Here is a 576,716-nt window from a genome sequence, read left to right as displayed (position 1 = left end):
CCCAGGTGCCCTGAAAAGTGCAACCTAATGGTTTTAAAAACTGCGATGCAGGGTAGCTACCTAGCTGACTGGGGAAGGAGGGGGTGACTGACTGGTTTCTGGACTTCTGGGATGCCCTATTTCTTGAACTGGGTATGTTCACTTTGAGAGGATCCACTGAGCTGGGCACTTATGATTGCTCTTCTTTTTGTGTATATGTTACTTGTCAATAGGTAAGTTTCTTTAGAATAATCATAATAATAAAGCACCCCACAACCTCATATCCTCTGACCTGGTCCTGTAAATGCAATGATGGGCCCCAGGCTGGAGAAAAGGCTGGAACCGGGTCACCCTTCCCTAACGGTGTGTCACATCTGAGAGGACAGGAAATGGGGCCTGCATTGATGACAGCCTGCCTCGCAGCCTGACCCTGTGGGGAGATAGCAGGCACCATCCAGAAGGTGTCCCAGCCTGCCCCTCTGAGCCATGCCCAACTTCTGCTGCCATCCTTGCAGTGGGAGCTTAGCCTTGACTCCACCCTTCTCAGACCTCGGTATCCTCCTCCCCTGTCAGCCCTGTGGACCCAGATGGATGTGGGCTTGATGAGGCATCTCATCTTGTGAAAGAAGTAAGTCCAGGGGTCACATTTTCCTCTCTTTGCATTGTTCCCCCATTTGCTCGATCTGATATGCTTCACTACCTGGATGCCCACACATACTCACATCTCTGCATTTTGCAGATTAATTGCTCAAGTCTCATCTGCCTGAATTAATAGGAATAAAAAAAATGGCTAACACATAGAGCTTACTACAATGCCGGATCCTTTTCTAAGTACTTTATGTATATAACTCAATGCTTACAAAGCTGAGGCAGATAATTTTTTTAGCCATTTTACAAATGGGGGAACTGAGGCATAGGGAAGTAAAGTAATTTGCCCAAGCAGGTCTGGCTACATATTTGCAGGGCCCAGTGCAAAATGAAAACACGGTGGCAGAGGGTGGGGAGGCTTATTCAAAATTATTAAGACTTTCAAGGCACTAAGCATTAAGTCAAGTGTGGGGCTTATTTAAGGCTCCTGTGAGACTGCACAGGTCAGCAGCACTTGAAACCAGACTTGTGCACAAGATAAACCAGCAAGAAGCAGAGTAGAAACTTGACCCCCAGCTGTCTGATGCCAGAGTCCATCCTCCTAACCACTATGCTACCCTACCTACCTCTCTAGCTCGGAGTGTTCCTCCTCTCACCTTTTGGTAACTGTCCAAGAACTGGAGATCCTTACTCAGTACATCAGCACCGGTCTCTAAAAGCCAGGCAGACAGAACTGAAGAGTCATAGCAGTCTGCTGCCACAAGGGGTCACTGTTGAAAACAGGTCCTGTACAGTTTTTGACACCATACCCACAACTCAGTGCTGCCCTTGCTCCTCCAACCCCTGGACACGCACAGCACACATGGGCCCCACACTTGGGCTCCAAGGTGCAATTCTTTTACTTCACACTCATATTTGCAGCCATTGTGTTCCCACAGCATGACCACTGCAGGCGTGTCTGGGTCAGAAGGGTTTCTGCCTGGCCACCTACTAGGTGGACACCAGCACGCCCCCTAACAAACATCTAGGCTATGATATTAGCTTGATTCACCTCTTCACATACCCCATTTCCTCATGGTGAGTTTCCCCCGGAGGTCCTTTCTATCTTTTCCTGCTAAAGGATCTCAGAGGAGCCCAACTCAGGTCATCAGAAACTAATCTAGTAATCTGAAACCCAAAAGGGAAGGGTCAGTCAGAGTCTTTACTCGAGTCCTCCCAAGAGGCTATTTGGCCCATATACAAATACTCCCACCTTTGTACACCAAAACCTTCCTAGAATCACAGTATTCCTTGTTGCGCCCTTTTTCCAAAGCAATTTTTTTACATGTATTGATTCAAGTAATCGCTACACCCAACATGGGGCTCAAACTCATGACCCCAAGATCAAGAGCCACATGCTCTTCTGACTGAGCCAGTCAGGCACCCGTCCAAAGCAATATGTTTGCCTATTTACCTCAGAGTTCCTTAACTAGGAAAAAAGGCATTACTTATTTGCTAGAAAATCTAATTTTGCCTTACTAGGAGCTCCATTACACAAAGTTAACATGACTGATATATCAATGTCACACCCAGATACTTTCTTAATAACACAGGTGACTAAAAGGGGTTAGAGAATGAGGCTTTCAAGGATGAAGGACTGGAGGTGGGACGGAGCTAGTGACATTAGGTACTATAACCTCACTCATGCCCACGGCTAGTGAGGCCCAGAAATGTCTGGATTCCTCCCGGTACCATGGGCATCTCTGCAATCAGGCCTCCACCCTCTGAGTTCCCCTGGTTAGAATGGTGTTCATCTGCAAGTCTGCAAGTAACAATACCAACCAACAGTGGGCTAGAGCTTCATCATTCTCACCTGACAGGACTCCAGACGTTGGATGGTTACTGGCCTTGGTTTGCCAGCTCATAGCTGATATTATTACAGTTCTCTTGGTCTTTCCCTTGTGGAGGCTGATGGCTGCTGCGGCTCCAGCCTTTCAAGTCTGCATTCAAAGCAGAAAGGAGAAAGAGCAAGAAAGGACAGCATAAGCAGCATCCAATGGCTTTTATAAGGAAAGCAAAAGCCTTCCTAGAGCCCTAGAAGGTTTCAGCTTATGCCCTGTTAGTCTGAACTGTGTCATATGCCTTCCCTCTCTGCAAGGGAGTCTGGGGAAGTGAGCCTCTGGTCTGCAGCTCAGACATTATCTCCTCGAACAAAATTGGAATGTTGAAGCTTCCTCCTACAATCTTCCCAGGAGGTACTGGGCCCCAGGGCCCCTGCCCGACAACCCCAGGAACCCTCCCAGAGGAGCCCCTGCCTTCCTTCGGCCCTCTCAGTACCCCAGGCAAGAAGGGCCCACCCGGGATTCCCCCGAGCAGAAAGCCCAGCTGACTCTGCTTTGTACGAGGTGATTAATGGTGCTCTGGTGAGCTGGAAGGAGGTGGCTAATTAGCTGTGGACTGATTAAGGACAAGGCAGGCAAAGTTCCAGTCGTGATAAACATGAACTTTCCATCTTCCTCCCCCCTTCCCTCCCTCCCTCCATGTCCTGCCACCACCAGCAGAAGCCAGGCCTGTGGCAACCCTCACAGTGTGCCTAGCCAAGACACCACCAGATATCATCCAGCCCACCGTCGACACTGCCAGCCACCAACCAGACCACTGTGGCAGGGACGCACATACCGGATCTTCTTTCAGGGTTTGACTTCTCCAGCCTTTCCCCAACCTCCTGGCTCTCTAGCACGGAGGCATGCTATCATGCCCAGGGTTTCTAAAACAGTCTCTGCCCTAAAGAATCTACAGCTGAGGGCTGTAGAAATCCACACAGGGGTAAACCTAGTATGATCTGGAGTTGCCAGGCAGAGTTCCAGGGAGGGACCTCCGGTGGATTTTATGGGTGGAGTGGTCCTCAGGAGAGAAAGGCGGACACGTGCGCATGCGTGAAGGACAAACACGCTGCGTACAATCCTGCGCAGGGAGCAATCTGGAGACTACACGAGACAGGGGCGAAGGCGCGGGCAGGATGGGGAGAAGGACAAATAGGAAACAGGGGTTTAGATGTGTGTAGCACAGTTGCTACCAGTCTTGGGTCCAATACAACACGTGCATCCACGTGTGTGACGCCCTGTGGGCAGTACAGGGTGATCACCACCTCCAGCTGGGACATCTCGTCTATATCTCGGACTCCAGAGAGCACCTGCCAGGTACAGGCAAATTCATCCGGCTGTGGCTGAGCTGAGGTCTGGCAAAAAAACTCTCTGACACAAGAATGTTACACAAGATAAGGCTGTGATAAGGACAAAGGATACATTTCCGCAGCAGATAACAGGAGAAATTCAGTGAGTGTGACCTCTCAGGTCTCTTTGTCTACACCCAAGAGACAGGCTTAGCAGCAGGCAGAGTGAATGCCTTTCCAGGGGAGGGCTTGGGAAGTAGCCCACCCCACCTAACTTTGCCTGGGTCACTCTTACCCATTCCTTGGTTCTCAGCTCAAGTGTCATTTCTTTGGGGAAGCTTCCCTGACCCCTCCTATATCAGATTCTCTGTATTTCCCTTTGTCAAGTGCATCACAGCTTATATATTAATGCATTTGGGTGACAGTTTGTATTTACTACTGTAGATTCAATCAGCAAATACTAATTTTTGCCACAAAAATTTTGCCACAAACTGTTAAATTCAGAGAATACCGTGAGACATGGACGAGCCCTCATGAAGCTTATAGGTTAAGCATAAACATCAGCTGATAGCTAAGTAGGGGTCCACCCCAACTCCAGAGGTAAGACTCCTCGCAGCCCCAGAAGAACAATGGGACAGCTCAGGCCCATTCAACTCCTGGCCTCAAGCCACCCCAGAAGGGTCTCCAGGTGTGGGTGTGCAGGACCCAAGCTGCCTAAACTCCTCCTTCCCAATGGAGGCACTCCTTCCTCCAGCTGCTGTGAGCATTGGCTGTTAAGAGCTGGAGTCCCTCTCCAGGACTTGACCTCAGCCAAAGAGAGGCACGTCATTACCCAGAGTGATGTCTGACCTGATGTCTGGTCATTTGAAATGACAAAGGCCTGCACCCCCATCCTTGCCTCAATGCAGGACATTTTTTGAAGAATCATCCCAGCTTCAGAGCTTCCCATGGGGCTGCTGAGTGATGTCTGCCCAGTCCTACCTCCCTCCACTTAAGCGGTTGTTCCTGAGAACACTCCCCAATAAGACTAGTATACACAAATCTTGAGTCTCATAGTTTGCTCCTGGGGAACCTGAAATCCACCCCAGTGTGTGACTGCATCTGTCTGGAAGAAAGGCTCCTGTTTCTAATCTGCATGTAGTTGTCCTTTTATGACTTAGCAGTAGCCGGGTCCACCCCCCCCCCCCCCCCCCCGCCCACCACCAACTTGAGCACCTAACGGAGAACACAAGCCAGCACCAGAGTGGCCTTGGCACAGGCATGGGGAGGGAGTCGAGCCTTGTAGCCGAGTGATTTAGAAGACCCTAGAGGAATGTATATCTGTGAGAAGAAGCCCACCAGCCCCTGGAGTCTGATTCTAGCTGATTAAGAAGCACCCAGGGCCAGTATTTCAGCAAGACAACTGGGAAATAAGCTGAGAGAAATTGTTAATCTAGGGATTCCCAACAATGTGGAAGGTGTCAGACCAGCCCCGAACACCCTAACTCAGGCCCAGTGTGTGGGAAGTGAGAACTCTCCTGGATGGGTGCAGAAGTGGGGTGGGAGAAGCAGGAGGGAATTAGACTAGCACAAACTTCGTAATTGAAATCATTAATAGCAGTAAAATAAGTTGTCCATCCTACATGTAATTTGTAGTAATATTTGGTTACTGAGATTAATTTCTAGTAATGAAATACTAATTAAACCATTTATTGAGTAATGTATTTTCTTGGTGGTGTTTTACGGGTGTTCACTTATAAATATTTTAATTACTTTTGCTAAGTAATTAGAATTTACTAAATAATTTCCAAACTATTTATTAATTTCTAACAATTCTCAGCCAACCAACAAGTAATTGTTTTACTTTATATCAGTAATTAAAGTCTTTTTTTTTTTTAACTTTGAGTGAAGAGAAAGACAGTAATAAAGACAGTCTGTTCTATCACGCAGGGTTGGGTGTATTAAAGCAAAAACAGACATAAAAATCACCCCCTTAATCCAACATTACTTAAACACTGTTATCATTTTGGGGTTTTTATTTGTTTGTTTATATCTTAAGAGAGTTTTTGTATGGGTGGATGTTTTTTGGTTTTTTTTTTTTTTTCAAAATTGAGATAACAACTATATACTTTCTGGCCACAGAACTCTGCCAGTTTTTTAAAAATTTTTTTCATGTTTATTTATTTTTGAGAAAGAGAGGGAGACAGAGTGTGAGCAGGGGAGGGGCAGAGAGAGAGGGAGACACAGAATCCAAAGCAGGCTCCAGGCCCTGAGCTGTCAGCACAGAGCCTGATGGGGGTGCTCTAACCCATGGACCAAGAGATCATGACCTGAACCAAAGTCAGATGTTAGACAAAGATTCTCTTGAACAGTTTAAGAGACTTTCTACCTCTAAGCACCTACTATGTGTCAGACACTATGCAAAGTAATTTATGTACTCTGCCTCTATCTCAACACCTTAGTAATGAATGGCTCTGTGGCAGTGACCTTGTGTAAAACTGGGCCTCCTCATGGTGCAGTCTCAGTATAAAGTCATCTTCAATAAAATAATGGTCTGGGAGAAAAAAAATTACTGAAATAAATGGCTATACTTTTATCTATAAAAATAAGATCATAGTGAATATAGTTCTGGGGACCTGCTTTTCACACTTGAAATGTTATAAACATCTTCCTATATGAATAAATATGGAGGAGCAGCAGTGTCTTTTTCATAGCTGCATAGTATTCCATGACGGTAGCCCCATTTAACATCTACTCCATGATTGCTGAAAATTTGGGTTGTTTTCAGTTGTCCACTATTGTGAACAAAACTATAATGAATGCCGTTATTCACGGAGCTTTGTACAACTGTCCAACTATTTCTTTAGAATATGTTCCTAGAAGTAGAATTTCTGCATCAAAGTGCATAAACATTTTTAAGACTTTTGATTCATACTGTCCAAATACCTTAAAAAAGACTGGGCAAATTTGTACTCCCACCAGTAGAGTTGAAAGACCTATTTTCCTGCGTTGTGTAAAATTATTATTATTTTAAATCTCATGTCATTTGTTCTTGCTCCCTGTCTAAGCGAGGAAGTGGCTCAGAGGCATTCCGAATCACAGAGTCTCACAAACTGCTTCTGCATTGGCTCAGGAGAAACATGGTCAGTTGGCTCATAAAGACTGGGCCTCCTGGGGGGCTCAGTTGGTTAAGCCTCTGACTGTTGCTTTCCGCTCAGATCAGGATCTCACAGTTTTGTGAGTTCAAACCCCGCGTGGGGCTCTGTGCTGACAGCACAGAGCCTGCTTGGGATTCTCTCTCTCACCCTTCCCCCACTCACTCTATCTCTGTCTCTCCCAAAATAAATAAATCCAAAAAAAAAATGAAAGACCTACATTCTGTGTCCTCATAACTTAAGTAGCACCAAATGTTTAAAACTGTTCCCTACCACGCCAACCCCCTTCCTTACCCCCCCCCCCCACCCAGTCTCCTTTCCAACTCTGTATCCCTTCAGGGGGCTTGTCTCACTGCTGGCAGATGCCCGCCCCATGTACTGGCAGAATAGGCACCTATCTGTAGGTTCTCTCTTTAGCTCTTGACAAAATACCTCCGCCACCAGGATGTTGCAATGCCTAAAACTTCTTCCACTGGTGGCATACACTAAGCAGTTTCCAGCACATTCAGAGGCTAGCCTGGGTGGCATGATCTAGTAAGTTTTTCTGAGTCTCTCCCATCTTCTTTCTGATGCTCCTCCCTCACCCACTGCCAAGTCACCTGGTGCCTTTGACCATCCAAAGTCTCCATCCTTAGCTCCATTCCCCTCCTCTGACAGAGCCACCTTGAATAATTTTTAGTACCAAAGACCAAAAAAACCTTCCTAGAGGAGAGGATTTAACAAGTCTCTGAATAAAGAGGGGGAGACAAATTCCTGGGGGAGAGAGTCAAGAATGACTTGAGAGAAGGCTTGGTGTGGAGACACAAGGGGTGGGGGTGGGGGGGGTTACTGAAGTTGCTCCTTCCCAGAAGGGAAGAGCTGGTGCTCAATCCATGTTTGTTGTTTCTCCAAAGAATGAATAATTCCCACAGGCACCCTGCATTATTCTCCTTTATTCTCTGTATCCATTTCCTCTCTCCCCCTAAAAAGTGTCACATCTCAGGCACCTCTCCATGCCCTCAAAAGAGGAGAGGAAGATGTGCAAGAACCCCCTCCAACACTGCTCCCCACTTCCCAGAGAGATCAAGGAAAACCAGGCCTGGCTGCCCTTAGCAGAAATCCCCCCCCACCCCTTCCCTGTAAACCAGAATAGAGCTCATTTTAATAATAGCTAACCTATTGAATCCTCACACAGTGATAGCACTCTGTTAAGCACTTTACACACTTGATATCACTTAAATGACATATTTATCTTTTTTTTCTTTTTTAATTTTTTTTTAACATTTATTTATTTTTGAGACAGAGAGAGAGAGAGTGAGCATGAACAGGGGAGGGTCAGAGAAAGAGGGAGACACAGAATCTGAAACAGGCTCCAGGCTCTGAGCTGTCAGCACAGAGCCCGACACGGGGCTTGAACTCACGGACCACGAGATCATGACCTGAGCCGAAGTAGGCCGCTTAACCGACTGAGCCACCCAGGCGCCCCGTAAGGACATATTTATCTTTACTTAACTAATGAGAATAGGAGACTCAGAGTTTAAGTCAAGCGTTGCCAAGTAGGAGAACCCAGGCTCAACATCCAGCTTTCTCTAATTTCCACAGCCCAAATGTTTTAAGCATCATATTCTATTGTCTCCACACAGTAGGTGTCTTCACACAAGGTAAAGATAGGAAAAAAGAGAGGAAAAGAGGGAGGAAGAAAAAAAACCTTTACATAGCTGTAATGCAGGGGAAACAGTGTCATTTGCCAGAAACACAATTAAAATGTTGGTCTACATGTCACCTAAAGTTATCAGTTCTACTTGGGAAAACATTGGAATATTTTATCTCTGAGTTCCCTTTCTAGTACATAGTTCTAGAGTCTCCAAGGGTTAAATAGGCTATTTTCTTTTTTATTAAAAAAATTTTTTTTAATGTTTATTTATTTTTGAGCGAGAGACAGAGACAGAATGTGAGTAGGGGAGGGAAAGAGAGCTAGGGAGACACAGAATCCAAAGAAGGCTCCAGGCTCTGAGCTGTCAGCACAGAGCCCAACATGGGGCTCAAACCCAGGAACTGCGAGATCATGACCTGAGCTGATGTCAGCGCTTAGCCGACTAAGCCCCTCAGGTGCCCCTAAAAACAGGCTATTTTCTAAAGGAAAACTAGATTCCACAGGCCGTGGGCATGTGGGTAGTAAAATCCTAAAGGCAGATGCTGAATCTTATTTATCTCTATATTCTCCATAAACATTTAATACAGTGTCTGGCCGAGGGTGGATTTGTGGAAGATGAATTATGAATTCCTTTCCCCTCTCTGGGTCTTAGTAGCTGGACTAGCTGATCCTTAAGGTGCTTTTCACTCTGCAAAGCATTGGTCCATTGGATTTCAGTGGTTGCTTTCTTACTGGTTGGCTTCCTGCTCCATCACTGCTGCAGAACTCTAAAGATAGCTCTCCAAGATTTCCATCCCCTGGTTATTCAAACATCAATCCAGGTGCTGCTGCTATGAAGGGCTTTTACAGATATAATTAAAGACCAAATTAGCTGACCTTAAGATACAGAGATAATCTCGTAGGCTTAACCCAATCAGATGAGATTTTTTTTAAAGCAATGAGTTTTCAGGGGCACCTGGGTGGCTCGGTCAGTTAAGCGTCTGACTCTTGATTTTGGCTCAGGTCATGATCTCACAGTTCGTGAGTTCAAGCCCCAAGTCTGGCTCTGCACCAGCAGTGTGGAGCCTGCTTGGGATTCTCTCCACCACCACCCCCGCTCCCCGCCGCCCCTCCTCTGCTTATACTTTCTTGCTCTCTCTCTAAAAATAAATAAATAAACTTAAAAGAAATTTAAAAACATGAAAGCAATGAGTTTTTTCCCACTGGTAGCAGAAAAAGAAATCAGAGAGATTCAAAGTGTGAGGGGAATTGAACCTAGAGGAATTTCTCTGCTGCTAAGATAGAGGGAGCCACATGGAAGGACCTGAGAGAGACACCCCATCCCATCCCAGCCCCCAAGAAGAAGGGGACCTCAGTCCTAAAGCTCCCAGGACCTGAAATAGCCAACAACCTGAATGAGCTTGATTCTTCCCCAGAGCCTCCAATAAGAGCTCAGCCTGGCCGATATCTTGATTTTGACCTTGTGAGATCCTGAGCAGAGAACCCAGCCAAGCCACCTGGACCTAATGACCTCTGGAACTGTGAGACAATAAACGGTGTGGTTTTAAGCTGCTACAACTGTGAGAATTTGTTATGCAGGAACAGAGAATGAATGGGATTCTCTACCTTATTCCTACCAACTCTTGATGTTGTCGTTGTTATTATTATTTTGGGGAAAGGAGAAATCGATTTAGGGAATTTTGAGCTAAGGCTTCTTTCCATCAATTTCACGTGAGTCTAACAAGCAAATATTAAGTATTAAATTCCTGCTGTGTCCCTAGGTCCTCTATTGGAGGGCAGTATGTAATTTTGAGGTACAATAGTGTAGAATAGACAAGGTGAGCAGGAGGAGTGTGACATAGATGGCAGAATAGTGTGCATTGCAGATGTTGAGTGGGCTTCATGGACTAAGTAAAACATGAATACTGGAGAGATTTAAAATTGGCAGAGAAAGGGGAAGGGTGAGAGATACTCTGGGTAGAGAGCAAAGCACAAAGGAGTAGAGGTAAGAATGAGCACGATGTTGATCAATGTTGGCTCCTGAGGGCAGAAAGGTTTCTCAAGCCCTATCACTGGAAATTAGCCACTGTGCCATGCTACCAGTTGACAAGGCCAGTTAAATAAATAGTGTGTTTCTAAGCAGAAGTGGAGGCTGGCTTAGTCTTGGACAAGGAAAGGTGAAAGGAAGGTCTGGGAAGGAGAAGCGGAAAGAACAAGAAAAAAAAAATCAAAACTTGCCATGAAACAGATCCAAGTTACAGTAAAGAGATAAAAGCCAAGAGGGAGGACACAAGGACATAAGCACATTCTTGGGTGTCCACTTCCACTACAAAGGGAGGCAGAGGAGAAAAAACATCAGCCTTTGAGCCTCATGCTTTATATAAGAGATTATGCAGGTGAAAGTCCATACCTTGAATAGATTGGCACGCTACAAGAGATTGCCCATGTTGGGAAGCAGGGAAGGGCCCCCAGGTCAGGCTCCACTCTAAGTATGGAACTTGCTTAAGGTTTTCTCTCTCTCCCTCTGCTTCTCATCCCTGCTCATGCACACACACACACACTCTCTCTCAAAAAAAATAAATAAGTGGTCAGTTAAGTGTCCAACTTAGCGCAGGTCCTGATCTCGCAGTCATGGGTTCGAGCCCTGTGTCAGGCTCTGTGCTAACAGCTCAGAGGCCTGGAGCCTGCATCAGATTCTGTGTCTCCATCTCTCTTTGCCCATCTCCCACTCGCACTCTGTCTCTCTCTCTCAAAAATAAATCAACATTTAAAAATTTATAAAAATAAATACATACATACAATTCTTAAAAAAGATAGGTTGGGGCCCTACTCTAAAGGGACCTTGAAAGCTAGGAAGTAAAATGGAGGTTTTCAGTCTTCACTGAACATTAGAATAACCTGGGGCTCTTCTAAAAATACTGATTGATATCTGTATCCCACCTCAAAAATTTTAATGTAATTGGCCTGGTTCAACTTGGGGCTTAAGAGTTTAAAAAGTACCACAGGTTATTCTAATACTTCTCCGAGGCTGAGAACTGCATATATAGAATTTGGACTTCATCTACTAGCCAGTGCCAACTATTAAGGATGTGTGAATGACATAATACAAGGGAAAATAACAGTAATTGTAAAGGAGACCAAGTAAAAATAATAATAGCAAATAACAATTACAGCATTTTTTGGATTCCAGACACCTTTCTAAGATATTTATTTTATTAGATTATATATTTTAAAAATATATTATGTGCATTTGTTAATCATTACAATACCCCTATAAGGTAACTACTGTTATCATTACTACTTTAGAGATAAGAAAAGTAAGGCTCAAAAAAGTTAACACCTTGTTCATGATCACCAGGCACATAAAAGATGGAAGTGAGATTTGAATACTACAGTTTGGGTTCCAAGGTCCATGCTCTCCATTTTGCTTCTGGATGTGGTGGATTAGCTTGTATCATATCAACATCTTCACCCAGCTAGGAAAGCAAGTTTCAACAGAAAGAAAAGTTTCCAGGACAATGAAGACTTGAAAGGCCAAGAATATCAAGAGAAAAGAAGTATACTCGTGTGAACCTAACAGCTGGCCACATTTTTCTTTTCAGGCATTTGTAGATTTGTAAGCAAATATCTGAGGGACCCAGAAGCTGAGTAGATATTCAGGAGTCTCCTGGGACTGAGGATTAAAAAAAAAAAAAGAATTCTGGGTTGTCATAAGTCAAGAACCTTAGCAAACACCCCCAGCTCTCAGTTGGGATGCCTGATAAGTTATAGCCTAAAAGTGAGGGCTAACCTTACTTCTACGTAAAGAGAATTTTGGTGAAAAACTGGAATCTATCCAAAAAAAAAAATCAAGTAGAAAAAAATCAAGTATAAATTTTATTTCCTTTTAATGTTTATTTACTTTAAGAGAAAGATGGGGAAGGGGCAGGGAGAGAGAGACTCCCAAGCAGCCTCCACCCTCAGCACAGAGCCTTATGCAGAGCTCTATCTCACGACCATGAGATCATGACCTGAGTTGAAATGAACAGTTGGATACTTAACCAGCTGAGCCACTCAGGTGCCCCTGAAGTAGAAATTTTAAAGCAAAAATATAATAATTGAAATTAAGAACTGGATAGATGAGTTTGACAGCAAAAACGACACAGCTAAAGAGAGGACTAGAAACCTATCTACTGATAGGTCAGTAAAAAAAATACAGACTGGGGATGCCTGGGGGTTCAGTCAGTTAAGTGTCCAACTTCGGCTCAGGTCATGATCTCATGGTCAGTGAGTTGGAGTCCCGCATTGGGCTCTGTGCTGACAGCTCAGAGCCTGGAGCCTGCTTCAGATTCTGTGTCTCCCTCTCTCTCTGCCACTCCCCCACTCGTGCTCTGTCTCTCTCTCTCTCAAAAAAGAATAAATAGTAAAAAAAAAAAAAAAAAAAAAGACAATGTGGTATTAGCAAAAAGAGACAGACAAATGGAATAAAACAGAATCTAAAAATCAACGGATTTTTGACAAAAGGCAAAGACAATCCAATGGAGAAAGGATAGCTATTTCAGTAAATGGTGCTAGATTAATTAGACGTCCGTATACAAAAACAGAACAAAACAAAACAAAAATCCCAACCCATGCCTCCCACCTTATATAAAAATTAATTCAACTACTCCTAGCTACATACCCAAGATAACTGAATGTATATGTTCACACAAACACTTGTACATGAATGTTCAGTGTTCACAGTAGTATTACTCATGAGAGCCAACAAGTGAAAACAATCCAAATATCCACAGAATGATGAATGGATAAATAAAATGTATATATATTCATATAATTAAACATTATTAATCCATAAAAAGGAATGCAGTACTAATACCTGCTACAAAATGGATGAACCTGGAAAATATTACACTAAGTCAAGGAATCTATATGGACAAAAAGTAGATTAGTAGTTGCCTAAGGCTGGATGAGGGGCGATGGTCCAAGACTGCTAACAGGCTCCAGTGTTTCCTTTTCAGATGATGACATGCTCTGGAATTAGCTAGTGGAATTAGCTAGTGGAGATCGTTGCATAACCTTGTGAATATTCTAAAATCCAATTAATTATACCTTTTAAAAAGTTAATTTTATGGTATGTGACTTATATCTCAATAAAACAAAATGTTTTTTTCTAAATTAACTCAAAATGGATCATAAACCTAAATGTATCATGTGAAACTACTAAACTTCTAGTAGAAATACAGGAGAAAATCTTCACGACCCTTCATTAGGCAAAGAGATTCTAGATACCAAAAGCACTATCTACAAAAGCATGATCCACAAAGAAAATAATGTTTATTTGAACTTTATTAAAATTAAAAAATCTTGCTTTGCAAAAGACATTGTTAAGAGAATCCAAAAGTGAGCCATGGACTGGAAAAAAATTGCAAATCATGTTTCTGACAAAGTCCTATTACAGAATATATACATAACTCTTAGAATTCAACAACAACAAAAAGCAAGCAACCAATTTCTAAAGTACCAAAAATTCTGAACACACACTTCACCAGAGAAGATGGAAGAATGGCTAAGAAGTGCATGAACAGATAATTGGTCAGTAAGGATAAGCCAATTAAAACCCCACCATACTACTCTATACCTATTGGAAAGGCTAAAATTTAAAAGACTGTCAATACCAAGTGCTGATGAAGACGTGGCATAATTGGAACCTTCAAATATTGCTGGTGTAGACACAAAATGGTAGAGTCACTTTGGAAAACAATTTGGCAGTTTCTTAAAGAAGTAAACATACACATACCACATGACCCACCAATCCTACTCCTATGTATTTATCCAAGAGAAAAATTATAATATCATGTGAGGTGTAAAATATATGTAGAATTAAAACATGTGAAAATAATAGCATAAAAATTGGATGTGGTAAATGGAGTTAAAGTATTCTAAAGTCCTTGCATGGTATGGAAAATGGTAAAAGTACTGTTTAATATTATACTTTGATAAATCAAAGATGTATGTTGAATGGTCTAAGACAACTACTAAAAATAATAACAAAATAAATTTATAATTAACAAGATAGAGAGAAAATTGAATAATGAAAATATTTGTTTAATCTAAAAGATGGCAAGAAACAAGAGAAAAAAGAAAACAGAGTGTGTGAAAATAGAACAAATAAAATGGCAGGTATAAACTCAAATATATTTGTGGTCACATTAAATGTAAGTGAACAAGATACTCCAATAAAAATATTAAATTTTTCATATTATGTTAAATAGAAACATATATGTGTTTATAAGATATCCTTTAAAAATTAGGATACAGAAAATGTTAAAGCAAAAGAATAAGAGGGAAATCCTATGCAAATACCAAGCAAAAGAGAGAAAGCATCACTATGCTAAAATCAGACAAAGTAGACTTTAAGGCAAAAAGCATCATAAGATATAAACAGTGACACTCCATGGTGATTAAAGGCTCAATCAACCAAGAGGGTTGAATAATTCTATTGCATGCAACAATATAGACTCAAAATACAGAAATCAAAAATTGACAGACCTAAAAGGAAAAACACACACTTCCCAATCATAATGAATTATTTCTAACACATCTCCCTTAGTAATTGGTAGAATATATAAGTAATGATACAGATTTTTAAGTGGAGTATAAATGTTTTATTAATTTCTTAAGTATCACATTTGACACTTATAGAGATGGTTAAGAGAATCCAGTTTTTTAAGATTAAACTCTGCTAGGTGGCTCAGTCGATTAAGGGTCCAACTCTTGATTTTGGCTAAGGTCATGATCTCATGGTTCAGTTCGTGAGTTTGACTCCTGTGTCAGGCTCTGACAGTGCGGAGCTTGCTTGGGATTCTATTTTCTCTCTGCCCCTCCCCAACTCATGCTCTCGCGCTCTCTCTCTCTCTCTCTCTCTCTCTCTCAAAAATAAATAATAAACGTTAAGAAAAAGATTAAACTCTGCTTTAGATAATACATCATGATCCTACATACCCTTTACTCAGTTTCTCTGACTAGTAACAGCTTGCAAAACTATACCACAATACCATAACAGGATATTGTTGTTTAACTATTCTCCCAGTGAAGTACATCTAGGTTGTTTCCCCTTGTTTGGCTATTATGAATAAAGTTTCACATAAAGGTTTTTGTATGAATATAAGTTTTTATTTCTCAGTAGTACCAAAATATTTTCCAATCTGTAAGCCTTTTGTTTCCTTTACTTGTCTTATTGCACTGGATAGAACTTCCAGGACTATGTTGAATAAATAAATCAAACATCTTTGCCTTGTTAATTTACGAGGGAAAAAATGAAGTCTTAATGATAATGTCAGTTGTAGATTTTTGTTTTGTAGCTGCTCTTTATCAAGTTGAGGAAGTTATATATTCCTATTTTCTGAGAGCTTTTTTTTAAATCATGAATGGGTGTTGAATTTTGTCAAAGCTTTTGCTGTAGCAACTGATAGGATCATGTGATTTTTTTCTTTACTCTGTTAATATGATAGATTACATTGACAGATTTTTAAATATTGAATCAGGTTTGCATCCCTGCAATTAACCCCACGTAGTTGTAGTGTATAATTCTTGTAACATATTGCTGGATTCTATATGCTAATTTTTTCAAGAATTTTTAAAATCTATATTCATGAGGGACATTGATCTGTAGTGTTCCTAGTAGAGTTTGAGTAATAGGGTAAAATTAGCTTCACAAAATGAGTTGGGAAGTGTGCCCTCCTCATGTATTTTCTAGAAAATATTATATAAAATTAGTGTTATTTCTTCTTTAAACATTTTGTAAAATTCTCCAGTAAAACCATCTGAGCCTGGAGATTTCTTACTTGGGAGTTTTAAAATTACTAATTCAATGTCCTTATTAGTTATAGGACTATTCAAAATATCTGTTTCATATTGAGTAAATTATGGTAATTGGTATTGTAATTGGTGTTGGTCTATTTCATGTTAGTCACTCCTGCTTTCTCTTGATTAATATTTATATAATACTTTTTCCAGCCTATTATTTTCAATCTGGCTATATCATTACATTTAAAGGGACGTGTGTGTGTGTGTGTGTGTGTGTGTGTGTGTGTAGGCAGCATATACTAGAGTGATGATTTTTAATCCATGTTGCAAATCTCTGTTTTTTAATTATTGTATTTAGATTGTTTGCATTTAGTGTAATTGTTGATATGCTAGGGCTTAAGGCTACCTTTTTTTTTCTGTTTTTTCATTCTGTTTTTCATTTCTCTTTTCTCTCTTATGCCTTCCTGTGGGTTACCTGACTTTTTAAAAATTCCATTTTGATTTACCTATAGCATTTTTCAGTATATCTCTTTGCACAGCTTTTTTTTTGTGGTTGCTGTAGGTATTACATTATATAAACTTAACTTGTCACAAGCTATGTCACCTTAACTTGTCACAAGCTATGTCACAAGCTAGGTCAAGTGAAGAATAGAGGCTTTATCTCCCTTTATGTTCCTTTATTCTCTCCCATTTATAATATAATTGTTTTAAATATTCCCCTTATATTCATTCAGAACCACTAAGATAGTATTACAGGGGCACCTGGGTGGCTCAGTCAGTTTTAAGTGTCCAACTTTAGCTCAGATCATGATCTCATGGTTTGTGAGTTCGAGCCCTGTATTAGGCTTTCTGCTGTCAGCAGAGCCCACTTCAGATCCTCTGTCTCCCTTTCTCTGTGCCCCTTCCACATGTGTGTGCATGCAGTCTCTCTCTCAAAAGTAAACATTAAAAAAAATAAATAAAATAAAAGTTGGGACTTTAAAAAAAAGACAGTGTTATAATATTGCTTGAATCATTAAAACATTATTTTACAAAAATTAAGAAGAGAAACCTATTATACTTACTCATATTTTTTCATACTGTTACTTCTTCCTGTTCTAAAGGTCCTCATTTTATTATTTACTTTCTGTTTAGAGAATTTCCTTTTGTCATTCCTTTAGGATAGTTCTGGTGACAAATTCTCATATTTTTCCTTCATCAGAGAATGTTTTCATTTTTTCTTTATTTCTGAAGGGTATTTTTGCTGGCTATAGGACACTAACTGCAGTTATTTACTTTCAGCAGTTGAAAATGTTGTGCCACTTGCTTTTCTGGGCCTTTATGTTTTCTGATGAGGAATACACCATAATTCAGATTGTTTTTCCCTTCAGGTAAGGTGTCATTTTTATCTGCCTGCTTTCAAGAGTTTTCCTTACATTTAGTTTTCAGTAGTTCAGTTATGATGCACCTTAGTATAGATGTCTCTGGGTTTATCCTGTTTGAGAATCATCCAGTTTCTTGAATTATAGGTTTATGTTTTTTGATAAATTTGGAAAGGTTTTCACCATTACTCCTTTTCATACTTTTTCAGTCCAACCCTCTTTCTCCTCTCCTTTCTGAACTCTGATGTCCCAAATGTTAGCTCTTTTGTTATAGTCCTACATATCTGAAGATATCTAAAGTTCTCATCTCTGTCTGTCCACTAATTCTTTGCTTTGTCTTCCATTCCACTGATGATCCCACTCCCTGAGCTTTTTATTTTGGTTATTGTATTCTTTACTTCTGATATTTCCATTTGGTTCTTCTTTACATCTATGTCTTTGCTAAGTCTTTCTACCTTTCTTTGTTTCAAATATGTTTGTAGTAACCTGTTGAAGCATTTTTGCCATGGTTACTTTAAAATTTTTCAGATAAGTTTTAGCATCTCTGCCTATTCTACACTGTGAACACAGTGAGAATTTAAGCAGAACTCTTTACATCTTTACATATGTTATACATATGTCTTTACATATGTCTTTACATATGGAAATTCCTTCTGAATATTTGTGATTTTTTCCTTAAATTTTTAAGTTGTCATATGCACACTCACTCAACACAGTTTTTTTGGTACTTTTGTCCAAAACATTCAAGTTATTTAATATAGAAAAACCAATTTATTTCTTGTTATAGTCAGATCTTATTAGTTTATGTTATATTTAAATAAAGTAGGTAATTAAAAATAAAAGTAAAACTAACATACAGAGACTTAGGAACATACACAACTGATCTGTAGTAAGCAGACAATACAATTGGTATTGGAAAGTAGCATACCAGTTACAAGTGTTTATTGTACTGAGGGCATCAGTTCATATGCTTTACAGAGAGAATATAAAATATTTTTAAATGGAGGTCAATTAGCAGAGCTTCTATATATTTAAATATCATGATAATTTTCACTAATAACCAAATTTACTAAATGGGAGCCTATATTATTAATATCAGACAAAATAGACTTTAAGACAAGAAAAAGTACTAGAAATAAAGAGGAAATTTTTTATAATGACAAAGGTATCTATCTATATCTATATCTATATATCTATATCAGGAATATATTAATATCTCAGGAAGTAACATTTTTTGTCTGTGCCCTTAACAAGAGAGACCCCAGAATACATAAAGAAAAAACTGATGTAATTGAAAGGAAAAACAGACAATCCCAATAATAATTGGAGATTTCAACATTTCACTCTTAATAATTGATCAGATAACCAGTTAGAAAGTCAGAAAGGACACATAAGGTGTGAATAACGCTATCAACCAACTTGACTTAACTGACATTTACACAACACTCTACCCAAAGACTGCAGAATAAACATTATTTTCAAGCACATGGAGCATTCTCCAGGATAAATCATATCCTGGAGCACAAAACAGGTGTCTATAACTTTAAAAAGATTGAAATAATACAAAGTATGTTCCCTGACCACAAAAAGACAAAATTAGAGATCCATAACAAAGAAATAGGAAGAATGCCAAAATTTTGCAAATTAAATAACATTCTTAGGACATTAATCAATGTAATAGAAAGTATAGAAAATCAATAGAGCCAAAAGTTGGTTATTTGAAAAAGTCAACTAAATTGGAAAACTCTTAGCCTTACCATCTAGAAAGTGAAAGAGAAAATACAAATAACCAAAATTAAGAATAAAGAAAGTATATCATTACTGACACTACAGAAATTTAGAGGATTATAAGAGAATATATGAACAACTTTATGCCATCAAATTAGACAACTAAGATAAAGTGGAAAAAATTCCTGGAAGTACACAAATTACCAAAATTGACTCAAAAAGAATTGAAAATCTGAATAAACTGACAAAAAATGAAGTTGAATGAGTAATTAAATTTTTTCCCACAAAGAAAAGCCTAAGCCCAGATTGATTTACTGGTGAATCAAATATTAAATATTTAAAGAAGAAATAAAACCAATCCTTCACAAACTCAAGAAATAGTGGAAAGAGGGAATACTTGCAAATCATTCTATGATGACAGATTTAGCCAGAAATCAAAGCCAAACAAAGACGCCACACACACACACACACACACACACACACACACACACAAAGAAAACCAATATCCCTCATGAAAATAGATGCAAGAATCCTTAACAAAATATTAGCAACCCAAATTCGGCAACATATAAAAAGGATTACACACTATGACTAAGTGTATTTATCCTAAAAATGTAAGGTTGGTTTAGTATTTGAAGAAAAATTAATATAGTCCACCATACTAAAAGAATAAAGGACAACTCACATGATAATTTCAAAGAGAAATAGACAAACAGTAATAGAGATTTAAAATTTTTTTTTAATGTTTATTTATTTTTGAGAGACAGAGAGCAAGCATGGGAGGGGCAGAGAGAGAGGGAGACACAGAATCCAAAGTGGGCTCCAGGCGCCCCTCCACCAGGCTTCCTTTTGCAACAGGCGTGGGTCACGCTCTCACTCGCTCTCTTTCTGCCGCCATTTTGGTTCTGCGTTCCCCCCACAAAATGCCTGGTGAGGCCACAGAAACCATTCCTGCTACAGAGCAGGAGTTGCCACAGCCCCAGGCTGAGACAGGGTCTGGAACAGAATCCGACAGTGATGAATCAGTACCAGAGCTTGAGGAACAGGATTCCACACAGGCAACCACCCAACAAGCCCAGCTGGCAGCAGCAGCTGAAATCGATGAAAAACCAGTCAGTAAAGCAAAACAGAGCCAGAGTGAAAGGAAGGCACGGAAGGCTATGTCCAAACTAGGTCTTCGACAGGTTACAGGGGTTATAAGAGTCACTATCCTCTTTGTCATCACAAAACCAGATGTCTACAAGAGCCCAGCTTCAGATACCTACATAGTTTTGGGGGAAGCCAAGATGGAGGATTCATCTCAGCAGGCGCAACTAGCAGCTGCTGAGAAATTCAAAGTTCAAGGTGAAGCTGTCTCAAACATTCAAGAAAAGACACAGACTCCAACTGTACAAGAAGAGAGTGAAGAGGAAGAGGTTGATGAAACAGGTGTAGAGGTTAAGGACATAGAACTGGTCACGTCACAAGCAAATGTATCAAGAGCAAAGGCAGTTCCGAGCCCTAAAGAACAACAGTAATGATATTGTAAATGCTATTATGGAATTAACAATGTAACTGTCTGAAAAGGAGGACCCTTTTTTGGTGTTTCAAAAGAATAACTGCAGCTTGGTTTGAAATTTGTACTTGTTTCTATCATTAATAAAGTTATGGCTTCTTGTTGGAAAAAACAAAAAACAAACAAACAAACAAAAACAAAGTGGGCTCCAGGCTCTGAGCTGTCAGCACAGAGCCTGACGTGGGGCTTGAACACACAAACCATGAGATCATGACCTGAGCCAAAGTCAGACACTTAACCAACTAAGCCACCCAGGTACCCAACAATAATAGAGATTTTAATACCTCAGTAGTTGCAGGAAAAGCTTTTGACCCATCCAGTGCTAATTTATATTTTTAAAAAAAGTTAATGCTGAGGGGCACCTGGGTGGCTCAGTTGGTTAAGCAGCCAACTTCGGCTCAGGTCATGATCTCATGGTTCGTGAGTTCAAGCCCTGCATTGGGCTTCACGCTAACAGTAAATAATAAACAGACAAACAAACAAACTTAAAAAATAAATAAATAAACTTAAAAAAAAGTAAAGTTAAAAAAATGTATCCTGGGACAATTGGATATCCATATGACCTTAGACTCTTACCTCATACCATAAACAAAAATTAACTTCACATACAGTGAAAAAGTTAAATGTAGAGTTAGCATATGACTTAGCAATGCTACTTACTCCTAGATATATATCCAAGAGAATTGAGAACATACATGCACACAAGAACTTGTACATAAATATTCATACCAGCATAATTGCCAAAAAGTGGAAACAACCCAAATCTCTATCAGCGGGGAATGGATAAACAAGATGCTATAAACCCATAGAGTAATATAGGAATATTATTAGGCCGTAAAAAAGAAATGAGGTTCTCACATGTGCACAACATGGATTATTCTCGAAAACACTAAATCTGTGAAACGAGTCAGGTACAAAGGGCCTCATATTGTATGATTCCATTCCTATGGAATGTTTAGCATAGGCAAATCTGTAGAGAGAGAAAGTAGATTCATGATTGCTAGATACTGGGGGAGAGAGGAATGGGCAGTGATTGTTTATGGGTGTGGGTTTCTTTTTTGGGTGATGAAATATTCTGGAATTAGACAGTGGCGATATTTACACAAGTTTCTAATATGTTAAAGCCACTGAATTTGACCTTTGTAAAGGATGGGGAATTTATGGCATGTGAATTATATCTCAAAAAAAAGTTATTATATATATATTTTTCAAATAGATCATAGGACCTAAATGTAAAAGCTGGTTACTGAGGGTTGGGGCTGGAACTTAGTTTTGACTGAAAATGGGCCCAAGAGAATTTGGGGGGATGCGGGAAATGTTCTAAAACTGGATTGCAGTAATGATTGCACAACGCTGTAAGTTTACTAAAAATTATTGGCTTGTTCACTTCTAATGGGTGATATTTTATTAAAGTATAGTTGACATACAATGTTATATTAGTTTCAGGTGTACAGCATATTGGTTTGACAATTCTGTACATTACTCGATACCACAAAAAGTGTAGTCACCATCTGTCACTATACAACGTTATTATAATATTATTGACTGTATTCCCTATGCTGTACTTTTCTCTCCGTGACTTATTTTGTTACTGGAAGTTTGTACCTCTTAATCCCCTTCACCTATTTCACCGTTTCCTCCCCTCCCCTTTGGCAACCACCAGTTTGTTCTCTGTATTTATGAATCTGTTTCTTTGTTTTGTTTGTTAGATTCCACATACAGGTGAAATCATATGGTATTTGTCTTTCTCAGTCTACCTTCTTTCACATAGTACACTACCTCAAGGTCCATCCATGTTATTGAAGATGGCAAGATTTCATTCTTTTTATGGCTGAGTAATATTCCATACAATGGATGATTTTATGGTATGTAAACTTGACTTTGGTAAAGCTGTTCAGAAAAACAAACCCACTGAAAACAGAAACCAAAATGTCATAGTAAATACTGGAAGAAAGTTGGGGTGGGAAGTTAACTTAAAAATGAAATAAAGAAGGATGACAAGAGGGGCACTGGAGGGCTAAATGTTCTGTTTCTTGATCTCACTGTGGGTTACAGTTGGTGAAAATTCATTGAGCTATATTATGACGTGCAGTTTTCTGCTTGTATATCACAATAAAAAGTTTTAAAAAAGACATTAGCACCTGGGAAGGGCCACACATGACCCAATTATGAGTTACAGAAGCTGAGAGGTTGTTCAGAAGTTGTACAGTTATTCTTGGGTCCCCATGAGATTTCTGCCCCTTTATTGCCTCTGTTTTATAATAACCTCCACTATTAGAGCTGGCCTAAACAAATGTGTTTCTTACTATGAAGAAGACTCACTAATACACCCACACACATAGTACCAAAATAGCAGCTCCAAGAAGGCTGGGAATTTTGTATATGGCTGAATCCCCAGTGCCTGGAACAATACGTGGTAATAGAGTAGGTCCTCAATATGTATTGCTTGAATGTGTGAACAAATGAACGAACAGAGGAATAGTTGTAGAGGAAAGAAAGTGCAGAGGGACAGGTTTGCAAACACAGACATTTTTCAACGCAGCTCAGCCCACCTTTCATAGGGATCTGGATAAAAAGCGATGGGGGCCCTACTACGAAATGATTCCCTGGGGAATGTGAAGAAAGTATGGCAGAGGGGGACAACTGGGAGCTGGGTCTTGAAGGATGAGTAGAAGTTTGCCAGAGAAGGAATGGAAGGAAGTGGGACAAAGTACATTGTTGTGAAAGAGCCCATCATTCTTTGGAAGCCTGAGAAGGCTCATGTGGCAGAAGTGCAGGGTTCATAGTTAGGGACAGGTGAGAGATGAGGCCACAGAGGTAAGCTTGGAGTCGATGGAAAAGGGTCACCCATTCACAGCCAAGACATTTGAACTGACTCCTGCAGGAATCACAGCCAACAGAATTTTAAGCAGGGGTTAAATTTGCTTTTTAGGGAGTTCATTTTGGCTAGAGCAAGAAGAATCTGAATTCGTGGGCTCTCTTCTCTGTTGGTATTTACACTTCCTTGCCTCAATGTCTCTCGCTTTCTCTGCATTCCTCTCTTCCTTCTTTCCCTCTCTCCCTTCCTCCCTCCCCTTTTCTCTTCCCCCGCCTGTCTCTCATGTGTTTTCTTGTATAGCTCTCTCTTCTCTATTTCTTTCCTTTTTATTTTTTCCCAAAACACTACCCTTTGAAGATATCTCTCAACCGCCTCCATCTTATCTGTCCCAAACAGCTTTCAGATTCCATCTCCAGGACTCATTTTCTCCAGGACACGACTCCCACCCAGGCTTGGGTCCTTCACAAACAAGTAGCTCAGGATTTCCTCTTGAACAACAAGCTGTTTGGGACCTCAACAGTGCACAGACCAGCTATCTGGAAAAAGGAAGAGGGTCTGAGCCACCCTCTACTGGGCACAGAGAAAGTGAGCCACCAGTTCCTGAGGCCTACATGGAACCAGTGAACTGGGAACAGCACACTCTCCTCTCAGGCATCCTGATACTGCTCACAACACAGATGGCACCAATGGCTCTGAAGCCACCACCCTTCCAGCCTCATCCAGGACAGCCTAATGCCTGGTTGCTTATACCTCTGACCTTCTGCTCTGCAATGTGTCCCAGCATGTGCCCACCCTCCTGAGTTACTAGACTACTGCGTCAGTACAGCCCCTCCTCCAAGCTGAGCGTGGAACTCCTCTCCAGGACAGTTCTCTCCCCTGAGACAAGGGTCAAGCTGCTCTTCTAGACATGACCTCAGAGATGTGCAGCAAGGGCCCGGGCCCAATTTATCACCACAGGGCTATAATTAGGTTTGTTAACATACAGTCCAGTGTAGTCTTGTTGACTAGGAACTTAATCACGTTACTATTGAGTTCCTGTACGCATTGCTTGGGGTGACTGTTTTACTTGTAGAGTTATGGCCAAGCCCAACGGGAGGAAATTAGCTTTGGACACAAGTTTGGAGGGGGGTTCTTTTTCCTCATGACTTTGTCTCCCTCCCCCCCCTTCCATGTGAAAATATTTAGCAAACAGTGACAATGATGAAAAACAGTAGGAAACAAAATGTTCTACATTAGTATAAAACATGAAAAATGCAGCAAGGACCCTTAGCGGTACAACATGTGTTATGCTGGCTGGCAGTCCATTAGCTCTGATAGACATTTCACTTACCTAAGTCAAATATAACAGTCTAGTATTCATTAATATAAGAAGGGGCTGTGGAATCAGAGCTACCATCTGGCTGGGCCGACAGAATAATCTACAACTCATGATTAGGTCTAAGGAGTGGGGTTTCACTTTAATCTTTCTCATTGCTCGAAATTTCCATCTGCGCAGTTCGGCACATCATTTTTCTTCAAGACAAATGTGCTGTTTTTCATGTTCCAAAATTAGATCAGAAGAAAACGATTAATCATGTCACGGCCTGGGAAAGGAAACAAAGCTCCGATATTCTGCGGCTCTCCCCTCCCCCCCCCCGGCCCGCCCCTCCTCGGGCCCTGGACGGTTGCAAGTTTCGCTTTTTTCCCCAACCTCTGGGTTTTCAGCACAACTTTCGGAGACGCCACCGCCAGCCGAGAGGAGGAGGGTGGGACGGGAGGGCGAGGGCGCCGGCTGGGCCCGCTGGGCCCGCTGGGCCCGCTGGGGAGAGTCTGGGGGGGCGTGGGGGGGTCCCGGGACCCCAGCCCGGGCGCGCCCCCGGCCCCACCCCCGCGGGGCAGCCCGGCCTCCCCCCCCCCCCCCCCGCCCCAGCCCGACTTCGGGCGCTGGGCGCTGCCGCTCGCCCAGAGTGACAAAAGGGCTGCGCGCCTCCCTCCCGCGCGTCCCCCTCCCGCGGCCGCCACCGTCCTGTCTGTCAGCCGGCTCGCAAGTCATAACAAATCCCTGGCGCGGAGCTGAAGCTGAGCATTTGCCGGAGCGTCATGGGGATGATGAATGACCCGCAGGCCTTTGAAGTGCTCTGCCAGTTCAGCTGGGTCCGCGGTGCTGACAGAGAAATATACACAACAGCGTAACCAATAATGAGAACATTAAACATTCCTGCGCCGTGACAGGCTGACAGAAAAACCCAGGCTCCCATCAATCACGGCGCAGATAGAACCCTGACAACTGGCCCCTCACTGATACCCGCGGTCACCTTGCCCTCTCCCCTCGCGCGCTCCCGCCGGTCTCCCTCGGCGTCCGCCCTCCGGACTCCCCGCACCCCTCCTCCCCGCTTCTCCCAGCTCCCCTCCCCCTCCTCTGCCGCCTCCTCTCCGTCCCAGGCCCTCCGAGACTGCCTTTGGGGCCTCGCAGAGGTCAAGTGAGGTTGGGGCCACTTCCATTTGGTGAGGCCGCCCCTGCTGAAACAATGAAGAAGTGTGAAGTCTTTAAGTTCACGGTTAACAATCTGTCGCTCTCAACCAGATGCAAAACAGTAACACAGTCACTGCATGTAAAACTTCATTTGGAAATAGTATTAAAAGTCTACAGTGAGACCCACATGAAGCCCTTCTCCCTCCTCCGCCAGGGGAGGGTTTCTCTGGGTGTCTTCCTGTGTCACTTTGGCAAGGGACCTTTCTCTACGTGCCAGCCACTGCCTCTTTCTTCGCTACTGGGTTTATCTGACTCGATCTGGTTTCTGATCTGCCTGAAAGGGGAAAACAGCAGAAAAACACAAAGATCTCTTCCTTTTCCTCCAACAGGAAATGGCATCTGCCCAGATAACGCCTATTGGATGGACCTTGGCCCAGTTCCCTGAGGAGCAACCTGTGACCTCTTAGCCACTTTTTGGATCCCGCAGGGCTCCCAAGGGAACTTGGTTTTGGCCGCACTTTCCTGGGCTGAGCCTCTACTCCCACCTTGTAAAGGTGAGGCAGTTCTGCATGTCCCCCCTCCCCCACCAGATTACCCCTGTCAGGGCCCCCACCCCACCACCGCTGACCACCAAGGGCTCATGGAAAGAGCCCTGGGCCAGGGGCAGTGAGAAGGCAGGGTTCCAGTCCTACCATGAGAACCTGAGCAAGGCCACAATTTCCCTGTACTTTACTTCTTCATCCACAACAAAAGAGTAGAAGTCCCTACCTCAGGCCTCTTGCAGGTCTCTTTACCTTCTCCAGATGCAAACCGTTATTTTCCTTTTATTCTTGCAGCTTGCTTGCTTGCTTCCTTTCTTCCTTTCTTTCCTCCCTTCCCCCCCCCCCTTCCTCTCTTTCTCTCTTTCTTGTCTTTTGGGGAGAGACAATTTCCTTGACTTTCCAAAAAGTCATGAAAAACTAACTCCCTGCAACTTCCACACACAGGTCCAGAGATGGTGAATGGCAGAGAGGGAGGGTCACTTCCTGGGCATCCAGGGACCAAGGGTGTTATAAGGACCCCGGCTGGAACCTGGGGGGAGGAGGTGGAGAGGCACACACAAACCTACTCTGTAGAGCCCACGCTTTGAGGAAAGGCTCAATCGTGAACATGACACTTGAAGCGCATTTGCATATTGGTTTATGTGAGCCAGCTCAGGTGTGAGGAAGAGAACATCTGCTCCATGCCCTGGAGTATCTTGTCCTTTCCTTTCTGCCCACCTGGAGAGGCCAGCTCTGTTCCCGCCACCTCTAGGACAAGTTTGTTCTGATTGTCCTGGTCCACAATGCCCTTGCCCTTCTCCAAGGTCCTAGGACCCCTGGCCCAAATGAACATCTTGCCTGCCCAGCTATCCTTAAAGCTACTTGAGGGCAGGGATGGTGCCATGCTCTGCCCTTCTTTGGATCACCTGGGATGAGCACAACACCTTGTTCTGAAACGCCTGCTACACCCACAGCTCTCTTCTCTGAGTCACTGCTCCTACCAGGCCTGCTCAAGGGGAAGACCGCAGAGGCCATGTGTGTATGGACCAGCTGAATGGTCCAGTCGTGAACACCTATCCCTGCAACAAATCAGATTCTCTCTTCCTTGAAAATTTGAACTCAGCCACAGGTGGTATCAGACTTCTAAAAGTTACTAATATTTGGGGTTGAGGCAGCCATTTTGCACCATTGTAGATGCTGAAGGGGGGGTGGGTGGGGAAGCTGATCCTCAAAGAAAAGCAGAGAAATGAGGAAGTGGGCAAAAAGAAGCAGATACAAAATACCAGACAGACTCAGAAGACAGCATGCCTTCAATTCCTGACTTGCTCATTCCCATCCTTTAAGGCCTTGTTATACTGCTTTCTGCCCATGGATGCCTGGGAGGTAGCTGGCCACTAGAACCTGACCCAGGCCTGGCCAATCATTCTACCCGGTCTTTCTGCCTATAAAGATTGGCTCAGGACAGGCATGTGACCTAGGCAATCAGAGTCCTTCCCCGGGATTTTATATATTTATTCTGAAAGAGAGATAGTGCCCATTCCTTTCAGATTGAGAATTATAAGGCTAGGACCCCAGAGCTCCTAGTGACTTGGTGGCTGCTACCTGAAAAAACAACTTACTGGAGGAGCAAATGATGCCAAACAGGGCAATGCAGCCCGCTAATGACAAGTCTGATGGCATCTTCAGGTCCCTGGATCCAGTCAACCCTGAAGCCTTGTTACCTTCAGCCTTCACAGCAGGTGAGCCAATACATTCCCTGTCTTGCTGCAACTTGTTTTCGTTTTGTTTTTGCCACTTGCAATCCAGAGAGTCCTCAGGGGTGTTCAGGGGACATGTCATACTGGTGTTCAGGGGACATCTCAATTTAGGAGGATTCACCTAAAATCAATAAATGCTCCTATTCTTTGTTTACATATATGTACATGACTAAGAATCTGCTAAGGCCCATATGAAGGAGGGCTGCAGTGAGCCTTCTTTGGTCCTTTCCTGACAGTCTTCCCTGTGACCTCACCCTCATGCCACGTAGTACATAGTGTTCCAGGCCCAGGAGACTTGCATGCTGAGCCTATGGTTTGTCCCCACCTCCAAGCAAGAAGGGGACAGGCATTCAGTGAGTGGTGGTCCTCCCAGCCTCTGAATAAACCTGTTTGGCCTGTCCTCCCTGCCAGCCCAGCAGGAAGCCAGAGCTCAAGCTGACCCCTGGTCCACCTGAGACAGGTCCCAGATCCCACTCTCCAGACACGCTTTGATCTCCGAGGTCCTTTGGGGCCAACAATGGGCCTCTGGATATTCATCCTCATTCTAATCCTGGTCTGATGGGAAGATTCCTGGATGAAAAGTGGCATGGGAGAGACCAGGTGCAGCAGCAGTTAAAGTGAAAAATGATGGGAGGCGTTTACTTGACGGCAAGCTTAAGATAGGACAATCTTGTGTGATGTGACTACTTAAAAAAAAAAAAGATGAGCCAGGAAAAACTGTAACACAGGCAAAGGTAATGAGCAATCAGGAAACCCGGTCATTGAGGAACAGGGGAAGGACCTCAGGATGGAAAAGTGACATCTCCATCAGCAGTGAGTGTGAGTTGGCACATGCTGCTTCTTCAGCAAATGGCTGTGAAAGCCCCAGGCACAGGCCAGGTGTACAGGTGGCACTCAGGACTGTTAGCTTCCTCCTTTCTTGTCCAGTCCTCATCCACCAGGGTCAGAACCAGAGCCAATGAGTGGACCTTACAGGGAAGCAGATTTTGTCACAGTCTGAGAACATTCTGACAATTCCAGTTGTGCAACAATTGGAATGGGCCCCTTTGTAAGGTAATGATCTCCCCATCCCTACAAGTATTCAAGAAGCGCCTAGATGGTTACCTCCATGGGATGCCACAGAAAGAATCCCTAAATTGAGTATGAGTTGGGCTTTTAGGGCCCTTTCTCAATTTGATGACTTCTATAGCCTCATCTGTTCCCTCTGTGAAGTAAGGATGAGCCTCTGTTCACCACTGGACTTCCTCATCTTTCCAAATTTATGGGTGTGGCAGTTGGATTTTGCAAAAGTGGGACTGGTTGTATAATGGCCTCAATGACATCTCCTGTCCCATAAACCCTTCTTACAGTATCACCTTGCCTCTCCCCAGGAAGAAGAAGTAATTCCTTTCCCGTTCAATCTGTGCTGGCTTGTTACTGCTGCCATGAATAGAATGTGGCAGAAGTGGCACTGCATGACTTCTATGGCTATACTAGAAAAGGCCACGCAACTTCTGTCGGCTCTCTGAGGGTGACTGTTCCTGGAATCCAGCTGCCATGCTGTGAGGAAGCCCAAAGTAGCCTCTGCAGAACGTTCATATGGAAACTCCAGACTTTTCCAGATGATTCCCTCAGCCTTTGAGTCAGCCCAGCCAAGTTCCTCAGAGGCAAACCATTCTCACTGTGCCCTATCCAAATTCCTGGCCCACAGACTCTGTGATATAATAAAACAGTTTGGGTGCTTTATTATGTAGCAATTGACCCCCAAACAGTAGGGGTAAGATGGCCAGGAGGCCTGTGGGCAGGAGACAAATCTCAGGCGGGGACCCAGTGCTGACTCAGCTATTATCATCTATTGTACCTTGACTGCCTCCCCAAACAAGCCCTCTCTCCAGCCAGGTTTTATCCCAGTTCAAAACCTAGGCCTTGCCCCTGACAGAAACAGTCCTTGTTTCCACCCATCCCGGACACTCTGGCCCACCAGGTAGCAAGAAGTATTAAAAGTGTGGGATTTGGGGGTGTCTGGGTGGCTCAGTCAGTTAAGAGTCTCACTCTTGGTTTCGGCTCAGGTCATGGTCAAATGGTTCGTGGGATTGAGCCCCATGTCAGATCCCCCCTTGGGATTCTCTGTCTCTCTCTCTCTCTCTCTCTCTCTCTCTCTGCCCCTTCCCCCACTCATGCGCGCTCGCTCTCTCTCTCTCTCTCTCTCTCTCTCTCTCAAAATAAATAAATAAACTTAAAAAAAGAGTGTGAGAGTTTTGCCCACAGAGAAGACCCACCCCCACAGGCCCTGTACCTGTGCTGTCCTTTCACAGCCCTGGGGCAGCAAAGTTTAGGGCAAAGTGCTTTCTCTTCTGACTCCCAGTTAGACCTCCACCAATGAATTCAAACTTTGAGTGAATACCCCCTCTTTATCCTGACCCCACTTTCTCTGGGCAGCGTTCTACCTTATCACAGGTCTTGAATCCCTCCTTTTTCCTGGGCTGTCCCAAGGCTCACCTGCCAGGGTTATAAAGCAGGCCAGGGCTCTGCAGGCCAAGGGGAGCCAGGTGGTGGCATGTCTGAATGTCCATGATGTCTGTGACTGGTGAGGCGGGGAGAGCCCACAATGCAGAAGGCAAGGCTCAGCTCCTGACTGACCCCACTGGGGCCTTTGGGAAGGGAACACATTTGTTACTAGATGAATTGTCAGTGTCACTGCTTGGGAATTAACAATTCAAAAGGTTCTTCATGGTGACGGAGGATGGTGTGTAAAGGCCCTGAACGTGGAGCCCAATAGCACAGGCCTCTCCTGCAGCCCATCTCCCAACATCACCTACAGCTCTGAGACCCCAGGCCCAGACACACTCTGTCTGCTTTCTCTTCGTCCCCCCTGCCCAGTCCTGGAAGGGAGCCCTGGCCCAACCTCAGCTGGAGTCACCCAACTGCAACCTTGGCCAAATTTCTGCAATAACCACTTCTGGTTCATAAAAAATAAAAATAAAAGTAAAATATTGTCCTCTAGCTCCAAACATGAATGTGGCTCTCCTGAGACAAATCATTGATGGAGCAGCATCGTCTGTGTCTGAACCTAGTGCCCCCACACAACTTGGCTCAGGCATGTTGTTGCTAATGCTGGAATATTGGGGCCGACCATCTCCACCTGCAGTGGAGTCATGCTTCCCTGCTCAGCATAGCATCCCCCTTCTTCTGGACAACACTTCATCTGACCAGGCACAAGAGCCAGCAGGTGGCCCATGCCTGGCCCATCCTAGTACCCCATCTGCTGACCTGCCTGCACAGTGATGCATCCAGAGTTGCATGTCCCAAGCTTGGATAATTGAGTCCTTCCCAGGGTTTTATAACTAGACCAGGGATAGGTATCTTCGTCCTCTATGGGCACTGATGTGAGGCCACAGCTTCAGCAGCCATGACTCTGCTGTGAGGAGAAGCAGTGGGAAGAAGATGACATTACCAGGAGGAGCAGAACCTAGGAATGGAGCCTTGGGTTCTGACTTTGTTGGAGGTCCTGAGTCCACTCATCACTACCCTGCTCAAGCCTCAGAAAATCTTAAATCAAAGGTCCAGAAAGTATTGCAAGGTAGGTAGGTAGTATTACAAGGTACATAGGACGGTAGGTAACTGGGATGGGGGCCAAGAAAGTAAATGGAAACAAACCCAGGACAGGGAGGAGTGGAAGGTGCATTGCAAGATGAGCTGTAGACAGAGCATTGGGAGAGAGGATGAGGGAGGTAGGGCATGCATCCAAGCCAGTAGATCCATCTGTCCCCCAGGATTGGGAGACAGGGACTGCAGAAAGATGAAAACAGAGAACACCCTGTGCCCATGTTCAGACACTGTGGGGGAGTCACCTGGAGCATGCAGAGACGTGACATTAGAGAACCAGAGTCTCCCAGAGCCAAGGCCAGCGAACAGCAGGCAGGTGGAGGCCATGCCACAGATGCTCACCACCAGAGGACAAGGAGAGGACCACGCCCTCCACCCCCCAACCCCCTGCAAGGACCAGAAGCGACTTGTGTGGAAGGGCATTTCTGAACCACGTAGGCAGAGGGCACACTGGCTCAGGGTGAGTGGACTCAGAGTTCCACAGCGTATTTGGTGTCCTTCTAGCTGACCTGCCTGTAGAATCCAGGGTCGTGCCCCTAGGGCCAGTGCCTCCACACCTGAGAACATGAGACTCTGGGATCACACCTTCCTCCCAGCAGTAGGAGCTTAACAAACACAAAAAAGTTTGCATAACTGCTGGGGGGCTGGGAGGTTCCAGCAGAGGAGGCAGGTGACAGCAGTCCCTCTTTCTCATCCCTGGCTGCCCATACAGGGGCTCTGGCAGCTGGGAGGTGGGTGTGGGGCACCTTCCCCCCTACCCAGGGAAAGAAACACTGCAGGGAAGAAATGCAGCAACACCAAGGAGGTACTCAGCACTCGCCATGCACCAAGTCAGTGCCCAACATTCAATGGGCATGATCTCATTCACTCTTCACAGCACCTTGTGAATAGACACTATTGAGTATGCTCATTTCCCAGTGGAGCAAATAGAAACACAGAGAAGCTAACCAACCTAAGGTCACAGAGGAAGGAAGTGATGGCTTTCGACCCTAGTCTGTCTTGCTCCAAAAATGGTGAAGAATGAGCAAGCAGAATGTCTTCTACACCTATACAGTTCATACAGCAACATGTGCTTTGCACAAATACCCACAGCCTTAGCCCTATTCTACATGGGTATGGGGGAGACATTTTACATTTGTAAACAAAAATGTAAATTTAATTAAGCTTCATTTTGTGGCTTCAAGCTCTTTATGAGAATACTTGTGCCACCTGTGGCTATGGTGGCACCCAAGAGACCACCTGATACAAATGAGGACAAAGAGCTCAGGTCAGGATCCCTTACTGGCAAAGCCAGGTCTAGAACTCAGGTCTCTAGACTCACTCACCAGTGCTCTCTGCACTTCCCTCTGATAGAGAGAAATTACCATGAGCTACAGCATGGGTCCTTCCCAGCCGTGTGCTGGTGAATATTTAATAGCCAGCTCTTCAGGAAACCAACCAACAAACCAACAATAACAACAAAAAACCCTAACTTGTAGCATTTGCCATTTTCCTAGTATTCCTACCGTGGTCAATTTCAAGCCTCCAACGTCATGTCCCTCAATGGAGTTGGGGGGCACTCCAGCACACCACTGTTCCCCCCACAGACAAGGGAAGATTCCAGAGCAAATGATGCTAAGTGCAAGGACTTGCAAGTCAATCTAATAGTCCTCTTCCAGTTTATCAATGAGTCCACCATCCACAGAGGCTCAGAGTGGGAGGATTGCCAATGGCAGAAGAAAATCTGTCTATGATGGCTCTTGAAGCCAAAAGAGACCAGTATCAACCAATGTCATTAACTAGAAATGTAAATGGTTCAGGATAAATTGAGGAAAATATAGTGTTGTGGTTTAGAGAACGGACTCTGGAGCCAGATGATATTGGGTCCAATCCTAACTAGCTGTGTGACCTTGGACATGTAACTTAACCTACCTGTAAAATGGGATGGCATTAGGGCCATGGGGGTTATGAGGACTCAGATAAGAAATGTGAACCCAAAGCTGTCAGCACAGTTCCTGGCACACAATAATCACTTGGTAAGTATTGGTTTCATGTTGAATATGGGATCTAACAGTACTTAGTTATATTTCTTTAGCTCTGGCTTTAATTGCATCCTCTGTTTAAAAATCAGTAACCTGGCTAATATTTACACGTAGTTTTTCTAAAAAGTCATTATATATATTTTTTAATGTTTATTTATTTTTGAAGGAGAGAGAGAGACAGAGAGGGAGGGGGGAGGGGCAGAGAGAGAGAGAGAGACACAGAATCCGAAGCAGGCTCCAGGCTCTGAGCTGTCAGCACAGAGCCTGACGCGGGGCTCGAACCCATAAACCACAAGATCATGACCTGAGCCGAAGTCAGAGTCCCAATCGACTGAGCCACCCAGGTGCCCCAAAGTCATTATATTTTTAAAGTCCGTTTGCATGGAAATAAGAGTCTACCTTCCCCTGAGTTAACCACACCCATGGAAATCTGTAAATTATAATCCAGATAGTACATCTGTGTGGTAGCAAAACAACCAAATAAAGGCAAAGGGCTCAGACAAAAAAACCTTTCCAGCATTAGCCTTACATACTCCATGCCCTGACATGACAGAGTTAATCCTGACGCTTACCCCACCATCCACGCAGCAGCCCCAAGAACAACAGGGGAATGTTCTGAACCTGGGGCTGGGGGGATTCTGTCTTCTGTTTCCACCCTGCTCTCTTTCTGTGCTCTCCTCCCCATTGCCCCTCCATCCCCTTCCCTGCAGACCTCAGTCCATCCCTCCACTGGCTTCTCCTCACCACTCTGCTCTCCTAGACTGGTCTGTTAGGGCATGAAAAATGGCTCCGCGGAATAAAGATGTTTCCCCTCTGATGAGCACATTTGCAGAAGGTATGTCAGAGATCCCAGGGCTGGGGTTGGGCGGTCTCTCAAGAAAGTTGTTTGTCCTCCCTATTTTCCCCCCTCCTCCTTTCCCCTCTCCCTCCAGTGCCCCCACCCCACTTTGCTTACTTATTGGAAGAGTAATAAATATTGGGCCGACAGGCCCTTCTCACAGTTACAAAGCCTACCTGTAAGCGAGCTCAATAATTAGCAGTCTTGAAGATGATATATGACTTTCATTACCCTTTGGGACCAGAGACTAAATGAGGACAGAGCTAATTGCCGTGCAAAGCAGTTTGGCATGAATGAGAAAAATGCAGGCCCTGTCTCCTGCCAAAAAAAAGGGCCCTATTGCCGCTCTGATCTCAAGGCTGGTTTCTGCCGCAGGAGTTCACTCGGTGTCCATAAATCATGGGCTGCTTACAGCTGGGGCTGCCCTGAGTCGTCAGCGGGCTGTGCGCTGAGTGACAGATCCCAGCCGACTGCATTAGAGCCTCAGCTCGCTCCTTTCTTCTCCTCCTCGTCGTCCTCTTCCTCCTCCTTTTAGCACTGACCAGAAAATTAAACCCAGACTCTTCAGAGCAGGGAGGCTGGCTGGGGGTGGCAGCTGTCGACTGGGGTTGGGTTCTGGATGCCCATGCCCAGTTGCTCATGCCCTGCACATGTCTCCCCCACTCAAAACATGCCCTGGGCCCTGAGGCTGGGGGAGGAAGGCTCTCTCCGCCCTCAGGAGGAGGCAGGCCCCTCCTGGAATGCTCCAGACTGAGCTTTTGTCCTTGGTTTGTCATCGAGACAAATGTGGCCTCCCTTCTGGCCACATGTCTCCCTCTTCCCCCACCCCCCTTCAGGAAATGTTTCCCTTCCCTTAAAGGAGAAGGACTGACACCAGCCACATGTGTGTCTGCAGCTGACAGATGGGCACAAGCCGTGGGGGGCGGAGCTAGCTGTGGCTGTGACAGGGAGGACACCTCCCAGCAATGTTTTCATCTCTGCCCCCTCAGCCCTACCCCTTGGCCACTCCTCAAGGAGCCCTGCTCCGGAGGGTCCAAGGTGGGAAACACCCCGACCATGCAAACACCATCCTTGTCCCCTTCCATTCACTCTTACTGGCTGGGAAGGAGGTTCCCTCCCTTGTGGGCAGACACCAATTTCACACTCAGAGCAGAGCTTCCTGGCTTTTCTAAGGGCAGTCATATAATTAATTCTTAGTGTGGCCAAATTATATTTGACACTTAATTTAAAACTCAAGGTTCCATAATGCAAAACCCTCTCCTGGTAATAAGGGTGACATGCACAGTGTGTGTGTGTGCGTGTGTGTGTGTGTGTGTGTGTGTGTGTGTGTGTGACTTGACAGCCAGAGTTGGAGGGGTGGCTCCATGTAACTCCCAAAGAGGGAAGCGAGCTTTTATTGAACAGCTACTTTACTTTACATCCAGGGATTTCCTGCTTTCTTTCTCATTATCCCATTTATTTTCTCACTTCCTTCCCAACAGTCCTGAGGCAAGTGTTCGTTATTGCTTCCACTGTGCAGATGAGGAGACTAAGACCCAGTGAGGTTGATTCACCCAAGGTCATCCTGCTAGGAAAGAAGACAAGCTGGTGTTCATGATCTTAGGAGCCTCTTACTTCTCTGTGTCATTCAATTCTTCCTTTAACGATGGGGGTAGGGGTCCCCAAACCGGAAGCCCCAGCTGCTTTACAGGGGTGAGAATAAGGGCCACACTTAGGCTGTGGATTGTGGACGTCTGGGTACAGCCCCTTAAACAAGTAGACGTTATTTGTCTCATGTAACAAGAAGGCCAGAGACATGTCATCCAGGACTGGCGCAGCTCAACGAGGACTTCAAACAATCTCTACCTTTCCACTCTATCCCCCTTACATTCCAGCTTCTTGCATTCCGGTGACCAAGTGGCTGCTGTACCACCAAGCATTATGTCGCAGTCCAGAGAGGGAAAAGAGGTTAGAGACAAGGGGGAGAAAGAATTCTCCAGCCAACCCTTTGTCTTTTTATTTGGGAAGAGGAGACTTCCTCTTGTATGTCATTTGCCAGAACTGGATCCCTATCTGCCACCTTCCCCCATCGAGACCAATCAGAAGCCAGGAGAAAGAGTTGCCGTAGTTCATTTAAACCAATCACAAGTCATTCCCTGGGGCTGGGAGCGGGCCCAGGGTCCCAGCTTCCCAAAGACCAAGACCCTCCAGTTGCTAGATGTACAAGTCACACTATCAACAGGGAAGGAGAGAGGATGGCTGCTGGGTGTGCAGTGGACAGTGCCTGCCACATGTAGTTCTTACCCTTGGCTGTCTCTTCCTCTCATGGAAGAGACCTGGGGCCCAGCTGGAGAAAGACTGATTTGCTGGCTATGTGCACAGACAACTTTGGGGAGTTTGGGAAATTTGGTTCCCTCCAAAGCTACCATCTCTTCTGCATGCTGTCTACCCCCAAGCCCCCTGATGGTAGGAGTTTGTGTTTTGTCCTCTGGATGTGGGTCTGTGGATCTGTTTGTGCATGGGGAGGGGTGACACCATGATCACTCTCCCATGTGTGAGCCCCAGAGCCAGCTGTGGACTCTGCTTGGGCAGACAATGGAATGAGTGAGTGAAGTGGCGGGGGGGGGGGGGGAGGTGGATAATTCCCACAGGAAGGTAAAGATCAGGATGCCAGAGACCCTGTCACTTTAGTGATAAATGTCACACTCTTGCTTTGTAAAGTCATTGAGAGTCAAGTTGCATTAGGTTGTTATAAGAGGGTTGTTCTCTTCCTACCTCTACCTGCTGCTGGGGCAGAACTGAGCATTCCCTCCCCACCAAGTCTATAGCATCCATGGGGAAAGTTCTCATCACTGTCTCCAAATGGGGACAGATTCACTTGCTGGGAGAAGCATCTGCCTAGAAGCAGGCTAGAGACAGGTGGCACACTCAAACAGGGCCATTGGGTGGGGGGCTTGGGGGGAGGTGCTGCTACACGTCAGCTCTCCGCCCAGCCTGCAAGACTCAACAGGTGCTCTTATCTGCCACTCTCACGCCCAGATTTCTGATATTGCCCAAACCTTTTTCAAGAGGCTCCTACATGCATATAGGAAACATGATGGAAGGTTTCTCAGTGCTACGGCTCCATTTCAGGCTCCAGGTGCAAACCAGGTCACATCTCTCTTTCCTCAAGACCCCAGTGGCTTCTCACATCCTTGAGAATGAAACTCTTTACCTTGACCTACAAGTAGGGTGACCTGTTATCCCAACATTATTATTAGTATCACGCCTCTCAGTCTCAAATGTGCCCTAGTGTGGATGATAAATTATGTGGCCATCTTATCAAGCAGTAGGCTCTGCATGTTCCTAGCCCTGCCTCTGCCCCCAGGCTCCTCTCCTCTGCTCACTCCAGCTCACATGCCTCACTAGAGCCAGGAAGAGCCATTTTTGAAGGCCTCAGGACCCTCGTGTCTGCATTATCCCACCTAGAATACACTTAGCTCTATTCAGCTCTCAGGTCTCATTTCCGAGTTCCTTTTTCAGAGAGGTCTTCCTTTATCTATCCCCTATGAACCTTAGTTCTGTCATACAAATGATGTTATTTTCCTTTATTGCCAGAATCATCAATATGATGACATGTTTATTTGTTTAATATCTGCCTCCCCCACTGGCTTGTCAGCAGACACCCCTGTATCTCCAAAACCTAGCAGAGGCTGTTGCCCTATAACTGTTTTGTGAATGAAAGGATGAATGAATGACTGAACGAATGAATACATGAATACATGATGTTACTCCCAAATGCATACACCCACTCCCAAATTAGCAAAGTCACTATAATCATCTGCAAGGAGATGTGATTCTAGCACAGTCTGAGCTTCCCAGCAACGTAACACATCACTCTGAGCAGCCCATCACAGGAGTTCAACAAAGGCATTATGGAATGAGAGACATTGCACCGTCAGGCCTTTCCTGCACCTGGTTCTCATCTTACTCCAGGCAGGACATCGGCCAATTTGCCTCCAAATCCACATCACCATATACAATGCCATAATGAACATATACATGTCCCCTTATGGACCTGTGAGAACATCTCCCTCAAATCTAGATTTCCCAGGGAGCTAAATCAATAGACTACTAGAGACATACACACTTTAGATACTTAATTGGATTAAATCCTCACTTTTTTTTTTTTTTTTTTTAGTCTGCATAAGTTCTAGAATTCTTGGGCCGATTATCCATCTTGACAAGTGGGGCCTTGAACCAAATTTAATTTGATAATTAAATATCAAATTTGATAAGTAAATATACACTGTTCATCTATTCCAATTATCATGGGAAATTTTCTTCTTGCTATAGACACAGCTTTATGTCCTATTGCCCACTCTTAGGAGAAAAGGCATCAGAATGAGCTGGTTGCTATGGGGGTGGCCTGGGCAACATGAACCCTTGCCCAGCCCCTAGCATGGGTGAGGGGAGCAAGTGGAGAAGAAGAGAAATCTCTGCTAAAGGCTGGCACACACTAGGTTGTGTTCCTCCAAGACCTGGGCTGGGCCAATGGCAACACCCAGAGCCCTCCTATGCCCAGAGAGACCAGCATGCAAGCTACAAACCACAGAAGGGTCAGCCTGGGGCCTGTGGGAAGGGAAAGGAGAGGCAGAGCCCTCAGACTAGCCCCAGCAGACTCAAAACAGAAAGGCCATTCTGCTCCCACCCTGTCTTCCCAATCAGAATTACATAAGGCAAATGTCTGCTTGGCTCATCTGCAGCCTGTCCACAGGCCGGCCCAGGCCTGATGAACTCTGGCATAGGACATCCAGAAATTTGGCAGGATGACTGTATGAGCAGCCTGGAATTTCACCTGAGCAGACAGAAGGAAGAACCCCGTCCTGGGGGGCAGCCACAGACAGCTTCCCGAACTCTGGTAGAACTCATTCAGGCATGCAGACAGACATTCAGACGGATGTGCAATCAGGGATGACAGATATACAGCTATGGGCACAGAGATGCACACCCTCTCATTTAAACTCACTCCTCTCCTTCCAGCCAATCCCATAACCCCCTCAGTCTCCTCCAGAACTGCTGGCCTCCCACTTTCATGGCACTGTTTTGAAAGCAAAAGAGCACTGAGCACTTTCCACTTCCAGCCAAGATGGAGTAACAGGGACGGGATTTATTCTCCCCACCTGAAACAATTAAAACATAGCACAAAATACATGAGGCAATTTTTGAGACACTGAAAATGAAGCAACAGAGATAGGAAATCAACAAGGTGAGCCACATACTTTTCCTAACTTACTGCTTTGAGAGTTTCCAGGATGCAGCAAAGAGAGGAAGAATCCCAGGCAGAGCTTAGTTAAGGAGATGAGTTAAGGAGATGGAGCTAAGATGATCTCTGAGTAAATCAAGTTATCTGGTGGCATTTGCAGGATAGATTTCTGGAAAGGAGAGAGCTGCACAGACAGGCAACCTCAGAGACGTGCAGTTCTTCCTTAAATACTCAAGTACTGGCCAGTGCATGGTGTATGAGGATGCTACCTGAGGCCACTGAAAGAACTATCAGAAAAGATTAAAGGGCCAAGAATATTTGGCTGTTTCCACCAGTCAGACTGGAAATGCTCATTTTTTTACTGGGTATTGGGTAGAGTACTTGGAAGGGTCTTGCATCAGTAGTGGGGCAAAATTAGCCCTAGACAAACACTACTCTGTTTCCACCTAGCAAATTTTAAAAGCAAGACCCAAAAGGATCAAACTGTTCCAATAGCATCCAGAGGAAAGCTTTAAGAGATTTATAAAAATACAAAGTACTAGAGCAGCTGGGTGGCTCAGTCGGTTAAGTGCCAGACTTCAGCTCAGGTCATGACCTCATGGTTTGTGGGTTCAAGCCAGTGTCAGGCTCTGTGCTAACAGCTCAGAGCCTGGAGCCTGCTTCCATTTCTGTATCTCCCTCTCTCTCTCTGCCCCTCCCCTGCTCATGCCCTGTCTCTCTCTCAAGAATAAATAAATATTTTTAAAAATAAATAAAAATACAAAGTATTCAACAAAGTAAAATTCAAAATGTCTGACATTCATCAAAAATTACCACCCATTCAAAGAAGTAGAAAATGCAACTCATAAAGAGGAGAAGAATCAATCAATAAAAACCTAGAACTGGCACAGACATTAGAATTAGCAAAGAACAGTAAAACCATTAATGTAACTGTATCCATATTTCCAAAAGCTGGAGGAGAAAGCAAACATGTTAAGTAGAGATATGGAAGACATAAAAAAAGACCCATATCAACTTCCAGAGAAATAAAATTGAACACATCATCAGCAAACTGTAGAACAACTCAAGCAGCCTAATATATAATTATATAATTACACAATATTATGTAATATATATTTTATATAATACACACACACACACACACACACACACACACACACACACACACACAATGTGAATCCCCAAAAGAAAGGAGAGGAGGTCAAGAAGAAATAATGGCCACAATTTTTTTAAGTTAATTTATTTATTTTGAGAGAAAGAGAGAGAGAAGAAGCAGGGGAGGGGCAGAGGGGGAGGGTGGGACAGAGGATCCAAAGCAGGCTCTGCGCTGATAGCAGAGAGCCTGATGTGGGGCTTGAACTCACAAACCATGAGATCATGATCTGAGCCGAAGTCAGACACTTAACCAACTAAGCCACCCAAGCACCCCTCACAATTTTTCAGCCAATTCTACTAAAGCTCACGCAAGAATAAATAGATACCCTGGGTGCCTGGGTGGCTCGGTTGGTTGAGCGGCCGACTTCAGCTCAGGTCATGATCTCACAGTCTGTGAGTTCAAGCCCCACATCAGGCTCTGTGCTGACAGCTAAGAGCCTGGAGCTTGCTTCAGATTCTATGTCTCCCTCTCTCTCTGCCGCTCCCCCACTCATGTTCTGTCTCTCTCTATCTAAAAATGTTTAAAAAAAATTTTTTAAAGAATAAATAGATATCCTGAATACCCCTGTATCTATTATGGAAATCAAATTTATAGTCATAAACCTTCCCAGTCCCAGATGACTTTACTGGTAAATTCTATCAAATATTTAAGTAAGAAATAACACCAATTCTACACACTCTTTCAGGAAGTTGAAGAGGACAGAATAGTTCTGAACCATTCTGTGAGGCTAATATCACTTTATCAAAACTAGACAAAGATACTACTAAAAAAGAAAACTACTGACCAATATCCCTTGATATAAAAATTCTTAACAAAATTTTAGCAAACTGAATCCAACAATATATAAAAAGAGTAATACATTATGACTAGGTAGGGTTTATCCCAAGACTGTAAGATTGATTTAACATCCAAAAATCAATTAATATGATACACCTTATTAATAGAGTGAAGGGGATAAAAGCCAATTGATTACCTCAATAAATGCAAAAAAAAAAAAAAAAAAGAACTTGACAAAATCTAGCACCCATTCATGATGAGAATGCTAAGAAATTAGAAATAGAAGGGGGTGCCTGGGCAGTTCAGTCAGTTAAGTGGCCGACTTCAGCTTAGGTCATGATCTCACAGTTTTTGGGTTTGAGACCCTCAGTGGGCTCTGTGCTAACAGCTCAGAGCCTGGAGCCTGCTTCAGATTCTGTGTGTGTGTCTCTCTCTCTGACCCCTCTCCGCTCACGTTCTGTCTCTCTCTCTCTGTCTCTCAAACATGAATAAATGTTAAAAAAAAAAAAAAGGAAAAAAAGAAAGAAATAGAAGGAAACATCCTTGACCTGATAAAGAGCACCATGGAAAGTTCACAGCTAGTACAATTCTTAATGATGATAGACCTAATGCATTTTCCTTAAGATCAGGAACAAGATAATAATATCACTCTTGTCACTCCCATTCAACACTGTAGTAGAAGTTCTAGACAATCCAATAAGGCAAGAAAAGATTTGTTTTTAATTTTTTAATTTTCAGGGGAGGGGCAGAGAGAGAGGGAGACACAGAATCCAAAGCAGCCTCCAGGCTCTGAGCTGTCAGCACAGAACCGGATCCAGGGCTCAAACTCATGAGCTGTGAGATCATGATCTGAGCTGAAGTGGGACACTTAACCAACTGAGCCACCCAGGTACCCCAAGAAAAGATTTTTAAGAAGGCATCCAGTTTGGAAAAGAAGAAATAAATTGTCTTTATTTGCATATGAAATGATCATCTACGTAGAAAATCCATTGGTATCTACAAAAACCTATTAAAACTAATAAATGAGTATAGCAAGATTTCAGAATACAAGATCAATGTCCAAAAATCTATTGTATTTCTATAAACTAGCACTGAACAAATGGAAATTTAAATAGAAATTCAAATTCCATTATAGTAGAAATTAGAATGGCTAATATCAAAAAGATAAGAGAAAACAAGTGTTGGCAAAAATGTAGAGAAAATGCACTGTTGGTAGGAACGTAATTTGGTATAGCCACTATGGAAAACAGTATAGAGGACCCTCAAAACATTAAAAATAGAACCCGGCTTCTGGGTATATCACCAAAGTAAATGAAAACAGGAGATATCTGTATTCCCATGTTTACTGCAGCATTGCTCACAATAGCCAAAATCTGGAAACAACTTAAGTGTCCATCAATGGATGAATGAATAAAGATGTGGGATATATATAAGTAATGGAATATTACTCAGCCATGAGATCTCAGCAGGAGATCTTGCCATTTGCAACAACATGGATGGAACTTGAAGGCATTTTGCTAAGTGAAATAAGCCAGGCAGACAAAGAAAAATACTGCATGGCATCACTTACATGTGGAAACTAAAAAAGTCAAACTCATAGAAATAGTAAAGTGATTGTCAGGGTAAGGGTTGGAAACATAGGGAGAGGTTGGTAAAAGGGTACAAATTTTCAGCCATAAGATGATAAGGTCTGAGGGTCTAATATAAAACATGGAGACTATGATTGATAACACTGTATTGCATAATTGAAATTTGCTAAGAGGTTAAATATTTTCAAAAGAAAGAAAGAAAGAAAGAAAGAAAGAAAGAAAGAAAGAAAGAAAGAAAGAAAGAAAGAAAGAAAGAAAGACAAAGAAAGAAAGGAGGGAGAAAGGGAGGAAGGGAGAGAGGAAGCGAGGGAGGGAGGGAGGAAGGGAGGAGCATGAAGGGATGGATGTCAGTTAACTAGATGGGAAGACACTCCTTTCACAGCATCTACATATATCAAATCACTGTGATGTCCACTTTAAATATCTTACAATTTTATTTGTCAATTATACCTGAATAAAGCTTTAAAATGTTTTTTTAAAAATCATATAATACCTTATAATATACTATAATATTCATATAATATGAATTAGTTCATAATATGAACTATTTAGGGATAAATCTGACAAAAGATGTGTAAGACTTGTACACTGAAAACTACAAACCATTCCTGAGAGAAAATTAAGCAGATCTAAATAAATGGAGACATATACCCAGTTCACAGGTCAGGAGATGGTTATGAGGTGACTTCTTCCCAAACTGATGTACAGCATCAAAGCAATCCTAATCAGAATCATAGCAGGCTTTTGGCAGAAACTGAAAAATTCTAAAATTCATATGGAAATTAAAAAAAAAACTTAAAAATAACCAAAACAACTTTGAAAAAGAACAAAAGTGGAGGTCTAGCACTACCTGATTTCAGAACCTGTTAGAAAGCTGCAGCTAGCAAGATGGTGTAGTCCTGGCATCGAAAGAGACAGACAGATCAAGGGAACAGAAAGAGACCCACACATATGTGGACAATACATTTTCAACAGAGATGCAAAGTCAATTCAGTGAAGAAGGGCTAGTCTTTTCAAGAAAGAGCGCTGAAACAATAGGACATGTATATGTAAAAAAAAAAAAAAATTTAGTTCAAGCTAGACCTCATACCACATGCAAAACATTAGCTCAAAATGGATCATAGTCTTACCATGTAAAACCTAAAACTCTAAAATTTCTAGAAATCTTTGTACCTGTTAAGCAAAAATTTCTTAGATATGACATCAAAAGCATGATGCATAAAGGGAAAAATGATAAATTGGACTTGATCAAAATTAAAGTTTTCTACTCTTCAGAAAGCTGTTAAGAGAATGAAAAGACAAGTCATACATTTGGAAAATATGTGCAAATCACACATCTGAGAGAGGACTAGAATACATGAAGAACTCTCAAAATTCAGTAACAAAAAAAAGGAATTCAATATAAAAATAATCAGCAAAGTATTTGAACACTTTCCCAAGGAAGATATACATATGGCAATAACAGTCAATAGGGAAATACAAATTAAAGCCACATTAGGATCCCTCTACACACCTACTAGAATAAATAGTTCAAATTTAAAAGACTGACCGTACCACATGTTGGTAAGGATGTGGAAGAATGGGAACTTGCATACACTGTTGCTAGGAACGTAACATGGTTCAATCACTTTGGAAAACAGTTTGACAGTCTCTTCAGAAACTTAAACATGTTAACTAAAATTTAAATTATAAAAAAAGAAAAAGAAAGTTAAACATACACCTAGCATATGATGAGCCAGCCTGTTCCCAGATATGTGCCCAGAAGAAATGAAAACATAGGCCCACATGAAGACATGTAGACAAATCTTTTAGCAGCTCTATTTGTAATAGCCCAAAACTGGAAACAACCCAAATATCCATCCACAAAGGAACGGACAAACAAGTGCTGTACGAAAAGGACAAAGTGCTAAGGAGATACTTGTACACCCATCTCCACAGCAGTATCTCTCACAATAGCCAGAAGGTGGAAGCAATCCAAGTGTCCACTGATGGATGAATGGATATGTTTACGTGGTCTATAGGTGTGATGGAATATTATTCAGCCTTTAACAGGAAGGAAATTCTGACATTTGCTACAACATGGATGAATCTTGAGGACATTGTGCTCAGTGAAATAAGCCAGACATCAGAAGACAAATACAGTATAATTCCTCTTCTTATGACACATCTAAAGTTGTCACATTCATAGAAACAGATAGTAGAAGGGTGGCTGCTGGGGGTTGGGGAGTGGGAGATAAGGAGTTATTGTTTAGCGGGTACAAAATTTTAGGTTTGCAAGATGCAAAGAGTTCTGTGGATGGATGGTGGTGACAGCACACATTATTGTGAATGTACTTAACGCGAATGAACCGTGTACACTTAAAAATAGTTAAGATGGTTGAGTTTATGGCATGTGTATTTTATCACAATTAAAAATTTTTTAACTTTGGGGCGCCTGGGTGGCTCAGTCGGTTGAGCGTCCGACTTCGGCTCAGGTCACGATCTCACAGCTCGTGAGTTCGAGCCCCGCGTCGGGCTCTGGGCTGATAGCTCTGAGCCTGGAGCTTGCTTCCGATTCTGTGTCTCCCTCTCTCTCTGCCCCTCCCCCGTTCATGCTGTGTCTCTCTCTGTCTCAAAAATAAATAAATGTTAAAAAAAATTTTTTTTTTAATTTTTAACTTTATTTTTAATGCCAGGGAAAGAGATCCTTGAAAGTATCCTAGACACCTTCCTGGAGGAGGTGTCAATTGAGTGAGATCCAAGAAGGAGAGCAGGATTTACCTAGAGAACAGGAATTGGGCATCACAGACAGGGGACAGCTTGAGCAAAAGCAGGAAGGCTGGAATGGGTTGCAGGGCGTGAGGTCAGAGAGCTGGCAGCGGGGCACCTAGGGCTGGGGGGAACAAGGCTGAGAAGTAGACTGGACCCAAACCCACAAGGGCCTCTCAGCCTCTGTTAAAGAAGAGACATTTGTAAACATCAGCCCTGAGACAGCCAGACTCACAGCACTATGGCTCCATCAAGACAGCCATTCGGGAAGGGAAAGACTTGGGATCAGCTCTGGACAGTTGTGGAAAAATAAACACATCCCTGGACATTCAGGAAACGCTCAGCAAGGCTGTGTCCAGGCGGGGCTGTTTGCTTATTTGTGACTTTCCTGCTTTCCATCACCCTGTCAGCAGCCACCCTGCCCCTATTCTGACCCTGACACCTGGCCCGGCCTGGCCTCAGTCATTGGCTTCAGAAAAAAAAACGGGTCCCTGGGAAGAGAAGGCAGGCAGGCGGGGCGGCACACGGGGTTGGTGGGTGAGTGTTTATGTCAGAATGCATTTGCACACAAGCAGGTCTGGCAGCATTGTGACAAAAGATGTGTGTATGAGTGTGTTTGCCCACGTGCATGAGTGGGTCTGTGTGTACATGTGAAGGCTGATACCTGTCAGTGTGTGTGTGTGTGTGTGTGTGCGCACGCATGCATGTGTGTCACCCCAGACGGAGTAGGTGGAGGCCTGGGTGAGGCAACGTAGACTCTAGCCCCAGATGGACTGGGTTTGAATCCAAACTCAGGCAAGTTACTTAACCTCTCTGTGCCTCAGTCTTTATACCTGCTAAATGGGAAAAATAACAGTACCTATACTCACAGGGTTGTGGAAAGGACTGAACTGAATCCATGAATAAAAAGCACTTGATGAAAAGGGGCCAGCACATAATAACTGCCCAGCAGTTATTATTCATAAGTGTGCCCATGTGCATGTGTGTGCACACGAGTGTGTGTCTGCATGGGTCCTGAGGGTGGAAATGTGAGCAGCTTTGCAGTGAAAGAGCATGAATGCTCTGGAGGGCTCATGTGCTGGGATTCGGGGAAGGGAGCCGTAACCAGCCAGGTGCCAGCCCCCACGGTGCTTTCCCTGGCATCCAGCCCTTGACAACCCAGGCCCAGCCTCCCTGTGGAGGCAAGGAAGGCCTTTGGGCAGCTTCCTTCTCCACAGCCCTGAACCCTGGGGAGCAGGCCTTACACAACGCTGGCTTCTTCCTGCCTTGGGCTATTCATGCCCCTTGTTGTCTTTCCATTTCCTCAGGCTGGAGGATCCTGGGTATTTTTTTCTACCAAAGGCCACTGACCCCAAAAAGAAATCAAGCAAGGGTCATGTACAAAATCAACTTAATCTGGGAACTGTTTTTCTTGAAAAATAACAAAAGAACTCAACTCCTCTGCTTTTTAAATCAAGAACAGTAAGTGGCGCCAATTCTAAAAAAAAGTCCTCAATTTCATATTATGTGAAATTGCTTTATAAAGGATAAAGCACTTTACAGATGTGAGGAAGTCTTCTCTTTGAGAGGCACAGTGCAGCCCACTAGGGCGGGCCTAGGAAGAGAGGAAAAGAAGACCAAGGAGAAATCTGTGGTTTGGAACTGAGAGGTTCATCTGGGTGTGAACCTCAGGTCCATCCTTCAGTGTTCATGCAGGTTAACCACCGCTTCTGTTCTTGAAGTGCTCTAACTCTCAAGCCTTCAGAGGTTAAATTCTAGGTGCAAATAGGGGGCTTCGGAATCAAGCTGGCCTGGATTCAAGTTCCAGCTCTGCTGTCACCAGCAGGACCACAATATTAAACACCACATCCCTGGAATTGTGCCACGTGGGGGCCCATTTTCCAGGTACATGAATTGGGCTGAAGTGAGATGAAGGGTGACCCCAAAAGGATATGTCTATGTCCTATCCCAGGACCTGTGAGTGTTACCTTATATGGTAAAAGATGTGAATAAGCAAAGGATCTTGGGAGGAGGAGCTTATCCTGTATTATCTAGATGGACCCTAAATCCTAAATCTAGAGAGGCAGAGGGAGATTTGAGACAGATAAGAGAGAAGACACAGACACACAGAGGAGAAAGTGATGTGAAGACAGAGACCAAGATGGGTGGACATTTTTTGAGGATTAAAAAATGAAATGAACATACAGTTAGTTGTAGAACTCAGGGATCCTGCTTTAAGATTTGGGTTGGCAATATTAACCCCTCAGGTGTGTCCCAGAGCACTTATTGCTGGGGATACATGGTGAACAAGATAAGGGATCTGTACTGCAATGAGAATTTTGAGTTTTATGTCTGCTTTGGAGGCCTCACAGCCTGATTCTCTGCCTTCCTCACCTCCTGACTCCCAGAAACAGTCTAGAGCTCTGCAGTTTCCTTATCACTAATTGTCTCCCATTAGCTATTCTCCCCCTTCTTCCTTTTAGTAGCAGCACCTGCTGAGTGTCAGCTGAACACGTGCTTTCCAGGTAGAGACTTCATTTCCCAGACTCCCTTGCAGCCGGCGTGGTCCCCTATGTTCCAACCAATGGGGTGTGAGAGGAAGTGACATGTGTCCTGAGAAGGAAGTTGCCTGCCTTCCCATTCCTCCCCCACCTCCCACACTTCCTGAAATCCACAAGTGGGACTGGTAGAGTCCTTTTCAGCCAGGCAGGAAGGGCAAGAGTCTAGAGGTATGCTGTTCAACACTGCAGCCATTAGCCACATATGCCTACCTAAATTCATTAAAAATTAAATAAAATTTAAAACCCAGGTCCTCAGTCACTCTAGCCACCTTTCCAGTGCTCAGCAGACACATGAGGCTAGTGGCTACTCTACTTGCACACATTGAGAATACCTTCATCATCACCAAAAGCTCTACTGGACAGCACTGTCCTGGAGGATGTGGAGCAACAAGACAGAAGGAGCCTGGGTCCTTGGACCACTTTAAGGAGCAGAGTCACCCTACAGCCTCCCCTCCCCTGACTTCCCATAACATTATATTTTTACAAGAGAGAAAAAAACTTGTCTTTATGTATCTGTCAATTCAGCCAGATTTATATCCTAATAAATACTTTAAAAAATCATTTAAGTTACCAGAGGCAATTTCTGTTGCCTGCAACTACTACATGTAAAACCAAAAAGGAAAAAGGGGGGTTGCTGATGTGGCCTGAGGGAGCAGTGAGGACTTTCTTGGGGAAATGCTCTTTATGCCAAGACCTTTGCCATTTGCCCTGTCCACAGCAATGAAACTGGGTTTAGCTCTTTGGGTCCTATAGTGCCCAGGCCAAAGTGAGACACACAATGTGAGAGAGGATGTCCCTCCCCGCAGAGGGACCTAGATTTAAACAGAAGATCCCAGTTCTGAGGCAGAAAATGTACAAGATGAGCCATGCTATACCAGTCAGTTAACGAGGACTCTCCAAAGACCTCTAGGGTACTGTCAAAACGACTCAGGAGACAACTGAAGTCCTTCCATTGGACAAAGATGGGACAAGTTGGCATTGATAATAAAACTAACTGCAGTGGATTGAAACGCATCAACATGTTTAAATCTATACATTCATAATGATACTAAAAGCAAACAAATGCAAGAAGATGATAGGGAATTAACTTGTTCTTTTGAAGACTAGTAAATAATAGAACAAATCCAGCCTTAGCCTGCCTTTCCTATATCAATTGTATTCGGTAACCAAGTAGTAGATGGAAGAGAAATTTCTCTCTGCTAGCAAATGAAGAAGGAACGATAGTTTTTGCAGTCTCTTATGAATTTATGGATCTAGGTATTGAGTATCCGTGGTCCCTAATACCACAAAAAGAGAGACAACCAGACATTATGTGTCTCCTGATGGAATAATACACTACCACAGAGTAGCCTTACCAAAAACAGAAAAAACACCCACAAAACAACAAAAAATCTAAATCTAATCAAACCTTTAGATCCAACTTCCAATTTTGGGAAATTCAGAGTCCAGAGGAGGCTTACTAAAGATATAATTAGAAAATTCAGGCTATGGGGCATCCGGGTGGCTCAGTCAGTTAAGCATCCAACTCTTGATTTCAGCTCAGGTTATGATCTCATTGTTCATGAGTTCGAGCCCTGTGTTGGGCTCTGCGCTGACAATGTGGAGCTTGCTTGGAATTCTCTCTCTCCCTCTCTCTCTTCCCCTCCCTCCCTCCCTCTCTCTCAAAATCAATTAATTTTAAAAAACATTTCTTAAAAAAAGAAAGAAAATTTCTTAAAAAAAGAAAATTCAGGCTATGGGAAACTCCTCTGAACAACATTCTAGTTTCTTCAACAAATCAACTTTAGGGGGAAAAAAATAGAGGAGGCACTTATGGATTGAAAAAGACTTTTGAGATACATCAACTAATCACAATGCACAGACCTCATTTAGGTCCTGACTCTGACAAACTAAATTTTTTTTTAAATGTGGCATTAGTGAGACACTTGGAAATTGAATATGAAGAGATATTCGATGATCTTAAGGAATTATTGTTAATTCTTCTAGGTGTAATAATGGTGTTATCAGTTGAAGTGATGTGATATGAAGGATTTCCTTCAATATAATCTGAAAAGGACAGAAGTAAATGGGGATGTGGATGGGGGAAAATGGCCATGAGTTGATAATTGTGGAAGTTGGGTGATGGGTACAAGGGGTTCATTATATTCTTCTCTTTCTACTTGGATATGAAAATTTCTGTTTGACATTTTCTTAAAGAACCCTTTGTTATCTTTATCTGTTTGAAATTTTCTAAATATATATATATAATATATATATATATATATATAATATATATATATATATTCTTAAATAATTCTCCACACACTAAATCTCAAGGCATAAATTAAGATGACTGGACCAAGGTAGAATTTGGTTTCTGCTGCCTTCCCCACTCCACCCACAGCCACCTCCCTCTCTATCAGCCAACCTACTGGTCCCAAGACTGTCTCATGGTGATTTTATCTCAGGGACCTCAATAACCTTCCCTCCTACCAGGTCTCTTTTATTATGGTTCTAGTAACAGCTTTACTGAAATATAGTTCACATATTGCACAATTCACCCACTTAAAATGTACAATTCAGTGGTTTTTGCTATAGCCACAGAAATGTGCAACCATCACCACAGTCAATTTCACAACATTGCCACTGAGTCTTTATCATATATACATTCCAAAAGTTCTTAATACCTGCACATCTTACACAAAAAGAGTTGGAGTCTTGGTCCTTTCTCTCCCAGAAGTCTGCTGCATTTATGCCAGTCTTCCTGCACTGATACAAGTCCCACGTATCATTTATGTTACATACACACACACGCACACACACACAGTGTCACCTGCCTGGCCACCACATCACAGAATGATGGTCTTCCAAGGCCAGGCTCAGCTCCAACAGAGGCCAGGAGGCATGAAGCTGTGAGCACAGGGGTTGACAGGAACCCTTAGGTCATTCAGAGGTGAAAGAAGCAGATGGAGAAATCCTGGCTGGGTGGAGGAGACTCTGGTGGGGCCCTAGCCATTAGCGGCTGCAGGTGCCCCTTCCCAGAAGGGTGGGAGCTGCTCTCCTCTGCCCTCCTCCCAGATAGGAAAGCTCTGTGTCCTCACTGCCCCATTCCTGCCCTCCCACCCCACTCCCGAGGCCCACGAATCACGCCGGCCACTAAGCCTGCGCAGCCACACCTTTCAAAGCAGTGGTTACCTTTATGAGAGGACGAGAGACATTTCCAATGTGGGCAAGAGCCCCTTCTCCTCCCCATCCTTTCTTCCCAAGGAATCAATCTTCTTAAATTTTATCCTCCCAGAGACCATCTGGATGAAAACCATTCAGGAAACTCGGCTGGGTACTAAGCTTAGAGCTCTCATCCATCTTGCCCTGTCAGAGCCCAGTATTTTGGCCTTAAAGAATCCTTACAGCTGGGGCCACCATGGGCCTCCTGCACTCAGGGAGCCTCACCTTCCAGACATCTCAGGTCTGCAAACTGCCTTGCAGTCTTCTCCAGCCCTTGCCCTATTGCTAGACCCTTGGTCCTGCTCTGCTGTGTCACCCAATTATAATATTCAGAGAAATAGTGTGATAGAGAAGAATTCACATAGACCCAGGACTGGAACTTTTCTCTGCTGTGTGACCTCTGAGCCTCAGTGTCCTCCTCATCAGTAAAATTATGGTAAAGATCAAATAGATAATGTACTTGAGAATTATTCTTCTCTTCATTTATTCTGCTCGAGCCTGCTTGCTATCCCTTGAATTGTGCCAACCATCTTCCCAACTCAGGGCCTTTGCATTTGTTCCCTATACTTGAAAGCTCTTTCTCTGGATAGCCATATGCATGGCCCACTGCCTGTAGGTCTTTGCTCAAAATGTTATCTTGTCAGGGAGGCCTTCCTTGACTGGACTATCTAAAATAGACACTGCTCCCACCCCACCACATCCACCCCTCTCTGTCCTTTACCCCACTTTAATTTTCTTCAACGCCCTTAATACTACCTAAGTCATTAGAGAATAAGGTGTTTATTGACTGCCTGTCTTCCTCACTGGAATGGAAGTTCAGTGAAGACAGAAACCATGCATATTTTGTTCTCTGTTTTATCCCCAGTGCTGGGACAATGCCAGGCACACAGAAAGCACTCAACAAATACTTAACCAATGGAAGAATAAATGGTGGATTGCATGAACATATTACACAGTACGGTCACCATCACAGGTGCTCAGTAAATAAGAATTATTATTGCTACTAATTTGGAGATGCTAAGAATGTCCCAAGCAGGGGCTGGATTTCTCAAAATGGGTAGGGACTAAAGAGAAGAACTCAGAAAATTCCCTGGCCTGAGAGGGACCTCAAGCTCCACCCACAGCAAGCCCTTCCCCCTGTGCTCTGGGAGCTTGGTCCTGGGTAGGTAGGGGACTGCAATGACCTGAGGCTGGACACCTCCCACCCACACCTGGATGGGTGCTCAGCTAGCCCCAGCAATAGGGTTAATAAGAGGCTCTTTGTCCCCACGGGAAGCCAAGCATCAGAAGGGACTGGTCACTAGGACCAAATTTGTGATTGACCCCCCCCACCCAGGCCAGGTAGGGCATTAGGCCAGGCCCAGCCAGAGGAACCAGAGAACAGGATCATGAGTCTATCACCCTGAGATGTACCTCCAGAAATCCGGGGCTTCCCAATTCAGAAGAAGCTGGACCCCAGAGTTACAGAGGAAAGAGCAAATCTGCACAGAAAGCCCAGCTCCATCACTTTGTGTGATCTCAGGCAAATCACTTAATCTCTCTGAGCCTCAGTTTCCCCATATGTCAGGTAGAAATAATAATATCCACTTCAAGATGTTGACAGGATGATTATTAAGAATAATAATAGTCAGCATTTACTAGCACTTTGCTATATGCTGGGGGTGTTACGTTATCTCCTTTGATCCTTAAAACGTCCCTAATGTTAGGAATTTCTATCCCTACTTTACAGAGGAAGAAACTGAGGTTCAGAGAGCTTAGTGACCAGCCCAAAACCACACAGCTAGGAAGAATCAGAGCAAAACTGGACACAAGTCTGCTGATAGTAAAGCCCTGTATTAACTACCATCTACAGGATGCACTTAAGCCCCAGTACCTGGCCAGGCACTAATAGATTCCAAGTCAAGGTGAATTTTCTTTCCTGAGCTTCAGGTCTGGGGGGCAGGTGAACCCTGCTACAGGGGCTGAAGGTACAGGGAGCCAGGTGGCCCTTATCCACTGAGTTGAGGCTGCAGCAACAGCCCCCACCCCATCCCCGGCCACGCACTAGCAGCCTGGGCTGGCTTCAAGCTTCCAGAGGGTTGCAGGAAGCTCCTTCCCCAACACCTCCCCAGCTGGGATCAGGCTGGGCTCACCCCCGCAGAGGAAGTTCAGCTAGGTCAGACCTGCCCCTTTCCCACAGCCCCAGAGTGACCCTCCACAGCTTTTCCACTCACCTCTGGGCTGAGAATCTCCCAAGGTCCCCCGCCCAGGGCCTGCAGGGTTATGCTGCCGTTGGTGTTACGCCTTCTATTAGGGGACAGCCTAATTCACGCATGACCCACACCAATAAATCAGGGAGGGGTGGGGGGGGTGGGGACATTCATAAATCCATATCAAACAGTCCCCAAATTATGACAGATGACATGGCAGTCATAAAATTGCACAAGCAAAACTCACCAAGTCATTAATTTCATGGCCGTAGAAAATAAACAGACACATTTTTTCGCGGCCCTAATAAATTTTTAAAAACTCAAAGAATGGTCCATCTGCTTCGAATAATTTTTAATTTCCTATTCTGTCTCATTCCCATTAGCTATTCCACTGAGATATTTGCTAAATTCTTTCATTTACCTCCTCCCATCTGTATTCAATTACCCTATTCCCAAATAGAGTGAGTTTTTGTTTCTCCTAAGCGCGGGACAAAATACCCCCGCCTGTACCTTAAAGCAAATGTTATGTGTGTTTTATTATCTGTTAGACTGTATGAGTCATTCTAACTCCATTGCCTGTGTGGAAAGGTTTGGAGAGCAATCTGATTTTGATGTTTTTTGGCTTGGGTGGAAAACACCTGCCCGATTCTCAAAGCTAATCTATTAACGTGGTAAATGCTGTAGCAGATGTTCCTGAGTGAGCAAGGGGCCGCACTGGGCTGTGACCAGGCCCAGAGTGTCGGGCACACAGTGGAAATGCTCAGAGATCAGAGGCCAGAAATATCACTGGGGGCCAGAGCTGTCATGAAGTCACATTTTCTGGCTGCCCCCAGGCTCTGGCTGTCAGGAGACTCCTCACTGCCTCCCTGGACTCTTAGCAGCCACTCAAGACAGAAGGACATCTCAAGGTCACCTGGTCTACCCCTCCACACCCCTGTTTTTTACATAAGGGACACTGTGGCCCAGAGAAGAAATAAGCCTTGCCCAAAGCCACACAGCATCCTGAAAAAGGACAACATCCTTTTAGGCTGCAGACCCCAATGTTCGGAAGACCTTACAAGTGAGGTGAGACTCCTTTTGTGGAGCTGAGATACAGAGGGGAGAGCATTCTGTGAGCACACCTTTCCCTACCCACCCCCCCCCCCACACACACACACCAAGTGCCTTCTACCTGGGAAAACAAGATCACTGAGGGGCTTTTCAGTCTAAAACTCTTCTATATCTTTCCTCATCCTGGAGGAGTTGGGCCAGGCCTGCAGGAAGTGGGGTGAGGGGTTAAAGCCTTTGCTCCATGGTGGGTTAGTTTCAACACTGTGTACATACCACTGGGAACTGCAAAGCCCTGGAACATGGACTTCCAGGCCAAGCAGCAGATCTGGGGAGGAATCAGGGTCTCCAAAGACACACATTGTAGGAACTATGTTGTTGCTCTCTGGGTGCCCACATCCCCTCATCTCTCATTAAATCCATGCATGCTAGTGGCTTCTTACTATGGGCACCTGAAATACTGCCCAAGAGCTTTCTCTGGCCTGGGATTATGTTCAGTAGAACCTCAGGACAGGCCAGAGGTGCCAGGGACTTGATGGCCCCAAGAGCAAGCCTAAAATAATGATGAATGGGAGTTGGTGTGCAAATATCCCAGCTCCTTCCCCTCTTGGATGGGAGGAAAACAATTCTGAGACATGTTCTAAAGCCATGGTTCTCAACCAGACATGATCTTGCCCCAGGAGACATTTGGCAATGTCTGCAGATATCTTGGTTGGATGGTTGCTATCTGCATCTAGTTGGTAGAGGCCAGGAGGCCACCAAACATCCTATAATGCACAGGACAGCACCCCCCCCCCCACTCCCCAACCAATAGTAATCCAGTCTAAAATGTCATTAGTGTGGAGGCTGGGAAACCCTATTCTATATCCTCTCCCAGAGGTTCCCAAAGAGATTGAGCCTCAGATGCCCAAATCAATAACCTGCTCATTTAGGCACATTCTCCTGACTTCTTTCCCCTCCCTGGCTCACTTCCCCACTTTCCTTTCAGCACCTCCTAGGACCACCTCTCACATAACTACTTTTACTGAAATCTTCATGTCAAGGTCTGCTTCTTAGGGGACCCAACCTAAGATTATCCATTACTACAGTCATAACAACAATCTTGGAAGATCCTCAAAGGTTTGGGTTCCTGTTTCAGTCACCTACACTCTTACCATACACATGAAGTCCAGTGACACCCAAACTGATGTGGGTGATTAAGGACACACATATGTGAGGGCACACCAGCCAGCCTGGCTAGGAGGTTCCTTGGTCCTACTCTAGCGGACCAGCTGATTAGAACTGTGCTCACCCTGAAAAGTGACAGAAGACTTGAGTGCTGATTCAATGCAATCCCTACCAGAATCTCAGCTGATTTCTTTATAGAAATGGATGAGCCAATTCTAAAATTCATATGGAATTACAAGTGACCAGGAATAGCCAAAAAAATATTGAAAAAAAAAAAAAAGAACAGAGTAGGAGGACTCATACTTCCTGATTTCAAAACTTGCCACAAAGCAACAGTAATCAAGATAGTACAGTACTGAGACAAAGATAGATATATAGATCAATAAACTAGAATTGAGAGTACATAAATACCCATATATCTGTGGCCAACTGACTTTCAATAAGAGTGTCAAGATCATTCAGTGAGTAGTCTTTTCAACAAGTGATACCAGGACAACTGGATATCCACATGCAAAAGAATGAAACTGAGGAGCATCTTGGTGGCTCAGTCAGTTAAGCATCCAACTCTTGATTTTGGCTCAGGTCATGATCTCAACAGTTCATGAGTTCAAGCCCTATATCGGGCTCCATGCTGGCAGTATAGAGCCTGCTTGGTATTCTCTCTCTCTCTCTCTCTCTCTCTCTCTCTCTCTCTCTCTCCCTCTCCCTCTCTCTCCCTCTCTCTCCCTCTTTCTCTGCCCCTTCCCTGCTCGCATTCTCACTCTCTGTCTCTGTCTCTGTCTCTAAATAAATAAATAAATAAACAAACAAATAAATAAATCACTTTAAAAAAAGAATTAAATTGAATCGTTACCTCACACCATATACAAATATTAACTCAAGATGGATCAAAGATTTAAATTTAAGAGCTAAAACTATAAAACCCCTAGAAGAAAATATAGGGGTAAATCTTCATTATCTTGCATTTGGGAAAGTATTTTTAGATATTACCCCAAAAGCATGAATAGTAAAAGAAAAAGTAGTTAAACTGGACTTCATCAAAACTACAATATTTGTGCTTCTAAGAACACCATCAATAAAGTGAAAAGACAACACAGAATGGGAGAAAATGTTTGCAAATTAGTATCTGAAAAGGGACTTATATTATTAGGTATCTATGAATTTGGAACTACTATTTTCTCCTGATGAATTTAAACCTTACATATTGACCTTTAATACCACTATATCTTCCATAGCCTTTTTTCCTTAAATCTATTTTGTCTGATAGTAATACAATTATGCTAATTTTCTTTTGGTTAGTATTTTTCTGGTTTTCTTTCCCTGTTTTACTTACAATTTTTTTAAAAATCTGTCCTCATGTTTTAGCTGTGTCTCATACAGGCAGAATTTGGCTATTTTTTCTTTTTAAAAATTTTTTAACATTTATTTATTTTTGAAAGATAGAGACAGAGTATGAGCAGGGGAGGGGCAGAGAGAGAGGGAGACACAGAATTCAAAGCAGGCTACAGGCTCCGAGCTGTCAGTACGGAGCCCAACGCAGGGCCGAACTCACAAACCGTGAGATCATGACCTGAGCTGAAGTCAGATGCTTAACCGACTGAGCCACCCAGGCGCCCCTTGGCTATTCTTTTTAAAATCCAGTCTGAGGGACACCTGGGTGGCTCAGTTGGGCAAGCATCTGACTCTTGATTTTGGCTCAGGTCATGATCTCACAGTCTGAGACCAAGTCCTGCATCAGGCTCCATGCTGAACATGGAGCTTGCTTAAGATTCTCTCTCTCCCTCTCCTTCTGCCACTTGTGCACACACTCTGTCTCTCTCTCAAAAAAATAAAATAAAATAACAGGGGGCACCCGGGTGGCTCAGTCAGTTGAGCATGCGACTTTAGCTCAGGTCATGATCTCACAGTTCATGAGTTCAAGCCCCACATTGGGTGCTGTGCTGACAGTTCAGAGCCTGGAGCCTGCTTAGGATTCTGTGTCTCCCTCTCTCTCTCTGCCCCTCCTCTGCTCACACTCTGCCTCTCTCTCAAAAATAAATAAACATTAAAAATGTTTTTAATAAAATAAAATTATCTTTAAAAATAAAAAATAAGAAAAAATAAGAAAAATAAAAATAAAATCCAATCTGATAGTCCATGCATATTAACTGAAGAGTTAAGTCTATTTATATATATAAAGATTTATGTAATATTACAATTATATTTATTTATAAAGATTTATATATATTTATAAAGATTACAAATATATTTGACTTTATTTCTATGATCTTTTTGTGTGCGTGTGTGCGTGTGTGTGTGTGTGTGTGTGTGTTTTAATTTGTCCTGCTTCCTAAGGATTTCCTTTCTTCTTTGTTGCAATGTTTTGAATTGACTGAGGTTTTTTTACTCATCCCAGTTTTTCTCCACCTAGTAGTGTGGAAGATAGGCATTCTACTTCTTCTTTCTTTTTTTTTCAAGATTTTAGTTTTAAGTAATCTCTCCACCCAATGTGGGACTTGAACTTACAACCCCAAGATCAAGTGTCACATTCTCCACTGACTGAGCCAGCCAGCTGCTGGCTTATTTCTTTACTGGTGATTTGGCATTTTGAAATGATTACCTAACTTAACATAATCTAAAGTGAATCAATATTTACCCTTCTCCCAAACAACGAAAAATACTTTAAAAGTTTTAATTCCATTTATTGAGTCCTGGGCTTTAACTCCTTCTCTTGTTTAACCCCATAGAATAGACATTGTTTTGGACAATCAGTGTGTTTGTTTAAATTTACCCATATTTTTATTATTTTCTTAATTCATTGTTTCTTCTTGTATCTCAGACCTTCTTCCTGAGATCATTTTTCTTCTCAAGTTCCTCCTTCAGAAATCCCTCTAATGGAGGGGAGGGATCTGTTATTTACAAATTCTCTCAGTTTTAGTATAAATGAAAATGTCTTCCACCCTTATTCCTATTTTTTGCATTCTTATTGAGATGATTCACATACTATAAAATTGGCCCTTTGAAAGTATACAATTCAACAGTTTTACTATACTTATACAGTCTTACAAACATCATACAATCTAATTCCTGAACATTTCATCACCCAAAACAGTATTTTTTCAATTCTCTTTAGTGTATGAGTATATACTTAGGATATACACTTATTCTTAAAAGATATGATACCTTTTTAAAAAAAAGTTTATTTATTTATATGGGGTGCCTGGGTGGCTCAGCTGGGTGTCAGACTTCGGCTCAGGTCATGATCTCACAGTTTGTGAGTTTTAGCCCTGCATCAGGCTCTGTGCTGACAGCTCAGAGCCTGGAGCCTGCTTCAGATTCTGTGTCTCCCTCTCTCTCTCTCTGCCCCTCTCTCGCTCACACTCTGTCTCTCTCTCTCTTTCTCTCTCTCTCAAAATAAATAAATAAACATTTTTAAATGTTTAATAAATACAAATGTTAATTTATTTTTGAGAGAGAGAAAGAAAATGCAAGCAGGGGAAGGGGCAGAGAGAGAGAATGCCAAGCAGGCTCCATGCTGTCAGTGCAGAGCCCAATACTGGGCTGATGAAACTTGAGATCATGACCTGAGCTGAAATCAAGAGTTGGAGCAACTGAGCCACTCAGGCATTCAAGATAAGTTATCTCTTAAAAATTATTTCAGGAGATGCCTGGGTGGCTCAGTCAGTTGAGCATCTGACTCTTGATTTCAGCTCAGGTCATGATCCCAGGGTCATGGGATCAAGCCCTGTGTTGGGCTCATGCTGTGCATGGAGCCTGCTTAGGATTCCCTCTCCCTCTCCCACTCCCCCACTCATGTTCTCTCTCTCTCTCTCTCTCTCTCTCTCTCTCTCAAATAAAATTAAAAATAAAAAAATTATTTCAGTCTTATTGAGGATGAGTCTTGGGATGGTATGACTTTTTTATTTTTTATATATATATTTTTTATTTGTGAGAGAAAGAGGGCGCAAGTGAGTGAAGGGCAAAGAAAAGAAGAGAGGGGGAATCCCATGAGGGGCAGAGAGAGAGGGTGAGAGAGAGAAGTGGGGCTCACCCCAAGTGTGGCTCCAGCTCACCCAAAGCGGGGCTTGTGCTCACCCAAGGCAGGGCTCAAACTCACCCATGTGGGGCTCAAACTCACGAACCATGAGATATGACTGAAGTTGGATGATTAACTAACTAACTGAGCCACCCAGGTGCCCCAGTATGACTTCTTTAAACCTCGTTAAAGCTACTAGTCTTCTTTCACTGTTACTATTGATACTATTGTAAACTGATCAGCCATTACAGTCTAATTTCTTCTAATTATAGAAGTTGTGAACAATAAAAACTTTTCTGTTATTTTAAAGATCTTCTCCTTGGCATTCCTCAGTTTGACTATCATGTATCTATGTATGGACTTATTTTTATTTATCATGTTTTGGATTCACTGGAATTCTTGAATTTGAAAGTTCCTGTTTTTTTAATACCATGGAAAATTCTCAGCTACTATCTCTTTGAACAGTGCCTCTCTCCCATTATTCCTATAATTGCTTTCCAAAAGTCTGATTAGACATATATTAGAGCTTCTTATTTTGTCTTCCATGTCTCTTCTCCAAATTTTTCATTTTTCTTTCTGTGCTGAATTATGTGTAGTGCTTTCAGACCTGTCTTCCAGTGTACTAATCCTCTCTCCAGCTGTGTCTATTCCATTTATCTGATCCACTGAGTTTCTCATTTCAAATGTGATACACTTACATTTCTAGAACCTCTGTTTTGCAAACATTTCTGGTCATTTTCATAATCCCTTGCTTCTTTTTTGTGTCACAGAAGCTCAGGGTGTGGAGTTGTCAGCTGCCCAGCAATGTAGGTATCCCTGGGGACATAGAAATTTCAGCACTCACTCTCTTCCCTGGGCTCATGTTCCCAATTTGTTCCTGGCCTCTCAAAATTCCCTTATTTTAATTTTTTTTAATTTTTTAAATGTTTATTTATTTTTTAAGAGATGGAGAGACAGAGTGTGAGTGGGGAAGGGGCAGAGAGAGAGAGAGGGAGATACAGAATCCAAAGGAGGCTCCAGGATCTGAGCTGTCAGCACAGAGCCTGATGTAGGGTTTGAACCCATCAGCCGTGAGAAAATGACCTGAGCTGAAGTCTGACACTTACCCAACTGAGCCACCCAGGAGCCCCAAAATTCCATTATTTTCTTAGAGGCTCTTTTGTTAACTGAAGAAAATTTCAAAAACATATTTCTAGCATCATTAAAAATTTTTTAAGCTTATTTATTTATTTCTGAGAGAGACAGAGGGAGTGTGAGTGGGGGAGGGGCAGAGAAAGAGGGAAAATCAAGCAGGCTCTGCCCCATCCACACAGAGCCCAACTTGGGGCTCAATCTCATGAACCATGAGATCATGACCTGAGCCAAAATCAGGAGTCAGACACCTAACCGACTGAGCCACCCAGGAGCCCCATCATTAGATATTTTGTAGCTGACATATTTGTATGCCTTTAATCATCATCATCTTATAGATTTTTAAATACCTTTGTTCCTTTTCCAACACCCAAGTTTTCAGAACATAGCTATTAAGCACCTATTATGTGCCTAGAACTGTGCTGGGGACTGGGAGAATGAGACAGAGATTGTCCCTGCCCTCAGAGTTTCTTATGGTCTGTTGAGAAGCCAAACACTTAACCAGACATCTGCACCCACCCCACCCCCCATTAATCAGTGTGCTCTGATGGGGGAGGCATTCGTAAACAAGACCATGATGAGATACATAAAGTGCAGAAATACTCTAATAATCAAGTTGATCTCTTTATGTAAATATTCAATACTTATTTAACGGGCTAGCTTAAATAAAAACTCAAGCTCTTTGGGGCTCCTGGATGGCTAAGTTGGTTAAGCGTTCTACTTTGGCTCAAGTCATGATCTCATGATTCATGAGTTTGACGCCCACAATGGGTTCTCTACTGTCAGCACAAAGCCCTTTTCCAGATCCTCTGTCTCCCTCTCTCTCTGTCCCTCCCCTACTTGGGTGCTCTCTCTCTCTCCCTCTCTCTCTGTCTCTCTGTCTCTCTCTGTCTCTCTCTCTTTCTTTCAAAAATAAATAAACTTTTTTTTTTAAAGCTCTTTTCCTGCATTAGAAGGCATGAAGGAAGCTATTATTATTCAAGCCCATATTGTTACTGGGACATGCATCTTTTGGGGAGAGGATCTAGCCCCACCCCAACCCCAATCTACTTAGAAAATCAATTACTCTAACCATATACCTCTTGGAGGGATGGTCTGGTAAATTTTTCCATCTCCTTGCATTTCTACTGATGTTTCAATTGCTTCCCTAGTCATCCCTTAATTCTGGTGTTCTGAGCAACTACTGCTGTATAACATATCACTCCAAAACAGTGGCTTAAAACAACTACATGCTATTGGTTGAATTATGTCCCCAACAAAGATATGTTGAAGGCCTTATCCTCAATATTTCAGCATGTGATCTTCTTTGAGAAATAGCATCATTGCACATGTAACTAGTTAAGATGACATCGTACTGAGATAAGGTGGGTCGCTAATCCAATATAACTGGTGTCCTTATAGAAAGTGGGAAATCTGGACACAGAGACACAGGGAGAACCCAACACAAAGATGGAGGCAGAGATTGGAGTGATGTATCTATAAGCCAAGGAATGCCAAGCTTTGCTTACAATCACCAGAGCTAGGAGAGAGGCATGGAACAGATTCTCTCTCAGAGCACTGGGAACCAATGCTGCCAACACCTTGATTTGGGACTCTAGCCCCCAAAACTGTGAGAGAGTAAATTTCTGGCTTTGTACCTAGTTTGTGGTCATTTGTAACCTAGGCAGCCCTAGCAAATTCATACATGATCCTTTATTCTGAGCATGAATCTAAAGGCTGCCTGGACCCCAGGCCGCTCCCACTCTGGGTCTGTCCTGCATTGGTGGCTGGGGCTGTGCTCGCTCATCTCAAAGGCTCCTCAGGCACATGTCTGACACCTGGGCTGGGAAGACTTGAACAGCTGGGGCTGGATGCATTGGGGCCCCCGGGCATTTCTCTCTCTCCATTTCTCTCACCTGGCAGCCTCGGGGGGATGGACTTCTTACAGGGCAGCTGACAGTTCCCAGAGCAAGTTTCCAAGAGAGAATCTGGGAGAAGCTAGCAGGCCTTTTCTAACCAGCCTTGGAAGTCATAGAGCATCACTTCTGCTATGTTCTATTCATAGAGGCCCCCCTATGTCCAAGCAAGGGGCATGAACTCTACATCCTGATGAGAGGAGCGTGTAAGTATTCATGGACACGTTTTCAAATCTGCACACCAGCTCGGTCAGGGGACATCTGACCTGAGGGATGGGGGAAGGCTCCCTAGAGACAGTAACGTCTACCTGCCTGAATTCCTAGGCATGAGGAGTTAGCCAGGGAGCAAGGAGAGGAGCCACTCCCCTCCTCCCCCTGCCCTGAGCCTCCCAGCTGATGCGGGAATCCTGTCCCCCTTCCATTCTCACTACAGCCCCCAAGCCCAATGAAACTCTAGGCTCACTCACTCAACTCACTCACTCAATTGAGCCAGGCCCTGCACATCCAGACTCTGCCCAGATAACCACCCAAGCCAAAGGTCAGTCCGGGCTCCTCTCTCCCACCAACCAAAGAGGTGGAGGGCAAACTTAGGTCCTTACGTGCCTGACAGAGACCCTTCCTTTTCTGTTCATTTCTGTCCGTCCTTCCCCACTGCTCTGGGGCAGACAGCAGGCCCCTCAGAGAGACTCCCACACATACTATAAGCCCCAAGGTTTGGCATCTCAGCCTTTGGGTCTGGTGCAGCTACTCCCCCCATGTAACCCCTTCTGTGGCTCCCAATTCTCTCCTTGTACTGAGTCTTTACAAATCTGCTCCCTACCCCTCCCCCAGCCCATTCCACTGATAAGGAGATGAAAGCATCTCTGGCTATGTTGTTAGTCTGCCAAGGCCACTTTTCTGTGAAGGGCAACATCCAGGTGTCTCATCACCTGGAAGCGCCTAATCTGGGACAGTGAGGGGGTGGGGGGTGTACACACGCACACAGACAAACACACACACACACGTGCGCGCACTCCCTTTTTCCCCACCAGGCCTCAGATCTCCGGAGGAGGCTGAACAAAGGTTTGTCCAAGGTCACATCCTCCTCCTCTCCGATCCTGCCTCCACCCTCAGAGCAGCAACCAAGACCATCAGACCAGTGTGTGCAGGGCAGGGGTGCCCATTTGTTGAGTATCTGCTACAGTTCAGCCCTGCGCCCTCTGTCCCTGCCAACCCCCTTACTAGTCTACTCAATCACAGGATGAAGAAGCCGAAGCTGGGTCTGTGCCTGAGCTGAGATTCATTGTCATGTTCGTCTGAACATTGTTCTCTAAAACTAGATCCTTCCCTTCTCGCTCCCTCCTACCCTCCTCCTCTTTACCTCTCCCTCTCTCTTCCTCTTCTTCCCTACCTCTGTCCATCTGTCTATCTGTCTCTAGGCTCCTTCTCTCTCTCCTTTGCTGTAATCCCCCACAAGAGTCTAGGGCTGTTTAGAAGCTAGAATTATCTCCAAGATGGATTTGACCTTCTATTCAGTCTTTCGTACCAGAATCTGGCCACACTTGTTAGGAAAACTGCAGGGAGGAATGAACAGTGGGCTATCTGCTGCCTCCTTGCCCCACCCGCCAAGGGACCTTTCTCAGGTCTTTAAGCTGAGACCCAAGGTAGGTTGGGTGGGGGAAGGAACGACTAAAGACCAGAATGGTAAGGGAGATAGATCATTCCCAGTGGTCAGGCTACAGTAGGACACATACAGCCGAGGAGACAGGAATTAAGTGTTTATCAGTAATCAAAGTTCCTCCCAACCTGAAAGCTCCAGCCCAAAAGAGTGCTACCACTGGAAACCTATGTGACCTCTGTTATGTCACTTAACCTCTCTGAGCTAATAGTAACCCCTAATTTAAAGGACTGTTATAACGATTTAGTGTTGATTTCTTTAGAATGCTTTGGGCTACAAATAACAGAAAAGTCAACCAAGACTTCCTTGAGTGGGGCACCTGGGTGGCTCAGTCAGTTGAGCGTCTGACTTCGACTTGGGTCCTGATCTCATGGCTCATAAGTTCGAGCCCTTCATTGGGCTCTGTGCTGACAGCTCAGAGCCTGGAGCCTGCTTCAGATTCTGTGTCTCCCTCTCTCTCTGCCCCTCCTCAACCCCCTCTCAAAAAATAAATAAACATTAAACATTTTTTAAAAAAAAAAGACTTCCTTGAGCAATAAAGATAGTTAATTCTTTCAAACACTGAGATCTGAGAGGTAGGTGTTTTCAGGTTTTGTGCAATGATTCAGAAATTCCATCAAAAACAAGTTTCTTTCTACATTTCTGTTCACTGTCCTTACCTTGTTGTTGGCATTTCATACTGCTCCTCATGGTTGAACGTTAGCTGCTGCCACTCCAGACATCATGCACCACATTTAAAAAGTGGGGCGGGAGGGAGGATATTAATAATACAACACCCCTTCAGACAATGGATCCTAGTGCAGATGATCAAGGATCCCACCTTAAAAGATTCTGCCAATCTTTTGGCATGATCTCCCAATGAGAAACTCATTCTCAAGATACTTTTGCATCTTAAAGGTTCAGAGAAAAATGGTGACACCCCAATGGTAGGGCTCCACGCACATGTGAGGCTAGGTAGGGCAGGAGAAGGCTTCTTGGAGTCTCAGGTCATATCATAGACCTTCAGAGCTGGAAGAGACCAGAGATAGTCTCCCCCAACCCCAACCATACAAATGGGGAAACTGAGGCCCAGGGCAGAGAAGTGATTTCCTCATGGTCACACAGCAGAGCCAGGATCAGGAATAAGGATTCCTGGCTCTGATCCCCTCTTAGCATTCTGGGGCAAGTCCTCAGAAAGGAGGGCTTAGACCAGGAAACGCAGGTGTCTTAGGTGGGCTCCCCAGAAGCAGAGCCTGAATCGGGGATCCCTATTCAGATGGTTCACTGGGAGAGGCTCTGAGAAAGGGAGTGAGGGCACGCATAACAGGGGAAGGTAAAAGCTAAGTCTAGCCGCAGCCTGTTCCCACTGAGGGTCCTGGAGCATGATCAGCATCACAGAGTTAGTCCTACCTTGAGGTCTGGGGGCGCCTGTTGTACCACCACATCCGCCAGCCACTGGCCGCAGCCCGCCCAGCTGGTGCGGCCTTCGGGGTGGGGCAGCTCGCCTCCCTCCGGCGAAGGGGCAGCTGTGAGCCACTAGCAGCAACTCTCTGGCACACACCAGCAGGTTAGAAGCTACACAAGCAAGCGTCCTCCCAGAGCCCTAAGCCATTCCTGGCAATCCCAGCCACAGAGCACGGTGTACCAGAGAACAGGCCTGTCCCCTCTGCAACGTCAGTTTCCCTGTTCATAAAATGGGCATGCAGGACCAAGGGACTGCCAGACTCCTTTCCAGCTCTTCCTTCCCAGCTTCTTTGATTCTACTTCCTCCTCACCCCAAAGTTCCAACCGGGCAACCCCAGCTCCCAGACTGGCCACTTGCCCGGGCAGTGGAAGGATCAGTGAGAGCAAAGCAGGGTCTCCACTCAATCAGTCTCGAACCCCACGAGGCTGGCAGAGGCAACAGTTTCTTGGCATGTGTACGTCTCCAGCCTGCTGAGCAGGCCTGGGGAGTCAGTATTTCTTGAAATGTAAGTACCGAGACCACACTGGGTTGTCAGTAAATTCATTATCCCATTACGCAGACCTGAATTATTCAGCGCTCTTGAGGCCGCCTCAGGAACGTGCCCGAGCGCAGTCGATGCTGGCATTAGTGGGATGGATGGAGTCAGGCCCGGGGCATGGTTGGTGCCAGGATGATGGATCTGGGCCCAGAGAAGCTGCCGGGCACAAGGGAGTGTCTGACTAGCAGGTCCTGGGCCCTGGGTGTTTCTGGGGCCTAGGAAGTGGATAATGCACACATCCACCACTCCCCTCATCCCCCAGGAAATTGGCAGAGTGTGTTTTTGGAGCCCCATCTGCTCCACAGGGCCCAGGGACAGAAGATCCAGACTTCACCTTTTCCTGGCTGTGTGACCTCCAGGAGACTGTTTGCCTCTCTGAGTCTCAGTTTCTTTATCTGTAAAATGCAGCTAAATGATGTTCCCAGTATGCATTCTCCCACTTAAGTTTAACTATAGAACTGATTTTTCTCTGAGCATATAATGCTCTAGAATAAAGGCTATTTCTAGACTGAAGTGTGGCCATATGACTAAGTGCTGATCAAAGGAATGCAAGTAGAAGGATCCAGTGAAACTTTCAGGAGGTGTCCTCAAAGGAAAGGGGAGAGTCCTGTTTTGTCTCTTTCATTTTGCTGAAAACTAGGATGAAGGTGTGATGGCTGGAGCTCACGCAGCCATCTTGCTCAGAGAGGAGAAGCCACATGATGAGGATAGCAGCACAACATAGTACAAGCCTAAGTCCATGTTGGCCCTGGAGCCTCCTTATCACCTCCATCTCTATAAAATAGAGATCAAACTCTCTCTTGCTTAAGTTGCTATTCTTTTGGATTTTTCTGTCACTCCCAGCCAAACCCAACCCTACCTTGTTGGGCAAGTCTGAGGGTGAAATGAGACGTTACAGGAAAAGCAGCCACCTCACCAGGCATTTCCTCTAGGACACTTCAGTGATTAAGAACTGTAAGCCCTGAAACCTTAGGATCAAATCCCAACTCTATCGCGTATAAGCTGTGCAACTTTGGGCAAGTTGCTTAACCTCTCTGTGCTTCAGTTTCCTTATCTGTAAGACAGAGATAAAAATTACACCTTCCCTCTCACAGGGTTAATGTGGACTAAGTGAGTCAATATGAAGTTACAAAAAGTAGCTGACACACAGCAAGTGCTATATAAGAATCGGCAGTTAGTATCCCGTTTTTACCTATCTAGGGGGATTCCATACATAGCTCAGGGACCTACGTTCCCATAACATCTCCCAAAGCTTCATCTCAGTTTGGTTTTTCCCCTGAAGGTGATTGTGCTCTCAGGGCAACGATGCCAATGGCATTCTGAGTTTCAGCCATGACACCAATAGCTTTGCCTCGAGGGAGAGGACCCTGGTCTGAGCCAGTAGAAGTGGGGGGCAGAGACTGGGCTCCTGGTGTGGACCCCAAAAGAGGGTTTTCTCTCCAGGATGCCTATGAAGTACTTAGGAAGAGAGAAAGAGAAATAAAGACCCCTTACTGGCTATGTATCCTGCACAGATATCCCTTCCTTCTGGGCCTCCAGGGAGTGTATTAAATCAGAGGTCACAGCTCATGTGCCAGCAGGACAGAAGACCAATATGAAATATGAGTGAAATGTGTCAGGTCTGAGGCAGCAGGGAGCAGTGGAGACCAGGACAAGAGCACATGACCCAGGGGGGCAGGCATCACACAGAGCCAGCTAACCTGCCAGGCTGCACAATGGGCCTGCTGCTGTCAAATCTTCCTTTCCTTTTTTTTTTTTTTTAAAGTTTATTTTGAGAGAGACAGAGAAAGAGAGCAAGCAGGGGAGGGGCAGAGAGAGAGGGAGAGTGAGAATCCCAAGCAGGCTCTGCACCATCAGCACGGAGCCCAATGCAGGGCTCACTCGAACCTGTGAACTCTGAGATCATGACCTGAGCTGAAAGCAAGAGTCGGACACTTAACTGATTGTGCCACCCAGACACCAAAATCTTCCTTTTCAAAAGGAATGGAAATCAAATCTGAATTCTTTGTGAAATTTTCCGATCCTTTACTGTTAGCTCCATTCAAACAAACAAAACACTGATAAAGGCAAACAAAATATGTCCCCGGGCCAGCTTCAGGCCACCAGATGTAAAACAAGTGCTGAGAGGTGTGCTATGTGACACAGTCTGAATTCTGGAGTCCCAGGATATATTTCACGGCGTATGTGAGGGATCAGCTTGTGCTGAGCCTGGGCGGGCAGCATGGAGGAAAGACAGATGCTGGGAGTTTTCCCTCCCAGGGAAGCAGGTGCCGTGGGCTGGACCGGGGTTCAGGATGGCAGGGAGCGCGGGCAGAGGCTCACGCCTACTACCTCAGGTAACACTCTGGCCCCCAGAGCTTCACGTCCTTCCTCTAAGAAACAGATTAGGGAGTCCAGTTTCGGCCCCCTGGCACAACCCTGGCCCACCTGCCCTGCTGAGGCCCTGCCCAATCCACAGCCTCTGCACCCACAACTTTGGGGACCCCCTCGGGGCCTGTGTTGGCTTGGACTGCTGATCCTGCCTCTTCAGTCTGCCATCCGTAATGGGGTTGCACGCCCACACCCTTCTCCACGTGACTTCTCCACTGAGGGGGTAGACTACGCATGCGCCTGTACTCAGCCTGGCCAAGTGACTTGCTGTGGACACTGCAACATCAGCAGCCCTGACTGAGGCAGAGGCTTTAGAACCACTTGGGTGCTTGGCCTCTTGCTCCTATGCGCTGGTCTCAGAATGATCTGAACCCACCACCTGAATGAAGCACCCCAGCTGACCTGCCGACCCAGGAGAGAAAAGTGCATGGTTATTTTGGAAGCCACTGACACTTGGGACTGTTACACAGCACTTTTGCAGCAGAAGCCTGACTATTATGTTGGGAAGACAGGGGCTTCCCCCACCCATCCCCAGCTCACTGCACAAAATCTCTCGCCCTGTCTGGTCATCGTCACAGAAGTCCCTGTGCCCCTCCCTCCGAGGCAAATACAGAGACTCCCTCTGGAGGGGGAAGTCCCCCAAGTTGTGGGCTGTGAGACCTTGGATGAGCTACTTCCCCTAAGAGTCACCTGTAGGGTGTGGGTGACATGCCTACCTCACCAGGGATTGGGAGGTGTCCATGGGATGCCTCGGGTCTGAGGGGCACAGGGGTGGGAGGAAGTACCCAGGGCTGCTACTTGGACTTGTCAGGAAGAGGAGGAACTTGGCCTGCCTCAAGGGATGGGGTGTCTCCTGTGAGAAAGCTCACCCCTGAGGTAAATGGGGCCTCACTTTTGCAGGGTGTGATTTTGAGTACAGTGGGGAATCTGACACTCTAGCCTGAAGAAAAAGCAAACAGGGTTATCTCAGGACCCACTCCAAACCACTCCTGTGGGAACAGGCCACATTGTTTGTATCAGGAATGCTTTCGAGCTTCCAGTAAAAGAATATGCAACTAATCGGTGCTTTTTTTTAAAACTTTTTTTTTTAACATTTATTTATTTTTGAGAGACAGAGAGAAACAGAGCATGAGTGGGGAAGGGGCAGAGAGAGAAGGAGACACAGAATCGGAAGCAGGTTCCAGGCTCTGAGCTGTCAGCACAGAGCCCGATGTGGGGCTCGAACTCACGAACCGCGAGATCATGACCTGAGCCGAAGTCGGACTCTCAACCGACTGAGCCACCCAGGCGCCCCCGAATCATTGCTTAAATACAAAGGGTTCCACTTTCTTATGTAACAAGGAGTCTGAAGGAAAACAGTTGCTGGTGTTGGTTCAATGGCTAGATAAGGTCTTCAAGGACCAACCATCATTCCTCTTGCCATCTTTACTGTTTGTTTGGGCTTTTTAATCCCGAACATTATTGCCTCACAACCACAAGAGGGCTGCTGTGGTTCCAAGCATTTCATTTTTACACAACCCCATTCAAGGTAAGAAGAAGCTAAACAAAAAAAAAGGAGGAAAAAGTCCTGAGACGCACCCCTTTGTCTCTGGCTGGAAAAGAGCTACAGGTGAGGACGAGACAGCAGGTATCTTCAAAAAAGGACTGGGATGGTCATGCCAGTCTGAGACCCATCACGGTGCATCCCCCAGAGTTGGGCATGCTGCCTGAACAACATGAGCTCCTGCAAGCAACAAAGAAAGACGCAGACAGTAGACTAGGTTGACATTAACAGTGTCTGTTGGCGGTGGAAGAATCTTCCCCACAGAAGAGAGTGTACCAGGCAGGACTCTTAACTGCAAATCTCACAAGCTGCTCTGTGACGAACAGCAGATTTCACTTTGTTGCAAACAACAGAATCCACTTGGCTGCAGATAAACTCCATTGTGTTGCAAACAGCAGACTGGCGGGACCAGAGAACCGGGCTTGGGTGCTACACAGCCAGGAACTCCACCTCCGGAAGCTCCACCCACTCACTTCCTGGAACTCTTCTAGTTAGAACACAGCTCCCGCCACAGCCCACCTGTGGGAAGGGGCTCCACCAAACCACCCAGCAGAGCAGGAACATCCACGTCTGTCACATTTGCTTGCCAGGGCATCAATCTCCACACAGCCAACGCACGCCGCCCACACTGGCATTCGGGACCCGTGCAGCACCTCTGATAGGTGGAAGCAAGGTCACATGAGAAGTCTGTATGCTTGTCTTCTTTTTGGGAAGGAAGGACCCACAACATAGGCCAGTGTCTCAACGTGGAGAGGTAAGAGCTGCAAGGAGACGCTCTCCACCCGTTCTCGGAAGGGCCCCATGAAGTCTTGGCCATTTGAAGCCTCCTGAGGATCAGCCAAGATGCCCCACAGAAGCAGTGACGCCCAGGAGTCACCATGGCAGCTCTGGCCATCCCGTCAAAAAAGGAGGAAAGTGGGGCACCTGGGTGGCTCAGTCAGTTAAGCGTCTGAGTGTGGCTCAGGTCATGATCTCCCCGTTCCCGAGTTCGGGTCCCACGTCAGCCTCTGTGCTGACAGCTTGGAGCCTGGAGCCTGTTTCAGATTCTCTCTGCCCCTCCCCCGTTCGTGTCTGTCTCTCTCTCTCAAAAACAAACATTAAAAAAAAATTTTTTTTTTTAACATTTAAAAAAACAGGAGGAAAGAAACAGATGACATCATGAGACACACACCAAGGTCATCGGGGATTGTGGCAGACAGAATTTTGCCCCCATGATCTCTATGACCTCCACCATCAGTGCGAATCCTGTGGTTCTTATCTTAAATGGCAAGGGGACTTTGCAGATGTAACTAAGGTTACTAACCAGGTCACGTTAAAATAAGGACATTACCTGAGATTATCTGGGTGGGCCCAACGTAAGCACAGGAGCACTTAAAGGCAGAAGAGAAAGGCAAAGTGATTTGAAGCACCAAAAAGATCCAAGATGTCTTTGCTGGCCTTGACATAGGAGCTTCACGAGAAGGAAATGAAATCCACCAACAACCAGTGGGCTGAGAAAAGAGCCGGGGGGCCCGGCAGAACCGCAGCCCCAGCAACACTGTGACGTCAGCGTGGCGAGACCCCAAGCAGAGAATGCAGCCATACCTTGACAGCTTCTGCCCTACAGGACTGAGAAATGATAAATGGGGGCTGTTTAAAGCCCGCACGTTTGTGGGTGCTCAGTACACAGCGAGAGAGGTAGAGAAGTATCACCCTCATTTTCTAGCTGAGAAACTCTGAACTCACAGCCATGGAGCTATGGGACCAATGACAGACCCCAAGTCCATCTGATCCTAGAGCCCGTGCTGTCACTTTCCCACTGGGCCTGTCCAGATAAGGAAGCCGGGGCACAGGAGGCCGGGGCATTGCCAGGTCTGTAGCATCTCAGCACAGAGGAGGCAGGAGCAGGCAGTGGGGCTCCATCGTCCCCACCTCATCTGAGAAGCCCCAGAAGCCCCTAACTCATGGTCTCTCTGATTCCATCCGTTCGGCCTGAAACACCCCTAGAGCCTTGGAGTCAGGGCATTGCCCCCGCCCACACCCCAAAGTCTTAGGTGAACAGGTGCCATCCTCCCTGGGGAGCTTGGCAAACCTCACCCAGATGCGGTCAGACTTCAGGCTGCAAATTTCTGTATGGAGAGGCCTACAGAAGGCAAGACCTGGACAGAGGCTCCAAGGTGCCCCTGGCAGTCCACAGCTGCTGGGGAAGAGCCCACTGAGCGTGGGAAGCGGATGGAGAGCCCAAAGGTAGGAAAAGGATTCCTGAGGTGGGGGCAGGGCAGAGGCGTCAGCTGGCCCCACCAGACTCCACCTCCACGTCTCAGCTCCTCTGATACATGCTCCCAATCAGAGGAAACGGTGGTCCCAGGGGCCAGATCAAACCCAGACATCAAAGATGTATTCAGTTCGGCTGAAGCAATGCTTAAAAAAAAAAAAAGTCTAATCCAAATGCTTAAAATGGTGAGGTTTCACATTACAAGCCAGATTTCAACCCTTCTTGAGAACTCACAAGCTCTGGCCACACTGCATCCATCTTCCCACATGGCGGCATAGGCGGCCAAGTGGCTGCCAGGCCTTTGGACGGGAAATGAGCTCTGCAGTGCCCCAGTCCACACTGCCCCCTACTGCTTCCCCTCACCTACCTGTGCAGCCCCTGAACACTTCCATCTTCCAATTGCTTAGGCCTGACCTGACTCCACAACCCTACTTTTCTGCCCCTACCCTGCCCTGCACAGTCCTGGGGAGCCCCTGGGAGAGAAGATCCAACCCATGTGATGTCAGCAGTTCAGAAGTAGAAGCTGGGGGTGTCATGATAGAAATTCAGGGGCCTCTTCCAGACCCATTGTTGTGGAAAGCTGTTTCCAGGGCCCTGATTTGGCTAAGAATTTGTCAGGGGTCAATTCTCACTTCCTGGTATGGACCTAAAGGCATGAAGAGGCACCCACTTTCTCTGCTCTTACCAGCCTGAGAGTTCCTGGGTGCCTAGTGGGGCATTTGACCTGCATGGGACCGAAAGGGCAACCCAGAGAGGTAGAAATGGTGTTCCCCCTGCCCAGCCCCTCATGGCCCTGGGAGCAGCTGCCCACATCCAGATGGCCCTTTGGGGAAGCCCAGCTCCCTCCTCCCCACCGCAGGGGCACCTCTGAGGAAAAGAAGCAACACTGACTTTGTTTTCAGCCTCCTGGAAAAGGCTCTGTAGGATTCCAAGGCGACACTTTGCTCCCTTCATTGTGAGCTGAGACGCCCCGGTGCTGCAATGCAAGAGACAAGAAATGAGTAGCAAACGGGGGAGGGAGGTGGAAAAATTAAATTTTGCGTGATCAGCAAGGTTTCAAACAATCGCTCGCCAACTGAAGTGGGTGCCACGTCTATAAGTCATTCTATTTTATAGACCATTAGGATCTCCAGAGAGAGCCTGCATGGAGACCACTGCTTTTTGTTGAAATTAAAATGTCAGAGAAAAAGAAATAGAACAAAACAGGGAATCTGCAATTAATTACCAGGCCATAAAAATTCAATAATCAGGAGGCAGAGCGGCCGCGGGCCCAGAGGTATCAGAGCCAGCGTAACAAGAATGGAATACATTAATCTTTTCAAATTAGTTTTTTAATCTGACGGGGATATATGGTGACATGCCTCCCCTCCCTGCCGGCTCCCCGCCTCCCCCCCCCCCCCCCCCCCCCCCCCCCCCCCGCTCCGGGGCTCCCGCCGGAAGCCAGGCTTGGGGAGGGAGGCTCGGGTGTGAGCTGGGGGCCTGCCCAAATCCGGACTCCCAGACAAGGTCCGGAGGCCAGGCCCTGAGCCCAGGGCCCCCAGGCCGGTGGCCTGGTGGAGAGAGCCCAGCACGGCTGCCAGGAAAGCACTTCTTGGGTGTCTGGATCTTGCTGGGTCTCAGCGCATGGAGTCAGTGAGGAGGGCACCTCTCTGAGCTTTGGTTTCCTCCTCGGGAAAATGGGAATAGTATGCCAGCCTCATAGGTAGGCTGCATTTAGAAGGCCTGGTATTCAGTGGAAGGCCCCTACGGTTACTGTGTTGACTGTCTAGACCCGCAGCTGCAGCAGCAAGGAGCGGGGTGCCGCTCCAGCACACTGCTCAGGCCGCACTTATGTATCATTTGCTGTGTGCTCAGCCCTGGGAGAGGAGAGACCAGCAGCCCTTACCCTGGGGATGAGGCTCAGAGTCTGGTCAGAGAAACATTTACTGGGGGCCAACCAGGATGCAGAGGATTCGAAGGCAAGGGGGTAGGTGCTTCCCAGCCAGCCGCACCCCCGCCCAGCCCAGGCACAGACAGCAGGCTCCACCCCGCGCCCGGGGTCAGTCCCGCCCTCTGCGTCTGACTGGAGGTCACGTCAGCGGCTCCTGGAAACTTGACCCGGAACTGAGCCCTCCTCCTGCACCGCCTCCCAGCTGGGGTCAGGGCTGTGCTCCAAGTCTCTCCAGCTCGCTCCGATCTTCCTCGGCTTAGCCGATCTCACGGACCACCCCCTAAACCTCAACAAACCTGCCTCCGGGCCTCGGGGTCCGGGGGCCTCGCACCCGCTAAGCCTCCTCTGGGAAGCCCCCCGGTGAAGTTCCTGACTGGCCAGAGTGGGTACTAAATGGGCTGTTGGAGCACCCAGCCCGGGGGGGAGGTGACCTTGAGCGGCCGGATGACCCGCTGCCCTTTGGCCCTGGACTCCTTTTAAATGTAAGTTACAGCCCACCAAGTGCCGGCCCTGTATAAATCCTTCACGTGGATTTTCTCGTTTCATCCCCTGGGAGGTGGCGACTGTGAATAACCCCATTTTGCAGAAGAGGAAATTGTGAAAGCAGAGCTGCTCCCCATTCTAGTGTGTGCTGTGGTCTCTGAATGTAGCGTCACTAGGAATACAAGCCACTGGCTTCTTTCGCCTTCCCCACTTTGTGTTACAGTAAGTGTTCCATCAATGCTCACTGGAGAGTGACCCTGCAGAACAGCCCTGCAAGGGGACTTCACCTGCCCTCCAATCACTCCCCTCCCCCAAATGTCTCCACTCCTGCCTCCACATGTCTCCACAGCTGCCATTTACTGGACACCTACTGTGTGCCAGGTTGTGGGATCTGGTGCTGTTTACGGTAAGACCGTGGTTCCTACTTCACACAAAATAAACAGGCTGAGAAAGAGGGACCCAAGAGCTCATACGTCTGTCTGGCACCCAACGGCGGGTTTCTAAGAACCTTGTCTCAGAGCCCCATCAACAAGACCTGCCTCTGGACTCTCAAGCCTCCCCTCCTGTGGTTTTTGTCCCCAAACCGGGTCCTTCAATCGGATACCCTTACTCACCTCCCACAGGAAGCCTCCCCTAATTCTCTCAGTCCCTCTCGGAACTCCTGTAATTTCTATCACTTCGTGCAAATTACTATCCTGTTACGCCAGCGGCCCAGCCACCCACCCACATATGCCCCAGGGTCCCAGCAGAAGCAGCAGCGATAATAAGAAGCACCCAGGAGGGGCATCAAATTTCTACCTCCCTGACCCAGGACCGTAGACCTCGAGGACCCGCACCGAAAGCCCAGACCCCAGATGCAGGGCTTGCTCCCCTTCCCGGGCGCAGTTCCAAGCGCAGCCACCAGATGGCGCCCGGCTCGCTCTAGCGGGGCTTGCAGTAAAGCTGTGCGGCCGCCAGATGGCGTTCGAGACCGCAGTTCTGCGGGCAGTACCGGGACAAGGCGGAGACTAGAAGGCAGGCGGGTCCCAGTGCGGGCGCAGAAGCCCAAGCCAAGTGACCTGGACGTCGCTCCCTCCTGGCCGCACCATGATCCAGCCCGCACCCCGGCTCTCTGTGCCCGCCGCGTTGGTCCTGGGCTCCGCCGCGCTGGGCGCCGCCTTCGCCACCGGCCTCTTCCTGGGTGAGTAAGGCGGGGCCTGCGGCACCTCCCGCAGAGCCCCCGCAGGCGGGGCAGGTGCGGGAGCGGAGCCCGTGACTCCGCGAGGCTGGCTGAGGCTGAAGCTCAGCCCTGGCGCCCCGGAGTCCCAGACCCTGACCCAGGACCCCTCCCCGTCAGGGAGACGGTGCCATCCGGAGCGATCCCGGCGAGAGAAGCGCCTGCTGCCCCCTGAAGACAGCCCCCTCTGGCAGTATCTGCTGAGCCGCTCCATGCGGGAGCATCCGGTGCTGCGGAGCCTACGGCTGGTCAGCAGGGCCAGGGGCGGGAACAGGCGCCCACTTCGGACCCAGCGGGCCCCACGTGCTTGTGTGACCTTGGGCTGGGCCTTGGAGCTCCCCGGGCTTCCGGGACACCGCAGGCGGGGCACGGTGGGCGTTCCCTGAGGGCCAGTCCCCCTAGGCCACGCCCACAGCCGCTCACCTGGAGGGGGTGTGAACACGGGGCGGAGCTGGGTGACTGGCAGTGGTGGTGCGACCCTCTCCCCTCCACCACCGCGACACAGCTGACCCTGGAGCAGCCGCAGGGAGATTCCATGATGACCTGTGAGCAGGCCCAGCTTCTGGCCAACCTGGCACGACTCATCAAGGCGAAGAAGGCGCTGGACCTGGGTAGGGCGCACGGCTGGGACCACTGGGAGCCTAAGTCACCAAGATGTCCCCCATTCTGGCCTGAGCCTGTCCATGTCCCTGCCCACAGGCACTTTCACAGGCTACTCAGCCCTAGCGTTGGCCTTGGCGCTGCCCCCGGCCGGGCGCGTAATAACCTGCGAGGTGAACCCAGAGCCTCCGGAGCTGGGGCGGCCCCTGTGGAGGCAGGTGAGTGTCCCGCACATTTGAGGCCCTCGTCAGGCCCTTGGAGCCTGACCACTCCCAGCCCTAGCAGAAGGGACCTGCTGGCTGTGACCCCACTCCTTCCGCAGGCTGAGGAGGAACACAAGATCGACCTTCGGTTGAAGCCCGCCCTGGAGACCCTGGGTGAGCAACGGAGTAGAAGGGGCCTTGGCACCATTTTCTAAGTGGGACGACTGGGCGTGAGCTAGTGACCAGGTCTGCTGGGCGGGCTTGAGGCAGTGACAGTCCTCTGCTTCCTGGCCTCACCTATGCGGCCACATGCTGGGTGGCAGGGCGCCCCTCCAGACCAGAGTCCCTGAATGGTCACAGCACCTGGGCAGGCCTGGGCAGGGGCTTCTGACCACCTGGGCCGCGGACTCAAGACCTATCTTACCCCCCGCCCCCGCCCCCCCCCCTCAAGACGAGCTCCTGGCCGCGGGCGAAGCTGGCACCTTCGACGTGGCCGTGGTGGACGCGGACAAGGAGAACTGTGCCGCCTACTATGAGCGGTGCCTGCAGCTGCTGCGCCCTGGAGGAGTCCTCGCCGTCCTCAGTGTAAGGGATAGACTAGGGGGAGAGCCCTCCTGGGCTGGGTCTCCGTCTTTTCCCTTGGCTCCTTCCTGTGCCCCGCCCCCATGCCACAAAGCCCCGCCCAGTGCTTTCTCCCCCTGGGGTCCTGTCTCCAGCTCTCACCCCTCCTCCTGCTTAGGCACCTCCTCCTCGGCCCTGTCCCTCCATGATGCCCCGCCCCTCCGCAGGTCCTGTGGCGCGGAGAGGTGTTACAGCCTCAACCGCGGGACACCGAGGCCCAGTGCGTGCGGAACCTGAACGAGCGCATCCTGCGGGACGCCAGGGTCCACATCAGCCTTCTGCCTCTGGGCGACGGCCTCACCTTAGCTTTCAAGATCTAGGGCTGGCCCCCCGAGAGTGGCCTCAAGTGAGGGGACCTGGGTACCCCAGACATCAACCCTGAGTTCTAAATTCGACAATAAAGTGGGGCCTGGGACAAGATCTTCTCAGCCTCCGTACGTGGCTCTAACGTGGGGTAGGGAGGGAGGGCCCAGCACTGGCAGGTTCTTCAGCAAAAGGGAGACTTGAGGTCATAGGCGTCATCCCCTCCGTGGCACTGTCCTGAGGACCACGTGGCACCAGGGCTAAAGCCTGAGTAGGAGCCTCCAGCTGACGGGAGGCAAGATATAAAGTTTTGATTGACCTGGCCACATACAGTTGCTCAGAGATCCCAGCTCTTCGGATTTGCCTCCACTCCACAGGATGCTGGCTAGAGCCCCGCCTTGGTCTCCCTCCTACTTAGCTTCCTAGGAGGGTCAAGTGAATGAAGCTCTTGTTTGGCGCAGCTGGGACTGGTTGGGAGACCATAGCTGGAGTCTGACAACAGGAAACAGACCCTACAGCTGACCAGGTTTGTGGCTGGGTACTTTCACAGGTTATGCTGGTTCTGCTATCTGCCCATGTTTTCACAGCACTGTCAGCTCGATCTCACCTCTACAGTGGAGGCTCTGGTCAGTGGACGTCACTTCTGAAAACCAGGCCACTTGACTTAGACCTGAGGACCACGAGGTTGGAGTATATATCCTGTCCTCCCCCTGAAGTCCTGGAGAAAGGTGAGGGACTGAGTGGGATCACTGACCAGAAAGGTGTGAAGCAGGCCAACAGGTAGGAGGAGACCATCAGTACTGCGGTTTTAAATAAGTTCCCCAGAGGAAGATGAAGATACGGTTAGGCTGTCCGGCACCAACATCTACGAGCTGAGGTGGAGGGAAGCCAGGTGCTTCACTTCTCTCATCTAAACCTCCCTAATCCTAATCCCCTAGGAAGATGTCTCCAGGCCACAGATGAAGTGTTCTTCCCACTAACACTGCCTCAGGCAGAAATGGCATCAGCCTAGAAGACAATCAGGTTTTGCCACCACTTGGTTAGGCCTGGGTGCTGCTATGAGGCTGGAGGCTACTAGAAACAAGGCCACAGGAGACCATAACAGGCAACTTTCTCAATCCTAAACTTCTTGGTACGTACATTTTAACCCACAGGCTCTGGGTGTGAACCAACCCTTGTCTCTCCACACATTAAAGCCTATTAAGGTTGCACATGGGGAAGGGGCACCTGGGTGGCTCAGTCGGTTAAGCGTCTGACTTCGGCCCAGGTCATGATCTCACGGTCCATGGGTTCGAGCCCCGTGTCGGGCTCTGTGCTGACAGCTCAGAGTCTGGAGCCTGTTTCAGATTCTGTGTCTCCCTCTCTCTCTGCCCCTCCCCCATTCATGCTTTGTCTCAAAAATAAATGTTTAAAAAAAAAAAAGATGCACATGGGTGAACAGGCCCAATTTACTCTTAAATAGATCTTTGACAAACTGGTAGCTCACTTGTGCCACACCCAGTCCTGAGTACTGGACCAGGTAAACACAACATGAGGGAAGGCCACTGGTTAACTAAGGGGCAGCAGGTCATCCAGGAGGCTTCAGGGGTCGCCAGGCCTGTGACCAGTTCCTTCCCACCAAGCACCGCCAGCAGTTTCTCAGCGGTCTGCTGAGCTACTTCACACCTCTCCTGTGTATCCCAAAAGCATGAGGTGTTTTCACACCTAACTTGCAGACATCTTTTTTAACCTAGCAACAGTGTCTCTCAAATGGCTCAAATTCCAACTTTCTGCCATTAAGTCCTGTCTTATTCATACAGGCCATTTCTGCCAGTCCGTCAAGATGAACACAGTAAGATCAGAAAGACCCCTTTTTTGTTGTTTTTAGAGGAGAGCACGAATGGGGGGAAGGGGCAGAGATTGAGAATCCTAACCAGGCTCCACACTGAGCAGAGCCCAAGGCAGGGCTTAATCTATAACCCTGAGATCATGATCTGAGCTGAAATCGAGTCAGATGCCTGACTGAGCTACCCAGGCGCCCCAGAAGGAGCCTTTTTATCACCCCAGTGTGGAAAGTTTGCTTGGGTTTCTAATCTCTCATCAGATTCTTTCTGACCTAGAAATATTCAGCATGTATCATTTTTTGGGTAGTGAGTCTGAAAGTACTTACATTTCCTTATCTGTTCTCTCTCAGACTTCAAATGGTACACTGGGTCTAGTAGTTTCAATGTGAACAAATCTCTCTCCCTTCTCTTAAACTCTGATCACATTCTTCAAACTATCTCCTCCCATCAGAACACTTGCTCTTTCCTACTATTCCAACCAGAATCACCTATTAATTTCTATCATTCAGTCCAAGTGCAGATTAAGGGCCAGTGGCCACAAAACCTGAAGGCACGGCTTCTGGTCTCACACACTTAAGCCCGACCCTTTCAGTCAGTGTCTGCCTAGAATGAAATGACTGACATCTGACCGAGGCCCACATATTCCCTTCTCAGTTCCTCTGGTTACAGACACCCCACTCCACTTGCCTACACCTTGTCCCATCCCACCTATGGCCTAGCTCATTTTCCACAGCGATAGCTTGCAGGGGTGTGGTGTATGTGGCTAACCTTCAGCACCATCCCTTCTTCCTTTCTTCATCACTTACTCTCCACTCCCTCCTGGGGTCAACAGTGATCCAATGGAATTTTGGACAAACTTACAAACTGAAGATATAAAGGCATATATCCTCTTATTTTATTGTAGTCCAAAAAGCTCATGGAGTTACTTTAGGGACACAGAGGACTTAATGGCACAGATTTAGGTAAAAAGCAAAATGCTCACCAGAAAAATAAAGTACTAACTAGATACAAGGGAGATTTGACCCTACCTGGCAAATGTTTAACTCTGCAAATACTTGGAGTCATTAGTTATGTATACTTGTTTTATTCATAATCTGTAATGTTTTGGGATACCAAAAGTAACTCTAATTGTTGAATTTAACAAAATTTTTTAACCTCATCTTAAAACTTCCACTGATCCATCTCATTCAATGGCAATTTTCAATGTTAATAAGAACATAAAAACAAACATGCACACAATTGCACAGTTTTCATAAAGGTCTATTTCATTATTGGTGGGTAGCGCATTTAACAGTTAAATACATTTAAATAATGTATAGGTGACTGCACGACTGCAGCATTGGTAACTAGATAGATAACCGATTCAACTAGAAACCAGCTAACAAGTAACTGTCTAAATATTTAAAATACAGCTCTTGTTTAGATCATCCTTTGTTTTGATCACCTTCTTGGGGGGAAAAAGCCTGCTGGTCGGTCACACTGGAAATATATTAAGGCCAAATCTTCTGATATCCATTCCCAGAGGTTTCTTTCAGCTAGATTAAGCCTCCAACTCCAGGGCAAGCCCAAGTTTGTGGCCTCCAGCATTAATGCTCTTCCCATCTACCAGAGCAGACAGTGTAAGCTTGACACCTGTAAACAAAAGCAGGCAACTATGATTTGTCTGAACACCTCGCAAGTCTGCAATCTTTAATAGCCTGCCTGTCCCTCCTCAGCCTGTCAGATGACCTACTAGTGCCAGACACCAGAGGGCACTTAGGAGTATCAGAGATACAAGAGAATTCAGAAAGTAAAGAGATAAAGTCACAGAGCATAAAAATGTTAATAAAGTTCAAAGTACTCTAGAAAATATAGTAATATTCAATATGCTACAAAGGAAAATCATAATTGGACCCAGGAAAGGAAAACTACAATAGAGAAGTGGGGGAAACAGAATATAGACTACATGTATAGACTATTATGTATTGCTAAATTAATGTTAATTCCTTAGCTGTGACAGTGGTATTGTAGTTAGGAAGAAAAATGTCTTAATCTCAGGATATGCATGTTAGGGCTGGTGTATCCACATGTCTACAAAACAAATAATTCTTAAAGGCATATAGAGAAAAAAAGGATTATGTATGCAGACATGGACAGAGAAAACACATGTGGTAAATGTTAACTGGTAAATGTGGCTAAGGGCATATGGGTGTTCTTCATACCATTCTTTCCTTTAGGTTTCCAAAAGGCCAAAATAAAGTCTGGGGGAAAGTCCCTATTTGAAAGCGGGGGTGGGGGGGGGGGCAGGGAATTCCAAGTGCTTTAGAACCTGCTATTCAAATGTGGTCCAAGAACCAGTAACACTGGCATCACACAAGAGCTTGTCAGAAAGACAGAACCCTTCATCCAGATCTATGGGCTCAGAATCTGCATTTTGATGAGTCCCCGGGTGATTCATGCACACTAAAATTTGGTAAGTACTGCTCTAGAAAACATAGCAAGGCTCAAAATAGTACATAAAGTAAACGAGACTACAGAGACCAAACAATAAAAGCAATGAGTTATGTCAGAGAGCACAACACTCCTGTTCTGAGTAGATGCATGCTGAAGCATTTAGGGAAGTGTCACGACAGCTCCAACTTCCAAACAGCCCAGCAAAAAAAAAGAAAAGAAAAGAAAAGGAATAAAAAAAATTGTGGCAAAAGATAAACATGTTCATTGTACTTTTTTTGAAAGGTTTACAAAGCTGAGAAATAAAAAATAATTTTTGAAACACCATCAAAAAAATCCTACGTATCAAGAACACTTACCAGGCCTCAGAGTCTGAGTATAGCCCACTCCAATTAAACTAGAGTTGTTGACTTTTGCCTAAAATAAAATACAAAAACAGCTGTAAACTTTTTGAATCTCCGGAGAGACAAAGGCCCTCCAGGTTTCCCTATCATGCAATTATGAAGTGTTCTGCTTTTTTATTCACATGTGAAATACTAAAATTCAATATTGTTATTAAGCCAAACAACAGCCAGGTGCCACTTAATTCTTATCCATTAAACTCAAAGTCAGATTATCAGTAGGACCCAATTTTCTTCATTGTAAAAAGGTGACAAACAACCTCTAGGATCAAAACAGATTTGGAAATTATTTGATGTCTACACTCTTGTAATGTGTAACATCAAAACAGTCCAGTCCAGAGACAGAAATGATGTACCTACAAGCAAAAGTCACATAAACGGCACTTACATTCACTCGGCACACAGCCAAACCTTCACTAGCCACCAATGGCCAAGTGAGCTATTGGTCTTAAGAAAGAAATGCCCCACTAGTGACCATCTTGTGCCCAACAAGCTAAGAGCCTCAGACAAAACTGGATACAAGTTTCTATTATTTCAGAATAGAAGTAAACCATCAAACTGTGATGGGCAATACTTCAGGGTGATGCGTGATTGGGGGCACAGGGGCACTAGAAATGTTAGACGTATTTCCAAACTAATCCCCAGGAGTCACTCAATGGCACACAGGCCAAAGTTGCCTTCCCATTTTAGACTATGAGAGAGCTACATCAGCTGGCATTAAATCTGTGATGGTGCCATGGACATACATTTGAAAAGAGCAGGAGCGTAGCTACCAGAGGATAATGTGTGAATCCTAAGGTTTTTACTGCTACAGTGTAAGTGGAAACAGACGGGAAAAATAAATGAATCACCGCCTTGCCAATGGGAAAAGCATTCTGGGTGCTTCTCATTCTTTCTGCTTACAACTACTATCATAAAATAAGAGTGAGGCTAAAGCTTAACTGCCTAAATTATCAAAACATTGTTCTCAGGAATGAAGATCACTTTACGTAACAGAAATAACTCTCGGGGAAGGTTTAACTTCCTTTCATTCCCAGTACATACAGTATAGGCAATGCCTGACCTGTAAGCAACTGACACACAGGAACAGCTGCTAATGTGCCTCAAATAGAGCCAGTGCCTTGCCTCTACACTCTCAGACACTGCACGCCCTTCTACCCTAAACCCACTATGACTGAAGGATGAAATAGCAAAGAAGCAAAGCGACTGGGTAGCTCAGTCAGTTGAGTGTCCAACTTTGGCTCAGGTCATGATCTCATGGTTCACGGGTTCGAGCCCCCAGTCGGGCTCCGTGCAGACAGTGCAGAGCCTGGAGTCTGCTTTCGATTCTGTGTCTCCCTCTCTCTCTCTCTGCCCCTCCTCCTGCTCAAGCTGTCTGTCTCTCTCTCTCTCTCAAAAACAAAACAAACAAACAAAAAAAAAAAGCCTAAGAAAAGGACTAGGGTGGCTATCCACCCCAACTAACCAAGAACAGGTGGAAGGGAGTCCTTGGGATGCAAGACTTTTTTTTTTAATGTTTATTATTTTGAGAGAAAGCGCAGGCGGGGAGAGGCAGAGAGAGAGGGAGACACAGAATCCGAAGCAGGCTCTAGGTTCTGAGTTGTCAGCACAGAGCCTGACACTGGGCTCAAACTCACAAACCGTGAAATTATGACCTGAGCCAAAGTGGAACACTTTGCCGACTGAGCCACCCATGTGCCCCTGGCATGCAGGACTCTTAATGCTAAAGCTGGAATAGTCCCAGGCAAAGCAGGATGAGCTAGTGGTCACCCTAGCCAGGAGGGAAATCAAAAGATGTACAAGTCCAATCCTGGTTCTATCCCTTCTGCTCTGGGCCTAGCAGTAAGGAAAGTCCTTTCTCTCTCTAAGCTTTGGGATCTCCACCTGCAAAACAGCATTTGTACCACAGACCCTGAAGATCAAATCTAAAGATATTTTGTTAACCATAAAGACAGAGTCCAACTAACATAGTACTACTATTTCCTATAGAAAGACAAAGTAATAATGAAAATGCTATTACTCCTGGCCTGGGGCCAAAACACTGGCTTACCTGAGCTTAGACAGGCTTGGAGCTCAGGGTTATTATCCACACTAACTGAGCAGCTTTTGAGGTTAAACAAACTCCTATGACCTGGTAACAAACTTCTAACACTGTCTCCACAGAAAATGCAGCATTACAAATTCTAATTCCAATCTAGGAGTAAACTAGGGATCCTGTGAACCACAGTTCAAACTTTCAATACAATTCAATCCACCCAAAGATGAATTCCCACAAGCAAAGAGCCCACTCCAAGCCCACAGCAGTACTCACAGAAATGGAAGCAGTGGGGTCCAACTGATATTTGGCTGCAATGCCAAAGCGAGTGCAGTTGGTACCTGATGTCCAAGCAAGGTTTACTGAAGTGTCAAGATCTTCACATACTTTCTGATAAATTGATCCTCCAAATTCTGTCCCATCATTGCTGTAAGATACTTTAAATTAGTAAATCTAAAACAGACACTGTAATGTCTACAGCACTAAGCTGATATTGTAGAATTATAGTTAAACAATGCTATAGTTATACTGCTCACATGGGTCTCTAGTATTCCACTGAAAACGTGTTTTAAAAGGTCTTTATTCCAATGTATGCCCCAAAGTAAGGTCATACAAATCATGATAAATCATTCAGTAGAATTACCACCCAGCCATTAATAATCATGCTGTAGAATGCTACAATAAAATTATCAAAATGTATTAAGGTAGTACGGGAGGGATTATAAACCAGGCTTTGTAATATGTATTTTCTATATTTACATATAAAAAGAGAAAACTCCCAAACGTTATCAGGTAACAAAGATTATACATCTAGATGGTAGGATTAGGATTATGAGAAATTTTGGTCTTCTTCTTTGTACTTCTGCTATTTAATAATCCGTTGTTTTTATAAGGGAGAAAAATTCTTAAATCCTTTCAACACACATACCTAATTTGGGTTAGGTAAAAACACCATACATTTTAGGCAATCCTACCAACTCAGCACCTCAGATATCACAGACAAGTCAAACATACTGGTAATTTGGCAAATCTTAGCCTTTTCTAAAACTCCAGAGCACATCAAGCCTCATATAAATTAAACATTTACTCTCTCAGTACCAAAAGTCAGACTAACGTTTTTTACTATACACTTCTAAGGGCACCCGGAAATGCCTAAGGATGATGATCTTTTTGTGTTAAGAGAGATCCTTTAGGGGTACTGGGTGGCTAAGTTGGTTAAGCATCCAACTCTTGATTTTAGCTCAGGTCATGATCTGACAGTTTGTGAGTTTGAGCCCCTAGTCGGGCTCTGCGCTGACAGTGTGGAGCCTGCCTGGAATATTCTCTCTCTCTCTCTGCCCCTCCCACACATGCATGCACACACACTCTCAAAATAAATAAAGAAATTTTCTTTTAAAAAGGCAGAAATTCTTTTTTAAGAGAAATCCTTTAGATTGTACCTGGGTTCATAAGAAATGACAGGTGACATCAATACCACTCCCAGGTCCTATGTCCCCATAACCCACAAAGGAAGTACTCACACATTAGTGTGTAGCTGGAAGTCCCCAGTCCTGTAGCCCACTGCAAAGTTGTTTCTTGTCAGCTTTGATTTGGCACTGTCAAAGGTCATCTGGTACCCAGCAAGCCAGCCCTCATAACCAAAGACAGCTGAACCATGGATTGCAGGTCCAGCAAAATCAAAGTCAACATCACAACCGAGGTTTATACACTCCCTCTTGTAAGAAGACTTGATTTTACCACTTTTCTTTCTGGAAAAAGAACAAGCTGGCTTAAAACTGATGCCAGTGGGAAAGCCTCACACACTCAACCTCTGCACAGACAGCACAAGAGGGATTTATGAACTGCAGCACAAATGGGGAGTAAAAGCAGTAGCAGGATAACCCTAAGAGGTAAAGAAGATACAGCTCAGTGAGCTAAAAAAACAAGGGAACATGGAGTTACTGGACTTCTACCACCATCAGAAGATTGCTTTTTGCACGACTGGCAATCAGTCACAAAAGCCTATTAGAAACATGTTAATTACCCAAGTTAGTGCCACAATGGGAAGAGGCATATATTTGAAGGGAAGCCAACAATAGCGACTGTAGTACTCATCATCTTCCAAAGGCAAAAACAGAAATTCACCACCACAAGGAAGTTAAGGAAGCTATCAAACAGTAAACGTGCACCTTTCCTAAATATACAGATATACTTTTAAATATAAAGCAGATAAAGGGGTGCCTGGCTGGCTCAGTTGCTAGAGCATACGACTTGATCTCAGGGTTGAGCTAAAGCTCCACACTGGATATAGAAATTACTTAAAAATAAAAACGAAATTTAAAGCAGATAAAAATGTCTGTACATGCTTACCCCGTGTTTGGTGAAAAGGTAGTATCAAATGTCAGTTTCAAACCTTGACAAATCTATTTTGAGAGAAAAAGAATTTGTTTTCATCATTATTTCCTTTTTGAATTACAAAAATAAATTAATACTAAAACACATGTTCAAAATGTTACCTGGTCTTCAATTGCTATTTCTGTTCCCAGAGTGTTATCAGTGTTCCATTTTTCTGTGAAAGTCAGACCATACTCACACCATTTATATTTGGTCTCCAAGGTTCCAGTAACTTTACCAGTGTCTGTGTTAGATGAACCAGATGTTGAGAATTCCTAGTAAGACAATAAATGACTTCATGAACTTTCTTGTAAGCCTAGAAGAATCACTTCCTAACTTACATAAAAACCTGCTAAAATACAGGAATTTCACTAATCCTTTTTTCTAGTTTCCCAAATATTCCTATCCTCTGCTACTGTGAGTACATACAAGAACAAATTAGCCTGTCAGTTACTAACTGCCACCTTACATACACTGGACATTTCCAACCAGTCAATCACAAGTTAACCTGTATCTAATTCTCAAATGAACAACAAACTGTAGACCTTTTAAGGAAACTTCCACTAAGGTGATTTTATTTGGAATTTAAAAATCAGGGAAGGTGGCAGGGAGGAATGAATGTTTTGGCACTGTTTCCTTTCTGCCTGATATTAAATAAAACACCACGAAGGTTAGTATGGTTAATCATAGATGCCCCCCCATCACTAAAATGAGCATTTATAATAACTGACACACTATTAGGAGATGTTTCCTGAAAATTTCTACAACAGAAAGCACTCCAGTGTAGGAAGAATTCATGCCATGAGAAAAAATTTAAAATCTTTGGCAACCCCAATATTCTATTTTTCTGAGATGAAGTTTTCCTAAGATTTCATACCTTCCCAAATATCTTTCACATTCTCATTAAAAACGAAACAAAGTAGGAAAAGATTTGCTCTACAACTGGTTTTATCATGCATGATGTAAACTATATTATGTATGATAGATAATATCAGTAGAGAAAACAATCTAATACAGGTATTAATTTGAAGTACACCACATAATCTTATGTTTGCAGCAAATATAAGTAATCCCTAATTGCACACCAACTGGAAAGGAAGGCATAATATGGAGGGCTTACTGAAATTTACAATCTGCTATAGAAAATCCAAAAACCTAATAATCTTTCAAAGTTTATTATACAGACAGGCAAACTTCCAAGTTAAAATATTAAAATACCTACTGAGTGTTCTGATTCACAATTTGTCTGCTAATGATGGCTACACACTTTGGCCAATGGAAAGCCAAGTCTAAAGAAGACAGCTAATCTAACTAATAGAACTCAACCTGAAATTGTGATGCCTGCAAGAGTGAGGAAATATCAAAAATATATCAGTGGAAGAAAAGGCCAATCATCCCTCACTTAGAAAACAGAACATTTGTATAACTATTGCTCTGCAGTGAGATGGACTCAATCTCCTGATGTAAAATGCTTTAACAGGAATTTCAAGTCAAGGCTTGGCACTCAGTGCCCATACTAAAAAGCACTGGATTGTCAGGAAAAAACACTGGATGTAAAATTTAAGAGTCCTGGCATCCAGTTCTGGCTGTCATTTAGTAAATGAGTAACACTGAAGAAGACACTTTTCTGGGTCTTAATTTCCTGTATTGTATTAACAAGATCTACCTTTGGAGGATTAAATTGGACTGGCACTGTGAAAGCTCTGCACATTTTCCTGTGCTCTACACAAAAGGAAAGCATTACTAAAACAATATATATGGAGCATGTTCTTCTAGCAAATCCTTGGAATGCTGAATGTGGAAGTAGCTATTTTTAATCCTGAGTGACAAAGACCAATGACTCTTGAGTCTCCACCCACTGCCATCCATCAGCCTATAGGTTATGAGCCCAGCCTATATATATATGTGTGTGTGTGTGTGTGTGTATATGTATCTATATCTATATCTCCAAGGAGTCCTCAAGACACAAAATCAAGATCATCATGTGGGACCGTAATTGGACCAGATGACATCACTGGAACAGCTTACACCTTTCACTCCATCACCAAACACTTAAGGCTTCTACATTCTGGAGCAAACTGGACACCTCTGCAGTTTAGGTGAGAAAACAGAACTAGCTGTTAAAGGGACTTATCTGGGGCCAGGTACATACTACAAGAGCAGTACCACATTGAGTTACACATTAAATGGAAACAAAACATACTGTATGGAATCCAACCCGTATACATCCTTCTTGATCTTAAATCTAATTCTGTAAAGCGTTCCTTAACCACTGTCCACAAAAAGCCTTTTCTCTCCAACAAAGATTTTGATTAATCAATCTAGTACTAGATACACTTCTGATTGTTCTCCAGATTAAAGCTCTTTAAACAAGGATTGAGTCTTCATTTTTCTCAGAAGGCTTTTGTGATGCCAAAAGTGCACAGCAAGTGCTTATATAGGACTTCAAGAGGTTAAAGAGTGGGAACACAAAAACAAACACTAAGTCACTGCTCTGTACTATTACTCTGAGCAGGTAAGCTGCACAACCAGTGAACACTTGGGCTTCCTTACAGACCAAAGAAGCCAAATGACAGATGTGACCAATATAATACCCCTGAAATCCAAGTCTGTGCATTAAGAAACTACAATATGATCAATTTTAATAAATATCAGTTATATGCACTAAGGGAGCTAACAATTACAGCAAGAATTTATCAAAATAACCAGTTAATAGTCAGTATTCACACACATAACCATCCCCAAAGCAATCTCAAAACAGGGCAGCGCCTGGGTGGTTTAGTCAATTAAGCATCTGACTCTCGGTTTCAGTTCAGGTTAGGGTCTCACAGAGCTCAAGCCCTGCATCAGAGCAGTGTGGAACTTGCTTGGGATTCTGTCTCTCCACCCCTCCGTTGCTCATGCAAGGGCGTGCGCACGCTCCCACTCTCTCTTCTAACAAACAAATGAATGAACACTGAAAAACAAAAAAGGCAGGGGGCACCTGGGTGGCTCAGTGGGTTGGGTGGCCAACTTTGGCTCAGGTCATGATCCCGAAGTCATGATCTCGCAGTTTGTGAGTTGGAGCCCAGCGCAGGGCTGTGCTGACAGCTCAGAGCCTGGAGCCTGCTTCAGATTCTGTGTCTCCCTCTCTCTCTGACCCTCCCCCACTCATACACACGCTCTTGCTCTCAAATGGATTAACATTAAAAATGTTTTTTAAAAAGAAAAAGGAAAGTTATTTAACAGTTCATCAGGATTTATTAGATATCTAACACTCACCACACCACTGCATGACTTTGTTTTCACATCCAGTTTCACCAACCCAAAACCTTCAAGTAGACAGTAAAAGATAACAAAATGATTATTCTGTATAAAAAATGCATACCAATAGCTGAAATCACATAAAAAACAGAAAAACTTCATATATTCAGAGGAGCATAAAAATGTGGGTTGATACAACATTTAAATGAAAAGATTTTTAATTACTCTATGTAAACTAACATGTAAAGCACAGAACATCTCATGCAGCTTTGCCTAGTGTTCTGGTGTATATATGGCACAAAAAATGGTTTTCAAACCATTTTAAAACCTAAATATCAGATCAGAAAATTAACTTTAAGTCTTGGAATAACCAATAGTTTATTGTAATACAGACATTTAGAACAATTATCCCAAAGAGATCTTCCTTTAGGATTAATCAACTAAGTAACTGGAAAAACAATCCAAAGTAGAGGGGGTGTATGTGGAACAAAATCTTCAAGAAAACCCAAATTCATTTGAAAAAATCCATAAACCACTAGGAATAACCACTGCCAAAGCAAAAACACTTTAAACATCATAATTCTAGTCCCTCAAGACCTAAGCTGTATCTGAAGGAAATGAAAGCACAGCTGTTTTTTTCTTATAAAATCCATGAACTACAGTTTGAAAAAAATTAGAGGAAACTGGGGTGGAGAAAGATGTGGATTGTTACTATTTTAACAGAAGTTTTATCTAAAATGTATCTAGTAAACAAACCAACACAGCAAGATATTTACAATTTGAAAAAATTATTAACTTCCTCAAACAATCCAAACACATTTTCACTTCTGATCGGGGGCGGGTAAGGAAAAAAAAAAAAAAAAAAGGAAAGAAAAAAAGAATCTTACCAAATCCCTTGTTGAAAATATCTCTGGCAGCTTTGCCAAGGTCAGCATATGATGGAGGAATACACATTGCTGGTGGGAAGAAACATTCCAGTGTTAAGGTTCCTGTTCTCCCACTTTCTGTCCAGGAACTAGATTATCACCCACTGCTATCTTTAAATTGAAGCAGTCCAACTTGTTGAAGATGTTTTCTTTTGATACTACCAGGAGCTACACTAACTATATGTATTCTAATGATCCGTGAAAGAGATATCACCAATAAAGGTTTATTTCTAAAATGAATAACCACAGTAAGTGGCTATATAAACTTGGGCAATTCCTTCCAAAACAGAAAAAACAGACTTTCTATTCTGAAATTTACACAGTATCTACAGCCTCACCTCTTAGGACCCAACTAGTACAAAGAACCAAACACATACACATAAACATATCTACACACACAGAAATCTCTGCCAAAATTCACTGGGATAGGCTGATTTAACCAAGTGACCTAAAACCAAAACCTGAAACAAGGCCCCCTCCCATAATAGACCTCTTAGTATCCTCCATGAGTTCGAAACCAATATTCTGGAGTGGGAAGAGACAGGTAATTAACACGTTAATTTCAATACTAGAATTTAGACAAAAACACAATAAACTGGGATTCACTCAAGTATCTACATCAACTATCAAAAAGCACTTTAGGCATATTAATATGGCACTCAAGTCCTTGGCCAATGCTATGCGGCTTAAGGACAAGCAATCTGTGGTGGTTATACCAGCTCATTCATTCTACAGAGCACGTCCACGCCCTTAGGAGCACGTGTAATGACCTTGTGCTCTCACCAAGGGGGTTACTACTTCCTCTAAAAAGTGACTGACCCAATCTTCCAAAGGCTGAATCCAGCAGTTAGTAACTTTTTGCTTTCGAGTTCGTCAAAGGCACGTTCAAGAGGTGGAGGTGATGCGTCCACAGACCAACTCCCCTGACCTAGTCCCTCTATCTGAAATCCCACAGCCCAGCCCCTCCTCCGCAGAGCTGAGGCAGTCAGACGGTGGAGCGGCTACCGAAAGGGGCGAGTTTCCAAGCCCTTGGAAAGATTAGGGGAAAGAAGGTGCGGTTTTCCGGTGGACAGGCTTCGACTCCCAGCCAACCCCGCCCCATCCCGCAGACATCTCTGCTCTACTTACGCCGCGCGCAGCTCTGTCCATAGGTCGCCATGGCGAAACCACAGAAAGAGGTGATCTGCTGGAGGGACAAGAGGTGCGGTCAGCGGGGGTTAGGGACAAGTCAAGAGGCCAGAAGGGGGTCTCAGACAGGGAGGCGAAGAGCCGCGGGGCTGCGCGGCCATCTTAGGGAGCCAGGGCCGACCCCGAGTGTGGCTAAGGCGTCCTGCTTGGCCGTCGGGGCCTAGGCGGCCAAGAGACGCGACAGCGGCGTACCTGGTGCTCTCCAGGGAGGGGCTGCTGCCGCCGCTCTGCTCGCAGCTGAGGCCGCTCGGCTCGCTCAGGCTTGGGCTGCAGCTACCGCGGCTGGAGGGCGAAGTGAAGGAGACACCGTTCCGCCCGCCGCAACCCTGTCCTCCCCCCGCCAGGACCCCGCCGATGCCCCCGAGGCTGTCCGCCGCGCCGGCCCCCGCAACGCCGCCCGCTGTCCACTCCAACCTGCTTCAGAACAGCCACGAGGGCCGAAGACACACCCGGCCCCGGGGTGGGCTGCTTCTGTCCGTCGGCGGGGGCCGGAAAGGCAGAGGCTGCTGGACCTCGGGTCAGGCAGCGACGAGGGCAACCCCAGAGGAGAGGGGGCGGGGAACGGCGGAGGCAGCGCTGTAGGGACTGCGCGTGCGGGGAATGGGGCCGAGGCCCGGCGCGCGCTCCTCATGGATGGGGTGGGGCGTCAGGCGCGCACCCGCGCGGGACCCGGCGCCACTGGGCGCGGCTGCGCAGCACGGGGGTCACGTACGATTCTCCAACTTCCTTCCAGGGGTGTGTTTCCCGTTCCCTGCAGAGACCGTCTCCGTGCAGGGCGTCTGGAAGGAGTTAGCTAGCGTTACCCCGGCCTAACCTGAGCAAGTGCAGCGTGCGCTTCTGAAAGACTCTCTCCAGGCCCAGGAAGAACGAATGGGACACTGGGGCGCCACCTCCAACGCCACCCGCACTCACTGCCTTCGCCCACCTCCCATCGCAGAGGCCGCGGTGGGAGGGCCAGCCCAGAACTTAGTGGAGCCGGCCTCAGGGTGCCCCGCCCCTTTTCCTCGCTTCTAGCCCTTAGGGTTCCTCTTTTGTCGCCGCCTCCTGGCTCAGGTATAGGACAGCTTTGTACACGCACTGAACCGGAGCTGTCTTGATGAGTCAAGCCTGCTAGAAAATTTAGGAATCTTGCTGACAAGGCAGTAGAATGTTGCGCTCAAGTTCCTTGAGTGTGCTGGAAGAGTGAGGGAGCTAAGAGAACAAGAAAAAATGAGCCGTCTAATGAGATAGAAATAAGGTCAATTGAAGCCCCAGAATCCATCAGCAATCTCAGCATTTTATCCTTACTGTATCTGAGTTTCCTCATCACTAAAATGGCAAGTTTAAAGGAGACGAAGTGGTCTTTAGTAGCCATTCAGCCGCACACAATGAGGAAAGCCTCCCAACCCCCATCCCCTCTGGCTCTGAAAGCCACCTCTGCTCAACTCAAAGGCTGCTGGAAGTTCCACCCTCCTCCTAAACCAGACGGTAACCAGATAGAGATTTCCACAAGGCAAACCCAGATTGAAGGTGCATCCTGATGGACTCCCTCCCATGTGTAAGCTCAGCCATAAAACTTGCCCGGTTATGGTTGGAACTACTCCTGTAACAGGTTAGAAGAAAGGAAGAGTCTTTGCTCAGGCACCAGAAACACTAATTAATGCCTTCATTCAAGCTCAGACAGGTTGCGCTGAAATAGCCTGGTTCTACTGGGAACTTGTTTGCTTTGGCTGTGCTTGATGCTTTTGTGAAACTAATAGCAAAGACTGATGCCTCATCCCAAATGCAGCCTGACACACCGCCTTCCTGAAAAACCTAGTCTGTGCTCAGCCACCTCCATTACCTGCAATAGGGCTTATTCACAATGTGAACTATCTGTAGTATTTTTAACCCCCAGAGAATTTCACTGTGCCACAGAACACAGACCTCAGGCTTTAGTGTAACCTCCAGGAACCCAAGGAATGTACAGAATACCTAATGACCAGGAGAAGAGTCATGGCAATTTATTTCAAAGTTGTATTCAGTAAATATATTCCAGTGCTTTCATTCAAAGCCCCTTAGAAGCAGCAATAGTAGCAGCCACCACTATAAGCAACTACCTTGTGTCGCCCACAGGGGAAGCAAAGTACACTCAGCTGCACTTCCTGCTCTCAGGGCACTTACGGTCAAGTGTGTGTAGAGGTATCCAGAACTGTGAAGCGTCCAAGATTTTACTCCACTCGCAAGCTAGCAAGTTAGTCTACCATAGTTTTATAGGTTCATAAATGCTGGCAGAAGACATGAGACTCAGTCAGAGACAAAAGACTTTATTACTTGTGGCATGGCAAGCAACATAGGTTCATGTTTGAATTAGTTCCCCTTGCCCTCTCTGTCCCCAGGGGTGATGCAGCACAGCCCATGTGGAAGCTGTGCACAGTAAGTGTTTGTGTCACAGCTGAGGACCTGAATTTAAGAAATCTGTTTTACAAAAAAAGAAAAAGAAAGAAAAAACAAACCTCCTGTTTCACAAGCCGCTGCTGCAAACCTGCCCAACCTCTTCACTCTGCCCCAGACAGAGACACTATCTCTATCTTCCAAGGCTGTTCGCTATGCAGACATCCTTGAAAAGATAGTTTGGGATAAAAGAAGTCATAAGACCTGGAGAACCTCCATGGAGAACTGTCCCACAAAAAAGGATAGGGAATTCAGGAATTGCAAGTACAGTGCTAAATGCAAGTACAGAGATTTGTGGGCATAGTCACACTGAAAAGACACTTGCCCTAAAGTCTGAAAGGAGAACTTATCAAAATTAAAAAGCCAATAGGTCAAGGGTGGAAACCTAAATTCTAGAAAGAGACATGTGCAAAGCCATACAGGTACTTCAAGTGGCAAGAATCACTTGGAAACCACAAGTAATTAAGTAAACCTGGAAAAACCTACAGGAAAAGTTGAAGATGTTGGGTGGAGTCAAATGCTGAAGGTCCTGAAAGTGGCAAGTGAAGAGGAATCTAGGATGGCTGGGAGCAACATTTCTGACCTGAGCAACTGGGAGAACAAAGGTTCCACTCAGTGTTGTGAGGGCTACAGGAGGAGGGTCAGGTGTGAGGATGGAGGATGAGGAAGAGAGAGGAAAGATGATTCTGTTTCAGATAAGTATGAGGAACCAGGGGCCACATCTGAATAGAGCTATCCAGTAGGCAATTATGAAGCCTAGGAGAAAGGTATAGGTAGGAGATACTGGAATGAAAATTTTGGTTTTAATTAGGACTACCCTTGGGTGTGATTAAAGTCAATAAGTGATGGGATAGCAATAAAGATAGTAGAAGCCTTAGCAGTGTTGGTATTCCAGGGGTGAACAGACTGGCCAGGAGGCTAAAAGAAAACCTAGGAGGGAATACTTCCTGGAAGCCAAAGGGCAAGAGCAGTGACTGGACGGTGCTCTGCAAGAGCAGTGACTGACGGGGAGAGTGCTGGACGGTGTCACATCCTGAGGAGTAGTCAAGTGAGGCAAAGAGTATTAGCTTCTCTTAGCTACAAATTACCTCAAAACTTAATATTTTAAAACAACAAACATTTTATTACCTGAAAGTTTCTGTGGGTCAAAAATTGGCTTAGCCGGGTAGTTCTGGCCCAAGGCCTCCCACTGAGGCTGCAGTCAAGATACTTGCTAGGGCTACAGTCATCTGAAGGGTTGACTGCTATAGGATCTGCTTCCAAGATGGCTGCCTCATATGGCTCTTGGCAAGAGGCCTCAGTTCTTCACTATGTGCATCTGTCCATAGGGTTGCTTGAGTGTCCTCATGACATGGCAGCTGGCTTCTCCCAGAGCAGGTGATCTAAGAGAGAGAGGCCAAAGCCACAATGTCTTAGATGATCCAGCCTCAAAAATCACACTGTTGGGGCACCTGGCCGGCTCAGTAGATAGAGCATGTGACTCTTGATCTCAGGGTTGTAAGTTCAAGCCCCACATTGGGCACAGAGCCTACTTAAAAAAAAAAAAAAAAAAAAAAAAAAAAAGGATTCCGAAATCATGCTGTCATTTCTGCCTTATTCTGTTTATTAGAAGTGAGTTATTAAGTCCAGTCCATGCTCAAGGGGAAAGAAATTAGACTCCATGTTTTGAAATGAGTGTCAAAGAATTTGTGGATATATTTTAAATTACTACAATCAATGCTCTTGTCACATTATTTACATTTCTCCTACATGGAAAATATATTAACTCCCTCTGAAGATCTCCCCCAAACCTCCAGCCTTTATAGCATTAGCAGAAATCTTCCGAAGTATATTTCCTTAAGTACAGCAACTCCAGTACAGTTCCTCTTGATCTGAAGACTTATGAACCAAAGAGACAAGCTGTCTACCCCCAACACATACACACTTTCAGTACACATGGGGTAGGATAGGCACAGGATATCTAACTGCTAAAGACACCCCTGGTCAAAAAGGGAGAAATAGGACATATACAGGAGTCCATAGCAGTTCTGAAATCCAGCCAGGCAAATTTTGACTGTTTCTCTATTAGGACTCAGTCCTATTGTTGCCTGTGCCAAATGAGGTCACATAGGGAGAGACAGCCCTAAATTCACATGTCTTCTTTTCCTGTCCCAAGCTCTGTCCCATTATGTGAAGGGTACACCCCAGCTCACACTTCTACTCCATCCCCCTTCACATACACACACTCCTTGACCACTTCTGTGGGCTCAGGGGTATGTCACTGGCAGTTCAATCCATGCTCAAGAGAAAGGACTCTGGGGAAGAAATCCTTACAGTCCCCAGAAGCAGGCTGAGAACTGTTTCAATGGGGAAGACAGATCTTCTGTATCCAGAGTTTGGTCCAGCTATGGAGAAGGTGAGCATGGTAGGCATGTTTCCTTGGCCCTGCAGACTCCTCACCCCATAGAAATAGGTACAATCTGAGGAGGGTTTGAGGGGGGCTTTCTAAAGTATGAGGCCCAGGGTGGGAGGGCCCTTTTGCCCAGGTCTAAGGACAGCACTGGGGCTAAGGACTGGGAATCTTCATATGACTGAAACAGACATTTATTGTGATGAGAGAGAAGGAGAGCCAGGATGGTAAGCTGTGGTTATGGTTAGAATGTGGGACGTTGAGATGTAAGGTTTAGCAGTGGAGCATTCTGGGTGGTGAGGAACCAGGGAAGAAGGTGGGGTGGAAGTGAAGTTCACTGGAGTTGAGGTCAAAGATGACAGGTGAGGCTAGGTTTTTGAAACTAACCACCCCACACACACTCAACATGCAATGGTGAGATAGGCACAGGTTGTGGCAGGGATACTGAAGCCACCAGGATGTTGCTAGGATAAAAGGTAGAGAGGAAAACTGGGGAGTCAAGTGCCAAAGTCCTCAGGGAACACAGGGGAGTAGCCAGGAAGTTAGTCATAAAGGATAACGAGTAGAGGATGATAGAACTGATGGTGGAGGTGATTTTATAGGAGGGTGGAGGAGAAAAAAAAAAAAAAATGGCCACCCTTCCCATCCCCAGGTCCAGCCCTTGAGTATGGAAGGGTGTGGGGGAATGATCAGGCTTCTCTCTGGGAAGAAGGAACATCTGTGGGAAAAGGTCCTTTTTTTGCCAAGGTGAGGAGAATGAAAGAGCATTCACTGGTGCAACTGAAGACTTAGGGTAGTTTATTTATAATAGAACAAGGCTCTGGAGGGGATCAAGGGAGGGGGCAGCAGTGAGAGGACAAACCAGAAAGAAGGAAGCACAGACAGAACTGTGGTGAAAACTAAGGAGAGTGCAAGGAAATAGGGGGACTTAAAATATTTGGGGAAATTAGGACCCATGGCTTGAGGTGATGTCATTCCTAGGATTAACAGGGCTCAAAAGCCAAGCCAGTACCTATGAAAAATCCCTGAAATTGTGCATAAAGAACAGTGTGCCTGGTTTTGTGCACATAACTTTGGGCTATCATTCTCAGATACTCAGATATCATTTTCATCACTGATCTAGACTGCCTGTCAAAGCCCAGCAGTGACCAGGGGAAAGGAGAAGCATTCTACAGCTCTCCAGATCACAGGCAGGGGGGACTGTATTTCAATTTACTATTTAATATACGATGTGATGATTAAAGAAGATAGTGGAGTTACAGCTTAATAGGTAGAACACAAAATAAGTGTAAGTTTCATGCAGTTCCTCCCCGTTGATATTCTGGTGGAATGATTCTGGGTTGATGCAGAGACTGATATAAAAGGACTTTGCTACTTATCATGCAGTCAGCAACCTGGGGTCTTGCTCGGAGTTCCAATTAGAACACTGGTGAAACATTGTTTTTTTTCCTTGAAAAACTCACACCTTCCTTATGGGAAAGCTTAGCCCAAAGCAACAGGGAAAATGAAGAAAGGCTCCTGACCAAGAAACTTCAGTGGCTCCCGTTTGCCCAGAGCATAAGGTCCCTGGTATAAGGAAGATGGATCATGATTCCACTCTGCCTTCCTTCACAGACATGTTTCCTACCTACCACCTGTGCTAATTCAGGTCATGGACTATTCCCAGATCACGGTGTTTGCATTCAGTCTCACTGCCTTTGCTGTATGCTGGTTATCCCACCTGGAAGGCTTCCCCATCCCCACTGTTTTGAATTAAGAATCCTTTTATTTTCTTTTAAGGTTATGTATTTATCTTGAGAGAGAGAGAGAGAGTCACAAGCAAGGGAGGGGCAGAGAAAGAGAGAGAGAGAGGGAAAGAGAGAGAGAGAGAAAAAGAGAGAGAGAGACTTCACACCATCAGCATGGAGCTGGATGCAGGGCTGGATCTCACGAACCATGAGATCATGACCTGAGTCGAAATCAGTATCAGACGCTTAACCGACTGAGCCACCCAGTTGCCCCCTCTGAATCCTCTTACAGCCCGACTCCAATGTACTCCCACCACAGTGTTGGCTGACTTACCAACTATGCATTCATTTACTTTCTCTGAATTGCTAGGGCATTTGTGACCTTATGGCATTTATTACATAGTTTCTAGTATTTTATTATGAAAATTTCCAAACATACAGAAAAGTTGAAAGAATTGGATAATGGATGCCATATGCTACTATCTAGATTCTACAATTGCCATTTTGTTACATTTATTTTTATCCCATATCTATCCATCTATCCATTCATCAATCCATCTTACCTTTTTGATGCATTTCAGGGTTAGTTGCAGACATCAGTACACTTCACCTGTAAATACTTCAGCATGCATACCATTAACTAGAGTTCAATATTTATTTGTGCTTTTTAAAGTGAAATTTACTCACATATATCATGGAGTTTTTCTGTTTGTTTGTTTGCTTTGCTTTGTTTTTAAATACTCTGGGGCACCTGGGTGGCTCACTCAGTTAAGCATCTGGCTTCGGCTCAGGTCATGATCTCATGGTTTGTGAGTTCAAGCCCTGCGTCAGGCTCTGTGCTGACAGCTCAGAGCCTGGAGCTTGCTTTGGATTATGTGTCTCCCTCTCTCTCTGCCCCTCCCCTGCTCTCTCTCTCTCTCTGTCTCTCAAAAATAAACAAACATTAAAAAAAATACTCTGCCTTCCCTAGGACTCTCTTTTTTTAATTTTCAATGTTTATTTATTTGAGAGAGAGAAAGAGAGAGAGAGAGAGAGTAGGAAGGGGCAGAGAGAGAGGGAGACAGAATCTGAAGCAGGTTCCAGACTCTGAGCTGTCAGCACAGAGCCTGATGTGGGGCTCAAACTCACAAACATGAGATCATGGCCTAAGCCGAAGTCAGAAGCTTAACCTAATGAGCCACCCAGGCACCCCTACCTTCCTTATGAAACTTTTTAATGGTGAGAATCATTTATTACTCAATTCTATCCCCACACACCCAATATCTAATAATGATGACACTAGTAATGATAAACATAATCAAAATAATCATGGCTAACACATACTGAGCACTTTGTGCCAGGCACTGTTCTAAACACTTCATATGTTTTTTTAAAATTCTTATAACAACCCCATGAAACAGGTAGTATAAAGATATCTGTTGTAGATAAAGAGAGGTTAGGTAACTGGCCCAGGTTGCATAGTTCTTCCAGTGGGTGGAGACAAAATTTAAACCCAGCTCTGAGTCCAGGGCATAGGTTCTTAACCACCATTCACATTGCTTCCCCATTGTCAAAGCCTTACCCATTGAGGGAGAGTAATTTTATTTATGGAACATTCAAAGAGTCCACTGCTCTGGACCATCCTTGTCATGACACATTAACAGAGATAGTTGGCTTCAAAATTTCCCCCTGTTAAATCTGTAGTAGGGGCATGAATCCATAACCTGAGGGAGAGGAAAGCTGGCTTCTCCACAGACTTGTCAGTGGGTCATTGCTGTGAGTCTCATGACTCACATCCCACGGCTGCCTGCATCTACTGTATGGCTGCCCTGTATTTCTGGACCTAGTGTGGGAGGCAATGGAAGGAGGGTGAGGGAGAGTTCTGAGGCCTGGGAGAGTCACAAGGACAGCTTGGCTGGCAGCCGCCTGGACACTCAGTACAGAGGGAAGCTGATGAGGAAGCCAGAGGCACAATAGGCCATTATTTCTGGCTGCAGGAGTTTGGTCGGTTTGCTACTGAGTGACCCAACATCCCTCCTACCAGTTTGAGTTCCCTTAGACCTTTGGTTGGAAGTAAAGCAATTATATTTCAAGTAATTCACAGGCTATGTCTGGAGATTGGGGGAAATACCAAAGCTCATTATGGCTGTAAGTAATCAGGCATTCACTTTGAAGACCTCCCTCTTGCTACAATCCCCACTACACACCACCTCCAGGTAATACAACGGAGTGCATGACTCCCCTCTTCAGACCTCTCCATAAAGCCATGAATGCACCAGGTTAAACATAGGCTACAGCCCTCTGAAATATGGTCTAACCTAAGCTTCTAAGCAAGCATAGAGTTTTGTTAGCCACTATTTACACAGGGCATTGATAGAATTTATATATATAGAAAGAGCTCTGTGATCAAATAGATTCAGGAACTGTTGGATTAGTTAACCCATTCTTTAAGTGGAACTTCTGAGAGCCTTGAATTGATGTGCATGATGAGTCTCTGCAAGGAGAATGCAGTATGTTCCCAGTTTTTTCAAGAAGGATCTCAAGAGACTAGTGTTCCATAGAAAGTGTGCTATCTCTGGGGCGCCTGGGTGGCTCAGGTGCTTAAGCATCTGACTTTGGCTCAATCTCATGGTTCATGAGTTCAAGCCCTGCATGGGACTCTTTGCTGTCAGTGCAGGGCCTGCTTCATATCCTCTGTCCCCTTCTCTCCCTGCTCCCTCCCATTCATGCTCTCTCTCTCTCTCTCTTTCTCTGTCAAAAATAAACTTTGAAAAAAAAAAAAAGAAAATGTGTTATTTCAAATATCATTCTCAACATAGCTATTCCTGAAATGTAACCAGTTCTTCTAAGCCTATCATGGCAGGCATGAAAATGCACTGTTCAGATCTGCTGCTATGCAGAGCACAGCCGACTCACTGGTCCAGTTGCTGCCCTTCTAGATCCAGTGAAGTCACACAAGGTATTTCTAGCCTGGAACCAAGCATAATGATGAACAGGGGTCCTCGTGCAGGTCCATTGCTGCACAATGTGGGACTCCTCTCACAAATGGCTTTGGCTTAAGGATGTCCCTTTGGCCTGGCCGAAGCTTTCTTAGAACTGCGTTGCCATCTGAAACTCTTCCTACTCAATCTTCCTTCCTGTGCTGAAATCTGAAGCTCCTCCTGCATTTTCTCCTTTGTCACAGGTATATCCCTCAGCAAATCTCTTGCACATTTTTTTAAAGTTTATTTATTTATTTTGAGAGCAAGAGCAAGCAGGGGAGGGGCAGAGAGAGAGGGAGAGAGAGAGAATCCCAAGCAGGCTCTGTGCCAACACAGAGCCTGGCATGGGGCTTGATCCCACCAACCATGAGATCATGACCTGAGCCAAAACCAAGAGTCAGACGCTTAACCAAATGAGCCACCCATGTACCCCTCTTGCATGTTTAATTCTACCTCAGCATCTCCTGCTCAGAAGATGTAAACTAGCACTCCTATCTCAAATGTTTTCTAAAGCCTTTCCAGATTTAGCTCCTCCTTGCAACTACACGTCACTTTTATGGCATTTGCCTTTGTGGTCTGCACTGAGAGGCCTCCTGATACAGTAGAGCAGCACATGGAAGACACTCTTGGAGACAGTGACCCAGGTCTGAATCCCAACTCTGCACTTACCAGCAGTAAAACCTTAAGGAAATTCCTCAGCAAGCAGTTAAGTGGGGGTGACACCACTATTTTGCAAGGCTTCCAAGGATTAAATGAAATGTTCTATTTAAAGCACCAAACATAGGGGAACCTGGGTGGCTCAGTTGGTTAAGCATCTGACTTCAGCTCAGGTTATGATCTTGTGATTTACGATTTTGAACCCCACATCAGGCTCTGTGCTCACAGCTCGGAGCCTGGAGCCTGCTTCAGATTCTGTGTGTGTCTCTCTCTCTGCCCGTCCCCTGCTCCTTCTCTCTCTCTCTCTCTCTCTCTCTCTCTCTCTCCCCCTCTCTCTCAAAAATAAATAAATAAATAAATAGCCTTTATCTCTTCAAAAAAAAAAAAAAAAGCACCAGACATAAAGCAGGTACTCAAAAAATAGAATAATGGTCATTTATAGTCATTTGTATTTTTTCTCCTTTCCCCTATCAGATTATAAAGACTTGAGGGTGGATAGTTTGATTTTCATCTAACTCTCCTGAAGGGCCTGAGATACAGGTGTTAGTCATAGTGGGTCAACAAATAGCTGTTAAATTAAGTGGGGGAAAAATGCAGAAGGAAAGGGGCATCTCAGAGAAGAGGGGCAGAAGAGCCAATCAGGAGTGTTAGCCAATGACATAAGAAATATAAATATTCAAAATATATAATACATGTATAAAATAGAAAATATTTATGTTATATATGTGCATACATATATACATGTTATATGTATATTTATATTTAAATATATAAGAGAACCATGGTTTCAGAAATAACTACTGAGAAGAGGGCCAGGAGACCAAAGTTGTGCTCCCTGGTCCCTTTGCAGAGGTTTGTGCTCTAAGGCCTGTAAGCACAACCTGGAAGGGCAATTTTACCAGTGAAATCCTTATTTCCTAAGCTCAATGCAACTAAGAAAAAAGTGGCAGGAAACCAAAGGAAGGAAATTGCAAAGATGGATGGGAAACAATGTGTCAATGAAGGGACACAATTAGAATATACAGAACCAGGAGTTTCCATCCAAGTTCAGAGTACTGCTTTTTTGTTCAGTTCAGGGTATCCGGTCACCATGATTTTAGCCTGGCTTGGAGGGGGAAACCACAGCAGTGGTGGCCCCCAGAATAACCTGTCCTGGGCCTTTGTAGGAGGAAGCTACTGGAATTCATAGATCTTCTGCCTGTATGCCCAGCTGTGGCTCCACCTCTGGGGAAGTTCAGGAAAGGACATCGTCTGTTTTGGGAGCCATTGCTCTCTGATGGGAGGAAGGAATTCACACTCACCTCAGCTTTTCCCAAAGCCTCATTAATTCCTTGAAACCCCAGCTCCAGGACATTTTTAGTAGAGTGCAAATATCATACTGGAAGAAATGCTTAAGGCCCTGTTTGTGGAGCACAGCCCAGCATTAATGGCCTGTTTGCCCTCCCAATCAACAGGTGTTCATGTGTAGCAAGATTCCCTCCCCAGGTAACACCCTTCTGTTCTAACAGAATGACCTTCCATGACGGGCCTACGTTCTCTTCATTTAAATCCCTTATGCCACAGAAAAGCTCTATGGATACATGTATATATGTGTATACAAGAAGTGTTTGAAAGAGGAGGAGGGAAAGTTGGGAGGGATTGCCTCTTAAGAGTCAAGGCTACTGCTACATCTCCCCTACAAGTAGAAAGCTACCAAGCTCATGAAGTTCAAATCTAGAAGCCAAAGTGTACCTGGGGCATCTCCTTCATCTCCTCCAAAAAGTATCAGTTTTCTCTGTGTTTCCAGCAGTTTTATGAGATGAGCTACAATGACACAACATTTGAATGAATCACTCTGCTCAGTCTGCAATGCCAAGACTACAAATATAGTTAATTCAGATGAACTAGGTCCCTCTGACAAGCGTTGGTTTGACTGAATCATAAAGTGTATTAAAAGAAATTCAGTTTTATTGCCTTCAGGAATCTAGTGGAACTAGCTAATAAATTGCTCTTCAGTATAGATCTTAAGGGAAATTTGCGTTAATGAACAGATGAGAATATTTTCTAATTATGTCCATCAATTGTTTATATGGAAAGGGTTACCTGAAATGCTCGCTCTTGTTTATATCACAGTATTTTAGTTGAATAACCTCCTTGATAAATAGTATAAAAAAAAAACATCCAATTTTCTATTCCTTCGAAACAATTAATGCTGCAATGGCTCTATAAGCATGAAATCAAGCTACTGTATGTATCAGTCAGCTTTTATTCTTCCTGCCCTGGGGACACCCTAGTCTTTCAAATTTTGTGACACACATTCCTTCCTCTCACACTTCCTTCTATAAATGTTTGTTAAGCAACTAGTGTGTGTCAGATACTAATTAAAAATCAGCAATCTCACAGACTAGAAAGGGAGACAAACATGAACAAGTATTGTAAGGTGTTATGGCCACAAGGACTGCTACATGAACAGAGGACCAGGGATTATGAAGTAGTCAGTTCACCTTGAGAGTATCAGGGAGGCCTTAGATTTAAATGGATTCTTGGAAATGGAGGACATGTTCATGTGACCAGCTAGGAGGGAAAGGGGAGCCCCAAAAGAAAGATGCCTAGGCATGATAGAGCATGGCACGTTTGACAAAGTGTAAATGATATGGCAGGAAAGGGACAACAGATGGGATGTTAGCAGAGGAAACAGAAGAAAGAGGGGTTACCTAACAAGGGCAGGCTGGAGAGGCCACTGGGGGCCAGATCAAGGGGAGCCTGCACTGGCTCTCCTCAGTCCTGGGCCAACATCACATCCGGAGTATCTCATTTAGGACAATGGTGACACACTGGAGGGCAATAATGAAGTGAGAGGGTGAATCTGGTCTCTATACTCCATCTTGGCTACAGGCAAAAGTCTAAATTTGCGATTTCTTAACAGAAAAATTTTGTAAGTATATGTGTTTGCCCATTTAATTCGAGGCAAAGCCAAGTAAGAATGTGTCCTACAATGAGATTGCATTTAAGATATACAGGCTCAGAGCCAAGACCAGCCTTGTGAAAACAGACTTCAGGACAATATGGAACTGGATATTGGCCAAGAAGACTGGAAAAACACACTCTGATCTCTTAAAGAAATCCAGGCCTTTCAAAATACAGAACAGTGGGAAGGGGGTTTAGAAATAAAATGTTAGAGGGGCGCCTGGGTGGCTCAGTTGGTTAAGCGACCGACTTTGGCTCAGGTCATGATATCGCAGTTTGTGAGTTTGAGCCCCGTGTCGGGCTCTGTGCTGACAGCTCAGAGCCTGGAGCCTGCTTCCGATTCTGTGTCTCCCCCTCTCTCTACCCCTCCCCTGCTCACGCTCTGTGTCTCTGTCTCTCAATAATAAACATTAAAAAAAATTTTTTTAAAAGAAATGTTAGGTATATCAGTTATCTCTTGCAAACTAACAAATATACCAAAACTTTGTGGTTTAAAACAATTTATGTCTATGATTCTGCATTTTGACTGGACAATTCTTCTCTTGGTCTCTATTGGGCTTCCTCATGCAGCTGTCTCAGCTGGTGGGTCAGCTAAAGGCTAGGCTCAGCTGGGATAGCTTGGTCAGCTGGGCCTCGCTCTCCTTACAAGATCTTTCATCCCAGGCTCCTTTATGGCATGGCTGTTTCAGGCCAGCGTCCCAAGAGGGTGAAAGTGGTAGCCTCATGAGTCATGTATCAGCACTTCCATCACATTTTATTAGTCACAAAGACAGCTCCTGTAAGGGGTGGGGAAATAGACTTTGTCTCTTGATTGAGGGAGTGGTAAAGTCATATTACGAAAGAGTATGAGTCTACCACAGAGGATTTGATTCCTACTGCAGAAACACCTGTATGATGTGGGGGAGTACAGAAGGGCTGAAAAGCAAAGAAATCCTTCCCCCAGTTCGTTGACCATGGCAGGGACAGAACGCTGGAAAAGCTGAGTGGCAGAGTAGCCAAACTTCAGCCAAAGTCTTCACTGAGTACAATTTCCAGAGCCACCCGGTAGCAAAGCCTAGTTAGGGCAAACATAAAAGTTAGCAAGAGAGCCCTGTATCCAAAGAGGGCATGCTGCTCTCCCTCACACTCGACTCTCAGATTTTAGGGAGGTTTGGTTCAAGTATGGTAATTTGCCAAGTGATACTTTTACTCCAATAATACCTTTTGTTTTTATATCTGGGACTATTTCCTCCCTGTCTTCTTTCAAGCACCTTGTAAAGTGAGAACAGGACTTGTCTTCTTCCTCTAGAGATAAGGAAACTAGGACCAGGAGGGACCATCTTCCAATCCCTCAGAAGGTTGACACGAGAGCCAGGCTTCTCAAAATCCCCTCTCGGGTCTCTGTCTTATGCCAGGGCATGGATTGTTCTTGTCCCTGATGCCTACCGAGGCGTCCCTCCTCAATTCCTTCCTGCAGGGGTAGCTAAGTCCTTCCCTGGTGGTGTAATATCTTCAGTTTTTAATTCACTAGCATCTAAGGCTCTGTATAAATAATTAGGACCCAAGTCCTCCATTGCCAGTTTGCGGGCAGAAGAACTGCCCAGACCAGGGCAGCTTACTGGGGTTTTTGGAAAGTGATGTGCAAAACCAGCCCGCATTTATGCAAAGAAAACAAAAACTCTAATTCAAAATGATATAATGCACTTCTTTTTAAAAAATTAAAAAAAAAACATTTTATTTATTCTTGAGTGAGAGAGAGAACGTGAGCAGGGGAAGGGCAGAGAGAGAGGGAGACACAGAATCCAAAGCAGACTCCAGGCTCTGAGCTGTCAGCACAGAGCCCAACACAGGGCTCGAACCCATGAACTGTGAGATCATGACCTGAGCTGAAGTCGGACACTCAATTGGCTGAGCCACCCAGGCACCCCAAGAAGTATGCACTTCTATGTTTATTGTAGCATTATTTACAATAGCCAAGATATGGAGGCAACTCAAGTGTCCATTGATAGGGAAATAAATAAACACACACACAACTGAATATCAATCGGCCATAAAAAAAGATGAGATCTTACCATTTGTGACAGCATGGTTCGTTCTAAAGGGTATTATGCTAAGTGAAATAAGATAGACAAAGACAGGCAAATACCATATGGCTTCACTTACACGTGAAATCTAAACAACAAGACAAAGGAACAAACAAGAATCAGAAGCAGACCCATAAATACAGAAAACAAATTGATGGTGGCCAGAAGAGGGTGGGTGGGAGGATGGGAAAAATGGGTGAAGGGGAGTGGGAGGTACAGGCTTCCAGTTAGGAGATGAATGGTACAGAGATGAAAGGTACAGCATAGGGAATATAGCCAATGGTATTATAATAGCGATGTATGGTGACAGATGGTAGCTACACTGGTGGGGAGTATAGCATAACACATAGAGTTGTGGAATCACTATGTTGTACACCTGAAACGTATGAGTCATTATGTAACATTATGTGTCAACTATATTTCAATAAAACAAACAAACAAAACAAATAACAGTCCTCCTCAGCCCGCAGGCTAAATACAACTAATTAAAGAGCTGCAGTGGGGCACCTGGGTGGCTCAGTCAGTTAAGCGGTCGACTTCGGCTCAGGTCATGATCTCGTGGTTTGTGAGTTCGAGCCCCGCGTCGGGCTCTGTGCTGATGGCCCAGAGCCTGGAGCCTGCTTCTGATTCTGTGTCTCCCTCTCTCTCTGCCCCTCCCCCATTCATGCTCTGTCTCTCTCTGTCTCAAAAATAAATAAATGTTAAAAAAAAAATTAAAAAAAAATTTTTTTTAAAGAGCTGCGGTAAGGTAATGATCAAAGGGTGGATATCACTTTTTAGTTTCAAAGTACTTTCACACTATGAACTCAGCAGATCCTTATAATGATGATGATGATGATGATGATGATGATGATGATATCTTACACTTATGATGTTCCAGGTACTATTTTACATCCTTTGCATGTATTAATTCATTAACCCTCATAGTAACTCTATGAACTTAAGTACTATTAGCAACTCAAAACTGAGAGACAAAAAGTCTCCATAACTTTACAAAGTTACAGAGCTAGTATGTAAAGGAGCCAAGATTTAAGTCTAGGCACCTGGCTTCAGAGTTCATGCCCTTAAACTGCCATACTATACTGCCTTCCAAATACTATCATCCCATCATATCAAATAAGGAAACTGAGGCAGTGATTTGGTGACCTGACCAAACTTAGGCACAGTGCCATTACATCACATGTAGGACACAGACACCAGGCTTTCCCCCTGTAAGCCAAGCCCTCTTACAGGTAACAGTTGAGGTTATCAGCCATTTCTATTTCGAGTGGTTTTCCTAATAGGAAGGATTATAAGGGTTGGGAGGTGGAGTCCAGAGTGGGAGGCCAAATTTGAATACCACACCAATTTTGAATCTATTCCTAAACATGCTACCCAAGGCTAGGGAAATGAAAACATAATGCATTTTAGACATGCTATTTTCCTTGAGAAGACAATGGCTACCTTTAAGTTCAGAAGCAGAGGAAGGATGAAATTGTGAAAATGGGAGCTGCTCAGTGAACTGACCCTAGAAGCTAGTCCCTAGGAAAAGGAGCTTGACAAAGGGAAGGAGGGTCAAGGAAGGTCATGCTCTCAGTGCCAATGTATGAAGGCACCAGGCAGTGTGCAGGGAGAGAGAATACAAAATTACATTGCTCTCAGATGATATTTATCCCCTCTCAACTACTACCCAAGAAAGGACAAACTTCCTCTAGCCTGCGCCTAGATTAGAAGCCCAATCTGTTGCTTTCCTTTTGGAGCCCTCCATGAGAATGCAGCTACCAATTCCCATGATGAATCAAATCGGTGGATATATTCCTTTCACCTCTGCCAAGCCCTGGTCCATCCCAAGGCTTAACCAAGAGTCCCCTTGTGTCCTACAACTCAGATACCTGACCTACTCAGGACCGCCGGCTCAGAGTGGCAGGATTGAAGGCCACTCTTTCCACTCCTGGCAGGAGCCTAACCTCTCCACTCTATACAGGTGGGGTTCTACTCTTTAGCTCTGGCCAATGAGCACTGTTTCAAGGCTAGGTCTCTCTCATCTCAGGGCCAACACCATTATCGTTATTTCAAATATTTTTCCCCTAAGCGTCCTCAGTGGTTGCTTAGAATTCAGAATGCTGTCAGTTGCTTTGCGCGTTGGTGTGTGTGTTATCTGCTACTGAATATCATGACAGAATGGGGTCAGCAGATTCTCTAGTTCTGGCCACCAGAGAAACAAGAATTTAAGCTGGAATGAGGGAAGGATAAAATGGTCCCTATTCACAGATGCACTACAACTATGTGCAAAATCCTAAGAAATCTAGAAAAGAACTTCTAGAATATAGTACATGAGTTTGGCAATATCACAGGGGAAAAGGTAAACATCCAAAAGTCAGCTGTATTTCTGTATACTAGTAATGTATAATTGGAAACCAAAATTAAAAGAGGAAATGAATGGGGCACCTGGGTGGCTCAGTCAGTTGAGTGTCTGACTTCGGCTCAGGTCATGATCTTCTGGTTCATGGGTTCAAACCCCTCGTCAGGCTCTGTAGCGGACAGCTCAGAGCCTGGAGCCTGCTTCAGATTCTGTGTCACCCTCTTTCTCTGTCCCTCCCCTGCTGGCACTCTGTCTCTCTCTCTCAAAAATAAACATTAAAAATTAAAAAAAAAAAAAAGATGGAATGAGTGAATAAAAAAGCTAAGTGTAGCTTAGAGTAGCTATTTGTATAGAGCTTCAGTGGACAGAGTACTTTTAAAACCACCAAAGAGGACAGAGGAGGGAACTAGGGAGCTTGGCAAACACCTGCATTCTCACTCCACCCCATTCTGAAATGCCCTTAGGGGAGGGCGCCTCAGACAGTTGGCTGAAAGGCTCTTCAAGGGATTCTTATCACCTCCAGAAAGAGAAACAGTTTGACCAGAAACATCAGCATTCAACACCATTGGCACTTGCATCTAATCTAGGAACCTGTTAGAAATGGCCGGTGGGGGGAGGGGAGAGGGAGGGGAGGAAGACAGGTGATCTTGAGGCACATGCTTTGTTCCAAACAGCAACTTCCTACCTCATTCTGTGCCTAAGACCAAGGCATCCAGGTTGCTGGAGGTTTATAGCACCCTCTGCTGGTGACCACTTGCAAAGCCCGACCTCTGAACCAAAACAAAGCTCTCAAAATTAATTTGCTGGCCTGTGAATTTTTTACTCAACTGAAGGAATGTTAAGAAAAATCCTCTTTCCTATTACATACATTGATGCCTCCTCATTTTATCACAGAATTTCCGAGATCATGGCGTACTCTCCTCTGGTTCTGCTGCCACTTTCATTTCCTTGTGCATCCTTCCTTTTTCCAGGCTCCTAATAAAGGACCCAGAAGCACTTGGTGAAATTTTCAGAGACAATGGTCTCCAAGGCCAGGCAAGGCCTGGAGGCCTCCAAGGCCACACAGGAGGTGGGTGGATGAGGCCTTCTCTGCCTTACCCTCAGGTCTGTGTCACTCTAGCTATAATGGAGATGTGAGTCACTCCCCTACACAAACACAAAGTCTCTCAATGGCTTCCAGAAACTTGAAGCAAAATCTAGTCTTCACCAGGAACTGAGGCCTGCATGATTGGGAGGCTGGCTACTTTTTTATAAGTTCACTTCCAATCATTCTTTCCCTTGTTCACTTTTTAAAAGAAAAAAAAATTGTTTATTTTTGAGACACACACACACACACACACACACACACACACAGAGTGTGAGGGGGGGAGGGGCAGACAGAGAGGGAAAAAGAGAATCTGAAGCAGGTTCCAGGCTCTGAGCTGTCAGCACAGAGCCTGATTCAGGGCTTGAACTCACAAACCATGAGATCACAACCTGAGCTGAAGTTGGGCACTCAACCAACTGATCCACCCAGGTGCTCCTCTCTTGCTTACTCTTAAGCTAATTTGGCCTCTTATTTGTACAACATGCCAAGCCTATTCCCTCAAACTCTAGATATCCATGTGGTTCCTCCCTCATTTCATTCAGGCCTCTGCTCAAATGTCACCTCTGCAGAAGGCCTCTGCAGTCAGACAGAAAGTGCTCCCTAGCACTCACTATCCTTTTATCTGTTTTCTACTGTGTGTGTGTGTGTGTGTGGCCACTTTTGACTACCAAAAGGGTCAATTCCCACCAACCAAAGATCGCTGGGGCCATGCATGAGTCAAAGTTTTTAAAATTAAACTTCATGTAGCAAGAGAAATTAAACACTATTGAAAGGAATGGGCAAGCTCAGTAGGAGGGTGTTAGGAGGGGCTTGTACAGGATTTGGGCTTGTGTTTGGTGATATTACAGAGGGTTCATGAAAACAAGGAGGTGGAATGCTATTCTGAATTGAGTGTTTTCAGAAACCTGGGGCAATTCAGGATCTTAGTTGTACGTATTAATCGGGAGAGGGGTGTATGGTTATTTTTATGTTGCATGGTGTCTGTCCTAGCCTGATTACAAGTAAAGATGGTCTATCAGTCATGCATGTTGATGTTGATATTCTATAACATTGTTCACGTTCAGTAAGGAAACACCACTGTCAGTTACTAGTTGACAACTGTTAGGGATGCCTTTTTCTTTCTCATATATTAGTTTATTGTCTATAAAGTAAGCTTCCTGAGGGCAAGGAAGTTGTTTTATTTACCACTGAAGCACCGGTGCTTAAATAGTAACTGGCATATAGTATATGCTCAATAAATGCTTGATAAATATTCTTTCAAAATATCTTCCATTACTCAAGTCCTATACATCTACAATGGAGCCCTATATCTGGGACAGGGTAAATTCAGATCCTTAGAATGTCTCATAGGTAGAGGCAGAGTCAGCAGTAGTTGCTGCTGGGCAAACAGGTATTAATGTTTACCCTTTATTAATTTTTTTTAATTTTTAAATTTTTTTAAAGCTTATTTTGAGAGAGAGAGAGCACAAGCAGGGGAGCAGCAGAGACAAGGAGAGACAATCCCAAGCAGGCTCTGCACCATCAAGGCAGAACCCGATGCGGGGCTCAATCTCACTAACCACGAGCAAATGACCTGAGCTGAGGTCAAGAGTCAGATGCTCAACTATGTAACACAGGCACCCTGTTTACCCTTTATAGAACTTTAAAATGGAAAGCAACTGAGTCTTCCAGACTCTCCCTTAGACCAGGGAGCACTTAGCTTCCTTCAGGTGCTTAGGAAGACAATTATCCAAAACCCCCACTACTCTGCATTGGCAAGACATGGCCAAGTTAAAGACTATGCTATAAATAAAATGGGAGAAACACACCTCAATCTGCTAAATCATCTTCGTTTCCCTGTTTTATATATTTTAAATGGAGCGGAGTTTTTTTTTTTTTAAATGTCTATTTTGAGAGAGAGAGAGGGAGAGAGAGAGAATCACAAGCAGGCTCTGCACTGACAGCGCAAAGCTCGATGCAGGGCTCCATCTCCTGACCCTGAGATCATGCCCTGAGCTGAAATCAAGTCGGAAGCCTAACCAAGGGAGCCATCCAGGTGTCCCTCCCCATTCAATATTTTATAGTCATATGGATTTTTAACAAAATATATGACATAGTCTGCAATGCAGCTAGTGCTCCATAAAGATTTGTATTCCAATAAAGCTGTCACCTTCCCTTACTATATTACTATTTAAAAATACTTCTGGGGTGCCTGGGTGGCTCAGTTGGTTAAGCATCCAACTTCGACTCAGTCATGAGGTCATGGTTCATGAGTTGAGCCCCACATTGGGCTCTGTGCCAATAGCACAGATTCTGTGTCTCCTTCTCTCTCTGCCCCTCCCCCGCTCACTCTGTCTCTCTCTCAAAAATAAACATTTAAAAATTTTTATTTAAAAAAATAATTCTGCAGGGGTGCCTGGGTGGCTCAGTTGGTTGGGTGACCGACTTTGGCTCGGGTCATTCATGATCTCGCGGTTTGTGAGTTCGAGCCCCGCATCGGGCTCTGTGCTGACAGCTCAGCGCCTGGATCCTACTTTGGATTCTGTGTCTACCCCTCCCCTGCTCACACTCTGTGTCTCTCTGTCTCTCAATAATAAATAAACGTTAAAAATAATTTAAAAAATACTTCTGCACTTACTTAAGTGAAAGGGAATTAAGATATCATTTTTAAACCTATCAGATTGCCAAAAATGATAAAGTTCAGTAATACATTATTTTGGCAATGGTATGGATTAACTGGCAAACTCATACACTGCTAGTGGAAGAAAAAAATGTACAACTTCTATTAAGGTCAATCATGTGACAATATCTAACAAAATTTAAAATGCACAAACCCTTTGACCCAATACCATCAGTTTTAGCAATTTATTCTACAGATGAACTTGCACACATGCAAAGTAATATATTATTTACTATAGCACTGTTTGAATAGTAAATAATCTAAATGTCCATCTTTCAGGGAATGAGTAATAAATGACATCTATACTCAATGGAGTATCATGTTGCCATTAACAAGAATGAAACAGGGCAGCCTGGGTGGCTCAGTTGGTTAAGCTTCTGACTCTTGATTTCAACTCAGGTCATGATCTCATGGTTGTGGAATTGAGCCCCACATTGGGCTCTGCGCTGACAGTGTGGAGCCTGTTTCAGATTCTCTCTCTGCCTCTCTCTCTGCTCCTCCTCCCCTTACTCTTGTTCTTTCTCTCTCTCTCTCTCAAAATAAATAAGCATTAGAAAAAAAAAAAAAAAGAATGAAGCAAATTGCATTCTTTATGTACTTATATGGAAAGAACACCAATATATCATGTGGGAAAGAGAAAAGCAGCTCCTGACACTGGGGAGCTGGCCTGGTACCATCAGCTAGAACTTGGGTGTTGCCAGAAGCTGGCCCAGGACCCATAGCTAGGCCTTATTGTTTTCCTGTTGAACATAAAAAAAAAATTCACCAAACACCATCATATGACAAGGAGACCAGTGACCATGATAGATCAAGATAAAAACAGGGGCGCCTGGGTGGCTCAGTTGGTTAAGTGGCTGACTTCAGTTCAGGTCATGATCTCGTTGTTCACGAGTTCGAGCCCCATGCTGGGCTCTGTGCTGACAGTTAGGAGCCTGGAGCCTGCTTCAGATTCTGTATCTCCCTCTCTCTCTGCCCCTCCTCTGCTTGCACTCTGTCTGTCTCTCTCTCTCTCAAAAAAAAAAAAAAAAAGGATAAAAACAAGACTAGTCAATAATTATGTCTGAACACAGATAAAAATATAAATATTACTGAAACCACAAAAATGACCAAATATCCCTCTATCCTAATATGTGACTGTTGCTTCCTTACCAATTGTAACATTAGCTTCGATCCATTCTTCCTGTCTTAAGATTTATTAAGATACTCAATCATTGGATTGCCCCAACATCCCGAAAGCATCCAATCCAGAGCAAATCCATGCTTCCTTAAAACTTTCCCCCTAAACCACCTAAATAACCACCCAAATCCTAAAATAAGTCCTTTCCAACACCCTCCAGCTGAGATGCCCTATAATTTCCCATGTTATATGTTCTTCCTCATTGTAATGAGCAATAAACCTTATTCAGCTAAGGTGTGTCCTTGGAGGGGAAGGCATTGGCATATGTTAAGTGAAATAAATAAGGTATGAAACCATGTATGCATGTGCATATACATGTATATGCTACAGTTTGTTTAAAATAATATAAAAATAAATGAAAAAATATGTATTTGTTTGAATATGCATGGAATGCCTCTGGGAAAACATACTAGTTAAAAATGGTTGTCCTGATGGACTTCAAGCTGTATTACAAAGCTGTAATCACCAAGACAGTATGGTACCGGCATAAGAACAGACACTCAGATCGATGGAACAGAATAGAGAACTCGGAAATGGACCCAAAAACATGACCAACTAATCTTTGACAAAGCAGGAAAGAATACCCAATGGAATAAAGACAGTCTCTTCAGCAAGGGTGCTGGGAAAACTGGACAGCGACATGCAGAAGAATGAACCTGGACCACTTTCTTACACCATACACAAAAATAAACTCAAAATGGATGAAAGACCTAAATGTAAGGCAGGAAGCCATCAAAATCCCCGAGGAGAAAGCAGGCAAAAACCTCTTTGATCTTGGCCGCAGCAACTTCTTACTCAACACATCTCTGGAGGCAAGAGAAACAAAAGCAAAAATGAACGACTGGGACCTCATCAAAATAAAAAGCTTCTGCATAGCGAAGGAAACAATCAGCAAAACTAAAAGGCAACCGACAGAATGGGAGAAGATATTTGCAAACGACATATCAGATAAAGGGTTAGTATCCAAAATCTATAAGGAACTTACCAAACTCAACACCCAAAACCACATATGAACACATATGTTCAAAAAACACCCAAAAACACATATGAACACACGTTCAAAAAACAAATAATCCAGTGAAGAAATGGACAGAAGACATGAATAGACACTTCTCCAAAGAAGACATCCAGATGGCCAACCAACACATGAAAAGATGCTCAACATCACTCATCATCAGGGAAATACAAATCAAAACCACGAGATACCACCTCACATGTCAGAATGGCTAACATTAACAACTCAGGCAACAACAGATGTTGGTGAGGATGTGGAGAAAAAGGATCTCTTTTGCACTGCTGGTAGGAATACAAACTGGTGCAGCCACTCTGGAAAACAGTATGGAGGTTCCTCAAAAAATTAAAAATAGAACTACCCTACAACGCAGCGATTGCACTACTAGGTATTTATCCAAGGGATACAAGTATGCTGTTTCAAAGGGGCACATGCACCCCAATGTTTATAGCAGCACTATCAACAATAGCCAAAGTATGGAAAGAACCCAAATGTCCATCAATGGATGAATGGATAAAGACGATGTGGTATATATATACAATGGAGTATTACTCGGCAATCAAAAAGAATGAAATCTTGCCATTGGCAACTACGTGGCTAGAACTAGAGGGTATTATGCTAAGTGAAATTAGAGAAAGACAAATATCACATGACTTCACTCACATGAGGACTTTAAGACACAGAACAGATGAACACAAGGGAAGGGAAGCAAAAATAATATAAAAACAGGGAGGGGGACAAAATGTAAGAGACTTTTATATATGGAGAACAAACACAGGGTTACTGGAGGGGTTGTGGGCTACATGGATTAGGGGGCATTAAGGAATCTACTCCTGAAATCATTGTTGCACTATATGCTAACTAACTTGGATGTAAATTAAAAAAATAAATTAAATTTTAAAAAATGGTTGCCTTGAGACGCCTAGGTGGCTCGGTCAGTTGAGCGTTCCACTTTGGCTCAGGTTGTGATCTCTGAGTTTGTGAGTTCGAGCCCCACACTGGGCTGTCTGCTGTCACCATGGAGCCCGCTTCGGATTCTCTGTTACCCTCTCTCTCTGCACCTCCCTGCTCACGCTCTCGCCCTTAAAAATAAATAAACATTAAAAAAATGGTTGCCTCTTGGAAAGGGAACTAAACGCTGGGGCACAGGAGTGGTAGGAAAAGTTTTCAGTATATACAGTTTGTTACCAAGTTCATTACTTACTCACAATAACTTTTTAAAAAGATAGCAAAATCACAGGTACCACTGTGGAATGCAATAGTGAAGAAAATTCAGAATCTTGCCTGGACAGTTAGGATTATCAAATTTCTGCAGGTATGATTTCCACCACGTTGCAAGTCCTTCAAAAATCACATCACCACTGCCAACTACTCTCCAGCTAAGCCTCCAAAATGAGCTTTGGGGAAAAACAGGATCAAATTTCATGTACTTGGACATCGTATTGATGAAGGCTGCTGATCGATGATCTCTAATGAAAAACCATCAGGTATAGGTGTTTAGAGTGGGATCCAAGACTCTTAGGGCTGGGATATGAACAGGTCGTGGTGGTTTTATACTTCCAGTTCTCATAGGGGGCCCTGTGAGCTGAGAACATACAGCATTTAAATATTATGCTCCTCTAGCAGATGCCTTACAGCCATCAAGTAGTCTTCTTCACAGTTACAGCTGACGGTGGTAACCGAGCGTCTCTGAGGCATTCTCTTGACCCGGCACTTTTCTCAAGTCTCTGCTAGAGCCGGCTCCCACTCCACATGGTAGCCGGCAGTCTAGCACTCCAATGGGTGGGTGAGCTGTTGACCATAAAACAGACAATTTTGGATACAGGGTATATTATATTCTACAGTCATATTTCACAAGCCAGTAGCAGTTGACAGCTCGTTTTTGGGGTGTCTTGATCTTCCTTGGCTGGGGGCAAAAGCTTCCTATAGCTGTGCCCAGGCCTGGTTACTTGACCTACTATCTTGGGGTCTGTAGCATTTCCTTCATCTCTAGTTTGACCTGTTGTGTACTTTCCACCATCCTACTCTCTCTCACTTTGTCCTCGATTAACTCCTGTTTTATAAAGCTACTTATATCTGTCCCAACAATATAGACCCTGGCAATAGGCATCCCAGTGCTTCCATTAAAAACACATACTCTATCAACAGCTCTCTAATACATACACAAATAAATCCTTTTTTTTTTTTTTTTTTTTTTTTTTGCATGAGAATTAGAGTCCTGTAAACCTTTCATCATATCTTTATGAATTTTTCCTTCAGGGAGGGGTCAGTTCAAGTTTCACATGCTTAGTAAATTCTGCTTGGACCCTCAGACCCCAGTGAGCCCTTCCTCTCTCAAGTTACCAAATGAAGACAGTAAATTTGTCTGTTGACTCAGGGGTTTCTAAACATTTCCTTCCCCTATCATTAACTCTTTTTTCAAAGGGAAAGCCAAATCTGTGAAATACCAGCTCTGGATGACAACAGCACAAATTCAGGGTGCCTGGGCGGCTCAGTCAGTTAAGTGACTGACTGATGATTTTGGCTCAGGTCATGAGCTCATGGTCATAGGATGCATCCTCACGTCAGGCTCCACAATGAGGTGAGCATGGAGCCTGCTTGGGATTCTCTCTCCCTCTGTCCCCCACTCTCTCTCTCTCAAAATAAATAAATAAACTTAAAAATAACTGGGGTGCCTGGGTGGCTCAGTTGGTTGAGCACCCGAGTCTTGATTTCAGCTCAGGTCATGATCCCAGGGTCATGGGATTGAGCGCTGAGACGGGCTCCATGCTGAGCATGGAGCCTGTTTAAGATTCTCTTTCCCTCTCTGCCCCTCTCCCCCACTTGTACTCTCTTTAATAAATAATTTTTTTTTTTTAGGTTTATATATATGAGAGAGAGAGAGAGCAGGGGAGGGGCAGAAAGAGAGGAAGAGAGAATCCCACGCAGGCTCCACACCATCAGCGCAGAGCTTCACGTGGGGCTGGAACTCATGAACCGAGAGATCATGACTTGAGCCAAAATCAAGAGTTACTGCTTAACCGACTGAGCCACCCAGGCGTCCCAATAGAATGTGCTGGGTTTTTTCTTTAAAAGAAAAAAAAAGGAAAAGAATGGTACAAACTCCAATTCCCTTTCCCCTACCCCTGAAGAAGTTCAACCTGCCAGTTTCAAAACTACAGGTTTATTCCACCAACAAATGTTGTTGGCTACTTTTTCATGTCAACTTCCCAGATAGATTATTAATTTCCTATGGGCACAGATCCTGTTTTATTGACCTAAATTCAACTAGTATTTCAGCATTATGTACCAGCTACTGAACCAGCAAGGGTAGAATACTTTCATATCTGGCCTTTGATACAACCTAGGAGATAGGCATTTTTTTGGTCTCCATTTTACACATAAAGTTAAGAGGAGCTGGAAGAAAAGACCTTATTTATTTATTTATTTATTTAATTTTTTTTTCAACGTTTATTTATTTTTGGGACAGAGAGAGACAGAGCATGAACGGGGGAGGGGCAGAGAGAGAGGGAGACACAGAATCGGAAGCAGGCTCCAGGCTCTGAGCCATCAGCCCAGAGCCCGACGCGGGGCTCGAACTCCCGGACTGCGAGATTGTGACCTGGCTGAAGTCGGACGCTTAACCGACTGCGCCACCCAGGCGCCCCAGAAAAGACCTAATTTAAACAGCAGCAGAGATGCAACTCATGCCCAGGTCCTCAGAGTCTAAATCCAGTACCTTTTCTATTCCATCAAGCAGACTCTAGGGTCTGTCCTGGATTATTCCTTCCCAGAGTTCTCAAGAGAGACTAGCTGGGGCCACCACTAGAGAGGCTACAATTAGTAGTGATCATGAAGACAAGTTCAGTCATGGATCAAGTTCATATGGTCTATGACAATGCTTAGTGTTCCAATGACACCATGGTTCTAAGCTACCGAGCTACCCCCAACAGCTGTTTTCCCTTCTTTTCCTGTTTGTCATTATTTCCAAAGCTGACCTGCCAAGATGATGGCATCTTCCTAACATAATCTACAATTAAACCAAAACCAACCAGACAAAAGCTTTAATCTGTCCAAGAATAATTAGCAATTTGCTTCTCTTTTCTCCCTCTCAACTTAACCTACAATTATTCTATACCTTCAGGAAGATCACTTTTCTTCTCTAGTTTACACAAAAGAAAGGGGAAAGAGCAAATGGCTTATCTAAAAGACAATTAGGAATCAGTAAATGCCCGGGACTAGATACCATATTAAGATTTAAAGTTGCTGGGCCCAATCATTCACAAAAATAAAAACTTACTGTATAAAAAATAGACCATCTGCATTAGGAATGCAAGACACTCAAAGAAATGACTGCAATCCAACTTTCAAATGTTTTATTTTTAGTGTTTTTAAACATTTTAATACAACAAAGATATAAAATAATATATATTAGTTAAATCTGGATTTAATTTAGAATCAAGATATTTACTTATATACAATACTGTGCTTCAAGGTATGGCTACCACAGGAACGTTCACATCTTCAAGTAATACTAGTTTTTCTGTGGATAGAGTGACATTTAGGTAGTGTTCTTAAAACAAAACATGCCCACTTTAGTTTAGCAAACTAATTTTGCTTCCCCCGCTCAGTACCAGTTTCCACTTCCTTTGTTCCATATCAGGAATACTTCAATTGTCCTAATAATCCATAGATTCTCTCAAAAAAAATTATTAAAATTAAGCATTTTTAAGATGACTAACTAATAAGCCAGTAGTTTATACTGAAACAGACCTGAAATAACAACAAAATTATCATAGTATTCCTTCTCCCTCCACATCAGGCACAAAACATCCTTATGCTTAAACATGGAGTACACTGAATAAAAAGTCCATTGGCTAATTTAGGGTAGAACATATTCTAAAAACCAACCTTACCAGTAGCTGAATTATGGCTTATAGATTTCATAGATATTTTTATTGAACTTGATGCAAAATAATAGGCCACATTTAAGTTACTTGAAATTGGTGGCATTCACTGGGTGTGAGGGGTAGGTGAGAGGGGAGACCAAAACCTACTTTCATCATAATTTCAGTCATTCAGAGCTTCTCAAACACAGAGAGGGAAAAATCCTCAACCTCTTTCCTTTCTCACTTGTCATGTGAAGCAGTCTGACTTTTGATGTTACTAACAAGTCACCTCTACAGAGGTAAGGGGGTAATTCAGGCTACACTTTTATAAGTGCACACCATCTTAACCACCGAGTAAAGATGGCATTAAAACTGACATGCTTTGTTGGCTTTGAAACTATCTAAATGAAACCAATCCTGCTTAAGAAAGCTATTGGACTATTCTAAAAGAGAACTTTCTTGTCTCAAATGCCTGAATACCTTAAAGAACTGACACACGACTATTACTATAATTACTTTTTTTAAGGGATAACTTAGGTCTACAAAGACTATCAAAGAAGTAAATTTATTAGATCACAGAGTTTAAAACAAGAATATGGTTAACGTTCTCAAGCATTTTAGAACATGAATCCTTAAAAAATGTTTACTATAAAACTAATGATGAAATTGCCTTTTGCTGAATACACTGAAAGCAGGTTAGTGTTATGAATATGACTTTGAAATATAAATAACACTTTCCAAACAGATGTCTCTAAAACAGACTTTCATATAAGCTATAAAAGGATTTGGCTCCTCAGTTTCCATTTACAAATTGTAAGATTTTTGAAATTCTAAGTAACAACACTCAGGCAGGTACAGGGTAAGAAAGAGCCACTTGTGGTGTGTGTAAATCATTACACAATCAGCAGGTCTTTCAGTCAACAGGTGTTTTGTTGTGAACAGTCCACATTTCTTCAGCTGACTGGTTCTAAGATTACCTTCATTGCTTTCTGATTACGAAAAAAATACTTAATCAGATATGGAAGCTGTATTTTTACCCCAGCAATTCTGACCACAGAGAGTTATGGAAAGGATAGGCATTTGAGAATTTTGCAGCAAAGCCAAAAAAGGTTTCTCCCAAATTATTCAGTAATAACAATAAATGTGCCTTCTTCAAAATCTCCTACTCTCTACTAACTTCAATTACCCTTCAGTTAACAATGTCCTGCATGGACTTAAAAAAAGAAAAAAAGACAAAAAAGGCTACACTGTCCTCAGGAACATAGAGAAATGCATTGAGGACTTTCAATATAACCTCCAGTTTGCATTCCCCAAACCAAAACCTTCTTGGTTCCTTCTATACTGAACTTTCAGTATTTTATAAGCTTTCACAAGCCTGCAACTGAAGACAGGGCAAAAAAATATATAGATCTAAGGCATGTAGCTTCTCCACCTAGCCACATTCATACCCAAAATGTGAATATAAATACCACCTTTCCAATGGTTTAGATTTTAACAAGAAAAAAAAAATACAAAGACAAAATCTGGAGAGTTTCTGGACAAAACAAAACAAAACAAAACACAACTGTAATATAGGTTTCATATTAAAAAAAGAAATGGAAAAGAATTTTGTGTCCAAGTTTTCCAAGAAAGAGACTTGGAGATGATGAATTTATGTAAACACTGCCTTGTATTAGTTATAAATTATAAATCTAGCTTACCTTTTCCTCAAATCAGATATGATAAATGCAAGGCTGAAAACTTATTTTACAATCCTCATTGCAGTCTGCTGTTAGGCACTCTGCAAAGTTAGTTACAATTTTTTTTTTTTTCTATTTTGTTCTAGAATAGAATCCATATAAAGGAAAGAAGACTGATGTTAGGAAATTTATCATTAAGTAGCTATCTAACATTCTTGAATTAATGTTGCCACAGATTTTCTTCAAACATTTTTCCAAAAGCTAACATTAAGTCCCTCCCTAGCTAAAATACAGTCTTGCTCTGTCACTTGGAAAGAATGCTCGTTACACATAATTTGACCTCAAGAGTCATAGGAAACATCCTCCACCTTTCATGATTATGCAGTTTCCTTACATGAAATGTTGGCATTTTTGTCCCTAGCATGTAAAACAATCAACAATTTAAGATATAAGATTCTAAAGTGTGAGTTTTAAAATCATAACAAAATTTGAATTGCCTTGTGTCATTTCTCAGGTGAGAAATAAGATATAATGTTCAGAGTAGACTCAAATTGGGGTAATTCAGCACTGGCTGAAACTTGTTTGCGTAATATTCCTTTCCTGCTCACTCCCTTCAAGCTCCTCTGTACCTTATACAGGGGTGGGAATAGGACTCAAAATGCAAAAATAAAATATTTCACCCACATGACAAGCAGATTTCAGCTAAGTGGCCTAATTTTAGACCTCAATATGTCAGCACTTTTTCCAACTCCTTGTTTTAAAATGGAATGTAAAAACTACACACTTAATTTTCCAAGTGGCTAAGCTCAATCAGTTGGGGCTCAAATTCCAATTCCATAACCATTCTACTGTCATAACTATTAAAATCATTAAAAGCAAAGTAACAAATGTTATCACAGGGGTCAGATTACTTATGGTACTAAATTTCTAGTGTAAACAGTAACTAAGTTATATCACTTCCTGACTGCCAAATTAAGACAAAATAGAAAGAATGTATGTACAAAATTGTATTTAAAAATGAAAAACAACAAAACCTTTTTATATCCAAATATATTTGAGACTGTTTACTTCTGATGGCCAAGAATGACAAATAAGAAACCAAATATTGTATAATGCCTGCAACCTGTTATCATTTCTTTTCAGAAATAGAAAAAATATTCTTTGCATGCAAACCTCCCTACTTAAAGACATCAGAACTTTATCTAACATTTGGTAAAACACTCCACTATTTTACTCATTAAATAACATCATTAAATAGCATAAAATTGGGTTGTCATAAGTCTAACTAACAACTACAGCACAAAGTTGTTCCAGGTACCTACCTCACTAAAATTAAGCCAATTTGATTTTTATGGATGCAGCCACTTTTCCCTCAAAAATACTGACTGATGGTCATACTGAGCCCTCAGAACAAAATAGGAACTGCATCTTGTGTTTTATCTTTGGTGAAAAATGCCAGTACCATATTTGTACTCAGTTACCTCATGGATAGCCCCTTTCATTTTCTTCTTGTTTCAGGCATCCTGGCATGTTCAGTATACTTTTCTTAAAGATGGTTCAGGAGGCAAAAATTATTTGTTAGTAATACAGATTACTTTCTAGAGTTGCAATTTTCAAGAATACAGAGATCAGTTCAAAGAACAAATACTGCTCACTTGGTAGGGGTTTTTCCCTTGAAGATATTAAGGAGCTTAAAAAAAATTATTTCTTGACTAGAGTCCTAATGAAATTACAAACAAACAAACAAACAAAACCACTTTCAACCAGCAAATTGCTTAAGTTCAACAAGCCAGTACTCAACAGGTAAAGGTAACAATCTGACTTCAATCACAACATTAAGTTTGTTGAAAAAGAAGGGTCAGGAAACATCTACTTAAACTTAAGCTTCCTATTCAAACAGATATGTAAGGACTCTTGATTGTTCTTGATTTCTATAATCATAGCCTTGCTCAGAATATGAACTTTACTTTGTCAACATATAAGCCCAAAAGCAAGGCATCCAGGAACAACCTAGGGGGAGAAAGCAAAGTTACTTACTTTCGACAACTACTATATATTTAATCAAGAACCCATTACAAAGGTAGTCTTTATCCAATTAATCTTTTCATTATTGCTGGTTTTGAAAATGGCCAACAATATTCATTAGGTACTGTACCATTAACATTGCATTCAAAAAAAGAAAACATGGGAAACCAAATTCTTGCTCTCCTACTCTGCTGATATGCTCTGGTATTGGCTAGAGTATGGTAGTACAAAAAGAGTCTTGTCGTGATATAAAAGGCAATAAACACATCAATGGAATAATGTTCATGGGCAGCCAAAATGAAGAAGATTCCAAAGAGGTTGAGAACCCAGGATAAAGTGTGCAAGAAATTCCAGCTTCTTGGTGTATCTGGGAAAAGGACAGAAACATCGTTTCAAAACCACATTCCTTCTAGTGCTCCTAAGTCATGTGTTTCTTAGATCAGTCTGTTCCTTTCATTCTTCACAGAACTTGACACCCTTCCCACATCCTCCTCTGCAGCCAGTTATCTAATATGCATGGAAGCATTAAAGAGATACTTACATTCAGTGACAAAGAAATTCAGCATAGTTAGGACGACTGTGTGACCACTGAACATGTAATCTCCGCAAGTGTGAACACCAGTTAGGGTCATACCAAAGCCACTCCAAATGGCAAAGGCCCGGCGCAGTTTCTCCCATACACTGCCATATACCTATAAAGAAAGCTACAGATTAGAGAGGTAGGAGCTTCTGAACATCTACTCCCATTGAAATTCAAATGCTGAGTGACTTAGAAATAAGATCTAAACGAAAGCAACCAGACTCCCAGTCTAATTCCAGACATCAAGAAAGAGTGGTCAGAAATATTCTGGTAATTACATGAAATCAATGTAATTCAAATTTCTCTACTAGAAGTTCCTTTACAGTGAAAAGGTCACTATTACACAAAATGTTTCCAAGTTTTAATCCAATAATACAGTAGTATTTGCTGGCTGTTCTTGTCAACAAGAAATAGGCTATGACAGTGACAATGGCTACCATTCAATGTCTATTCATTTTCCCCTTCTTAACTGGTAACAGAATTTCAAACACTGCATTTCCTATCCTCCCTTACAGGCTTGGTGTGGTTATGTGACTAAGTTTTATACAAATAAGATGTAAGTGGAATTGTAAAAGATTTCTGGGAAGGCTAATTATAAAGGAAGGAGACAACAACTATACAGGAGAGCAGAAAGACAGAAGAATCATGAGTTGTGGTTAATTAAGTCCATACAATTACACATGACCCACTTTCAGATTTCTCTTATGAGAGAGAATAAACCATTTGTTTATTAAACCATGCCACCTTGAATTTCCTGTTATTTAAAGCCAAATCTAATCCCAACTCCCACACATAAGCTTAAAAAAGCAATCCATTTTGAGGAAGAGTTTGAGTAAAGGTCACTTTTTTTTAAAGGCATTTAACACATAATAACAGTACAAAAAATTGCTAGAATTTAGTGTGCATTTACTATGTGTAAGGTATACTGCTAAGTGCCTTATGTGTTACTGTATTTAATTTCCACAACAATCCTATGAAATGATTCAATTGTGCAGATGAGGAAACTGGCTTAGAGAGGTCACACAGTTAGTAAGTAACACAACGAGGATGTGAATCTTTGTTCACATGTGAATCCAGGAACACCCATTCTAAAGTCCTAAGTCTTAGAATTCCACTCTACTTGCTAGATGGGGTGCTGCCCAATTCATCAATCATTTAATAAAGCCAGTTAGATTTAAAAAAAAAAAAAAAAAAAAGCAGGGCAGGACAAGAAGAGGAATTTATTATTAGACAAAAGGAAAGAGAAGTTACTAAAATACACATGGTTTGGTTCCTCTAAGCCCTCTAAGAAGAACAGCGTTGGAGATAGTACTCTTGTAAGAGTAAGAAATTAGGCAGTGAAGCACAGAGACTGCTAGGAAAATGTATCTCAGCCAGGGACAGGAAAAAAATGATGCCAGTCAAAAGAAAGCAATCATTTCTCAGTTACTCAAGTCTCCCTATCCCTTCCAATTTTAAATATCCCAAATATTCTTCCAGAAAAATAAAAATTAAAACATAACAGACTAAGATGCCTTGATAAGACAAGGTACAAAAATCTGCTTTAAGTAGTTCTTTCCTTAGAGTGGGTCCATTGCTACGTTTCAAAAACAGGCAGGTTCTTGGTTCTGTCCCTAAACCTCCTACTTCTGGGAATGAGATTTCAAGCAATTACTTTATTTCAATGAAAATGCCCTATGGAGTTCACTGTAAGGGACTTGATTGCTAGTTACTATCACCTTAACCTTCTATTTTTAACAACTGCAACAAATAATACAGGTCAATAAGTAGGTTATATTATAATTTAAAGCAATTAACAGTATTTAGGGCAAATTTGAATAGAAATGTCCACATATAACTAACTGGTAATGAAAAACAGTCATTAGAGACAGAAAAAGGGTTATCCATACTATAGAGGAATGGTACCTAATTTATTTTTGTAGTACATGTTGTAGCACTATGTACATATATCATTCTCTTTAGTGGCTGACCCAACAATTAAATCCCTCAGCTACAGGAAATTCTCTTTTCAGTGTAATAAGCTTATATATTTCTTTTTAAAAATCTCTTCTAACCAATTACCATACTATTTGGGGGAAATTGTTCTATCCCTATTTCACACCATGTACAGAAACAAATTCAGAAGAGTAAAGATTTAAATAGAAAACATAAGACCTTAGAAGTCTCATATCATTATCTTTCATTAATCAGAATGACAATGACTCTAAAAATTGATAATAAGTAGTGCTGGCATGAGAGTGGGAAAACTGATATGCATACAGTGTAGGTAGTAGTGAAAAATTTGTCTTTTCTGGTGAACATTTGAGCAATATCATCACTATTTTTAATGTTCATGTTCTTTGAGGTCATAATTCCACTTCCAGGAATTTACCTTAAGTAGATGTTTAAATAAGTGAAAATACATAAATGCACCAGGATGTTTACAAAGGCACTGTTTATAAAGAGTAAGATTTGGAAACAACATAAATGTGTATCATTTGGAAACTGGTAAATCATATAATGGGACACTGCAGCTATTAAAAAAATGAGGTATAACCATATGCATTTCTTTAGAAAAAAGTAATTAACATTAAATAAAACATAAGTTAAAAGAACAATATCTGCAATATAATCTCATCTTTTATTTAAAAAGTATAAACTTATGTGAATGTGTAAGCATGCTTAAAAATAGTCTATGTGGCTATATACCCAACTGTTAATAGTATTATTTATGGGATGGGTGAAAGAGGAAATTATGTGAGCTTTTACTTTTTTTTTTTAATGTTTATTTTTGAGAGAGAGAGAGCGCGAGCCCGATGCAGGGCTTTAACTCATGAATCGTGAGATCATAACCTGACCTGAAGTCTTTTTAACCAATTGAGCCCCATGTGAGCTTTCACTTTTCAATTTATATATTTTCAGAAAAATAAAATATTTCCTTTACACGAAATCCTAAGGGTCATATTAACCTTTCCCCCTTGCTTACTGGTCAGTGTCCTAATACCTAGAGAAAGTTTTGTTACCCTTCAGCTCAGGGCTGTATTTTTAGTTCTTGATCTCCTTTGGCTGCTTAATCTTCCCTTGCTGGCATTTCAGCTATTTACATTGCAATAGAAGACCTGACAATTATGTTTTACACTTTACAAAGAATATTAAAATAACAACAAAGCTGTTAACACATACATTTGAATATTAGGGAATACATAACTAAAGCATGGAAGTTTATAATAGTAGGATAATAAATTCTTTTGTCCAAATTTAATGAGTCTCAAAGGCCAATTTTGTATAGTATAGGTGGTTTTCAGGTTTTTAAAATTTTTTGTTATCTGGGTTTTGTTGTTGTTCCCATCTGCATAATCTCTCCTCTCTCAATTTAATCAAAAGAGAAGATATGTCTACAATATAGCAAAACAAGCTACAAAGTTTAAAACAAAAACAATAAATCAGCCATTATTTAGTATAGTATACCCCAGGAAAGAGTAAAGTTTAGAACAGAGTTTAGAATGCTTTAAATGGAATATGGTCAAACTGCAAAACTTTTAAAAAAGGAGTGATGAGGACACTGAAGGGACCAGAGTCATGTCGTATGAGGAACTAACGATGTTCAGTATAGTGGGAAAGGGAAAATGACAATTGAAAGAAACTTGTTTTCTTTTCTTTCTGTGTTTGTTTATTTTTGAGAGAAAGAGAGAGAGAGAGAGTACGAGCAGGGGAGGAGGGGCAAAGAGAGAGGGAGACACAGAATTCAAAGCAGGTCCCAGGCTCTGAGCTGTCAGCACAGAGCTCAATGTGGGGCTTGAACCCACGAGCAGTGAGATCATGACCTGAGCCAAAGTCGGACACTCAACCGACTGAGCCACCCAGGCGCCCCAAAAGGAACTTGCTTTCTATAGCTTCACGGCACAGAACCAGTTTCAATGGACTGATGTAACAGGGAGGTAGACTTTGGCTTAAGATTACTACCAAATTATTTCTAGAAATCTATAGAGATCTATAGATCTAGAAATCTATAGAGATTTCTTACAGATATTGAAAATACTTAAAAGCACATTTTACTATTAAAAGCAAAATCTTAGCCCTATTACATATATGGTGCCATCAACCCACCAAGAACAAAAGGAAAGAATGATGAAGAGGTAGCAGGCTACCTTTCCAGTACACTGCAGGTGCTGTCCTGGCACGGAGAGGGAGGTCACAAACATGGTAAAGCAGCGAAGCAAGAACACAGTACCCATCAGACTACAGAGCCTTCGAAGAAGTATTGACCTGTGAACAGAGTGACCAAAAAAGAGAGAAAGATCAGAAGAAAGCAAACCAAAAAACTCCAGGCATCAAGTGTTTACTTAAAGGAAGAACAGACAGGAAAACCACTAGAACTAGACTCTTTGAAGAGGACAGAAATTTTAGAGAATTCTTCAATCTAAAGCATTGATGGAAATGCTCTATAACCGCACTAATAAGGTATCTACATGTGGCTCCTGAGTACTTGAAATGTGACTAGTACAACGAAGGAACTGAATTTTAATTTTATTTCATTTTCATTAATTTAAATAGCCAGATGTGGCTAGTACCTGCCATGTTAGACAGTGCAGACCTAAGAGCATCATTTCATTGATAAGAAAATATGGCTAAGAGAAGGTTAAGGAGCTAGTGAGAAAGAAGTAAGACTAGTACCTAGCCTGATTCTTAGCTTAATGTTAGCCCTGTTATTCATCTATCGCTCATAAATTATTTATTTTATGAGAGGTAAAACTAAACACATGATTCTGGGGAATTTTTTGCTGATTAATAACACCGTAAATTGGTTACCGATAGTAGCTATCTAAGAAACATTCTCTAACTTCTCCTAAGTTAAACGTAAGGTATAAAATAATAAGTCTTTTGGGGTGCCTGGGTGGCTCAGCTGGTTAAGTGTCTGATTTTGGCTCAGGTCATGATCTCATAGTTCATGAGTTCAAGCTCCGCCTCCGGCTCTGTGCTGACAGCTCAGAGCCTAAAGCCTGCTTCAGATCTGTGGCTCCCTCTCTCTCTGCCTGTCCCCCACTTGTGCTCTGTCTCTCTCTCTCAAAAATAAACATAAAAAATTTTTTTAAATACTGTTTTTTAATACCAAGTTTTATATTAAGTAAACTTAAAATTTTGAACTGCACTGTAATATCACTTGTACTGTCATATTATTTTTTTAAATGCCTTAAACCAAAACAGACTATAAGATTCTTAAAAACAGGAATTATGCGTTACACGTTTTTGAAATGCTCTTCCCACCCTCAAAAAAGCATTGAACACAGGTTAAGACATCTCAAATTTTAGTGTGTACACCTGGGATGGAGCTTAGGCATCTACATCTTAACAAGAAGCCTGGTGAGTCTAATGAAAGTAGTGCAAAGACCACATTTTGAGAAACACTTTCTTTGACAAATTAAACATCAAAACTTGCATTTAACTGGCCACTGCTATGCTTTGCTAAACCTACCACAGTTTCCTGTTTTGAAGAGTGGATAAATTCAAATTCACTGGGTCTTGTGAGTCAAAGTTAAATCAGAGAGCACCAGTGATACACATGTTCTTAAATCACCTCTGGTTTTAAGCAATTCAGAGTTAAAAATATTGCTGGAAAATGGGAAAGAATGAAGCACAATACAGCCTGAGAGTGTGACAACAATAGCAATCATCAACCTTTCTTTTCACCTTCAAAGTGATGCAATAACTGCTGCTTAGGAACTGAAGCCCATCAGCGGTTTACCTCAAGCACTTCCTGGTGAGGAGAACCGATCAAAAATTCAAGAAACTGTCCCTATTTCTCATCAGTGTCCAAAGACAACATATAGCAGATCCACAAACTTTAGAGTTCTTTAAAATTTTTCTTCACTATGCCTTTTTACTTAAATAATTTCCTCTCACTAAAGTAGGAAAGAAGCCTCCCTTATACTTTTTTTTTTAATAAAAATTTTTTTTCCTTTATATTTCTTAGTGGAAGTGCCAAAGAAGCACTTTCTCTATTCATCAATTTCCTACACCATCTTAAGCAAACCACACTGGCTAGACAGATGTGCATGGTGTGCAAAATAATCCCTTTTCTAATGAGCCTCCTGCAAGCAGAGAACAATGTCTTCCATTCAAGCACTATCCTTGTCCAAAGACCATCTTTGGAGGAGTTTCTATCCTTCCACAAAAAGTGATATTTCCTGTTTGTTTCCAAAGAAAGTTAAAGCTAGACTGTTAACGATTGGCTAATGGCCGAACATTGCCAACTCTGATCTTTGTGTTCAGAATACATTCAGAATGTAACTAAATATGGAGGTATTACCTCATGGTGACTTTCTTGTTGATCAAACCCAAAACATTTTCCATAATGGCTAAAGGAAATTAACAAGGAAACTACAAAGGGAGAAACAAGGTTTGATGAACTTTATCCAAGACAGTAAAAACATTTTGTCTTTTAATGGAATAACTGAGGTACCTGTGTTTGTGGAGAAGAAGAACCAGGAGCCAAATATAGCACAAAATCATGCCACATACTTCTGTCATGGCAAAGGCCCATGGGATTCTAGGAACACTGAAAGAGAAAAAAATTACATTTCATACTGACAAGAAGTGCATGTATGTGACACCTTTTGCAACATGATACTCTTCAAAATTTATTTCTATAACTTTTACCTCTTTTAGGAGAGGATATTTAAAGAACCTGGGGGAAAGATCTGTTTCATCAAATATCTCATTTATCAAAACTTCTTTGCTGTTTTTGATTCCCAATTAATGGTTCTCTGTGAAGAGGTGACAATCCTTTTCTCCCCCCCCCCCCCCCCCCCCCCCCCGTAGAATGGTAGACCTGGATACGAAACTGCCCACAAAAATCAATGGGAAAGGGTTCACCTCCTGCATGATGTGCTAACTGCAGAATCCAGACAATTGGGGCTTGAACTTGACTCTTTTCTCCCTATAGCAATTTTTATTTTTTAATTTGGTTTTGTTTTAGAGGCAGTAAATTGTTTTTACTCCTTTTTCTGCCCTCCTTTGTTTTATATCCTTGTTTTCTTCTATTGTTTCCATTGACCCCTCTTTCCTCACGAAATCCACAGCTCCTGTGGTTATTCACTAGTAAAATACATGTCACATTTCCTAATTTAAAAAGAAAGAGAAAGGGGCACCTGGCTGGCTCAGTTAGTAGAGCATGTGACTCTTGATCTTGAGGTTTAAGTTTGATCCCCATGTTGGGTATAGAGATTACTTACAATCTTAAAAAATAAATAAATAAAAAGAGTGAAGGAGGAGAAAGAGAAGACAGAGGGGGAAAGGAGGTAAAGGTGGAAATGAATTAGTGCAAATATATCATCTCCAAGTGATCATCTTTTTTTTTTTTTTCCATTTATTTACTTTGAGAGATTCAGAGAGCGTGAGCTATGGCGGGGTAGGGGGTAGGGTGGGGAGAGAGGGAGAGGGAGAGAGACATAAAATCCCAAGCAGACTCAACACTGCCAGCATGGAGCCTGATGCAGGGCTTGAACTCACAAATTGTGAGATCATGACCTGAACTGAAATCGAGTCAGGCGCTTAACCAACTAAGCCACCCAGGCACCCCTGATTGTCTTATTTTTATTCTTTGTACATTTCCACTAAAATTTTTTGTACAATGTATTAATTTTATAACTAAGGAAATAAACGTATCTTTAAAAATAAAACATGAAATCTGAAAGAAAGGTATTAATAGTTTTATCCAACCAAACCTTATTCAAAGTGAAGAGAATACATCATCTTTAGTCAGGGACTTGTCATTTATTACCTCAAAAGATTCCTCTTACGTATTTTTAATCTATTGCTGCCTTATTTATCTCGCATTACTAGGGGAAAAGGTTATCACATATCAGAAATTTTTAAATAAAAGAAAAATTCCTTTAAAAGACTTTTAACTATATAAATTTTTAAATGAACATTTAAAAATAATACATATGTATATATGTGTGTATGTATACATGTGTGTGTGTGTGTGTGTGTGTGTGTGTATATATAAAATAATTTTACAATGTTTAGGATGAAAATACATTTCTGCCCCACCCTCTACCTAATTCTTGCTTCCCAGAGGCAATCACTTTCACTCTTGTGTTTCATTTAGCATTATATCTCTTAGTCAGCTCCCACAGTCCATTTTCTCTCCCCTATTCTCTACAGTTTCACAATTTTTTAAAAAATAATTTTTGGCTTTTACTTAAGTTTCTAAACACCATTTGCAGCTGAGTCAGTAGAGAACAATAATTAAATCCCTTTCTTGTAGAAATTCTTATAATTCTCTAGAGCTAAAAAATCTTTCTTTCTTTCTTTTCTTTTCTTTTTTTTTTAGTTTGCTCTGTTTCTTATGTGCCTATCATCAATTCAGCTTCAAACTATTCTACCAATTCAATTTTTCCTTTTGGGGAAAGCTCTCTAAGAGCTCTTTTTTTTTTTTTTTTTTTTCAAATTTAGTAGGTTTGGTCATGATCCCAAGGTTTGCCTTTCCCAGAATGGCATATAAATGGAATCACACAGTACGGTTGCATTTTCTAGTCTGCCCGTATGGCTCTTTTTTTGAAGTAAAACTCGACTTTCACCTTGTAAACTCCTCTTTTCTATATTAGATTCTTTGTTTCCTGAATCCAAGTACTCGTCTTTTTCAGTTTACTCTTTAGTTTTGATTGTTTCCTCCATTCGTTTTCTGAGAAAGACAGGCTGAAGGACAGCTTGTTTTTAATGTTAGATTTATTGAGGTTTAATTTACAACCCAAAAAATTCATCCCTTTTAGCTGTGTAGTTAGTTCAATGAGGTTGACAAACGTATTTGTCAGTCATGTAACCACCGCCACTATAAAGATATAGAATATTTTCATTACTCCAAAAAGTTCCCTTGTGCCCCTCTGTAGTCAACCCCCTCTCTCACTTCTAGCTCTGGGGCAACAAGTCAACTGATTTCTGTCCTATATAGGTTTGCCTTTCTCAGAATGGCATATAAATGGAATCACACAGTATTTATCTAGATACCTTTTGTATCTGCCTATTTTCACTTAGTATATTTCAGATCTACCCATATATACTGCATGTATAATTCTTTACCCTTTCTTTATCTACAATTTCCTTTCCATTCACTGGTTGATGGGTATTTCGGATATGTAATGGATATTTGGATATATTCAGTTTTGGGTGGTTTTGAATAAAGACCACATACAAGTCTTTGCATGGATATATGTTTTCATTTCTCTTAGGTAAATACTTAGAAGTGAAACTGTTAAGGGTTATGTTAAGGATATGTTTAACTTTTTAAGAAACTATCAAACAGGGGGCGCCTAGGTGGCTCAGTCGGTTTAGTGTCTGACTCTTGATTTCGGCTCAGGTCATGATCCCAAGGTCATGGGATCAAGCCCTGTGTCAGGTTCCATGCTGAGCATGGAGCCTGCTTAGGATACTCTCTCTCTCTCTCTCTCTCTCTCTCTCTTTTGCTCCTCTCCCCTGTTTGCATTCTCTAAAATAAAAAACAAATTATTAAAAAAACACCACAACTATCAAGCTGTTTTCAAAGCAGTTCTGTCATTTTGCATCTCTACCAGCAATGTATGAGATTATTAGTTTCTCTGAATCCTCCTCAGGCGTTATCATCAATTTTTTTCATTTTAGCAATTCTAGTAGCTGTGGGATTGGAAAGTAAATATTTTGAGACTTGAAAACTTAAAAATATCTATCCTTGGGTCTATCAGCAATTGCACTACTAGGTATTTCCAAAGGATACAAAAATGCTAATTCAAAGGGGCATATGCACCCCAATGTTTACAGCAGCGCTATCAAGTCAAATTATGGAAAGAGCCCAAATGTCCACTGACTGATGAATGGATAATGATGTGGTGTGTGTGTGTGTGTGTGTGTGTGTGTGTGTGTGATGGAATATTACTCGGTGACCAAAAAGAATGAAATCTTGCCATTTGCAACAATGTGGATGGAACTAGAGTATATTATACTAAACCAAATAGGTCAGAGAAAGACAAATAGCATGATTTCACTCATGTGGAATTTAAGAAACAAAACAGATGAACATTGGGGAAGAAAGGGAAAATAAGATAAAAACAGGGAGACAAAGCATAAGAGACTCTTTACAGAGAACAAAGTGAGGGTTGCTGGAGGGGAGTAGGTGGGGGGATGGGCTAAATGGGTGACGCTCATTAATTAGGAGGGCACTTGTTGGGATCAGCAATGGGTGTTACATGTAAGTGATGAATCACTAAATTCTACTCTGAAACCAATACTACACTATATGTTAACTAACTTGAATTTAAATTAAAAAAAAATTTAAAAACTATCCTTCGGTCTAACCTTATAACTAATTGGTAGTTTGCTTGGACTGAGAAAGTTAAAGGTCTTGTCCTCTAGCTTCCACTGTTGCAAAGAATTTGATGCTATTTAGATTTCCAATCTTTTCTATGTTACTTGTTCTGTCTCTTAAGAAGCTAAATTTTAGGGGGCACCTGGGTTGCTCAGTAGGTTGGGCTTCTGGCTTCAGGTCAGGTCATGATCTCACAGCTTGTGAGTTCAAGCCCTGCATCGGGCTCTGTGCTGACAGCTCGGAGCCTGGAGCCTGCTTCAGATTCTGTGCCTCCCTCTCTCTGTGTCCCTCTCCTACTTGCACTCTGTCCCTCTCTCTAAAAAATAAAGATTAAAAAAAATAAATTAAAAAAAAAAGAAGCTAAATTTTAGGATCTTCAGCCTAAAATCCAGTGTTATAAAATTTTCCATTTCTTATTCAGTGGGCCCTTTCAATCTGGAAAGTCACATCCTTTGAATTCAGGAAATTTCCTTTATTATATCCTAAATAATATCTTCCCCTTCATTTTCTCTATGTATTCTTTCTAATACCCTTATTTGTTCACTGTTGGGCCAAATGGATTGATCTTACTTTTTCTCCTCTACTTTTCATTTTTGTTCTACATACAGGGCAATTTATCAAATCTATATCCCAATTATTCTGGATTTTAAATTTCTACTTTCATTTTTAATTTTCCAAAAGCTTTTTTTCTTCTGAATTTTCCTTTTTTATAGCCTACTGTTACTGTCTCATAAAATGCAACATAACATCTCATCTGTGAGAATATGGTTTATTTTTTGAAGTGTTCTTATGCTATTTTGTGTTTCCCATGTTGCTTTTTTCTGTTTGCATTGGTCTTTTGTCCTTAAATGTCTGATCATTCTTGACCATTCATATTTGACAGTGAAGCACTAAAAAAATAATTTGAAGCTCTGTGCGCATAGATTGAGCTTCTCACATTGTGGGTTTCATGGTAGAGTGATAAAGGGGTCTGGTTGATGAGATAGGGATATCTCCCCTACCATTGTATCTATAGTCCTTTTCTCTTGTGTAGGTTTTCCAAGGAGAGGGATCTGTTCTCCTGCTGAGATGACTGGTGCTGGGAGGGAATGGGGATAAGAAGTCTGGCTACTTAAGGAAGGGAGCTAGAAGTTTCAGTGATCAGTATGTAAATTTATAGTAATCACCTTGAACACATCTAGGTACCTTTGTTCTCATGAGTCCAGAGTCCCTCACATTTAACTACTCTGGAGACTATACCATCTATCTTCTGTTGGAATAGAGCAAGTCTAAAAGCTTTTCAACCAATTCTCCCATATTTGGCTCCTATTTGTACCTGGTTGTGACAGATACCTGGTGCCATCTGTTTAGAGAGTTTTTCTGGAGCTCTGCAACACAAACTCCCCTTTTGGACATTGCTAGCTCCGGTTCCTAATCTTATAATAGGCCTCAACTTCCTATTTTCCAAATATTCATCATTATCACTACTTTTGCCTTCATAGGATTATAGGGTTCCCCTCCATCTCCTTTTTACTGTTATTTTAGTGGAATGTTGTGAGGAAATGTTTTTTCAAGATCTCATTATTTATTTTGATACAAAGTTATCTAAAATGCATTATACATGTACATACCTCTTTTTTTCTAGATAAAAATTTAACTGTGGTAATTATTACCATTACTTGGTAATAATCATGATTATGAACACTGATTATTACAGTGAATATGATAATGACCTCAGGATTACTGAGAAATGAAGGTTAAGCTCCAGGCTAGAGTAGTTTTTCCATTATTTATGTTTGCTTTTTATAGTGCTTCTGGTTCTTCTGTTACTAGTATGGCTATCAGCTATCCTTTCTCACTGTTTTAAGTGGGCCTGCCTATAGAGGCATCCCTATCTCCTAATTTTCTGTTTAAGGTGTACTGAAGGTCTTGAAATTGTGTAACATAAACTTCAGAAACAGACTTTGAAACAAAGATCAGTGTGAAAGTGATTAGGAGTGTTCCCAAGGGAAAACCTTAGGGTAGTAAGAAAATGAGATTAGGAAGGCAAGGAAGCAGGGTAAAAGTGAGACATCAAATAAAGGCTTGTGGGGTTAACTATGGCAAGGGTAATTATGGCTCAATCCTATGGGGACTTTGGGAGACAGTGTAGGTCCGACCTAAAAGTTGTCCCAATTAGGGTGAAGAGAAATAAAATATTTATACCCTATCTCATCAGTCATTAGTTAAAGGCCGTTGCTGGAGGGATGTAAATTCCTAAGCATGTTTGCCTCTCTTTCCAAGCAGGTAAAATGTATTCAGCAGCCCAGATGCAGCTCTCCAACACAGATACATTTACTGGATGTTGGGGGCGTCCACATGCAAGAAAATGAAAGAGATCTGAGAGTACACAGGAAAAACACTGATAGCACCTGTTACCATTCTCCTATGAATAAAGCTTCAATGCTTAAGAGCATGAAGATTTGTAGTGGGTGGCACTATAGGGAGTTAGGCAAAATTTGGCTTCATATCCCCATTACAAACTGAAAATTACATATATGTTTACACAAAATTTTGTACACAAATGTTCATAAGCAGCATTAATGGCAGCCAAAAAGTGGACACACCCAAACATTCATTAACTGATTAATGATAAACAAAATGTAGTATATATCCATACAATGGAGTATTATTCTGCAATAAAAAGGAATGAAGCACTGATACATATTACTATATGGATGAATCTTGAAAAATTATGCTAAATGAAAGAAGCCAATCACACGCAAAAAAGGCCACATATTGTATGATTCCATTTATATGAAATGTCCAGAACAGACAAATTCACAGGTGTAGAAAGTAAATTAGTGGTTTCCAGGGAATGGAAGGAGGAGGGAATGGAATGAGACTGATAATGGATAGGAGTTTCTTTCTGGGGTAATGAAAATATTCTGGAATTAGTGGTGATAGTTGCACAATTTTGTAAATATAATAAAACCCATTGAATTGTACACTTTAAAATAAAATCCTCATTTCTCTCTCAGGTCATTTTTCCACCTTTCTCCCACTACACCTTGGTTATAGGCATCTATCGAACCTCAGCATCCATTCTCTCATTTCTTGAAGACTTCAGCTTCCGGTTCACTGTCACTTTCTCTAAAACTTCTATTGTAACTTGCGTTCTTCTCACTTATCTTTTTACTTCTCCTTTGGCCTTGTCTTTTACTCTGCTTCAGTGACCTGCACCCATGGTTATAACCTGGATCTTGTCATTACTAAGATTATTTTTCATAATCTTAATTTCAAGAATCCTATATAAACCAACACCTCTTTGCTTTCCAGCTTATTCCTTCTAGTACTCCCAACTTCAATAATTTTGAGACCTAAAATCCATTGATCTTACAACATTTTCACTGTCCTTCACCTATCTCATTTCCTCATGTCCCTTCATCCACCTGAGTCCATGGTCAGTCATTATAATCACTCCCTTGCCTGGTCTTCCTTCATCATGCTGCCTAGCAAACCTTCAACCCTGCTTATTAAATCCAGTTATCCACCTATTCCATCCACCTATTTGAGTGAGGTAGTAAAAATACATCATTCCAACATGACTACTAACTTCAAGGAGGCCATCAGTGCTGCTACTACATCACACAAGTCTACTCACTCTCCTAGATGACTATTTTACACCCCATTCATTTTCCTCAAACTGCCATCTTTCTCTCCATTGTAACTCTCTATTTGCAGAGAAAATAAAAACAATCAGGAGAGCACTTCCTCATGCTCTACCATCACATCTAACAATGTGCTTCTGTATTTTCTATCTTCTCTGTTATGTATGAACAGTCCATGTGCCTAAACCAACCTCTCCTACCCATTAGATCCCATCACTTTTCATTTACTCAAGGACATGACTCTGATCATGTCCATCTCTTTCCTCCTAACATCATTCCCCTCCGCCTAAATTGGGTCATTCCTATCATCAATACAACAAACATACTATAATATAGCCCATCCCAAACTAAAATCCTGGTGACTCTCTATCCTTTCCTTCTCTGTCCAAGATACAGCTCCATTTCTCTACCACCTTTACAGGAAACCTTTTAAGATTTGATTGGTTCCAATTTCTCTCTTCCTATTCTTTTTCTCTCTTATCAACTCTAACCAATTTTTTTTTTTAACTTTTCTTGGCTATGAAAAGTTGAACGAATAAATACTTTAAGGTCTTCACTTAAATCCACCGTACAATAATTACCATTTTTTTCACATTTATTTTTTTTCACTCTTTCTATGCATACCTACATACACACACACACACATACTGTTTTGGAAGAACCTGAACCCACCCCCTGCAAAGTAAGTTGCAAACATTATGACACTTCTCTCCTAAATACTACAACATGATTCTCCTAGGAAGAAGGATATCCTTTTCATAACACAATACACTATTATACCCAGGAAACTGTAACACTGATTGTTAGACAACATTGTTTAATATGAAGTCCATACCCAAAATTTCCTAAATGTCCCCAAAATGTCAACAGTATATATTTTTTCTTGATATAAGTTCCAATTAAAGTTCATATATTGCTCTTGGTTACAGCTCTTCAATATCCCTACAATTCTCTCTGCCTGACTTCCGTTTGCTATAATATCTACATTTTTGGAGAGTCCAGATCAGCTGTCTTATTAGACTGTTCCTTGTTCTGGATTTGTCTGATAATTTCCTCATGATTAGACTTAGGTTACATTTGGAGGGGCAAGATTATTATATAGTTGATACTGTGAACATCACATCCAATGCACATGTCAGTTTGAAATGCTACATTTGATCATTTGGTTAAAACAATGCATGTCAGATCATGACACTGGAAAGCTACCTTATTCTTCCTATAATTAAGTAGTATGTGAGATGATTATTTTCAAATCATGTGAACATCCTTGATCTTTCACCTAATGATTTTAGCATCCACTGATGACTTGCCTGAATCAATTACTATGCTGGATGTTGCAAAATAGGCCATCCATGTTTATTTGCTGGTATCATTCTTGAAGAATTTCCCCTCTTGCCAGACCATTTTTTGTTTATCACTATGGATTCACAAATTCTTTCTTTTACTCAATATATTAGAATCCATTACCATCACTATGCTTTTGGATGTTTTAATTGCCCTAGTTTGATCAGTGCAAGTCCCTTCAAACCAGCTCATATGTTCTTCTGACATGCTTTCATTGGTTTTATGCACTTCCGTGATTTATGGAACAAGAGCTGTTTCACTCATTTTATATTTTCCTTGCTTCACACTTAAAACCAGTTCATATCAGTTCTTAAAAATCTTCCTCACTCTTCTTTGTGATTTAGTAGTACTCTGCTATGCAGAGTATTATATTCAACCAGTTTTCCAAGGATAGGCATTTATATTATTTCCAATATTCGCAATTACTACAAATAATGTCACAATGAGCAACTGTCACAATGAGCATATGTTTCCTATTTGTGGATTATATCCCATTAGGTAAATTTCAGTAAGTCTCATATTCTCTTTTGAACCCATTACAATCAGCTTCTGCTTTTACTAACTCTTGTGAAGGTCAATGTTGCTATATCTGATGGTCAATTATCCACATTTTACTTGATCCCTGAATAGCACTTAAAAACAGCTAATTATTAATTATTCCTGCCCTCTTAAAATACTTTTCTTTAACTTGGCTTCCAGGATACTACTTTCTCTCTCTGCCCTGACATTCTCAGTCTTCTTTACTGGTTTTGCCTTACTTCTCTGATTTCTGTTAGAATGTTCTTGGGCTTGGGGGCATCTGGGTGGCTCAGTTGGTTAACTGTCTGACTTTGGCTCAGGTCATGATCTCATGGCTTGTGAGTTGGAGTCCCACATTGGGCTCTGTGCTGACAGCTTCGGATTCTGTTTCTCCTTCTCTCTGCTCCTCCCATGCTCATGCTCCGTCTCCCTCTCTCTCTCTCTCTCTCTCTTTCTCTCTCTCTCAAAAATAAACATTTAAAAGATTAAAAAAAATAATAAGGAAATATAAAACAGGCCGCTCATTTAAAAAAAGAAAAAAAAAAGAAAAGAATGTTCCTGGGTTCAATCTTTAATCTTCCCACTTTTTAACTCACTCGCTAGAAGACCTTATCTAACATCACAGCTTTACCTGTGCTGGTAACTTCCAAATTTCAGCCTACATCTTTCTGAACTCCAACTCATCCTTCCATCTCTTACTTGACATAATGATTTGGTGTAAAAGATATATCAATCTGACATGTCCAAAACCAAATCCTTACATTTCTTTCCAAGTCAGCTGTCTTCCCATCTCTGTAAAGGGCAACTCCATCCTTGCAAAGGGTCAGGTCAAAAATCTTGGAGTAATCCTTGACTTTTCTTTTTCTTATGCTTCACATGCAAATCCATCAGCAAATCTTGTTGGCTGCGCTTTCTAAATATATAAATAGAACTTGACTCTTTCACACAATCTCTACCACTACTATCCTCATCCAATGCACCTCATTTTTGTCAAGGTGAATTCAATAATTTAATCCCTATTTGGCCATACTCACGTCCACACTCAGGCTATTCTCAGTACAACAACTAGAGTTACCTTTTAAAATGGAAGTTAGATCACTCCTTCTCTAAAATACTTTCCAATGGCTTCCCTTTTCATTCAGAATGAAAGCTAAGATCCACACAATAATCTACAAGTCACTATACAATCTGGATTCCTGTTTCTTCTCAAACTTCATCTCCAACTGTTCTTCCCAGCTCTCATTTGCTGTTCTTTAAACCTGCTAAGTACCCTACCAATTCAGGATTTCTGCAACTTGTGTTGCAACTTGGAATAAGGAAACAACTTGGAACAAAGAACAAGGAGCAAGGAACAACTTGTTTCCTCTGCCTCCAATACTTTCCTTAGATATCCATATGCTTTCTTCCTTACTTCCTTAGGGTCTTCTGTTTATAATTGGGAAAACTGTATAGAATAGGGGAGGAGATATAGGGATCTAACAGTTTCTTCAACAGCTTTCATTAGATTCTTCTTTTAGCACCACCCTTTCACCTGCAATATCCAGAGTTTTGAGAAATCTGCAATATAGACTGGGTTGGTTCTCATTTATCCTAATTGCTGTTTTAGAATTTGATTATTTTAGGTCTGTTTGTTGCCACTCATCCACCTACTTTCAAACTTCCAAAAATGTATGGCTACTCTCTCCTCTCTTATCTGCTGCATCCTTGTAGGCTTACAACTTAAACAAAAACCTCTTTACTACACTTTAAATTGGGGTTTGTGAGGACAAAAATGTGATATGTACATCATTTTGCCATCTCAACACGAATACTTTAATTCACTTCATTAAAAAAAACACATTCTAAACAAAAAAAAAACATTCTACAAGGCACTTTCAGAAGGGTAAATATTTTATAAAAACAATCAGGAAAGTTCTACAAACTTGAAACAGATTTTTAAAATCACAAATATAAAAACTAATAGTTTTGAGTTTTGTTCTATTCTTATTTTTCATATGCATATACTATATTCTTTTTTATGCATGCAACACTTCATAAAAACAAGAGGATACTATCAATGAATCAATTTGTATTATTTGTGATAATTCCAATTTATTTGGTGATACAGGAGCCTTCCCCATATTTTTGGAAAAGCTTTTAAACCCCATTCATCAAGAAAAGGTAACCAAATTCCATTTATTATAGACACCATTCCAGGAAACCCTTTTAAAATGTGAACTGCCCAAGGAGCTATAATATAGCTATAAAAAAAAATAAATTAAGCAGTGGCTTTTCCCACTCACACAGGCTTAAGGTCTAATTTACTTTAAAACAGGGGAACCTGGGTGGCTCAGTCGGTTAAGCGTCTGACTTTGGCCCAGGTCATGATCTCACAGTTTGTGAGTTCGAGCCCCGCATCAGGCTCTGTGCTGACAGCTTGGAGCCTGGAGCCTGCTTTAGATTCTGAGTCTCCCTCTTTCTCTCTCTGCCCCTCCCCCAGCTCATGCTCATACTCTATCTCTGTCAAAAATAAATAAACTTAAAAAAAAAAGCGACTTCAAAGCATATCTTCATGTTACCAGATAAATAGAAAGTATGTATCAACCAAAATAATAACAAACAACATAATTATCATAACTATATTATCATTGCTGTTATTGCAACCTTCTGCAAACTTGGCAACTAGAAACAAAACTTACCTGTCTAAGAATATATCTGGGAGTGGTGGATAGGTCTGCATATCAGGCACTCGCTCGTGGACTATAACCATAATGAAAGATGTAAACCCAAATACTATAAAAACATATATACAACTCAATATGGTCTTCCAATACTCTGGGTCCAATCTTCGAATAGAATGTTTGTTTTTACCATTCATGTACTGGTACTGATCAGAATTCAAATCAGTGATTGGTCCATCACAGTCATGTGAAGGCTCTCCATTACAGAGCCACTCTGCGCTGTGAAGAGCACTGATGAAAGGTGTCATGGAACCCATGGGACTGTCACTGTTGTATCCCATTTCTTCTAAAACATCAATATGTATTTTCTGCAATTTTCGGACTGAGAGCATTAACCTTTTAATGTCCCCTAAGATTTTGATTTCCAGAGGAGGAGACCGGAGATCATATTCAGTCAATGTTAGCAATGTGATTCCATCAAGTCGGTGCTTATTACATAAAATGTCCACATATTCAAAAAAGCCTTCATCCTTCAGCCAAACAGCTACATGCTTGGTAGTCCAGCGGCGAATGCAGAGGTGATTAGGAACAGCCATTTCCTTTTCCACTGCCTGTCCAGGGAAATCAGGAAAACAAAACAAAAACTTCAGTGTGTCCTAACAACTCCTTTAAAGACCAAATACACGTAAACATACCAGAAACAATAATTTTTCTACTCTGATCTATTGGCTTCTAGAAGACAGTAAAAAGGAAAAAAAAAAAAAACCCAAATGATTGGTTTTCAGTAGATTAACATTCTAATAATTTTATGATATGGCCCTCACAGAAGAAGGAAGGCTAATGACTAAACATTTTTACAAAAAATTACTCTACAAATGGCCTTTCCACACCATAGCAAGTGTAACTTCATTAGAAAAGCCTACTGCTGAGAATTGAGAAAAATCTCATTTTAATGCTTTTCTTAAAATGAGATACAGAAAGATACCTAATACATAAAAATTAATCAAATTTTAGAAATCTTCATGTTTGATGGAATAAGTATCTCCCACTTCTCTAAAATGAGAAAACAAAAACAAGAAACACCACCAAGGTAGATAGAGAACTAGTTTTAGGAAACCCCTTAGATTAAGAATATTTCTACCCACTACACAAATGATGTCTAAACAGATATAAAGCCTATAAACTAGATATAAGTATTTTATTAGCTCATTTCTTTCCATACTTTGAATATACCATTATAGAACTAAATAAGAAATTTCCTTCTTAAACTATCACTGAGATTTCAGTGATAAAATTTTTAAAAGAAAACTGTCATTTCAATGTACTCATATTTGAGGACCCAAACTTTATATTGTGATTGTAAAAGGCCAATAATGTACTATCTGAAAATGTACTAATTATTTTTACTACTTTGATCCACATAGTTCTGTTTATGTTCTTTTTCCATTCTAAAACTTTCAGTAACTTGGGCCTCTATCAGGTTTATAAGATAACACAGGAGATAAAGGCCTACATGGAAAAAACTTATTTCCCTGAAGTACTTTCCTCAGTTACTAAAGCATGTGGGTTTTCTGACATCTTCCATATTTTTAAAGATCCTATTTCCTTCTGAGATGATTTTTTAATTAATTTTTTTGAGAGAGAAGGTGCAAGTGAGCGAGGGAGCAGAGAAAGAGAGAATCCCACGAGGGGTAAAGAGAGAGAGAGAGAGAGAGAGAGAGAGAGAGAAGACGATTTTTTAAAAAAAACACAGTAGGCAAACTTTAAAGCATAACAATAACAAAAAAAAAAAAAAAGAATGACATAAGAAATACCCAAATGTCCACTACCCAGTTTGAAAAAATATCAAATAATTCCAATATATGTTCTGTTTCTTAATCTGGGTATTAGTCATACAGGTTATGTTCATTTTATAAAAATTCAAGAAACTATATGCCTATGATCTACACTTTACGTATGTTAAACTATATTTTAAAAGTTTGCTTTAAAAGGCCAAAAACAAAACATCAATACAATTAAATGTCCCTCCCTGATACTGTCCCCTTCCTCCCCTTCCCAGATGAAATAATTCTTGATTTTGGTGTTTATCATTTTCTTATAATATGCACTTTTGGCTATGATAAATCTTCTATGCTTACTTATGTTGAGAAAAGTAAAAAAAACTGCTACTGTTCTACATTCTTCCCCTACGCACACAAACTCTTGCCATGAAGACTTATAAATACTTGAAAAAGGCAGATACTTAACTACATGAGCACCACCACTTACACCATCAAAAATATTCAGGCAACAAGAAATGCTTATTAAATATTTATTTCTTAATTACTAAAAAGCAATCCTAATTTTTGGAAGCCTTTAATCAGATTTTGTTTCCAAACAGTTTTTCATATTATCAATCCACAACAGCTTTTCAGTCTTAGAACATTAACAGCACATCTGCCTATAAGGATCTGTATGCTTTAAAAAGCTGCCTAATTCTTATGTACTAAAGAGCTACATAAACTCTTACTCAGCTCTTTTTAGCTACAGTATATCATCGCCATCCCAAACATGTTTTATGCAGTTTACCACATTGAATTTATACACACTAATGTATATCATTTTATGTAAGTTATCACATATATACAAAATTCCATTAAAATGACTTTGGTATGTTTTAGTTCATATATATATCCAGATGGTTTCATCCCACCCACTACATACATATCTCTTCCCCAAAGATATGCTCTGAATTAATTTCTTCATCTTTGAATATCCAACCACACCTGTTACATACAAACTCTGCAGCAGTTACAATGTAGCAAATTTGCAAAGTTCATCTCCCACAAAACAAGGCTGTATTCTTCTGTCATTTTATTTTCTATTCTGCTACCTTTCTCCTTTCTCAAACAGCTTACCACCAATGGGTTCCAAGTCACTCCCATCCTTATAGCATTATCCTTCAGTACGGTTTTGTCTCATACACTGTTCAAAATGATCTTCTCTTTGTTGTTTTCTTTTTTTTCCCCTGTCTTAGATCACCAGTTCTCTATACTCTCAATTGGGCCAACAATCAGAGTTTGATGCTGGTGTTTTAGCTGCTACAAAACGAGTAACACAAGGAAGCCTTCTGGAAGTCTTTGAGCCTGCTGTGGCAATGTCCTAAAAACATGACACACTCCACTAATGTGCTTCATCAGGTCAGGACATGTCCTTTAATTGTATGCTACTACATATAGTTAGAGGCCCATATTTATGTAACACCATGAAAACCTGCACTAAAGAGGTATATTAAAAAGATGATAAAAGGCTTTAGGGCCAATTTAGTATTTATGTTGTGCCATAGAAACTACATGGAACAGGAAATTTTGAACAGAGATATGACGGCTATGAGTTTCATATAAATCCAAAAAAATGAAATTAAGTTAGTGTTTAAGAACACTTTCAGCTTTAATCAATAATTAATATGAATCAATTAAGGTTTAAAGGGACTCCATTTTTGACCAAGATTTAATGAGAGGGACCAAATTTACCCTCCCACCACAAATAATCAAATGATAGACAAAATACATGGGAGAGAAAAACCAGCATCAAGACACTGGGTATCAGACAAAAAAGATCGCTGCCAGACAGAATACAAAGTGAACCCTACTGCCCCAGCTTACTGCCCTGAGAGGTTCCAAGTCATGTGTGACACAGGACACAAAATGGGTGAGGGCTGGCGGACTTGCTGAGTTGAGGAGATAGAGCTGAGGGTCTGGGGAGATCCAGGTGGCTAGTGTTCATGAAATAGATTACTGGAGAAGAGAAAGATGCACGGACAGAGAACTTGTTATAGACTGAATGCTTTGTCTCTCCAAAATTCATATATTGAAATCCTAACCCCCCAATTAGGAGGTGACTAGTCATGAGGGCAGGGCCCTCATAAATGGGATTAGTTGCCTTTTAAGAGATACTCCAGAGAATTTTATCACCCCTTCCACCACCTAAAGACATAACTAGAAGATGACTGACTATGAGGCAGAGTCAGGCTCTCACCAGATACCAAATCTGCTGGGCTTTGATCTTGGACTCTTCAGTCTCCAGAAGTGTGAGAAATAAGTGTGCTTTGTTTAAGCCACCCAGTCTACAGTATTTTTGTTATAGTAGCCTGAAAAGACTAAGACAGAACCCCAGAGATCTGCAGAGATTGTCCTTTGAACGTGCAGCTAAAATGCTGATCATCACATACACACGAGGAAACAAAACAGGACTGAAAAAAGCACCACCCAGAAAGATTAGAGGGAACAACACTCAGGACACACACAAGACCAATACAAATGCCTACCCCAAACAGACTGAAAAAAACCAAAAGAATCTCACAATTCATGGGGCATTAGGCAAAGTGCATAGGAAGACCTTGCATAATAGTAAGACAAAATTAATCCTAAAGCAGTAGTTGTTTGACTGGGGGCAATTTGCTACCCCTTCCCCAACATTTGGCAATTTCTGGAGACATTTTTGGTTGTTACAAGTAGGGAGTCACTTAAAGGGCAGAGGCTACAGATGCTGTTAAACATTCTACAAAGCACAGCATAGCCCTTCACAACAAAGAAATAACTGATTCAAGATGTTGATATTGAGTGCTGATATTGAAAAACCCTGCCCTACAATGAACAGGTCTCTGGTCCAGTCAAATAAATCTTTTTTTTCTTGAAGCTTATTTTTGAGAGAGAGAGCGAGCGAGATAGAGAGAGACAGAGACAGAGACAGAGAAAGAGAGAGAGATTATCCCCAGGCTCCATACTGTCATCACAGAGTCCAAAGTGGGGCTTGATCTCATGAATTGTGAGATCATGACTTGAGCCGCAATCAATAATCAGACACTTAGCCGACTGAGCCACACAGGCACCCCCAGCCAAACAAATGTTAAAATCAAGATCCAAAAGAATCAAATTATTTTCCAGTAACTTAACTACATCCTACAACAAAGTTCAAGATTACTAGGAGTATTTAGCACTCAACAGATAAAATCCATTATGTCTGGCATCCAATCAAAGATGCCTACTCTCTATCCAGAGTAGGAAAAATTACCTATAATTAATAGAAAACAAATCAATCAAAATTGACCCAGAACTAATACAGATTAAATAGAATTAGCAGACAAGAAAATCAATGAAGTTATGATAACTCTATTACATATTCAAGAAGTTATAGACATGGGCCATAAACAAGCTCCAATGGAAACTTCTAAAGATGAAATTACAATACACAGAATGAAAAATACACTGGATTGGATTAACAGCTGATTAGACATTACAAAAGATACGAATAATAAACTTGAAGACACAACAATAGGAATTACTCAAAATGAAACACAAGAAAAGATAAGTTTTTTTTTTCCTTTGAAAGTAACCTTGTAGGGGCACCTGGGTGGCTCAGCCTGTTAAGTGTCCGACTTCGGCTCAGGTCATGATCTCATGGTTCCTGAGTGGGAGCCCCGCGTCGGGCTCTGTGCTGACAGCTCAGAGCCTAGAGCCTGCTTTGGATTCTGTGTCTCCCTCTCTCTCTGCCCCTCCCCCACTCATGCTCTGTCTCTCTCTGTCTCTTAAAAATAAATAAATGTTAAGAAAAAAGTTTTTTAAAAAGACACTCAAAAAAAAGCATTTGAAAAAATCCAATATTTATTCCTGATAAAACCTCTCGGCAAACCAAAAACAGAAGCGTCATCAACTTTATAAAGGGCATCTTTGAAAAACCTGTAGCTAATATCATACTTAATGACAGAAGTCTATACACTTTCTTATAATATCAGGAACAAGCCAAAACTATCCATTCTCACCAATTCTATACATTGGACATTCTGGCCAGTAGAATAAGGCAAGAAAAGGGAATAAAGCCATACAGACTAGATAGTAAGAAATAAAACTCACAATCTGCAGAATTTGCAAGCAATATAATTGTTTATTTAGGAAATTCAGTGGAATCTATACGTACACACAAAAACCTACCACAACTAGTAAGTTAGTTTAGCAAGATTGCTAGATATAAGATCAATATACAAAAATCAATTGTATTTCTATATACTAGTAATAAAAATTCAAAAACTGAAATTTATAGGGGCACCGGGGAGGCTCAGTTGGTTAAGCATCTGACTCTTGGTTTCAGCTCAGGTCATGACCTCATGGTTCCTGAGTTCCAGAACATTGGCTCTGTGCTGACAGTGTGGAGCCTGCTTTGGATCCCCTCTCTCACTCTCTCTGACCCTCCCTTGTTCATGCTCTCTCTCTTAAAATAATTAAATAAACTTAAAAAAAATTGAAATTTCTAAAACACTACCATTTACAATAGCATCAAAAAATATCAAATACTCAAGGATAAATCTGACCAAACCCGGAAAAGACCTGTACACTAAAGCCTATAAAACACTGTAAGAGAAATTAAAGATCTAAATAAACAATGAGAGATGGGTGGGTCAGAAGATTCAATATTGTTAAGATGTCAATTCTCCCCCAAATTTGAACTACAGATTCAGTGCAATTCTAATCAAAATCCTGGCAGGCTTTTTTGTAGATGTTGATAAACTTAACTCACAAAAGCTCATATGGAAATGTAGAAGATCCAAAATAACCAAAAACAACTCTGAAAAAGAACAAATTAGCTGATTTCAAGACTTATCATACAGCAATTATTTTCTACCGCTATGTAGCTAATTACTATAAACTTAGTGACCACCCTCAGTTCTTGCCTCTTCTTATTCTGAAAAGCAGCAGCTTCACCTGTGTTGAACTCCCCTTGTACCTGGAATCTCTCCTGGAAAAGCACATTCCTTCTCAAGGACTTGCCTGATTAAGTCAGGTCCACTAAGAATAATCTTAGTTTCTTAGTCAACTGTGCCACATTAACACAACATAATCACAGGAGTGATCGCCCATCATATTTACAGGTCCCTTCTATTATTATACAACAGTCACTGGAGACCATTTTAGAATTCTATCATCTACCCCAAATCAAGACAAAGTGGTAGTGGCATGATGATAAATAAAGCAATGGAACAGAACAGGAATCTGGAAATAGACCTAGATAGATAGACAGATCGATAGATACCTGTTTTTCTACAAACATGTAAAGGCAATTTAATGAAGAAAGGATAGTCTTCATCAAATAGTATTGGAACAAATGGATATCCATATGCAAAAAAGTCAATCGATATCTCTCACCACATATGAAAATTAACCCCAAATGCATCACAGACCAAATGTGAAGTCTAAAACTATAAATCATCTAGAAGAAAACACAAGACAAAATCTTTCTTACCTTAGGTTAGGTCAAGATTTCTTAGATATGACACCAAAAGCAAAATCCATAAAAGAATAAACTGATAAACTGGATTTCATTTGTCTAGGTAGGAGACTGAAGGACCTTTATAGTTTTTAGTCTGTAAATTTCTGCATTGTTTGAATCTTTTATAGCAATGTATTTCTATACTAAAAAGACAGAAAATACATAAAAGTAATATATATTCATTGAAGAAATAAAATTTTAAAATTACCTTTGAGACTACTGCTTGTAATTTGTTATAACTCTCACAGAATTTTCTACGAAAAGAAATCATACCATAGATAATTCTGTCTCATTTTTCCTTAACATTATTACATGAATCCTGTCTAATAGTATTAAATTATCCTTTCAAAAGGACAGTCCATTAATGGTTATACAATAGTTTGTCCATCTCTCCATTGTTGGCAATTGTTCACAATATTATTACTATTACAAATAGTACTGTAGTGCCTTACTTAAGATTTCTAGGAGTCAAGTAACTATCAAAAAAAATCTCAAGTGTTTCCCCACTAACGTCATTAAAGCTTAATTCACAATTAAAAAACACTGCATGAAAAGCTTGTACTTGTCTAAAACATTAATTGGTATGTATAAAGGAAACATCACCATTTGAGATAAAATTCTAAAGAGGTTTACTCTGAAATCATGAACAATTAAGAATTTAATTATCAAAGGCACTGAGAGAATATTCAACTCCTGCAGAATCTCATTATCAACAGGCATTAGTCAGAGTTCCAAGTCCTAGATAACAGATAAACAAAAGGAGCTGACTGTTCTGTACAAAGGGGAACAAAAGTATCTTATGGATGGACTCCAGTTAGAAATTTTTGAAAACTATAAAAAATGCAATTTTCGGCACATCAACTCTTTTATTTACAAGCATATTTCTTTTCTTTCCAAATTTAGTTCATACTAATTAGAGATTTCACCAGCCTGAGAGCAAAAGAGCTTACAGTATATTGCCTATATACTGTAAAGATGACTTTATCTCCATACTTAATAAAATGAAAAAAACCTTATCATAAGAACTTTAGTTTGGTATTTCTTAACAGTAGCATAGCTATTCCTCAATCAACAAGCCTTTAATGCATCCCATTAGAATGACCCAAATCTCTTCACAATAATATAAATAACTCAGTTGTGTTCTTCTCTATTAAAACTGCAAGTACTGTATGTTAGGCTTGACAAAGTACAACCAGTCCAGAACTGCAAAAGCAGATAATGATTATCAATGAACTCTTTCCCTACTCCTCCTTGTTGAAACTATTTGTGTGCTCCACCCTACCTCTGTATGACCAGTTGCAGAACAATCTGGCCCCCACTGAAAATGACCGAAAGGAGCATTACCTTCGTGAATCACACTGACTCAGTGTTTGTGACAGATACGATGAATTTGGCACTGATGAATTGGCATCTTTTCCAATCTCCCTCTAGTTGTTTTCTGCTACTACAGAGGTTGAAAGCTAAAAAATTATTCCCCAGGATCCCTTGCAACTAGAGTTCTAAATGTGAATTAGGTTCGGCCAAGTGGATTCTCTGACAAGAGATACGGAAAACAGTAAGTGAAGTAGGGGACATTTTCCTGAAGTTCTGGCTGTCCACAAGACAGACTATGTAAATGTTGGGTGTGTGTTGTATGTGTGTGTGTGTGCATGCGCGCACAATTCTCCAGTTTTCAGTCACTAAGTGTTGAGTATAAGGAAGAAGTTGCAATTGTGGAGCAGCAATGCTGCCTTTCTAATGCCTGCATCAGACACGATGATACGTTCTTTGTTTTGTTTATGTTTGTTAAACCATACATAAAACTTACTATTTTAACAATTTTTTAAGTGTACAGAACAGTAGTATTAAGTACATTCACATGGATGTGCAACCATCACCACCATCCACTTTCAGAACTTTTTCTTCATCCCAATTGAAAACTTTGTATCCATTAAACAATAACCCCCCCCCCCCATTATCCCCTACTTCCTAACCCCACAACAACCAACATTCTACTTTCTGTCTCTATAAATTGGACACTAGGTACCTCATATAAGTGAGACAATATTTGTCTTTCTGTGTCTGGCTTATTCTCCTTAGCATAACGTCTTCAAAGTTAGTCCATGTTGTAGCATGTTATCAGAATTTCCTTCCTTTTTAAGGCTGAATAATATTTTGTTGCATGGGGGCGCCTGGGTGGCTCAGTGGGTTGAACCTGAACCTTGATTTCAGATCACATCATGGTTCATGAATTTGAGCCCCACATCGGGCTCTCTGCTGACAGCATAGAGCCTGCTTGGAATTCTCTCTCTCTGCCTATCTCAAAAATAAACAAACATTTAAAAAATATTTCATTATATACATGTATCACATTTTGTTTACCCATTCATCCATCAACAGACATGAGTTGCTTTCAAATTTTGGCTATTGTGAATAATGCTCCTATAAACACGGCTGTGCAATAACTGTTCAAGTCCTATTTTCGCTTCTTTGGTGTATAAACTCAGAAGTAGAATTGCTGAGTCTTTGGTAATTTTTTTTATTTTCAGGAATCACCACACCATTTTTCTTTTTCTTTTCTTTTTTTTTTTTTTGAGAGAGAGAGAGAGATGGCACAAGTGAGAAGGGGCAGAGAAAGAAAGAGAGAGAGAAAAAGAGAAAATCTCATGAGGTACTGAGAGAGTACTGTGGGGGGAGAGAGAAGCAGGGCTCACCCAAAGCAGGACTCAAACTCACAAACTGTGAGATCATGACCGAGTCAAAGCCAGCTGCTTAACCAACTGAGCCACCCAGAAGCCCACCATACCATTTTTCAAAGTAGCTATACTATTTTACATTTCCACCAGCAATGTACAAGTGTTCCAATTTTTCCATACTCTTGCCAACACTTGTTATTTTATTTTTTTTTTAACAATAGTCATCCTAGTGGATGTAAAGTGTAAAGTAGTTTTTATTTGATTTCCATAATGATTAGTGATGTTGAGAATCTTTTCATGTGCTTACTGGACATTTGTATATTTTCTTTAGGGAAATGTTTGTTCAAGTCCTTCGCCTATTTTTGAATCAAGTTGGTTTTGTTGTTGAAATGGTATATTCTTTTTAATTTTTTTAATGTTTTTATTTCTTTGTGAGAGAGAGACAGAGCATGAGCAGGGAGGGGCAAGAGACAGAGGGAGACACAGAGTCTGAAGCGGGCTCCAGGCTCTGAGCTGTCAGTACGGAGCCCGATGTGGAACTTGAACTCACGGACCACAAGACCATGACCTGAGCTGAAGTCAGATGCTTAACCGACTGAGCCACCCAGGTGCTCTGAAATGGTACATTCTTAAAATTGTTCCACGCCGGCTTTCTAATACCTTTGATGACTGTGGCAAAGGTAGCACTTCTTTGGCACACAAGTTCAAATCTTGTTATAGGAGTCATTCCTAGCAGCCCAGCCCAGAGCCTAGAGTAGTTTCTATCTCTTGTAATTGAACTCGCCTGAATATGTCAGTACAGGCCAGGCCATTCAATCTTCCCAGTTGTTAACTTTCTTTTCTTTTCTTCTTTAAATGTTTACTTATTTATTTTGAGAAAGGGCAGGCATGTGGGAGCAGGGGAGGGGCAGAGACAGAAAGAAAGAGAATCCCAAGCAGGCTCTGCACTCTTAGCACAGAGGCCTGACATGGGGCCTGATCCCACCAACCATGAGATCATGACCTGAGCCGAAATCAAGAGTTGGGACACTCAACCAACTGAGCCACCCAGGTACTCCAAACTGTCATCTTTCAAAGCTAGTGAAGTACCTAAGGTTAAAGGCTTCAAGCTTGCTCACAAGGTCCACATTCTAGTTCAATTCTAGGTAAGGCAAATAAATTTATGCTATTTCAACTTCCTGGGAAATTAATTAAGCAGGATATGGTTTCATCTGTTTTTCCCCCCCCATTAAATGCACATACTCTTGCATTATCTTTGGAATGAATGACTTGTTTTATTTCAATAAGCTGTACAACATATTTTTTTCTCAACCAAGCACACTGTGCCAATGGAAAAAGATGAAGCAGTAAAATGTCCCATTGATAATTTAAACACAACAAAGGCTCTGATCTGGTCATTTCATCTATTAAATAGGTTCAACTCTATCTATTAAGAATAAGAAAGTAGACAGGTGCCCCACGTCTTCTAGCCAGCCATAGGTCTCCTGGGAGTACAGGAAAAGTGAGGAGGCTGTGGGCTTGGGTGCACCAGACTGCCTACTGTGAAGCCCACAGGGGAGAAAATAAAGGAGGCAAATAGCACGACAAATTAAAGAAAGGGGGAGAAAAAGTAAAACATGAATATATCTAGCAAAAAAAGTCATGTAGCACCTAGGGCAGCAGGAGAGCTTAAGAGATTTTTTACGTTAGATTATTTTTATTTTTAGAGACTATAGTAGGGATTACTAAGAATATTACAAAGACCTGTATGATGAGCACATAATAGGTTCTCAACAAGCATTATTAAATAAATGTGCAAAAACAAAGTAGCAATCAAAATAACTGCCCCAATGCCCTTCCAAACAGGATTAAAAACAAAACGCCTTGTTTTACACTGGCTATTTCATTCTTAAGAGTATAGTCTTAAAAAGATTTTACATTTTCCCTTTATGCACATTTTTAATAATAAAATTTTATTACAAATTCTTCAGGGCTTCAGTTTTACATCAACAAATTTAGAATGTCTAACTGCCAAGAGACAACCCCTGGTCACTAATTTGATAAACCTATAGGAATCAGGATCTGGTAATCAGCCTCAATGATTCAAAACTTGATCTTTTGTCATTACCCTAGAGTTGATCATATTGAGTGAGACTACAAGCGAACTTATATAAGATACTGATGGATAAACTAGAATGCCAATACTAGGCACATAAGTGTCTAGAAAGAATACTCAAGAATCTTGTCCCAGGCAGATTTGTTCACAACTCTGAAGTATCTAGAAGGCTGACTTAATAAGCAGAATGTTACTTATAGAGTAAGTAATCAGAGCACAGAAAAGCAGATGATTTTAAGCAACATTTTTATGAGACTTAATGTATAATGTCTGTGCCTCACAGAGTATCTGTCTAGAAAAAGTTGTTTACATCTCTCAGTTTATCTCTCTTTTCCACACAGAGTAGATATAAAAAACCTTTGACTCCTCCTTTGCCTATGCTCCATGGAATCAATATAAACAATGGTTTTCAACCTGGCTACACATTAGAATAATCTGAAATAAAAAAAAAAACAAAACATGCCTGTTCTACTTCCCATGCTTTTTTTTTTTTTTAACTTTCTTACTGGATCAGAATCTGAGAAGCTTGACATCTGCATTTTTTAAAAGTTCCCCAGGTGATTCTGAAGCAGTACACCAGACCATCCAATCTAACTCTGCTTGTTCTTCTACTTCTGGCTTGGCTAACATTTAATCTTTCAAGTTCCTTCACACATATCTTATTTCATCCATTATATGTTGATTCTGTGTTGAGCAGCTGTTTCTCCTGTATAAAAATCTACATGATACAACTGAATAAACTATATCTATACACAGAACTGCAGGTAAAGACATATCACACTCTAGGGTTGACTACTGATATATATTAAGAAAAACTGCATTTAGTTTATACTAAAAATAATCCTTCAGAGTCTGTTTATAATACCCTAGCACCCAGGAAACAGAAACTTTTTATTATTTTAAATAACTGATCAAATGTACCCTCAATTTGGGGTGCCTGGGTGGCTCAGTCGGTTGAGCATCTGACTCTTGATTTTGGCTCAGGCATGATCTTATGTTCCATGGGTTCAGAGCTGTGTTGCAATCTGCTTGACAGTGTGGAGACTGCTTGGAATTCTCTATGCCCCTCCTCCGCATGTGCTCACACATGTGCACACTTTCTCTCTCTCTCAAAAATAAATAAACTTAAATAAATTTACCCACAATCTATATATTAAAAAAAATTTTTTTTAATGTTTATTCATGTTTTTGATAGAGCATGAGTGGGGGAGGGGCAGAGAGAGAGGGAGACACAGAATCTGAAGCAGGCTCTAGGCTCTGAGCTGTCAGCACAGGGCCTGATGCAGAACTTGAACTCACAGACCATGAGATCATGACCTGAGCTGAAGTCGGACACTTAACTGAATGTGCTACCCAGGTGCCCCCACAATTTATATATTTCTGATAATTATAAGGAAAAAAGTCTTCAAAACATAGTAAGAAAGCTAAAAAAAAAAAAATCTATAATAAATATTAAGTCTACAAATTCCTGGTAGGATTTAAGAGCTTTATTTTCAACCTGTCCTTTAACTTAAAAGAAAAGTAGCATGATATGGTGAAGAGCAGTGAATTGGTTGTCAAAATTCTTGGAGCTCAATTTCAACAACATTAATTAACCTTTTAGGTGATTTAAAACAATCTAAACTTCTTGGCATCTCAATACCTTATCTATAAAATGAGGAGGCAAAGAAAGAGCTAATAGAAGGAAACTAATATTTACGAACATCTATTATAGATCAGACACTGTCCAGGATGATTTCACATGTGATTTAATAATAATAATAATATTAATAGCAATAATTGTAATAATAATTCCTGCTTCGTCTTTGCCTAGTTGCTTTGGGGACTCTGTCTGACTGGACCTGTTTTATGTTTTATTTTATTCATTATTTTTTTAAGATTTTATTTTAATTTTTATATTTATTTATTTTTAAGAATATATATTATTTCTCCTCCTTTTTTATGTTTATTTATTTTTGAGAGAGAGAGAGAGACAGAGTGATATCAGGGAAGGGGCAGAGAGAGAGAGGGAGACACAGAATCCAAAGCAGGCTCCAGGCTCCGAGCTGTCAGCACAGAGCCTGACTTAGGGCTTGAACCCACGGACTGTGAGATTATGTATGACTTGAGCTGAAGTCAGTCATTCAACAGACTGGCCACCCAAGAGCCCCTAGGATTTTATTTTTAAGTAATCTCTACACCCAATGTAGGGCTTGAATTTAAAATCCCAAGGGGCGCCTGGGTGGCTCAACTGATTAAGTGTCCAAATTCATTCAGATCACATCATGATCTGGCAGTTGGTGGGTTCAAGCCCCGCATCAAGCTGTGCTGATAATGTGGAGCCTGCTTGGGATTCTCTCTCTCAAAATAAAACTTAATAAAACCCCCAAAAACTGAAGATGTCAAATGAGACTAGCTAATCACTCTCAAGACCAAAATATCTTCAGAATAAAAAAATACATACTAGAAATAAGATCCAGATGATTTGGAGGTGATTTGTAATACAGCTTCTTCATTATAAAACTTTCAACTTTTGTTAAGAGACCCTTCTACAGATAGAAATAATACATTTTCCTCATTATTTGTTGGGAAATCTAGGCTAACTATTTAGGTACCAAAATCAGGTACATACACGTATTAATAATACAAACAAATAGCTGGATTTCAAAAAATCTTTTCATTTCAGGCAACTATTAATTTCCCTTATTTTATTTTTTCAACGTTTTATTTATTTATTTTTTTTTATTTTTGGGACAGAGAGAGACAGAGCATGAACGGGCGAGGGGCAGAGAGAGAGGGAGACACAGAATCGGAAACAGGCTCCAGGCTCTGAGCCATCAGCCCAGAGCCTGACGCGGGGCTCGAACTCACGGACCGCGACACCGTGACCTGGCTGAAGTCGGACGCTTAACCGACTGCGCCACCCAGGCGCCCCTAATTTCCCTTATTTTATAACCACCATGTCACCAGCCTAGTATCCCAATGAACAACTCTGTTCTTTCCCCCAGGGGAACTACAAACCTATCTTTGTGATAATCCCTTGTTTTTCTTTATAGTTTCAGTACCTAAGCATATATTCATAAACAATATAGTTTAGTTTTGCTTGTTTTTCTTTTATATGAATCGAATCACACTGTATGCATTCTTCAAGTATTATACAAAAGTAGATTGTAGCATTCACTTGTTTTAAAAAAATTTGAATGACAGTAATTTTGGAAAAAGTTTAGAGGACTGCTAAATTGATAAAAACAGACTCAAGATTCAAAGTAATATAGGAAATGTTAAATAGCCATTTTAATTTGTCCATGAAGACAAAATTAATGGTATATCACCTCAGAAGAATTAACTGCACAAAATAGGGAAGCATATTCAACCAGAACCAAAAAAACTCAGTTATCATATTCTTCAAAGGAAGAAGACAAAAGTATGTACTGTTCCTTGATATGAACTCATAATCCTTTTTCAGTAAAAAGTTCCTGGAAGACTTGTTTCTTTGACTTTTGTATGATTAGTACAATGAGGTGAACAGGATTATCAGTTACCCAGTCAACACCTACTGGAAGAGGAATACAGCGGGCAGGATGTGCAGGTACAAGATATTCCATCTCTGCAGAGTGTTGTTCTTTAAAAGAATGTATGTCCTAACTCACACACTCTTTGATTTCTGAACTGTGTTCAGTACATTTTTAGGAAGTAACAACAGGCAATAATTAGATTAGCTACCACCTTAAGACATTTATGAAGGGCCAGAAAGTGCTCTAAGTGTTTTACTTGTATGTTCATATAATTCTCACAACCACATAAAGTAGGCATTATCATCTTCCTCAGTTTACAGATGAGATAACTGAAACAGATGGGTTAAATAACTTGCCCAAGATAAACTTGTACTAGTAACTAGTACAGACAGGTTTCCAACCCAGGCAATCTCATTTCAAAGTCCATGTTCTTTCTCACTACACCACACCACCTCACATAAGCTGAGGGTTCTTGTACTTCTGTAGGGATTGAATCTCATAAACATTAAATATTTTCTAGTTATCAGCAGAGGAATTTATCAAAGGTTTTCAGTTACATTACATAAAGATTACATCAATGAGACTGCTTAATGATGGAGGCTTTTGAATCACAAATTTGCACTGTACAGGCTCAAACATTTACTGTCTGCTATATCCAGATGTCAGGTAATAAGGCACTGGGGATATAGACAGTATTAAAATGCCCTCATGTTATGTTTGTTCACCTATTAAATATTTACTGTGCACATACTACGTGAAGAGTATCTCACTAGGCAATGTAGCACTTACCTAGATAAATATGAAACAGATCCTGGCCTCAATGATTTTTAGTCTAGAAAGGGATATTAAAGAAAGTCATTATGAAAAAAAGGTAAAACAAATTACAGCTGCTATTTATATACATTAGCTCACTTAATCCTTAAAACAACACTAATAAAGTGGTTACTTATGAAACTTGTTTAAAAAATTAGGAAGTTAAGGGAAAGAGAGGTTATTTCCAGTTGGTGAGATCAGAAGAGTTCTTGGAAGTGACATCTGAGCTGAGCCTTTAAGGAAGGGTGAAGCTGTGAATAGAGACGGAAAAATAAAAGTACACTAACAAAGGGGCAGCTGAATGGCTCAGTCGGTTAAGCGTCCGACTTCAGCTGAGGTCATGATCTCATGGTTCGTGGGTTCAAGCCCCGCGTCGGACTCTGTGCTGACAGCTCAGAGCCTGGAGCCTGCTTCAGATTCTGTGTCTCCCTTTCTCTCTGCCCTTCCCTTGCTTGTGCTCTCTCTCAGTCTCTCAAAAATAAACGTTAAAAAAAAAAAAAGTTAAAAAAAAGTACATTAATAGAGGAAAATTGTATGAGCAAAGGTATGAAGACAGAAAACAATGGAGAACTATTAGTGTTCACAGGGCACAAAGGACTACTGGGATATTAAGCTGAAAATATAAATTGGGGCTAGATCATGGAAACCTTTGTCAAATTAATGATATTCTTTAAAAAATTTTTTTAATGTTTATTTACTTTTGAGAGAGAGAGAAAGAAAAAGAAAGAGAGAGGCAGAAAGAATGGGGACAGAGAATCTGAAGCGGGCTCCACGGACAGCAGAGAGTGTGGGGTTGAACTCAACAAACCGTGAGATCATGACCTGAGCGAAAGTCAGAAGAGGCTTTAACTGACTGAGCCACTCAGGTGCCCCATCAAGTTAAGGGTATTCTATAGACAATGGGGAACCACTAGAGATTTTTGAATAACAGGATGACAATAAGTGTGCTTTAAGGAGAATAGCTGTCAGAAAGTGTAAAACAGACTGTGAGGGATGAAGCTAGCATAAAAGTATTTAACAGGCTAAATGAAGGAAATAGCTTCTAAAAATAGAGGCTTCACAGTTCCTGGGTTTGAGCCCCGGGTTGGGCTCTGTGCTGACAGCTCTGAGCCTGGAGCCTGCTTCAGATTCTGTGTCTCACTCTCACTCTGCCCCTCCTCCACTCACACTGTGTGTCTCTCTCAGAAATAAATAAACATTTAAAAAATTGAAAGAAAATTTAAAAAATAGAGGCAAGAGATGAAGGAAATACGACAGCAGATGAAAAAATGGCGGTAACAGCATTCTTTCTGATAAATACTTTTTTTTTAAGTTTATTTTGAAAGAGACAGAGTGCAAGCGGGGAAAGGGCAAAGACAGACAGAGAGAGACAGAGAGACAGAGAGAGAGAGAGAGAGAATTCCAAGCAGGCTCTGCACCAGCAGTGCAGAGTCAGACACAGGGCTCGAATCCATGACCTGAGCCAAAGTCGAACGCTTAACTAACTGAGCCACCCAGGCGCCCCTCTGACAAGTACATTTTTATTATTTTTTTAATTTTTTTTAACGTTTATTTATTTTTGAGACAGAGAGAGACACAGCATGAACGGGGGAGGGGCAGAGAGAGAGGGAGACACAGAATCGGAAACAGGCTCCAGGCTCTGAGCCATCAGCCCAGAGCCCGACGTGGGGCTCGAACTCGCGGACCGCGAGATCGTGACCTGAGCTGAAGTCGGACGCTTAACTGACTGAGCCACCCAGGCGCCCCTGACAAGTACATTTTTAAAAAGAGCATATGTGGACTTCTGCTTGTGGGAAGATGGAGTAGACATACTTTTCACTATTACTCCCTGGATGAACTCAAATCTAGAACATACAAAGAATTCCTAAAATTCAACAATAAGAAACTAAAAATCTAATTAAAATCGGTGAAAGACATGAACAGGCATGCCATCAAAAAAGATGTATGAATGGCAAAAAAGCACATGAAAAGATGTTCAACATCACCAGCTGCTAGGGAAATGCAAATTAAGACCATGATGAGGTATAAATTGTTACAATATGGAATGCTGTCAAGGATGCAGAGAAACTGGACCTCTCACACGCTGCTGGGGGAAAGTAAAATTGTACAGCCATGCTGGATGATAGTTTGGCCAATTTCTTTAAAATCTGAGCATACGCTTACCATACAACCGAGCAACTGTACTTCTGGGCATTTATCCAAGAAAATTGAAAACTAAGGTTCACACAAAAACCTGTATACAAATATCCCCAGCTTTATTACTTTTAATAGCTGAAAGGTGTATAAAAACAAAATATCCCATAATATGTGAACAGTTTAACTGTGGTACATCTATACCATGGAATACTATTTAGCAATAAAAATTAATAAACTATGGATACATACAATAAGTAGATGGATCTCAAGGGCATTGTGGTATTTGGAAAAAATCCAATCTCAAATGGTCATATACAGTATGATTCCCTCTGTAATATCCTCAAAATATCAAAATTATACAGGTGGAACACAGGAAAGAGTACGTATTGAGGGTGGAGGGTAACCCAAGGGAGATCCTTATAGTGATGGAATAATTCTATATTTAAAAAAAAAAAATTTTTTTTAACTTTTAAAATTTATTTATTTAAGTAATCGCTACTACACCCAATGTGGGGCTTGAACTCACGACCCAGATATTAAGAGTTGCATACTCTTCTGAGCCAGCCAGGTGCCCCTCTATATCTTAATCAGTGCAATGGTTACACAAATCTACTCATGCTAAAGTAACACACAACTACACACACCTTTTGAACCAATGTCAATTTCCTGGCCTTGATATTGTACTATAAATATGTAAGATATAACCAGTGAAAGGTATGTGGGATCTCTCTGTACTATCTACACAACATACTGTGAATCTTTAATTATTTCAAAATAAAAGTTAAAAAAAAATTTAAAGGAGCAAAATGTCCTAAAAAATAGCAGATGCATCATATGTATGTATCTTTAAATAAGTAAAATGTCAAACTATTAAGAGTTCTCCAGTGGACTCCTTCACTATCTACATTAAACATTTCCAAAATTTCTAAATTTTATACAATAAGCATATAATAGTTGATAACCAAAGAGAAAAGACTCTTTAAAGAAAATGAAAACAATATTATCTCTCCCTGTTTGAAGCATATCACACAAATAAGATATGAATAGAAAATTAAGAAAGAAAATCAATTAAACTCAATTATTAATCTACGTATGCATATATACACTAAATAAAAGAAACAGTGAGGCAACTAACAAGCCCAAGAGGTCCAAAAAAATATCTAATTGCAGATCCAGCACCATCACCCATTACCAGTGTGACTTTGGAAAATGACTTAACCTTTGTACTTTAAGAGATCAAGAGATTACAAACAGAACCTAATCAGAAATATTAAACATACAATGTTTTGTAAATCAGGATGACAGAATTCTTAAAATGGCAGAATTGGAAATGACTTGAATGGAAGATTTAGTACAATTCCTCAACTGACAGCTTAAGAAACAAAGGCTTGAGAGTTAAATAAATTTCAGAAAGCTATTCTGCAACAGAATTCAACAAATAACCCAGAATGCATAGCAGTTAAGAATGTTGGCTCTGGAATCAAACTGCCTAGATTCAAATCAGGGATTTACAACTCACAGCTATGTGACCCTGCATTAGTTACTTAACCTCCTTGGGCCTCATTATTTTTATCTGCAAAATGGAGAGAATACTAGCTCTTACTCCACAGGCTTATTAAGATTACATGGACTAAAACATGTAATGCTTTTGTAATAATGCTTGGCAAATACAAACTGCTCAGTAAATATAAGCTAATACTGCCATCCTCACTAACTCCTCTTTCTGCCAGTATTGAGCTAGGCCTGAAATTAAATCATTAGGATAGTCACCTATCAACTAATAGTTAAACCCACTCTTTTTTTTTTTTAATGTATATTTATTAATTTTGAGAGAGAGAGAGCAAGCAAGCAGGGGAAAGGCAGGGAGAGAGAGTATCCAAACCAGACTCCATGCTCAGCGCAGAGCTTAGCTTGACATGAGACTGGATCTCACAAACTGTGAGATGGTGACCTGAGCTGAAATCAAGAATCAGACACTTAACCAACTGAGCCACCCAGGTACCCCCAAACCCACTCTTAACTCAACCTTTGGGTTAATATGAAATACATATGAATATTTGAAAACAGCTGTAAAATCTTATTAAGGTTTTGCTCAAGATAGAATTACCTTTCAGGGAAACAACAATGTAATCAAAGAACAAACTGAAAAGTAAAATAACAATAGTGATTCCAATTAATCGGTGTAGACTTCAACTCAACCTGAGTTTCTCATATAAAAACTTCCTTAATATCAAGTTTAACTAAATAAAAAATATTTCAACAGGGGCATATGAATATTTTAAAAAATATGTTATAGGTTGATGATAATTAATTATTGTTGACATCTAAAAGTACTTCTAGGGGTGCCTGGTTGGTCGGTGGAGCATGAGAATCTTCATCCCAGGAATGCAGGTTCAAGTCCCACGCTGGCTGTAGAGGTTACTTAAAAATAAAATCTTAAAAAAAAAAAAAAAAAAAAAGTACTTCTATACCTTAACAATTAACTTGGGAAATCTTCCTAAAGTGACAGGCACAGGGCACCTGGGTGGCTCAGTTGGATAAGCTTCTGACACTTGATGTCGGCTCAGGTCATGATCTTACAGTTTGTGAGACTGAGCCCCAAGTCAGGCTCTCTGCTGTCGGCATGGAGAATCCCTGAGAATCTCCTACTTGGGATTCTGTCTCTCCTTTTCTCTCTCTAAAAAAATAAATAAACTTAAAAAATGACTTTCAAGTTATCATTATGCAATCTTTAGAATACAAAGGATATATGAACAAAATGAAAACTTTACTTTTTTTTTTTTTAAAGTGGGCTTCGTGTCCAGCACAGAACCCAATGCAGGGCTCAAACTCACGACCCTAATGTCAAGACCTAAGCTGAGACCAAGAGTCTGATGCTTAACTGACTGAGCTACCCAGGTGCCTCAAAAACTTTACTTTCTGTGTGTTTTCAGAACCAATGTTGAGGTTCATATGATGATAGTAATTTAAATATGCTGGATTTTTCTTGTAGTTTCACTCGATCATGTGTAATCTAAAATACTAGAGTATAACCTGAAGTAATTGTCTTATTTAAAAACTATATATTGTCTTCAAAAACCATACATTCGAATGCCTCTAAAAGAATTTAGAACTGATTAAACTTGATTCATGAACATAAAATGTGCTGTTTTTGAAAGTTATTACTGATTTGGCATACAGTAAAAATTTTTTTAAATTATAATTTCCAAGTGACCATATCCCAAGACAAAAAAGATGGGGAAGAAGGGTGACTGGGTGGCTCAGTTGGTTAAACGTTGGACTTCATCAGCTCAGGTCATCAATCTCCCAGTTCGTGCGTTTGAGCCCTGTGTCAGGCTCTGTGCTGACAACATGGAATCTGAAGCTTGCTTCGGTTTTTGTGTCTCCCTCTCTCTGCCCACCCTCCTCCCCAGCTTGTGCATGCTCTCTCTCAAAAATAAACAAATCATTAAAAAATTTTTTTACAAAAGAGGGGAAGAGATTTTTAAAAATTATATAGTAAATATATTCTCCTTAAAACAATTAAACATTATAGTTGAACTCAAGCTAAATAACATTAAATCCAATTTTACCTAATAAAGCTTACTTATTATACATTTAATACAGACAAATTCTATCAGTTTGCAGATCCATAAGCCAGAGCATAAAATTAACTCTTATGAAAGTAAGAAGACTAAATTATAATGTAGAAGAATGAAGTTTACTTTGGGCATTTAGCTCTGCAGTTTGTAGTATTTAGAACTATGCAGCTTTTTTTCTAATCCCATTTTTATTTTTTAATCCTATTTTTAAATCTTTTCATCAATTTTTCTCTTTCTTTTTCTAAACATTTGTTTATTTATTGTTTAGAGAGAGCATGAGTGGAGGAGGGGCAGAGAGAGAGGGGGACAAAGGATCTGAAGCAGGCTTTGTGCTGACAGCAGAGAGCCCCATGTGGGGCTCAAACTCACAGTGAGATCAGGCTTCAGATCAAGAATCAGATACTTAACTGCCTGAGCCACCCAGATGCCCCGTTTACCTTCTTAAGCACAGAGCATTGTTTCCAAAACATCTATGAAATCTGGTATAATTTCAAAAGTTACAAAGACCCTGAACCAATTTCTACCAACCATTTCTGAAACTCCAGCAGTGATTCTTTACTATTTTGTTATGTCCTACTTCTGAGCAGTAGAGTTTGATGCAGCACATTTGAAGAAATTAAATTGCCTTCTTAGTTACATCATCATTCTTTTGGCTGCACTTCAGTTCAGGGACGTTTTTTGCTGTCCAGATCATGCAATCTCATATGCTATTAAAAAAAAAAAATTGTCATGTATACCAAAGAACCCACACTTTTTCTGGCTCCAACTTGCCTTTAAACTAAGACTCCCACTGGCAGGATGCATCTAATTCTATACCACATCCAGAACCATCACAGCTCAATGAGTAAGAATCTAATTAGACAATATTGCTCAGTTTAAACCCTCAGTTGCAGTAAAATGTTTTACACAATGATGATAATTTAGTAGTAAATTTGATGAGGGGTTCTTGATCTGGCTGCATGCCAGTACAAAGAAATATACCAGCAAAGAAGTATATAAATTCTAATTCTTATTCTAATCACTAAAATGATATTTGGAAAGACTAGTAGTTTGATATATTGATTGGTAAAATCTTTATTTCTAAATATGCTACACCTCCAAATCAAATCAACATGATGGAAAATGAGAAACTGGCTCAAGATTTCAAAACCCATCACAATATTGTGAAAATATACTGAATTTGGACTCAAAATTTAATGTATAGTTTTGGCAATCTTTGACTTTCATGACAATATTACATTGATAAAACTGACATTGATTTAATTTAGTCTCAAAGTTCCAAAGTAAAACCAATTTGCAGACATTTTCAATAACTCAGTGAGACGGTGTAACTTACAAGATTTGAAATTAGCAGAATTCGTGGTTCTCACCTCCTACTAGATAGAATGTCTTACCTGTCAAGAATTTTAAGAGAACAAAGGATCAAGATATTAGATACTACCTCTCTTGTCCACTGCGACAATTACTCACCTAAGCCCACAATAAAAATTTAAGACAAATATAAATATAAATATAGGTCACTGACTCCACAACAGTCTTTTGAGGTACACATGATAAAAACTATTTTATGGTGAAAGACTGTGATGGAACTATTGTAACCAAGTTTTCCTAGTTTCTACTATCCTAAGCAAGAGCAAAGATAAACTCATATTATGTTACATTCTGTACTGAAGTGATTTTATTACCAGGAAGACCCAATGTGTAGGGAAGTAACAGAACACTTCAATATGGAGACATGAAGTCTAGACTCAACTAGAAGGTTAAGCTTAAGATCCAGTGATGACAGTGCTGTGTATATGGGGGGGGGGGGGGGGAGAGCCTAGGAATATTCACACAAGTCTGTCACAAATTCATATCCACTACTCATGTGACAAATTACCAACCAGTGACAGAGGCAGCATGTAAACACTGAATTGTTCTCCAAGCGTGCCTGGTCCATGCTCTCCAATTTTTGTTAACTTCTGGATTTCTCAAAGGTAAGAGGACAGTAAAACCTAAAGTAAGAATTACTGTCATGATTAATGGCTGTGTTAGATTCACACTACGTAACACCATATATTACATCAGGCCAGAAGGTAAGAATTTTCAAAGAATGTCCACTTAATATGGTCATTCTTATAAGACAAAATAATAATATTCATTAGAACATCTGTGATTCAACAATTTCTCAAAAACAGTGTTTAAATTTCAATTCTCAGAAAAGCCATGAAAATGTTTCCAAATCAACTATGGCAAAGTTTTGAAAACGCATTGAGGATTTAGTGGTTAGCAAAATACATTTTTACAAGCAGTTGTGCAATGTGAGAGTTTTTACAGAATGCAGAGAGTACTACTGAAATCAAAACTGATTTATCTGTGATAAACAAATAGTAAAAATAAAATAAGTTTAAAAAAATAAACAAAAATGGATTTATCTAAGTATATCTGCAAGTTCTGCCACTGTGGTCATGATGGCTTCTTCTTGTTTTAGGGAAAATGCTCTACCACAAAACTGATTTTTTCTTTACAACTAAGGGACAGTGAGAACTGTCAAAGGGAAACAAAAGTAACCATTGGGCATTTAATATGTTAATTATACAACTCCAGGGGTGCCTGGGTGGCTCAGTCAAGTTAGTCTGACTTTGGCAGGGGTCCTGATCTCGCAGTTTGTGAGTTGGAGCCCCACATCGGGCTCTGTGCTGACAGTTCAGAGCCTGGAGCCTACTTTGGGTTCTTTGTTTCCCCTCTCTCTCTGCCCCTCCCCCCCCCCAAAGATAAATAAACATTAAAAATTATACAATTCCATTTAATGGTTTCTTTAATGTTATAGTAATATTAAGATGTAACCTTAGAGTTCTATTTCAGTTCCATTCAGTAAATTTTTAAATGCCAAGACTTTTATTTAGAGCTAAGTATAAAGGCAAGGTCTTTAGAGAAATCTGTCTGGTGAGGGTAAACAGAGATACAAGCAATAGTAATACTACGTAACTTCCAACTAAATATCTTTTGTATTAAGTTAAAAGGGAGTTAATCTTTTGACAACAGTTAAAGCAAAGAATTCAGCTCTCCTTTGAAGAAATAATTACTAGTCCACTAAGCATTTGAAGATGACAGTCTGTATACATAAGCTAATTGAAAAGTTTTTGCAATAAAGTACATTTTCACTGCATGAAGATTAAATAGTAGATACCTGTTTAGAGAAGAAACACTTGATCAAAAGTTTGTTTTGAAATGGCCAACAAATGTGCAAAACATAGAGTCAAATAAAAAGCTGCAAAAGTAAAACAACATATGAAACAGCTGAAGTCAAAGACTTCTTGAAGCCATGTTATAATTTAACAATTACAAAAGGAAATTAACTTACTTATACTAAAGTGAACATAAGTATTGCAATCATTATTTTTCTGGCACAATTATTGTTTTGGTACTGTCTTCTATAAAAAGCATTTGTGTACCCACCTATCCCAGTTCTGTTTACTGACAACTACAAGCATCCTCTATTTCTTATTCTTCTAGATTACTCTCCTAAAAATATTATTTATACAATATATACAAAATTGCATTAATACTGGTCCTGCAAATGTATCAAAAGAACTTCTCCGATTTTCAAGAGGTGACTCCAATCCTGGAGTTAGGGGTGAGAGAAAGAGCTAGTACTCCTGGGCTGCAGTGATTTCACGTAGACAGCTGGCCCTTGAACATGGGTTTGAATTGCACAGGTCCACTTATATGCAGACTTGTTTCCCGATAAATACGGTACTGTAAATGTATTTATTGTCTCCTCCTTATGATTTTAACAGTTTCTTTTCTCTAGCTTACTTTACTATAAGGACACAGTATATAACACACATAACATACAAAATGTGTTAATCGTTTATGTTATCAGTAAGGCTCCTGGTCAACAGGCTATTAGCTAAGTTTTTGTAGCGTCAAGAGTTATAGGGGATTATGACTGCATGCTTCCAACCTCCTGGTGTTCAAGGGTGAACTGCAGTTTTATAACCCTTTTAACCTGCATTGATCATATTTTTACCCTGTGGTCAAAATAATGTGTCAACTCAAATTGTCAAAGGGGAACCAGTCAATACTGAGTCTCTGTAAAACCTAAGCGTCCAAATTCTTGTTTTGAGTTTTTTTTTTTTTTTAATTTAATGGTAACGTATTAAGTCTTTTTTAAAGATCTAAACTTGTCTGGTATTTAAAGTAAACTTGAAGAAAAAATACAAAGACAAAAACACGCTATTACTGTTAGTAAAAAAAAACCCAAAATGATACCTTTATGTTCAGAATCACCCCCTTCACTATCTTTTCCAAACATCACTTCCTTTTTACTACTTCCCCCCAGTCTTTACGGCAAATCAATGTTCAACACCGCCCCAGATTATTAAAACGATCCCCTATTCACAAATGAGAAAGCCCCATTATCCAAGCACATTACCCTAGTGATCTTCGACGTTTTCAAAGACACCTGTGAAAATGCCAAAGCCCTAAATTAGATCCCCCAGGGCTCTTTTTCTTTCTTGACCCCGTTTCTCTTTTTAAGGCCCTTTAGGTCAGACGACTTCCTAGCGGACAGCCCCTCCCTTTTCCAATCAAACCTAAATCCTTCCCCTAATTATCACCCCCCACCCCCCCGACTCTGGTCAGCTACCTCATGATTCACACCCGGGTTCCGTCGCTCGCCAGGCAGCAACACTGACCGTGTTCCTGGCTCCTACGGTGCCTCGCCCCCACTGCCAAATCCTGGAGCATCTCTTTCTCCAGTCCCGCATTCACGCGGGACCCCTTCGATCTGCTTCCCTCACTATTCGGCTCTCAAAACCTTCCAAGCCCTTGTCTCTTCAAAGCCATCTCTCCCTCGGACTCCCACTCTCCCACCTCACCTCAGGCTCTCAGCTCAACAGCCTCCATTTCCCACAGATTCCATTCTAGAGCCGACTCTCCAGGCTCCCTCAACCGTCTTCGGTGGCCCCTCCAGACCCCAGTCCTTGGGAGCCCCGGCTCCGCCCCTGACTCCCAACTCACCCTCGGCTGCAGGAGACCCCAAACCCCCCTCTCGTCAGGCTCAGCTGCCGCTCACCTCTGCGGTCCGGGTCGGGCTCCCCCGACCCAACTCCGAGTCGGCGTCCGAGCCGCTGTCGGAATCCCAGGCCCTCCGGGCCTCGCCGGAGTGAAGCTCCTCGAGCGGCGGGGGCGGAGCCCGGGGAGGAGAGCCCGAGTGGAGACGGGGGCGGTGGCGGCTGCGCGCAGGCATTGCTTCGGCCTGTCTCTGCCGCGCCGGGAGCCACTTGAATCCGAACCGGAACTGCTTCGGGAGGAGGGGCCGTACCGGAGGGAGGCGGAGCCTACGGGCGGGGGTGGGGCCCAAACCGGAAGGTTCGCGGGACTCAAGCTGGGCTGGGGGAAGGAAAACCGCAGCAAGGAAGTCTGAGAGCGCATGCGTCAGGCCCAACGCCAAAGGGGGAGAAAATAAAGGGCTGGTGAAGTTGGGGTGGGGCCTATGGGATTAGGAAGCGGGGTTTGGGAACAAGAAATTACCTAATTCCTTTGGAGGGAGCCAGCTCCTCTGCAAGAGCCAATATCCAGGGATCATTGTTACCATTTATTGCCTTTACTTTCTGACAGCGCTTATGCCAAATGTTATATAAATATCTCACTTAATCCTTATGCCAACTCTCAGGGTGTTATAACACAGAACTGCCAAGAAACCTACCTGAGGTACTGCAGTTAATACATGCCGAAGCTAGTATTCTTAAATCTAACAAGATTCTGTACTCTTCTTATTCCATTACCCGAAAGTACCTAACCTGGCCTAGAATTGGCAGAAACCAACTCCAAAGCCACCTGTGACCTGAGCTCCAAACCCTCCTTGATCTTGCTTCCCCATCAAGTGCAGGGCAGACTTCGGAGGCTCTGATGGGATGGAGACAGGTTGAGGGGGGAGGGGACAAGAGTGCCTACTGCTCCCGTGGGATGCCCTGCTGTAGCCTTTACCCTCAGGCTGGACTCAAGGCCAGAGGCAGTTGGGAGCCTTCCCACCGATGAGGAAGCATAAGGCAAGCTGAGGGCAAAGCACAAGCTAACAACACCCCCCACCCCCACCCCCGTGGGATATATGTGACATTCCTCAGGCACTTTCAGGCTGTCTGAGAACAAAATAAAGGACAGTAAACAAATGGTCAAGGGGCACCTAGGTGGCTCAGTCACTTGAGTTTCTGACTTCAACTCAGGTCATGATCTCATGGTTCGTAGGTTTGAGCCCCACCACGGGCTCTCTGCTGACAGCTCAGAGCCTGGAGCCTGCTTCCGATTGTGTGTCTCCCTCTCTTTCTGCCCCTCCCCCACTTACTCTCTGCTTCTCTCTCTCAAAAATAAATAAACATTAAAAAAAAAGAAAACAAATGGTTAAACTGGGACTCTCCATCATTTTACAAATTACAAGAAAAAGGCAATCTTATCAATAGTTTTATCTCCAGGAACTCCCTACTGTCTTAAAGATAATGCTTTGCTAGAGGGAAAAACAACTTTAGTTTGACAATAGCTAGGCCTTCAGTAATCTGTGAGTCTTAGCGTATGGAAATCTCTTTAAGAAACTTCCTCTGGACTTTACCTCCCCCAACTCCATAGTATATAACCAGTCACTCTTCATAGCTCTTTCTGCCCAGGGTCCTGTCCCCAGGCTTTAATAAAATCACCTTTTTGCACCAAAGATGTCTTCAAGGATTCTTTCTTGGCCGTCAGCTCCAAACTCCCACCACCTCAAAACCCCATCACCACAGCAAATCATATTCCTCCCAACCCAACAGAGCCTTCACGAACTCACCTGAGAGCGGGCAAGTCCTCTTACCTCTTTTGCCCATAACTGCCTCTGACAGGAGGGCAGATATAGAGCTTTCTTAGTTTCTGTTGTGGGGACAAAAGCCCTTGTAAGCAGGGGAATCTCCCTCCCATCCCCAAAATGTTTCTAATTTTTTTTTAATGTTTATTTATTTTTGACAGAGAGACAGAGTATGAGCAGGGGAGGGCAGAGAGAGAGGGAGACACGGAATCTGAAGCAGGCTCCAGGCTCTGAGATGTCAGCACAGAGCCCGACACGGGGCTCAAACTCACAGACCACGAGATCGCGCCCTGAGCCGGAGTCGGACGCTCAACCGGCTGAGCCACCCAGGCGCCCCCAAAATGTTTCTGATGACAGTCCTTTTGGCTCTTCAGAAGTCTAGGGCAACATTCACTTCCCTTCTCCCCACTTTGATATACACAGCCCATTTCAGCTTTCTCTTTTGAGAAAGCCATCTTCAGTACAGAACCATTGTTCAAACCTTCCCCCACAAACCCCATGGCATCCTTGAGAGGAAGTCCTCCTTGCCTCCTCTCCACATTTCTCTGACTCCACAACCCTTGAAACTTTCCCTGGGCTGCATAATCCAGAGGCTCACTCAGCAGCCATATGGTTCCCACCCAATTGGTAGCCCACCCAGACCTGCGGAGCTTTTTTTATCACTCATCCTTGGAATCAATCACCCCTCTCCACCCTGGATCTCTATTTTAACTCAGTCCTCAGAACTAAATAGCCTTCCTCAGGGCCCAAAGCCTCTTAGTTCAACAAATGTTGGGCATTACGATGTGTTAGATACAGAATATCCTTTGTTTCATTTAATCCTCACAATTCTTTGAAGTAATTGCAATTATCCTTACTTTACAGATGAAGAAACCCAGGTGGAGAAGTAAAATAACTTGCAGAGATATGATGGATTCTATGTTGTCATGGAGTTTGGGGTTAGGGGAGTAACTTGGGGGGAAAATGTCCTGTTCTCTCTGGAGGCCCCACGACTTGCTGAGTCACTTGCTTCTGTCCCACCTGTCCCTGCCAATCTCCAGGAAGGAGAAATGACACTGGAGAGGCAGAAGAGAAGTGACCGCGGAGACAGAGGGCTGGGTGGGCTGGCCCATGGCTGAAGCCTCAGTCCCAGTGCTGAGGGGAGATGCCGAAGCCACGCCTTGCCCCAGCGTTCTGGAACTGGAGGAGCTCCTGAGGGCAGGGAAAGTTTCTTGCAGCCACGTGGACGAAGTTTGGCCCAACCTTTACATAGGAGATGCGTGAGTGATAGCTCGTCGGAAAGGGTGTGGGGAAGGGGACAAGGAGAGACAGTTCTTGGGCTCTTTATCAGAGATGAGGGGTTAGGTGGCACAAGGAGAAATAGTTCTGTTCTGCACATCTCAGGCCAGGGACTGACTCTAGGACTCCTGTGTGCTGGGGTGAGTGCAGTGATCAGATGTGACCACCAGGGGGAGGAAAGCTTTTGCCTGCCTGGATGATTGGCGCTCCCAGAGGATTCTGAAATCTTCTGATATATCCTGGACAATTGGCGAGTCTCAGGGATAGAGACCTGGGGAATGGTGCTTTCTGGTATGACATGAGATGGACAGAGAGCTCCCCTTCCTGAGTCCAGCCTCCTCTGGACACAGAGTGGGTGAGGAAGGTGAATCAGGGAAGGTGTCATTAAACATTTGCAAATTAGAAACAGGTACGAGGTGGTGGCCACAAGAGGCCAGATGTCCGTGGCAGGGCATGGGGCAGGAAAGGAGGGGCAGCTGGATTCCAGAACTGAAGCAATTCTTTCCTTCCTGTCTTGGCTAAGGCAGGAGCAGATCACCTCAGGTAGCAAAGAGGGTCTGAAGATAACTCCCTATACCACCAACAACCCTTCACCAGAAAGCTCTGAGGGCGGGGCTCAAGTTTACTGGGTTCCTTCTTGGCTCCCTTTGGATATTGATGGCTCTGTCTCTCTGAAGCAGGGGGCCAGACCAAACCTCTCTTCTGGACCCCATGGCTTAGCCAGCAACCAGCCCCATTCCTTCCCTTCGTAGGGCCACGGCAAATAACCGCTTTGAGCTATGGAAGCTGGGCATCACCCATGTGCTGAATGCAGCCCACGGCGGACTCTACTGTCAGGGCAGCCCTGACTTCTACGGCAGCAGTGTGAGCTACCTGGGCGTACCAGCCCACGACCTCCCCAATTTCGACATCAGTGCCTACTTCTCCTCAGCAGCTGACTTCATCCACCGTGCCCTCAGCACACCCGGGGGTAGGAGTTGGGTCTGAACTCATATTCCAACCTGCTCAGTCATTGGGGGGCGAGATATCAAGTTTCCCCTCAAATATCGGTGCCCTCCCATTTCTAGTTTTTCAAAAGCCTTCAGGTTTTTAAAAATCCTCTGCTCAGTGCTACTACAATTTATCCAACTTCATTGCTTCATAGACAGGGAAACTGAGGCCTAGAATACAAGGTCATGTCACGAGTTAGGAGCAGTCCTGGGACTGAAAGCCAAGTTTCACAAATAGCAGAACAGCTCTTTCTCTGCATCATTCAGCTTTGAGAAATTGCCATTTAGTAACTAGATGTCTGGTTTCTAAAGTATTTTCAAATGGAAAAGAAAGCAAACTTTAAAAAAAAATTTTTTTTTAACGTTTATTCATTTATGAGAGACAGAGACAGAGCATGAGTGGGGGAGGGGCATAGAGAGAGGGAGACACAGAACCCAAGGCAGGCTCCAGGCTCTGAGCTGTCAGCACAGAGCCCAATGCGGGGTTCAAATCCACAAACTGTGAGATCATGACCTGAGCTGAAGTCGGACACTTAACTGACTAAGCCACCCATATGCCCCTAAAAAACCAACAAACTTCTAATACCCAGGGTAGAACAAAGGAGGCTGGGGAAGCTGGAGCCCGCACTCTGTGTTCATCCTGGGCAAGGGCCATGCCCCTTCTTACCTGACCCTGGGCAAGCCAGTGTCCCTCTCTGGACTTCAGTTTCTCATCTATGTGACAGGAAAGACAAGACTATGGCTCACAGCACTCTTTAACATCCAGAGCACTTTGACATTCGTTTTACAAGCATTCATTTACCAGCTATTTATTATTTTTTCTGTGCCAGGCACTGAGCTAGGTACTAAATCCACACTTAGACGAGGCAGGATCCCTGCTCTAATGGAACTTGCCATTATATGTTTTGTGGAAAGATGGTCAGAATGTGGAGTATTGTGGGTACTATTCCTTTGAATGGGTAAATGTGAAGAGACGTGGGAGACTAGGCACAGGGCAAGGGTGCTCAGTCCAGAGGACCAGGAGGTGAGGAGACTTCCCTCTACAGCAGTATTCACTGGGCCACATGCAAAAAGGATGAGCTGCTCTGTGATTCAAGTGATACCATGAGTGGTCAGGAAAGCCTGTACAAGGAAATCATGTCTTAGCTGAAACCTGATAGATGAGTACTAAACATTAGTCAGACCATGAGCTAGAGAAGCTATAGGTAGTTGGAATAGCATGTTCTAGGGCTGGAGGCCAGAGACCATAAGAGCTTTAAGGAACTGAAAGTTACCCAGTGTTCTTAGATCTGAAGGTTGGGGTGAGATAGCCTGAGATGAAGCTGTAAGGTTAGCAGGGGCCAGCTCACGGAGGGTCTTGTAAGCCGTGTGTTAAGGAGTTTGGACCCTATCCCAAGGGGAGGCAAAGGGTGTTGATATACCCATTTGACTGATCAGGAAACTGGGAACCCTAAAGGCTGAATGGTTTGCCCAGGGTTACATAGTACACCCAAGGCAGAGCGGGGAAAGGAACTTGGATCCCTACCCCTGCCCTTGGGTGGGCCAGCTGGTGGGAAAGGGTCTTTCACCGGGATGTCTTCCTCAGCCAAGGTCCTGGTGCACTGTGTGGTAGGGGTGAGCCGCTCTGCCACACTGGTGCTGGCCTACCTCATGCTACACCAGCAGCTGTCCCTGCGCGAGGCAGTGATCACCGTGAGGCAACACCGATGGGTCTTTCCCAACCGAGGCTTCCTCCACCAGCTCTGCCAGCTGGACCAGCAGCTGCGGGGTGCAGGCCGGAGCTGAGGGGCCAGGTGAGGGCTGGGCAGGGAATGAGGAGGTGAGGGGCAAGACTGGGTGCAGTTAAGAAGTGAGAGGTCAGGTCAGGGCTGGATGGGGAACCAGGAAAGGGAAGGCCCATGAGGGTTGGCGGGGGACATGGAATGGGACCAGTTCAGAAGTGGGTTGTCAGGGCTATGTGTAGCCAGAGGGAGGGTTGAAGGGGCCTGGCTAAGTCAACCTTCCAGAAGGAGCCTTTCTCCTGCAGCCTACTCATGTTCTTCAGACCCCTGAGAGGATGGAAATGTTAGGAAGGAAAGAGGTGGAAAGCATATAATGGAAGAGGTGAGGCCTTCTTACCCGGTTCTGATGTGGGCTGCCCTGCTTCCTTGGCCAAAAGCCAGTGGGGGCTCACCTGAACCCCACTAAGGCAGCAACACCACCAGTCCTGACACCTGTGGGCTGTCTGGACATTCCCACACCTCTGCATACCTCCTTCCCAGGTCCAGACCCCAGCTCCAGCTCTGGGGGGAAAGTGGGGCTACAGCTGTCACTCCAGGCTTAGCCAATTTTCACATCAGCCCTGCCTCACCCTTCTCACAATGGAGAAGGAGTACAGGTACTCCTGCCACCAGCCATGGCCTCCTCACCTGAGCCCAGCTTGATACAAAGTTCTCCTGTCATCATGCCATTCCATTCCTTGCCTCAGACCCAGTACCCCACTCCCTACCTGTCCTCCCCCAATCAGTCTGATCTCAGAGATCCACAGAAGCAGCCTCCCTAACTTCATTCCCTCTCAGGTTCTGAGGACCCCTGTAGGACATTAAAGGTCTATCCAGCTCCTTTCTACTTCCGTTTACCCTCCGTCCTGCGGCCCCATGTGCAGTGCATTCAGAGCATTAGCAGATGGTCCTTAAGTTACAGAAGAGGAACAGATCCTCAACACTTCCTCCCCCAGGTCTCCCCACTCCTGATGGGGGCCTCCTGTATCCCCAGCTGCCTAGTAGAAGGAGTTGGCTGCTCCCAACAGCAACACTGCTTCTCAGGCTCCTGGCCCACAAACGGTCACCGAGGTGCTACTTCAATTTCTTTGGCATCAGCCCTGTTTTCCTCCAGCTCAGCTGGGAGGCCATAGGGACGTCTCTTCCTGTGGTGGAGTGGCTGTGCTGGCACCAGCATTGTGAGGGAGCTGCGGTGTCACCTGCCCTTCTTCTCTCACCATGCTGAGGCTGGGTCTGTTTTGTCTGTCCCCAGTAGCCCACCTGCCTCACATTCACATCCCCCTTGAGGGCCATCAGCCAGGGAGCTAAGCCTCCTACCCATGCTGTGCCTTCCCTCATCTCTCCTCAACCCTGACTTGGGCTCTGTGCCTCAGTGCCCACTGGCTCAGAGGGGTTGCCAGCTAGGGGTGGGTGATGGGCCTGGGCTCTCTTGGGAGTTGGAAAAGTGGTAGCTTTTTCCTACCAAGAGCTTCCCAGGATGTGGACTGAATTTCCCTCTGCCCTGCCTCCCACTAAAAGCTGTTCTTGTTTCTGAATTGGTAACTGGCACCATTGCCAGGGAGCCATGTAGCAACACTGACCCCTTCCTGATACTTTCAGAAGGATGAGCATCTTGGGGATGGGGATCAGAGCAGGATGGAGAGATAGGTTTAGAGTTTGGGGGTGAGTGTAATGGAAGAAAATTAGGGTTATAGCCGTGGTTGGGATTAGGCCTAGGGCTGAGCTGGGTGGGAAACCACTGTGCGGAGCTCTGTGGGTATGCGGAGCCAAGAGGGAGACAAGAATGGCATGTTCCCATCCTGCTCTCTCCTCTAAACAGGTTTCAGGAAACTGGTGGAAAGCAGATCTCTGATTATGCCCAACTGCCCCACTTCCTTGGCTTGGAACCCTTAAATGCCCTGACCTCCAACTTCAGTATCTCTCCATCAGGCAGCTTGGGGGAAATCAGTTGGGCTGCAGCACTGCACACTTCCTTGAGGTGCCACCCACCAGACAGCCTGTGCTACTGGAGTCCCCAGGAGTTGTGCAGTGTGCAGCCTATATGGCCATACACAGCAGACCTCGGGACTCCGAAAGATGAGGGGGCCTTGGGGAAAGGTCATTTCTCTCCATGAGCCCTAGGCCCCAGACCTAGGCCCCAGACCTGCCTTATTTCTCCCAGCACCTGTACCCACTTGACCTTACATAGAGGACTGAAGGCAGAGGCAGGTTTAGATGGCAGTTCTTGCCTCTGCCCTGACAAGTCCCAGCCATTCTGGGACTTGGGTTGCCTGCCTATAACATGGAGCTCATCTCTTCCCCAGAGCTGGTCATTACTCTCTGCCGCAGGGCTGTGCCACTTTGCTGCCCTGGCACTGGTCCTGTTGGTGCTGCTGGAGGCTCTGGCCCAGGTGGATTCCAAGAAGATGGTAAGAACCCAGTGTGGAGTCCGCCCTAGAGCCTGCTACTCCATCTGCTTCCTCCCGCTGCCTGCACTCCCTGCCAGCCACTGTCTTCAGTCCCTGCAGGTGGGAATGGTCTGCCTTCTCAGCCAATCCTGAGGCTCCTTAGGCAGGGGCTCCAAGTTTCCTGGGGTGGGAGGATGGGAGGAGAGCGGGAGGGGACTCTAAGTGTTCATGATTGCCCTTAGCCATAGCTGCCTCCACCAGCTCTCCCCAGGGCTCAGGGGACCCCAGCAGGGGCTGAACCCTAGCTCCCTGGAGTTCAGACTTCAGAGTCACCCTGTAGGTGTGGCCGCAGGTGTGCATATGTCTCTGTGTGTGCCTGTCATCTGGGAGTGTTGTGTGGAGGAGTCCTGAAGTCTATATGAGAAGGGTATCTGGAGAGCAGGAAGGATTCTTAACAGGTCTAAATCCAAGGTCCTTAACTGACCACAGTGGCCTTGGAAGGACCTAAAACACCATCTTGCTGACCTCAAGGGACAGTGAGACCTGGGTTAGGAATACTTTCTGGAGGAAAGAGGAGCCTGGCAGAGGGCAGAGTGGCTTCTGGACACACAGCCTCTGATGGCAGGCCAGTGCAGGTCTAAAGGCCTGCTCTGAACCCCACTTACAGCTTTGTTAAGTGTACCCACACTTCCCTCAGCCTGGGTCTTCTAGATCTTAATCCTGGGCCAGTCCTATAATCCTCAGCTCCCAACTGAGCACCCCTGGACCTGGGTTCTGATGTTGACATCACTGCCAGTTTGTGTCTGGTTTTGGCTAGTCTCTTTTCTGTCCTCCTCCATGGAAGATCCTTCTAGCTCTAACCTTCTTCCCATCCTTCATACCACCCTCGAAGGCCAAGGGAGCTTTTAAAATGGCTTATTGGATCTTCTTTCTCCCTGCTCCACATATGCATACGCACCATAGCAGACCCCTGCGAGCTGCCTCCACTCCCAGCAAGGCCAGATGCCTGGCTGGGCCTGGCACTGACCATGCCAGGGACCCAGTGGGTGAGTTGGGAGTGTCAGGGGGAGGCCAGAAGAGGGGAGCAGCACATCATGCTTTATAATTAAACTCAAATCAAAAAATAGAAACAGCATCAAGTGTGCGGAGACAGGCAGCTGGAAGCCGGCAGCACAAAGTGGCCGTCAGAGAAGACCACAGCCTGGGCCAGATATCCCCACAGGTGGGTGAGTGCCCCTATTTCAGGGGGGCCACAGAGCATGCTGAGTCATGAGGGTCAGGGCACCTGTGTCTATGTGTGTTGTGGAGGGACTGGGTTAGATTGGAGGACAGAGTGGGCTAGAGATACAGGCACAGACAAGAGCAGAATAGTCAGAAAGATGTGGGCTCAAATCCTGGATCCCATGCTTACTGGCCGCGTGACCTTGAACACATCACTTAATCTCTCTGAGCCTCAGTTTCCTCATCTGTAAAATGGGGATGATAAAGTTATCTGCTTTATAAGGGTACCGTGATGATCCAATGAGAAAATGTAAGCATTTAGCTCTGTCTGGTACACAGTCTATCCTTAGTAGGTGGTGAATATAATAACAATTATTGCTGGACGGAGAAAAAAAACCTTAAGAGACACAAAGAAACAGAGACTAAGCCTCACTGTCCTGGGGGAGGTTACCCTCTACCCAGGATATGGCTGAGGCTTGAAAGGGTAAGAGTAATAATAGTAGTAATGATAATAATAGTAAGATGCACCATTCTGAAGGCATCTACCATAAGGCAGACCCTGTGGGAGGTGCCTTACATTTAGTATTTCATGAAATTCTCACAGCAGCCCCATGAAAAAACCGGCTCGAAGAAGACCATACAAACACCTGACCTGAGAACTGCCCAGATCTGTCCTCCTCCAGGGCCTGCGTGCTGAGTGCAGAGCCCCACTGGCAGCTCATGTTGGCTGCCCGCCTGCCACCCTCCCTGAGGCTTCCTTTACCAGGCTCCTCACTCATCTTGCCCTGAGATCTCTGGCCTTAACTCTCCTGTGGCCACAGTCCCATCTGGTCTGCTTGGGGAGGAGGAGGAAGCAGAGAGCCTGGGGAGGAGGGAAGGCCAGGGGGACGTCTGGAGCTTCAGCTGAGGAGGTGGATGGCAAGAGCTGCCCCCCGCCCCGAGGAGGCCTGTGCCTTGGCAGAGTGGTGTGTCAGGGGCTGTGGAGGAGCATGAGCTCCTATGAGAGGCTGGGGAGAGCAGCATAGACAGGAGGAGGGACACACACAAAGACAGAAAACAAATATCTAAACTTGTCAACAGCGGCAGCACAAGAGCAGAGAAACCACTGCCCACAGAGGCAGGTATTCAGCTTAGGGAGAAGACACAAGAAGGAGGCAGAATGAGGGCCAGAGTGAATGAGGAGAAGAGCCAGGCCTGACCTGTCCCTACTAAATGTTGGGCGCATGCTTCACTCTGTGGTGGCCAAGGAGATGTGGGAGGAGGAGTCAGTCCAGGTCCGGGGGCAGCAGAAACCAGAGGAGCTGCTGTAGCCACTGACTCCCCTTCCTTGGATGTGCCTGGAGCTTGAAGGATGAGTTCTTGCGCAGGGGGCTGGACCCCCAGTAGGACAGAGTGGACAAATGTGGGGTACATCTGTGAGCATCAGGTATGAGAACCTAGGTGGGACCAGACAAGGAGTACCCCAAAGTCCAAGGAAAAGGCCCCCATTCTTCAGACTTGGGTCTAAGGCCCCTAGGAAATTGAAACATGGCTGTGGCCTAACAGTCCCCAATTCCTGATCCCTCTGCTGGTTCCTCCTCTTCCCAGGAGCCCCCTTGGGACCAGCTCTGTGTCAGCCAGAGCCTGGCTGCCTACTCCCTGGCACAGCTGGACTGCGATGCACCCAATGGCCACAGGGTGGCGGAAGTACCCCACGCCAAGCTCAGAGGCCAGCGTGGGTCTGCCAGGCTTCTCAGAGCTCCATCTCCTGCAGCTCCAGCTGCTGGCGGCAGACCAGTGTGGCTGTTGGACAACCCTGGGGCCTGGGGCTTTCTCCACCCCAACACACTATGCCAATCCCTACCCTGTAGCTACTGCAAACCCAGCCACTGCTCTCATTCTCAGGTCACACCCCCAGGGAATCCTAAAGTCAGGCAAGGCCAGGATCTTAAACATTAGACAGACCATCGGCCAGACAGGAGCAAAGACTTGCTGGAGGCCACCAAATGAGTTATGGCCATGCTGTCCTCCCTCCCTCCAAAGTTCTCTTTCCACCACTTCAGGTAGCTTCCATTGGACATGGGAAGCTCAGGGCCAAAAGCCTTTCATCCCAAAGAGATGCCAAGCAGAGAGGGTTTGAAAGGACTGTGCTTCAGGCTACAGCAGCCTAGGTCTGCTTTCAGACCCCACCCCCACAGGCTCCAAGGGAAGGACCTGGAATTCTAGCCGCTTCACAGCGTTTGTGTTCTGGGCGGAACCTGCCCCAGCCCAGTTCCGCTCATGTGCTGAGTCCTGTCCCTGTACCCACTCCCCCATTCCTGGCCCCAGACCATGCCCTAGGTAGGTGGCAGGCCATTCAGCCTGCCCTGAGAGGTCACAGTGGGGGATGAAGGGGAAAGCTGGGTCTTCACTTCCACCCTGCCCACCGGCTACCTGCTGGGTGAGCTTGGCCAAGCCAGTGGCCTCCTGGGTGCCCATTTCTCTTCCTGGTCTTGGAACTGCCTACCAAAGAGAAAAGATGTTCTTCCCAGTTTGTACCTTCCCTAGTTACTGGTTGAGGGGGCCAGGGACAATTAGCCAAGATAGGCACTCCTTCCCAGCACAGCACCAGACCCAGGTTCTGGTGCCACAGATAACCCAGCTCTGCAGGGTCCCGGATACCCTCAGCCAGATGACTCCTGACACAACTCACCCTCCCTGGGTGAGGCCTGATCTTCAGCACTGGCCTGAGTCATGGGGGTAAGGAGGAAAATCCCAGGGCCTATAGGCAGATGTGTGACCCCAACACTAGGCTCTCATGTAGAGACAGACGGATTAGTAGTGACCATTCTCTGGAGTCCCCAACGATGGCAAGTGGAAGGCTTAGAGACAGAACTGAAGGAACACAACTGGATGGAAAACCCAGCCTTGCTACTTATCACCCATATGGCTTTGGGCATCACTTAAAAATTCTCTCTGACCTTCAGCTTCCTCCTATGTAAAATAGGGAACTAACCCAAGTGAGGCCTCAGGCCTATAAGAGCATCAGTTTACTTAGCACAGAAATACCAACAAATGTCAGTTCATGGCCCAGGCCCCCTTATTCCTGAGATGGGCTCTGCCCTTCAAGCACCTGAAACTGGGAGGGAATGGGGACCTGGGGAAGCAGCAGAGGAGGGAGCTTGAGATGAGCTGCCAGGTTGTGGGGGCCTTCGTAGGTGCCCTCTGAGAGCCACAGTCATCTGAAGTCCTCATCCCTATAAAGTCCCAAGTACCTGTGACTTAAGGGACAGGGTCTTCACTGACTAGTTGTTACAAACAGGGAACTCCGAGGGCCCCTTGGCCAAAGCTTCCACCATCAGGGACCTCTGGAAAGTGCAGGAGAGAGCTTCTCAGCTTCACAGGGGTGACAAAGGATTGATTCCCTTGTTCCCTGGGGAAAGGGTCTAGGCCTCAGCCCCACCTGAGCTGGTTAATAACCTCATCCAAAATAACTGAGGCCCTTTTTGCAGCATCCCAGTGGCACCTGGGCACTGCACCATGCCTGGGCCTTTCCATCAGCTTGACCCACAGGTAGGGATCCTGCCCCCAACCACCACAGTGTCCACTGTGTTTCAGAATGAACTCGCTGCAGAAGCAGGACCTCCGGAGGCCCAAGATCCATGGGGCAGTCCGGGTGTCCCCCTACCAGCCACCCACACTAGCCTCCCTACAGCGCTTGCTGTGGGTCCGTCGGGCTGCCATGCTGAGCCACATCGATGAGGTCTGGCCCAACCTCTTCCTAGGAGATGCGTAAGTACTACCCACGGTGGGAGGTAGGGGGGACAGAAGGAGAGCCTCTCCCAGAGTCCTCCAGGAGCAGAGGTGGCACCCTCTTTGCCTCCCACCATTTCTTTCCACATGTTCCTTTCCTTCTGTATTACTATTAATTTTAGCTGTGGAAACAGAATACACATAAGAAAAGTGCATAGAGGGGCTCATTCAGTTGAGTGTCCAACTCTTGATTTCAGCTCAGATCACGATCCCAGAGTCTTGGGATTGAGCCCTATATCTGGCTCTGCTCTCTCTCTCCTTCTGCCCCCTCCCCCACTCACACACATGCACTCTCTCTCTCCCCCTCTAAAATTAAAAAAAAAAAAAAAGAGAGAGAAGGAAAAGAAAAAGAAAAAAAGAAAAGTGTATAGAGCACATATGAACTGTTTCGCCATCCAGGACAAGAAATAGGACATTACTTATGCCCTAGAAGTCCCACTCATCATAATCCCTTTCCTTGTAGATAACTACTAAGTATTGAAATAATTATTTCCTTGCTTTTCTTTATGGTTTTAACACCTATATACCTGACAATGTAGTTAGTTTTGTTTGTCTTTTAAAGTCATATGAATGGAATCCTATTGTGGATCCTTTGTGCCTGGCATCCTTTGCTCAGTGTTGTAAAATTCACTTGCATTATATGCAGCTGAAGCTCAGTCATTCTGCATTGCTGCATACTATTTGTTTGTATGACTATCCCATAGTTTATCCATTCTATTGTACGTGGGCATTTGAGTTGTTTTCACTTTTTGGCTATTATGAACAGTGATCCTAGGAACAGTCTAGTACATGGTTCCTGGGAATACACACACCAAGTTTCTATAGGGTGTATATGTATAAAGAAAGTAGAATTGTGAGTCATTTCCCCAAAAGTTTTCCTAAAATTTGGAATATATGGATGAATATACGTGGATTTCAGACATTTTCCTTAATATTTAGAAAATATGGTTCAATATCTTATAAATAATATGGCAAATATGCTTTCCCCGCACCAGATAACCAGTTATAAAATCCTTGTTGACTTTTTAAAAATACACACACATGGGGCATGTAGGTGGCTCAGTCGGTTAAGCATCCTACTTGCTCAGGTCATGATCTCGCAGTCTGTGATTTCAAGCCCCACATCGGGCTCTGTGCTGAGCGCTCAGAGCCTGGAGCCTGCTTCAGATTCTGTGTCTCCCTCTCTCTCTGCCCCTCCTCCACTTGTGCTCTGTCTCTCTCTCTCTCTCAAAAATAAATAAACATTAAAAATAAAAATATACAGACATAAACGCTTTGTCACATTTTTTTTTTACAGAAATGATACCTCTTTCTAGTCCCATTTTGTAATCTACTTTATGTAGAAAGATTTTTTTTTTAAAGCTTTTTGAATGGAACCACACATCCTTTGAAAACATTTTTTTTTTCAACGTTTATTTATTTTTTTTGGGGACAGAGAGACAGAGCATGAACGGGGGAGGGGCAGAGAGAGAGGGAGACACAGAATTGGAAACAGGCTCCAGGCTCTGAGCCATCAGCCCAGAGCCTGACATGGGGCTCGAACTCACGGACCGTGAGATCGTGACCTGGCTGAAGTCGGACGCTTAACCGACTGCGCCACCCAGGCGCCCCTGAAAACATTTTTAAACAAAGTTCTGTATCCTGCATTCTTTTTAAGTTTATTTATTTATTTGAGAAAGACAGAGACAGTGCTAGTGAGGGAAGAGCAGAGAGACAGGGAGAGAGAGAGAATCCTAAGCAAGCTCTGAGCTGCCAGAGAAGAGCCCAATGTGGGGCCAGAACTCACAAAACTGTGAAATCATGACCTGAGCTGAAACCAAGAGTCAGACGCTTAACTGACTGAGCCATCCAGGTGCCCCAATGTAGCCTGCATTTTTCACAGGTGCTCAATATAGCACAAACACCTTTCCTTGTTTACCTGCAACAATCTACAACATTTTAGTGGTTGCATAGTATTTCATTTAGATATACCATACTCAGTCTCCTATTACAAGATAGTGATTTTTTCCAATTTTTCACTATCTTGAATATCATTAGGTCCAATTTATATATGTTTGTGGGCACATTTTGGGTTTTTTTCAAGTTCCTAGAAGGGGACTTGCTGAGGCAAGGGATGTATATATTATGCATATATTTTTTAATTTTTTTTTGTTTATTATTTTTGAGAGAGAGAGAGACTGAGAGCAAGCAGGGAAGGGGCAGAGAGAGAGGGAGACACAGAATCGGAAGCAGGCTCCAGACTCTGAGTGCTCAGGACAGAGCCCGATGCAGGGCTCGAACTCACAGACCGCGAGATCATGACCTGAGCTGTAGTCGGCCGCCCAACCGACTGAGGCACCCAGGTGCCCCAATATATTTGCATATTTTTAAGGCTTCTGATGCATGTGGCCAAACTGCCCTCTAGAAAAGTTGGGCTGCATGAAACGGAGTCTTGATCATCTGGGCCTGTTCACTGTTTCCAGTCTCACACTTGGAGGAGGGGTGGCAGAGGAGGGAAGGGGACAAGTTCCAGCCCAGCCAGAGGTGACCCAATGAGACCTGCCCCACCTCTCAATGTCCCCATGCCCTCCCTGCAGGTACGCAGCCCGGGACAAGAACAAGCTGACCCAGCTGGGCATCACCCATGTCGTGAATGTTGCTGCGGGCAAGTTTCAAGTGGACACAGGTGCCAAGTTTTACCGCGGAATGCCCTTGGAGTACTATGGCATTGAGGCTGATGACAACCCCTTCTTCGACCTCAGTGTCTACTTTCTGCCTGTGGCTCGATACATCCGGACTGCCCTCAGTGTTCCTAAAGGTGAACTGCTGGGGAAGACACTGGGGTGGAGGTGGGGGTAGGGATGGTGGTGAGGGGGTGGGATCTGGGGCACTTTTCCCAGTAGCACTGGTGGGTGGGGTGTCCAGAGTTACAAACATCTTCAACAACCCTCCCACCCCATGGAGCAAATAGCTACTACCATTTAGTGAGTGTCCCCTTCAGGGGACCAACAATCACAGACATAGCTAAGGTCTGATGTGGTTCAGGGTAACCATCCCTCAGTAAGAGGTCTGGCATTGGGCAGAAGGTACACAACCTAGCAAAGGCTAAACAGACCCCTTTAAGATGAGGCCTTGGCATAGGGCTGCAGGGATAGAGGAGAGGGCAGAACTAAGGGGGTAAGGGACACTCCCTCTAATCAACCACAAATCCAGGGGACTCCAGGAATACTGTCCCGTCTCCCACGGGAGAGTACAGGATGACATGGGGCTCGAACAGGATGGCAGAGTTGGAAAGGATGCCAGAAGAAGCACCTTGGACCCGGAGAAGGGAATCCCAGCTGTTAACCTTAGCTGGGCCACTAACTTGCTCCGTGACCTTAAGCCAGTCCCTTTCCCTCTCTGGGCCTCAGCTGCCCCATCTGACTGTAAGAACATTGTCAGTATTCCAGGGTGCTGTGGTAGGTGGGCTGAAGGATGGCCAGAAGCATCTCCAATTCCCGCTGGGGTGGGTGGTCAGTGTGAGGGCAGGTAGCTGACGCTAGGTTGGGTCTTTCCAACAGGCCGTGTGCTGGTACACTGTGCTATGGGGGTGAGCCGCTCTGCTACAGTTGTCCTGGCCTTCCTCATGATCTGCGAGAACATGACGCTGGTGGAGGCCATCCAGACAGTGCAGGCCCACCGTGATATCTGCCCCAACTCGGGCTTCCTCCAGCAGCTCCAGGTTCTGGACAACCGACTGGGGCGGGAGACGGGGCGGCTCTGACTTGGTGAGCAGCCAGAAGCCCTGACCTTCTGGCCAGCATGGCCCAACCCAACCAGCCTGGCCCTGGGGACAGCAGCCTCTGCTGTTTCCAGTGACCTTGAGGTATAAATAGCAAGTGGGGGCTTAGCTGAGGCAGAAGCAGGGAGAATTGAGTGGTGACCTTTAGCAGGTGGATTTCCCTGACCCAATCCAAAGATTCTTTATACAAAAGAGAGTTCAGTCTGTCTCTATAATAAAATGTTCATCATAATAAAGACAGGAGATCTTCTGGTGGTTTGTGGGGGTGGTGGCTTACTTTCAGGATGGCCACGAGAGTCCAGAAGGCTTGCCAGCTCTGAGTCAGCATGTTGGCAGCCTACAGAGAGAGTCTGAGTCCATGTTGAGTTTTTGTGAAGAAAGAGGGCACATGAGGATCAATTAGTAGTATCTGCCTTGGGTACAAAAGGCAGGAGTGGGAGTACCAGCGCTGAGAATTAGCTGGCCTTTTCCTCATCTTGTCCTCCTCATATCATCACCCAAGAGCAAGGTTGTCTGAATGAAGACCAAGGTTCAGTCCGTCACCATCCTCCTCCATGCCCACCCCATCAAAAAGCGATCATCAAAACTTGCTGTACAAATAACATCTCTTGAATCTTTTCACTTATGCGTACTTTCAAAAGGACAGACTAAAACAAGCACCAACTGAGAGAAGAGGGTCTAGGGAAGAGACAGCCCAAGAGTCCTGGGTGAAGAATGGTTTTATGAAGCAGCAAAACATTTAGTTCCAAGATTCTTCGTTTTGTGCCCTAATAGCACAATATGAAAAGCCCCAGGTTCCTCAACTGGAGCAAAGTGTCACGGGCTGCTCTCCTCCCACCTCTCAGGCTGCTCCTATTTTAGCCTTGTCTCTTCCAGCTGACCCTTAAACCTCAAGGTTTCTCATGGTTCTGGCCACTGCCTCTTCTCTTCCTCACAGTTCTCACTCTGCTGGGGGGGTCCCTTTGCCCTCACCCCAGCCTCAGTTCACATCTCTAGGCTGATGACTCCTCTGAGGCAGCCCGGTTTGCTCTCCTGAGCTTCAAACCTCTGTATCCCACTGCCCACCTCTATGCGAATACTGCACTTGAATTTCAAACTCAGCTGAGCTTTTCCGCAGCCTCACCCCACCAGCTGAACTCTTCCTAGTTCTTCATTTTCGTGAAGAGTTCTGACAGCCACCATTGCTCAAGTCAGTGATGGGTATCATGTCCCCTCCTACAATTAGCCTATTGATTCTACTTCCTCAATACCTTTGGGACCCGCTCACTTAGCTTCATCTTTGTTGTGAGGATCCAAGTTCAAGCCACCCTCACCTCTCACTGGATCCTTGCAGCAGCCTACTATTGGTCTCTCTGCCTCAAGCCCTGCCCCTCCAATCTCCATACACAATCTTACTAAAATGGAAATCTGATCACATCGCCACTCTGCTTACAACCCCCTAAGTACAAACACCTTGACAAAGTATAAAGATGCTTCATTATCTGAGAAACTTCTTGTATCTCTAGCCTTATCTCTTGTAATTCTGTTTCTATACACACTGTGTAATTAAGAAATGGTAGATCCACTTGCAGTTTCCAGAATGCACCACATTCTCTTACCTCTGGCACTTTGAAACATGCTTCAGGTTGTAACACCTGAGTGTACCACCCTCCCCCACTTTCACTGGGGTCTCTATGAGGTCTCAGTTTAGCAGTTACTTTTGGGAAGCTCTCCAAACCTGAGAGAAGTGCTCCTCTTCGAACCACCAAAATGTCCACCCACCTTCTGTGACATCACATGTCACTCTGAATCATAATTTACTGGTGCCTTATCATTCTCTTCCAACTGGCTGTTTCTGACCAGGCTTCTTCCCATGGTCTCAAAGCTCCCATGGCTCCCACACCCTGGTTATGACCCTGCCCTCAGGCATAGCTCTGTGCTTGTGTGAACCACAACTACAGGTTGGCACCGCTGGCACCAGGTCTCCTCTATGGAGGTCCCCAGGGGGAGTGGGTCCCAGCCAGCCCCAGGAGCAGGCCTGCCTCCAGAGGGTACCTTTGCTTCCCCCAGCTCTGCCCGCATGCTCACCACTTGGGCACCCTGACGCCTTCTTCCCAGCACATCTTGTTCTTCTTTGGTCACCTTGACCCTGCCTCCTCACTCCCTACCAACACTCTCTGGGGCCAGCTCTGCCTTCTGGGCAGAGGGGTCCTTGCCCTTCTCTGCCATCTTGCCTATTTCCAGATGGCAAGTGCTTTTCCTCTGTACAAATCAGACAAGGTCCCCTCTTGGGAGCAAACCAACCTTTCAGGCATAATTGCTCCTGGGCTTGGTTGAGGAAAAGGTGTCCCTTTCTCCCAAGCAGACGTAGCTCCAGGTCAGGGTGCCCATCTGAGTGAGCTGAGCACAGGCTGTGTTTTAGCCCCTGCTCCTCCTCCTGCAAATCATAAAACTGAGCAAACCTATGCTGCCTTGTCTGAGACATAGGGATTAACACCCCCATTTTAAAATTAAACAACCCAAGGCTCAGAGAAGATGAAACGCGGTTGGAATGTTGCCGCAGGGATGTGGGACCTCTGGGCTCTGGCCTCAAAGGGCAGGAACTGCCCTGCCAGCTCCCTGCTCTCCTCCCTACAGCACTTGGTCCCATTAATGGCTGGTGGTTGGCTACCTCAGGTGCTCTCTGAGCCTTTTCCAAAGGGTAAACATACATCCCAGCTGGAGGATTGCAGAAGGGCTGCGGCTGCTGTGCCCAACCAGGCAGGGCACCTCTCCAATCTGGGGATGGAAAACTGTTCTCGATTCATTCTCAGGTTGGTGGGGCCTATAATTCTCCAGAGTAGACAAAGCTAGTCCCTGCTCAGTAGACCAGCCTGCCCACCCCCAATTCCCATGGATCCCCCCTCTGCCTGACAACTCAGCCCTTGTTGCTATTTCTTGCTAATGCACTGTCAGCGGGACCCAAAATAGTGGTTCCAGAAGTCAGTCTCTAAATCAACATCCGGGTCTATGAATGTGGGCAGCCTGTCCCTGCTAACTAGGCTGGGGTGCCCAGAATCTAGGATAGAACCACACCCTGGGGCTTGAGTTACAGCAGGTCATCTTGGAGCTCTGAGGCTTGGGCTCAGAAAATGGGGCTGCAGGGAAAAGAGGGAGGGAAGCCCTGACGAGGCATGTGGTAGGAAGGCCAAACATTCCCCAGAGCATCTGAGGAAACAGAGGCGGAGCTCCAGACTGGCACCTCCATCAGGAAGACTTCCTGCCTGCCACACTTGCCCTGGGAAGTCTATGATGATGCATCTGCTCCCCTTCTTCTCTAGGGCAGTGGGGATCTTGTTAAGAGCATGACTTTGGAGCTGGGTTCAAATCCTACTTTGCCCTTTACCTGAGGTGTCTGACCTCAGTTAATCTCTCCATACCTCATTTTCCTCACCTGTGATGTAAGAGTAATAATAGCCAACATATAGGATTATTGTAAGGATCACATGGGGAATATAGAAAGTGCTTTGTGCAACAGGTGGAATGCTCCCCAAAATGATAGCTCCCCAAAATGAGAGCCACAGCACATAGTACATGGGCCCCTGGCATCACCTGCTACACAGAACAGCATGTTGGACCAAAAGCAGTGCTCTCAGTGTTGAATGAATGATTAAAAATTAGCTAACAGGGATGCCTGGGTGGCTTAGCTGGTTAAGCTCTTGATCTTGGCTCAGGTCGTGATCTCACAGATTGTGGGATCGAGCCCCATGTTGGGCTCTGCACTGACAGTGCAAAGCTTGCTTGGGATTCTCTCTCTCTCCTTCTCTCTCTGCCCCTCTCCCACTCGTGCACACATACACTCTCTCAAAATAAATAAATAAACTTAAATGAAAAATAAAAATTAGCTAACCTAAATGCCACATAGTATTTTGGAACAAAAGGACATAAGTAAGAAAACTGGTAGAATCTGGGAAAAGTTTGCAGTTAATAGTGTTACGACAATTTTAATCTTTTTGATAAATATGTCATGGTTATGTAAGAGGTTAACAGAGGAAGCTGGGTGGTGGGTATACAAGAAACGTTTCCATTATCTTTATAACTCTATACATGTACAATTATTTCAAAATAAAAAGTTAAAAAAACTTGCTGACTGTTATGGACTGCTTTGCATATGTCAAGCACTATGCTAAATAAATGAGACATCATTTATTTTTCCAGTTTCATCCATAGGGTTTTATTTCTTTATGAAAAAAAAACACATATCAAATATAACAAAATGTTAAGATTTGACCATATTGAGTTGTGGGAATGTAGGTGCTTATTACATCTTTTCTTTTGTATTCTTAAAATATTTCCTAATTTAAAACATCAAAAATAAATTAACTTTTAAACTTAGAAACATCCTATTCTATATATTTAGGTTCTGAAACCCATATCAAATGGATTTTAGGACGTATTCTGAATTAAAATGGTATCATTTTTATTGGTTTCTGACCTAAAATACTGCAAACTCACATAATTTTGTTTCAAGAGAAAGGTAATGATGACGTTTCATTGTGATCAAAGAGGAGCTAAGCCATTAAGTCAAACTATATATTATTTCATCCAATCCTCACCACCCTATGGGGTAGGTTCCTAACATCACCCCCATTGTACAGATGAGAACACAGGTGTATAGAGGTTAGGCCTGTGAGTCCCTAACTTTATTTTTTTTTCAATGTTTATTTATTTATTTTGAGAGAGAGAGAGTGCATGCACAAGCACACACGAGTGAGTGGGCAAGGGGCAGAGAGATAAGGAGAGAGAGAATCTCCAGCAGGCTCTGGGCTATGAGCGCAGAGCTGGACGTGGGGCTCTATCTCATGAACCATGAGATCATGACCTGAGCTGAAATCAAGAGTAGGATGCTTAACCTACTGAGTCACCAGGTGTCCCAGGAGGACCCCTAATTTTAATTGAGAGCTTAGTATGTATCATTGCACTAGTCAGGGTAGGCTAATGGCTCTGACAAGCAAAACTTTATTTCTTCCTTGCAACACAGGCTGATGGGGGCATGGAGGGTAGGGGGAGCAAGCATGGAGGATGTAGAGGCCAGATATATCTTGTCCCCTCTAGTTCCATGAGCAGAACTCAGTCACATGGTCACATCCAACTACAAGGGAGGCTGAGAAATGTAGTCTAGCAGGGTGCCCAAGAAGAGGAAACTGCAGATGCTGGTGATCATAAGCAGGCTTTTAGACAGCAGTTGTTGATTAGACATATAATTATTTAATTCTCATAGGCCATAAGAGGTAGATACTATTACAGTATTCCTATCTTATAGATGTGAAAACTGAGGCTCAAAGGGTTTAAGTAACCTTTCTCAAGGTCACTCAGCTGACAGTGGTCATACTATACTTCCTGAACTTTTATTCTGGGTTGGCCTTAGTGACTTGCCTGCCAATAGAATTTTGAGAAGTAGCATTCTGGGACTTCTGAAGCTGGGTCATAAGATGCCTTATAATCTCTGCCTGGGTCTCTGAGAACACCCTACGAGCCCTGAATCACTATACAAGAAGTCATACTGCTCTAAGACCACCATGCTAGAGAGTCCATGTGTAGTCAAACAGGTCAACAGTCTCAGTTGAGTCTAGCCTTCCAGCCTCCCTTTCAAGGCACTAGATATTTAAATGAGTCCATCTTGGACTCTCCAGACCAGCATGTCTGTCAGCTATAATATACCACTGAGTGGCCTCCATCAATGTCACATGGAACAGAAGAATAGTCTATCCAAGCCTGCCCGAATTAAGGACCCATAAAATCATGAGATATAAGAAAATGCTCTTGTTTTAAGTCACTAAGTTTTGGGATAGTTGATTATGCATGAACACATAACCGGCACAGCAGCAGAACCTATGACCAAAAGCCCTGGCTTTTGAACACCAAATTAGCCTCTGGAGGAATGGGGTGAATGAGGGAGGGACAGAACAGCCACATTATTCCATTCCACTGCTGCAGAGTTCATGAAGATGAGCTCCCATATCTACAGGGGAAGATAGAGGACAAGAGAGTTCTGTCTTACATCTGCTCAGAGCCCCGCTCAAGATTGGAAGATAGTTAGGGGCTCAAGGGGAATACTGGTGGCAAAGGCCTTGAGTTGGGCAGGGTGGGCACCTCTCTCCCAAGTTCTGTCCTAAGCTCCACTCACCCTACCTACCAGGCCAACAGACTCCTGCTGAGGAGCCCAGGATTTCCAGGCTAACAGGGGTCCCTGTGGATCTACTGGCCTCTACCTCTCAGCCTCATCTAGACAGCTGCCTCCTCCATTTCCAACCCCACGGAGGGTGAGGGGGGCAGCCACAGTATGGACTCTGCAGCCATTGGGGTCTTGGGGAAACCTGGTTTGAGGAAAACTCAAAGGAAAATAATACCCCACCCCCACCTCCACAGGTACTGCCCTCTCTGGCAGGCAAGAGGAACCAGCTATCAGTATTCTCACTTTCCTCAGATCACTCTGTTCTTCCCAGCTCATTCCCCCAGACTTCTGCATTAACTTCCTTATCCATGCTTCCTGAGCCATTTGATATCTGGTCCGCCTGGTCCTCTCTCCTTGAGGGCTGTTAGAATTTCCCCTACTCTGAGATTTCCTGCACCTCAGCTGCCACTTCAGAACCTTTCATAAGCCCATATGTGTGTCCTCTCTCCACACCCTTCCCTTTTCACATCCCTTTACAGGTATTTGGGCTTTGCTTCCTATATCCTCTGGGCCTAAAATGGGACTCTTGGGACCTACAAGCGGGACCCCAAAAGACTAGCTATCAAGCTTTCCAGGATTCTGGCTTGGTGCTGTTGCCTCCTAGGGCTATCCTGACTTTGGCAGTGACTGGGGATGAGGGTTGCTGCTTAGGCAGACATGAAAAAAATACATAAATAATTGAGTACAGGTTGATTTTCCCAGGATCATGTGCAGGCTTTAAAAGGGATGTTGGGGGAAGCCATTGTTTTACTTGAATGGTGAACTTGCAGACAGGACAACTAAGGGGAAACTTGGGAGAAGAAATGAGGGGATGCTTCTAGTTCCGTTTAGACCACACCACACAAAAAAAGATATGCACGCTGTACCAGCCATGCAAGGGCCCCATCATGCCAATACTGGCACGTAGTCCTTTCTCAGGTATTCCTGGCATCACATACTCTCTACAATAAGGCTCTGCTGTCCTAGCTATAGGTAGTTACATCAGGATGGGCACCTGGGCACAGACTTCTACTTGCTTCTAATATCCTCCCCTTTTGGTAAAGAACCTCAGTTATTAGCTGGCTGGAAATGTACCCAGCTAACATAGAACCTCTCCCAACTTCCCTTGCTGGTAAGTGTGGCCAAATGACTACATTCTGGCCAATAAGATATAAGTGGAATTATTGTGTGGAACTTCTGATATGTCTCTTTAACAGGTGAAGGAGAGTGTCCTTGGATTTCTCCTCTCCACAGTGCTGCCTTAAATGTGAATAGCACTGGCTGGGTTCCCTGCTCGTCCTGACTGCCTCTGCCTCCACACTTCCTTTACTAAAGAAAGAAAGGCTTATCCTGTTTAGGCCACTATTTTTCAAGTCTCTGTTACTTGCAGCCAAACCAGGCCTTAACTGTTAAGTCTCCTGACCCACAGGTAGTGAGAGGCCTGTGGGGTGGTCTAATATGAGAGGCTGCCACTGATGGGTGCTCTTTCCCAGACAAGACTGCTGACCCAATAAGGTCCTCTCTTTTGGAGAATTTGAGTGGGAGACGGTAGCAGGATGAGTGGAGAGGTACCCCGAGAGAAGTCAGGAAGCAGGAGCTGTAAGGCAGCGGAAGTCTCAAAGTAGAGAAACAGAGGGAGTCAGATGGCAGAGGAAGAGAGGAAGTCAGATGGTAGAGGAGCAGACGGAGTCAGAAGGCAGAAGCCAAGCAGAGAAGAGCCGAGTCTAAAGAAAGCCAGAGCCACAGGGTGAGGAGCAGCCTGAACTTGAGGAGACCCCATGTTAACCTGGGCACCAGAGTCACGGTATATCCTGGGAGACATTCCCATTCTCCAGGAGATCCTTGTTTTCAAGTGTGTGTTCTTCCAATGAATCTCTGAGGTCACTTGATTCTGAGTCTACCTTTTGGCCCCAAAGAACCTCATCTATTCATTTCATGAACTTCAATAAGACCACAACCATGGTCTGACAAGAATGAGTCCATCTGGCAGGACAGTGGGTCAGTGAATTCAGGACTGTTCCAGAAATGGCCACTGCACAGAGGTGCCCGGCCTGCCCTCTCTCACCCCCAATCCAGCTTTGTCCCTCCTGAGAAGTGGCAATATGTGTCTAGCCAAGGAGACTATAACATACACCATGACCACCACCATGTGGAGCTGCCTGGGGTAGGAGTGGAATAATGGGAAGAACAGATGGGAAGAACAGGAGCCTTGGATATACGTGGACTTAGGTTTTCACTCAGACTCCATCCTTTAACAACCTGTGTGAGCCTGAACAGATAGCTGACCCCTCTGAACCTTACATTCCCCAAGAGTAAAAATGGAGAGGATAATAGCATTGCATAGGTCTGTTGTGAGGATGAAGACAGAGAAGGAGCCCAGCACTTAGCACATAGTAGGTGCTCAACAAAAGCTTGAGTTTCTTTCCTTCCTGCTGAAACAACCAGGGTGTTGGGAAAGAAGATCTGGATCTCTATCTTTCCTGAATGGGGAGGGTGAGAGGGCTGGTCACAGAGACCCCAGGACAGATGTAGTCTTTTCCTGCAGCTTCTCAGGACAGCAGTGGGGCACAATGTGGTATTCAAAACCAGTCTGTTTCTAAAAGGCCATCATCTGGATTTAGTTTCGCATTCTTTAAAATAAATCTGTATGATTTATAAACTTTTACCAAGCAGTTTTACATACATAACAGGCTCTGCATTCTATTACAGGTTTCTTAAGTAGGGTTGTAAACTTACATTAGGATATTAGGCTGTAATGACAAATGCAGCCCTCTTACATAAAACCCCAATTCTCCAAACAGTAGAATATTTGCTTAATGAAAAGAGTTTTACAGGCTCTCCAGACTCCCAGCTCATCTTCATTCTGGTCCATAATTTAGAGAATAAGAGAGAAAAATTAAATGTCACACACACACACACACACACACACACTCACACACCACACACACACATGCACACACATGCATGCACACACACACATTTCTGAAGGAGGCTTATGAGAAAAATCTGGAATGTCTTGGAATTTTTTTCTTTTCAATTACAGCTCAATAAAAATGTCCTCATAAAAATTCTAGGTAAGCAATCACTTTGCTAGCAGAATAGGGCTACCCACATCCCAAGGAGGGCTGCCTGGTGAGATTGAGGGGTGAAGGGCAGGAAGCCAAAGGTGGTTTCCTTCACCATCCCTCCTCCCTCCATCTCATATACACATGCCATACACACACATGATGAGTTCCTCTAAGGAACTGGAACAGCCTTTGCTAGGGAGGAGGTAGAGGAAAACCTTTCTGAAGCTCCTCTAAGTCTGTCCAGCCAAGAGGCCAGCAGGGGGTAAGCCTTATTTGGGGCATAATAGAGTACTTTGAAAATATTGTACAGCGGTGTTTTTCATTGCTCTTTGCCATAACTTAGTTCCCTAGAAGTAGATTTACTGGAGAAATTAGATTTGAATTTCAGGTAAGCAACAAATGATTTTTTAGTATAAACATGTCCTAAATATTACAGAGAACATACTTACACTAAAAATTTACTTGTACCTCAGTCACACCTACCTGGAAGTCATTCTTCCCTTATGGCCCCAGAGAAATGGGAAAGGAAGGCCAAATGGGAAAGGAGGAGGCCCAGAGGATGTTCTGGTAAGAAAGGAAAAGCAAATGGATGGTTGAGGAAGGAGGAAGGAGAGCTGGCAGAGAGGTCTACAGATGGTGACCTCCATTGTCTAGGACAGTGTCCCAAAGACAAAGTGAAAAGTGGGGCACTTTACTCGTTCCCCACTTAGACACCTGGAGGGAAATCATTTTGTCCAAGAGCAGCAGCAGCCAGGCTCAAGGGACCCCATAACATCAATACCTCCTCCCCACCTTGCCTCTTGCAGTAAACCAGGTGGTACATCCATAATCCATCTTGGGAAGGCAGAATTCTGAGAGCTTGAGCTTTTAACTGGGAAGAGATAGTGGTATTATTATTTAGCAAATTAAGTGTCCTGAATTCCCAGCAGGATTGTGGGGAAGATAGATGAGCTAAAGGAAAACAAAGATGCCTCACTTTCTTTATACATCTCAGTGAAAAGAAGAGCAACAACATAAGGAGAGTGACATAATATGTCTTGCTGTGACTTTTCCCTCAGTTTCTAGAATACTGCCTCATACATAGTAGGTGTTATATGGGGATATACAGACTGAGTGAATTTTCAACCCACTGCAAGCCAAACTGATCTCAGTGATGAGGGCCTCTTTGGGTCTGGGCTGTACTCTCTCCCCAAGACTGGCCTCAGGGGCAATCTGAGACCATGAGCACAGACACCAAAGTAGTAAGTTGCTTAATAAAACATGAATTTCTTTCCTAACTCAATCCATCAGCACCTTGTGCAGGGAAAATTTATATCATCAGGGTCAGAAAGACTTTATTAAAACAATAACAATAATAGTTCTATTGTTATGTTGTTCATTTATTCCTGAACATGCAAACCCCTCAAAGTCAAAGTTATCAGGTGATTCTTTATCATCTACCACCAAAACATACTCAGAATCGAAGCCACTTCTCACAAACTGCCACTACTATCCTTGACGAAGCTACTAGCATCTCTTTCCTGAACAACCAGGATAATCCCCTCACTGACTCACCTTTTGTTTACCACATTCCATTCTCCACATACCAGTGGAAATGTTCTTACAAACGCGAAGGGGGTGCTGGGTGGTTCAGTCAGTTAAGCATCTGACTCTTGACTTTGGCTCAGATCATGGTCTCACACAGTTCGTGGGATCAAGCCCTGTATTGGGTTCTTCACTAACAGTACTGAGCCTGCTTGGGATTCTATCTCTTCCTCTCTGCTCCTCCCCCTCTCGTGTATGTGCGCGTGCTCTCTCTCAAATAAATAAACTTAAAAATGTTAAAAATGCAAATTAGATCATGTAAGCATCCTCCATAGAATAAAATCCAAACTCCTTCCCAAGGCTACAAGGCCCTGTGGTTATAGGTTCTCATCTGCTAATGTTCTCTCCCTCACTCTCTGTATTGCAACCACACTGGCCTTTGAACGCATTAGATTAGGTTACTATAACAGACACTTAAAAATACAATGGCTTAAATGGACAAATGTTTATTTCTCTCTCACATTGCTGTACAGAGATAGATGGGCAGTCCAGATAGGCAAGGGGACTTGGCTTCAAGAAGTCATGTAGGAACCCACGTTTCTTCCACCTCATTGTTCTGCCATCCCCGAGAGTGTTGTCCTCATCTGCTGGGTTGAACACATCTGTATTCTATGGCTTTCCACTGTTGCTACCTCTTAGGTGCTTCAACATTACTTATTTGTTCCCTTAACTCTGCTCATACTCTGTATGTAATCCCTTCATTAACATATTTTCTTTTTTTAACTTATTTTTTATTTTTTATTATTTTTGAGAGAGAGAGAGTGTGTGCACATAAGTGGGGAAGGGGCAGACAGAGAAGAGGATAGAGAATCCGAAGCTGACAGCAGAGAGCCCAGTGTGTGGTTTGAACCAACAGACCGTGAGATCATGACGTGGGCCAAAGCCAGACACTTAACTGAATGAGCCACTGAGATGCCCCTAACATCTTTTCATGTAAACCATCTCTGGTGAATTCTGTCCTTTGCTTGACCCTGACTGATCAGGTGCAATGTGCCAAAGTCAATCCCTTCCTAATATTGAGCACATTCCAAAAATTGGACAATGACATGCAGAAGAATGAACCTGAATCACTTTCTTATACCATACACAAAAATTCAAAATGGATGAAAGACCTAAATGTAAGACAGGAAACCATTAAAATCCTATAAGAGAAAACAGGAAACAACCTCTTTGACCTCAGCTGCAGCAACTTCTTACTTGATATGTCTCCGGAGGGAAACAAAAGCAAAAATGAACTATTGGGACCTCATCAAGATAAAAACCTTATGCACAGTGAAGGAAACAATCAAGAAAATGAAAGGGCAGCCTACAAAATGGGAGAAGATATTTGCAAATGACATATCAGATAAAGGGTTAGTATCCAAAATCTATAAAGAACTTATCAAACTCAATACCTCAAAATCAAATAATCCAGTGAAGAAGTAGGCAAAAGACATGAACAGACACTTTTCCATAGAAGACATCCAGATGGCTAACAGATTCATGAAAAGATGCTCAACATCACTCATCATCAGGGAAATACAAATCTAAACCACAATGAGATATCACCTCACACCTGTCAGAATGGCTAAAATTAACAACTCAGGCAACCACAGATGTTGGTGAGGATGCAGAGAAAGGGGAATCCTTTTGCACTGTTGGTAGGAATGCAAACTGGTGCAGCCACTCTGGAAAACAGTATGGTGGTTCCTCAAAAAATTAAAAATAGAACTACCCTATGACCCAGTATTGCACTACTAGGTATTTATCCATAGGATAAAAAAATGATGATTTGAAGAGGCAATGCACCCCAATGTTTATAGCAGCACTATAGACAATAGCCAAATTATGGAAAGAGGCCAAATGTCCACTGACTGATGAACGGATAAAGAAGATGTGGTATACACACACACACACACACACACACACACACACACACACACACACACAATGGAATATTACTCAGTGATCAAAAAGAATAAACTCTTGCCATTTGCAACAACATGGATGGAACTAGATTGTATCATGCTAAGTGATATACGTCAGTCAGAGAAAGACAGATATCATGATTTCACTCATATGTGGACTTTAAGAAACAAAACAGATGAACATAGGGGAAGGGAAGGAAAAATAAGATAAAACCGGAGAGAGAAGCAAAGTATAAGAGATTCTTAAATACAGAGAACAAACTGAGGGTTGCTGGAAGAGTTGGATGGGGGGATGGGATAAATGGGTGATGGGCATTAAGGAGGGCACTTGTTGGGATGAGCACTGGCTTGTGTATGTAAGTGATGAATCACTGGGTTCTACTCCTGAAACCATTATTACACTATATGTTAACTAATTTGGATTTAAATTAAAACATTTTTTTAAAAAGTTGAACTCACTCTGGCTGGTAGGATTAGCTCAAGGTACCTGTCATGACTAAACTATTATAGGTTGGCTAATGCCTATCATTGAACAAAAATGTCCATGACAGTTTGAGGTAATATCACTCTCATGGCAACAAGTATTGACTGAGTGCCTACTGGGTTCATGGATGACCAACATATTATCATATGACACTTCCATCCAGTCTTCTTCTCCCAGTGCTAAAGTTGGCCTTCTCTGAGCATTTTTACTGAGTCTCTCGGCTCTTCTGGGCAACCCTTGGCCCTTGTGCACCCCATCACAGCCCTCACTCGCTGAGCTGCTAGTGTTCACTGGGAGCTCTGCTTCCCTATTGGACAGTGAGTTCACCCAAGACAGGGCCTGATTTCCAGCCTCCCTGTTCTGCCACCTGCTTGCAGAACAAAACCTGGACACAGAATAGGGTGTTACCTCAGTAAATGTCTGTTAAATCCACAGGGAGATTTTGGTTCCTAACAAATAGTTTGTTAATTTAAATCTTTATAGGGACTTCTTAATCCATCCAGTGAGCACTAACACAATTAACCAGAGTCAAAGGAGAATGAGAAAAAGAATAGCAATGACTAGCATGTATTGGTTGCTTCTTCCAAGCCAAGAGCTTCACATGCATTATCTTAATCTGCAAAATAACTCTATAGGTAAGATCCTGTTATTATTTCCAATGGACAGGCTCAGAGAAGTTAAGGGACTTGCACTAGCTCAGGGCCAAGTGGCAGGGACAGGATTTGAACCCAAGTCCTTATGTTTCAAAAGCACATGCCCTTCACTCCTCTGCTTTCCTGCCTCCCACACACGAATAATCACACACTATCAAGGCTCATCAATGTCACTTTGATGCACTAACAGGCCGTGAAGAGGAAACAGCCATCTATCTGTAAAATAAACTAGTTCTGGCATGAAGACAGAGGTGCTAATAGAGACACAATTTACCCATTTGCCAAGATCACTGACAGACTTGAACAGGGCTCAAGTGGCATTTAACCTCCTGGGAAAGGGAGGAGTTCAGGGGGCCACTGCCCCACTGCCCATGCCCTCAGTCCTAAGGGCTCCAGAGCCCCCCAGCAGGAGGCTGGCAGCAGGCACTCCCAGTATTTTGATAGCCAGAGAGATAAACAGAGGTATCGATTTCAGAGAAACATCCTTGGCCCTTAGACCTTCTCTCCAAACACAATGTCCTCACGTTGCTTGGCTATCAGAGTCAAGAGTGACAGCTTCACAACAGACATGGCACAGCCAGCTGCCAGCAAATTCCTGGGGGGTGGGGTGGGGGCACAGAAACTCCTAAGGCACCTACACAACAGGGTTCAGGGACTGGGGACAACTCAGGCTGGGAGGAGGGATGGTCTATGGTCATGAGGCAGGCCAGGCCTGGGCAGAAGGACAAATGCAAGTCCCCATTCTATATTCCCATCCCGACACTCACTTGTCTCATCCTCAGTGACCTAGACCCAGGCTGTCCAGTATGCAAGCTATCAGCACCGTGGGGCTATTGACCACTTTAAATGTGGCTAGTCCAAGTTGAGGTGTGCTGTTAAGTGTAAAGTACTCACAGATTTCAAAGACTTCATCTGGAAGAAAAGAATGTCAAATATCTCAATAATTTTTCATATCGATTACGTGCTGAAATGATAATATTTGGGGTAGAGTCAGTTAACTAAATTATTTTATTAAAATTAATTTCACCTGTTTATTTTTACTCTTTAATGTGGCTACTAGAAAATGTTGAATTGCATACATGGCTTGCATTATCTTTCTGTTGGACAGTGCTGATCTGAAGGATCAAAAATAAAATGTACTCGAATTCAAAGTGAACACAGGTAAATATTATTTTAATCAAAACGTAAATTAAATGAAAACAATAAAAAAACTAAAATGATTTCCATGCATATTTTCAGAAGAGTTATATTTCTAAAGCATTCAAAGTTTCTATTAAAAATAAAAGGTAGTGGGGGGTGGGGCGCCTGGCGGGCTCAGTTGGTTAAGTGTCCAACTTCAGCTCAGGTCATGTTCTCACAATTCTTGGGTTTGAACCCCACGTCAGGCTTGATGCTGACAGTGTGGATTCTGCTTGGGATTCTCATTCTCTCTCTCTCTGCTCTTCCCCCACGTGTGCTCTCTCTCTCTCTCTCTCTCTCAAAATAAATAAACTTTAAAAAATAAAAGGGGATATGTAATTATTGAATATCAAGGTTTTAAATCAAAATTATCTATATGAACCTGAAAATATTAACTGACTTCTTTGAAGGTTCTTGAAGACTATTGTTATAAAAATAAAATCATTGACAATTCTATTAGCCAATGTAAAGAATTGGCATTATGCTTCACACTCATTATATCTGGACCTACCTATGTATACGTGAAAGAATATTATGAATCAATACACCAACATACTTATTCTTCAGCTGTTGTGGAACAGTTGTAAATATCACACGAATTCTGGATCCTACCCAAAACCCTGAAGCAGAAAACAGAGACACCAAGGGCGCTCAGCTTTTTGTACAGAGTGGACAACTGGGTAAGCTGAATAAGACATCTTCTGTCTCACCTCAGCACTTCCACACCTCGAATCCTCCCTGTACTCCAAGGTTAGCAGCAACACAACCCACCAACCTGCATGGAATTCAGACTCAGTTACCTTTTGTTTTGAGGACACAGAGCAAGAATGGTGTTTGTCACAAAAGTGGATACAGCTTCGGGTCACGTTCTTCCAGTGTCAAAAGCCAGATCCCAAGTGAAAGAGGTACCCGTGTATCCTTTTTGTTTCTAAATTTATATATAGCAAAATTCACTCCTCTTGCTTTTACGGATGTGTGTAACCATCACCATGACCAAGATACAGAACAGTTCCAGCACCCTCCAACATTCTTACCAGAGTTTGGTATTGTTGGGTTTTTGTTTATTTGTTTTTAGCCATTCTAACAGGTAGGTAGCAGTGTCCCAACCACTGTAGGTTTGCGATATGCAGGGACCTCTAAGAACCAAGCTTAGGGCAGGGCCTCCTGTTTCTGGGGTCTATGGATGTTATTATCTAGAGGAGTCAAAAAATTCCCCTTTTGGACTGATGACATATCTAGGAAAATGCCTTATAGGGGGCTTTTTGATGACAGCGGGAGGCCCCAGGCTTAGCCTGCTTGGGAAACTGAGACTGAGAGGGAGCACCTGCTCTGTGTGATCATAAGGGAAGAGGGATCTGGAGCTCCCCTAAAAGAGTCAGTTCTAGAGAGGAAGGTGAGAGACCAAGAATGGAAAAAAAGGAAACTTGTGGTAGCACATAGAGAGGAGCCTTACGAACAGGTCAGGGACAGGGACAGAAGTTTGTGGACAGAAGTCCTCAGGGAGAAATCCCTGGGGAAGGGGCCCAGCCAACAACCTTTTAATAATAGGAGGCCAGACATTGAATTTGGAGTTGTCTCCTGTTCTGTGCCATGGTCCCTTCTGCCACACAGAATGGCATTGGGTGGGTTGTTTGCTTTGTTTTGTTGTTTTTGTTTTTGTTTTTAAGCTTTTATTTTTGTGTAATTTCTACATCCAATGTGGGGCTCGAACTCACAATCCCAAGATCGAGTTGCGTGCTCTACTGACTGAGCCAGCCAGGAGCCCCTGCTTTTTTTTTTTTTTTTATTTTTTTAATGTTTATTTGTTTTTGAGACAGAGAGAAAGAGCACAAACAGGGGAGGGGCAGAGAGAGAGAGATGAAGACACAGAATCCAAAGCAGGCTCTAGGCTCTGAGCTGTCAGCAAAGAGCCCGACGTGGGGCTTGAACTCATGAGCTGTAAGATCATGACCTGAGCAGAAGTCAGACGCTTAACCAACTGAGCCACCCAAGCATCCCTGTTTTATTTTTTTTAATATGAAAGAAGAGAGAGACCTCTGGGAGAGCAGAGGACTATGGTCATCAGAATACACACATCTGCTATGGAAACATGCCCTCTGCCCTCTGGGTGGGGGTCCTCACCCCTGGACTCTAGCTGGATTCAGCATCCACATAAACTCAGGTGTCCACAGAGCACTACGATCCCTCTGGATGTTTTGGACTCAGAAAAGTCATGTATTAATCAAATATCACATATTAGTTTCCTACTGCTGCTGTAACAAATTATCTCAAACTTAGTGGCTTAAAATAACACATTTATGATCTTACAGTTCTGTAGGGTAGAATTCTGACATGAGTCTCACTGGGCTAAAATCAAGGTATTGGCAGGACAGCATTCTTTCTGCAGGTTCTAGGGGAGAATCTGTTTCCTTGCCTTTCCCAACCTGGCTGTGGCCCCTCCTTCCATCTTCCAAACTAATAAGAGGAGTTGAGTCTATCTCACACTGCATCACACCAACTTCCTCTGCTGCTTCTCTCTTCCATTTTTTAAAGTTTTATTTATTTAACCGCTACACTCTGCATGGGGCTCGAACTCACGACCCCAAGATCAAGGGTCACATGTTCTTCGTACTGAGCCTGCCAGGTGCCCCTTTCTCTTCCTCATTTAAGAACCTTTGTAATTACACTGGACCCACCTGAATGATCCAGGACACTCTCCCCATATTAAGGTCAAATGATTAGCAACCTTAATTTCATCTGCAACTTTAATTCCCCTTTGCCTTGTAACATGACATATACATACATCCCATGGATTAGGATGTGGACATCTTTGGCTGGGGCGTTCATTCTGCCTACCACACTTACCACTGGGCCTAAGTGGGATTCTGATCCACACAAGTTGGGGCAAAGAGTGGTGGAGAAAAGCACAGGGAAATTCTGAGGAAAAGAAGTTTGCTAATGAAAATAACGTGGGTCAAAGAAGTGGCATAGGGAGAAACCCTTGTCAAATGCTGCCATAGGTAAATTCCCAAGAAGCTACAATGAAAATAACAGCTGTTTCTACAGATCATACTTTACCTGCACTAGTGCAGTTTGCTGTTGCACAGAACCCTGGCAGACTATCCTTGGAGTTTGGAACAGACAGACACATCTCCAAGTCCGGCCGGTTACCTGGCTCACTCCCATCCTGGCATAATGGTGTATCTGCTGAGTCCACATAAGACAGCACCTGGGGGAACTACCCATTGCCTGAGTTCTGCTCTGAGAGCTGTGCAGAGAATGCTATTGTTTCCATCACAGGTCAGCCCTCCAGCTGCTAGAAGACAGGCTGGATGTCTCCTGACACCACCACCACTCTTTCCTAATAAAATCTTCCCAGGGTTTCCTATAATTCCTCATAATTAATGATGTGGCTTCCCACCCTTCCCTATTCTTGTCACACTTTTTGAGGCATACTTTATTATTTTTTTAAGTGTTTATTTTGAGAGAAAGAGAAAGAGTGTGAGTGGGGGAGGAGCAGAGAGAGGGGAGAGAGAGAATCCCGAGCAGGCTCCAAGCTGCCAGCACAGAGCCCATTGCCAGGCTTGATCTCACGAACTGTGAGATCATGACCTGACCCAAAATCAAGAGTCGGATACTGAACCGACTGAGCCACCCAGGCACCCCTGGGCATATGTTAATGTGTGAAGGATTGGGGGCATGAGGGGTGTGGGGAGAGGGGCACCAGTCTTCTCATCAACTACATTGTAGGGTCTGCTCTAATGCAGATGATAATCCAGCAACTCACCCCATTTTTTTCTTGGCTTTATTTCAATATCCCTCTAGACAGTGTGAAATATTATCTCCCACACTTATTAATCATCTATCTCAGATGTCTTTAGATATTTGATTTTTGCCCCCTGCTGAACCTACATCTTCAGAGGTCCCTTTTGCTTCCTTGACCTTGACTTGGTCTGGGGTTAGGGCAGGGGCTGGGACCAACCCCTGGGCTCCTAGCTAGACAGAAATCGTTCTTCACCCATTGTCAGTTCCAGAATCTCTGACTCCTTTAGTTCCTGGGGTAATTGCAGAAGGGCCTTTTGACCCTGCTGCTCTGACTCCAGCACTTGACAGCAAGGACATTTGGGTCCTGACATTTTGACCTTTTATACACTCAGGTCCTGAGTCTCTGCCTTGTGAATATTCTTTGCACCAAGAAATCAGTAAAAGCAGTCTTTCACAATGAAACATACTAGTAGAAATAATCCCCCTAAATAACACTGGCAGTAGCTAAACGTGCAAATTGTGGGGAGGATTTTTGGTTTGCAGAATACAGAGTTGCAGAGGACAATATAATGACCCCAACACAAGAAGACTCTGTTAAGTGAAGTATATGGGGAGACTGGTGACCCCTCCCCCCAATCTTTCACACATTAAAGTATGCTCAAAGTCGGGGTGGGGGTGGTGACAAGGATGGGGAAGGATGGAAAACACCTCATTCATTATAAGGAACTGTAGGAAGCCCTGGAAAGATTTTTTTCTTAAGCTTATTTATTTTTGAGATAGAGAATGCCAGTGGAGGAGGGGCAGGGAGAGAGGAAGACAGAGAATCCCAAGCAGGCTGTGCACTGATAGCAGCGAGCCTGATGCGGGGCTCAAACTCATGAACCCTGAGATCGTGATCTGAGCTGAAGTCAGGCACTCAACCGACTGAGCCACCCAGGTGCCGCAGCCCTGGTAAGATTTTAATAGAATATTAGAGAAGGCTTGACAGGACTATGGCCCTCAGCACTTAAAAGGAGAGTCATAGTAGTAGGGCATGGTAGGGGGCTCCTGGAGCAAAGAAACCTAGAGCCAAGGAGGCGGGGTTGACAGAAGGCACCACCAGGAAGAAAGACCTGGGAGTAACTGTTGGATTGGAAATATTTTGGGCATCCTAATATCATCGAGCATTAATAAAAAAACATTTATTTATTTTTGAGAGCATGCATGTGTGAGAGAGAGTGGGAGTGGGGCAGAGAGAGAGAGAGGGAGAGAGAGAATCCCAAGCAGGTTCCTCGCCATCAGCGCAGAGCCTGATGTGGGGCTTAAACCCATGAACCGTGAGATCATGACCTGAGCCCAAACCAAGAATTAGATGCTTAACTGACTAAGCCATGCAGGCGCCCCCTATCATCTAGCATTTTAAAAGTATTTACCACGTACCAGGCACTGTGCTAAGTATTTTCCATACTTCATCTCACTTAATCCTCATAACCACAAGAGGACAGCATTATGATTATTTTCCCCACTGAAGCCCAGAAGGGTTGGACACTCGTTGGAGGTCTCACATGAAATGACACAATGCAAATGAACCCAAGCTTACAGAGTCTCTATCTGCTGTGTTTCACTGATCACAACCCACCCATACTGCAGCATCTATTCCATCGACCCCCCCAGAGATGGCTGCCCAAACTCCCGGAAAAAATGGCAGTGGAGAGTCCGTCTCCAGTCTGGGTGCTCCCAACCTTCCCACAGGCTCCACATTAGCTGGCAAACCTCCCCTGTTCCAGTCGTTCTGGAACAGAGTCCAGGGCAGGGCCCCACAGACACCTGGCCTCGTCCATCCCAAGAACACAAAGCTGGGAAATCCCCCTGTCTGTCCCCGCCCTGGACAGCCATGTGTCCTGCCTCTGTGGCTGGGCCAGGGACAAGCGTGTGGGCTCCAGGTACAGGTCTCCCAAAGTCAAGGGTTTCAGGTCACACTGGCACATCATTTTGCAAACAGATGCCACGGGTCTCTTCTCAGACTGGGCAGCACGCAAGGTCAGCGTCAGCAGATCTGACCCTAAAAATAGGCTCTTGGATGCCAGTCGAGGTGGCCGGGTGTGCAGCTGCCACACACCCCACAGACCAGCACCTCCTGACCCGGCCAGGCCCCAGCGCACACAGGTAAGGACCTTTGGTGGGGAGGCTGACTCCTCTTGGGTCCAGTCAAGTGTTCTTTGGGGGTCTGGGTGTGGGGCTTAGAAGACCCCTTTCTACTCTGTTTCTAGAGTGGCAGAGAAGAGCTGACGTTCTTTTAGTATGATAGGCTTCTTGTTGCTCCATCTTTCTCTAGGGACTCCATGGAATTTTCTCCACTTCCCTCCCTCTAAATCTGAGCTTCTAGTTCAGTGACCATTTCTAAAGGATAATGGGGTGGGTTAAAGCTCATTGGGCCCTTGTGAGGCACTGGATGGATTGTATCACGTATCGTTTCCAGCAAAGTTCTACATTTGTCCACTTAGCTAGTGGAGGGGAAAAAATCTCAGCAGGAGGAGTGATAGAAACACTGTAGTGACTCACATCATGTGCAGGGCAGCACAAATTACAAACACGGCACTCAAAATCCCAGGGGTGAGAATTCTTTCTGTGTTCTGGATAATGCTAAGCATCATTTGGAAAGAGTGAGTGGCCATTTTTAAAGCTTTTCCCAGTCCTGGTGGGAGGATAAGGATGGGGATGACCGCCCTGGTAAAGGTGGGGAGATTGGGTCACGGAGGGACAGAGTCACTTGACCAAGACGGCAGCGTGTCTAGATAAGAAGGTGGGAAGTCATACTGTGTCTCAGAGCAGGGTTCACCTCGTAGACTCTGGTGCCCTTTTCCTGTGGCCCAACCGCTCCTTGTGAGCCTGGAACCTGAGAGCTGTGGGGATTGCGAGCTCTGACTGTTCAGGAAAGCCTGAAAATGTTCAAGGGAAAAAGCTACCAAGTCAGAAGGGAGGGGGCATGAGGTGCATGTTTAGAGAGGCCTCCTCACTTATGGCCCCAGCACCGGAGTGTCCCTGGTACTTGGTATTTGTTCAGTTGCCCTGACCTATGGCTTGTAGCCCCTCCTTGTTCTATTTATGAGAAAATCACTTTGGTCCCTCCAAGGGACATTTATAAACAACAGTTGAAGGGCTTCTGGGCTGAGTCTTGTACAGGGAAATGAGCCTTGGGCCTAGGGTTGGGGATTGGGATGTGGGAGAGAGTCTGAAGACTTAGGGGCTTCTTTAGGGGGCAAATGTGTGTGGAGGGTGACAAGGGGGGCAACGGTTCTCCACCATGTGATAAGCTGGAAGCCCTCACTGGGAACATTTCTGTCCTAGGATGGATTGTGTTGGAGGGGACTCTGAGTCCTCCCTGAGGGTGGGGTTCCTGTGGCTACTGTCTATCCCACAAGGGGTGAGGAGCAGAGCAGGGGCACTGAGGCTGGAGGCTTGGCTGTTAGCATTTCCTGTAACCCTGCTGAGGCCAGGCTGAGTCCACTTGGGGAGGGGGCAGCCTGCCCTCCATAGAGCCAGAGGTTGGCTCTGCACAACCCTTGTGAATCTGAATGTTTCCTGGTGCTGATGTGTCAGGCATGGTTCCAAAAGCTTTTCTTATAAGTATTAACTCACTTACTCCACAGAACTGCAACAGCCCTATGAGGGAGGTACCTCATCATCTCCATTTTCAGACGAGGAAGCTGAGACACAAAGAAGTGAAGTGGTTTGCCCACATCATACATCCAAGACAGTAGTCAAGGCCAGAATCCAGTGTATCTTAGAGTCTGATGGCACAGGCACTGTGCTCTGGGGCCCCTTGGTGGGGTGGGAGCAGGGGTGACATCTCACTCTCCCGCTTCCCTTGATGCCTGAACTCCAAACTGGGTCTGGTCTCCAGGGAACAGCCACTCCAGATAGTGGGGCCAGGGGTCACAGCTCCATTTGTCCTTTGCAGTCTGCCTCCAGAGCAGACGGTGTTTGAATTTTTGCTTCCAGTGACCCTTGATCACTGGAAGTGGGTCCACCAAGTCCACAGTAAATAGGAGGTCAAGTCTCATAGCAGTCTGGCACGGCTACCAGACATCAACAAGATGGAGAGAGTCCTTTCTCCTCCTCCCCAAAGCCTTCTTATACTTTGCACACGAGCAAATGAGCCCCATCACCCATAGGAAAATGTTCAGGCTTATTCATGCCCCATCCCATCTGCCATAACAACACCACAAAGATGCTTGGCCCTGGCCAAACTGTTCTACCTATAGTCCCTACTTTTGGCTCAGAACTTAGCTTCCAACACAGTTGGGAATTCTCTATCCAGCCTCCCCACTGCTTCCTTGTCCCCTTTCGTGGAAAATTTTCTGGGCCCGTGTCAATGTACCAAAGAGTTATATCATCTCATTTAATCCAGGAACCAGTTAGGTGGATACTATCCCTATCCTCAGATGAGGAAGCTGAAGCCCAGGTATTGAGACTCCAAGGCCAGAGAGAGCTGTCTCCACAACTGCACACACTCTGGGACCCACACACTCTGGCAGCACAAAACTGAAAGGCCCAAGCCCACCCGCAGGAGTGTAAACTTTGTGGCCAAGAATATAATGACTGTCTACTGACATGGGTTGGGATACATGGCTGCCTGGGTGGAGCCCAAGTCTTACCACCTGGTGTCATGTTACTAATCTCTGACCCTCATTTTGCTCATCTGTAAAGTAAGGACAGTCATTCTCTGTCTAGGAGGTTTTGAGAGCAGATTATCACTGGGCACACAATAAAAGTAACAATGGGGGCACCTGGGTGGCTCAGTCGTTAAGTGTCCAACTCTTGATTTCAGCTCAGGTCATGATCTCGCGGTCTTTACTGATCAGCACGGACCCTGCTTGGGATTCTCTCTCTCCCTCTCTCTGCCCCTTCCCCTCTTGTGCTCGCTTCCTCTCACTCTCTCAAAATAAAGAAATAAACATTAAAACATATAAAAACAAATAAAAGTAATAACTGTATGATCATTTCCCTGGGTCCTGCCAGGCCTTGATTTCTCAGTGAACTTTCATGGCAGCTTCAAATGTGAGTACTTGGCCAAAAACCTTCCCAAGGCCCAGAGCCTCCTCTGTACAGTACTCAGAGACAGGCCTAGCGAGTAATAGTGGCCTAGATGGAGAAATGAAAAGGTGGCGGGCCCATGGTGAGGGCCACACTTCCGTAGTCCACCCCACCTCATCTTTTCTGGCCTCAAAGAAGCCTCATGTTCTGAGGTGATGCACAGTGGGAGACAGTTTTTGTAAGTTGTGGTCTAAAAGGCCATCTATTCCTGAATTCACGAGCTGTGAAACTGCCTACAGTATTTCCACACATCTTCAGAGGAGGCAAAAAGCTGAGCCGCTTAGGAGTCAGGAACAACAACACCATGGTCTCTTGTCCCTGTACTAGAGCCTCCTCTTCCTCACCCAGGGCCAGGCTGCAGAGGTAGTCCATCCCAGCCTGCTCCCGTGTCTGAAAAGGAAGTAGAGTATGGGCGTCCAGCCTCCTCATGGTTTCCGGGAGGCTCAACTCTGCCAAACCAAGATTGGGGAAATCAATTAGGAGTTCATAAATTACCACCCTGAAGCGCTTTGAAACCATTTGAAGAGTTAATCAAACAAGTTATGACATCAACACCATCACAGAAGGAATATTAAATTACCTCTTTAAATGAAAGCATTTCTGTTTTTTTAATAAAAGGACTTTATATTAATTCACATAATTGCCTCCTGTTAACATACTTGCCAGAATCCAAAAGAAAAAAAAATCTGTTACTTGGATTGTGTCAGATATGTTAAGAATTAAATTATAGGCAACAAAAAATTCCTGGGTTTTCACGTCCAGGTTTTAATTTTTTTTAAATCCACAACTTTTATTTTCTAGTTGGGATCATTTTTATAGATTTAAGATGCGTAAAGACAAGCACTGACTTGCAGTAAATTAAAAATGTTTATTTATATACATACACCGCTGCCAAATTCCATCCCTTCACATACCTCAGCAGAAGGTATCACTCTCCTAATAGAGAAATTTATCCAACCACAGTAACATTTTTACTCTCCCTCTTCTTTCAAGGCACATTCCAAGCCCCACTTGGGAGGTGTCATGGAAGAAGTGTGCTGTGCATGTATTTAAATACAGACTAACTTTCCCCCATGATCCCAGTGCATCAGGAAGGTAAATACGCAATGTACACACATGCACAGATACAGAATGACTTCAAAGGGAGAGGAGACTGTCTGAAGATTAGTTTATAAATTGCTCCATTAGGCCAAAAGCCTCTAGAAGGCAGAGACCTCTCTGGGCCAGCCCATACCTGGTGCATAACAGAGGGATGTGTGAGGAAAGCCTGGAGTCCACCTCCAGGGCAGGGCCAGGTCTAACGGATGAGGTGAAGTCAAAAAGAAAACAAAGCCACTCATGCTCATTTTTGACCCACCAGAGCTAATGTTGGCTGACTCAGACTAAACCGAGACTAGGTAAGGCAAGTCAAGGATGCTGGCTCTGACGCCATGGGACAAGGAAAGGGTGCTGCCCTCTTCACCTGAGGTCTGTCCGCAGTCAGAGGGGAAGGAAGTTTCAGAGGTAGATTTACCCCAAAGCTTCAGAACCCCACACTTACATAGCCCTCTTCCAAGCCCTGCACCTATTTGGTTTTCCTTTTCTATTTTTTGGTTGGGGGAGAGGGCACAAGTGAGCAGAGAGGGAAAGAGAGAGAGAAGTGGGGCTCACCTGAAGCGGGACTTGTGTTTTACCAGAAGTGTGGCTTTGTGCCCACCTGATGCGGGGTCTGAACTCATGAACTGTGAAATCATGACCTGAGCTGAAGTCAGATGCTTAACCCACTGAGCCACCCACATGCCCTTTGGTTTTCCTTTTTCTTTTCTCTTTTCTTTTCTTTTTTCTTTTCTTTTCTTCTCTTCTCTTTTCTTTTCTTTTCTTTTTAAAATGTTTATTTGTTTTTAGAGAGCGAAAGACAGAGAGCAAGTCAGGGAGGGACAGAGAGACAGGGCAACAAAATCTGAAGCAGGCTCCAGGCTCTGAGCTGTCAGCACAGAGCCCGATGCAGGCTTGAACTCACAAACTGCAAGATCATGACCTCAGCTGAAGTTGGACACTCAACCAACTGAGCCACCCAGGCACCCTGGTTTTCCTTTTCTTATACAAATTGTGTAAGCTTCAGGACACACAAAACTTAATTCTCCCCTGGTTTCTCAGGAAGCACTGAGGGATTAGAATGATTTTCTGACATGACCTACTCTGCTACCAGAGGCCTCAAGCAGGACATGGCTCTGCCTTTGGGGAGCTCACACTGACTCCTGGGGAGGGCACTCGGTGCCATGCAAGATGTAAGGAACACCTGGCTAGGCCTTGTCCTGAAGGTCACCTTCCTGTGCCTAATCCACAGGTTAGGGTGAGCATCTCCTTTGTCCAGAACAATCCTAAAATAGAACTTGCATAGACTTCCCCCATCCCTTCATATACTCAAGTAATACATGTTCAACACAGAAATTTTAGGATAGATTGTTTCTTAAAAGAAAAAAGAAGAAGAAGAAAAATCACATATAATTTCATCATCCTAAAATAAGTATATAACCAGTGTTAATTATTTTGGTGGACACTGAACATACTTCTGGTCTCTTCTCTCTACCTGCTCAAGCCTCTTTCCCTTTGATTTCTCAAAACCACCACCAACACAGCTGCTGTTGCATCTAACAGTTTCAAGGTTTAGGGTGACAAAAAAGAGGGCTGACATGGCTTTAGGGCACTGCCCAGTGAAGCCCTGGGAATCCTTGCTCTCCCCAGAACTGTACGCCCTGGACACTACACACATGGCTGCATGTGACCCTTCCGCCCTTCCCACCAGCAGGGCCCCTCACCTCTTCTGGAATGTTCTAGGAGGCTCAGAACTCCCCCCTCCCCCCCTGTACAGAACAATTTAGCTCTCTTTGTTTGGCATCACCATCTTCCCAATCATGCTTCGGGACTTAACTTTTTCTCATCCAAAGGGTCCTCAAATGGTAATTTTTGTTGAGCAGGAGGCCTGTTCTGTGACTCACATTCCACGGTTATCTGGCCAGTCTTTGTAGGCATAGGGGTCTACATAGAGATTTCATTTTCCCACTGAAATAAGTAATGAATCTCTCTACCTGGCTTCTCCCATCCTCCACCTTAGAAAGAGTTTAGGTTAGGTTTTTTGTTTGTTTGCTTGTTTTTTTAAATGTTTATTTATTTTTGAGAGACAGAAACAGCATGAGCAGGGGAGGGGCAGAGAGAGAGAGAGGGATACCCAGAATATGAAGCAGGTTCCAGGCTCTGAGCTGTCGGCACAGAGCCCAATGTGGGGCCCGAACTTATGAACCATGAGATCATGACCTGAGCCGAAGTCAGATACTCAACAGACTGAGCCACCCAGGTGCCCCTTTTGTTTATTTTTAAAACCATCTTTCTCTTCTTGTTACAGCTCCGTTTTTTAAAATGTGTATTTATTTATTTATTTATTTATTTAAGTTTATTTATTTTTGAGACAGAGAGAGACAGAGCACGAATGGGGGAGGGGCAGAGAGAGAGGGAGACACGGAATGGGAAGCAGGCTCCAGGCTCTGAGCCATCAGCCCAGAGCCTGACGCGGGGCTCGAACTCACGGACCGTGAGATCATGACCTGAGCTGAAGTCGGACGCTTAACCGACTGAGCCACCCAGGCGCCCCAAAATGTGTATATATTTTGAGAGTGAGAGCATGCTCTGAGGAGCAGGGAGAGGGGCAGAGAGAGACAGGGTGGGAGAGAATCCCAAGCAGGCTACATGCTGTCAGCACAGAGCCTGACACGGGGCTCAATCTCACAAACCATGAGATCATGAGCTCAGCTGAAACCAAGAGTCAGTCACTTAATGGACTGAGCCACTCAGGCGCCCCTATAACTCCATGTTATCAAAGAAGAAAGTGAAGCTTAGGGAACATGAATTATGTAGATCTGAGAGTCCTGAGTAATTGTTGGAGCTGTGAGAACAGAGAAGGGCCTCAAGCCAGTGAATACAGGGAGAGAGGGACAGGGAGGGAGAGGGGCCCCAGGAAAGAGCCAGGTCCTGGGAGCAAGTAAGATAGAGTGGAAATCACAAATTAGAAGTCACAGGCAGCTTCCTGCCCAGCTGTTCTGTTTGGTCAGCACAGTTTAAAAATATAGACATGGTTATTTATTATAAAATATGATTATTTATTCAAAGACTCCCAAAATAGAAAACAGAAAAAAAAAATCTCCCTGAGTCCTGCCACTCGCTCACAGCATTGACATTTTGATGTTTTTCTTCTAGTTTAAAAAACAAAACAAAACTATATAAGGTGTTTTGTTTTGTTTTTACATAAAGTCAAATCATGGTGTTGCAATTATAGTTTTGAATTCATTCAAAGCCTTCCCTCTTTGGGCAGGGGAAATCTTTAACCAAAAGTTAAGCTGTACCATTGAAAATTCTGAAACGGAGTCAGAATTAAAAAGGGGTCCCTGTGTTAATTATTCCTGGAAATAGTACCTGAAAGTCAGGGCCACCATTTCACAGAGAGAAATGCCACTCTAGGCCTTAGTGGTCAAGTATCACTTGGCCCCTGAATTCTCTGTCATCAAAGTATCTTCAAATGTTTTAAAATTAGCAGTAAGTATCTTAGGTTAGTTTCCCTCAACAGCTGACCCTGAGACGAGGGTTTGGGTTCAAGTTGTTTATTTGCAAGGTGCTCCAGGAGTGTGGCGCAGAGTGAAGCAAGTCTGAGGGAAGAGAGCCAGCACGGGACTTGCGTGAGGTCACCAATCAGGGCAACTGGGGCTGGAGCACAGGGCGGAGCCTCCAGGAGACCGCGGAGAACGGACTTCCCACTGAGATCCCACTGAGCAAGGGCGGGGGTGGTGGTGGTGAAGCTGGGGTACTCCTCCACCAACTCCTGCCCCTCATTTGCAAATAACTTTCTGAGGGTAACTCCTCTTATTTTAGGCCCGACCAGCACAAAGACCAGAAAATACCCTTGAGCAAGGAAATACAGGGGCTTGAGGGAGGATGCCTTTTGTGTAGGAGGGAACTGCCCACTTCTACCCCAGCAATCTGAGCTGAGGAATGGAACAGGGCAAGGACAGCATCTCCTTCAGCTGCCTACATTTAAAAACCAGCGGATTTCTCACAAAATTCTGGCTTTCTGACTTCTTATAAAAATATCAGACAATCTGGCTTACATTCCCACAGGGAAGGGCAAGCAGCCGCACCCTTCAGGGGAGCATTTGTTTTCTATACTACCACAGTCCCTACCACTCCCTGTTGTCTCCTACCTGAGGCCAACTGTTAGGGTTTTTTTGTTTGTTTTATTCTTTAACATGCACCCTACCTCCCCTCTATGTTACCTTCCTGGCCCCTCCAGGAAGGAGCCTGAGTCTGCTATCCTTTGAGGAGGAGACAGGCTGATGCCATACATACGCCGAGTAGCCTTCAAGTTGGCATTTGGTTTCCTGGGACCGAACCTTTAAATATGAAGCTGTAACAGAAACCTGGAGGCCTCCCTTGACAACCTGCCCAGTTCTCATTATGACATTTAGCCCTTGATTGATATTGTGTGTGTCATCAAGACCTTGGCAGTTAATCTCTGGGTCGAATCTATGGAAACCAAACAGAACAGATTTGTCTTCCCCTTCCATTTTGGCTGTGGTCTGGGAAACAGACGCTCTCGGCTTCTCTGAGATTCAGAAATTTGGGAGCCATGCAGAGAGGGATGCACACAAGCCGCCTTCAGGATTTGGAAAGATTACAGGTCTGTGGTTTCTGGACTGTTCTGCGCTTTGTTCTCTTCCCCCATCAAATCTGCACACTGGAGGATAATGGATCCCAGAGCTCCCTCTGCGTGCCAAGCTGCTCTGGGTAGACCGCACCACTTCCTCTTCTGTCTGGAAATCCAGCCGAGGCTTTCAGCACGGAGATGGGGTTGGGGATGGCTCCTTCCACAGTGTAATGAAGGAGCAACAGCCTCAGCAAGGGTGAGGTCAGCTTCAGTGATCAAAGGAGGCAGGCAGAGGTTTCAGAACGCAGTTTACTCCAGCATCACCCTAAAATCACCTCTTCTGAGGCCTCCTTAGTGGCAGACAGGGTTTTGTGGGCTGTTTCCTGCAGCAGAAGTTTCTGGCCATCCCTGAAAACAACTCCTCCCTTTGTGACTGGAAACACCAGCAGTCAGGCCCTAGAGCAGAGTTTGGGCCTAAGCAACCACAGGAGACTACCCGTCCTGCATTGTGCACTTTGCTCACCTTTGTCCCTCCTCCATTGGCTAAAAGGCTCAGTCCTGCCTCATCAGCTCTGGCTGAGTCCCTAGCACAGGCCTCGCAATCCCTCACTCATCCACCCTTCAGTCATTCATTCACTCCCTCCATTCATTCACTACATGTCAGACACTGGACCTAGAGAAATCAACCCAGGGCAGGGAATCTCCAGGTAAGGTCATCCAGCTCTTCCCTCCTCCCAGCCCTGCACCTTATTCTGGGCTAAAGATATGGCCTCTACTTCAATGAGAAGATAGAACATATTTTGAACACCCTTGCTATCCTTCTCTTGACTCACCAGCTCCTTGACTCTCTAGCCACATGCTTGGGCAATCATTATCAGTCCTCAATGAGCATCAGACTTACTTGGGAGCTTGTTAAAATACAGACTCCTAGGGGCACCTGGATGGCTCAGTTGGTTAAGCGTCCGACTTTGGCTCAGGTCATGATCTCATGGGTTGTGAGTTCGAGCCCTGCGTCAGGCTCTATGCTGACGGCTCAGGGCCTGGAGGCTGCTTTGGATTCTGTCTCCTTCTCTCTCTGCCCCTTCCCACTTGTGCTCTGTCTCTCTGCCTCTCAAAAATAAATGAATGTAAAAAATTTTTGAAAAAAAAAACTACAGACTCCTATGTCCTTGGCTCTGGTCAAGGGTGCCACCCAGGAATCTGTATTTCTAGCAAGTGCCAGATTATTCAGACAGAGGTGGTCTTTAGATCACACTTTGAGAGGATCCACAGAAGGACCACCTCTGTTGCCCCAACCCCCAACTCAGGACACTGCAGGAGAAAGTCACGGATCCTGGCTTCCCAGGATCCCCAAAGACACACTGCTGGCTAGTGATCCTTTAATTCATCTGCTGTAAACTTGGGAGAATCCAGTTCCCCAGAGCAGTTTCAGCCCTCTCCTTTTCTTCCTAACATTTAAAAAACCATTCTTTTAATGTTTATTTATTTTTGAGAGAGAGAGAGAGAGAGACAGAGTGTGAGCAGGGGAGGGATAAGAGACAGAGGGAGACACAGAATCCAGAGCAGGCTCCAGGCTCTGAGCTGTCAGCACAGAGACCGATGTAGGGCTCCAACTCACAAACCACGAGATCATGACCTGAGCCAAAGTCAGACACTCAACTGACTGAGGCACCCAGGTGCCCCTCTTCTTAACATTTTTTAATGAAAAATTGCAAAGACACACAAAGAGAAAAACAGTAACTCTACCTTGCAACCATCATCCAACCCCAACCACCACCATCCATGGCCAATCCTGCCTATCATACATACCTCCATTTTACCCCCCACCCCATACACAATATATTGTTAGAATTTTCCAGGTATATTATTATCATTTTTTAATGTTTTTTACTTATTTTTGAGAGAGACAGACCACGAATGGGAGAGGGGCAGAGAGAGAGGGAGACACAGAATCGGAAGTAGGCTCCAGGCTCTGAGCTGGCAGCACTGAGCCCAATGCAGGGCTCAAACTCATGAATCGCAAGATCATGACTTGAGCCTAAGTTGGATGCTTAACCGACTGAGTCACCCAGGCACCCCCCAAGTATATTATTTTTGAAGCAGATCCCAGATATCATATCATTTCATCTGTGAATGTTTCAATACGTATTTCTAAAAGGTAAAAACCTAGCACGCTGTACACAGTGTGTACACAATTAAAAAATAATTTTAAAAAATTTAGAAATGAAAAAAGTTACCTTAACAAAACCAAAAAATAAATTAATTAAAAAAATAAAAAATAAAAGGTAAAAACCTATGGTATAATTTAGCTGTTCTTTGAATCTCCTGCAAATTAATTGTTAGGTTCAGACTCTGAGGACTCTGCTAAGACAGGTTTTTCTTTCCAGAAGAGAAGACTCTTCTGGTGATGGCATGTCCTCCCAACAGAAGACCCATAATGTCTGATTGTCTCTTCTGTAGCGGTCAGAGTTGAATGCCTATATCCATTAGTTCATCAAGTGTTATAAAAAGGGGCTTTCTTCCATCTTTATTATTTGGGATACTTATATAAAAGAGCAAATCTTCCTCATCTACCCAGTAGTACAGTTTGTATCAGAAAGGAACAGTAAATGCTAGATTCTTTCCCTTTACTTGTCTGTCTTCAAAATAATGAGCTAGTCCCTTACATCTTCCAACAGTGAGTAATTGTTTTAAGTGTCATTACAATTTAAATGTCTGATTTGTTTTAACCCATTGCAGTTATTTTTATTAATCATGCTCAAATTGTCCCGTTTTTGACAAGCGGGAGCCTCTCTGTGTTGTGTTCTCAGTCCCTGGCATGATCCTAGCGGTCTTTGAAGCTAGCAAACTTTTTTTTACGTTCTTCAAATCCCTAGTGTGCCCCCCTCACAATGCATCCCTACCCTCACCCCACCCTCTCAGCAGTTATTTGCTTCTCAGAAGACTAAGACCATGTGTTATAAACAGCCTCAATTTACAATGTTCCTCATCTGTAAAATAGAGATAACAATAATGCCTACCTCATAGGGTTGTTAAGAAGATTAAATGAGTTAGTAATTGTAAAGCACTGGAACAGTGCCTGGTGCAAAGTAAGTGCCAGCTAAGTATTTGTTAAATGAATAACATTCCCTCCCCATCACTCACCTGCACATTTCTCAGTCACTCTGCCTTTTTTCTCCTTGCCTCTAGTCTCAGAGCATAACCTCCCCTCAGGCTGTCTGTGTGTAGATGCATCAGTCACTCAGCTCAGGGAACAAACACTGCCCAATTCCACAGCAAATTCCTTTCTTTGGGGACAGTGGAAACTCTTCTCCCACATTCCATTTGCAGAGCCTGACAAGGTCTCCAAATATGCATTTCAATCTGCAAACACAGTTTTACAGCTTGGAACATCTCTTCTGACCCCTGGTAAGTTAGCACAACTGCCAGCCCCTAGTGTGAGAGCAGCCAACAACATTGCCTTCAACTGTCCTAATGCATTGAGGAACTCTCATGCAGCCAAGCCTCCTTCTACCCAAGGGCTCCTGGAGATTCCAGAATGTGCATGGCTGCTTGGCTCAAATGGGCTCTGGATTTACAGGTGTGCCCTGTCCCGTGGCTAATGGCTCCCTGCAGGTGTTGAGTATCCCAGGCCTGGAATGGTAGGAATCTTCTGGCCCTTCCTATTAGGATTCAAAATGGTCAGAACCAGCAGATTTTAGTCAGATAAAAGAAAAACTAGGACCAAAGAAGGGGTAAAAGCTAAAAGAAAGGAGGCAAGGGACTGGCTGCCCACAGGGATTTCTGAGGCTTGAAGCCTGTCTTGACTCTGCTGCAAATCCTCCTCGGCCCATGTCAGAGGGCCCCCAGCACTACTGCACTGAAGGAGAATGGAATGTTGCTGAAGTGTTTAACTGCCATCATGGCCCTCCTTGGTTACTTCTGTGGCCTGAGAAAAGGAAGCAGAAGCACAGCAGGCAGGGGAAATGCCTGTTGAATCTTAAGATCAGTTTATTCCCACCTCTTTTTGTAAAGGCCTTTCCCTACCTCTGCCTCCTGCTAACTCAAATCCTGACCCTCTCTCATGACCAATTGCAGAAACAAAAGAAAATCCCTTGGCTTCAAAATGACATCCAGAGAACCAAAGACAAGTCTCAAAAATGCCTACCCATCTGCCAAGAGGCTGCTGCCGAAGGTGGAGGGGGAGGTAGAAGCAGAGGACTACTGTACCCCCGGAGCCTTTGAGCTGGAGCGTCTCTTCTGGAAGGGCAGTCCCCAGTACACCCATGTCAACGAGGTCTGGCCCCAGCTCTACATCGGCGATGAGTAAGTGTCTAGGCCAAGCCTCACCTCTGGCCTCACCCAGGAGAAGGCAGCCAGCCCCTCCCCAGCTCACACCCCTCACTCCCTCCTAGACATGAGCTTTTGCTTTTTGGGTTAGTTGTATTGTGAGAACTCAATTAGGGCTGGGTTTATCTTCACATTATAGAAAACCCAGAGAAAGGGCTTATGCAACATAGAGGTTTATTTCTCTTTTATATAAAAGAGGTGCAGAGGAAGGTAAGCTGGGGCTGGCGTGGTGACTCCAGGGTCATCAGCATCTCAGGCTCCTGTGCTCTGCTCCACCATCCCAAGGGTATGGTTTCCCTCCTCAAAGTTGTTGCATGAGCCAATAGTGCTGATAGAGCTCCAGTCACCATCTGTGGGATCCAGGCCACAGAAACATAAAGAGAAAGTAAGTGCATCTTTCCAGAAGAAAGTGTCTCCCGAGACCTCCCCTGCCTCTAGCTGCAAGGGAGGCTGGGAACCAGAGCCTTTTGTTTTAGCTGGGTATAAGAGTGGCAAGAACAAAGTCAGTTCTCAGATTGATGACACAGGAGCACATCAACTTATGTGTTGGGAACATGTTAGGTCTAGCAAAGTTGAGGTCACTGTCCCCTCCTCTAGATTTTTATAGCCACCATTTCCCATTCCTCCAACAACTGGAAAATGTCTACTATAAATAATATTAATAATAATAATTCCTTTCACTTACTGAATACCATGTTCTAGTCACAGTGTTAAGCATCTTGCATGAATGAGCTCATTTTGTTTTCATTATAGCCCAATGAAAGTCATCCAATTACTCCCATTTTAAGGATAAGAAATCAAGGGACAGGGCAGTTAAGCAACTGGTCCAAGGTCCACAGCTCAGTAGGTGGCAGAATCTGGGATTCAAACGCAGTTCTGCCTAACCCAGAAGCTTTTATCTTAACCAGTACTCCTACTCCTCCATCTATTCCCCAGGATTCCTGCTCAGGTTCCATCCCTCCCAGGAGCTGATGGTGTAGGACCCCTGCGTGTGTGATGTTAATAAACACCATGCTGCATAAAACCTGGAGATGACTGCCTAGTCATGGGAAATCCAGGGGCAGCATCCCTTGCCTTTTTTTCCCCTTAATATTTAAAAGTGTTTTCAATGTTTGTTTATTTTTAAGAGAGAGAGATTGCATGCACGAGCGGGGGAGGGGCAGCGAGAGGGAGACAGAGGATCCAAAGCTGGCTCCATGCTGACAGCAGACAGCCCAGGTAGGCCTTGAGCTCACGAACCACGAGGTCATGACCTGAGTTGAAGTCAGATGCTTAACCCACTGAGCCACCCAGGTGCCCCTCCTTAATATTTCTAAATTGAAAAAGTTAGAAAAATTACATGTCTTTTTATACTAAATTAAACTAAATAGAGGGTTATAAAAACAAACTGCTAATCTCCCTCTGTCCGCCTTAATTCTGCCACCAAGTAACCAGTATTAAGCTCACTTTCATACTCCCACTACTTTATGTGTGCTGCTGCAAATGTAAGGTAACACACACACACATATAAAGGGTTTTTGCTTCTTTTAAATAATTTTTAGGAGAAAAAAAGGAATCATGCTATGGGTACTTTTACTATCTCATAGGAGAGCTGTACTCTGATTTATCCAATCGTTTCCCAGTTGTGAACATTAGGGGAACATCAGTGAGGGGTTTATGGGACTCTCTGTACTGTTTTTTTTTTAATTTTTTAGAAGTTTATTCTTGAGAGAGATAGAGAGAGAGAGGGAGTAGGGGAGGGTCACAGACAGAAGGAGACAGAGAATCCTAAGCAGACTCCACACTGTCAGCATAGAACCTGATGCGGGGCTCGAACCAACAAAGCCATGAGATAATGACCTGAGCCAAAGTTGGACGCTTAATCAACTGAGCCAGCCAGGCACCCCTGTTTTCTTTTTTTTAAATAACAGCTTAATTCAGATATAGCTCACATTCCATAAAATCACCCTTTTAAAGTGCAGAGTTCAGTGATTTTTTTTTATTATAGTTAAAAAGTTGTACAACCAGCACCACTCATTTCAAAGCATTTTCATCTCCTCCAAAGGAAACCACCTGAAAACTGTCCATTCTCCATCTTTTCACAGTCTTAGGCAACCACCCATCTGCTTTCTATTTCTATAGATTTACCTATTCTGGGCATTTCCTATATAAATGGAATCATAATATATGACTTTTGTGTCTGGCTTCTTTCACTTAGCATAATGTTTTCAAGGTTCATCCAAGTTGTAGCATGGACGAGTATTTTATTCTTTTTTATTGCCAATCTCTGTACTGGTTTTGCAACTTCCCTAAGATTAACTCCAAAATTAGTTCAAAATTTAAAAAGGTACACATACATTTTGACCCCAAATATCACTTTAAGAAATGTGATTTATAGAAATAATAGTATCAATACGTAAGGAAATATGCACAACAATGTGTATTTTATCATTGAAGTAGCAAAATGGGGGGGGATCTGAATCTCTTATCTTTTAATTATAAAATATTAAATTCAGTAAATATATGGTTTTCCTATTATAAAAGTAATATATGTTTATTGTATAAATATATGTCTTAATTTCTCTATTTGTAGTAGGTTAACAAGAGAATCTTCCTCATTGGGTTGTATGGATTAAGTGAGATAATTATGTAAAGTATCCGTGCAGTGCCTAGTACGTAGTGAGCACTCAATAAAAGTTAGCTCTAATAATAAAGTAGTGATTAATGTAAGGAAGAAAACTTAAATCTCTCAGAGCAATCACCAAACCCCATTACTCTGAAGCTACTCCTTACTCTTAAGGATAAGAAATCAAGGGACAGGATTTCCACCAGGAATTTCTGTGTATTATTTTGGTTTTAAAACTTATTTTTATGTAGTTGTAATCGTATTGATTATTCATTTTATCTTTTTTCCCCACATAGCATCATTCATAAACTTTTCCCTTATGACATATTTCTCATACTTTTAATTATAATATACTATTATCTATCAGATAATAATATATCAGGTAGATGTAAGGTCATTTATTTAACCACTTCCCTATTGTTGGACATATCACTATTTCTATGTTCTCACTTTTATAAATAATGCTGCAATGGACATCTTTATGCATAAAATCTTTCCATATTTAGGATGATTTCCTTAGATATGACCCTAATCGTGGTATACCTGAGGGAAGAGAGATTAAGATTTTAAGATCTACACTGTCTCTGGCTCTTTATCTATGCTGTTCTCTTTGCCTAAAATGCCCTGCCCCCCACCTCCTTTCTGTGTCCAGATTCTATACATTCTGCAAAAACCACTCAAGTCACTTCTGCCATAAAGCTAGCTTTCCTCAATCTGCATAGTGAGAAGTAAGTTTTTTCTCTGTATTTTATACACTATATTTACATTTCCTACAGCTTATAATAATTAATAACAATAGCTTGTTGTGTTGTATATATCTTACTGTGTGTTGTGCCCTGTTGCTAGGCATCATTTAAACTCAACAACCAAGGAAGTACCATTATTACTCTTATTTTACAAATGGGCAAACCAGGGCTCAGACAGTTTATCCATTTGCTCAGTTAGTATCTACTGGGAACCTTGCTAGGAGCTGTGGGGAATACAAAGAGGAAACTGAGGCTCAGAGAAATTAAGTGACCAGCCCAGGGTCATACCACCAGTAAGTGGTATAACTTATACCTAAACTCAGATCAAGAAAATGTGGTCAAGGGGCACCTGGCTTGCTCAGATGGTGGGGCATGTGACTCTTGATCTCGGGGTTCTGAGTTCAAGCCCCACATGTGGGTGTAGAGATTATTTAAAATCGTCGCTTGATGTTTGCCAAAAGGCCGAGAGGTGATAGATTACTTAAAACCTTTAAAAAAAGAAAAGAAAAGGGGTGCCTGGGTGGCTCAGTCAGTTAAGCGTCTGACTGGCTCAGGTCATGATCTCACAGTTCACGGGTTCAAGTCCCACGTCAGGCTCTGTGCTGACAGCTCGGGAGCCTGGAGCCTGCTTCGAATTCTGTCTCCCTCCCTCTCTGCCCCTCCCCTGCTCGAACTCTGTCTCTCTCTCTCTCTCTCTCTCTCTCTCTCAAATATAAATAAAACATTAAAAAAAAAAAGAAAAGAAATGTGGTCAATCAGATAAAGAAGCTGTTTTATAGCTACGGAGAAAAGATGTGTAGAAATGTAACAGGGAACAGAAGGAGAAGGGGTAGTGGAATAGAAGGAGTGTGGGGTTCGAGTCTTGGCTCTGCCAGCCACCACTTATGTGATCTTGGACAACTTATTTTACCTCTCTTCACTTTATGTGGCAACAGAGACAGGGCTCATTCTGTGGGGTGAATATGAAATGAATTAAAACAAAGTGTTTGGCACATAGTAAGTAAATGCCACTAAGTGTTTGGTACTATTATGATTCTGAGAGTGTCACAGAAGAGGTGAATTCCAAGCATGACTCTGGAAGATGGGTAGGATTTCAACAGAGTTCTGGGCAGAGGGAGCAAGATGAAGAAATGCACGGAGGTGAGAATAAGCAGGATGGTGTGTCTAGAATACCAGGGATAGATGTGGTAGATGTACACTTTCAGGGTGTCTAGAACTGAGCTATGTTTGACCGCCATGTGGTCAGCTCAGACTTAGCTGTGGTGCAGTAACAGATGACCCCAACGTCTTGGTGGCTTACCACAGCAGAGGGTTATTTCTCATGCACATGCCACGTCCATGGGGGGCCAATTCTTACTGCTCCACATCCACGTCACTCTAGGCCTCAGGACCCAGGCTGACAGAGCAGCCCCTATCTAGGATATTGCCAGTTTCTTGGAGAGAAGGGCCATGGAAAGTCACGAGCTGACTCAGAAGTGACACATGCCACTTCTGCCCACGTTTTAGTGGCTAAAGCAAGTTCAAGCCAAACCCTCATGTTAATTGAACAGGAAAGTGTAACCTGTCAAATATTCCAAGTGGTAATGCATAATCGACCACAGCCACAATCTACTGCAGGTGTAGTGGCTTTGGGCAGGTCCTTTTACCTTTCTGGGCCTATGCCCTCATCTCCAAAAATGATCAGTACGAAGATTCAAAGAAATATGGAATATGAGAACGTTTTGTAAGACAAATACAAATGTTATCATTATTGTTACCTCGTGAGAAAGAAACACGGGAAGGTAGGTCAGGGCCAGCTTGTGGAAGACTGAATGCCCACTGAGCGACTCTCTTCAGGAAGCCACTGAGTGTCTGAGCAGAACAGTCAAGTTCTAGTTAACAGAGTGCCAGACAACAGGGTGTGATGCAGTAAGATATGCTTGCCTCCTTGACATCTGACCGCAACCTTGTTCTTTCAACCAAGAAAATGTTACCGCCCTTTCGATTCATTCTAGCTCTGCCTGGTAGAGCCCCAAAACAAACACACACATATACAGTCTAGGCAGGCTCCACGGTCAGTGTGTGTGACCTGCGTGCACAGTGGGGGCGGGGGGCACAAGTCAGCATGGCATGATGCTTCATGGTGCTTGTCCTCATCTCTGCTCAGGGTCCCTCCTAGACACCAGCTTACAAGGCTAATGAGACTCACAAATGCTTATTGAGAGAGCAATTAATTCCACTGCCAATGCGGCCACATGGAGGTTAAAACCCTGCTGAGAGCAGGCAAGGTTGCCTTTGTTTCTTGGTCTCTCTGTAGGTGTTGCCCAAAGCAGCAAAAAGCTCACGGCTGGCTCCTCATGCACAAAGTCTCAGTTTTAATTTGAAAGTTGCATTTAGCTTGATTTTTTCTTCCTTTCCTTAAAAGCACCTACAATTTTTGAAACGTAAGTATCAAGGCTCTGTAAGTGAGGGTGGTTAGGATCCAGGAGTGAGGATGGATGTTCTGGGGTAGCTGGTGATGCCTGGGACCCTCTGGGGACCAGACTTAGCCCAAAGAAGCAGGTCACTTTTTCTCCCTCCTCTCCCCTCAAGGGCTTCTTCATGGAGAGAGGCAGAAGGGCTGAGCATCTGCTCCGAAGCCACGGTGCCTAGTCAAACACTGGTCCCCATGTGGCCTTGGGCAAGTCCCTCATGCTTTCTGAGATTCAATTTCTTTACCTATAAGATGTGGATTCAATGAGTTAATACATATGCCACTTAGCACCGTGTGTGGCACACCCAATAAGTGTGAACTATTACAGATCAGGCAGGTTCTGGAAACTCAGCTCACAGTGTAAAAGATAAAGAACTGTCATTGTGCTTTGCCATTAAGGTCCTTCTGTGTTAAGGGCAGCGTTGAGACAGGAAACACTCCTGGTCAAATTTCTCCCATGAGATGCTATCATGAACTCAAGTTCAGGCTGCAAGGAAGTTACCTCCTAATGGGCTTTTTCAGGCTCGTGCCTCAATTGCCCCCACAGATACTGTCCTGGTATTCCAGGAACCCAGGTGGCCTGAGGCCTAAGGAGGCAGTGCCACACCAAAACCCAATGGGCCTGTGGATTTCAGAACTTCTACAGCATTTCCTCAATCCAAGATTATCCCGAGAGGATTCACCACGTGGAGTGCCTGATGACTCCAAGTCCCTATTGCTTACCAGCCTGGGGAGGGCAGAGTTGACACCACCACTGCAGCCCTGTGAGGATCTGGGTGGTGTTGAGTGTGCTGGATCAGTGGAGGCACTGGGACAAGAAAACGGGCCGATGATCAGAGATTTTCACCAGAATGTCATCCTGGCTCCAGGCACAGCCACCCTCTTCCCACCCATTTCCCACAGCTCGGTAGGGGGTCTGAATCTGCTACAAGTGGGAATTGTAGGGTCAGCATGGATGGAGTAGGGCAAAAGGCCTCAAATGGGATTCAGGGCACAGAGTTCAAGCCCCTGTGCTGGTGGTCATTATGTGTGGCCTTTGGCAAAACATTTTACTGTTCTGGGATTCAGTTTCTTTATTTGTAAAATACAAGGATGATTTCAAAGGTCTCTTCCAGCTCTAAAATAAAATTCCTTAAGAAATGTGCTATTAAGTAAATTAGGCTTCATTAGGTTCAAGCACATACTTGTTTTATTACTTTTAAGTCATTCAAATTAGATTCAAATTAGGTTAACCAAGTGTTGCCCTCCAGAGAGCCAGGGACTTGCGTCAATGATGAGATAAGAATAATTCATCGCCTCTTATCAATCAGCAGTCCCTAAATGGGTGCTTCAAAAGTGCTTGAGTATGCTTGAAAGCACTGAGTTTCTGTAATTTAAATATTCTCTCTTTAATCTCATTCACATTTTTCATTTGCTTAGAGAAATCTTTTTTCATTTTTCTTTTTTTCCCTTGTAGTCAGCAGGAGGGGAAATATCCTGGTTACTGTCAAAGTGATTGCAAATTCCCAGGCAGGACAGCCTCCCATAGGCTTGGCTGGAACAGGAAAATTGAGAAATCTCTCTTCTCCCTCCTGATGTCAGCATCCTGTGAGCCAACGCCACGGCGCTAACTTGCTCTGCCGCTTGAATGGTGGGGGTGCTGAGCAGCTCTCCATTTTTATTAAAACTATAGTTGCCTCCAAGGTCTGGCTTTCGAGGTCATCAACAGACAGCTTCCCTTCCCCTTAAAGCCTGATTCCTCCCTGTGGTCAGCCCTACTCAGCCTGAGCTCACTTTCAAGTGGTCTTGCTATCTTGCCCTTTCTGCCTTTCTCCTCCCAACCAGACCAACAGCCTTGAAAGCAGAGGCATCTCCAGGCCTGGCCTGTAGTTGAGGAGGCTGGAAACTGAGGAGAAAGCAAGTCAGTCAGCTTAGCTGGCCCTAGCCTATGAGAGGGCTTCCCGGACACCTGGACAGCTGCAACCCTTCCCCACAAAAAGAAGGAATTAACTCAGCCTTCAGGCACCAAGCAGAACTCAAACTTGACCTGCTTCTCCAGGGTGACCGTGGTTTAGGATGCAGTGAAAACACAGCCACGGTTGCCAATTTAACGTGCTGAATGCTAGTGGAAAGAGTTGGAAAGCCTGGATTCTGAACCTCCAAGTACCAAAGGTGACTTAGATACAACTGGGCACCAGTCATGGGCAAAGTGAATGGGGAGACCTGGCTGGGCTTTTCCAGTGGGCTTCTCAGTGCAGGCCTCAAGCAACATCAACCACTTCCTTTCATGGTTAGCAAAATGCCTAGTGTAATTATTAATACAATATCACTTCTCAAATCCAAGCCTCCGAGTATTCTCTTTCCCCTCTTAGCCTCCCTTCTTGGGGCAGATGATGAAGGGATATCTAACAAGAATTAAAAATGCTGGGGTCACGTCACCTTATATCTTTGAATAGCCAGTGTCTCCCAAGAACTAAGAAAACATCAATAAAAATCATGGTAAACACTTGCATGTTAAGTGAATATATGACCTACTCATCACGGATATTTACAAAACACAGACAAAAAGAAGAAAATTAAAATTCTCTATAATCCCTTTACCCAGAGATAGCCACTGATAACATTTTGCTGTATATCTTTCTACTGCTTTCTTCTCTTAAATTTATCTTTTAACCTTTCAAAGAAACTCGAGTATGGCATCATTCAATTTACAAGAATCCTGTAAGGAAAAGTACTGCCAGTGTAATTGGTTCAGTTTGACAAAGAAAGAAAGCTGAAGGTCCCAGAGGTTCAGTTGTTTTAGCTCGTGCAGCAGTGTAAGTGTATAAACTGCACCTGCCAGCCCTGTGTGTTCTGAAGGGCCTCAAAACCAAACAGTTTCATCGTCAGCAAGTAACAAGAACACCCAAGAAACTAGAAAGCCAGGGAATTTCACTTTCACTGATGAAATTGATGGAGAATTGATGGAGATCAAAAGCTAGAAATATGCCTGCTTTTAAAATCCACCTGTAAGCAGTAGGTGTGGTCGAGACTCCAAAGGAGAAGGTCTCCATCAGGGTCATGCCCATGAAATAACACGCGAACACCAAAGTGTCATATGCACCAGAATGAACAGGGTGCCAGAGTACAGGATACAGGCTATTGGCAAACAAGAGTCCACAGTCAGGTGCAGGAAATAGGTGGGTCCTCACAGACACAAGGGTATGGAGAACGCCCAGTCACTGGTGGACTTTCTTCAGTGCCCAATGTAGAATCCTGACAATGTGGGAGCAGCTGGTTTCCCACCACAAGGGAGCTGAGGGAGGGCTTGAATAGATGTATACATGCATGTCCCTCCTCCCCTCTACGCCAGAGCATACACCCGGGGAGTGGGGCGGAACGGGATTTGGGGTGGATGCTGAGGTATTTCGGCTGGGGATCAGCAGGGCAGCAAGAGACCTGGAAAAGTGGAATGTCAGGAGTGCTGCCCAGGGAGACTGCTTCACCAAGAGTGCTCTTATTCGCCATTCCTCAAGGGTAGTGGGTTGAAACAAGCTTCCTGAAGGAACTTCAGAGGAGCTGAAAGGAGGCTGGGTCAGGCCAGATAAGGAGGAAGGAGGGGAGGACTCCGAATGAGGAAACTGGGCCATGCAAGAGGGGAGTCACTTCTCTGGCCCTCCAATCTGCAGTAAGAATCCAGGGCCAGGCCAGAGGTTCACAGTGAGAGGAGATAAAGGGAATTGGGTCAGAAACAGAGATATGGCAATGTTCTTCAAAAGTAAACTGCATGAGTCCAACAAATGTGTGATAAAATGTCCAGCCTTATTGCTACAATGAATGAAAATGAGATATCTTTTCCTCTTCTTCTCCTTCCTTTTTTTTTTTTTGCCAGTGAAATTAGCAAAGAATGCAAAATGAGCAAGCTTTAAGGAGGATAATTTAGCAACACAGCACATGTGTTAAAAATGCTCATACCCATTGACCCCAAAATTCTACTTAAAATTTCTTCTAAGGACATAATCAGAGATGTGCCCAAAGAAATAAAGCAAAGTTGTTCATTTATAGTGTTCTTATAATACCTGCCACTCCCTCTTCATGAAAGAGATAAAGATAGAGAGAGAGCAAGAGCAAGAGGGGGAGAGAGGAGACAAATATCCAGAAGTAGGGGCTTGGTGAGGTAAAATTGAGATTTCCCTACAGAATGGAACAGCAGGCAGCTATTGAAGGCTGTATGTCGACAGAGGCAGATGTTTACAATTTATCACCATGTCAAAGGTTTTGAAACTTACATGTAGTATTGTACCCCCCAAACAAATCTCTGTATAAAATATCTAAATCTATGCATAGAAAAGCAACTGAGGAATCTTACATCAAAAAGCAAAGAGACTTTATCTCTAGGTGGTAGAAATACAGGTGATTTTTTTGCATGTGGGAAGGAATATGTTTTTCATATTTTTAAAAAAAATTTTTAATGTTTACTTATTTTTGAGAGAGAAAGAGAGAGAGACCATGAGCAGGGAGGGGCAGAGAGAGAGAGAAAGAGAGGGACACAGAATAGGAAGCAGGCTCCAGGCTCCACGCTGTTAGAACAGAGCCCGACACAGGGCTCGAACCCACAAACTGAGATCATGACCTGAGCCAAAGTTGGATGCTTAACTGACTGAGCCACCCAGGCGCCCCTGTTTTTCATAATCTGCACTGAGCAAGTGTTATTTTTGTAATCAGATGACACATTTTTATGACATAATTTCTTAAATAAACAAATTGCTTACATAAGGATTTTTAACTAAACCAGAAACTAAGGCTCCTGCATCATCTAGATTCTAGAGGTAAGTTGGTAAGTCAGTTTTTCTCCTGAGCTTTTCTCCAAAGCAGAAGCATATTTCTTAGTCTCTTCCCCACATAACATACGTAAGCAGATGGCCCTAAAATTTAAGAAAACAACAATACAGTGCTAGGGAGAACCCTCTGACCCATCCTACTCCCAATAATTGCTGAGCCAGGCATTTGGACCAATTGGGGATCTGCCTCCATCACAGCCACTATATACCAAGACTACTTGCTCTTTGCAGATCCTCATTTTGCCATGGATACTCTTCTGAGCTCTCAACTGGACTCTGAGTAAATAAGGAGGAAAGGAGAGGAGGACTCTGAATGAGGAAACTGGGGGAAATCCCAGAGTGGTGCGTAAGGACACTGCCTCCCTTCCTGGCTCAGGTAGCCATAGGATGCCCCAAAACCTGCAGTGGGCCTCAGACACCCACCAGGTCTGATCCTCCCCAGGAGCCCTTTTCTCTCCCTCAGACAGCTAAAACCAGCTCTGTGGTCTGACTGTGGAGGTGTCATGCAACGAGTCTTGTCACATATTTACCCTGATCCTTGACCCCAAAAGCAACAAAGTGCAAATTGCTATTTATTCAAACTACTATTTGATTATGTTGAAACCCAGCTGCTGAACCCAGAGATAACAGTCTTTATGGTGGGTAGGAACTTCCTGTCAAGGACAGTTCATTTTAATTTTTCCACTGAGCTCAGCCTCAAAGTGAGGTGGATTGCTACTCAGCAAGATGGACTGCATTAGTGGAGGCATTAATTGAGCGCAGATCTATGTCCCAAAAGCATAACGTTTGTTGTATACATACTTTGGGACAAGAAGAAAAATGAAAAACAGGTCTTTCTGAGGAAAAACTGAAAGCAGAATGTAGTCCATAGTCAGGATGGCAGCACCAAAGTCTAGCTGAGGGGGTTGGTGGAACTCTCCACCATTCCACAGCTCAATTCCAATGGGCTGTTTGCAAATGTTTCTAAAAGCTCAATGCCTGTGTTTGGATCTCTCTTTCCCAAACACTGGACTCCATCATGGTTCCTCTCACGACCAAGAAAAGCTCCAGGAAACCAGCAACAGATGGGGGGCCCTTGGCCAAGGGGCCGTGGCATGTTTCCTGCTGCAAGGCTCCTCTTGGCCCAGGGTATTGATCACTGTTGGTAACCAATATGGTCCCTTCTGTCTACCTTTTACCAGTGACCTTGAGATGAGTCCTCAGCTGGAGCAAAATGTCACTTCTGGCCTCTTATTATTATGGTTCCAGGCCCTTGTCATCTTTCCTGAGCTGTAGACTGCTCTTTGTGCTGTTAAAATCTAGTTGGGATCACCCCTCCTCAACCACTCTCCTTGACCCCCGCCCCTAACCCCCCCCCCCACCCCGGCCCCAAATACAGATCCAAGCACTTCCGTGTTCCAACCTCACACTCCTCCAGACTTTCCTCTCCTCTCCTCTCACATCCTATGCTCTGGCCATACCAGCCTCCTCCTCCCTGCCCCTCTCCCAGTCCCTCAGCAAGCCCTGCTGTGATCCCACCCTGGTCCAACCACCTTCCTCTCCTGGCTGTACAACTGCAACAGTCTCCAACAGAGCTCCCTGCTTCCATTTTTCCCCCTCTCCAATCCATCTCCACACATCTCCAGACTGGTCTTTAAAAAAGTAAACAATGTTCACCTCTTCCTTAAACCCTCTGTAGCATGTGATGTTCCACCACACTTAGAGTAAAATGCAAACTCTTTCCTTGGCCTACAAGGTCTACCATGACCCAGCCCCTGCCTATCTCTCCAACTTCCTCTTGTACCACTATCCCCCTTGCTACTACAGCCATGCTTGTTTCCATTCTGTTCTTGGCACTTGCTGTTCCCTAGGCCTGGATGAAACACTTTTCCTCCAACTCTACCCCTGCCTAACTCCTTCTCATCCCTCAGTCTTAGCTCAAATACTACCTCCTGGCAAGGCCTTGCCTGACCACCTTACATAAAGCAGGACCACAGTCATCAGCACAGCTTTTACTGCCATCTGAACTTAAAAAAAAAATTTTTTTTTAACATTTATTTATTTTTGAGAGACAGAGAGAGACAGGGCATGAGCAGGGGAGGGGCAGAGAGGGAGACACAGAATCTGAAGCAGGCTCCAGACTCTGAGCTGGCAGCACAGACCCTGATGCAGGGCTTGAACCCACAAATCGTGAGATCATGACATGAGCCGAAGTCGGACGCTCAACAGACTGAGCCACCCAGTTGCCCCACTTTTTTGCTATTTCATCCTTCGGTCATAGTGGGTTTGAGATAGAAGGGAGTGCAGTGTCTGAGAGTGAGGTCCCGAGAGACCTTGACTAACCTGTTCACTGTTGCACCATCGGCACCCAGGACAGTGACAGGCACACAACAGATTTTAAATCATTATTTGTGATAAATGACTGACTGCAGGAAATAATAAGCATTTCCTAAAAGGGCTTCATTATCTCCAGCCTCCACACTGTAAGTAGTGCTAATTCCCTGCCCTTGCTTCCCTCTTCCCCTCCATCACCGTGTTAACATTTGTAGTAAGACAAACTCAAACAGCCCTCTCCCATAAAGCCTCCCTTGGCCCTTCTAGACAGAAATAACTCCTGGTTCCTCTGACAACCTACCTCTGCCGCATATTCCAAGGCCACCTACTTCAACATGGCTTTATTCTTTCTTCCTGGAAATTCCTGTCTAGAAAGATAAGGCTATAAATCAGAAAATAACTTCACTGTTGGCTCCTGAAATCAACTCAAACAATAGACAGCTCAAATACCTCTCCTTAGAAAAATGCTTTGCCAAACTAGGCAATGATTCACTTATCAAAGCAAGGGTTCTGCACCGTGTTCACCAACCCTGTGAACATCAACGTCAAGAATTTTGCCCAATCTCAAAATCTTTGCACTGTAACACCATCTTAAATCAGTCATTCCAGCCCCAGCCCACCAAACCCTATAAACGTCTGGAAGGTTCAGAGGAGTGACCTGCTTTAAAGGGTTTCCTGAGGCTCTGTGAAGGTGACCCCCTCCCTTACATTCAGCTTTGCTGGATGAACAGATTATTCTGGCGGTCTTCTAGGGGAGTTGGCAGGTAACAAGTGCACTCCTGCAACCACCATAGTGTCTAGCACTAAGCTCTTCTGTTTATGGTGAATGATGAAAGAATGAATGGACGATCGATTAGCTCACCTACCCCACCCTCCACTCTCTCCCTTCTCGAACCAGCCTATCCAGAAACAAGCAGTGAAGGGGTCAGTAATCAGGGTTTTGGACCAGGGAAGCCCTTCACTGCAGTGACTAGGTTTTATTTTGAAACTGATGGCATAAACCCATTGGCGGGCCCCGAGTTTCACCCTAGATCCAGGCTACGACACCACTTAGCCAACCAGCCTCTCCCCTCGTGCCCAGAGCTACGGCACTGGACCGCTACGGGCTGCAGAAGGCGGGCTTCACGCACGTGCTGAATGCAGCCCACGGCCGCTGGAACGTGGACACTGGGCCCGACTACTACAGCGACATGGCCATCGAATACCACGGTGTTGAGGCGGACGACCTGCCCACCTTCGACCTCAGCGTCTTCTTCTACCCGGCGGCCGCTTTCATCGACGCAGCGCTCAGCCACGACCACAGTAAGAGACCTGTGACCCTTGGTGGTCCAACCCCAACAAACCCGCCCGAGGCCCCGCCCCACCCCCCACGAAGCCCCGCCCCAAGCCGAAGCCCCGCCCCTCACCTCGGCTGGAGGCGGGATCTGCGCACTGTTGAAGCCGGTTCTGCGGGGGTTGTGTGTGATTAAGCTGGGAATGTCCGAGGCCCAGGAACACAAGAACCACACTGAGCATGCGGCTGGTGGGGTTCGGGCCTTGATCGCCTCTGTGGGGAATCGGGATCGGGAGGGTTCAGAGGAAAGGCCTTTGGCCTGAATCCCAATCCCCTAAGGCTCATCAGCAATCCTTGGAGCAGCAGGGACGTCTGGATGCCCTCAAACCTGGGACTACAGCCCAGACACTAATTGTGCCTCCACCCAAACCTGACTAATAGCTAGGGGCTTCAATGCCAGAAAACCTTCAGGAAGCTGCCTTGACTGGGAATCTATGGAGAGACTTCAGATTTTCCTGCCAACCAACCAAGCTGGCAGCCTCCCCCAATCCCCTCCTTCCCACATACTCCGTCTAGTTAGGCCTCCTATAGAAAGCTGACAATCTAGCCTTTATATATGGCAAAATATATTTGAGAATCTGAGTTTTGCACTCATGGTGTCCAAGTTTCCCAAGGTTAATTATCTATTCTTTTTTTAAAAAATTTTTAAGTTTATTTATTTATTTTGAGAGAGAGAGAGAGAGAGAGAGAGAGAGCAGGGAAAGGACAAAGAGTGAGGGGGAGAGAGAATCCCGAGGAGTCTCTAAGCTGTCAGCATAGACTCCAGTGCAGGGGCTCAATCCCACAAACCATGTGGAGGTGCCTGGGTGGCTCAGTCCGTTAGGTGTCCGACTCTTGATTTCAGCTCAGATTCCATGAACTGGGAGATCATGACCTGAGCCGAAACCAAAACTCGGTTGTCAACTGACTGAGCCACTCAGGTGCCCCAATTATCCATTCTTTAAAATCACAGTGCTAGTCCTTGCACTCAAAATACAGTTTTAGCTGGTCTAATCCAGGTTAAGTCTACAAGGCTATTTTAGAGAGAAAGGCATGGCTTAGGTATGCATTGGGGGTAAAACAATGTGCGGTTATTGCTGCAGGGTGTAACTCAGGGCATTTTATAGAGGCCAGAGGGACTTCAGCTCCCTCCTCTGTGCTCTGATTTCAGACACACGCGTCATACTCCTTTATAGGACCATCACATAATTCAGGATATCCAGCTACTGAAACCCTTTCTTGCCACAAGAGTCTGGGATTATGAGGCTCACTGCCTGACCAGCTGGCCTGCTTCAGGAATTTGCAATCTGCAGGTTGGGCGCAGGCCAAGTCCCAGACCTTGATGGCCATCCCAAAGTGGTCCTGGCCCCACAAGTAGCCATAGGCACCAAGGATTTGCCATTATTTTGGTTCAGAAAGCAATGTCACAATGAAAAGAAGAAAAACCTACAGAGCCTAAGTGCTTATATTAAGGGATGCTTCATTTCAAAGTCGTGCTTTTATGAGTCTATTTATGGACCATCTTTTGTATTATGCACATTCTGGGTTTCCAAGCAGTATCAAAAAGCAACTGGACTCTGACTCATCAACATGAGGTAAAATTTGCCTCAGATTATTTGAAGTTAACTGAAAACATATTTGACAAGAAAAAACAAAAAGCTACAACAACCCAATTCTTCAGTTTCTGTTTAATGTACTCTTTTGCCATTACTGTATCTTCAAACTTTCTCTTAATGGAAGGGGTCTGGCAGGCTTTAGAGAAGACAGGGCGGGGATCAAATTCACAACTTACTAACAATGTGATTTCTCTAAGCCTTGGTTTCTCAATCTGGTGATGAAAATATTTACCCTGAAAGGTTATAATGAGGATCAGGAGTAACCCACATAGAGCACTTAGCAGAGAACCTGGTGCACAGCAGGTTCTCAGATGTGTTTGATAAAGAGAGGTTGTGCACCATGAAGCACATAACCACACTAGCATGTGTGCATCATAATAATAAAGTTTCCAATCCCAAAAGGAAAAAAGACATTCCAACTTTGAACTAGTACAATAGACTCGTATGACAGCTTGTTTTCAGTTCCTGGCACAACATTTTAGAATCTTTCACCCCCCACCCCCACCCCTGCTAAATTAGGAAAGAATGGGGCTCTCAAGTCATACTTAGGCCTGGGCAGATCACAGAGCATTGATGTGGCGATGTCAGGCCCGTGTGGGTCCTAATGGACCATATGGTCAAAAGCACCTAGCAAAGAAAGGGTCAAGAGAGAAAAGTATATGCCCAGATCAGAGAACATGCAGGGATTAGAATCAGTGGGCAGGAGTGTGGGACTAGAATAGTTGGCTGGTGAAGCGAGCAGGACATGACCTCATTGCCAGGAGGGAGGCTGGGGTCCCTTCTCAGTGCCCTTCACAATTGAATATCCTCAAGTCTGGGCCTCAAATCAAATGTGAACTCTGCAGAACCTGGCAGGGAATGTAAAAAAAAAAAAAAAAAAATGAAGCTAGCTGTGTGGAAAGCAGAGGAGTGTGGGTAGAGGGTGCTTATAGCTAAGTGGAGAGCCCCATACATTTTCCAAAGGGGGCAGCTGCTATTCAGTCTCAGCCAGCATCTTGTGAGAATCAGTGCAAATGTGGTAGATCTGATTTTTCAGGAAAAGTTTCCAATCTGGATTTTAATGTGAAATTGCCCAATTTTTAAGTGTTGGCAACAAATTGAAAACTTCTTACAATACTGCAAAGGCCAAACAAAAGATATCCAGTGACTGTCAGTTTGTAACCTGTGCTAAGTAGTCAGAGTAACAAAATAAAAACACTCAGCCCAGCAATGACATTGTCATAGACTCCATCCAGTGGGGATGGCATGTGCTCAGCCTTCATGCCATGTGGTGTGTCTAGTCGTTCACTGGAGATCTAGGGGACACTACTGTAGCATTTTAGAGCCAGGATCACTCGTATGTTTCTTATTATACTCTTGATGTAAGACGTGTTGATGGACAGTCTGGCCCAAAGGCAAGGCATCTCTCTCTCTCTCCCCTCTCTTGTCTTTCCTGTTCTTCCTTGGCTAGTTTCAGCCAAGCGTACACTGTTTCTCACTGCTGCCCCTCACATCCAGTCTTGTTTATTCTTGTTGAAAAAACCTTTCTCGTGGTGCTATAGAGCTGTGCCCAGGGCTTGTAGTGAGCCCCATGGGGTCCACTCCCACCCCTATCCTACCCTGACGCATCTCTTCCGAAAGAACTCCCCAGGCAACTGCAGTCACTCTTGGAAAATCTCAGAAATAATCTAGTCCAGTGTTTTGCCCCAAGAGCTGGGGAAACAGAGGCCTGGAGAAGCCAAGTGATGTGCCCAGGGTCACAGAGCTGATCAGAGGCCAGCGGGAATTCCTTCTGTCATTTGGACCTCTCAGGAGAGTCCTTTGCTCTTATTTTGAGCACTCGGTGACCTAACTGTATAAGAGGTCACCAAAAATCATGAAAGGTGAGGCACTCCTGCTGGTTATGACATCTGAAACAACTGAACTTGTCATTCTTCAGCAGAGAAAGAAGTACTGACAAAATACTGCCATGGGAACCCCATTTGGACTGCCTACACTCCTCCTGCCATGGCATCCTCAGAGGTGAAGTAGTGTGGGCTTAATTTAATGAAATCTTCTAAGAAATCCCGGGGCAGATACTGTAAGGCTCTAAAGATCAGATTTTAGTATCACCACTCTCTGTTTGTTCTTTCTTTCTTTTTCTTAAACAGTCCACAGCCTGCTTCTGAAGGCATCTTAAAATCTATTATGGCTAAGGCAGGTATGAATAAACAAAGCGAGTCTGCTTTTGAGCAGGAGCGTGGTCCTCTGGTGCCTCTAAGCTTTAACCAGACCAGATATTCAGGGTATTTTAAGGATCCCCTGCCCTACTGCAGCACACACAGGCCTGCCCCCCAGCAGTTCAAAACATAACGTGGACCCTTCTTCTGATGGCTTCCACACCCCCAGAAGTGTTTTGGGAGAAGTATGAATGCTGCCATTGCAGGCTGCTGAGGGAGGTGAGTGAGCAAGAGACAGGCAAAGAGTATCCCCCAAAACCAAGGAAGGAGGCTGTTTATGAGAGGGCACAGCTGGCAGGGGTGGGGTTGAGTTGAGGGTGGGGGTTGGTGGGGTCGGTGGGTTAACAGGCTTGGCCTGTATATATGATTTGAGTGACAGAGGCCTATCTTTTGGTCACCAGTTGAAAACACGCAATTGGGGAGCGGCAGAGATTCTGGATATGGGTTTTCTTTATAAGACTGTGGGAATTCACCTTTTGGTAAAGGCTAAGGGGAATTATTAAATTGAAATCACCATTTCTCAAACATAGATTGTGACCTATTGGTGTGTCATAAAATGAGATTAGTGAGTGCAGCCAGCATTTCCTTAAAAAGAATGAATTGATTAGAAAATAATTGAATATAGCAGCATGCATTGCACGTAGTAAAAGTTCATATTACCTTGTGGAACTTTTCTCTGATACACACACACTTGTGATATCACATAGAGCTCTGAATCTGGTGTCAGGGAGCCTGGGCTCAAATCATGCATGGTTCTGTCACTTCCCAGCTGTGCAAACAGGGCCGCTCACTTCTTTGCACATTATCTCTTCTGTAAAATGGAGATGATAATTTCATCATCAGTCTGTCGTGCTGATCGAGTATGGTAAGCTATGTAAAAATGTACTTGGACGATCTGGGGGCGAGGTAGGGCTATGTACACGTAAACTGTGAACTGTGTGTTGTGTTTTCAGGGGGCACACAAAGAAGTGAAAGCCACTGATCTAGGAAATGTGTGCCCTGACAAAGCTGCCTTCACTTAGGGCCCTAACTCTGGCTGGTGTCTAACAGAGAGCCTCCTAGTTTCTCTGGTATGGGCCATTCCGGGAGCAGGCCCCGTGCAGGTCTCCTTGCCCTTGTCTCCTGAACCCTCTGAGAGCTTTCTCACCACCCGATGCTGGGCCCCAAAGGGTGATGCTTAGCAGAGCCACAAAGCAAAGAGAGAGCAGTGCCTGGAGGGTGCTGAGACAGGCCCTTTACCAAGGGAGGAAGACCTACCTACCAAGCTCACATGGCTGAGGGCATTCACGCCACTTTTGTAAAACCAAAATTCAGCTCCAGGAGCTTCTGCTGGAGCTGAGCACACCCTTCTCTCCCTTCCCCCTTTCTCTTCCAACCCCCTCCATCTCCCTTTGCCATTTTTCTCCCCTCCCCTCCTCCCACTTAACAGACTTCAGGCTCCCAAAAGACTTAATGAACTACAGCTTTCGTCTGTTTCAAGCATTTAGTCGTGACAGAAAGAATTACCCTTTTTGCCAGGAGAGGAAGAAACGCTTTAGTTATCAGCACAGCTGGCAAGAAGCCAGCCAGCCTCTGGAACAGTCTGTGGGGATTAGAATGCCAGAGGTAGACATTCCAGTCCAGGAGCACAACCATGCCATGCAAGAGCCAGGGCCAGCCTCCCCCAAACCCGACCCAGCAAAAAAGAAGCAGGCCCTGCTTCTTGCCTTCCTTTCTAGCAAATGTGCCCAAGGGAAATGTGGTGCGGTCACACTCTTGTAGCTCAGCATCATGGCAGGTGGGATTGCAGGGCTGCCTGGTAAGCTTGTGGAGATTCGTGAAAATGAATTGTGACAAAATGAACAGTTCCTTATGAAGCACCTTTCTGCGCCAGCCCTGTGTGTGTGGAGAGGCCATCATGGAGTTCTTCCTGATGGGCAAGATGTGCAGGCCTTGCTAGCTGGGAGAGGGGAGAGAGAATCCTGTGCCTGATGGTCAGGCCCTCTTGGATTTCTCACTCTGCCTGGGCATGGTCCTGGGCATGGTCCCCTGGCACAGGTGAGGGGGTGGCGGTGAGAAGGACACGGGGGAGCCATGTCTGTTCAGAAGTATTCTTCAACAAGCTGTTCTCATATCCTGATGTTCCATAAGCTCAGTGATGTTCGTAAGTGTCTTTTTGGTCATCCTTCTGAGCCACAGGCCTGAGACTCAGGAAGAGACATCACGGGGTCACAAGTCACATAGCTCAAGCTGCCCCTATCCCACAAACACAGGAGAGGGCAGCCACTGGGATGGCATTGGTGGGGACAGCCGGAGAGCCTAATCTCATTACTTTCTCTGTCCCCTGAACACAGTGGCCAGCGGCTAGCACACAGAAAGGCCTCAGTAACAAGTTGCTTTTAACTATTTCTAGCCATGGCACCTGCTTTTTGGGTGACCTCTGGCATGTCATTTCACCACTCTGAGCCTGTTTCCCATCTGTGAGGCAGGAATGATGATAATGAAACCTTGAAGTTTCTGTTAAGGATAAAATGAGATAACGCACATTGATGTACTACTGTGTGAGCTCAAGAGCACTACCAAATGCAGACCTGAAGGGTGCAGAAGCTGCTTCACACTGTGAAGCTGGGCCTAGCTGATGCCATGGTAGTGTTGTTTTGGTTGAAGTATATAAAGAAAATCCAGCTTCATTCAGACATGTAGATGGAGAAGGGAAGGATATTTTAATAGACTTTTCTGGTAATTATGGATATTTTTCTTTAATACTACACCAAAACTTGACAAGTAATAGTTTCTTAAAGGCTAGCTATGATGCCTTGCAATCTGAAACCATACACATAAACTTCATACGTACTCTGTTATATGAAAATCCATTGGTCTGTCTTGCACTTTGGATGGATTTTTTTTTACTCACGCATGACTTTGTAATATCCCACACTGGTCATTTGGAAAATATTGGTTCACTAAGTTATGTAGATCTTCCAAATGTTGACACTTTTCATTGTATGTTATCAAAAGAACACATTTGTTAATATCACCACCAATCTTAACAGAAAAATCTAAAAGTATTGGGAAACTGTCAACCCCACAGTAATAGATACAAGTTTTCCAAAATTCTATTTTCCTCAAAAGCCTGAATTTTATCACTGGCAACAAACACCATTGGTTATTTCCTTTGACATGAAAGGCCTATTTTTCTCACTTTTTTTTTTTTTTTAAGATTTTATTTTTGAGCAATCAGTACACTCAACGTGGGGCTCAAACTCACAACCCTGAGATCAAGAGTTGCATGCTCTTCCAACTGAGCCAGCCAGGCTCCCTACTTTGTTCACTTCTGAGACGAAGTCTGCCAAATATCCAAGTGTGAATTATCATGGTTTTTCTGTCATTTGCTCTTTTAAGTAAAAAACAGTGTTTCATGAAACAGTGGCTAATCAGCTTGCAACTCTACCTCCTATGTGCTTGTTCTTGAGATAACCATCTTACTTTGGCACTCAGCCAAAGTGCTTTAAGTGTACATACCATTTCATCACGCAAAATATTAAGCAGAAGTGTAACCAAAGGCTGAAATTTGATAAAAATTAATTTGTATTGCTTCATCAAGGATATTCTTAAGGGAAATCGGTGTTCCCCCCCTCCCCCCGAGAGCACATGGTGGTGAAGAATGCAATGATTACCAGTATAGTGTGGTACCTCTTCTTCCCACTGCATTTCAGGTAAGATCCTGGTTCACTGTGTCATGGGCCGCAGCCGTTCAGCAACCCTGGTCCTGGCCTACCTGATGATTCACAAGAACATGACCCTGGTGGACGCCATTCAACAAGTGGCCAAGAACCGCTGTGTCCTACCCAACCGGGGCTTTCTGAAGCAGCTCCGGGAACTGGACAAGCAGCTCGTGCAGCAGAGGCGACAGGCCAAGCACAGTGACAACAGTGAGAAGGCTGGTGAGAAGGAGCCATAGCACCCCTAGCAGGGCCCACAGAGATACTCGGGAATAGAGAGGGAGGCTGAAATAGCCCTGCCCTGTGACCTGGGACAGTGAACCAAAGCTTGACTTCCTTCAATCTTAAACTTCTCAGGCGTATGCTGATGATTGGGGGGGGGATTCAAATCTGCCTCCTGGATGAGGACTTGGCTTCATAGCAGAATGGGGCAGACTGCCTTCTCAGCAGAATTGGTTACAGATGAGCACACAGTTCTGCACAAAGGTGACTGTATTTTATTATTATTATTATTGTCATCATTATTATTATTTTCTGGTAAGATGGAAGCAGAAAAGGATTGGAAAATATGGAGGCATTGTGCTGTGATTAAATGTTTGGCTTTGTCTGAAAGTCACATTCTTTTTTTTTTTTAATTTATTTTGAGAGAGAGAGAGAGAGAGAGAGTTCACACATGCAGGGGAGTGGCAGAGAGAGAGAGAGGGAGAGAGAGAATCCCAAGCAGCCTGCAGGCTTTCAGCACAGAGCCTGACACAGGGCTCAATCCCATGAACCGTGAGACCATGATCTGAGCCAAAATCAAGAGTCAGACGCTTAACCAACTGAGTCATTCAGGTGCCCCCTAAGTCACATTCTTAAAAAATAATTGTAAAATATAAATTTATTTTTTAGCTGCAGAAAAGTGCCCGGGAGAGCTGTGTTACAGAAGAGTCTGCATAGCTTATTAGCAGGCCCCTTCTCTGGGGCATCTGTATTTCCTTACCATCTCCTGCATCCTCTTTTCCATGGAATCCCCAGGCTTGGATCACCACTCATAGATGCCGCTGTCTGCAACCTGCAGAGAGCAACTCATTTATTAGGAATAGGGCGGGGGGGGGGGGGGGAGGGGTGGGTGCTGTCCTGAGTCCCGTACACTGGCCCCTGCCTTGTGCTCTTCTACCTTCCTCGGGAGCCAGGGCTCGCAGAATCCTAGCCAGAGCTGCCACCACCCAGAAAAATTCAACGAATTGTGGACAAGTTTAACTTTACAATTTTGGAAAAAAGAAGGGGGGTTATTCTTTAGGAAACTGGCACTTGGAGAAACTCCTTTCATTTTGATTCTAGTCAAAGCAACACAGGCTTGTTTTCAGTCATACCAGAAAGCATTTGCAAATGTGTTTGCTGTGGAATGGGAGAACAAGGCAGCCAGGTGAGCTCAGGTGTGGAATTTCCCTGCCCCTGAGAGCTAAGCCAGGTGCCCTGCCTGTGTGATTTTCATTCTCGAGGAGAAAACAGCAGGGGACATCAAGCAGATAGAGATGGCTTCTGGAACCAGGAACCCTAAACTAGACAGAGCCCAAAGAGAAATGCTGATGGAGATGCCAGAGGTCAAGGACCAGAAACGAAAACTGCCCGGAGAAAGCAAAAAGAGTGCGATAAATGCCTGTGGAAGAAAATATGAAAAGGGGCTTGGTCCTTCGATTTGGTTATGGTTTTCAGCAGAATGAAAGAGGAAGTTCTTGATGGAGGAAGGATAGTGTCGGGGGGCCCAGCAGCCTTGTAAAACTTCCCTGTGAGTTTAGGTGGGCTGCCCTGATTTTGTGCCACAGGAGAGGACTTGTGGCCTGGGCCCTTGGTGGCTGGGCCTGGCTTCCTGGGACTGCTTTGAGAGAGTCATCGTGGTCCAAGAGTAGTCAGGTCCTCATAAGGACTTGAATCTGAGTGTGAGGGGAGCCATACACAGGCTTATGGGAAAGAGATATAGACCAAAAGGAGCTCTAGGGTCCCAGAGGCACCTACCTGGACTTTCCCATCACAGGATTCCAATAACCCACTCAAAACTCATTTATCTCGTAGGTCTAATATATTCCTTGTCTAGAAAGAAATTAGTATTTCCATTTTAATGAAATATTACATTTAATACATCATAATGACATACTTACATTTAAATGAATCCATTGTGGGATGTATGGTAGGATGAAATGCTGGTGTTCTCTTGAGCTTCTCTATACTTTCCTACATGGGCCCATCTCTTTGTGGGGCTGTGAGTCTTACTGAGGACAGCAGGAGCAGAGAACTTTAAAGTTGGAGTTCTGGTCTCTGCAAGATGGCTCCTGGGGGCCAGAGGTGGGAGAAAGGAGGAACAGAAATTTTTGCAAAAGCATTTCAAGTCTTCAGAAGTAAATTATTTATTTGGCCAATAAGTATTCATTGAGAACCTACCGCATGCCAAAAATTGGGTTAGAAAGCCAAAAGTAAAAACAAAAAGGCATGTTGTGATAAAGTGCAATGAGGCAAACAGGTAGTGAGGTGAAGGACAATTGGGGATGGGGTGAAGACCTGAGGAGATGGGGTGAGCTGAGACTTGAAGGAGCACACCCTCCAAAGGGGGAGTCATTCTAGGCTGAGGAACAGAACAGCACTGGTGAAAGCCCCAGAGTGATAAAAAGGTATATTTTTGAGGAAACGCCCCTCAGTGAAGCTGGAGCCCATAGGTAGGGGGAAATTGGAAGACGTGGGTTATAGAAGCTAGATTCTATTTCAAGTACAGAGAAAAGCCACCGAATGGTTTTAAGCAGGGGAATGGTATGACCTATGTTTTAAGGAGATCACTCTGGCTGAAGTATGGAGAATGGATTGTTGGGAATTAAGAAGGGAGGCAAGAAGACCAGACAGGAAGCTGTTGGAACCCTAGACAGGAGATGATGGTGGCCTGGACTGAGACAGCCCCAGGGGACTACTACTCAAGATTATTTTGGAATTATCCTGGAGAGTCGACAGAACCTGATGAGAGGGCAAAGAAAAATGAAAGCTATTGATTCGGTTTCTTGCCTGAGTATGGAGATGAGGTTGACCAGGGCAGAAATGGGGGGAGAGGGCTGGAGATCACCAGTTACGTCTGTAAGACATACATAAAGTATCCCGTGTCATTGGACCTTGAATCTAGGAGCTCAGAGGAATGTTCACAACTGGAGGTGTAATTCTGGGTGTTATCTGTGCGTAGGTGGTGTTGGAACTCATCATCCTGGGTGAGATAATGAGAAAAGGGAGGAAGTCCCAGGCCTGAGTGCTTCAACATCAGTGTTTAGAGCTGGGCCTGGGTGGCAGAGGGAGAACCAGGAAAGAGGACAGAGAAGGAAGAAGAAAAACCAGGAGTGTGGAATTATGGACACCTGGGCACAGTTTCATAATTTAACAGTACTGGTAGTCTGTTGACTGTACACTGGAGACAATGCTTGCTTATAACAAAGTAAAGTTTATTTGCATGGCACTTAATAGTTCCTGTAGCATCGTGAATTTGTTAGCTGAGCCTTGAAATCAGAGAGATGACAACTTACGGTCTTTTCAGAGTTACGTGTAGGAAGAAGAGCTGCCATTTGGAGAATTGGGTTTGTTTCAGCTTCCAAATGTTAGCTGAGTGAGTTTGGGCAATTAAGATAGGTTCTTTGAGCCCAATCTCCTCATCTGACACCGGAGACAATGGCCCCATTTCCTGCACAGGATAGGCGTGTGGATCACGTGGGAAGGCTGTTTATGAAAGCTTGTAACAGTATTGTGAGTCATCATTTCTGAAACAGAGTGTCGGCAAGGAAGGCCGATGCCTTCACACCTGGGTAGGCACCGCTTGAGCGATTCAAAAGGTCGACAGCTGATGACCACTCAAGACTCTTATAAGGTAAATGAAAGAACAGATTACTGGGCTTAAAAAACATGGCTTGTTAATGAATCTCAACCTGATGGTGACTCCATTTCAGTTCTGATGAATCCAAGTTCCTGTTTTCCAGGATCCTTGGTGTCACATTTTGGTCTGAATTGCTTTCTCTAGTCAGAGTGGGTGAGTAAGGAAGAGTGTGCAGTGTTCTGAGGCCACCTCAGATCAGCAGTTTCTCTCCCCCAAGCCTTTCTGTTCTGCCCATGAATGCTGGAGATAGGGGCCAGCAGAGGGGGTCCTGTACCTGGATATGCTGCAGTCCCTTGGGAGCCTATGACACAAGGAGTCCCTAGTAGTGTTCTTGGATTCTGATCTGGTAGGTCTGGGGCAGTGACCAGAACTTGCCCACAAGCTCCCTGGAGGACTGTGAGGAAGGCAGGGTGTTGGGGTGATGGAACCCCAGTTTCACACAAACCACAGGGTGTGATCAGCAGGCCATGGCAAAAGGAAAACACAAGGGAATCTCAGTCCCAAAGGACCTCAACAGAAGAGGAAAGAGACTACATATGTGAAGGTTTCAAGATGGGGCCTGTGGAAGCTTCCATATCAGCTTGTTAGCAGGCCTCCACCCCAGCTCTTAGGCTCAGGCAGCCTCTTGCCTGACAGGTGCACCCACTGGGCTGCTAAGATTCATGGCTACTGCCGAACTAGCGGCACACCGTCACCTCCCTCTCTGAAGCTGGATTAGGTTTTCCTTCCTATTAGTTTCTCTTCTTCCCTTTGTGACTAAAGCCCTTGCAGAAGTGTCTTTTCATGAGCTCTCCCTCAGCCACTACAGAGAATTCCCTCACGGACTGGGCATTGTGGAAAGAAAGGACCTAAAGACAACGTCTTGCCAGACGCTAAACCCAGAACGCTTTGTAACTGTGAAGGAAACCTAGTAAGGGTGAGAGCGCAAAGCAAAACCCCATTGGGCCTCCTCCCTCTACTGTGTCCTGTGATCCTGGGGCATGTGCACTAGCCTGCCTTTTCGGTTTTATTCTGAGTCTACTTGAAAGTTTGTGTCTATGTCTATACAACACTTGATTTGTGTTGAACCACTGATGGAAACACGTTCTCCCTCTGCGCGATATAAAAGAAGGGATGGGAGAGTCGTGAGCACCCACATTTAGACACATTGGGAGCTTAATGGGCCAGTTCCCATGGATGCCAATTGAGGCATTTATTTCTAGGCCAGAAGCTCAAATAATAAACTGTTTTAACAGTCAGACAGAAGTTTCTCTGAATGCCATAGAATAGTGTTTGTAAACAATGACTTTTTGTTTTTGGTCTAAACTTTAGACTCTAAAGAAAACATCCAATCATTCATTCACAAGAGCAAAACTTTCACACCTTTTTTTTTTTTTTTTGAGATGATTTTTCAAACGTACAATCCCAAATTGGGTGTTTGGGTATTAACTTTTATAAAAATGAAGTTTGCTACCACTGTGCTAAGGCCCTGAGGGGTGTTTACACAGACGGTACAGATGAGGCAACTGAATATTTGTATAGGATCCCTTTGCAAATGAAGATCAAAGTCAAAAAGAAAAAAACAAATTCACTTTATTTTAAAGACAATGATTGGCATACAGAAGGTATGCACCAGCATAAAATAAACTTTCATGAAAAGCATTAAAATCCATTATAAATTAATTTATTAAATAGGTATTTGGTATATGTGATGGTTTTATTAGATATTACTCTTATTTATTGCCAACCCCCTCCCCCAAAGTCAAAACAAATCAGAAAATCTCATAACTCCAATTTACACTAAATAATTTATTTTCCCAAAATGTGTATGTGTTCTGAGATGTGACACATGATACAGTTCCATTGGTCATTCTCTATCAATCATAATATGACAGGACACAAGAGGCTAAAAATGGCTCATCATAATTTATTTTATGTTAAAATGTACAGCTTTTTTTTTGTTTGTTTTTTTTTCTTCTTTTTTTTGAAGTGACTGACTAAAAAGAGAACAGATAAATACAAGAGTGTCGCTGGCTCCTATTTTATACAAGGATTACGCCTCTCCTGCTTGGCCCTTACAGTCACCCTGTACAGGTACAAAGGCTACAAAAAAGGAAGCAATATAAACAGACACAAATAACTTTTTTTTGCTTTTTTACATGCGATTTGTAAGCTTAGTTTGAGCTATTCACAAGCTACTTCTCTATTTTTCCTTAAAAAATAACTCCAATATTTTATAAAGATAGAAAAATCTACAGATGGAATGAAAATGTAAAGTTAGAGGCATTTCCATAAAATAGCAACTTTACACCAAATTCACTATTTTTTTTTAAATCCTGCCAAGTATTTGGACATATATGAAATGTTTCAAAACCTGACAGATAAACACTGAGATATGCTTCATTCAATAAACAGAAGTCTGCATTTATAAAACAGAAAGCTGCCTTTTTTCCCCAAAGAAATCTGTCACCAAAATGGAAAAGGGTCTCAACTTTACACCAAACATTTAGCAATAAAACCCCTTTTGACTAACCAAATGGGAATAGCTTTTATAGCTCTTTACAGTTTTATAATTAACAAAAATATAATTTTTTTTAAACCCTCAAATTAGGGCACCCTAATCAAGGCAAAAAACTTAAGAAATGGCTTACTGTTAGCACAACACTTGTACAGTACTACAAAATGCACTGTCACTAACAAAGACATTAGCGGCATGCTGAAGTGTCACCTTAAACAAAATATACAATAACTGAAATGCTAAAGGCATTTACATGGAGTGGACAGGGAAGAAAAAAAAAAGTTCTAGGTTCAGTATTAAAACAGATAATTTGGTGGGGCGGGGCTTGATATCCACATCATTTCATGGAAGCAGGCACAACAAGTGGCTGCCTTCAAATTGTAGTCCAGAGAGGCCTTCCTTTGCAGAGAATTTCATATAAAAGTAACAGAAACAAAGATACCAAAAAAAGAAAAAGGAAAAAAAGAAAAACAACTTGTATAAGGCTTTCTGCTGCATACAGCTTTTTTTTTTTTTTTTTTAAATAAATGGTGCCAACAAATGTTTTTGCATTCACACCAATTGCTGGTTTTGAAATCGTACTCTTCGAAGGTATTTGTGCAGATTCAATCCAATAGTGATGCCCAGGGGGATCTTGTGACTGCCCATGTTGCCTACCTTCTCATGTAGGACCCATTGAGAGACTGTTTGGACATGCCCGTGTTCATGTAGCCGTGATGTCCGGGGGCCGTGTACATCATGTTACCATGGGGCGGGGTCTGCATTGGCTGCTGGGCATATGGCTGGGTTCCCATCATGCCCATCTGCATCTGCATAGGGTATTGGGGTGTTTGATTCATGTAGCCATGATTGCTGTGGTAGCCGCTGTTCATCATCGGCTGGGACATGCTGTACCCATTCATGGCATTGAGAGTATTCATGTTCATGTTCACAGAGTTGACATTGTAGGCTGGGGCTGGCATCAGGTTCACACTCATGTTCATACCTCTCTGCATCGTTAAAGTCCGTGCAGGACCCTGCATGGCTACAGTCTGGGAGCGCCCATAGATCTGAGACTGATGGGTGGCAGCGGCTGGTGACAGAGATGCCGATTTGGTTCTCATGGAGACGTGGCCCTTGCTGGCAATCTGGGTTTGCAGTCTTTGGCTGTGAGAGATGCCAATGTTTGATGCAGCCATGTTCCGTTGCAAAAGAGGCGGTGGCAGATTCATCGGAGGAGGAGTCAGGTTGGGGGGTGGGGTCATTGTAGCTTGTGCTTGGGGTCCCCCAGGGACAGAGTGCGGAGACTGAGAAAGCTGGACAAGCCCTGTGTTACTTAATGGTGTGGACAAAGAGGCACTGTTTGCATAGGAAGTTACAGCAGCGGAATGGCTGTAAGGCAATGAATGATCAATAAGTGTATTAGTTAACTGCTGTAGTTTGGCAAGGCTGAAGGTGGCTGATGGCTGTGGGTAATGCCCAGCCCCAAAATCACTCTGACCCATTCGTTCATATAAGCCAATGTTGGCGTTGCCAGTCTCAGGGATGTCGGCCAGCTGCATTGGTGGGGTGAAGTTAGCGGCCATGCTACACTGAGCCAGCTGCTGGCTGCTGCTCGGAGGCCTCTCCACCACACAGCCTTGAGGAGACTTGACGCTGCAGGTTGGGGGAGAACTGATGCTGGTTTGCTGCAGCATGCTGCAGCTCCCACTGATGTTGGACATCTGCTGGGTGACAGCACAGCTGCTCTGTGTCAGATTGCTAGAGGTGAGGTTGCTATAGGAGCAGCTGTTCTGTGAAGAGCCGTTTCCGCAAATGCTGCCGCCCATAGTAGAATCATAGCTACTAGGGTTCTCGTAGTTCTCGGTTGTGCTCTCGATACTGCCCAGGTCACTAAATCCACTGTCCACGACTTGCTGGGAATGATCTGAAACTGACGGGACATCCATCATTGGACTGGTTTCCATGTTTTGCAAAGACGGCACGGAGATGGCACTTTGATCCGGGCTGATTTGGGCATAGCTATTTTCCAGGGCAGGGACACTTGGGCTGTTGACAGAACGTACTGACTGGCCAGGATGGGAATGGACGGATGAAACTGGGCTACTGTGGTCTGACTGCTGGCAATCATCTAGAGTGGCGGCTATCTGTGGGCTTTGGTCTGCATGGGTGTAGTTTTGTAGGCTTCTGCAGGCCTCTTGAGTCTCAGCACAATCCTGAAAAGTGTCGTCCTGTTCACTATTCTCCTGGGTCAAAGATTGAACTGCCTGAACGGTCTCAGAGTCAATTTCCATGGCCGTCGTGTTTCTCTCTTTGAACTCAGAATCCACTTCTTCGCCACTCTTTTGGTCCTGCTTCTGTGCCTGTTCTTCTGGGGATTCCTCATCAGATTCAGGTGCAGCTTCAGTGTCTCCAGAAAGCTCCTTAGGTTCACTGTTACACGCAGCTGCAAGGTCAACGCCACACTCCATTAGGACCTCTGAGTTCGAATGACTAGGCTGGACACTAAGGTCTAAAAAAGCCTCCTGGTTTTCTAGTACTTCTTTAAAGGATTCTCTTGGGCGTTCTTCCTTCTCTGCTTCTCCACACTCCATGTGACTGTCATCTTCATCATCTGCATCATGACCCTCATTGTGAGATGGCTCTTCATCCTCTTCCTCCTCCTCTTCATGATCATCCAGAGGAACAGGGTCTTCTTTGTCCGTGAAGACTTCTGGTTCCTCTTTTTCCTGATTTTTAGCACCACCTGGGTCTTTTTCTACATTTTCTTCTTCTTCCTCCTCTTCCTCTTCTTCCTCCTCCTCTTCTTCCTCCTCGGGTTTGATTAGATCATCTTCTGGTTTTTCACCTGGTGATTTATTTGGACTTATCGGTGCACATGTTTCATCCCTTGTGTTTTCATCCCGAGGCAGCAGGGGTTCCACAGCTTCCTTGACTTCCTCCTCAATCCTGGTGGGAGTAGGGCTGGTTTTGCCTTCTGGAGTCTCCTTCTGTTCTTCTACTGTTATCTGGTCATCAGGTTCCATGGGTGTTTCTGGCGGGGTGTACAAGTTCAGTTTAAATCCGGTCTTCCTCTCTTTGTTTGGCCTCCACTTAGATAGACTACGTTTTGTTCCTTTTGGCCACACTTGTTTGCACTTTAGAGGTTCAAGATTGTCTCTACTGCCTTCTTTCAAGTTATCTGTATCATCATCCATATTGTCTTAGCGGGGAGACAGAGAGAAACGAGAGGAAGAAAAACAAAGTCTTAGAAAGCATAACCTTGAACAACTTGAATTCATTCTTTTCAATTAATCAGTAAACACTGCTTTTGATTTCAAGAGTTGATGATAAAGACATAATCAAAACAAATACAGAATCATATTGTGCTATAAACTGAGTAAAGAGTCCAGGTCTGGGAAAGTAATATATGTCTTTTATATTCCCTCTCTCCCCTTCCCTCCCGACCTCCGACAGAAAGTTGTGCTTTTTATAGAAAGCACACGGATACAGACAACTATAATACTCTTATTTGAGTTTAACAAATAAGACATTCTCTGATGTAAAAGCCTGGAATTCATTCCACAATGTAAAATGAATAGAAGCCTAACTCACATATCTGTCCTGAGAAAGTAAATTTCTGTTTGTGGACATTTACTAGATTTAAATGATCTCGGATGACATTATTTACTTTGATTTGAATGTTCTCTCTGACATAAGAATAAACTGTGTACCTCCGAAACAAATGAAGACATAACTCCAAAATACAAATGCATCTGTTATCTATACTAGAGGATCATCATTTTTGCATGATACAAACTATGATGTAGTTACCATGAAACAATTGAATATTTAAACAACTGGCATTCTTTTTATCACTAATTCTGTCCACATTGTATTTTGATCAATTTGTTGCTCAAATGTAAGGTTTGAATATTAAAGTAAATAAGAAACAAACCAAAACTGTCATGTTCATTTTAACTCAGCTAATATTATTTTTACTGTACCTTTACACACATATGAATATAAACCAATTTGTAAGTATATTTGTAGAAATATAAGAAGCAAACAAATAAATATATGAATAAATGCAAATATAAAATACCTAAGTCTTCACGAGACCTTTAGAAAGTTAAAGCTCAAACTCATCTCCTGGAGGAGTCAATGTAAAGGAAAAGCTTTACAAAGAAAAATAGCCTTATTACAAACATTACTGTGGAGAACAAACAGAAGATTTTACATTCAATGTGGAACAGAGATCTTTTTTTTGTCAGAATGGAGGGATTTCTAATCCAGTCAGTGCAGAGCAGGGTAAGCCTTAGCTCATTTATGTAATAAAAGGATTACCCATAAACTTACCTGCAAGTACTACATTCAAATTGGCTAGCTGAGAACACATAAGTGATGTAGAGGGATCCCTTCAGAAGTTCAAAGTACAACACCCAATTAACAGTCACTGCAAGATGCTCAAATGATTTTATTTCTATTCACAGTAATAACCATGCCAGTGCCCCTGGAGTCCACATGTTACTGGACCTACAGCTTTTGTAGGAACACCTCTCTAAATCAGAAGATGAGTTTTCTGATGATTAATTTTTTAAGAAAGAAGATCTTGAAAGGAATCAGAAGTAATATGGCCACTTAGGATTTTAAAGACAAATGGCACAAAGTGGAGAATAAAAGGTAGTGATGATTCATTTACAGGCTCCTGAGAAGGGAGTTAAGAACTGGAAATAAGGCTCAATGTCCACACAAAAAATGGTGTCTTGCTATAGTTTGTTGTTGTTGTTGTTTGTTTGTTTAAAGAAATGGGGTGGGTGGGGGGGAAGGCTTGAGATTCTTTATACCCCGGGCAAGATGTTATTCCCTCCGGACACTACTGTATGTAGTAATAGTATACCTATTAATTATAAAAGTCAGGAAGATGCTTGCTCATGCCCTTAAAGTTGTGACTTTTCAAAAGCAAGAGAGATACCTGCAGTTCCCAAAGAAATGAGATGGCCTCTTCCTAGATGGAAGAGATGTTGGAATAAGTTTTTAAATACAGTCATTTCAGCTGTAGAGTGGACAGATTGCCCCACAAATCCTCATGATTCAGCTGGGAGCTTAAGTTCCCAGCCCAAAAGGCAAGGAATGGTTGCTTTTAAACTGGATATCAAAGTTGATTCACTGGTGTTAGTATTTGTTTTTAGAGGATGGGGTGGGGTGTCTCTGCCAACAGCAAATTTTGAATTAGTAATTTAAAAGGAAGGACAATTTCCTGATTTCTATATTATCCTATATTATCAAATCTAATACTGATGGTGTGGGTGAGTTGAAATGATTCTTGATAATAATATATCCTAAGACACCACTAATTATAAGATGTGCCATCGATTTTTTATAGGAAAAAAGAAATTATTGCATTCAATGCTCACAGTAATATAAACCCTGATTCTGGAAATATTAAATGTGAAAAAAAGCACTTAGTAGAATCAAGGAGATGCAGTGTATTTCTTACTGAGAGACTTCAAAGTTTTTGAGGACAAGCCAATTTCTAAGATGAACCCACCTAGAGGAATGTTGTGGCCTTAGAAGTTGTTTAAAATAAAATTCAATTCCAGGAAGAAGGGATAGAACCTTTTATGAATGAGAATAGACAGATGAGCACTTATTCCTGGTGGGTCGACACAACCTCAGAGATGCCTTTGGGTATAACTTCAGATGCCTGCCTTTTGGCAGTAACACACAAGATATTCACAAGGATAAGATTTTTATAATTCTTCCACTTACTTCTACAAGGGTCAGCATTCTTAAAACAATGATTGTCTTTTTCTTCCTCTTCCTCTGTTTTTCTTTTCTTCCCAGGCTGATGTTGGAATGCTTTTCTCAGGACTGGCTTCCCTCCATCTTCCTCCACTTCAATCTCACAGGTAGGCTCCAGGTGCGGCATTGGCCTCTCTTCATCTGAGTTGTCAAAGGGCTCATTCAGTACTTCTGTCGTCTCAGAAATGGTCTCAGTTGTTACACTGCTGTTGATCCTCCTGCGTTTACGACCCCTTTTTTTCTTTAGTACAAAAGGCCGCTGAAATTAATTCCAAACAATACATAAGAGCTCATGAGAAATTAAATGGTTGAGTTGATATGCAGCAAACATGTACTGAAGGCATGTCTCAGAACCTTACACGTAAAGACTTCTGTAATGCCTTTGTACTTAACCTTCCATTTGATGTTTAACATCCCTCTCGGGCTCCAACTACACAGGCAAGTGTTTTCCAAATAAAACAGTTGTTTACTCAAGAAGATGCTTTGAGAGGGAACATCACCGCAGCTGAACTGTAGACTTTAAAAAGCTAAGGTTTGCTTTTCTAGAATATATTTTCCTATGGTACTTGCAGACTTCAATATTCTACATTATAGCTCTTAAGTCCTCATGGACACAGATGTTTCCATAAATGTTGTAATAACCAACTAGCCACTGGGTCACTCATTTAATACTTGATAACTGTTCAAGGAGCACCTTCTCTATGCAAAATGCTACAGGAAGTTTGATGGCATACAAGGTTAACCTAATTGTTCCCTATTTCATAAGACTTCAGGAACAATGAAAAGGGAAGAAGATAGGGTACTAGAAGAAAGGATTATTTAATGTTTAAAATGTTAAGAGAGTCATGTATTGGTGACTACAGGGATGTCAGCAGCTGACAACTTTATAAAGTATTTTATTATACAAGGCATCTAAAAAATTAAAAGACATGTGAAATCTGTCCTATTTATAGAAGATACGAAAAATTTTTTTCTGATTGTACTACAGGTTGGTAGCAATTATAAAATACTTTTGCCCATGCAAAAAAGCATTTAATGAAACAAAATTAAAATTAGGAATAACAGATTTGCTGCTTAAATGGAATGTGTCAATAGTGGGCCTGAAAAATTATTTAAAATATATTGCAAAGAAGGTTCAATATGCTTGGTTAAAACTCAAACTCTTATGGTGCCTGGGTGGCTCAGTCAGTTAAGTGTCCCGACTCTTGATTTCGGCTCAGGTCATGATCTCACGCACGGTTCATGAGATTGAGCCCCATGCACTGGGCATGGAGCCTACTTGAGATTCTTTCCTTCTCCCTATGCCCCTCCCTTGCTCAAATATTCTTTCTCTCTCTTTATCTCTAAAGAACAACAACAACAAAAACTCAAAGTCTAAGTAAACTGTATCCAAGAATTACTGTTGCTCACATTAACTCTCTGAATGTTCACGTATAAACCTGATAATCATATTCTGTAATTAACATTTATGGTTATTAACACTCCCAGTTGGCCTGCCCTCCCTAACTCACTAATTTTCCCAAACATGAGTACAACCAATGTAAAGAACTAGTTTTCTTTATTTTTTAATGTTTGTTTATTTTTGAGACAGACACAGAGCGTGAGCAGGGGAGGGGCAGAGAGAGATGGGGAGACACAGAATCTGAAGCTGGCTCTAGGCTCTGAGCTGTCAGCACAGAGCCTGATGCGGGGCTTGAACACATGAACCGCAAGATCATGACCCAAGCCGAAAAGTCAGACGCTTAACTGACTGAGCCACCCAGGCACCCCAAAGAACTAGTTTTCTTTAAATTGAATCAATTTATATGATGGGAGTCCATATTGTACCTTGGATAATCCTGGTTTTGTTGTTTTTAAAACAGATTTCTTTTGTAGTATACATAATACCTGAATACATTTGTCTGGTAAGAAATCCAAGATTACTCACAAGTCTGAAGTTTACTTTATGGAGAGCTCTTTCTACCCCTTCCCCACAGCTGCCCTTCCATTAAAAGACTATCAGGCTTAGAAGAAAGCGCACCAAGCTGGGATTTACAACAGCAGGTTCTTTGACGCACAGTACATAGGATGGCCTTGGGGCGGACCTGCAACTTGTGTTATTTCTGTAAGTCTTAGCTATACTAATAATATCTGGTCCCTTGCTATGTCACAGATAGATACTGAAGACAAAAATATCAGATCTGGGTTAAACAATCACCTAAAGACAAGATCAATTTTTTACCTTGTGCACAAGGTATATCTACAGTGACCACCAGGCTATGAGAAATTGTGTACTTGGCCACCAATGCAAAACATCAGCATCAGTATGGAGAGCCTGAAGTACCTTCTAACAATTCTATGCGAAGAACATGAAAAATATTAATATTTTTCTGATAATATTTTTCTTGTTCTTCGCATAGAATTGTTAGAATATTATAATATAATGTTATCTATCTATATAATATAGAATAAATTTATTTATATCTATATAATATAAAATAATATAATCTATATAATATAGAATATTATGATAAGAAATAATATTATCAGGAGTGCTGGGGTTGGAGTCTGAGCACTCATCTGGTTCTAGCTCCATCTCTGTGGAGCTGTATGACCTTGGACAAGTCTCCTAGCCTTCCTAGGCTTTGGTGTTTTCATCAAAACACACTGAAGGGTGGTTGAAGTGCTCTCCAGGGTCCTTTTCTGTTCGCATAGTCTGACTTCTCTAGTCCCACAAACCAGCAGGTGGCAGTAACTACTAGACTAGGAAGCCCGCCTGTCCCTACTTTAACAAAACAGCACTAACCTCAAAAAGTAAACACAATCATGACTGTAAGATAAAGGATGATGATATATGATCAGCAGGACTGAATACAAACAGACTACTTCTAAAGAATAGAGGGTGAAACAAATACTAATAGAATGTTTGCAATGACAAATAAGATTTGATTGAAACTGACTCACTGAAAATCTAAACACACATACCTTTCTCTTTATAGCAACTGATTGTGGTTTAGTCAATCTTGGAGGAGAACTCTGAATATTTTCTTCTTCCTCCTCCTCTTCCTCCTCTTCCTCTTCTTCCTCCTCCTCTTCCTCCTCCTCCTCTTCCTCTTCCTCCTCCTCCTCTTCCTCCTCCTCCTCCTCCTCTTCCTCCTCCTCCTCCTCTTCACTGCTCTCTTTAGACAGCTCCATAAGCTGCCCTCGCTCCCCTGCCACTGGCCGGCTCTCCGGGGAATGCAAATATTTATTTTTCGATTGTACTTTTGCAGGTGATTGCCTACTGTTCGCTCTAGAGGACAGGATTTCTTGCTCCTCCTTTTCCCAGCAGCTAGCTTGTTCCATTAGCCGCTCGGCCTAAGGGGGGGGAGGGTAAAAATGGTGGGCCAGTGAAAGGGCAGTTAAGACACAGCCTCTAAGGATCAAAGGCAAAGGATCTCTTAAGTTGTTTCTGAACAGAACAGTCAGCCAGCCAAGCAACATTCCAGCTGCATCATCTCAGGACTCTTTTGCATCAGTTAGGATAACAAATCAAAGAAGATTGGGTTTCATGGGATATTTAGCAGTATTAATGATGCAGCGAATTGATTTGAGTCCTTTATCACTACATTACATGCTCACTGGCATGGAGCACTTTAAGCAAGTTCATAAACACAAAGAATCGATTGACATTGCAGCCTTGGAGCTCAGCACCAAATGTGATCTGATTACATGCTGTCAGTAGTGAAAAATGCTGCTTTGTGATCAATGATAAATGTTTCATTTTTCATACTCAATTCAATAAAATTATCATGTCTTACCATGCAACCTCAGTTAGGATAAATTAGTGCCATATCATTTCACAAGCTCTTTCTACATAACCAAGCCTTTGACAACGATGTTAATGACTTTCTCAGCCTAAGAATGCTGGAGGAGTGAAGTCACACAACTTAGGCAGACGAAGTCAATCATTACCTCTTTCTCAGCTTCTCGCTCTTCTTCAGAAACTGCAGCATTAGAAATTAAAATTGGGGTCCATCTTAGACTCTCTGGATCAAGTTCATTGGTCCGGGAACAGGTTTTCAGCTTTTCCATGTGGCCCAGTATCAACTTTTCCCTTCTAATGATGACAAATCTGTAATGTGATGAGGCAGAACAAAGTGCAATCAAAAGCTGAAATTTCATTTCACCTACACACGTTGACAAATGCTACTAGGTTAGGAAAAATCAGAGAGCTCATCAATGAAAAAATATAGCAAATTGAAATCTGACCAGCAAAACAGTATCATTTCCTGTTTTCTGTTCAGGAGAAAGGTTTTGATAATACCTTTGGGGGAACCTCTTATCTTAAACTGGAATAAGGCCACCTAACTCCTGGGACACTTTCTGGTGTAAGATGCTTGAGAGGCAGCCAGTGATGCCCCGGCATCGGTACTCACCTGCCATCCCTCTTGTCAATCATATGGAGGTGCTGCAGAGTGGTGGCGATGTCATGTGGGCACATGCCTGTAGCTCTGCTGATCGCCTTGATGCTGATGTGCCTCTCCTGGTGGTAGTAGAGATATTCTAAGATGACACTCTTCCAATAGGCCAGGTAGGAGAGACGGCCCAGATCGGAGAGTGGCTTTTCAGGAGACCCTGCTTGGCCTTCTCTTCTAGAAAGCAAATAGCCTAGGGCAGAAAAAGCCAAAGATGACTTCACCGTGGTGTTTTTAGACATTGGGATAGGGGCCCCTCAAAATAATATAAGTAGCAATAAGGTAAAAACATCACATCAAACTTTATGTATGCAGTCTCTTCCCAGTTATAGTGATTTGATCTCCATGAAGTTTATGCTTATGAATCCTTTACAGTAGCACTGTAAGTCAATTCACATTGCTAGAGGCTGCATTTCAAATATACGTCATGGCATATTTAACAAAGCTAAGGTTGAGGACATTACTTCTGATAAATTTCAACATCCAAGTTTCCCACCAGCTTTAGATTTTCTCAAAATCGAAATGTCAGGCACTTAGAAATCCCGTCAAGGGACCACCCTAAACATTAATGGGCAAGTTGTTTTCCACAGGAAGGACCTAATGACCCTTTGACAGCTGGATCTTAATAAAAGAGAAGGGTCTCTGTTGACTCAGATTCTATATTGCTTGTTACATTTAACTAGCCGGCTGATCTGAAGCTTTGTTTTAGGACTAATAAAAGAATGTCTTTTAAGTCGACTGCTGCAACTCACATCAGCTCTATTAGCTCTATTTTCACCTCTTTCATGTAAATTAATTTATAATCCAACCCCAGAATGTTGCTCCCACAAATTAAAACAAAACAACCTCCTTAAAACAAACTGTTTTATGTATACTCAGGAAATCCCCAAGCATGGTAAGCTTCTGAATATGCGATCTGCAGCATTACTGTGAAGGTTCTTGGCAAAGGGATTTTTTAAATGATTTAAAACTTTAAATCCACTTGAAGGTAATGAATGAAAGCTGGCGGCTGTCTTGGTAATTAAGAGCCACTTATGGAGTAGAGAAGGAATGCTGTAAAATAATGATGTCTACCTTGCTCTAATTATCAATTTCAATAGCCTCACCTTCATGAACTTCCTAAATTTAAACAAACATCAACCACATACAGTAGGTGGCAGCAATTACAAAATCATGCTGCTCTGTAAACCACCCAAATCTTCAGCATTTTTCTTCTTTATCTACATTTCCAAAATGGCTGCATTCTCAAGAATTTTCTCAATTTTGGATTTTTTCTTAGAAGGACAAAATCAAGCCTCTGATGCATTTTCCTGCCCCTCAAAATCACTGTAAATAATGCAGAAATATAGAACAAGAAACCAAAACTGACCTACACCCTATAGGGGTGTAACCACAGCATTTTGCATTTTGATGGTTTTAATCTGAATGCCATGATAAAGAATAAGCATACATTTAACTTTAGGCTTTCCTGCAGTCTTTTGACTTATTTGTCTCTTTAACTCATGCTTAAGAGTAATGTATTTGATTGAATGGTAAACAAGCACCACCAAATTTTACAGTCAAACCACTGTCGACACGTCATTCAGCTGCATCCAGAGGCTTTCAAGAGCAGTGTGTCCGGAATGCTAACAGTGATGACCACGGTGCTGAATCCAGCCCAGATCAAGCCCTGTCAATATGGAGAAGAGCTCTCTGTCGCTCAAGTACAAAGGGTGCCCAAACCCCAGAGCACAGATAATTGGCACATCCATCACCTGCCTCCTAAGTGCTTGGCACAGCTGAGAAATCTACTCAGTTGGCTGGAGGACCCGGCTCTGTACTACTGCGAGGGGAGAGGACCATAGTACCATGGCTGTGGAACTATCCCCTTGATCCGCAGTCCCTCACTGGTTCTTATCTGAACCTCCCAGTTAGGGACAGAAAGCCTCAGTCTCTCAGCTCAGCAGAAAGCTTTCTATACAACTAAAGTGGTCAGAAGGCGGTATGTGCCCTTCCTTCCTACCTTAGGTTCTGTTCTACTATGAGCAGTCTTACCCAGGAAGCACATGGATTTCTTTGTTCTGTCTTCTCTTCCCTCAGTCTCTACCCTGGGCTCAGCCAAAATCCCCCCAAAACATATTTTATACAGCTGCTCATGTTCTCACACCCCGAGGCAGTACAAATATAGCTTATCATGGCCTCAGCCTAAATTGGTCAGGCCACTGGAACTCTCAGGCAACCTGGGGTCTGTGGAGAGCCTTTAGGCATAAACTTTTCAGCACCTGCAATTCCCACCTCACTAAGTGGCTGTCTCTTGGGACACTCTCGGACACAATCTGCAGTCTGTGGCTGACACTGCCACGGGAGAGTCCTGGGACTCGAAGGGGGTTGGGGAGGTGGTGGCAGGGAGCATGTGTACACTGAGCCCGGGAAGTCCACTGGATTTTCACAGCAAACACCTCCATATGGCACTAGTGAAGGCTACAAAGCAGGAAGGTTACCAACACCTGCCAGCAAGTGGTAATTTCCTGGGTGCTGGGGAAGAAAAACTGCAAGCCAAAACTCCAACTAGAAAACATCAAGCAGGTCTTCAGGGATGATGTGCACCAGCATTTCAGACCACACAATGCCATGGTCCAAAGGCATCACTGCATTGCCTGATGTTAGTTTTTCCTTCTCTGACTCATGAGACCCTCGAGGGTCTTATAGCAATGGAAAGAACTTGCATTAAGCTGAGAGCCATTTATGAGTCCACGAAGTCTCCTCCGAAAGGAGAAATGTTTAGGTTAAATGCAATTCATCTCCAAAATAAGAATGACCAAAGGTAAATTTCTGATTCCTTACTAGTTAAGTGAAATCACTTGTAATGTGTTAAAATGGATAGCTTAGAAGAAAAAATGTCCACGTCTACTCCACAGGTGGACTAGGTTGCTGTAATACAGAATTTAAATTTTACCTGCAGCACTTTCCCTCAAAAAAGTTGTAACTGGGAAGGCGTCTGGGTTGCTCAGTCGTTTAAGCATCCGACTCTTGATTTTGGCTCAGGTCATGTTCTCACAGTGTGTGACTCTGAGTCCTGCATCAGGCTCTGCAATCATAGTGTGGAGCCTGCTTGGGATTCTCTCTTTCCCTGTCTCTCTGCCCTTGCTTGCTCATGCTGTCTCTTTCTCTCTCCCTCTCCCTCAAAAATAAATAAATAAACATTTAAAAAAAAAAAAAAGCTGTAGCTGGTAGCACTTCACTACTCTGACCTTTTAACATGGAATGATTTAAATAATGAATTTCTAGCCATCTTTTGTTTCCTTCTACTTTTTTTAGGCTCCTCAAATCAGAATTACTATATAGCCAATTGACAGAACAATTTTTGGTAAGAACATTTAGTTCATTTAGTTGTTGAGTAATTATAGTGATGTGGTGATTTAATGTTACAGCTCTTAAATTTAACTTACCAAAAAGATTCCAAATAATTGATGTAAGATGCAGGGAAATAAAAAGCACTTATCTTGGAAGCCGGTGTATTATCCTGAAGATCTGAAACAAGTACACTACACCCCTGGTGAACAGATTCCCGTGGCGCTCTCACACCTTTCCTTTTCTTTTTAACGTCTATTTATTTTGAGAGAGAGACAGAGCACGAGCAGGGGAGGGGCAGAGAGAGGGAGACACAGAATCCAAGGCAGGCCCCAGGCTCTTGGGGCCGATACGCAGCTCGAACTCATGAGCCATGAGATCATAACCTGAGCCGAAGTCAGACGCTCAAATGACTGAGCCAGCCAGGTGCCCCTCTCACACCTTTCCTTAACGGAGGACACTCTGAATCAGAAAACCTGAACTATCTCTGGGGAAACCTGGCTGTTCAGACTAAAAACAAAGTGGTGTTTGGAGGACAAATCCCAGTAGCTGCAGTATAATTAATTGCTGGTGAAATTATTACCTTTAAATTGTCTGTGAGCTAGAGGTGCAGGTGAACAGCACTTATTCTGTGATCAGGAGACTTGTAATTGGAAAATGGCCCATCAACTCTTCACCCACATCAACTATCTTGATACTACAGAAAGGTGGCTTTCTCTTTTGCTTCACTGGAACTACTTACCCAATGGAAGGTGAGGTCTCAGTTTTGGTGTATGGACCACACACTAATTCAAAAGATTATCAAGGTGTTTGCTTAAAGGGAAAGTTAAGACCAATGTTGTGTCTGCAAAAGGTAAGCATGTCTAAGCTGTACTGATTACGTAGGACCCAAATTTACCTCACCTCTGTTAAGGCTGACCTACTTGTAGGAAGAGAATCATGATTGCTTGTGTTTGAAATGGTTAAAGTGGTAGAAAGTTGCCTTTGTGTAAACAGATCTTTTAGGATAAGGAAGGAACTATCTGGACAAGGTCAAGATTTGTTTTTGCAGACCTTAATTCCCAAATTAATTGAGCTCCCAGCGTATTAACTGCAAGGCTAACCCTTGTTTAATGTGAAACATTCCTTCCTTTTAAACTAGTAATATTTCAAGATTGTAGGCTGGACCAGAAGTGGAATAATTTTCATGGATAAGGATTTCCCCCCACAAAGGCAGCCACTCTTCACTCCTGCACACCTTCATCTTCTACCATCTGGAACCAAACCATATGAACCTCCTCAAATACAAAGTGTGAACTCCGGTAAGCTACTCCCAATTCCCATCTGTCTGGATTGTGTGAGTCTGGGGTTACTGGCTGCTTTTAGGAGAAGATAATCTTCAAGGATTACACACCTTTCATCAGACACCTGTTTAGCTCAGCAAACCTTGCTGAAAGTTTCATTATCAGTAGACAGCACTGGGTTTGCAAGCCTGGGAACTGACACCAGGCCAGGGATTTATGGCAGGTCTTGAGCAGAGGAAATCAGATGGTTCTAACCATGTATCTCATGATTAAGGATGGAAATTCACTGGTCTGTGTCATCTGTTACTGGTTTCTAGGGTTAAGCAGCCCTGTGACCAAGTGGATGAATGGCGTGTTATCAGTTTAAATAGTGATAAAGAACCTGCTGAAATTTTGTGATGATTTTGCAATTAGTAAAAAAGGAAACTGAACCTTACTCTTCCTACTGTTTTCAGAGAACTAGAGTGCTCCAGATGACCTGTGACCTGCCTGATTTCTTACTACTTTCCATTTATTTTTTTATTTTTTATTTAAAAAAACTTTTTTTAACATTTATTTATTTTTGAGACAGAGAGAGACAGAGCATGAACGGGGGAGGGTCAGAGAGAGGGAGACACAGAATCTGAAACAGGCTCCAGGCTCTAAGCTGTCAGCACAGAGCCCGACGCGGGGCTCGAACTCACGGACCGTGAGATCATGACCTGAGCCGAAGTCGGCTGCTTAACCGACTGAGCCACCCAGGCACCCCATCCATTTATTAAAAGATATAGATGCCTCCCTAGCAAAAATGGAAATTTTGAATTTTTGAGATATTTTATACTTTAAGAGGTTGGTTTTGAAAATGTGAATGTTTAAGACATTTCTCTCACAATTCTATGGGCTTGAAGTAATTAATTACGTAACAACTTAGAGTAAATATTGCTTGACTTTTCCACAGACTTCTCAGTCTACTTCTTATAGAAGTCCCCCAGACTGGCAGTATCAGCATTACCTGGTAACTTGTTAAAATCACAAATTCTTAGACCTATGAACCAGAAACACTGTGGGAAGGCCCCAGCACTTCCGTTTCAATAAGCCCTCCAGGTGGTTATGATGCACACAAATTTGAGGACCACTGCTATAAATTCTGCTATGGAGCTGCTGGTTTTGATGAGAATGTTAAAACCATTGTATACAATAGGAGAGCCACTGGATGGGAGGACTAAACAATCTCAGCTTGGCGAGGAGACCTCCCTCACCCAGCAACTTGGTGGTAGAGAAGTGGGTCCAGGAATCTCCAAAGCCCCACCAGACTGATATTTAGCAAGAGATCACTGAGTTGCTGAGTGGCTTTTTTCATAAATTCTATGCCTGTGCTTCTCAACCTTCATTATACAGTCACCTCTCATTACAACTCGATTCTGATTCAGTAGGCCGGAGACCCTACATTTCTAACAAGTTCCTATACTATGGGCCACACTTGCATTCCAAGGGTTTATACGTTAAATCAGTGGTTCTCAAAGTTTTTGGTTTCTAGACCTCTTTACATTAAAAAAAAAAAAAATTATTTAAGAGCTTCTGTTTATAAGAGCCGTTATCTATTAATTTTTTAGAGAAATTTGACAAATACTTATTAAGAACCAATAAACCCATTAAGGGTTAACATATTTTTTACGAAAAAATATTGTCTAAAATTAAAAAAAATAGTGAGGAGACTGGCACTGTTTCATATTTTTCCAAATCTCTTCAATGTCTGGCTTAAGAGAGAAGCTACATTCTCATATCTGCTTTGGCACTCAATCTGTTGTGATTATCACAGGTCATGAAAGTTCTTGAAAATGCCAATGTACATTCATAAGAGTGAAATGGACAAGTAGTACTTTAGTATTACTTTGAAAATAGTTATGACCTTGTAGAGTCCCTAAAAGGGCCTTAGGGATCCCCAGGAGTCCCTGGATCATACTTTGGAGACTATCCGCTTTACATAAAAACTGACAAGAATTTTTAAAAGTTGGGCGCCAAGGCCACAGGTATTTTAAAACAATACGGCATTTACTAAATAAAGTATGGCAGGTCATAAGAGGCACTACAGGTTGGTTAAGAGCAAGGGTGCTAGAGCCAGACTGCCTGGAATGGAATCCAGGGTCTACTATGTACCAACTACGTGACGTTGGCTGGGCAAGTTATTTAATCTCTCTGTGTTTCAGGTCCCTCACCAATAAAATTTGGAGAATAATCATACCTATCTCTTAGGGTTGTAGTAAGAATTAAACGAATAAGCACAAAGGATGCAGAACCATGCTTGGCATGTTACTGAAACACAACATAGGTGTTAGCTATTATCATTGTTCAACATAGTAAATGAATGAAATTTCAAGGTGATCGTTTGGGTGACCAGGTATACTTCATGTAGGGGAAAGGAAACGTGGACAAAAGGAAGAAGACTAACTGCTCTATAGGGTCAGATTAAGAAGAGCTTTTCTTACTTTTCCCTTAGGCATCTGAAAATCATTCCATTTACTCCAGTGCCTCAGACAAAAGTTCTCCTCCCCCTACCCCCCAGCTAACCACCCAAATATAAATTTAATTAAAGAAAGAAGCCATGAAAAAAACCCCACATATTCTGCCTCAGTAATGATCTTAAGAAAGTGGTGACTGCAGTTCACAGCAAGAATAGTTCTGTGCCCCCCAAATTCCCTTTGGCCCTTAAGTCCTTAACTTCAAGGACTATCCTTAGGAAACAGCAAGCCCTTCAAACCACAATAACAATGACTGCTTGAGGGCATCAGAAGAACCCTGAGACAGTCCCAGGACAGATGAAACAAAGACCCAAATGTTCTCGAAGACCCAAGTGTGTCCCTGGGAAAATGGTCTGAGCCTGTGAAACCCAGAAGAAGGAGACAGCGGGTCTCTGGGGAAGAAAGGCTGGTTACTCTGGGTCACAAACTAGACTGTCTCTCTAAGTGCCCTTTTAAGATCTCTCTTCTCACAAGCTCCTCATAGACTGCTTAGGATACTGGGCTCTGGCTCAGTTATGTGGAGGTACCTCTAGACTTGCTTATTGAATTGAGTACCACCCCCACCCCCCCGGCTTCCTGGCCAAGTCCACTGCAAGAGGAATGATGCTTCTTCAACCCTACCCAGTGGAAGGTGTGTATGGTAGGGGCATGACTCCCCTGCCGCTGTGTGTTTGTGCACAACCTACAGATCATGCTGGAACTTAACAGATGAGTTCCATGATTCTGTGACTGGGTGTGGATTCCCTTGAAGGAGGTGGTCATTCTGTATGTCAGTCACCCAGGGAATATAGGAACTCACCTATTATATGAACTCACAAATAGGGCATCAGGCAGCAGGAAAGAGGATGCTCCTCCCTCTGTGGTGCCCTTTGAGGAGGGTGAAACACCTGTGAACAAGCTTCTGAATTGAGGATGACCAGGGCCAGAGACAGACCTCTATGACACAGTCAGAGGCCAAAAATGAATTAATGGTAATTGTGTAACTGATAATCTAAATCACCAAGAATGTCTCTATTTCTCCTTTCTTTATCCTCTAGGCTAGCCCAGTGGTTCTCAACCCTGACTGTACATTAGGATCATGTAGGGGCTTTTACAAACTACAGATGTCTGTGCCTTACCCCCATCTCAACTCTTGCTTCTTTCAGGCTAGTCTGGTCACAGATGCATTACGGGTTATATTAAGCAAAGGGTCCCGACGATGACACCATGGCCAGAATGGTAAACACCAATCCCCCTTCTCCACCTCTGCCACCCCAAAGGGCTATGCTAGTAGCAGTGGTGACTAATGACAAATCCAAGTAGATGGTGAATCCTGGGGGAAATGGACACATCTAAGAGTTGAGGCTAGGGAGGAGATGGTCACTGGAGAAAGAAAGCTCTGTGACAGACTTCACAGGAGTTTTATTTATTTAGACGTTTAAGGAATATTTGTTTATATATGGCATTGAGTCACCACACCAGCAAGGTTCTGGCCTGGTGGATTAGGAGAATATAATTTTCTGTTCCAAGAAAATGACCATATATGAAATAGATTCAGTCTCTCAATTTCCTTGCACTGCTGACAAAGGTTTAAATGATAATAGAACAAGAGGTCTCGTCAATATCACGTATTCCCAAACTAAACTGTTTGGGGAGGAATTTTTAAAAATAACTTTCTTTAAATATAACTGGGAAGTAACCACATTCTTCATGAAGCCCACTGCCTATTACAAATTTAACTAAAGCTCTGATTCACCCCCAGAGGCACATCTAGTTAGGTAATGATAAAGCACTATCATGGTCTTTGAATACAAATTTGAAAGACATGTCAGAATAATGCCCTCCTCTTTGACCTCTTTTGATTTTCCACAGCTCAAGTCACTTTTAAATTCTGGCATGTTTTAGGAAAAACAAATTTACACACACACACAAAATTCTTAAGATGAAACTATTTGGCATTTTAAAATTATTTCCTTTCTTATAAATAGGTAAAAGTCCATGTGAGAGATTCAATCTGAAAAACTGTTTCAGAAATTAATTTAATTTTTCCAAGTTAAAACTCGGTTAAATTTTTCACAATTTCTAAGAAACAAAATCCTGCTAACAAAAATTTACCACTGAGAAATTGTAAGTTTTTAAACACTGCATTAAAAACATGCATACTTCAAAAAACGCAACTGCTCCAAGAGAATAATTGCATATAACTTGTAATGCCTCACCTGTAAGACCATTCTCCTGCTGCTAAAACATTACAATGGAAATGTTCCTTAAGTAAGCTAATAAAAGCAAAAACTAGAGTTTCTTTTGCTCACTATTATAGGTCTGAGGTTCTGTGGGTGTAGCTGTGATAGTTCACATCTCGTTGTAGGGTCTAATCCTACCCGTAGACTAAGGGGGAAGCGTGGACACTGCCAGTGATTTCAGAACCAAGCCCTAAGCGACTCTCCTTTCCATTTGTTCTCCCACAACCCACCCCAAATCGTGTGTGTGTGTGTGTGTGTGTGTGTGTGTGTGTACCAGCTATAATTTTCTAAAACAGAAGAATGTTGTAATTCTAAGTGATACGCTTTCACACAGCAAACACAGATATACAGCAAGACTGAAGAAAGGAAAAAGTGGAGAATACAAATCTCTCTATAAGTTTTCTTTGTTTTTGAACTACATTTCAAAGGGAATCTGTCAGTTTTTGAGATAACATTCTAAAATCAAAGCACAGACCATCACCCAATCTGATCGATCAATTAATGCTGAAAACGTAAAGGTAGAGAAACTATCTTCGTTTCTCCTCAGGTCATCCAGACAAACAGTCCTATCCCACTGGTCTACAGAAATCAAAAACTTCTCTTTTAAGCTGATTTTTTATTTATCTCCCATTCTCTTTCAAACAGGATTTGAGGTAAAAAGCCTCTGGCAATAAATGGTGGTGTCCCCACAGGGTTACCACCGAGCCCATTCTGACACACATGCGGCACATACAGGCTAGGGTGGAAGCTGGGGTGGCATGAGGTGTTCAACCAAGAGACTGGCTGGTTTGCCAGCAGATTTGGTGTCATGTAGGCATCTAGCCGTTGATCCTACAGGAATCTTAAAGTCCAAATTGGCTAAATTAGACGTTAGCTGTTGGGAAACACAAAACCGTATGAAATATCATCACCAGCAGTATTTAAAGACGTCAGTTACTACCCCTTCAGTTAGTAGGCAATAGCTTTCTCCAAGTCCACTGTTGAGATTGCCTCCCTAATGCCAGCAGCACTTAAGAGTTGAGATTTCAGTAACAATGTATTAATATTAGCCCAGCTTTGGCCACGATATACCAATATTATCCCTGTAAGCCTTTTACTGTGGGGTCACTGTTAATCAAAGAATCTCCATTCAACTTTCAAAGGACTGGAATGGTTTCGTAGTGTGTTCCACAGTTGAGTGCCTACTGTGTTCTGGGCACTCTTCTAGTTAGGTTGTATACAGACACTCCCTTTTCTAAATTTAATAAGGAAAAAAGCTCTGGGAGTTTAATTTCTTAACTACTATGCATCTGCTTGAACGCAAGAACCACAAACTACATAAATAACAGGAACTCAAATAGACATGTTAACAGCTAAAGTTCATTTTTAAGAATCAATTCAATATGCTACAGGCAAGCAATCAATCACACTGCAATCATCATTTACAAATCAAAGTACAAGGCAGATACTCATGGGGGTATATACAACTAGGTGGAAGTGTGTGATTATGGACGAGCAGATTGAAACTGTAAATTATGTAACTGTCTCTTGTAATTACCCCGCTTGAGAACCAAAAGAAACTTCCTGTATAATTTTGCAGGAGAATAGAGATCAAGATACAGAATTGCTTTTTAGTTGGTTTTAACCCTTCAACAGCTATTTAATTATGTGTGATAAGGTCAAAGAAAGGTTATACTCAATTTATGAAAAGTTGGCAGGGAGGTATTTCAAAGTAATCCTCTGAAAAGCTCCAGATTATTGATGAAACTTGATGACTTCTCTTCCTTTTCAGGAAAGATTTATCTAAATTATTTGTTAAAATAAACAACATTTAAAACAAATTCACAGGCGTCATTCATTTTATTTTCTCTCTAAAAACATTCATTATGGTTTCCAAGTTTTTAACAGGATGCAAGGGAAAAGCTGCAGGGGTAGAAGGCTGTCAGAGTCCTCAGACATATCTTCTGCTTTGGTAGGAAAAAAATCTCATTAACTTCCTGAAATTCATGGGGAATAGCTACAACACTGGGCAAACCACAGGGCAGGGCTTCTAATCTATGAACAGAGAACCATCATCTTAAGAAGATGGAAGCCTGTTTTGCAATAAATAATCAGCAAAACTTCATCTCAGCATATTTTAAGACATTCCAGGCTTTTACCTTCCCTTTCTTAAAATCTAAATTTTAACATCTTTTCTCTTTTGTAAAGCATGGTTCCTGGTGCTTAAAGATCTGTCCCAAACATCGGAACTGCTGAACACCCAGCATTCTAGGAGGAAGGAAGGGCAATTTTATATAGTTATGGTGTCTGCCAGTGTTGCTTTCCCTCATTTTATATCAAAAAGAAAAAAAAAGAGAGAAAGGAAGTGAGACAGGGTGAGAGAGGAGAGGGCAAAAGGGGAGAGACAGATGGAGGGTGGAGAGAAAGGCAACAAGAGATGTTCCAATGCTACAGTGTCTGTTCTCCATCTCTCTGGCCTCTCTGTTCCCTATTTTCTCCCCCATCCACACCTGCCTGGCCATTCTTTGTCTAAATACACCATTTTATCACCATCTGTTAACACACCACCCTTGAATTATGCTTCCCCAGGTTTAAGAGTGGAGGCACAATTTACAGGAATGCAGTTTTCTAATGGACTCAACTCAGCACTTCAGAGGATATGATTCTGGTAAATTTCAGTACATTTCCTTCAAAAAAAACCTGGCTCTGCAAAGTCTGAAGTGGAGAAGATCCCAATACCCAAATACCCATGTACTTGCATTTTGATTTTAAAGCAGTAAAGATGAAAAACTGTATCTCTTTTAAAAACATCATTAACATAATGCCACCAATAAACCAAAGTTTTCATTTTAAGAGTTACAAAAATCTAAGCTCCAAAATAGATACCATTGGGTGTGAACGCCCATTTTAAGACCTTCACTTTTGTTAAAAAACAAAAAAGGCAAAAATAAAACACAGATCTAGAAAATGCCATTAAACAAATAACATTTACTGATTACCTTTGTAATCATCACCCAGGACCAAGAAATAGAAGTTTGCCAGCCGTCCTGAAAAACGTTTCATTTGTCCCATCCCAATCATCCCTCCTTTTCCCCTCACAAGTAACCACTATCCCAACTTTCGTAACAATCCTTTGTGTTTCCTTATACTTTTATCACTCAAATGTCCCCAGGTACTACAATATAGTATTGTCCATTAAAAAAATATATATCTTTCAAGTCTCTTTTAGTCTATGGGTTCCCCTCACCACCCCCTTTCTTTTCCTTATAATTAATCTATTGATGAACTAGGCCATTTGACCTACAGAGTTTCCACAGTCTGGTTTTTGCTGATTGCATTCACGTGATGTGGTTCAATTTATTTCTCTTTCCTCTGTGTTCTGAAAAATGCCAGAGGCTTGATCAGACTTTAGGCTTGATCCTCTGGCAAAACTATAGGTGATGGTATGTCCCTTGATCAGGAGACACGTAATTTCTGGTTGTCCCCCTTTTCACAATGTGTGCTGCTGTTGAAGTTCGATGTCTAGGTAGATCAGTTAATTCATTGGCAGAATTGCAAAATGGTCATATCTTAATTCTGTCATTTCACTTGCTAGTTGGAATATGTTTATAAAAAGATGTTTTCCCTTCGGGCGCCTGGGTGGCTCCAACTGTTAAGCGTCCGACTTTGGCTCAGGTCACGATCTTGTGGTTTGTGAGTTTGAGCCCTGCATTGGACTGTGCACTGTGTGCTGACAGCTCAGAGCCTGGAGCCTGCTTTGGATTCTGTGTCTCCTTGTCTCTGCCCTTCCCCCACTTGTACTCTGTCTCTTTCTCTCTCAAAAAAAAATAGTAATCATTTTTTTTTTTTTATTAAAAAAAAAAAGATGTCTTCCCTCATTTACTATTTGGTTACTTAGTGGTATCATTCATATAGGAAAGGCAAGTTCAATGCTTTTTTGCCAGTTTTTAAGATAATGAACTGATTCTTATCATCCTTTAAAATTTTTTTAATGTTTATTTATTTCTGAGAGAGAGGAAGAGAGAGAGAGAGACAGCAAATGGGGGAGGGTCAGAGACAAGGGGGACAGAGGCCCAAAGCGGGCTCTGCACTGACAGGAGAGAGTCCCATGTGGGGCTCGAACTCATGAACTGTGAGATCATGACCTGAGCCAAAGTTGGACACTTAACCAACTAAGCCACCCAAGGAGCCCCTTAATTTGTTTTTAAATGTCATTACAAATGTGTGAGTTTAAACATTTAATGAGTTTTAATCGCAATTGTTGTCCTTACTGTTATATTCGTTGTCCAGTGGGAACCTCTTCAAGTTAAATCCTGAATCCTTTTGACAAGACCCTAGTAATTTTTTCTTCCTTGTTGTCTAGTATGAATGAAGAAATGCTCCTTTTTACATTAAGAACTCTACTTCACTTTAAATGATTCAGTTTGCCCCCCAAAAAGGATATATGCAAATATACCGTATACAGTAAGGTCTGCCTATATTTTCTCAAGATGTCACCAACACCTTCTCAATTCCTCCTGCTATATAATCACATTATATATATTTTTTCAATGTGGACAAATAGTTACATGCATAATTGAATTGCTCTTAATCCACTCAGCTATTTGAAAGCATTTAAAATTTTAATTTAAAACAATTTTGTTGAAAAAAGGAGCTCCTCTACGATGTTAACCCAAAGCAGGACTCCATAGAAAAAATTACAAAACAGAGGTTTTTGTATTAGTACATGTAAAAATGTAGGACTAATACTATAGTAAAAACAAACTAACCACAAATTGATGGTGGAGGAAAAAACTCAGATTCCTAACTTGTATTTTCCTACCAGAATTCTAAACAAATGAGAGAAAATCCTTTGCTTCACCCAAAACAAATTGATGTGGAAAAAAAAAATACTACCCTACAGACAGCTGAAATTATAGATGTGCTGGATAGAAATACCATTATGAGAGGACATCATCCAACTATTACCTTAGAATATTGTGTTTCAAACATAATTCTACAAGCTGGAAAATACGTTTAAGGAGAATGGTTCCCTCGAAACTAAAACCAGGTATAGTACTAATCTCAACCAATCAGAACAAAATCTTTCTGGATCTTGTTTTGATGATGCATTTGCTTAACTGGGAAAATGAAAAGGGAGTTGGAGGCATTTCCCCTTCAGTACTGGCACAACCCCGTGTGGCACCCAAACACAGAGCATCACACACCTGGGATGAATCCTGTGTGTCTGACCACCCATGGCTCTGTGGGCAAGGCTGGCATCCTTCATCCTCACCTTTATCCTTTATCCTTATCACCTAGGCCAACCCTGGTACAGCCCACGTAAAGCATGTTTCCTGAAGGAAGTGAGGAGGGTATAAAGAAGTGGAAAACACAGAGACTGGGTAGAGATCTCAGGTTAAGCACCAATTGCCATAAGGCAGCCAGGTGAATGAGGCAGGTGTTGTCAGGGACACAGAGAAGAGCACAGATAAGATCTGTGCATGCTTTTATTCACTCACTCCCACAACAAATTTTTCTTTGGCACGCCTACTATGTGCATCCCACTGTGCTCATGGCTTGGAGTTCAGCAGTGAATCAGCCTGGCTCTCGTGATGGTGCTGTTAAGGTTCCATTTACTGTTGAACACAGGTTTGTCGATATTAATTACGTGAACAGAATTTCCCTGGTAGCAGCATTTTGAAATGACTCACTACAAATGCCGGTCAATGTTAGAAATCCAAACAGACAAAAGATTAGTAAAAATCCACCTGCGTGCCAAATCTTGAAAAAATTCGGAACTATGTAAGGCAAAATGGTAGCTACAGACTGTATGCTTCATATTTACAATGTTTTCATTGAAACAATGAATACAAACTATTGCATAAGAGCTATATTTATTTGCTCTTATTTATGACAAGCTTTGTTAAAAAAAAAAGATACATAAATAAATCGTTAGCTACACTGTCTGACGCAACTCATTTCAATGCATTCGGTAACAGTCAACCTCTGAATAAATCACGGAGAGCTCAATTTTCAACCTTGATGTTATCTTTAACATATTAAAATATATTGCATTTCAGCCCAGTGTAATAAACAGTCATGGCAAAGGCTTTTAGTGCAACATAATGAGAAAATAAGGAAAAGTAGTCATTTTCCTTATCATATTATAAACTAGAATCCTATTAAAATATCATAATATAAAATTATACTTGATTTTAGAAGTCAAAACATGTCTAACAAAAGCCAGCAAAACTCTGAAGACACAGCTGCTGGTCTGATCAAGTGTCGTGGTGGAGGTGTGGAGACGGGTTACTCTCTCAGAAAAGGCTGGAAAAGACTTGAGCCCCATTTCGAAAGCCTAACTTACTATTCATTAGTGATCGCTTTGACTGCGCTCACCCGGGGAGGTGAGCTGCCGGGGAAAGTTACGCAAAGCAAAAAGCTTTCCTGACAGTTCCTGAACAGTAAAGTTGGAGTTTTCCTTCCAAAATAAATGCATAAAGAAATGAATTATCTGATAAAAGTCAGGAAAAGAGAAGTTTTTCTCCAACCAACTGTGTGTAACTGTGAATTCTGTCACAGCCCTCATCTCTGCCTGAGGTTTATAGTGGATAATGGCAATCTTCTTTCTTTTGAAGAGGCTGCACTGAAACAAAAGCACCAGACCTCGAAAGGAGCAGGGCACACCGGACAGCATTTGCAAGGAAGTGAACCAACAGCTGACTGATGATGTTCTAATAAAACAAAATTCTTCTTCATAAGAATCACATATGGGGAGAGAAAGCACATCAAGAAAGCTCCCCTCATGGTAATTCATTTAACATTTAGTTAAACAAATAGTAAGGACCTACTACGTGTCAGGCTCTTCTAGGAGGTGGGACTAGAGAACAGTCTCTACCCCTGGGAATCTTACTTTTGGTGAAGGAAATGGGCAATAAACAACAAATATATGAAAGACCCATGCAACTTTCTAAATGACTTTGCACTTGCTCAGCCTTTAGCATTTTTTATGGTCAGTGCCACTGAAAAAAGAGAAAACGATTAAGCAAAAGTTGCAGAAGCAAATAAATACCACATGTCAAATTTATAGCTCCTTCATTCAATTTGTTTACAGGGAATAAGAGGGTTTAAGTCATATAACATGTCCCCAAGAGCCATTGTTACAGTCCCTCAAACACACCTTTGATGCTTGGCTTATGGGGCTCAGAAATGGGGGAGAGTGAAATATTTATATTGCAACCTAAAGGGAGAAACGATGCCCCAATTCTGTGCTTCATGACCTTTACCCCATCATGGATGAGACAAAATTCCCATGTCTCGCTGGGGTAAAAGGAAAAGGCTGCTAAGGATGAGGTGAGAGGCATCTGAGTTCTGGCCACGGTATTACGATCTGAGCTTACCTATAACCATTCTCGGATCACCCAAAGGAAAGTGCAGCAACGCCCAGAAACTCTTGCTAGAGAAATGGGATATGTCACCAGGGCTTGTCAGGCTAGGACCCAGTTTCTGGGAAGAATCTGCTTATCCTGAAATTATACTTGACTTGTCTTCAGAGAGAAGTTAGTGACCCCTGTATATACAGTCTCAGCTCCTTAGAGTTTACCAACAGTCAGGTAAAACATGGCTTACTAGAATCCAACCAACTGGATTCCTAAATTAACACTCCTACTTAGGGGTGCCTGGGTGGCTCAGTCAGTTGAGCATCCATCTCTTGATCTAAGTTCATGATCTCATGGTTTGTGAGTTTGAGCCCTGCACCGGGCTCTGCACTGACAGTGCACAGCCTGCTTGGGATTCTCTTTCTCTCCTTCTCTGCTCCTACTGGCTCATGCTCATGCTCTCTCTCTCTCAAAATAAAACAAACAAAATTAAAGTTTGTCATAGCTTGGTTTGTATTCAACTTAATTTCTTAAAAAATAAAAGAATAAAAGTATTCTTTTTTTTTTTTTTTTTTTTTTTACACTTACATCCAAGTTAGTTAGCATATAGTGCAACAATGATTTCAGGGGTAGATTCCTTGATGCCCCTTACCCATTTAGTATCCCCCCTCCTAGAACCCCTCTAGTAACCCTCTGTTTGTTCTCCATATTTAAGAGTCTCTTCTATTTTGTCCCCCTCCCTGTTTTTAAGTTATTTTTGCTTCCCTTCCCTGTATTCATCTGTTCTGTGTCTTAAAGTCCTCTTATGAGTGAAGTCATATGATATTTGTCTTTCTCTGACTAATTTCTTTTGGCATAATACCCTCTAGTTCCATCCACGTAGTTGTGAATGGCAAGATTTCATTCTTTTTGATTGCCAAGTAATACTCCATTGTGTGTGTGTGTGTGTGTGTGTGTGTGTGTGTGTGTGTGTGTGTGTATGTGTATCATATCTTCTTTATTCATTCATCCATCGATGGTCATTTGGGCTCTTCCCATATTTTGGCTATTGTTAATAGTGCTGCTCTAAACACTGGGGTGCATGTGTCCCTTTGAAACGGCATACCTGTGTCCCTTTGATAAATACTTAGTAGTGCAATTGCTGGGTCATAGGGTAGTTCTATTTTTTAAAAAATAAAAGTATTCTTAAGTTTAACTCAAATTGTATTTAGAAGGCAGACTGTTAAAACTGGAAGTTGCTAGCTGACAATCTCAACTACTATGACATGTATTCCTGAATTTAGGTATCGTACATTACAACATTTAAGCCAGTAGGATCTAAGATGTGGAGGAAGAAGTTTTCTCTTTGAGAGAGGATATGGTTACCCTCTCAAGATCACTAGGTAGAGATGAGGTATGTAGCTTTCTTTCTAATCCTCCTTGATGGACCTAGAAGGGCAGAGAAGTAGGAAGCGGGAAATCAGGTAGAAAATGCTTTCTTGTTCTAAGGAGCACTTCCTTAGGAAACCAGCCAAGAGTTTTAAAAAGGAGACTAAGAAAAGATAAGCCTGGGACTTTCTAGGTACCTAACTAAGAGATAGATGCCTGTCATTAGAACCAAAAGGGCTAAAGAATAAGGTGTAGAAGATTAACCTGCTAATTCTCAGTGAGAAAAAAAACTAGATATTAAGCTGTACTCAAGGTTTCTTATATTTTTAATTTTTCTTACATTTTTATTTTCTTATGCGCATGTGTGGGTGCGCCATTTTTAAGAAAAGAGAAGTACATAGAACATTGCTAACTATACTTAAAATGTGACCGAAGTCATAATTTGTAGGCACAAAACTGGGTCATCTGCACCCACCTTCCAGCAGCACTCACTAAATACAGACTTAGTTTTTAAATAGTAGATACTCCTCATGAAACCCACAGTGAAACCCCTCTATTTAAATCACAGAAAAGGTCAGTAAAGGAGACTTCTGAAATGAGTACCTAATTCAATCACTCCTACTTCCTCTTGAGTCCTATTCCATGAAGGACAAACCCTGAGACATTACAGGATATTTTAATATTGGATAAAGAAAGCCAAGAATTGAATCTGCTTATAAACTTACATGATTAGTCTACAAATAAACAGACACTAATTAAAAAAAAAAAAAGCCTAAATGTACAGTTAGCAGATAATTTATGTAACTGATAAACATGTTGCCTATATACTAGTCTCAAAAAAACCAAAGGTGTAAGTTTGTAGACTTTTGGACCCAATATCATCTACCCTTTATAGCTTCTCCAAGATTATGCCAAGGCTAAAACAAACAAGAAAAAGAGTTAATAATAAGATTTAGAATTCTTATAATTCTAGTTAGTATGTATGATTATCTAAAATTAGGAAAGAAGATTGAATTTCGTCAAATGCCTCTTCTGAATCTGTATTTAAAAAAAATTTTTTTAATGTTCATTTATTTTTGAGGCAGAGAGAGACAGAGCATGAACGGGGGAGGGTCAGAGAGAGGGAGACACAGAAGCCGAAGCAGGCTCCAGGCTCTGAGCTGTCAGCACAGAGCCCGATGCAGGGCTCGAACTCATGGCCTGTGATATCATGACCTGGGCCGAAGTTGGACACTTAACCGACTGAGCCACCCAGGCGCCCCATCTTCTGAATCTGTATTAAACAACCCATCTAGATATCACTTTTTGTTTTTTTCCGTCACTACTCCCCGGTCTTCTTTCCACCAGTGCTCCAATCTCTGGAGTTTAAAAACAAAAGCCAGCCTCCTGTGCCCCCAGCCCTTGATGGTCAAGCTTTCTGAATTCACTTTTTAAATTCCACTCAAACCACAGTCCTCGAAAGTATATTTCTTACACTGTGTATTAATCTTCTCTGGGGCACTAAACACTGGCTGGGGAGTGATCTTGGACAAGTTTCTTAGTGTCCCTGTGCCTCCAAAAGAGAGATGATAACAGTAACCAACCTCCTTAGGTCTCTGCAAGGATTGAGCAAATTAACCTGTGTAATTCAGATAGGTGACAAGTGCCTGACACACTTAAGTGGTCCACAAAGATCAGCTATGATTTTGACTACTGTTGTTGCAAGGCTGACCTCTCGGCTTCCCTGAAACCATTCTCTTCAATCCTCTTCCTACTTCTGGACCCTTCTCGATGTCCTTGATAACCTCCTCATCCTCAAAACCCTTCCTAGTCCCTAAAATGTTGGAACTTCAAGCACTCCACCCTCAGCGCTGTTTCCCTACACTCTCCCCGGGTTGTCCCCACCCACAACTATGGTTTCAACTACCACAGAATGCCCACTATGCCAGTATGCCAGTAGCTCCTTTTAATGCATACCCCTGCTGAGCTCCAAACTCCAAGGAAAGCTACATGTGGATCTTCAAAATCAAAGTGAAGGCAACATGATCAAAGCTGCACTCACTACCTTTCCAAGTTCAGTTCATTCATCCATTCATCTAGCATTGACTCAGCACCATGAGGTGCCAGGTAGAGTTCCACCTGCTGCAGAATAAACAGGAAAATACCTGCCTTGTTTCCATGTAGCCTCATTGCCACACTCCCCTAGGTCAGGCCTTCACAGATTTTTCTTAGTTTTCTTTTTAGTTACAGTAAAAAGTATGAGTAAGAAAAGAAAAATTGCCTGTAATTCTAATTCTAGAGATGATCTAGAACTGTGTTTCTTTACTTTCTTTGTGTATACTTTTTACACAATTGAGAACATATATATATGTGTATGTGTGTGTGTGCACACACACAATTTTGAAATTTGCTTATTATAAGCATCTTGTTATTTTATTAACAATTCTTTAGAACATAATTCTTAATTCTAAGTAGCTAATAATACTCCATTATATGGATGTACTACAATTTTCTCAGGGGAATGGTTCTCTCTTATCTTTGAATTATCAAGGCTATTTCAGTTTTTGTTTCTATTAATAAATAATGACACTGTGACAGACAATATACTAAAACATTAACTCTTTGAGTACCACAAGTCTGAGGGGTTTAATTTTCTCTTGGTAATTTATCTATGTTTTTCTAACTTTCTACTATGAGTTTATATTGCTATAATTGGGGAAGAGGGTGAAGTGAGGAGGGATGTCCAGTATTTTAAAAAATAACACAAAACATGTTGTTACATTAAATATGAAATTAATGCATACTGATTAAAGTATGTTGATTTTCTTAGAATAAATTCCTTTCAGATGTTTTTGATATATACTGTCAAAGTTCTGGAAAATGTCTAACAATTTATACTTTTTCCAGTGTAAATGTAACAGTGTCCATCTATGTCAACTTAAATATGGGTATATTTTAAAGGCTTTGCTAATTTGGTAGGCAAAAAATTATAATCTTTCAGTTATTTGAATTTATATTTTTAAATCACCAACCATTTCCCCCCACATTTTAATTAGCCATTTGTACTTGACAGACTTTGGAGCAAAGAGGCTAAGAGTCCAAGTGCTCGGACTTAAATTGCAGGTGCACTATTTATTGTTTGTGTTAACTGTGCCTTGGTTTCCTTACACATATACCAAGAATAAAATGTCTCAATTGGCGTTGTGAGGGTTGGATGGGTCAGGAATCTTAGGAAAGTGGCTGGCACACAGGAGACTCTCAGTACATGTCAGCAGTGTGGCTGCCACCAAGGATGCTCCTTTTCTGTGCGTTCTGCATTCATGTCCTCTATGTCGTCTGCTCGTTTTTCTATTAAGGTTTATGCTTTAACACTATCAAACCTTTCCTTTTAAATATTTGTTTAAATACTATAGCCATCAAAGAGTTGTTTGGCATGTGCGTTGCCAACGTCTTTCCCATTATGGTTGCTTTTAAATATTAATACATTTTACCATTTTATATAGTCAATCCCATGTGTATATTCTTTTGTGATTTCTTTCATTGGTTTAATGCTTATTGCTTAGGATGTCCTTGACCATATAATTTTATATCCTTTTTTCACTTTTTAAAAGTTTTTGTGTTTGCATTTTTTGTTAATTATCTAAGTCTTTCATCTACCTGGAGTTTCTTTTGTAGTTGCCCAAACATCTGATGTGTTTCCTCACACAGTCATGATTTAGATCCCCTTAGTCAGGAATGTTTTCATGCAACTTCTTATGAGCTCCCAATATATACTATACGAACATACTATCCAGCAACTGTTGACTTGTTAGTGAACTTGACCACCCAGAAAGAACTATGTCTTCTTCATTTTTGTCACTGGTGTTTAGTAGAGTGTAGACCAGGGTGCCCCTAGTCACCAAACGTTTCACGGAGAGGTAAAAAATGAATGAAGTCACTCTTTTCGTTCTCCTCCATTATCCAGTTTAGAATCAGATAAGTGCATTTACAACAAACACACCAGTAAGTTAATGATGTCAACTTCTTTCACCACTACCTGGCACAACATTCTGCAACCTACTGCTGAATCAGTTTGCTTTCACTGGGTCAGTTGAGGAGGATGGGTTTTGCATCCTGTTCCCCAGGCAGGGTTCTGGCTCTGCAGGCCTGAGTAAAAGACAACTCATTATCAGCTTATCTACTGCCCAGCCAAGCAGAGTCCTAAACAACAGTACACATAACAAACTAAAACTGCTACATTAGTATGTATCAGTCCAAATGTGCCCAAGGCTACTCATTGCACCCTTTTAAAACTATGAAATACTGGAAACACCCTCTATGCCCATGCTCAGGGGAGCAGGTGCATAAACTATGGACATCCACATGACTGGAGTACCATGCAGCTACAGAAGACAGTAAGAAAATCCCTAGGAAGTAGTAATGGAGTGAGCCAGGGTTTTCAGTTAATTGGAAAAAAGCAAACTGTAAAAGACTATCTATAGTATGATCACTTTTGTGTAAGAAAGGAGGAGAAATTAGAAAACACACATCTTCTCATTTGTACAAAAAGAAACATGGGAAGGACAAAAGAGAAACCAATGAGGCTGGTGTTTTGCAGGAAAGAACCGCGGGCTGGGGGTGGGTAGAGGGAATGAAGAAGGGAAGTGACACTTCTCTGAGTGTACCCTTTAATACAGTTTTAACTTTGAAAATCATGTTTTATGTTTTCAAAACAAAAGGCAACAAAGACAGAGAAAAAACTGAAATGTGGATAACAAACAAATAAGCCTAACTATATTTCAAATGAATAACTACACTGAAGGTGGAAAAATCAAAAAGAATGAAGTCAAGTAACATTTGAACACAGTATTTTGACTGAATACACTCAACATAAAGTTGAAAAAAAAAAAGAAAAACCCATATACAAATATTGACCTCTAGTTAGGAGGTTTGGATTTCTAGATGGTATGAGTAAGCAATTCTGCAAATACTTAATGTGTAGTCTAGGGCTGAGCACATAAGGAAATATGTTGTGGATAATTGCAAGTCCAGTTTCTCACTGTCAGAGAAGAGACTTACAAATATAGAAATGTGGAAAGATAGAATAAAACCGTGTGGTGGCGTTGATCTGGAATGCAAGGTTACAGTATGAACTCAAGATTGAGGTGTGTGTGTATGTGTGTGTGGACAGAGATGGGGAGGACTTAAAAATTTCCTGACTAAGAGAAGGAATCTCAGATTCCAGGAGAAAGAGATGTGCTACCAGCTTCAACCTTGTCACTCCTTTCACTTCCCACTTAAGTTCTGAGCAAAGAGTCACAAAACCCATGAGGTGGTTTATAAGCAGGCTGGGAGCTGGTACCCTTAAATCACTCTGGCCAAGTTCTGCAAATGACGTACTGGGGAGCCATGCTCTAACTGGAGACAGGCTGTCCCGGGAAGAGAAGACAACTTATTCCAAGGGCAGCATCTGATCCCATACATGACCATTCCTCCTATTTGGACTATCCCGGAGAATAGTGTTCAAAGCTCTGGATTTGCAGTTCTTTACATACACACTACACAATGCATTGCACCTGTATCTCTAATCCTTTGTGTAAGTGGGCAGCGACAGCTTTCTTCCTACTGCTATCTCGTTTTGGCTTCCTAAACTAGCAGTTACTATAGACAAAACATTTTCCTGCCTTACAACTTTATTTGAATTACTGAAAATATATCCCCTGACCAAAAGTCCCTCAGGCTCACGTACAAAATAGAAATAAAATAAATCTAACCATTAAAAGGACCTTAAAAACATAGCACATTTTAGAAAAGCAGTAACCTTGGTTATTTGTTTTGCCCTGAGTTCTGAATTAATTATGAGGTTGACAAGGATTATGAGAGGTCATGGGGTTTATCTCCTCACTCTGTAAGATTGGATCTAAATCATTCTGGGAAGATATTTATCTACCATTATTTTAAGTAACTCCAAAGAAGGAGATGCTATCAATTTTTTCAGCAGCCTACTCTATCTTCTTTAAAACCTTTGTGACCAAGGAATTTTTTTGGCTTTAAATTTAATTTCTATTGGGCTTACACCAGTTCCCATTTTTTGAGTATTATAAAATCCGTCCCCTAGTTTCCATTCCTCTGAAGGAATAACACCAACTCCTTTCCAACTTCATTCAAATCATTCACCCACACTCCTTAACCCAATCTCATGTTAGGGGCAATGTCAAGGGTACAGGAAAGAGAAAATCTAAAAATATACCCTCCGCACTGTACTACCCGGGCACACCCTAATGGATGGCATTTGTCATGATGGCCCTGAGCAATCCAGCAAAGTTCCAATGGGCTCCATAGTTCCTGTTTAAAAATACAGGGCAGATTCAAATACAGTTTTCACTAAAGTGGCTAACATAAAGATTTAGTACTTGAAGGGAATGTCTTTGTTCTTGGGTTATTCTCTTATGTAAAATAAAACGCCTCATTACCAGATTGTGTTGTACAAATAAGATGCTACCATATTTAGAGACTTGCACTGTTATCCAGTCAGTACTAGTCCCTTTTTAATTTTAGGTGGAAAGTTATTGTGGGCAGTGACCATATATCACGTTGGAGATTCAATTCAAAACAAGAAAAAAATACATCCAATGCAGATTATTGACTGTACTGTCCTACTGAAAACAAAGAAGAAGTTACCCAAGGAGTTTACAGTGAGTTGGAAATATGACATTCAACATCAGTTATCACCACAAAAGCAGGAATTGAGTCTAAGTGCTATGCCAGAGAGATATGGAGCCAAGAAGGGAATGAGATGAATCTCCAAGAGGTGGGATCAAGAAGAAGAGGCTCTTGAGATGGCTCTTAATAATGGGTAGGATTCTGAACAGACTGAGGCTGGAGAAGGAAAAAGTGGTCATTTCAGGGAAGGGATTGCACAGAGAATGAAAATATGGAAACATGCTCAGAAAATCTACAGAAAAAGAGATTAGCCCATGAAAACACTTCAAAAAACTGGCTGGAACTAGGTGTTGGGAGACCTTGAACACTGAGCCAAGGAGCTTGCCTTATTCTGTGGGTATGCAGATACTCAAAGTATCAAAAGGTTAAGGCTCAGATGGTTGCTATGCACATTAGAAACTATAATGTTGATGAACAGCTTCTAAATTGCGGCCACACAAAAAAAGGGACTTGCCCATAGAAGTGATTGCACCTAGAACTCTGTAAGATAAAAATGGTAAACTCCTAGTAAGATGGCCCTCCGTAGGATAACTAGATCAGGAAACAAAAAATAAGACTAAGATAATTAATTAATAACTAGAAATGTTATCTGAATATATAAAAATAGTCAATAAAAAATACTTAAAAAAAAAGAACAATATCTTTCAATGCCAATAAAGTGTGCAAATCAGTCCAAAACTACTATATGGTCATTTCATACCCCAGCTTTAATATTTCAGTATCTTATAATATAGATTTGAACTCAACATTACTTCTTGATGATTTTCCTCGAGCATATTTACACTGTGGTTTTTGCATGTGATATGCACCTTATGAAGATGAAGTCATTTCCTACATTTTCCTTCTTTCCGTTTAAAATCAGATAGACTACAATCTGCTAATGAAGGAGCGCACCGTTCCTAGTGACAGATTTTTACATGGTCAGAAATTACTATTATCATGAGATACCTAGCCTTTGTGTTACTTGGATATTTTGAATCAATTCTTCATACGTCGCCTTAGCACTACATTTACATACCCTACATAATATAAACAAGGAGGAAAAACTACCAATATTTTTTACATTATCCTGTGCACATTTTTATAGAGGATTCCAATTTTAATCAAAGAGACTCTGAAGATACAATTGTGTATAAAAAATAATTTCTTGGGCAACCTCTAGATAAAACATTGTAATAATTCCTATAATAAAAAAGGGAAATTAACAAAACAAGATAGTTATTTCTAGTACAAAGGCTCATCGGATAAGCCACCTAAAGAATTGTTTTTCTAAATACAGATATCCCTTTCTTGCTCTGTACTGATAAGATTATAGGTAAAATTTTAGAAAGCTGAAAATCCTTTTAAATAATACTTCCTTTAGCTTTAATCACAAATAATTGCCTCTTCTGGTGCTAATGAGCATGAGCACCATGGAATGGAATGTAATTCTGCCGGTTCATTCAGGGTAATGGCTTTGTGAGCCAGTGACACTGCTGAGAAATCTAGTCTCAATTTCCTAGAGCACAATAAGTGAGCAGCAGTACATTTTTCACTTGAGGAAGATTTTCTAACCTATGCAAATATAAAAAGAAAACCTGTTATCTGTTGATAAAAACAACAAAGTATGTTAAATAAAGTTTTATGTGTTACTCTTTCCTTTAACAGCCATCAGTTCCCTGGATCATGAAAGTGAGTAAAGCACTTCACTTACTGAAATCAATGAGAAACCGTCCAAATCCTTGCCTTTGGTGCTGGGGCATGATCATTATGCAGGAGACATTATACTTCTGCTGGCAAAGCTTTTCCTGAGGGAAGGAGAAACAGATCAAGTATGTCAGAGCTCTGCTGAAGTGGGCAATTCCCTGCACCTGCCAGTGTCCTTGTACAATAGACCACTAAGGTGAGCCAATGTGTTAGGTCAGGATCAAGCAGAATAATCCTACTGTGTTGATCAATCAAACTATCAGCTAACAACAAACCATCAACTCCAGGCATGCCTCTCAATTTGCATTTTTATCCTTGAAAGTTGGTACCATAAAATATGAATAAAGAATCCAAGTAAATATGAGCCAAATGAAACCGAACACAGACATGCAAGAAATGACTTCTTTGCTCAGACAACTTGGGAGGTGGGGAAACAATGACAACAACAACAACAACAACAACAACAACAACAACACCAAAAAACCATCCAGAGAGTCACCCAGGGGGTTAAGGTAGGATTTAGCTGGCTACCTTGTTAAATAACTTACAAATTTGTAACATCTGTCTTCTGCCTTGACCAGTGAAAACTAAAATAGTGTATGTGCAGGTAGAGCGGCACAAATACATCTGTCTCATGGATAAACATTCAAAGTAAAAAGCTTGAGAAATAATCAATCTGCGTTTCAAACCAAGAAAACAAATCAAAACAAAAAAGACAAGAGCAACAAGAAACCCCAAAGCCTCCACACAAAAATGAGGCCAAAATGTTACCAACAGTATAAAACTAGGAGGAAGAATGAGAAGAATATGGAGGGAAGCAGTTCTTATAGTTAAGGAAAGAAATCTTCATAGGATGTGGCATCAGAGCAACAATATTTAACTGAGAATACACAGAAGCAGCCAGAGCCTGCACCGAGAAGATCTGGAAAAGGCTTTTGAGGTTGTGGATGCTCTGGCCAAATATAAACCACAAATAAGACTGACCACAAATGGTACTAACCACATGAAAGAATAACTTCAGAACACCCAGATCTTTAATGAACCTATTTGAAAGATCACAGGAAATTGTTGTGGAAAAAACCCTACAGGGCAGAATTAGAGACTTCTTTGTGAAAAAGATGTGCTCCCAACACTTGCACATTTGTAGCTGTCCTTGGGAGTCTCTAAGAAATGAGGAGGAAGAAATCATGTGTCAGTTTCCCTAAGAAACTGGACTGTCCATCACTGGATGTGCACATTGTGTCAAGGGTTCAAGTAATTAGTATTCTTTGCAAAGTCAGACAAATGAGTCACTCTATCTAAAAAGACAAGTATTGTGGATTGAAAGGATTCCTCCTTTATGTCATTTTTTTTGGTCCCAAACCATTCCTTCCTTTAGACATTGTAATACAGTCCAACCCTCCCCTCCACCCCACCCTACCCTTTAACACGTGTTACTACAGCTAAATTCTAATCTATGGATAAAATAACTGTTTCTTCTTTCTCTCCTGTTTAAAATCATCTACTACTATCTGTTTGGGAAGTCAAAAGCATGGAATGATTTACACTGAACTCTTCTAGGACATCTTGGACATTCCTCTGGCTATAACCTCTAGAATTTGGTTTAAGTCCTTCACACTCCAAATGGCACATTACAATATGGTTTAATTTGCATGCACCTAGACTTTTTAAATGCTTATTTTTTAGATTTTTGTTTTACAGCACTGCCAAAGAATGAGTTTTCCATGTACAGTAAGAGATAACAGTAGTTGCTGCCATGCTGTAAAAGAAGCTGTGACAAAATGAGAAAAGTTTAGCTTGTTCTAAGTATGATGGTGGGTCCCCTGGGAGAAGAGAGGCAGAGACTAAAACCTTAACAGACACCATCAACTCTAGACCCAGAGGCCAACTTGAGACAAGGCAGGACCAAAAACAGCAGGCACCATTAAGCATCTACATTAAAATACAGACACATTTAAAGAAATGCCATTTTCTAACAGGAAGGAAAATCATGACCACTATTCTTGTCTCCTTTTTTTTAAGATTTTATTTTTAAGTAATCTCTACACCCCATGTGGGGCTTGAATGTAAACTCCAAGACCAAGAGTCACATGTTCCACTGACTGAGGCAGCCAGGCACCCCATGACCACTATTCTTTTTGAGTCATTGGAGAAAACGATTTTTATAAACCTATACAAAGGTAAGATATTTTACACATTATATAAGCAGATTTCCTATTTAGTGTTTTATCTTGTGTTAATGCTCTGTCATCTTTTGAATCTGTTATGTGCAAATTAACTTTGTCTTTTTTGTTGTTTTGGAGCTTTACCAAACGTGTGGATTAAAATACTGAGGCTATTTCTCATGAATGCTGTCACTCATTCATAGTTTCATTTACGACTTCTGGATTGATTCTCAAATTTAGAAGAATTGCAGTTTGTAAAGGACCTTCATATATATTCTATCTTTTGATATTCCATGAAAATGACACTTCCATAAGCATTCCATTTACATTATGTAAGATTCATTAAAATTCATTTATCACTCAACATGCCAAAATGTATCATAAAATAAATAAAATACAGGGTTCAGATCATTTACCGTGTGCATAGAAATCTTATAATTTACCACCCTGGCACATTAAACTATCTTGTAGGTGCCTAAGAAAAGTTAAGCTTATTACCTGACTCAGTTTTTCCTTATTGCCTATGAGTTATTTTCAGAAGCCTTTGAACAGAGGAATGTGAGTAAAAAAGACAAACTGTAACCACTCAATATGTCAAGGGCTTCCCTGTATTAACAGCTGGAGATACTCAGGCTTTCTAAAGGCGAGGCCGCTTTAGATCTTAAAACAATAGCATAGAGTGTAAAAGACAAATGAGTAAACCCAGTCATTATATCACCTTGACTGTCCAAATGCCAACGTTCCAACTCACTGCGATACTGATGACCACAGAGGGAATACAGTGAGGAGAAATGAGAACCATCTCTTAAATGCTACACTACTCTGAAACCTTCAGGTTGACACCACTTAGGGAGGGAAAGGAAAATAAGCTTAACATTAAAAAAAAAAAAAAAATCAAAGATGCTAGGTGGTCTGCAAGGCAGCAATTATAACATTACATGGTTGCTGACAGTCAGGACAGCAGCAAACTGTGCTGAGGTCCTCTACACACTTTCTAGGCACAACCTTTACTGTTTGTCTTAATAAGCTCTGAACAAGAACCCGAGCTTTGCAGAATGTGTCACTTATTCAAATTATAGTCATAAAAAAAGGCCCTGTTCAAAGAACTGGGCTCTCCCAAAAACATTTTGAATACGAAAATGAAGGTCATACTGGCTCTTGTTTTACCTTAGAGAAGTATCCAACCAGATGACAGCCCTTTTCATCATTTTTTGTAAGGACATAAAAAAGGAATGGCTCGACATCATAATACAACGTTTTGTGGTCCAGGAAGAGCTTGGCTAACAAGCAAAGGTTTTGGCAATAAATTTTGCTCATATTCCCATCAACCTAGCAAAGAGAAACAGACAACATTATTTAACATAAAAATATTGCTCAATATAAAATCATTTTTATATGATATTTGGGAAAGTATATAATTTTATTTCCAAATCCCAAACTGAGAGATTAAAATACTCCATTAAGCACATATAAAGTCAACCAGAAAACAGCTGTCACTTGGCAAATAAAAATTCCATTTTTTTCTCTTAAATTAGGGTGAATTTAAGTTAGCTTTAATTTAATTTAAGTTAGCTTAAATTTCTCTTTAAGCTACCTGAAGAGAGCCAAAAGCACCAGTGAAAGACTCATTTTTAATTGTAATGTATTGCAAGTAAAAAATGATCAGGCATGTCTTCTCTGTTTGAAAGAAGTAAATCTGAATTAAAGAAATGTCAACACATCAAAATACTACTCAAGGAAGTTAAACTTTACATTGTTTTCAAAAGGACTTCATGTAAAAATGAAATAAATGAACAGTATTATTCTGATTCCTCAGAAGTGTAGATTAGCAAAAGAGGATTCCATTTTGGTTTTATCCCAAGCATCATTTTAAATATAATTGGAAGAGATCAAATTTCTATGTTGGGAATACTTACTGAGAAAGTGAGATGAATTTCAACCTACAATAAGTACCATGATTACAGTCTACTTGTCTTCAAAATAAAAGAATCAAGCTGTGATACTGATAGTTATAGACAGGAGGCTAGGCACAGATGCCAATTTCTTTGATCAAATGTAGTTACATGTTGAAAACCAAAAGCACAGCAGATTCAAGAATTTCCCTAGCACTATTCTTAGGGGAAATGGATATTTGCTAACCAGAGCTCTGTAACAATGAACTTGACCATTCTCCAGTCTCCTGTGGACCATACAGGTTCTCATATTGCACAAATTATTTTTAGACTTCATATAACTATTTCCCTTGGATGAAACCTAGGTCCCACACATAGCAACATAATCAAATATGGGCAACAGATACAGAGGATACAATTCTCTCTTTAATTAAAGGAAGTTTTTATGTATTTGAGAGTATGGTCCTTTTGGAAATGATAGGACATTACAAAAAGGAAAGACAGAGATGTATGTGTCCATGAAGCAGAAAAACAGAGAGAGGATGATGCTGAAGCAAATTCTTATCAGCTGTGTAAGGTCTAATATCCATGCTTTAAAGAGGGATAAAGACAAGAAAATAGGAATTTATGATTACTCTTCATTTATTTTATAAGTTACTTAGGAAACTGCTAAGAGAAAAGTTTCCTACATGCTGTTCTCTAAGTATTAACTCGGATTCTAGACTAGGGATCTTGGCACAGATAATCCAATTCCTTCAAATATTTTTATGTATACATTTTACTAATTGGCTTTTCATTTTTCCCCTCTCATCTTGGTTATGGTTCAAAACCACCTGCCCTGAAATAGCAGACCATTCTTAACAGCCTAACAAGACTGGAAGACTCCTAGGATTTATGAGAGCTTCAACCCCACAAGCAGATTCATACTAATTTACTTAACAGTTACTTAACATGAGCATAACTCTGTTGACTCAATTAGGTGGGGCTGACTAAGTAGCATCCCAAGACTACGCAACTTGCATTCAGATCTCCCTCTAGCCCAGGGGTCCTCAATGGGAGTGATTTTGACTCCCAAGGGACAGTGACTATGTCTGGAGGAAATTCTGCTTGTTACAACTGGAAGCAATGTGCTGCTACTGGCATTTAGTATAGAGGCCAGGGATGCTACTAAACACCCAACAATGCACAGGGTGCCCCTACATCAAAGAATTATTTAGGCTGAAAAGTGTATTGTGCCCAGGCTGAGAAGCCCTCTGCCTACCCTTTATTATATAACTACTATATTATATTACTTTATTATATAACTACTATATTATTAAATCTTCCCAGCAACAATACCCTTCCTTCCTTTAGGCTTATCAAAAGAGCCTGATATAACAAGGAAGAGGGTCTTTAAAAAATGCTAAGGTGCAGCTGGAGTTACTGTGTTCTCTGATCAGCCTTTGGAAAAAGTAGTGGGCCCTGTCTTGTCTGCGAGAGAGAAACCTATGTATGACTCTTCCCAATATTAAATATATGCAAGACATTACAGACCAGAACTAAAGTGAAATGTGGGGCAGGATAATAAATTTCAGTCTGAACAACTCAAAAGTAGAGAAACCTAAGGAAAAAGTGTATTTCAGAGAAAAAGAAGGCTTGTTCTGAGCACCCATGCATGAAAACAATGCACCAAGATGGGTAACAGAAAAAAATAAGACAGGGCAATGGAATGCTCAACTGGAGTAATGAGAATAAAGGAGAGAATTAAGGATCCCCGAGAATAGGTAATAACACAAAAGAGAGGCATGGTCTCCTCAAGGCACAAGTGACACAGCTCAACTGGATCCTTGAAACTGACAACAGAACATGATTAAACAATGAAATGGTATACAGGCAAAGACCTTTGCTACTAAATCAATTCTGAAAACACAAAATGTCTTTAAGAACCCACAATGACAGACACGTGGCCACAAGGGGTTCCTGTGAACAGCAGATTTCTCCAGGGGTGGCCATCTCTCCAGATGAGGGGGGCAGTCCCAACATCTGCTGGGGTCTCACCAAAAGGATTATCCACTCTGCCAAGAAATGGATGGAAACACAGGTGGTTGTGTACTGAGGAGATATGTACAGCTGCTCAATTCCCTGGAAGAGTGAGCACCTGCCAGACATTGGCTGAAGCTGCTGAACAAAGCTAATTTCTCCTGCCAAAGAAAGTAGAATTTACAAAGAGCTGAGAAGATCATAAATTCACTGGTGAATATATCTGGTGCAGACAGGGATTTGGGAGAAGACAAAAAAGTTAATGTGATGAAGTAGGAATTCATCATCAATCTAAATGGTTGCTCAATATGGTTAAACATTCCAAAACATGGAGATATTTTACAGAGCAGTCTGAATTTGAATGCTGAAATCGAATATACTGTGTACCTTCTAGAAACAAATCAGTACATAATCAACAACTGTAAGTATTAGGTTTCACAAGCTGAGTTTTTTATTTACACATGCTTACCTCAAATACTGAAAGGTCTTTCCTTCGGTAAATTTCATTTGCTGGAGGATGAAACCATCCACATTTCTTTGAGTGTCTTAACAAAATATTTTTACTTTTCATATATTTAAGACAGAATTCACACAGGTAAAGCTTTGGTAATCTGTTAAAATTTTAAAATCAAAGAATCTATCAGATTGATTATACTGTTCAGGGAAAAAAATATTAAACATCGTTCAATTTTCTCCAAATCATAATAAGACTCTACAACAGTATTTGAAAGAAATCGTTTCAAAAGAAGAAAAAAAAAAGAAAGCCAGTAGTAAAGAGAATGTACAAACCTTACATTATTTTTCAGTAAAATAATATTTGCTGCCATTATTTTGTGAACAAATAATTTGTTTCCTTAGAAATGTCATACAAACAGACAGGTTTTTAGACTTGGAACCACTACTCGGAAAATCGACAATAAAGATGGCCTCTTGTCAGGTAACCATGCACATTTTTCAAATTTCAGATTTCATGTCATAGTTTCAACAGTATATATGGTCAGTGGTGTAACTGTAATAGTCTTTTACCCAGAGGAAAGTGAATTCATTATTTTAAAAAATGATTTATAAGGCAGAGAAGTCCTGGAATTTAATTGTTAAAATTTCCATTTATGGATATAGTTATTATCATAAATATATATGACAATAAATGTAGAAAGATCAAAAAGATTTTAGTTTCTACCAATTCCACTGACTCTGAATAACATTACACAGATTTCTCACCCATGATGACTTTTTCTCCACCTTTAAAATTGTAACATTTTTAATGTGTGCCCGATCACATTTAAACACATTGCTAGTATGGTAAGAAAATGTTTAGAAGCACTTTCCAGGTCTTTGGGGTATAAGAAAGGATAGAATGATTTGGGCGAAAATTAGCTACAGACTCAGATAATAGTAACTTCAAATCTTGGAGTTATATACAAATTTTACTCAAAGCTCTCAGAACACATGACTTATGATTATCCATAGAAATTAAAGCTCCTAAGTATTTTTTAAAAAAATTGTTCAAGAACACATAGGCAAGTGATATAAGCTGGAAAGAGAAACCAAGACTCCTGGATCTTACTCTGCCACTGAACTTCTAAAACACCCTCCTCATTTTCTCTAGTAGATGACGGGTTAGCCACCCATCAGGTAGAGAAAAGGACAAGATCTATTCTAGAAGAAAAGCAAGTTTGAGATTACCAGAAACTTTGCAGGCTAAAACATTTGATACTATTAAAGTGTATCCTGATGTATCAGAAGGAAGAAATCTGTTCACAAGATACCCACTTTTAGATATATTAGTTCAAGACAATTTCACAGCTAATCTTAGATCAAGACAAAAGAAAACTCTAATATCACTATTTTCTCTTCATTTTTAACAAGTTAGTCACAAATAGTTCTAAAAGATCTGGGGAAAGGTCTCTTAAGGCTACCCACGACCACCTACTTTCTTTGATTTTTCATTCTTCTGCTACATTTCTGTAAAAAACTTGAAAACAAAATGTCAGAAATCAGAGAGAAAACTAACAAGCCTAATTAGGAAAATGAAAAGGGCAACTGAGAAGAAACTACCAAGTATTTTACAATGGCTAGGTTTTTTCCTCCTTATTTGGTTTCAAACACAAAGAACAGTTGTCCAATTAACTAGAGAGAAAGCATGGTCTTAAAAGCTAAAAGGAAAAATTTACAATGCCTGTGTAACAAAGGAGTGGAAGGAGTTTACATAGAACAGCGAATACTAGTATAAAACGATGCTGGCACAAGTAATAGTCTTGGACTTGGAAGCACTTGGATTCGACAATCAAAATTTATGTCCTAAAAAAATCATCTAATTCTTGCTTTAGAACTGAGTATTTCCATTCCTCACATACATGACATTAAAGTTATAGACCTTCCAGGATATTCCATTACCTTGCATATTCCTGTGGGTAAGGCGAGGAGTACCAGGTTTGGATTTCATATTTCCCGAATTCTATTACAGAAGGGTACCGGCCACAGTCTTCCACCCCACTTTCACACTCTATTTTCTGTCAGAGAAAAAGAAAAGGAAGGAAATAAAATACATGTATTAGAAGAGAATTTATTCACTTACATTTTGGTTCTTTCACTAGTGGACATGAAAACCTATCAAGAACAGGACACTAATCTTAATTGTGAATTTTCAGGTCGTTGAAAACACATCATAGGGCCTTGTAAAATAATAAATTCAGCGTAAGATTCATATACAAACAAACTAATACCCTAAGAGACAGTATTACCAAGACAGGAAATGAGTACAAAGGTAAATACATAAAAATGTCTATTGAACTGAATTTAATGATCTGGTACAATGTATTATAACTGAATAAATTATAAGATGACATGGCTGTTACACACTCTTACAGTTCCTCCATGAGCACTGTTCCTCCATGAACTACCAGTGATCCCAAAATTGTGAAATCACAATCCTAAGACTGTGAAAGTCTGCATTTTAATATCCATCTCCTTTACTCCCCTTACTCCAAGCACGAGGTTAAGAACTTTGCCTTCCTGATTCACTGTGTTATTCCCAGTGTCTAGCACAGTGCCTGATATAGACAAGAAATGTTCTTGAATGAAATGCTGGTGTTACTGTGTTGGAAAGAAAGGAAGGGCTTAAATGTTTACATGTTTCAGATAATGGCCTGTTGTTGTTCATCATGTCTACCTATGAATGCCAGAAGTAGGCTGGAAATTTGATAATATTTAAGGACTTCAAATCTCAAAGACGGAGAATTTTTGACATTTATCCTAGCCAAATGAAAACAATTACAAAGCATACTGAAGGAGCAGAATGAGGAATGGAAGTATCCAATAGCCCCTTAAATAAGAAACCATCAAAAGTATTTAGCCCAAGTGGCTGCTACGAAAAATAAAGCTTAAGAGACTGCTATCCCCCTCCCCCCAGAAAAAAGAAAGTGAGGTGGGTTAGGTAGGATAGGGAGTCTCTCTGTGAATAGTTTGCCAAAGAAACTAAATGTGGTCTACTGACATAAAAAATTCATACTTCATTATAAATCTGTTTTTGGGAAGTCCCAAAGCCTTACCTTTCAATGTTTTGGTGACAATAAACTAACTAGAGTTACTCTTTTAAGTGGGATCATTTAAATAAATTACTGGACAATGAAACTAAAAGTGATTATAGCTGATCATGCAACAAAATATTGCCTTCATCAATGCCAAAGTGTTAAAATTACAAGACATTTTTCATATGGCTGACCATCTGTGTTGGAAGATGGACTGGTAAATTTAAACGTGATGTTCTTCTTTTTAACCATTTAAAACTATTTTCTAAATTTCAGCAAAAATAATCAGAAATCTAGTCCTTCACACCTAGAAGCACCTTCCCAAATCTGCCTCAGCTGCTGTTACCTTTTGTGAGACCAGCTGAGCCCTTATCAACTTTTGAGAGTACAGAAAACTCTACAGAGCCACTGCTTTTGAACCTATATCTTCTTCCACAAAAACCATCATGGTAACAGTTAAAGGACCACAAAGGATTTTGAGGGGGATTTTCTATCAAATCAAAGCAGTAATTTCATAATGGTCATCTATGTAAAACTCACATATTATCCTTGTTGCTATAATGTGGTATCCTGGCCTTACCTCCCAAGAAAGTTCCTGGGCCTGCTTAAAAACATCCAAGTCCTCTTCAGTAACGGTATCCTTGTTTCCAAGCACATTTATATCTGTACTTTCTTGTTTGATGCTTATTTTGATTTCAGTATCTGTCATTTAAAACCAGCAGAAAGCGTATTCACTGACTTGAATCATGAATAACCACCATATATTACCAAAATGGCACCAAATTAGCATAGCGGGCAAATAGGGATTGTTTTTAAGCTTTAGAAGCTTTCATATCCAAGCACTGCTCAAAGATCCAGCAGTGCCCTTTCCCTGCTGGACCCAAATTTTTATCTGAATTACCACTGTCATCTGTTTATAGTTTCAATAAATAAATGAGGGAAAGTAAGAGTAACACAAAGCAAAACCATATTTTTCAACTGAGATCAGAAATTACATCAATGTCTCATTATAGAATTCCCATTACCCCTTTTGAGATTAAAAAAAAAAAAACAACCACGTTGTCGAAATGACACATTTTTGTTTTTTGTTTTATAAAGGGTAGCAAATGTAACGGGCCAATTTGTTCAAGGAAATCATGAAATCAGTTATCTCCCTACTGTGACTACACACACAGACACACTCTCACCCAAAAGCACACTTCACAGGATCACAGATCAGGCGTTGTTGAGAAGGAAGCAGGATGAACTTTGTCATGAGAAAGCAATGGAGCAGAGGGAGCTGAAATGAGCAGCTGAACCCACCCCACCCCCCCACCCCCCTGCCGTGGGAAGCGCTGACAGAGTGTGCAGGCAGCGCTGGGGCTGAGGAGGCGGGCATAGCAAAGTGCGTGGCAGAAGCATGACAGTGGCTACTCATGCGGGACTACAAAGCCGTAAGCAACACTATGAAGGCATCTGGGGGTCCTAGTGTCACTACAGATGGAAATAAATAATAAAAGGTGGGAGAGTATTAGTTGGAAAAAAAACCAAGATTTTGGAGGTTTAGTCAGCATTAGAAAAAGGTCAAAGTTTCACTGCTTCTGTATGAAAGTGAAGGGAGAACAAGAGAAATAGCTAAGACCTATGTGACAAATAGGAATTGATTGATTTATTGTTTTCGGGGTTGGGGAGAAAGGGACGGGACGCAGGTTTGGTTGGAGCTTTGACCTTTTGCTTACCATCATCCTGATCAGGTTTAATCCTTCCGTCTGTCAAGCTCCCCTTCCCTGGTGAGGGGGTCCCCATCTGAGGGGTCACTTTATATTTTAATCTGCCTAGCATCCTGTGCTTTTTAAGGAAAGTTGTTCGCTTGAAGTGAGCAATTGCTTTAAAAATACGTCCTCTAGCCATCCCCCAGCTAGAGGAGGAGGAGTGAGCAAGAAACCTACTTCTAATATCTCGTTTTCCAAAGAAATGGGCTTTAGATTTTGCCGTGGAAGATAATTCAGATTTACGACGCATACGTTTGGGTGGTGCATAACTTGGGTGTCCCTTTTTTCGAGACTGTCCCTGAGTGGTATAGATATGAGAAAGTCCATCAAAGAGTGCCTTCAGCTGGCTGTTATTAGTAAGACTGCTAAAGGAGGGCACACTGGACTGGCTGGAAGAACTCTGGGGAGAGGTAGAAGAGGCGGAAGTGCTGGACTTTTGTGAACTGGGGCTCTGACCGGAGATGGGGGTTGGGGGTGGAAGTGAAGAAGGTGGAGGTTTTAGCTTTTGTGTGGTACCTGTAGCCAACACATGAGAAGTGCATGACTGTTTCTGAGAGACCTTTTTCCTTGGACGGTAGTGCTTTGAAAAGTCTATTATTTCACCTCGTGATCTGCGACCATCAGGTGATGGTGTAAAAAACTTAGTAAGGCCATCAATGAGCCCTTTGGTTTTCTTGTTAACTTTAAGTGTAGAGGCAGAAATGTAGGTGGAGGTGGTGGTGATTTTGGTGGTGGCACCAGGCCGAGTGAGGTCTGTAACAGCCAATCTGCTGCTTGAGTCCTTCCCAGATGCAGCATGACCAGATGAAGGTGTGGTACAGACTTTAGTCTTTTGACCCCTACCAGGTGACCCCCTTCCTGTGAATGCATTCATGGATCCTTCATCACTGGTTACAGACCTAGGCAAAAATTTAGAGAATAGTATCAGCATTTAATAATAGAATTATAAAGGTATCGAAAACAAATTTATAGCAACTAGATGCATTCAATGTGCTTAAACTTAAGAAGCTGGACTGCAACCCTAAGAACTATTTTTGTGTGTGTGCCTCCACCGAGATGTTTGTAGAAACAAGTAGCAGCCGCCACATTTGCATGTCATGATTCTCCCAGGACCCATCCAAGAGGCACTGGAAGAAGCCATGTGGACCCAAGGGCAATAGGAGTAAGAAAAGTTTTGAAGAGACTAAAATAACACAAATGCCTTCATTATACTTAAATAAAAAAGTTACCCCTTGTGTAGTCACAAATAATTATGGTTTCCTACGTCTTTTAATAAGTCGTATTATCTAGAAGTGAAAGAATAAGCTTATCTAATCTCTAGTTAGAAGCAATTTTAACTCAATTGGAAAATTTATATACAAATAGAATTTGGGTAGGTCTATAAATTAGTAACATTTTTTTTTTTTTTTTTTAAAAAGAAAATGTTAAAGAAAGCTTCTTCCTCTGGGCAGTTTATGCTTAGGATGATAACATAACCAATAATACTCTCTAAGTAGAGGAGACGATTAATTACAGCATAAAATATTGCTGAGAAAAGGACAACAATAGCAAAAACTGAAGAAATGATTAAAGAAAAGCTACAGCGGATCAGACATGGCATGGAAAGTCTGGTGAAGAAGCAGCACATTTACCATGGTCATTATCAGATACTTGGCATCAGAATCTCTGTACGCTATTTCAGTTCATTTGACGCTGGCTCTGCCATACAGCTGTGTGGTCAACATGGACCAGAGGTCACTCCACTACCACAGCTGCTTAGAGGAACAGCAGCTGCCTGCCTTCACCTCAGGCTAGGGCTTGGAAAGCTACCCATTTTGCAGCAGAATTTTATACAATAGAAACATCTGCATGTGAATTATGGTAGTGCTGGGGCCCAAGAATGCACTTTCAAAATTATCAATTTAGCTGAAGGCTCATAATGAAGAAATGGAAGCCTGAAAATGATATGATATCAAATTATAAAAATATCTTAATTACAAACAGAAGAGCACATTTTAGTGGTCATCTTGCACATTAATGATGAATTTCAGCAGTCGGCTCAAGTGGATTCTGGTGCAGAACGACAGGGTGAGCCACCGGGCTCATCTGAGGCAGCTCTGCGGCCAGGAGCTTTGCCCGACACCACTGATAGAGCCAAATCGGGTTAACGCTGGAGATCTCACTGGAGATCTTGTGTCACAGGAAGGGTTACCAATAAACAGTCATCCAAGCTAAAATGTTTCACATTACAATACCGCATTTGGACTGTATCTGGAATCGATTGCCCAGAAAGGATAATATGCTTATAAAGCATGTAAAAAGGAAAACTCCCTAGACTGTCTTAAAAATTCCTAAGCTCAAAGGACAATTTTGGACAAACAAAAAGTTAGGACTGGTGCCAGATGCAATTTTCAGCTGTGTCCTTTGTTTAGAAAGTTTATATCCTAATTTGGTTTTTTTAATTGGGCCCTAAGGATACAGTCCCATTTTGAGAACAATGCTTACACAGGATGAATGCAAAAACATATAAATTCTACTTCAAATGATGCTAATATGAAAGATTTTATTCATAAATGTTTCATGTGTGCCTCTAGAAATTAACAAAAATTCCATTTAAATATATCCACCAGTTAAAAGGGCTTTCACAGAAAACTCTATTCATTGTTCTATTTCTCCTCTGGGAGACAGAGGTGCAGGAGAATATTGTTTTTCTGAGAGCAGGTAAGGTAGTGAATTGCTTCAGATCAAATTAGGGGGAAGAGTAACAAGTAAGATAACTGGTGTTTGCTCACAGTGTGTGCAGAGCATCTATTCATTTCTACATCACAATGACCCTTTCACTAAAGCCTAAAGAGACTGGAGAAGGTCTTATTGATAGAACTACTTCAGATATGCAACTCTGTTGATTTCATTTATTAACACCTTATTTGATGTTGAAAGCCAATTCTATATTTGAAGGTTAAAAAAACACATCCACTTCTCCCCTTATCTTTTCTCTACTTCTCTAAGTAACTCCGGTTGAATGTTCCACTGGGCTTTAATGGCAACTATATGGCAACAGGTTAGTAGATTATCATAGTAGATGTGCAGGCCACTGCGAACATATTATTTCATCTGTATATCTGAACACATGTGCACATACTGAATGGTTCTAACTCTGTGTGCAAACACGAGGAGAGTCATTTATAGGTTTCTTGGAAACTCCTATTTCATACAAGGGATCTTAAATGTTGTAATAGTAAATTAGTACCAGAAAAGAGAAGTCGTGTTTCTAAAATGCTATCTGGAGTGACAAGAGATTCACTATAGATGTGAACAAATCCCTCTCTTGTTTTAAAATCCCCACAAAAATATTTATGTAATTAAGCTCTTCTAATGCTCAGCCAGTAATAAAGTAGGCAGAATGATTCTTTCCAATTCTTACATTCTGCTTCCATCTTGCTGCTTGAAAAATGTCACTTATCATCACAGATACTGCCAACAGAAGATCCCCAAATGCCAATTGTAATTAAAAATGTTATTTTCAAAAAATTTCCACAGCTATGCAAAAGGAGCACTATTCCTTGTCCCTTGAGTTTCTAAAACGATGCTAAAAAGATAATAGAATCTAAGGGGGTTACAATCGCCTGTATTTTAAAGCATAAGATAAAAGATTTCTTTTGATAAGATCTCAACCTACAACAATCGTTGCTTTAATTTATTTTTCGGTCGTCCAATGGGTTTTGCATATCGTCGTTTTATTTGTGCAGCTTTCTCATGAAGTAGTTTTCTTCCCTTTTTCTTTGGTCTGCAGACTTGGCAAATCCACATCCCTGAATTAATATATATATGAGAAAAGTATTTTAATGTTTCATTTTAGGAGAGATATTAAATATAAACTGCAGTGGAAATAAGCTGTCCAAGGATATATGCCTGTATGCAGAACTTTACTCTAGAACGTAGATATTCCCTTTTGTCATTCTCCTCAGGAAGCCTTCATTAAAGGTCATTCCCCCCACCCCCGCCCCCGCCCCTGCCCCAACCAGGGTCAAGGTGGTGAGAACAGAGGGCTGTCCCTATCTCAGAACCCTTCTATGAGGCTTTCTGCAACATGTCACCAAACCTCCCTCCACCACATAAACACACATGAAAACCCGATCCTGCCGGATATTAGATATCTTTTGATTAGAGGGAGATGTTTTTAAGTTAATTGGTTTTTAGAATCTCTGGGAAAAAGGAATTTATTTTATTTCTTTCTGGAAATCTTCCACGCTAAAAAAAAAAAAAAAAAAAATCAGTATAAAATATAACTTTTAATTAAAACAAAATTTTTAAGGACTCTGAAGCTACAAGAATTAAAACTATACATCTGGTATAGAGAAATAGGTCACTGGACAAGAATTTTTATACCAAAACAACTGAAACCTATAGAAGTTTAGCCTATCAAAAAGGTCATATTTCAAGTCAGTGGGGAAAGGATGAAATGACTCAGTGAAGTGGTGACAGAACAAATAACCATCTATATGGAAGGAAAAGAATTATTTCTTATCCTTTATAAAAATAAATTCTAGGCAGATGAATATTATGACAAAATTAAATGTTACCAAGTACCAGGAAAAATATGTGGTTATTTATTTAATTTAAGCATGACTGGCGTTTAAGACTGAAGCCATAAAGAAAAAGATTCATGGACTGGACTATATAAAAATATAAAGAACTTCTACAAATCAGTAAGAAAAGGTTAAAACCCCAACAGAAAAATGATTAATGGGTAAAAACAAGCATTTTACAATGATATACAAATAGCTAATAATCAAACATAAAATATGTTCAATGTCATTACTTAAAAAAAGAATCAGACCTTTTTTCTATTATATCAAATTGGTACAAATTGTAAATAATACCACTGTATTTCATCGAGAATGAGACACTATGGACTATAAAATGCATCTGATTTTTTATAAAATGTGTCTCACACTCAATGAAATAGAGTAATGGTAAGTGTTGGTTACAATACAGGGAAACAGATATTCTCACACACTGGTGGTCTGTCTGAAAACTGATAGAACCTTTCATGTACACAGCTTTTGATCCAGCAATTCCTCCCCTAGGAATTTATCTTAAGGAAATAATTGTGGTAGAAAAAATTGAAAACATTTGTAATATCCACCATTGGGGGTTAAGTAACTTATGATTTGTTTATACATGGGGTTGCAAAATCAAATATGTTCAGGAGCCACCCAACTGAAGCAAGCTGGAATTCAAGACAAGAGGGAGTAGTGAGATTGGGGCAACGTGCATACTCCACCTAAAGGAAGCAAATTCAAAATTTTAAAAATATTGTATCAGCTCACCTGTAATGCCTTTAAAGAAGTCTTCAAAATATATGTATATGTATATGTATATGCATATGTATATGTATATGTATATGTATATGTATATGTACCAACAAAGTATAACTGTGGCCCACAGTCAACAGGTTTGCTACCCCAGCTCTATACTATGGAGTTCTATGCACTCATTAAAAACTGTGTTTAGAACATTTAATGCTGTGAGGATGTTAGAATCTTATAAAGACGGAAAAAACAAAAGATTACAAAAACATGTATAAAATGTTGTTTCTTTTTAAAGGTATGTAGCGAGCTGAGAGGGAATTCCTAATGGAATGTTCTTTTTATTCTGTTCTGCCACTCTGTATTTACTAAATCTTTCACAATAAAAATGAATAAATTTTATAATATGGCAGTTATTTTTAATGTTTAATATATTATAAAATGATGAAAGGAGACTGAGACAGAGACAAAAGTCCATATTCCATATGGATATATCCATATAAAATAGTTCCGATGCTCATGTTCAAATTATCAACTAATGGCCAAGAAAATGGGGGTAGCTCATTTCGTAGGAATTTGGAGACATCATTACAACCATTATGGAAAATAGGTGATTTCTCACCTCTGAGCATGGTACTGAATAACATGGAGAGTGTTCGAAACTTCTGACCTACCTAATCTAAATTGATCCTAATAAGGGAATGGTTTTGGGAAAGGAATGGTCTCTTTCTTACCCTTGTGCTTGAATTAGAGTCTTTATTACATTACCCATAAACTAAATGCTTTTACACTTCTCTGCTCACAACATGTGCCAAACCCACAAGTATAAGGAGGTGGAAGGGATGAAAAAGTGCTTAAGGAACCTGTATCCCTCTGAGCTGGACAAGGCTAATGAGTATGTAATAAAACACATTTTTACTATGTTTTAAAAGTTCACCTTTTGGCATTCTGGAAAGTGGGGGGTCACAGCACTCCATATGGAATCCTCTATCACAGGAGTCACAAAAAAGCATATTATCCTGTAAGATAACATATTAGAGAGTCGTTGAGACTGAAACCAACTAACTGTAAAAGGCCACAAATTCTCTTATTATCTGCTTAACAGTAATTAAATATAACGAAGGGGTACCATGATCCCTGCTGAAACTTGAAATCACGTGTATTTAAATCTTCAAATAGAAAATAGCAACTGTCTACAAGAATGACAAACCTTAACACTGAGAACTAGCAATGTACCTGGAGATGGACTACTGAAAGCCATACTTACTGCATTTTTGCCTTGGATTCTACATGCACTGCATGTCTTGCACTCGATGCACTGCCACCTTAAGGCCTTTACATTTGTTGTTAATTCAGGACAAAATTTCAAACAGGATGGGTGTCCTACAAGAATAAAAAGCAAATTGCTTTATGGGAATGGTGCTTTAGATTTTTTTAAACTCCCATTCCCTCATTGTTCATAGATAGTGATAATGCCAGTTAAAGACCTAAAGAACTGGAAAATACAAAAAGATCAGAGAATCCAAATGATACTTCCCTCTCTGCCTTTTTTCCCCTGTATGTAACTGAGTGATTATACAAATGATTCCTTAAGAGAAATTTGGAAAATTTATACCAGGTTCCAATCAAAAGTCTTGGAGAACTTGAAGATAACATGCTCAAATCATGTTCTCATTCCTGTGCCTTCTGTTAACCTCTTGCCCTGGCCCTCCTCATCAGCCACCAATGACCCAAAGTTTGCTGGTGTGCTGGATGGTGAGAGGAGTTACCGAAGTTCAAATAATTCCTGCTCTGTATACTGGAATCATAAAACTTAAAATGACAGCTAAGTAAAATGGGCTGCTTAATAATACAACTATAAATGCCAAATAAATAAATAAATAAATAAATAAATAAATAAATAAAAATAAATAAATAAACCAACAGTATACAGAGAATACCCCATTGCTGGGATATGGAAAGAAGATACTATTGCCATCTTGCCCCTGGTCCTTGAACTTAAATTCTGAAAGTAGAAGCAGAAATTGTGAATCTGAGAGTTAAGAAGTTGGAAGATCCACGTCAAATGGAATATGCCAAGAAGAACACCCTCAGCAGGTTTCCCCCATTTTTCTGAGTGCTCACCTTTTCCACACAGTTTTGGGCACACTTTATCTAGCAGCACTCACTTCACAGAGCAAAACTCGAGACCCTAAGCAGCAACACCATTCAAGGAAGCCACCCAACCTACACTGAGTAATAGATTCCTCCAAAAGGTTTGGGAGTGTGAGCCTAGTCTCTTTGGAAGGCAGTTCAGTTTAAAATGTGATGGTCTTTTATCACATAAACCTGAGATCCCTAAACTTGATTTTATTTTTTCTAAATCTGGTCTTAAAATAGTAAGAACATTAGTAAATCCCATGTGAAAGAACTTATAACCAAGCTGCAAAAGAAACCTGAGGGTAATAAAAAAAGCAGATTCTGCAATTTCAAAACTGTTTTATAATTTCCTGACTTTGGCAGGCTCATTGTTTAAATATGTTTTTTGGGTTGCTGCCAAAAAGGTCCTCCTCCCTAAAGCTTAACAGGTGCTTCATAAAATTCCACCCACTAGGAGATTTGGCTTTTTGAAGTAAAAACATTCAAAATCAATCATCAATACCGTTAATAAAAGCACACTATTCCTGAGCTAAAAAAAAAAAAAAAAAAAATTCTAAACATCTGTATTTAAGATGTTGAGCAAATAAAATGTTGTCATAGGATTACAAACTCAGGCTTCAGAGACACCCAGGCAGATGCATTTAACCTATGACACCATTCTTTTAGAAGGGTTCCTCTCATTCAAATGAGTACAGGGGGAGGAAGTTTAAATATATAAAAATGGTATCAATCACCTCTTTCTGCTCAGGAATAGCAAACAAAGACAGCTTGCTTGCCTACTTTAAGAAGTGTACTCTGAAAGGAGAGGGGAGAGATCCACTTTGATCAGGGTTCTCCCTCTCCCCCCCATATAGTTATGGGGGTAAGAACTCAAGTTTTAAAGAACAGCAATTTAAATTCCACGCTTAAAATGGGTCCCATCAGCTTAAAAGTATACCATTTACTTCTTTTCCCCCCCTTTTTATTACTTCCTGTAAGTCATACATCACCAGCACATATGACCTCAATTTCATGCACTGAATTTTTCTCTACATTTAAATCTGCTTTTGTACCTTAGCTTAATATTCAGTAACTAAGGTAATTCACATCTTATTTTAGTTTACTACTTATTCTCACCGAGATCCTATGGAAAATACTTTTTAATAATTACACATTTTAAAAATTAAAGGATTTCAGCCACTGTCAATCAAGAGCAAGGAATATTCCTCCTCTTATTGCTTTCTCTCACTTTAAGCACTATTATATCTCAAAACTACCATTTAAGCTACCCTGTCAAATTCTAAGATCTTCAGCCTATCTTCCCTTTAGGCAGCAATCTTACCTTTATTTAGCTCAAGAGAATTGGCCATAGATCCCTTCCAGCTCTAAATTTCTATGATTCTGTAAAGGATGCTGAGGGATGAAGAAACATTTCCATTTTATTTTCTCACGGCCACTTTAAATTAACACAAAAGACTGTAACTGAGCTTGAAACACCACTACACAATTATAGTAATTAGATAAAGGACAAAAAATGCTATTGATAATGAAATTCCTTACCTCCTATTTACCCATTCCAAAAACTCAACAATTCCCTCTAAAATGTAAGTTCCCTCTGCTCACACAATTCATAGTGGTTTGTCTTTTTGGAGTTTGTTTTGTGATGTGCAGTCAACCAGATTTGAAAGAATAATGTGTATTTATTCATTCATTCTTTCTTATTATGAATACATATGAAGCATAGTCGCTTACAGCAGTTTTATCTAGCAAAACCAAAGGAATACTGTTTAAAATTAAAAAAATACCAATGAAACCACAAACCAGTAAAAATAATTTTTGGAGGAAGTAAAAACTTTTTCTCTGTGGGAGAAAAAAACTATGGGCTTTGTAGTAGACAGAATAGTGCCCCCCAAAGATGTCTATGCTGTAATCCCTACATAACCTGTAACTATATTACCTGACACAGTAAACAGGACTTTGCAGATATGACTAAGGGTACAAGTCTGGAGATGAGGAAATTATTCTGGGTTATATGTGTAGACCCAATCTAATAACAAGTACCTAAAAACAGAAGCATCTTTTCCAGACGGGTTAGTAAAATGAGATGATAAAAGGAAGATGTGAAAGACTCCACCCAGTTTTGCTAGCTTTGAAGATGGAAGAAAGGGGAGACCAGAAGCCAAGAAATATGGGTGGTCTTTTGAAGCAGGAAATGTCATTCACCTAACAGCCAACAACAAAATGGGGATCTTGGCACAGCTAACGTACACAATGGTGAAAAACTGGGAGTTTTGAGTGTGCCTGGCTAGCTCAGTTGGTAGAGTATATGACTCTAGGTCATGGGGTTTTGAGTTCAAGCCCCATGTTGGACAGAAAGTTTACTTAAAAAAATAATAAAATCTTTAAAAAAAACAAAACAAAACAACAAGAAAACCCTGAGAGCTTTCCCCCTGAAGGTCAGGAAGAAGCCAAGAATGTCCACTCTCACCCCTTTTATTCAACAGAGTCCTGGAAGTCCTAGCCATAGCAATCAGATAAGAAAAAGGAATAAAAGGCATCCAAATTGGTAAGGAAACAGTAAAACTTTCACTATTTGTAGATGACATGGTACTATATACAGAAGCCTCAAAAGATTCTATGAAAAAACAACTAGTCCTGATAAATGAATTCAGTAAGGTCGAAGGATACAAAATCAGTGTACAGAAATCCGTTGCATTTCTTTTTTTGTTAATGTTTATTTACTTATTTTGAGAAAGACAGACAGACAGACAGACAGAGAGAATCCCAAGCTGGCTCCACATGGTCAGTGCAGAGACAGATGTGGGGCTTGAGCCCACAAACCATGAGATCATGACCTGAACGGAAATCAAGAGTCGAACATTTCACCAACTGAGCCACCCAGGTGCCCCCGAAATCTGCTGCATTTCTATCCACTAATAATGAAGCAGAATAAAGAGAAACTGAGAAAACAATCTCATTTACAATTGCATCAAAAATAATAAAATACCTAGGAATAAACTTAACCAAGAAAAGTGAAAGACTTTACACTGTAAACTATAAAACACTGATGAAAGAAATTTAAGATGATGCAGAGAAATGGAAAGACGTTCATGCCCACAGGTTGAATGAACAAATATTGTTAAAATGTCCATACTCCCCAAAGTAATCTACAGATTTAACCTAATCCTAATCCCTAACAAAATACTAGTAGTATTTTTCACAGAACCAGAATAAACAACCCTAAAATTTGTATGGAAACAAAAAAGACTCTGAATAGTGAAAGCAATCTTGAAAAAGAAAAACAAAGCAGGAGGCATGAAAATTTCAGATTTCACATTATACTACAAAGCTGTAGTAATCAAAACAATATGGTACTGGCACAAAAATGGACATAGATCAATGGAACAGAATAAAAAGCCTGAAACAAACTCATGATTATATGGTCAATTAATCTTTGACAAAGAAGGCAAGAACATGCAATAGGAAAAAAGATAGTCTCTTCAACAAATGGTGCTGGGAAAACTAGACAGCTACATGCAAAAGAATGTAGCTGAACCACTTTCTATTACATCATTGACAAAAATAAACTCAAAATGGACTAAGGACCTAAATGTGAGACCTGAAATCATAAAAATCCTAGAATAAAGCACAGACAGTACTTTCTCTGACACTGTCTGTAGCAATATTTTTCTAGATATGTGTCCTGAGGCAAGGAAAATAATTGCAAAATTAAACTAGTGGAACTACATCAAAATAAAAAGATTCTGCATAGTGAAGGAAATAATCAATAAAACTAAAAGGCAACTTACTGAATGGAAAAAGATATTTGCAAATGACATAACTGATTAAGGGTTAGTGTCCAAAATATATAAAGAGCTGATACCACTGAACACTCAGCAGATAATCCAATAAAAAATGGGCAGAAGACACCGATAGACAATTCTCTAAAGACATAGAGATGGTCAGCAGACACATGAAAAAATGCTCATCATCACTTATCAGAGAAATGCAAATCTAAACTATGATGAGTTATCACTTCACACCTGTCAGAATGGCTAAAATGAAAAACACAAGAAACAACAAGTGTTGGCAAAGATGTGGACAAAAAGGAATTCTTGTGCACTGTTGGTGGGAATGCAAACTGGTGCAGCCACTGTGGAAAACATTATGGAGGTTCCCAAAAAAGTTAAAAATAGAATTATCATATGATCCAGTCATCACAATACTGGGTATTTACCCAAAGAATCAAAAACACTAATTTGAAAGGATATATGCACCCCAATGTTTACAGCAGCATTATTTACAATAGCCAAATTATGGAGGCAGCCCAAGCGACCATTGATAGATGAATGGATAAAGATGTGGGGTGTGTGTGTGTGTGTGTGTGTGTGTGTGTGTGTGTGTGTATGAGAGAATATTATTTAGCCATAAAAAAGAATTAAATCTTGGCATTTGCAATGACATGAATGAATCTAGAGATTATAATGTTAAGTGAAATAAGTCAGTCGGAGAAAGACAAATACTATATGATTTCATTCATATGTGGAATTTAAGAAACAAAACAAAGGGGGAAAAAACAAACCAAGAATCAGACTCTTAACTATCTAGAGAACAAACAGAAGGTTATCAGAAGGGAGGTGAGTGGGGGGATGGGTGAAGGGGATTAAGAGTACACTTACCTTGATAGAGCACTGAGTAATATTTAAAGTTGTTGAATCACTATATTGTACACCTGAAACTAATATAACACTGTACATTAAACTGGAATTAAAATAATATATTATATATATGCACACACACACATATACACACATATAGACAAGTATTTGTTGAAAGAAAGAAAGAAAGAAAGAAAGGGAAAGAAAAGAAAAGAAAAGAGAGGGAGGGAGGGAGGGAGGGAGAGAGAGGAAGGAAGGAAGGAAGGAAGGAAGGAAGGAAGGAAGGAAGGAAGGAAGGAAGGACAGACGGGGCGCCTGGGTGGCTCAGTTGGTTGAGCCTCCGACTTCAGCTTCAGGTCATGATCTCACGGTTCAGGGGTTTGAGCCCCGCATCGGGCTCTGTGCTGACAGCTCAGAGCCTGGAGCCTGCTTCTAATTGTGTGTCTTCCTCTTTCTCTGTCCCTCTCCCCCTAACACTCTGTCTCTTTCTCTCAAAAATAAATAAACGTTAAAAAAATTTTTAAAAGAAAGAAAGGAAGGAAGACAAAGAAAATGGGGGTCTTGGTCCTAGAAACAAACCCAAGGAAATGAATTCCGTCAACAACTTTGTGGTAATTTGTTACAGCACCAATGGAAAACTAATAAACACTCTGACACTGGGACCCTCGGACTGGCTATCTGATCAACCATCTGTCCATCTGAGACAGGGTAAGGACAAGACAGGCATAGTCTAGCAGGAAAGAGACACATTAAATAAGAATTAGAACTAATATGTAACAATGGGCAGCTCAGAGATATGGGTGAATCTAGCAGGTTAGAAGAACACCTTCCTACAGAAGAGACCCATAGGATGAATGGGATTAGATGGGACCAGTTGAGGGGCAAGGTGGGAGAAGCTAGAATGTGCTGAGGGACAGGGGAACACGGCACACTCACAAAAGAAAGGTTCAACAGAACTAGTGTGCACAATATACGGGGTGGGGGTAGTGATGCAAAATAGGTCGAACAGGAGCCCAATCTGAAAACGATTTGGGGACTATATTAAAGAATTTGGATTTTTCCTAAGGGTAATTGGTAGCCACTAAATCTGTGAATAGATTTAAAGTTTAAAACTTTCACTTAGCCTTGCAGCATGGAAAATAGATGAGGAGGGGAAAGAGAGTCAAGATTATATTTAGGTTATTATAATAGATCTGAGCGGGTTTGGTGGGAGTGTGTGGATTTACTGAGGATGTGTAATATAGATTAGAACACAGAATCCATGTATTTTCAGCGATTCCTTGGTGTGAGAATAGAACACAGGATGGCTTGTGGAACTGACTGAATAGCCATTCGCTGAAATGGGAAATCCCTGAGGAGAAGAAAGAAGTCAGTTTGCTGAGATTTCTGTTGTTATCGTAGTGTTTATTGTTTTGGGGTGGCAGGGGCACTGCAAGGTTGATAGCCTGTTTGGGATACTTAACTCTGCAAAGCCTACAGGGCATCCAAGTGGAGAAATTCTGAAGGCTATTATATCTAAGTATCTGAAGCTATGAAGCAAAGAAGCACAGGGCTAAGGACAGAAGCCTGAAGAAACATTTAGGGGATGGATAGAGACAAAGAAGCTAACAAAAAATATATACAAGGAAGTGGTGACAGAAAACACAGAGAATGTGAGATCACAGAAGCCAAAAGAAAAGAACACTTAAGGAAAAAGATTCTCAACAGGCCACACGGGGCTGAGGACTACCTGGTGTGAACTGAGAGATGTGCACTAGAATCTGATATAGATTGGAACGTGACCTTCAGATTTTGCTACATGGAAGTCACTGTTAATCCTAACAAGCACAATTTCAGTGAAATAAAAGGCCATGAGCAAAGTTTCTGCACTTGGATAATCAATCCAGCTGCGGGCTTGGAGAAGGTGGGGTTCATCAGTCCTTCCTCCTCCAATCTATGTATTCCTCTTTGGGGTCCATCTTTAGGTTTCTCTGTAGTCAAGGGTCTCCTTCCCAACCTAATCATTCAATCAGGATCGACTTGGTGTGACCTGGATAACTAACCAACCAATCCCTGGGAATTTTCTCACAGTGACCCAAAGAAATGAGTGATCTTTCTTTATATACCTACTTATCTGCATACTGCACCTACCAGTTCAGTCTGGGAGAAGAAGGCAGGCAAGTTTTGTTCAGGGTTAACACACAATTAAAGAAACCCAGCAGAGACTTCAGGTCTGAGGGCAGAATGACATCTGATGCCACAGCTTGTGCTCCCTTTACTGTACAAAGGTGTGGTTCTTGCCTTCCCAGCTGCATCACAGCGGCCTCTGTCTCCAGTTTCCATGAGCTTCCACTTAGAATAAAGCTGTAATTTGGAACTGTACACTTATCTTAGATTTGCTAATTTGAAAACACACATGCACACAACTCATCTGTAAGTAAGATTTAACCACCCAGCAATCTGAGCAGCAGACACAAAATTTCATTTGGTATAATATCTAATACTTATGTGAAGCTAATTAAAGATAATTTGGTCTTAATGAGGCAAAGAGAATATAACAGTGTTAATTTCAAAGTAGGCTGATCCATGAAAGTCAAGTAAAATCACTTCCTAGTCCCAACATTTCCAAAGACCTGAAGACTATCTGATGATTCCCTCATTCGTATTAGTGGTTAGAATAATCCTTCATGCTTGTGTAATGTTTTATAGTTACCGATAATCTTCATATCATTATCTCACTGGATGCTCACAACAGCGCTATGGGCGCAGGGTTGCAGACATCACCCTCCACATTTTACAGATATGAAAACTGCACTTACACAGCCAGCAAGCAGAAAACTGGAAAACCACATTTGGGGCTCTGTGCACTCGGCACCTCACCTCTTATTTTTACTGTCTGTAAACCTGAATTATTTTCTCAAAGGAACTTTCAGCAGGAAAAACATAGTTAAATAAAGTACTGCCCATTTGCAGCACTAAGCCACTTTAAAAATAGAGACATTTCTAATTGGCTTACTTTATGATGTAAGGAGAAGGAAACATTTATTACTCTCATCTATGAAATCTAAGCAGAGCTTAAGTGTGACATCATACAAATGGTACTTCAGACAGAGGCAACTACAAACCAAAAGGCACATATGGGAAACACATTTAAGAATGATCCTCCTTATAGGCTGCCATCTATATTTCCTTTTTCTGGTTTTATACTGCTTTGGGTATTTTTTTCACATGAACATTTTACATTAGGGAGTCCTTTGATCATTACAAACAGTTTCAATTCAATTCTAGAACCAGTGGACTCTTCTGAGTGTGAGATAGTGGCCATTTCCATAAGGCCAACTAGGGGTACCAACCTCTCTGTAATTCCCATTGGAGAAACTGGACTGGACTGTGACAATGGGGCTTCTACCATTATTAGAGGGTACTGTTGAGCCATGCCAGCCTATGTTATTGTTTTTTCCTCTATAATTATCAAGTGTCACAACAGAACATTATAACTACAAGAATCCCCCCAAGCTCTCCAAAGATGACCCATATTTTATTTTGATTCTTCTATTTAAAGAGTAGCAAATAACAAAGTCTACTCCTCTGATGTACCAGATGAAGTAAATGTCTACAATGCATCGCCCTGAGCTAGGAGCAGTGTTGTTGTTGTTGTTGTTGTTGTTGTTGTTGTTGTTGTTGTTTTGACTAAAGGAGCTAAATCCAGACTGGCAAAGCACATTGAAGGGAATATTAGGTGAACCTCAACACTGAGCCAGTCCCCATGGTGGAGTCCAGAGCAGCTCTTGGAGATCCTCTATCCTAAACAAAGGGACACGATGCCCCCAAGAGCTTGAATTTCTGCCATGACCCATACCTTGACTCCAAAGCCTCTGGCTTTTTCTACCTGAAAGGAGGAGGAAAGGCCGGCTCACAAAATGACCCTAGTTATATAAGCCTTCCAGACAGTATCCTTAGTCCATTCTCCATTTGTTAAAAGAGAAAACAAAAGTGTTTTTGAAGAGAAAACCTAACATTACACCTACATACCCTGGTAAAATAAGAAACTTTAGGGGGAAAAAATTTCGGTGACCTCAAAGTATAAAGGAGATCAAACCTCTCCTTTGGCAGGTCTTCAATCTGGGAAAGACGAAGGGGATTGATTACATCAGAAAATCTAAGATCTACCTGTTTAGAATTACACCTTTATACCTTGTGAAGGAGGCCTTGAAGTTATGATCTGGTAGATAATGATCTCAAATTCCTTATCAACTCAAGTAAGTGTATCAGCAGAGGTAAGGAAATATATGAAGGGAACTTTTCTTCCCACATTTAAGTGCACTTTTAATCTGTCTCGGCATCCAGACAAATAGATACACTAAAAAAAAAAAAACAAAAAACCAGTGAAGGTAGTTTTTAAAGTACCACCTTAAAAATAACAAAGGGTAAACCCTAGACAAGTGAACACCACTAAACTGATCAGGCAGTTAAACAAAAGAATAATTCATTCAGAATGAGCCTCGTGAGAAAACCCAAAAGATAACTCCAGAGTCAGAAGTGATGAGTGAGGGACTACTTTACCAGGATAAAACAGGGAGATTGTAGGGTTGAAATTTATTAAACTGAACATACAGATAATGTTTCCATGCCCTTTTGTCACTATCCATGATACCATGGGCAGGTAAAGAATTTTAATGAATCTGTAAAGCCCATCAAAAAGACTGTCAGAATGCATTTCTCAGGCAGAGTTTGAAATGTCTTATTTCCAAGGCTCTCCCTTCCTAGAAGGGTCCTGAAAACTGCAGAACCACATACAGCCTACCAAGTTAAACCTTTATAGGAGGAGGGAGAATCATTACACAACACTGTCATTCCTCAGCATGAAACATTTCCTCTATCCAACCATCAAACAGCTGTCAAAAATGGTGATAAGATTTGAAATTACTTGGAGCAATCAAGGACAATAGCAAACATGGCAAATAATGACAATGGCTGACATTTACAGCACACTTACCATAGTTACTGTAGACCCTGTGCTAGCCTATTTACCTGTGTTCTTTCATTGAACTCCCACAAAATCCAAGAGGTAGGTGCTACCATTATCTAATTTTCTAGTGATGAAATCAAGGCACAAAATAGTTAAGTAACTAACTCAAGGTACAGGAACTGGGGCAAGGCTGGCTCTTGAGTTTGTTCTTAACCACTACACTATACTGATTTTCTAAATGACAGTATTCTGTGGCTTTTTGCAGGCTTGCTGTTGTTCTTAAAGATAATTGTAACTACAGAAATACTTGCTTATGAATGTTAAAATAACACTGTGGGGGAAAAGTGATAGAAGAGAGAAGAACAGAGAGAAGGAAACTTAAAGATTAACAAAGAGATTATTTTTTTAATCCAATTAACTGCCACTCAGTTGGCTGGAGGGTCTGTGTGTGTATATGCATACATACAACTAGAGAGAGAGAGAGAGACAGAAAGAATGTAGGCAACTATCATCTAATTAGCAAGAAGGAAGACCGGCTTGGTAAGCACAATTTGACTTTTATTTTCCATTTTAGAACTGGAGATGTGGTCTTAAAAACTCAGATTGAGGAAAAAAGCACAGGTGACAGCTACTTGGCAGCATCCTGAATACTACAATTTGCCAACGATTGGTCCAGTGTCCTTACCCAGCAATTCCTTGATTTCAACATCGCCTTCTTTATAGACCACTCTTTTCCTATCTTATTCTAGGCGATCTGAATTTTTTCATGCCTGATGATTTCTTGACTCTGTCCTGCAGTTTCCAGAACACTGTCCCTTTCATTCAGAGTCACACAGAGCTGGGTTGTAATATTATATTTCACCAGTAGGTGTCATGACCTGAAACACTATATATTCCAACTCCAGGATCTCTTAAATTGAGACTGCAGATTATATAAAACAAGCGATTCTAGTTGTATTCAGCCTGAAAACGTAGAATTCTCTACACTGAATTTTCCTGCTAAATACTCCACATTGAGTTACCAATGCTGGTATGAAATCAAAGCTTAATTATAAATATTACTACTACTACTACTATATAAACATACATGGTACCTTTATGTCATGGTACCTTTATAAACACACATTTTCCCTCTCTAGTTGCACTTATTAAGTTTAAAACCTATGCTATTACCAAATAATTGCTTTAAAAAACAAATGCAGTTTTGATAGAGATATAAATAGCATACAAGTTATAGAGGAGCAACTATACAAAAAAATACCAACTTACCACTACTGCCACAATCTGCACAAGAGAGGAGTTCTTCTGGTTTCTTTTCACGATTTGATTCTTTAGTCCCCAAACAGAAGCTACATATCGGAATGGGATCGGCACGGGGCTGTGACAAAATTCAAATGAAAAAATACTCAGTTTTCCATTTCAAAATTAACGACAAAATATTAAACTCAAAGCTTCTTATGTATTTCCTTAACAAAGAGAAACTGCTGAGTAAGGGATACAAAACAACATTTTCTAATTAAAAAAAATCTCTTCAGTCATTTGATGCTAAAGTATTACCTGAATAATGCATTAAAGTATAATAGTAAGATTCAGAAGTAATTTATAGTAAGCCAATGAAATCTAAGACCTTTATATATTATATAACCTTCCTGAAATGAATATTATTATTAAAGACTCTTTTCAGGGGTGCCTGGCTGGCTCAGTCAGTAGAGGATATGACTCTTGATTTTGGGGTCATGAGTTCAAGTCCCACATTGGGTACATAGATTAAACAAACAGATTCACTTGAAATATCAATTGTTCCCATAATCCATACGCCTATAATAAATTGATTCATCTATTCAGCATTATAATTTATGAATACCATCTAATTAGTTCAGATTGTTTAACTAAACTTTGTCAAATGTTCTAGTGCAGGCCACTATTATTCATCTCTTAAATTTTTGATATACAATATTGGCATGTTGTTAGGTGACATAATAAACAAGAACTTTAAAATGCTGTCAGATCACTTGGGAAGCTCAAAGGATCACTAACAAGGTCTTTCTGGCACCAAGGTCTTCCAAAGTAAACCACACCATGCCACACAAAGGAGATAAAGTCTCAATCTCTGACATCCCCACATTAATAAAATAAAAAACAAAACATTTGTCTAATCCCCTAGTACCCCTTGCCTCTGAGGAAACTGCTTTTAACAATGTATAAGTCTGCATATACATCTCAGTGTCTGCATTGTTATTTATGACTACCAGTGATGCTAATATTCCCATTCATATGAATAAGTTGACTGTGTCTATAGATCTGGTCACATTTATTTTGAACAGCCAAAACTGTATGAAAATTAAAATTTTATTGCATATTCCAAGGCTTCACACATGTTGTCTCTAGCCATCTGAATGTAGCTATATGTATTTATATTTGAATCTCAAGAATCAAAAATTCAGGGCAAGAAAAGTTAGCATAATCATAAATCTTTTTAATGTAAATTAAGAATAAGATTTTGCAAGGTCTAACTTTTTAAATATGTATCAGCACAAAATAAACCCTTATTTGTTCAGCTACTCTATCCCAAATGCCTAATTAATACATTGCCTGATACATAGTAGGCACTCAAAATATATGTTAGCTGAATAAACGGAAGGAACATATGCTAGTTAAAAGAAGAAACCCTCATCTCTAAGATACGATTTCAAATGGTTATAATGATTCCAACAAATGTCTTGGTTCACTGTGAAAACATGTCACCAAAAAACACAATTCATCTTATGACTGAGGATGTGCAAAATTGTTCAATATGATTATTAATTTCATCACATAATGTGAGTATTCATTATCTTGCCCTTATTTTCAGTTTAATTTGTTCTCTTAATATGCACAGGCTTTAATTTCTGAAGTAGCTATGCAAATGTATTTTTGTAGCCATATTTAAAAAGCAGAGTATAAAACACTTTGTACCAGAAAAACCAAAAAAGACAAGCAACAACAAATTGGTCACTGACTCCAGCCACAATTTTTTAAATGCCAGATAATCAGCACTACATAATTATGGATCCATAGTTATTACTTGCAACTGCTCAACTGTAGTACCTTGGGAACACTTTTGTTCCTTTAAATAGCAATTAAAAGAACAATCTGGTTTTAAAGTGACAACATTCCCCTGATAGATTCTAGCTAAAACCCAGGCCTTGTACTAATGGGATTACTGCTTTCATTTGATATAACAATGCTCAAGCCATTGCTGCCATCCTTGCGGTGATAAATAATTTACAAAATGTCACATATCATTCATGCAGTGAAACAAATCCAAATCTGCAATCCCATTTTTCTTTCCCTGATGAATTTTTAGCTGTGAGAAAGACATGGCCATCAGCCAGCACTCGTGCTCATTTTTCGTTTTTAACTAAAGGTAACACAAAGGACAAAGGTTGCTAGTAGTTCATGGCCAGAAAGACTGATGTCCCACACTCTGCCCAATAATAGAAAGCATAGATGCTATCACTTCATGCTACATTCAAGTGAACCCCACCACGCTGATGTATGCTCACAACCATTTATTTTAGGGATAACTATCTCACAATACTCTATAAAACCACTGCATTATACAGAAATGTCTGCCTTGCTGAATTATTGATAATTCAAAGCACTTTTTGCTAACCTCAGTGTAGCCGAGTCTAATTAACTTTAAAAAATTGTCACTTGTAAGAAATGAAACTTTTACAGTAATGCATGTAAATGGGTCACAAAATTATTATGATTCACTATTCTCAATCAGACTTCATATAAACTGTTTCAAAAAATAATCCCTGGTAATAGATTAAAATGGATTGCAGTCAGAAAGAGGTCTGAATAAATGGCAATTCGATTCTACATAAGACCACTGCAGACAAATCATATTTAAGAGGTCTGAAAATGAAACCAAACATCTCCTAACTCTTAATCACTTTCTTTGAAATTTCCTAAAGGTATCTAACGTGTTGATCACATTTTCTTATCAACATTACTGAAAATTTCAAACTAATCTGGAGAATTAACATCCATGGATAGGTTCTGACCCTGCAACCTGCTCAGGAAGCAATTCCTCCTCATCTCCCGTGCAAAGGTCCTGGTGTAGCTGATAGGTTAGAGGTCACTTTATACACTATCTCATTTAATTATCTTAACAATTCTGCCAGAAATATTTATACAACACCCATTTTAGGGAGGCAATTGAGGATCTGAGAAGTTAGGTAGCTTTTCTAAAATTGCATGAGTTCAGCTGTGGAACTGGAATTGAAACACAACTCTGTGTTCACCAAAGCAAAAAGGTAGCTTTACAATAGAGATACCTGCTTAACCAAGTGATCAACACTATCACCGTACATGACAAACTGACATCATGTGCCTCCCAAGTGTTGCACTAAAGGATTCAGCACAGCCTACGTAGTATTTTTGCTGGAATTATTTACCCTGAATCTAATCATAAGGAACCAATCAGGCAAATCCAAATTTAGAGACATTCTGTAAAACAACTGGCCTGGAATCTTTGGGAAATGTCAATGTCACATAAGACCCAATAAAGCACAGAACCAATTTAGGCGACTAAGGTGGACTGAAAACTAAATACAGTTTGTGATCCTTGTATAGATTCTGGATTAAAAATAATAATAATACCCACAGCTATTAAGGACATTATTTGGATAATGTGGGAAATACATAAAGCATAGACTATATAAATTAGGTAGAACATAAATTTCCTACATCAACACCATTGTGTTTCTATGGGAGAATGTCCTTATTCTTAGCAATCATGTGCTAAAATATTTTGGAGTAAAGTGTCCTGATAACTTTGGCTCAAAAGACGCAGGGGGGGAAATTGTGTATTTGTACATGTATTAAAGGTGATAAAGGTTGGTGAGTCTATGTAAAGGGTACATGGGTGTTCAACATATTGTTCTTTCAATTTTTCTGCATGTGTACAATTTTCCAAACAAATTACTGGGGATGGGGGTAGGGGCTAAAACAGTACCCCTTCCACTATTAAAAAAAGATCAACAATGGATTATTATGTAATTGGATTACAAGCATTTATAAAATAAAGAATCTCAATCCAATTAATGATTCACAGGCAATATAGAGGACAGAGGAACTGTCAACTCATTATAGTGTTGGTGCAAGTACCAACACTCTCGAGGACAAATGACCCAGTTTCCTTCAACAAATAAATTAAAAGGGAGACACACTGAACAAGCAAGGAAAAGAGAGCAATACATATGGAATAAGAACCAATAGATTATCCTGATAATGATTCAGGTAAATTATAAAATAAAACAAAATAGGATGACCTTTTGAAGGAACTGGGGCTAGTCAGCCTCGAACAGATTGCTCGGAAGGGACAAGGTAGAAGTCTTCATCCAGGGAAACTTGCCATGGCTCCGGAATATAAACTTGAACAGGGCTTCTGGTAGAAGGAGTTAAACTTTCCAACAGAAATGTCCAGAAATCGAATGGATTGTTTTTAATTGCTTTCTTTATTTTATTTTTAAAATTTTTGGTAAATTATACACAACACAAAATTTAGCACATTAACCATTTTTTAAAAAAAATTTTTTTTTTAACGTTTATTTATTTTTGAGACAGAGAATGAACGGGGCAGGGGCAGAGACAGAGGGAGACACAGAATCGGAAGCAGGCTCCAGGCTCTGAGCTGTCAGCTCAGAGCCCGATGCGGGGCTCCAACCCACGGATGGCGAGATCGTGACCTGAACTGAAGCTGGCCGCTTAACCGACTGAGCCACCCAGGCGACCCAGCACATTAACCATTTTTAAGTATACTGTTCAGTGGCATTAAGTATATTCATGCAACCAATACCACACCCATCACCAGAAGTTTTTCATCTTCCCAAACTAAATAAAACTGTCCCCATTAGATTCTAACTCCCTATTTCCCCCCTTCTACTTTCTGTCTCCATGGGTTTGACTATTCTAGGTACCTCATACAAGTGGTATCATACAGTCTTCATGGAATGGATTATTTTGGGATGGCCCCTGTAATCGGTAGAGACCATGGAGAGGCTGGATGGGCTCCATCAGGACAGTGAGGGTACCACAGTAGACAAAGCAACCTCACACAAATTGGAGATCTGGGACTCTTCAAAGGTCCCTTCGAGATCAGATATTTTAATGGTTCCATGAATGGATAATATCTAAGGCTCTTCCCAGCTCTGCTCTAATTTTTTTATTGATTCTATTTTACTTAAAAAGATATTTTAAAAGTCCTCAGCACCCTTGACCACAAAATAAAATAACCTTTTCTGAGAAAACAGGCTTTAATTCCAATTAAATAATTGGATTAATTAATTCAGATAATTTTTAGCTTTATATTTGCTTATGGCTACTTTTGTTTCTGCCCTAAAGGAAACAACACGTTTGTAAATCACATCAGTCTAAGTAAGTAAAGAAAAATAAAAGTTCATGCTAGATTGGAGCCAGGTGCACACCCTCTTTGACAATGACACAAAAAGAGGCTCTGTCTCCGTGATGTCCGATCACAATGATCAGGGACACAGCTCTCTCTTTCCATCATCCTCTATGGAATGATTCATCTCGAGTCTTCTAGAACCTTCTTAAATCTACTTGTAATACACACCGTTTAAGTAGTTCCAAATGTTAAAAACAACTCAGCATTTTCATTCATCTATTCATACTTACATCATTATAAAACCTGGATTTAAATATTGATCTTTGAACCTCAGGTTTCCTCATCGGTAAAATAGGGCAGCACAATAGTGTCTGCATTGTCTGGCTCTGGGGTCACTAAAGTCCAAATGTGAATGTGTGAAAGTACTTTGTAAACTATAAAGCTCTATTCAAATATTATGATTATTGCAAAATTCACTTTGTTTATAAAAATAAAAAGAACAACTTCAAGTCCTTAATAAATATCAGCACAAATGAATTGCTGTGGAGTTTAGAATTATTATATAATAGACTTTGACTCTGTGAGTCTCCATGATAAATATTAATTTTAGAGGGTTGTTATGTGTGTTTTTTTTAAATGAATTAATCAGGGAATAAAAGAATAGGATAGAAAATGTCAACTGAGAGCCAAGAGGCCTGACCTAATACAAGAAAAGCTCAAAGAAAGAGAAAAGAAAAAGATGCCAAAGGAAGTAAGGCACAAATACAAAATTGTAAATGAATACTACCACAAAAGTAAACAAAGATGAACATAAATCCTTTATACCTAAGTGTCAAGCAGTTCATCTTTGGAGAGTATTCTCAACACTTTAGCTCAGACAACTTAATTCAGTAACTCAGAATGAGTTGTATAAAAAGGCTCTTCCGTATGCATGTCTTTAAATTGCACCCTTTTATCATCTTGTACTGAAACCTGATGTTTAGGTAATGCTTCGCTGTTTACCAAAATGCTTTCCTCAAGTGTCTCACTAGTGACAAACACAGCCTGTGAGACAGGGCTGTGGTAAATTCAAGGCCTCCCTAAGGTCACATAACTATCAAGACAGAAAGACCCATTCGGCTGACTGCAAGCCCTTTGCTCTTCCACTTTCCCGCGGCTGGTCCCTCATTTCCTTTGGAGCTTGATTCAGATATCACCTTATTGGAAAGGCTGATCCCTGCCCATTCTCTCTCTGAAACTGCTTTCCACCAGCACCACTCTGGGTCCCCCAGGCCTTGCTTTATTTTTCTGCATAGCATTCCTTACTGCTAGACATATTGACAAATTCTATCATTTGCCTATTTTGTTTCACTTACTGAACTATCAAAGCTCCATTCTGGGGGCAGAGACTTTGTTCACTGCTGTAGCTCCAGCTTCAAAGTACATTTGTTGAATAGATGAACAAACTGCTTTTAGGTTAGGAAGTGGATCCTCTGGTTCAACAGGTTCCAAAGAGTATTGTCCTTTAACATATATCCTTAATAACTATAATATGACATGTAAAGCAGTCATCAGTGGCAAGATGGCTTCCATCACTGTCTAATCTGAAGGCTTTTTTTCTACTCTCATCATTTATAATGAATGACCATTTGGGCACAATTGTACTTTTCTGGGTATAACCTGACAAGACAGAACCAAAATTTAAATATCAGCTGGAAGGAAATTATCTCACCACAATGGGTTGGGGCTTGCTCAGCAATAAGTCATTCACTATAGGTTATATATAAAATAGATCTGAGGCCATGCCAGTACCTAATTGTGAGCCTCCTTGCCTTTCTTCCCTCTTAAGAAAGAATACAAAAGGGGCGCCTGGTTGGCTCAGTCGGTTAAGCGACCCTCTTCCGCTCAGGTCATGATCTCAAACTTTGTGGGTTGGAGCCCCGCGTCAGGCTCTCTGCTGACAGCTGGGAACCTGGAGCCTGCTTTGGATTCTGTGTCTCCCTGCCTCTCTGCCCCTCCCCAACTTGTGCTCTGTCTCTGTCTCTCTCTCAAAAATAAATAAACATTAAAAAAAAAAAAAAAAGAAAAGAAAGAATACAAAAAAAGTAGTAATAGTCAAGGAAGATGAATACATTGCAGTGAGAATAACAAAATTATAACAAGAGCATTAAATCCGTTCAATTTATTAAAAACATTTTACAAGTTTTTTTTAGATTTTTTAACGTTTTATCTATTTTGAGAGAGAGAAAGAGAGAGAGCAACTGGGGGAGGGGCAGAGAGAGGGGGGGAGAGAGAATCCCAAGCAGGCTCCGTGCTAAGCATGGAGGCTGACGCAGGGCTCGATCCCACAGCTATGAGATCATGACCTGAGCCAAAATCAATGGGTGGCCACTTAACCAACTGAGCCACCCTAGTATTTTACAAACTCTGGTGCTTTATTATTGGTAGTGAATAATTTCCCACAAACTTCACAACTGATAGCAGTGGGACAAGAGAGATTGAAAAATGTTTACATTGTTTTTAGGGTAACTCTTTTTTTTTTTTTTTTTTGGCCACTTAGGTACTCTGCTTGATACCTACCAAATAAAGAACTAGATTTCATTTCCTGCCACTTAACCCACTTATTCAACTGATCAAGCCCACTTCTAATTAGGATATAGATCATGCAGACTCAGGATTTCCCTCTAGGGCAATCTGCCGTAAGATGTAGTCTATGGAAATACACTAACTCTAAAAGTAGAGACTTCCTGTGATGATCTAAAATGTCTTGAATTTTAAGAGGATTATCTTGTTCCCATCGGCATGTGCTACACTGTGGTCAGTACAGCCATGCCTCTGCAGGAAGGTTTGGTGACCAGGTCACTTTCATGGCAGTATCAGGACTACTTCAGATCCTTCAGCGTCACAACAGAACCTTGTTTGTAACATGTCTATTGCCATTTTCTCAACAAAAACGGACCCTTTTGTTTTACTCTAAGGCTGTTCTTGCAGTTCTATTATGAATTTTGACCTCCATATATGTCTAAATAATTTTTTCCAGAAGATAATTGGAGATATACTTAGTGTAAGACTTTTCACAGGCAACAATTTTACCATAATTTTACACTTACCATATAGATTTTTATTATATCGCCTCCCCTGCTTATTATACTTCTCTGCGGGTAATTGGTTCTGTGAAGGAGCACTACATTATCCCCACTGGCTCTGGATTGAGTTTCTGCATTACTCTGGGCAAAAGGATTTATTATTGCTAATGTATGGAGATCTTAAATGTGACTGCTGTATTTTACCTTCTTGTCACCATGAAGAGGGTTCTCTGTATTTTAAGAGTGACAAGTAAATTAAATCTAATAAAATAAAAATATTTAAAAGCATCACTATACATATCCATAAATATGTCACTTCCTTTTTCATTTAAACAATCACTTAGAAACAAAAACAGTATCAATGACCAATACTGGGAAATGTGCATAATCAAAAGGCTAATTCAAAAGTATAAAACATTAAAAGCATGGCCAAAAAGAAATAAGAAAAGGAAGGAGGGGAAGACTTTCTAAGAACCTCAGCCCCAACAGTTATCACTTGTGTGGAGCTAATTGAAATGCTCACACTGTATCTGTAGTCTAGAACTTGTTCTAATTAGGCAGGTATGCCATTTATAAGAGTGCTGATTAAGGAAAGTGATTCTATTGGAAGGAATCAAATCTAATCTGGTACACTGCATTTAACAATAACATCTCATATTTTGTTGTTGTTGTTATTTGTTTGTTTTTGCTTTTGGAGATAAAGCCTACAAATTTGAATGGGGGTGGGGAAGCCAATGAAATAATATTGGCTTACCCAGCATCTTTAATTTCTTATCTGGACAGGGACTTACTTGGCTTTTAAGATTTCATCTGAACATCTCTCCTCCACCCTTACCATTAGAAACTGCAGATACTGCATTTATCTTCTTAAGAGGGATCAAAGTCTGATTCAACACAGCTGGAAATTCAACACATGGTTACAGGAAGTCTGCTTAGGATTTACAAACTATTCTGTTTGGCAAGCATGTCACAATATTAGCAATATAATATAAACTCTATTCTAGGTTTTGAAAAATGGAATTTTAAAATCAATTCATATTCAAGTGTCACAAATCTTTAATGTATTTTTTCAAACTTCATTATTTTTTAGAGCAGTTTTAGGTTCACAGCAAAATTGAAGGTACAGAAATTTCCCATATTCCCCTGCCCCACACATGCATAGACCCCCCCCCCCCCCGCTATTATTAACATTTTCCACCAGAGTGGTACCTTTGTTATAAGTGAAGAACCTACACTGACACATCATTATCATAGCCCACAGACTACATCAGGGTCCTCTCTTGGTGTTGTACATTCTATGGGTTTAGACAAATTTATGATGACATGTATCTACCATCATGGTACCATACAGAGTATTTTCACTTCCCTAAAAAATCTGCCTATTCAGGACACCTGGGTGGCTTAGTACATTAAGCATCCAACTCATTTTTTTTTAAGTTTATTTATTGAGGGGGGGGGAGGAGGGGAGAGAGAGAGAGAGAGAGAGAGAGAGATTGAGAATCCCAAGCAGGCTCTGCACTGCCAGCACAGAGCCTGACGTGGGACTAGAACTCATGAACCGTGAGATCATGACCTGAGCCAAAACCAAGAGTCGGACACTTAACCAACTGAGCCACCCAGACACCCCAAGCATCCAACTCTGGATTTTAGATCAGGTCATGACCTTGTGAGTTTCAGCACCACATCGGGCTCTCTGCTATAAGAATGGAGGCTACTTTGGATCCTTTGTCTCCCTTTCTTATCTTTCTTTACTGTATCCATTGTTTTACTTTTTCCAGAATGTCTTATAGTTTGAATCCTATAGCTGGCTTCCTCAGTTGCCCCAAGGCATCCATTTTAATCTAGATGTAGTGCCTACTAGTCCACCTAGGCACAATGTGAATCACAGCCATTCTCATTACCAATTCCACCAAGAATTGCTACATTAACTGCTCAGGGGACACACAGGCTACTGAATATATTGTAATTAGATCCAAATAGGGAAGTAGAGTGAAGAGAGGAGACACAGGTAGGTGGATATTAACAAGCTAGAAAAATCACGTTAGTCACTTTGTCAATATTATCACCATCACCACCACCACCGCCGCCCCTGGCAATGTTCTGCATTCACAGAGTTTTATATGTCAGTTGAGATGCTATGTACTATTCAATAAGTTACTGATGTTTACTCGGCATCCAACTATGCCAAACAGAATATAATTGGTACTCCAAGTGCTTGTTGTCACAGAACCAACAGAAGTAGTGTAGTTCCTTTAACATACTTAATTCTCAATTGCCCTGTGGGCACATAAACCATCTGGTGTACAGAATTTCCATGCCCTTGACTTTCCTGCTTTTGTTTTTTCCTCACTTTCAGACTATCTTTGACCCTTTCAATTACAGGAGTCATAAGAGGTAGGAAATGAGGATTGTTTGGATAATCACTATCTGAATGTCAAGAGCTCTGACCTTGTTTTTTTGGAGTCTGCCCTAAACCTCTTTGTGGTGGGGATTCTAGATCTACTAATGCTTTAGGTCAGGCACCACCCAAGCACTTATATGAACATTATTGGTGACACTCTGCTCTTTGGTGCTCCAGCATCACTGCAGGCTGCACTTCATTGCATAAAACATAAGCCTCGCCCCTACCAATGCAAGTTACAGCAAGGCCAGGAAGAGAAACACCAGATGTCATAGGCTTTACCCTTGGGGCAAAGATTTTTAAGCTCAATTTCCTAGAATATTTCGAGTCTTACAGAAACCTACTAAAGGGTATTCATTAAGTAGAGGAAAGCTCTTTATTTCTGTGAAATCTTTTTTTAAAATATTTTAAGTCAAAATTTAGTACACAGTGAGCTCTTTGAAGGAGATCCTGGTTTGTTTATCTAAATTACCACACGTAATGAAGAATTATACACACTGTAGATATTTGATAAATGTGTTGAATATATAAATATAACATTACTTCTCATACTTGGTACTTTCTCATCATCTTCTAAATTACATTTTTACTTTAGTATATAAATGGTAAATAAAGAAATAAGAATATAACAGCACAAGGTTATGGGGGACAATAAAGAATTTTTAATTGTTTGCCCATTTACAACCTTCACAATGACCCTCTTACATTTTTTTAATTGTAAAAGATACATAATATGTACCACTTTACCTATTTTTAACTGTAAAGTTCAGTGGTACTAAGTACATTCACATTATTGTACAACCAAGTTAATGTGTATTTCACATATAATGAAATGGACAGATCGGAGTTTTGAATAAACGCATACACTCGTAACCCATACATCTCTATCAAGATAGAGAACACTCCATAACCCCAGAAGTTCTCTCCTGACTCCTCCCAGTCAATTCCTTTCTACTCTCCTTCCCAAGCAGCTACTGCTCTGACTTCTCCCACCACAGTTTGATTTGGTCTGCTCTAGAACTGCATGTAAATGGAGCCAAAGACCAAATTCTTTTAGTGGGATTTCTTTCAACTCACTGTCTTATCATATTCATTCATACTGCTGCATATCAATAATACATTTCTATTTACTACTGACTAGTATTTTATTATAAAATACACAAAAACTTGTGTATTCTCTCTTTGGTTGCCCAGCATTTGTTTTCAGCTTAGAGTTAAAATGAATAAAACTATTATGAACATTCTTACATAAGTACTTTTGTGGACCTGTGTTTTCATCTCTTGAGTAAATACCTAGGAATGGAACTGCTGTGTCATAAGGTAAGAAGATGCTGAACTTTATTAAAATCCTGTAACTAGATTAATCAAGAAAAGGAAAAAAGTTAATTACCAAAATAAGAAGGAGATATCACTACAGATCTTGAAGATATTAAAATGATGGAAATATTATGAACAGCTTTATGCCAATAAATTAGACAACTGAGATAAAATGATAACTTTACTGACAGAGTGAATTAACAAAACCAACACAAGAGGAAATAGAACCTCTGAATAACTCTAAATCCATTAAAAAAAAAAGGATTCATAACTTAAAAACTCCTATGAAGAACTCGAGGTCCAGACAGCTTTGCTGGCTAAATCTTTCAAAGATTTAAGAATGAGACATCAGGTGCACCTGAATGGCTCAGTTGGTTAAGCTCTTGATCTTGGCTCAGGTCATGATCTCAAGGTTTGTGGGATCAAGCTCCACGTCAGGTTCTATGCTGACAGTGTGAAGCCTGCTTGGGATTCTCTCTGTCCCTCTCTCTCTGCCCCTCCTCCTCCTGTTCTCTCTCTCTCTCTCTCTCTCTCACACACACACACACTCTCTCTCTCTCTCTCACAAAATAAATAAACTTAAAAAAGAATACAATACCAATCTTACATGATCTATTTCAAAAAACAGAGAAAGAGGAAATATTTCTCAACTAATTTTACTAGGCCAGCATAATTCTGATACCAAATCAGATGAAAACATTACCAGAAAACAAAGTTAAAAGAACAACTAATGTCCCTCATTAACATAAACCCTCATTTGTTTTTCTTCTTAAATTTTACTTAAAAAAAACAATCAACTTTACTAAGGTATAAAAAAATATAACAAAATGCACCCTTTTAAAGTTTGGACAAATACATATAGTCATATAATTATCACAACAATTAAGAAATAAAACCCTTTTATCACCTCAGAAAGTTGCCTCAGGAGTGAAATAGGTGAAGGGGATTAAAAGTACACTCATGATGAGCACTGGGTAATGCACAGAATTGTTGAATCACTTTATTGTACACCTGACACTAATATAACACTGTATGTTAAGTATACTGGAATTAAAAATAAAAAAAGTTCCCTTAAACCTTTCTGCAGTCCCATTCCTCTGTAGACGCAGGCAACTATTGATCTGCTTTCTAACACTACGTTACTTTGGCTGTTCTAGAATTTTATATATGAAATCATACAGTATGTACTCAATTTTGTTATATCCTTATACACAGCATGTTTTTTTATATCGATCCATATTGTTGCATGTGAATAGTTTATTCTTCAATGTATCCATATATCTAAATTAGTTTATCCATTCACCTATTGATGGACATTTGCACACTGTAGTGTTGTGTTTTTTAAAATTTATTTTAGATAGAGAGCGATCATGGAAGAGGGGCAGAGGAAGAGAGAGAATCTTAAGCAGGCTCCATGCTCAACATGGAGCCCAATGTGGGGCTTGATCCCACAACCCTGGAATCATGACCTGAGCTGAAAACAAGAGCTGGCTGCTCCACAGAATGAGCCACCCAAGCACCCTGCACCCTACAGTTTTGTGCTGTAGGAATAAAGCTTATATGAACATTTGTGTCAAAGCCTTTCTGTATGTATGTTTTCATTTCTCTTTGGTAAATACTCAGGAGTGGAATTCCTGGGTCATAATGGTAAGTACATGTTGGATTTTATAGAAAGTGTCACTTTTTCCATAGTGATAGTACCATTCTATACTCCCAGTACTTGCACTTGGCATTGCCAGTCTTTTTAATTTAACCATTCTAGACAGTGCATAGGCCTGTCTCATTGTGCTTATCAACTGGTATATCCTTGATAGCTAATGATGTTGGATATGTTTTCATGTGCTTAATGGCCATTCATATACCTTCTTTTGTTCATTTTCTGTTAGACTCTTCAGCTTGTCATCAAGGTCTACTGCAACATACTGCCAGACCCTTTTATGGTGAAAAATCTGTTGCCCCAGCTAGTGAGAATGCTACCGGTAGTTTTCAGTTGTCACTCTCTTCAGGGATTGCTTCAGCTGTAGAGTCATGTCACCCAAGGTCATGGGACATGCCCCTTTCTGGGGTGGCCCACATCCAAGTATTACAAGTCCTCATTACCAACTGATAAAGTAATATAAAGGCATGCTCAACGTGACCCAACTCTTGTCTAGATTCTGTCCCAACTCTGAAGAACCAATCTAGCTCCAGAACTACATATGAAGTCAGCCAAGGTTATTACGAAGCTGTATCACTGCTCAACTCCTCTCTCTACCTGATGCAGCTTTGTTGCCCTTCCTCTCACTGCAGGTGATAATACTAAGGGCATCCCTTAATAAATATCCTACACACAAAACTTTTCTCTCAGAAACTACTTGCTGAAGAACACAACCTGTAACACCTTTTCTTTAAAAAAAAATGTTTAATTTTTAATTTGAGAGAGAGCACAAGTGGGGGAGAGGGGCAGAGAGAGAATGAATATCTCAAGCAGGCTTGAGCATGGCCTCAGGGTGGAGCTGGACACAGAGCTCAATCCCACGACAGAGCTCAATCCCACGACCCTAGGACCATGAGCTGAGCCCAAACCAAGAGTTGAACAACCAAGAGTTGGATTGAGCCACCCAGGGGCCCCAACAACACCGATTTTTTAAATTGGGTTGTCTTACTGAGTTGTAAGAGTCTCTCAGATATGTCTACTGAATACAAGTCCTTTGTACATATGTATACATATAATAAAATACATGTATTGTGAATATTTTCTCTCATACTATGGCTTGTCTCTTCATTTCCCTAACAATTTCTTTTGAAAAATATCAGTTTTTAATTTTGATCCCATTTATCAATTCTAATCTTTATGTCCACCTAAGAAATCTTTGCCTATTCCCAAGTACAAGGGCTTTGTCCTGTATTTTCTTCTGATTGTGTGGTTTTAGTCCTCATATTGTCTATGACCCATTTTTGGTTAATTAATTTTTGCATATGGAGTCAGATAAGAATCAAAATTCACTTTTTTCTGTATATATATATATATATATATATATATATATATATATATATATGTATACAGTTATTCCAGAATTACTTATTGAGAAAATTTTCTTCTTTCCACTGTATTACTTCTTCAACTTTCCTCTTTTGTTTACAAATTTGTTTTAGCTATTCTAGGTTCTTTGCATCACCATGTAACTTTTAAAGTTGGCTTGTCTAGAAAAAGGTCTGCTGGGATCTTTACTGGGATTGTGTTGACTATGTAGATAAGTTTGGGGAGTATTGACTTTGAAACTTTACTGAGTTTTCCAATTGATGAACACGGTTATTTCTCCATTTACTTACATCTTCTTTAATTTCTTTCAAAAATGCTTTACAGTTTTTAGGGTATACCTTTTGTTTATATTTTGCTAAATTTATCCCTATATCCTTTCATATTATTTGATGCTACTGTAAATGATATTTCAGTTTTTGAATGTTTGTTGCTACTATATAGAAATACAACCAGGTTTCGTATATTAATCTTACATCTTTACTTAAGTTCACCCTGGTTTTAGTAGCTTTCCACTATAGAAGATTCCTTAAGATCTTCTATGTAGACATAGGGCACCTGGGAGGCTCACTTGGTTGAGTGTCCGACTGTCAGTTGTGCTGACAGCTCAGAGCCTGGAGCCTGCTTTGGATTCTGTGTCTCCCTCTCCTTCTGCCCCTCCCTTGCTCATACTCTGTCTCTTTCTCTCTCTCAAAAGTAAACATTAAACAAAAAAAAAAGATCTTCTGTATAGACAATTATGATCTAAATCTAGAGACAGGTTTAGTTCTTTCTCCCAATCTGTATGCTTCTCATTTCTTTATCGTGTCTTATTACATTGGCTAGGAACCCCAGTACACTGCAAAATAGGAATGATGAAAGGGGGCATACTTGTCTTATTCCTCACTTTAGGAAGAAAGTGGTTGGTCTTTTACCATTAGTAATGATGTTAGTTAGCTATGTGCTTTGTTTTAAGATGCTTTGTATCAGGCTGATGAAGTTCCTTCTATTCCTAGTTGGCTGAGAGGTTTTTTTTTTTTTTTTAATCATAAATAGATTTTCAGTTTTGTCAATTGCTTTTCCTATGTCTATTGAGATAATCAAATGTCTTCATTTTAAAGTATTAAACCATCCTTGCATTTCTGGATAAATCTCATTCTGGATAAACCTCAATATATTATCATTTTTATATGTTTCTGGTTAACTTGCCAATATATTTTTTTTGAAAGATTTGTGTTTATGTCATGAGGAATACTGTTCCGTATTTTCTCTTTTTTGCAATGTCTTCTGTTAGTTTTGGTATCCAAGTAATGCTGGTCTCATAAAATGAATTGGAATGTGTTTCGCCCTACTTTCTGAAAGAATTCTCTAATATCTGCCTTATTGAATGTATGATAGACTTCACAATTTCTGTTGTCTGCACCTGGAGTTTTCTTTGTAGCCCAGTTTTAAATTATGAACTCAATTTCTTTAATAAATATAGAGCTATTCAGATTTGTGTGTGTGCATGTGTGTGTGTGTACACGCGTGCGTGCGTGCACTGGCACATTTGTGGGTTTGTTGTGGTGATTTGAGCATTCAAGGAATTTTCCCATTTCATCCAAGTTTATTTACTGGCATAAAATTGCTCATAATATTGCTTTATTATTCTTTTTTACATCTTTAGTGATGTCCCCTCTTCTATTCTGATACTGTTAATTTGTGTTTTCCTCCTTTTTTGGATCTATCTGGAGATTTTTAAAGAACCAGCTTTTGATCTACCGTATTTACCGTCAATGTTCTTAATTCGCAGAAAATGTTGATTCCAATGCAGAAACCTGGTTTGTTATCATCACTATCATTTTCATAATTATCCTAATACAACAGAGAGAGCCATGTGGCTATTCAGAGTGAGACTCCCTTTCCCTTGGATGTAGAGTATTCACTCATTCACTCCTTGGAGGCTTTGGGAGGGAGGGGATATCAGCTAGTATTTTAGTATAAGAGTAATCCTACCAGGAATTGTTCTCTAGACAGTGGTTCTTAACCAGGTGTGAACAGCAGAATCACCTATGTAGCTTTTTAAAAATATGCGTGCCTAGGGGCACCTGGGTGGCTCAGTTAGTTAAGCATCTGACTCTTCATTTTGGCTCAGGTCATGATCTTGCAGTCCTGAGATCGAGCCCCAGGTCGGGCTCTGTGTGGTTCTGCACTGAGTGTGGGGTCTACTTGAGATTCTCTTCCTGTCCCTCCCCTAGCATATATACATATACATACACACACATATTAATATTAATATTTATATTTATAATTTATATATCTAGGGTTGGATTAGGCATCTTAATTTTTTAAAAGCTTCAAGAAGATTCCAGTGGTACCCCAGGTTAAGAATCACTGCTCCCAGTGATTAGGATATCTAGCAGTTTATGCTCAGGAGAGTCTAAAGAGTGGGACACTAAGTACAAAGCAATGAGACTACTGAGATTCATTGCCTACTCTTAGTAACTGTAGTTCTAAGAGCCCCAGAGACATGAGTTTATATACGTGAACACGCTTTAAAAGTAACAACAACAAAAAAATACTTAAGTGTTAAAAGATATGGCTTAAGGGGCACCTGGCTGTCTCAGTCAGTAGAACATACTACTCTGGATCTTGGGGTCACAAGTTTGAGACCCACATTGAGAGTTTACTTAAAAAGACATGGCTTAAATATCTTCAATGCTAGGGTTATTTTGTTGTTTTAAAACTTACATATATACCTGGTTACAAAAAAAAGTACAAAGATATACAGAGTAGAAAAGAAGTCTCCCTGTTATGTCTAATCCCTGGGCACTCAAATCCCCTTTCCAAAGTTTTGTTGACAGGCCTAGCATATACAAACATGTAACATCTTTAAAAAGGAAAAAACAAAAGTGAGGTGCAACTAAACCACTCTCATTCTAATAGATATTGGGGTTATTACCTCTTGCTTCTACAAAAATGTACATGTGTGCATTTGAATGTGCAAATATACCTGTAGGATAAATTCCTAGATGTGAGATTGCCAAGTCACACAACACAGACATTTGTAACTGCATGAAGTTGTGCTATTGTATATTCCTAACATTTTATCAATTTTTTCTTGTCAATTTAACTTAAATTTTTCAATCAATTTACAAACAGTGGATTCAAAGTTCATATTTTAAAACAAAAATGAGTACTTTTCCTTCTCCCCTATTATATGATAATACAAATAAAGCTCTGCTTCCGCAACCATTCATAATTCGCAGTTCATCAATGTTTTTGTATATCCTCACAACATTTACATTGAAGGAAACAAGCCACACAGCAGTAAAAACACTAGCCAAACAACAGAGAGAAGAACAGTAAATTAACTGCTACTCTCTTATTCAATGATCTTGCAGGATCAGCACATAAAGGACATCATGTTTAAACCAAAGAGTTAATTAAAGTATGATCATAAGAGAACTGCTGTGTGTGTGTGTGTGTGTGCGCACGCGCGCGCGTGTGTAAGAGAAAAAAAAGTGGTGTGTGTAATAATTGCTGAGACTGTGACTTAAAAGGAAACTCTCCAAAGTAAATTTGACAGACATCAACTCATAAAATTTCAGTATTCTTCTCCATAATCAGTGTCCCAACAAAGAACAATCTGAAATCAGCAAGCACAGACCCATCTAGAGAATTATAACATTAGTATTGTCAGGCATGGTTTTTATTCCTCTCTCCCTACCTCCTTCTCTTTCCAATTACCTGCCATATGTCTACTGTGAAGGCCTGGCTCACGTGATACTGTTGGTAGTCCACTGGTGGTAGTGATCTCTCAATTATTCAGATGATTTTGAGGATAGTTTGGGAGGAGGGGGCTGACAGGAAATTACATAGATTAGTGCTTTTCAAACCTTAAAATGCAAACAAAACACCTAGAGATCTTGGTAAAATGCAGATTCTGATCCAGCAGTTCTGGGATGGGGCCAAGGATTCTACATTTCTAACAAGCTCCCTGGTGATCCTGATGCTGCTGATCTGTGGTCCATACCTTTAAGTAGTAAGAATAAAGACGCTTTTAAACAGTAACCTCCAAATTACTAATATTCAACTTTGGGATAGGATTTCCCATTTCAGGATGAGGATTCACCAAAGAGCAAAACCCTGGCATTAAGGCCTTGAAGGAGGAGCTATTATAATAGTCACAGTAGTAGCTGATAGGGGAGCACTTGTAGTTAGTAGCAGTAGTGGCAGCAGCAGTGGTAGTGACAGGGATTGGTAGCGGCAAAGATTTGAAGAGTACTCACTCTGAACAGATATTTGTGTAAGCACTTAATTAATCATTAAAGTATCAGAAGGTAAATACTATTATTTCCACATTATAGATGAGAAAAATGAAGTTGATTTTCCCAAGACAATTAGGCTCCAGGACCACTGCAGAGCCCTGTCTCCGGTTATCAAGTTGAACATCACTCTGTAGTAATGGATGTCATCATTTCTCAAGTTGACACACAGGAGAAGACAATTATTTCCAGGCCTTACTTTCTAGTTCCTGTAAAGCCCAGTTCACATAAATAAATAGTTCGTTTCAACTGATCAGTTTGGATCAAGGTCAGGAGGAATTTTAAACTATTATTTGACACTACGACTAATCCATCCCAGGATAATCAAGACTGGCTATGTGTTCAAAGGCCACAGAGTTGATAATGTTGCTTTTAAATCTCTTGGCTTTATTTGTTAACTAAAGTGTGACAGAGTCAAAGAGGTTGCTTTTGAAGTTATCCGAAGACTAACTTTGGTTACAATATGAATTCCAGCATATTTGGCTTCGAAGCTACATTTTATGCTTTTTAGAGATCAAGCTAAACATACAGTTCTCAGTCAAAAAGCCCTGTAGAGTAACCTGATCTGAACAGGGGCGCTTTAACTCAATGCCAAATAAAAAGCATGATCGCCTTATTCCACACAAATACCATTCTCGGATAGGCCAATTAATCATGAATATAACTTTTCAGACATTACATAATTTCACATAGACTTGCTTCTAGTGCCTGCCAAAGAAAACAGCAATTTGTATCACTAGGAATAAATCTACATTTGAAAAGAAACGAAAATTATAAACATGAAATAGGGTAGCTCTGGTCACCTCTTTCATGTTACACTCCCTCATAATTTCTCTAATAATTTTATTTTACAAAGCAGGCATTAATAAAACCTAAAATGATAGAAGTTGTGAAATGACCTAAATAAATAAATATAAGGAAATCCAAGAAATTTTTATACCAACAAGAGTAGCAACCTCTCAGATATGAGTAATGTCAATAAAAACATATATATTTATTATGGCTTTATTAGTCATATGCACACTTCATACTTCTGGGTCCACCAATATCACACAAACAACATCAGTACATTAAATCATTTATTGTTATTTTTAGAAGATTCCATTTTCCTACTTAAAATTATTTGTTTTCTAAATAAATGTTTCACTGATACACTCCTGGTAAATCAGGAATAACACATTAATTTAAAAGCAATCCACTAATATCTAGTCAATATTTTAAAATGTAAGTAATCAACATAAGCTTGTAAGTTTTCTACTTAGAAAATACACGAAAGAAAGAAAGAAAGAAAGAAAGAAAGAAAGAAAGAAGGAAGGAAGGAAGGAAGGAAGGAAGGAAGGAAGGAAGGAAGGAAAGAAAGAAAGAAAGAAAGAAAGAAAGAAAGAAAGAAAGAAAGAAAGAAAGAAAGAAAATATACACATCAGCCCGGGATTACCTTCACCATGTTTATAAAATTCCTTAACAGAATATTTACAAGCAACAAAATCAGGAAAACAAAAGCAATTCATTATTCTCATGCCAAATACAAGCTGCACTGAAGATATATTTGACTTTAAAGGGGTATGCATAAAAAGATCCAGATTTATGTGAACAGTTCCCGCCCCAAGTCATTTTTAAAGAAGGTATTGTCCCTTATACTATCCCCTTTTTAAATTTTAAGTAATTCCTCTTTTGTTTACTTGAATTAGGTAGACTAGTGTCTGCTTTTGATATTTTCTTAAAGAAACCCTGTCACCCTAATCATTACACACAACAGCATGCAAGTGACCATACATACATATGGGGGCTCTGGTGCTTTTAGTTTTTATTTATTTTTTTAAATATTTATTTACTTATTTATTTTGAGAGAGAGTGCATGGGGGAGGGGCAGAGAAAGAGAGAGAGAGGGAGGGAGAGAGGGAGAGAGGGAGGGAGGGAGGGAGGGAGGGAGGGAGAGAGAGAGAGACAGAGAGAGAGAGAGAGAGAGAGAGAGAGAGAGAGAGAGAATTCCAAGCAGGCTCTGCACAGCGCAAAGCCTGACACAGGGCTCAAACCCACGAACCGTGAGATCATGACCTGAGCAAAAATCAAAAGTTGGACGCGGGGCTCTGGTGCTTTTAAGCAAAGACCAAACCACTAATGTCAGATCTTTAGTATATGTGCAGAAACAACTGGTACAGTGCTTCCTGAACCCTTGCCTCAGCCAGGATTTTGTTCAACTTTACTTTGTGTGTTTTGTGTTTACAAATATGTATTTTTTCATTTCTTTAAAAAAAAAAAAGTTATATCGCAATTCTGAATGTTTTTCCAAACTATGTAACTATGAATGTGTATGTGTAGATGTGTGTGTGTATATAAAATATGGCAGTGTGCCCTTCATTATCTCCACCCTGTTAATAATAATAATAATAACAGCTAATATTTATTGCATACTTATTTTGCACCAGGTACTGTGTGAAGTGCTTCAATTATTTCAAAATCTCAGGTGGGTGTTATTATTGTCCCACTCTTATTAAGGAGGAAACTGTGGCACAGACAGCTCACATAATGGGCCCAAAAGAGCACAGCTGCAAGTGGTAGAGCTCAGATTCCAAGTCAGGCAGTTGACCTTAGAACCTGCTTAGTTCAGCCCCGTGTGAGTCTCTAAATGAAGAACAGTAACCGGAACAGGAATGGGATCCACTGTTATTACACATAAGTCAAGGGCAAGGGTCATTTGGGAAGTGGGAAGAGGAGGGGAGTTTATAATGGGAGTAAATATTAGAGGAAGAAGCTATGGGATGTCTATTATTGTGAAAGGAGATGAAGAGGAGACCATCAGCAATTCTCCACTTAATTCAAACTGACTTTTACAGAAGATGGGATTTCAGGAGTTATTTAGACCAGAAGAAAAAAGAACAAGAGTCTAAGAAAATGACAATTTGGGAGATGGCTCAAAAGACTAATGTAATGAGTTCCACAAGCATGGTGCTCTCTAGAGCAACTTGAAATGAGTGTGTGGGGGGGGAGGGGGGGAGATGGAGGGAAAGAGAGAGAGACACACACAGAGGGAGAGAGAGAGATAGAGAGACGGAGGGGGAGGGAGGGAGGGAGAGAGAGAGAGAGGGAGGGAGGGAGGGAGGGAGGGAGGGAGAGAGAGAGAGAGAGAGAGAGAGAGAGAGACAGAGGGAGGGAGAGAGAGAGACAGGAGAGGGAGAGAGAAAGCTGGGGACCTAAGCAGCAGATGAGAGTAATGAGATAATCCAGAGCCTGCTGGTGACTGGCTTTGATGCATGGGGTGAACAGCTATGGTAGATCCAAAAGGAAATGAGAAACCACTGTAAAGATTCAAGGAAGGGGTAGGCATGGTCAGGAAGTCCTCACAGCAGGAGTAATCTCCCACTCTAGGAACTTGGAAGAGAAGGCAAGGAGAGGAGATGGACAGGCCTAGAAACTACTGAATTTAGTGGATTTCATGATGATTTCTAAAGACTGCTGTTATTCTGGACAAGTCTGTATGTTGAGGGGCAAAAGCAAGAAATTGCTCTAAATTCAATAGTCTTCAGAAAATATTGCCAAGGCAGAAAATTTCCTAATGCCTTTGCTGGTACAGCTAATTGCTTAGCAGTTACTGGCCATGATCATAACAGAAGTCATAGACATTTTAAAACTCTTACACTATGAGGAACTATATCTCAAATCCCTTGAAATTTTTAGTGGTATTTGGGCATACTCTGAGCAAAGTTCTCTACTCATGTCACCAGAATAAAGATGATAATTTTCCAAAGAAAACTGTTATGTTGTCTCCTCCATTAAGTCAGTTATCCTCAGCTAAGATGTGCATATGAATAATTTATACTCATCTGGAATGGTTAACATACAAGCATACTGTTCCTAAGATATGACCAGTTTTCTTAACAGTCCAGATCACAGAATTCCTACCAGTCTTTCTCATTTCATTGAAGGGATAAAATATAAACATTTATGGGGAGAAACAACTTTAGTAGCTTATTGATTTAGCTTTAGGAGTATTTCACAACTGAGTCCTCCTTTTTAACAGCATACAACCAGGGGCATATCTAATCGATACTGAACATCTACCTTGCAGTTGAAGCTCATGAATTAATCAGCATCTACTCAATCCCAAAGCATCAGGCAAAAATCAACAGTGACCTAAATCTCTTTGAACACTGTAGAATCACCCCAACAATGTTAATGTTTACAATAATGACAACAAACTCAACCCGCAAAAACAAGCAACAAAACTAGTATCTTCACTCATGAATTATTTATTTTTGGGTTATCTCTTTTTTCCCAAAGAACTAAGAGCAAGAAATTAAGGTTGCCACATGCAATACCTCCTATATTGCTATATTAGCAAATCCTGTAACACTACACACCAAAGGCTGAGGAAGGGCCAGGGATAACCCCAAGGCCACAAGGCAAAATGAGGGGATGTAGGGAATCTGGATCTCTCCACTAGATTCAATGGTCTATTGTTAGGCCAAGTAACCTATTTCCTGATCTGCATGTGAGACAATAGAGGGGAAAATGGTGTGTAAGCAGAAAGTCTTTCCTCATGAGCTGCAAATTATATAAAGAAGGTTTTATTTCTAATTATGGTCATATAATTACAGACACTTTAAGGAGAAGAGCCTGTTTGTTCTCCCTGGTGTGAGCAACTCACTGATTTAGGCTCTCTTGAAGCCAGCAGCCAAGTGGCAGTGGCACAGATCCAGGAGTTCCTAGAGGAGAACAGATGGACAGCTATCCTAAAAAAAGAGCTCCCTGATGTCGCCCAGCAATGAGATGTGAGAGCTGATAAATATACATTCCTCATTCAGGTGTTGTATGTATAAATGAAAGGGTTCACAGCATAAGCAGATATTGTTCTCATTGGGTAGCAGACAATACCATGATTGGTCTCCCAGTCTCTCATTTGCTAATGAGGTCTTTCCAAGGCTTCCTATTTAGCATAAATCTACTTCTACTAAGGATTACTTTTTAGCTTTTCATTTAGTCTGGTTAAGAGAAAATTTATATTTCATCTAAGTTTTCAGAACTTCTTAAAGAAAGTTTCTGAAAGGTTGTGTAGGAAAGGAATTAAGGGCATAGAATCTGAAATCAGACTTATTAAGGTTTGATTCCTAGCTTTACTATTTTCTAGTATGACCTCAGCCAAGTATTTGACTCTTCCTTTAGTTTCTGTATCTGTAAAATGGGAGTAACAACAGTTGTGTAAATTACATGAGATCACATATATAAAGTACTTTAGACAGTGTATAGCATGTGTTAATTAAATTAAAAAAAATGTTAGCAGCTATGAGCTGTTTTGTATTTAATGTAGATTTTTTTTTTTTTGGCCAACATTTTTTTCAGTACCTGCTACTTATTTCACATGCTACAAGAGCACCGACTCTCTACCCATTATGCCATAGAAAACTCAAAGACTGAGAACATATGACCCGTGCCTTTAAGAGCTTACAAATTACATGGGGAATGAATATACATATGCAATTCAAGGACATGCTGTCAGACAACAAAATCCCACAAACACATGTTTCTTGCATTCTTCAATAGTATATACTGTGGAAAGTTAGCAAGTCACATTCTCAAAGGCCAGTTCCTTGGCCACAATTTTTTCCCTACCTCTATCCCTTTTAAAATGAAGGCAGGGTGGGGTGAGCATCCAACTTCAGCTCAGGTCATGATATCGCCGTTCATGAGTTTGAGCCCCGTTCATGAGTTCAAGCCCCATGTCAGGCTCTGTGCTGAGAGCTGAGAGCCTGGAGCCTGCTTCGGATTCTGTGTCTACCTCTCTCTCTGCCTCTCCTCTGCTCGCTCACTCTCTCTCTCTCAAAAAATAAATAAACATTAAAAAAAATTTCTTTTAATGAAGGTAGTGGGTGCAGTTTTGACAATTAAACATCCCCAAAATTGTTACATTCTATTGTATCTCAATAAAACTAGGGAAGAAAACTTGTCCTATTTTCTTTTAGAAGTTCATATGGCCAAAGAAATATTTGCACACTTTTTACATACAGGACTTACTTGATACTAAAATTCAGGTTTTTGAAGTTTTGTCTCATTAAAGTTGTACAGATAGAACATAAATTATCAATAGAAGTATAAAGTTGAGTTGAGTCAATACATAGGGCTTCTATAAAGAGGTGAATTTCGATGCAAATTTTTAAGAGATTTTAGTTGGAAACAAACAGCAGAGGTTAAGGACATGGATACAAAGGGAGGGGTGGTGGCTATTGCAATTAAAATATATGGACTTGGCCTTGAGCAAGGATCCAGGCAGGAACAGGGAAAAAAGGGAGATCCTTCAGATGGAGAACCAAACTGGCAAAAGCCTCATATTAAAAAACAAACAAGCAGGGAAGCCTGGGTGGTTCAGTCGGTTAAACGTCTTACTCTTGATTTTGGCCCAGGTCAGGATCTCATAGTCATGAGATCAAGTCCCGCTTCTGGCTCCATGCTCAGCAAGGAGCCTGCTTGAGATTCTCTCCTTCCTTCTCTCTCTGCCCCTCCCCTGCTTGCTCTCACTCTCTCAAAATAAAAAAACAAACAAAAAGCCCAAAGCTCTCTGTCCACCATGTGACAGCCTCAGCAATACAGAGTTCTTTATTTCCCCACAAAATGCTCAACACTAGTGGCTAATAAACTATTGTCCAGGACACCTGTGCACTTCTGCTTCCACCTGTTGAGTTCTGTCCTTAATTGTGTGTTTTCAAATCTGTTTATGTGAGCTATGCCTGTTACTGTAATTAAATACCTTCATCAAACACTGTTCTCCAACATCCAATAACCTATGCATACAAAGAGAGTTATAGTCTCTATAGACATTTAGTTGAAAGTTTTTAGATCAGTGTGAATAACAGTGAAAAAAATTATTATAAGATTTGGAGAAAATCATAATCTAGAAAAACTCTGTATTCAGACTGCTTCACAAGTACCTCTAAGGAAACTGAGATTGAAAATTCTTGACAAAAAAGATGGGGAAATCCAACCCATGCTCAAAGAAAAGCCTGGAGCCTCCATTATATAACTGGCAAATATATGTATCTTATTAAGTTAAAATATTAACTAAATGTTTTTATATATCATTTTCTATTCCTTACTTTAAAAAAATTTTTTTTAAATCTTTATTTATTTTTGAGAAAGAGAAACAGAGTGCAAGCAGGGGAGGAACAGAGAGAGAGGGAGACACAGAATCTGAAGTAGGCTCCAGGCTCTGAGCTGTTAGCACAGAGCCCAACGTGGGGCTCGAACTCATGAACCGTGAGATCATGACCTGAACTGAAGTTGGATGCCAAACCAACTGAGCCACCCAGGCGCTCCTTTCTATTCCTTACTTTTAACCAATTTTTTAAATTAACTAACCAATTCTTATCACATCCAATAAAAAGAAGTTTCTATAATGGAATCAAGTGGACCATATATAATCATTCTTGGGAAAAAATTACCAAAAACTTCACCTATATACAAGTGGGGGGAAATCCTACTCAAATACATAAACATTTTTTAATGTTTATTTATTTACTTAGAGAAAGAAAGAGAGAGAGAGACTGTGTATGTGTGCGCGCGCGCGCGCGCGCACACAGGAGGGGCGGGGGGGGGGGGGGGGGGGGGCGGGGAGAGAGACTCCCAAGCAGGCTCTGCACTGTCACCACAGAGCCCAATATGGGGCTTGATCTCATGAACCATGAGATCACGACCTGAGCTCAAATCAAGAGTCTGATGCTTAACCAACTGAGCCCACCTAGGTGCCCCCATAATTTTTTATATCTGTACTCACCATCTCATTTCAGCTAAGTCTATGTGAGTCAAATTTACAGGTAAATTTACACAAACATTGTTAAATACTTTGCCCACAAAACTCCCATCTGAATACTGAAAGCAGATAGATATTTACATTCTGTAGACCTATCCTTCATATGTTTTCATTTTATCTAATGCAAAATAAATACTGTATATGCAGGACAAAAGAAGCCTAAATAGATATTAAGTATTTTCACGGTATCATGAAATAATCTCAAAAGGAGAAATATTGTAAGGATAATGAGTCTGTGAAAAGCAATCATTTTTCAAATAATATAATTTGTTATTGATGGATTTTTGAGACCTAAACAACATTACCATAAAGAATGGCAGAACCACCTGTTTGCGCTCACTTTTTTCTTGAGTGGGTTAAAACACAGTTAAGAAAGAGATCTAGGATGTATAAAAAAATTATTTTATTTACTATGAATTACTCTGGGTACACACTTACTGCTTATATATCTGAAACTAGCAGCCCAGTAAGAGCCACATATATTTTCCCATTAATTACCCAGAGCAGGTTATTAATCATAATTGCAAACAAATTGTTCAACCGATGGTTCCTTGGTTTTTTTCAACATGACCATTTCACAGATAATTAGACTCTAAAACCACTAAATGCAGGGACTGTGTCTTGGACTATGTCCGACACATGACGATGAATACACTGGTGGCACTCAGTCAATGTATGACTAATGATAACACTGCCATTCGTTTATTTTTCAAATACTTTATGTTCACTGAAAAATATTTATCACAGGATTTCACTGTATGCAAGAGCATCTGTAACACAGGGTGGAAACGGAATGTTTTCAAAACAGAGAGCCTGGAAACATTAGCCAGAGCTCAGGCGGCCAGTATTTGGGGATTTTTTTTGGCAGGCACATAAAATAGATCAGACATTCCAGTTAGAAAACTAAATTCCCCAGCTTTAGGTAGAAGAAACCAATTTCATTCAAGATAAATGATTACTTTAAATTCCATTAAGAGGAAAGAATCTCTGGTAGAGATAGGCATAGAATCATAGCAGATCTGTGACGAGGCCCAAATCACCACTACCTCATATTACATAGCATTTCCCATCATAGAGCTCAAAAACTTTGCAAATTTTTATCTAATTATAAATCACTAAACAAACCCTGACAAGGGTGAGAACACACCTTCGACAAAAACAGTCCAAACATTTTCTAAGTCCTACCATACAACAAAAGAGAAAAACATTCAGTAAGAGAAAACCAAGGTTCTTGGCTTAAAGCTCAACTCACCATCTTGCACTTATCAAAGTCATCTTACAAGGCATTATTCTAGGGTTACTCTACTGTGGTCTAACAACTAAAAAATGCACATGCATTGGCCCAAGGTCAGTGCTCAGTAAATACTTGCAGACTTGATGTCTTAATTTTTCAAGAAAAGGACTATGAAATCTTTTGAAGAATTATGTAAGAAAACTAAAGATGTCTTTCTCCAAAAAGGTTAAGCTAAGGATTTTAAGGTACAGAATAAAATCCAGGATCTCCATGGTGATTAAACCAGTAATTCAAGTTTTTCTTACTGAGAGAATAGAAAATATTGCAAACATTTATTTCTCCTGTACTGGAAGATTTTACTAAATAATATTTACTTTTCATCTTTTTTTCCTTCCCGCATGCATAGTACTTAAAACTGAAATCATACACTATTACACAATGATTCCTACTGAAACCATCTAGCATTCTCTGTTTCACATGCGTAAGTCTTATTCCCTCAATCACACCACTAGTTTCTTGGAAGAGGGTCTTAAACGTTTTACATCCTCTTCGGGGCCTAATGCACCATCAGGATATAACAGACTTTCAAAATATTGCTTACCTATTAAGTGATAATTTAACCAGGCAAAGAGAAAACCAACTCTTGCATCTGGCACAGGCAAGGGATACTTGCTTGATTCAAATATCCTGGTTTATAGGGTAGGATTAACAATTTCACCCGTTTTGAGCAGAGTAAAGAATAGGATATTACCAGGTATACAAAACACAATTTATTCTCCTCGAGTTTTGCATTGTACACCCATCCATTATTACCCTTGATGAAATACAGGAGTTCCAGTTAAAAGAAATTTCCAAATAATCAAATGCCTGGTATACCATTTCTTTCCCCTGGAGCACTCTTTGCTGATGAGTTCAGACATCTGACTCATGACCTGGGTCAGCTGGCATAAGCCTCCTCTATCTACAAGCACTGGAAAGCAGCACTATGACCACTGTGATCTGCATAGTCCCTAGGCTGAGAGCACGGGGTCCAAGGGCAAAGATCACTGTAAAGCTGCCAGTCTCCAGATGCACTGCAGTGGTACTGGATGCTTGCAAATGGCCAGGGGGTATCCACAAAGGCAAGTGGATAGGAAAAACAGCGTTCTCCGCTGCAAGCCTGCCTGAGAAAGACACCTGAGGAAGGGTGAGGGGTGAGGGGCTGCGGAAATGGGTGCCTGAGAGAACCCAGGGCTCCCTGAGGCTTCCTTATCACCTGGCCGCCCAGGGAACAATCTAGCCCATCATGACTTCCTGATATTCCAAGCCAGGAAGGATTTTAAATGAACTTTTTTTTTTTTTTTTTTTTAAAGGAGATTTTCAATTTCCTCAACAAGTCTGTCAGGGTCAAAAAAAATGTTTCTTACAGCAGGCTCTAGTCAGCCAAAGAGAGGTGCCCCCTGCCGAGCCGCTGGCTCCTCAGTTCAGATTTCCTGAATCATTCAGGCTTTCCTGAGAGGTTTCTTTATATTCACAGAAACAGTGAGGTCTCACTCCACAGGAATCTGCTCTAGGCAGTCCCTTGCCAGTTGACAGATAGGACTCCTAATTCATTAGCAGTCTGTACTATCGGGGTGGAGGGTTGAAGTGATGTACAGAAGTCTGAAAGGGGCCTTGTCAAGCACCTATGCTGGGCCAACACACTAATTGGTAGAGAACTGTTCATTACGTCTACATCCAGGTCAAACCTAGAACACTGGTGCCCTCAGTAAGATTTTCAATTATATTTCTGGAATGTGCATTCTGAAGAACAGTAGTGTAGTAATAATTAATGTTGATTATGATGACTCCACCGCCTTGTTACATTTACTGAATACGCTAAACTCTCACTTCACTATTACATTTAATCCTCACAACCCTGTATAAGAAGAGGAAGGATGTATATCCCCAAATGAGACACACAGGGGACTTGACTAGAGGTCACTCCTTCCTGGGAGAGCCAAGCAGAGGTCTCCAATATATACCAAGGAAGGTATGGAAATAGATTCACTGATTCATTGAACTTCTGTCTGCCTCCATGTGAAGTGGAGGACCAACCTCTAGGATTTCCCAGGTAAATATAAAGTCGTCCTTGTCCTAAAGTGGTTGTGAGATGACATGGAAGGAAGAAGGTGATGTGTAGGCTGGGTCTTGAAAGGTGTAGGCTGTGTACATGGGTAGGTGAAGAAGACCAGAGCATGTACAACATGTTCAGAGGATGAGCCCAAGAAAGGACCTGGGTCAGGTTACTTTTAAAACTACATAAAATAAATCATTTATATCTTCTCTCCTAAGCAATATACATACAGTGGGGTCTTGTTTTTAAAAACACATTTCATTTCTGAGTAGTCTAAAACTTCAAGTGTCCATCCAATTCCAAGATCAAATTCAACAATTATTTATTGCATTCACAATGTACCTATTAGTATCCATATTGGATACCCAGTTACACAGCCACTGTGCCTTGCACCTACTGCCATCGCAACTGCATGGCTATCTATCTGTGTGATGATTTGTGTCCTGGCTGCCCTGCCCTCCGCCCCGCCGTGGGTTGTAAGCTCCATTGTGGTACAAACTGCATCTGTTCTGCTTACTGCTCTATCTCCTGCACACATGGCATATCCATGTCTGGCACATAATGAGCACTCAATACATTCTTTCAGTGAATGAATAAAGGTCTATCAGGCACTGTGTTATAAAAGAATTCCCACTCTACAAAATAGAATGACACCTAAAAACTAATGATAACACTATGTAATGAGTGTTATAAAAGTTACTGTTAAAGAGCTTTGAAAACACAGATAAAGGAACAAATAATCCAGTTCAGCTATCCTCCTACACATAACCCTATACAGACAGTTTCTGCCCCTTAATAATTTGCTTTTATAACAAATACTTGTCCAGCAGAACCTATGTTATTCTGTGAAAGAAATTTAGCAATAAAAGTGACTCAATTTCCAGGTATAGGTTTCACAGAATGCTTTATTCTCTGCCAACCACTGTGATTACCAGTGCCTTTCTGAGGATTATCAAAAAGAAATGCTATTATAAAGAAAGACTGGAACAGACTAACCCTAGACCTACTTAGGAAATCCTCTTCATTGAAAATTTTGTGGGTTGGGGGGTGGGGGGGAGTAGGGGTGAGGCCTAGGGGGAGGGAAGTATAGAATGATTATCCCACAATGAAAAAAAGAGATTTTACGTTTTGGTTTGGATATAGAGGCTAAAAGATCTCTTCTAACATCCCATAAATTCCAGCATTAGACCTTCAGCTTTCAGATGTTAAGAAATAGTTTATGTCCCAAAGGCTCAATTAAAACAAAGTTGAAAAAAAATAATTCAATAGAGCAAACTGACAGATTCCATCATCTGATTTCATCACAGAGCAGTAGGAAACATTTAACTGGCCTATGGAGAGACAGAAGAGTGGCTCTCTTGGCTGCAAGACACGCAACCCAACATTCTATTTTTTTGGCAAAAGGACTGGAATGTCCAATCAGCACAGTGAGAAGCAAGTAGTAGAATTTCCAAGTTTTAAATGTCAATTTCATGATTAAAAAGTGATGTTCATTGGTAATGAATACCTCTTCATTTTTGAAACCTGACCAGAAGAATTAAGTCAGAAACATCCAACCTAAGGTATTTCCAAGGGTAATGTCCCTTCCTTTCAAAGTTAAAACTCTTAATATTCACTTCACTTGGAACATATTTTTTAGTCATTCCCATTCTTTGAATCTTTGCCTAATAAAAGCTTTCATTTGGATACACCACTCCCATTGATGTTTATAAGAATGTCTTGCTCTTAACCTCTAACCCAATTAGTCACCAAATTGGCAGAATACATTGCTATTTGGAAGCCAAGAGCTTATGAAGGAAGTTAAAAAAAATTCTGAGCAAAATGAACTAGATTATGACAATGTTATTTATAGTTTTTAAAGACGTATTCCAGGAAATCTACAGTAACAAATTCAGAATAAAAGCAAGTACAGGTCCTTTGTGTGTACTGGAGCAAGCAGTGGGACTATTTTAAATAAAGATAAGTTTAAAAAAATTTAAAGGTACAGCCCACCATCTACCACATGCAGTCTTTCCCCTTTACTCTCACTACTACCTCTGTTCATCTCAGTAAATGATAATTTCATCCTTCCAACTACTCAGGCCAATAACCGTGAAGTCTTCTCTTTTTATAATACTGTACACTGAAGTCTATCTATAAATTCTGTTGGCTCTACTTCGAAATATATACAGAATCTGACCTCCATCTCCACCGTCAACACTAGTCTAAGCCATCATATCTCTTGCTTGATTTACAGCAATACCCTCCTAAGCTGGCCTCCTCGGTGCTACCCTACAGTTAATTCATTCTCAACACAGCAGCCTTGTTAAAACAAGTCAGTCAGATTATCTTCCTCATCTGCTCAAAACCTTGCAAAGGCTTCCCAACTTACTCCCAAACCAAGCCAGAGGCCTTACGCTGGATCCCAAGGCTTGGCTGGAGCCCTTCCTTCCTGTCTCTACCCTCATCCCTTACTACTGGCCCTTCTCACTTAATCCAGCTACACTGGCCTCCTTCCTATTTCTCAAACATGTCAGAACACACTTTATCATGGTACTTTGGGGTGGCTTTTCCCTCCTTCTAGAATACTCCTTCCCCAAGCATGGCATGCTCCTTCACTTCTTTCAGAATCAAATATCATTTTCTCAGGGAGGCCTTTCTAATCAAACTAATTAAAATAGCAATCTTGTCTCCCCAACCCTGTCACTCAGTAACCCTTCTTTACTTATCTCCATAGTAATTATCACCAGGTGACATACTATACATTTACTGGTTTATTATCTGTCTCTTCCATTAGAATGTAAATGAATTCCATGAGGGCAGAGGCATGTTTTGTTCCTTACTATATACCCAGTGCCTACAAGAGTGCCTGACATACAGTAAGTGCTCAGGAAATATTGGTTGAATTACTGAATAAGTGAATGAATGAATGCACTCCACATTACTTCTAACAATAGGATTGTTTGCCCATAATTCCTCAGTAAAATTGTCTTGAGTTTATTTCTCAAAGATCTGTATTAAATATAACTCTTAAGATCTTGAGCCTGCATGCAGTAAACAGGAACTTAAGAAACCAACTTAGTTACCTTCTAGTTAATATCAGGACTTGAATCTTTCCAATAACCTCTGCCTGCTTCTGAAGGCCTGTGGTTTCTTCTGCCACAAGGTACAATTCAATGTTTCCAAATTCTGTCATTCCTAGACTACCCTCAGTGATTTTGCTTCATCCACATATCACCTGTGCTACTATTTTCTAACTTTTTAACTTGACTCACTTTTGCTCTTTTAAAAAATGTATATAAAAAGAAACTCATCTTAAGCAATAATATCCATGAAATGACAGGTTTGAAGCAAGCATTTCCCCACCCAACCTCTAATATGTATTAAAAGTAGGACTATAGGGGCGCCTGGGTGGCTCAGTCAGTTAAGCGTCCGACTTCAGCTCAGGTCATGATCTTGTGGTCCGTGAGTTCGAGCCCTGCATTGGACTCTGTGCTGACAGCTCGGAACCTGGAGCCTGTTTCAGATTCTGTGTCTCCCTCTCTCTCTGCTCCTCCCCTATTCACACTCTGTCTCTCTGTGTCTCAAAAATAAATAAACATTAAAAAAAAAATAAAAGTAGGACTATAGAAAGGAGGTGTTTGTCCACAGTCCACCACCAGTGGTAAAACACCATACTCTAGGATTCACTGACGTAAGCCAAAAAGTTTACCATGGAGCCTGCAATACCTTTAGGAAGTCACACACCCAAACACATGTGTGCACACACTCTCCCCTCTTCCTTTGTTTTATACCAAGTAAGAATTCAAGTCACAACAGAATCAGATCATCTATGAACTCGAAATATATCATGGAGAAATGTCTAAATCCCTAGACAGATTAATTAATTTATTTAAAAAAAATTTTTTTTAACGTTTATTTATTTTTGAGACAGAGAGAGACAGAGCATGAACAGGGGAGGGTCAGAGAGAGGGAGACACAGAATCTGAAACAGGCCCAGGCTCTGAGCTGTCAGCACAGAGCCCGACGTGGGGCTCAAACTCACGGACCGCGAGATCATGACATGAGCTGAAGTCGGCCACTTAACCAACTGAGCCACCCAGGCGCCCCTAGACAGATTAATTTAGACCACAAAAACTAAGTCCCCAAAGGGAAAATCTGTTCAACTATCTGTTGGGTCCTTCAAGATATTACCTGCTAAAATGCTCTAAAAGACCAAACTCTGATGCTTTTCTAGAAAAGTTCCATCTTTGAGCACCATTCCATCTATCTATATATGTATCTATCTTCTTTCCTTCCTCCCTACTTCCTGTATTTCTCTTTGGAGGATCAAAAGGGCCTTTTTTTGGTTTAGGGTGGAGGTAAAGTTGCCTGGAAGTTGGTTCCTAAATTTGATAGGTTTCTTCATAATAGCAATTTTATAGTTCATTTCTAGTGCATTATCAAATTTGACTTAAGAATCTCTGATTTGCAGGGCACCTGGATGGCTCAGTTGGTTGGGCATCCGACTTTGGCTCAGGTCATGATCTCGCGGTTTGTGGGTTCGAGCCCCACATCGGGCTCTGTGCTGACAGCTCGGAGCCTGGAGCCTGGAGCCTGCAGCCCGCTTTGGATTCTGTGTCTCCTCTCTCTGCCCCTCCCCTACTTGTGCTCTGTCTCTATCAAAAATAAATAAACGTAAAAAAAAAAAAAAATTAAAAGCTCTCCCTGTGGTATATAATATAATGGGTGAGACACTTAAAAAAAAAATCTCTGATTTGAGAACAAAGATCTTTTACAAACTAAAGTGGCATCCTTATACTCAGGTTTGTTTTTTTTAATTGAGCAGTATTCTAGATTTGCTTCAGACAGCCCATACAATCACAAAAGTTATTTTAAGAAAAAGCCTCAGATGGACATGTCTATGGAAGCTAACACTAATGTGCTGTTCTTCCAACGAAAAGGTTACTGACCTATCAGTAGGAGTTGTCTTTTCTGGCAGAGATGATAGATTTGCCTTGTCTTATCTACACCCCCTGCTCTGTCCCCATAATGAGCCATGGCATACATGTGCAAGACAGCTGGCAAGGGGGAGTCAGGGTCTGTGGCCATGGGCCAGAGCAAAGCTTACCAACCCACTCAGAGCCTGGACCTATGACCCATGTCTCATTAGCACCTTGCTCCAAGCAACTGAGCTGCCACAAAAATCAACAGTGGCTTAAGCCATTTCGTCCACAAGTGAAACAAATCAGGTTAGTCTGACAACCAATAGTTCAAGCAGCCATTAGAGAATTGCCAAAAGTACTGAAGAACCAATGGTGAGGAAGAATTATAAGGGTCTTGCAGTCCTGGTTTTGGGATCTCCCCGCTGCCCACCAAAGCAAGGGTAAATGTGGAAGGGGATCAAGAATATAATAGGCAAGTTCAATTTTAATATATCAAGTATTCGGTGCATGTTAATGTAAGATAATAAGAGAAGCACATCTACAGCTTCTTACTCTATGGTTAGAACATACTTGGGTAGACACACAAAAAAGAAGAAACTTTGTACTCAGTAAAACTTTAAAAATACTTAGATTATAATAATCCATTTACATTAGGAAACCATTTAAGGCGAAATGGAAGAAACAAACATAAATTAACAGCAAATCAAGCTCAAAAGAAATCATTATATAAATTTTTCATTACCAAAATCTTAGATTCCCAAACATCTAAATAATCTTTCCTTTTAGAACACACACAAATTAATATTCAGAAAAGCTCCCTGTGTACCACACCACTTTATGTAAGGCTTTTAGTGGTTAGTTTAATTTGGGTTTTCCCACCTTGGGGTGAAACAGTTAAAGGAAAGGAAAAAAATGGACATGCTATTTTTAAGTTATAACAAATCTCTTTTTGAGGGACAAAAGCAGCTTTAAGAACAAAGAGGGGAAAACACCAGAGGTTGGAAAACTGCTGCTTTAATCTAATCAATCAACCAAGAGATAGTTATAAAAAACCAATTTCCAGTTACCATTATAATAAATGCTATGTGATACAGATAAGAAATATAAAACAAAGCCCTCACCCACAAAGCTTATGATCTGGTTGAAAAGCTAAGATTAACAAATGTTAAAAAAAAAATCCAACTAAAACATTGATAGAGTTTAGGCAGTAAATGCTGGAGACATTGTTCTGGTGATGGCAGAATAGGCAACTCACACCAATCCTCCTGCTAAAAAGACATGTAAAAAGCTGAAGAAAATAAATATAACTTCACATAAGCACCAAAAGAGCTGAGATAGGGTTAAATTATCTGTCCAAGATTGGTGAGGAAAGGAAGCTGGGGCAATAATCCCAACCCTCGGAGACACTTTGGTCCTGAGGTTATCTACCAATCTAGAAGAGAACCTGAGATGAAATTGTGGCGGCCTCTATGGCTAAAATGTTGGGGGTCTCCAGCAGGCTAACCCCTAATGTGAGCTGAGCCACACATAAGATGGGGGGGGGGGGGCGGGGAGCAGGGGCATGAACTATACATAATGAGCCTACACATGGATTTGCAGCCTAAATCACAATACCTGAATTGTGAACCTGGACTGAGGCCTTGAATTGCTCAACATAGGCATAAGGCAGAAGCACATGGAAATTCTAGACCTCAAATTATAAGTATTTTTTCCAAAAAAAAAAAAAAAAAAAAAAAAAATCCAACATATAATCAAGTATATGAAAAGAAAAGATGCCATGAGTCAGAACTAGCAGAAACAATAAACAACAGCATCAGACCCACAGAAATATCAGATATTGAAAATACAAGCAAAGATTATAATACAATTACCCTTACTATATTCAAAGAGATAAAAACCAAGCTCAAAAATTCGGCAACTGTCGACTATAAAATGTGACAAGTTTGAAAAATAACTGGGGTGCCCAGGTGGCTCAGTTGGTTAAGCATCTGTCTTTGGCTCAGGTCATGATTTCACAGTTCATGGGTTTGAGCCCCACATGGGGCTCTCTGCTGTCAGCGCAGAGCCTGCTTGGGATCCTGTCCCCTTCTCTCCCTGCCCCTCCCCAGCTTGTCCTCTGTCTCTCTCAAAAAATAAATAAACATTTTTTAAAAAATTTTAAAGAAAAATAACTAAATAAAAATCACATAGGGGCTCCTGGGTGGCTCAGTCAGTTAAGCATCCAACTTTGGCTCAGGTCACAGCTTATGATCTCACAGCTTATGAGTTCGAGCCCTGGATCTGGCTCTGTGCTGACAGCTCAGGGCCTGGAGCCTGCATCAGATTCTGTCTCCCTCTCTCTCTGCCCCTCCCCTGCTGGCACTCTCTCTCTCTCTCCTTTAAAAATAAATAAACATTTAAAAAAAATAAAAAATGTTACTAAAATATACAAATATGTAATAATTGAAGTTAGGAAATCAATGAATGAGTTTAATGGCAGATTAGACTGTAGGGAGAATTAGTAAATTGCAATTGAGAAGAAATTATTCTGACTATAGCTCAGAGAGATAAAAAATGAAAAATACAGAAGAGGGGGTAAAAGGCACAAGGCATATAGTGAGAAATTATAACATGTTTAATTGAAAACCCAGAAAGAGAAGAAAGAGGATGAAGCAGAAACAATATGTAAATAAATAATGGCTGAGTATTTTCCTGAACTAATGAAAGACACCAATCCTCAGAGCCACAGCAAAGTGAAATTTATATGTATCTAGGCATATCATAGCTAAACCTTAAAGATAAAAACCAAAGAAAATAGCTTAAAAAACAGAGAAAAGGCACCTGCCTTAGACTGACAAAGTCATAAGACAATGGAACATCTTCAATATGTCCAAAGAAATTGACCACCCAGAATCTATATCTGGCAAAAATAATCCAAGAATGTGAAATAAAGGTAAAATTATATTACAACCAGAACCACTGGAATGTGCAGGAATTTTTCAGTTTTCTTTGCTGCTATGTCCCTCACCTAAGACAGTGTCTATCACATAATAGCTGCTCAATAGATATTATACAATGAATTCATATTATCATTATTATGAGAACTTTTAAAATATTAGGTGCTACTGAAAGACTTAAAAATAATTATTTGTTTTCTGTTTCTCCAAAAAGACAATAAAATCTTTATGTGCCTTCTAGAATTAGAAACACGAATCACAAATTAAAAGTTCAAGTATGGCTAACTTGAAATTAAAAAAAAAAAAAAGAAAGAAAAGAAAAAAAGCCAAAGGGCACCCGAGTAGCTCAACTGATTGAGTGATTGGGCATCAGGTCATCGCTGAGACTTCGGCTAATGTCATCATCTCCTCACATGGGAGAGATCCCCAGTCCTCCTCTCTGCCCCACCCCACCCTTTCTCTTTCTCTCTTAAAAAAAGAAAAAGAAAAAGAAAAAGAAAAAGAAAAAGAAAAAGAAAAAGAAAAAGAAAGCCAAAACTTGACTCAGAAGTATGAGAATAAATATATTTATCTATCATTTAAAAACAATGAAATGTGTGGTTCCTAACTATATTTCTAGTTTCATCTCTCACTATGCTTGCCATATATCCTATGCTCCATTCTTTTTCAGTATTTGCCAGTTTGCAAAGTCACCACAGTCATTCATGCACCCATGCCAAATATTGTTGCCTGCTCCCAATGTCTTCCTCTTTCATGCCAGTTCTCCAAAAACAAAAGTTCTCTCATTCTGTAAGACCTCTACCAGATGTCATTTCTCCTGGAAAACCTACCTCTATAACTCTCTTCTCTCTATTCATATGGTACAAATGCCTTCTATAGAAGGTACTAAGTTATTGTGTGGCCATTGTATATATGCTGTCTATGTCATTGGAGCTAGAAGGTGAGGGTCATGTCTTTCCCATTCTTTTATCTCCCTGCTTCCAAGACCAACCTTAGTGATGAGGCCATAGTAAGCATTCCACACTATTGGCTAAGGGGATGAAAGAAAACGAAAAGAACAAGGAAGCATGGCAGGCTGGAAGAGATAAACAAGAAACAACAACTAAAGGCAATGTGGGATCCTGAACTGGATCCTGGGACAGAAAAAATAGAGTGGGTGAAAAACTGGTGAAATTCAACTGAGGACTGTAGTTTACTTAATAGCATTATACCAATGATGAACCTGCTTGGGATTCTCTCTCTCCCTCTCTCTGCCCCTCCCTCATTCACATCATGTGCTCATATGTGCTCTCTCTCAAAATAAATAAATAAACTTTAAAAAATAGTTGTAATAGCATTATATGGGTGAATTTCTGGTTAATAACAGTATTATGGTTATGTAAGTAGTTAACTTTGGGGGAAGCTGGGTAAAGGGTATATACCAATCTACTATTTTTGTAACTTTTCTGTATTATTTTCAAAATAATTTTTTTAAAAATGCTTGAAGAATTGGATTATTTCATCAAAATTATAGAAATGTCACAAGGAAATGTTCAGTTTCATACAAAGTAATCAGATGCACAATGTAAATAAATAATGGGTCAGGTCAAAGAAACCACTGCCATATGTATACAATCTGAATTTTCACCAAGAATAAATTCATGAACACATGCATTAAGTATAATTAAAAAACAAGGCCAAGCAAATAAATTATGTAAGAAGTACAAAGCAAATTTAATACAGCTGCAAATATGCCTACCGCCAATATAGTCAATAAAGATACATGACTTTGAGCCATCACCACAAGCACTCTGTGGATAATATGAAATTCGGTAATACACAGAAGAATATGTAGATCATAATACATGAAATGCAGCACTACTGGGTAGGTATTTCATTCTGACACATCACTTGACATAAAACTAAGATCTATAGAAAAAGCACTGCACCATGCTACAAAATAGAATAGAAAACTATGTCACTGATAAAATTGTTTAGATTGTAAAAATATAAATGTGAGGTCAGTTTAACTTATGGAAAAATATCAATTATCAAGGAAAGCACCAATTCAATAAAACATTTAGAACTATAGGTGGAAGTGAACATGCAAAAGTGATCTACAATACCATTAAGGCATTATGATGTCTCACAGAGTCACGAAAATGGCAACATAGGTATAAAAAAAAATTATAAGTGCTCCAATCACAAGGAATATAACTGAATTTTAAATCATCTTTGGAACACTGGTAACAGTGGCAATGGGCAATGTTGGAGTGGTGGATTTGAACTGATCCACCAGCACATGTAATCTTTTGAAACCGTTTCAATTTCAGACAAAGGTAACTAGATAATTCTTTGTCTGAAAGACCTAGGATGAAGAAAGGAAACACTCTTTCATTCTACAGATATTCCCTGAAATTTATTATGCATCAGGCATTGTGGTAGAGTGGAGGATACAGAAAGATAAAGCCCTGGCTTTACTGGGGTTTACAATGAGACAATACTAATAAATGTGATTGTGTCATGTTAGTGAAAAACAGGAGGCAATGGAAGCTCAGGATCTAGGCAGGGAAGGCCTCCCAGAATTCAGGCATATTTACACTGGGGATCTAACGGGTGAGCACAAGTTAGCTAGACAAAGGGAGTAGAGGTGTGAGGTAGGGTTCTTGGCAGATGAGGCACCTTATATGAAGAGAAGTGGAAGTACATGGAGCATAGTCTATTCCAGGAAGCGAGGAAAAATCAGAATGCTTACAATGGAATGTATGGATGAGGTATGTATTTATCAGCCTGTAGCATGACTCTCAAAAATACATACAGACTTGCACTGATGCTTTAAACAGCTGGATCTCTTAAGCTACACATAGCAATAATTTATCATTATGTTTACCACTACTTTTGCCAAAGTGAGAATGTTTTAATGAAAAGCTGTATTTTCAAAGATGTTTTCTTTGCTTTTAAAGAAACTGTATAAAATTGGCTTTGAATACAAAGTAGAATGTGTCAACAGAAAAACAAATCAATTTGTAATGAGTGCACATTGGAATCATAACATAGCTATGAAGGACTTTTAAATTGCTGAATTCTAAAAAAGATGGCTTATAATTAAAGAAATTCCTAATTTCTTGAGCCAGCTGCTTGAAAAAGTTACCAATTTTGGCTGAAGTCCCTTACTCATAAGATCCTAAAATTTTCCAGAAGAAATAAACTGCTTTAATCTTTGCAGTAAATAAGAATTAAACATGATAAATACTGAATTAACTAAATCCAAATTAGTTTTAAGCATCTAATATCAGGAAAATTATGCTGAAAGCTACCCACATAACAATTCAATTTAAAAAGAATTCATTTAAATAATAAATTTGATTGAATTTTATTTCTCATTTTTTTGTATGTGTGTGTGAGAACAGCATCTGTTTTCTGTCCTAGGATTTTTAATTTCTGGATTAACTAATTATACTTTGAGAAAGCACAGTGATACACTGTCAGAAGAAAATGCTACCAGTCTTGCTAAATAAATAACAGAGCTCATGCTAGGCTAGAGGCCGGGTCTGTTGTACAGGCCTGCGAGAGCTGGAGAAGCAGGAGGCACAGGTGCTAGGCACAGCTGTCTGCTAGGGAAGCCCTAGGTGATGCCCACAGGTCAGGTTTTTAATGTCTCCAGAAGCAGATCTATTAGCGGGCCTTGGGCATACAAGTTTTCTTTCACCATTGTGCACTCTCTCAAAAGGGCAAATTACATTGCTCTACCAATGTCAGGGAATGCACTTCTTTACAATGACCCAAGTCTAATTCAATCTTTGTGAATTCTAGAAGCAATTAACATTATGACAGTATTTACAAATCTATTTGAAAGTTTTACCAGGCGGGTGCTTAACTACAGATTTCCCTAATAAAAGATATCTGCAGACTTTCCCGACATACAAAATAACTACACTGAATAGCTTGTTACACCAACCTTCTAACTACTCTACCTACTCTTTTCCCTCTCTTTATATCCCAAATTCAAGTAATACTTCACATGACACTTATTTATCTTCAGGATCACCATATAACTACCATTTATGGTTAGATCCTTTTTTGTACTTGACTGAACAACCCAATCAATAGCAACAAGGACACTCTACTGTCAGGGGCAGACAGCTGCTCCAGGTGCAGACTCCCCTGGGGTGGATGTTGGGGAGCCATGTATGTTAAAGAGCCCCTGCCAAGCAGGCACACTGCGACACGATCACTCTGCTTGTTCCATCACAGAGACGTGGACATCAGGGAGAGCACTAAATTACATGAGTCAATAATGAACTTGGCCATAACCAGGCAATACCACATAGCAAGAAATGAGGGAAAGTCCCCCAATATGTGTAAAAATACAGGACAGGGACACCTGAGTGGCTTGATTGATTGAGTGTCCAACTCCTGATTTCAGCTCAGATCATGATCCCAGGGTCACAGTATCGAGCCACGTGTCAAGCTCCCTGCTAAGTGTGGGGCCTGCTTAAGATTCTTTCTCTCTCTTTACCTCTCTCCCCCGCGAGTACACTCTCTCTCTAAAAATAATTTTTAAAAAATACAGGATAGTACATCATAGCTTCCTTTGCACTTGCAATTTTGAAAGCCTAAAAATTGAATATGGCTACCCATATTGCAAACTGCATTCACAAGTGTTATAATTGATGTTAAAAAGGGAGAAATCGGGGCGCCTGGGTGGCTCAGTCGGTTGGGCGTCCGACTTCGGCTCAGGTCATGATCTCGCGGTCCGTGAGTTCGAGCCCTGCGTCGGGCTCTGGGCTGATGGCTCAGAGCCTGGAGCCTGCTTCTGATTCTGTGTCTCCCTCTCTCTCTGCCCCTCCCCCGTTCATGCTCTGTCTCTCTCTGTCTCAAAAATAAATAAAACGTTAAAAAAAATTTAAAAAAAAAGGGAGAAATGGAGAAAAAGGGGAAAGCAAAGTGCCCACAAAATAAATAACCTTTCTACAATACATACAGGGAGCTAAATCCAAGACACATGGCTGAACTTCTGCATAAACAGATTCACAATATAGAAAGTTATATAGCTGAGAAAATCTATTAAAAGTTGGAATTCTTCTTCCCACCCTCTCCCCCCCCTTCAACCTTTAACTATCACACATATATATACAAGACATTCAAGGAACATGCCCAGGCAGCCTAGAAATTAGGATTATTTGTACGCTGAACTCAATAGTTACTAAAGATATGCTTAGAAGGAAACCAGTCTAGAAATCCTTTGTAATATAAAAGGAAATATAATTCTGGAAAACAATTTGCTTTTTAAAAAGTAATCACAGTGGCACCTGGCTGGCTCAGTTGGTGGAGCATGCAACTCTTGATCTCAAGGCTGAGTTTGAGCCCCACGTTGGGTGTAGAGATTACTTAAAAATAAAAATATATATATAAAGTAATCACAAACACTATGTTCTTCCTCCAGATTATGGACATAACACAGTCATTCTAGAAAATGTATCAAAAAATTTTAAAAGAAAGATAATTTGAAATGGATGCAAGAATCTCAAATATTACAAAAGAATAATAATAAATCATAATGAGAAGAAAGAAAAGGCATCAAGAGAAACCAATGACATTGTTCTATAAGCATGGCATGAATAGCAGGTAGACCAAGACCTAAAGTGAGTGAAGACAGTTAAAAATTATGTTCAACTGATTAAAAAAAAATGTTCCCACATAGAGCCACGTATACATAAGAGCATGAATCTCAGAGGAATCCAAATAGTGTTTACCAAATATTCTCACACATACCACATTTTGCTAGGCTACTCACAGAAATCAAAGAAAAATATTACTTTGAAGATTTCAGAAGAAAGATCTTTTACAAAATAAAGTACCCAATCTCAAAATATATTTAAAAATATGTTCTTTCAAGAATGAAGAAAAATACACAAAATCCTCTCTTAAGAGTCAAAGGAAAGGATCTTGAAAATGGCAAGTAGGCTAGACAAGATAAACAACTCAAGCCCAAGATGGGAGAAGAAATGATAAGAGAGGACATGGCTTCTGTGCATGTATGTATGTATGTATGTATGTATATATAAACATATATATATGTATATATATACATTTATACTCCTTGCCTTCGTCCATAAAAGATGAGTGATGCTATCTGCTCTATAGAAGTTCAAGTTTCCAGGCCTAGACAAACTTCCTCTTATATACAAGGAGGTTGCAGACTTGTAGTCCAGTAAGTCTGAAAAGTCGAGGGGAGTGGCTGAGATGCCAGAAATCTGAACGTGAGCAAATAGCACATGTATGCCTGCACACACACGTGCACACATAGGACAAAAATTCAGAAAATGACAGGAAAACACTGCACTTACTCTCTGCAAAAACTTTAAATTAATGAATGAATGAGTGAATGAATGAAGCCAACATGAGAGTAACCAAGCACTAAACTGCAACTTTGATTAAGGTTGTTGGAACTTAGTGACAGAAAATGCCACCCACAAAACCAAGTAATACATTCTTTTCATGCTATAATTATGGAGAAATGAGAAAAATGGTTTAAAGACAAAAATGAGCTTAAAGACAGGCGAATTCACAAATTTATTGGAAAACCAAAGACTGATTAATAGAGCAACGGCAATGGAAGGTCTTTCCTATGTCCCATCCTACTCAGTAGGTCCACGACTTCAATAAAGCAGTAGAGTAAACCAGTGAGAACATTAGGGGAAAGAGACAGCTGAATACAAAAGTATATTAACTTCCTCCCTGAAAATGGTTTGGGATCTAAGTTGTAGGGGGTGCGGCTTGGAAGCTAGGCACTCTGCTCATCACATAAATACTACAACTGCTCCACAAAAGTTCATCTGAAAAGAGAAAAGGTAAAGAACTAATATCTAGCCAATAAAGAACTGGACAAGAAACCATCCTTCTACACAATCAAGAGGATAAATTTTGCAATTGATTTTAGGGAACAGGCCCGGCCCCATTTACACTTCAGTAAGGCTGAGATAACCATGTTTTACCATTACTTTTCGGGTTTTTCATGTCCTCATTATTTACTTCCCACCACCCTTAACCTCATCATATTTTTTATATTTGTGGATATTATGATTAAGAAACCTGGGTTCAGGGACACCTGGGTGGCTCAGTCAGTTAAGTGTCCAACTCTTTTTTTTTTTTTTAAGTTTATTTATTTATTTTGAGAGAGAAAGCGAGAGACAGCGAGCAGGGAAGAGACAGAAAGAGAGGGAGCACCAGTGGGGGAGGGGCAAAAGGGAGAGACAGAATCCCAAGCAGGCACCAAGCTGCCAGCAAAGAGCCTAATGTGGGGCTTGAACTCATGACCCTGAGATCATGACCTGAGCTGAGATCAAGAGTCAGACACTTAACTGACTGAGCCACCCAGGCGCCCCAAGTGTCTGACTCTTGATCTCAGCTCAGGTCTTGATCTCAGGGTGGTGAGTTCAAGCTCTGTGTTGGGCTCCATGCTGAGTGTGGAGCCTAATTTAAAAAAAAAAAAGAAAGAAAGAAAGAAAGAAAGAAACCTTGGTTCAGAGTCTAAAATTCTGAGCATCTGGGGAACAATTCACAGTTCCTCTAGTTCATCTGGGGAAGAGGAGCCAAGGTGGAATCTGAGCTGCAATGGGCCAAATCCTTGGGGTCTACAGGGGTAAGGATAAACACATAATAATAAAAAATATATATAGAAAGTAAAAAGGAACCAAGAACTATATTAAAGACTTAAAGGACAGAACAGTATTTAACTAGAAGAATATAAAACTGGAAAAGCAGAAAATCAAGAAGAATATATTAGGTTGACCCATATAAAGTTGCCATTTTTATAGGTCAAAAACAGTCCAACATCACCAATTTCACAAGATTCAAATGAATAACTTAATATTTTAACATATTTCACACTGTGAAAGGCTTATCTGATACAACTGCACTGGAGAGCACCAGAGGGAAGAGACGTTTTAGGTTCCATATGAAGGTTGTACCTGACAAACAGGGCAGCCAAACTGGAAACTGGAGGTGTGCAAACAGAACAGGATAACCCTTCTCAAGAGACTTCTGCAGTGAGTGATCTCTAAGATCCCTTCTGAATTATTCTGAAGGTTCTCACCTACTTAGTCTAAGCAAATTCTGGTGGGTTTGGCTGTCTGTAGTGAGAGTGGAGAGGAGAGGTAGATGTGAGAAGAATGTGTCCTGAAAAGAGAATGGGACAAGAGAAATTGAGTATGTATGTATATATAAACATATATATACATACAAGTAAAGGAGTGACCATTTCCACCAGCTTTAGCCCACCCTCTGCAGTACCTAAAGACCACCCAGTCTTGAATGTCATGAGAAAATTCAACCAGCATCTGTAGGCAGGAAGAATGAGCCCTGTAAGTACAGTAAGGATTTAGCACCACTAAAGTACAGTAAAGGGGTCTGGAATGAGAGGTTTCCCTGAGCTAAAGGGACTTAAAATTGCAGAACTTTGGGGGCGCCTGGGTGGTTCATTTGACTGTGTCCAACTTTTGATTTCGGCTTAGGTCATGAAATCTCATGGTTCATGAGTTCAAGCCCTGCATTTGGCTCCATGCTGACAGTGAGGAACCTGCTTGAGATTCTCCCCGTCTCTCTGCTCTTCCTGCATGCTCTCTCTCTCTCTCTCAAAAATAAATAAACTTAAAAAAAAATTGCAGAACTGGGACCGGGCAGGTTTGTGTAGCTGGGTGTGGATGGGTAGTTTGGGACAGGTGGAGTGGAGAGCAAGTGTTCCAGGGGCTGAAGCTCCAGAAGTGGCAGAGCAGAGAGACAATAAATTTAGCTGAACAGATAGTCTGGGGTAATGAGTCAGGGAAAGTAGGCTGAGGCCAAGACTGGAAATCATCTTGATTGCCAAGCACAGGCTTACACTATAAGTTTGTTCACTAAAGTCTTTTAAGCATGGTTTATAGACAAAAATGGAAGACCAAAAGATACATTTCATGTATTCGTGTACATGTCTGAAATATAAATATCACAAAATTTAGGATTCAGACAGAGAAAAAGCAAAAATATGTTTTGATTAATCAGTTATTTGATTTTTCTATTTTTCAGGTCAGATTTGCTGAATTTTAACCTTAAACTATACTAAAAATGCCTCATTATTTTTATTCCATCAATTTTTGTACATACTTCTATTAGACCATGTTTACCAAGCATTTCCTCTCTAATGAAAACATAATGAAAAGATATTAATGAAAACATTTGAGCTGAGTTCAAATGTGAGAAGAGCAGTAACAGCATACATTTTGGACACTTACATGCAAGGCAGTGAATGGCATTTCAAGAGGTAGACAGAAGGAGTAGTCTACCCATGGTGCAGGGAATAAGGGGGTACCTTGTCTGTAGAGAATTTAAAAACAGTAATAAACTGACTAAAAGTCAGTCTGCTTTTTATTGTCACTTTGCACTGGCAATGCTAAACAATTCTAACTTCTCCCTGCTGGGGCTGATGGCTCCCACATAGCCACCTCTCCTTGGTCCACCATTAGTACCAGCACTCAGCATCCAGTAAAAGTGTCTTAGAGCAGGTCTCTTTTAACCTTCATTTCACAGATAGGGAAAGAGAGGCTCAGGAAACTGGGGTAAATGGGAGAATGAGGATTTACTCTGTGCAGCCCGATTTCCAGGTCTGCAGGTTTAACCTACAAGCTACTACCACTCAGGAAAAATGAGCAAAAGACAGCAGATACCCCAAGTTCTACTCAACTTGAGAGTCAACAGCTGAGTTTGAATGTCATCTTCCATTAGCCTTCCTCCTACCTTTTCTATCAATCAACAACTGACTGCCTATAGCTCACAGAACACTTTTTACTTATTAATTCATTGCCCATTTCTTGACAGTTTCCCTAGAGAGTGAGGCAGGTTTGATTCTGCCATATTCCTGGCCACTGTGGCCTGAGGCAATGATCTCTCACAACAGATGGGCAAAAATCTACCTCATGAAAACATTCTAGACTCCTTAGCATTCATTTTAATGAGCAAAGACATCTATGTTTATGTACTGTCAAAATCCCCATAATAGAAAATTTTTTTCTTAATTGCTTCAATTTTAGACTATGCCTTTTACTGGAAGTCATCACATTGACAGAATGCAGGAAATAAATAAGTAAAAATGTATTTGCATTTCTTCAATGGTTAAAAATTTAACTGTGCAAGCAACTCATTTCTTCTCAATTTCTCTATCTAGTAAGTAGAAAGTTAAGTTATAATCCTCAAAAGTTCAGTGAGGGTAGAATCTGTTTAATAATCTAAAATCCTTAGACCATAAAATTACAAAGAGAGGCCACTGCTGTCAAGACCTTGGAAATTACAGTAGACATTATGCGTCATCCCATCCCTCAATTAGTAAGGGAGAAAGAGAAGAGAAATAAAATTGCCTTCACAAATATAAACTTTAAGATCAACACATTCTGAAGAAGAGTAGAACTATGTAGTAACTTTGGGGACACGAAATAGTTTCCAAGCCTGGACCGCTAAGCGCTGGATATATTAACGCAGCTATAGAAAGAAAGTGTCAGACAGCAAGGCGGTCAGTCAGCAGTGGATGCAGAGACTAATGGAGTGGTAGGCAGGATTCTAAGATGGCCTTCTAGAATATACAACTTCCCGTGAGTGTGAGCAGGACCAGGAGTATGATGGATTTCACTCCCATGATTAGGTTATGTTATATGACCAAGGCGGGGGGGGGGGGGGGGTGCTGATGTAATTAAGATCCCACATCACTTATTTTGAGCCCATCAGTAGGGAGATCATCCAGGATGGGCTTGCCTTAATCCAACTGAGGTGTTTTAGAGGACCACAGAATAGAAACATGGGAAGCATATAAGAGATTGTCAAAATGACCTTGAAGAAACAAAAAGCTATGCAGTAGAGTGGGCCATGTAGCAAGACACCCTCTAGGAGCACAGGGCCTCAGTCCTACAACCACAAGGAACTGATCTCTGCCCACAGTCAGTGAGCTTGGAAAAAGACCCTAACCCTCAGATGAGATCACAGCCCTGAGCTGACATTTTGATCTCAGCTTGGTGAGACCCAGAGCAGAGGACCCAACTAATCCATGCCTGGACTCCTGACCTATGAGGAGTCAGATGTTAAATGTGTTGGTTTTAGCTGCCAACTGTGGTGACTTGTTAACACAGCAACTGAAAACTAATACAGCAAGTCTCCAGATAAGTTGGCAGTGACCATCTAAAAATTGTCCAGGACAGAGGGAAGGCATCCCTGTCGTGAGACAGAAAAACTCCAATCATCTAACTGTTCTGGTTAAATGCCATGCTCACTAATAGAAGCTTGGCTTCCTACACAGGTCTCCCCTCAGGGAGATAATATATTGACCATACAAACTGACTATCTTGGTCCTTGGGACAATTACTCCTCAGGCAAACAAATAAATTTACTGGTCCCCTAACTTCATATATCTATTTCTTTGGCTAGGCTACTGCAAGTCTGTCCCTACAAGAAAGCTCTACCCTTGATATCCTGAGAAAGTCAGGAATAATCTCACAAAGCTTAGAATCAGCCAGACCCAGAAATATATTCATTTTCTATTGGCACAGTGGCTTAAAGCAAGTCCAGGCAGCCTTGACTAGGTTCTCTGCTTAAGGTCTCAAAGGGCCAAAATAAAGGTCCTGGCTAGGATGGGCTCTTATCTGGAGCCTCTTGGGAAGAATCCACTTCCAAGATAATTTAGGTTTTTGACAGAATTCAGTTCCCAGTGGTTATAGAACTGAGGTCCCTGTTTCTTTCCTGGTTGTCAGCTGGGGGAGTCACATTCAGCTTCTAGAAGCTAACCACATTCTTTGGTACATGTCCCCGCCATGTTCAAAGCCAGCAACAACACACTTAATTGAATCCTACTCATGCTTCTAACCTCTTTCTTCCCGGTAACCAGAACAAACTGTTTTCAATGGGCTTTGTGTGATTAGTTTAGCCAACCTGGATGCTTTTGCCATGTGAAGTAATGTAATCATGGGAGTGCTACCTCAACACATTCACAGGTTCCACTCAAACTCAAAGGGTTACACAAAAGGCAAGGGTCATTAAAGAGGTCATTCTTAGAATTCTGCCTACCACACCAGACCATGGAAAATCTTTTTAGAGACAGAGACAGAGACAGTGAGTGAGAGAGAAAGAGAGAGAGAGAGAGAGAGAGAGAGAGAGAGAGAGAGAGAGAGAGAGATTGGGAGATGTGGAGAGGTGCTGAGGGAGAAAGGGGGAGAAGAGGGTGGGAATCTTAAGCAGGCTCCCCACTCAGTGTGTAACCCAACGCAGGGCTCAACCCCACAACCCTAGGATCATGACCTGAGCCGAAATCAAGAGTCAGATGCTCAACCAACAGAGCCACCCAGGGACCCCAGACCACGGCAAATCTAGTAAGATAATGAAGGTTAGCCCTGGGAGCATTCCTGAAAGAGAAGAACCAGTCAGCTCCCTACAGAAGATATCTCATATACCACATGGACTGTCAAAAATCGAATTCATCTTAAAGCAGTTAGGGTTATTTCCTTTATCAACATACTTTGAGCACACACAGAAATTACATTTAAAAAGAACTAAGCAAAAAGCATAGACCAAACACTGAACAACCACTTACTATGAGGCGCTACGTTAAGCATGGAAATACATACAAAATGAAAATATACACAAGTTAAGCCCTCTCAAAGGACTGATAAGTAATGCAACTTGAAGAGAAGATAATATAAAATGACTAACGATGCCACACTTAATATAGTCAGAAGTACAAGAATTAATATTCACACCAAACTACAGGGCTTTTAACACAATGCTCATAGCCAGAAGTATTCCTACAAATGTCACTGGTGACTAGTATATATGTAGACCTTTAAAATATTACCAATATGAAAAAATTACCAATATGATCTTAATTTGGGGAGTATTTAATGCATACACAAATTTTCATGTGTAAACAAGAAAAAATATAAGAGGAAATATACCAAAGTTGTTAGCTAGCTCAATAGTGGGATTATAGCAGGTTTTAATAAAATTACATTTTTATTAATTTTTTAAATGTTCTCATTTTTTTCAATAAGCATGTAGCACTTTTATAACCAGGGGAAAAAAAATACATATAGACATATAGTACACACACACACACACACACACATTTATATTGGGGAAATCATGGCATTTAGTCCAACCAACGTTTCCTTTAAGCCAAAACCTGTCCTGTGCATAGCCACAGCCCCCTGATCTAGAAAACACAGGCAGTTTTTATATAACACAACACATTAGTAGAGACCCCATTATCTGAAATCTGAACAAGAAAAACTTGTTAATAGCAGAAACTAGAGCTGAAAGGATATAAGAGAGATGAAACTAATAAGGGCCACAACAAACTGACAGCATGGGGAACAGAAATGATGAATAAACAGATGCTATGAGGTAGAAGAAAAGATGCAGAGTGAAGGAGGAAGCAACACAGGAGAGCAGGGAACAGAGCAAGCCCTGTGCAAAGGAAGGCAAAGACAGAAAGCAGATGGGACTAGAGGAGAATGGATGGGTGGATGGCAGACAGATGGGCAGACAGAGGGATGGATGGACAGGTGGACCTTTGGCCAGAGTTAGCATCTTAAGGCTCTTCCTTTGATTTCTGAGAACTTTCCAGCCCCCACTTTCTAATAAACGATTTTTTCATTTCTTTTGACCAAAATGAGTCCAAGTAAAATGACATTAAAAATATTATTTCTATAAGGCTAAAAATTAAAATAAAAGACAAGTTTTTAAAGGTGTTCTAAAAGACAATTTCTTAATTTTGCTTTTATTCTCTTTCTTCCTTCTTTTTTTTTTCTTTTTTTTACTTCTTGTCTAGTTCCTCCCAAAAGCTGGTGGGAACATGGGAATCTCTGAATCTCCCCACCCCCAGCACTCACAAACAGAGCAATCCCAGCCAGAAAAGGATTTGCCTATTAGCCACGCTATCTCCACCAAGACAGCAGCCTTATTAAATTACAACTGTTTGAACAAGGTCAAGCACTCAGAGTTTAATTCAAAGTGTTTCCAGGTATAATGCTGTCAGGTCAACTTAAACAAGCCAACAGAGGCTTGGAGCCTGATTAAATATTAAAACAGAATCTTTCACATCTGTTTTTACCCAAGGATGAAATTACTGTACATCACTTCAACCAGCTCATTAATACACTATACACACATCTTGCCTCAAAGGTTACAGGAATATCAATGCTTCGGAGGCCTGCAGTGAAACCTGCCCACACAGCCAGAAGTGAGGTCACCGCACACTTTACAGGACGTCAATATTTCTTTATAAAATGTGAGAGATAATCAGTTAGACACAGACACATTTTAAATTAAAGGATGAAAACCTCCACGAAGTTAAGCCAGTTGCTTTTGATCTGAACCTTTTAATCATTCATTCAGTGGGCTTTGATAGGTAACTTGATAGCACACGTTGAGCAAAAATTGATTCAACAGTAATTATTTTATAAAATGGAGGGTTGCCACATCCAAATAGATGACCATGGTGACTACATTTTTTTAACTTACAAAAGCATGAATATAAAAGGCACATATAAATATTTTAAAGCACAAACATTTGGGACACTAGGAGTATAAACTTTCATGGTGCATTAGTTAAAATAGTAGTTGAAGACTTGCTACTTTAAAAACTCCTATAACGGAATGACACCAGACAAACAGTCTAGAATTACTTAAGAGTATTTTCGGTGTCTCCCATACCTGACAGGTGACAGGTATGTGTCCCCTATAACTGAACCCAGTGAACAACTTAAAAACTGCATATGCCATAGACTGTAACTGCTATAATTTGTGGCTGCTATGCACATTTCCTATCTTCCCTTCTATTGATACACAACCCCCTTTCTTCTGGGGAGCGCCACTTCCATTACTGGTCCTGGAGAGGTGTCACTCACGGTGCCCTCCCCCCCCCACTCCCTTGGATAGACACACCCTCAAACCATAGTCCCCAGGCTTCTGGGGACGGTGGCTGGTCTAATGGTTGGGCACATGCCTCAGGCAGGGTGTTTCTATATGCACGCCAGGATAGAAAAGTCTTTGGGGGCTGGAACTGCTCACCTGGCAGGACATATGGGCAGCCATTTTCCCATCCCAAGAAGAGAGCCAAAATGCAAAATGTGTGTAGGGAGGGAGCAGACGTCAAGATGCAGAGAAACAGCCCTGACCACATCCTCTGGACAACAGGAGCCAATTGAGCCTAGTCCACCTCCACTTTCTGTTTTGAATATTAGATGTCTCTAGGTAACTATTAACATTGCTATTCTGACCCAAGGCACAGTTAAATCGCATGCTTGCTGTACGAAATCCTACTGATCTCTTAAGTTCTATAGAACTTCAGCTTCTACATTACCCAGAGATTTTTTATTTTGCACTGCTTTCTTACTGTTTCATATGTGTAATTGATTTAAAGTTTTAAATTTCTTATTGCTGTATATTAAAAAGAATATAAAGGCGGCGCCTTAGGTGGCTCAGTCAGTTAAGCATCCAGCTTTTGCTCAGGTCATGATCTCACGATTTGTGGGTTCGAGCTCCTTGTCAGGCTCTGTGCTGACAGTTCCAAGCCTGGAGCCTGCTTCAGATTCTATGTCTCCCTCTCTCTCTGCCCTTCCCCCACTTGTACTCTGTCTCTATCTCTCAAAAATAAATAAACATCAAAAAAAAAAGAAGAAAATAAGAAACATGAAGGTTTCCTAAACCTAAGGTATTTTAAATAATGTAGTTAGTTCAATATAGACTAGAACAAGGATTATACATTCCAGCTATGTAAGAACTGACCAAAAATAAAGACGCTGGTATTAATGTGTTACTTGTGGACACTGTTTCACTACAATATTGCCAAACATCATGTGTTCAGGTTTCTTTACAAGAAAACAGACGATCACTCTTCAGGAGTAGAGATCAACTTCATCCCCAAAGAAGTGGTTACAGTGTACAGATTCCTAGCATTAAAAACCTCTACAATCCAACTTGAAGCTAAGGAAAAATTATTCAAGAGCCATTTGTTGGATTGTGGAATTTTTAAAATCCACTTAGAATGGTGATATATTGTCTAATTTAAGGAATAATTTGGGAGATGAAAAATCAAAGGTTCATTTTTCTCCCCGAAGGTATAATTACATTGGAAAATGAAGGTGACTATAGTAGAGAATTGTTTCTTTTTTTCTGCCACAGCATATTAAATAGCATTTCAATGGAAAGACCACGGGATATGAAGCCAGGAGACCCAAGCAGGAGTTCTTGCTCTGCCAATGACTGACGATGTGAAGATAAAACAGACAATACACAAAATTTCTCTTGACCCTGTTTTCTTAGCTTCACAAGAGTAATACCCACCTTACCCACTATATAAGTGGGCAGAAGGCTCATTGAGATGAAATCCACTGACATTTCAACATCTAAAAGCAACACACAGGGATGCCTGGGTGGCTCAGTCGGTTAAGCATCCCACACTTGATTTCTGCTCAGGTCGCGATCTCACATTTCACGTGAGATCAAGCCCCACGTCAGACTCTGTGCTGACAGCACGGAGCCTGCTTGGGATTCTCTCTCCCTCTTTCTCTGTCCCTCCCCCACTTGTACACGTGCTCTTGCTCTCTCTCAAAATAAATAAAACATCGTTTCAAAAATAAAAACAATATACAAATAGAAGTAGAAAAATCTAGAATCTAGAAAAAATAAAGTAGTTAATATGTGCTATGATCCTAATCCTCTTCCAATTTTATGAGAAAACGAAGCTCAAAGAGATTAATCCCAACTTGTACAAAGTCACAGGGCCGGTACAAGAGACAGGTCCTTTTATGGCCTACAGAGTTCCCCATGAAAGCCCTGCCTCCAGTGACTACAAAACAAGGAAGCTACACACCTCAACTCATGAGGCTCCAAATTCTAGGTCACTCTGCCTGGTTTACAAATACATTTCACATGTATTGAAAAAAGTTGTATAGTAGGTATTATTATTGTCTGTTTTTATTAAACATACAGTTTATTATTGACAAAGAAAATGTCCAGCAAATATATATAAGGGCCTATTGTGTTTTGTAGAATAAAAAAATTTTAAATGTCTATGCTAGGCTTAGTATGGTTAAAAAGCTAATTTAACACAGCAAAAATATCTGCAACTGAATTCTAGCTAACTTCCTATGAAATTTTCAAGTACTAAGAAACAGAATAGTTCACAAATTTTCAATTTTTGGAGTCAAAAAAGCAACATAGATTCCTACTTTTAGGTTCATAGTGTTCATTTACTGAAAGTGAACTGTGATGAATACATTTAAATTTTTAATAAGATGTATTTTTTATAGAAAAGCTGACATTTCCTGACTAGTGATTTAAATCATGACGCAAGTTGAAATCATTTAAAAATCAAGTCCATCTCAGATGAAGCTCACTGCCACCACATAAAATAGATGCTCAGTACATCTTTTATATTCTGCAGGATGCAAGCAGCATGTCTTGTTATGAGGTAACAGAAAAAAAGAAAGTCTCCAGGTAGTTGTGCCTTACTGGACGTCCCCTGCCCACAAGGCTTAAAGGAAGTTAAAGGAACTAATCGACCTAATGGACCAACGGGAAGCTACACATGCCCGCGGGCTGCCACGGCGGGGAGAGGAGCTGCAAAACAATGGCTACTAGACATGGGCCACCACTCTATGTGCACTGCTCTAGGTATACAATCAGATTATTTCTGGGACAGACATTTCATGTCATGCTAAGGTGAGGAGGAGGGGAGCAGGAAGGGCTCCCTGGGATGTGTGCCTGAGTGTGTTGTCTGTGCCTGGGCTTGTTTCAAGGGTGGAGAAGGATGCAGTGAGACCAGGTTAGGCCATGGTATCGTAACAAAAGCATTCAAATACTTAGGAAAAGGCTTTTTGAAATCTTAAACCATTAAACACCAAGTTAATAAAATACAAAGTAATTTGTTTAACAGAACTCCAATACAGCAAAATCTTATACCACACACAAATTCATACTTGGAACGATATAATCAAGCAGAGTAAACCATACTAAATGTAAAGTCAATAAATTCTTTTTTGATTGTTCAGCCCCACCACAACCACCAGAGAAGACTACGAGGAATTTAACAGAAGGAAATTAATCATCATAATACTTTAGTTCAATACTGAGCTACAGTGAAATAATTTGGGCATTAGTACAGTTTATTTGAAATAAGATTTAAAGCAGCACATTTAAATGAAGCAGAATTCATTAAGCAACCTCTCAAAAGGATCATTTCCTCTAATTATTGCTTTTATAACAGAAGACAAAAGCAACCCAGTGTAAGTTCATAAAATCCACAATTAGCTGCCAAAATCTTACCAGATAAAATTAAAAGAGAAAAGATATTTAGAAGCACAATTGGTAAAAGTTCTGTTGTTTCTTTAAAAAAAAGCACTTGCCCTTTCTTTCCACCCATAATCAATCATTAAAAGTAGAGATACATCATGTGCCAGATATTATGGTAGATCCTCAGGAATGAAGGAAAAATAAGAGAACACCAAGCTGGATGCTCAGAAGCTTATAGTGCTGGGGTAGAAGGGAAGAGGGTTATAAAGATCCTCATATTACCTCCAGACAAGTGTTCTAACACAAGCGACATCTAAGAAGTTATGGAGAGAAGGAAGCTGTGACTGACTGGTTGAGTGGAGAATCTCCACATTTGAGCCAGGTTTTGTTTTGTTTACATTCATTTATTCTGAGAGAGACAGAGATAGCTCGAGTGGGGGAGGAACAGAGAGAGAGAGAGAGAGAGAGAGAGAGAGAATCCCAAGCAGGTTCCATGCTGCCAGCTGCAGAGCCCGATGGGGAGCTTGAACCCACAAACTGTGAGATGATGATCTCATCCTGAGCCAAAACCAAGAGTCAGATGCTCAACCGACTGAGCTACCCAGGATGCCTTTGAACCATATCTTACAGGAGGAGTCTGAAAAACAAGGTAAAACAAGAGGGGAAGGAAGAAACAAGAGGGGAAGGAAGGCATTCCATAGTCCAAGTAAAAGAAACAACAGTACAGGAAAGGGTACCAAGGATGAAACAGAGTATTTTAGGGAATCTTTGGGCAGAGGAGGAGTGGGGGATAATAAGGAGGCATGAAGATGGGATGCACAAAGCTGGAGAAATTGATGGGAACAGGATTATGGAAGAGTATTTCTTTCAGTCAAACTATGGAATTAGTTCAAGCTTTATGCCTTACTCAATGGAGCTTGCTGGGAAAATACTTAAGACCTGATCAAAATCTGTCCTATTATCTCCTAAACTTTTCAGTATTCCAAAGTATTTAACAATTATACTGTTTTAACTGCAATACACACACACACACACACACACACACACACACACACATATGATTAAAAGACAAAATGAAAAGGCAACTTAAGAAATGGAAGAAAATATTTTCAAACCATGTATCTGATAAGAGTTAATATCCAGAATATAAAAAGAACTGCTACAATTCAACAACCAAAAATACGATTTTTAAAATGGGCAAAAGACTTGAAAATGGCCAGCATGTACATGAAAAGTAATTCGACATCACTAATCATAATAATAATGCAAACCAAAACCACAATGAGAGAAGCCCTCACATTCATCAGGATGGCCTCTATCAAAAGAACAGAAAATTACAAGTGTTAGTGAGGATGTGGAGAAGTTCGAACCCTTGCGTGCTATTGGTGGGAATGTAATTTCCTGTGGCCATTATGGAAAACAATATAGAGGCTTCTCAAACAATTAAAAATAGAATCACCATATGATCTAGCAATCCTACTTCTGGGAATATATCCAAAAGAAATGAAAACAGTATCCTAAAGAGGTATTTGCAACATGTTCATTGCAGCATTATTCACAATAGCCAAGAGGTGGAAGCAACCCAAATGTCCATCAACAGATGAATGAGTAAAGAAACTGCCATATATACACACACTGGAATATTACTCGGCCTTAAAAGAAGAAGGAAATCCTGTCATATGCTACAATATGGATAAACTTTGGGGATATTATGCTAACTTAAATAAGCCAGTCACAAAAAAACAAATATTGCATGATTCCACTTATGTGAAATACAGTAAAACCTAGGATTGCAGGTAACTTGTTCTGTGACTGTTGCCCAAGATGAGCATACATTTCTAATAAATTTTAACTTGACAAATGAGCAATGAATTGCAATATGAGTAGTATATGACGCCAAATGTCACATGATCACAACTGAGCCAAAGGTTCTTCTCTCTCTCACTCGCTCGCTCACTTGCTGTGGACTGTGGGTGATCGTCTCCCATGCACAGATGCTCAGTCTCAGGTGGTGGTGTTTGGCAGGAATCAGTGATTTTTCAGAATGTTGGGAGGTGCCCACAACTGGATTAGTGTATGTTTTGTCACTTCAAAGCACCTATGGACAGTCCTTTGCTTTTCCCTACAAGAGTACGCTGAGAAATGCTTTGCTTCATTCTAGACCAGGGTGCCTACAGATATAGACCCTTTCCACTGCTGCCTTATTGCCAGTTACATTAAATACAATATTTGACAAGAGTTTAATACTGTACTGTAGTCAACATCCATGTGAGAGTATACAATGGCCCCCATGCAGAAGAAGATTCCATTGAGCCAAGAGATAGCAGTGATTTGGTTAGTGATAGTAAAAGTCGTCCTACAGAATAACCCTCCTCTCTCTTTTCTCCCTCACACCAGCCACGAAGGCTTTCAAAGGTAAAGGTTGGTTAATTTATTTTTTTATCTATTGTATTTTCTTTATTATTTTGTATTACATTACAGTATTGTAATCATTTTTATATGAATATTTTTGGGTTGTGGAACGAATCATCTGAGTTTCCATTATTTCTTATGGGGAAATTTGCTTTGATATACAAGTGCTTTGGATTACAAGCATATTTCTGGAATGAATCATGCTCACAAACCAAGGCTTTACTGTATCTATGGTAATCAAACCCATAAAAGTAGAATAGTTAGGGGCGCCTGGCTGGCTCAGTTGGCAGAGCATAATCTTAATCTCAGGATTATAAATTCAAGCCCCACATTCGGTGTCTTTACACTTAAATCCCTTTACTTAAATAAAATATTAAAAATATTTAGAGGTGCCCAGGTGTCTCAGTTGATTAAGCATCTGACTTCAGCTCAAGTCATGATCTCACAGCTCATGAGTTCCAGCCCCCACTGTCAGTGCAGAGCCTGCTTGGGACTCTCTCTTTCTTGGCCTCTCTCTCTCTCTCTCTCTCTCTCTCTCTCTCTCTCTCTCTGCCCCTCCCCCACTTGTGCTGTCTCCCAAAATAAAAAAATAAACTAAAAAAAAATTTTTTTTAAAGTAGAATGGTAGTTAAGGGTGTGGAGGAGGGTTGGGGGAGAAGGAATTAGTGTTTAATGGGTAATGAGTTTCAGTTTTACAAGATAAAAAAGTTGTAGAGAACTGTTACACAATAATACACACATAACACTACTAGCCTATACTTTTTTTAACATACTGTACTATATGTTTTACACTTTAAAAATGGTTAGAATGGTAAATTTTATGTTATCTTTTTCACAATAAAACAAACAAACCAATAACAAAAACAAAAAATTACAATTAAAGGTTGCAAAGTTCCAGGCTAATTCATAAAGAGTTCCTAATGTCAATATGGGAAAACAACACGTATTAGCTGTACAGTGAGTTATCAAATTTACAGTGTTCTGTTTAGAGTGAAGTTTCAACTTTTTCTGATGACACAGTAATTACTGGTAAGCTGAATGCCTGAAATCTGCAGGGCACAAAATAAATGAAACTGCACAGAATTATAAAATACATCTCTAGTCTACTGGTGCTGAGACTGTTGATTGTTCCATCATGGATGGAGTTTTCAGGGTTCAGTAACCTAGAACTACTGAGGGTTAGCTAGAGTTTAAAAAAGAAATCATGACCTTAAATGAATATAGCCAAACTTTCAGGTCCAATCTAGTCTAAATCAAAACCAATTTCATCCAATGTGAAGCTTTTCCCCTGATACAAGTGTAAGGACAGGGCAGGGGTCAGAGAGTGACAGGAGGCAAGTGTGAAGAAAAGGAAACAGAGAAGTCTATCCAATCATCTGTGGTCCCCTGGCCTGTAAAACAACTGCCAGTTGCAGGAGTTCAAATGCAGGCAATGGGGGCCCTTGGCTCATCTCTCACTACCTCCTCTCAGCTCCTGCCCCTGTAGTTCACCCACAGCTTCTTTCTGCTGGGGTCCTACACAGCTGGCCCGGCAGGCTGTCTTTGTACCAGGGAAAGTCTTTCAAGATGATTCACAGCTGCCCTCCAGGCAGACCTCCTGGCCAGCAGGAAATGTCAAGCATTTGCTGTCCCCTCTCCACACACTAACCTCCCACCCCCCAGGGTAGCTCCAGCCACAACGTTGCTTTCAGTATCTGTGCTCACAAACATCTCCAAACTCCAGGAGAGACACATTACAGTCTCAACAACTCTTCCATAGGATTCCATTTTAATCCCATACATACCAGCTCAGGCCTCTCTCAAATGACTGGGAGGAGGAAGGGAGAGGGGACTCTCACTTCCCCCAGGGAAGAACACTCTCTACTCCTAGGAGTTCCTTGCATGGAATCCATTTCTAGTCTCCCTGACACAGCCTGGGTTATAGGGTGGAGGGCATAATAGTTGTTAAACCCATTTGGCCACCGCTTGACAAACCCTGCAATGGATGATTCTAGAGTCTCTCTTCAGACAGTGTGTGTACTTAACACCTACTGGCAACAGCTTTGGGACCTGGATCAAAATTTTAGACAACAGGAAAACTCCCATTTAACCTGCTATAATATATCTGTATAATAATAGGAGAGAAAAACCATAAGGACTCCATCAAACTGAGGTACTTTGTTATCAGGTGCCCAAGGTACCTCCATGAGGCCTAAAATTCCTCAGAGGACAATGTGAAATTCAACTCTATTAAAGTCAAATAACAGCACAAAACAAGCACAGAAGAAGATATCAACACTAAACACAAACCGTTGATTGACAGGCTGTGTCACCAAGCAAAAGCTTGGACTGTCTGCCACCCAATGCTGAAAAGTTCTGATTATGTGCACAAAGGTGGTTAGAGGTATCAGTGCAAAATATACAAAAGTAAAGGCTAGGCCCATGTTCAAGTAAGACTATGCAGGAAGGAAATCTTGGTAATTTTACTAATAACTCTGCCACTAACTGTTTCTGCATTTTAGAACTTTCTCTCCCGATTCAAACTCCAGGGTAAGAGCAGTCAGAGCGCTGGGCCTAAGTAGTGAACCCACGCCATAACTCCTAGGAGGCGAGAACAGGAAACCCTCATTTTAATGAGGTAGTGCGGGACAAGCTGAGGGCGAAGTACAGGGTAACAGCACCTCCCCCCGCCCAGGTGGGATATGTGTGATATTCCTTGGACACTCCTGGCTGGCTGCCCAAGAGTAGGGGAAAGGGAAGAAAGCAGATGGTTGACTGATAGAAATCACAGCCATGCAAGACAGGAGTCTCCTTCAGTTTACTGATAACTTAGTAAACATAACTTAGTAAACGGCAAGAAAAAGGCAATCTTATCCATAGCCTAATCTCCAGAAACCTATAGACTCTGTTTCCTGGAGCCCTAATATCACCCTCATCAAGATGTAAGGGGGTTTAAGTGCTTATGTGGGAAACACAGGCAAATGAAAAATTAAATTCCCTTACTGCCTACAGCTCATTGACAAGTCCTTGAAACAGGCAGTGACTTTCCTCTAGAAGCTCAGCTGCCTCAATGATGACACTTTGCTAGGGGCAAAAGGGGATCTTGGCTTAACATTATCCTGACCCCCCAGGATCCTGTGAGTCTCCTTAAACACATAAAAATTCCTTTGCAAGCCTCCTTTATCTTTAACCCCCAATTATATGTTGGTAATTATACTCCAAGCATATGGCCTGGTAATACATCTGAAGGGTCTCATGACTGAGGTTTTACTAAACAGTAATAAATGGTGTTTTTCTAACAACAGCTAGTCCCTCAAGGTCCTGGAAACCTTGCTTCCAAAATTCCTCAGAGACTTATGCTGCCCTTAACCACCACCCCCCCCCCCCGCCCCCGTAACCTTAAGGTATATAAGCAGCCCCTCTTCACAACCCCAGTGCCGGTCTTTCTGCCCGTGGGTCCTGTCCCCATGCTTTAATAAAATCACTTTTGTACCAAAGATGTCTTCAAGAATTCTTTCTTGGCTGTCAGATCCGAACCCCACCATCACCCCAAAGCCCCATCAATTTGACCTACACCGGCTTCCAAGCAGAAGGTAAACCCTACCACAGCCCACCAGTATGCAACCTATAGTGGACATCTTTAAAGAACTCAGAATATAAGTCAAAACAAAACAATGATAAACAATGTTATTTCTGGCAGTCCACATTACATGCCAATATCATTTTGTCTAAAAAATAATTTATAAAAGCATATTACCACCACAGTCTGTCATCATCAGTCAGAGTTAACAAAAAATGAAAGCTCCCAGAAGGGCTAAGATCATTAATGCAATCCTGATAACAAAGACACCAGGAGATTATTTAATTTTTTATGTCATATCATGTTAATTGTCATGTTTAAATTTGTAAATTGTTGCTTGTTTAAAAATCCATTTGTTAAAATAATAAATAATGCATGTTGTAACATATTAGTAAAATTACTATTTTTTAAAGCATCACAGGCACAGATGAGTAAGCATTTCAGTGCAACTGCTCATACCATTCAGGGAAAGACAAGAGGATCTGATTAAGTTACATCATGGCAAAAAAAAGCAAGTTGCTACCACATTTCCCTACTGCAAACTGACCCTCTACATTTCAGATTCCTAAGGTCAGCTCAGCTCAGCAAGGCACCTGGGGAGCCCAAGCCAGAATCCAGAAAGGAGGCTCCCTACCCAAAGCAGCGCTTGAAGTAGTAGCATCAGCTAACATGGAGGTTGAGCTGGCAATGGAAAGGTAGCCAGGTTTAAAAGAAGGCTGTAAGGAATTGCCAGGACAAAAGATTTTCCAGATCATGGTAGAGCAAAGGAAATATGGATCACAGCTTTGCTTAAACAATGTTCACCCATTTTTATCTCTCACTAACTTTACTCTGTACATCTTTCATGATCAATTTCTCCTCTTCATGCAGGAGTCCGTTCATTACTTTCATTAGGCAGGGGTAAATACTAGCATCTCCTTTGAAAGTGAAGTGGTTATTTGCAAATGCAGGCAGGCAGAGAGAAAAACCAAAGTTTGTAGTACATGCAAGAAACTCCTATGTTCCATATACTTTTAACATAAAATTTAAACCTATATCATAAACCCTTAGAAAATGAACTTGAAGTGACTGAGTTAAATAAAAGCTAAACCAGTGATGTTACAAAAATACCTGGTAACCCAAAGATTAAATGTAAAACATGAGCCTACTGAGTCAAGGTCAAACTCCTAAACCTGACATTCTCAGCTCTCTGTGATCTGGTCATAAGCTACCTGTTTAAATCTTACTTCCTACTGCTTCCCTTTTATATACCTGTTCTATATGCCCGTTTGTGTGCCTGTACCAAGGAAACTGTACTGCTCACACAGTTGCTCATATTCTCCTTTGTGCCTCCGTTCACAGTGGTGAGCCCTCCTTCCTTTCCTTTGCATCCCTCCTTAAAAATCCAAATTCTACTACCCCAAATGACACCTTGGCCAAGAAGTCTTCCTGGATTTTCCAGCGACTGCTCTTTCCTTCCTCTGGCTCCCACAGCTCTGGCTGTTCTCTTATAATAGACTACACTCTGTACCTTTTTAATAGGCACCTTTGTTTATAACATCACTACTAAACTTTCAGTGTGTATCTTCACAACACAGCTCTCACTTACGGGGAGACACCCATACAATACCCTGTTTACATGGAAGGGTCCCAGGGCCCAGCCTTCAGGGCACAACACACCAAACCCCTCACCTATGGCAGGTCATCTTCTACCTGCTTTGTTACACCTCGCAGATATAAAAACCCATTTAACTACTTTGGCTCTTCCCCACTAAGGTTCAGTTCTCTACCAAGACAATCCATTCTCCTTTCAATGTCGTTGGTAACGTTCCTTCGTTTGGCCTATCTTCTGCCTCACCATACAATTTCCTCATCCAAACAGTAGATGGGATACCACCGACTGGGTTTGCCAGAGGGAAGCCCCAATAGGTAGATGGGGAACCCTGCAGTAATTACCCCTGGCTAACCAGGCACCACCTTGTAGATTGAAACCTTCAGCCTCTTCACATAGACAGTGGAGGTTAAGATGGAGCACTGGCCCTGGGCTCTAGAGTCTTGTTCCCCCTTGGACCTCAGCACACAATTCTCTCTCACTGAATCTTAAAGCTATTTAGCTTTTTTTTTTTTTTTTTAATTTTTTTTTTCAACGTTTTTTTAATTTATTTTTGGGACAGAGACAGACAGAGCATGAGCGGGGGAGGGGCAGAGAGAGAGGGAGACACAGAATCGGAAACAGGCTCCAGGCTCCGAGCCATCAGCCCAGAGCCTGACGCAGGGCTCGAACTCACGGACCGCGAGATCGTGACCTGGCTGAAGTCGGACGCTTAACCGACTGCGCCACCCAGGCGCCCCAAAGCTATTTAGCTTTTTAATGCAGCTGAACAATCTCTTAGCTGTCTGGGCCTTAAAGTTCTCAGATGAAGCTCAGTATCAAGTATAAGGTCAGAGGTAGAGAGATATGGTTCAGAGAAGGGAATTCATTTTCACTGTTAAAAAATTTTTTTTTCAAATAATACATATAATACAGGTGAAGTCAAGTGTCTATTGACATCTCCTCAATCCCATCTCAGTCCTTCCCAAGAGTCCTTTATCAATGCATTTATGTATCGTTGGCCATTAAATCTAATCTTATCACTTAGAATATACATTATGCTTCACCAAGAAAGAAAAAAAGTTTAACTATTAAACCATGCCACCACTTGTTAGATATACTGATTTTAGAAATGTTGACATGTGAAAAACATGCTTTAGAATCCATGAAAAGCATGGATTGAATTGAAATGATTTTATACAGAGATTTCATATGCACAACACATACAGAATCTATAAAATACAATACATATAGAAATATATCTAGTTTTGCAAGTTTTTTTTTTACATGAATGTGGTATTTCTATAATTTATTTTTCTCAGTAAAAATATATCAGGGGGAGTTTCCCACATCAGCTGCCTACCAATCTACATTTTTTAAGGTGTTGCATAATATTCCATATGCTGGCTATACCACCATGTATTTAATTATTCCATATTTTAACTATTACTAACAATGATGGGATGAGAGTGTACACATGTGTATATTGCTAGACACAGAATTACTGAATCAAAGATACCTGGCCTTATTTACATAAATAGTGCCAAGCTGCCCTCCCAAAAAGGTCTGAACAAATACATTCACCATATATAAATGATACCCATTTTCCTCAGTTATCAAAACAGATTATTAATCTTTTTAATTTCTGCCAATCTAATGGGAGAAAATAATATCGCATTGTTTTGCAGAAGGCTCCTTATATTCTCTGTATTTATCCTTTGTCTATTACACATGGCCTATTTTCTCCCAGTCTCCCATTTATCTTTTAATTATATTTGCATTTTTGTCTTTAGTGATACAGACATTCCAAATCTTTAAAAAGTCAAATTTACCCATCTTTTCTCATCTGTACTCGGGATTACCTTACTTTTGGAAATATTTTCTTCTAATAGTTAACCCATTCTTTGCAAACTCCACTGATGTTCTGGCCTGACAGTGCTTGGGGTACTCTCACAACCCATACACTGAAAAATTTCTACAATTATCCCCAGCCCACCTCTGAAAGGGGCAGGTGCCAGTCAGTGCACTGCCAGCCTGTGGGCACTATTTCAGGAAGGACTAGCCAGTTCCCTTCCTTACTGTCTGAAGCAGAAGCCTAACCCATTCCAGGCAATGTGCGCCAACCCACTCCAGGCTACATGTGCCAGCCTAGCCAGGCTGACATCATGGCCCAAGGCCAGACACCAAGGACCAAGCACAGAGAGGCAAGCATCCCACTATTCATGGCTGAGATCCTGAGCCAATAGTGTCTGGTCACTCGTGTGAAGACTATTAACCCATCTCCCCATTTTCTCTCAGTCTCAGATATAAGAGACTGCCTGCAGAACTACTGTATCCCTGACCTGGCAAAAACAAACCCCAGAGCATTGGGTAACTCTGCTGACTCGATCCTGACAGGCCCAGCCGCCAAGACACAGTCCACGTGACACAAGTCCCCTGTCCCAGGGAGCAGAGGGGAAAAGGAGGGCTCTTCTCCTTCTACATCTGCACCATAAGATCAGATCAATAATTCCTCTGTGTCCAGCTCACCACTGTTTACACAGTCTCCCTTTCTTAATCTATAACCTACTGCTCCAGCCTGTCTGAGCTTCACCCTTCAGGCCCTCACAACTCACCCAACTGCCAGAAAGAGGGCCCAGGACAGTTGGGTTCCGAGTTCCCTGACTCCAAGCAGTGTTCAGTGAGCTCTGGTTAGTGGCTCAGTAGGAAGCACAGGGTTGTAGATGGGTCATAGACTGGTGGGAACATACACTTCTCTGCTTTAAGTTCATGATTTATTTAGCTAAAAACACAGAGCATGTAAGGTGGCTGTTCAGTAGCAGTAGATGCAACCTGTTTTTCTGTGGCTTTTCCTTCGCCCTTGGGTTTCCAACTAAGAGCACAGCAAAGTGAACTCAGGTAGGGTCTTGCCAGTTGGGAGGGGGAAAAAAACTGGATTCTTACTGTGACTTTTAAAAATCTGGCTTGTCTAACAATCTCTGTATTTCTGTTTAAGGGAATATTTACCTCCATTAGACACTCTTGGTTGTTGAGCCAAACTCAGCATTATCAAGAATTCCTCCTCACCTAGGTAAGGGGCGCATGGGTGGGGAAGGGTCCATGTCCAATGTCCCTTCCTCCAGCATTCCAGAGTCCTGGGAAAGTCCATCTCCCAGAAGTGGGGAAGACCCGAAGGGCCTGCTCAAACACATCTGGAACTCAGCAGGACTTCTTGCACACCTGAAGAAATCCCAATCCTACCTCAACCCTCTCTCAACCAAAATTAATCTTGTATGTCAGGGTTGATATGAAACTCTATATTCCCAGATATAAACAGTTCCTCTTCGTACTGTTATGGACCCAGTCCTCCTGTAAAGCACTGAGGACAAATCCTGATGATAATGCCCGACGAGGCATTCTGTGCTCAAGGATAGAGCTCACCCTTTGGCCTATCAAAGTCTCTCGGAAACTCAAATAGAAAGCTCCTTGAGGGGACCACCTAAGTTCTACTCACCTCTGACCTCCACAGTTAGTATGATTCTTTATACACAGGAAATATTTTCTAAATATTTGTTCAATTAATTATACTGGAATTATTTTTGGAATGAGTATTTACCTTCTTAAAAAAGTTCACTTCTAATATATTTAAGTCTGATAAACTCACATCTTCATTAAAGAAGTCTTTCCCTATGGCTAAGAGCAATACTATCCATTATCAATTTCAAATTTAATCTGCCTCAACTTCCCAACCAAAAATAAGGAAACTTGAAAGCCCAGGATGCCATTATACTAAATGGACATTTTCTACATGCTCTAGATCTGTGCTATCTAATATGGTAACCACTAACCATGTGTGACTAAATTCTAATTTTATTTTTTAGTGTTTATTTATTTTGAGAGAGAGAGAGAGAGAGAGAGAGAGATAGCAGGAAAAGGGGCAGAGAGAGACTCTGAAGCAGGCTCTGCCCTGTCAGCACAGAGCCCAACACAGGGCTCGATCTCACAACTGTGAGATCATGACCTGAGTGGAAATCAAGAGCCAGAAACTTAACTGACTGAGCCACCCAGGCACCCCTTAAATTCTAATTTTAAAGAAAATTTGAAATTTAATTCCTCAGTCTCACTAGCCACATTTTAAGTGCCCAACAGCCACATGTGGCTATCTTGTTGAACAGTGTAGACATTGAAGATTTCCGTCATTCTTTTGATCAGCTCTGCTCTAGATGCATCATAAATCTTGGAAACCTAAAGAACTCTTAGCTTGAAGCCAGTATCAGATCATCAAAGTGCCATAATTAAATTTAAAAATACACTGCTCCTTTAATTAAAACAACAGAAGGAAACACTCTCACTGATGAGTAGAGCTTTTATAATAATAGATTTGTCTCATCACAATGAAAAATTTAAACGCAGCAAAATTCTCATCTATCTCTGTTGCCAAAATTAATATGCTATATAGAGGGTAACGCATACTTGGAGTCACATGAGTCCTTTCTTTGGACAGATAACATTTCTAGTTAATGGTCATTTAAGGGGCTAATTTGTATATAACCCTTAATGTCCTAGGTTGAGTAGAGGGTGTAACATCTAGGAAATTTTCAACCCAGGGATTTCAAAATGTATGCATACAAACCCAAAACATCCAAGTCCTCTAAGAACTCAAAATCTGAAGCTAGGAGCAAGGTTGCCATGAGTATGTTAAGAAACTGTGAATGAAAACAAAGCCTCTACCTGGGGCATCCCCCATCCCACTCCTCAGTAAATGCCAACATTCCTTAAAAGATAAAACACACATATAGGGAGTAAAAGAAAAAGGATCTATTTCTTTTGTAGACTTCTAGGACATTAAGACTTTCAAGTTAAAAGTCCCAGGCAGCAAAGTTACGCCACACTGCAATGAAAAAGTTTCTCCCCCAGAGTGAGGCAATGAGAGGGATAATAAGTGCACAATGAAAAATAAATCAAAACCCAGGTGGATAACGATGTACAGAAGGGGAAGCCTGGGGGTAAAAACCAAGATAACTTATCCAGGAGTGTCAAGGTATAAAACAGTGCATTAGGAGTCTGAATTTTACACATGTTTCTAAGTATTTGTGTGTTCTCATTGGGTTGTCCATGACACTGTCTAATAAACTGAGCTTTAATTGGCCAGGGTCATTCGCTAGTTCTCACAGAGATGTGCTCTACCTTAAGGACAACTCTAGCAAGTCACAAACAACTCCAATTTGTTTTCAGCTCAGGTTTATGCTGGATCCTAAGGCCTATGACATCCTACTAATGTAAAGGTCAAAGGAAATATATGCCTCAAATACTGCCAGAAGGGCAGCTAGAGTTATTAGCGGTGACCAACAATTGGGAGCTTAGTGATGTCATCCCTTTCATCCCTTCCTTTCCCCTTCATACTACCTCATAGTCCTCAAACAGTGATCATCCTTTTCTACCTGACTCCAATGTCCTTGAACTGCTATTTATCATCATGGAATCAAACTGTATTTTCTCCTCTGGGAACACACATGTCATGTGACAAGACAGGAAATCCTTAGACCATGATGCGTACAACCATATTAGACTCATGTACTGACCTTGAATTTACTGGAAAATTTTAAGTGGTAAAAATTTCACCAAGGTAAGAGAGGAACAAATGAGAAATATTTTTCCCTTCCACTTTACACATTCACTATTTCAATTCTGTCACCAATTGTTTGTAATCTTTTTATAAACTCTCAGGAACTCAAGAGAAAACAGTTCGTGAGTCACTCTCCCAATAGCATATAAATTATGAGAAATATATTACCATATGCACACTATCATTCATTGAAAATTTTATTTAGCTGTTTGTAATAAAAACCCATATGATCATCAAAAGTATATTTTAAGCATGTTACAGATTCTAGTACAGATTTCTTAAAATTCAAAAGAAAGTATGCAGACAAAAAAAAGTACTAATATATCAACCTTCAAGAGGTTTCAAGGTTTACAATATTAAAAAACAAAATGTTAAAAGGCTTAAAATACTAAAAACAAAATGTTTTAACTAGAATTTATCAGATTTACTAAAAAATTTCTTTACTAAGACATTAGAGAAGAAATTAACTTTTTAAACAAAGACAGGTTTTTAAAGTAAGCAATCTTACAAAATGTTTATCTAACAGAATCCAGGCATACTGCTACAGCATCTCTATTGACATACCTAAAAAACCACAAATTACTACGAAATAGGTCTGTAAACATGTGGCCCACGTAGAAAAGGTCTTTAACAAAGAAAGAATTCTTTCTAAATTACGTCAGGACTCACGGGGTGGAACAACAACTGGTTACAGACGCATAGCATTAGTCACATACTAAGTAATACCTCACTAATAAGAGAATATGTCTAAATAGCACACTTTCCCCCCCCACAACCCCCACAAAACTTTATCATCAGAGGCTAGAATTAAGAGGTACAGGGACGAGTTCCAAGATATCAGATAAGAGGATGTCTACAGAATGAAATTGTCGTTAAATATTAACTGAAAGTCAAACATGCAAGAAAATATAAAATATGCATCACACAGTTTTATAATGAAGTGAAGGAAAAGAGGCAGTGAGCCAGATTCCTATTTCTCCTAGTAAGAGGAGAAATAAGAGGAATCTGTTCAAACAGGGAAGGGAGGAGAGCAGAGGAAATCTTGAAGAAGGGGCAGGGCTCCGGTTCTAAATGAAGTGAAGAGGAGGAGGATCCGGATTCCTGCAGCCGGCAGATACATCCATCCAGACCAGATCTCAGCTTCAGGCAGAGGGGTAGAGGAGGGGGAAAAAAGGTTCTTTCTGATCCTATTCTCCCAACCATGTCACCCACCAAGGGTCTACATTAAGACTGCTTTTTTCTTTCTTTTTTTTTTTAATATTTATTTTTGAGAGCGAGAGGCAGAGTGCAAGCAGGAGAGGGGCAGAGAGAGAGGGAGAACAGAATCCGAAGCAGGCTCCAGGCTCTGAGCTGTCAGGATAGAGCCCGATGTGGGACTCGAACCCACGAACCATGAGATCATGACCTGAGCCGAAGTCAGATGCTTAACTGAGTGAGCCACCCATGTGCCCCATTAAGACTGCTTTCAAGGTCAACCTCAGCAGAAAGCTCAGTGTCAGGAGACCCTCTGATGTCTAATACTCCACCCCTACATGTGTGCTAGCTAGTGCATGCCTGTAACAGAGTTTCACACATACACCCTGCCTGAGATAACATACAATTCTTTTTGGTATAATCTGTCAATTACTAAAAAATATTACAGAATTAATCCCAGGCTGCTGTGATCAGAGCCCCGCTAGAGTTGGGCAACATTGCAGCTCTAAGATACCTGGTCAAAATCTCACATGCATTAGGCAGCTCCACGAAGTTCTTCTTCCAATATGCTCCACTGATTCAATATCACTTATTTCTCATTGTGAATTATTTTTAATAGTTTAGTCATTATTTTGTATAATTTATAATTAAGTTACTATCCTATGTTATTAAATTTTAATTAAATTATTAAGCTGCTTTTCAGTCTTTGTAAGCCTAGTCAAGGTGGCTCCATCCTCAAGAGATGATACATTTGCCAAAGAGAATATGAAAGGACTAGGGTAACAATCATCCTGGTTTTCCTAGGACTGTCCAGGTTATAGCACACAAAGTCCTGCATTCCAGGAAATCTCAGTCCCAGGCAAACCAGGACACTGGTCATCCTAGATAAGACCCAGACATGGGTAACTGTAAGATAATGTTGCCCTAAGAAGAGCAGCTACTGTGTAGACTGATACAAACAAACCCATTCCCACCACCTTCTCCTTTGCATTTCTAACCAAGAAGACTGGAAAGCTAACTTCTTGACCTCCGTGACTACCTGCACTACGGATAGCCATGTGACTCAGCTCAGGTTAATGGAATATAAGCAGAAGCCCCTGGTGGGAAAAGGGTTCCCTCATTTCCTGATAAGAAGGAAAAGCCTCACCAAGAGAAATCTTTTGCTGTTACCCTTGGCCCATTCCCTCTGTTTCCTGCTAGAATAGAGAAGTGATGCCTAGACACGAAATTACTTCTAAGAACATGAGGAAAACCTCTATGCTAAAGATGGTGAAGGGGAGACATGCACGGGCCCTGGGTCTGGATGACACTGTGGCAGTACAGGCAGCTGGCTGTGCCAGCCTCGGAGTTACTCCCCACGACTGCTGCAAGAGACAAAGAACTCCCACATGTTCAATCTCCACTGAAGCTCTCCATTATTTGAGGTGGGCATATCCCTAACTTACATTATCTGTGAGACTTCTTAAGAGGCAGCTACCTCTTAAGAGGTCTGGCTATTCCAGACCTAAAGATAGTCATGGAAAAGAACTTAAAAGAGCAAACTGTTCTCTCTCTCTCTCTTTTTTTTTTTTTTTACAGCAGGTATGTATATTTTACCAAGGAGGTTTAAAAAAAAAAAGAGCTCAGGGATGAATAAGGCTTGGGCCAGACATGGGTTAGGGGTGTTTGCTGGGTATACAGCTGGGTCATTTTTAAAAAGCTGAAATGTGAATAGTTTGTTTTCCATGGTCATGAAATAGGTGTGAATGTCAAGTCTACAACCTCAAACTGGCCTCTTCAAAGTGTCAGCCAGTTTTCTTAGATATGTTCCAATTTGAACCAACAAATGCTTTTTCTTTTAAAGCTTCAAAAGATACTAATCTTTCCACTTGGCAGATAATCTTTCCACTATGGCTCCAAGATAAAGTGAAAGACCCAAAGTCACGTAGTTTGAAGGTGGAGGAGCCAGTATCCAAATCCAGTATCAGCCGGAAGACTGCCCCTGCCTCTGCCCCAGGGCTATGGGGAATGGACTAGGATGTCCTAAAACGTGCAACATCTGCCTAAATAAGGAGAGGGTAATTCGAGGCTACACAGTGGCACATGCATCTTTATCATGGTTTCTTTTAAAAAAATATTTTTCAAACAAGTTTGATTTTATTATAAAGAGGCTTTACTCTTAAAGACTTAAAAATTTATATGTATTAGATAATCAGGTATCTTGTGGATAAAAGTGAAACTTCTTAATGTTAATTATTTTATTTTTAAAATATTTATTTTATTTTATTTAGAGAGAGAATGTGAACAGGGGAGGGGCAGAGAGAAAGGGAGACAGAGAATCCCAGGCAGGCTCTATGCTGATAGCACACAGCCCCACGCAGGACTCAAACTCGAGTTGTGAGATCATGACCTGAGCTGAAACCAAGAGACAGACACTTAACCGACAGAGCCACCTAGGTGCCCCCAAAAGGTAACCTTTCTGTTAATATATTTACTAATATAGGGGCGCCTCGGTGGCTCAGTCGGTTGGGTGTCCAACTTTGGCTCAGGTCATAATCTCACAGTTTGTGGGTTTGAGCCCCATGTCGGGGTCTGTGGAGACAGATCAGAGCCTGGAACCTGCTTCAGATTCTGTGTCTTCCTGTCTCTCCACTCTCTCTCTCAAAAATAAATAAACATTTAAAAATTAAAAAAAAAGATACTAATATAGAGGGCTAGCTGCTTGGTGGCTAGTTAGCTCAGTTAGGTAGGATGTGGCAGGAACACCAACATCGTGGGCTCGATCCCCAGAATAAGCCAAGAGGGAGCAGTTTTTGTATTTAAAAAAAAAAAAGATATTTACTCATACAATTATTACTTAAAGGAAACAAAATGAAAAGTAAAACTGCTCAGAATATACAGTAATAATGAACAGGCCCACTTCCTAGGCTAATCCTTGAAGGTCTGTATTCCCTGTTCTCTCCTCTGCAACCATCATCCTTCACAGACTCCTGGCTCTCAGAGCACACAACTTAGATTAGAAATGTCTCTGCATTTTGATTCATCCTCTCAACCCACACAGATGCTGTTCTTACCTCACTTAGCATCTCAATCCATGCTTCTAATCTTTGCACCCCACAATCAATGTTCCGCTCTTCCACCTGTGTTGTACCTAAAATATAAATCCTTCCTCCTCTGCCTTAAAAGCCTATTTACAGGGGTGCCTGGGTGGCTCAGTCGGTTAAGTCTCCGTCCAACTTGGGCTCAGGTCATGATCTCATGGTTAGTGAATTCCAGCCCCACATAGGAATCCGGTGCTGACAGAGCCTGGAGCCCACTTTAGACACTGTGTCTCCCTCTCTCTCTCTGCCCTTCCCCTGCTCATACTCTGTGTGTGTCTCTCTCTCAAAAATAAATAAACAAACAAAAAAAAAATTTTAAGTCTATTTACAAATTAAGGTCCAATTTTTTTTTTCTTTTTGCTGGACACAACTCTACCATCTTTTCACAGCTTCATTTTCCAACACACTTCCCTGAGCCATACACTGTGTTTGGCCATCTGCTACTTAGCACTGGTCATAGATACGGGTCTGATCACACCTCCAAAACTCCAAAACTCGGCTTGCTATTCCCTCTGCCTAGAACGCCCTCCCCATTTCTGGGCTATCTGGTACACTGTGATACTAACTTGCAACCTAAAAGTTCCTCCCTCTGGGGAAAGTCTTCCCCAACAAAACAAAATTCTTTTTCTGCTCTCAAGGTAATTTGTTCCCTACAAGCCCAGGCACTCAAGACACAACATTAGCATGAGTTGTATGGTTAGTTACTGATACACCTTACTAGACCCTGTTGACCACTATGTACTATATCCATATTAGGTACTCAGCGAATATGAAATATCTGATGAGTCACTTATCTGATGAGTTAAGTGAACCCCACTAATCCTGGAGTTTCTTAAGGTAAAGAGTGGTGTCTTACTCATTTCTATATTCCTAGTACAGGCAAATCTGAGATGCCCAATAAATGCTAAACTTATTATCATCAAAGTGCCTTACAAAAATGTTTCCACCGGGGCACCTGGCTGGCTTAGTCAGTAGAGCATGGGACTCTTCATTTAAGGGTATGAGTTGAGCTCCATGTTGGGTGTGGGGCCTAGTTAAAATTAAAAACAAAAAACATGGGCACCTGAGTGGTTCACTTAGTTTAGTGTCCAACTTTGGCTCAGGTTATGATCTCGTGGCCTCTACGTGGCCTCTACGAGCTGTCAGGCTCTCTACTGACAGCTCAGAGCCTGGAGCCTGCTTCAGATCCTATGTCTCCCTCTCTCTCGCTCTCTCTCTGCCCCTCCCCCGCTCATGTTCGGTTCATGCTCTCTCTCTCAAAAAATAAATATTAAAAAGTCTTAAACACACACACACACACACACACACACACACACACACACACACACACACACACAAAAGGCATCTCCATTTAGTTATGATGTAATGCCACCCCTTTCTGTGAATTGAGAAATAGTATCATTCAAGAAAATTTCAATACATGTATTTCTGACTTGTCTGAAATTTTTCTTTTAATATAAACAGTATGCATGCATTATTTTTACAATCAGGTGTTTCCCTTTGGGGGAAGAGGAGAGAGGAGTGGGAAGAAAGACTGTCAACGGTATTATTCATTGTTGACTACATAGGATTAGAATCCAAAATAAATTGTCCTTAAATTCAGAAAAAGCAGGGAAAAAATTCTTTCTTCTCAAACTTCTATGCTTCCCTATCTGACAGTGAAAATCTTAAAAACCCCAACTTTCTCCTTGGCTTCTAGGATATTTAGAACTAAATTATTCATCCTAGACACAGGGTTGATCTTGTTCTTTCATCTTAATTATTTTTGATGCTCTGAAAAACAGATTATTATATAAAAAATATTTTAATGACCTAAATGACCTAAAATCATTTTGGGATGCAGGAATAGTATAACTACATGTAATAGATGAAATTAGACTGAATCATTTAATGCAGCTCAATCAAAACTGTAGTAAAACCTTGAAAAAAAATTAGTCCTCTCCGAAATCTTGGCAAAATCATCCCCCCTTTTCTAAATTATTTCAATACATTTTAATAAGCTTTTTCATTTCAGTTGAGATCTTTAAACCATTATTATTTAAGCATCACTTAAAATGTTCCTTTGTAGGGGTGCCTGGGTAATTCAGTCGGTAAAGCATCCAACTCCTGATTTTAGCTCAGGTCATAATCTTGTGGTTCATGAGATGGAGCCCCATGCTGACAGTGCGGAGCCTGCTTGGGATTCTCTCTCTCCACCCCTCCCCAGTTCATGCACGTGCACTCTCTCTCTCAAAATAAAAAACATAAATAAGTAAATAAATAAAATCTTCCTTTGTAAAGTATTAGGCTGCTCATATTGACACACGAAACCTCAGCATTATTCTGTTCCCAGAAACCCTTGTGGTTGGCTTAATTCTGCCTTGGAATAAAAAAGGTCTACTTAAATTGAGAAATAATTATTTATGGTAACTACAAATGCAATAACTCCTCAAAATAAAACTCTGCCTTGGTACTTAAAGATGCCTAAGAAATAGTACTACAAAAATAAATAAATAAATAAATAAATAAATAAATAAATAAATAAATAAAGATTAGCTTTTAATAAAACAAGTCTTTGTGTGAAAAAAACTAATGCCAGTCACGAAGAAAGAACACTTCTATGTATCTTCCACATTCCCTACATAACAGAGCAGACATGCTCCTAAGAAGTTGAAGCTTATTTTTCTACTGCTGTAGTAGAAACATGGGAGATACATTTACATTTTCAGGGCAATGTTGACATGAAGTTGCAAGTGTAAATATTTGTTCCCTTTTGGTTTATAAATTTCACTATGATAAAATTCTGTATATAGAACCACTAATTAAAAAGGAATCTATTTGCCTAGTAGGGTGCTTGAGGTTGTATGTTTATTCGAGATGAATAAAATGGTACACACTAGTAAGGAATGGGAATTAGAATTTTGAACTTTATTGGTTTAACAAGTTCCTCCTGGGAAGGAAAACAAAGTTCATTTGTCAATTCTAAGAAGCTCCTTCAGATGATAATTTGTGTGAAGATGTAGCAGTATAGTAAAAATTAGTATCTCCTCCTGACCTTGAAAGGAAGGTTGAGATGTTATGAAAAAACAGCAAATTAAATATTTTAGAAAAAAAAAAGACAATTTTCCATTACTTTGATTTTTAGGGTCACTTGATATCACCATTTAATGGCACTCTAGTAACAAGGCCCCTCATTGCTCAAGACTGCTTTAATGTGCAACTCAGGGAACCAGCTAAACAAAATTGATTATCACATAACACATTCAGATGAAAAGCCAACACTACTACTCTCTTTCTTCTTTACTAATCTGGAATCTAGACCTTAAGCCCAAATTGATTTCTTATAATAAGCACCACTGCCACAAACAACTCACAGTTATTAAGTTCTTACTATGTGCCAGAGACTGTTTGAAGCACTCTGTGTGTATTAACTAATTTAGTTTACCAAACAGCTCTATGAAATGAGTACTATTATCACCAATGTATTAAATAAAACATTTTAGAAGTTTAAAGCAAATATATCTCACACAGAGGATTAAGTTCTCAAGATAAGTAACTTCCCTTACTGCTATTAAGTCCAGGGCTCAAAAGTGGGGAGTCAATGCTACATAAATTGGTAGTAAGTCCGCCCCTCTCCTCTAAGCTCCTACATGGCTTTCCTCCTTTGTCACTGATGCTCCTTTCTCTTACCTGTCCTAGGAATCTGGCCTCAGACCTCTGCTCTTCCGATCTACATCCTTGCCCAGATAAGCTTATCAGCCCTTTTCCAGCTATACACTCATGGGTCTCAAACTTGTATCTCTAGTTCAGACCTCCTACCCAAGATCCTGACTATCAAACTGACCACCGTGGGTCTCTATCTGGATGTCCAACAGGCCTCTCAACTTCATGGCCAGATACAGAACTACAGATTTCTTTGGCTCCCAAGTCACATTTCTGCATCAGCTTCCAGCCTTCCCTACCAGTAAACAGCATCATTATCCACCCAGATGCATCCTCCCTCTACATCCTACATCCAATTCATTATTAAGTCCTGTTGGTTTTATCTTCAAAAAATATATTAAATCTGATCTCCTCTCCTTCCACTCTGCCTGGATCCCCACACTACAGTTTCAAGGGCCATCTTTCTGTCCCTCTGACACCCTTAGCTTGTCTTCAACTCATGGCTTTTGCCACAGCTACTGCTTCTGCTTGCGACACTCTTCCCTGAGGCAAAGCTGCATCTTCAGTTTCACCCAGGTCTGAACTCAAACATCACCTTCCCAGACCAGTCCTACTGGATCTTTGGAGCACCTATCACTTAATACTGAAGGAATCTTATGTTTGTACTTGGTAACACATTTAATGTAAGCTGCTTGAGAGTCATGTCTGTCCTCCTCACTCCTACTGCCTAGAACAATGCCTGGCACAAAGCAAGCACTTTAAGACTGAAAGTAGGGGATGACTATGAAGTCAACTAAGAAAACACTGACTTATAGCCCATCAATCATTAAAGAAATAAACAACACAAGACAGCCAACAGTAGCCACCCAAGTGAGTTTGTCTTTTGCTTTCTTACTCCCATGGGAACTGCAAGATTTCTGTTTACAACAATCCTCTGCATGGCTTTCCGACTTTTGATTGTAATTCAAAGTAAAAAATATGTTTTATATCATGACCTAGTATATACCTATTTAACTGAAACAGAAGTTCCATGAGACATTATTTACCCTTTCTACATGGGTAAGTACATGCTATTTATTCAGTTTGTTTGTTTGTTTGTTTGATGATAGTAGCCCTTTATTTCACTGATTACACAACAATCTAATGGGAGAGAATTCAGTTTGAAGAGCACTAATCCCATGCCTGCATTTTGGTTTTCTGGGTAAAGAAAGTAAATTTTCTGAAAGAAAGAAAGGAAGGAAGGAAGGAAGGAAGGAAGGAAGGAAGGAAGGAAAGAAAGAAAGAAAGAAAGAAAGAAAGAAAGAAAGAAAGAAAGAAAGAAAGAAAGAAAGAAAGAAAAGGAAAGGAAAGGAAAAGAAAAGAAAAGAAAAGAAAAGAAAAGAAAAGAAAAGAAAAGAAAAGAAAAGAAAAAGAGAAAGCAAGAAGAGGGAGGGAGGGAGGGAAGAAGGGAGGAAGAAAGGGAGAAAGAAAATAAATTTTCTGCCTATATGTGCTAACTTCGAATTAGTCACTTCACCTCCCTGGGCCTCCCCTCACCTGTGAAATAAATTCCTGTGGTAACTACCCATAGAGGGGCTGGCCTGAGTAAGGCAGACTGGGAGTGAACGCACTTTAGGAAGGGTAAGATTCTACTGGAATTCAGTCCATAACTATCAAGGAGCCCCAGGGAACAACTTCTACCTCCTGCTTGTCCCCTTGGCCACCACATCCAATCCATTAACAAGCTGTCTGTTCCATCTCCAAAACATATTTCCTGATCTGTCCCCCTCTCTCCCTCTCCAGTTACACCCCAGTGTTGCAGCCATCATCCCAACAGCCTCCTGCGAGCCTGCCTGCCTCTTTCCCCTCCATAACTTCTTCCATACCTCAGCCTCAGTGACCTTTAAAGTTTTATTTTGAAAATTTTTCAACTCTACAGTAAAGTTACAAGAATATTACAATAAACACACATATCCTCTTAACAATTTGCCATCTCTGATCCCTCTTTTTTTATTGAACAATTTGAGAATAAGCTGTAAAGATCACAACCCTTCACCCCTCTTAAGAACAAGGACATTCTCCTCATAAAGACATTGGATTATCAAATTCAGGACACTTAACATTGATATAATACTGTTATCTAATATTTGATGTATAGTCAAATTCTGCCATTTGTCTTAATAACATCCTTGGAAGCCAAAAAAAAAAAAAAAAAAAAAAAAAAATCCAGTCCAGGGACACACATTTCATTTAATTACCATGTCTCTCAGTGATGTTAAAAACACAAATCGGACTATATTGTTCCCCAGCTTTAAACTCTGCTGCCCTTCTCTGGGTCTCTCTGCTATAGCCACATGAGATGCCTTTTTCTTCCTCAAACACAAGCACTGAAGCCTTCCCTCCTTAAGCTCTCCCCACAGGTGACCCCTTCTCATCCTTTCATCTCTCCTCAGGAACTTTCCAGAGCATGATGTCTACAGCCTCACTCCTTGGTATTTCTCTCTCACTTTTCTCTTGATTTCTTTCATGTCACTTACAGTCTATAATTACCTTGTTGGTTTATTTGTTTATCATCAACTGTCCAAGGAAAATCTAAATTCCATGAAAGCAGGGTGAGAACTCTGAGAACAATGCTTGGCTCAGAGTATGCACTCAATAAATATTTTTGAATGACTAAATGAAAGAATTAATAAATAAACTGCTAAAAAACCAAAGTGGTCATTTCAATGACATCCCTGGGTGAGACTGCACACTGATAGATACAAGTCAATAAGACCCCTTCTCTTCCACAGGAAGGACAGTAGATAGTATATAGTCACAACTGGGAGGGATTCAACATTAACAATCGCCCTAAGGTGAGCACTGTGAAGGTTACCAAGGTGAATAAGACCAAGATGGATTAGGGGCACCTGGTTGGCTCAGTTGGTTGAGCATCTGACTTCAGCTCAGGACATGACCCCACGGTTCATGAGTTCGAGCCCTGCCTGCATCAGGTTGCTGCTGTCACAGCACAGAGCCCACTTTGGATCCTCTGTCCCCCCCCCCCCCCCCTGCCCCGCTCACACTCGCACATCCTCTGTCTCAAAAATAAACAAACATAAAAAAAAAAAAAAAAAAAAAGCCCAAGAACACACACCAGAACCAGGTGGTTTATAGTGCTGGAAAGATACACATCCTCAGCCTGAAAGGGAAGCCTGCAGTGGTATAAAAAAATTATAATAATTAAAAAAAAAAAAAAAAAAAAGGACTGGTTTTGGAGTCAGAAGATGGGGTCTGACTCCTGTATGTGTGACCTTACCTCTCTGGGCCTCAATTTCCTCATGTTTAGTGAGGATAATGTCTATTCCTTAGCCCATCTGAGAGAACAGGGAAGCAAGAGAGTGAGTGCAGGCCCTTTAAACCTAAAAGGAAAATAGGCTCCTGAACAGAAATGAGGAGGACGTAAATTATGGCACACAACTGGGCAACTGTAAATTATCCTTTATTAAAATTTGTTTATGGGGGGGAGGAGAAAAGGGGGGAGAGGCAGAGAGAGACCACAGAGCGGATGATAAAAATAAGGTTAAGACATATTCTCTATCCTCAGAAATACCATTTGACAAGTAAAACATCCATTCATGATAAAAACCCTCAACAAAGTAGGTTTAGAAGGAACATACTTCAACATAATAAAGGCCATATATGAAAAACTCACAGCTAACATCATCCTTAATGGGGAAAAACTGAGACCTTTTCCCTTAAGGTCAAGAATAAGACAAGAATGTCTACTCTCAACACATTTATTCAACAGAGCACTGGAAATTCTAGCCCCAGCAATCAGACGATGAAAAGAAATACAAGGCACCCAAACCAGTAAGGAAGAAGTAAAACTTCCTCTATTTACAGATACCATGATACAGAAAACCCAAAAGACTCCATCAAAAAACTGCTAGAGCCGATAAACAAATTCAATAAAGTCACAGGACACAAAATCAATCTACAGAAATCTGCTGCATTTCTCTCTACCAATAATGAAGCAGTGGAAAGAAAAATTAACAAAACAATCCCATTTACAACTGCACAAAAATAATAAGATACCTAGGAATAAATCTAACCAAATGGGTATAAGACTTATACTCTGAAAACTATAAAACACTATGAAAGAAATTGAAGACAACACAAATGGAAACACATCCCATGCTATGGACTGGAAGAACAAATATGGTTAAAATGTCCATACTAACCAAAGCAAAATGTAAATTTATTGCAATCCCTATCAAAATACCAACAGTATTTTTTCACAAAACTAGAACAAAAAAAATCCTAAAATTTGTATGGAACTACAAAAGACCCCAAATAGCCAAAGCCAAATGATTAAAGATCTAAATGTGAGACCTAAAACCATAAAAATCCTAGAAGAGAGTATAGGCAGTACCTGCTCTGACACTGGCCATAGCAACTTTTTTCTAGATAGGTCCCCTGAGACAAGGGAAATAAACACAAAATTACACTGGAACTACATCAAAATAAAAAGGTTCTGCACATTGAAGGAAACAATCAACAAAACTAAAAGGCAGCTTGCTAAATGGGAGAAGATATTTACAAATGACATATTTGATAAAGAGTATCCAAAACATATGAAGAACTGATACACCTCAACACCCAAAAACCAAATAATCCAATTAAAAAAAAAAATGGGCAGAAGACATGAACAGACATTTCTCCAAAAAAGACACATGAATGGCCAGCAGACACATGAAAAGATGCTCATCATCACTTATCAAGGAATGCAAATCAAAGCTACAGTGAGATTATCACCTCACACCTGTCAGAACAGCTAAAATAAAAAACTCAAGAAACAAAAAGTGTTGGCAAGGATGTGGAGAAAAAGGAACCTTCTTGCACTGTTGGTGGGAATGCAAATTGGTATAGCCACTATGGAAAACAGTATGGAGGTTCCTCAAAAAGTTAAAAATAGAACTACCCTATCACCCAGCAATCACACTACTGGGTATTTATCCAAAGAATACAAAAACACTATTTCAAAGGAATGTATGCACCCTTATGTTCACAGCAGCATTATTACAATAGGCAAGATATGGAAGCAGCCCAAGTGTCCAGGGACTGATAAATAAAGAAGTGGTGTGTATACACGCACGCACACACACACACACACACACACACAGAATATTATTTATCTGTAAAAAGAATGATATCTTGCCATTTGCAACAACATGGATGGAGCTGGAGAATATAATTCTAAGTGAAATAAGTCAGAGCAGGACACATACCACATAATTTCACTTATATGTGGAATTTCAGAAACAAAACAAATGAGCAAAGGAGGAAAAAAGAGAGAGATGAAGAAACCAAGAAACAGACTCTTAACTACAGAAAACAAATTGCTGGTTACCAGAGGAGGGGGTGGTGAAATAAGTGATAGGGATTAAGGAGTGCCACTTGTTACGATGAGCACCAGGTAATTAAAATAAAACTTAAAAAAATTTTAATTTAAATTTTAAAAACGACATAGTCTCCATCTCTATTGCCCATAATGTCAAGGCCCACAGAACTGAGGAGTTATAGGTAGTACCAATGAGACAGACAAACAGTAACGCTACAATAGTTCAGAGGAGAAATTACTAGAGGTGAGGAGGCTGTCAAAGAAGAAGTGAACAAGTTCTCACAACAGGAAAAAAAAATTCCGTAACTACATACGGTAACAAATGTTAACCAGACTTGCTGGGGTGACCATTTCACAATATACACAAATATCGCACCATTATGTTGTACTCCTGAAACTAATATAATGTTGTATGTCAATTACACCTCTGTTAAAAGAAAAAAAGCAGCAGAAGAAGCAAAAAGGCTGCTAGAATGTTATGGCCGTGTAACATGTGGCCACATGAGGGGTGTATCTCTGCTAATTAATACTAGTGGTAGTTTTCTTCTAGTGCTGCTGGTTCTAGTCTCGGCCTGACGCGCACATCCATGCACCGACACTGCCAGTACAGGAGGCACATCTAACTTCCAGTTGAATGTGCAGCACAAGTTCTGGAGTATGTGGTTACTTAGCAAACACTCTGCTACATGGATCATGACATAGGACAGTACAAAGGAGAGAGGAAGGGCTGTGGAAGAATCCACAGGAACATGAGAAGGATGAGCTTACAGAAGAAACAAGCAGGCTCTGGCAGCAGAGGATACATGGACAAAGCCTGAAGAATTAAAGAGAAGGGTGTTTGAGATGAACTCTTGTTTCCATTTGCTTTCCAATGACTCAAAGGCTGATCTTCACCCCTAAATTCAAAACCAGTTTTTAGAATGTCAGACATTAAAAATGACTTTTGGGGGTGCCTGGGTGGCTCAGCCAGTTAAGCCTCTGACTCCTGGTATCGGCTCAGGTCATGATCTAACGTTTCATGGGTTTGGGCTCTGCACTGACAGCGTGAAGCCTCCTTCGGATTCTCCCTCTCTCTGCCCCTCCCCCACTCATGCTATCTCCATCTCAAAATAAATAAACTTAAAAAAAAAAAGACTTTTGTTTCTATTTGACTCTATTTTTTTTTCCATCTGCAGATATCTACAGATTATCCTAGTAAGATTGTTACAGTATCAGGCAGTTGGCTTTCTTACACACCTGAAGTATCTGATTTATTTTAGACCTTCCTAATAATCACTGTATATCCCACAGGGTTAGGTATAATACAATCTCTTCTTTCAACCAAATTCAAGTCTCAAATAGTTATAAATCCTAATGTCTTTTATACTACAAACATTCATATTGTTTAATTTGCTTCATTAGCTCATAAAAGTGTTTCACAGGAGAAAAGAAGCAACTAAAATAATCTCTTTCAATAGACAATTTAAAGTTCAAACAAGTAAAATGAAAATGAAGAGATAAAATGGATCTATTTGAAATTAGCAGGTATCTGATTGGGAGACTCACTGGTCATCATTAAATAGATTCTTGACTTCCCTCATCCTAGATCAAGATACAGAGTAGCCCAAATGAGCAGCTTTCAAGTGTAAAATGCAAACCAAAGTCTGAAATTCCAATTAACTAACCTGCCCTTAGGACTTTCCATTTCAATCTCACATTTAAAATGTCTATATGTTGGGGTGCCTGGGTGGCTCAGTTGGTTAAGCGTCCGACTTCAGCTCAGGTCATGATCTCAAGGTTTGTGAGTTGGAGCCCAGCATCAGGCTCCCTACTGTCAGCACAAAGCCTGCTTCAGATCTTCTGTTCCCCTCTCTCTCTGTCCCTCCCCCACTCCTGCTCTCTCTCTCTCTCTCAAAAATAAATAAAACATTTAAAAAACAAAACAAAACAAAACAAAACAAATAAAATAAAATAAAATAAAATGTCTTTATGTTACCTTTAACGCATGATCAGAAAACATGATTCACATTCACTCATTCAACAGAGGTGAGCAAAGAAGTAAGGTCTCTGTGTTTGTGAAGCTTTCCCAACTGGAGGGGACAACTGAAGTTAAAAAGTAACCAGACCAATAAATATATAGACTATAAGAAGGGCTAATAAGAAAAAGTATAGGGCATTTCATTGGAATTACTAAATGGACTTCATTTAGATGGGAAGTTCAAAGAGTTCTGGAAAAGCCTTTTTAAAGAATTACTTTTAGAATGGAAAATATTTGGGGCACCTGGGTGGCTCAACTGGTTGAGTATCCAACTCTTGATTTCAGTTTGGATCATGATCCCAGGGTCACGGGCTAAGTGTACAGTCTGCTTAAGATTCTTTCTCTTTCTCTCTCTCTCTCTCTCTCTCCCCCGCTCTGCTCCCACTCGCACTCCTGGGGCACCCAGCTAGATCAACTGGTAGAGCAGGTGACTCTTGATCTTGGGGTTGTGAGCTCAAGCCCCCCAACGGAGGTAGAGTTTACTCAAAAAAAAAAAAAAAAAAAAAAAAAAGAAGAAGAAGAAGAAGAAGCCACCTGAAACAGTTTGCAGACATTGAGATAGAATCCATATAAAAATATGGTAGATTTTAGGGGCGCCTGTGTGGCTCAGTCGGTTGAGCGTCCAACTCACTCACAGTCTGTGAGTTTGAGCCCCGCGTCGGGCTCTGTGCTGACAGCTCAGAGCCTGGAGCCTGCTTTGGATCCTGTGTCTCCCTCTCTCTCTGCCCCTCCCCTGCTCATGCTCTGTCTCTCTCTCTGTCAAAAATAAATAAACATTTAGAAAAAAATTTTAAATATGGTAGATTTTCACAGCTAGAATTTGCCAAGAAACGGCACCACTGAAGCATGTTTTAATTTCCAGAATATTTGTGAAGATAATCTTAAAAAACAATTCCACTAGTCTATCACGCATCTTCAAACGTAGACTCTGCCATTAAATTAGAACGCTTCTAACATCAAATGTTGGGATAAGATATTTTCTTCCACTTAAAACATTAGGTCAAAAAAATTCTGAAGCATTCAGCCAAACACTCAAAAAACTATTGCTTTAATCACTTAGTTAATTGAGCAAAAAGCAAAAACGTTTTTGTTCAATCATTTCCATCAGAACAGAAAACAGTGTCAAAAGAGAAGAAGGCTTTCACTATTGCTTTGTTGAATACCTGGATTAGACTGACCACCCTTTAAGATAGTCTTTGTGTGCTTCAAAACTCAAACCAAGCCACACAGAGCAGCTGCTCACTGACCAACTGGTCTACAGAATTCAATGAACGACAAAAGGTTACCTTAATTCAATAAGATAATCAGCACACATTTCATTTACCCACCACCCAGAGTCTAACCATCTGCAAGGCGGCAGAGCCAAATGCCTATAAAACAACTGGCAGCGTGCAGACATGTCCTTGTGTCCCTCATGTCAATGAAATTTCTCTCTTAGCAACAGCTAAAAAGAAGCTGAACTTTCAGAAAATCAAGATATCATGATCCAACAACTTGTTAGTAAGTTATTTTGAGTGCCACTGAGATTTCCAGGCCAGATGGGTAATATGTTTTATTCAATTGAGTCTCGTACTGGGATAACAAAATGTGAGGCAGACTCGATCTGGATCCTTTCATTGTTCAAGAGGCAAAGCAACCTAGTGGCTTCCAAATAACAGCAGGAACAATATAGCAGGAAAGAAAAGAAAGAAAAAAAAAAAAAAAACAAAACCTCAGCAAAACCTCAACCACAAGAGCAACATCAGAGCAAAAAACCAGCGACAATTTAGACTGCGAAATCTGACATCTGCCTTAGGCCAGGATACCATTCAGCTCTACATGCATCTGTAGTGATCAAAACTACCAAATAATAAAGATGGCAATTCAACATAGAAGAGCATTATAAGCAGAATTCAGTACAGAAGTTTATTTTCTTTCTAACACTTACATCAATGGAGTCAGTGTTTCCCAAGTATGGTGACGCTTTGAGGTGACCTGAATCACACAAAATCATAAAGCTATTCCCTTTCTAATTTTCTTTCATATTCTCTCATTAAGTCAAGGAGAAAGTTTCAGTTTGGTGCTAATATGTCTTTAACACCTCTGTAATGTTTGCTAGTGTTCCTTTGAGAGAGCAAGCCTCAGGCTCAGAGTCCTGGCAGATAAAAAGATCCAGCCACATTTTAATAAAACTTTGAAAGTAACTTTTACGGTTACCTTCTATTTATGACAACGGATGCTTGTTTTCCACTTATGGTAATAATAAAATTTCCTTTTTCAGCAGATCTATTAAAGAAAGTGAGGTGATTTAATTTTTAATTAGTATTCTAATTACATTTCTTTTTCCAAGTTTACATTTTTAAAAAATTTCAAGCCTACAGAAAAACTAAAGTAGTACACTCAACGCTTATATTCCCTTCACCAAGAGTCACCAATTAACATTTTTGCCTCATATTTTTATCTACACCTGTATCTATACTTATACACACGTATTTACACACACACACTTTTGTTATAATTGTTGTTGAACCATTTAAAAGCAAGTTGCAGCAGCATAACACTTCACCATTAATATTTCAGAAAGCGCATCCTAACTTACAAGGACGTGATCATAGAGAACCAAATGCCATTAGCACATGAAGCACATTAACATTAATGTCTTTTTTTTTTTTTTAGGATTTTATTTTTAAGTAATCTCTACACCTAATGTGGGGCTCAAACTTACAAACTCGAGATCAAGAGTCACATGCCCTACTGACTGAGCCAGCCAGGAGCCCCATTAATGCTTTAATTTCCTCTAATATCTGATTCAAATTCAAATTATCTAATTATCCCCCAATATCTGGTCCAGAAACCAAAGTTACTCATGGCATTTGGTTTGTTATAGCTCTCTTAGTGGGGTAATCTAAAAGAAAACACTAAGAAAATCATTAATACAGACAATATATAAAACTGGCAAAAATTGTGAAGGAGGCACATTTTACTTCAAAAACAATGAATTGAGTAATGGCTGGAGGGGAATGAGGGGGAAAATAATGTAAATAATTAATAAAGAAGAAAAAAAAGACCTCTGCTATTAAACTAAACTTATATTTATAGCACACAAAGCTATGAAGGAAAATATTTAAGACCTTCTCTTTTTTAGAGGATCTTGAACAAAGACAAAAGTCAAAAGATCACTGTCAGGTCATACAGTTACGTGCCAAAATGCGTTTCATTAGAAACTCCAGAGCTGATACGTGTTCAAAATAACTAACTCGTCTCTTCTATTGAACACTGTGCTACGTGCTTAAACACATTATCTCATCAAATCCTAATTGATGGTCCCATGAAGAATATTTTTTTATTCCTATGTTACAGATAAGATGACTGAAATTCAGGGAGTTTGTATGGGCCATTGTTTTCTTTCTAGCATTAGAACTTTCCCAAGAAGAATGCACTCATACTATTGTAATTTAAAAAAAAAAAAAACCTTTTTAAGATTTTATTTATAAGTAATCTCTACACCCAACTCACAACCCCAAGATCAAGAGTCACATGCTCTATTGCCAGCCAGGTGCCCCTCATACATTTCTTATGCATCTTAAAAAAAAAAATTCAAAATAACAAAAAAACACCAGAGTATGGATCTATTTTTTGTTATACACACACACAAAATATTTATTTACAACTGCTTTAAAAGGGCTTCGGAAAAAATTTTTAAAAAGTGGGGGTGCACCTGGGTGGCTCAGTAGGTTAAGTGTCTGGCTTTGGCTCAGGTCATGATCTTGCAGTTCATGAGTTGGAGCCCAGCATCAGGCTCTGTGCTGACACCTCAGAGTCTGAAGCCTACTTTGAATCCTGCCTCTGTTGCTCTCTGCCCCCTCCCCCACTCATGCTCTGTCTCTCTCTCTCTCTCTCTCTCTCTCTCTCTCAAAAATAAATGACCACTGGGGCGCCTGGGTGGCTCAGTCGGTTAAGCCGCTGACTTCGGCTCAGGTCATGATCTCGCGGTCCGTGAGTTCGAGTCCCACGTCGGGCTCTGTGCTGACAGCTCAGAGCCTGGAGCCTGTTTCAGATTCTGTGTCTCCCTCTCTCTGACCCTCCCCCATTCATGCTCTGTCTCTCTCTGTCTCAAAGATAAATAAACGTTAAAAAAATTAAAAAAAAAAAATAAATGACCACTAAAAAAATTTTAAGAGAACTATCTCCGAAGCAATTAAAAAAATTTTTTTTAATTCACAAAAGGAGGCTTGGAAGAATACATACAAATCACTAATTGTGGCTGTCTTTGGAAAGCTGTTTTAGGGGAAGAACATGCAGGGCTCTCTCCCCGTCCTTCTCTGCCCCTCTCGTGCGCGCGCAAACACACACACACACACACACACACACACACACACACACACCCACAATCTGGTCCCCTAATATAAGCATAACAAAAGGATTGGCAATAGGGAATAAGCTTACTAATAAGAACATTTCTTTACTAAACAGACATGCTTATAAAATGTTGGGGGTATATTTACTAAGACTGAAATTTAAAAAATGTTTTTAATGTTTATTTATTTTTGAGAGAGAGAAAGAGTGTAAGCAGGGGAAGGGCAGAGAGAGAGGGAGACACAGAATCCGAAGCTGTCAGCACAGAGCACGATGTGGGGCTCAAACTTACAAACTGTGAGATCATGACCTGAGCCAAAGTTGGACACTCAACCGACTGAGCCACCCGGGCGTCCCAAGACTGAAATTTTAAAATATGCCAGGAAAATGTACTATTCAAAGCACTTGTCACTCATTAAACTAAGAATATACCGTGAACATGTGGGATGTTAAATATTAAGAAACTGGTTAGTATAATTAATGATATTAAAGATTAAAAGAGAAGAGGGGCCTGGGTGGCTCAGTTGGTTAAGCATCTTGACTTCAGCTCAGGTCATGATCTTGCAGTTTCTGGGTTCAAGCCCTGTGCCGGGCCCTGTGCTGACAGCTCAGAGCCTGAAGCCTGCTTCAGATTCTGTGTCTCCCCCCTTTCTGCCTATCCCCTACTCACAGTCTGTGTCTCTCTGTCTCTCAATAATAAATAAACATCAAAAAAATAATAATAATTTTTAAAAAAGATTAAAGGAGAAAAATCATCTCCACAAATCCTGAAAAGACATTTAATAAAATTTAAAATCCACACCTGATAAAACCTCATTAACATAATAAGTACATAAACCAGCATCAAGTTTTAGGGGACATATTGAAGTATTACCCCCAAAACATATTCACTATCACTAGTATTCATTAACATCATGGAAAAAGTCATACCATGCAAACAGTAACCAAAGAAAAGTGAATTGGCTACATTAATAACAGAAAAAAGACAAGATAAAAGTCCTTACTAGAAGAAAAAAAGGACATTGTATAATGATGAAAGGGTCAATAAATCAAAAATATAGCAATAACAAATATATATGCACCTGACAACACGCCTCAAAATAGGTTAAGAAAAAATGACAGTATTGAAAACACAGACAATCTAACAATTATTGACTCTTGAATATTATACTTTAAATAACAGAATAATCAAACATAAGATCAACAAAGAAACAGAAGTCTTGAACAGCACTACAAATCAACTAGATCTAATAGACATCTATAGATGTCTCCAACCAGCAACAGCAGAGTATACCTTCTTAAGTGCACATGGAACATTTTTCAGGATACAACATAGGTTAAGCCATAAAGCAAGCCTCAATAAATTAAAAAGGGTTGAAATCACACAAACTACATTCTCTGACCACAATGGAATGAAATTAGAAACCAGTTTAAAAAAAAAAAAAAAAAGGTAAGTTTAGGAAATTTACAGCCCAGTGTAAACCTTTGAACAATGGTAAATGAGGATGAGGTGGCTGGAAAAGTCAGGCGGCAGGGTAGGGGCCAGAGTCTGATAAGCAACAGCTCAAGGCGTGCCCAAAAAGAAACCCACTCTCTTCCAACTGTGTCAGATTTAATACAGCAAGGATCTCTGACAAACGCATTTACATCATTAAAGCCAACAGCTAATCAGCTAAAATAAATTGGAACACTCAGTTTCACAAAATGATGACAGGAAGTTAGTGAAACACAGGCTGGCTGACACAGCTAAGACCCTCTGGAGTCCTGCACAATTTAAGGGGCAAGTGATTTCAAGGAATCTATGTATTCCAGCAATCCTTGGAAATGGGAATACTGCACCAAGGAGGCCAATTGCATTTTGCTCCCCCACCTCCTCCCCTACATTCCAAAGTAAAACTGGAGACAGACAGCACCACAGGTTAAATGAGGTTAAGTGAAATAAAAGTTGGAAAGTTAATTTAATTAAAATTTTCAAAGGCAAAAAGTGAAACTGTTTAAGAGAGATCTAGATTTCTGATTGATATAAAGTTGCTACATAATTTCCTAAAGGCATCATAAATTAGTGGGGAAAGTAAGAATTGTAATAGATTCTACTGAAACAATCAATTTGCTATTAAAGCAAGCAAACAAAAAGCAGATCCTTACACCATTTACCAAAATAAAAATTATAGATGATTTTAATGACTTAAGTATGACACCACTAAAAACAACAAAAAACTAGAAGGAAATATTAGTAAATGACTTCTCTGAATTCAGGATGGGGAAGACTATTCTAAAAATAACCAATAAAAATCACAAAAATTGATAATAGTATATAGTATATTCCACGGCTCCAATAGAATACTATTTGCATACTCATAAAAATCTCATAAAAATATAAACACGGAATACAAATAATGACCTAGGCAAAAATGAAGGCTTAACACTGAGATGAAAGGCAATGGGAAGGGAATATGCATATAAGAGAACTTTATCCTTATTTTCCCTCGTCAAGAGGTCAATAGAAAATGGCTAACGTTGAAATTCAAGAAACAGCATTATAAGAATGTTATTTAAAAACACAGAACTCTAACTTCCAGAAGAAATGACTAAATGTGGCATAAAGAGTTGAAGATGGGGGGGAAAAGTGTTGAAGACAGTTGCCTCTGGGGTACAGGATGAAGGATGAGGAGAGAGTCACACTACAGTTATTGAACAATGACCATTAAACATAAAACATGTTCAAGTTATTCATAATCAAAGAACTGCAAAGGAAACTAACAGGAATCCACTCTTCCCTCTACCACATTAGCAAGATAAAAAGGGCTAGGAAGCAAGTAGACGCCTAAGGCCTCTCATGCTCAGCTTACTTTTTGACAATATGTTCCGAAAGCCTTAGAAAAAGAATTCATGTTTATGCCCCAGTATATGTTCTTCAATAATCTATCCTATGGGAAATAATTACCTATGTATATGCAAATTTTTAGTAGCAGTATTATCTGTAATAGCAAAACAGTTAGGAACGTCCTAAATGTTGAAACACAGGGGCACCTGGGTGGCTCAGTCAGTTCAGCGCTGACTTTGGCCCAGGTCATAATCTGAGTTCATGAGTTCGAGCCCCTCGTCAGGCTCTGTGTTGACAGCTCAGAGCCTGGAGCCTGCTTCGGATCCTGTGTCTCCCCCTCTCTCTCTCTCTCTGCCCCTCCCACTCGCGCTCTGTATCTCTCTCTCTGTCAAAAATAAAATAAAAAACATTTTAAAAAATGTTAAAACACAAAGACATAGGAAACACTACCAGCCATTTAAAGTCACACTGTGAGGCACTTGCTTGGCTCAGTCAGTTAAGCAACCAACTCTTGATTTCAGCTCACGTATACTTTGTGAGATTCAGCAGGCTCTGGGTTCCATTGTTACTATGGGGCTCTGTGCTGTGCGGGACCTGCTTGGGATTCTCTCTTTCTCCGTCCCCTGCTCGCACTCTCTTCTCTCAAAATAAATAAATAAATTTACGAAAAAAAAAGTCACACTGCAAAGAATAAGGAATATGGGGAAAGGCTCACAACAGATTTTAAATGTAGAAAGGAACATATAAATATATATAGTTAATATATTCCTCTTTTTATTTAAATATAACAAATATATACATGTAGGGAAAAAAAGAATGGAAGAAAAAACAGTTTTTATCAGTAATTACCTTTGGAATAAATTTGCAGTCATGGTGCATCATCCCTTGAACCTTTCTGTATTTTTCAAAGTTTTGTACAATGAGCATGTATTCCTCTAAAAACATATGCTTTTTCTGATTTTTAAATAACAAGAAGTAGGGAAACAACAACACAGAAATGTGGATTTTAGCCACTCATGGCCTGTGTGACTAGAGCAAGTGTCCAGTAGGAAAGGAGATCTTCTTTAGAAGATGATAAGGACATCAATTTACACTTTTCCCTCAAGAGCAGAAGGGCCACTGCCCCTTCCACACCCTGGACCCTGCTCAGGTGCCCTTTCTAGCACGGCCCAAGAAAAGCTCACTACCTCGCTATCTGAGGGCTAGGCAGTTGGAGCAAACTATCCCTACTCAGTCTGGGCTATTATTATCTCCATTTGTCAGCTGAGGAAACTGAGACAGACTCGACTTGGGCAATGGAAAAAGTCAGGATTTGAACTAAGCATTCTGGCTCCAGAGCCTCCTTCTTTAGAATCATCTCTAAGATCCCTTTCAGGAGGAACAAGGGCCTTGTCCAATTAACACATCTAGACTATTTCCTCAACCACCTGAGTAGACTCTATTGCACATCTATAAAAGAAAGTTAGCCTTGGGCAGTGATTCCCAAACTTCTGCTGCACACTGACATTACCCAGCTTTTCAAGAACTTCTAATGTCTAGCTCCCACCCTCATCACTGATCTCTCTGGTCTGTTTCCTCATCTGTAAAATTCCGTTAATAACAGTACTTATTTCTCAGAGTCCATAGAATAGTATTTTGTATATAATAAATATTTAGAACTTTGCCTGGTCCATAGTAAGCAGTATGAGTTTAATATTAACATCTTCTTATGTACTCTATATAGAGCCTTCAAATCTAGTATGAACTGTTTATTATGCACACTTTACAAGGTATATGTTTTAACCATATTCTTTTGTTTCTGTTGTATATCACAGACAAAATGGGGAAATGCAAGAGTCAAAAACACAAATAATGAATTTCAGGAGAGTCAAGGCATTTCTTGCAAGATACATGGCGATGTTCTTCTATGTCAGATTAAAATAGGACCTAAAAAGCACTGGTCTCAGTGATACCTATTTATTTCACACAATTTGCACCTGATCAATGCTCTGCGAACTGCCTGCAGGATTGTGTTCATACCCCAGTAAGATTTATTGCTAACCAACATGCCATGCTAAATTGAAATCAAGATATTACACAATTTTCCAATAAAGAGGTAATTATATAAGTTGGTATAAATGCTTTGTGAGGATGTAATTGTTGGCATCTTGTTATATTTCAATAGCTGGTGGAAAATGAGATAAGTTGGAAGGTTTACAGAGGGTCAGAGCTCATTAGATGAGAAGATCATCTTTTTTTTCAGCTCTAGAAAGCACATTTATAGGCTGATAACTAAACTGTTATTCTTTAACAGCTGGAACAGTCAGTATTTCCAAAACATTACAACTAAGTACAGCTACTGCAGAAGATTCTACTAAAACACTATGAAATGAAAGGAAAAGAATCCTTGGGGTTAACTGCCTTTATGGATCTTGATTTGATATTTATCTTCTCTGAGTTTTTACTAAGAACTGAAAATACAACATCCATCTACCTGCATATTTTTCTTTTTTTCCACCTTTATTGAGATAATTGACATAACATTGTAAGCATGATAATCATTCATTTTAAAATAAGTCAGTTTCTTTCTCAGCCTATTTAGATTTTTCTAATTGAGGATTCAAATTTAAATAATAGACATAAAATTCTTCAGTTGTTACTTAGTATTTAAAATGTCACAAAAGAGCCTATCTTATTAAGTTGTCCTATGCATTCTGTGGGCATTTAAAGACAGACCTTTCTCTCTACAACTTTAAATGCACTTCTCAGGGAACATTTGGATATCCAAACTCCTATTGTTAAAAACTCTCAAGCTATTAGTGCCAAATCCATCCTTCAATTCAACTTGTGAGTAAAGCAACGCTAAGTGGAAGCAGGAGGCAAGTCCCTGTTCCTGCTCTCATGGAAATGATTTAGGATGTACCGTCAGACCTAGAGCTCAGGCCTCTTGACTCCCAGCCTTCAGCTAGCATTACCCCCATAAACTGTGATTCATTCTTTGCTAAGCAGACTTACACCGTGTTATATCATAGCCCCCAAACCTTCCAAGATTTGCAACTCCACTATAAAAACTAATTTAGGTGAGGATACTGAAACCATTGTGTGACAGGCAGAATAATGCATCCCCACCAACACTACCAGTGTCCACTTCCTAATGCTAAGAACCTGTGAATCTGTCACCTTATATGGCAAAGTGACCCTATAGGTGTGATTAAGTTAAGGACTTTGAGATGGGGAGATTATCCAGGATTATCTAAGTGGCTCCAACCTAACCACATGAATCCTTTAAAAGCTGTCCAGGCTGTGGTCAGAGTCAGATGTGATTACGGAAAAATGGTCTGAGAGATGCAGTACTGCTGGTTTTAAAGATGAGGGAGGGAGCCAGAGCCAAGGAATTTAGGCAGCACACAGAAGCTAGAAAAGGTGATAAAACACATTCTTCCCCTAGAGACTCCCCTGCCCACACTTTGATTTTAACCCAATGGGACCCATGTTGGATTTCTGACCTATAGAACCATAAGACAATAAATCTGCATTGTTTTAAGACACTAAGTCCGTGGTAATTTGTTGTAGCACTAATAGGAAATAATAGACACAAATGAAAAGTTATTCACATGGTCTAAGTATCACTCTACAAATTACTTACTTACTAACTACAAAAAAGAAAACATGCCATTATAAAGATAGATCTAACAGATAAGCACCTTAACCAAATGGCCAAATAAGCACCACCAGTAATGACACAATCTAAAAGGATATTATCTCCTGACAGGACAAGAGGAAATATACATCACTCCCACAATATTCTTGCCAAAAGTGTTTACTTGATTTTGATCATGAGAACACAATCAGATAAACACTAACTGTGGGACATCCTATAAGACAATGGCCTAGACTTGTCAAAAATGTCACTGATGTATTATTGTCAACTATACTCAAAAATATATTTTTTAAAATAATTTTAAAAAATAATTTAAAAATAAACAACAAAAAAAGTCACTGATGTGAAAAGCAAAAAAAGAGGGAAAACTGTTCTCTACTAAAGATACAATAATCAGGGTGCCTGGGTGGCTTAGCTGACTCTTGATTTCAGCCTAGGTCATGATCTCAGAGTCATATGAGATCAAGCCCAAGTGTCATGTCAAGCTCCATGCTAAGCATGGAGCCTGCTTGGGATTCATGTTCTCTCTCTCGTTCTCTCTCTCTCTCTCTCTCTCCACCCCCCCTTCTCTTCCCCACTCGTGCTTACTCTCTCACTGTCTTTAAAAAAAAAAAAAAAAAAAAAAAAAAAGAAGGGCGCCTGGGTAGTTCAGTTGGTTAAGCATCTGACTCTTGGTTTCTGCTCAGGTCATGATCTCGCAGATCGTGAGTTCAAGCCCACATCAGGCTCTGTGCTGACACTGTGGAGCCTGCTTAGAATTCTTTTCTCCCTCTCTGCACAGTTTATCGCTCTCAAAATAAATAAATAAAGTTAAAATAAAACAAAAAAAAAAGATTTAACAACCAAATGCAATGCACAATCCTTAACTGGATCCCAGATTAAAAACAAAAGTTATGAGGCACCTGGGTGGCTCAGTGGTTAAGTGCCCAACTTCAGCTCAGGTCACAATCTCATGGTCCATGAGTTTGAGCCCCACATGAGGCTCTGTGATGACAGCTCAGAACCTGGAGCCTGCTTTGGATTCTGTGTCTCCATCTCTCTCTGCACCTCCTCCTCTCAAGCTCGCTCACTCTTTCAAAAATAAATAAACATTAAAAACAAAAGAAGCCATTTGGGAAAATATGGACTGTCTATTGGATAACACTCTTGTTTCACTACTAAATTTCTTACATAACATAGTAATAGGAAAATGTTCCTCAGTATATAATTATTATGACTTAATGTCATAACATCTTAGTATCATAGTGTCTACCACTTATTTTCAAACAGTTCAACCAAAAATTATAAGTGTACGTATTTGTGTATACATACACACTTAAAAGAGGGAGAAAGAACAAATGTAACAAAATGCTTAACAATCGGTAAATCCAAGTAAAAGAAACACAGCACTCACTGTATTACTCTTTCAAATTTTCTGAAATATTGCAATATCACAAATTACAAAGTTAAGGGGGAAATACCTTTCTGGTTCCCTCCACTGCCTACCTTTTCTAGTTTCCTCACAACCTGCCAGCAATCTAACTGGAATAGCTAATGTTCTTCAAAGATCCCACATTCTTCCACTAGCAGAAACTGTTTTCTGCAGCATTACTCACATCTCAAGGCTCTGGGTTGGGTTGTTTGTGAGAGAGGCTGGCAAGCTTGTGTGCACATAAAGTGGGGAAGGGCAGAGGGAGGAAGAGAGGGAGGGAGAGAGAGAGAAAGAGAGAGAAAGAGAGTCTCAAGAAGGCCCCCCCACCCAGTGCAGAGCCCAAGGGGGATGCGGTGGGGGGTGGGGGGGGCTCAATCTCACAACCCCGAGATCATGACCTGAGCAGAAATCAAGAGTGGGACACTCAACTGACTAAGCCAGTCACCCAGGTGCTTCTAAGGTTGGGTTTTGATATAAGGTAGAAGCTCCTATATGATTATTAAAATACCAGTTTTGGAAACAAGATCAAATATCAAATAGGAATCATCATTTGATGTCCTTTAATACTTTATTTTGAGTATTCCTTGCTTCTCTTATTATTATTTCTCTTACTGCATATAAACTTTACCTCTCTTGAATTTTATCATTCCCATGTATGATCTAAGAGAGTCACAAGCATGGCAATAAACCACGGACAAAAATCGGGACTGGCCGCATCAGAAACAACTACAGAAACATTCAAGGACTGCCTGCCTCTGGCTCCCAGCCCACATCTCTTTGAGTATCACAGGCAGCCCAGACCAAAGCTCACCTCCTTCCTGTAGGCCTCATTGCTGTCCATATGGCAGCTTACTGACATCAAAGAAGATGGAAGAAATTATCTAAATTCACCAGGCTAGTCCCATTCCCTCCCTTGAACTGTAGAAGAGTCATTGATATCTCAATTACCTCTTCTGCAATACCTTTTTCCCTGCATGCTAAGATTTTGTAAAGCTAAAAAAAGGGGGGAGGGGGAGGGTACCGGACTAACAGATGGAGGATTAAGAACAAAAGACCTCCCTGACAGGGGGAACAAGAGCTAAAATGTTTGTATACCTACAATAATAGTACAGAAGAACAAAAATTGAACTTGTAAATAAAATTAAGTTGTTCTTCTGAAACGCCTGTCTAGCTACAGACAGGAAAAGGCTCAGCATGGTTTCTATGTATGTTACGCTGTTTCTAATAGAAAGGACACAATCAAGCCAAAACAAACATCTGTTAAACAGTTAAGTTTGTTAATGAAACAAAATTGCAGCTGGTTTTATCAAAGATCAAAAGTGAAGCAAATTAGAGAAAGGATGTATGAACAAAGCTGGTTTCTAAAAAATAATGGCTAAAGAACTCTAAACCTACTTGTCAAATTAACACAAATCCTTCCTGGATTTTACTTACACCACTGATTAGTATTTATTTTGTAGCTTTGTAAAGGCCAGATTCACAGTTTAAATCTAATACCATTCACTCTAGAACTTTTGCCCATATAGTTCATTTTGCAGATTTTTCAAAATACTACCTTTCATAAAACAAAAAAGTTAGACTCCACATTAATATTCTGCTAATTAAAAGTCTCATTTATAAAAGGAAAACAACAGTATGCAGTTTGCAACTCCTGAAGACATCTCAGGGAAAGCAGTCCAGTCCCAAGCAGAAGCCCAATAATAGGGATTAGCATTTCACAACGTGCACCACCATACCTCCATTTCTTACATGTATAAACTCACATCACCACCTGAAGACAGGGAGATAAGAGCACCTCCACACAAATAAAAATATTTTTTTCTCATGGCCCTGCTAACTCAAAATGTCACAAACAAATTACATGGCTGACTCATTTGCTAACTTTAATTTAGTAAGCTAATTGATGTTTATGTACTAAGAAATATTAATAGATCAGAAAGATCAAAGTACCTGAGAAGATGCAGATTCACATTTGAATGTTGGCATAACTAGAGATGAACAGTTTCATCAAATCTACTGTGGTTTAATGTACCAGCCAAGAAAATTGTTTGTAAACAAAACAAGAAGTCATGGATTTACAATCAAAATTTGCCATTGCAAAGATAAAACAATGGCATTTTCTCATGTACCCTTTGTACATTAAGGTACAAAGAAAATACATAAAATATAGACCTTCATTCTGAGAAACATTAAAATGTACTACTTACTACATAAGGTTTGAAGAGAAAGAATGAATAAAAACCTTTGCCATCCCAGATACCATCATAATAAATTAGCAAACATCACCTGTTAAGTAACTTCAAAGCGATAAAACATTGATTTTCTTGGCACTGTGAGTATAACAAATGTAGCTGTTATGTAAGCCAAACAGGTATATGGAATACAACAGTAAGTCCCTGAAAGCTGCTGAAAATATCCAGAATTAGTCAAAACACCACACCCTTAGCATCCCTAATGCTTGGAAAATACCATTAGGAAATAAGAAAATAGACTATATATGTGTGTGTGTGTGTGTGTGTGTGTGTGTGTGTATACATATGTGTGTATACATATGTGTGTATGTATACGTATGTATGTGTGTGTGTATATGTATGTATCTGTGTGTGTGTGTGTGTGTGTGTGTGTGTGTGTGTGTGTGTGAGATTCAGGACAAGATGATGTGTTGCTGAAAAGGCAGCTGCAAGTATCAAAACTGTCTAAGATCCAAAGAGTTAAAAAGAATGTTTAAGACTCATTTTCACAGTCAAAAATCCTGACCTAATGTTGCTACTTTACCTGAAGCCTATTTCATTAGAAGTCTAGACAAGTCCCATCTTGATAAAAGCTCAAAAGTGGAACAAGCTGTCATGCCTCTGAGTACAACAGAAAGACTCATTCACTCTTCATTTTATCTTTCCCTTGACCCAACTAACTAGTTTGAGACAATCCAAGTGCTCTCTCAATAATGTCTCAACAACTGGTATTATCTGCTCACAAAAGCAGTGCTTAGATAGTCTGCTACTTGGAAGAACTACTGAAGCTTAATTATAGGAACAACATAAACTACAATATTTTTTTCTTTCCTGACCCTGAAACAGCAGGTATTTGATCTATCTAGTCTTCCACATTGTAATAGGTTTCTGTCTGACTTTAGTCATTCTAAAACTGACTTTCATCCATACCAATTCCAAAATTCAGGTTATACAAAGAGTATATTTTGCAATGTTTAGGGCTTTATCCAACTTTCAGCTGAATACACATAGCTAAGCACTCTTTGAGAAATGTGACATCTGCAATACAAAGGACACCAATTCAAAGGAAAACTAAGAAGGTCAACAGAGAGGAGGACACTTGGACTCTCTATAATTAGCAGATAAAAAAAATACACACATTTCTGCCAAAAAGATCCAGAGTCTGAGACTATGAACGATTCCCCTAGGGCCGAGAGACTTCTGGAAGCCTGCCACATCAAAGAACAATATGGACTAGTGAATGGTCCTTCACAAAGTACAGGCAATTGGAAAAGTCCCAGAAAAAGACAAGGAGGGTCTCTCTGGGGCAGGGATAATGGGACTGGAGAGGCAAAGACAAAGTGGTGAAAACCAAAGAAAGGAATCTAAAAATAAAGTTCTTTTATTTATGACATTTACACAAAAGTGATGTAGGATGTATGTTAATATTATATTTATGGAAATATTTCATACTAATAACATTGCCAAAGCCCTAATAAAATATCTCCCTAGAAGGGAGTGGGGGACAAACAGAATAACAAACTGAATGAGCCAAGACCACAAGTGATTTTTAACACAATTTTGTCTCTCAGCCCCATTTTGGACCATAAACTCATCTTCACTTTTTTTCTTAGGGACAGTATCATTGTTTTTGTAATTCTGTTTGAAGGCTTCTGTAAGATTTCATTTCTCCAACAAAAAACATCAAAAGACCTACCTGATATTAGAAGCATCTCCCTTTCCAACTATAGCCTAAAATGAGAATTCCCATATTTTGTACTGTACTGGAAACATACCAATATTTGATACTTAATAAATTATAGCAAAATACTCCCAATAAAGTGAAATACCAAGGACTCTGTTTAAAATTGAACTGATTTCATAAAAATGCTAAAGCTCAAATATTCAAATGGAATCTTAATGCTACAAAGTGTGTGGTGATAACTGAAGTCTCTCTTAGAATATTTGACTTTCCAAAGTCCTCATAATCTGACCTAATTGAGCTTTACCACTTTTAATGAGAAACACTAATACTATCCTTTAGGAGTTCCCTCACCAAGTCAAAGATAAAGTTTTATCTTCAGTGGTTTAATTCATTTCCATATCACCTCACCAAAGAGAGCTTTCTTAAATAAATACAAAGAAGTTATGCTAAGGAGCCAGTGTGGTAATATCCAATTTGAATTCTAGACTATCAGAAGATGTGCAATTACATTTCAGAAAGGAAGAAGCCCTTCTATTTTAACTTGCATTGTATTCTTCCTAGCAGCCATGCATAGGAATGATGATGATGTTAAATCTAATTAGAAACAGATTTACTACTTTCCCTACTATTTTTCCATATTGCTAATATTATAAATAGCACCTGCTTTAAAAACTGTAATAAGCTCACTGCAACTATCAAATTTTAAATACCAGAAATCTATTTGTTGGGGGAAAACAGCTTCTAAACAGTTGAGGAAATGTAAGAAATACTTTTACTGTTAATGAAAAGCCAGCAATGTTAACCAGTATACAGCCCAGCAGTAAAGAGGTCTGGAGTCACACTATCTTCTTAGAATGTTGGCTTCACCACTCACTAGCTCTATAAGTGAATATGACAAATTACTTAGGCTTTGAGTCCCACTTTTTCATGTGCAAAACAAGGATAATAATCTTATGGCCCTCACAGTTATTGTGACAAGTCAAGGAGATAATAAATGTAAAAGCACTTGGAATACTGCCAGCATTTAACACTTAAGAAATGTTATTATTTTTACTATTTTTGTTTCATTTTCACAATTAAATGGAACTGCACAGCAAAAACACTTCTCTGAGACATTAGTTGACTAAATTGTGAGATAACTCCATCTCTGTACAGTTGTCTTTTATATCATAAATGTCTTCCCACAATGCAAAATCTATAAATTTCTAGCACATCAAGAACAATGATAATCTGCCCTTCGAATATATTAGAGAAAGTCCTATATACACGAAACCATAGTACAACCAGTCTACATTCAGATCCAAGTACAGAAGCTAAAGTAAGAAAAATCAAAAACCAGCAATACATTATGGTTTTAGTATAAGAAACAACAAATATTTTCTACAGTATTAACATACTTACATTGGCTATTTGACATTTTGGATCCCTTTGAGAATCTGATTAAAACAAAAACAACAAAAAAAAGCAATAGGCCCTAACCCTAGAAAAACGCATGGATACTGATAACTTTATATTAGATTTCTGGGGATTTGTGACCTATCTTTCCCAAGTTCATTCATAGACCCAGGTTAAGAATTTCTATTACAATTACTTACCAATTTTACATGGTTTTAAACTATTTACCACTTGTAATCTCAAAGGGCAATATTATATTTTCACCAAGGTAAAATACTATTGCAAATATACCACACAAACAATCCAATACCTTGTGGCCAAACTGACTTGATAAGATTTTTATTTTTATTTGTTCTTTTTTAAGAATTAGATCAAGTAAAATCATAAAGTAAAAATTCTAGGACTCATTTCCTCTGTTTTCCTTGTTCTATGATGATGCTAATAGGACAATATGAAAAGATCAGCATCATAGAAGGAGCAGTAACAATTGCATGCTAAGCAATAAATTACTCTGTTCTCAATCCTAGACACTTCCAGACATGAATTTTCCTTTAGACTAAAAATACTTCTAAAGAGATGCCGCATGAAAAAAAAAATGATAAGGTTAGCAAGAAATGATGGGCAAGGTTAAAGAAAGGATAAAAAAGGGACTGGAGAATTTGTAGTGACTTCTACCTGGATGACAAATTTATTGAAAAATACTATTAAATTACCTAAAGCTGCCTGAATTAGTCCAGGTACCTGGTAATTATAAAATCTTAATATACCTCAGGGTAATGTACAGGTTTTGAAAACAAAGATATCCAAATCCACCAAGAAATGGATCTACATTCATTTAAGGAATTTCCTCATGGTATATATAAGCTTTTATAAAAAAATATTTAATGAGAAACCTAAGTGCTTAACGTGGCTTTGTCAGACATAAGAATTAGGATTTGAGTCACTCAGTACACTTTTTTGAAACAAATATTATTAAAATAAAATTTTTTATAGGTAACTTACTTCTTTAAGAACACATTTTCTCACAAAGAATTGAGGGTTATTAACACAAACACCACCGAAAGATAAAATAAATGTGAGGAAAACTAATAAAAATAAAATTAAGAAATAAATGCAGGGGTGCCTGGGTGGCTCAGTTGATTGAACATCCGACTTCAGCTCAGGTCATGATCTCACAGTTCATGCGTTCGAGCCCTTGGGTGGGGCTCAATGCTGTCAGCACAGAGCCCACTTCAGATACTTTGTCCCCTCTCTCTCTCTCTGCCTCTCCTCTGTTTGCACTCATGTGTGCTTTCCCTCTCTCTCTCTCTCCCTCTCTAAAATAAACAAATGTTAAAAAAAAGAAAGAAAGAAATACTAGGGGGTACCTGGCTGGCTCAGTCAGTACAGCATGCGACCCTCAACCTAGAGTTTGTAGGTTCAAGCCCCACTTTGGGTATGGAGAGTACTTAAAAAAAATTAAACCTAGGTGGTTCAGTCTGTTGATCATCATGATTTAGGCTCTTTGTTGGTTCAGTCGGTGAGCACTCTTGATTTCAGTACAGGTCATGATCCCAGAGTTGTGGGATCAAGCCCTGCATTGGGCTCGGCTCTGAGCATGGAGCCTGCTTAAGATTCTCTCTCTCACCCTCTTGCCCCCTTCCCAACTCATGCTTTCTCTAAATAAATAAATAAATAAATTCAAGAAAGAAAGAAGAAAAAGGAAGAAAGAAAAGAGAAAAAGAAAGACAGAGGGAGGGAGGGAGGGAGGGAGGGAGGGAGGGAGGGAAGGAAGGATGGAAGAAGGAAGGAAGGAAGGAATGCTAGAAAGGCAAATCACTGGGTCCTACCTAGTTTCTAGAGCTGGGTCTCTATCAGCTTAAACCACTGAGGGAAGTAGAGTCCATCTCAAGAGCTGGCAGTACCCAAAGAAGAAAAACAAGCTATCAGGTGCACAACTTTCCTTAACACTTGTGTTTCCATCACTCCTAGAAATGTAGTCAATGCCTACAACTACTCTTTCTGCCAACAATGAAAGGCCTAAATTATTATAAACAATTTGCTATTGCTCTACTTAGGTTTTAGTTTGGGAGACACCTTCAGTAGCTTTGAAATGAAACAAAAATCCTACTCGATCAAAGATTTAAATTACAGAAGTCATTTATATGTATAAGTGAGAAAACTGTCATATATGTATAAATACTCCAGAAATAACATAAGACCCAGAGAAACTAAACAGTAAAAGATATGGCATGACACAAAATAAACATTCACTTTCACCCACTGAGAATCAGATAATAATAAATTACTTCAAATTGAAATACGCAGGATTTAGGTCACACATTAAAACAATTCCAGGAATGCACAGGTTATCGGTATTAATATAATTAACTAGTCTATAGAGCTGTCTTCTCTGAAAATAATAAAGAGAAAAATGTATCAATTATACCTCAATAAAGCTGAAAAGATAAATTATAAATAATTTAATATTTTTTAAAGAGAAAAATATACAATGGCCTTTCTTAGACTTTTGAAATATATATGGTCCTGCCTTGGTGAAGGAGGATTAAAGTTACTATCCAGGTCCCTTCAAGCACTCCCCAATTAGCAACTAGTGTTTAAAAAACAAATTGCATAATCATCACTTAAATTCTTCCTAATAAGGAAACCCCGTAATACATAGTAAAACAGTATAGAACAATTTATATTAAAAAACAATATATACATTTTAAAATATAAAAGCCTGCTCTAAAGCAAAAGATATGATTTTATTCAACTTCACTCAGAACTTTTGTACATATAGAATTTAACTGAAACTGTACAAGACAGATGGGCAATACTTAGAATATATTGTCTTTACTTACCTGATCTTTCTCATGGGGTAGAAGGCTGACAGGTGGTAGCGAGGACGGGAAAGCACTGGGATACTTGGGAGCCCCTTTGCAGTCTAAGCTTCCATAATTGACCCTGTACTGCGGTCCATCTTTCAGTAACCTCCCATTGTTCACTGCACGTTTGGCCCCTAGTCGCAGCCGCTGCTGAAAGGCTGGGTTGTTGGTGGTGCTTATGAGATCACTTTGACTTCTGAGATACTTCTCGATGTTCTTCAGGGAGGAGCCATTTGGCTCCTCGAGTCCTTCAATTGCTCTCCTTAAAAGTTTATTCCAATCCACATTGCGGAGATCATTACATGATCCCCTAGACCCCTTGGTTGACTTAGGAAAAGTGCCTGGTTTAACTGATGAAAAGCGCCCAGGGTTGTCTGGGTCCTTATAGGAGGCAAGGCCTTTGTTGGTGACTTTAAGAACTGAGCCATCCTGAACACTGAGTTCCAGCTGTTCAGAGACTGTCTTCTTATCCAACCCATGGGAAGTGCTGACTGCATGGCAGATTCTCTCTTCAGAGGGCCTTTGCTTTTGCTTTTTTATTTTCTGTATAGCTTCAAGAATCCACTCTGTATAAAGTGGGTTTGCAAGTTTTACCATGGTTGACAAATGACTTCTTCAATACCAAAGTTACCCATAGAGGTTCTCCTTGTATTTAACAGAACTTGAACATTTAAAAGTCATTTACAATTCAACAAATGGGCAAAATATTCCAGACCGTATTAAACAAAACCTCACAAACATCCATCCTTAAGAGATTAAAAACAGGACACACAGGCAATGTTGATAGTTGTCTTATTTGACCAACGGGAGAGACTGCATTCGGGTGAAGAACATCTTTAACAAGGAAATCAAGACCTTAAAGGATAAAAAGGGGGAAAAGGTCCTTAATAATGGAACTTTGAAAAATAAAAGACTCTTTAGTATTACTTTTCAGATGCAAAAGGCCCACAGAAGTAATGACAGGCAAGTGTTATGTAACAAAGCCACAGTGACTATATTTCCTAACCAGAAATTGGGTCACGGTCTGAGAAGGAAATTTTTTTTAGGACTCTCACTTGTTATTTATTATGAAGTCATTATGGGGCACTGAAAAGATAACACCTACGTACTTATTTAATGGATTAACCTTTATTGAAATTAATAACATTACATGAGTAGCTCAAGATATATGTCTATTCTAAACATAAAACCAACCTCAAAGAGTAAGTCTACAACACAAAAAATCTGATGAAAGTATAGCTGACTCGAACAATATGAGGGATTGGGGCATCAACCCCCACATAGTCAAAAATCTACCTATAACTTCTGACTCCCCAACAACGTAACTACTAATAGCCTACTGTTAACTGGAAGCCTTTCCAATAACATAAACGGTTGATTAACACATTTTGTAAGTTATATTTATTACATACTGTATTTTTAAAATAAAGTTAGCTAGAGAAAAGAAAATGTTATTAAGAAAATCATAAGGATGAGAGGGGTGCTTGGCTCAGTCAGTTAAGTGTCTGACTCTTGATTTCACCTCAGGTCATGATCTCACAGTTTGTGGGATTGAGCCCCATGTCAGGCTCTGTGCTGACAGCATTGAACCTACTTGGGATTCTCTCTCTGCTCCTCTCCTGTTGGCATGCATGCTTGTTCAAAATAAATATTTAAAAAAAAAAAATCTTCAACTTAAAAAAGGCAATAATCCAATAATCCTGATTTTTCTATTTCAGCTAGATATTTCCCAAGCCACACATAAGAAAATTTCTCATCTAGCCACTTCTATGGAATCATATCCTCCCATCCCTTTGCAAAGGGTCTGTGACACTCTCTAACCCACAGGTTGGAAAACTGAAACTAATATGGTAACATAACCCTTCACCTTTTTTTTTTAATTTTTTGTTTTTAATGTTTATTTATTTTTGAGACAGAGAGAGACAGACCATGAGCAGGGAAGGGGCAGAGAGAGAAGGAGACACAGAATCTGAAGCAGGCTCCAGGCTCTGGGCTGTCAGCACAGAGCCCGACGCAGGGCTCGAGCTTGTCAACTGCGAGATCATGACCTGAGCCGAAGTCAGACGCTCAACCGACTGAGCCACCCAGGCACCCCTTTAACCCTTCACCTTTTAAATAATATACCATTCTAGGTATCTTAATACCTGGCTCAAAACAAGGAAGGTTCATGCAAATCTGATTCCAGGTAGTATTGCTCTCTGAGAGCCTCTGGCGTACAACAAAACCACCTTATATCGCCAATCTATAATATTGGGTACACTTGCAAAGAACACCAGAAGAAAGTGCCCTCGCCTGGGAGATAGATCAGATCTGGGTTCTAATCTTGCCTTCCACTAGTAATATACACATCTTAACTCTTTTTAGAGTTTAAAGTTGACAGAGTATGCACACACCTAACTTGTCATTTAATCTGCAAGTCAATTCTGTGGGTAAGCTAAGGTTCAGGAAAAGACAGAACTCAAGGTTACAGTCAATAGTAAAACTTAAGGCTCAAATGCCATTATTCTAAAATCGAAGTCCAGTGCTATCTTCACCTGAGCCACAACTGTCTGTTCCAGCTAGATCTGCCTCTGCAATCGGACTAATGGTATGAATACCAGCTCTACCAACATCTAGTGGAGAAACCCTGAATGAGTGTCAGTCACCTTACCTGCAGGGTAATAATATGTCCCTCACAGGAGTATTAAGAGAATTAAGTGAATATGATATCTAATATACAATATACAGTAGCTATCATCACTTCCATTAATAGAATATCTACATGCTTTGAAACATGTCTCATAAAATACAAAATTAAATTTATCTCTGGTTATTTATTTAATGTATCTAAAAGGGAAAATAAGTGTCTTTCCTCAAAACTTTAGCCAGATATGGGGTGCCTGGGTGGCTCAGTCAGTTAAGCGTCCGACTTCAGCTCAGGTCATGATTCTCATGGCTTGTGGGTTTGAGCCCACGTCGGGCTCTGTGCTGACAGCTCAGAGCCTGGAGCTGGCTTCAGATTCTATGTTTCTCTCTCTCTGCCCCTCCCCCACTTGCAACGTCTCTCTCACTCTCAAAAATAAACTTTAAAAAAATAAAAAAAAAAACACAAAACTTTAGCCAGATATAATGAAAAACATAACATTTCCTCTGCTGCTGAAAAACTGGGCCACTGAACCGTACTTGCTCAGTCAGCTTGAAAGAGGCAGTTTAAAAAGGATTTTCCTCTTTGCAATCAGTAAACTGTAGGTTCACTCCATTTTTTCAGATTCAGAAATGTGTGGCTAAAGGGACTGTACAGGTCATCCCATCTAATCCCTAGTTATCCAGTAAAAGATCCCTTGTTCAATAACCTCAACAGATGGGCCATCAAGTCTCAAAATACTTCCAGTGATGGAGAATTTGTCGCTTTTTGAGGGAGTTCTCTCCACTGTTGGAGAGCTCTAACTGTAATAATATATTTCTTGTCTACAAAAGCCAAAATTTGTCCTCCCCTAACTTCTACCCTCTAGTCCTGGCTTCCATAGAACAATCTCAAGAAACTCTTATTAATTCTAAATATGACAAGCCTTCAAATATTTGAAAATAAGAACTGTTTAAAAAAATCACTAAAAGTCAACTCCATTCTACCTATTTTATTTAGACCACTCATATCCACCCTTAACACTTCCTACCACATGGTTTCCAAGCACCTCCTTCTTTTGGTTGGCTCACTAGTTTGGCTAACGTTCATCCTAAAATCTGGCAGTCCGGGCATTATCCAAGTATAAATGGAACTCAAGGTTACATGAACTTTCTTAACAGCCTTGCCACACAATTGACTCATGCTAAGCAAGCAGTCCAACAAAAAATCCCAGATCTTCTTTCAAAAATGCTGTCAAGCTGACTCCTTCCATTCCCTTCCTTGTGCAAATATAAATGCCGGGATTTAAAATTTATTACAGTTCAAGTTCATTTTGTTGGTTTGGGTCTATCTTCCAACTTGTTAGATCATTTTGGATCCTGGTTCTGTCATCTATGTCATCTGCAAATCTAATAAACGCTCCCCTTGTGTCATTATATAAATCATTGAAAAAATGTTAGACTTGGAATACGGTGTGTTTAGGAGTGAAATCACTGGCTTTCATTGTGCAACTACTTTCAAGATGGAACATGGAATCATTCTGTGTTAGTAAGTTTAGAATAGGACACGTCTTTCCAAAGTAAAATGGTTTGGGGCAAAATTTCATTAGAAGACATTTCACTATGTCCAAGTAATTATTTAGGATAAATCAACTAATTTAATTTGATTGCACAAAATACAACTGCAGGAAGCAGAAGAAGAGGTCACAGAAAAGTATCCAACAGTGCTCTCAGGCACTCTGGTTACACAGGTAAATGAACACACATTAAAACAAAAACTAATAAACATGCATAATATACCTTCATGACAAGCTAATACCACAATCTTTACATACAATCAAAAGAATTGTTCATATCCATTATCAACACATTTCAATAAGACTGACATTTTATATCTTAAAAATATAATAAAATAAGGGAAAATACCAGAATTGGAACTCCAAATGTTTTAACAGTCCATGACAAAAAAGAAGATTGTCCAGATCTTCAAGCAAATCTGCCAAAGGAAAAAAAAGTAAATGTTAATTTGGGCATAAGGACATCCCTCAAATTCAGGAACCATCTATGGATCTTCACAACTATCCAATACAAACAACTACTATGAGTTTATTAGCACTTTACTTTTGGTGTTGTATTAACTCTTTCCTACCACTAAAGGGTTTTTAAGAACATGGAATTCAGAACAGGAAATGGAAGCCCCAAAGCAGTGCTTAAAGAAATAAATTTTGAGGTGGCTCAGTTGGTTAGGCAACCGACCTCGACTCAGGTCATGATCTTGCAGTTTGTGAGTTCAAGCCCCACGTCAGGCTCTGTGCTGACAGCTCAGAGCCTGGAGCTACTTCAGATTCTGTGTCTCCCCCTCTCTCTACCCCTCCCCTGCTCACGCTCTATGTCTGTCTCTCAATAATAAATAAACGTTAGAAAAAAAAAAGAAATTTTGGGGGTGCCTGGGTGGCTCAGTTGGTTAAATGTCCAACTCTTGATTTTGGCTCAGGTCGTGATCTCCAGGTTAGTGAGATCAAGCCCTGTGCGGTGCTTTGCACTGACAGCACAGAGCCTGCTTGGGATTCTGTCTCTGCTCTCCTCTGCTTGCATGTGCACATTCTCTCTCTCTCTCAAAATAAACAAACTTAAAAAAAAAAATTGGGGGGTGCCTGGGTGGCTCAGTCAGTTAAGTGTCCAACTCTGATTTTTGCTCAGGTCATGATCTCAGAATTGTGAAATCAAGCCCTGCATAGGGCTCTGTGCTCAGCAGAGCCTGCTTAAATTCTCTCTCCTCTCTCTGCCCCTCCCCTGCTCATTTACATGCGCGCACGCGCGCACACACTCTCTCTCTCTCTCTCTCTCTCTCTCTCTCTCAAAAAAAAAAAAGAAAGAAATTTTGTTCTTCTTTAAGATAACCAGATCTGTCCTCCAGACTGTGATAGGGTCTAAGCAAGAATCTCATCATGAGGAAAAAAAAATTGGTATTACTCAAATAGCCAGGCAGGTATAACATTTTGTCTGGGAAAAAAAGTCAATTATTGTTTGAAGCTCAGTATTAACTTTCCCAGGAAACTTTCACTATTTCACCCAGAGGTCACCTGGCATCAATGTACTGACTGGATAATCAAGATATGGCCAATAATTGTACCTAAGAGAAGGATGTACCAGCTTTCACAATACTAAATATATATTAACACAGATCACACTTTAGGACAACAGTGGACAACAGTGATCATGTTCACTTCAAAGGCAAAAAATAAATTTAAAGCAATACCGTGAATAATTTCATTTTTATCTTATACAAAACAACCAAGCAACCTTACATCCTCCTTCTCCCCTCCCCCAACTAGACACACACCACACTCTTCAATTTAATCTTAAAATTAGCTCTCATCTGACACCAACCAACAGAGTTAATTAGGCAGAAGCAGATGTAACTCAGCAGCTCTATGCTACAAGCGGAATCTGTGTTAAAGCATACACACACACACAGCTAGGAGAGGAAAAGAATCAGTAGTCTCTTATCTGTAGCCAACTGTCAACTAAACACATCCACTTTGTATATTATCCACAACAAATTTTTTAATCTTAGGCAAGTTTGTTTCTGACATCCCAATGGCCACACTGTAAATTGGTATACACTAAGAGAATAGATTGAAAACTAATTTTAGTCTAAGCAGTATCTAACTAGAAAGACAAATCTATAGCAAAAGAAAAAAAAGCATAATTCATTCAAAAGTCAAACAGAAATACTTTTTTCCCCAATTTGCAATTATCCACACCACTTCTCTTTTTCAGAGCACCAAGATTTGTTTCACATGTAGATAGGACATTCTATCACAAGAACAACCCTAAAAAATCATTATTCTCTTTTCATTTTTTTCTATAAAATGAAAGTTGGACTAAAAGGCTACCAAAAAGGGAGTGAATTATTCCAAATTAATTCTGAGGACTCACGCTACATCAAATTAAATTATTCTATTTTCTAAGGGCTTCAATCACTTTATTTTTAACTAGAAAATAATATCAGTAAATTATATGGTTGTATGGATGTGTTTACATCATTCATTACAAACTATTCTAAACAGATCTAGAGAAATGCTTAGTCCAACATGAGCTTTTGGCTTCATTAGTATCATATAAATATCAACACTATTCAGAAATATTCATGTCAGCATAAGAAGAGTCAAAATACCCTGGATCATAAATATTATGTGAAACCTCCTCACAGCTTTCAATAAAGCTGTGTGTTGTTTCAAAATCAATGTCATAATACTTGAGTCATGAGATTACAGATGAGCCAAAAACAGTGCTTAAAGTAAAGATTAACAATAGAGTTTACTCTTTTGTCATCCTGGGTCTTACTTGCTAAGTTATTTTTAGCTCTCTCACTTTTATACGCTCCTGGATTTTTTCATAGCCTGTTATGTAACTGAGTGAGGACCCACAAATCTTAACAGTATCTTCTGAAACAGAACATACACTGCTTAAAGAGACCTTAATTTTTTTCTTCTATAACCATCCAGCACAGACCATTGGCACAGTTGCTCAAAACAGTGTCCTCAGTTAACAAATATCTGCTGTCTGACAACATCGAACAGCATCCATATGGTGATATTTGTTAGAAAAGAAGCCAGACACAAAAAGTCATATAGTATAATTCCATTTATATGGAACATCCAGAATAGGTAAACCCATACATAGAACATAGATTGGTAGGGCCCCGGGAGTGAAGGAATGAGGAGAAATTGCTTAACGGGTAAGGGATTTTATTTTAGATTGATAAAAATATTTTGGAACGAGACAAAGGTGGTGGTCACACAACACTGTGAATGTACTAAGTGTCACTGAATTGTTCAATTTCTTTCTTTTAAAAGAGAGAGAAAGCGCGGGAGAAAGAATCCCAAGTTGGATATGGGACTGGATCTCATGACTTGAGTCAAAATCAAGAGTAGGAGGCTTAACCAACTAAGCCACCCAGGTGCCAATGAATTGTTTGCTTTAAACGGTTACATTTGTATTATGTAAATTTCACCTCAATATATCACTTAAAAAAAAGAAAGCACTAAACTATAATGCTAACCATTTTCTAACACCTACTGTGGAACAGGCACTTTACACAGATTATCAGTAAACATTAAAACAACCCTGCAAAGGGGCGCCTGGGTGGCGCAGTCGGTTAAGCGTCCGACTTCAGCCAGGTCACGATCTCGCGGTCCGTGAGTTCGAGCCCCGCGTCGGGGTCTGGGCTGATGGCTCAGAGCCTGGAGCCTGTTTCCGATTCTGTGTCTCCCTCTCTCTCTGTCCTTCCCCCGTTCATGCTCTGTCTCTCTCTGTCCCAAAAATAATAAATAAACGTTGGAAAAAAACAAAAACAACCCAAACAACCCTGTAAGGTAGCATTGTTGCCCCATTTTGCAAAAGGAAAACTGAGACATGACTTGGTCAAGACTTCAGACCACTAAGTCATGAAGTATTTTAATTCAAATGTTAAAATCTAAACTCTTTCCTGTCTCTCCACTGGCTTTCAAACTAGACTCCTTGGATCTCTTGTGAGTAAGTGTCTTGGATATCACCTGCAGGTACCCCTGTGGCTTAAACACTAAGGCCACATAACTCCTTGCACCCAACTAAGCAGCTCTACTTTAACTGTCCCATTTATAATGGGTCTTTCCATAAGATTTGCTTCACTGAAAGGGTTCCTCTGATTACAAAAGGGAAAAAGTCTGGAAACAACTGTAACTTTACCTTGCTGAGTGAGTAAAACACCCCTTGGATGGATGGGACATAAACTGGACCTTGAAAGACCAGGCGGAACTTGGATAACCGCCCAGTTTCTTCACCCAAATGAAGTAAAAATTCAAATCCTTCATGGTCCAGTAAAAATGAACACCTTCTCAGAAGCCCTACATGTCTTTGTCTAACAGGAAGCTTTTAGCTATCTTAGTATTTTAGCATTCATTTTCTACTTTGTACTGTGCTCATTTATGTGTTTACCTCCTCTCCCTTACCAGAATTGGGAAATTCTTAAGAACAGGATTCGTGTTTGGGGCGTCTGGGTGGCTCAGTCAGTTAAGCATCTGACTTTGGCTCAGGTCATGATCTCAAGGTTTGTGAGTTCAAGTTCCGCATCAGATTCTCTGTCCTCCCTTCTCTGCCTCTCTCTCTCTCCCTCTCTGTCTCTCTGTCTCTGTCTCTCCCCCAAATAAATAAACATTAAAAAAAAAAATAGGATTCATGTTTGATTTCACCTTTGTATGCCCCTAGATTTCCCAGGACCACAACTTGAACATAAGAGGGGTTCAGTGCCTATTTGTTAAAGGAATGCATCAGTGAATGAATGAAGGGAATCTAGCAGAAGGCACAGGAGCTAAGAATGAACTGCCTAATAAAAGGGACGCTGAGCCCATATGCATGCCTAGAGCCAGTATGTGTTGAAGAGAAGTAAGAAATAAAGCTGGATGTAACAAAAGTCAGGCTGAGGTGTGTGAACATGACATATGAAGTAACAGGAAGCTAACGCAGGAGTAGTGACACAGTACGGCATAGTGAAGTGCACCCACACATGCACAAATTTGTTGAATGTTTGAATCACTCTGGCAATAATATCCATCCAGTATAGACTGGAGTGAAGGATGACTGAACAAACAAAAGCAACCAGTATTTCATCTCTCCCAACAACAATCTTGTTCAACTTAAGAGTCTAACTCAGCAGCAAGCCCAGAGTAGGCACTCAATAACTGTTAATTGAAATGAATATTAAATTCCCCCCCTTTTTTTTTTGGAATAATACTAAATTCTTTCTCACTACTCATTAACATAGAGAGTTTCCAATTCACAAGCTAATAATGTTTTCCAAGGATTTCTAAGAGGCTAAATCACCATGAAAATTATCATTTCAACTAATACATATTATATTAATTGGAAGTTTAATTTTTCATGTCATGCTCTCCTAGTTGACAATATCCTTGTTATGTCATTAAACTATAATTGTGTATATCTGCTTCAACAAACAATAACTGAACCATCAATAAACTATTATGGCTTCCATAATCCCTAGCAAAGATTAGTTTCAGCATCATCATCACAAATTAGTAGAGACATGCCCCAAATCTCCTGGTGAAGCCCAAGAATTAGGCTTGCATAGTCATTCCTACATTTAAGCGCTCAATAGTTTCAGTCTCTAAACTTTAATCACACTGTTAGGAACCTCACAGGAAATTTGATCCCTTGTAAAACAGAGGATTTTAGAGACAAGATGAAAAGTCATTTGAAGTCATCAGGCCTTTGGAGCCAGGGTACACTGATTAGTAATGATGATATTATAACTAAGCACTCTCATTTAAGAAATAATCAACTAAATTTAGAAGGTCTTTTTTTGGCATTTAAAAATTCCTATTCAATCCTGGATTTCTTCCTAATTGTAAATTAGCTTTAACCAGGTTTTAATGACAAAGACTGAGAATAATGTATTGGGGAAAAAAACTCTGAATTTTTAAAAGATTATTTTGAAAATACAGATCATTGGAGAATACTGCATTAACTTTATTACAAATGTCTTCAAACAGGATATCCTGTACAGCCTGAAAACAAATTAGGGTTCCCCCTTGAGAACCTCAAGAAAATTAAAGATCTGTTTTTAAAAATGAACCCATATACATACAGACATTTGCATACAATTTCAAGGGTTTACAGGACCTCTATCACCTATCCCAGGACCCCTTAAGGTCCACTGACTACTCTAGCTTTATTTACTTTCTAAAAATTTGTTTTAACATTTATTTATTTTTGAGAGAGAGAGCGCGTGCGTGCACGAGCATGGGCAGGGGAGGGGCAGAGAGAGAGAGGGAGAGAGAGAATCGAAAACAGGCTCTGCGCTGTTAGTGCAAAGCCCAACATGGGGCTCAAACCCACAAACCAGGAGATCATGACCTGAGCTGAAGTCGGACATTCAACCAACTGAGCCACCCAGGTGCCCCTAACTTTACTTACTTTAATATACACAGAGAGGCCAATAATTTTATTGAGTTTCACAGTAACTACATGTGCTTTAATTGGGACATGTTACATTATAGGTAAGAAAGTTACTCTCCTTGATTTTGGATATTATCAAATAGGCATCTGAAATCTTATTCAACAAGAAGGTATGCTGGGATGGGACACACCTAGAGAGTTCAGGGATCAAGTCCCCACTTTGCCAGCTACCTAAACTGTGGGATATCGGACACGTCAATCAATCTAAGTCTCCGTTTTCTCCTCCATGAAAAAGATTATACATCTCTGTTTTGCATAACTGTTAAGAGGAATAGTTGAGATAACAAATATGAAAGAACCAAGGATGGTGGCAGACATATAGCAGGAACACAATAAAATGCAAGCTCATAAAAGGAAAAAGGGCAATACAAGTCAGCTGGAGACCTGTGAAATCTAATCTAGCTGAATTTCTGTCTATATGACCATTTTCTCCTAAGAGACAGGGGAAGCCAGCACAAGTAAAAATTCAAGACAGAGCAGAAGAAAGTGGGCAAACCAAAAATAGATTTGTAATGGCAAGGATGGGGTCAAGAACAGTGTATTTTACTCATAATCATAGATCTTTTAAGGTCAATCAAGATTTTAGAAAATAATACAAGAATATCTTCTTGACCTAAGGGTGGGAAAAGAGTCTTAAAACAGGACACAAAAAGCACTAACCATAAAGAAAACACCAATAAATTTGACTCCATTAAAATGAAGAACTTCTGTTCATTAAAAGACACCATAAAGAGAGTGAAAAGGCAAACCACAATATGGAAGTAGACGTTTGCAACATACATATGCAAAGGATCGGTATCTAGAGTAAATAAAGAACTTTGAAATACCAGTAAAAGACACAAGGTCCAGTTTAAAAAATAAATAAATACGGGGCAGAACTGAACAGGAATTTTACAAACAAGGAAATCCAAGTAGCCAATAAATATATGAAAAAGCCACTCAACCTGATTACTAACCAGTCAAATGCAATTCAGATTGGCTAATTTGAAAAGCTATGAATCGGAGTTCTGGAGAGGACAAGAAGCAATGGGAATTCTCACATACCATAGGAAGGACTGTGGTCTGGTACACCACTTTGTAAAACAGTCTGGTACCTAGTCAAGTTGAAGACAAGCATACCTCATGACTGGAGTGATCATACAACTCATCATCCAGACACTTTTGTGAATTAAAGGGGTTATACACTGTGACAACAGGCATAAGCTAGGATAAATGGTCACCCTGTCTATGTACAGCAATTCCATTCCCAGGTGTACACCTTAGAGAAACATATGCACACGTGTACCCACATGACAGTACAAGAACACTCATAGCAGCTTTGTACACAATTTCCCCAAAGTGGAAAAAACTCAAATACCCAGCAACAGAATGGATGATTAAAAAAAAAAAAAAAAATTGTGCAAGACTGTGAGTCCACTCTGACGCCAGTCCACCTCACGCCAGTCAGAGTGGCTAAAATGAACAAGTCAGGAGACTATAGATGCTGGCAAGGATGTGGAGAAACGGGAACCCTCTTGCACTGTTGGTGGGAATGCAAACTGGTGCAGCCGCTCTGGAAAACAGTATGGAGGTTCCTCAAAAAATTAAAAATAGAACTACCCTATGACCCAGCAATAGCATTGCTAGGAATTTACCCAAGGGATACAGGAGTGCTAATGCATAGGGGCCCATGTACCCCAATGTTTATAGCAGCACTTTCAACAATAGCCAAATTATGGAAAGAGCCTAAAGTCCATCAACTGATGAACAGATAAAGAAAATGTGGTTTATATATACAATGGAATACTACTTGACAATGAGAAAGAATGAAATCTTGCCATTTGCAACAATGTGGATGGAACTGGAGGGTATTATGCTAAGTGAAATAAGTCAGTCAGAGAAAGACAGATACCATATTGTTTTCACTCATATGTGGATCTTGAGAAACTTAACATAAGACCATGGGGGAGGGGGAGGGGGAAAAAGTTACAGAGAGGGAGGGAGGCAAACCATAAGAGACTCTTAAATACTGAGAACAAACAGAGGGTTGATGGGAGGCGGGGGAGAGGGGAAAGTGGGTGATGGGCATTGAGAAGGGCACTTGTTGGAATGAGCACTGGGTGTCATATGGAAACCAATTTGACAATAAACTACATTTTTAAAAAAAACTCAAATATCCAGCAACAGTAGAATGGATGATTAAAAAAAAAAAAAAAAAATTGTGCAAGATTGTGAGTCCTACAAAAAGGTGCTGTAAGGTGCGTTGGAAATGCAGATTCAAGCATTATAAGAGAAGAAAAACATCCCTTCATCACACTTCTCCCATCCACGCATCATTACCATTCTGCAAACAAAGACTGATCACTATAGCTCACACATCCCCACTTTCATAAAACAATTTCCTTCCTGCTCACTTTATACAAATACAAGCAAGTATACGCATGTGGAAAACTGAAGGTATTTTGAGGAAAACGATCAAAGAGACTGAAAAGTCACCTGTTAAGAACCCTGGCATTTAATAAAGCCAGACCAGTTGGTTAAGGATTCTTCTAACTGGTATGTAAAAACCCATGAAGTTTTTCGAAGTCCATTAAAATTACTTATTAAAATTCCTCAACTACCTTCCAACACTCACCATATTTTACTTTTCATTCACATTATGCCTTACATCTGACAGTTTCCATCTTATCTTCACAAAAAGTACATGAGATAAACATCTGGCATAACGGCAATGACATAACACCCACTTTACTCAGAGGCCTGAGTGTAGCTCGTAGGCAAAACTTCAACTGACCATGTCATCAGCACCGACCAGTCATTCCCCTAAGTTCCTCCTTTAACGTTACAACCTTCCTTTATCTTCCCTTTTTTTTTTTTTAAATCATCATTTCAGCTCCCCAACCTTCAGCCCTAAGTAGAAGTTCTCAGGTAAAAATCTTATCGCTTACTGAAATATGCAATATTTTCCTATCCTTCTTAAAAACATAAAAAGATTGCCCCAATTCATTTTGATACATGTGTGAAGAATTTATGTAAAAATGGGAGTGTGTTATTTCAGGGCTATCCCAGAAAATCTAGGGTACACAAGTAAGACAGGAAGAATGTACTTTACTCACATTTATACCAAAATAATAATGATAACTTTTTTGGAGCACCACAAAACTAACATTATCCTAGCATAATTAATTCCCATTTGCTACTTTCACCTCCTGTCCATATTCCGAAGAGTCTTTCTATACTCTTTACTTTGAATTTCTTAGTACCTCCACCCCAAACATACTTGGTACTTGGTTCACTGGTTCTCATTACCTATTTTCCACATCTTTCATTCTTTATCACTATTCTCTCACAACTTCTGTGCAATACTCTCTCTATCACATCCTAACACCTTCTCCCAATTGCAGAGCTTAAACACCTTCATGGAGCACAGGAAACCACTTGCAATCTAGTCCCTCTGCCTTTGCCCCTTGTCTCCCACAACTAATTTCCTGCACTCTGCCCATACTCTTGCCATACCAAGTACTTTAGTACTTGTACATTCAAAAGACACAATGTCTTTCCCAAGGTAGTACTAAGGTGTCCCCCTGAAATAGACACCCTGCCCTACCTCAAGACTCCAGCTCAAGTTTCACCCAAGAAATTCAGCCTGTCAACAACCTGGTCTCCCAAACTAACACCTTTCTTTGCCCTATCCCCAATCCTGGTTTAGTCCACCAAATCACATTCACCTAGATCCACTGCCCAGCCCCACCCATTTTTTTTCACACCTGCCGCCTTTTCTCAACCCCCTGAATCCCCCCATCTTCCTAAGATCTACTACAGATATATTATGCAAGTTCTGCTCTGCTGTCTTATCGTTCAAGACTCTCACAAGCATATCCATACCATTCTTCCATGTTTTTTAATGCTTCATAGACCCCAAACCTCCTTTACAATTCCAATATGCCAATATACCCAGATACCTGCTTCACTACAGCGACTGTACTTGCTCCTCACTTTTCCCCAATACTTCCCCCAATCCAATATCTACTCTTTACTGCTCTCTCAACTCCACTCCACATCCACCACACCCAAACCTATTCTTACTGTCCTCAGAGAACTGCAATCCCATCCTTTTGCATCATTTCACCTGCCCTCACATAGCCCTCGGTCCCCCTTCCACATCTCCAATGTTGCACCACTCCCTACTCTCACTTTACACCTGCTTGCACACCTCCAGTTTCTCCTCCCACCCGCCACCCCCTCACCAGTCTTGCCCAGACACTCACTGCCCCCCCCCCCCCACCATTCCTACCAGGTCACTCCCACTCAGAAAACCCCTCCAAACCCTCGCCTTCCGACCACCCGAGCCCCGCCCCCACCCAGATATGACCCCGCCCCCTCCAACCTCGAGCCCCGCCCATTGCCCTGGAGGCCCCGCTGAGGGGCGGGGCCTGTCCCTCCTCCCTTTTCCCCCCGCCCCCTACCGTCACGCTCAGGGGCAGCCTGACCCCGAGCGGCCCCGCGGTGACCCTCGCGCAGAGGCCTGTGGGAGGGGCGTCACAAGCTCCCGATCTCCCCCACCTTCCACCCCCCCTCCCGCCCAGTCTCCTCCCCCTGGGAATGCGCGGGGTGGGTGACAGACCTGGCCGCGCGCCACCGTCACCGCGCCTGCCGGGGGCGCTGCCGCTGCCTGAGAAAGAAGCCGCGGCTGCCGCCTGGAGGAGGTGCCGTCGCCTCCGCCACCGTTGCCTCCGCCGCCAGGGGTAGGAGCTAAGCCGCCGCCATTTTGTGTCCCCCTGTTGTTGTCGTTGACATGAATCCGACATGACACTGATTACAGCCCAATGGAGTCTCATTAAACCCGAGCCGCGGCCCCGCCCCGGCGCTGCTCCATTGGAGGAGACCACAGACACTTATGGCCACCCGTTGGCCTGCGGGTCTGTCCGTCACCCACACACTAACCACCCTGCAGCCCATTGGGGCAGGTTCCTGCCGGTCATCTCGCCTCCGCATAGACACACCCCTCGACCCATCATCCCCCCCCTCCGGAACCACCCCGGGGGTGGGTCCACTGCCAGTACCAATCAACAGACTGCTGGGCCCGCCTCTTCTGGGCACCTATTGGTCTAGCCCTTTTTCTCTCTCCCAGACACCGCGCCACCTCTACTTCCACCTACCCACCCCCTCAACCTCTAGAAATGGATTGGGTCTACTGGCAGAAGAGGCGTTTGGCCTTATTGGCTGCATACAACGCCAATCAGAGGGCCTTTTCCCTCTCCCCTCCCCCACTCAACCCCAAATCCCCTAGCCCGCAGCTAAAGTTTGTGTGAGAGCTGATCGCTGGCGGCGGCCGCAGGATTTAGGGGTGGGAGCGGGCGGGCGCGCGCGGGCGGGCACGCGAAGTTAAAATTCGAGGTTCTCAGTCACCAGCTCCCGTGGAGGAGCGCGCGGACGGGCGCGCCGCCCGGAGCGTTCCATCCCGCCCCCTCCTCCACCCTCTCCCGTCCCGTCCCGGGCGACTACTCGCCCGCCCCCTGGCTCGCATCCTTACCCCCCACACACCCCTACCCTGCAAGCCCAAGGCCGGGTGCAGGCAGAGCGATGTCGCTGCAGCCTACTCGCCATCCCATGCCGAGGGGGAGCAAGCCCCTACCCGCCGGGCGTGCACCCCCCGGCTCCACACTAGCCCGTGTCTGCAAGCACGTGCACCGTTCGCCGCTGCCTCCAGCCACCCCGGTCCCCGGCTAACCTCGCCTGCAGCCCGGCCAATCGCTTGCTGCCCTTTGTTGCTGCAGCCCGGGTCTCCCCGCTGCCTTCCTCAGCCTCCGCCTCGTCCTTTGCCAGCCGCCCGGGTCCGCAGCGCCGCGCTCCCCCCGCCCGGGACCCACCGCCGCCGCCTCCTTCTCCTCCTCCGCCTCCTCCTCCTCGGCTCCGGGCTGCAGCGCACAGAGCCCGAGGCAGCGCCGCCCAGCCCCGCTCCCCCCGCGCCGCCAGCTAGCCCGCCCGGCCCGGCCGGGGGCGCAGCCTGGACCCCGCCCGCCCCAGTCCCCGCCCCGGGGGTACCTGCCTCCGCCCTGGGGGGCTCCGCTCGCCGCCCTCGGGGGAGGGCGGGGATGCCGGTGTCCGCGGGAGGATGGGGAAGCCTGGGCCGTTTGGGGCGGGGAGTGTGCCCGCCAGGGCTGGGACTGAGAGGTGCGGTCCTCGCCAACGCGTCCCCCCTCCCGCTGCTGTGGGCCCCAAACTTCGTCCTCCGCCCGGGCGTTACACCCTCGGGTGATCGCGGCAGTTTTGGGGTGGGAGATGCCTCGGGAGCTGTGTCTACCCTGATCAGGAGGAAGAGGGAGCAGTGACATTCAGCGACCGCGGACAGGGCACGGCGGCAGCATCCTTGGGTGGGAGTGGGGATGTCAGACGTGGGCTGGAGGGGGAAACTGCCCCCTCAAGATGCCCTCTCCCAGCCTGAGATGAGCTGTAGAGCTTAGCTGCGTTTTGAGTGCTTTCTTAGGCGGTGCAGAGGGATGGCAGAGGTGCTGGGGGCGGGGGGGAGTCGGGGAAAGACCGCTGGGGGGCCCTTCCCCCTCTAGCCAGCGTTCGAACGAAGGCTGATGGCTAAGTTCGGTTTTCCAGGCTTCCCCTGGGCCCCCCGAGTTCCTGAGGCCCACACGAGGGAGGCCGGGGCTCCTCTGGCCGCCCAGGCGAGGCCACTCTCACGCTGCCCTCGTGCCTCCCAGCGCCCTCCAGACTGAAAAGACCGTCCCTCGCTATTCCTGAGGATGGATGGGATGCTGGCAGGGGCGACTTCGGAAAATAAGAAAAGTAGCCTCGAGAAATGGCTCTTACAGAGTTTGAGTATGAAGTTTCCCTTCTGAGGCGCCATTTCTTCCGGAGGGGGAGAACTTTGGCTTTGTAAAAGAACCAAGTTTCAGGCTTGATGGCCTGGGTGGAAAACCACCTGTTGACTGAAGTCTGTCCCTGGAGTCAGGCAGATCTTGGGCTCTGGCAGATCAGGGTGAGGCAGGGTGCCAGGGAGAGGCCCCGGGCCTCCTGCCCTGGTTGACTCCCAACATCCTCATGCCACTGACACCGTAGCAGCATCTCCAACTTCCCATTCAAAACCACTGTGCAAACTACGTAGGTACTTTGTTAGAGCAACTTATCTCAGACAAAACAAGCAGCACAACCCTGTCATCAAATGCAGAGCACAATACACACTTCACTTTTTAAAGATGCTTGCACCTCTGGGGTGTGAGCTGCCCCTACTTACATGCTTCTTGACAACAAGGTGAGAAAGGAGCTAAGACAAAGGGCACCGAGTTGGATGAAAGAATAGAAAAAGGGAGAGGGGAACAGAAGAGTTGTAATACTACACTCAAAACTGTCACCAGTTCCATTATAAATCCCTTTTATAGGTGTTTTATTACTTGGTTGTTAGTTTTTAAAACACAAACCTCTTTAGATTAAATCTTGGCATTTGCAGGCTCAGCTCAGGGAAACAAAACACAGGGAAAGTTCCCCATCCACCACTGGCTTGGCTACTTTTGAGCTACATTACTGATAAAACAAACAAACAGCGTGTTGGGTTTCCTCAGCCTTTATCTCTTATTTAGTATCTTCAGTAGCTGGCTCAAGGTGAATTTTTTACAAGCCATTAGTTCATAATTCAGCCTAGTTCATTTAGGTATTTCAAAGAGTAGGACATTTATAAGGTGTGCTCTTTTTATAATGCAGGTGCTGGGGTTTTTATTCTCCATGAAGTTACTAAGTAAACTTAAGAATCCTGGCAGACAAGTTAGCCTTTATGTTCTTTTTTTTCCCCCTATGGTCTGCCCAGATGCACATTATTTTGTAACTTAGATTTGAGTCCCCCAGACTGCATTTTATCTCAAGCAATAAAAATAAACCATGTCTTAATTGAAAACAAGTTTCAAGACACCAAATCTGTACACTCAAACTGAAGTTCGCTAAAGAAGCAACCAAAGACACTAAAAGCCAAAAAGTCCACATTTAAGATGTCTTCAGCCAATGAATTGTGGGAGATTTATGAGCATCTAACACTTGCTATCACTAATGAGTTAGCCACATGGATTTCCAGTGCATCAAGAAGAGACACCTTTAGAGAGAAATGGGCCTTATTTGCCTAAAACTTGTACTCCTGTAACCCCAGGAGCTGGCAAACACAGAAGAAACATCTTTAGCCAACATCTTGATGTGTTTTTTGAGATTCTTTTCTTAACAAACATAGTTCTCTAACGGGCATGGCAAGGAAAGGGAATGTGTTGCTTTCCCCTTGATACTTCCCTCTAAAGTTACTTGTCCTTTGAGAAATCCTGGCTCTTCAGTTAAGTGGGACTGGAAAGGATAACAGAAACACAGCCAGAGATACTTAATGCTTACTCCTAAACCTGTCTCTTATCTGTGGTATCTCAAGTCCTCTGCTGAGCTGAACAGCTCAATTAAGAAGTTAACCTAGAAATAACTTGAACTGAAAACCAAGCATCCTGCAAAATTCGCAAGCTGACTGTGCTGGGCGATTATGAATCCAGGGGCTCATTTAACCACTCCTCCCTCCCCCAAAACAGCTGCCAGTGGCCACCTCAGGCCAGAATTACTGACAACTACATTTATACTGCTCAGTGTGGTTCACAGATCACTGGCACCAAAATGATCTGGGAATGAGTGCTTAAAACACAGTTTCCTTGGCCTACCCAGAGATTCTGATTCAGTAGGTGTCAAGTGGGGCTCCCAGCTCTACATTTTTAGCCCATGACTTGACTTCAAGCTTATGATCACTGAATTGGAGAACCACTGGCTAGGCTGAATCCTCTTCTTCCCCAGCTGAAAAGGAATGTTTATTCCGTGAATGTCTTAACCAGGTTAAGTATATCTCTAGTACTGGGATGATTCCATGGTTTGGCCTATTTGTCCTTGAGTCCTAAGTAAGGGTAGAAAAAGAATGCAGAAGAGCTTCAGGAGCTGAAGGAAACCTGGAGGGTTTGATCTATTGGGTTTGTTTACTAGCTCTGAGGCAAGTCAGACAAACAGCCTGATAAGAGGTATCACATCTACAGACGTACTAACAAGTCCTTCTAAAGGAAATTAGGTAAGCAAGCAGCAAACAGGGAACCCGAACAGATTTGTCCAGACTTCAGTACATGGTGAATTCTACTTACTTCAGTAAGTCACTTAAAAAGCATTGGTCTGCATCCTACTTCCCACTGCCACATGGAATCCTCTCTCATCATTGACCAGAAACTGTCCCCACAAGGTCACAATGTCTAATTATATCAGTCAAGGGCAGAGGGGGTTGGGGATGATAGGTCACATCATCAGTTTTAAATAGGCTAACAAATTCAATCTACAGTTTTGTGTATGAATAGCCTAAATACTGATGTTCTGTATCTATACCCCATTTGTGCATCCTTTAAAAGCCTTTAATGTCTTTAAAATGCATTCTGGATTGGGTCTAAACTCTTTAATCTACCTCTAAGGCTTGTACATCTGCACACAACCTATCACTCATCTCTAGCTTCTCCCAGCCCAACACACTCCTCCATACACAGCACACACTGTTCCCTCTACAGCCATACCCACCCTCCCTACTTTACCCGATGGAAACCTTGAAGAAGGATTACTCCCAATCCCTCCTTGGCTACTGCCTCTTCTATGAAGTTTTCCTGGTCTTTGCAGGTAGCCCATAGGACTTTGAGCATACCCTTTACTCCAGCCCTGGCATTTGTTAAGTACACTGTTATTATTTGTTGAACTACGGAATAAATAAAAGTGCTTATCACACTCTCCTGTCACATTTTGCCTTCCTGTTTTCCTCATTAGCTTTTCTACTTCATAGACCAGCTTGATCATTTGTGTAACTGCCCTGTACCTGACAATAAACGGTACTTAATAAAGAAACACCATCCATACATACCTGTGGTTCCCAGGACTGGGTGTACATTAGAATCACCTGAGGAATTTTTCAACCAGCCTAGCGCTTAACCACCTTAAGCAGCCTTAACCACCTGAGGCTGCTTAAATAAATATCCCTGGGGGTGTGGCCCATTCATGGGGGGGGGGGGGTGTCTTCTTCGTATGTGTTGTTTTTGTTGCATTAGGCTCCACGCCCAACATAGAGCTTGAACTCATGACTCCAGGCTCCACACCCAACATGGGGCTTGAACTCATGACTTGGAGATTAAGAGTCACCTGCTCTACTGAGTCAGCCAAGCACCCCTCAGGTTTTTTTTAAGTACCCTGTGCCATCAGAGTAAAAAACCATTGATTTATACAAACCAGCAGGATGCCTCAGCATCAAGTGAGAAATTCTGAAGAAATGAGGATGGTAAAAGATATCAAAATTAGCTAAATGTTGCTAATTTTAGCGAGGACAGAGTTCTCAGGGATCTTTTTTTGTTGAGACTCAAAGGTGTGGTGGCCTTTTTTTACTAATCATAAGAGAGTCTTAATAAGGATTCAGTTTTTAGCATCAGGCTATCCCAAAGAAAATTCGAACTACCCAACTGTTAATTTAATGATCTCCATTTGTTTCAATTTTGAAATTTGGGGGAAACTGGCAACTCTGTCAGTTCTTGACATTAAGAATCTCAGCAGGTTCTTGAGATTAAGCCCTGCATCAGCTTCTTCACTGAGTGCAGAGCCTGCTTACTTGCAGTTCTCTTTCCTTCTCTCTTCCCCCACCCTCTCTAAATAAATAAATAAACGTTAAAAATTTTTTTTCCGCTAAGGAAACTAGAGTAGTAAAAAGTAACTTACTAGAACATACTAGAATGTTGAGACTATCAGATGGTAGGCATGTATCATAATAATTCCATGTCTAGAAAAATTCCAATTTTCAATGGAATTACAAAGAGCCTAACATAGTCTTTCCAGCAGTCAACCTCCCCTCATTCCAGTTAACAAACATAAAACACCCCAAAAAAGGCTAAGGAGATCAGTCTGGTGAGCCATTTTACCAGCTTGATGCCCTTCCTGGTATTAGTAACAAACTGCTTGTGGGAGAACATGATTGAGCTTGATCATAACAAACTTAGCCATAAACTCCTTAAAGGTTGGGATTGGGTTTGGTTCACCTTTATATTCCCCAACTAGCCTTGAACAGGGTGGTAATAAATGATACTGAGTAAAATAGAGGTTAAGAATCTGTTATCTGGGGCTCCTGGGTGGCTCAGTCAGTTAAGCATCAGACTTCGGCCCCTCGTTGGGCTCTCTGCTATCAGCAGCAGAGCCTACTTTGGAAACTGTCCCCTTCTCTCTCTGTCTCTTCCCCACTCATCCTGTCTCTCTCTCTCAAAAATAAATAAACATTGGGATGCCTGAGTGGCTCAGTTGGTTAAGTGTCCAACTTCAGCTCAGGTCATGATCTCAAGGTCCGTCAGTCCCACATCGGGCTCTGTGGCTGACAGCTCAGAGCCTGGAGCCTACTCCAGATTCTGTGTCTCCCTCTCTCTCTGCCCCTTCCCACTCACACTCTGTCTCTACCTCTGAAAAATGAATAAACCTTAAAAAATTAAATAAATAAACATTAATAAAAAAATAATCTGTTATCTATCTGCTTATCTAAAGCCTGTCTTCTAAAATTCATAAATTGGGCTATAAACTTCATAAGCTTAAAGATTTCTTATACAGTGTTTTACACATCATGGGCATTCATTAAATATATGAAGTTTGGATAGATACATTTCCTAACCACTGTGAAACAGTACTTTCTGTTACCAAATCTAAACCACTTTTTCTAAGTTTATGTATGTTTGTTGAGGAATATCTTTGGACATTTTAACATTTTAGCATTTGACCAATGGGTGTGTTTTATTTATCACATACTACATTTGCTAATTTTTTTTTTGCTACTGTATATATACATACATACGTAGATTGAAACCAGTTCCTTCTAATTTTCTAAGATCAAGAGTTCCATACTTTGAGGCACTCCTCTCTATTCCCACAAAAGTTTTAACTGCCCCCTTCTAGAGTTTGTGGCCTATTAATCCGCTTTATGTGCCTCACTTCAGTGGCTGATGTCACTTGACACGTATCTATTGGCTGGGACTGAGTTCTTGTTTTCTTTCAATTGTAATGCCACACACTGAGTGATAACCTTTAGTAAACAGTCCATAACGGCTCCTGATTTTGTTTCCTGAATCATAGCAAATGACCTGAAGTAACTCCATGTTCAGTTGATTTGTAGTTTGTAGTATCTCAGTCTCTGGCAGAGAGATTAATGTTCACCAGCTATTCCCTGTGCTCCCCTACATTTCACAGCCTTCCTTTCAATTAGGTTAGAACCATGTGGCTAGTTTCGGCCAATGGATAATGAGCAGAAGTGGTATGCATTTCTTCTGGGTCAAGAAAGTTAAGAATCAGGGTGTTAATTCTCCATCTCCCTCTTTCCCTTCCGAAGCATCTGAGAAGTCATGTGTCCCAGATAAGGAGCTACAAGTTGACAGAGCCACTATTAGCCTGGACCCTTGAGTGACTGAATGGAGCAGATTCTCCCCAATCTTCTTCCTACCCACGCCACTTGCTTTGACATGTAATAGGAGAAACAAATTTTGTTGTGTGAAGCCAAAGAGATGTTGAAGTTTGTCTACCACAGCAGGTAGTAGGGTTGCATAACCTAAATTAATATATTCGTAAAACACAATACTTTACAAATACCTTTCTTACATACATCTCAGTGACTGTGCCATCAAGGTAAAAACACTTCCCTTCCCACTAATTATCCTTTCCTCCAAACACCCCAGCTGACTGCCCACCAGCCATGGTTGTGACAGAAACACCAGATATATCAAGTTATGTTGGAACCTCCCTGTAGTAAGTTAGCAAAACTATTGATGAGACCAAAAGAATTAAAAAGTGGATTTGTTTCTCCATCTGAATAAAAGCTGAAAAAGCCTGAAGCAGTGATGTCATTCTCAGGCTAGAATCTACTGCTTTGCCCTAACAGGGGAGAAAAACAAGTCAGAATAACCTTAGCTCTTCAGTGTGACTTTGTTGGCTTCCAAATAATTAACTTTCTTACCAGTGTTTAAGTTGAGATTTTGGAAATACGGACATTCCTTGGGAATACAGCTGCTTCTTAAGAGTAAGAAATTCTGCCCCCCCAAATGAATAAAACATTAAAAAAGTTATTAAAAGGGGGACCTGGGTGGCTCAATCGGTTGAGTGTCTGACTTCGGCCCAGGTCATGATCCTGCGCTTTGTGGGTTCGAGTCCCACATTGGGCTCTGAGCTGACAGCTCAGAATCTGGAGCCTGCTTCAGATTCTGTGCCTCCCTCTCTCTCTGCCCCTCCCCCACTCTGTCTCTCTATCTCCCAAAAATAAATAAAACATTAAGAGAAAGAAATTCTGTCCCAATCCATTCAGTACCCTTTTTGTAGCCCTTCAACCTAGTCTTGGAGCTCTAAAAAATGACAAATGACCTAGGAGCTGATTTGCAATGTGGCTAGAAGCACATGCTATTCCTGTTAATTAAAGGAGTAAGGGGGCTCATGTTGGTTGTTGGGTTGTATAATTCTGTGGTTCCACGCGAAACCTCCAAGGATAAACAGTGTGGGAACTTAGGATGTTCAAGTGGACTGACAGAGCATGTTTGCTGAACATGGTTTTAGGGTGCTCAGTGTAACTATATTATTAATAATAGCTAGCACTTGGGCAGTACTTAGAGCACTGATTTCCCTGAATTGGCTCATTTCATCATCACAAAATTCCTTTTCAAATACTATTAACTTCTATTTTACAAACAAAGAAACTGTGGCTCCCCAGGTGTTGTGTCAGCAGTTGGCAAGAGATCAGAATTCCCACCTGGCTCAACCTTACACTCAGCCTGGCCCCCTGAGGCCACTGCCCCATGAGGGTGCTTGGGGCTGTTCAGGATCCGGGGAAGTACTGAGCAACCTGCCCTCCTCATACTGTCCAGGGGGCGCCTGTGGACCAGGAGCAACCCTGAGAACCCACGCCCTCTCCCAGTCACCTAGGCCCGAGGCCCTTGGCCAGACCGGCCAGACCTCCAGGCACGACGGAGGGAGGACAGGGAGAGCAATATGATCTCAGGCAGAAGGAAGGAACCCTGGCACTGGATGGAAAAGAGAAAGGGGAGGCGCTGCTGGCAGCTGCAGAGAAAAGAACTGTCCAAGGCCAAGCCTTGAAGAAGCCTGAGGCCCAACCACTTCCAGGCTGTAAGGACACCGTACTAACCACTTTTTGGTTTGGAAAAGTCTCTCACTTAATTCCTACAAGAATCATTTTACAGAGACAGATGGAAGGGGGGAAGACACCAAGGCTTCCCCCAGGCAGCGGCGAGAGCCGGGTGCCCGCCGTGCCCTCCCCCGCCAGCCCTCACCAGCCCCCGCCACCGGGCGATGCTCTGAGCCTTTGTCATTCCGCATCCCACGGTGCCAGCTAAGTCACTCAGCTGTCACAATTCGGCCTGGAACTGCAGGATACGAAATAACTCCAGCGAGACCTCCCCGGGGCGGGGGTGGGGGCCGGAAGGCCGAGCCTTTTCGGCGTGCAAAGGAGCACCAGCTGCATCCCGCAAGTTGCTAAATTAGCTGGGCTGTTGTCTTGCTTTTAATTTTTGTGTGAATTCAAGAATAGGTCGCGGCTGTCTTGGCAGTTTGTGAATGAGACCCTTTCGGAAAGAATTCACCTTGCTGAAGGGCCGCTGTCAGGCGCACAAAACTCACAGTGAGAAGCGGGCTTTGAAAGAAGCCTCCTGCTAGCCCTCCCCACTTCTGGTGTCTTGGCCTCACTTCCCCGCGGGCCTGCCTCCCGGAAACCCGTACCTCCAGGCCACCGTCTCCCCTGCCTCCCTGAGCACAGCACCTGCTCCCTTCCTGGCGCAAAGAGTGAGCCAGAGCCTGAGTCCGGGCCTGGCGTGGCCTCTGCACCCTCCACAGTCCTGGAACCCTCAGGCAGCCTTCCTTCTCCTGGCCGGTCATGACCCTAGTGGCTGGGGAAATCAGGCAGAAGGTTCTGGAAACTGACAGGTTGGCTCCTGGAAGAGCTTACTCTGCGCTGAAAATGTGCGTCTGTTTCCGGGCGCTCCAGCCAGCGGGTCGTGAAGCCATCACCAGCCTGACATCAACAATCAGAAAGAAAGGCCGTTCCAGGGATGATGGCCCCAGACCACCATCATCTGTTGCTTTAGCAGAAAGCAATACATAGATGGTACATCCTAGTGTTGGGTTTATTTAAACACCACACCCAAGTCCTTGCTGCCACCTGTCTCAATCTGAATGTGCCCGATTTCTCCCACAGTGGCCGCACGCCTCCTGGACTTAAATCTCCAGAGCCAGAACCCATCTGGTTGCCTTCCCTGCTGCTTTTGCCCATTTGAGCAGGTGTCTTAACTGAGACTAGATAAGAATTTACATGTTACATTTTTTTAAGTTTATTTATTTATTTTGAGAGACAGAACTAGCACGGGAGGAGCAGAGAGAGACCGAATGCCGAGAAGGCCCTACACTGTCAGCGCAGAGCTGGACCCTGGGCTCAAACTCACAAACTGTGAAACCATTAGCTCAGCTGAAAGCAAGAGTTGAGTCACCCAGGTGCCCCACTGACATGTTACATTTGTAATAGAGTTTTATATATTTAAAAATATATATAGCCAACTGTGTACACTTAACAAAAGAGAAAAAGCACAAATAGCTAATAAATATATGAAAAATGTTCAGATTCACTAGTTATCGAAGACCTGTGAGACGATATTTTTTTCCTTCCAAAATAGCAAAATGAAAATATGGAATCCCTAACACTGGCCCAAGTGTGACAAAATTTAGCACTCAGTTGGGAGTGATAGTTGGGAGCTGGTGTGAGACTTCCGGAAAGTAATTTGACACTGTTTATCGAGAGCCTTAAAAATACTCCACTCAGAGGAGTGGGCTCTAAGTCAGGGGCTTGGGAGTCAAGCAAGATATGAGTTCTCACCACCCACCCTTACTGCTGTGTGCTCTAGGACAAGTCACTTTGCCTCTTTTAAATCCCTTTCCTCAAATATGAGGAAAGTGGGGCTGCTCCTTCCTACCTCACAGGGCTGTCGTCAGGACGAAGAGAAAAAATAAAGGCTGTTTAACAAATAGTGATGGTTGCTGCAATGGTTGTTATAAATTCTCTTTAGCCCAGTAATCTGGACTGTCCCAAGGAAATAATATGAGATGTAAGAAAGATTCATGCACAAAAGATGTCTATCTAGCATTGCTTATAATCATAAGATCATGGAAACCAACCATGTACCCAGCATTAGGGGAAAAGTTAAGAAAATTATGGTACAGCTACCTGGTTTTATATATAAACTGTGTTGATAGCATATGATATGCACTGTTCTGTATCTTGCTTTTTTTTCACTTAATAGTATGACATTTTGCAAGTTTTAAGCGTGTCTGCAGGGTAAGTGTCTAGCATTGGAATTGTTGGGTCAAAGGATGTACATTGCAAATTTCGAAAGCTATGGCCAACTTGCCCCACAGGGAGGGGGCTCCAATGCACACTCTCGCTGTTTCCCCAGCTCTCCACAACAATATTATCAACCTTTTATTCTTGGTTAAGGTGAAAGTGGCATCCTATTGAAATTTCAATTTGCATTTCTCTTATTATGAGTGAAGTTGAACACCTTTTCATATGTTTAAGAGCCATTTGTATTTCTTTTTCACTGAATTGTTGGCTCAAGTACCATTGGCCTCAGTTTCTATCGGGTAGTGGGTCTTATTTATTTATTCATTTTGCATTGTTTTACCACTTTGGCTGACACTTAAACAAATGTGGTTTTCCTCCAGTTTAAAAATCACTTATTTAAAAACTTTTTTTGGCGGTTTTGCCATTCACCTTGTTTTAAAAAAATGCACATTGTCTAGGTTCTAAACAATTGCTTTTTCTGTGCTGTAACACTCTCGACTGACCGCACCCACTGACTTCTCGTTCTCTCGGAGCTCCTTCAGGGCAGGGACCATAACTACCATCTAGTTCACCCTGTGAAGCCCCAGTGGGCACCCACAAGATACTTGTTCAGTGACAGTAGTCCCACTTTGAGTTAAGTGCCAAGAACTTGTGGTCTTGCAGGTAAATTTACATAGTACACAAAGAAAACATTCTCAATTTTTATCAACTTCTGCCACTGCCATGAAATAATCACGTGACAAAATTGTGACCAAAATGTAGCGAATTTTCACAGAATTATCCCAGCCTCAGAGAGTCAGCAGCCTCAACATTCAAGGACACATGAGTTGACAAATCTACCCCCAGCCTCCCACCCACCTCACCCCCAGCTCAGCCCCTTGTAGACTCACTGTGCTCTGGGTCCCCACGGAGCAGGCTGACAGGCACACTCCCACCCACAGAGCCTGGGTGAGCTTCAGAAGACCTTCTTCAACTTGTCTTCTCAGAGGCCTGGGAGAAAAAGGAAAGTCCCTTTCTAAAACAACTGAGAACAGGGTGGCTCAGATTGTGTCATGCAAATGATTAACCCTAATCTATGGAGATTTTGGAGCATTCCTGGCCCCACCAGGAAGAACTAAGAAAATTCAAACTTAAAAAAAGGAAGAGGAAGAGAGTACAGAACAATTTTCAGGCTTTAGCAGAGGTGGGCCAGGCTAGGTATTGCTGCCAAGGTCTCATATATTGCTTGCTGATCAGGAGCAAAATTGGGCAGACGTACGAAATTAAAACTTGTCCTCGCAGCTGACTGAATTTTGGAGTTTAGCCATCAGTATCGTTTTTCTAAGAGCCACATTTCATGAGCAAGGGACACCCATGTGACACAAGGAGGGCTGTGTTCAGGCGTCCGATCTGCTCTACTCACGTGGTTTAGCCCCCTCTTCCCAGAAAGAACCCCTCTAAACTATGACTCCAACCAGACCAGAGATATCAGAGATTATTTTTATATTTTTCACATATTAAAGCCTTATTTCAAGGTTTTTATTTTGAAAAGTATGTCAAATTTACAGAAAAGTTGCAAAAACAATTCAACAAATACACTCCTCACCTAGATTCACCCATTATTTTTGCTACATTTGCTTTGTCTCTGTATATGCAATATATACTATTGATCTTTTTAATGAACTATGAGAGCAAATTTGGACTTTTACCCCTAAATAGTTCTATCTTTGTTGCTAACATTAAGGACAGCCTTTTAAATAATTATAGTACAATTATCAAATTCAGAAAATCTAACATTGTTAAATCACAGTTCGTATTCAAATTTCACTAATTGTCCCAAAAAAGCCCTTAATAGTTTTTTTTGTTCCCAGACCAGGATCTAACCGTGGCTGCATTTAGTTGTTTTGTCTTCTTAATTTCCTTTAAACTGGAAGAGTTCCTCAATTTAGTCTTTATGATCTTGATGTTTTTAAAGGTTACCGGCCAGTTGTTATGTAGAATTTCCTTTAGTTTGGGTTTTCTGATGTTTTCCCATGATTAGATTCAGATTATGCATTTTTGATAAAAATATCTTTGATTGCTCATGCTTCTTCTTCTTTTTGTTTTTATAAAGGTTTATTTATTTACTTAGAGAGAGAGAGAGAGAGAGAGAGAGAGAGAGAGCAGGGGAGGAACAGAGAGAGAGGGAGAGAGAAAGAATCCCAAGCAGGCTCTGCACTGTCATTGCAGGGCCCCACTCAGGGCTCTATCCCACGACCGTGAGATCATGACCTGAGCTGAAATCAAGAGTTGGATGCTTAATCTACTGAGCCATCTAGGCACCCCGCATGCATTTGTAACCAAATTATCAAGTGAGTCACATTCTGAAATGAATTTTTTCATTATAGTTCATATTCACTTGCAACTTTCTAATACACTATTTTCTATATATTTGTACTATCTTGCAAATTTTATTTTTTTAAGTTTATTTATTTTGAGAGAGAGAGAGAGAGAGAGAGAGAGAGCGGGGGAGGGGCAGAGAGCATGGGAGAGAGAGAATTCCAAGCAGGCTCCACACTGTGAATGCAGAGCCCAGTGCAGGGCTCGAACCCACAAACCATGAGATCATGACCTGAGTGGAAACCAAGAGTCAGCCGCTCACCTGACTGAGCCACCCAGGCACCCCAAACTTGGTAAATTTTAAACATGATAGGGGTTCCTGGGTAGCTCAGTTCGTTAAGCATCTGTCTTCTGCTCAGATCATGATCTCACAGTGAGTTCGAGCCCCACATTGGGCTCTGTGCTGACAGTTCAGAGCCTGGATCCTGCTTCGGGTTCTGTGTTTCCTCTCTCTGCCCCTTCTCTGCTCACACTCTCTTCCTCTCAAAAATAAATAAACATTTTTAAAATTAAAAAAAAAATAAACACGGTAAAATAAATTTTTTTCACTTAGTGTGTATTCTTTCTTGTTGGTTTTGGATTTGCTTTTTTTTAGTAACCTTTATGCTCAACATGGGGCTTGAACTCACCACCCCATGATCAAGAGTCACATGTTCCACCAACTGAGTCAGCCAGGTGATCCTTGTGTTTATTCATTTAAACACATGTCAGGGTGTCTCTCTTGCTAGCTCACTCCCTTTTTGTCAGTCATTTTTTGCATCTGTTTATAATATTTGGATATTGACAGTTTATATTAAAATAAAAAAGTTGTTTTCCCCAGACCAGGTCTCTTTTGTTCTCCTTTGCATCCCTGTGTCTAGCAACAATACCTGGTAACACTCAGGAAGCCTTTTGGAAACACTGGTTGACTCAGTGAATTAATTCTGAGGCTAAACACTGAATTTTCTGAATTCAGGTCCCAAGCAGGAAATGGTTTTAGCTATTAACTGTACACATGGAGAAATATAGGAATTCATGTATTACAATTTTACAAAAATTTCTTCTACTAACGATTTAAGTATTTCAATCTTCCAATGAGCCCAAAGTCTACCATCTTTGACTGAAACCCTACTTAAGCACTAGTGTATTTGAAAAGGGAAGGCTGCTGATGGGGGTGGGGAGTTGGCTGGTCAGCAGCAGAGTTTCTCTGAGGAAACCAGAAATACAGGCAGAGACAGGCTGGAGGCTTTCAGGCTCTACTGAAGGACACCAAATCTGAATGCAGAGAATGTGACCTCAGTCACTCCTTAGTTTGAACCTTCTAACTTGTAGTATGGTTCATAGTCACGTCTGCCTAAAGCTCAAGGCACTTAGCCTGCTAGAGTTGGTCTACCTCTCCAGGCCCAGCCTCTCTGTTTCCATTATTCCTTTTCTCCACTCCTCCCTCAAGTTCTGATGTTTGATTCATAGATGAAAAGAGGCTCAAATTCACAGAGAATTAAACAAATTTAAACTATAATGAAATATCAGTTTAAATTGATCAGACCGGCAAAGATTAGATAGATTAATTATATCCCAGGAATGTGGCAAAAAATACTTTTATACACTTTCATACACATTTATGGCATCTGTTTAAACTTAAGATGTCTTTGGGGCACCTGGATGGCTTAGTGGGTTAAGCGTCTGACTCTTGATTTTGGCTCAGATCATGATCTCACAGTCATGAGATTGAGCTCTGCATTGGGCTCTGTGTTGACAGCACAGAGCCTGCTTGGGATTTTCTCTCTGCATGCCCTCTCTCTCTCTCACTCTCTCTCTCTCAAAATAAGTAAGTAAACATTAAAAAAATAAATAAATAGATTTAAGATGTCTTTACCTGTGGACCAAGCAATTCCACACTGGGTCTCTTTCCTATAAAAAATACTTGCACAAGTGCAGAAAAAAACATGCTTTCTGTAACTTTTTTGTAATAATGAAAAGATGGAAACTGCTCACTCAACTGTTCACCAATAAGGGCTGATTAAACAGACTATGGCACACCATATAGGATGATACAATTGGTTGTCAATTGGCTTTGAAAGAATGAGGTAGATCTGCATGATCTAATATGTATGGAATATGTCCAATATATATTGTTAAATGGAAAAAACAATTTGCAAAACAGATTAGATATGGTTATTAATATTGTGAGAATATTCATTAGTTTATATTTTAATATATGCATAGCAAAAAAATCTGGAAAACCTACATTAAATTACAAACAATGATTATCTCAGGAATGTGGGATTATGGGAGGCTTTCACAGTCTTTGTTCTGCACATTTGTGATGTTTAAAACTTTTATAAGAAACATTATTTGAAGGGTGCTTGGGTGGCTCAGTCAGTTGGGTGTCCGACTCTGGCTCAGATCATGATCTTGTATTCAGTGAGTTTGAGCCCCACGTCAGGCTCTGTGCTGAGCCTGGAGCCTGCTTTGGATTCTGTGCCTCCCTCTCTCTCTGCCCCTCCCCAGCTTGTACTGTGTGTGTGTCTCTCTCTCAAAAATAAATAAACATTAAAAAAAACTTGAAAAAAAAGAAATATTATTTGAGGGGCGCCTATCTGGCTCAGTCACTAAAGCATGCAACTCTTGATCTCGGGGTCGTGAGCTAAAGCCCCACAATGGGGATAGAGATCACAAGAAAGAAAGAAAGAAAGAAAGAAAGAAAGAAAGAAAGAAAAGAAATATTATTTGAAAACCAGGGGGAAAAAAACCCATGAGTGAAAAAAAAAATGGTAGTGCATGGGGTCAGGGAATTGGTGAGGTTCCAGATGCACCAAGACTGGCATATGTTGACAACTACTAAAGCTATAGGAGGGGTAGGTACATAGACATTCCTTGTATTCTCTAATTTTATATATGTTGGAATATTTCATAATAAAAAGTAAAAAAATAAATAAATAAAAGCTCACACACAATAAAACATGGGGCTGGTGGGAGAAGAGCAAGCACAGCCTATATGTCAGCTGCAAAAAGGCAGAGTTCTACAGAGTTCTTTAAACATCTAAGTTTAGATTTTAGTAGGTAGAGAATGAGGTTTATTACTGACTTTTTAAAAGTATGAAAAATGATTTTTAGAAAGGCTACTTTGAAGAGTTACTTCAGGTTGAAGAGAAGGATTAGGGGTGAGGAGGCTGACTATAAATCAGTCTGCTATAGGCAAAAAGGTGGAAAGGAAGGGTCAGTCAGAGGTAGGATGGAGTCACATGGAAAAGCCATGGCTCCTGGCTGGCTAAGTCAGAAGAGCATGTGACCATGACTTGGGGTTGTGAGTTCAAGGCCCATGTTGGGTGCAGAAATTAGTTTAAAAAAAAAACCTAAAAAAAAAGTCATGGTGACTGTTGGGGGACAGTAAGGTGAGAGAGGAGTCCCAAGTAACATCTCAGTCCTACTCCAAAGGACCTGGGAGGCTGGTGGGGCCATCAACGAACCCAGATACACATAAGTTTTTTTAATGCCACGTTCCATCCACTTTCCCCTCATCACCCACCCAGGAAAACGTCCCAGCATCTCCAGCTACCTTTCAGCTGGCTCTTACCTGGATTAAGTGGAGCTTGAACAACTGACCACTACCTTCATTCCACTTTTTCCTCTATATTCCTCCCAGCACCATTTTTCATTTTTTGTAGGATTCCCTATTTGGCTATAGGAGTTAGCCAGAGAGTTGTGTGTGTGTGTGTTGTCTTGTGTTTTAATATTCATTTATTCATCTAGTGTCTTTTTTCTTTAATTTTTTAATGTTTATTTTTGAGAGGGAGAGAGAGAGAAGCAGAGCATGAGCAGGGGAGGGGCAGAGAGAGAGGGAGACACAGAATCCGAAGCAGGCTCCAGGCTCTGAGCTGTCAGCACAGAGCCCGATGCCGGGCTCAAACTCATGAACTGTGAGATCCTGACCTAAGCCAAAGTCAGATGCTCAGCTGACTGAGCCACCCAAGCTCCCCTGTTCATCTAGTGTCTTTAAATGCCCACAAGAAGCCCAGGCATTGTTTGAGTATCCACAATGATGAATAGAATAGACAAGTCACTGCTCTTCTAGAGACTACCATCCATTTTCCCACCATCACATAATTAGTTTTGTTTTTCTCTTTAGAAAAAATTATTGTTGTTGTGGTAAAATACATATAAAATTTACCATCCTAACCATTTTTAAGTATACATTAGGTATTCCTTACATTCATTCTTCACAAGACTAAAACTCTGTACCTGTTCAATAATAACTTCCTATTCCAGTCCTTCCTGCCCCCGGCAACCACCATTCTACTTTCTGTCTCTATTCTATTTCTGTCTCTGATAAGATAGGTACCTCAGATAAGTTATATGGTATTTGTCTTTGTGTCTTCACTTAGCATATGGTCCTTTAGATTCATCCATGTTTTAGCACGAGTCAGAATTCTTTCCCTTTTTCAGGCTGAATGAACGTTCTGTTGTAGGCATATACCATATTTTCTTAGCTTGCTTCCACCTTTTGGGTGTTGTGATAATGCTTCCATGAACATGGGTGTACAAATATTTCTTTGAATCTCTGCTTTCAAGTCTTCAGGTACATACCCAGAGGTGGAATTGCTGGATCATATGGGAATTCTTTTTTTTTTTTTTTTTTTTTTTTTAGGAACCACCATACTGTTTTCTATAGGAACAGCACTATTTTACATTCTCACTGACAGTGAACCACAAGGGTTCTAATTTCTCCAAAGCCTGACACACTTCCTATGTTGTTGGCTTGTTTGTTTTTATAGCAGCCATCCTAGAGGGTGTGAAGTGGCAGGATAGATTTTAAAATATAACATCTGATTTACAACTAATATTGCTCAAGGATATATGATTTTCAATTCAAAAGGTTCTTTCCCCTTGTACTAAAGCACCTCAATCAGAGGCAGAAAGCTTGGGGAAGGACCAGCAATTGAGTCACCTTCTTTCCAGGTGCCTGACCCCACCACACTGAATGCAGCACACTGCGGGGGTGGGGAGTCAACACACTCCATAGAGTACTGCCCTTTAGATCAGTTTAAGTTTAAATAAGTTAATTCATATAAAGCACTTAGAATAGGGCCTAACCTAGCATAAATTCTGTATAAGCACCTGTTAAATAAAATAATAAAAATGTTTTTCCAGTTTTGTGGCTTCTCTGGAGGTATTGATAGAATGTAAGAATTGTGTGTTACACTGGAAAGAAACATTCATTTACCAAAGCTTTACTGAAAGCCTGTATGTCCAGGATTGTTAGAGGCACTGGAAGGGGATACAGGAGATGGCCCAGCACCGCTCAGGGTCTGTGGCATGCCAATGAGAACAGCTTCTGAACTTCAAGTTCAGCTTCCCCTGAACTAAAAGCACGAATGTTCAGCTTGCACAGACTCTGTAAGAACAGCACGTGCTGGGCATTGTCCTGGGCACTTTACATTCCATTTCTAATCCTTACCATAACCTTCTAAAGCAGAGATTAATACCAGTGCACAGATGATGAAATCTAGACTTTGTGGGGTTAAGTGACTTGCTCAAGATGGGGAGCATGGTAGGAGATAAGTTTAGGAGGGAGGCAGGGCCAGCTCACCCCAGAGCTTGAGACCTTCGGGTTAATGAATATCCGCCTTTTACTGAGCCTTTCTACAAGCCAGGCCTAGACTAAGCCTTGACACATGGGATTCATCATGGGGCTCATCATTCGTGGAAGAATTCTTAAGGGAGGGACTTTCACCAAAGAGGAACCAGAGGCAGAGAGAATCTAAATCATCAGCTAGGAAAAAGTGGGTTTATTCCCCAGTTGCCAGACACCTGGAAGGGTGATTAAACACTATCTAATGGCTTAACAGGAGACCTCTTGCATCAGAATCACCTGGGTTGCATATCAAAACACAGACCCCAGGACCCCCACCTTCGGCCCACTAAATAAAAATCCACCTAGGATTTGGATATTTCAGTAAAGCTTTCCCTGGAGCCTAGTAAAGCTTTGCCCACCGAGAGTTAAACCATGAAATCAGCATTAAAGAATCCAGGCAAGATACAGAGTCACCTCTAAAGGGACAGATCAGTCTTCCCCTCCCCTCTTAATACTAATCAGATTGATTGTATTAACAAATATAAGGGATGGACAGATAGGAGAAAATATTATGACTTTGGCATAGTTGCAAAAAGTACAAACCTTAAAAGAAAAGGATTCAAATATTCAACTGTATACAAATTAAAAACTTCTGTACAACAAAAGATGTCTTTAAAAAAGTGATGACAGAGAGGGGAGAAGATATTTACATTACATATAATCAACAACAGATTGTGTATCATTGACAAAAGATCAATACTAGTATATATATATTCTAGATATTGATCTTTTAAAAATCAATTTTTTAAAAAAGGGAGAAATATCTTCTTAGAATATTGATCAAAGGACATGATCAGGTGATTAGAAGAAAAGCCCAAACCACAAATAAATGTGTGAAAAGGTGTTCAATTTTACCGAGGATAGAGAAATGCAAATTAAAACCACAGAGAGATATTTTAAGGGCTGGGGAGGCTGGGCAGCAAATGAAACTTCACATACTCTGATGCCCATGTAAAGTGGGACATGCTATTGGCAGAGCAATTTGGCAAGAGCTAATAACATTTAAGAGGCAAATACCCCACAATCTACTAATTTCTTCTAGAAAAATTCTCCCACATGTGTTCCAAGGGACAAATTAAAAAAAAAATGTCCACTGTAGCATTGTGTATAATAAAAATGGAGACAATTTAACCTAGTAGGAGAGTGAGTAAATAAGTATATCCTACAGTAGAACACCATGCAAAAATTAAGATGAACCAGGTGTAACAATAAATATCAAATATATTAGTCAACATTTTATTTATTTTTATTTATTTATTTTTGAGAGGGAGAGAGAGAGAGAGAGAGAGAGAGAGAGAGTGAGCGTGCATGAACGTATGCGCGTGGGGGGGGGGGGGGCGGGGGTGGAGGCACAGGGAGAGGAGGTGACAGAGGGTCCAAAGCAGGCTCCATGCATACAGCAGAGAGCCGATTCAGGTCTCAAACCCACAAACCTTGAGATCGTAACCTGAGCTAATTTAACCACCCAGGTGCCCCTATGAGTCAACATTTAAAAAAAAATTTTTTTTTAACCTTTATTTATTTTTGAGACAGAGAGAGACAGAGCATGAATGCGGGAGGAGCAGAGAGAGAGGGAGACACAGAATCAGAAGCAGGCTCCAGGCTCCGAGCCATCAGCCCAGAGCCTGATGCGGGGCTCGAACCCACGGACCGAGAGATCGTGACCTGAGCTGAAGTCGGACGCTTAACCGACTGAGCCACCCAGGGGCCCCAGAGTCAACATTTTAAAATGTAAGTCAGATGGGGCACCGGGTGGCTCAGTCGGTTAAACTTCTGACTTTGGCTCAGGTCATGATCTCACGGTCCCTGAGTTCGAGCTCTGTGCTGACAGCTCAGAGCCCAGAGACTGCTTCAGATTCTGTGTCTCCTCTCTCTCTGCCCTTCCCCCACTCATGCTATTTATCTCAAAAATGAATAAATGTTAAAAAAATACATTATTAATAAAATGTAAGTCAGATCACATCCCTCCTCTGCTCCAGACACTTCAGTGCCTCCCCACATCATAAGAAAAGGAAAATCCCCACAATGGCCTACAAGGTTCTCCACGATTGGCATCCTCCATGCTATCCCATTTTTCTGGCGTTACCTGGAATGTGTTCCATTGCTCCCTCCTTCCTGCTGTCAAGTCTTGGCTCAGATGTCACCTTTAATGTGAGGAACACCCCAACCACTCAACTTAACAACCTACAATTACAAATTACAGTAAAAAAATGCCTCTCCCTTGGGTGCTGAAGCCCACCTGCTCTGTTCAGCTTTTCCTTTCTCTCTAGCATGATCTCCTTTCAAATATAAAATATAATTCACATATGATATTTAATGTTTACTTTAAGTCTTCCCTTGGTAGAATGTAAGTTGCATGAGGGCAGAGATCTTTGTCAGCTTTGTTTACTGCTATAGTCCAAACACCAAGAATGAATGAACATGGCTAAATTTCAAAATCATATTAAGCAATAAAATCATGATGCAAAAGGATATTTATGGTATGATATAATACTATATAAAGTTTTAAGATATGTAAAACAATACTATTCATATATATGTGTACCTATAGTAAAAGTATAAAAGCTTAAGGGAATGATAAATTTAGGATTGTGATCATCTCTCATTTTGAGAGTGAGGGGCATGGATTGCAATTGATTTGTAATGTTTTATCTTAAAAAATTGATCTGAAACAAATATGACAAAATCTTGAGACTGGGCAAAGCTGAGGAAATAGTTCCTAGTGTTTTCTCTTCTTTGTATAGCCTTGAAATATTCCATAACATTAGAGGAAAAAATAATAAATGAATTTTTAAAAAGTTAAGTTAGCCCAACTAATCTATACAAGGACAAGAGCTTGGAGAGAAGCTGTCCCACCAGGAAATCATTGAAGCTCCTTTAGCTAAGACCATCCTATTCTGAAAGGAAGCTATCAGCTATGAAATATTGAGCCATTAAAGGCTACTGACTGCTGGCAACGTGGAGTGATTGGCACTTGCATACCCACTGGAAAACTGTCTGTCAGTGTCATTAAAACTGAACAGATCATGTCCTATGATGCAGCAATTTCACTCTCAAGGATATAATGAACAGAAATACATATCCAAGACCGCAAAAGACAACAATATTCATAGCAGCATTATTCATAATAGCTGCAAACTGGAAACAACCCAAATGTCCATCAAGAGAACAGATACATAAACTGCAGTGTATTCCTACTGGAGTACTATACAACAATGAAGATTAATTACAACTACATACAGCACCATAGGTAAATGTTGACCCAAAAAAGCCAGATACAAGGGCTCCCCGGTAGTTCGGTCAGTTAAGTGTTGGACTGCTGATTTCAGCTCAGGACATGATATCATGGTTCATGAGATCAAGCCCTGTGTTGAGGCCCTCCTTAATACACATCACTCATTTAGCCCATCCCCTGCCCACCTCCCCTTCACCAACCCTCAGTTTGTTCTCTATAGTTAAGAGTCTCTTATGGTTTGCTTCCTTCTCTCTTTTGTTTTCCCCTTCCCCTATGTTCATCTGCTTTGTTTCATAAATTCTACATATGAGTGAAATCATATGGTATTTGTCTTTCTCTCACTGACTTTTTTTAAGTAGGCTCCACACACAGCATGGGGCTTGAACTCATGACCCCTGAGGTCAAGAATCACTACACTCTATACCCTGAGCCAGCCAGGAACCCCTCTTTGCAAGTTATTCATTCACTAATTCAACAACTATTTATAAGACTGCCTCTCTTGAATTGAGCCCTCTGCTACATGGATGACATACAATGATGAACAAAATCAGACTTGGTACTTGCATTTGTGGGGCTTACAGACTCATGCTATAGGCAATGGTAATGAAACATTCACATAAAGAGCACTATTTTTCTACACTAAATACATAAACTGGCTTTTAGCTATGATGAAGAATACTTTATAAAGTTTCTGTGCAAGTTTTTTTGTGTGAACATATATTCCCATTTTTCTTGCTTTCTTCCTAGGAATATCTGTATCTTATGGTAGCTCTATGATTAACCTTTGGGTGATCTGCCAGACTGTTTTGTAAAGTGGCTGTATCATTTACATTTCCCATCAACAATGTACAAGAGTTCTAACTTCTCCACATTCTCGCCAACATTTGTTAGTATCTGTTTTTGTTTGTTTGTTCATTTGTTTTATTATAGCCATTATACTGGCTGTGAAGTGATATCTCATTGTAGTTTTGATTCACATTTCCATGGTAGCTAATGATGTTAAGCATCTTTATATGTGCTTAATCATCCATTTGTGTATCTTTTTTTTGGAGAAATATCTATTCAGACCTTTGCTCATTTTAACTAGGTTATTTTTTATTATTAAATTAACAATATTTTATAGTTTCAATGTACCATGCTGTACTTCTTTGTTAAATTTAATCCTAAGTATTTTGTTTTTTTGAATAAGATTTTAAGTTGCAAATTCGTTTCCTTAATTTCATTTTTGGGTTGGTCAATGCCAGTGTATAGAAATATAATCGATTCTGGTATATTGATCTTATATCCTGCAACCTTTCTGAGCTTGTTTATCAATAATAATAATTTTTTTGTGGATTGCATAGGATTTTCTATATACAAGATTATATCATCTATGAAAGAGATAGTTTTATTTCTTTTTTTCCAAATCTGGATACCTTTTATTTTCTTTCTTGCCTAATTGCCTTGGCTAAAACCTCCATTACAATGCTGAATACAAGTGGCAAGAATGGACATCTTTGTCTTGTTCCTAGTATAAGAGGGAAAGCTTTCAATCTTTCACCATTAAGTATTATGTTAGCTGTGAGTTTCTCATAGATGCCTTTCATCAGAGTGAGAAGTTCCCAGTTTGGTGAGTGTTTGTATCATGAAAGAATGGTGGATGTTGTCAAAACTTTTCTGCATCTACTGAGACCATCATTTGTTTTTGGTCTTTTATTCTATAAATATTGTGAGTTACTTTGAGTTTTGTATGTTAAACCAACCTTGGATTCCTGGGATAATTCCTACTTGGTTTGGAGGATAATCCTGATATGTCACTAAATTTAGTTTTCCAGTGTGTTGTTGAGGATTTTGTATCTATATTCTTATGGGATTTTGGTCTATAGTTTTCTTTATGTTGGTTTTAGTCTGGGGGTAATAGCGATCTTATAGAATGAGTTAGGAAGTAATCTCTCCTCTTCTATTTCTTGGAAGACTTTGTGAAGGATTGGTGTTAATTACTTAAAGATATGGTAGAATTTACCAGTGAAGCAATCTGGTCCTGGGCTTTTCTTTGTTGGAAACTTTTTGATGACTAATTTTGTATCTTTACTTATTACAGATTTATTCAGATTTTCTATTTATTCTTACATCAGTTTCAGTAGTTTATTCTTCCTATGAATTGGTTGATTTCACCTAGTTTGTCAGATTTGTAAGCATACAACTGTTCATAGAATACTTTTTTGGGGGGTACAACTAGCAATTCATTCTTGGCTTTAATAATTTGAATATTGTTTTTTTCCCACTCTCAGTGTAGCTAATTTCATTATAATTTTGTCAATTTTTGTTGATCTTTTCAAAGAACCAACTTTTGGGTTGTTAATATTCTCTATTTGTCTTTCTATTCCCTATTTCACTTACTTCTGCTCTGAATTTTATTATTTCTTTTCTTCTGTTTGCTTAGAGTTTAGTTTGTTCTTCTTTTTCTCATTTCTTAAGATGAAAGTTTAAGTTATTAAGTTGAGATCTTTCTTTTTTTAATATAGATACTTAAAGCCATACATTTCCTCCTAAGCATTGCTTTCATTGCATTCCAAAATATTTGGTATGTTGGGTTTTCATTTTCATTCATTTCAAAGTATTTTGTAATTTCCCCTGTGACTTCTTTGACCCACTCATTGTTTAAGGGTATATTGTATAATTTCAACATATTTGTGAATTTCCCAAATTGCCTTCTGTTATAGATTTGTACTTTATTTTCACTGTGATCAGAGGCATTTTTGTATGACTTCAATCCTTTTAAATTTATTGAAAAAGTTGTATGGCCTGACATATGGTCTACTCTGGAAAATATTCCCTGTGCACTTGAGACAAAAGTATATTCTGCTGTTGTTAGTGTATTCTATAGATGTCTGTTAGTTTATAGTGCTGTTCAATTTTTCTTTTTCCTTGTTGATCTTCCATCTTGTTATGCCACCCATTATTGAAATAGGATATTAAGTCTTCAACTATTGTTAGTGAATTGTCTGTTTCTCCCTTCAATTCTGACTGTCTTTGCTTCATATATTTTGAGGCTTTGTTATATATCTATTCCTATTATCTATGTCATCTATATCTATCTCTTCATAGATACTTGTTTATAATTGTTTTGTCTTCTTAATACATTGGCCATTCTATAATTATATCATCATCTTTGTAGTAGCTATTTTTATTTCAAAGTACATTTTGTCTGATACTTCTATAGACATTCCACCTCTCTTTCAGTTACTGTTTGCATGGTATATATTTTTTCATATCTTTTCTTTAAGCCAATCTGTGTCTTTGAATCTCAAATATGTCCGTTATAAGGGCAACTAGCTGGCTCAGTTGGAACAACATGTGACTCTTTTTTTTTTTTTTTAATGTTTATTTTTGAGAGAGAGACAGCATGAGCAGAGAAAGGACAGAGAGAAAGGGAGACACAGAGGCTTCAAGGCTCCAGACTTCAAGCTGTCAGCACAGAGCTTGATGAGGGGCTTGGACTCACGAACCATGAGATCATGACCTGAGCCGAAACCAAGAGTTGAAAGCTTAACTGACTGAGCCACCCAGGCGCCCCTAACAGCATGTGACTCAATCTCAGGGCCGAGTTTGAGCCCCATGTTGAATGTAGACATTACTTAAATTAAAAAATATTTTTTTAATTAAAAAAAAGTGTTTCTTGTAGACAAAATATAATTGGATTATTTTTTATCTTTTCCAAAATTTTTGGAGTGTTCAATCTATTTACATTTAATTTAATTACTGATAACATAGGATTTACATCTGTCATTTTGCTATTTGTTTGCTCTGTGTCTTAAGTCTTTTTTATTTCTGTATTCCTCCATTGCCACTTTCTTTTAAGTAGATGTTTTCTAGTGTAGCATTCTAATTTCATTGTCATTTCTTCTTTTACTATGCTTTGAGTTATTGTCTTATGTATAAGTCATTGTGGTCCCCTGGGGATTGCAATTCACATCTTAAAACAATCCAGTTTGGTGGGGTGCCTTCCTAGCTCAGTCAGTATAGCATATGACTCTTGATCTCAGGGTGGTGAGTTTGAGTCCCACACTGGGTATCAAGATTACTTAAAACAAACAAACAAACAAACAAATTAATTAATTAACTTTAAAAAATACAGTTAGGAGTGATGTCAACTTAATTTCAAAAATATACAAAACTTTTGGGGCACCTGGGTGGTTCAGTCAGTTAAGTGTCTGACTTTGGCTCAGGTCATGATCTCATGGTTTGTGAGATCGAGCCCCAGGTCAGTTTCTGTGCTGACAGCTCGGAGCCTGGAGCCTGGAGCCTGCTTCAGATTCTGTGTTTGTCTCTTTCCACCTCTCTCCTGCTCATGCTTTGTCTCTCTCCCTCAAAAATAAACATTAAAAAAATTATAAAAGACATTTCAAAAAATAGACAAAACTTAGTTCACAAAAAATAGACAAAAATAGTTCAATTCCTTTACCCTTTCTTTTGTACTATAGTTTGTATTTACCTATTTAGTTAGCTCTTCCAATGTTCTTTATTTCTTCATATGGATTTGAGTTACTGCCTAATGTTCTTTCATTTTAGCTTGAAGAACTCCCTTTATACTTCTTGTAGTATAGGTTTGCTATTGACAAATTCTCTCAGTTTTTGTTTACCTGGGAATCTCTTAATTTCTCCTTTTCTTTTGCTATTCTTATCTAATATTGTATTTTTTCTTATTGTGGTAAAATGTACAGAACATAAAAGTACATTTTAACTGTTTTTGCGTGTACAAGTTTATGGCAGTAAGAACATTCAAATTGTTGTGCAACCATCACCACCATCTATCTCCAAAATTTTTTCATCTTCCCCAATTAAAACTCTGTACCTATTAAATACCAACTCCCCATATCCTTCTAGTGAGCACCTGGTAAGCACTACCATTCAACCTTATGTCTCTATGAATTTGCCCAATTTTAGGTGCCTCATATAAGTGAAATCATACAATTTGTTCTTTTGTGTCTAGTTTATTTTACTTAGCATAACGTCTTTACTTTTCATCCATGTAGCATGTGTCAGAATTGCATTCCTTTCCAAGGCTGAATAATGTTCCTTTGCATGTATACAACGCATTTTGTTTATCCATTCACCTGTCAATGAACAGTTAAGTTGTTTCCATATTTTGTCTATTGTGAATAATGCTGCTATGAATATTGGCATACAAATATATTTTGAGTTCTCCGTTTTTGAAGAGTAGTTTTACTGGATATAGAATTCTTAGTTGACAGGTCCCCTTCCCCCCACCCCCACCCCAGGACTATGAATATGCCATCCTCCTGCCTTTTGGCCTCCATGATTTTTGATAAAAAGTCAGCTGTTAATTTTATTGAGGGTCTCTTGTATGTGATGTGTTGCTTCTGTCTTGCTGTTTTCCAGATTCTTTTTTTTTTTGAATGTTTATTCATATTTGAGAGACACAGAAAGACAGAGTGTGAATGAGGGAAGGGCAGAGAGAGAGGGAGACACAGAATCTGAAGCAGGATCCAGGCTCTGAGCTGTCAGCGCAGAGCCTGATGTGGGGCTCAAACTCACAAACCATGAGATCATGACCTGAGCTGAAGTCGGTTGCTTAACCAACTGAGCCACCCAGGTGCCCCCCAGATTTTCTTTTTATCTTTACATTTCAACAGTTTGTTTATGATGTGTCCAATTTTTGGTCTCTTTGCATGTATCCTACCTTGATTTTGTTGAGGTTCTTAGATATGTAGATTGTTTTTTATTCCCTTAAAATTTGTAAGTTTTTGCCCATTATTTCTTCAGATATTCTTTCTGGCTCCCTCTCTCTCCTTTCCTTCTGGGACTCTCATTATGCATACGATGGTATACTTGAAGGTTTTCTACAGGTCTCTGAGGTTCTGTTCTTTTTCTTCAATCTCTTCTTTCTGTTTCTCAAACCGGATAACTCAATTGATTTATCTTCAAGTTTAAAAATTATTTCTTATAATAAATTTATTAAGATATAATTTATATACCATACAATTCACCCAAAGTATACAATTCAATGGTTTTAGTGTATTTACTGAGTTGTGCAACAATCACAATTAATTTTAGAATATTTTTATCACTGGAAAATAAGCCCTGTATCCATTAGCAGTCACCTCCCATTTATTCCAAAACCCCAGCCATGGGCAACCACAAATCTAGTCTCTCTCTCTCTCTCTTTTAATGTTTATTTGATTTATTTTTGGGAGAGAAAGAGCATGTGTGTGGAGGAGAGGCTGAGAGATTGGGCAGAGAATTCCCAAGCAGGCTCTGCACTCTCAGCACAGAGCCCAATGCAGGGCTTGAACCCATGAACTGTGAGATCATGACCTGAGTCAAAATCATGAGTCAAACTCTTAACCAACTGAGCTACCCAGGCACCCCAATTCTCTTTCTTTATATAATTATCTGTTGTGAATGTTCCATATTTTCAATTTAAGTGTTTCTAGAATGCATTTGGCCTGATCAATGTATCCAGGCCACTCACTGCCTAAATGTAATCAGGTTATTCTTCTTCCCTCCCCCATCTCAGAGACATAGACTTCCTGCATCTCCCTTCTTCTCCTTCCTCACTTGCTTCCTTATTCCCTCATCCATCTCCTTACTTCTTTTCCTCTTTTCCCTATTTTCCACTCTGCTCTACACTTTCTTTCCACTTCCCCTTTCTCTCCCTTGCTCTTCTGACATTTGCCTTAATGTGGCTACTTAGTGAATATGCTCAAGTTTTGGCCCCAAGAAGATCTGAGTTTGAATCCCACCACCAATGTGTGCATTTGGACAAGACTTTCTTTTTGCTCACCTGTAAAATAGATTGAATAAGAATTAACTTGCAATTTTATGGTGAAGATTTAAATGAAATAATATATACAAAGATTGGCACATGGAAAATGCTAATCATTGAAAGCGATTATTCATTAATAAAATAATATTGGGGTGCCTGGCTAACTCACTTGGTGGAACATGCAACTCTTGATCTCAGTATTGTGAGTTTGAGTCCCCCACTGAGTATAGAGATTACTTAAAAATCAAATCTTTTAAAAAATAATATTATACATCATTTCTCTTATGACTATATTATCAACTTTGTTTCCTTTTTTAAAGTTATTGATTGATTGATTGATTTTAAGTAATCTCAATACCTAACATGGGGCTCAAACTCACAATCCTGAGATCAAGAGTTGCATGCTCAGGGTACCTGGGTGGTTCAGTTGGTTAAGTGTCTGACTCTTGATATTGGCTCAGATTGTGATCTCAAGGTCATGAGATCGAACCCTGCATGGAATTCTGTTCTTAGCATGGAGCCTGCTTGGGAATCTCTGTCTCCTTCTCTCTCTGTCCCTCTCCCACTCTCACTCTCTTCTCTCTCAAAATAAATAAGTAAACATTAAAGAAAAATGAGTTGCATGCTCTTTCGCTGAGCCAGCCAGGCACCCCTTGTTTCCTTTTCTCAGAAGATTAAATATTTGTATAATTTACCATCCAATGTTTCAAAGCATCTATTTTTTAAAAAATGTTTATTTATTTATTTTGAGGGGAGAGAAGGGGCAAAGAGAGAGAGAGAATCCCAAGCAGGCTCCATGATGGTCAGTGCAGAGCTCAACATAGGGCCTGATCTCATGAACCATGAGATCATGACCTGAGCTGAAATCAAGAGTCAGACACTTAACCAACTCAGTCATCCAGGCACCCCTCAAAGTATCTATTACTTTTTTTTAACTTCATGTCCTGAACTTTTTTTTTTTTCCACTTACCGTGGCCTATGTTCTCTGTCTCTGTTTGTATTGCCTCCTAACATGTAGCTTTTCAAGAGCACAAACCATGTCAATGCCAGGGCCTTGGACAGTGTCTGGCACATTAGAGAGACCCAACAAATATTTGTTAATAGTCAAATGAAGGAATCAATGAATGAACCTCTTCCCACCCTGGGACAGAAAAAAGTGCCTAGTCAGCCCAGGACACTTATCTCTGCTCAGTGTTTCCCAGACTTTACAATGGGGTATTACTGTCTTATCATTGGCTGAGCTGTACTATTATTTGTGAAAAAGTTTTATTTAAATGAACTGCTCTTTTACTTAAATGGAGTCAAAACAGAAATTTTATATCAATATCCTAAGTAGAAAAGCCAGTATCACTTGCCTTTATTCATTAAGATATACGTTAATGTTTATTAACGTCAAAAAGATTCCTTTGTGTATCTCCTAAAGTGATCTTGGGTACCATGCTTTGGGAAATACCACTTCTCATTCGGCACCCTTCCCACCCAATATGCTGTCCATTTACTTGGCATGTGGGAATTTGATTTCTCCCTGTCCTTTGCCTTCCCGAGGGCTGAGATGCTGTGTCCTATGGAAACATAAATTTATTTGGTTTAATTTTAACTTATTTGGGGTCATCTCAGGATGACCCAGCAGAGCCCACCAGGCTTTGGTGCCCCAGTTTGCACTCTGCTGCCCTTCGTTGTTCCTATTCATTGCGTCCCTGTGGTGCCCTCTCTAGGGTGAGACTGCCATGACCTGCTGTTGAGTACAAGGCATTAGATTTTAATGATTTGTAAATCTGATTCCCCTAGAAGATGAAGATAAGGGCCCACATGAATATTTAGACCCACCAGGAAAAAGACAAGTCATTATCACATACCATGTCATGGTTTCCAAATGGCCCAGGATTGGTTTTTATGCAATGGAACATAAAGTATCTGTGAACATGCTAGGAGAATTATTTTTTTGTAAAACAGCCTTCATAATTATATCATTGCCACTGATATGTAATTTCCATTATAAACAAGTTTGCTGAGAGGTTCATAACTCTGCTTTAGTTTCCATAAAGCGCCTTTTTGGCAGGTAGGTTGTTGAATTGGATGCAAATCCTCTCCCTAAATTAAGTGAAAACTTGTTAAGTCACTTTATTTAGATCAAGGAGGGATTTTGATTTATTTTTGGAGAAGGTACAGATACTTTTTGATCCTGCCACTTCCCACAGCTATAGAAGGCTGTTTCACAAGGAGAAACTGGGGAGGTTTGCCTTGTAAAGCAATGCTGAAAACTAGAAGGCCCTTTTCCTTCTTGGATGCTGAGGGACAGAACTGCCAGGTGACAGGGAGCTGGGAACCAGTTCTGTGCTCTACTAGGGGACAACCAGAGCCTGTATGCGGGTGTGTCTCCCACCTGCCGGTGAGGCCCCCTAATGTCCCACTCCTAGCTCTGTCCCTGTTCCGTGGCTGTGATCACCACTGTTCAGCCCTGACATGAAGTGGCCACAAGAGTTGGCAGGCCTGACTTCCATATCTTGGGTCCCAGCCTCCTGCAAAATTTGATTAGAAGAATTTTAGGGGTTCTTGTGAGAGGAACAGGTCCTCTGGCCAATCCAAGTGACTGGTTCATTCCCCAGTATCCCCAACTGACAAGTGACTGGCAAATAAATCACAGCCACTAATTTCAAAATATAAAGTCTAAAAATTCCATCCAAACTCTCTGAAAGAATATTAGCTAGAAGTTTTTCTTGTAGGGCTCCATTGAGGTCAATGGTAAAGTGGTTTTTTACTTCCTTTGCATAGGTCTTCTTAAGTGGGTGTGAAGGGGAAGGAAGGTGCATTTTGACACCTTCTGTTTGCATTTGTTCTTTTGAACATTTTTGTTCCTCTGTGACAGCAGCTCAGTGACCACACAAACAGCAGACACTCTGCCTTCAGTCTGAGTCATTCCCATGTGCTCACATTTTCATGTTCACACAGAATCATTCCTATGAAGAAGAATTCACTCTCCACTGTTCACATACCAGTGATTCCTGCTTCTAACTCTAGATGTTAACATCTTATATGTCGGGGAGGCTGCAGTTTCCTGGGCTGGTCCCCTTCATCATTCTGTTTCATCTACCTGGAAAATCATCTGTGCTTTTAACTGCCCATCTCAAATGCCAAACCATCCAGGTTGCTTTTCCATCTCTCCCTACTTTCAACATCCATAGCATTTTGTGTGTTTCTCCTAGAGCTTCCTCACTCTTCCTGCCATCTGGGCTGTGTGAACCTTGAAAACAGGACCTATGTCATCTCACATCTTATATCCACTCCTACCACACAGAGAGGCTGAGTATGTTATTCATTGAATTATGTCAAATTGCATCTATCTTTGCTTCTTTATTTTCTATTTTTTCCCCCATGTGAGCCCTTAGCTTCAGTCTTTACTAGTTTCTGGATATACCTTCTCTTTCTAATCATCCAACTCTTCATTCATTGATCATTTGTGTGTGCCTTTCAAGTATCAGGCACTGGGCTGGGCACTGGGGAGGTCACAGTGAGCAAAACATTGTCCCAGGTGCCAAGAAACCCCAGTCTAAGGGGAGGGATTGAGGACGGGGAAGGGCACACTGCAAGAGAAAACCACTGAGGCAGTTTAGGGAAGTCAGGGAGGGTTTCCAGGGCTACAATGTCTAAGCTGAGTCCTCTGGCATTTGCTTGTGTATTCCCTCTGCTTGGAGGTACTCTCTTCAACCCGTTCCCTCCCTTCCAAACCCTCCTCCTCGAGGTGCTCTCCTCTTTCAGTTTTCAAGATGGCTGCCTTCTTGGTCCTCTGACATTCTGCTCTTTTTTTCTCAGGGTCCGACAGCATTGGCAAGGTTTTCTTCCTGACCTTTTCCCCTTTCTTCCTGGTTGGGCCTTCATCTGGATGCAGATGACTTCTCAATGTGTGTCTCTAAGCCCTGTCTTCTCACCTGAAATACATTGCTACCTGCATTCTGGGTCCAGCCTTCTACAGACATTATGCTGTATCCTCAAATCCTGGCACATCCAGAACAGAAAGTGGTATTTTTCTTCTGAGTAACTGCTCCTAAGACATTTAAGTGATCATGGTTATTCTTTAAAGGTTTTAGGCTGGAACCTTGTAGGAGGCAGGATGCTACTTGCTTTTATCTTTTTACATAACTGATACAAAGTCTACCCTTGTCATGTTCTCTCCCAATTAGACATTCTTTTGTGACAAGTACAACCATGCCATTTGATTATTTTTCTCTATTCACAGTTAAGTGTTTCTACTGTGCTACATCAAGAAGCCTCAGCTAATACTCATTTCTCAGATGTGGCACAACAACCCCAAGGGGTGCTGTGGGCTGAGCTCCCATTGGTTGTTCAGTTGTGGCCAGTTGTCTGAATACCAGTCAGTGATGACAGTTTAGGGTGGTCATTCCTGCTATTCACCAAATACTTCTACCTCTCTGGAACATGGGACATGGTAGAATTGCATTTCTCAGCCCTCCAGTGCTTGGGTGGGGCCATGTAGCTTGTTGTAGCTCTTGAGTCCTGAGTGTGAGTGCTGTGTCTGGGCTGAAGCATTTAATTGTGAATGCAAGACCCTTCTGAGATCCCTCCCTTTGCATGGGGACTGGCAATGTTTGCGATGGCAGCTGCTTCCCCAGCCTGGGCCCTGCAATGAGGAGATGTGGAGCAGTGGTCCAGCCAGCTTATGATAGACACATAGCTCAAGTGAGAAATGAACCTTTGTTGTTATGAACCGCAGAGGTTTGGGTTGCTGGTAATGTATCTTCTCTTGACCAGCATCCTACCAGTGTGAAATGAAGCCATATTTAGCACCTTTTATATTTCAAGCATGCATCCTCTGATTTTTATAAGTAAATAGCTGACATATCAATTTCCACGAACTTTGTAGATAAAATACCCTAAAGCAATAAGTTTCTCTTTAAATGAATGGTTGAAAATATATACACATTAATATCGCATATTTATCCAAACCTACACTGGGTAAAATCAGACTATAGAGCACATTTAATGAGTAAATAAGTTAGGCTGGGACAACACTTACTGCTGAACTCGCCTTAACCACGGTGCCTCTGCCGTCACACCACACCTGCTCTGCTGCTCAATGCTGACTCTCCTCCGTCCACAGGACCCAGCAAGTGGTGGCTGCCTCAGGCTCCTTCATTTCCATTGTCACTCACTTTGATAAGACAGAAGTGGTATTTCCACTGGGGTCGACCCCTCCAGTCTTTCTCCTCCCTGTTCTAACCTGCCACCAGAGTTTCAAGTTAGAAGTGCCCCTTGTGGTCACATACCCACTTCTCAAACCTCAGGATGGAGAAATGGAAACCAGGTGGGAACACCTCTAAGTGGCAGAGGATAGACACCTGGGATCCAGCCAAGGCTAGTCCTTGCAGATCCTACAATAGACTTCATCCCCTCAGCTTCAAAGGCTGCTCCCTCTGCCTGAAGCTGGTGTGCTAACTCCCTTGTCTTCAGGCCTCTGCTCAAATGTAGTCCTTGCAACGAGGCCAACCCTGACCCCTAGGTTTAAAATTGCAACCAGTTCCCCTCACCTTCTTTAAGGCTCTTCATGTCCCTGGCCTTACGTCTTTTCCTCCACAGCACTTACCTCCCCATATCATCCACATCATTTACTAGGTTATTGTGTTTGTTGTTTCTTTCTTTCTCCACTAGTGCACAAGCCTCACATAAGCAGGAAATTTTGTCTTTTTTTTTTTTTTTTGGCAGTCTTGTATCCCAAGTAAACAGAAGGGTACCTGGCACAAAAAAAGATGCTTAATAAATATCTGCTGAATGAATGAACAGGGTGGGGTCAGGCATCTGTGATTTTTCTTTTTAAAGATTTTTTATTTTTAAGTAATCTCCACACCCAACATGGAGCTTGAACTTAAAACCTGAGACCAAGAGTTGTGTGCTTTACTGACTGAGCCAGCCAGGTGCTCCAGGCATCTGTGATTTTTTTTTTTTAACTACAAATAATGTGGGTTTTTTGGTAATGAAATATAGTTCTTTATTTTATTTTATTTTTTATTAATACTTTAAATAAAGTATTTTTATTTATTTAAAAATAAATATTTAAATATTTAAAAACAAATATTTTTAAATTTACATCGAAGTTAGTTAGTATATGGTGCAACAATGATTTCAGGAGTAGATTCCTTAATGCCCCTTACCCATTTAGCTCGTCCCCCCTCCCACAACCCCTCCAGCAACCCTCTGTTTGGTCTCTATATTTAAGAGTCTCTTATGTAAAAAAATGTTTCTTAATGTTTATTTATTTTTGAGAGAGAGAGAGAGAGAGAGAGAGAGAGGGAGTGGGGGAGGGGCAGAGAGAGGAGACAGAATCCGAAGCAGGCTCCAGGCTCTGCGCTGTCAGCACAGAGTCCGACTCAGGGCTCAAACTCACGACCTGAGCTTGTGACCTGAACCAAGGTCAGATGCTCAACCAACTGAGCCACCCAGCTGCCCCTGTCCATCTTTTTAAATATGGTTATCTTCGTAAGTGTGAAGTGGCATCTCACAGTGGTTTGGGTTTGCATTTTCCTAATGACTAATGACATCGCTTTCATGTGCTTATTCACCGTTTGTGTCTTCTTTGGAGAAATGACTATTCTGATCCATTTTTAAATTGAGTTGTTTTTCTTTTTGTTATTTAGTTTTAAGAGCTCTTTATATATTCTGAATACTAGACCCTTATCAGATATATAATTTGGAAACATATCCTTCCATTCAGGGGGTTATCTTTTCACTTTCTTGATAGTGTCCTTTGGAGCACAAAAGTTTTGAGTTTTGAAGAAGTTTAGTTTGTCAATTTTCCTTTTGCTTCTTGTGACTTTAGTGTTATATCTAAGAAACTACTTCCTAACCCAAGATCATACTTCCATTTCCTTCTAAAAGTTCTATAGATTCAGGGGAACCTGGATGGCTCTGTTGGTTGAATGTTTGACTCGTGATTTGGGTTCAGGTCATGATCCCAGGGTCTTGTGATCCAGCCCCACATCAGGCTCTGAGCTGAGCGTGGAGCCTGCTTGAAAGTCTCTCTCTCTCTCTCTCTCTCTCTCTCTCTCTCTCCCCCTCTCCCCCTCTGACTCCTACCTCTGCTCACTCTATCTCTCTCTAAAAAAAAAAAATAAAATAAAAACATAAAAGTTGTATAGTTTCAGTTCTTACATTTAGGTCTTTGGTCCATTTTGAGTTAATTTTTGTATATGGTGCATGTGAGGAAGGGGTCTAACTTCATTCTTTTGTGTGTGGATATCCAGTAATCCCAGCACCATTCGTTGAAATAACAGCACACAGGGACACCTGGATGGCTTAGTAGGTTAAGCACCCAACTTTGGCTTAGGTCATGATCCTGCAGTTCATGGGTTTGAGCCCCGAATTGGGCTGTGTACTGACAGCTCAGTGCCCACTTTGAATAGTCTGTCTCCCTCTCTGCCCCTTTCTGCTCATGCTCTCTCTCTCAAAACTAAATAAATATTAAAAAAAACAAAAACAAAAAAAAAACCACAGCACACAGATTCTTTTTTTTTTTTTAAAGTAATCTCTACCCCCAATATGGGACTTGAACTCATGACCCCAAGATCAAGAGTCACATGCTAGACGTGCCTGGGTGGCTTGGTTGGTTGAGCGTCCTACTCTTGGTTTCAGCTCAGATCATGATCCCATGGTTCATGAATTCGAGCCCCACACTGGGCTCTGTGCTGATAGTGTGCAGCCTGCTTGGAATACTCTCTCTCCCTCTCTTTCATCTGCTCCCCTGCTTGTTTTCTCTGTCTCTCTCTCAAACGATAAGTTAAAAAAAAAAAAATTAAAAAAAAAAATTAAAAAAAAAAAAAGAGCCACATGCTTTACCGACTGAGCCAGGGACTCTGCACACAGGTTTTTTGTTTGTTTGTTTTTAACGTTTTATTTATTTTCGAGAGAGAGAGTGCAAGTGGGGAAGGGTCAGAGAGAGAGGGGGACAGAGGATCCAAAGCAGGCTCTGTACTGAGAGCAGTGAGCCCAATGCAGGGCTCGAACTCATGAACTGTGAGATCATGACCTGAGCCTAAGTTGATGCTCAATTTACTGAGCTACCCAGGCACCCCTGCACACAGGTTCTTAATAATGTTCCATTTCAAGTCAGACCTTCTGACTCCATGTTTCCCTTTCCTTTAAGCCCACTTGATCAGGAGTCACTCTGCAGGCAAGTTCTGATGGTGGCCATGGCTCCTCCACTTCATACCAATTCCCTTCTTTTTTTTTTTTCTTTTTTTTATTTAATTTTTTTTTAACGTGTATTTATTTTTGAGACAGAGGGAGACAGAGCATGAACGGGGGAGGGTCAGAGAGAGGGAGACACAGAATCTGAAACAGGCTCCAGGCTCTGAGCTGTCAGCACAGAGCCCGACGCGGGGCTCGAACTCACGGACCGCGAGATCATGACCCAAGCCGAAGTCGGCCACTTAACCGACTGAGCCACCCAGGCGCCCCAATTTCCTTCATTTTCTAGAGCATTTAAATAGAACAGAATCTCTGTGAAAGATCCTTCCAGGTTTAGACTGGCCCCTTCTCTGAAGCTTGAATCTTTCCCCCAGGATTCTGAAGAAATTGCAGGCCTGTCTTTCTTTGGATACATTCAAGGTAAAAGGAAAGTCATTGTTTTTTTTTTAAATTTTTTTTAATGTTTATTTATTATTGAGAGAGGGAGTCAGAGCCTGACCAGGGGAGGGGCAGAGAGAGAGAGGGAGACACAGAATCGAAAGCAGGCTCCAAGCTCTGAGCTGTCAGGACAGAGCCCGACGTGGGGCTCGAACTCACAAATCATGAAATCATGACCTGACCGAAGTCGGAGGCTTAAGTGACTGAGCCACCCAGGTGCCCCAGAAAGTCATTGTTTTTTTTTTTTTTTTTTAATTTTTTTAACGTTTATTTATTTTTGAGACAGAGAGAGACAGAGCATGAACGGGGCAGGGGCAGAGAGAGAGGGAGACACAGAACCGGAAGCAGGCTCCAGGCTCTGAGCCATCAGCCCAGAGCCCGACTCGGGGCTCGAACTCACGGTCCATGAGATCGTGACCTGAGCCGAAGTCGGACACTCAACCGACTGAGCCACCCAGGCGCCCCAGTCATTGCTTTTTAAGTAGTAAGTTCAGTTAGTGGATGACTTGGTAATAATGGTGACACCAGCAACCTTTTTTTTTTTTAACATTTGTTTATTATTGAGAGACAGAGACAGAGCATGAGCATGAGAGGGGCAGAGAGAGGGGAAGACAGACAATCTGAAGCAGGCTCCAGGCTCTGAGCTGTCAGCACAGAGCTTGATGCAGGGTTCGAACTCACAAACAGCGAGATCATGACCTGAGCGGAAGTCGGACACTTAACCGGACTGAGCCACCCAGGCACCCCCAAAAACCATTATTTTTTGAGCTTTTATATCAAGATAGGATATACCGTCTCCTTTCCATTCTTACAACAACCATCTGAGATAGTTACTTGCTCAAAGAGAACTTACTTGCTCAAAGTCACACTGTTATTTTAACGGTGCAGATCTGGGTTCAAACCAGGTCCAACTGCAAAACCTGTGTTCCTAAGTATATTCCCTTTCCAAATATGTGGTTGTGGTAGAAAATAGATTTGAGGTCTTCTTCCCTTTCTGGGCACACAGAAGGACTACATTTCCCAGAACTTTTTTTTTTTTTTAATGTTTATTTACTTTTGAGACAGAGAGAGAGAGAAAGAGAGAGCAAGTGGAGGAAGGGCAGAGAGAGATGGAGAGAGATGATCCGAACCAGCCTCTGAACTGTCAGTGGAGAGCCAAATGTCAGGCTCGAACCCACAAACTGCCAGATCATGACCTGAGCTGAAGTCAGATAGTTTTAACCTACTGAGCCACCCAGACACCCTCTCAGAACTTTTTTGATTAGGTGGGACTATATTACTATTTGTAGCCTGGAACCTCTAGGGTGAGGTATTTAAGAGCAGGTGTGAGTTCTCCACTTTCTTTTTTCCCTGTTGCAGCAACCCTGGAAGCAATGAGATAATGGAGCTATGACATGAAACATTCCTGGATCCTTACTGGCCTGCATTTAATTTGCATGGGCAAGACACAAACGCTTATGTGTTAAGTCTCTGAGAATTTAAGGTTTGTTTGTTCTTGTAGTGTAGATTATCCCATCCTGAGTAGTAAAACTGAATAATAAACCTTTTTAAAAATGTTTAAAAAAAATTTTTTTTTATTTTTGAGAGAGAGAGAGAGAGTGAACAGGAGAGGTGCAGAGAGAGAGAGAGAGAGAGAGAGAGAGAGAGACAAAGAATCCCAAGCAGGCTCTGCACTGTCAGCACAGAGCCTGATGTGGGGCTCAAACTCAAGAACCATGAGATCATCACCTGAGCTGAAATCAAGAGTCAGAGGCTTTACCAACAGAGCCGCCCAGGCACCCTAAAACTGAATATTATAATTGCCTTTATTTTCCTCTTGATTGGAATTCTGCCTTCGAGGAAAGGATATGCCACATGTCAGTTTCTGGCACCTGCTATCTTGTTTTATTTGTGTTTTTCTCCTATTTGTTTATCTCATGGCACCGAATAGTTATCATCTTCTTAGCAGGTCATAGACTATGTTTTGGATGTCTTCTTTATCCTAGCATATCTAGGCACAAAACTGGTGTGGAAGCCCTGCTTGTTAACTGCTAAATATATAATACCCACAAAAAAACTATTTGTATTTATTCTGGTTTTTACAAGTTACTATCCATTAGACTTTTAAGTTCATTTGGGGACCCTGTTGTATTTATAAATCTAGAAATTTTTATTTATTTATTATTATTTGTTAAATGTTTATTTATTTATTTTTGAGAGAGAGCATGCATATGAATGGGGGATGGGCAGAGAGAAAGGGGGAGAGAGAGAGAGAATCCCAAGCAGGCTCCTCATTGTCAGCTCAGAGCCTGACCCGGGGCTCAATCTCATGAACCATGAGATCATGACCTGAGCTGAAAGCAAGAGTTGGATGCTTATCTAACTGAGTCACCCAGATGCCCCAAGTCTAGAAAATTTTAGCAATTCTTTTACTTATATAAAAGTTGAGAGTACACTACAAAGACCTTTTCCTAAACCATCTGAGAGTACGTTGCCAATCTGATGCCCCATCACCTCTAAATATTTTAGTGTGTGCTTTCCTATAGATAAGGACATTCTCCTATAGAACCACAACACAGCTGTTAAAATCAGGAAATTAACATTGATACTACTATTAACTCTCAGACCCATTCAAGTTTTGTCTCTAGTCCCAACAATGAACTTTATAAGCAAAAGGATACAATTCAGCGTCACATGTTCATTTATTTGTCACGTTTATTTATTCTTCTTCAGTTTATTTGTCACATTTATTTATTCTCCTTCAGTCTGGAACAGTTCCTTAGCCTTTCTTTGACTTTCTTGTACTTGATATTTTTGAAGGTTGTAGGCCAATTATTTTGCAGAACATCCCCCTGGTTTGGGTATGCTTGATCCACATGAGTAGGTTTAGACTATGTATCTTGGGCAGGAATATTACAGAAGCAATGTTGTGTTCTTCTTACTGCATTCTATCAATTGGTGTGTGATTTCAGCTTTTCTCATTCCTTTATCATAGTCACTTCGATCTGATTAAGGTGGTGTCTTCTAGTCTTCACTGTAAACTTATTTTTGGTCCCTTTGTAACTTAACAGTATTTTGAAGCTATGTAAATATCCCAATTTTGTAAAAGCTTTTATAAAACTGTTTGTTTATGTCTGTATGTTTCCCATTTTGTTCAATGGTTTATAATCCATTATTACCATCCTTTTTTTTTTAAGTTTGCTTATTTATTTATTTAGAGAGAGAGCGTGCCTGGGTGGGGGTGGAGCAGGTAGAGAGGAAGAGAGAGAGTTCCAAGCAGGCTCTGTGCTGTCAGCACAGAGCCTGACATGGGGCTCCAACCATGAGATCATGGCCTGAGCTGAAACCAAGAGTCAGAGGCTCAACCGAGCCACTCAGGCACCCCAGCTGTTAGTACTATTCTTTATTTTGGTTCTCATATTACCTGTAATCAAACTGGCTTTTTCCATTTGATATGACTCTAATTTTTTGGGCATTCTTTTGCTTCATGGCAAAATACGATGTTTCAGGTTTATATTGCATCTTCCCTGCTCTAGCCTTAGAATCATCCATTACTTCAAGGAGCCATGAAGAATACTATTTAGAAGTCAGGACCTTCCCTTAAGGTATGCTCATTGCCATTGGAGTAATGCTGCTCCAGGTCCTTCCAGTGGACAGGAAACAGAGAGAAAATTGACTTCCATTACCTTTCATATGTTTACTTATTTGATCAATTGCTATGTATTAATTAGTAAATTATTCTCCCACCTGGACAGTCACCCTCTTTTCCCTGCTTGGATTATCTCTATTCTGAGCTTCCCTTTGCATGGATCCTCTCCTCATCCTGCCTGAGATCTGACACTGTGCCCTGGTCCACTACAGTTCCTCACTCTTTCTGAAGATGATTCCCATTCGAGGAAGTTTTGTTCTATAAAGTTGTCACAAACACTGAATTTGTGAATACCAAATCTTTGCTCCTAAGGGAAATACAGGGCTAGGTTCCTGAGAGCCTCTGGCCACATTTTTGTTTTATGTGTATTTCTGTTTAAGGCACCTCATTGAATAGATATTGTTGATTCATTAGCATTCAACTCACAGCCAACAGCACTGTAACCCATGCCTGAACACGGCTTATCTAACACACATATGTTCTCTGTAAGGCAATCACAGCCTTCTTACATTTGGGAAAAGTAGACAGGACTTCAGGGCTACATTTGGAGCCCATCTTAAACAGTGAAATCAGCAATAAATGGAACAACAAATAGAGAAAAAAATAGAAAGACACAGCACCATGTAGACGAAGAAAAGGAAAATATTGTTTACAGTATGAGAGCTGAAACAAGGCAGGGCATCACCTTGTTCAACCTCAGCCAGGAAGGTGTTCCTGGGGTGTCTCAGATTTTTTGCTGCTCTGTGCACATCCGTGAATGACTACAGAAATACCATGAGTATTGATTTTGAGGTTACAAATGCATTTTAGTCAGTAGGTGAATTTGCAAATATGAGATCCACAAATAATGAGCATCAACTACAAATCTATTTTGCTCTGCCTTCCTAATGGTTTTCAGACAGACAAGGGAAGGAAAGGGAAGGGAAGGAAGAGGAGGAGATTGACTGCATATTTGAAATTATAGTCACAAGGCTGAAAACTGTTACACTAACAGGCCAAATTCCTTTAAGCCTGATAAGTACATAAAAAACTGAATAAGTACAAACATCTTAACTTGAACATATTAATGCTATGAGTTTTCTTCTTTTCAACATTTCCATACTTAATTCCAAGTTAATTATCCACTAAGGGAATTATATTATCTCACAAAATTTTTGGAGTTATTTTCTCATATAATTTTGCACTGACTTACTTAAGGTTGCAAAAGAGAAGTGGGCTGCTGATGAGATTCTTGTTGGTGACCTTGACAGGATTCAAGGATGTGGGGAATCCGTGTGTGTCAGAGCCACTTACCCAGGATCACAAGAGCTGGCTGTACAGTCTCTTCCCAACCTTACATTCTGGGCCTTGTGTTAGTAATTTGAAATTGGCCATGGTGGGTGTATTAACACCATGGAAATCTGCAAATGCTACAAATCAGGACTTTTTTGGAGAACTGGTTGTTAAATCCTAACCAACATACCACTGCCATGAACCCTATTTATAGTTGCTGTACCATTGACTCTATAACCCAAAAAGGGAATGCTCACAAAGCCAGAGGCCTTCTAACCTCTACTCAGGTTAATATAAGTTTTCAACCCTTAAATTGCTTGTTCAGATACTGCATTTCTTTGGCCCTTAAGATATGAAACTTCAAGTCTAAAAATTTATTTTTTTATTTTTTTTAAGTCTAAAAATTTAAATCTGATGGATTCCTTGGGTGCCTGGCTGTCTCAGTTGGTAGAGCATGTGACTCTTGATATCAGGGTTATAAGTTCAAGCTCCATGTTGGGTATAGAGATTACTAAAAATAAATAAATAAACTTAAAAACAACTGGATAAATTTGATAGATTCCTGCATCTTTTTACCTTCTTAGGAGCACAGCTCTTACAATATGGAAATAAAATCTGAGCCTAGGCCCTTTTTCTCAGGTTTTTCCAGTTCATCTGACCTTAAAGATGATTCTATACCCGCCCCCCATCTCAACCTCCAACTTAGTGCACATCCTCCAGCAGTATCCAGCCTAGAATCCTCATGCTATAAACTTTTCTCATTTATTTTTTTCCTGTTTAGCGTTCAGATAAAGGCTCCTTTTGCAGATAAGTCCTGTGGCCTCAGGGCTTGGGGTACAGCTACCCCCTCCTCTGCCTGCAAGTCTCCTTGAGCTAGGTGAGCCACCATATCCAGCTCCTTTAGCACCTGGCACCAGCATGTGGACAAAGAACTCATGCTGTTGTGCTGATCCTGGTGACTCAGGCTGTAAAATCGCAGGCCAAGTTGTTAAACCCAGATTCAGGTAGACAGCCAAACAGGGCCAAGGCTGCCCTGCATCTGGGTTTTGGCAGACAGAGCCGTTTCTCCATCTGCGGGAGCCTTGGTGTGGCCTTTCCCTCCAGGAGGCAATGCCAGTATAATTTATTGGGCCATAATTGTTGAAAGGAATAGTCCTTCAGGCCATTCATTCAGGCCAAAAATGTTTCTTTATTGAGCATTCTCAGTGTTCTCAGCCTTGTGCTATGTGAAGCGTGTGTGTGTGTGTGTGTGTGTGTGTGTGTGTGTTGAGAGGAGAGTCACAAAAAAGGCCAAGAACCAATCTCTCTTCTGTGATTTACCAGTTGAACAACAATAGAAAGCAGACTATGATAAATGTAGGGGTGCCTGACTGGCCCAGTAGTGGAGTGTGCAACTCTTGTTCTCAGAGTTGTGAGAGTGTGGAGATTACTTAAAATCTCCACACATTGAGTGTGGAGATTACTTAAAAATAAAATGTTTTAAAAAATAAAATATAAAGGGGTGCCTGGGTGGCTCAGTCAGTTGAGCATCCAACTTTGGCTCAGGTCATGATCTCATGGCTCACGGGTTTGAGCCCCACATCAGGCTCTGTGCTGACAGCTCAGAGCCTAGAGCCTGATTTGCGGATTCTGTCTCCTTCTCTCTCTGCCCTTATCCCACTCATACTCTGTCTCTCTCTCTCAAAAATGAATAAAACATTTTTAAAAAGTTAAAAAAAATAAAAAAACAAAATATAAAGGTATTTCTTTCTTTTCTTAAAAAAGAATATGCTAAATACCAAATAAGTAGTAGAAACAGAAAATGCTGAAGAATTTCAAAGGAAACATTTTTCCTGGTGGCCTTCACAGGGTTTCAAGGATGGATAGGATTCAGTCAGTGAAGAGCAAGGTGAGGGCACCTCACCTGGGAGAAGAGGGCACAGGATGGGTATGGAAGGATCCAGGGCCTGTCCACAGAGTGGCTACTCACAGGCATGGAATTCCTAAGGTTGGGGCTCCTGGGAAAGTTCTCTGGAGAGGAGAACTGAAGCTGTGGGCAGAGGCCACATGGGATAGGGCCTCGAATGATGGGCAAAGGAGTTTGAACTCCATTCAATAAGAAACAGAAGCCCTCACCGAAAGTTTTTAAGGAGAGGAGTGGCATGATCTGGTCTGTGTCAAATGAAGTCCAAACTGGGATTTCTGCTCTCACTGTTGGAGGTATTTTCTCTAAGAGGAGCTTTAGCAGTGTTCTGAGGTTGCCAGGATAAGGGGGTCCTGAGTGAAGGAAAAATGCTGGGTTTCCAAGAGCATCTCTTCTGTGCTCACTGGGCTGTTCTCATCCAGTCACCATCTTCAGTAGATGTCAGAGATAATAATGTGATTCATAATAATGACAGCCATAAAAAATAAGAATAGGTTAAATTTATTGATTAATTTCTATGTGTTAGATCCTCAACTAAGTGCTCTACATGCAAGGTTTTGTAAAATATTTACATTAACTGTCTGAAGTAGATACTATTATTATCTCCCTTTTCACAGATGAGAAAAACTAAAGCACAGAGAAGTGAAGGCATTTGCCTGGGGTCACACAGACAGGACATGGCAGTGGGAAGATGAGAACCCAGTACTGTGTGACTCCAGGGCTTGAACTCTGCCCTCCTACTCTGTATATATTCTCTTCTGAGATGAATTGCTTTCTCTATGGAGCAGTTCCAGGATATCTGGGCAAGATTGTAAATGGAATGCTGGATTTCCATCCAAGCAGGTGGTTTAGTAAGTGGTTGAAGGACCACATCCAGAGGGTGATGGGGAATGAATTCAGATTGCCTTGGAAGGTGGTTTCTAGTGCATGTTACAGGTTTTGACCACCATCCTTATAGTTCAATTTGCTTAGTGATGAATGAATGAGTGAATGAATTAATGGATTGCTAACTGGTGGTCCATAGGATATCTGTTCTACAGATATTTTTGTCCCACATGCTATTATAAAAAACATAGGGTCAATGTGATTTGAAAAAAATCAAGTGATGTGAAAAAAATTCATTCTAAATTCTCTTATGGAATTTGGAAAACTGGCAAGAGTACATTTGCATTTCTGCAGGGCAATAGTCTACTGGAGTAAAGCAGCAGCTGTCCCCTGACCCTTGCCCATGCGCAGGGGCTTTACTCCCCTGTTCACAGAGCCCACATCACTCACACAGAGTGTGCACTTACACCTCATTGATCTATTCATGTCACCTCCTTGGTCTCTATAGATATTTGATTTTGAAAGCCTATTGGCAGATGCTTCCCTAAATAATCATAGGTAAAGTGAAAGTGGGAGGAATAGAAGAAAATGGATAACATCAAGATCCAGAAAGATTTAATCAACAGATGGCCATCTAGTGAAAGTTTAATAGAGATAAATATAAAGTCTTATAACTGTTCATTAAATCAAGGGTACTAGTGGGGACACAGGGATATTGCTTAACAGCAATAACCTAAAAAAAACCCCACAAGTTTTAGTTGATGAAAAACCCAATGTGAGTCAACAGTATGATGTAAGTGTCAAAAAAGCTGTGACTATAGGCTATATTAACAGAAGTATATAGCAAATGTTTGGCTTCCTCCTAACAGGGATTAGAGGTGTACTGCATAGCCTCCCGGGAAGAGTACACATTAATTTCACAGGGTGGAGACTGAGGGAGGCCAGATATTGACACAGTGTAGGGAAGCTTCCCAGAGCTGCCCAGAAACAGAATAGCTGCTCAGGACATGGTGTGTTCCCTGGAAACTAGAGTGTTCCAAAATGAACAGGATGAGCAGTTGGCAAAAATATGGAGTAGTAGACAGGAACGATCAGAGGACGATTGGTCTCAAAGAACTTCAGGTCCATTCTGACCCTCACTTTCCATGATTCCACATGATAGATGTCTCTTTGGAGAAAGGGAAATGAATATTAACCTCTTTGTGGCATTTCATGTGTGACAGATACACATATGGTACTCATTTGGAAGAAAGCACTGGTTAACTGTGAAAGCATTTGGCAAATCTCTGAAAGCTTAGGCCTCCCTGCCTCAGGCTCATCACTCAAGGGCCCATTGTGGTCCTTCAGATGTGAGTTGGGTTGAAGATGGCATTTTGCTACCCCTTCAGTTTGTGAAATGGCCAAACTTGCAATGAAGACATGGTATACATCTGGGAGAAGCGTAGGTGGTAAGAAATTAAGTCACAGCCACTGTGTACAAAAACTTGCTAGTTATCAGGGGTCCCTGTGCAGTCTCAAACCAAAACTGGAAGTTTGCTCCCTGGCAACACTTTGTAGCCAGTGGGATAGCCAGAGGTCTATTGTATCCAATGCACATGATTGCAGTACACAGGAGAAGATGCTGTGCAGCAGGAAAGAACACGGGTTCTGGAGTCAGACAGCCTGGGTTCAAATCCTGATCTAGGGGACTTGTATGTAAAATGTCGATAACCACACTTACATACAGGGTATTATATAAAGTGTTTGTAACTTAGTAAATGATCAACAGAAGTTAATCAGACTTATTTTTTCTTTATGAATATATATTTTTAATGTTTGTTTATTTTTGAAAGAGACAGAGTGTGAGCAGGGGAGGGGCAGAGAGAGAGGGAGACACGGAATCTGAAGCAGGCTACAAGCTCAGAGCTGTTAGCACAGAGCCCAACGTGGATCTCGAACCCATGAACTTAGAGATCATGACCTGAGCCGAAGTTGGATGCCCAACCGACTGAGCCACCCAGCCACCCCATGAATATTTTCTTAATGGTTATTTATTTTTGAGAGAGAGAGCAAGAGAGCACACGTGTGCACATGTGCACATGCTCATGAGAGTGGGGTAGGGGCAGAGAGAAAGGGGGACAGAGGATCTGAAATGGGCTCTGCGCTGACAGCAGTGAGCCCAGTGCAGGGCTTGAACCCACAAACAATGAGATCGTGACCTGAAGTCGGATGCTCAACTGACTGAGCCACTCAGGAGCCACTCTTTATGAATATTTTAAGACTGGCCTATTTTTCTTGTTTTCATCCTGTTGTGGTTTGCTTGTGAGACTGCTTGGATTTCAGCAGCTGTGGCCCCTCAACATGTGTTGAGGAGACTGGATGTAGGAATTAGAACACATGAGCTCCAGTTATGGGCAGGATCAACCCGCTGTTCACATGGAGAGACCATCACAAGCAATTTTAAAAGGATCCTCCTGGGGTGCCTGGCTGGCTGAATTGGTTGATCTTGCGACTGTTGATCTCAGGGTCATGAGTTCAAGTCCCACACTGGGGGTAGAGCTTACTTAAAAACATATTTCAAAACAAAAACTTCAAAAAGTAAAAAAATAAAAGGAAGCTCCTTATTTTCCATCTACATGAGTATCTCCTGTAAGAGGCTGTGCGGGAGGAATTTCTGTCACCAGCTCCTCCAAGTGCCACCTGCGGGTCCTCAAAATGCCAAGCACACCCTGACCAGAGACTTTTTGCTTACTGTTTCTTCTGCCTGAAACTCTCTTGACTCAGATAAGGGCATGACTCAGTCTGTTTCTTCATTCAAATATTGCCTTGTTGGAGGAAACTTCCCTGAGCAGCATATCTAGAATAGCATCTTTCCCCTTGTCCTGATTTATCTCTCTTGCCCTGAATACCACCTGACATATGATGTAATTATTTATTATCTCTGTTGCCTCACTGAATGGGTGCTCCATGACAGCAGGGACTTGGTCATAAATAGAGCTCTTTCCCCAAGGCCTGGAAATTGTTGGTGTATGTTAGGTCTCAATGAACATTTTTGGGTTGGGTAGTTTACTATGGCTTTCTGGGTGGCTTTATTGCTTCCCAGAAAAAGTATACCCTAAGCCATTTTGAGGCTCCACTCTGAGTAATGGGTCTGTGGCCAAACAGCAATTCCTAGGAAGAGAAGTTTACGCCCCCGGCACCGGAATGGGCCTGTTTTGCAATTGGCTCCTCTACCTTTTGCCTCCTTGCTGCTGCTAATGTTAAACAATGACAGCAAGAGACAGAGCAGGAGCAGGGGCTCCTGGAAGAATGAGACGCTTACTCACATAAAGGCAAAGCAGGACAAAGCGCCCTATTTCTATGGAGCTGTGCAGAATAATCCCTGGAAATGGGTAGCACTTACCAGTCCTGTCTTTCAATGGTCCAATTGTCTGGCACCACAGAGCTGTTAAAGCTGTTTATAGACGGGCTTTCACACTTGAGCAAGGAAAGAGTCTACTTCTGATTGCGCAGCTGAAGGTAAACCCTTAATATGTCTCATCTGTATACAGCCATTGCATTTTATTCACACGGAAGATCATGTTTACTCCTTTGGCTCTTAAAGAGCTGATCCTGTTGAAGCAATTATTCACTAGCAGTTCTCGTGCTGTCTAAACCAGTATTTCAAAGCTGTGTTTGGCATTAGAAATAAAGTCAATTGGCTTGGAGGGGTTTTGTGTGTGTGTTAGCATTTGGCCTTGTTGGGCTGTGGGAACTTTTGAGCTGATGGTTCAAAGAGTGTCTTCGGATAGAAAGTGGTCAGATGGATGACGGTGGATCTCAAATAAGGAGACGTTTTTGGATTTCTACCAATATAATTATGTTTTGCATGATATCGATTTAAAAAATCTAACTGATAAAAGTAAACAACTTCACAGAGTGGGGGAGTGTGGGCTGCAAAACAACATTTAGATTTTAGTTAGATAATTAATTCAGCATTTAGCCGTATTTTGTATTCTGTATTTGTCCTTCATAATACGCAGCACGTGCAGCATAAGGAGCATTTGCCCTCGTCATCAGAGCTTGCCATAAGCTGGTTCTGGTCACAGAGAATGGACAGAGGCTCCCACCTTTCCTTCAAAGTAGGGGACAGAAATGCAGTGAAAGTATAAGGACTCCTAATATATTCAACGCCCATAAAAAATGGACGAGGCCAATAGGAGATAGGCAGAGATCATGGCCTTTTGTTCAGGACTTTAAAGCATGTTGTAAACCAACTCTGGGACAAACATACACATACCTCCATCTCTGTGCTACCCTCCCTGTCTCACTCAATACGATAGTGAGTCATTAAGTGTTGGAGACTATGAGTCATTCCCCTGGGCCTAGAAAGTGTCTGGCACAGAGTACTCAATGATTGTTGAATAGAATTGAGTGATCACAAAACAATTTCAGAAATGCAAATGGATATCAGAGATCATCTAGGCCAAGAACCCCATTTCATTGAGGAGGTGAGAGAATTTGCCTAAGAACCAATAAGGCTGGCAGCCACCAACAACCGGGGCTCTTGCTTCCTTACCAGACCTTTTTCCACTAGAAAAACAGAGCTAGATGTGGCCTTGGCATCTATGAAATGGCTTTCAGGTGTGTGTGTGCGTGTGTGCATGTGTGTGTACTGGGCTATGAGTAGTTTCTTTCTGCTTGTAGCATAAAGAAAAAAATCAAAAGTCATCCTTCTAACACTCTCATTTATAGATGAGAAGTTGAGGTCCAGACTTACAAGGCAGTTCAAGGTTACACAGTTGGGTGTGTGGCAGGCAGAGCCAGGGCCTCCTTATTCCCCAGGAGGTAAGCCTGGGGTTTTCTTGGGTGACCCAGCACCAGGCTCTCCTGGGCACTGTTAACCTACTTTAGTGCCTATAGGGCAGTGAGAATATGTAATCTAACCACAACAGAACACTCCCCAAAGGCAAAGACCTTGAGCCTATGGCAGTGCTTAGCACACAGTAGGTGCTCAGAAAGTATTCATTGAATGAATCAACTACTAAAGGTATTTTGATGTGGACCATGTAGAAAAGGCTGTGAAGTCACAGCATTAAAAAAACAACATACACTTTAACAGAACTTTGATATCGAAATGAATCTTGTCTCCTAAAGAATTCACCTTTTGAGGCTATATATATTCATTTCAATATCCTGCTACTGTTCAAAACTTTTGAAAGCTCTCTTTTTAGTATTTCCTCCTGAGTTATTTAATTAAGTCATATAAAACCAGTGTCCAAAAAAAAAAAAAAAGTGGGGGAGAGGGCACCTGGTTGGTTTGATTGGTAGAGCATGTGATTCTTGGTCTTAGGGATGTGAGTTCAAGCCCCATGTTGGGTGTGGAGAATACTTAAATAAGATAAAATAAAACCCGCGTCATTACTTTATAGTCACATCTTTTTTTAAAACCTAAGCATAGCTTTCTCAGTTAACCCCCTATCATATTTATATTTTATTAAAAAACTTTTTTTTAATCTTTATTTGTGAGAGAGAGAGACAGAGTGTGAGTGGGGGAGGGACACAGAAAGAGGGAGACACAGAATCTGAAGTAGGCTCCAGGCTCTGAGCTGTCAGCACAGAGCCCAATGCAGGGCTCGAACTCACGAACCATGAGATCATGACCTGAGCTGAAGTCGGATGCCCAACAGACTGTGCCACCCAGGCACCCCCATCATATTTTATTTTTAAAAGATGTTTATTAAATGTCTTTTGTATGACTTCAAGATTTAGAATCCAATCACACTATATTTATGAGCAGTGACTACTCATTGAATGCCAGGGACTGTGTTTATAAGCACTTCAGAGAAAATGATTTATTTAATCCCCACAACAACTTTAAAAGGTAGGTATGGAAATTGAAGTTGAGAGAGGTTAAACAGATTGCCTCATGACACAAAATTGGGAAGAGATGGTTTTGAATACAAGTCTGACTCCAGAGCCCAATGGCCTGAACATTCTGATAAATTTATCAAGTCAGAATATACTCTTCAAGATGATTTTTTCTTTTAAAGTAAGCTCTCAGCCCAATGTGGGTCTTAAACTCAGGACCCTAAGATAAAAGTTGTGTGTCCTACCGACTGAGTCAGCCAGGTGCCCCTCTTCAACATGACTTTTTTTAATGTTTATTTTTGAGAGAGAGACAGCCTATGAGCAGGGGAGAGGCAAAGAGAAAGGGAGACACAGAATCTGAAGTAGGCTTCAGGCTCTGAGCTGTCAGCACAGAGCCTGATGTGGGGCTCGAACTCAGGAACTGCGTGATCATGACCTAAGCCAAAGTTGGACGCTTAACCAACTGAGCCACCTAGGTGCCCCTCAACATGATTTTTAAGGGTCTGTGTTATTCCATCATATTCCTGACCAAAACTTACCAAAGAAGCTTTCTATTGCAGAATGTTTCAATTATTTCCATTAAACATATTTTAAGGAATTCTATGATGAATGTCCCTGAAGACAAATTTTCACATAAGTTGCTTGATCTTTTCAGAAAAAATTCTAGATTCTAGCATTTTCGGGTCATATATTAATGGCTTTTAACCACCTTCTACAGTATATGAAGTCCTTGCTTCCTGGTAGTTATATTATCATTATTTAAATCATTGCCAGTCTGGGAGGTATAAAAAGATACCTTCTTTTGATTTGTATTTTCGTGTTTATTAGTGAGAATAAACATTTATTTTTTTATTTGTGTTCTTCTTTTGTGAATTGTCTTTTGTTCATTTTATTCTAATATCTAGTTTGTATTTCTTTTTCCTTCTGCTTGCAAGAGTGTTTTTCAAATTAAAGATAAAAAGACTTTGTCTATCTTTCTTATTGCCAATATTTTACCCTTGCTTGTGGTTTGCCTTTTCATTTTTAAAAAATTAAATGTAAGTTTTAAAATTTTATATGGACAAATCTATGCATCTTTTATGATTTGTAAAAAGATTTAAAAATTATTTTTAAGTAATCTCTACAGCCAATGTAGGGCTCGAACTTACAACTCTGAGATCAAGAGTTGCATGCTTTACTGACTGAGCCAGCCAGGTGCCCCCTTTTATGATTTTTGCTTTAGGTATTATGCTCTGAAAAACACTTATGACTCATGATTATATAAACACTTTGCGTATTGGCCAGTTATTTTAAGGTATTTTAAAAAATAACTCATCTATTTGGAACTTTACCTTGATGATTGGCATGTAGTAGGAACTCAAGTTTAATTTTTCCAAGCAGTAACCAAATATCCTAGCACTATTTGCTAGAATATTTTCCCCCTCTGATTTTTTTTATTCAGTTATAATTGACATATAACATTATATTAATTTCAGGTGTACAACATAATGCTTTGATATTTGTATATATTGTGAAATGATCACCACACTATGTCTAGTTAACATCTGTCACCTAGTTACAAATTATTTTTCTTGTGATGAAAACTTTTCTTTTATTTAAAAAATTTAAAAGTAATTTACATCCAAATTAGTTAGCATATAGTGTGTGATGAAAACTTTTAAGATCTACTCTTTCAGCAACTTTCAAATGTGCAATACAGCATTCTCAATTATAGTCATCATGCTGTACATTTTATCCTATAACTTACTTATTTTATAACTGGAAGTTTGTACCTTTTGACCTCCTTCACCCATTTCACCCTCTGATTTTAAATGCTACTTTTAGGGGTGCCTGGGTGGCTCAGTCAGTTGAGTGCCTGACTTTGGCTCAGGTCATGATCTTATGGTTTGTGGGTTTGAGTCTCGCATTGGGCTTTGTGCTGGAGAGCCTGGATCCTGCTCTGATTCTGTCTCCCTCGCTCTCTGCCCCTCCCCCACTCATGTTCTGTCTCTTTGTCTCTCTCAAAAATAGGGTTTGAGGTTCTTCTAAAAAAAGTAAATGCTACTTTTATCATATACTAAATACTTGTATATATTTGGGTCTGTTGGAAGGTTTTAAATTGTATTTTATTGATTTATGCCAAGTCTTGATGCTTTAATTACTCTGGCTTTATAATAGGTTTTAATACCTAATTATGCAAATATCCCCTCTTATTTCTGCCCACCCCCCCAACCGCCACAACAAAAAATTTCACTGACTCACCTTTCCCAAAATCTCTTTTGGATTTTAATGGGAACTGTATTACATTTATAAATTAGTTTGAGAAAAAGTGACATCTTTATAATATTGCATATGTCTCTCATGTATTTATCTTTTTTTTTTAATACTATATGTTTTGGGGTGCCTGGGTGGCTCAGTCGGTTAAGTGTCTGACTCTTGATTTCAGCTCAGGTCATGATCTCATGGTTCATGAGACTGAGGCCTGCATAGGGGTCTGCTCTGACAGTGCCCAGCCTACTTGGGATTCTCTCTCTCTCTCTCTCTCTCTCTCAAAATAAATAAATTAAAAAAAAAAGAATTAAAAGAAAAAAACATTACATGTTTTATTTTTTGTTTTCAGGATCATTTTGGAGATATTTTCTTTTCTTTTTCCATCTTTACTCAAGTAGAATTGACCATTTAAAACTGTATATATTTAAGGTGTATAGCTTGATGATTTGATATACATATCCATTGTGAAATTATCACCAAATGAAGGTAGTTAACATATGCATCACTTCACATAGTCAACATTTTCTTTTCTTTTCTTTTTGTGATAAGAACATTTAGGATCTACTCTCTTAGCAAATTTCAGGTATACAATATAGTATTTTTAACTATAGTCACATTGTTGTACATGCATTTATCTCCTTTTATGTACCTTGGTAAAATTTTGCTCTTTCCTTCAAGTAGATCTTAAATACATTTTGTTAAGTTTATTCCTGGGTGATACATATACATGTACCTACACACACACACACATATGCATTTTTATATAATTACATAGAATTGTTATAATTGCTACTTGAATGGGATCTTCTCATTTTATTTTCAAATGGATTATTGATAGTGGATAATGAATATTCATTTAGTCATTCAACAAATACTTATTATCTACTGAATGCTAGTCATTGTGTTAGATACTAGGACTATACTATGTACCAAACAGACATTGTATATAGTATTAATAGATTCTAAAATATTGATCATCCTTGCATTTCTGGGCCAAACCCTTCTTGGTAATGGAATATTATTAATATATTGTACTGATAGGTTAGATTTAGTCATATTCCATTTAGGATGTAAGTTTATAAATTCCATATAAATAACTTAAGTCAAACTAATCCGGTCTAGCCTGTGGGGTGTGTGTGTATATCTGTGCATGTGTGTATGTGTGTATGTGTGTGTATATTTGTTTATGTTAACTTTATAAAATAAATTGGAAACCTCACCATTATTTCTATAGTGTATATAGAATTGGAATTGTTTCATTCTTACTCCTGGACAATCACATTAAATCATTACATTCAAGCTAGAAGACTAAAATTGGGAAAAGGTCCCAGGTTTCCTGAGTCTCAGACCTTTGAAAGAATTTATGGAAATGAGACAAAATGAAGATTTAAACAACAAGCCAGAAGACAAGAAATGTATTTCATGGTTTGGTCCTGCCCTTTCTCTGGGGAACAGCGGCCTTGTGTGTTCACTTCTTGAAAGGACTGGGTTTTTTTTTTCCCAGTGAGGACACCAAGTATGCCCCCATTCTAGAGCTTTTCAATATTCTTGGCTGGTATAAGACTGGACTGATGACTCGAGGTGACCAACTGGCTTTGTATGAGGTGAGTAGAAAACTCCAGAGATGGCAAGCAGGGTGGCAAAAAGCAGCACAGTGCTGTTCCTGTCTCACAGAACCTGCAGACGTCGGACACAAATAAAAGTTCAGTATCTCCCACTTCTTGTCTTTATCCTCTGCATCTTTCTGAATTTGTACAACTGTAGCTAAATCTATCAGGCCAGTTCCTATGCCTGCCGAAGAGTCCAATGTCAGAGCCAACTTGTGAGCCCAAAGCCCTGGTTGTTGTGATATAATATAATTCCTCTTATAATACTTTTATTCATATCCCTGAATGTGCCTCCCAGTTTTAAAATGTAAGCCCCACTCCCCTTAACTTCCCTGACAGAGAATTTTTATGCACATGGGGTTCTGAAATCTTTTCTTGAGAACTCTTGTATTAGCTTTCTATTGCCATGTAACAAATTGGCATAATTTAGAAGCTTAAAACAATACCCATTCACTATCTCTCAGTTCTGTAGTCACAAGTGTGATGGTACTTCCCTTCAGATTTCAAAACAAAATACAAATCGAGATTATCTTCAGGGCTTTGCTTCTTACTGGAGGCTCTGGGGAAGAATCCTCAAACCAGCTCACTCTGGTAGTTGGTCAAATTCAATTCCCTGTGGTTGTAGGGCTGAGGTCCCATTTCATTTCTGCCTGTCAGCCTGAAGCCCTGGAGCCCCTCTCAACTCCTTGAGGTTTCCTATATTCTTTCTCACATTGCTTCTACATCTTCCAAGCAGCAATGGTTCATGGAGTCCATCCCATGCTTCAAATCTGTCTGACTTCTACTGGCTCATCTCTCCTGCTTTCTGATGGAGAAGTTTCTCTTCTTTTAAAGGTTCATGTGATTAGACTGGGCTTACCCAGATCGTCCAGAATAATCCCCTTATTTTAAAGTCTGTAACCTTAATTACGTCTCCAAAGGTCCCTTTTGTCATGTTACATAATATACTCATAGTTTTCAGGGATGAGGGCATGGACATCTTTGTGGGACTGTTATGCTTATCAAAGCTTTCATTTCTTTATTTTCCGTCCGGGATATTTTAGGATAATCTTTTCCCTTGCAGAGGAAGACAGTTCCATCCTTTTGGAAAAAATAAACTGCCAGTCATCATCATGCCCAAAATTCACACAGACATCATGCTTTCAGTTTATGACCATGAAGTTATTTGATTCTGGAATCAAACTCAGTAAAATTCATTTGGTGGATTTAAAGATTTGAGACAGCCAAATATTGACACACCATTAGGTGGCATTTGATTAGAAAACTTGCTTCTGCCTGAACTTTCCCAAGGAAGCAATCTGACAAGATGGAAAGAAAGCTTTGATGTAAATGGAGCAGAGTGGGGGATGGCATCCTTAGTGATTGAATGAAAATCATTAAAGACAAAACCTATTTAAGACTTGAAAGTAATTTGTACACTCAAGCTAACTTTAGAGCTTAATTATTATTTAGCAAATGTAAACGGGTTATTTAAAATCTTTTACACATGATCATTTTTATAAATCCTGGGGTCAAAAAATTACCTCTAATAGTTTTTATTGGCTGCAACATTTGTCTTATGTTAATAATGAGCAAATTTCCATGGAGTGCTTATTATATGCAAGGGAGGCATATAATGAGCACGACTATGTCCTACTTACTCTGGCCCATATTTTTCACCAAGCTGTGTTTCTCTGAAACAGTAGTATAAAATAAAAATATAATTCCAGCCATGTATGTAATTTTAACAGCTTTTTGACATATAATTTACATGCCATTAAGTTTACTTGTTTAAAGCATATGATTCGATGGTTTTTAGTATATTTATAGAGTTGGGCAACCATCACCATAATCTAATTTTAGAACATTTTCAAAAGAAAGCTTGTATCCATTAGCGGCCACTTCCAATTCTCCCCTACCCTTAGGCTTAGGCAACCACTAATCTACTTTCTGTTTCTACAGACTTTACTATTCTGGACTTTTCATATAAATGGGATCATATATGGGCACCTGGGTGGTTCAGTGGATTAAGCATCTGACTTTGGCTCAGGTCATGATCTCATGGTTTGTGAGTTGGTGCCCTGCGTTGGGCTCTGTGCTGTCAGCTCAAAGCTTGGAGCCTGCTTCGGATTCTGTGTCTCCCTCTCTCTCTCTGCCCCTCCCCTACTTGCGCTCTGTGTGTGTGTGTCTCTCTCTCTCAAAAAATAAAAAACATAAAAAAAAATTAAATGGGATCATATAACATGTGGTGTTCTGTGATGGCTGTTTCACCTCAGCATAACATTTTTGAAGTTCATTCATGTTGTACCATGTATCAGTACTTGATTTCTTTTATGTCTGAATGTAACATTCCATTATATGGATATAGCATAATTGTTTATCCATTCATCAGTTGATGGACATTTGAATTGCTTCTGATTTTTGGCTATTATGTGTAATACTGCTATGGTGATTCATGTACAAGTTTCTTTGTGTGGACATGTGTTTTCATTTCTCTTGGGTAGATATGTAGAAGGAGAATTGCTGGGTCTGATAACGCATGTTTAGTTTTTCTTTTTTTTTAGGTTTATTTATAAATATTTATTTATTTAAAAAAATTATAAAATTTATAAAAATTTATTTATAATTCCATGTTTAGTTTTTTTAAGGTTTATTTATTCATTTTTATTATTGTTATTTTTAAGCTTATTTATTCTGAAATAGAGAAAGTGTGCAAGTGGGGGAGGGGCATAGAGAGGGAGAGAGAGGGAGAATCTCAAGCAGGCTCTGTACTGTCAGTGCAGAGCCTGATGTGGGGCTGGAACTCATGAACCATGAGTTCATGACCTGAGCCAAAGCTGGATGTTCAACTGACTGAGCCACCCAGGTGCCCCTTAAGTTTATTTATTTTTGAGAGAGAAAGAGTGAACAAAAGTGGGGGAGGGGGAGGGAGAGGGAGAGGGAGAGAGAGAGAGAGAGAGAGAGAGAGAGAGAGAGAATCCCAAGCAGACTCTGTGCTGCCAGCACAGAGCCTGATATGGGGCTTGAATCAAGGAATTGCGAGATCATGGCCTGAGCTGAAATCAAGAGTTGGACATTTAACTGACTGAGCCACCCATGTGCCCCTCATGTTTAGTTTTTTGAGGAAAGGCCCAGCTTTTGTTATAAAAGCTGTACTATTTTATATTACTAATATATGTAATGTTAAAAATAGTTTTATTGAGGCATAACTGACATATAATGAAATGTACATATATAAAGTATATGATTTGGTAAGTTTTGACATATGTATATACCTGTGAAGCCGTCACCACAATCAAGACAATGAGCATATCCATCCCTCCAAAATTTCCTTGTGCCTCTTTAAAATCCATTCTTCCCACCTCTCCCCTCTCTAACACCCCATTGTTCCCAAGCAACCACTGAACTGCTGTCACTAAAGCTTAGTTTGATTTTTAGAATTCTACATAAATGAAATCACACAGCATGTACTCCTTTTCATCTGGCTTTTTTTATTGAGCATAATCATTTTAAGATGCATCCTTGTTATTGAATATATCAGTAATTTATTTATTTTTATTGATGAGTGGTATTCTGTTGTACATGTATACTTCAATTTATTTATTCATTCACCTGTTGATGGACATTTGGGTTGTTTCCAGTTTAGGACTATTATAAATAAAGATGCTGTAAACATTCATGCAAAAGTCTCTATATGAATGTATGCTTTCATTTTTCTTGGTTAAATACCTGAATGGAGTATTTGGATTATGTTATAGGTATATATTTAATATTTTAAGAAACTTCCAAACTTCTTTCTAAAGTGGTCTTACCATTTTATAACCTGCTAGCAGTGTAAGAGAGTTCCATTTCCTCCAGATCCTCACCAACACTTGATATGGTCAGTTTTAATTTAATTTGATTTAATTTAACTTAACTTAATTGCATTGATTTCAATCAGTGTGAAGAGATACTTTGTGGTTTTAATTTGTATTTTCTTATTGAATAAATTTGACATGTAATGTTGTTTAAGTTTAAGGTGTACAACATGTTACTTCATACATTTATATATGATTGTCGGTGTGGTGATAATTATCACATTACATAGTTATGGTAATTATGCCTATATTTGTTATACTGTGTATTAGCTCTCTATGGCTTATTTACTACTCATTACAAATTTGTGCCCTTAAACACCATCACTCTTATCTTTCCCCTACTTCATACCCTGGTAATCACCATTTTACTCTCTTTTGTACAGGTTTACCTTTTTTAGATTTCATATACTAGTGATACCATACAGTATTTGTCTTTCTCTGTCTGATTTATCTCACTTAGCATAACATGCTCAAGTTCCATCTATGCTGTCACAAATGGACAGATATTCTCCCTTCTTATGGCTGAGTAATATTTCATTGTGTATATGTACCACATCTTTTTAATTGCTCATCTGTTGATGAGCATTGGGTTGTTTCCATATCTTGGCTATTGTGAATAATGTACCTTGCATTTTCTTAATGACCAATAATACTGGGCATCTTTTTCATGTATTTGTTTGGTTAAGTATGTGTTCAAATCTAGTTATAAAACTGGATTTTAAAAATAAATAGAGGGGCGCCTGGGTGGCGCAGTCGGTTAAGCGTCCGACTTCAGCCAGGTCACGATCTTGCGGTCCGTGAGTTCGAGCCCCGCATCGGGCTCTGGGCTGATGGCTCAGAGCCTGGAGCCTGTTTCCGATTCTGTGTCTCCCTCTCTCTCTGCCCCTCGCCGTTCATGCTCTGTCTCTCTCTGTCCCAAAAATAAATAAACGTTGAAAAAAAATAGAGTATTCAGAGTTCATTATATATTCTTTTTAAAACAATTTTTTTAACCATTTATTTATTTTTGAGAGAGAGACAGAGTATGAGTGGGGGGAGGGGCAGAGAGACAGAGGGAGACAGAATTTGAAGCAGGCTCCAGGCTCTAAGCTGTCAGCACAGAGCCTGATGCAGGGCTCAAACTCATGAACTGCGAGATCATGACTTGAGCTGAAGTCAGATGCTTAACCGACTGAGCCACCCAGGCGCCCCCATTATATATTCTTGATACAAGTTCTTTTTTATCAGATTTATGTTTTGCAAATATATTTTCCCATTCTGGGGATTATCTTTACATTCTCTTAACAGTGCCTTTTCAAGGGGGCACCTGGGTGGCTAAGTTGGTTAAACGCCCGACTCTTGGTTTCAGCTCAGGTCATGTTCTCACAGTTTATGGGTTCAAGCCCTGCATCAGGCTCTGCACTGACAGTGTGGAGCCTGCTTGGGATTCTCTCTCTCTCTCCCTCTCTCTCTGCTCCTCCCCCACTCTCTCCCTCTCTCAAAATAAACTTTAAAAATAAACTAAATTAAAATACATTAAAAAAAACAGCATCTTTTGAAGAGCAGAGCATTTAATTTTGATGAAGTCCAAATTATCAATTTTCCTTTTTTGGATGGTGCTTTTGGTGTCATATCTAAAATTTTTTTGTCTAATTTACTACAAAGATTTGTCCTCTTTATTTTGTAGACATTTTATAGTTTTAGGGCTCATATTTAGGTGTATGATCCATTTTGAGACAATTTTTTAATATGAGATATGCAGGATATAGATAGTAAGATAAAGATTGAAGTTTTTGTTGGTTTTGTTTTGTTTTTACATAAGACTATCCACTTGTTACAGCGCCATTTGTCGAAAAACTATCCTTTCTCCACCAAATTAGTTTTGGATTTTTAATGAAAGTCACCTGCTGGAGAATTAAAATTTCAGAAATAAATCCATATGGTTATTATCAATTGTTTTTGACAAGAGTACCAAGACAATTCAGTCAGGAGAAAGTAGTCTCTTCAACAAATAGTGCTAAAACAACTAGACTGTTATGCCAAAGAATGAAGTTGGACCCTTACTTCACTACCATACCAAAAAACTAATTCAAATAACTTGTGTACCTAAACATAAGAGGTAGAACTATAAAACACTTAGAAGAAAATTAAGAAGTAAATATCTGTGACCTTGGGTTAGGCAATGTTTTCCTGGATATAATACCAAAAGCACAAGTCACAAAAAGAAAAAAATAGATAAGCTAGACTACATCAAAATTAGAAAACTTCTGTACTATAAGTGATACCACCAAGGAAGTAAAAAGACAACCTAAAGAATGGGAGAAGATATTTACACATCATATATCTGTGAAGGAATTCCATTCAGAATATATAAAAACACAACTTAACAGTAACAAGACAACTCAATTAAAAAATGAACTAAAGGGGTGCTTGGGTTAGGCATCTGACTTTGGCTCAGGTCATGATCTCACAGCTTGTGGGTTCGAGTCCTGCATTGGGCTCTGTCCTCACAGCTTGGAGCCTGAAGCCTGCTTCAGATTCTGTGTTTCCCTCTCTCCATGCTCCCCCCCCTCCCCAATTCATGCTCTGTCTGTCTCTCTCTCAAAAATAAATAAACATTAAAAAAATAAAAAATAAAGAAAAAATGAACTAAAGGCATGCCTGGCTGGCTCAGTCAGAAGAGGATGTGGCTTTGGATCTTGGGGTTATGGGTTTGAGCCTCCCATTGTGTGTAGAAGTTATGTAAATAAATAAGCTTAAAAAAATAAACTAAAACATGAATAGACATTTTTCCAAAGAAGATATCTGGATAGCCAACAGACACATGAAAAGATGCTCAATATCACTCAGCATCAGGCTAATACCTCACACCTGTCAAAATGGCTAAAATTAACAACATAGGAAACAATAGATGTTGGTGAGGATGTGGAGAAAGGGGAATTTTATACTGTTGGTGGGGAATGTAAACTGGTGCAGCCACTCTGGAAAACAGTATAAAGTTTCTTCAAAAAGTTACAAATAGAACTACCCTATGACCCAGCAATTGCACTAGTAGATATTTACCCTAAGGATACAAAAATTCTGATTCTAAGGGGCATATGACCCTGATGTTTATAGCAGCATCATCAACAATAGCCAAATTATGGAAAGAGCCCAAATGTCGGTCAAGTGATGAATGGATAAAGAAGATGTGGTATATGTATACAATGGAATATTACTCAGCCATCAAACAGAATGAGATCTTGCCATTTGCAGTGATATGGATGGAGCTAGAGTGTATTACGCTAAGCAAAGTAAGTCATTTAGAGAAAGACAAATACCATATGATTTCACTCATATGTGGAATTTAAGAAACAAAACAGATTAACATAGGGTAAGGGAAAAAAAAAGAGAGAGAGGGGGAAGCAAACCGTAAGAGACTCTGAACTATAGCAAACAAATTGAGGGTTGCTGGAGGGGAGATGGGAGAGGGATGGGCTAAATGGGTGATGGGAATTAAGGAGGTCACTTGTGATGAGCACTGGGTGTTATATGTAAGTGATGAATCACTAAATTCTACTCCTTTTTTATACATTTATTTTTTTCCTTTTTAAAAAAGGTTTATTTATTTTGAGAGAGAGAAAGAGAGAGTAGGAGAGGAGCAGAGAGAGACGGAGAAAGACAATCCCAAGCAGACTCTGCTCTGTAAGTGCAGAGCCTGGTGTGGGGCTTGAGCTCACAAACTGTGACATCATGCCCTGAATTGAAATCAAGAGCTCGACACTTAATCGACTGAGCCACCCAGGCACCCCAATTCTACTCCTGAAATCAATATTACACTCTATGTTAACTAACTAGAATTTATTTTTTTAAAAAAATGTTTATTTACTTATTTTGAGGCAGGGGAGGGGCAGAGAGAGAGAGGGAGAGAGAGAATCCCAAGCAGGCTCCTCCTTGTTAGCAAAGAGGCTGATGCGGGGCTCAGCCTCATGAACCATGAGATCATGACCTGAGCTAAAATCAAGAGTTGGCCACTTAATCAACTGTGCCACTCAGGTGCCCCATTAACTAACTATAATTTAAATAAAAAATAGGAAAATTTATGAAATTTATGAAAATAAATTCATCCAAAGAATATATAAAAATGACTAAAAGTACATAAAAAGAAACTCAACATCATTAGTCATTAGGGAAATACAAATCAAAACCATAATGAGATACCTTTTCACACCTACTAGAATGACCATAACCACACCAGCAACAACAACAAAGCCCAAAATAACAATAACCAGAAATTTTACAAAAATGTTGTTGAGGATGTGGAGAGATTAGAAATATTGTACATTTGCTGGTGGGAATGTAAATTGTTCAGCTACTCTGGAAAACAGTGGTGGTTTCCAAAAAAGTTAAAAAATATAATTACCAGATGACCCCACAATTCCACTCCTAAGTATACACCTGAAAGAACTGAAAACAGGGGACAGATACTTGTATCATAATAATCACAGTAGCATTTTCACAATTGCCAAAAAGTGGAACAATCAAGTGTCCATCAACAGATGAATGGATAAACAAAATGTGGTAATATAAACACAGTGGAATAGTATTTGGCCATAGAAAGGAAGGACATTCCAATACAGGCTATCTATACCACGGATAAATTTTGAAAACATTATGCTAAGTGAAAAAAGCCAGAAACAACAAGATGAATAGTATATGATTCTACTTATACAAGATATTTAGAATGGGTATAGAAAGTAGATTAGAGGTTACCACGGTCTGGGAGTGAGGGGGGTGGAATTTTAGTGTTTATTTGGTACAGAGTTTCTACTTGGAGTGATGGAAAGTTTTGGAACTAGATAGTGGTGGTTGTGCAATGGTTGCACAACATTGTGAATGTAACTAGTGTCACTAAATTGCATACTTAAAATGGCATCTTTTATGTTACATGTATTTTACCACCCCCCCCCCAAAAAAAAACAAACTATAATGAGATCTTCACATTCACTAGAATGGATATAATCAAACAGACAAGGAATTACAAGTATTAGCAAGGATGTGGAGAAATTGGACACTTCATACGCTTCTGGTGGGAATGTAAAACTGTTTTGGAAAATAGTTTCTCAGTTCCTTAAAAAGTAAAACACAGAGTTTAATATGATTCAACAATTCCACTCCTGTATATCTATCCAAGAGAAATGAAAACATGTCCACATAAAAATTTTTACATAAATATCCATAGTGACATTATTCATAGTAGCCAAAAAGTGGGAAAAACCCTGGTGTGTATCAACTCATGAATGAATAAACAGAATGTGCTATATCCTTATGATGTAATATTATTTGGCAACTGGAAGGAATGGAGGGCTGAGGCATGCCACAATATAGATGAACCTTGAAAAAGTTATGCTAAGTGAAAGAAGCCAGTCATAAGAGGCCAAGTCATGTATAATTCTGTTTATACCACATGTCTAGAATAAGCAAATCTGGAGAGAAAGAAAGTACATTAGGTTTGCTTGGGGCTGAGGAAGGGTAATAGGGGAATGGAGAGTGGCTGCTCATAAGTACGAGGTTTCTTTTTGGGTGGACAAAAATAATCTGTAGATTGTAGTGATTGTGGCACAACCCTGTGAACTTATTAAAAAACATTGAATTTACATTTGGAATGGGTAAATGGTATGGTTTGGAAATTATGTCTTATAAAGCTATTAAAGTTGTCATTTATATTTCTGAACTCTATTCTGTTCTACTTTGTCTCTCTTTATGCAAATGCCACACTGTTTTGATTACTGTGGCTTTATAATATATCTGGAATCAGGTAATGTAAATCCTCTAACTTTGCTCTTCTTTTTTCAAAGTTGTTTTGGCTGTTGTAGGCTGTGTGCTTCCATATGAATTTTAGAATCAGCTTGTCAATTTTCACAAAAAAGCCTGCAAGGAATTTTTATTTTGATTGCATAGCATCTATAGATCAATTTGGGGACAACTGATGTCTTTTTAATTAAAAAAAATTTTTTTAATGTTTTATTTATTTTTCAGACAGAGAGAGACAGAGCGTCAGCAGGGGAGAGGCAGAGAGAGAGGGAGACACAGAATCTGAAGCAGGCTACAGGCTCTGAGCTGTCAGCACAGAGCCCAACACAGGGCTGGAACTCACAAACTGCGAGATCATGACCTGAGCTGAAGTCGGACGCTTAACCGACTGAGCCACCCAGGTGACCCTGTTTTTAATTTTTTTAATGTTTATTTATTTTTGAGAGAGAGAGAGAGAGAGAGAGAGAGAGAACGTGAGTGGGGGAGGGGCAGAGAGAGGGAGACACAGAATCTGAAGCAGGCTGCAGGCTCTGAGATGTCAGCACAGAGCCCGACGCAGGGCTTGAACTCATGAACTGTGAGATCATGACCTGAGCTGAATGCGGATGCTTAACCGACTGAGCCACCCAGGCGCCCTTTTTATTTGTTTTTAATGTTTATTTATTTATTTTGAGAGAAAGATCACACACAAGTGGGGGAGGGGTAGAAAGAGAGAGGTTGAGAGAGAATCCCAAGCAGGCTCCATGCCGATGTGAGGCTTGATCCCAGGAGCTGTGAGATCATGACCTGAGCTGAAATCAAGAGTTGGATGCTTAACCAAAATCATATTTTATCAGATTTATTCCTAAGTATTTCATACTTTTGATGCTATTATAAATAACATTTTATTAATTTTAATTTCTGATTTTCACTGTTAGAATTGTGAAATACAATTAATTTTTGTATGTTGATCCTGTATCTCTCAACCTTACTAAACTCACTAGTTCTCATTTCTGTTTTCTAGATTCAATTGGATTTCTACACAGACAATTGTGTTATCTGAAAATAGAGTTTTATTTCTTCAATGGCTGCTTGTTTCCTTTTTCTTGCCTCATAACAGTTGCCAGAACCTCCAGTACAATGTTGAATAGAAATGGGGAGAGCCGATATCCTTGTCTTGTTCCCCATCTGGGGAAATTACTCAGATTTTTGCCATTAAGTATGATGCTAGCTGTAGGATTTTAGTAGATTCCCTTTTCTTTTCTTTTTTTAAGTTTATTTCTTTATTCAGAGAGAGAGGGAGAGAGAGAGAGAGAGAAACTGCTCTAGAGTGAGGAGGGGAGGGGCAGAGAGAAAGGGAGACAGGGAGTCCCAAGCAGGCGCAGAGCCTGAAGCAGGGCTCGATTTCACAAACCAAACTGTGAGATCATGACCTGAGCCAAAAGCAAGAGTTGGATGCTCAACTGCCTGAGTCACCCAGGCGCCACAGTAGATTCCCTTTTCTGTTGAGAAAGTTCCTTTCTATTCTAAATTTGCTGAGAGTGTTTATCAGGAATGGATACTGGATTTTGTCAAATGCTTTTTCTATATCTATTTAGATGATCATATTTTTTTTCTGTTTGTTAATATGGTGAATTACATTGATTGATTTTGAATGTTAAACCAAACTTTGTATTCCTGTGATAAACCTTACTTGGTTATAAGGTATTAATCTTTTAATATTTTGTTGGATTCAATTTGCTGAAAACATTAAAAAAATTTTTTTAATGTTTATTTATTTTTGAGAGAGAGAGAGAAAGAGAGCATGAGTGGGGGCGGAGCAGAGAGAAAGGGAGACACAGAATCTGAAGCAGGCTCCAGGCTCTGAGCTGTCAGCAGAGAGCCTGACATGGGCTTGAACCTACTAACTGTGAGATCATGACCTGAGCCAAAGTAGGACGCTTAACCAACTGAACCACCCAGGCACCCCTGAAAACACTCTTTTTTGGAATTTTTTCATCAATGTTCATGATATATATATATATATATATATATATATATATATATATATATTGTAATGTCTTTATCTGCTTTTGGCACTGGCCTCATTGAATGAGTTGGGAAGAATTCTGTGTCTTCAATTCTTTAGGAAGAGTATATGCAGAATTGTATTCTTTCTTCTTTACATGTTTGATAAAATTCATGAGTGAAGCCATACAGACCTAGAGTTTTCTTTGTGGGAAGCCTTTTTAGACTACAAATTCCATTTCTTTACCATATAGATGGCAATTCATGTTATCTTTTTATTTGTTTCAAAGTAATTTTTAGTGAGATATCATTCATATATCATAAAATTCACCTTTTAAAGCGTAACGTTCAGTGATTTTTAATACATTCAGTCTGTGCAACCATTCCTGTTATCTAATTCCAGAGTATTCCCATCACCCCAAGAAGAAATTCCTGATAACCAGGAGCTGTCACTCCCCAGTCCTCCTATTCTCCCAGTCCCTGGCAACCACTAATCTACCTTCTGTCTTTGTGATTCAAATTATTCCAATTTAATTTCAATAATATACAAAATTTTTCTCCTATAGGGCTTTGTCCTACTTTCTCTATTGCTGTATCATATGTTGTTTACTCTCACAAATTATATCCTTACACATTGTATGCCCATCAACATATATTTATCATTATTGCTTTATCCAATTATCTTTTAAATCAGATAAGAGTTACAATAAAAATACATTATTTAAAAAATATCTATCCATGTAGTCACCCTTAATCAGCATTCTTTATTTCTTTGCGTGGATTTGAGCTACTGGCTAGTGTCCTTTCATTTCAGTCTGAAGGACATAGCATATCTTTCAGGGCAGGTCAGCCAGCAATGAACACCTAAACTTTTGTTTAGTTGGGAATATCTCAATTTCACCTTCAGTTTGGAGGATATTTTTGCTGGATTCTTGGCTAATAGTTTTTTTTCTGTTGGCACTTTGCATATGTTATCCTGCAGCTTTTTAAATTTTTACTCTATTTTTTTAGAGCAGTTTTAGGTTCACATAAAATTGAATACAAAGTACAGGGAATTACCATATACTCCCTGCCTCCCCTCCATGCACACCCTCCCCCACTCTGAATATTCCACACCAGAGTGGTACATTTGTTGCAATTGATGAACCTACAGTGATATATCATATCACCAAAAGTCCATATTTTACGTTAGGGCTCACTGTTGGTATCATACAGAATAGTTTCACAGCCCTGAAAATTCTCAGCGCTGTGCTTATTCATCCCACCTCCCTTCAACCTCTGGCAGCCACTGACTTTTTTATTGTTACCATAGTTCTGCCTTTTCCAAAATGTTATATAATTGGAATTATATAGTAGGTAGCCTTTCCAGATTGGCTTCTTTCATTTAGAAATACACATCTAAGTTTCTTGCATATTTTTTCATGGCTTGATAGTTTCTTTCTTTTTAGAACTGAATATTATCCCATTGTCTGGATGTACCACAGTTTGTTTATGCATTCACCTATTGAAGGACATCTTTGGTTGCTTCTGACTTTTGGCAAGTATGACTAAAGCTGCTATGAACATCTGTGTGTAAGTTTCAGTGTGGATGTAAGTTTTCAACTCTTTTGGATAGATACCAAGGAGTGTGATTGCTGGATCATATGATGGGAGTATGTTTAGTTTTGTAAGAAACAGCCAAACTATCTTCAATAGTGGCTGTACTATTTTGCATTCTATCAATGAATGAGAGTTCCTGTTACTCCACATCCTCAATAGCATTTTGTGTTGTCAGTATCTGGGTTTTGGCCTTTACAACAGGCATGAAGTGTACTAATTTGAAATTCCCTTATGACATGTGATGTTGAACATCTTTTAATATAATTAATTTTCATTTGTATAACTTCTTTGGTGAGATCAGGTCTTTGGCCCATTTTTTCATCAAGTTGTTTATTTTCTTTCTGTTGAGTTTTAAGAGTTCTTTGTATATTTTTGGATAACAGTCCTTTACCAAACATGTTTTTTGCAAATATTTTCTCATTTCCTCATTGCAAATATTTTTTGCAAATGTTTTCTCATTTTCTTGACCGATTATCTTTTGGCTTTCCAGATTTCTGATGCGAAATCAGTTGTTAATCTTATTGAGGATTCCTGGTATGTGAGAGTCACCTCTTTTTTGCTGATTTCAGGATTCTTTGTCTTTGTCTATTTTTTTTTTTTTACAGTTTATGTATTTATTTTGAGATAGAGTGAGAAAGAGAGCGCACCAGCAAGGGAGCAGCAGAGAGAGAGGTAGAGGAGAATTCCAAGTTGGCTCATGCTGTCAGCGTAGAGCCCAACATGGGGCTTGATCTGACAAACTGTGAGATCATGACCTGAGCTGAAATTAAGAGTTGGACACTTAACTGAATGAGCCACCCAGGCGCCCCTTTGTTTTTGTCTGATCAAACACAGTTTGATTTAATGTGTTTTATTGTGAATCTCTTTGAGTTTATCCTACTTGGAGTCTGTTGATTTACTGGATATGTAGATTAACGTTTGCCATCAAATTTGCAGAGATTTCAGCTATTATTTTTTCATATATTCTTTCTCTCTCTTTTCCCCTTCTGGGATTACTATGCATATGTTGGTATGCTTGATAGTGTACATGAGTTTTCATTTGTCTTCTTATTCTTTCTGTTCCTCAGATTAGAAAAATCTCACTTGATCTACCTTCAAGGTCTCTGATTCTTCTGCATAGTCAAATCTGTTGTTGAAGCCCTGTAGTGGATTTTCACTTGAGTTATTATAATTTTCAATGTCAGAGTATCTATTTGATTCTTTTGTTTAAATTTTGGGGCGCCTGGGTGGCTTAGTTGGTTAAGTGGTCGACTTTGGCTCAGGTCATGATCTCGTGGTTTGTGAGTTCGAGCCCCGCGTCGGGCTCTGTGCTGACAGCTCAGAGCCTGGAGCCTGCTTCGGATTCTGTGTCTCCCTCTCTCTGACCCTCCCCCGTTCATGCTCTGTCTCTGTCTCAAAAATAAATAAGCGTTAAAAAAAATTTTTTTTTAATTTAATTTTTATATTTTTTAAGTTTGTTTATTTTGTGTGTGTGTGAGAGAGAAGATGCATGCATATGCAAGCAGGGGAGGGGCAGAGAGAGCAGGAGAGAGAATCCTAAGCAGTCCCTGTGCTCTAAGTGCGGAGCCTGACACAGGGCTTGAACCCATGAACTGTGAGACCATGACCTGAGCCAAAACCAAGAGTCAGATGCTCAACTGATTGAGCCACCCCGGTGCCCCAATTTCTTTCTTTCTTTTTTTTTTTTTAAGATTTTATTTTTAAGTAATCTCTACACTCAACATGGGGCTTGAACTCACAACCCCAAGATCAAGAGTCACAGGCTCTACTAACTAAGCCAGCCAGTGCCCCTATTTGATTTCTTTTTATATTTTCTGTCTCCTTATTGATATTCTCTATTTGGTGAGACATTATGCTTTCCTTTACGCGTGCTTTCTTTTAGCTGTTTGAACATAGTTAAAATGGCTGATTTAAAGTCTTTGTCCAGTAAGTCCAATGTCTGGGCTTCCTCAGAGTAGTTTTATATTGATTGCTTTTTTCCCCTATGTATAGGCAATACTTTCTTCTTTTTTGCATTCATTTGAGTGTGGGGGATGTCACTAGGGCATAGTAAAATGCCACAAAGTGCGTCATTATCAAGATGAAGCCATGTATAAATTAAAAAAAAATTGAGTATAGTTGATGGATGCAGCCATTTTTCTTAAAAAAAAAAAATACTCCCCAAGTTGCTTCAACGTTTTTATTACTGTCCAGAATTCTTAAAAAGTTGATTCTCACAAGTTTTGAGAGTTTTTGGTTGCTCTTACAGACAGAAGGACTTTTGACATTCTTTATTACTGTCACTGATGCCTTTCTTCTAAATCTTTAAAATCTGAGTTATTTTATACTTGCAACACTACTCTTCTAATTAGCTACATTTCAAGTGTTCAATAGCTACATAGGGCTAGTAGCTACCATACTGGACAGTGTTGGTCTATAAGAATATTTTTATTAAAATTATTTAAAAAATATAAATAAGAAACAAGGTCTTTAATCTAACTGCTTCCTCATACCTGGGACAGAATTGATTTCATGGCAAGGTAAGTACTCAATGAACCATAGGTAGCAAATGATAATAACTACCACTTTACTTAATGCAGGTAACATTTGAAGACTTACATAGATTAATGTTTTTATTCTTTACAACAACCTAATGAGGGTAGGTATTATTGCGCTTTAAAGATGCAGAAAGCAAAAAATAAAATAAATAAATAAAATAAAATAAAGATGCAGAAAGCAAACACCAATAAATTAAGCAACTTACCCAATGTCTCACAGCTAAAAAGTGGCAGAGCCAGGATTCAAACCTTGTAAGTCTGGCTTAAGCCCATGCTGTTAACCACCACTCAATGCTACTTAGCAGGCCTTAAAGAAGGAATTCAGAGAAAAATTATTTTGACCAAAGGAGAACAGGGTGGGGAAGAAACAGCACTATACAGAATATTAGAAACATAAGAACGTCCAAAACTTTCAAGAAAAGAACCTCACATTCTATTGAGTGCTATATACCTGCACCTAGCACATTACTTGACACTTAAAAAACAGTGAATGTTTGTGGAATGAATGAATGACTCCTGCATCTTTATACATTGTGCTAGGTCTTTACAAATGTCTCATAAAAAATCATTTTATTACTTTTATTTATTTATTTATTTTGAAGGGGGACAGGGCCAGAGGGATAGGGAGAGAAAGAATCCCAAGCAAGCTCCACGCTCAGTGTGTAGCCTGAAGTGGGACTTGATGTCACGACTGTGAGATCATGACCTGAGCTGAAATCAAGAGTCAGATTTAAAAAAAATTTTTATTAAATTTGTTTTTAATGTTTATTCATTCTTGAGAGATAGAGACAGAGCACAAGCAGGGGAGGGGCAGAGAAAGAGAGGGAGACACAGAATTTGAAATAGGAATGATCAAGAAGTCACATGGGAAATGATCAAGAAGTCACAAAGGATAAAAGCTTACACTATATCACATGATCGTGCTTCATTTATGTGCATGTAGATTATGTGGTTGGGTTGGGGAGAGAAGGTGGTTCGCTGTGGCACCCTGGGTTCCCTTTTCTCTTGACCACTTTGGTAACAGACCTCTAAGAATGAAGAGAAATAGGGAAGAAATAAGGGTACCAGTGTGGAGAATGTGATCAGAAGTATAGCCAGATAATATGAACAATTATGGCTGTCCTGGCAGCTAAAATCCTTGGTGACTTTGCCATCCCAAAGTCTCCAACTCACCGCGGGGATCTGGAGAAGTGAGAGAGGACTTCACTGAGTGAACATTTATTCAGCATCCACTATGTGGCAGTGGATGAAGTCATATACATCAGTATATGTATATATACTTAGAAGTCAACCTTAGAAGTCATATACATCAGTAAACAATTACATGATATGTTATAATTGTATAAGCTACAGTAAGGAAATATGCAATGTACTTTAAGAGAAAAAAAAAGAATGGAGCAGCAACTAACCTGGGAGGTGTAGAGAAAACTTTTTAAAGGACCTGACTTTTGGACTGGATCTACAACTGAGTTGTTATAGAAGGAAAATAGTAATCCAGATAGAGGCATGAGCATAGGTGTATGTTTGGGCTGGCATGAAGGGTTATAAGGAGGGATGGCAGTAGGAAGGCTGTTGAAGTGGTTAAGTGGTGGATGGTCAAGGAGTTTAAACAGTAGGAGGAATGAACTGGGCCTGGGTGTTCAAGAGAAGGTGAGTGCTGTTTTGATAATCAATGTGTCTATAGAACATCCCAAGGGGCTAACCTGTAGGTTTCAAGCCTAAAGCTTGGAGGGGGATCAAGGTTAGAAACAGAGATTTGAGGGGCGCCTGGATGGCTCAGTCAGTTAAGCCTCTGACTTGGGCTCAGGTCATGATCTCACAGTTCATGAGTTCGAGCCCCGTGTCAGGCTCTGTGCTGACAGCTCAGATCCTGGAGACTGCTTCGGATTCTGGGTCTCCATCTTTCTCTGCCCCTCCCCTGCTCGTGCTGTCTCTGTCTCAAGAATAAACATTGAATAAAAAAAATTAAGCAAACGAACAAAAAGAAATAGAGATTTGAGAGTAATTAGGTGATAGATGAAATTGTGGGAGTCAAATTGGTCACCTTGGAGTTTAGAGAATGACAAAAGGCTTGTTGGGGTGGAGGCTTCTTGACACTGAACAGAGATGTCTTCCTAAAGCATAGTAAGAGGCTATAAAGAAGGCAAGATAATGAGGAAAGAGTGGTTGTGTAAAAGCCAAGGAATAAGAAGTTTCAAGAGAGTGTGGCCTCTGAGTCAGGTGCTGAGAAAAGAAGAGGTAGATTAAGAAATTAAATTAGCCATTGCATTGGACAATTAGAAATGTTCTGGTGATCAGAAGGGATGCTTCAGAGGAGGCAGAAGCAGAAAGCAATGGGTTCAGGGGTCAGGGTGGGAATATGTCTGGTTGATGTTTGCAAGGGTGTTTCATCAAATATCCAATTGTCAGGTGGGCTGGGGGATGAGGAGAGGGTATTCCATATTCAGAAGAGGAGCTTGGTAGCCCCAAGAAACCCTGCAGTAGCCCAAGATGGGCTAATTTTGTCATGGAATTCATGTAAAAATTACACTTTGTATAAGTAATATACAGATGGTCCCCAACTTATGGTTTGACTTATGATTTTCTGACTTTATGACAGTGTGAAAGTGATATACATTCAGTAGAAACTGTACCTCAGATTTTGAATTTTGATCTTTTCCTGGGCTAGTGGTATGTGGTACAATACTCTCTCGTGATGTTGGGCAGAGGCAGCAAGCTGCAGCTCCCAGTCAGCCTCCCGAGCACTAGGGTAAACAATTGAAATATTTACAACCATTCTGGACCCATACAACCATTCTTCACTTTCAGTATTCAATACGTTACAAGAGATATTCAATTCTATTATAAAATATGGTTTGTGTTAGATGATTTTATCCAACTGTAGGCTAATGTAAATGTTCTGAGTACATTTAAGGTAAGTTAGGCTAAGGCATGAGGTTCAATAGGTTAAATGTATTAAATGCATTTTTGACTTAAAATATTTTCAACTTACAGTGGGTTTGTTGGAAGATCTCTGTATGATTATGTATTGTATGTATTGTTTTATCTTCTTCATCAGATGCTGCTATTGATCAAGTTTAATAGGTTTTCCTATTTAGATAAAAATATAAAATTTATATTTTCCTCAACATTAGGAAAATTTTCAACCATACTGAAACGTTGAAAAGTATTATATAGCAAACATCCTAGATTCTACAATTAGCATTTTGCCGTATTTGTCTTACCACTTATCTATTCATCCCTCTTTCCATTCATCTTATTTTTTGATGCCCTTCACTGTAAGCTGAAGACGTCAACACACTTCATCTCTATTGGTATGTATTACATTAATAGAGTTCATTATTTGCTTAGGGTTCTTTGTGTTGTTAAATAATCATGGAACATAAATAAGACATTCTCTGGGTTTTGACAGATGCATATGCCTGTGTATCCCCTACTATGACATGGATCACACTGTGAGCTTAGAAGTTCCCCTCATCTCCTTTCCTAGTTTCCACTTCTCTCTTCCACAAAGCCAATCTGTTTTTTTTTTTTTTTTTTCCACTATAGGTTGGCTTTGCCTATTCTGGAAATTCATATATATGGAATCTTACAGTTTGTGCTCTTTCATATCTAGCTTCTTTCACTCAGTAAAATGTTTTTGAGATTGACTCCTGTTGTTTCATCAGTAATTTCTTTCTTTTGCTGAGTATTATTCCATTGTTTGAATATACCAGTTTTTATCTGTTCTCCTGCTGTTGGACAACGATCCTGTTTCCAGTTTTTGGCAACAATGAATAAAAACTGCCATAAATCGTCTAATACAAGTCTTTTTGTGGACATATGCTTTCATTTCTCTTGGGTAAATACCAGGAGTGGGATGGCTGGCTCAAAGAATAGGTGTGTTTAATTTTATAAGAAACTTCCAGGCCCTTTTCCAAAATGGTTCTTCCATTTTACACTTCCACTAGCAATGTTGCTTCACATCCTCCCTGACATTTGGTGTGGTCATTTAAATTTTAGTCATTCTGGTACAGAGCTAACTCACTGAAATTTTAATGTTCATTTCACTCTGAATAATGATGCTGACTACTTTATCATGTGCTTATTGGCCATTCATATATATATATTTTTGTAAGGTTATCTGCTTTTCCATTGTTGAGTTTTTAATATATTCTAAATACAAGTTTTTATCAAGATACATGTACTGTGAATATTTTATCCTGGCTGGTGGTTTATACATAGTCTTAATGGTGTCTTGATGAAAAAAAGTTCAAAATTTTTTGGGAGTTCAATTTATCAATATTTTTCTTTCATGGTTAGTGCTTTCAAAACCCTCTCTAAGAAACTTTGCATACCCCCAAGCCGTGAGAATATTCTCATATGTCTTCTTCTAAAAGTGTAATAGCTTTGGCTTTTATGTTATGGCTATGATCCATCTCTAACTTCTATGTATGGTGTGAGGTAAGGTTCATTTTTTCTCTTATAGATGTCAAATTGGTATAGCATTGTCTGTTGAAAAGACTTTCCTTTCCCACTAAGTTGCTTTGGTACTTCTGTAAAATATCAAACTACTTCATGTTTAAATTTATTTAATCTTTATGTTTTCCTTTTACCTTCTCTTAACATTCTTTCACTGGAGGTGGTGGTGGTGGATATGTTTTCCTTATTTTACAGTTGAGAAAACCAAGGCTCACAGCCGTTCAAGAACTTGTCCAACGAGACAAAAGCTGGGGACTAGACCATAGAACTACAACTGAATCATAAAAAAAATTGTTTACATTTTAAACCTATTTTATCCCATGAAAATATTATTAAATGGACACTTTTTCTGAAGGTGATGTAGTGAGAGAAGTGAATCATGAATTTTTTAATATTTTAATACTGGTGGTATTTTTAGACTGCCAGCTAAACACGTGCTTCCTTTGTAGGCTTATGTATGTCTAAAGCAATCTCTGTACTATGGATCTTTGGTTTGAAAGAGTAAAAAATTATAATAATTGCTTTGCAAAATTTGGTAAGAATAATAACTTTTAGCCAAAGTTGCTTGTTGGTAAGAATAATAGCTTTTAGCCAAAGTTGCTTGAACTTTAAGAATGTATTTCCCTCACCCTGATCTAAAAAAAAAAAAAAAAAAAGTCTTACTCTTTGATTTTTTCAGAGAAATAAAGCAGTAAAGGTACATATAATGAAGACAGACGTAAAAATTATCAACTACTCTTGTAGCTACTCTTATTCTTTTTTTCCTCTTTCTCCTACTCTGTTATATACTTGAGCACCCAGCCTATCTTTAAATGCTTGTACCATCTTCTTTTCCAATCTTATGAAAGCACTTTTCCGGCAACCTTGATCACTTGCTGAGACTAGGATGACCTCAATTTTCTAGTTCTCCAGATCACCAAGCTTCATCCCCTCTCCCCCACCAAATGATCAGTCTTCTGTTCCCACCTCACTTGCCCAACTGTGACTCACAAATAAATGGCCTATCTTTTTGGATCACTACTCCGGTAAGAACTGCCTTTCCCCACGTATAGGGAGGCAACTTTATTAAAAACACTGGTCTACAATATAATTATACTTAGAGATGTCACAAGTAAACTATCTATATCTGGTGAATAACTTCGGATAAGAGGGTCACACAGCTATTTGAAGCCAACCTGGGGCCAGGGCTCATGTCTTCTTGATAACGTCATTATTCTTCTCCCATACTGCATGTCCTCCCTCAAATATCTATTAAACCAAGATACTATAAAGTGAGACTAGGTTAACTATTCCCCACTCCAAGATGCAAAAACTTAGGTCACAGTGGGGAATGTGTTAACAACCAGTCAGAGATTTCCTGAGACCAAGTCTGTTAGGCTAGCCATTATTTCTCCTTTGCCCTTTATCAAAACAGAGAACTAAAAAAAAAAGTGTCATCAACTCAAGGACAAAATACACATATCCCAATGACTATTTTTTATTGTAAGAAAGTTATGTGCTCTGTGTGCACATTAAGTGCTACCAAATAGCATACTTTGTAACCTCCTTTAGTGCCTGTCAGAGGCCTAGCTAGTGAGTGGCACCTGATCAATAGTCTTGGGATAAGAAAGTTTCTCATCAAAAAGAGTAGAAAAAGTTTATCAGTGTCCTTCCTAAGAGAAAGACATTCTGTAGTAGTTTTAATATGATAAAGATACCTTAGCACTGAAACTAATTGTTCTTGAGAGACAAAGTTGGAAGATTTACACTTCCTGACTTCAAAACTTACGCAAAGCTCCATAGTTGAAACAGTCTGGACTGGCACAAGGATAGACATATGGAACTGAGAGTCCAGAAACAAAACCTTACATTTATGGCCAATTGATATTTGACTAGTTTGCCTAGCAAGTTCAGTAGTGGAGAAAACAGTCTTTTCAACAAGGTGCTGGGACAATTGGATATTCACATGCAAGAGAATTTAGGCCCTCTACCTTACATATATACAAAAATAAACTCAAAATGGATCAAAGACTTAAATCTAAGAGCAAAAACTATAAAACTTAGACAAAAACACAGGTGTTAGTCTTTGTGATCTTGGATTAGGCAAATGGCTTCTTAGACATGAAACCAAAAGCACAAATGACAAAAGAACAAATAGACAAACTGGACTTCATACAAATTGAAAACATCTGTGCTTCAAAGGACACATCAAGAAAGTAAAAACCCACAAGAATGGAAGAAGATATTTGTAAATCATATATCTGATGAGACACAGCTAGAATATACAAAGAACTCTTATAGTTCAATAATAAAAGTACAAATCACTCAATTAAAAAATGGGCAAGGGATATGAATAGACATTTTTCCACAGAAAAAAATATAAATGGTCAATAAGCATATAAAAGATGCTTAGTATCAGTCATTAGGGAAATGCAAATCAAAACCACAATGAAATATCCCTTCATATTCCATGGTGTGGAGAAACTGAACCCTCAAACCTTGATGAGAATATGCATCCCTTTGGTGCACTGCAAATGGTGCAGTCCCTTTGGAAAAAGTTTGGCAGCGTCTCAAAAAGTTAAACATAGGGTTACCATGTGACCCAACAATTCCACTCCTAGGTACATATCCCAAAGGACCGAAAACACAAAAGACTTGTATATGAATGTTCATAGCAACACTATTCATAATAGCTAAACAGTGCTAATAACCCAATGTCCATCAACTGATGAATGGTTAAACAGAATATGGTATATCTATATAATAAAATATTATTTGGCAAATAAAAAAATAACTGATACATGTTATAAGATGGGTGAATCATGAAAACATGCTAAGTGAAAGAAGCCAGACACAAAAGAACACACATTATACTGACTCCATTTTTATGAATGTCCAGAACAGGCAAATTTTATACAGCTAGAAAATAGACTAGTAGTTGCCAAGGGATGGGGAGTATGGTGAATCGGGAGATACAGTGTTTCTTTTTGGGATGATAAAAATGGTAATGGTTGTATAATTTTGTGAATACACTAAAATGAAATGAATTGTACATTTTAAAATGGAAGTTTATGGTATGTGAATTATATCTCAATTTAAAAAAGAAAAAGACAAGCAAGCATAGCATACCTTAAAGTTTTCCTAAACATAAAACAAACAAAAACTTGAACCCTTTTTTATGGCTTGAATTCAATGTTATCAATATTACCTTTTTCTTCTTCGACAATAATAATCATAATGATAAAAATAGCAGGTACTTATTAAGCACTTACTAGGCAGGCAGCAAGCAAGCATTTTATACCTGGTATTTTCTCTCAAATCATCTCAATGATCTTGTACATGGAGTTATTATCCCATTTTATAGAAAGGAAAATGAAGGTAAAAGAGGCTCAGTAATTTGCCCCAGGTTATATAAAGGCAATTAAGTTTGACTCCAGAGGTTCTATTATGCAATTTTCTCTTCCTTAAAACAGTGACTTATTGGTCTCAAGTACTAAATTATTTTTCAATGTATTATGTTGTTTTTCTATCACCATCAATGAATTAGATATCATTTCAGGACCCAGTATTAAATAATGATCTTAACCTCCTTATCTTGTTGAGAACAGGGCAAAGACATAAGGAAATTCCTATATGACAAGTTTTTATTTGTATCAAATTACAGAGTACCATAGGTAAATATAAGATTATAATTTGAATACTATAACTTATAATTTGGCAAATTATTTAATTATCCAAAATTTATTACATGTTTGAGTATGCACTAAAGAGGTTATTTGGCATAACTTGGCAAGATAAATTCTTCTGTACCTTATTTGACCACTTATCATTTATATATGTGGTACACATATATGTATGTATATACATACACACATACATATATACATACACATACTCCTAAATTAAGTATACTCGTATAAAAAGCTGAAGATTGATGTTTTAGAATTAAGTCCTGTTTAAAAATCTATTATATTAAATCACATCTGCATTCAAAGCAGAAATGTAAAAAAACTGATCAATTTGCTAAATACACATGAATTTACAAAGTAATTGAAAATGAAATAAAAATTTCCATTGAAATGTTATATTCCTGTTTAATCAACATTTAAGTGGCACTATCAAACTATGGAAATAGACATTATTTTTTTAGGTTGTTGAGAGAATAAAGATTCTACTGAGAATTACTGTACCCTCCAAATTAAGAATGAATATTATTATAGTAGGAAAAGATGGCAGATAATTTTCTTCTTTATTAATATGGGAATTCTCAGGAAGCAATCAGGGCAGTATCTGTTCCACTGGGCTTGGATTTCCTGCATTTCTATCAGTGGAAATCTGGCTTCTCAGGAAACGTGCAGCCAGTCCGCCTAATTATGACGCTTGCTGCGTAGTGACCAGCACGGATGCATTCAGTCAGGGGCTTGTCAGAGACCAGCTGAGACAGAAAACCTGGAACACAGACAAAAGGGAAGAACATAAGTATTGTCTAATAGCGTCAGAAATGTCATGTTGGGTCAGGCCAAAAAGTGGTCTATGTACCTATCTCTTTCTTCAGTCTTGATAGTAAGTGTTAAACTCCAAGTGTTAGAGTCCATGTGGAAGAATTCTTCCCCCAAATATCATAGGTTTTCCTCAACATTTCTTTTAAAGAGCTCAAGTTGGGACATGACAATTCACCATCAAGTCATTCTAGTCTTTGTAAGCCAAAAGTATAATCACACTTTCCTTTAGTTTTGAGATTAAGAGGTTGTGAGTAAGAAATACCGGCCAAATAATATTATCTTGGGTCTTTACAGCTGAGAAGTTATTCCCTCACTCCATCTCTCTGGATTCCTTCTGTGTTGTTATTCCTAGCATATGCTTTTGCACAAAACTCTATTGTATGGATATCTCTCCAAGTACAAATTTAAGAGTTGAAAAGTTATAAAGGACCTTACATCTCCCTTTTACTCCCAGAAGCAACTGTGAAATAATTTCTATAGTCAAGTGCCATGGACTAGTTGACATTAAAATAAATGTGATAAAGTAGAAAATAGTGTTAAGGACTTCTGTTTCTGACCACAAAGAAATAAAATAAAAGCAACCAGATTTATCCTTTTCCAGAAACTACTAACATTAAAGACAAAGTATATGAAGGCAAGTTTTTCAAATACTGTAAAAGATTCATGAAGGGAGGGAAACAAAGGGGGTAAACTATAAAATTGCTCTAGCTTACCACCTAGAGAGAGTTACCAGACCACAACACAAGAAACAACAACCTAGGGAGAGTTCAACAGTCTCATTGAGTTGACAGGATGGATTTGGGAGTCTAAGTAGGACAAAATTAATAGGCAAACTGATCAGGGAAAAAAAGAGAGAGAAGATGTAAGTTGCCATTATTGAGGATAAGAGATGTGATGTCACTATAGAATCTACATACACTAAAAGAATAACAAAGAAACATTAACAACTTTATGCCAATAGATTTGGTAAATTAGATGAACTGGACAAATTTGTGGAAAGACACAAGTTATCAAAGTTCAGGAAGAAATAGATAGCCTGACTAGTCTTGTACTTACTAAACATATTGATTTTATAGTTAAAAAGCTTCCAATAAAGAGAATTTCATGTCCAGATGTTGTCACCGGTGAATTCTACCAAATATTTAGGGAATAAAAATAGTATCAATGCTATACAATAACCTCTTTAGAAAAGTGAAAATACTTCCCAACTTATTCCTTGAGGCTAGCATCACTCTGATACCAAAAAAAGAAAGAAAAAAAAAAAAGAAAAAAAAGATGCAAATATTTTAAAGAAAATTTTAGCAAAGCAAATCCAATAGTATATTAAAAAAGATAATAAATTATTATTATCTTAGGAATGCAAGGTTGGTGTAACATTCAAAAATCAATCAATGTAATTTACCATAACTAAGAAAACCATAAGATCATCTAATAGAAGAAGAAAAAGCAGTTGGCAAAATCCAAATACATTCCTAATAACAACTTTCAGCAACCTAGGAATACAAAGGAACTTCCTCAACCTGATAAAGGGCAGTTAGGAAAAACTTACAGTTAAAATCATTCTTAATGGTGGATGGTGGAGTGTTTTCCCCTTAGGATCAAGAACAAGACAAAAATGTTTGCTCTTAAACAGTGTACTGTACTGAACACTTTAGCCAGTACACTAAGGCAAACAAAAGAAATAAATAAAAGTTGGGGCGCCTGGTGGCTCAGTTGGTTAAGTGTTGGACTTTTGATTTTGGCTCAGGTAATGATCTCATGATTTGTGGGATCAAGCTCCGTGTTGGGTTCTGAGCGGGCAGCATGGAGCCAGCTTGGGATTCTTTTTCTCTCTCTGTCCCTCCCTTGCTCTCTCTTTCCAAAATAAATAAACAGACATTTTATTTTTTTTAATGTTTTTTTTTTGACAGAGACAGAGAGAGAGAGAGAGAGAGAGAGAGAGAGAGAGACAGAGCATGAGCGGGGGAGGGGCAGAGAGAGAGAGGGGGAGACACAGAATCCGAAGCAGGCTCCAGGCTCTGAGCTGCCAGCACAGAGCCTGACGTGGGGCTCGAACTCACAGACTGCGAGATCATGACCTGAGCCAAAGTTGGACGCTCAACCGACTGAGCCACCCAGGTGTCCCTAAACAGACATTTTAGAAAAAAAAGAAATAAATAAAAGGTATCAAGTGCTTGCTTTGGCAGCACATATACTAAAACTGCAATGATACAGAGAAGCTTAGCATAGCCTCTGAACAAGGACAACAAGCAAATTCGTGAAGTGTTCCATATTTAAAAAAAAAAAAAGGCATTAAGATGGAAAAAGAAGGGAAGTTGTCTTTGTTTACAGATGGCATGTTTGTCTATGTCTATGGTTCTCAATAGTGGGTAATTTTGCCCCCCACCAGAGGACATTTGGTAAGGTCTGGCAATTTCTGGTTGTCACAGCTAGGGTAGAGGGTGCTGCTGGTATCTAATAAGTAGAAAGAGGGATGCTGTTAAATATCTTACTGCGTCTATAATGCTGAGATTGAGAAATTCTTGGCCTTTGTAGAATATCTTATAGAATCTAGAAAAAAATTACTGGAACTACTAAGTGAGTTTAGTAAGGCTGCAGGGTACAAGATCACTATACAAAAATCAACTGAATTTCCATACTATATACACACCATACTGTGTGTGTATATATAGCAAGATATACCAGCAATGAACAATTAGAAATTGATATTAAAAATCACTTTTAACATACTATCAAATATGTGTAATACCTGATAAAAGTGTAAGACCTGCACACTGTAAATGACAAAACAATGCCAAGAAAAAGGAAAGAAGCCTACATAAATGGAGAGATATAAAGTGTCTGTAGATCAGAAGATTCAATATTGTTAACAGCTCTAAGAAATTTTTCTATGGATTTAATGTAATACCAATAAAAATTCTAGCAGACCTATCTTTCATTTTTTTTTTTAAGTTTTTTTGTTAAGTTTACTTATTTTGAGAGAGAGAGAGCATGTGGATGTGAGCAGGGGAGGGCAGAGATAGAGGGAGAGAATCCTAAGCAGACTCCATGCTGTCAGCACAGAACCCAACGTGGGGCTTGATCTCAGGAACTGTGAGACCATGACCTGAGCTGAAATCAAGTGTCAGGTGCTTACATGACTGGGCCACCCAGGCGCCCCTCCAGCAGGCCTTTCTTATAGAAACTGTTAGCTGATTCCAATATTTATGTGGAAATGCAAAGGACTAAGATTAGTCAAAATACACCTTTGAAAAACAAGATTCCTTTAGTTACAACTTATCACAGAACTAAAATAATCAAGACACTATGCTATTGGCATAAGGATAAACAAACAGATCAATGCACCTGCACAGAGTCCAGAAATAAACCTACTTCTATATCATCAACTGATTTTTGATGAAACTATCAAAACAATCCAGTGGAGAAAAGATAATCTTTTTTAAACATTTTTTTAAACATTTTAAAAAATATTTATTTATTTTTGACACACACAGAGAGAGAGAGAGAGAGAGAGAGAGAGAGAGAGATTGAGAGCATGAGTGGGGGAGGTGCAAAGAGAGAAGGGAGACACAGAAGCTGAAGCAGACTCTAGGCTCCAAGCTGTCAGCACAGAGCCTGATGTGGAGCTCGAACTCTGGACCACAAGATCATGACCTGAACCGAAGAAGGGACACTCAACCGACTGAGCCACCCAGGCGCCCCGAAAAGATAATCTTTTAAACAAATGTTCTTAGAACAGCTGGATGGCATATTTGAAAAACAAACAAACAAACAAACAAACAAACAAACAAACCACTTCAACCCTTACTTAACATCATCTACAAAAATTAATTTGAAATGGGTCACAGATCTAAATGTAAGAGGTAAAACCATTAAATTCTGAGAGGAAAACATAGAAAATCTTAGTGATTTGGAATTTGCCAAAAATCTCTTAAGTAAGACATAAAAAGTACAAAATTTTATAAAGGAAAACATAACTGGGCTTTGTCAAATTGAACACTTCACACTTCAATAACAAGAAACAACACAATAAAGAATGAGCAAAAGTGTTGAACTAACATTTTAGCAAAGAAGATGAACAAATGTCAAATAATATATTACTACCAACCTGCTAGAATGGCTAAAATTAAAGACTGACCATAACAAGTGTTATCAATGGTGTGGGTGAACTGGAATCCTCATATACTGATGGTGGGAACATAAAATTGTAAGACCACTTTGAAAACCATTTGTCAGTGTCTTAAAAAGTTAAACAAACATTTACCTTTTGACCTAGTCATTTTATTTCTAAGTATTTAACCCAAGATCAGTGAAAGCATATATTCACACTAAAGATGTGTAGTGAATGTTCACAAAAGCTTTGTTTGTAATCTCCCCAAACTGGAAATGATCCAGATGTGGATGAGAAGAAGCAGGAAGGCAGGATTACAAAACAGCATGGGGGTAGTGGATATGTCTATAGTGATGGTTTCATGGGTGTATGCCTCTGTTAACATTTGCAAAAATGTACACTTTAAATATGTGCAGTTTACTGTATACCATAGTACAATAAAACTATAAAAGATGAAAAAAAAAAGAGAAAGTGTTGTAGTTACAAATAAGATAGGTCAAGAACAGAAGAATCTGGGGCTACTTTCCCTCCAGAGGAAACCTGAACTGTTGTAGCAGACTCAAATACTCAGAAGAATGGATGATAATGAGAAACTGTTCTGTAGCCAGACTTCCAGGCTGTTCCTTAGGCCCTGGCAGCCTGGTGGGGGTGAAGATTAATTGAGAAGCTGTGGTATAAAGACCTGTAGAGAGCATTATAAGAGATTTACGTCCTTTCTTCTCTACCTTTCTGACCACACAAGCTTTTTTCCTGTTAGATGTGGGGAACGCTCTGTATCTAGTAAAATAAGTATTCCCAACCAAATAATAAAATTAATTTGGTTAATGGAGTGATATATTTTGAAGACATTTGCTTAGAATGTGAAGTCACTCCCTCAAGAGGTTTAGTAAGAACATTTTATCATTGAGTTTTCAGGTAACAGTCAAAGGTCAATATTAACTTTCCGCCAAGCTGCGAGGCTAAAATGCTCAGCCCACACAGTGAATGGAGCAGACGCCAAATTCAGAGTCAGATCAGCTTACAATGGAAACACGTCTATTAGAAGCCTTATAAGCAACATCTGTTTTCCTCATTCCTTCTGGTATGATCTTTGTGAGAAAAAGGAAAGCTTATGTTTATGAAATATTTTTGTAAAGCATAAGCACCAGCATCCTCCTTCTAAGAGAATAGCTAGTTGATGACTGAAGTGAAGTACTCTGAAGAGACATTTGCTTTGACAAGTGGAAAGCCGGGATGCAGAAAAAAGCTAAGACCTTTGCCCTGGGTGAATAACAGTTTTCAATAATCTATTTAGAAAAACCAACTGAGGTGAACTACAGATGTTATATAATCAATTATAAGTGGACCCTTCATAAAGTAGCTGATGTGAATCTTTTTGTGTGTGTGTGAATCTTAAAAGTTATGTAAAATGGTTTAAATAAAGAGAACTTCAGTTTTATGAATCATAGGGAATCATTTTATCACATGGATAAATATTCTAAGATAGTTTTTTATTGTGTACAACATACATAACCTAAAATTTAACATTTTAACTATTTTTAAGTGTGCAATTCATGGCATTAAGATTATTTTGCAATGTTGTGTAACTATCACTTCTATCGATTTTCAGAACTTTTTTATCACTTCACCAGAAACTCTATATTCTTTAAACAATAATTCTCTACTTCTGGCCTCTGGCAACTGCTCCCCTACTGTCTGTCTCTATGAATTTGCCTATTTTAGGTACCTCATATGAATAGGATCACACAATATTTGTTCTTTTGTGTCTGGCTTATTTGACTTACTGTAATGTTTCTCAATATAATTTTTTTAAATCAAAATATAGTTATTTTTTTAGAAATAGAATTTGGTGATTTAGCACTTACTTATAACACCCAGTGCTCATCCCAACCAGTGTCCTCCTTATTGCCCCTCACCCCGTTAGCCTTTCTGCCCCCAACACCCCACCAGTAACCTGTTTGTTCTTTGTATTTAGAAGTCTCTTATGGTTTGTCTTCCTCTGTTTTTACTTTATTTTTGCTTCCCTTGCCTTATGTCCCTCTGTTTTGTAACTTAAATTTTTTTTTGCTTTTTTTTCTTTTTAAAAAAAATTTTAATTTAATTTTTAAAAAAAATTTACATCCAAATTAGTTAGCATATAGTGCAACAGTGATTTCAGGAGTAGATTTCTTAATGCCCCTTACCCATTTAGCCCATCCCCCCTCCCACACCCCCTCCATTAACCCTCAGTTTGTTCTCCATATTCAAGAGACTATTATGTTTTGCCCCCTCCCTGTTTTTATATTATTTTTGTTTCCCTTCCCTTATGTTCATCTGTTTTGTCTCTTAAAGTCCTCATATGAGTGAAGTCATATGATATTTGTCTTTCTCTGACTAATTTCACTTAGCATAATACCCTCTACTTCCATCCATGTTGTTGCAAATGGCAAGATTTCATTCTTTTTGACTGACAAGTAATACTCCATTGTATATATATATATATATATACCACAACTTCTTTATCTATTCATCCATCGATGGACATTTGGGCTCTTTCCATACTTTGGCTATTGTGGATAGTGCTGCTATAAACATTGGGGTGCATGTGCCCCTTTGACACAGCATACCTGTATCCCTTGGATAAATGCCTCATAGTGCAATTGCTGGGTCGTAGGGTAGTTCTATTTTTAGTTTTTTTAAACAATTTTTTAACGTTTATTTATTTTTGAGACAGAGAGAGACAGAGCATGAACAGGGGAGGGTCAGAGAGAGAGGGAGACACAGAATCCGAAGCAGGCTCCAGGCTCTGAGCTGTCAGCACAGAGCCCGACATGGGGCTTGAACTCACGGACCGTGAGATCATGACCTGAACGGACTGAGCCACGCAGGCGCCCCTATTTTTAGTTTTTTGAGGAACCTCAATACTGTTTTCCAGAGTAGCTGCACCAGCTTGCATTCCCATGTATCTTAAATTTTTTTAATGTTTATTTATTTTTGAGTGAGAGAGAGAGAGAGAGAGAGAGAGAGAGACAGAGTGCGAGTGGGGGAGGGGCAGAGAGAGAGAGAGAGAGAGGGAGACACAGAAGTTGAAGCAGGCTCCAGGCTCTGAGCTATCAGTGCATAGCCTGACTTGGGGCTTGAACTCGTGAACTGCAAGATCATGACCTGAGCTGAAGTTGGACGCTTAACCAACTGAGCCACTCAAGTGCCCCATGTTTTGTAGCTTAAATTCCACATATGAGTGAAATCATGTATTTGTCTTTCTCTGACTTATTTTGCTTAGCATAATACACTCTAGTTACAACAACATTGTTGCAAATGGCAAGACTCCATTTCTTTTTCATGGCTGAGTAACATTCCACAGAATATATATACCACATCTTCTTTTTCCATTCAGGAGTCGATGGACATTTGGCCTCTTTCATACTTTGGCTATTGTCGATAGTGCTGCTGCTATAAACATAAAGGTGCATGTGCTCCTTTGAATTAGCATTTTTGTGTCTTTTGGATAAATACCTAGCAGTGCAATTGCTGGGTCATAGTGTAGTTCCATTTTTTATTTTTTTTAATTTTTAATTTTTATTTTATTTTATTTTTTAGTTTACATCCAAGTTAGTTAGTATATAGTGCAACAATGATTTCAGGAGTAGATTCCTTAATGCCCCTTACCCATTCAGCCCATCCCCCTCCCACACTCCCTCCAGTAACGCTCAGTTTGTTCTCCATATTCAAGAGACTATTATGTTTTGCCCCCTCCCTGTTTTTATATTATTTTTGCTTCCCTTATGTTCATCTGTTTTGTCTCTTAAAGTCCTCATTTGAGTGAAGTCATATGATATTTGTCTTTCTCTGACTAATTTCACTTAGCATAATACCCTCTACTTCCATCCATGTTGTTGCAAATGGCAAGATTTCATTCTTTTTGATTGCCGAGTAATACTCCATTGTATATATATATATATATATCCCAACTTCTTTATCTATTCATCCATCGATGGACATTTGGGCTCTTTCCATACTTTGGCTATTGTGGATAGTGCTGCTATAAACATTGGGGTGCATGTTTGAAACAGTACACCTGTATCCCTTGGATAAATGCCTAGTAGTGCAATTGCTGGGTTGTAGGGTAGTTCTAGTCTTAGTTTTTTGAGGAACTTCCATACTGTTTTCCAGAGTGGCTGCACCAGTTTGCATTTCCACTGAATATAATTTTTTAAGTTAGAATTAAAAAAAAATTTTTTTAACGTTTATTTATTATTGAGAGACAGAGAGAGACAGAGCATGAGCATGGGAGGGACGGGGGTGGGGGGGGGGGAAGACACAGAATCCAAAGCAGGCTCCAGGCTCTGAGCTGTCAGCACAGAGCCTGACGCGGGGCTCGAACTCACAAACCACAACATCGTTACCTGAGCCAAAGTTGGATGCCCAATCAACTGAGCCACCCAGGCGCCCCTAAGTTAGAATTTATTATTTTTTTTGCATTTATTTATTTTCGAGAGACAGAGTGAGACAGAGAGTGAGCAGGGGAGGGGCAGAGAGAGAAGGAGACACAGAATCTGAAGCAGGCTCCAGGCTCTGAGTGGTCAGCACAGAGCCTGATGCAGGGCTCGAACCCACCAACCGTGAGATCATGACTTGAGCCAAAGTCAGATGCTCAACTGACTAAGCCACCCAGGCGCCCCTCTAAGTTAGAATTTTTAATTATTACCTAACCTAAAGTATATTCTGAATAAAAACCTTTATTTGGAAATAATTTCAAATTCACAGAAAAGTTGCAAGAATAAAAATAATGTGAATAGCACCTATATATCCTTTACCCAGATGCACTTAGTGTTAACATTTTGCTCCTTTATGGATATATACCCTCTCTTTATATAGATTTTTCCTATATAAACTTTCTCCATTCGAGAGCAAGTTGCATTTATCATGGCTCTTTACCTTTAAATACATCAGTGTTTCTTCCTGAGAATATGGCTATTCACATATACAACTACGGTTATCAACTTCAGTAACACAGTTAGAATACTGTTATCTAATCTTACTCTCCATATTCCAGTTTTGTCAAAGACTCAATAATATTCTTTTTTAAAGATTTTTTTTTATTCTTAAGTAATCTCTACACTCACGGTGGGGATTGAACTCACAATCTTGAAATTAAGAGCAGCATACTCTACTGCTTAAGTCAGCCAGGTGCCCCCCAATAATGTTCTTCATAGCACTGTATTTCCTTCCAGAATATAATCTAGTATAGGGTTTCTTGTGCTTTTAGTCTTCTTTATTATTATTTTTTTCAACATTTATTTATTTATTTTTTTATTTTTGGGACAGAGAGAGACAGAGCATGAATAGGGGAGGGGCAGAGAGAGAGGGAGACACAGAATCGGAAACAGGCTCCAGGCTCTGAGCCATCAGCCCAGAGCCTGACGCGGGGCTCGAACTCACAGACCGCGAGATCGTGACCTGGCTGAAGTCGGACGCTTAACCGACTGCACCACCCAGGCGCCCCATAGTCTTCTTTAATCTCAAACATTTCCTCAGTCTTTCTTTGACTTTTGAGACAGGGACATTTTTGAAGCATATATTCTCATTTGGGGTTTATCTGATATTTCCTCATGATTTAATTTAGAATATTCATTTCTGGTCAGAATATTACAAAATTATGTTGTGTCCTTCTCAGGGTATTATATTTTGAAGCACATTATGTCCAGTTGCTAGTCATGATGTTAATTTTGATCACCTGGATGTTTATATACTTTCCAATGCTTTGCAATGACAAAGAATGCCACAGTATTTTTTTGTGTAGATATTTTTGTGTTGGTGTAGGGGGGTGTATCTTCAGGATAAATTTCTAGAAGTAGAATTTCTGGGTAGAAGAGTAAATATGGAAGCAGTTTTGTTAGATACAGCCAAATCCTCCATTTTATATTTCCACTAGCAATGTTTAAGAGTGCTTGTTTCCCCACAACCTCACCAACAGAGTGTGCTGTCAAGCTTTTGAATTTTTGCCAGTGGGTTAGAAATGATATCTCAGTGTAATTTTAATTTGCATTTCCCTTATTATGAGTGAGGCTGAACATCCATTTATTTACTTATTCATTTACTTACTTATCTAAAAATATTTATTTTGAGAGTGAGCTCGTGCACACAAGTGGGGAGGGGCAGAGAAAGAATCCCAAACAGACTCTGTGTCATCAGCACACAGCCCGACATGGGGCTCAAACTCACAAATCGTGAGATCATAACCTGAGCCGCAACCAAGAGTTGGATGCTTAAGTGACTGAGCCACCCAAGCATGCCTGAACATCTCTTTACATGTCTAAAGAACAAATCCCTTTCTCTGAATTGTTTGTTGTTTTCCTATTCTTCTAAAGGATTTTTGGTCTTCTGCTACTTTTAAAAGTTATTTACATTTTGGGGATATTATTCTAATAAAGTATTTTCTTAGGCAGGGAAAAATATCAACAATAACAGTATGCTATTAATATATACAAATACTGTGTCAGCAAGGAAACTAAAATGCTTATTCATATCTTTTTCACTGAATGTGGTGAATTATAGAGTGTGGTTGGCACACACTATAGCAGATAAATATGGCTTGCAGATATATATCAAAAAAGAAGTTTCCTCTCTTTTAGTAAAGACTTTGGGCCTATCAGGAATTCAACAAGAAAATCTTAAGTAGCTGAGTTGGCATGTATGCTCCACATGAAAAGTCCCCTAGGAGCCCTTTTTCCTGGTGCCTTTTTCTGGTTCTTATGGTCCTTATCAGTACATTATCTTGATAATGAAGGGTAAGGCTCTGTATATATGCCTTCCAACATAGTCAAGAGAACAGAAACAGGAGGTATAACACTGAAGAATAAGAAATATCAACATAGATTTCCAACCAGGAACTCATATGCTGAGCCAGTTGTTCTTGCCTTTCTACTTTGGTTCCTTCTCTCTGGGATCTGTATAACTCCTTTCTAATCCTTTTATGGATTAGAAGGCTTATCCCATGACCTCTGGACTTTTCTGAAATTTGGGTTATTTCGTGGACCTTAGGTCTCCAGCTGTTGAGGCATATGGTAGGTAAAGGTTTCTCACTGACAATGAATTTGGTTCCTAGGGCTAGTGTTGGCTGGCTCTGAATCTCGCAACAATCACAGATCCAGAGCTATCAGAATAAACCTCTGTCCATTAGCAATTAATAACGCTTATTACCTTCTGGTTACTTTCATTTGGATTTTTCTTTTCCTGATGTTAAGGAGAACAATCCATTTTAGCATAAATGAATGTAGTGTCTGAGAGGAGACCCACAACATGGGTTTAAACTATGCAGAGAGGAGGCGCTAAGCTAGTTTCGTCAAAGCACATAGAGGTGGGATGGCTGGTATGGGCAAAAGGCAGTATAATTTCCTACCTTAATTTGTCCATTTCATGTAGTTACTGTAGAAGAGATATAATACCTAGAATTTTCTCAGTGTCTTTACAGAAAAGTGATAAATATTGTCAGTAGGTAAGAAAGCTTTAATCAAGAGACTTAAGAGCTAGGGATATTTTAGAAAGAAATGAACAAAGTCTGTAAATCAATTTTTTCTTTTTCATACATAGTTCCTTCACCAATAGTTGTCATGGTGGGTAAAACTAAAAGCCCAGTAGACTCCATTATTGTTCATTCAACAATAATGTTGAATTGTGTTCAATGTTGAACAATATTCAATGTTGAACAATGTTCAACAATGTTGAACAATATTGTTCATTCACAACAAAAAGAATGACTTAGCTTTTTCTGGTTGTCATCAAATAAGAAAGCTGTACCACACAGACTTTATGAACTTGGAAGAATTAAAGTGGTTTTTTTTTGTTTTTGTTTAAGAAAAAAATTTTTTTAACGTTTATTTATTTTTAAGAGATAGAGACAGAGCATAAGTGGGGGAGGAAAAAAGAGGGAGACACCGAATCCGAAGCAGGCTCTAGGCTCGGAGGTGTCAGCACAGAGCCCGATGTGGGGCTTGAACCCACGAATTGTGACATCATGACCTGAGCTGAAGTTGGACGCTTAGCTGACTGAGCCACCCAGAAGTCCCTGTTGATTGATTACTGATTTAATTTCATTGCTAGTAATCACTCTGTTCAAAATTTCTATTTCTTCCTGATTCAGTTTGGGAAGTTTATATGTTTCTAGGAATTTATCCATTTCTTCTAGGTTGTCCAGCTGGCATATAATTCTTTATAATATTCTTTTAAAATCCTTTGTATTTCTGTGGTGCTGGCTTTGTTTCTCCTTCATTTCTGGTCTTATTTATTTGAGTCCCCTCTCTTTTCTTCTTGATGAGTTTAACTAAAAGCTTATGAATTTTGTTGATCTTTTCAAAGATGGAGCTTCTGATTTCATTGATCTGTTCTATTGTTTTTTAAGTCTCTATTTCACTTATTTCTGCTCTAATCTTTATTATTTCCTTCCTTCTACTGGTTTTGGGCTTTATTTGTTCTTTCTTTTCTAGTTTCTTTAGGTGTAAGGTTAGGTTGTTTACTTGAGATTTTTCTCAGTCCTTGAGGTAGACCTGTATTGTTATAATCTTCCCTCTTAGAACAGATTTTGCTGCATCCCAAAGATTTTGGACAATTGTGGTTTTGTTTTCATTTGTCTCCATGTATTTTTTCATTTCCTCTTTGATTTCCTGGTTGACCCATTCACTGTTTAGTAGCATGTTATTTAGCCTGTATGTATTTGTGCTCTTTATGGATTTTTTCTTATGTTTAATAAAGAAAAGATAAATAAACAGAAAGGAATCCAAACATAATACTAAAAAAAAAAGGCATCAAACTATAAGGGAAGAGAGCAAGAGAAGAAGAAGAGAATAGAGAAGAACTACAAAAAACAATCAGAAAACAAGTATCAAAATGCAATAAGTACATACTTACCAATAATTACTTTAAATGTAAAGGGACTAAAGGCTCCAGTCAAAAGGCATAGGGTGACTGAATGGATAAATAAACAAGACCCATCTATATGCTGCCTATAAGAGATTCACTTCAAACCTAAAAACACATGCAGATTGGAAGGGAAAGGATGGAAAAACAATTACCATGCAAATGGAAGCAAAAAAAAAAAAAAAAAAAGCCAGGGTAGCAATGCTTATATTGGACAAAATAGACTTTAAAACAAAGACAGTAACAAGAGACAGAGGAGGACACTACATAATGATAAAGGAAACAATCCAAGAATAAAATATAACAACTGTAAATACCTATGCACCCAACATGGAAGCATCTGTACATAAAGCAACTATTAACAGACACAAAGAGGGGGGAAAAAAAACAGATGCAAAGGAAGAAAGTGACAATAATACAATAACAGTAGGAGACGTTAACACTCTACTTACATCAGTGGATAGATCCAGACAAAAACCAACAAGGAAACAGTGGCTTTGAATGGCACATTGGACCAGATGGACCTAATGTATATACAGAATATTTCATCCAAAAACACCAGAATACACATTCTTTTCAAGTGCACATGAAACATTCTCCAGGACAGATCACATGTTTGGGCACAAAACAAGTCTCAATAAATACAAAAAGAATAAAATCTTATCATGCACCTTTTCTGACAATGATGGAAAAATGAACTTTTAATAATTCATCTTTTACAAGTGTTAGCATCTTATATTATTCTCAAATTGCTTCTCCAATGATACTGCGTAAGTACATATCAGTGATTATCTCTTTACTTCTTGCACAGTCCCCAAAGACTTTTAATATATAGTAGACCACAATATGTGTATGGAGAGTAAAACATGTTTTTAAAGTTTAATTATCTTGGGGCGCCTGGGTGGCTCAGTCGATTAAGCGTCCGACTTTGGCTCAGGTCATGATCTCGTGGTTTGTGAGTTCGAGCCCTGCGTCGGGCTCTGTGCTGACAGCTTAGAGCCTGGAACCTGCTTCAGATTCTGTGTCTCCCTCTCTCTCTGCCCCTCCCCTGCTCACTCTCTTTCAATAATAAATAAACATTAAAAAAAAAAGTTTAATTATCTTGAGAGAGAGAGAAAGAGAGAGCATGCACATGTGAATGGTAGAAAGGCAGAGACAGAGGGGGAGAGAGAGAGAAATCCCACGCAGGCTCTGCATTGTCATCACTGAGCCTGACATGGGGGCTTGAACCCACAAACCTTGAGATCATGACATGAGCCAAAATCAAGAGTCGAATACTTAATTGACTGAGACACCAAGGCACCCTGGAGAGTAAAACATTTTCTTTTAAGTTTATTTATTTTGAGAGGGGGGTGATGTGAGGGGCAGAGAAAGAAGGAGAGAGAGAATCCCAAGCAGGCTCTGTGCTGAAAGCATAGAGCCTGATGCAGGGCTTGATCTCATGAACGGTGAGATCATGACTTGAGTCGAAATCAAGAGTAAGACACTCAACTGAATGAGTCACGCAGATGCCCCGAGAGTAAAACATTTTAAAGCATTTGTAGAATATATATAATTTTCTTATTCTAAAAATCACATAAAATCACATTTTATGCTAAGTTTAAATTCTTATACATTTAGACAGTACTTTGTTTACCTGACAATATATACAAATGTATATGTGTTTGAAGTAGTTTTTAAGCCATGTAATTCACTAACAATGTGAAACAGAGAATTATCTCAGGCACAAGACTTCAAGCAATAGCAGCTGCCATGGTCATGCATATTACATGTACAATGACCACCCCTCATGACTTCACTACGAGCCTATTTAGTTTAATAAAGCAAGGAAAAATATTTTTTTTCCTGATTGTAAAAGTAATAACCAACAGAGTAGAAAAAGTAGAAAAAAAACCCCAGCAAAATTAAGAAGTAAATAAAACACACACATAGTCCCATTATAAAGAATAATCAATGCTATTTAATATAGCATGGAGAGCCTAACAAGAGTAATAAGACTAAGAAAAAAAATTAAAAAGTGTAAAAATCAAAATAAACTTGTCATTATTTTCAGTTAAGAATATTGTATATAGAAAACCCCAAATAGTCTATAAATTATTGGACTTAAGAGACTTTGGGAAGATTGCTGGCTATGAGAAAAATATGTCGGTAACACAAAGACAAAAGAAATTTGAAAAAAGATACAAAAGCAACACAAATTATGCCAGTCTCAAATGAAGAAAATTATAAGCCCTTATCAAAAAACATTATAATGACCTAAATAAATAGAGAGATATGCCAGGTTCTTGGATTAGAAGATTGATCAATGCAAATTCAATTTTTTGTTTTTTTTTTAATGTTTTATTTATTTTTGAGAGAGAGGGGGAGAGACAGAATATGAGTGGGGAAAGGGAAGAGAGAGAAGGAGACATAGAATTCATGAAGCAGACTCCAGGCTCTGAGCTGTCAGCACTGAGCCCAACGTGGGGTTAGAATTCATGAACCCGAGACCATGACTTGAGTCGAAGTAGGACGTTAAATCCACTGAGCCACACAGGCGCTGCTGATTAATGTAAATTCACAGTCTCAACAAGGTTTTGAGGAACTGACAAGTTGATTCTAAAATCTGTATGAAAGGGGTGCCTGCATGGCTTAGCCAGCTAAGCACTGTGGATTCTGGCTCAGGTCATGATCTCATGGTTCGTGAATTCAAGCCCTGCATCATGCTCTGCGCTGACAGTCTGGAGCCTGTTTGGGATTCTCTCTCTCTCTCTCTCTCTCTCTCCCTCCCTCTCTGTATGTTCCTCTCATGTTTTCTGTCTCTCTCTCTCTCAATAAATAAACTTTAAGCTTTTCTAGAGGAAACATAAGATGCTCAACCTTATTAGTAATGAGGGAAAATGCAAATTAAAACAACAAAAAGATTCTACTATACATCCACTGGATTAGCAAAAACTTAAAAGTTTGACTATACCACTTGATGATGATGCCTTGTAATCTTTGTACAGAGCTGATAGGAGTTAAAATTGGGAGGAGTGAGTTGGGTAAATGATTTGGCATTACCTAGTAAAGGTGACCAAGCATTTTCACAACTACGTATACATCCTAGAGAAACTCTTGCGTTAGGTAGGACACATGTATCAGAGTATTCATAGCTGCATTGGTAATAATAGCTAAAAGCTAGAAACAACTAAAGTGTCCATTAACCACAAACTGAATTCATCATAGCATATTCCTATGATGGAATTCAATAAAGTATGTATGCGAACATAGGTAAATTCTCACATTGTTTAGGAATATATTAATATATCATAAATTTAATAAAAGAAAACAATTAGGAAATAGTTATTTCTGGTGCAGGGGAACCAAATTGGGGTGAGGTATACAGGGGCTTTAAAGATATTAGCAGTAAAGAGGCAAAGGTATTAGTAAATGTTCTCTTTCTCAACTGGGTTGTAGGTAGAGGCCTCTTCATATTATTATTATTTGTATTTGATTATACATTTTATCTATTACTTTATAAAATGTGCCACTTCAAAACTTAAAAAAATTAGTAAATAACAACATTTAACATTTCTCTGTATATCTGCCAAGATGTATAAACATACGTATACACATGTATGCATATATATGTGTCCCTGTGTGTATATATAGTGTATATATACATACATATGTATCTTGATATCATACTATTAGATATTGTCATGTAGCCTTTTTTCACTAAAAATATGTTATCTAGACAATGTGATACCATTTTTCACTTAAGAGGTTAGTAAAGATAAAAATAGTTAATACATTGTATTATCAAAGAGAGTGAACATAATTATATACTGGAGTGTAAATGAGCACTCTTTTTGAAGGGCACTTAGGCAGTGTCTATCAAAACTACAAGTGCACAGGGGTGCCTTGGCTGGCTTCAGTTGAAAGAGCATGCAACCTTTGATCTTGGGGTCATGAATTTGAGCCCCATGTTGGGTGTAGAGATTACTTAAATAAAACAAACTTAAAGAAACAAACAAATAAACAAACGACAACTTTAAGTGTACAAAGCCTTCAAGCTCAGCAATTCTACTTCTAAAAATTCGAAGTGGCCTCTAAGCTATATATATGCATATATGTGTACAAAAGCGTAAGTACAAGGACATCCATTACAGCATTGTTTGTAATAAAAATGACCAATTTAATATTAATACTATACTGTATCTAATATACAGTCTATATTAAAGTATCCTCACTTGTCACAGTAATATCCTTTATAGATTTTTTTGTCTGCTTCAGAATCTAATCCAGGATCATAGTTCCATTTTGTTGTCATGTTCCTTTTAGTCTCTTTTAATCTAGAAAAGTATCCCCTCTCATTCAACATTTCAAAACTGGCATTTTTGAAAAGTCCAGCTAAGCTATTTTGCACACTATCTCTCAATTTGGGTTTGTCTGATGTTTCCTCATGATTAGATTAATTCAGGTTTAACAAGTTTGGCAGGAGTATCACAGAAATGATGCTGTATCCTTCTTAGGGTATTTCACTGAGGGTACATGGTGTTGGTTTGTTCCATCCTCGGTGATGTTAAGTTTCATCACTTGATTAAGGTAATGTCTACCATGTTTCTTCTTTAAAAAGTTATATGATTTATGCTCAGTAAAATCCATCAATTTGTAAAGGAGAGAGATTAAATCCATGGAATGGAATAATACAAAACAGCCACAATGAGGTAGATCTTTATATGCTGCTAAGAAACAATCTCCAAGATATGAGAAAATGAAAAATCAATGGTACAGAACAGTAAACACAGTATATATTATTCACATTTGATAAAAACTGGGATATGTATACATACACAAACTTGTATATGTGCAGGTTATTTCTGGAAGGATTTACAAACACTAGCAAGTAAAGCTGCCTCAGGCAGGGGAATTAGAGGATTGGGGTAGGAGAAATGCTTACTTTTCCTTGTATCTATTACTTCTATTATATATGTATATATCCTTTATGTACTATTGTATTTTCTACTTCCTATTATTCCTGCAATAAAAGTTTATTAGGATCATTTTGCCATATCTTTAAATACTCCTAGAAATCATGCTTTTTAAATGTGGATATAGCATAATTGACTTAATCCCATTATTGGATATTTAGGCTGCTTCTATTTTTTTAAATATAAATAACACAACAATGAATATCTTTATAACATTCTTATGACATTAATCATTGTGCATATTTTTAATTTCCTTAGGATAAGTTTCTTTAAGGGTAATTAATAATTTTTCAGGCTCTATACACATACTGCCAAATTTCTTTTCAAAAAGATCTCATTAATGTACATTCCCAATAGCATTCTTGCTATTAAAAAGTTCTGTTTGATAATTTGAAAAGTAAAAGGCAGAATCTTGTTTTAATTTACAGTTATTCGTTTAGGGAGGTTGAACACTTTTCATATGCCTCCTAGTCATTTGTATTTCTTTTTATAAACTGAAGACAACTTTTATCTACTTTTCTATTGGTATACTTCTTTTACTGATTTTTAAGAGACAGTCCCAGTTTATCTATTATATATGTTGCAAACACTTTTCCTTACTTTGTCATTTGCCTTTTATTTTTATTGTTATATAGATATATTAATCTTTCTTTAATAAATTTTCCACTGAATTTAGGCTGAGTGAGGTTTTCCACAGCATGAGATTGAATAAACATCAGACTATATTTTCTTTTAGTTCATTTGTGGTCGTTTAACTCTTTATTCCATCTGGAAATTCTTTGAGTATGGTGATTGGTAGTAATTAACCTTTATTTTCCCAAAAAGCTATATTTTTGTTCCACTACTATGCCTTAAGTAATCCATCCTGTTCCAATTGTTTTTAAACATTTTATTTGGAAATAATTTTACATTTACAGAAGAACTGCAAGGATATTACAGAGTGCTATTTTACCCATCCTGACTTTATGAAATTTCTATATGTGTTTCCTTTCATTTTTACTTTTTGGTCATATCCATGCAATATACTTTAGAAACATTTTTATTCAAAACAATAAAAAAGCAAATTTTATGTGTGTTTAAAAAGACAACATCATCATTTCCTAATTTCAAAGATGATTTTTTGTTTTCTGTTTGCTTTTCACATTTCGTAAATGTTCTATAATAAGAAATATTACTTTTATAATAAGAAGTATTACTTTTATAATAAAAAAGCCAACAAATATTATTTTAAACAATAACATGGGGATGTTTAACTATTCAGATAGATAGTTATGATTAACTCATTCAAAAATTTCAGCTAAGTGATGTTTTGTTCTAACAGTTTTCCACTTATTTCTTTAGAGTTCATTAATAATTGTAGTCACTTGGGAATACAGCTTTCCACAAAGTAAATCAGTGTAAGTACAATGAAATTGGTCACTCTTCTTAGAAGATTCCTCAAGGACATAAAGATCTTCACTACTTTCTGTATTTTATACTTAGGGAAACATAGGTAATGTGAGAGGGAACATCTTACAAAATTTCTGAGTAGACTTAAGCACAGTCTTTCTTTCTCGAATGAAGTCTTCATCTATAGAAACTATATGCCAAGTAAATCAGTCTGCATCTTTTGAAATGGAAATTCAAGGGCCAATGCTTCCTTAGCAGGGATTGCTGGGAAAATTCCTAACAGAATTAAGCAGAAAGGATCACTGTACTTGGATAGAGTGGCTATTATGTGGTATCAATGAAAACAAGCTTTTTGGTAAAAACTGTGAGGTAACTGGCCATAAGACACTCAGCACCACAGGACGCTGATGAAGCTGGGAAACATAGGGTTCACACATATACTGAAGACACTGGTAAAATGAGATAGGTAGAATAAAAGTTTTTCAAACACTTTGGTATTTAAAAAAAATTAATAAACTCTATTTTTTGGAGCATTTTTAAATTTACAGAAAAACTGAATGGAAAGTACAGAGTTCCTTTATACCCTCTCATCCCCGACCTCCCCCCCCCCCCAACCATCCCTCAGTTTCCCCTATCACTAATATCTTGCACTGGTGTGGTACATTTGTTACAACTGCTGAGCCAATATTGATTCATTATTAACAACTAAAGTCCATGGTTTACATTAGGGCTCACTTTTTGTGCTATTCATTCTTTAAGAGTTGAAAAATATATAATGATCTGTTTTCCACCATTACAGTATCATACAGAATAGTTTCATTGCCTTAAAAAAACTCTTGTACTTTACCAACTTATCCCTCCCTACTCCCCACCCAAGCCCTTGACTACCACTGATATTTTTACTGTGTCCATAGTTTTGCCTTTCCCCAAATACCATATAGTTGGAATCATACAGTATACAGCCTTTTCAGAGTGGCCTCTCTAATTAAGTACTATGTGTTTAAGTTTCCTTTGTGTCTTTTCATGGCCTGATAGCTCACTTCTTTTTGTGGTTGAATAATATTCCATTGCATGGATGTATCACAGTTTATCTAGTCACCCACTGAAGGACATGTTGGTTGCTTCCAAGTTTTGTCAATTAAAATGAAGGCTGCTGTCAACATCCATGTGCATCTGTTGTAACATGGACATAAGTTTTCAATTTATTTGGGTAAATACCAAGGAACATGATTACTGGGTCATATGGTAAAAGTGTGTTTTGTGAGAAATTGCCAAACGGTTTTTCAAAGTGGCTGTGCCATTTTGCATTCCAATCATCAATGAAAGAAGAGTTCCTGGTTCTGCACATTCTCACCACATGGGCCATACACATAAATTCAAGAAGTTGGTAAAATGATATGAGTGAAAGAATGTTTTTTCCATGAAAAAAATAAACGTTTACTTAAAAAGAAGAACCTCTCTAAACAAAATGGACTGTTTAAAAGTATATGCTTTATACCAACCTCACTTATCTATTTCACTGTTTGGTAAATTTACTTAGTCTATTATATGCTTTTTGTCTTAGAAAGCTACATGGTTCACCTAAGATTCCACTGTTACTTTCCAGGGTTTTGGCTCAGATTATTGAGGACTGGGTCAATGATCTAATGAATCATTTGAATTCCTGATTGTTAAAATATTATGATTTTCCTACTGCCTCCATTCCTCGCCCGACCCCAGCTCCTTCATTTAAGTTATCAATGTTCTTTATACATGAGTAATATCAAACTACACACTTTATATAGTGACAAGTTAATTACATAGTTATTAAAAGATAATGTGGGAGTAGTAACATAAGTTATCATGTAATTTACCTTTGTTCTTTGAGACATTACTGTGTAATTAAAGCAAACCTGATATAATATTTTACAGCAACTAACAGTGCTGAATTCTATATTCCCCCTGTCTTCCATGTAAAAAATGTGCTCTCAGTCATTTCTGGGTCAATTTGATTTTTCAATACTTTGTTTTCCACCTTTCTTAAATATCTACACTTTCGTAATGATTTATGTGCTTTCTTAAACTGGCCTGCTATACTCTCTATACCAATAGTTACCAGATACATGTTGCCACATGGCATATAAGACAGTCATCTTTAAGGCTGTATTTTTATTACATGTAGCTGCTTTAGAGAATAATATATATACTAAAACTTTGACTAGTATAATCCTCAATTTATTAGACCCATGCTACTACCACTCCTATACTTGATTTTTTATTATAAGAAGCAAATGAAAAGAAAGTAAAAACCAAGAATGCTATAAAAAATATTTTGATTTATCCAGTCAACCAACAGCTATTGAATGCCTATACCATTACTAGACATCATGAGTCAAAGATGGATAAAACATAGTGTTTGTCTTTGAGAATTTTATAGTTTTAGGAGAGAAAGCTATGTAAATACTTCAAAAATAATCCCGGCAGAAGTGTGAAACATGAACTTACTAGGAAAGAGACTGTTGGCAGAGAGATCAAATATGAATCTACTGTAGTACTTTAGGAGTGGTTTGCAAACTGTGGTCTCTAGATCACCTAAGTCTTATCCTAGACCTACCAAATCAAAACCTGGATAGGGCCCAGAAACTGCCTTTTAATGGGTCTTCCAGGTGATCCTTATACATGCTCAAGTTTGAAAAACACTATCCTAGGTGATAGATAATAAGGTCAGGAAGTAGAAAAAATAGGTTTAGTGATCTGATGTGAGTGCTGATGAAAATGTAAACAGTTAAGGACCATTCTGTGGCTAAAGCTTAGGAAGCTGAGTGGACAATGAAACATGGGGCATGTACCAGGCTCAGTTCACATCAAGTGCTCTTCACTAGAGATGATCATTGCTTTCTCTGGGGAGGACCTACCCTTTACTCCACTGCCACCTGTCAGTGGAGGGAATACCAGCAAAGGTCCTAGGTAGGACAGTACAGGTGTGCTGTTATTTAATGCGCTGGACATTCACTGGGCATTCTGGCAAACCAAATTTAAATAACTACAGGAAAACTTCAACATATTCTGTGAAATCCTGACTGGAGCCTCTGATCTGTATGCCATTGCCTGTTACAACAGGAACTGATGTACAGATTTATCATCTTGACAATTAGTTTTCTTATTTGTATTATAAATACTCAGGACAATTGATATTAGATGTTGCCTTCTTTCCCAACACATGCATTCTCTCCAGATTTACCTCTATTTTTTAAAAAGTCATCTTATGTGTAACAAGGGGCTTGAACTCATGACCCCGAGATCAAGTCACATGCTCTACCGACTGAACCAGCCAGGCATCCCTCCATATTTACCTCTTTTTTTTTTTTTTTTTTAAACTTACCTCTATTTTAAGTAACAGTAGGAAAAAGAGATCTGTGATCGGTCTCTCTGTCATTGGCTTAGTTGCATATACATATTAGCATGAGTTAATCTTTTTTCTTTAATTTTTAATGTTTTATTATCAATATTTGAGAGAGAGGGAGACAGAGCATGAGCAGGGGAGGGGCACAGAGAGAGAGAGGGAGATACAGAATTTGAAGCAGGCTCCAGGCACCAAGCTGTTAACACAGAGCCCGATGTAGGGCTTGAACCCATGAACCATGAGATCATGACCTGAGCTGAAGTCAGATGTTTAACCAAATGAGCCACCCTGGTGCCTCAGCATGGGTTAATTTTTTTTAATTTTTTAAAAAAATTAAAAAAAAATTTTTTTAACATGGGCTAATCTTTTTTTTTTTTTTTTTTTAATTATTTGAGAAAGAGAGAGAGAACATGAGTAGGGAGAGGGGCAGAGGGAGAGAAAAAGAATCCTCAGCAGGCTCCAATCTCGGTGTGGAGCATGATGCTGGGCTTGATCCCATGACCCTGGTATCATGACCTGAGCCGAAATCAAGAGTTGGATGCTCAGCTAACTGAGCTACCCAGACACCCTTAGCATAGGTTTATCTTAAATCAAGGCGACCCTATACTAAATTATGGCCTACTTTACTATTTCTTGACTCATTCCACACCTTCTGACAAAATCCTGTGATAACAAGTTTCTTCACTAGAATGGTTTTTATTTGATGGAAGGGTGCAAGTTTGCTTTCAGCTGGCGATGTGATTGATTAATTCATTCACATAAAAAATATTTACTGAGTATTTACTCTATGCCAGGGACTTTTTTGGTTCCTAGGGATACTTTGGTGAATAAGACACACAGAGTCCCTGGTTCTCTTAAAGCTTATATTCTAATGAGGAAGATACAAAAAAAAAACAAAAAAAAAACCAAAGTAATAAGTTAGTAATTAAGATAACTAAGATAATAAATAAGTAAATAAATTAATTCCAGAGAGGGGCGCCTGGGTGGCTCCACTGGTTAAGCGTCTGACTTTGGCTCAGGTCATGATCTCACAGTTTGTGGGTTCGAGCCCCACATTGCGCTCTGTGCTGACAGCTCAGAGCCTGGAGCCTGCTTCAGATTCTGTGTTTCCTTCTCTTTCTGCCCCTCCCCGCTCGCATTCTGTCTCTCTCTCTCTCAAAAATAAGTAAACATTAAAAAGTATATATAAAAAAAAAGATAATTCCAGACTATGTTAAGTGCTATTAAGGAAAATAACTATGTGTAGCAGTAGAGAATAGTAGTGAAGGGACCCACAGTAAATAGGATAATTAGAGAAGAGGTGACCTTTAAGTTGAAACTGAGGATGAGAAAGAGATAGCCATGTAAAGAGCAGGGAAAGACAATTCTAGGCCAAGGGAGCTCCATGTGTCCAAGGCCTAAAAGAAGAAGGCCAATATAATCAGAGGGCTGAAACAAAGCTGAGAAAGACAGCAGCATGAAATACAGATTCACAGATAGCGGATGGTATAGATCTTTTAGGGCAGATCTTTTAGGAGTTTAGATTTTTAGTCTAAGTGCAACTAGAAGCCACTAAAGCAAGGAAGTGAAGTAATTAAGTCTCTCCCTAAAAGGATTATTTTGGCTAGGGTTTAGAAAATGGAATGGAGAGCAAGAAAGACTGAAAGTACGAAAATAAGTTAGGAGCTGCTGTAGTAAGTAGAAAACAGGCCTAAGCTAAGGTCATGGGAGAAAAGTGGATGAAGGTGAGGAAAGATGATATGAGATATATTCTAAAAATTGACTCAAAAGAACTCACTGAAGGTATGGACACATGGAAAGAAATGCATCACTTGTGCATTGCTGGTGGGCATGCAAACTGGTGCAGTCACTGTGGAAAACAGTATGGAGTTTCCTCAAAAAGTTACAAATAGAACTATCCTAGACCCAGCAATTGTACTACCCCCAAATACATAAACACCAATTCAAAGGGATACATATACTCCTATATTTATAGCAGCATTATTTACAATACCCAAATTGTGCAAGCAGCCCAAGTGTCCATCAATAGATGCATGGATAAAGAAGATGTGGTATTGGGGCTCCTGGGTGGCTCAGTCAGTGGAACATCCAAGCCTTGATTTTAGCACAGGTCATAATCTCAGTTTCGTGAGTTTGAGCCCTGAATGGGCTCTGAGCTGACAGCACGGAGCCTGCTTAAGATTTCCCTCTTTCTCTGTTTCTCCTCTGCTTGCACTCTCTCTGTTTTCTCAAAATAAATAAATAAACTTAAAAAAAAAAGATGTGGTATATATACATATACAGTGAAATATTACTCAGCCATAAAAAGAATGACACCTTGCCATTTGCAAGAATGTAGACAGAGCTAGAAGTGTAAAGTTAAGTGAAGTAAGTCAGTCAGAGAAAGAGAAGTACCATACGATTTCACTCATGCTCAGTTTAAGAAACAAAACAAACAAGCAAAGGGGAAAAAAACCCTGACAAACAAACAGATTCTTAACTATAGAGAACAAACTGATGGTTATCAGAGGGGAGGTGGGTGAGTGAGACGGGTGAAATAGGTGATGGGGATTAAGGAGGGCACTTGTGAAGAGCACCCCAGGTCATGTATGGAATTGTTGAATCATTAAATTGTACACCTAAAACCACTATAACACCATATGTTAGCTAACTGGAATTAAAATAAAAACTTAATTAAAAAAATGACTCCTAGGTTTCCAGCTTGAGATTCAGGGTATTTGATGTTCCGTGTGTTGTGTTATAGATGGATTGTGTTGTAGGGAACATTTTAAGAACCATGAGTATGAGAAAAAGGGTGTAGACAGGCACACCAACATACACATTTAGAGCTTATCCATCCATTATCCTTTTAAGAAAAGTCACCTCCCCTCTAGCATTGGTTAGGGGGTTGGTTGATGCAGTTTGTGCATGTAAATCAACCCTTACTACTAACCAAACCCAGGGGAGGGGATCTGACCCAAGAGCAAACAACTTATGGTTCTGCCAGTGTGCTACGGATGAATGGCACAAAATTGAGCTAACCTAATGTTCTCTTTAAGGAGCCAGAATGGGAAGCCAAGAGAGACCAGGAAGTTGATTGTGAGGTAGGAAGATGCACACAGGCAATGACAGCTGAACAACATTAATGCATGAGTACTGGAGTGAAGATCCATGAATATCTGCTATTCAGGTCCCTGGAACTGATCTGAATCTAGAATTACGATCTGGCTCCACTTTAAGTGAAAACCTGTCCAGTTTGGGCTCTTTTATGAGATTCGTTTGATAACAGATTAACATAATAATACCTTATGATGTGTCAGGCACTGTGTTTTACAAACATTATTTCATTTAACTTTCATGATAACCCAAGTGATATAGGCACTCATTATCCTCATTTTTATAGATGAGGAAACTAAGGCTTAGAAATGTTAAGTAACTTGTCTGTAGTCCCAGAACTAGTTAATGGCAGTACCAGGATTCAAACCTATGTCTTGAGACCCATTGTCTTAACCACTGTGTTACAATGTCTTCCTTAATGCTTGTGTGCTTCCTTAAAAAAAAATTCCTTATCCTTAGCTAAACGAAATGGATTTCTGTTCCTTTTGTTCAAAGAGGCTTAAACCCAAAGTATGGCTACCTACTATATCTTACCCTCCCTTCCATGCCAACAAGGTTCCTCACATAGTATCATTCTTAAGAAGATTGAATAGAACAAAATACATAGCTGTACTGTAGGGATTTTAAAATGTACATGTAAAAATAGGGTGCTAATTATAAATCCATATCTTTTCTTTTCCCTCTGCTTTTGAATACTTTAATATAGAATAAAGATTTAAATACAACTGTGAAGGGGCACCTGGCTGGCTCAGTTGGTAGAGCATGCAACTCTTGATCTTGGGGTTGTGAATTCAAGCTCCATGTTGGGCTTAGAGCTTACTTCAATACATACATACATACATACATACATACATACATACAGAACTGTAGAAAACCAATTTCCTCTATCTCCTGAAAAATTGAAAGAAAGAGCTCTGGTGGTGCCCTCTTATGTAACAAAACTTTATAATCTGCTATTTCATGGCTTAATGACTTAACTCAGGGTTGAATTTAGCTTATCATTACATAGCATTTCAAAGGCAAAGAACACTCTCCCAAAATCTTTCACTGTCCTTTTTGACAGTTGCTTCCAGGCTTCAGAAGAGGTCATCCCTCAGATTATCATCACTTTTATTAGTCATTTAGGCAGGTGAGCAGTAGTACCAGAAGGCATGAGAAGTTCAACCACAGTGTAGTAAATAAATGATTATACGTAAGAGAGGAAGACTAATTTTAAATCTAATGATTATTTTATTTTATTTATTTTTTTAATGTTTATTTGTTTTTGAGACAATGCGAGAGACAGAGTACAAGCAGCGGAGGGGCAGACAGAGGGAGACACAGAATCTGAAGTGGGCTCCAGGCTCTGAGCTGTCAGCCCAGAGACTGATGCAGGGCTCGAACGCATGAACTGTGAGATCGTGACCTGAGCCGAAGTCGGATGCTTAACCAACTGAGCCACTCAGGCACCCCTTATTTTATTTATTTTATAGAGACAGCATGAGCAGGAGAGAGGAGCAGAGGGAGAGAGAGAATCTTAAGCAGACTCCATGCTGAATGTGGAGCCTGACACTGGGCTCAATCCCATAACTCTGGGATCATAACCTAAGCTGATATCAAGAATTGGATGCTCAACTGAGCTACCCAGGCATCCCAAACTTATTTTAAATAAGTTTTCAGTTTTGTGTTCATCATCCTAGGTGATTTTTTTTGACCATGACATTTTTGAAGCCATTTGCAAGAGGGCGGGTAGAGTGTTTATATGAATACCTTTTATCAAATTTAATAGCTAATTCAATTTCTATAGAAGGTAAGCAACTCCTCAGTCTGAACTTTTCTTTACACAGGTGTACAACTTGAAAAAAATCATTTTTAATATTTATTTATATTTGAGGTAGAGAGAGGCAGAGCACAAGTGGGGGAGGGGCAGACAGAGAAGGAAGCAATCCTAAGCAGGCTCCAGCTGAGCTGGAGCACAGAGCTTCATAGGGTGCTTGAACCCACTAGCCGTGAGATCATGACCTGAGCTGAAGTTGGATGCTTAACCAACTGAGCCACCCAGATGCCCCACATCAACTTTTTTAATCTTTAAGATGATGACTAACTTATAGCAAGCCAGAATATTTTACTTTATTTAAAAATTTTTTTTTAATGTTTTAATTCATTTTTTGAGAGAGAGAGAGAGAGAGGGCAGAGGAGGGGTGGAGATAGTGGGAGACACAGAAACCGAAGCAGGCTCCAGGCTCTGAGCTGTTAGCACAGAGCCTGATGCAGGGCTTGAACTCACAAACGTGACCTGAGCTGAAGTCGAATGCTTAACCCACTGAGTCACCCAGTCGCCCCAAACCAGAATATTTTAGATTCTTTTTTAATGAAGAATGGTGGGGCATCTGGGTGGCTCAGTCAGTTAAGTGTCTGACTCTTGATTTCAGCTCAGGTCATGATCTCACAGTTGTGAGATCAAGCCCCATGCTGGGCTCTGTGCTGACAATGTGGAGCCTGCTTGGGATTCTCTCTCTTCCTCTCTTTCTGCTCTCCCCCCAGATAAATAAATAAACATTTGAAAAATGAAGAATGGTATCTAGGGGTACCTGGATGGCTCAGGTGGTTTGGCATCCAACTCTTGATATGGGCTTGGGTCATGATCCCAGGGTCTTGAGATCAAGCCCCACGTTGGGCTCTATGCTGAGCATGGAACTGCTTAAGATTCTCTCTCTCCTCTCTCTCTCTCTCTCTCTCTCTCTCTCTCTCTCTCCCTCCCTCCCTCCCTCCCCCTATGCCCCTCTCCCCAGCTCCTGTGCTCTCTCTCTAAAAAAAAAAAAAAAAAAAAAAAAAAAAAGGTATCTAGAAACAAGGGTGGTATTGACAGTTTTATGTAATTAAACATTTATGTTTGCAGTTTTATGTATTAAACATTTACATTTAATAAAGATGTTAACAGGGTATTTTTTCTACAACATGTGTTTTAAATATTTTATAATTGTTTTACTACTCCTTTGAAATGGATTTTTCAGAAAAATCATGTACTTTTGCTGGTTTGAGTACAGATCATGGTGTCTTTACATTGTGTTCTGGTGTTAGCCTAATTAGTGAGAAAAACTCTGGAAAACCTTTACCTGTTAAATTCATATATTTAACAAGTCACAACCTGGAAATCTTGCTCTATCTGAAAACACCATTAAAAGTCCTTGACTAATATTACTGGAGGAAATTTTTAATAAAAGCTAATTAAGCTACAAAACTCCCAAGCGGTTAACTGATTTTAGGGGCTAAATTTCTGGTACTTCTAATTATCCTCTGATGGCTTTACTTAGTGTTTCACAACCATGACAGATGACAATGAAAAGCTGCAGTGAAATTCATCCACCCTGACACTGTGCTAAGCACCGGTTTCTCCCTCTCCAAGTTAAATCAATACTCTGTTTGAGTAAACACATTTACAGCTTTATTAGGATGTCTTGCTTGTTCTGTAACAGCTACTTGAAGCTGTGGTAACAAATCGACTCAACTCAGTTAAACCTAGAGAGCTGGGTAAGAGGCCCATCGATAAGGTTGTTATAAAAATAAACTGCAGGAGATCAGAAAGCTGGAGCAAACAGTCTGGTAAATGTCAATATTTTCCTTTAAGAGGATGACAAAAACAGTGAGATCATGTGGAAAGTCTTTTTCCCCCCCTTAAAAATGTTTCTTGTTTCAATTGGATAAAAGCATTTCTACTTCTTGTGCACAACTCTTCTGAATGAAATTTTTGCTTCCTAATTCCCATGTGCATGTGGAACAGGAAGCTGATGTAAATACTTGGTATTTTCCCTGCCATTTCAGATTCTTAATTTCCTTCATATTTAGAGGCTTATTTTGGTTCAGTGCCTTTGTAAAATGACCTTATTCAAGTTATATGGAGTACCTGGATGGCTCAGTCTTACCTTCTTTTTCTTAACGAAACAGAACTTTTGTCATGTACATTTGGGAGGTCATTGCAATGCAGTACTTACTCTTGCTAGAATATCTGTGAGACCTGATGTTGTACTTCCCAAATTAGGCCTTCCATATTTATGTATTTAACAAGACCAAACAGTGTTAGCCTTAGATAGGCCACACAACCTCCTAACTAGTGGTAGTACATAAAAATGTCTGCTACCTATTAGGAGTGAGCTTCCACAGTGGCTATAGCCCTACCAAATAAGATCTCATATACCCTCTTTTAGATTTTCACAGGTTGCTCAAAGGACTAACATCTGGCAGGAAATTCCCACTTCAATTTGGCTAGCTTAGACTACCCAGATGTGACAAAGTAATGGTTTCCCTCAAGGGAAAAGTGCTCAGATGTGAACTCTTTTTCTTTCATTTTCTATGTAGTCTAGTTAGTAAAATTTTGTTTTCTTATGTTTTGATTTCATATTGACTACTAACTAGTCATGAACTCAAGTGACAAGTTATGATCCATATATATGCTAGAAAATACATAGTTTTCTGGAAAAAGAAAATCAACAAACATTAAATTTTGAAACAACCTAAAAAGCTACTTTGCCTGCCAGGGAAAGGTCTGACTTAGCAGGTATTTGTATAATGAAAACCAAAGCCTAAGTAGTGTCAGATGGGCAAGTGACTGACATGGACAGGAAGTCAATTCAGAGCAAAGGTTTCTTTATAATAGCTTAGCACCACACATCCTCCCACACAAAATGAACAACTGAGCAGCATGGTATAATATATGGGCAAGTGGCCAGTGCTGTGACTATGAGGATAACTTATTTCCTCTTTCTGGTGACTGAAAATGGAAACCTGTCAAATTCTATTAACATGGCATGGGATACTGCATTTGAATTAAAAAACAAAATAAAACTCAAACCAAAAACCTTTTAAATGCCCCCAATTCAGGCAAGATCCTGAAGAGGACCACTAAACCATATGTTTTACTTGTATAGTTAAGTTGCTCTTCTGCCCCAACCCCTTTCAAAATACTGCTTTAAAGATCATTCCTCCTTATGAATCAGAAATGTGCAAGATCAGGTTAGAATTTGAATTTTAAACCTAATGTGTGATCTCTGTTGTGGTTCTTCCCAAAATAAGAGTTTTAGCATATGCTTTTGTTTATAGTTGAAGTCAAACATCTTGGATACCCATATGCCAAGAAAATGTACATCAAAGACTTCTATCTATTTGGGATATTGACTCTTGTCTTGACCTATATATTTCTAAGAGGCCTATGTAACAGACTGCTCAACGAAAAACTTTCACCTGGGTTATTAACATGTGTCATTATTGAACCATGAATTAATGAGTCAGGAGCTCTGTCTCCTAGTACTGCATATTTGCAATTAAGTCCCTTTCTATGGGATTCACTTTCCTCATCCATCAAATGGGGACTTCTGAACAGACCTTGGCTTTCATACCTAACATCGACTCGTTCCAGGGAGTTGTTTATGAGCCACCAAATAAAATGTGAATAAGACCAAATGAGGATTTGTTTAATCTCATTTCATTCTGATTCAGATAAGACCTCATTTGAACATACTTTGGTGACTGTAAACAGTTTGAAAACCTGAAAACCAGGAAATGTGATTTTTAAAAGTATTCCCTTTCAGCACTAACATATAATATAGTTAAAAAACAAAAAGGCTCATCAGGACAAGGAAGGTCATAGCTGCCAGAATAAGAAGATGATAGAAAACTTATTTATGTGAGCATATTTATGCCCGAATTCATAAGCAAGACAACTAATATTGTTATTTAACTCAATTGAAAAACCTTCATTTGCTCAGCTGAAAATTCTTACCAGAAGGGTGATTCTAAAATTTTAAGAGTGTTTGATGATAGAAACTGGTTTTTAATTTGCCATCTATTTCATGGACTAGAAATAAAACAAACATATCTCGGGGCGCCTGGGTGGCTCAGTTGGCTAAGCATGCGACTTCAGCTCAGGTCATGATCTCTCAGTTCATGAGTTCAAGCCCTGTGTCAGGCTCTGTGCTGACAGCTCAGAGCCTGGAGCCTGCTTTAGATTCTGTGTCTCCCTCTCTCTCTGCCCCTCCCCCACTCATGCTTTGTCTTTCTCTCTCTCAAAAATAAACATTAAAAAAATTTCTTCAAAAAAACCAAACATATCTCGTCTCTATAAAAGGTCAATGTTGGCTGGATAATTAAATGAAAAAAAAAAAATTAAGAGCCAGTGTTCATACCCCAGGTTTGGGAATTCATATATCTGAAGTGAGAACAGTTGTGAATTTAGTAATTGTGTAATTTATGTTTTATTCAGACTATTGATAGTAAGCAGCTTTACAACATCAGAGGTTCTGTTTCATACAAATTTTCATATAAGTAGTTTGGAAAGTTGTTTTTAATCACTTTTTTACCATGACTAAGACTTCTGCTAGGTCCCAAGATTAGCTAGGCTATGCATCAGCACTACTAACATGACTTTAATTATTTTATTTATATAAATTACAAAGCCAATGAAGGTACACTGTAACAAATTCAAACACAATTAAGACAAGATCTAAAACTGAATACATTTAGCTTCATGAAAACTTATTATATTGCTCCTACTTTTTTTAATCTTGGTATTTATTGATTGATAAAATCTGTTAGGTCATAGACAGGCATCAGTCTATAGACTAGTGTTTAGAAAACCATTTTGGCTATTTCTCCTCCTTTGGAGGGGAAGATAAGATGATATACTAATGGAACAGAGTATAACAAAATAATTAGTGCTAAGAACTCTGGGGTCAAACTTTGAGTTTGAATCCTGGTTTTCACTGTGACTTTGGGCATACTTGATCTTTTCCACCTCTGAGACAGAGGAACTGCCCAGCTGAGCCTTGGCCTGGCTGCCAATCAACAGACTTGTGGAGCTAAATAAATGGTTGTTGTTTTAGGTCACAAAGTTTTGGGGGTGGTTTGTTATGTATGCAACTAATACATGTTTATATGAACCAGACAGATATGGTAGGTAAGATTGATCAAGTCCATGTAATAGCAGTTGGGTCCACTAATGAATTCAAATTAGTTCCATTTGACTAGTAAATATTCAAGATCAGGAAAGTGATACGCATATATTTTGCCATTTCACAATTCTATCTAAGAAAATTAACTTCAGAAATGTTGCTTATGACATTTCCTCTGGCCCTCTGTCACTAAATACAATCTTATAAATATCAACATTGTTTTCTTAGGATAAATATTTCTCAATAACATTCAAATTTAGAAAACTTAGGTTCATATTTGAACTTCAGGGTCTGATAGTCTACATGGCTCAGACTATCTGTCTTATTGAAATCTCCCAGAAGACAAAGTCCTTTGAATTCCATTATCTATTTATAATTGTACTAGGTGGAGGCCATCCAGGATACTAGTTCTTTGAGGAAGCATTCATGTTTGTGAGAAATTCTAGACTTTACAACTTAATTATTATTATTATTATTTTTAACGTTTATTTATTTTTGGGACAGAGAGAGACATAGCATGAACGGGGGAGGGGCAGAGAGACAGGGAGACACAGAATCGGAAACAGGCTCCAGGCTCTGAGCCATCAGCCCAGAGCCTGACGCGGGGCTCGAACTCACGGACCGCGAGATCGTGACCTGGCTGAAGTCGGACGCTTAACTGACTGCGCCACCCAGGCGCCCTATTTTTTTTTAACGTTTATTCATTTTTGAGAGAGAGAGAGAGACACAGAGTGTAAGCAGGGGAGGGGCACAGAGAGAGGGAGACACAGAATCCAAAGTAGGCTCCAGGCTCTGAGCTGTCAGCACAGAGCCCAACACTGGACTCGAATCCATGAACTGTGAGATGATGACCCGAGCCGAAGTCGAATGCTTAACTGACTGAGCTACTCAGGCGCCCCCAGACTTTACAATCTAAAATTATCCAGTATTCCATGTGAACCAAAGTTATTTCTCTTTTTTTTTTGTCATGGCTTCAGAATCATCTACCTCTTTAAGCCAACAAAGGCTTAAATAACTTTAGGCAATTGTTCTTGAAACTTGTTCCTGGTCCCACATCAGCACTAGAATAGCATGTCGTGAAGTGTCCTATGACTGTGCATCGCAGAGTGTCCTATGACTGTGCAAGGTATGAATCCCCCCTCCCCCACTGTGAACTTGGGCTGCTGTCCATGGTGAATTTCCTATTCTGAATAATGAAGTCAATTTCATACTGCATTTGATGGTTTTAAGGAAAACCGCTGCCTAAGAAATAAAATTCCTGGGTGGCTCAGTTGGTTGTGCATCCGACTTTGGCTCATGTTATGATCTCACAGCTCATGAGTTCAAGCTCTGTTATCGGGTTCTGTGCTGACAGCTCAGAGCCTGGAGCCTGCTTTGGATTCTGTGTATCCCTCTCTTTCCGCCCCTGCCCTGCTCACGCTCAATCTCTCTCTCAAAAATAAACATTAAAAAAAAAAAAAGAAAAAGAGATAAAATACCAAAGATGTCCTACTGAAGTTACAAGACAGGGAAAGGTATTATTGTTTCCTTGGGTGTGGGTGTGGGGGTGAGTAGGAGTATGCAACTCGTATCTTGGTCATCATCCAATAAATCCTCTGCATACAATGAGTGCTATATGAAAGTTTTGATTCTTGAGTGAATTGTTGTGAGAAATGATATATTTAAGTTATTTTCTAATTTTCTGAGTTGGACAGCTAAGAAAAGAGGTAGTGCAGAAAAAATATCACAAGAATTCTGTGCCACTTCTTTGCACAGCACAATTTAGCAGCAATTAAGAACAGGAGAGCAAGTTACACGTTTGGGAACAAATAAACAAGGTGAGAATAGAAAATACGAAGATAATTTAGAAAATCCCCATGACTCTCAGATGTATAGATGCGTGTTACTTGAGAAGGAAGTAGCATCCTTGTTTGAGAAACTTAAACCTTTTTCTCTTAACCAAAATTCTTTCTTGAAAATGAATTATAAAGTAAAATTGATGTTTCTTCTTATTAGATGGGAAATAGGGTAATTATTTACATTGTGATTGCTAAGTGCATTTAATAGTCATTTGTATACTATAGGTAATATCTTTTAGGGTGATATATTTTCTCTGCTAAAGCTGTCATGAGAAACTTAAAAATAAAAAGTATTAGAGGTTAGCACAGTTACTTTACTGTCATTCAAAAGAAACTGTTCTAAGCTATATATGGCTCTTAACTACATTTAACGAAGCTTTTTTAATCCTAAGAATGTTGGTCCTTGGGTGAGGTCTCCAGTCTTTTATCTGAGAGCTATATATATATGTTCTTGGGTATAATCTGTCAAAGGTGTACTCACTTTTAGTGATTTGTAGGTCTAGTCCATATTCCTACAGCTGCCATAAAACTTACAACTAAATCATATTAGATTAACACAGGCTGGTATTGACAGCCCACTGGGAACATATTGATTAGGTCCCCTTTCATGTTATTTGTTATGATTTTTCTTCTCAGTTTCATTTACCGGGAAGACACAGGGGAAGAGATTTCACCAGGAACAATGACAGTGCCTGTCACAAAATGTTCTCAATGTTTCCATTTGTTACTATGGCAGTGACAAAGAGGGTTCCAAATGAAAAGGCAGACCTGCTGTGACAAAGCACAGCAGGACAACAGGAAGAAATTTTCTCCTGACCTGGGAAATTAGGAAATCACACTTAGAGATTATAGAATTGTCTCCATTTCCAAGGGTACAATCGTAGCACTTGGGCTTTTGAGGGAGAATGTGAAAAGGGTAGTTCCATCAGGCCTGGCTATGGACAAATAAAGGGCAAATGTTACAGAGTTCTTAAGATCTCCAAATAGAACAAGGAAGCATGCTTGTAGAGGCTAGAGGGAATTGTCACTGTTACTGAACACTTGAGATGGAACTATGAATTTAATTTATATACATTTGGAGTACTCATTTTAAAATTATACATGAAAATCTATGATGTACTATAGTTATATATCTCTTATGTGGCTAATAAGAACACATGGCACTCTGGTACTGGGATATGTAATTAGCACATGTTAGATGAAGTGATGCTTCATCTAAGAAACTGGGACTGGAATATAGTAATGCAAAGTCACAAAAGACAGAAATACTCTTAAGCCAACAAAATTCAAAAGTAATAGGAGGAATATATTAACTATCTAAGGATAGAATGTGTCAGTCAGAGGAGATATGTTAATCAGGCAATAAAATAGAGCAAAGAAGAAGACACTACATAGTAAATGTAAAAGCTGCTATTGCCTCTCCATTCATATTCAAGGTAGAGAAGTAAGCTTCAACAGCTGGAGTATTTCCGATCCTAGTAGAAAGGCTTTCCCTAGTGTAGAGATGGAAGTAGGGGTTTTTAACCAATGAGATTTTTGTTTTAGTATTTCCAACTAACAAGACCATCTCTATTGTAAAATGGAATGCATTAGCTTGGTGCTATTAAATGGTTGATTCATATAACTCCTTGTATTCAGATTCCATGCTGACCCAGCAGGTTTACGATCTGTCTTTCTGTATCTCTGCAGTGCAATCGATTCTACTGCTTAGCAAAAAGCTCCTGGTTCAAACTCACCAGGGACTATAGTCCTTCGATTATTTTCCCTTTCACTTTCTCTTTCTTTTCTGCAACAATCTTACCCTAGAGTCCTCATGATTCCTATCAGATAACAAAAGCTCCTGTTCAATACACGAAATCATCTATTCAGATAACAGAAAGATTCTCTTTGGCAAAAAAACAGCTTTGGTTAGTAAGGCTGGTCTGTGGCTCTCAGTCCTAATGATGAGATTCCTCTAAAAGTTTAGAGAAGGAAGAGTGCAGTAAGGACACTGACTCTGGAGCCAGTCTGCCTGGATTAGAATTTTGTCCCTATTACTTTCTAGCTATGAGACTTTGAGCAAGTTACCTAACCCCTCTGTATCTCAGTTTTCTCATCAGTAAAATGGGGTTAAAAATAACCGACCTCAGTGAGATTTTATGAACATTAAATGAATTAATATTTGTAAAATGCTTAAGATGCTGATTGGCTAGTAGGTGCTGTATAAATGTTACCTATTGTTATACTGTATAGTTTGACTTACACAGAATGTGCTAAACATGCCCAGATAAGTATTTCAGTTCTAAAATGACATTGGAGTGTTCATGTCATTGCATGACTCAATCTGTCAGGATCTGATTATCCTGGAAATTGATCAGAGTAGGGTTAAAGTGAGAAAAATGGCTACCTCACTGAGGTAGTACCAGTAAAGTCCTGCCTACTGTCAGCCTGCCTTCCACCTTCTCTATAGTGATTTCAACAGCATGTAATGAAATCCACTGTTTGGATCCAGGGTATAATGAAAGTGAAAAAAGTGAGGAAGCTGCCAACATATTACACAAGGGGTTGACAAATTAGAGCCTGAGGGCCAATTCCAGCCTGTGGCCTGTTTTTGTGTAACTGGAGAGATACAAAAGGTTTTTACATTTTTAGAGTGTTGTAAAAAACCTAAACCAAAACAAAAAGCAAATACACAAACAAACAAAACTGGAATATGTAATACAGCTTGCATATGACTTGCAAACCTAAAATATTCACTTTCTGGCCCTTTATAAAAAAAGTTTGTGGATCCCTGTTCAACATACTTCCCTTACCACTTACCTCACTGTACCCCAACAATAAATCGTAGGTAGGTAGAGTGAAATAAAAAAGAGGCTGAAAATCCTGTAACAGAGAGCCCAAGTGTCTTGGTGAGGTAGTTCATTTATTTAAAAAAAAATTTTTTTTTTAACATTTATTTATTTTTGAGAGAGAGAGAGAGACAGCATGAGCAGGGAGGGGCAGAGAGAGAGGGAGACACAGAATCCAAAGCAGGCTCCAGGCTCCGAGCTGTCGCACAGAGCCCAACGCGGGGCTCAAACTCAGAAACTGCGAGATCATGACCTGAGCAGAAGTCGCACGCGTAACTGACTGAGCCACCCAGGCACCCTGAGGTAGTTCATTTATTACCCTTACCACGATACAAATGGGTAGCTTCAGTACCCTAAGAATGACTTCTCTCACCCTCAGAAAGTCCCTATGTTTTTACCCAGTACTGGGAACTTATAGGTAGGTATTTGTAAAGGAGTTTGTTTTTGCAGGGCAGCCCACGACTGAAGGTAGTGACTAATTAGGTCATTACTAAATATGATGGTACCTTACTAAATATTAAAAAAAATAGAACACAATGTTTTAAGTATTTAAAGTACTTAAATAATGCACACACAAGGTATAAGTTTAAAAGTTATGTACTGAGGTGACTGGGTGGCTCAGTCAGTTAAGCATCCACTCTTGATTTAGGCTGAGGTCATGATCCTGAGGTTGTGGGATCGAGGCCTGCATCGAGCCCTGTGTTGGGCTCTGCGCTTAGTATGGAACGTGCTTGAGATTCTCTCTCTCTCCCTCTCCCTTCGCCCCTCTCCCCACTCATGTGCACACTCTCTAAAATTAAAAAAAAAAAAAAAGTTATGTACGAATATTCTGGTTTAACCAATTTTAAGTGAGAAATCCATGATACTTCTTTAATGTATTACAGAATTTAGCTCAATTCTCGATAAGATATTTTTAGCCTACATGGATTTACAGCTCTGAAGAAATAAGGCATAGAAAAAATAGCTGCAAAATACTCTAATCAATGATAAAGACTTTCAGAGCATAGACACAAAAGATACAAGCATGGCAGTAAAATAGAATGTTATCTGTGGTATGTACTCTTTCCAAAGAAAAGGACATGCATTGGGGCATGTATGAGTCTATTGGTTAACAGCTCATTTAAGAGTAGGCATGAATATTTTCAAAGAAGGAAACATGACAAATTTATGTTGGTGAAAAAGATCATTAAAAGAATATCTATATTTTATTTTATTTTAATTTTTTTTTAACATTTATTTATTTTTGAGACAGAGAGAGACAGAGCATGAATGGGGGAGGGTCAGAGAGAGGGAGACACAGAATCTGAAACAGGCTCCAGCCTCCGAGCCGTCAGCACAGAGCCCGACGCGGGGCTCGAACTCACTGACCGCGAGATCATGACCTGAGCCGAAGTCGGCCGCCCAACCAACTGAGCCACCCAGGCGCCCCAAGAATATCTATATTTTAAACAATACTACATAATTTGAGATAAGTTTCCCATGATTCAAATTATCTTCCAAGGAAAGGAGGACAATGGTTAACTCTATTTGCCTTTTTTGTCCCTGTTCAAGCCTGATGTTATAAACAGAGATCAGGAGGGACTCTTCTGGATTATCAGTCAGGAATGTAAAGCTTTCTAGAGACCACAGTCTAGCTTAACTACACTTAACTAGAAGGGGTTTAGACATAGCAAAAGAACCTTTGAACCAGATTTTAGATCAATCTAAGTCATCAAGCAAAGGATCTTCCAACTGTCTTCAACTTATTTTTGAGTATTCATTCTAAAAATGATTTAGTCCTTACAAATTGTGCCACCCAGGTGCCCTGTGCCAGTTCTTACTAAGCCTGAACCAGACAAAAATTTAACCCTTCCTAGTATATCATAAACATTTAACTACTGTGTTAGATGTTTTAACCAAATGATACAATCTAAAGATACCATCCTTAGTTATTAGAATACTGTTTAAAATTCACCACAACTTGTTTAGAAGAACAACAATGTGTTGACATTTAAGCCTGAAGGACTATGAATATACTATATACTATACTTGATGCAGCTTGTTTAAGCAATATTCTCACACACAAATCACTGGGGTACAGCATAATAGAAAATTATCTTTAAGCCAAAAATAAGTATTTTTCCTGTTGTAAAATACCTTATAATATTCACAGTGATAGTAGCATATGGAAAGAACATTAGGAGTTAATTATTTACAAGAAGAAATTAAGTTATTAAATTCATAAATCTTGGCTAAGTGGTAGAGGCAAGGGTTAAAGGAAATGTTTAACTTGTAAGTATGAAATAAATGAGTCTGTACCTCCAACAAATGCATCTCCAGCTCCATTGGTATCAACAATTTCTTCCTGGTTTTGATCCAAGACAGCAAACGCGGTGACTTCATTTTCTGCAAGTAGAGCCAAAGAAAGGCAGAATGACTTCTCTTTATAACACTCAATATACAAACTCACCTAGTAAAGTTTGAAGCTCCTTGACCATTCATTAACAAACAGAGAGACAGAACCTGAGTTCCATATTCTGTACATGAGTACTTGGGAACCAAGGTGCAAAGTCATCTGTAAACAATGCTTTTCTGGGGTACTTTTCAGCATATACATGCTGTATGTGTTATATCTGGGTAGTTCACATATTTTGGGAATGACTGTAAATCATAGCAGTACCTTTCTGGACAGTATAAATACTTGAACAGAAACTACGAGCAAAAGAAAGTGTTTGTAAGGATTGGATCATGGATCTCTAATAAAGCTTCAAGCCTGACTGCATTCTTGGCAGTGAAATCTTGGATACAGTTGAAGAGCTGTAAATTTAAAATATATAAATAATGAGTCTTGGGTGTTTCTCTACAGATAATCACAATGGTATAATAAAAAACATAAGTACTATTCTGTTATGATACTTCATGCCAATGTTAAGAATTTCTGATTTTAGTGGGTTCATTACAAATAACCTAATCTGGTTACTTTTTACAAAGGAGTTCCTATTTCTTTTAAACTATATGTCAACTAGCAAAAGGGAAAGCTACCACTGAGTGTTTGGGTAGGACAAAAGGGACAGTGCAATGGGTTCTTGCCTTACAGCAGTCTGGACCAGGGCTTGGTTGTTTTGACTATAACGTAACCTAATACTTTAAACTTGGCCCTTAACAGTGGAATGGAGTTACTTGTGATGAAATTTGGCCCAGAGGACATCTGTAAAAGATTGGATAGTGCTTTTTATTGGTGGCTTGAACTTCTGAAATCACAAATTTGCATCCCTTATGGGGACAAATATGGCCAAAGACTTGTAAACTTCACTCTCACCTAAGAGAGAGGAAAAAGAGATATTGAACACCTTAGGGTCTTAATAAAGAGCCTAAGAATCTCAAAAAGCATGTTCTGGGGGCACCTGGGTAGCGTAGTTGGTTAAATATCTGACTTTGGCTCACGTCACAATCTCCTGGTTTGTGAGTTTGAGCCCTGAGCTGATAGCTCAGAGCCTGGATGCTGCTTAGGATTCTGTGTCTCCATCTCTTTCTGCCCCTCCCCGCTCATGCTCTGTTTCTCTCTCAAAAATAAATAAACATTGGGGCGCCTGGGTGGCTCAGTCAGTTGAGCGTCCGACTTCGGCTCAGGTCATGATCTCACGGTCCGTGAGTTCGAGCCCCGCGTCGGGCTCTGTGCTGACAGCTCAGAGCCTGGAGCCTGCTTCAGATTCTGTGTCTCCCTCCCTCTTTGACCCTCCCCCATTCATGCTCTGTCTCTCTCTGTCTCAAAAATAAATAAAACATTAATAAATAAATAAATAAATAAATAAACATTAAAAATAAAAAAGCATATCTTGTCTGCCTTCTCTTACCTGGTACTAATGTTACTTTCAACAAGAGATAAGCTCAGATATGATAATCTTCAAGATGAAGATTCTTCGCTTAGTGATCCCTTTGACCATATGACTGTAGATGCTAACACTCCATATCAGAAGCATCTACTTAAACTCTTTAAGTAACTAACTTTCCACATTTTGTAACACCAGAACAACATGGTAGTTAACAACATTTTGATTAATTAGAAGTTAAGGCATAACTATCCAGGATTAAATTTTCTAGGGAGTGTGTAGTATATATTGCTACAAAGGCAGAAAAAAAAAGTAAGCAGACTTTACTAGAAATAATTAGGAAAGGGCTACAATCTGATTTAGGCAAAAGGACTATACCATAAATATTTATAAAGAAATCTGATTTTATTACTTCCAAGTACAAGTCATACTATAAAGAGAATTAACAACTGTAAAGTAAGAACAAACAGCCACTAAATAAGTAAAATTGGCTAAGTTAATGATGCCATTACCATTTATAATAGGGTTACATTGCGTAATAATAAAATATGTCTATAAAACACTTAAGGTAATGCAAGTATTAATATAAGAATTAATTACTGGAGTACATATTTTAAAATAATTACATACAAATGGTAAGTAAGCCATAATTAGATATAATTCCTTGAGTTCTTTGTTTGAAAAAGTCATTGATTTTTGGCTGGATAAATCTTTATTATGAATAGAACCTAACTCAAGATGGGAGAGATTTTGAACTCTGTTCTTAAGAATCATGACTTCTGGGGTGCCTGGTAGTTCAGTTGGTCAGGCATCTGACTCAGTCTCAGGTCATGATCTCACAGTCCATGGGTTCAAACCCTGCACTGGGCTCTGTACTGACAGCTCAGAGCCTGGAGCCTGCTTCAGATTCTGTGTAACCTTCCCTCTCTACCCCTCCCCTGCTCATGCTATGTCTCTCTCTCTCTCAAAAATAAAATAAAACATTAAAAAAAAAAACCAAAAAAAATCATGACTTCTTGATCTAAACTACTGAAAAATAATTTTTTTTTAGATGTTTATTTGTTTTTGAGAGAGACAGCACAAGTGGGAGAGGGGCAGAGAGAGAAGGGAACAGAGGATCCAAAGCAGGCTCTGTGCTGACAGCCCAATGCGGGGCTTGAACTCATGAACCATGAGATCATGACCTGAGCCAAAGTTGGATGCTTAACTGACTGAGCCACCCAGGTGCCCCTAAAGTACTGAAAATTCTAAATGAAAACTATTTTCAGGATATATGTGTAGATCCTTGAGATGCTTTATCTTTAGATGTCATAGAGTTCATTTCTTGTAATATAAAGAATTTTTCACCTTTTCTACTTATTAATGGAAATAAATATGTAAGAATATCAAGACCGTAAAAGAACTATCATAAACTGGTATGGATATAGTCCAGTCTCTATTATCTTCTGTATCTAGAGTTATATTATGAGAGCTCCTTTCAAAATAATGACCCTGAAAATGTGTAAGACCTTGAAATGTGTTCTAAATTACTGAAGAAGGATTAAACAATGTTTAATAATATTTAAGTTCAATTATATTGTTGGTACATTCTGATTTTTTGAAATGAAATGATCTAAGTTAGTTTATAGAGCTATTTAACTCCCCACACAACTAACTAGACAGTATTTACCAGCATGACCTATTCTATAGCCTTCTAGACAATTTACTGTATGAACACATGAAATACCGCACTAAATCTTAAGACACACTTATAGGCATGAACATTATTCAGCTAATGAGGCCCAGGACATTCACATGACTCACTTGGACCTAGTTTTCTTAGGTGTGAAATGGGCCTGGAGTAGCTGTGGGAAGAAGTAGAAAAAATAGCTTTCTGTCTGAGTTGTAGAAAAATGACATTGTTAGTTCTGATCAAGTACTTAGGATAAATTAGAGCCTTTTATTCCTGCGACTTATTCATTTAATAACTGGAAAGCTGTATCTCCCACTTCCTTTCACCCATTTTGCTCATTCTTCTATCTCCCTCCCCTCTGGCAACCACTAGTTTGTTCTCTTTGTTTGTAAGTCTGATCCTTCTTTTTGTTTATTCATTTGTTTTGTTTTTAGATTTCACATGTAAGTGAAATCATATGATATTTGTCTTTCTCTGACTTATTTCACTTAGCATAACACCTTCTAGGTCCACTTATGTCATTGCAAATGGTAAGATCTCATTCTTTTTATGGCTTCGTAATATTCCATTGTGTGTGTGTGTGTGTGTGTGTGTGTGTGTGTGTGTGTGTATACACACACATACACACCACATCTTTATTCCTTCATATATCTATGGACACTAGGGTTGCTTTCATATCTTGGCTATTGTGAATATAGTCAATGGTAACTGGAATAGTGTTGTATGGTGACAGATGGCAGGTACACTTGTGGTAAGCACAGAATAATGTATAGAGTTGTGGAATCACTCTGTTATATACTTGAAACTAATGCAACACAATGTGTCAATTATACTCAGATAGAAAAGTTTTAAAAACAAGAAGTATATAATATGTGGGAGAATATTATTAATACTACATGGAATTACTAATAAAAAGATTTAGTAATTTTTTATATCTTATGAATTTTTGTTAAAGATTTTAATAAATCTTTAACAAAGCCCTTTTGGGGGGCTCGAACTCACAACCCCAAGAAAAAGAGTTGCATGCTGTACTAACTGAGTCAGCCAAGTGCCCCAAAAGATTTTTTTTATATCTTTTAAAAATGTTTTTACTTATTTTTGAGAGAGAGAGGGACACAGTGTGAGTGGGGGAGGGGCAGAGAGAGAGGGGGAGACAGAATCTGAAGCAGGCTCCAGGCTCTGAGCTGTCAGCAGAGAGCCCTATGCAGGGCTCGAACTCAGAAGCGGTGAAATCGTGACCTGAGCCAAAGTTGGATGCTCAACTGACTGAACCATTCAGGTGCTCCAACATTTTTTTATATCTTTAAGAAAAAAAAAGGTAAGTCAGAGCCATTGCTCCTCAAATCTTTCCAAACTTCTTTAAAGTGAGAAGGAAAAGGATTAATTATTATTAATATGTAATAATTATTATTTCTATTTTCCAGATTTCCTTTTATAAAACCACAAAATCATGAGCTTCTCCAAGCAGACAGGAAACAGAAAAGAACAAGTCAGTTGATACCAGATTTGTTTGGTGTCATTTATTAGATAAGAGCCTCAGGGTACCTTCATTAAGAACAATGAAATTTAGCTTACTTAAAATATAAAATAATAAAATTCAAACATTCTCTGGACAGTTTATATAAACAAATAATTTACTTTTCACTTTACTTTGACATAAACTTCACTACCTAATCACTTAGGAACACACTCTGGTTAGAATCAAAACATCTCCACATGTTTGTAATGCTAAGTCAATTATAGTAGAGATGGCAAGTTCACACAAATGCCACAATATCTAACTGAAAAAATAACAAAAACGTCAGGCACTCAATGCCAAACAATTAGATTACATGTTTTTGTAGCTTTACCACTAGCAAATTAACTATATATTTTTACCATTGTATACATACAACCTCATGATAATATCCTTTGAAAATTTTGTTCAAGGTATTTTAAAATGTCATGTTTTGTTATACACTTTTTGATGTCACGTCTAAATTGTGGGCAAGATGTAACTGTTGAAGATATATAGCAGGATGAGGTGTTTTCAACCTCAAGGTGGACTATAGTCACCACCTCTGCCACTGTCTCTAAGCATCCCCAGGTATGGAAAAAACAGAAGAGTGATGGCAAAATCTTCACCATGAAGTGAAAAGTTTAACTAGGTTAGAAACTAAAACTCTTAAGATTCTTAAAAGAGGTTCCTCTACCTTGGTCATTCCTTATAATGAGAGAATATTAATATTTTTGTTTGCTTGTTTTTAATTAACCTTTCATTTGGACATAATTTTAAACTTACAGAAAAGTTTGATGAGAAAGAGAACTCCCATGGAACATTTATCCAGGTTCACCAGTTTTTAAGATTTTGCCAAAATTTCTTTATCAATCCTTCCATATATTTATTTATTTATTAATTATTATTATTATTTATGCTTTCAAGCCATTTGAGCATAAATTGCATATATAAGGCCCTTTACTTCTTAATAATGCAGTGTTTATTTCTAAAAACAAAGATACTCTTTTAAGTAACCACAGTATAATTAATAAATTAAAAAACTTGTTATTTTATCTAATCTGTATTCCATATTCCAATTTTATTAATTGTCCTAGTGTCCTTTACACCAATTTTTTTCATCCACTACAGGATCCAGTCTAGAATCACATATTACTTTTAGTTGTCTCCCTCCCTTCCTTCCTTCCTTCCTTCCTTCCTTCCTTCCTTCCTTCCTTCCTTCCTTCCTTCCTTTTTTAATTTAAACTTTTGAATAGGTAATGCACACATATAGTTAAAAAATATGAATTTATGAAAAGGTATGCTATTAAACTCTTTCTCACCTCTTATCTCCTATGTATCCAGTTTCTAATTGTATTGCTTTCCAATCTTGTTATCACTGTTATTGTTTTTCTGTATATCCTCCCAGAATTTCTCTATGCATACACAAGCAAACATATTCTTCTTTTTTTCTTCTTAAAAAAAACATATCATACTATGCAGGCTGCTCTGGACCATGTTTTTTCACTTGGAGATCTTTCTATGTTGGTAAGCAGAGAATGTCTTCTTTTTTAAATTGCTGCATAATAGTCCACTGAATGGATATACTATAACTTTTTTAAGCAGTCCTCTATTGATGGACTTTTAGGTTGTTTTTTTTCAAGTCTTCTGTTATTACATACAATGTTGCAAAGCACTAATGCTTTTATTTTAGGCAGACCCTAAATTTAATTATTGTACTTAAAAGCCAAGTCTATAATTTCATTCCTTCTTTTACAGGGGGCTGACATAAGAAAACTAAGTTGTTATACAAAGAACATGAAATATGCTTGTGTCAAAGAATAGGAAAAGAAGTGAGAATCCAGGAAATGCTTTTGTTTTTCATTAGGATACACATACCAGGATATGAGCAAAGACACCCTGCTCAGACTGCCCTAATAAACAGGGTAATGAAACAGATGACAAATTCTGCTAATAATAGAGATTTATAGAACAATCCTAATTAACAAGGACTTTTGGGGAATGAAGAGAGCTGGGTTAATTTAATTTTCTGGTTAACTAAAGAAAAAGCACAAAGTCTAATTTTTAGTTAGGAATCTTTCTAAATGTATTAATATAATAATATACCATGACATCCCTGCTTTAATTAGTTTAGTTTATTGAACTGAATGAAAATTTTCTTTGATAATAGAGAATCCTACAGCACATGTTAATGTCATTATTCTGAATATCAATTCTTATTGTAGTTCCAAAGGTGTAAGTGCTTTCACGAAAGGCAGGATAAATGGAATAGTTGGAGGAACATTGGATTAGGACTCAAAAGACCCATGGTTTTGGTCTGGTGTTGGTTCAGCTACTTTATTCAACAAATGCTTATTAAGAGCTTATCATGTGTCAGGCAGTCAAGACTGGGAATACAGATGTGAATAGGTCAGACAAAAACCCTGCTCTCATGGGACCTACATTCTAGTGAGGATAGACAATATACAAGTAACAAAAAAATGAACAAGATAATTTGAGATAATAATAAGTGCCATAAAGAAAATAAAACAGGATGATGTGATAAAGTATGACTAGAGGGGCAAATTAATCTAGATGGATGTTACTTCACTGCAGAGGGGATGTGTGAATTGAGACTTCAATACCAAGATGGAGCCAGCCTTGTGAAGATGCAGGTGCAAGATATTCAAGAGCAGAGGCTCTGGGCTAGCAACAAGCTTGGTGAGCTAAGCCTGTTTAAAGTTAAGAAGACCACTGTAACCAGACTATAGTGAGGGTATCAAGATTGTGTGGCTGTGTATATGTGTGCATGTGAGTGTGTGTGGTGGGGGTTGGTAGAATATCATTCTATGTAAAATGGGAAAACACTGGAAGGTTTTAAACAGGGGAGTGACATGATCCCATCTTTGTTTTAAAAAGATTATTCTGGGGGCGCCTGGGTGGCTCAGTCCAACCTGGTTAAGTGACCGACTCTTGGTTTCTGCTCAAGTCATGATCTTGTGGTCTGTGAGTTCAAGCCCCACTTTGGGCTCTGCATTGACAGTGAAGAGCCTACTTGGGATTCTCTGTCTCTCTCCTCTCCTGCCCCTCCCGGCTCTCAAAATAAATAAATAAACTTTAAAAAAATTATTAAAAAATGATTATTCTGGCAGCCTTATAGAGAATGGACAGAATTGGGGCACCTGGGTGGCTCAGTCGGTTAAGTGTCCGACTTCAGCTCAGGTCACGATCTCGCGGTCCGTGAGTTCGAGCTCCGCATTGGGCTCTGGGCTGATGGCTCAGAGCCTGGAGCCTGCTTCCGATTCTGTGTCCCCCCCTCTCTCTCTCTCTCCCCTGTTAATGCTCTGTCTCTCTCTGTCTCAAAAATAAATAAAACGTTAAAAAAATTAAAAAAAAAAGAATGGACAGAATGGTGGAGGTTGGGAGTAGATTCAATGACACTACTTTTCAAGACCTTGCACAAGTCATAACGTGACTTAATCTCAGTTTTACTATACTTAGAAAATGAGAATAATACTTGTGCTAGCTATTTTCTGTGATTCTTACATGGATTAAGTATTAACAATGTTATGAAAGCATCCTGTCAAATATAAAGCCCTATACAACTTTTTTTGTTCTTAAATATGGTTTAATACTCTTCATTTCTGCACACCACAACACCAAGATTTCACTGCTTATGATCTCTCTGTGGAGGCTATAGAGAATGCAAACGCTAAGTTTTCACCCTCTTATTTATGTGTTTATATGTGTAAAGGTAATACATATCACTATATATTGCTACACAATTTTATAAGGTGTTCTTAGGAGCTTATTTTCTTCAATCAGGTAACAATTATTTGTTGAACACTTGCCATGAGCTCCTCATACTCTGCTAGATCCTTTGGGGGAGATATAGGAAAAATACTAAGACATGATCTGTCTTCTGAAAGAACTTACAATCTAGATGGAAAGAGAAATCTACCACATGTGAAAGAATTTGTGAAGTATCATATAATGTAATATTTATTATAACTGAAACAAGGGTTCAAAGAAGGAAAGCAACAATGTGAGAAGATTTCATGGAGAAGACTGAACTTAAGCTAGGTCTTGAAGATGTAGATAGTGAAGAGGAGAGGAAATAAAGATATACATATTCCAGAAGGCATAGAGAAAGAAAGAAAGAAGTTTATATGTTACATAAGGAAAAGAAATAATGCAAGATGGGTGGGGTCCAGCCCTCTTTAAGAAGACAAACCTTTGGATTTTATACATCAAACAATGGGATGCAATTGAGGTTTTTGAGTAAACAAAGTGACATTCATCAAGTACTACAGCAAGTGCTTTATATACTTTGTATCATGTATTTCTCACTGTAAGCTCAGGAGTTAGGTATTATTGACCTGATTTTATAAATGAAGACATTGACCCTCACAGAGGTTGTCAACTGCTCAGGGTCCTCTGGCAAAGCAGGACTTTGGGCCAAAAAAAAAAAAAAGAGAGAAAGAAGTAAAACGTGATTCCAAAGTTGCCATTTGAGCAATGTTGCTATCATTTTTTCTGAAAAAAAAGCTGATCATGGAAAAAAAAAACACCCACATTTTGATTACACATTATACAGCAGTTAACTGACATTTAAATTCCCTTTCTAAGCCTTGTACTGATAACTGAATTTTACCAAATTAAGTAGATAAATACTCCACAGAGAACAGAGGCAGTATAATATTGTATTAAGAATATAAATCAGACTGCTGGGGTTCATATTCTCAATTACTAGTAAAGTCCCATTTACTAGCTTATAACCAAGTCAAACTCTCTATGCCTCAATTTTCTCATGTGTAAAATAGGGACAATAACAGTAATTATCTCATAGTGTTTTGTTTTGTTTTGTTTTGATGTAGGCTTCATGCCTAGTGCAGAGCTGAACGTGGAGCTCGAACTCACAACCCTGAGATCAAGATCTGAGCTGAGATGCTTAACCAACTGAGCCACCCAGGTACCTCTCTCCTAGGGTTTTTATGAGGCTAACTCAGTTAATACATGCAAAGCACTTGAAGCAAAAGCTGGCACATAGTAAGCATCTAATGAATACATGGACAAGAATATTATTAATCTTAAAATAAGACTTTTGGGTACAGGAGATGCAGATTACCCTTAAAATTGCTGTTACTGAAAGCCTGGTTTTGACATGGAGCACTACTATCATTATTTGCAGTAAAGCCTCTCAGTCTGTTCAAGTTTTCTTTGAATTTTCTACAAACGTTTCAATTAAATGCCTGTTAAAATCTTCAGTGCTGAATATAGACAGGTAAGAGAGTACAGGAGTGTTTGCTTTGAATATGAACATAGTTTTCCATAGAAAAGTAATGGAGAAAACAATGATAAATGAAATTAGTGCTTTAAAATTTTATTTCCCCCTTGTTTGACGTGTGTGTATATTAATGCATACACATATGTGTGTATATATACTTTTTTTCTTTAAGAGGTTTCTGATATCTTTAACAGGTTCACTACACGAAGCATATCCCTTAAAATTTTTTTTTTAATGTTTATTTATTTTTGAGCGAGAGAGACAGAGTACGAGCAGGGGAGGGGCAGAGAGAGACAGGGAGACGCAGAATCTGAAGCAGGCTCCAGGCTCCGAGCTGTCAGCACAGAGCCTGACACTGGACTCGAATCCATGAACTGTGAGATCATGACCTGAGCCGAAGTCAGATGCTTAACTGACTGAGCCACCCAGGCACTTTAGTAAAGCATATCTCTTTAACCTTACATAAAGCAGTTCATTTCAACCTGTTCTCTCTCTGCTTCTTTCTATGCATTTGCTCCATTCTCGTATCTATAAAAACTGGTTTCCTCTGCTGGCTTAGCTCATAGGTCACTGGCTATCTATAGACTGTCTAACCTTGTTGAGGTTCCTAGCCTTGATTCAATCAGCAATACCCAGGGAAGAAGCTAGGGTTCCTGGCACAAACCTTGGCTAACTTAGGTAAAAAGGGATACAGGAAAGTCACTTTGACGATTGCTAGCACCTGGAACTATGCTTTGCACGTAATAGGTGCTCAGTAAATATCTGTTCAGATTGCTTGATTTTTCATGGGTACAAATCTGATCATGTTACTGTGTTAAAAACCCTTTGATGGTTCTTTATTGAAGTCTTAACTCTAGGACATGAATGAATCGAGCCTACTGTTTAAACCTCATCTTTTGCCATTTCCTGAGCTGTGATTGCTCCTCTGTCATACTCATATTTTTTAAGTGTGTCATGCTTTTTTTTTTATACCTGTGTACATACCAGGTTTATTGCACAGATTGTCTTTCACTATCAGCCCAAATCCTAGATAAGACTGTCTTCTTGGATGTAGTCCCTGACTTCTGAGGGTTCTGCTTAGAAGCAGAGCTGACTCCTTCCTCTTTTATGCCATCACTTATAAGCTTCACATACCTCTAAGAAAAGACTTATCATATTTATAGTTTTACTTATTTGGAAGCATTTTCTCTACGAAACTATGAGCTCTTTGTGGGCAGGAATCATGACTTAATCATAGTCCAGCTCTTAGTTCTATACCTAGTGCATAGATGTTCAATAAGCATTTATTACTGAACAAATTTCTACTAGATTTTAACTTCCTTAAGACTGGTCTCTTTTTCATGTAGTAGGGTATGAACACACTATGTTTTTTTCTGAATGATTTTGTGTCATATAATTATACTTCTCTAGGTTAGTTTAGTGAACCAAGTAAACTAAGGGTTCTAGTTGTCCATGACTCTGCTTTCTAGAGTTATAAGGATTTAATCTAGCATTCTAAATGCTTGTATAAAAGGAAGTCAAACAACTACTTGAAAATCAGAGGTAATGTGCTATTTTAATAGTACAAAAATTCAACATGGCACAACTTGTTCTAAAAACCTTTCCAGATCTAATTGTGCTGAAGATATCCTAGGAGAAATAATAAAAATATATGATTGGCACCTTCAAGCAAGTTGCTTCTCATCATTCTGAAATGAAGATGCTTTTATGATTCAATAAACCTAGGTTCAGATCCTCTCTAAATATAGAAGGCTCTGATATAGGGACTTGGGAGTTAACTCTTAGATGGGAACAAACCTGGGCAATCAAATGGATCACAATGACATGGGTGGGGTTCACCTCATGAAGCTACCATATAAGTCCAACCAACATCTATATATATGTGATCCTTCTTTATAAAGAAACCATAGGCTCTTAAAACTAGAAGAATAGGAATAGGCATATATTACATAATTGAACCAAGGTATCATGGTTATGAAAAAAACTGAGTGACCAAACATCAACGGCTTTCTTATTGTGTGTGTGTGTGTGTGTGTGTGTGTGTGTGTGTGTGTGGCTTAGTCCTAATCATTGCAGTAGGAAAATATAGAACATTATTGATATTCTAAATGTACTCCTTAATGTCATGCATTTCTCTCAGAATACAAAAGTAAAGATTTTCAAAACAATATGCATATGCAAAGTTGTTCTCTGTTATTAAAGGAAAAGCTATTGATGCCACTACTTCTAATTATGGACTTCCCATCAGTAAGATTTCTGTTTGAATTGTTGATAGTCACAATGGCAATTATTTTATGAAGTTTACAAAGGAAAAGCTGCATCAGATATGAGGGGACCACTGTTGCCTTTTTATCTTAGAAAAAAATCTTAGAGCAAGAAATCTTAGAGCAAGAAAGCAATGCTGATGTTTAGTGCAATCTGGTTTGCAGGGATGATAATGCTTCAAGGTAATGTCATAGGTTTATGCCGAAAGAAAGAGATTTTTAAAATATTCTATACTGTACAATTAAGTTAAAGTTTCCCAAAGTATGGAGTCAATTTCAATGGGTGCCTTGACAAACACAGATAAAAGTGATGAGTACTATTGTCCAATAAACTAAATTGGAATCACAGATAACTTGACTACTTGCAGTATAGAGATAAACACCAGTAAACAACCATTTTACCCAATTTAAACAGAATACTTTCCTTTATTGAGTCATTTGCCAATCTCTCTTGCACTTAAAAGTAGATTAAAATGTGTAAACGTATGGTTAATTACCTGTTTTAAAAAAAAACCCTCTCAAGTACCATATTTTACAATGCTTTTAAAGGTTGGTTGTGTTCCTTCCTCATCATTTTTTATGAATAGAAGTTTCAGCATCCGATTTTTAAAAAATTGCAGGAATAGTTTAAGGGTCATACACATGGCCGTTAGGAGATTAGGACGAATTGGTCCTACTAATGATCCTTAGCTGGTGCTTCCATTTCCCTCCCGAAAGTATTATTTTAAATGTCTTCTCAAGTCACCAAATAATTCTCACCCTCAGAGAGAAGAGAAGCCATTAGGTGTCAAGTCTTTACACTTTGCTAGTTATACTGAACTACTAAGAGTTCTGCCATCAAATACAAGAATCAGTATCTTTGTTTCTCAGACTGGGAGAAAGTGGCAGACAATTCAATTTAGTAACACCACATTATACAAATATAGCTATTATAACACATAGCTGATTATACTCTAGTCTAGTAAGTGGCACCTGCTAGATTTGGCCTGTTCATAGATGACAAATACTATTTATACTTTCTTAGATGACCCAGAGACAATGTACAAATTGGTCAGGCAGTAGAAGTCAGTGCAGCAAGGCTGGTGTCGTTAATTGTGTGGTATATAAAGTTTTGATGTTGATTACATCTGGGCAGAAGAAATTTGTGCTGTGTTAGTTAATTCTTTGAAAAGACCAAAGTCTAGTAGCCCCAAAGAAGTAAAAGAAGCAATAACTGCCTCACAGGTCAGATACCAATTTGTTCATCTGTTTTACTACCTCATTTTCTCTTTTCTTTCTTTTTTTTTTTTTTTTGAGTATAATTTATTGTTACGTTGGCTAACATACAGTGTATACAGTATGCTCTTGGTTTTGGGAGTAAATTCCCATGATTCATCGGTTACATATAACACCCAGTGCTCATCCCAACAAGTGCCCTCCTCAATGTCTATCACCCATTTTCTCCTCTCCCCCTCATTTTAGATAATACAGGTAAAAATTCTATGTGAGCTGTAATGCACAATGAAAGTATCTGTAACTACTTTTTATTTTACTATAGTGGCTGCTAAGGAAAGGGGGAAAAAAAACAACAACCATGTTATGATTAGCTCATTCCCAAAGCCCAGAATTTGAGAGTCTGAGGGTAAGGTTCACATTTTCTGATAGTGATGGTAGTACCCTGAATATTTTTGAGAGTGAAGGGAACATATACTTGACCACACAGGTGGCTTCTATTTCTTTTACAGCCAGGTGTCTTGGTTTTAAAGGACAGAGAGAGAAACATCTTTTATCCCTTCAGGGAATCATGAGCACAAGCTTTCATGTTCCTTACAGCATACATGTGGCTGGAAAATATGACAATGGGAACACTTAATCTAGCATATCCCAACACTAGGAAGTTACTCTAGATAGCAGATAACTCTTCGTTCTTATTTACACATTTATACATATAGTGGGAAGAAATGGGGACAACTATTAAAAGCTAGAAGAAAGCCCATTCTTTTAGGTACTCAAAAAGTACTCGGTGATTGACTGACAGTAGAATTTAATTCTAAGCCAGCATTCAAGTACATTTTCTAATAAACTGTATTCTATTCATATACTATTTTAACAAAACAGAAAACTTCTGTATTCATTAGATATTTTCTTAGTGAATACTATGGGATTAAAACTAACATCCTAAGTATCTAACAGTCTACTTTGAATTGATACCAACTTAGCTCCAACAGCATACAAAATGTTTTTTTCCTTTATAGCTCCTTCCCCACTTATGTTGTTATAAATTGTATCTCTATACAGGTATGCCAATTAACATATATTTATAACTACTATGTAATGTATTTATCTTTTAAATCATGTATGAAATAAAAGAGGAGTTACAGGGGCACCTGAGTGGCTTAGTTGGTTAAGTGTCCATCTCTTGATGTTGGTTCAGGTCATGATCTCATGGCTTGTGGGATCGAGCCCTGCACTGGGCTCCATGCATGACAGACCCTGCTTGGGATTCTCTTTCTCACTCCCTCTCTTTCTGCCCCTCCCCTGCTTGTGTTCATGTTTATTCTCTTGCAAAATAAATAAATAAACTTGAAAAAAAAAAGAGGAGTTATAAACCAAAAATACATTAACACTGGCTATTACATTTACCAGGGCAGTTTCCTTTAGTGGAGTTCTTTATTTCTTCATATAGTTATGAGTGACTGTTTAGCATTCTTTCATTTTAGCCTGAAGGGTTCTCTTCATTAATTTCTCATGGGGCAGGTCTACTAGTACTGAACTCCTTTAGCTTTTAACTCGAAATGTCTTAATTTTTACTCTCACTTCTGATGGGCAGTTTTGTCAGATCTAGAACTTCTGCATTCTTAAAGCCCTTTTTTTTTCAGGTGGTAAATTACAAATATAATTACCAAAAAACTAACTTACCAAATAGAGGCTCCACAATTCATAACGCATTTTAATATGCTGAAGGTCCAAGAAGATAAGATAAAATTGTGGTCAAAGCTCAGTGTTGAGCTCAAGTTAGGAAAGCTTTTCAAAAACTGGTTGCTGATTATACTTCGATAATTAAATATACAAACCTATGATCCTTCTAGGCTCACCTAATTAGTATCAAATGAGTGTACTTAATTACAGCTGTAAATTAAATGCACAGAGTTTGCATCACCTCAAAATAATTACATGTGCATTGTAATGTGAATTATGGAACATTAATCTGTAGTTTATCGATTACTCCCTAAACAGAGACTGGGACTCATTAGGACAAAGTTATTATCATAGCAGTTTTGATACATAGCTCCTAGAAAGGGTTCCTGAATAATGTTTGCATATAAGTTCTTTATTTTTTTATTTTTTTTACATTTTTTTTTCAACGTTTTTTATTTATTTTTGGGACAGAGAGAGACAGAGCATGAACAGGGGAGGGGCAGAGAGAGAGGGAGACACAGAATCGGAAACAGGCTCCAGGCTCCGAGCCATCAGCCCAGAGCCTGACGTGGGGCTTGAACTCACGGACCGCGAGATCGTGACCTGGCTGAAGTCAGACGCTTAACCGACTGCGCCACCCAGGTGCCCCATCATATAAGTTCTTTAAAGTAAAGGTATATATGTGACAGAATTGGTACTGCAGACATTTACTGCAAGGAAAGCCCCAACCTATAGAAATGTGTTCTCTGAGATATTCAGGTGAGAGGCATATATATGTATATGTATGTATATAAAATCTCTACCCTCATTCTGCACAGTGCAAGAACTTTTTCAAGTTTATAGTAAAGGCTGCAACTACTTTAAAAGTCTTTTAGCACCATATTAAGTAATTACATGTCAAACTATTTCCTCTAACAAACCAGTTCTTAGCATCCCTCAGACAGAGGAAATGATAGGTTAACTATCACGTTAAAAAAGCTTCTGTCACATTCATTATAACCAAAAAACACAAAAAAGGGGGCAAAAACTATGTTCCCCTACTCTTTGATACTTTACTATATAGCAGCTTTCCCCCCACTTCCTTCTGTCATCTTTAAAAAAATCTGAGAAGGGAAGAAAAATTTCCTACAAGAAAATCAATGGAGAATTATTAAAGGCATAAATACAGACTAATCGGGGGGGGGAGAAAATATTCTAATTCCAGAGTTGTCCCCCCCCCCCCCCAGGAAATAACTATATTGATCATTTGGGAAGAAACAGCTCAGTTCAAATGGGGCTCACTCAATTTAAGACTTAATTTTCTGTGAGGTAGAAGAATCTTAATCACCAATTAAAAGTATTTCAGGGGTTGCCTGGCTGCCACAGTCAGTGGAGCATGTGACTCTTGATCTTGGGGTTCTAAGTTCAAGCCCCATGTTGGGTGTAGAGATTACTTAAAAATAAAATCCTAAAAAAAGTATTTCAAATACTTTAGGGTGCCTGGGGGGCTCAGGCAGTTGAGTGTCTGACTCTTGATTTTGGCTCAGGTCATGATCTCAGGGTTGTGGGATTGAGCCCCATGTTGGGCTCCATGCTGAACATGGAGCCTGCTTAAGATTTTCTCTCTCCCTCTGTCCCTTTCCCTGGCTTGCACTCTTTCTCTCTAAAAAAAAATGTGTGTGTGTGTGTGTGTGTTTGTGTGTGTATATATATAGATGCAAACCTTGGTTTGTAAGCATAATTCATTCCAGAAACATGCTTGTAATCTAAAGCACTTGTATATCAAAGCGAATTTCAAGACCCATTGGCTCAGTTGTGATCATGTGATGTTTGGTGTCATGTACTACTTACATTGCAAGACACTGCTTGTTTATCAAGTTAAGATTTAATAGAAATGTTTGCTCATCTTGCAGAACACTTGTAGAACAAGTTACTTGCAATCCAAGGTTTTACTATATATACACACATACATACATATGTATATGTACATATGCATATTATGTATATAATTTATAAAATGAATTTAAATAAAAATATGAGATCTTCATGCTTAAATGAGATAAGCTTTTCAGAACAGCCCTCTTGCTTTACTTGTTTTAGATGTACTCATTGTTTTTCATATTTTCTTATTCCTGATCTACTGTGAGACAACTCCCACTGATCATACCAATAACTGTTATGAGCTTATATTAGTTTCCTTCATTTTTCTTGGATATTTTGCACTGTAGGCTGAAAAGGAACTCTGCTGCCACAGAGCTTGAAGAATGTACGTGGCTGTTTACTGTAAATGCTAACATTTTTCTAGTAAGGAGTAATGGCATTATGAGGCTTTAAAAAAGCAACAGAGGTAAAGGCTGAATGAACAGGTATGTCAAGCCTTTCCTTTGCATTTGGAATTTCTAACTTTGGCCACCATACCTTACTATACTCATAATTTTCTGCCATTTTCTCTCTTTAAATAGAGAGATTGAGGAGAAGACTTCAGCATAATAATCGTGTTTTAATTCAGCCCAGTTTTGGCCTAAAGCAAACATCTAATTACTTATGATTAATTCTAAAGAACATAACCTACTCTTGTGCTCAATGGGTCTGTGTTTGAATCTAACTAGTGGCTTCCTCTCATTTTTTTGCTGCCTTTCTTTCTTTTCTCTGTGTTAACTTAATCCTCAAAGTGACTGAGGAATCATAAACTGCCATTCTCCCGCTATACAAAATATCTGTATTATGTAAGTCACATTTCAAAGGACTTATATTATTAGTCTTAAATCATGTGTTCAAATTTAGACTTCTGTAAAAAATGACAAGATGCATGAGAGCACTGCAATCTAGGCAACCATAATTATACAATTATTGATGAAGTTCCTGTTGATAAACAATGCACATATTAGGAAATACTATTTTGCAATTAAATGATGAAGAAAGCTGTTTATTGCCTTCTATTCTATCCTCTGTTAATAAGACTGAAGTTGCAGATGTTCATGTATGCTGCATTGATGTTAAATGGTGCATGATGCTCTAGGTGGTTCCCATAACCTTGCTTTGTCTACTATGAACTGACTCAATTGATATGATAATAGAGAAAAGAGTGGGGCTGAACTGGCACAATTTGCATAGCCTTGAAATTTGCTATTATTGGACAGCCAACTGCTCCTACAAGTTCTTGTTCAGTTGTCACTGACAACAATATGTTAGACAAACAATATTTTGAAATTAACCACTCAGGTGGGGGCGTCACTTATTGAAGCTTTTATCCCATCAAACAAGGTTACTCATCAATGCATTTCTAAAGCCAACAATGGGGAATTCTGTGATCTTCTCTGGGATCAATTACTTTTAGATTTAGTACAAAGAAGGCAGCATCACTCAGGGGTCACAAAACAGTGGTAGCATTTGCTGCTTTTTGACACAGGAATTCTATTTGGAGCATACCTCTCTCCATTTCACAAAACCTATTCTTCCATCTCATTATTAAATAAATAAGTTATCTTTTAGATCAAGAAATAATAAAATCTTAACAAGCTCCATATTGCACTTTACTCATGAAATATTGTACTTTACTTAATGTTGTACTTTACTCATGAAAAAAAATCATTATATAGGACACTCCATATAAGAATAGTAAGAATTGCTCTGATCCATAAAAATGACACATTAGAAAACCTCAAACACTGAAGAAAATCCTAATACATTCTAAAAACATATTAAACAAGTAATAGGAGAGCAGCTAGAAAAATACCACAATTATAAGAGAGAACTCTGAGTTTAGAATTTATGGGCATATATAATGAATGAAAGGATAAGAGACAGTAAATGTACTTTTGGTGGGTGAGAATTAAACAATTAGGAGAAGACAGAAGAATTGCAAATAAATGGGAATAATGTAATTTAAAGTTAAAACAAACAAAATTATTTTTAAAAAGTCCTAGAAAAACTAATATGGAAAATTTAGTGCTCAGGAAAGTGTAATACAGAAAGGAAAACACAACTGGGACATTCAGTAATACCTAGAGGTCAATGCTGAAGATTGAACTCCCCCAAGAGCAAATTCCCATATGACTGGTGGGATAAGAGATGCTATAAAAGAATTTAGAGAAATACCAGATGAAAGAAACTGCACACACAGAATTAATGTTTTAAAGAAGAGTCTAGAGTGGTTTCTAAAACAAATCTAATTCTTTAGCTTAATTCAAGGTTTAAACAATAGTTTGTTTTGATGTTTTGTTTTCAGTTGGTTTAAATTCTAAATTACAACAAGACCTTTCATTCTAAGCATTAGTTTTAAAATGAGAAGACAAGAATACATATAACCCTGTAAAGGAAAATGGAGCCAATGTACACTGTATTCACTGTCCCCCTACTGGGATTATCCCTGTGAGAGAACTGTGATCTGTTAAAAATTGTACTTCCTACCTGATCAATATCAGCCTTGGCCATGTGATTTGCTTCAACTAATGAAATGTGAGGGGAAGTGATACAAGAGCTATAAGAACTACTCTGTAGTTCTTTCATCAAGTCT

At 40.7% G+C, this 576,716-nt stretch overlaps 8 protein-coding genes, 3 long non-coding RNA genes and 1 other non-coding gene across 44 annotated transcripts in view; 6 read left to right on the top strand and 6 right to left on the bottom strand.

Annotated features, from left to right (window-relative positions):
• The first annotated feature begins 20,173 nt into the window (after positions 1-20,173).
• On the top strand, positions 20,174-21,016 carry LOC106969685 (nascent polypeptide-associated complex subunit alpha-like). The gene has a single exon (XM_053207082.1). The coding sequence runs from the start codon at positions 20,262-20,264 to the stop codon at positions 20,853-20,855; it is 594 nt and encodes a 197-aa protein (XP_053063057.1). The 5' UTR covers positions 20,174-20,261; the 3' UTR covers positions 20,856-21,016.
• A 54,473-nt stretch (positions 21,017-75,489) lies between these two features.
• Positions 75,490-78,846, top strand: COMTD1 (catechol-O-methyltransferase domain containing 1). 4 transcript variants are annotated; one of them, XM_015066199.3, is made up of 9 exons: positions 75,490-75,785; positions 75,890-76,008; positions 76,136-76,966; positions 77,123-77,250; positions 77,508-77,613; positions 77,702-77,820; positions 77,925-77,979; positions 78,257-78,390; positions 78,594-78,846. In XM_015066199.3, the coding sequence occupies exons 3-9, from the start codon at positions 76,873-76,875 to the stop codon at positions 78,744-78,746; spliced, it is 789 nt and encodes a 262-aa protein (XP_014921685.1). In that variant the 5' UTR covers positions 75,490-75,785; positions 75,890-76,008; positions 76,136-76,872; the 3' UTR covers positions 78,747-78,846. The 4 variants fall into 4 exon arrangements, with proteins under 4 accessions (XP_014921685.1, XP_053063635.1, XP_014921684.1 ...); XM_053207660.1 differs by having other exon boundaries at positions 75,490-76,008; positions 76,136-76,185; positions 76,414-76,966; XM_015066198.3 differs by having other exon boundaries at positions 75,490-76,008; positions 76,136-76,192; positions 76,598-76,966.
• Positions 78,847-81,425: 2,579 nt separating this feature from the next.
• Positions 81,426-93,712, bottom strand: VDAC2 (voltage dependent anion channel 2). Of its 4 annotated transcripts, none has more exons than XM_027062337.2 (11): positions 93,563-93,712; positions 93,341-93,430; positions 93,089-93,146; positions 91,922-91,990; positions 91,053-91,102; positions 87,914-88,066; positions 87,768-87,820; positions 86,939-87,166; positions 85,695-85,845; positions 83,342-83,399; positions 81,426-82,184 (listed from the first exon to the last, which is right to left on the bottom strand). In XM_027062337.2, exons 3-11 carry the CDS (start codon positions 93,117-93,119, stop codon positions 82,093-82,095), a joined length of 885 nt encoding a protein of 294 aa, XP_026918138.1. In that variant the 5' UTR covers positions 93,120-93,146; positions 93,341-93,430; positions 93,563-93,712; the 3' UTR covers positions 81,426-82,092. The 4 variants fall into 4 exon arrangements, with proteins under 4 accessions (XP_026918138.1, XP_026918140.1, XP_053063634.1 ...); XM_027062339.2 differs by having other exon boundaries at positions 93,089-93,143; XM_053207659.1 differs by lacking the exon at positions 93,563-93,712 and having other exon boundaries at positions 93,341-93,502.
• A 27,206-nt stretch (positions 93,713-120,918) lies between these two features.
• On the bottom strand, positions 120,919-171,610 carry SAMD8 (sterile alpha motif domain containing 8). Of its 5 annotated transcripts, XM_053207658.1 has the most exons (8): positions 171,356-171,475; positions 166,825-167,003; positions 160,556-160,598; positions 144,219-144,811; positions 132,170-132,265; positions 129,858-129,975; positions 125,692-125,842; positions 120,919-125,517 (listed from the first exon to the last, which is right to left on the bottom strand). In XM_053207658.1, the coding sequence occupies exons 4-8, from the start codon at positions 144,794-144,796 to the stop codon at positions 125,213-125,215; spliced, it is 1,248 nt and encodes a 415-aa protein (XP_053063633.1). In that variant the 5' UTR covers positions 144,797-144,811; positions 160,556-160,598; positions 166,825-167,003; positions 171,356-171,475; the 3' UTR covers positions 120,919-125,212. The 5 variants fall into 5 exon arrangements, with proteins under 5 accessions (XP_053063633.1, XP_026918135.1, XP_026918132.1 ...); XM_027062334.2 differs by lacking the exon at positions 166,825-167,003 and having other exon boundaries at positions 171,356-171,495; XM_027062331.2 differs by lacking the exons at positions 160,556-160,598; positions 166,825-167,003 and having other exon boundaries at positions 171,356-171,610.
• Positions 171,611-174,152: 2,542 nt separating this feature from the next.
• On the top strand, positions 174,153-188,517 carry DUSP13B (dual specificity phosphatase 13B). 8 transcript variants are annotated; one of them, XM_053207192.1, is made up of 7 exons: positions 174,153-174,372; positions 176,966-177,173; positions 179,444-179,647; positions 180,655-180,749; positions 184,325-184,498; positions 187,096-187,316; positions 187,776-188,029. In XM_053207192.1, exons 1-7 carry the CDS (start codon positions 174,224-174,226, stop codon positions 187,841-187,843), a joined length of 1,119 nt encoding a protein of 372 aa, XP_053063167.1. In that variant the 5' UTR covers positions 174,153-174,223; the 3' UTR covers positions 187,844-188,029. The 8 variants fall into 8 exon arrangements, 7 of the variants coding, with proteins under 7 accessions (XP_053063167.1, XP_053063169.1, XP_026918131.2 ...); XM_027062330.2 differs by lacking the exon at positions 187,776-188,029 and adding an exon at positions 188,059-188,517 and having other exon boundaries at positions 174,156-174,372; positions 179,444-179,548; XM_053207191.1 differs by lacking the exon at positions 187,776-188,029 and adding an exon at positions 188,059-188,517 and having other exon boundaries at positions 174,156-174,372.
• Positions 188,518-209,015: 20,498 nt separating this feature from the next.
• On the top strand, positions 209,016-244,504 carry DUSP29 (dual specificity phosphatase 29). 3 transcript variants are annotated; one of them, XM_027062326.2, is made up of 4 exons: positions 209,016-209,215; positions 221,895-222,122; positions 236,143-236,363; positions 243,883-244,504. In XM_027062326.2, the coding sequence occupies exons 1-4, from the start codon at positions 209,052-209,054 to the stop codon at positions 244,125-244,127; spliced, it is 858 nt and encodes a 285-aa protein (XP_026918127.1). In that variant the 5' UTR covers positions 209,016-209,051; the 3' UTR covers positions 244,128-244,504. The 3 variants fall into 3 exon arrangements, with proteins under 3 accessions (XP_026918127.1, XP_026918129.1, XP_053063876.1); XM_027062328.2 differs by lacking the exon at positions 209,016-209,215 and adding an exon at positions 217,448-217,850; XM_053207901.1 differs by lacking the exon at positions 209,016-209,215 and adding an exon at positions 221,203-221,225.
• Positions 220,745-244,249, bottom strand: LOC128312726 (uncharacterized). The gene is made up of 4 exons (XR_008292410.1): positions 243,844-244,249; positions 240,848-240,998; positions 236,468-236,607; positions 220,745-235,429 (listed from the first exon to the last, which is right to left on the bottom strand). It is a non-coding gene; the product is annotated as an uncharacterized LOC128312726 (long non-coding RNA).
• Positions 244,505-244,539: 35 nt separating the features above from the next.
• On the bottom strand, positions 244,540-449,715 carry KAT6B (lysine acetyltransferase 6B). Of its 8 annotated transcripts, XR_008292406.1 has the most exons (19): positions 437,036-437,417; positions 426,340-426,409; positions 421,789-422,667; positions 316,514-316,622; positions 304,788-304,903; positions 304,458-304,539; positions 301,888-302,020; positions 298,197-299,128; positions 297,059-297,180; positions 295,346-295,461; positions 293,418-293,559; positions 290,205-290,366; positions 286,880-286,973; positions 260,426-260,657; positions 259,962-260,121; positions 258,993-259,364; positions 255,996-256,287; positions 246,030-253,446; positions 244,540-244,942 (listed from the first exon to the last, which is right to left on the bottom strand). XR_008292406.1 is itself a non-coding variant. In XM_053207886.1 (18 exons), the coding sequence occupies exons 3-18, from the start codon at positions 422,407-422,409 to the stop codon at positions 250,919-250,921; spliced, it is 6,213 nt and encodes a 2,070-aa protein (XP_053063861.1). In that variant the 5' UTR covers positions 422,410-422,667; positions 426,340-426,409; positions 449,695-449,715; the 3' UTR covers positions 249,319-250,918. The 8 variants fall into 8 exon arrangements, 7 of the variants coding, with proteins under 7 accessions (XP_053063861.1, XP_053063860.1, XP_026918124.2 ...); XM_053207886.1 differs by lacking the exons at positions 244,540-244,942; positions 437,036-437,417 and adding an exon at positions 449,695-449,715 and having other exon boundaries at positions 249,319-253,446; XM_053207885.1 differs by lacking the exons at positions 244,540-244,942; positions 437,036-437,417 and adding an exon at positions 438,457-438,492 and having other exon boundaries at positions 249,319-253,446.
• LOC128312725 (uncharacterized) lies at positions 382,910-410,505 on the top strand. The gene is made up of 3 exons (XR_008292409.1): positions 382,910-383,423; positions 383,521-383,595; positions 410,399-410,505. It is a non-coding gene; the product is annotated as an uncharacterized LOC128312725 (long non-coding RNA).
• Positions 449,716-508,086: 58,371 nt separating the features above from the next.
• LOC128312724 (uncharacterized) lies at positions 508,087-513,481 on the bottom strand. Its single transcript, XR_008292408.1, has 2 exons — positions 511,092-513,481; positions 508,087-508,765 (listed from the first exon to the last, which is right to left on the bottom strand). It is a non-coding gene; the product is annotated as an uncharacterized LOC128312724 (long non-coding RNA).
• A 2,285-nt stretch (positions 513,482-515,766) lies between these two features.
• Positions 515,767-576,716, bottom strand: part of ADK (adenosine kinase) — a 528,728-nt gene continuing 467,778 nt past the window's right edge. For all 7 annotated transcript variants that reach the window (XM_053207898.1, XM_015067729.3, XM_053207897.1 and 4 more), the window contains 2 exons: positions 557,116-557,202; positions 515,767-517,347 (listed from right to left, as the gene is read on the bottom strand). In XM_053207898.1, the coding sequence (XP_053063873.1) occupies positions 517,223-517,347; positions 557,116-557,202 (212 nt within the window). In that variant the 3' untranslated portion in view covers positions 515,767-517,222. The remainder of the gene's footprint in view (positions 517,348-557,115; positions 557,203-576,716) is intronic.
• On the top strand, positions 519,571-519,677 carry LOC113600426 (U6 spliceosomal RNA). The gene has a single exon (XR_003421420.1). It is a non-coding gene; the product is annotated as a U6 spliceosomal RNA (small nuclear RNA).

This window comes from Acinonyx jubatus, chromosome D2 (assembly GCF_027475565.1).
Source record: "Acinonyx jubatus isolate Ajub_Pintada_27869175 chromosome D2, VMU_Ajub_asm_v1.0, whole genome shotgun sequence".
NCBI classification, from domain to species: Eukaryota; Metazoa; Chordata; class Mammalia; order Carnivora; family Felidae; genus Acinonyx; species Acinonyx jubatus.
This window is presented reverse-complemented; position numbering and strand designations above follow the sequence as displayed.

Bases quoted from the DNA above. Each gene is read 5' to 3' on its own strand.
- LOC106969685 (XM_053207082.1), top strand. From the start codon at position 20,262: ATGCCTGGTGAGGCCACAGAAACCATTCCTGCTACAGAGCAGGAGTTG.
- COMTD1 (XM_015066199.3), top strand. From the start codon at position 76,873: ATGATCCAGCCCGCACCCCGGCTCTCTGTGCCCGCCGCGTTGGTCCTG. The intron at 77,251-77,507 runs GTCAGCAGGGCC...ACCGCGACACAG, and splicing joins TGCTGCGGAGCCTACGGCTG to CTGACCCTGGAGCAGCCGCA. The intron at 77,614-77,701 runs GTAGGGCGCACG...CCCTGCCCACAG, and splicing joins GAAGAAGGCGCTGGACCTGG to GCACTTTCACAGGCTACTCA.
- VDAC2 (XM_027062337.2), bottom strand. From the start codon at position 93,119: ATGGCGACCTATGGACAGAGCTGCGCGCGGC. The intron at 88,067-91,052 runs GTGAGTGTTAGA...TTGTCTTACTAG, and splicing joins CAAAGTCATGCAGTGGTGTG to GAATTCTCAACATCTGGTTC. The intron at 85,846-86,938 runs GTGAGTACTTCC...AGTATCTTACAG, and splicing joins TTCCAGCTACACACTAATGT to CAATGATGGGACAGAATTTG.
- SAMD8 (XM_027062331.2), bottom strand. From the start codon at position 171,529: ATGCCTGCGCGCAGCCGCCACCGCCCCCGTCTCCACTCGGGCTCTCCT. The intron at 125,843-129,857 runs GTAGCCTGCTAC...CTTTCTTTATAG, and splicing joins ACCTGCAGTGTACTGGAAAG to GTATATGGCAGTGTATGGGA. The intron at 125,518-125,691 runs GTAAGTATCTCT...TCCTTTTCCCAG, and splicing joins GAATTTCTTTGTCACTGAAT to ATACACCAAGAAGCTGGAAT.
- DUSP13B (XM_053207191.1), top strand. From the start codon at position 174,224: ATGGCTGAAGCCTCAGTCCCAGTGCTGAGGGGAGATGCCGAAGCCACG. The intron at 180,750-184,324 runs GTGGGTGAGTGC...ACTGTGTTTCAG, and splicing joins TGGGCCAGATATCCCCACAG to AATGAACTCGCTGCAGAAGC. The intron at 184,499-187,095 runs GTAAGTACTACC...CCCTCCCTGCAG, and splicing joins AACCTCTTCCTAGGAGATGC to GTACGCAGCCCGGGACAAGA.
- DUSP29 (XM_027062326.2), top strand. From the start codon at position 209,052: ATGCCACGGGTCTCTTCTCAGACTGGGCAGCACGCAAGGTCAGCGTCA. The intron at 209,216-221,894 runs GTAAGGACCTTT...GACCAATTGCAG, and splicing joins CCAGGCCCCAGCGCACACAG to AAACAAAAGAAAATCCCTTG. The intron at 222,123-236,142 runs GTAAGTGTCTAG...CCTCGTGCCCAG, and splicing joins CAGCTCTACATCGGCGATGA to AGCTACGGCACTGGACCGCT.
- KAT6B (XM_053207886.1), bottom strand. From the start codon at position 422,409: ATGGTAAAACTTGCAAACCCACTTTATACAGAGTGGATTCTTGAAGCT. The intron at 304,540-304,787 runs GTAAGTATGGCT...GTTATCTTACAG, and splicing joins GAATCCAAGGCAAAAATGCA to GATAATATGCTTTTTTGTGA. The intron at 302,021-304,457 runs GTGAACTTTTAA...ATATTAATTCAG, and splicing joins ACTTTCCAGAATGCCAAAAG to GGATGTGGATTTGCCAAGTC.